The sequence below is a fragment of the Botrytis byssoidea genome (assembly GCF_014898295.1).
Source record: "Botrytis byssoidea strain MUCL 94 chromosome Unknown BBYS_008, whole genome shotgun sequence".
In the NCBI taxonomy this organism is placed as follows: domain Eukaryota; kingdom Fungi; phylum Ascomycota; class Leotiomycetes; order Helotiales; family Sclerotiniaceae; genus Botrytis; species Botrytis byssoidea.
In genome coordinates, this window is record NW_024065849.1 from 799,226 (window position 1) to 1,335,568 (window position 536,343).

At 42.7% G+C, this 536,343-nt stretch overlaps 172 protein-coding genes across 172 annotated transcripts; 85 read left to right on the top strand and 87 right to left on the bottom strand.

Annotated features, from left to right (window-relative positions):
* Positions 1–3,981: 3,981 nt before the first annotated feature.
* EAE97_004856 (uncharacterized protein) lies at positions 3,982–5,769 on the bottom strand (the record flags this gene model as incomplete). Its single annotated transcript, XM_038875368.1, has 1 exon — positions 3,982–5,769. One exon carries the CDS (start codon positions 5,767–5,769, stop codon positions 3,982–3,984), a length of 1,788 nt encoding a protein of 595 aa, XP_038733725.1.
* Positions 5,770–7,478: 1,709 nt separating this feature from the next.
* Positions 7,479–8,966, bottom strand: EAE97_004857 (uncharacterized protein; the record flags this gene model as incomplete). The annotated part of the gene is made up of 1 exon (XM_038875369.1): positions 7,479–8,966. One exon carries the CDS (start codon positions 8,964–8,966, stop codon positions 7,479–7,481), a length of 1,488 nt encoding a protein of 495 aa, XP_038733726.1.
* A 2,610-nt stretch (positions 8,967–11,576) lies between these two features.
* On the top strand, positions 11,577–13,796 carry EAE97_004858 (uncharacterized protein; the record flags this gene model as incomplete). Its single annotated transcript, XM_038875370.1, has 2 exons — positions 11,577–11,586; positions 11,668–13,796. The coding sequence occupies 2 exons, from the start codon at positions 11,577–11,579 to the stop codon at positions 13,794–13,796; spliced, it is 2,139 nt and encodes a 712-aa protein (XP_038733727.1).
* Positions 13,797–14,550: 754 nt separating this feature from the next.
* Positions 14,551–16,439, bottom strand: EAE97_004859 (uncharacterized protein; the record flags this gene model as incomplete). The annotated part of the gene is made up of 2 exons (XM_038875371.1): positions 14,551–16,182; positions 16,365–16,439. The coding sequence occupies 2 exons, from the start codon at positions 16,437–16,439 to the stop codon at positions 14,551–14,553; spliced, it is 1,707 nt and encodes a 568-aa protein (XP_038733728.1).
* Positions 16,440–17,258: 819 nt separating this feature from the next.
* Positions 17,259–18,264, bottom strand: EAE97_004860 (uncharacterized protein; the record flags this gene model as incomplete). The annotated part of the gene is made up of 2 exons (XM_038875372.1): positions 17,259–18,073; positions 18,126–18,264. 2 exons carry the CDS (start codon positions 18,262–18,264, stop codon positions 17,259–17,261), a joined length of 954 nt encoding a protein of 317 aa, XP_038733729.1.
* Positions 18,265–18,591: 327 nt separating this feature from the next.
* Positions 18,592–19,287, top strand: EAE97_004861 (uncharacterized protein; the record flags this gene model as incomplete). Its single annotated transcript, XM_038875373.1, has 4 exons — positions 18,592–18,627; positions 18,677–18,709; positions 18,901–18,981; positions 19,168–19,287. The coding sequence occupies 4 exons, from the start codon at positions 18,592–18,594 to the stop codon at positions 19,285–19,287; spliced, it is 270 nt and encodes an 89-aa protein (XP_038733730.1).
* A 625-nt stretch (positions 19,288–19,912) lies between these two features.
* On the top strand, positions 19,913–20,230 carry EAE97_004862 (uncharacterized protein; the record flags this gene model as incomplete). The annotated part of the gene is made up of 2 exons (XM_038875374.1): positions 19,913–19,970; positions 20,037–20,230. The coding sequence occupies 2 exons, from the start codon at positions 19,913–19,915 to the stop codon at positions 20,228–20,230; spliced, it is 252 nt and encodes an 83-aa protein (XP_038733731.1).
* Positions 20,231–20,315: 85 nt separating this feature from the next.
* EAE97_004863 (uncharacterized protein) lies at positions 20,316–21,612 on the bottom strand (the record flags this gene model as incomplete). Its single annotated transcript, XM_038875375.1, has 2 exons — positions 20,316–21,073; positions 21,162–21,612. 2 exons carry the CDS (start codon positions 21,610–21,612, stop codon positions 20,316–20,318), a joined length of 1,209 nt encoding a protein of 402 aa, XP_038733732.1.
* A 389-nt stretch (positions 21,613–22,001) lies between these two features.
* Positions 22,002–22,572, top strand: EAE97_004864 (uncharacterized protein; the record flags this gene model as incomplete). Its single annotated transcript, XM_038875376.1, has 2 exons — positions 22,002–22,351; positions 22,467–22,572. The coding sequence occupies 2 exons, from the start codon at positions 22,002–22,004 to the stop codon at positions 22,570–22,572; spliced, it is 456 nt and encodes a 151-aa protein (XP_038733733.1).
* Positions 22,573–22,808: 236 nt separating this feature from the next.
* EAE97_004865 (uncharacterized protein) lies at positions 22,809–24,180 on the bottom strand (the record flags this gene model as incomplete). The annotated part of the gene is made up of 2 exons (XM_038875377.1): positions 22,809–23,757; positions 24,143–24,180. 2 exons carry the CDS (start codon positions 24,178–24,180, stop codon positions 22,809–22,811), a joined length of 987 nt encoding a protein of 328 aa, XP_038733734.1.
* A 411-nt stretch (positions 24,181–24,591) lies between these two features.
* On the top strand, positions 24,592–26,031 carry EAE97_004866 (uncharacterized protein). Its single transcript, XM_038875378.1, has 2 exons — positions 24,592–24,882; positions 24,972–26,031. The coding sequence occupies exons 1-2, from the start codon at positions 24,842–24,844 to the stop codon at positions 25,651–25,653; spliced, it is 723 nt and encodes a 240-aa protein (XP_038733735.1). The 5' UTR covers positions 24,592–24,841; the 3' UTR covers positions 25,654–26,031.
* A 377-nt stretch (positions 26,032–26,408) lies between these two features.
* EAE97_004867 (uncharacterized protein) lies at positions 26,409–29,690 on the bottom strand (the record flags this gene model as incomplete). Its single annotated transcript, XM_038875379.1, has 3 exons — positions 26,409–27,411; positions 27,601–28,675; positions 28,817–29,690. 3 exons carry the CDS (start codon positions 29,688–29,690, stop codon positions 26,409–26,411), a joined length of 2,952 nt encoding a protein of 983 aa, XP_038733736.1.
* Positions 29,691–30,260: 570 nt separating this feature from the next.
* Positions 30,261–31,172, bottom strand: EAE97_004868 (uncharacterized protein; the record flags this gene model as incomplete). Its single annotated transcript, XM_038875380.1, has 1 exon — positions 30,261–31,172. The coding sequence occupies one exon, from the start codon at positions 31,170–31,172 to the stop codon at positions 30,261–30,263; it is 912 nt and encodes a 303-aa protein (XP_038733737.1).
* Positions 31,173–32,605: 1,433 nt separating this feature from the next.
* Positions 32,606–34,326, top strand: EAE97_004869 (uncharacterized protein; the record flags this gene model as incomplete). Its single annotated transcript, XM_038875381.1, has 6 exons — positions 32,606–32,703; positions 32,781–33,460; positions 33,509–33,828; positions 33,881–33,976; positions 34,025–34,267; positions 34,318–34,326. 6 exons carry the CDS (start codon positions 32,606–32,608, stop codon positions 34,324–34,326), a joined length of 1,446 nt encoding a protein of 481 aa, XP_038733738.1.
* A 710-nt stretch (positions 34,327–35,036) lies between these two features.
* Positions 35,037–40,177, top strand: EAE97_004870 (uncharacterized protein; the record flags this gene model as incomplete). Its single annotated transcript, XM_038875382.1, has 7 exons — positions 35,037–35,523; positions 35,586–38,137; positions 38,191–38,477; positions 38,527–38,872; positions 38,920–39,415; positions 39,464–39,846; positions 39,899–40,177. The coding sequence occupies 7 exons, from the start codon at positions 35,037–35,039 to the stop codon at positions 40,175–40,177; spliced, it is 4,830 nt and encodes a 1,609-aa protein (XP_038733739.1).
* A 1,451-nt stretch (positions 40,178–41,628) lies between these two features.
* On the bottom strand, positions 41,629–42,236 carry EAE97_004871 (uncharacterized protein; the record flags this gene model as incomplete). Its single annotated transcript, XM_038875383.1, has 4 exons — positions 41,629–41,787; positions 41,883–41,965; positions 42,073–42,103; positions 42,207–42,236. The coding sequence occupies 4 exons, from the start codon at positions 42,234–42,236 to the stop codon at positions 41,629–41,631; spliced, it is 303 nt and encodes a 100-aa protein (XP_038733740.1).
* Positions 42,237–42,586: 350 nt separating this feature from the next.
* On the top strand, positions 42,587–44,719 carry EAE97_004872 (uncharacterized protein; the record flags this gene model as incomplete). The annotated part of the gene is made up of 1 exon (XM_038875384.1): positions 42,587–44,719. The coding sequence occupies one exon, from the start codon at positions 42,587–42,589 to the stop codon at positions 44,717–44,719; it is 2,133 nt and encodes a 710-aa protein (XP_038733741.1).
* Positions 44,720–45,762: 1,043 nt separating this feature from the next.
* On the bottom strand, positions 45,763–46,183 carry EAE97_004873 (uncharacterized protein; the record flags this gene model as incomplete). Its single annotated transcript, XM_038875385.1, has 3 exons — positions 45,763–45,863; positions 45,947–46,007; positions 46,094–46,183. 3 exons carry the CDS (start codon positions 46,181–46,183, stop codon positions 45,763–45,765), a joined length of 252 nt encoding a protein of 83 aa, XP_038733742.1.
* Positions 46,184–47,389: 1,206 nt separating this feature from the next.
* EAE97_004874 (uncharacterized protein) lies at positions 47,390–48,334 on the bottom strand (the record flags this gene model as incomplete). The annotated part of the gene is made up of 1 exon (XM_038875386.1): positions 47,390–48,334. One exon carries the CDS (start codon positions 48,332–48,334, stop codon positions 47,390–47,392), a length of 945 nt encoding a protein of 314 aa, XP_038733743.1.
* A 738-nt stretch (positions 48,335–49,072) lies between these two features.
* On the bottom strand, positions 49,073–49,807 carry EAE97_004875 (uncharacterized protein; the record flags this gene model as incomplete). Its single annotated transcript, XM_038875387.1, has 1 exon — positions 49,073–49,807. One exon carries the CDS (start codon positions 49,805–49,807, stop codon positions 49,073–49,075), a length of 735 nt encoding a protein of 244 aa, XP_038733744.1.
* A 1,267-nt stretch (positions 49,808–51,074) lies between these two features.
* Positions 51,075–52,176, bottom strand: EAE97_004876 (uncharacterized protein; the record flags this gene model as incomplete). The annotated part of the gene is made up of 4 exons (XM_038875388.1): positions 51,075–51,376; positions 51,436–51,644; positions 51,699–51,901; positions 51,952–52,176. 4 exons carry the CDS (start codon positions 52,174–52,176, stop codon positions 51,075–51,077), a joined length of 939 nt encoding a protein of 312 aa, XP_038733745.1.
* Positions 52,177–54,320: 2,144 nt separating this feature from the next.
* EAE97_004877 (uncharacterized protein) lies at positions 54,321–55,778 on the top strand (the record flags this gene model as incomplete). The annotated part of the gene is made up of 3 exons (XM_038875389.1): positions 54,321–54,538; positions 54,592–55,529; positions 55,585–55,778. The coding sequence occupies 3 exons, from the start codon at positions 54,321–54,323 to the stop codon at positions 55,776–55,778; spliced, it is 1,350 nt and encodes a 449-aa protein (XP_038733746.1).
* Positions 55,779–55,948: 170 nt separating this feature from the next.
* On the bottom strand, positions 55,949–59,004 carry EAE97_004878 (uncharacterized protein; the record flags this gene model as incomplete). Its single annotated transcript, XM_038875390.1, has 2 exons — positions 55,949–58,153; positions 58,210–59,004. 2 exons carry the CDS (start codon positions 59,002–59,004, stop codon positions 55,949–55,951), a joined length of 3,000 nt encoding a protein of 999 aa, XP_038733747.1.
* A 1,653-nt stretch (positions 59,005–60,657) lies between these two features.
* EAE97_004879 (uncharacterized protein) lies at positions 60,658–63,051 on the top strand (the record flags this gene model as incomplete). The annotated part of the gene is made up of 1 exon (XM_038875391.1): positions 60,658–63,051. One exon carries the CDS (start codon positions 60,658–60,660, stop codon positions 63,049–63,051), a length of 2,394 nt encoding a protein of 797 aa, XP_038733748.1.
* Positions 63,052–65,169: 2,118 nt separating this feature from the next.
* EAE97_004880 (uncharacterized protein) lies at positions 65,170–66,354 on the top strand (the record flags this gene model as incomplete). Its single annotated transcript, XM_038875392.1, has 1 exon — positions 65,170–66,354. One exon carries the CDS (start codon positions 65,170–65,172, stop codon positions 66,352–66,354), a length of 1,185 nt encoding a protein of 394 aa, XP_038733749.1.
* A 391-nt stretch (positions 66,355–66,745) lies between these two features.
* On the bottom strand, positions 66,746–68,800 carry EAE97_004881 (uncharacterized protein). Its single transcript, XM_038875393.1, has 3 exons — positions 68,709–68,800; positions 67,961–68,518; positions 66,746–67,908 (listed from the first exon to the last, which is right to left on the bottom strand). The coding sequence occupies exons 1-3, from the start codon at positions 68,777–68,779 to the stop codon at positions 66,951–66,953; spliced, it is 1,587 nt and encodes a 528-aa protein (XP_038733750.1). The 5' UTR covers positions 68,780–68,800; the 3' UTR covers positions 66,746–66,950.
* A 255-nt stretch (positions 68,801–69,055) lies between these two features.
* On the top strand, positions 69,056–70,161 carry EAE97_004882 (uncharacterized protein; the record flags this gene model as incomplete). Its single annotated transcript, XM_038875394.1, has 4 exons — positions 69,056–69,223; positions 69,276–69,331; positions 69,380–69,615; positions 69,677–70,161. The coding sequence occupies 4 exons, from the start codon at positions 69,056–69,058 to the stop codon at positions 70,159–70,161; spliced, it is 945 nt and encodes a 314-aa protein (XP_038733751.1).
* A 6,009-nt stretch (positions 70,162–76,170) lies between these two features.
* On the top strand, positions 76,171–78,414 carry EAE97_004883 (uncharacterized protein; the record flags this gene model as incomplete). The annotated part of the gene is made up of 4 exons (XM_038875395.1): positions 76,171–76,566; positions 76,629–76,754; positions 76,806–76,886; positions 76,942–78,414. 4 exons carry the CDS (start codon positions 76,171–76,173, stop codon positions 78,412–78,414), a joined length of 2,076 nt encoding a protein of 691 aa, XP_038733752.1.
* A 1,592-nt stretch (positions 78,415–80,006) lies between these two features.
* On the bottom strand, positions 80,007–80,925 carry EAE97_004884 (uncharacterized protein; the record flags this gene model as incomplete). Its single annotated transcript, XM_038875396.1, has 2 exons — positions 80,007–80,829; positions 80,909–80,925. The coding sequence occupies 2 exons, from the start codon at positions 80,923–80,925 to the stop codon at positions 80,007–80,009; spliced, it is 840 nt and encodes a 279-aa protein (XP_038733753.1).
* A 190-nt stretch (positions 80,926–81,115) lies between these two features.
* Positions 81,116–82,207, top strand: EAE97_004885 (uncharacterized protein; the record flags this gene model as incomplete). Its single annotated transcript, XM_038875397.1, has 4 exons — positions 81,116–81,217; positions 81,290–81,785; positions 81,879–82,018; positions 82,094–82,207. The coding sequence occupies 4 exons, from the start codon at positions 81,116–81,118 to the stop codon at positions 82,205–82,207; spliced, it is 852 nt and encodes a 283-aa protein (XP_038733754.1).
* A 1,666-nt stretch (positions 82,208–83,873) lies between these two features.
* On the top strand, positions 83,874–84,329 carry EAE97_004886 (uncharacterized protein; the record flags this gene model as incomplete). Its single annotated transcript, XM_038875398.1, has 1 exon — positions 83,874–84,329. One exon carries the CDS (start codon positions 83,874–83,876, stop codon positions 84,327–84,329), a length of 456 nt encoding a protein of 151 aa, XP_038733755.1.
* Positions 84,330–84,355: 26 nt separating this feature from the next.
* EAE97_004887 (uncharacterized protein) lies at positions 84,356–84,632 on the top strand (the record flags this gene model as incomplete). Its single annotated transcript, XM_038875399.1, has 2 exons — positions 84,356–84,462; positions 84,524–84,632. 2 exons carry the CDS (start codon positions 84,356–84,358, stop codon positions 84,630–84,632), a joined length of 216 nt encoding a protein of 71 aa, XP_038733756.1.
* Positions 84,633–84,679: 47 nt separating this feature from the next.
* Positions 84,680–85,978, bottom strand: EAE97_004888 (uncharacterized protein; the record flags this gene model as incomplete). Its single annotated transcript, XM_038875400.1, has 3 exons — positions 84,680–85,051; positions 85,124–85,631; positions 85,746–85,978. The coding sequence occupies 3 exons, from the start codon at positions 85,976–85,978 to the stop codon at positions 84,680–84,682; spliced, it is 1,113 nt and encodes a 370-aa protein (XP_038733757.1).
* A 963-nt stretch (positions 85,979–86,941) lies between these two features.
* Positions 86,942–89,666, top strand: EAE97_004889 (uncharacterized protein; the record flags this gene model as incomplete). The annotated part of the gene is made up of 4 exons (XM_038875401.1): positions 86,942–87,364; positions 87,414–87,520; positions 87,608–89,129; positions 89,193–89,666. 4 exons carry the CDS (start codon positions 86,942–86,944, stop codon positions 89,664–89,666), a joined length of 2,526 nt encoding a protein of 841 aa, XP_038733758.1.
* A 2,072-nt stretch (positions 89,667–91,738) lies between these two features.
* On the top strand, positions 91,739–93,223 carry EAE97_004890 (uncharacterized protein; the record flags this gene model as incomplete). The annotated part of the gene is made up of 1 exon (XM_038875402.1): positions 91,739–93,223. The coding sequence occupies one exon, from the start codon at positions 91,739–91,741 to the stop codon at positions 93,221–93,223; it is 1,485 nt and encodes a 494-aa protein (XP_038733759.1).
* Positions 93,224–94,338: 1,115 nt separating this feature from the next.
* EAE97_004891 (uncharacterized protein) lies at positions 94,339–94,766 on the bottom strand (the record flags this gene model as incomplete). The annotated part of the gene is made up of 2 exons (XM_038875403.1): positions 94,339–94,666; positions 94,747–94,766. 2 exons carry the CDS (start codon positions 94,764–94,766, stop codon positions 94,339–94,341), a joined length of 348 nt encoding a protein of 115 aa, XP_038733760.1.
* A 184-nt stretch (positions 94,767–94,950) lies between these two features.
* EAE97_004892 (uncharacterized protein) lies at positions 94,951–95,553 on the bottom strand (the record flags this gene model as incomplete). Its single annotated transcript, XM_038875404.1, has 1 exon — positions 94,951–95,553. The coding sequence occupies one exon, from the start codon at positions 95,551–95,553 to the stop codon at positions 94,951–94,953; it is 603 nt and encodes a 200-aa protein (XP_038733761.1).
* Positions 95,554–96,048: 495 nt separating this feature from the next.
* Positions 96,049–96,333, bottom strand: EAE97_004893 (uncharacterized protein; the record flags this gene model as incomplete). Its single annotated transcript, XM_038875405.1, has 1 exon — positions 96,049–96,333. One exon carries the CDS (start codon positions 96,331–96,333, stop codon positions 96,049–96,051), a length of 285 nt encoding a protein of 94 aa, XP_038733762.1.
* A 313-nt stretch (positions 96,334–96,646) lies between these two features.
* Positions 96,647–99,280, bottom strand: EAE97_004894 (uncharacterized protein; the record flags this gene model as incomplete). Its single annotated transcript, XM_038875406.1, has 1 exon — positions 96,647–99,280. The coding sequence occupies one exon, from the start codon at positions 99,278–99,280 to the stop codon at positions 96,647–96,649; it is 2,634 nt and encodes an 877-aa protein (XP_038733763.1).
* A 379-nt stretch (positions 99,281–99,659) lies between these two features.
* On the top strand, positions 99,660–100,775 carry EAE97_004895 (uncharacterized protein; the record flags this gene model as incomplete). Its single annotated transcript, XM_038875407.1, has 1 exon — positions 99,660–100,775. The coding sequence occupies one exon, from the start codon at positions 99,660–99,662 to the stop codon at positions 100,773–100,775; it is 1,116 nt and encodes a 371-aa protein (XP_038733764.1).
* Positions 100,776–102,710: 1,935 nt separating this feature from the next.
* Positions 102,711–103,709, bottom strand: EAE97_004896 (uncharacterized protein). Its single transcript, XM_038875408.1, has 2 exons — positions 103,115–103,709; positions 102,711–103,060 (listed from the first exon to the last, which is right to left on the bottom strand). The coding sequence occupies exons 1-2, from the start codon at positions 103,681–103,683 to the stop codon at positions 102,955–102,957; spliced, it is 675 nt and encodes a 224-aa protein (XP_038733765.1). The 5' UTR covers positions 103,684–103,709; the 3' UTR covers positions 102,711–102,954.
* Positions 103,710–105,902: 2,193 nt separating this feature from the next.
* On the top strand, positions 105,903–106,925 carry EAE97_004897 (uncharacterized protein; the record flags this gene model as incomplete). Its single annotated transcript, XM_038875409.1, has 1 exon — positions 105,903–106,925. One exon carries the CDS (start codon positions 105,903–105,905, stop codon positions 106,923–106,925), a length of 1,023 nt encoding a protein of 340 aa, XP_038733766.1.
* Positions 106,926–108,918: 1,993 nt separating this feature from the next.
* EAE97_004898 (uncharacterized protein) lies at positions 108,919–110,443 on the top strand (the record flags this gene model as incomplete). The annotated part of the gene is made up of 2 exons (XM_038875410.1): positions 108,919–109,425; positions 109,475–110,443. 2 exons carry the CDS (start codon positions 108,919–108,921, stop codon positions 110,441–110,443), a joined length of 1,476 nt encoding a protein of 491 aa, XP_038733767.1.
* A 1,786-nt stretch (positions 110,444–112,229) lies between these two features.
* Positions 112,230–113,562, bottom strand: EAE97_004899 (uncharacterized protein; the record flags this gene model as incomplete). Its single annotated transcript, XM_038875411.1, has 3 exons — positions 112,230–113,015; positions 113,072–113,170; positions 113,368–113,562. 3 exons carry the CDS (start codon positions 113,560–113,562, stop codon positions 112,230–112,232), a joined length of 1,080 nt encoding a protein of 359 aa, XP_038733768.1.
* Positions 113,563–114,317: 755 nt separating this feature from the next.
* EAE97_004900 (uncharacterized protein) lies at positions 114,318–115,504 on the top strand (the record flags this gene model as incomplete). The annotated part of the gene is made up of 3 exons (XM_038875412.1): positions 114,318–114,587; positions 114,643–115,413; positions 115,478–115,504. The coding sequence occupies 3 exons, from the start codon at positions 114,318–114,320 to the stop codon at positions 115,502–115,504; spliced, it is 1,068 nt and encodes a 355-aa protein (XP_038733769.1).
* Positions 115,505–118,143: 2,639 nt separating this feature from the next.
* EAE97_004901 (uncharacterized protein) lies at positions 118,144–118,479 on the top strand (the record flags this gene model as incomplete). The annotated part of the gene is made up of 1 exon (XM_038875413.1): positions 118,144–118,479. The coding sequence occupies one exon, from the start codon at positions 118,144–118,146 to the stop codon at positions 118,477–118,479; it is 336 nt and encodes a 111-aa protein (XP_038733770.1).
* A 1,262-nt stretch (positions 118,480–119,741) lies between these two features.
* EAE97_004902 (uncharacterized protein) lies at positions 119,742–120,777 on the top strand (the record flags this gene model as incomplete). The annotated part of the gene is made up of 3 exons (XM_038875414.1): positions 119,742–119,903; positions 119,960–120,496; positions 120,550–120,777. The coding sequence occupies 3 exons, from the start codon at positions 119,742–119,744 to the stop codon at positions 120,775–120,777; spliced, it is 927 nt and encodes a 308-aa protein (XP_038733771.1).
* A 3,547-nt stretch (positions 120,778–124,324) lies between these two features.
* Positions 124,325–126,498, bottom strand: EAE97_004903 (uncharacterized protein; the record flags this gene model as incomplete). The annotated part of the gene is made up of 4 exons (XM_038875415.1): positions 124,325–124,350; positions 124,427–124,817; positions 124,900–125,144; positions 125,196–126,498. 4 exons carry the CDS (start codon positions 126,496–126,498, stop codon positions 124,325–124,327), a joined length of 1,965 nt encoding a protein of 654 aa, XP_038733772.1.
* A 976-nt stretch (positions 126,499–127,474) lies between these two features.
* EAE97_004904 (uncharacterized protein) lies at positions 127,475–128,350 on the top strand (the record flags this gene model as incomplete). Its single annotated transcript, XM_038875416.1, has 3 exons — positions 127,475–127,572; positions 127,686–128,028; positions 128,276–128,350. The coding sequence occupies 3 exons, from the start codon at positions 127,475–127,477 to the stop codon at positions 128,348–128,350; spliced, it is 516 nt and encodes a 171-aa protein (XP_038733773.1).
* A 1,300-nt stretch (positions 128,351–129,650) lies between these two features.
* On the top strand, positions 129,651–132,897 carry EAE97_004905 (uncharacterized protein; the record flags this gene model as incomplete). The annotated part of the gene is made up of 8 exons (XM_038875417.1): positions 129,651–129,862; positions 129,910–130,171; positions 130,224–130,353; positions 130,411–130,685; positions 130,741–130,954; positions 130,999–131,091; positions 131,137–131,804; positions 131,854–132,897. The coding sequence occupies 8 exons, from the start codon at positions 129,651–129,653 to the stop codon at positions 132,895–132,897; spliced, it is 2,898 nt and encodes a 965-aa protein (XP_038733774.1).
* Positions 132,898–134,048: 1,151 nt separating this feature from the next.
* EAE97_004906 (uncharacterized protein) lies at positions 134,049–136,818 on the top strand. The gene is made up of 3 exons (XM_038875418.1): positions 134,049–134,271; positions 134,326–134,505; positions 134,562–136,818. Exons 1-3 carry the CDS (start codon positions 134,167–134,169, stop codon positions 136,521–136,523), a joined length of 2,247 nt encoding a protein of 748 aa, XP_038733775.1. The 5' UTR covers positions 134,049–134,166; the 3' UTR covers positions 136,524–136,818.
* A 437-nt stretch (positions 136,819–137,255) lies between these two features.
* On the bottom strand, positions 137,256–140,503 carry EAE97_004907 (uncharacterized protein). Its single transcript, XM_038875419.1, has 4 exons — positions 140,196–140,503; positions 140,073–140,140; positions 137,537–140,017; positions 137,256–137,465 (listed from the first exon to the last, which is right to left on the bottom strand). Exons 1-4 carry the CDS (start codon positions 140,338–140,340, stop codon positions 137,436–137,438), a joined length of 2,724 nt encoding a protein of 907 aa, XP_038733776.1. The 5' UTR covers positions 140,341–140,503; the 3' UTR covers positions 137,256–137,435.
* Positions 140,504–140,757: 254 nt separating this feature from the next.
* EAE97_004908 (uncharacterized protein) lies at positions 140,758–142,050 on the top strand (the record flags this gene model as incomplete). The annotated part of the gene is made up of 1 exon (XM_038875420.1): positions 140,758–142,050. One exon carries the CDS (start codon positions 140,758–140,760, stop codon positions 142,048–142,050), a length of 1,293 nt encoding a protein of 430 aa, XP_038733777.1.
* An 818-nt stretch (positions 142,051–142,868) lies between these two features.
* EAE97_004909 (uncharacterized protein) lies at positions 142,869–145,003 on the bottom strand (the record flags this gene model as incomplete). The annotated part of the gene is made up of 7 exons (XM_038875421.1): positions 142,869–143,013; positions 143,069–143,161; positions 143,212–143,526; positions 143,581–143,672; positions 143,725–143,814; positions 143,863–143,953; positions 144,006–145,003. The coding sequence occupies 7 exons, from the start codon at positions 145,001–145,003 to the stop codon at positions 142,869–142,871; spliced, it is 1,824 nt and encodes a 607-aa protein (XP_038733778.1).
* A 6,084-nt stretch (positions 145,004–151,087) lies between these two features.
* Positions 151,088–153,437, bottom strand: EAE97_004910 (uncharacterized protein; the record flags this gene model as incomplete). Its single annotated transcript, XM_038875422.1, has 3 exons — positions 151,088–151,105; positions 151,314–151,592; positions 151,656–153,437. The coding sequence occupies 3 exons, from the start codon at positions 153,435–153,437 to the stop codon at positions 151,088–151,090; spliced, it is 2,079 nt and encodes a 692-aa protein (XP_038733779.1).
* A 2,882-nt stretch (positions 153,438–156,319) lies between these two features.
* EAE97_004911 (uncharacterized protein) lies at positions 156,320–164,174 on the top strand (the record flags this gene model as incomplete). Its single annotated transcript, XM_038875423.1, has 4 exons — positions 156,320–156,323; positions 156,461–157,125; positions 157,178–157,408; positions 157,461–164,174. 4 exons carry the CDS (start codon positions 156,320–156,322, stop codon positions 164,172–164,174), a joined length of 7,614 nt encoding a protein of 2,537 aa, XP_038733780.1.
* Positions 164,175–165,380: 1,206 nt separating this feature from the next.
* EAE97_004912 (uncharacterized protein) lies at positions 165,381–167,606 on the bottom strand (the record flags this gene model as incomplete). Its single annotated transcript, XM_038875424.1, has 3 exons — positions 165,381–166,641; positions 166,694–167,158; positions 167,209–167,606. The coding sequence occupies 3 exons, from the start codon at positions 167,604–167,606 to the stop codon at positions 165,381–165,383; spliced, it is 2,124 nt and encodes a 707-aa protein (XP_038733781.1).
* A 2,854-nt stretch (positions 167,607–170,460) lies between these two features.
* Positions 170,461–174,490, top strand: EAE97_004913 (uncharacterized protein). The gene is made up of 10 exons (XM_038875425.1): positions 170,461–171,143; positions 171,194–172,322; positions 172,373–172,632; positions 172,687–172,765; positions 172,887–173,114; positions 173,207–173,471; positions 173,521–173,607; positions 173,662–173,777; positions 173,825–173,878; positions 173,949–174,490. The coding sequence occupies exons 1-10, from the start codon at positions 170,660–170,662 to the stop codon at positions 174,034–174,036; spliced, it is 2,790 nt and encodes a 929-aa protein (XP_038733782.1). The 5' UTR covers positions 170,461–170,659; the 3' UTR covers positions 174,037–174,490.
* A 3,434-nt stretch (positions 174,491–177,924) lies between these two features.
* EAE97_004914 (uncharacterized protein) lies at positions 177,925–178,528 on the top strand (the record flags this gene model as incomplete). Its single annotated transcript, XM_038875426.1, is given in 3 exon segments — positions 177,925–178,035; positions 178,166–178,348; positions 178,367–178,528. The coding sequence occupies 3 exon segments, from the start codon at positions 177,925–177,927 to the stop codon at positions 178,526–178,528; spliced, it is 456 nt and encodes a 151-aa protein (XP_038733783.1).
* Positions 178,529–179,803: 1,275 nt separating this feature from the next.
* EAE97_004915 (uncharacterized protein) lies at positions 179,804–180,239 on the bottom strand. Its single transcript, XM_038875427.1, has 2 exons — positions 179,851–180,239; positions 179,804–179,806 (listed from the first exon to the last, which is right to left on the bottom strand). Exon 1 carries the CDS (start codon positions 180,028–180,030, stop codon positions 179,875–179,877), a length of 156 nt encoding a protein of 51 aa, XP_038733784.1. The 5' UTR covers positions 180,031–180,239; the 3' UTR covers positions 179,804–179,806; positions 179,851–179,874.
* A 9,308-nt stretch (positions 180,240–189,547) lies between these two features.
* Positions 189,548–192,247, top strand: EAE97_004916 (uncharacterized protein; the record flags this gene model as incomplete). Its single annotated transcript, XM_038875428.1, has 3 exons — positions 189,548–190,116; positions 190,164–190,171; positions 190,968–192,247. The coding sequence occupies 3 exons, from the start codon at positions 189,548–189,550 to the stop codon at positions 192,245–192,247; spliced, it is 1,857 nt and encodes a 618-aa protein (XP_038733785.1).
* Positions 192,248–194,367: 2,120 nt separating this feature from the next.
* Positions 194,368–196,661, top strand: EAE97_004917 (uncharacterized protein; the record flags this gene model as incomplete). The annotated part of the gene is made up of 4 exons (XM_038875429.1): positions 194,368–194,904; positions 194,961–195,354; positions 195,463–196,392; positions 196,456–196,661. 4 exons carry the CDS (start codon positions 194,368–194,370, stop codon positions 196,659–196,661), a joined length of 2,067 nt encoding a protein of 688 aa, XP_038733786.1.
* A 1,230-nt stretch (positions 196,662–197,891) lies between these two features.
* Positions 197,892–199,481, top strand: EAE97_004918 (uncharacterized protein; the record flags this gene model as incomplete). The annotated part of the gene is made up of 1 exon (XM_038875430.1): positions 197,892–199,481. One exon carries the CDS (start codon positions 197,892–197,894, stop codon positions 199,479–199,481), a length of 1,590 nt encoding a protein of 529 aa, XP_038733787.1.
* A 1,600-nt stretch (positions 199,482–201,081) lies between these two features.
* Positions 201,082–203,477, bottom strand: EAE97_004919 (uncharacterized protein; the record flags this gene model as incomplete). Its single annotated transcript, XM_038875431.1, has 2 exons — positions 201,082–202,963; positions 203,023–203,477. The coding sequence occupies 2 exons, from the start codon at positions 203,475–203,477 to the stop codon at positions 201,082–201,084; spliced, it is 2,337 nt and encodes a 778-aa protein (XP_038733788.1).
* A 442-nt stretch (positions 203,478–203,919) lies between these two features.
* EAE97_004920 (uncharacterized protein) lies at positions 203,920–205,819 on the bottom strand. The gene is made up of 5 exons (XM_038875432.1): positions 205,515–205,819; positions 205,301–205,443; positions 205,022–205,241; positions 204,569–204,968; positions 203,920–204,499 (listed from the first exon to the last, which is right to left on the bottom strand). The coding sequence occupies exons 2-5, from the start codon at positions 205,320–205,322 to the stop codon at positions 204,263–204,265; spliced, it is 879 nt and encodes a 292-aa protein (XP_038733789.1). The 5' UTR covers positions 205,323–205,443; positions 205,515–205,819; the 3' UTR covers positions 203,920–204,262.
* A 1,199-nt stretch (positions 205,820–207,018) lies between these two features.
* Positions 207,019–208,538, top strand: EAE97_004921 (uncharacterized protein; the record flags this gene model as incomplete). Its single annotated transcript, XM_038875433.1, has 4 exons — positions 207,019–207,371; positions 207,419–207,948; positions 208,030–208,240; positions 208,305–208,538. Exons 1-4 carry the CDS (start codon positions 207,183–207,185, stop codon positions 208,536–208,538), a joined length of 1,164 nt encoding a protein of 387 aa, XP_038733790.1. The 5' UTR covers positions 207,019–207,182.
* A 686-nt stretch (positions 208,539–209,224) lies between these two features.
* EAE97_004922 (uncharacterized protein) lies at positions 209,225–210,392 on the top strand (the record flags this gene model as incomplete). Its single annotated transcript, XM_038875434.1, has 3 exons — positions 209,225–209,525; positions 209,688–210,171; positions 210,221–210,392. The coding sequence occupies 3 exons, from the start codon at positions 209,225–209,227 to the stop codon at positions 210,390–210,392; spliced, it is 957 nt and encodes a 318-aa protein (XP_038733791.1).
* A 670-nt stretch (positions 210,393–211,062) lies between these two features.
* Positions 211,063–213,305, top strand: EAE97_004923 (uncharacterized protein; the record flags this gene model as incomplete). The annotated part of the gene is given in 4 exon segments (XM_038875435.1): positions 211,063–211,359; positions 211,370–211,463; positions 211,524–211,974; positions 212,032–213,305. 4 exon segments carry the CDS (start codon positions 211,063–211,065, stop codon positions 212,918–212,920), a joined length of 1,731 nt encoding a protein of 576 aa, XP_038733792.1. The 3' UTR covers positions 212,921–213,305.
* Positions 213,306–214,245: 940 nt separating this feature from the next.
* Positions 214,246–215,523, bottom strand: EAE97_004924 (uncharacterized protein; the record flags this gene model as incomplete). The annotated part of the gene is made up of 1 exon (XM_038875436.1): positions 214,246–215,523. One exon carries the CDS (start codon positions 215,521–215,523, stop codon positions 214,246–214,248), a length of 1,278 nt encoding a protein of 425 aa, XP_038733793.1.
* Positions 215,524–216,991: 1,468 nt separating this feature from the next.
* EAE97_004925 (uncharacterized protein) lies at positions 216,992–217,792 on the bottom strand (the record flags this gene model as incomplete). The annotated part of the gene is made up of 1 exon (XM_038875437.1): positions 216,992–217,792. One exon carries the CDS (start codon positions 217,790–217,792, stop codon positions 216,992–216,994), a length of 801 nt encoding a protein of 266 aa, XP_038733794.1.
* Positions 217,793–220,816: 3,024 nt separating this feature from the next.
* Positions 220,817–226,484, top strand: EAE97_004926 (uncharacterized protein). Its single transcript, XM_038875438.1, has 3 exons — positions 220,817–222,429; positions 222,503–224,557; positions 224,620–226,484. The coding sequence occupies exons 1-3, from the start codon at positions 222,228–222,230 to the stop codon at positions 225,315–225,317; spliced, it is 2,955 nt and encodes a 984-aa protein (XP_038733795.1). The 5' UTR covers positions 220,817–222,227; the 3' UTR covers positions 225,318–226,484.
* On the bottom strand, positions 225,348–226,572 carry EAE97_004927 (uncharacterized protein; the record flags this gene model as incomplete). The annotated part of the gene is made up of 3 exons (XM_038875439.1): positions 225,348–225,377; positions 225,631–226,183; positions 226,550–226,572. 3 exons carry the CDS (start codon positions 226,570–226,572, stop codon positions 225,348–225,350), a joined length of 606 nt encoding a protein of 201 aa, XP_038733796.1.
* Positions 226,573–226,824: 252 nt separating this feature from the next.
* Positions 226,825–227,760, bottom strand: EAE97_004928 (uncharacterized protein; the record flags this gene model as incomplete). Its single annotated transcript, XM_038875440.1, has 1 exon — positions 226,825–227,760. The coding sequence occupies one exon, from the start codon at positions 227,758–227,760 to the stop codon at positions 226,825–226,827; it is 936 nt and encodes a 311-aa protein (XP_038733797.1).
* A 529-nt stretch (positions 227,761–228,289) lies between these two features.
* On the top strand, positions 228,290–233,006 carry EAE97_004929 (uncharacterized protein). Its single transcript, XM_038875441.1, has 3 exons — positions 228,290–230,338; positions 230,389–231,905; positions 231,957–233,006. The coding sequence occupies exons 1-3, from the start codon at positions 229,321–229,323 to the stop codon at positions 232,416–232,418; spliced, it is 2,997 nt and encodes a 998-aa protein (XP_038733798.1). The 5' UTR covers positions 228,290–229,320; the 3' UTR covers positions 232,419–233,006.
* A 553-nt stretch (positions 233,007–233,559) lies between these two features.
* Positions 233,560–234,840, bottom strand: EAE97_004930 (uncharacterized protein; the record flags this gene model as incomplete). Its single annotated transcript, XM_038875442.1, has 4 exons — positions 233,560–233,878; positions 233,929–234,645; positions 234,698–234,735; positions 234,790–234,840. 4 exons carry the CDS (start codon positions 234,838–234,840, stop codon positions 233,560–233,562), a joined length of 1,125 nt encoding a protein of 374 aa, XP_038733799.1.
* A 949-nt stretch (positions 234,841–235,789) lies between these two features.
* Positions 235,790–236,736, bottom strand: EAE97_004931 (uncharacterized protein; the record flags this gene model as incomplete). Its single annotated transcript, XM_038875443.1, has 2 exons — positions 235,790–236,474; positions 236,576–236,736. The coding sequence occupies 2 exons, from the start codon at positions 236,734–236,736 to the stop codon at positions 235,790–235,792; spliced, it is 846 nt and encodes a 281-aa protein (XP_038733800.1).
* A 6,157-nt stretch (positions 236,737–242,893) lies between these two features.
* EAE97_004932 (uncharacterized protein) lies at positions 242,894–244,893 on the bottom strand (the record flags this gene model as incomplete). The annotated part of the gene is made up of 4 exons (XM_038875444.1): positions 242,894–243,701; positions 243,754–244,351; positions 244,399–244,614; positions 244,668–244,893. 4 exons carry the CDS (start codon positions 244,891–244,893, stop codon positions 242,894–242,896), a joined length of 1,848 nt encoding a protein of 615 aa, XP_038733801.1.
* A 3,622-nt stretch (positions 244,894–248,515) lies between these two features.
* On the top strand, positions 248,516–250,649 carry EAE97_004933 (uncharacterized protein; the record flags this gene model as incomplete). The annotated part of the gene is made up of 4 exons (XM_038875445.1): positions 248,516–249,147; positions 249,201–249,578; positions 249,688–250,294; positions 250,357–250,649. The coding sequence occupies exons 1-4, from the start codon at positions 249,085–249,087 to the stop codon at positions 250,647–250,649; spliced, it is 1,341 nt and encodes a 446-aa protein (XP_038733802.1). The 5' UTR covers positions 248,516–249,084.
* Positions 250,650–250,855: 206 nt separating this feature from the next.
* EAE97_004934 (uncharacterized protein) lies at positions 250,856–253,536 on the bottom strand. Its single transcript, XM_038875446.1, has 3 exons — positions 253,403–253,536; positions 252,712–253,341; positions 250,856–252,654 (listed from the first exon to the last, which is right to left on the bottom strand). The coding sequence occupies exons 2-3, from the start codon at positions 253,321–253,323 to the stop codon at positions 251,032–251,034; spliced, it is 2,235 nt and encodes a 744-aa protein (XP_038733803.1). The 5' UTR covers positions 253,324–253,341; positions 253,403–253,536; the 3' UTR covers positions 250,856–251,031.
* Positions 253,537–254,342: 806 nt separating this feature from the next.
* EAE97_004935 (uncharacterized protein) lies at positions 254,343–255,199 on the top strand (the record flags this gene model as incomplete). Its single annotated transcript, XM_038875447.1, has 2 exons — positions 254,343–254,949; positions 254,997–255,199. 2 exons carry the CDS (start codon positions 254,343–254,345, stop codon positions 255,197–255,199), a joined length of 810 nt encoding a protein of 269 aa, XP_038733804.1.
* Positions 255,200–255,957: 758 nt separating this feature from the next.
* Positions 255,958–256,633, top strand: EAE97_004936 (uncharacterized protein; the record flags this gene model as incomplete). The annotated part of the gene is made up of 3 exons (XM_038875448.1): positions 255,958–256,137; positions 256,237–256,342; positions 256,443–256,633. The coding sequence occupies 3 exons, from the start codon at positions 255,958–255,960 to the stop codon at positions 256,631–256,633; spliced, it is 477 nt and encodes a 158-aa protein (XP_038733805.1).
* A 459-nt stretch (positions 256,634–257,092) lies between these two features.
* EAE97_004937 (uncharacterized protein) lies at positions 257,093–257,750 on the top strand (the record flags this gene model as incomplete). Its single annotated transcript, XM_038875449.1, has 2 exons — positions 257,093–257,339; positions 257,392–257,750. The coding sequence occupies 2 exons, from the start codon at positions 257,093–257,095 to the stop codon at positions 257,748–257,750; spliced, it is 606 nt and encodes a 201-aa protein (XP_038733806.1).
* Positions 257,751–265,083: 7,333 nt separating this feature from the next.
* EAE97_004938 (uncharacterized protein) lies at positions 265,084–266,719 on the bottom strand (the record flags this gene model as incomplete). Its single annotated transcript, XM_038875450.1, has 4 exons — positions 265,084–265,682; positions 265,736–266,144; positions 266,194–266,441; positions 266,494–266,719. The coding sequence occupies 4 exons, from the start codon at positions 266,717–266,719 to the stop codon at positions 265,084–265,086; spliced, it is 1,482 nt and encodes a 493-aa protein (XP_038733807.1).
* Positions 266,720–269,026: 2,307 nt separating this feature from the next.
* On the top strand, positions 269,027–269,584 carry EAE97_004939 (uncharacterized protein; the record flags this gene model as incomplete). The annotated part of the gene is made up of 2 exons (XM_038875451.1): positions 269,027–269,286; positions 269,396–269,584. The coding sequence occupies exons 1-2, from the start codon at positions 269,092–269,094 to the stop codon at positions 269,582–269,584; spliced, it is 384 nt and encodes a 127-aa protein (XP_038733808.1). The 5' UTR covers positions 269,027–269,091.
* Positions 269,585–269,786: 202 nt separating this feature from the next.
* Positions 269,787–271,175, top strand: EAE97_004940 (uncharacterized protein; the record flags this gene model as incomplete). The annotated part of the gene is made up of 1 exon (XM_038875452.1): positions 269,787–271,175. One exon carries the CDS (start codon positions 269,787–269,789, stop codon positions 271,173–271,175), a length of 1,389 nt encoding a protein of 462 aa, XP_038733809.1.
* A 597-nt stretch (positions 271,176–271,772) lies between these two features.
* On the top strand, positions 271,773–272,453 carry EAE97_004941 (uncharacterized protein; the record flags this gene model as incomplete). The annotated part of the gene is made up of 1 exon (XM_038875453.1): positions 271,773–272,453. The coding sequence occupies one exon, from the start codon at positions 271,773–271,775 to the stop codon at positions 272,451–272,453; it is 681 nt and encodes a 226-aa protein (XP_038733810.1).
* Positions 272,454–273,851: 1,398 nt separating this feature from the next.
* EAE97_004942 (uncharacterized protein) lies at positions 273,852–276,144 on the top strand (the record flags this gene model as incomplete). Its single annotated transcript, XM_038875454.1, has 3 exons — positions 273,852–274,236; positions 274,339–275,734; positions 276,105–276,144. 3 exons carry the CDS (start codon positions 273,852–273,854, stop codon positions 276,142–276,144), a joined length of 1,821 nt encoding a protein of 606 aa, XP_038733811.1.
* Positions 276,145–276,529: 385 nt separating this feature from the next.
* Positions 276,530–279,866, bottom strand: EAE97_004943 (uncharacterized protein; the record flags this gene model as incomplete). The annotated part of the gene is made up of 3 exons (XM_038875455.1): positions 276,530–276,595; positions 276,895–279,617; positions 279,692–279,866. 3 exons carry the CDS (start codon positions 279,864–279,866, stop codon positions 276,530–276,532), a joined length of 2,964 nt encoding a protein of 987 aa, XP_038733812.1.
* A 2,210-nt stretch (positions 279,867–282,076) lies between these two features.
* EAE97_004944 (uncharacterized protein) lies at positions 282,077–283,108 on the top strand (the record flags this gene model as incomplete). The annotated part of the gene is made up of 1 exon (XM_038875456.1): positions 282,077–283,108. The coding sequence occupies one exon, from the start codon at positions 282,077–282,079 to the stop codon at positions 283,106–283,108; it is 1,032 nt and encodes a 343-aa protein (XP_038733813.1).
* Positions 283,109–285,320: 2,212 nt separating this feature from the next.
* EAE97_004945 (uncharacterized protein) lies at positions 285,321–286,896 on the top strand (the record flags this gene model as incomplete). The annotated part of the gene is made up of 8 exons (XM_038875457.1): positions 285,321–285,351; positions 285,403–285,533; positions 285,579–285,708; positions 285,770–285,990; positions 286,040–286,179; positions 286,234–286,301; positions 286,349–286,379; positions 286,434–286,896. The coding sequence occupies 8 exons, from the start codon at positions 285,321–285,323 to the stop codon at positions 286,894–286,896; spliced, it is 1,215 nt and encodes a 404-aa protein (XP_038733814.1).
* A 3,172-nt stretch (positions 286,897–290,068) lies between these two features.
* Positions 290,069–291,811, top strand: EAE97_004946 (uncharacterized protein). The gene is made up of 2 exons (XM_038875458.1): positions 290,069–291,508; positions 291,573–291,811. Exons 1-2 carry the CDS (start codon positions 290,515–290,517, stop codon positions 291,644–291,646), a joined length of 1,068 nt encoding a protein of 355 aa, XP_038733815.1. The 5' UTR covers positions 290,069–290,514; the 3' UTR covers positions 291,647–291,811.
* Positions 291,812–296,499: 4,688 nt separating this feature from the next.
* Positions 296,500–299,062, top strand: EAE97_004947 (uncharacterized protein; the record flags this gene model as incomplete). Its single annotated transcript, XM_038875459.1, has 4 exons — positions 296,500–296,538; positions 296,643–297,234; positions 297,286–298,432; positions 298,492–299,062. 4 exons carry the CDS (start codon positions 296,500–296,502, stop codon positions 299,060–299,062), a joined length of 2,349 nt encoding a protein of 782 aa, XP_038733816.1.
* A 1,205-nt stretch (positions 299,063–300,267) lies between these two features.
* EAE97_004948 (uncharacterized protein) lies at positions 300,268–301,801 on the top strand (the record flags this gene model as incomplete). Its single annotated transcript, XM_038875460.1, has 3 exons — positions 300,268–300,491; positions 300,664–300,967; positions 301,016–301,801. 3 exons carry the CDS (start codon positions 300,268–300,270, stop codon positions 301,799–301,801), a joined length of 1,314 nt encoding a protein of 437 aa, XP_038733817.1.
* A 312-nt stretch (positions 301,802–302,113) lies between these two features.
* Positions 302,114–302,575, bottom strand: EAE97_004949 (uncharacterized protein; the record flags this gene model as incomplete). Its single annotated transcript, XM_038875461.1, has 1 exon — positions 302,114–302,575. The coding sequence occupies one exon, from the start codon at positions 302,573–302,575 to the stop codon at positions 302,114–302,116; it is 462 nt and encodes a 153-aa protein (XP_038733818.1).
* A 2,128-nt stretch (positions 302,576–304,703) lies between these two features.
* EAE97_004950 (uncharacterized protein) lies at positions 304,704–306,087 on the top strand (the record flags this gene model as incomplete). Its single annotated transcript, XM_038875462.1, has 2 exons — positions 304,704–304,854; positions 305,204–306,087. The coding sequence occupies 2 exons, from the start codon at positions 304,704–304,706 to the stop codon at positions 306,085–306,087; spliced, it is 1,035 nt and encodes a 344-aa protein (XP_038733819.1).
* Positions 306,088–306,912: 825 nt separating this feature from the next.
* EAE97_004951 (uncharacterized protein) lies at positions 306,913–308,746 on the top strand. Its single transcript, XM_038875463.1, has 3 exons — positions 306,913–307,512; positions 307,567–307,736; positions 307,960–308,746. The coding sequence occupies exons 1-3, from the start codon at positions 307,386–307,388 to the stop codon at positions 308,692–308,694; spliced, it is 1,032 nt and encodes a 343-aa protein (XP_038733820.1). The 5' UTR covers positions 306,913–307,385; the 3' UTR covers positions 308,695–308,746.
* Positions 308,747–309,215: 469 nt separating this feature from the next.
* On the bottom strand, positions 309,216–312,953 carry EAE97_004952 (uncharacterized protein). The gene is made up of 3 exons (XM_038875464.1): positions 312,788–312,953; positions 309,693–312,717; positions 309,216–309,634 (listed from the first exon to the last, which is right to left on the bottom strand). The coding sequence occupies exons 1-3, from the start codon at positions 312,880–312,882 to the stop codon at positions 309,281–309,283; spliced, it is 3,474 nt and encodes a 1,157-aa protein (XP_038733821.1). The 5' UTR covers positions 312,883–312,953; the 3' UTR covers positions 309,216–309,280.
* A 382-nt stretch (positions 312,954–313,335) lies between these two features.
* Positions 313,336–314,397, bottom strand: EAE97_004953 (uncharacterized protein; the record flags this gene model as incomplete). Its single annotated transcript, XM_038875465.1, has 2 exons — positions 313,336–313,820; positions 313,875–314,397. 2 exons carry the CDS (start codon positions 314,395–314,397, stop codon positions 313,336–313,338), a joined length of 1,008 nt encoding a protein of 335 aa, XP_038733822.1.
* A 422-nt stretch (positions 314,398–314,819) lies between these two features.
* On the top strand, positions 314,820–315,415 carry EAE97_004954 (uncharacterized protein; the record flags this gene model as incomplete). Its single annotated transcript, XM_038875466.1, has 2 exons — positions 314,820–314,877; positions 314,994–315,415. The coding sequence occupies 2 exons, from the start codon at positions 314,820–314,822 to the stop codon at positions 315,413–315,415; spliced, it is 480 nt and encodes a 159-aa protein (XP_038733823.1).
* Positions 315,416–315,673: 258 nt separating this feature from the next.
* Positions 315,674–317,464, bottom strand: EAE97_004955 (uncharacterized protein; the record flags this gene model as incomplete). Its single annotated transcript, XM_038875467.1, has 5 exons — positions 317,287–317,464; positions 317,121–317,225; positions 316,368–317,043; positions 316,040–316,306; positions 315,674–315,972 (listed from the first exon to the last, which is right to left on the bottom strand). The coding sequence occupies exons 1-5, from the start codon at positions 317,323–317,325 to the stop codon at positions 315,674–315,676; spliced, it is 1,386 nt and encodes a 461-aa protein (XP_038733824.1). The 5' UTR covers positions 317,326–317,464.
* Positions 317,465–318,311: 847 nt separating this feature from the next.
* Positions 318,312–319,411, bottom strand: EAE97_004956 (uncharacterized protein; the record flags this gene model as incomplete). The annotated part of the gene is made up of 2 exons (XM_038875468.1): positions 318,312–319,293; positions 319,350–319,411. The coding sequence occupies 2 exons, from the start codon at positions 319,409–319,411 to the stop codon at positions 318,312–318,314; spliced, it is 1,044 nt and encodes a 347-aa protein (XP_038733825.1).
* Positions 319,412–321,676: 2,265 nt separating this feature from the next.
* On the top strand, positions 321,677–323,752 carry EAE97_004957 (uncharacterized protein; the record flags this gene model as incomplete). Its single annotated transcript, XM_038875469.1, has 7 exons — positions 321,677–322,157; positions 322,216–322,279; positions 322,327–322,344; positions 322,394–322,429; positions 322,495–322,737; positions 322,791–323,596; positions 323,649–323,752. The coding sequence occupies 7 exons, from the start codon at positions 321,677–321,679 to the stop codon at positions 323,750–323,752; spliced, it is 1,752 nt and encodes a 583-aa protein (XP_038733826.1).
* A 1,633-nt stretch (positions 323,753–325,385) lies between these two features.
* On the bottom strand, positions 325,386–326,920 carry EAE97_004958 (uncharacterized protein; the record flags this gene model as incomplete). Its single annotated transcript, XM_038875470.1, has 2 exons — positions 325,386–326,302; positions 326,362–326,920. 2 exons carry the CDS (start codon positions 326,918–326,920, stop codon positions 325,386–325,388), a joined length of 1,476 nt encoding a protein of 491 aa, XP_038733827.1.
* Positions 326,921–328,389: 1,469 nt separating this feature from the next.
* EAE97_004959 (uncharacterized protein) lies at positions 328,390–329,578 on the top strand (the record flags this gene model as incomplete). The annotated part of the gene is made up of 2 exons (XM_038875471.1): positions 328,390–328,510; positions 328,569–329,578. The coding sequence occupies 2 exons, from the start codon at positions 328,390–328,392 to the stop codon at positions 329,576–329,578; spliced, it is 1,131 nt and encodes a 376-aa protein (XP_038733828.1).
* A 616-nt stretch (positions 329,579–330,194) lies between these two features.
* EAE97_004960 (uncharacterized protein) lies at positions 330,195–332,649 on the top strand. The gene is made up of 2 exons (XM_038875472.1): positions 330,195–331,148; positions 331,197–332,649. The coding sequence occupies exons 1-2, from the start codon at positions 330,500–330,502 to the stop codon at positions 332,264–332,266; spliced, it is 1,719 nt and encodes a 572-aa protein (XP_038733829.1). The 5' UTR covers positions 330,195–330,499; the 3' UTR covers positions 332,267–332,649.
* EAE97_004961 (uncharacterized protein) lies at positions 332,650–333,834 on the bottom strand. The gene is made up of 2 exons (XM_038875473.1): positions 333,371–333,834; positions 332,650–333,284 (listed from the first exon to the last, which is right to left on the bottom strand). The coding sequence occupies exons 1-2, from the start codon at positions 333,668–333,670 to the stop codon at positions 333,075–333,077; spliced, it is 510 nt and encodes a 169-aa protein (XP_038733830.1). The 5' UTR covers positions 333,671–333,834; the 3' UTR covers positions 332,650–333,074.
* Positions 333,835–335,091: 1,257 nt separating this feature from the next.
* EAE97_004962 (uncharacterized protein) lies at positions 335,092–342,093 on the bottom strand (the record flags this gene model as incomplete). The annotated part of the gene is made up of 1 exon (XM_038875474.1): positions 335,092–342,093. One exon carries the CDS (start codon positions 342,091–342,093, stop codon positions 335,092–335,094), a length of 7,002 nt encoding a protein of 2,333 aa, XP_038733831.1.
* An 823-nt stretch (positions 342,094–342,916) lies between these two features.
* On the bottom strand, positions 342,917–345,369 carry EAE97_004963 (uncharacterized protein). The gene is made up of 9 exons (XM_038875475.1): positions 345,062–345,369; positions 344,872–344,999; positions 344,632–344,776; positions 344,529–344,571; positions 344,322–344,435; positions 344,188–344,229; positions 343,905–344,136; positions 343,301–343,840; positions 342,917–343,247 (listed from the first exon to the last, which is right to left on the bottom strand). Exons 1-8 carry the CDS (start codon positions 345,215–345,217, stop codon positions 343,357–343,359), a joined length of 1,344 nt encoding a protein of 447 aa, XP_038733832.1. The 5' UTR covers positions 345,218–345,369; the 3' UTR covers positions 342,917–343,247; positions 343,301–343,356.
* Positions 345,370–345,709: 340 nt separating this feature from the next.
* Positions 345,710–346,982, top strand: EAE97_004964 (uncharacterized protein; the record flags this gene model as incomplete). The annotated part of the gene is made up of 4 exons (XM_038875476.1): positions 345,710–345,712; positions 345,781–345,887; positions 346,115–346,310; positions 346,500–346,982. The coding sequence occupies 4 exons, from the start codon at positions 345,710–345,712 to the stop codon at positions 346,980–346,982; spliced, it is 789 nt and encodes a 262-aa protein (XP_038733833.1).
* Positions 346,983–347,528: 546 nt separating this feature from the next.
* On the top strand, positions 347,529–350,563 carry EAE97_004965 (uncharacterized protein). Its single transcript, XM_038875477.1, has 2 exons — positions 347,529–349,769; positions 349,834–350,563. The coding sequence occupies exons 1-2, from the start codon at positions 347,699–347,701 to the stop codon at positions 349,848–349,850; spliced, it is 2,088 nt and encodes a 695-aa protein (XP_038733834.1). The 5' UTR covers positions 347,529–347,698; the 3' UTR covers positions 349,851–350,563.
* A 1,024-nt stretch (positions 350,564–351,587) lies between these two features.
* On the bottom strand, positions 351,588–352,985 carry EAE97_004966 (uncharacterized protein; the record flags this gene model as incomplete). The annotated part of the gene is made up of 3 exons (XM_038875478.1): positions 351,588–351,989; positions 352,077–352,548; positions 352,624–352,985. 3 exons carry the CDS (start codon positions 352,983–352,985, stop codon positions 351,588–351,590), a joined length of 1,236 nt encoding a protein of 411 aa, XP_038733835.1.
* Positions 352,986–355,178: 2,193 nt separating this feature from the next.
* EAE97_004967 (uncharacterized protein) lies at positions 355,179–356,582 on the top strand (the record flags this gene model as incomplete). Its single annotated transcript, XM_038875479.1, has 3 exons — positions 355,179–355,198; positions 355,282–355,487; positions 355,655–356,582. 3 exons carry the CDS (start codon positions 355,179–355,181, stop codon positions 356,497–356,499), a joined length of 1,071 nt encoding a protein of 356 aa, XP_038733836.1. The 3' UTR covers positions 356,500–356,582.
* A 1,244-nt stretch (positions 356,583–357,826) lies between these two features.
* Positions 357,827–359,829, bottom strand: EAE97_004968 (uncharacterized protein; the record flags this gene model as incomplete). Its single annotated transcript, XM_038875480.1, has 4 exons — positions 357,827–358,924; positions 358,996–359,173; positions 359,224–359,295; positions 359,354–359,829. The coding sequence occupies 4 exons, from the start codon at positions 359,827–359,829 to the stop codon at positions 357,827–357,829; spliced, it is 1,824 nt and encodes a 607-aa protein (XP_038733837.1).
* A 1,076-nt stretch (positions 359,830–360,905) lies between these two features.
* On the bottom strand, positions 360,906–366,346 carry EAE97_004969 (uncharacterized protein). The gene is made up of 4 exons (XM_038875481.1): positions 366,049–366,346; positions 365,769–365,917; positions 361,335–365,705; positions 360,906–361,278 (listed from the first exon to the last, which is right to left on the bottom strand). The coding sequence occupies exons 1-4, from the start codon at positions 366,158–366,160 to the stop codon at positions 361,249–361,251; spliced, it is 4,662 nt and encodes a 1,553-aa protein (XP_038733838.1). The 5' UTR covers positions 366,161–366,346; the 3' UTR covers positions 360,906–361,248.
* An 833-nt stretch (positions 366,347–367,179) lies between these two features.
* Positions 367,180–368,213, bottom strand: EAE97_004970 (uncharacterized protein; the record flags this gene model as incomplete). The annotated part of the gene is made up of 2 exons (XM_038875482.1): positions 367,180–368,103; positions 368,172–368,213. 2 exons carry the CDS (start codon positions 368,211–368,213, stop codon positions 367,180–367,182), a joined length of 966 nt encoding a protein of 321 aa, XP_038733839.1.
* Positions 368,214–368,997: 784 nt separating this feature from the next.
* On the bottom strand, positions 368,998–369,886 carry EAE97_004971 (uncharacterized protein; the record flags this gene model as incomplete). Its single annotated transcript, XM_038875483.1, has 6 exons — positions 368,998–369,053; positions 369,110–369,385; positions 369,436–369,565; positions 369,620–369,708; positions 369,763–369,788; positions 369,840–369,886. The coding sequence occupies 6 exons, from the start codon at positions 369,884–369,886 to the stop codon at positions 368,998–369,000; spliced, it is 624 nt and encodes a 207-aa protein (XP_038733840.1).
* Positions 369,887–370,178: 292 nt separating this feature from the next.
* Positions 370,179–371,544, top strand: EAE97_004972 (uncharacterized protein; the record flags this gene model as incomplete). The annotated part of the gene is made up of 2 exons (XM_038875484.1): positions 370,179–370,330; positions 370,383–371,544. The coding sequence occupies 2 exons, from the start codon at positions 370,179–370,181 to the stop codon at positions 371,542–371,544; spliced, it is 1,314 nt and encodes a 437-aa protein (XP_038733841.1).
* A 298-nt stretch (positions 371,545–371,842) lies between these two features.
* Positions 371,843–373,585, top strand: EAE97_004973 (uncharacterized protein; the record flags this gene model as incomplete). The annotated part of the gene is made up of 6 exons (XM_038875485.1): positions 371,843–371,977; positions 372,037–372,128; positions 372,204–372,519; positions 372,575–372,785; positions 372,836–373,027; positions 373,284–373,585. 6 exons carry the CDS (start codon positions 371,843–371,845, stop codon positions 373,583–373,585), a joined length of 1,248 nt encoding a protein of 415 aa, XP_038733842.1.
* An 886-nt stretch (positions 373,586–374,471) lies between these two features.
* Positions 374,472–376,504, top strand: EAE97_004974 (uncharacterized protein; the record flags this gene model as incomplete). Its single annotated transcript, XM_038875486.1, has 4 exons — positions 374,472–374,660; positions 374,843–374,944; positions 375,004–375,234; positions 375,362–376,504. The coding sequence occupies 4 exons, from the start codon at positions 374,472–374,474 to the stop codon at positions 376,502–376,504; spliced, it is 1,665 nt and encodes a 554-aa protein (XP_038733843.1).
* A 673-nt stretch (positions 376,505–377,177) lies between these two features.
* EAE97_004975 (uncharacterized protein) lies at positions 377,178–379,989 on the top strand (the record flags this gene model as incomplete). Its single annotated transcript, XM_038875487.1, has 6 exons — positions 377,178–377,354; positions 377,422–377,437; positions 377,490–377,645; positions 377,700–377,828; positions 377,877–377,944; positions 377,992–379,989. 6 exons carry the CDS (start codon positions 377,178–377,180, stop codon positions 379,987–379,989), a joined length of 2,544 nt encoding a protein of 847 aa, XP_038733844.1.
* Positions 379,990–380,263: 274 nt separating this feature from the next.
* On the top strand, positions 380,264–380,905 carry EAE97_004976 (uncharacterized protein; the record flags this gene model as incomplete). The annotated part of the gene is made up of 1 exon (XM_038875488.1): positions 380,264–380,905. One exon carries the CDS (start codon positions 380,264–380,266, stop codon positions 380,903–380,905), a length of 642 nt encoding a protein of 213 aa, XP_038733845.1.
* A 1,133-nt stretch (positions 380,906–382,038) lies between these two features.
* On the bottom strand, positions 382,039–383,606 carry EAE97_004977 (uncharacterized protein; the record flags this gene model as incomplete). The annotated part of the gene is made up of 3 exons (XM_038875489.1): positions 382,039–382,491; positions 382,562–383,269; positions 383,511–383,606. 3 exons carry the CDS (start codon positions 383,604–383,606, stop codon positions 382,039–382,041), a joined length of 1,257 nt encoding a protein of 418 aa, XP_038733846.1.
* Positions 383,607–385,831: 2,225 nt separating this feature from the next.
* Positions 385,832–386,638, top strand: EAE97_004978 (uncharacterized protein; the record flags this gene model as incomplete). The annotated part of the gene is made up of 1 exon (XM_038875490.1): positions 385,832–386,638. The coding sequence occupies one exon, from the start codon at positions 385,832–385,834 to the stop codon at positions 386,636–386,638; it is 807 nt and encodes a 268-aa protein (XP_038733847.1).
* A 665-nt stretch (positions 386,639–387,303) lies between these two features.
* On the top strand, positions 387,304–388,946 carry EAE97_004979 (uncharacterized protein; the record flags this gene model as incomplete). Its single annotated transcript, XM_038875491.1, has 3 exons — positions 387,304–387,483; positions 387,541–387,804; positions 387,855–388,946. The coding sequence occupies 3 exons, from the start codon at positions 387,304–387,306 to the stop codon at positions 388,944–388,946; spliced, it is 1,536 nt and encodes a 511-aa protein (XP_038733848.1).
* Positions 388,947–391,029: 2,083 nt separating this feature from the next.
* Positions 391,030–391,653, bottom strand: EAE97_004980 (uncharacterized protein; the record flags this gene model as incomplete). The annotated part of the gene is made up of 1 exon (XM_038875492.1): positions 391,030–391,653. One exon carries the CDS (start codon positions 391,651–391,653, stop codon positions 391,030–391,032), a length of 624 nt encoding a protein of 207 aa, XP_038733849.1.
* A 1,841-nt stretch (positions 391,654–393,494) lies between these two features.
* Positions 393,495–394,128, top strand: EAE97_004981 (uncharacterized protein; the record flags this gene model as incomplete). Its single annotated transcript, XM_038875493.1, has 2 exons — positions 393,495–393,856; positions 393,924–394,128. The coding sequence occupies 2 exons, from the start codon at positions 393,495–393,497 to the stop codon at positions 394,126–394,128; spliced, it is 567 nt and encodes a 188-aa protein (XP_038733850.1).
* Positions 394,129–394,141: 13 nt separating this feature from the next.
* Positions 394,142–396,905, bottom strand: EAE97_004982 (uncharacterized protein; the record flags this gene model as incomplete). Its single annotated transcript, XM_038875494.1, has 3 exons — positions 394,142–396,563; positions 396,621–396,674; positions 396,845–396,905. The coding sequence occupies 3 exons, from the start codon at positions 396,903–396,905 to the stop codon at positions 394,204–394,206; spliced, it is 2,475 nt and encodes an 824-aa protein (XP_038733851.1). The 3' UTR covers positions 394,142–394,203.
* Positions 396,906–397,581: 676 nt separating this feature from the next.
* On the bottom strand, positions 397,582–399,215 carry EAE97_004983 (uncharacterized protein; the record flags this gene model as incomplete). Its single annotated transcript, XM_038875495.1, has 2 exons — positions 397,582–398,057; positions 398,114–399,215. 2 exons carry the CDS (start codon positions 399,213–399,215, stop codon positions 397,582–397,584), a joined length of 1,578 nt encoding a protein of 525 aa, XP_038733852.1.
* A 582-nt stretch (positions 399,216–399,797) lies between these two features.
* Positions 399,798–401,861, bottom strand: EAE97_004984 (uncharacterized protein). The gene is made up of 6 exons (XM_038875496.1): positions 401,373–401,861; positions 401,256–401,297; positions 401,099–401,204; positions 400,386–401,043; positions 400,285–400,334; positions 399,798–400,228 (listed from the first exon to the last, which is right to left on the bottom strand). The coding sequence occupies exons 1-6, from the start codon at positions 401,538–401,540 to the stop codon at positions 400,206–400,208; spliced, it is 1,047 nt and encodes a 348-aa protein (XP_038733853.1). The 5' UTR covers positions 401,541–401,861; the 3' UTR covers positions 399,798–400,205.
* A 302-nt stretch (positions 401,862–402,163) lies between these two features.
* On the bottom strand, positions 402,164–404,346 carry EAE97_004985 (uncharacterized protein; the record flags this gene model as incomplete). Its single annotated transcript, XM_038875497.1, has 4 exons — positions 402,164–402,512; positions 402,563–403,476; positions 403,528–404,091; positions 404,170–404,346. 4 exons carry the CDS (start codon positions 404,344–404,346, stop codon positions 402,164–402,166), a joined length of 2,004 nt encoding a protein of 667 aa, XP_038733854.1.
* A 402-nt stretch (positions 404,347–404,748) lies between these two features.
* Positions 404,749–405,936, top strand: EAE97_004986 (uncharacterized protein). The gene is made up of 4 exons (XM_038875498.1): positions 404,749–404,993; positions 405,052–405,297; positions 405,353–405,453; positions 405,505–405,936. The coding sequence occupies exons 1-4, from the start codon at positions 404,933–404,935 to the stop codon at positions 405,613–405,615; spliced, it is 519 nt and encodes a 172-aa protein (XP_038733855.1). The 5' UTR covers positions 404,749–404,932; the 3' UTR covers positions 405,616–405,936.
* A 681-nt stretch (positions 405,937–406,617) lies between these two features.
* On the top strand, positions 406,618–420,263 carry EAE97_004987 (uncharacterized protein). Its single transcript, XM_038875499.1, has 3 exons — positions 406,618–407,057; positions 407,109–419,386; positions 419,435–420,263. Exons 1-3 carry the CDS (start codon positions 406,760–406,762, stop codon positions 419,894–419,896), a joined length of 13,038 nt encoding a protein of 4,345 aa, XP_038733856.1. The 5' UTR covers positions 406,618–406,759; the 3' UTR covers positions 419,897–420,263.
* Positions 420,264–420,552: 289 nt separating this feature from the next.
* EAE97_004988 (uncharacterized protein) lies at positions 420,553–421,188 on the bottom strand (the record flags this gene model as incomplete). Its single annotated transcript, XM_038875500.1, has 1 exon — positions 420,553–421,188. The coding sequence occupies one exon, from the start codon at positions 421,186–421,188 to the stop codon at positions 420,553–420,555; it is 636 nt and encodes a 211-aa protein (XP_038733857.1).
* Positions 421,189–422,461: 1,273 nt separating this feature from the next.
* Positions 422,462–423,065, bottom strand: EAE97_004989 (uncharacterized protein; the record flags this gene model as incomplete). The annotated part of the gene is made up of 2 exons (XM_038875501.1): positions 422,462–423,012; positions 423,059–423,065. The coding sequence occupies 2 exons, from the start codon at positions 423,063–423,065 to the stop codon at positions 422,462–422,464; spliced, it is 558 nt and encodes a 185-aa protein (XP_038733858.1).
* Positions 423,066–426,730: 3,665 nt separating this feature from the next.
* On the bottom strand, positions 426,731–428,222 carry EAE97_004990 (uncharacterized protein; the record flags this gene model as incomplete). The annotated part of the gene is made up of 3 exons (XM_038875502.1): positions 426,731–427,656; positions 427,776–427,961; positions 428,030–428,222. 3 exons carry the CDS (start codon positions 428,220–428,222, stop codon positions 426,731–426,733), a joined length of 1,305 nt encoding a protein of 434 aa, XP_038733859.1.
* A 1,197-nt stretch (positions 428,223–429,419) lies between these two features.
* On the bottom strand, positions 429,420–430,093 carry EAE97_004991 (uncharacterized protein; the record flags this gene model as incomplete). Its single annotated transcript, XM_038875503.1, has 4 exons — positions 429,420–429,444; positions 429,508–429,566; positions 429,730–429,957; positions 430,091–430,093. The coding sequence occupies 4 exons, from the start codon at positions 430,091–430,093 to the stop codon at positions 429,420–429,422; spliced, it is 315 nt and encodes a 104-aa protein (XP_038733860.1).
* A 912-nt stretch (positions 430,094–431,005) lies between these two features.
* EAE97_004992 (uncharacterized protein) lies at positions 431,006–433,699 on the bottom strand (the record flags this gene model as incomplete). The annotated part of the gene is made up of 4 exons (XM_038875504.1): positions 431,006–431,586; positions 431,641–433,030; positions 433,304–433,557; positions 433,651–433,699. The coding sequence occupies 4 exons, from the start codon at positions 433,697–433,699 to the stop codon at positions 431,006–431,008; spliced, it is 2,274 nt and encodes a 757-aa protein (XP_038733861.1).
* Positions 433,700–436,319: 2,620 nt separating this feature from the next.
* On the bottom strand, positions 436,320–437,299 carry EAE97_004993 (uncharacterized protein). Its single transcript, XM_038875505.1, has 2 exons — positions 437,087–437,299; positions 436,320–436,968 (listed from the first exon to the last, which is right to left on the bottom strand). Exons 1-2 carry the CDS (start codon positions 437,213–437,215, stop codon positions 436,639–436,641), a joined length of 459 nt encoding a protein of 152 aa, XP_038733862.1. The 5' UTR covers positions 437,216–437,299; the 3' UTR covers positions 436,320–436,638.
* A 388-nt stretch (positions 437,300–437,687) lies between these two features.
* On the top strand, positions 437,688–438,941 carry EAE97_004994 (uncharacterized protein; the record flags this gene model as incomplete). Its single annotated transcript, XM_038875506.1, has 3 exons — positions 437,688–437,926; positions 437,980–438,784; positions 438,837–438,941. 3 exons carry the CDS (start codon positions 437,688–437,690, stop codon positions 438,939–438,941), a joined length of 1,149 nt encoding a protein of 382 aa, XP_038733863.1.
* A 453-nt stretch (positions 438,942–439,394) lies between these two features.
* On the top strand, positions 439,395–440,355 carry EAE97_004995 (uncharacterized protein; the record flags this gene model as incomplete). Its single annotated transcript, XM_038875507.1, has 5 exons — positions 439,395–439,543; positions 439,661–439,708; positions 439,760–439,847; positions 439,897–439,959; positions 440,018–440,355. The coding sequence occupies 5 exons, from the start codon at positions 439,395–439,397 to the stop codon at positions 440,078–440,080; spliced, it is 411 nt and encodes a 136-aa protein (XP_038733864.1). The 3' UTR covers positions 440,081–440,355.
* Positions 440,356–440,472: 117 nt separating this feature from the next.
* On the bottom strand, positions 440,473–441,084 carry EAE97_004996 (uncharacterized protein; the record flags this gene model as incomplete). Its single annotated transcript, XM_038875508.1, has 3 exons — positions 440,473–440,886; positions 440,950–440,972; positions 441,042–441,084. 3 exons carry the CDS (start codon positions 441,082–441,084, stop codon positions 440,473–440,475), a joined length of 480 nt encoding a protein of 159 aa, XP_038733865.1.
* Positions 441,085–441,925: 841 nt separating this feature from the next.
* On the top strand, positions 441,926–444,927 carry EAE97_004997 (uncharacterized protein; the record flags this gene model as incomplete). The annotated part of the gene is made up of 5 exons (XM_038875509.1): positions 441,926–442,396; positions 442,452–442,563; positions 442,641–443,673; positions 443,729–443,899; positions 443,949–444,927. 5 exons carry the CDS (start codon positions 441,926–441,928, stop codon positions 444,925–444,927), a joined length of 2,766 nt encoding a protein of 921 aa, XP_038733866.1.
* A 554-nt stretch (positions 444,928–445,481) lies between these two features.
* On the bottom strand, positions 445,482–447,384 carry EAE97_004998 (uncharacterized protein). Its single transcript, XM_038875510.1, has 3 exons — positions 446,696–447,384; positions 446,402–446,498; positions 445,482–446,275 (listed from the first exon to the last, which is right to left on the bottom strand). The coding sequence occupies exons 1-3, from the start codon at positions 447,178–447,180 to the stop codon at positions 445,817–445,819; spliced, it is 1,041 nt and encodes a 346-aa protein (XP_038733867.1). The 5' UTR covers positions 447,181–447,384; the 3' UTR covers positions 445,482–445,816.
* Positions 447,385–448,344: 960 nt separating this feature from the next.
* EAE97_004999 (uncharacterized protein) lies at positions 448,345–449,283 on the bottom strand (the record flags this gene model as incomplete). The annotated part of the gene is made up of 1 exon (XM_038875511.1): positions 448,345–449,283. One exon carries the CDS (start codon positions 449,281–449,283, stop codon positions 448,345–448,347), a length of 939 nt encoding a protein of 312 aa, XP_038733868.1.
* Positions 449,284–450,837: 1,554 nt separating this feature from the next.
* Positions 450,838–451,728, bottom strand: EAE97_005000 (uncharacterized protein; the record flags this gene model as incomplete). Its single annotated transcript, XM_038875512.1, has 1 exon — positions 450,838–451,728. The coding sequence occupies one exon, from the start codon at positions 451,726–451,728 to the stop codon at positions 450,838–450,840; it is 891 nt and encodes a 296-aa protein (XP_038733869.1).
* Positions 451,729–452,648: 920 nt separating this feature from the next.
* EAE97_005001 (uncharacterized protein) lies at positions 452,649–453,512 on the bottom strand (the record flags this gene model as incomplete). The annotated part of the gene is made up of 3 exons (XM_038875513.1): positions 452,649–453,165; positions 453,256–453,403; positions 453,469–453,512. 3 exons carry the CDS (start codon positions 453,510–453,512, stop codon positions 453,013–453,015), a joined length of 345 nt encoding a protein of 114 aa, XP_038733870.1. The 3' UTR covers positions 452,649–453,012.
* Positions 453,513–453,774: 262 nt separating this feature from the next.
* Positions 453,775–454,587, top strand: EAE97_005002 (uncharacterized protein; the record flags this gene model as incomplete). The annotated part of the gene is made up of 5 exons (XM_038875514.1): positions 453,775–453,832; positions 453,889–453,923; positions 453,977–454,068; positions 454,125–454,433; positions 454,485–454,587. 5 exons carry the CDS (start codon positions 453,775–453,777, stop codon positions 454,585–454,587), a joined length of 597 nt encoding a protein of 198 aa, XP_038733871.1.
* Positions 454,588–454,988: 401 nt separating this feature from the next.
* Positions 454,989–456,762, bottom strand: EAE97_005003 (uncharacterized protein; the record flags this gene model as incomplete). Its single annotated transcript, XM_038875515.1, has 4 exons — positions 454,989–455,508; positions 455,669–456,041; positions 456,181–456,391; positions 456,526–456,762. The coding sequence occupies 4 exons, from the start codon at positions 456,760–456,762 to the stop codon at positions 454,989–454,991; spliced, it is 1,341 nt and encodes a 446-aa protein (XP_038733872.1).
* A 298-nt stretch (positions 456,763–457,060) lies between these two features.
* On the bottom strand, positions 457,061–459,205 carry EAE97_005004 (uncharacterized protein; the record flags this gene model as incomplete). The annotated part of the gene is made up of 3 exons (XM_038875516.1): positions 457,061–458,760; positions 458,810–458,888; positions 458,939–459,205. The coding sequence occupies 3 exons, from the start codon at positions 459,203–459,205 to the stop codon at positions 457,061–457,063; spliced, it is 2,046 nt and encodes a 681-aa protein (XP_038733873.1).
* Positions 459,206–459,387: 182 nt separating this feature from the next.
* Positions 459,388–460,031, top strand: EAE97_005005 (uncharacterized protein; the record flags this gene model as incomplete). The annotated part of the gene is made up of 2 exons (XM_038875517.1): positions 459,388–459,604; positions 459,673–460,031. 2 exons carry the CDS (start codon positions 459,388–459,390, stop codon positions 460,029–460,031), a joined length of 576 nt encoding a protein of 191 aa, XP_038733874.1.
* A 5-nt stretch (positions 460,032–460,036) lies between these two features.
* EAE97_005006 (uncharacterized protein) lies at positions 460,037–461,154 on the bottom strand (the record flags this gene model as incomplete). The annotated part of the gene is made up of 2 exons (XM_038875518.1): positions 460,037–460,699; positions 460,765–461,154. The coding sequence occupies 2 exons, from the start codon at positions 461,152–461,154 to the stop codon at positions 460,037–460,039; spliced, it is 1,053 nt and encodes a 350-aa protein (XP_038733875.1).
* Positions 461,155–461,760: 606 nt separating this feature from the next.
* Positions 461,761–463,128, top strand: EAE97_005007 (uncharacterized protein; the record flags this gene model as incomplete). The annotated part of the gene is made up of 4 exons (XM_038875519.1): positions 461,761–461,770; positions 461,828–462,074; positions 462,131–462,213; positions 462,273–463,128. 4 exons carry the CDS (start codon positions 461,761–461,763, stop codon positions 462,962–462,964), a joined length of 1,032 nt encoding a protein of 343 aa, XP_038733876.1. The 3' UTR covers positions 462,965–463,128.
* Positions 463,129–463,701: 573 nt separating this feature from the next.
* EAE97_005008 (uncharacterized protein) lies at positions 463,702–466,938 on the bottom strand (the record flags this gene model as incomplete). The annotated part of the gene is made up of 3 exons (XM_038875520.1): positions 463,702–465,503; positions 465,567–465,833; positions 465,885–466,938. 3 exons carry the CDS (start codon positions 466,936–466,938, stop codon positions 463,702–463,704), a joined length of 3,123 nt encoding a protein of 1,040 aa, XP_038733877.1.
* Positions 466,939–467,521: 583 nt separating this feature from the next.
* On the bottom strand, positions 467,522–468,997 carry EAE97_005009 (uncharacterized protein; the record flags this gene model as incomplete). The annotated part of the gene is made up of 3 exons (XM_038875521.1): positions 467,522–467,555; positions 467,621–468,875; positions 468,934–468,997. The coding sequence occupies 3 exons, from the start codon at positions 468,995–468,997 to the stop codon at positions 467,522–467,524; spliced, it is 1,353 nt and encodes a 450-aa protein (XP_038733878.1).
* Positions 468,998–470,874: 1,877 nt separating this feature from the next.
* On the top strand, positions 470,875–472,177 carry EAE97_005010 (uncharacterized protein; the record flags this gene model as incomplete). Its single annotated transcript, XM_038875522.1, has 4 exons — positions 470,875–470,968; positions 471,558–471,883; positions 471,945–471,993; positions 472,047–472,177. The coding sequence occupies 4 exons, from the start codon at positions 470,875–470,877 to the stop codon at positions 472,175–472,177; spliced, it is 600 nt and encodes a 199-aa protein (XP_038733879.1).
* An 873-nt stretch (positions 472,178–473,050) lies between these two features.
* EAE97_005011 (uncharacterized protein) lies at positions 473,051–474,213 on the bottom strand (the record flags this gene model as incomplete). The annotated part of the gene is made up of 4 exons (XM_038875523.1): positions 473,051–473,514; positions 473,588–473,842; positions 473,905–474,138; positions 474,198–474,213. The coding sequence occupies 4 exons, from the start codon at positions 474,211–474,213 to the stop codon at positions 473,051–473,053; spliced, it is 969 nt and encodes a 322-aa protein (XP_038733880.1).
* Positions 474,214–475,786: 1,573 nt separating this feature from the next.
* On the top strand, positions 475,787–478,738 carry EAE97_005012 (uncharacterized protein; the record flags this gene model as incomplete). The annotated part of the gene is made up of 3 exons (XM_038875524.1): positions 475,787–475,989; positions 476,073–478,673; positions 478,726–478,738. 3 exons carry the CDS (start codon positions 475,787–475,789, stop codon positions 478,736–478,738), a joined length of 2,817 nt encoding a protein of 938 aa, XP_038733881.1.
* Positions 478,739–479,404: 666 nt separating this feature from the next.
* Positions 479,405–482,057, bottom strand: EAE97_005013 (uncharacterized protein; the record flags this gene model as incomplete). Its single annotated transcript, XM_038875525.1, has 3 exons — positions 479,405–481,693; positions 481,780–481,928; positions 482,018–482,057. The coding sequence occupies 3 exons, from the start codon at positions 482,055–482,057 to the stop codon at positions 479,405–479,407; spliced, it is 2,478 nt and encodes an 825-aa protein (XP_038733882.1).
* A 152-nt stretch (positions 482,058–482,209) lies between these two features.
* EAE97_005014 (uncharacterized protein) lies at positions 482,210–484,887 on the bottom strand (the record flags this gene model as incomplete). The annotated part of the gene is made up of 3 exons (XM_038875526.1): positions 482,210–483,512; positions 483,567–484,742; positions 484,792–484,887. The coding sequence occupies 3 exons, from the start codon at positions 484,885–484,887 to the stop codon at positions 483,399–483,401; spliced, it is 1,386 nt and encodes a 461-aa protein (XP_038733883.1). The 3' UTR covers positions 482,210–483,398.
* Positions 482,394–483,233, top strand: EAE97_005015 (uncharacterized protein; the record flags this gene model as incomplete). Its single annotated transcript, XM_038875527.1, has 1 exon — positions 482,394–483,233. The coding sequence occupies one exon, from the start codon at positions 482,394–482,396 to the stop codon at positions 483,231–483,233; it is 840 nt and encodes a 279-aa protein (XP_038733884.1).
* A 1,971-nt stretch (positions 484,888–486,858) lies between the features above and the next one.
* EAE97_005016 (uncharacterized protein) lies at positions 486,859–490,303 on the top strand (the record flags this gene model as incomplete). Its single annotated transcript, XM_038875528.1, has 13 exons — positions 486,859–487,116; positions 487,171–487,289; positions 487,340–487,578; positions 487,628–487,742; positions 487,795–487,808; positions 487,860–487,881; positions 487,941–488,230; positions 488,497–489,181; positions 489,236–489,311; positions 489,362–489,738; positions 489,795–490,048; positions 490,100–490,181; positions 490,237–490,303. 13 exons carry the CDS (start codon positions 486,859–486,861, stop codon positions 490,301–490,303), a joined length of 2,598 nt encoding a protein of 865 aa, XP_038733885.1.
* Positions 490,304–492,463: 2,160 nt separating this feature from the next.
* Positions 492,464–495,194, top strand: EAE97_005017 (uncharacterized protein). The gene is made up of 6 exons (XM_038875529.1): positions 492,464–492,599; positions 492,658–492,810; positions 492,866–492,901; positions 492,973–493,050; positions 493,158–493,179; positions 493,232–495,194. The coding sequence occupies exons 2-6, from the start codon at positions 492,726–492,728 to the stop codon at positions 494,727–494,729; spliced, it is 1,719 nt and encodes a 572-aa protein (XP_038733886.1). The 5' UTR covers positions 492,464–492,599; positions 492,658–492,725; the 3' UTR covers positions 494,730–495,194.
* A 6,478-nt stretch (positions 495,195–501,672) lies between these two features.
* On the top strand, positions 501,673–503,637 carry EAE97_005018 (uncharacterized protein; the record flags this gene model as incomplete). The annotated part of the gene is made up of 3 exons (XM_038875530.1): positions 501,673–502,097; positions 502,146–502,693; positions 502,742–503,637. The coding sequence occupies 3 exons, from the start codon at positions 501,673–501,675 to the stop codon at positions 503,635–503,637; spliced, it is 1,869 nt and encodes a 622-aa protein (XP_038733887.1).
* Positions 503,638–504,641: 1,004 nt separating this feature from the next.
* On the bottom strand, positions 504,642–505,777 carry EAE97_005019 (uncharacterized protein; the record flags this gene model as incomplete). The annotated part of the gene is made up of 7 exons (XM_038875531.1): positions 504,642–504,678; positions 504,761–504,896; positions 504,967–505,035; positions 505,155–505,169; positions 505,229–505,272; positions 505,340–505,411; positions 505,758–505,777. The coding sequence occupies 7 exons, from the start codon at positions 505,775–505,777 to the stop codon at positions 504,642–504,644; spliced, it is 393 nt and encodes a 130-aa protein (XP_038733888.1).
* A 1,992-nt stretch (positions 505,778–507,769) lies between these two features.
* On the top strand, positions 507,770–508,276 carry EAE97_005020 (uncharacterized protein; the record flags this gene model as incomplete). Its single annotated transcript, XM_038875532.1, has 1 exon — positions 507,770–508,276. The coding sequence occupies one exon, from the start codon at positions 507,770–507,772 to the stop codon at positions 508,274–508,276; it is 507 nt and encodes a 168-aa protein (XP_038733889.1).
* Positions 508,277–509,070: 794 nt separating this feature from the next.
* EAE97_005021 (uncharacterized protein) lies at positions 509,071–510,329 on the bottom strand (the record flags this gene model as incomplete). Its single annotated transcript, XM_038875533.1, has 4 exons — positions 509,071–509,885; positions 509,940–510,037; positions 510,111–510,248; positions 510,307–510,329. 4 exons carry the CDS (start codon positions 510,327–510,329, stop codon positions 509,071–509,073), a joined length of 1,074 nt encoding a protein of 357 aa, XP_038733890.1.
* A 2,590-nt stretch (positions 510,330–512,919) lies between these two features.
* EAE97_005022 (uncharacterized protein) lies at positions 512,920–513,897 on the bottom strand (the record flags this gene model as incomplete). Its single annotated transcript, XM_038875534.1, has 1 exon — positions 512,920–513,897. One exon carries the CDS (start codon positions 513,895–513,897, stop codon positions 512,920–512,922), a length of 978 nt encoding a protein of 325 aa, XP_038733891.1.
* A 2,509-nt stretch (positions 513,898–516,406) lies between these two features.
* Positions 516,407–516,781, bottom strand: EAE97_005023 (uncharacterized protein; the record flags this gene model as incomplete). Its single annotated transcript, XM_038875535.1, has 1 exon — positions 516,407–516,781. One exon carries the CDS (start codon positions 516,779–516,781, stop codon positions 516,407–516,409), a length of 375 nt encoding a protein of 124 aa, XP_038733892.1.
* Positions 516,782–519,089: 2,308 nt separating this feature from the next.
* On the bottom strand, positions 519,090–521,020 carry EAE97_005024 (uncharacterized protein). Its single transcript, XM_038875536.1, has 3 exons — positions 520,298–521,020; positions 519,886–520,223; positions 519,090–519,814 (listed from the first exon to the last, which is right to left on the bottom strand). The coding sequence occupies exons 1-3, from the start codon at positions 520,959–520,961 to the stop codon at positions 519,191–519,193; spliced, it is 1,626 nt and encodes a 541-aa protein (XP_038733893.1). The 5' UTR covers positions 520,962–521,020; the 3' UTR covers positions 519,090–519,190.
* Positions 521,021–523,751: 2,731 nt separating this feature from the next.
* Positions 523,752–525,646, top strand: EAE97_005025 (uncharacterized protein; the record flags this gene model as incomplete). The annotated part of the gene is made up of 2 exons (XM_038875537.1): positions 523,752–524,765; positions 524,816–525,646. 2 exons carry the CDS (start codon positions 523,752–523,754, stop codon positions 525,644–525,646), a joined length of 1,845 nt encoding a protein of 614 aa, XP_038733894.1.
* Positions 525,647–529,201: 3,555 nt separating this feature from the next.
* On the bottom strand, positions 529,202–530,208 carry EAE97_005026 (uncharacterized protein; the record flags this gene model as incomplete). The annotated part of the gene is made up of 3 exons (XM_038875538.1): positions 529,202–529,648; positions 529,739–529,852; positions 530,081–530,208. 3 exons carry the CDS (start codon positions 530,206–530,208, stop codon positions 529,441–529,443), a joined length of 450 nt encoding a protein of 149 aa, XP_038733895.1. The 3' UTR covers positions 529,202–529,440.
* Positions 530,209–532,316: 2,108 nt separating this feature from the next.
* On the bottom strand, positions 532,317–534,782 carry EAE97_005027 (uncharacterized protein; the record flags this gene model as incomplete). The annotated part of the gene is made up of 1 exon (XM_038875539.1): positions 532,317–534,782. One exon carries the CDS (start codon positions 534,780–534,782, stop codon positions 532,317–532,319), a length of 2,466 nt encoding a protein of 821 aa, XP_038733896.1.
* Positions 534,783–536,343: the final 1,561 nt, after the last annotated feature.

The following is a 536,343-nucleotide window of genomic DNA, read 5'->3' on the forward strand; positions in this document are numbered from 1 at the left end:
GGTTGCTATTCCTCGGCTGAATGCAAGTTTGCCATATGCTAGTTGGGTGTCAATATCTTCTTTTCTTCTGACTAGGGTTTTTTGACATATTGCATGGGCTCCCATGATGGTTAGTATCATAGCATTGCATGGCGAGCATGGTCGAAACGACGACGATGTAAACACAGACCAAGTCTCCCACTCTGTTATACCACATCTTGAAGTTACTGACTAATAGAAATATGTCTAGACTTTATCTCTAATGACCAATTCTTTAAATTGGTGTCGTTTTTCTTTGCCGAACACAGTGACATATTATCTGTGCAAGTGTAGGGATCCAACTGTTCTGGCTTGGAGCTTACTTTACTCCGTAGGAGACTAAGAAGAATAGGCCGCAAATTTTCTAAGAGCTACCTCAAGCCTTAATGTCCGATCCCGAATGGAACGATGCATCCGCACTCATTCTGTACTTTACTAGGTAGGTACCGTACGCAAGGCAAGTCTACCGAGAACACACCTAATACGGAGTCAACACAAAACAACCCCCGGAATTACAAATAGGTTGCAGATTTTCAATTCTTCTCCAGTATATAAGAATGGGATGCCGACGGTCTAATGGAATGGCGGAGTGCATATTTCTTTACCAACGACTTTCGACCTCACTGTCGTATTGTACTGGGTGATATTTTGCATCCGGTGACACCCTTGCTACTGATGGCGTCCGTACTCAACACCCAGTCAGCATTGGCGCTGCGGTGTGAGCGAGAGAGAGCTGAATAGTTTCGGTACTTCATGATTCGATTCACCTTGGTATCTTGGAATCGTTTCAAGCTTTTATCCCCAAGACGGAAGGCTTTGGCAGTGGTTTAGGAGAGGTTTTACTGCTCGAGGAACCAAGAACTCCTTGAAATATATGTGTGGAAATTAAATAAGTCTTATGACGACGTCGGAATACACCGCCTGCCAAAGTTTGATAGCTTCTTAATTTCCGAGTGTCAAAATGTGTCAAAATGTCATGTCAGTTTGTGACTAAAAATAAGATGGGTAGAGGTCGATCCTGTTGGATATTGTTTTGATATGTTTTTGCGTTCATTTTCATTTTCATCTCTGGCGTCTTGGTAAATTCTGGGCAAAAATCTGGGGTAGAGGGGTACAGGACGACGATCTTTTAGGTGATTGTTTGACATTATTTTTTGCGTTCTCATTCATTCTCTTCTGGCGTCTTGGTATTTGCTGGGCAAAAAGCTGGGGCAGAGGGGCTCGGGGTAAAGCTTTCGGTCAAGAATCTCGGCGTGGGTGGTGGAGACTTTGAGAGTCTGGGGATATTCTAGTGGTGTCTTGGGACCCGAGAGAGCCAACTTCATAATTCCAGCAATGTTTCTTCTTTCTTGGCTCTATATTCGAACTTCAATGAATTTTTCAAAACTGCATTGAAATTTGATCACAAGCATCAAAGTTGAACAACTGTATCATAACAATATTACCACACGTCTGGATACTGTAACGTGGTACTCAGGCTATTACGTTCCAGACACAGAGGTCAATTGTACGATGGCATTTTGCACCAGTGTATGCGTGCGTAAATGTCATCCGATTTTCCCCTTCATTTCAAGCAACTTCAAGCGAATAGGGTTACCTTACAGATAAGACGAAACTAGGTAATTTTTCCACGGGTTCACGTGATCGTTAGAACATGATCTTGTGCTCGAATTAATCTTACATCTACAGTCGGCAGGCATTGAAGATTGACAGTTATACTCTCTCTGATTCATGCTTGCTTTATTGGGGTATCAATCTGGAGTTGTGGACTTTGTGTTGCCCAAATAGATTCCGGAAGTTCGAAGATTGAAGATCACCCACTTAGGCACAAATACTACACCGGAATGCAGTCTGGGTCTAGCTTATCATGTTTGTTTCTACATGATACGAAATCTACTTCTATTTGGGAAGGTACTGCTTCTTCTTCTATTGAACTTAAAGATTCTACTCGAGTAGCGTGTAAAGCTGCTCACTCCTTCCCGAAATTGATGAGTAGATGCCACCAGAACCGTCCACATCTAGAACGACGTTTCGGGAAGTTACTTACACTTGAGTCAAATTTGAGTTTTTCGTACCTCAGAGATTATCATTTGCGTTTGTACCACAGCTAACGTCATATTTCTTGATCGAATTATATTTCTGCGCACAATTTTTAAGTGGTCTAGAACCAAAGACATATCTACCGAGGCCTTTATCGATTGTTTCCAATCATTGACCCGGTAATGGCAAGCTCCGTACACTCTGCGCAAATTACGATGGAGGCCGTTTCTTTAATTTTTCAATCATATCGAGGACGGGAAAGCATTGCATCTACAGGACCGTATTCAAAGTTTGACTAAAGTCAAGGTTAGGCTCATGAACATGAATACGAATCGATGAAAATGACATGGAAATTGTCATACTTGACGGTCTCTGTAAAGTATTGTTGATCTTGAAAATCTCAATCTAATCTCTGAGCGATTGAGGCACTCGGCCAGCAAAGACTGCAGATGGGCGGATGTTCTCTGCAAAAACAATCCAGAGCTACAAACATAAGTTCAGAAGTCTGAGCTTTGAGACTGTTTCTTATGAACCGCCATACAGGCCTTGTTATTGATGAACCTTATCTTAGTATTGAAAATCCGTTCCAGCTACTCAATTTTAGGTCAATTGAATTGCTTGAGTCAATGGGCAGATAATAAATATTTTTTGCACGTTTGTTTTTTGAATTTGTAATGCGAGCCTGCATCCTTATTTATAGACTTTGATTCAGTAACCCATTGAACCCGGCGGGTTTTCCAGTACACATTAACTCTAGCTTCTCCCATGATAAATTCAAGAGCGCGAATTCATACACCCAAATGTTCAGAGAAATTGGGAAACAATTTAGCAGAACTTGGTCAAGGTTTCAAGTACTGTATATTTCTATCGAAGCACCCAATTATTCAAACACAGCACAAACACTATGTACAGGAGCAAGCAACTGAAGCAACCAATCAAGTGCAACTGGATGCTCAAAATGGTCTATCCTAGCCATGAACGCAATAGTTTTTGCCTCCCGTTCAAATTGTGGACAACCAGAGCTACATATGGTTGAAGTAGATGTTGTAAATTAGATCTACCAATCATATAAAACCATCTGGCTCGATGGAGCTACTTTCTCGACGTTAGCTAGAGAACCATCGGCCCTGAGGCCTCAGAGCTTCCTCGTTTGAACACTAACAAGTTCATATTGAATTTGGATGAGATGAGGTATACAACCATGAACATTTAAAATGAGGTTAACGAGAATGATATTTTGTTGTCGTTGATGTAAAAATTGGTACATAAGAAGTTGAGTGACTGCTAGAATACAATAGTGTAATTTTATGTAATTGTTATTACACAACTCTACGGTAAGGTGCTCATGAGAAACTATCAGGTCTACCTCTCCGACTGAGATCGTTTACCTCGCGAGAAACTTTCGACCTATACTCTTCTATTTCTTACGTAGAGTTGAGTCTTTCTATTTCGTTACCAGGGCGTGGTACTCAAAGTAGTATACACCGTTTTCTACATACAGCCCACTGTAGTGAAGCAAGTTATGATTTCTACTATCTGTTTCAATATGGTCATCAAATATTATGCCAATAGAGTCATCAATGATACTATAGATCACTGCAAAGATTTTAGAATGCCGATATTCAATCTATTATCTCTCGAACAGGCAATACTGAAGCAATTTTCAGCGATAACTTTCATTGAAATTCATTGAATCTCTCTAGGGGTTGAAAGGAATGTAATTGGAACTCTTGTGAATTTATACTGCGAATCTTCATCAGTATTTTGGTAATTTACGATAACATAGGCCGTACATATCGCAATGGATCATCCAATCACCATTATGTACTGATTTAGTATAGAAAACTTCAATATCAGCTTGCCTAATACTAACTTATACTATACTCATGACTGACCGGGACGTTATTCCCCTCATGTGGAATGCTATTTGGACTGATTGTGTGTGAAGTACGCGTTTGGCTTTGCTGTAAGTTGCGGCGAATAGATGACTTTGTCGGCTGTCCATTTTCCCGATGAGTCTTCACTAGAATCCTTTGGAAGCAATTTTACAGGAACCATACTCGGTGTCTTGCCACCAACACACCCATATGCAGGGACCAAATACGGTTTCTTCTCGGCAACTTCAGGAACGCCAGATTCACGACTAGAGGATGCTTGTGTGCTGGTACGACTAACAGTAGACGGAGCCCCCACACTCCTAGAAACTTTTGATCCGGCACTATGATCGGATCGGATTTCATGTTTCCTTTCTTTACCGTTATTGTTACTGTGTTTTGCTGGTCTAGATCCAGTGGATACGATAGAATGAGGTGGAAGTGACGTGTTATCTGAATTAGGATATACGCTTGTTCCTGATCCGATGGATCCTATAGAACTAGGTGGAGGTGGCAATATAGTTGAAGCTGGATATATGCTTGTGTCTGATTCGGAGGAACTAGTACTGCTAATTTGAGACGGAGCCTTAGAACGCCCAGAAACAGTGGATGTACGAGTATGGATTTTAGTTGGCGTCGGAGTTGAACCAGACATTGCGCTTCGTGGTGGTGGTGCGTAGGAATTCTTATTACCAGAATGGAATGGAGCCACGGGATCCTCAGAAGCTCGTGATCTAGCACCATGATTGGATTTGACTTTATGTTCCTCTTCTTTTCCGTTACCACTCTTCGGCTTTACTGATCTAGATGCAGTAGATGCTTCAGAACGAGGTGGAAGTGGCGTTCGAGTTGAAGTAGCGGTTACGTCTGGTTGTGCACTGTCACCGACACTAGTAATACTATCGGATGGTTCTACCTCATCATCCTCAGAATCTCGTGATCTAGCACCATGCTTGGATCCAACTTTATGTTTATTTCCTTTCCCGCTATCACTCTTATGAGTTGTTGATTTTTGATAATCATATTTACGTGGCGTCACAGTCTCATCGGAATCGGAATATTCGGTTCGTGATGGCGGTGCCTCCGATTGCCCAGAACGCGGCTTTCTAGAACTATGTTCGGATCTAACATTCACCTCCATTCTTCTGCCACCGTGTCGGAGACTCACACGTATAGTTGGATCGTCTGATACAGTGGACATGTTAGAGCCAATTGGATCTTGCGTCGAAGGTATATCGGGTTCAACACCTGGTGGTGGTACCTGGGGATATGCACTGTTATTCTTGGACGAAGCCGAGGAACGCGTCGATGTCTTTGTAATGCTGGATCTACCATGAGATCTGTCTCTATCTTTTCTCCCATGTCCGTCTCCTCTGTGCTTTCTGTGCTCTCTATCTCCTCTAGATTCTTTGGACTCTTTGTACTTTCTGTACTCTTTATCCTTTCTGTGCTCTCTATCCTCTCTAGATTCTTTGGACTCTTTGTACTTTCTGTACTCTTTATCCTTTCTGTCCTCTCTATCTCCTCTAGATTCTTTGAATTCTTTATACTTTCTGTACTCTCTGAGTTCTTCGTCTTCTCCGGGCTCTCTGTCTTCTATATTTCCTCTATATTCTCTGCGTTCCCCTGGTTGTCTCCTTTCTCTCCTTTCTCTCGTTTGTCCCCTGTCTCCCTCTTTCTCCACATCGCCAACTCGTCCATATATTTTTTCAGACGCTTGTTCAGAGGATATACCGGGTCCAAATTCATATTTGAGATTTGAAGACACCCTAGAATCCGGCCTTTCGCTTCGTCTACTCGGTGCGCCAGATCCAGACTGACCACCTCTGCTAGCCATACTGATTAGTGAATTTCTGGCTCTGTCGTTGCTTTTCTGTCTTTAAGTTGGTTTGGGAGATCTGTTCTTTATTGTCAGTAGTTTGCGGTGACGATAAGTATATTTTCTCGAGGCTAATTCACCCTTTATGTTGCGTTATTGCTCAGATAAGAATTGTTATCCCGAAAGTTGAGAATGGAGATGTGATGAATGGATATTGAAATCAGGTTGGGTGCATAATTTAAAGAATAGTATTGACATGATATGATATGACGTGCTAAATATTGTACACAGATGATCAGGAAATCAATATATATATGGGTTTTCAAATCTAGGATAAATTCCTGGAGCCTAATACCAACATTGCTATCTGTTATTTCTTCTACAATGTATCTGTGGAAATGACTGTGCTGTACGGGGGCAAAGACCTACATCGACCTGGTCTGAATTCTAGATTTTTCGAACTCATTCAAGCTTGAAACAATAATAATTCCCATAACAGTAATTTATGAGCGACATTACAGGGTATTATCAAGAACAGATTCGTATACAGTCGAAGACAAGTATTGCCTAGTAGGTAGATCTATAAACCTGGGGTTAAAGATAAAATTTAAAGGTCGTAGCCATGGCCGCAATTCGAGAATCGGGGCTGTAGTTTCACCTGAGAGTGGTGGTATAGACGTGGTCTGCTGCTAGGCCAGACTGGGGTTCAAAGAATTGATTTAGATTTTCGAGTATAATTCTATTGGGAAAATGGAGAATGAGGTCGTGTTCAGGGTCGCGGAGTTTTTTTATCAACAGGTCACTCGACGTCGATGTTGGAAGTGAGATTCGAGTAAATTATAGTGTGGGCTTAAAATTGCAGAGTCAACGCATATGCAATGCAGTATTTTGAATGTAAAATTCAGAGGGAGTGCCATCTTGAGTTGAGTGGAAGATAGTGAAAAATATGTATTGGAAGAAGTAGTAGTGAATAATCAAGTTCCATTTGAACCTAGAAATTAATTCGATCGCAAAACTTTCGAACGCAATGTATATAACTCAAGATGTTAAAAGCAAGAGGGAATCTTTTACAAAAATTATTAAAGGAGTGGGCTTTCAAGAGGCTCAATAGCTACCTATTTCAATACACAATCATCATCTATCTCTCGTCAGAGATAACTTTATCATATACAATTTCCATTACTTCCCCCTTAACTTTCTCGTACCAATCGAGTTCTCGGGTGTAAGTCTTTAACAAGGCTAATCACTATACAAAAAATTAATAGCGCTTTGCTATTTGTGCGAGATATGTCGAGTATATGAGTATACACAGAATGACAATATCTCAATCAACTCTATATTGCAAGTTACTATGCGTTTGTCCCCGAAGACTAGCTCTACATAGATGAATGGACTTTTCTCTGTAGTATCTTGCACTGTACGCTACGGAAAGAAAATAAGGAGGTGGCATATATAAATATAAACACATACTAGAGAGGCGCACACATATATACATATGCACGTTGCGAATTTTTATCAAGTCAATTAATCAAGAAAGAAGATATATCTCAAACTCCAACAGTCCATTTATATCCTATATAAATAAAATATCCAAAAACGCCAACAAGATATGCGGCTCCAAATCAAATCAAGCAAACCCAAGCGAAACGTCCGGCAAAAATCTCAAGGTAACTCCATTCAATACTCCAAGCCTCCAGCTTTCGCAACTCGCAAGAGTAGTTCGTCGTTTATTTACCCCAAGAATGAGCTATCTTTTTCCGGTTTTCTATCTCCCCGGTCGTCGGCTTCTCCTGAGGTTTGTAACCACTTGCTTTCCTTATATGCACATATTTGTCTGTGAGTACTCTCCCTCTTGGTACATCGTTTAACGAGTCATGTTCGTCAGGTTCTCTTAAAAAGCTCGCTGCTGCTTTCCACATGGTACTTCTTACCTGGGGTTTCGTCCCTCGGCCTCCACCAGGAACATCAAATCCCTCAAAATCGGGCTCGCATTCTTGAATATCATCAAGTGGCTGGGCTGGATTATCTGCACTTGAAAAAGCAACCTTTTTCCCTTGTTTTTCATCATATCCTTGACCTCCTCTCCGACTTCCAGTCTGACTTCCACCATAATCGCTTCCACCATTTCCCATCAACTCTGGAGGTTCCATATCACCTATTTCTGATTGTGAAGGTGTTTTACCTTTTCCTGATTCTGAATATGTTTTACTCTTTCCTGATTCTGAAGGTATTTTAACCTTTCCTGATTCTGAAGCTGTTTTATTCTTTCCTGATTCTGAATATGTTTTAATCTTTCCTGATTCTGAAGGTGTTTTATCCTCTCTATTATCGTTTTCACCTCCCTTCTGTCTTCCACTAATCATCGATTTTGAAGACCCATCCTTCTTTTTTTCATAACGTCCACTACCACTCATAATTATACTTTTCGCTTTTGAGGGGGTTCCATCTCTTTGCCATCCTCGAGGTTTTCTGTGACCCGATCCTTGAGACATTGTACCATCGTTTATGGGTTCCGCAAAGTAAGGTTGTCCACCACCTCCAACTGACTCTGCATCGGGACTTGATTCTTGAGGCATTCCATAATGCCTTTCACCATCTCCATCTCCACCTTCATCTTCATGATGTGATTGCTCTCGAGTTCTTCTACCGCCGTGTGTACTCCCATGATTTGATTTTGCCGGTTCACTATCTCCATGATGTGATTGCTCTCGAGTTCTTCTACCGCCGTGTGTACTCCCATGATTTGATTTTGCCGGTTCACTATCTCCATGATGTGATTGCTCTCGAGTTCTTCTACCGCCGTGTGTACTCCCATGATTTGATTTTGCCGGTTCACTATCTCCATGATGTGATTGCTCCCCAGGTCCTCCATCATCCCCTCCTGCGTATACATCACTTTCATTCCAGACACTTTGCCCTCTAAGTCTGTCATCCTTTTTCTGAACTTCCGATGCCTTGGATGGTGCTTTATGATGTTTCGTTGATGCCGTTGAAGGTGCGTGCCTAGACGAAACTTTTGATTCTTTTGAAGATGGTGGTGCACTAGATGATACGAATGATGCCTCCGATAATGCTGCCACCGATCTTGGTGGTGTCTTGGGCATTGTTGCAGAATAATAAGATGGAGGACCGGAATTCGCCACACTCCTAGAGTGTTGGCTTCCCGAACTTTTCTGTTGTTTATTCAATCCTTCGATATCTTTTTTACTAGGCATTTTGATCTGAAATGTTTATTGAAAGCTCGATAGCTGTCTCTCTATATTACGCCTGTGAATGCTGAATACTGAACGCTGAGTAATTTGTCTAACTTTTGGATTTTGTTTTCAATGTATGAGGGTGATTGTAGAGTAGTATTGATGATCTTGACGAACACTAATTGGAAGTAGCTTTTATAGTGTAGAATTTTTGGCCAACCCGTTGAGTCCACAAACCAGTTTGTACGCTACCCAATGTTCAATTGTTGAAGCCTACAGATTATTCAAAAATGGACGTTTTGAAGACGTACAAAGAATAAGAAATGGGGCCTCTGGATACCCATTTATAGGTCGAGACCTCCCCGTCGTGTACCGTCGCTTAAGTCATCTATAGATATGCTAGGCAGCACATTTACATGGGCCACAAAATCGGTGAATCGAGATTTATAGAGAAAAAAAGGATAAAAAGGATACATAAGTGACCCTGCTGACAGTCCAACTAAAAGTCAACACAAGAATGTTGGAAAACTAAGATTCTACCAACAATAGGCATCTGTCATATTCTTATAGATAGAAAAGAGTGTTACCCGTAGCGAAAGTTCTAGGAGAATACGCCTTTCCACTCTTTCCAAGAACAAAATGATTGACACGGGGATGTTCAATAATGACGAATGAGACTGTCTACAGTCTACAAACTTGATCATTTGATTAGAGCTTCACAAGTTTTAGGTAAAGATTGAAATAGAATTTCGATATAACTACATTGATAAGAGTGCCAAATACACACATACATGTTTGGGAAATTCGAGAACAGTTATCACATTGATAGAGTATATGTTGGAGTTATCATGATCCTGTGGTGACAGAATGCCGATGGAGCTAGTCTTAATCAATACTAGTAGAAATTTTACTCCATAGATTCTTTCCTCTTCAGCCATTCTAGAACAGTGTAGATGTTTTCATGTTCTACACAAATCTTCACAGTAAGCGTGGTTGGTGCCGTTTGACATTCATCCAAAGTAACGAGAACAGACGGCGCACGTCCATGTATTACGCGGCATGGTGTCTTTTCCAGCTGATGTATGAGAACTATCTCAGTCTCCGGAACAGAGATGTGTAAACAATGTAAACAATAGGTACACGCTTATGTATGCTTGTGTGCAGAACGTATGAGATTCAAGATGAGGGCCATGTGAAAGAGATGTCAACGAGTAAAGTTCTTGATTAATAAGATAGCCACTCTAAAGCCACGCGTGATTGCTGGATAAGGTTGCATGCTGTCTGAACCCCATATAGGAAGGTTGATATATCTGTGACGAGGGTGTGAACGTTTGAATTTTGCAGATCCTAGGAAGACTACGGAATCGATGATTGAGCAGCTAATAACTAGTGGTTGTAACCGTCGTTGGTTGGAGTTTCAGTAGATCCTAGAGAAGCACGAAATTACGTGGCCTTTCGTATTGATATGTAGCAAGTTGTAACCAGCATCCAAACTTTGAAGTTGGAGTCGTTCGTATATGTACAGAGATGGTGTGATAAGCAATATACTCGAATCAGAGGAAGAAGAGAAACATCAGGACTCCATAGACTCGTATTGCTATCCCCAAGTTTTCGAGGAGGGGTTTTCCTTTCTAAGAAAAAATCAAAGAAGTTTGTTTGGTGGATTCGGCGGACTTGGTGGGCTTGGGGAAGGTTGAAAAGAGTAAGATTGATTGGTTGGTGTATGGCATAATGATATGATGGTGCACCATGCAAGTGGACTGGATGGAAAAGGTTACTACTAATAGGGTTAATGACGGATGTTTTAAATATAGATCTTGTGGCCTTAGATCTGCATCAACGCGTGTTAAGGCATCAGACATGCTGACTAACCCCCGGTTTTCCAATACTTATCCAATCATGTTCTAGAATATTCCCAAGCTTTTATACCAAATTAGGCGATTCTTGGTAATGTCTTGGTTCTGCAGTAAATTCATCCGTACCTACCTAGGAGGATTACGTAATATCCACTAATTCACCAATTCACTAATAATTCACCACTCAATTTCACATTTCACATTTTATATTCGCATTCACATCCACATCGCTATCGCAATACGAAGAATCCATTATTAAATCCTTTTTTAATTAATTCACAAACAAAACAAAACAAATTAATACCCTACCTACCTAGATACCTTACTTGGATCTCAATATTTTCATTAATTGAACATTATTTCATTCGTTTTCAGTCTTCTTCTTCTTCTTCGTACATAACATACATACATTCCAGTACACCCCTTTCGCTCTTTCCGATCGAATTTCTCGACCGAATGCATTCAATTTCATAATCTCGACACTCGCGAATCTTCCGAAGAGATAAGGGATTGAGGGATCCTTGGAAAGCTTCATCAGCTGAAGGCGATTACTACTATAACCTGATTCTCCTCACATCTCACCTCATACATACATATATACATTCGTAATCTTAATTCTCGCAAAATATCGAAGAGATAAGGAAGGGATTGAAGAAATCATCCTATCAAGCATACCGACCACCCTTCCCATCATTCTACCCAACTTACCTCGTCTCTCATCACCTCTCGTTACCTCGACACCTTTCCCCAATCTCAATCGATTCCCATTCTCCTCATGGGTAAATGTAAATCAACCCTTCAGCAATTCTATCAGCTGTACTTACACTACAACCAACCTTTACTAACCAACAATTGTCAATAAATAGGGCGATATGGTGTCATCCTGGACGCGGGTTCGTCAGGAACTCGAGTTCACATCTATAGATGGCTTAACAGTGCCAAAGCATTACATAATCCCGACGCCCTCACCCTACAAAGTTTACCCAAGCTAGAAACCAACAAGAAATGGACGAAGAAGATTAAGCCAGGTGTATCGACGTTCGGCGAAAGGCCTCAAGATGTTGGCCCAGAACATTTACAACAGCTCCTCGACCACGCTCTCGATATCGTCCCGAAAAATCAAGTGTCCGATACGCCAATCTTCTTAATGGCAACAGCTGGTATGCGATTATTACCTCAAGTTCAACAGAATGTACTTCTATCCGAGATTTGCGCCTATGCTCAAAAACATACAAAGTTCGACTTACCAGATTGTGGTTTACACATCCAAGTTATCCCCGGTGAAACAGAAGGACTGTATGGATGGATCGCTGCAAATTATCTACTCGGAGGTTTCGATACACCAGAAGAACATGCCCATGGCAAGGGACACCATACATATGGATTCTTAGATATGGGTGGAGCGTCAGCGCAGATTGCATTTGCGCCCAATACTACCGAGGCCGCAAAACATGCAAATGACCTCAAGTTATTACGGATGCGGACTATGAATGGACAACCCGCAGAATATAAAGTTTTCACTACAACATGGTTAGGATTTGGTGTCAACCAAGCTAGACATCGCTACGTCGAAAGCTTAATGGATGCTTCTTATACCAAGGATACTAAAGAACTGCTCGATCCTTGTCTTCCAGCTGGCCTAAAAACAACATTAGATGGGGATGTGGTTGACGACTTGAAACTGGCAGGAAAAGACCCAATCTTATTAGGTACCGGTCGGTTCGATCAATGCTTAGCAGCGACATATCCCTTATTGGATAAGGATGCCCCTTGTGCTGACCAACCTTGCTTGCTTCACGGGCAACATGTTCCCGCGATCGATTTTGATGTCAACCATTTCGTTGGAGTTTCTGAGTATTGGCATACAACTCATGAGGTTTTTGAAATGTCACACAAAGATAGAGCCTATGATTTCACAAAATATCAAGCTTTGGTAAAAGAGTTCTGTAGTGAGGAATGGGACGACATTGAGAAAGAGGTTAAGAAGAAGAAATGGGGAAAGAAGGTAGATGCCAAGACAGCGCAAGAAGTTTGCTTCAAAGCTTCATGGCTAATGAATGTTCTTCACGATGGAATTGGAGTACCGAGAGTCGGATTGGAGAAGCCAGGACCAAATTACAATGCGACGAAGGAAATGCTGCTTCACTCGAAAGGCAAAGGTTTCTTGGATCCATTTCAAGCAGTCGACAAGATCGATGGAGTAGAAGTCAGTTGGACATTGGGAAAGATGGTATTGTATGCATCTGGTCAAGTTCCTCCAGCAAGTGAGGATGCCTTACCAGTCGGCTTTGGTAGCAATACTTTGGGAGTCCCTACAGACTTTCAATTGGCTGGTTCTAATGCAAATCCCATACCTCAAGACGATGAAGATTGGTCTGATGCAGCCGATGATCTCATTGAAAAGGCACATTCTCGATCCACTCCCGGGCTTCTTTTATTCCTCTTTATTTTGGTACTCTTTGCTTATCTATTCCGCAAGAGAGATAAAAGACTTCGGTTATATAGGGGTGTCAATACAATTTTACGTCGGAACCGTCGACCGGGTAGCCCAAAGAAAGGTTCTCGTGGTTTCTTCGGCACAGGGAAGTTATTCGGATCTCGAGGCTCCACTAGTTACGAACGCGTATTGGAAGATGGTGATGCCGCTGCTGAGTTCGAATTGGGTGACGTTGATTCATCCGAAGAAAACGACAATTCGGATGGAAGTGAAGGATCTCGAGTAGGAAGATCTTCTGGATTAGCAACGCCGAAATTGAATGTGGTTAATTTTGAAGCGGCCAATTATTTCGATAATAATTCGCAGCATGGCCAATGTGTTGGCCTTGGATTGGGAACCGGCATGCCAAATGCATGGAGTAGAAGTGGTCTGGTAGTCAGAACGGAAAGTCGGGAAAGATTAGCTCCTACTTTGCATTCTTTAGGTGCAGGAAGAAGAAGCAGAACGGGCAGTCCGACGAGGAAAAGCCCTCTAATGACACCGCTTGAAGAGTCATGATACGAGAAATTCGAGAACAAATGAATAGATGGACCAGTGAATGAGGAATCTGGTTCTACTCTGAAACCTGGAAACCTTTTTCTTCATACTTATTTTATCACACATTCTTCTTTTAGCATGGCGCTTTTACTTGGAATGGAGCGGGAGTTGAAAAATGGCGTTGAAAATGATGGATGGTTCTGGTTGAGTTTAGATGACTGCAAGCTTGGCTTGTCATATGGCGCAGCTTGTGGATATTAGGCCTATTACTGGGAGGGACTTTTGTACATAAATATTCTTTAGGATACGCATGGGGCTGCCATTGCAATCTTGAGACATTGATTGCGAATAGATGGATGGTATATCTGTACTGCACATAGAGTATGAGATGAGAGGCATTATCATAGTATGCCGATGAATCAATTAATTCAGTTGATATATAATCATTTTCTCGGGCATTATTTGGGGGTGTTAGTGATATCATCTTGATAGACTAGAGTAGAAAGGGACGAAATTGTCAATTTTCATTTCTTACGTGTACCCGTTATGCCATTTGAGAGAAAGCGATTGAGGAGGTGAAATCTGAAGTAGGAACATCGCTTTTTATGTTTTGGAAAGGGATAAGAGAGTGGAATTGGATCTATTTAATCGAATTTGACTTGTTCATTCTGTTCTGTCCCCATTCCCGTCTGAACCCCTATCTAAATTGTTAACATGCAACTCGAAGAAAACAAACAAACGAACAAGCAAACAAGCAGAAATGTTAGAAACAAAATCACCACTGCGAAAACGATAAAGGGTGAGTATTGGAACGAGGCGATTGAGTAGGGAGAGGTGCTGGAAAATCAGAGTCGGGAATCGTATTAGCATTGGTGATTTTGTTGTGGTTGTGGGTATGGTTGTGACTGGGAGTGGGAGTGTGGGTGTGAGTGTGAGTGGGGTTGTGGTTGTAATTATGGTTATGGTCATGGTTATGGTATAGGGGTAAAGGCGAAGAAGAAGATGAAGATGGACATGAAGAAGTCGATATAGATGGAGGTGGAGGCGGAGGCGGAGGAGAGACTCGTGCGATACGTTCGGTGCCCCAGAGATGTCGGTAGGATTGGTATGTGTCGGCCCAGTTGTAGGGATGGGGATGGGGTGGTGGGTTGGAGGGGGTAGAGGTGGATTTTGATGAGGATATTAAGGGGGGAGAGGGGAGGGGGGCTAAAAGTGTAGAATTCAAGGACTCGAGGGTTTCGTAGGAGGAGGCTGGAGGGGTGTAGATCGATTTGTAGGGTGTGGTGTAGGGATTTGGATATGCGTATGCGTATTGAGAAGAAGTAATAGGTGCGTGTATGGAGCTGCGAAGAGGAGGATGTGTATATGTGTATTCATCTGCACATCCACTCTCCCGCAGATCACTCATCTCAGAACACGAATGAGAATGTGAATGAGAATGTGCATCTCCATATCCCTCTGCGATTTTCGAGGTATTTGTATGTGAAATTTCTTCTCTATCTGGGTTTGGATTTTCATTTCCATTTCCATGTGGAGATTGAGATTGAGATTGAGAATGAGAACGAGAAGCGTGTCGTTTCCCCAAACCTCGACGTTTAGCGAGCGGCATCTCGTCTTCGGAATCTGCGTCTTCGTCTTCGGTGCGCTCGTGAAAATTGGGTATGCTGCGTTCGGTGGAATAAGAGGAGAAGGAGGAGAAGGGGGAGTAGGGTTCGAGTTTTATTTGGGGATCGAGGAGGGGAGGGGAGGATGTTTGGGAGGGGAGTTGGTCTGGGTGAGTCTGGGACATGGATTGTGATGCTAAAAAATCGCTTTGCGAGATGTTCGGTTGGGGAGCGGATGTTGCGGGATAGTTGTGGAGGTATGGGTGAGGGAGATGTTCGGTCTGCGGGTGCGTGGAAAACTGGATGGATGGGGGAAGATCTGCGGGGAATGGAGAGGTTGTGTTGTTGAGTATGGAGGTTTTCCATCCTTGGAGCTGGAAATCCGGTTCTGAGATCGCGTCTGCGTCCGATTCCGTGGTATCTCCAACTTCCCTCTTTCTCTTTCCTTCTTCTTTCTCCACTCCATCATACATTTTCATTTTCAGTTCCATCCCCATTTCCATTCCCAAACCACCGTCCACCCTATTCCACTCTTTAGCTTCCACTTTCTCCTTCTTTTCCACACCCTCTCTCTCCCTCTTCTCCTCTTTCTGTTTCTTCTCTCTCATCTTCTTCTCTCTTTTCTCCTTCCTCCTTTCTTTCTCCTCCCCATTCCTCTCCCTCTCATCCCCCCCACTCCGAAGATTAATATTCGCATTCGCCCCTATAACCCCCTTTTCAATCTGGCGTTTCAGTCTCGTGTAGCGCATACGTGCAGCGGGAGATTTGAGATTAGTCGTTTGGCCTACGGCGGCGAAATCAATCTATAGATGGGGAGAAAGTTGTTAGAGTGGGGAAGGAGAATCATGGGTGTCGATTGAGTTGGTGGGAAAGGGGATGGGAAAGATAAAATGGGATATAGTGTTGTAAATAGTTTGTTTACAAGATGTCGATATATACCGAGCTAAAACATCAACAAAATATCCTGTCTATGGAATGTACTCACAGTTTTCATATCTGATTTCTGTAGACAGATATACAAAAACACCAGATTCTCATCAAGTTGAATCTTGGACGGCATGTTTGTTGTTATTCGCGTCCTTTCTCTTTCCACTCTTAGGCTTGCCGAGCTTGGATGTTGGGAAGTGATTGGATTGCTGGTTCGCCCTTTTGGGTGATATTGAGGGGTTGAAGAGTTTAGCGACTTTGGGTATGTGATTTTGCGAGTGAGGTTACAGGGTTGTGTTTTAATTAAAAGTTCAAGTATGGTGTTTCAAAATGTAATCAATAATCTCTTCGAAATGTTCATCGAGTTGACTTGGGATATGGGAAGTTTGGTATTCTATATACTGCAAGATGATGAAAGCGAACTGTGGATACATGAATGAAACGATGGAGTTTGGAGATGTTTTTATTTTGGGGAGGGTATTGGTATGCAGCTTGGCTTATGATACTGCCTGCTTTTGATGTGAATTGAAAGCTTGGTGTTTGTTTAGGGGTACCTTAAAGAGGTTATTCATACATGATTCCTGGAAGTCCATAAAGATAGTAGGTGTAATTGTGGTGCTCTTTAATTGTGAGAAATGGTGAAGGGGCTTCAAATGAAATTTTCAAGTGTTGTTCATGCATACAATATAAAATCAATCATGAAAGAGGTGTACCGAGAAGAATGTGCATCTGTGTTTGAAAATGAACAATGACAATTCTGTAATCATTCAACGTAGATATCGAAGCCTAACTTTCGAAAGATCACGAGAAACTCCTCGCTTTCATGCAATAAGGTCCTGATTTCCTTTAACGCCTTGTTCATCCAATGCCAATGTTGGCTGATGGTTACTCTCTTTTCTAACGCCCAAAAACTCCAATTTCAAATACACGAGCAAGCATTGAAAGCGCAGTCTCATCTTCTGAATTTGATATCTGCAGTTTCCTTCAGAGCTCCGATGAGAACCCTATGTGCACCCAAAGCAGCCTGTACTGCATTCTCTGTGAGTTTTTCATAAGATGGATCATCAGTATTAGACTCAGTTGAATGCCCAATATCTCCTTTCACCCAAAGGTCTGTGATCTCATCTCGAGCTGGAAGATATGCCACGATACATGCAGCTAGAATCTCCTTATGTTCAGATGGTACTGGGTCCAAAACCAATTCAGTAGAACCATCCTGCTCTGGAGTGGCCGGTGAACGTACTAATGCGGCGACTCCGCCAGAAACAACATCAACACAATCGATTCCAGCATCGGCAATAGCTGCAGAAGCAACAGTGATGCAACCGCTGAGTACACTCATCATACCCCATCCACCTGCAGTCAACGAACCAAAAGATTTATCATCACCCCACCAATGATCCTCCTCGCCTTCAAGAATCGTAATGTTTATCTCTACTCCGCTCTTAGGCCATCTATCACCAATGATTACACCTCTCAATGCCGTTTCCAAATGCACTCCAAGATCCCTTTCACTTGTATCCCTAACATATCCTCGTCTTCTTCTAGCTGCAAATGGCGCATACTTGACGTGCGTCTGTAGGATCATATGCGGTGAAAATGCGGCAGACTTAGGTAATGGTCGAGGGCCATGGACAGTACACGCAAGTTTGAGACCGGATGTAGAGAGGGAAGCAAGGCCTGGCGCTGCTTGATTTGAAGGTTGAGATGGTTCAAGTTCGAGATATGCGGATCCTGAGGCTGATGGAGTTACACCGGTCTTCAAAACTGATTGGAGATGAGTTTAGAATCATTGGTATTGAAATTGATATGTACATACAAATTTTCCTTAAAACATTGGGTTGCCTATTCCTTGAAGGTCGTTCTGGGCGACTCTTTGAATCTTTGGTAAGATACTTTAAAAAGACTGGTGGATTTGTTCCACCAGGGGGACCATTTATTCTCCTTCGATCAGACATGATTGATATGAAAATTGGTGAAATTGGTGAAATTGGCCAGCCTGAAGTATCTATGGTATCGTCTTTTTAGTTTTTACTTCCATCGCAAACAGCTCTCTCCTCTCTGCGGTGGGAACTATCAACATTTTCTGCCGGGGGTCCGGAGAAATAGACGGACCGATGAAATCCTTGCAGATGTTTTAGCGTGGTTGAACCTTCTTAAATTTTCGCGAACCTCGACCAGATTTTCTCTCTTAAACAATAAAAAATATTCTTCTGATTTGGTTTCGAGATGGTTGCAAGTTGCCTTCTTTAACATCTCGAACCTCATCAATTGCTTCTTAAGCAATGCAATACAATATACTAGCAATATCTGGTACAACGGTATTATTGGACAAGAAGTTTTGAAAACTTTGCGCACTAATATCTTCAGTCGCAGCTCGACCTTCTGGTCTCAATTAACTTGGTAAGTTTTTACAACCTTTTCTTCACTTACATATTCCTGGCCCGGATTCAAACTACACACCTTTTAGTTCTCGGCGATCTCCTGAGCCACGAACAAACATGCATCACCATATGAGCCACGATCTCAATGCTCGTGTTTTTCTCAGCAATATTCACATTTTGCAATTGCTAACGATTGTCTCAAGATTATAGATAATGATTGCTACAAGCAGCACACATTCCGACAACACTACCCTGCCGTCTATTGCACCTGAAGCAAGAGTCTTCTCATTTGTAAGTTCACCTATCTTCCAATCTCGCGCTCCATACCGTCTTTATATGATGAAAAAAAATTAATCAGTTCTGCTTCTGAACTTTCATGTTGATAACCAATATACCAAAACTTTTCTGATCCAAAAAGACATTACCTCATTTTGCTTTGAACAACTTAAACATTACAAAAGCTAATTGTCACTTTAGTCACAGATTCTTCTCACGTTTCACACATCCAAGGCGCAACAACGTTCTTCACAGGTACGGTATACTCCATCACCTTTAGCACCTCCTCGTTATGATGATAACAGCTTATCCATTCCATGAATGCTCATCAACCGAACCCTACTCCCGCACCGGACTGGGCCTTCAAGCTTGGGATGATAGGTTGTGGAGCTGGGGTTTCAGAGCTTCGGAGATTCGTCTTGCGTCTTGTAATTCAGATTTCTGTCGCCGGTTGAAGTGCTTGATTTAAACGGCTTTCTGAACAAACCTTGGAAATTTATATTCAGCATTAAACATCACTGTTAGTTCTACGCTAATAGATGTGTGCTATTAGGTTTTTTGAGTCTTGACTTTGAATACTTGACATGTTAGTTTACTATGTTGGTTTGGATAAAATTCGCAGGTAAGTTTGGATTAAGGTAGATCCTTTGGCCATCGTCGCTATAGAACATTGAAACGCCTCATCGGCCAGTTCTGCGCATTACTATATAGTTATAAATCTACAATTTTTTCCAATTGCAACGTCTCTCATAACACTTTTGACATCGTGATCTTGTACAATCGAAAAAGGCCATTTTATAGCATGCAAATTTGATACGCAAGTCCTTTCAGCATCGCCGAAGATGTGATATTGTATTAGTCAGCATGACCTTTTTATTGTAGCAACATCGCCTGCAACTCGTGAGCTACGGATCAAGAAAACTAAAACGATATCTTGTGATTCACAATGCCTGCACTTTGGCCCTTGATTCTAGTGATGTCAATTGGCATCACGCTTTTCATCGGCATGTGATCCTATCCCAAAAATTCCCACCCCTCACACATCACTCAAGCACTAACAAACGCTACAGCGTGGATGATACTCACCTCATGTCTGGGCGAAGGAGCTCGCCGTCATATTTCAGGAATGTCATATAATCCCCGAGAGGCCATATATGACAGTAACTACATGGGAGCCATCACATCCAATGGGCACGGTACTTGGAACCAATTCGAGATGCAAGATATGTTAGGAGATCATATTGAACATTCCGATTCCGAATAAAGTTTCCTATCCGTCTCAAACGCCGGTGCTACGCTATATACAAAATTTGTCCATACAATTGATGAATGGGAGAAATTACAATGATCTAAAATTCAATATCGACTTTGGTGGCTTTTCCTCCCTTTCCATCGATGTCGATCCCGCCCTTTTGTTCTTCCCCTTCGTCTTCAACGGGTGGTAAACTGTAGGGTTTGATTACAAGTCCCTTTCTTCTACTCAACGAGAATGCCAAATCGTCGCCAGCGAACCCAGCGCTTCCGCCGCCCTTTTCGTGGAATATGGGTAGGCGATGGATTTTGAGCATTCCTTGTGGAGGCTCTTCTTGAGCGGGATTGGAGGAGCTGGACGGTGTGGCTTTGGGGATGATGGCTATGGATGGGAATGGAGCGATTTCGAGGACACCGTCGCTGAGGAGCTCAATCCATTTTGTGAGGGCGGTCGTGCGGGGGTGTAGGGGGAGAGGGAGGGTGAGCATGAGAGTTAGTCGGGTGGGGTACTGGCGGAGTAGAGCACGGAGAGCGTGGAGGAAAGGGAGGACGTGATGGGGGAGAGAGGCATGCGAGGGGTATAGAGCTGGTGAGAGGAGGGAGGGAATTATGATGCGGTGGATAGTTGTAGGAGGGGTTCGGGAGAGTTGAGTCGAGAGATGTTGGAGAAATGGTGTAAAGGGTAATTTTGTACCGTTTGTTGCATCTGCGAATTCGAAGTCGGGTCTGAGAATCGTGGGTATGAAATGCATTTGAGTAGACGAAGGTGGAATCAATCGTTTACTAAGATCGAAGTCGTGACAAAATATTGCAGCTGAACCTGAAGAGCCAGCACTCGATTGCACGGTACTTCTCTCTACACACAAATAAGAGCATTAGCTTTTGTAATTCGATATTATATTCTTCTACGAATCGGTCACACATATATACAAAGGGCCACCCACCTCTAGCACCACTCGCCCCAAATTCCCCCAATCTCTCATATCTCCACGCAATCTTCATCTTATCATCTGCCGCCTTATTCTCCGCGTCTTTCTTCAAAGATGATCCCTCCGCAACCCCCATTCCAGGCAATTCTCTTCCCCATCCTTGGTGCATTCCCAAAACGTGAATATGATGTCCTTGCAATACTCCCTCCGCAGCATAGTATTTCAACAACGTGCCCCCAAAATCTGTAGTCCCACTCTCCTCAAGTAGCAATGAAGCGCCCAGTGCAAGCCCCGCATGACCAGCTAGTATAGAATCGAGCGAACGGATTCCCGTTGATGTCGTTGGACGACCATCGAGTGGTGAGGGACGAATACCCGGAATGGGTGCTACTTTTTCCGGAATGGGAGTCTGCGAAGTTTGGACTCCCGGTTGCGCAATTGCTACGTTACGTTTACGAAAAGCCATGTTGGAAAAAATTGGTGGTGTTAATTATGACGAGAATTAATTTTGATGGTCGCGGGGTAAGTATTTTATGGAAATCATATCCCACCTAAAGCGAGCCACTTGCCATTAATTTTTTTTGCGCCGGAACATTCGTTTGGCCGATCTCCGTCTGGATTTTCGATGTTTTTGGAAGAGTGCAATATTTTGCGAAAGACAAAGCTTCTTTACTGAGTATTTACTTACAGCATCGCCATTTGATACCACACTCTCGAATTATTGAAATCGAAGTCCGACAGAATAATATTTCGATACCTCGATCAATTTACACCAAGATCGATACAAACCTCCAAAGATCCTCAAGTTCGAATACTATCATTACAATTTCCACGATCTCCAATTTCTAATCCACAATGTCTGGTCCTCAAGACGCGCAACTTTTCGACGAGCACTTCACCGTCAACGAATTAGACCATAAAAAATATGTACGAGTAGGACGTATCAAGGCGACCTCCACGGTCGATCACTCCGTCTCCATGCTTTTGGATATCAATACCGAGCTATTCCCATTAGCCGTCGGCGACAACATTCGCGTTGTGCTTGCGACATCTCTCAATTTGGATGGCACAAAGGATGATGGAAAGGGATGGAGAGACGCTAATCGCATGGGATTGGGGGGTGAGGCTACGCTAGCGGATATGTTTGATTATGTTTGTCACGGAAAGATTTATAAGTTTGAGGATCAGGAGAACAGTGATCTTATGTAGGTGTTTTTCTTTCTCTTGGGATTGAGGATTTGATGATGATCGATTGTTTGCTTGCTATTTGGCTATGGTATCTCTCTATGTAATGAAATGGTTGACTGACTTCTGATATAGCAAGGCATACGTCTCCTTCGGTGGATTGTTAATGGGTTTGGAGGGTCCTTACAAGAAGCTTACACCCCTAAGAGTCGACTATGTCTACCTCCTCATCAAGAAATAGATAGCCTTGGAAAACTGTCTGGGAAATCGAAAACTAATAGAGGAAAGGACTCGCTATCTATGTTGTGGTGAAATCCTTGTGAGGAATCTGGCAGACGAAAATCGATAGTTAAACCCCGATTTATCGTATGCACATGTGGTTTTGCATTTGCGTGGGGCGTTGTGGATGGGAAATTGAAAAAGTCTTGAGGGCGTTCAAGCACCAGATACCTTTTAAAATCTGGAATTCTAAAATATTCAAATATTATGTGGTCCGAGCAATGGCAATTTCCTATGAATCCTGCTGTTGATCTCATCGAAATCGCTTTCATTCTCCCTTGTCAATATGCCGTATCTGATGAAGAAATCCAATAGAACAATTCCGCAATTGGATTTGAACTCTCCCATTTTCATGTGCTCCTGAACTTCCTCTACAGTCCAGAGATAGAATTGTTCCACCTCGCTATCATTTGGTTTAGGAATGACATCAGCAGGCAACTCCAAATCATAAATGTATTCACATTCTGGCTGCATCAACCCCATTTCTCCTCCAGCAGTGGCTCCCCGTACATGGAAATACGTGAGAGCGCCGTGAGCCTTTGCATTTTTCCTCACAACATCTTCTGGAAAACTGGCTTCTTCCATACACTCTCTCACCAAAGCCTCGAATTTATCTTCTCCCGTAGACATTCCTCCCGCAACCGTATTGTCCAACATAGATGGATACGTTTGTTTTGTGGCCGAACGTCTTGGGACCCATAATTTCATCCCATACTTCACTTCGGGACAACGCACATATGCCATCATGTGAATTCCATAACCGAGAATGCCGAACAAAACCGAAGCGCTGCGTTCAATGGACCAAAGTACTTCATTTCCGGGACCATAGACAGGATATAGCTCATCACGCCAGCCGGATAGAACTTCGAAGGTTTTGTTGGTGCGCCAATACTCGCATGTTGCAGCGACGGCGGCACTGCGTTCGGGCTCGGTGGCTTGCGTGAAAAGAGATATGGTGCGTTGAGATTGGTTGATGCTCATTTCTCCTTTGATGCTGGTGGGGACTTTGAGGAGAGCACGGTAGACGGGGAGGGTGATGTAGCCTAGAGGGTAGGTGGTGGATGTGGTGGGGTCCTCGTGGATGAGGGTGTAGAGGGTGGAAGTTAGAGTTGAGTGAGCGGTGGCATCTTTCTCGGGGTAGGGAAATCTGGGGAGATATTAGTTGGAGATGCGGCTTGAAAAGACGACGATAGATAGCGCGATAAAATTTTGAGGCTCAAGATAGGATTGGAGATGGTTATGCAGTTGAGTGGAGTAATTCCCTATGTTCAACTTGAACTTTGGAATTTTGCTCAATTCAAAACCGCTCTTGGAAACATTGGCTCCCATTATCCTTGTAACCCGACGTATCTTCATATGGATTAAAACTTAATTGATCAACCACTTGGTTGTGTCATAGAATTTTGTGTCTTCCAAGAAGCAGTCCAACCCCCACCTCCCTCAACAGCCACCACCCGTTCAAACCGTTTTCATGCAGTGACACCATCTAGCAATAGCCAAGTTACTGAGACAACTCAAAATTAAATACTTACGTATCGCACTCATTGACAAGATCTAAATACGTCTTCATGATGTCTCCTTCTCTGCGTATTTTCTCTCTAGAAAGGCGTGATTCGTATGTGATGAATGAATTGTATCCAAAAGAAAAACTTCTATTGAATGCCAAATATAGTTCTTCAACCAATATCAAAAGCTTAGATTTCTAAGTCTTGTAAGAAAGAGAATTTCAAAAACCCCTTGTACAAATATCGACACAGTACTACTGCTAGTGCAATTATACCCAGGTGTATTGAAACTCGGGAGTCAAAATTAGCAAAGACTGACTGAATCCGATGGCTCAAATTACTTTGCAGCTTGGTTTACACCCCCACCACGCACAAAAAAAGATGCCCCGCTCAAGCCCCGCAGTCAGATTGCTACTCTAGACACAACGAGAACTTTCGCAAATGACGTTAAAATTCCTTAAGCTTACTTTGAGTGAAAACAGTTACCTCAATTCGAAATCCGCATTCATTTCTTCAAACACAATTTACAAGCAATTTTTATCATTTACAAAAGCTATCAATTTATTCAGATACAGTCATCGTGTTGTGTTAATTCGTGTGATTTGTATTATTTGAGCACAGATTGGAGCTCTGATCAGCTACATACATATTTGAGTAGCTATTATTTTTTATCATACGTCACATCCGCATCGCAATCACAACGCGCGAGAATATCACAGATTCACCATGGAGCAAGCTCCCCCTTCACTACCCCAATTATTTGGCATGTAAGTTCATCTCTCCTCAGCTCCGAACTCTCCCAATCTCTCTTCGCAGCCAGCCTAACAAGCAAAAAGCTAACCTCTCCCTCCTCCAGAATTCCTACCGGTCTCCCACCAATCACAACTCCCACTTCTGCCCCTTCCCCAACATCCTTTACCTTTACTCTCCCCGCCCGCCCCTACCAACACATCTGCGTCTTCATCCTCCCCGGAATCACCCTCCCCCCCTCCACCGCCGCCGCAGTCTACATCTCTCTCCCGCCCTCCCCCACTGGCGCATCAATTGACCCCCCCTTCAAATTCCTCGGGGGAATCGGTCCCGGAAAAGAAAGCGCCATCTTCAAAATCAACCGCGACATTTCCTCTCAAGCTCCCAACAATGCCCCCGAAATCGACATGGACGCCGAATCCTCCACGCCCCAAATGCAAGGCGAAATCACCATTGGAATCTCTCTCGAGAGCGCCGAGTCGGTATCTGCACAAATGGCACAGCTATCTTCGTCCCATTCTTCTTCCGCAGGTGCATCGTCGTCAAATCCTGGAACCTCATTAGTTCTCTCCAGACCCCAGCCTACAAATACGGATACGCTAGTTCTGGCGCAACGCATAATAAAGAATGCGTTCAATTTCCTCGCGAGCTTCAGCGGTAATATCATGGATGCGGGAAATGGGAAGGGGGTAGAAGTTGTGCCTCTCAAGGCGTTTGAAGAGTGGTGGAAGAAGTTTGAAGCGAGGGTGAGGAATGATCCGGGGTTCTTGGAAAAAGATGGGGATTGAGGTTTTGATATTTCAAGGAGCGTTGTAAAGAAAATGATGAAGAGCAAAATGAGGTGCATAGAGAGTAGATGCGAATTGGGTGGACGGAGAGAGATAGGAAACTTAGATTCACCTACTGTACTTTCAGCATCTTTGCAAGGAAAATTGCACCATAGAGCCGTAAAAAGAAGACAGGATGAAACAGGAGGAAAAGCAAAATCAGCGGAGACGCGATACCCTCTACTGATCACATTCGATCATTTCAGGAAAGAATTGGGATTTGCCGATATCACACAGAGAGCTCTGGATATAAATGCGCTATTTGTACGACATGCCCCATGTCAGGATCATTAGATGGAGATATCACAAGATAGTAAATATTAATTATTTTAAGTAAAGAAAACTGAATTACACGAATCGAGCTAATCGAAGTTTCGGGTAAGATTGGTGATGAATATTATGTGCGTTATTGTGATATGTGCTCATGTCATGATACATACTACTGACTCATAACACATCACATAACAAAGGTTAATCTAATGATACAAAAGAAAACACAAAATTTGTACTACTCCTCGCGATAAGATCCCCACGCCCTTGAAAGAAAAGAAAAGAAAAATTCCACCCTTTCTACTGTCGACTCTGAATATGCTCATACCGCACGAACATGTTTCGAATCCCCACGACGAACTGATGAGTGTCATGACTAACAAGTCATTCTGTGCACCCATTCACGCCCATCCTGCCAAGGTCCTATTCTCACCCCTTTCCCCCCACTATGGAACAAAGATCCTACTAAAACTCACCACATCCCTCCTACAACAAACACACTTATCGAAGTTATTCATCGCAAGCGTAACACGACAATCATCGCATAAGCTTAAGCAACGACAAGGCCATACGATCACACTTCTGGGTGAGCTCTGGCATACCACACATTGTGGGCCATTCTCTCCCATGCCGGATGCACCTTGCATCCAGGAAGCCGGTTCTTGGGTGGCTTTTTGATAGTTGCGTTTGGAGATGATGAGATGCTCGAGGATTTGGGCTTCTTCGTCTGGAGAAAGTTTGCCCGATGGATCGGAGGGGATGAAATTTGGAGGGCGTTGAAGAGTGGATGTCAGGACATGAGCTCGTTCTCTCTGAATGATGTCGCGGTAGCGGGAACGGGTTAGTATTTTATCGCTTGAGAGGTGGAGTGAGAGGGCTTGAGCTTCTGCTCTTTGTTCGGGGTTTCGAGGATGTAAAAGTTGAGCTAGATCTGTTGTGGATAGGGGTGTGTCGAGAAATGGACTAGATTCTCGCGATGGGTGAGGTGATCGTTGTGTGGGAGTTCTTTGACCATCTGTAACGGCATCGTCTGACTCCCAATCTCGTTCGTCTTCTGTCGAATATGAGATTACACTGGTCATGTCATCTTCAATATCTTTTTTCTCGGGGCTAAATGTTCCACTATTATCATCACTTCCCCACCAGCCGCCATTCAGCCACCATTGATATAGACTGGAGTCCAACTCAGTCTCTCTATGTCGACTCCAATATTCTTGGCTGGTCTTCAGTCGCCTTCTCATCTCTACTTCTACATCCACATGGTCATCTTTGGGTAGAGTCAATTCTCCATCCATATTCAGAAGCCAGAAGTTAAGCGTATCTGGGTCATTTGCTTGCACGACTGTGCTAGCGGGGTCTCTTTTTGTTCGCGATACAAGCCACAGAAGCCAGCCTGGGCGGCTCTGAATCCCAAGCCAACTCATAAACATCAAAATGCATGTTGCCCACCTGCAATCCATAAATTAGCAATTTTTAGAATGTACAATACTTTGGCATGCGCGAAGGTGAATTTGGAAGTGACTATTTATTGCAAGAAACTTTGTGATACCGTTCTGCACGTCTTGATAAAGTCTTCCATTGTCAAACTGTTGATGAATGGATACTTCTGCGAACGACAAATAATGGGAGATGACTTACCAGCTGAGAATTAATCTATTGATCCCAAGAAAGAACTCCAATGCCATCACCCAACGCCCACTGCGCTCTGTAGCACCAACACCATCTCTGACTGATCGCTCTTGTCCTTTGGACTTTGCATTCTTCTGTGCAGTCATCTCGCGCGCATAAGGACTGTTATTCTTTTGTGGAAGTACCCTCTGGTTAGTAGCCGCTACGAGACCAACATTATGAGGCATATGATCATCTATAGCAAGCTCAGATTCATGAGCTTTAAAACTTGGGCCTAGCCATTGTGCTCCAGTCTCTTCAATCTCACGTAGACGATCATCTTCGAGCCAGGTATTGGGTTTGACATTTACCCCTCGACTCTCATTCAGATAAACAGCTTCACTAGCCATGGTCATAACAGCAAACCCTGTCCTTAGCAGAGCAGTGTAGAAGTCCATGTGCATTGTTATTCGTATACTTGACAATGGGACATTCGCTTGCATGTTATGATGTGCATTGATCACTCTCTGCGAGAAGGATAATCGAGGGCGAGGAGTATCTGGCAGATTTTGTCCAACTGGAATGTTGGACTCGTCGATACCACTAGCAGGGGCTAATGTAGACAAAATCAATGCAACGCCGTATATTATTGAACATATGATGATACCACACAGAACGAGAACATGGGGAATGAATCCAATAATACAAACCGTAGGAAACCTCAATAATGCTTGGCTTGAAGGATGATCGAAAGAAAATGACACGAGACTCCATACAATCACTGACATAAATGATATGCCCCAGAATCCGGTACTAAGTAGCCGATATCTTCCTTGAATATCGAAGATTGCAAGGATGTGACTACTCAAATGATTCATAACTGAGAGGAACCCAACAAGTAGGACTTCTGGCGTGGTATTTATTTTCTTCAGGATCATGGAGCGTGTGACAGGAAATTGAGTGGGTCCAGCATTTGAGTTGTCTTCCGCTGGGATCTTAATCTTGGTAAAGCCAACAATTTGAGCACTAATAGCGGCATCGGCCTCAGCGAAGGCTAATGAGTGTTCGAAGAGTGTCATTCCCGTTTCAGCTGCGACCTGACGACCTGGATGTTGTTAGGTCACATACTTATGGTATACCCAAGTTATTATAGAAAATGAAGAGATTTTTGAACACCACAATCCTCTAGCACTATCTAGAGCATGCAAAAGAAAAGATGAAAAGGTATCATATAGGGTAGGCTTACCTTGAACAGCGCAGGACACTGTTTCGACAAATTGACTGAAGCTAAATGTTTTGAACAAAGGCCATAGAAGTGATAAAGATCCGGAAAGATCGTATGTGGTGGGAATTCCCTCCTCAGAATTGGTCTCGTTTCCCACAGTATGATTACTAGGAATCATACTCACTGCCAGACACGAGGATGAATCCTTAGCACCAAACAGAAGGGCTTGACTGAACGTATGCAGGGGACCTCCGTCCTGGGTGAACAGGAGATTATGGGATTTTGAAGAATTACCCCACCGTAAGTAACCAAAATCAGGGGATGTCTGGCATTGTATTGATTGCAGCAGCCATCTGGCTTGAAAGAGAAGTAGTATTATAGGTATTATTCGTAATAGGAAGCGTGGTTTCCACGTAAATTCGAGTGGCCTTCTCGTGCTGGCCATTATATGCGTGCGATTCAAAACGATGGCCATCACTATACACCCAAGGGCCCATTTGCTTGTGGCATAAGCAAATAAACCTCCAAGACTCCGCGCACTCTCCAAAGAGAATCTTGAGCTTTCCATGATATTCTCTTCCGTCAATGTTTCCGAGCTGGTTTCTACAATCTGTGTTATGCCCGCAACTGCTGCGGCAGTTATCGTTTCTGCGGGATCAGGTATGCCAGATCCAGTAGCTTCTGGAATTATTCGTGACGCCATCCTTATACCCAATATATTATCAACACTTTCCGGAACTGCAAGAAAGGAACCGAGTTTCATGACCATTCGCGGTCCTGCCAAAGCAAAATCCCTTGCAGACGGGACATATTGCGTAACATTAACTGCGGTCCAGTTCGTCCATGAAGCAATATCAAATTTTGTACCATTATCGAGCATTGTTGGAGAGGCCATGATAAGCTAAGATTCGAATCAATGCAAACGGCTTAGGTCGTCACAAAGAGATAATTAATCGACGTTTCTTGGTCTCACCGGACCATCAAAAATTCCAGATAAAGAGCATCCTCCTGGGCTAAAAGGAAGAAGAATATGACTGAGATGTTGACAGTCAACAAAGTCAATGTCGAAGAGAGAAATCCAAACATCTCCAGGGACCTATTGATTGCCTGATGCGACCTCATTTAATGTTTCGGAATACGTTGTTCCGGCCGATTCTAGAATGCAAAGGTGCCGTAGTGATGTTCAAAAGAAGCTTAAATGTTACATTATCGTAGGTAGGAGGGGTGAAAGAGATGAAACTTTGATTTGATTAGCACTTCGACATCATTGACCTCCATAGAACAAAATGCAATGTGTGGAAATATCGAGAGGCTTTTGATTAAAAGGCTGCTTTCAAAAAATTTCACATAGTTCATACATTGGTCTCCATGGCATCACTCGGATTTGACAAAAGTAATTGAAGTTCATTTTTTGTTTATTTTTTGTACATTTTTCTTGGAATATGGTAGCTATATCATTCTGAAATTACATGCCACCCCATTCTATACAGAATGTTCTTACTCCGTCGGTTTCCTCAACAGATTTCCTCTCAGGATTTTCGCCACCAATCAAGAAGCCTTTTTTGACACCAGTACCTAACCTACCGCCTCCTACTATGTCTAGTAGCCGGATTTCTTCATCCCATTCATAACCTGTCGCTACGAAGTGACTATGAAAGCGTAAAGGATCTCCTGGATACACAGTATAGTCGCACCCGAATCGGAGACCAGGTGTCATGAAGTAGTCACGAGAGTGTAAGTGAGCAAATAAAGGATAAGATGAAGGAACGGATGGATCTGAACTTGATGGAAATGTTTGGGGTGAAGATGATGAGGGATATGAAACAGTTGGTGTAATACCCCAAGATTTCGTGGATGAGGGCGCGACAGAAGAGGCTCTAGAGGCAGGGCGTTCATCCTCGAATAAGGGGTCTGATTCATTGGAAATAGCATCTTGGGTATCATTACTTGCACGAGATGTACTTGGTAACGATACATTCCCACCTTTCAAAGCTTTCTTCGCTAGAGCATTCTCAGTGCGCTTCCTGGCTCCAGTATCTGCAGCTCTTTTTGCTTTGAATGCCTCTGTTTTGAGGGACTCCAGATATTTCTTCCTATCCAGGCCTTCCAGCGAACTGAAGTTTTGTTTATGCCAAGGGGTATCCTCAACAATATATGCAATCTTTTTATCGACGAGAACTTTGGCCTCTTCTGGTAGCAATTCGACGGGCAGGCCAAGGAATAAGTTCTGTTGTGGGATCTGTGGAATGGTGCCAGTCAACACACCACAGATATGGTAAGTCCTGCGAAGGTGAGTCACGACATTTATGTCGAATAGCAAATACCGGCCAGCAATGAATGAAATGGCAACGGGCTCTGGAACAATGCCCGGAGACATTTTGAGTTGGAGCTCACGACTATGGATCACTTTATCATGTTAGCAATGATCCTATTGTTAAAGTGGTAGATTGTGCAATGATAAATTTGAGGTTCGATGAATCATGAATTAAAACATATTTTAAGACATCATGTCCAGATAAATCTGGTTGTCAGGGGATTGACAGATCGGTTTTGTAATCATATCGAAAAGAGGGGAGATCATAAGAGATTGGACAAATGTCACTTACCAAAAATTGTTGATTTGTTGTTGAATTCCCGTCAATTAAGAGTTGTGGAAGATTGAAAATTTTTGAATAAAAGATTCTTGCAATCTTTTGTGCGAAGAGAATTAAAAAGAGCTTCTCACTAGCTTATGCGCTAGCTTAGGTCAAGAGACTAAACCTGTTCCGGAAACTATATAAGCCTGAATAGGTCTCAGGCACCAATACACGTGAGAGGACCTGAGCACTCGGTGGACCCCTTCTCGCGACTATTACCTAGAGTCAAAAGGGCACAGCTACAACAGAATCTCCATACTTTTAATGTCGACTTTCTTATAGGCCAAGCGAATTCTTGGGCCACTCTCGAGCCACCGTATAACTGTCATATCCGAAAGATCTTATTAACCCTTACTAAGCCCCCTTTCAAGATTTATGGCAAATGTAATCTTATTCATTAGGTATTCTGTCAAGGTGAAAAGTTAGTTAAGTGCTGAATTATAAAACTTCCTATTAGATTGCTGAATCAGCCTTAATGATACCTGCCCAGATAGATATTTAAAATAAGCTCAACATTGGCGTCTAATCGCTTAAATTAAAGTATGGCTCGTTCGACGTTTCAGACTTTCAGTGATGGGTTTGCTGGAGTAGCCGTTCATGAGATATACTACCTAGTAGGCAGGTAGGTACTTTATTAGGGAGGTAGGGTCAATCGATGATAGATGCTAGATAAACTTTATCCATACGTCTTCTATTCATGGAATGTCCCAATTTTTAGATGTCAAGAAAAAAGTAGACTTGGTGTCGTTCTTACATACTTCGAACAGTATCTCTTCTCCAATTGTGAGGTGAAATGAACGAAAATTACAATTGATTATTATTCCATCTCACCGTACCAACAATTACATTGATTCATTACGACATAAATATGATTGGTACATACAAATTCTAAGTTCGATTAGAATCCCCTGTAAATTGTATTCCGTGTGTAGGGAAGTTGTGGCTAAGGTTCTTTTTTGGGTTTGTAGCAAGTCCCACTCAAGGAACACGAATCCACTCAGCAATCCCCCCTGCTCTCTCAGAAGTTAGAGATGCTTTGAATTAAAGCATTCTATTCTAATATACACAACCTTCATATTTCCACAACCAGCTGTCAACATTGACATTCGGCCATCTGGGTTCATTGTAACTCTTTTGATTGTTACCCTCTTATGCATCTGTATCCTCACCCAAAATGATGCCCAGGCATCAAGCAACCGCATATTCTAATGGATATCCTCGCAAGAGCAATCCATACTCTAAGAGCGACACATACTCCATATCACCACATAGGTTCGTGCAGATCAAATTGAATACCCAAAGTCATCGGCGCAATTGTATATTTATATACTAACACCGTTCAAATACAGATTCCAACCAAGGACATCACCGCCAGCGCTGCGCCGTCGAAGGCAGCTTCTCGTTCGTTTGACTCTCGTCTTAGTATTCGCATTAGTAGTTGGACTGTTTATATGGCCTGGTGCCGCGGTCCTTCCAGTATTATCTTTTGGCCTCATATCTTCAGGGGAGGACTTTCAACTCGAAACCGTTCGATATTATGATCTTTCAAATGTACAAGGGACGGCCAGAGGTTGGGAAAGAGAGGAGCGGATCTTACTTTGTGCCCCCCTTCGTGATGCCGAGCCCCATTTGCCAATGTTTTTCGCGCACCTTCGTAATTTTACATACCCGCATCATCTTATAGATCTTGCATTCTTGGTCTCTGATTCCAAGGACAACACCCTATCTTTGCTCTCGGAGCTTTTGGAGAAATTACAAGCCGACGAGGACCCAAAACAACCATATGGTGAAATATCTATCATCGAGAAGGATTTCGGTCAAAAGGTCAACCAAGATGTAGAGAGTCGTCATGGTTTTGCTGCACAAGCAAGCCGAAGAAAGTTGATGGCACAAGCTAGAAATTGGCTTCTAAGCGCTGCATTACGTCCTTATCACAGCTGGGTTTACTGGAGAGATGTGGATGTCGAGACCGCACCTTTCACAATTCTAGAAGATCTGATGCGCCACAATAAGGACGTCATTGTACCTAGTGAGTAATGGTGTATAATTTCTGTTACAATTGGCTAACGGGTTTTAGATGTTTGGCGACCATTGCCAGATTGGCTCGGAGGAGAGCAACCTTATGATTTGAATTCATGGCAAGAGTCCGAAACAGCCTTGGCCTTAGCTGATACTCTTGACGAAGATGCAGTTATCGTGGAGGGTTATGCGGAATATGCGACATGGCGTCCCCATCTTGCATACTTGAGAGACCCATATGGCGACCCTGATATGGAAATGGATATCGATGGTGTTGGAGGTGTTAGTATTTTGGCCAAAGCCAAGGTTTTCAGATCTGGTGTCCATTTCCCTGCCTTTAGTTTTGAAAAGCATGCCGAGACTGAGGGATTCGGAAAGGTTCGAAACTCTTTCTACACTTTTGTTATGCTTATGCTAATTAACAGAACAGATGGCAAAACGAATGAAGTTTTCGGTAGTTGGATTGCCTCATTATACTATTTGGCATTTGTATGAGCCAAGTGTTGATGATATTCGTCACATGGAGGTCAGTTGAATCATATTGGGCTTTTGACAGATCACTTACGATTTTTAGGAAATGGAACAAGAGCGTATTGCTCGCGAAAATGAAGAAAAGGAAAAGTCGGAACGTAATAAGAAGATGAAGGAACAGTTTGATGATCCAACTCCACAATGGGAGAAGGATAAGAACGTCATCGCAGACGAGGCTCTCAAGGAGAAGAAGGAGAAGGAGAAAGCTGAAGTTAAAGCTAAGGAAGACAATGGTGCTGCAAAAGCTCCAGACTCCAAGGCCGAAGAAAATAAGCCAAAGGACAAAGTAAGAATGTCATAAAATTCAAGTATTAGCATCATTGTTGACTGGTTCAGGTACAATAACGGAATTCATTTGAGGGGCGTACAAGGAAACTTGGTTCAGTGAGTAACACGCATTAGCTTTTGGCTGGGCCAGTCCTTGACAAGGCTACGAGGATATTTAGAAAATTATCACAACTCGACAAATTATTTCTACCTTACGGGTTGAGAGAGGGGAAACGCATTCTCGATGCCGAATCGTAAATACGGGGGTGGCCTTTCAGCACTTTTAAGTCTTAACTTTGAAGTGTAATCTAGGATGGAGTTCTTGTAAAAATACCTACACACAGCAGTACTATAGAATTGAAATTATTGACTAACAACCACCTTACGAAATATCGAAGCAGTTATTTTTTCTGCTTTCTTTTTGCTTCTTGAAATTTCAATTCATCATGTCTTGGGTAACCCTAAAAGGTTATTTGGCTGTCATGTCAAAGAACACAGTATCGCTACTCGGGTACCCGTATTTCTGCCATTACAGACATCTGTGCTCTTCGAATTTATGTACCTGGTAAAGTATAGCCTACAATGACACCGTAGGTATTTACTTTTGATATCCAATCTAGTTGTCATTTTCGTATTTGTATAATACATACAAACAGTTCTTTTGTTTTTTGCGACTCGAATCTATTCCAATAGAATTCCTTATATCGTTCAAGATTGACAGCACCTGCGCGTGGTTCACATTGGCGAATAGTCCTTATGCTGTGCTCGGTGGGTAATCGACATACAACATGAGCAATAATGCCCCAATACAAGATACAGCTTCGGCTACCTCTCCCAAATGTCATTCAACATCTTCTACAGCTTTGCGCCAAAGCATTGATAGTGTCGCCCCGCAACGACTTAATGGCAGCATGGCCTCGAATACTAGTATGATTTCAGTCGCTGTCGACCCTGTCACCCTTATCATTCAAGAATGTCGTGCTGTTACTTCTGCCATGCGGAAACATCCTCGGTGGGCGCATTCATCGGCTTCTTCGATATTGGGTGGGCATTCAAGTCCGCTGAGCACTGGGGTTCAGAACTCAAGGCCTTCTACACCGCGAGATGAGCCAGGAACTCGCAGGGCACCGAAAGGTTCGGCTGCCTCAGAGGGGAACGATGATGCAGGCTTGGCAATCAGATGGGGTTTGAGGGGAAAGAAAGGGAAGAGCATGCAAGATAATCCTCTGATGGCGGGATTTCAGCGTCTCAGACAAGAATTGACAGGATGCAAAGGTAGGCAACATAAATCACTTTTGAGCTGGGCACAACTGATCTTCTGATTTTTCTACTGCTAGATATACACACATTCGATGTGCCGTCTTTACTCCATCCTTTTCTCCAAGTTATGGTCATCGAAAATCCCGCAACGCCGTCGCCGATCACAACTTTAGCCCTAGCTGCTATCATAAAGTTCTTCTCGTACAACTTAATTAGTCCAAGCTCCCCTCGACTTTCACAGGCAATGCAGTCTTTATCTGCTGCCATGACAAATTGCCGCTTTGAAGCTCGAGATACAGTGGCTGAAGAGAAGGTATATCAGAAAATATTGAAACTTATGGAAGGAATGCTGTCTGGCCCCGGCGGAGATTTACTGAGTGATGGAAGTGTTTGTAAAATGATGGAGACGAACTTAAATATGTGTTGTCAGCCACAGCTATCAGAGTTATTTCGTGGGTCTGCCGAAATGACTATGGCCAAGATGTGTCAGATCATTTTCGAGAGACTCAAGCATTTAGAAATTGAGGCTGGGGATGATCTAGAAGCTTTAGACGAGAAGACAAAGGAAGATATGGACACTGTCAAGATGGCCCCTTCAGCAGTGAGTACAAGTGCTATCACGAAATTGACCGCATCTCCTGCCGGATCACGGCCGCCTTCTTCAAGCTTCGATACATCACGTCCGTCGTCTGCTATGGAGAAGGTTCCTCTCCTAGAATCTTCATCCGAAGCTGGAATTGTGGCACCCGCATCAGAAGCTTCGGATGATACTCCCAGCAAGCCTTATTCTCTCCCATCTATTTGTGAGCTATTTAGGGCTTTGATAGATTTACTAGATCCTCACGATCGAAAACATGCCGATTCTTTGAGAGTTATCGCTCTTCGTATGATCAACGTAGCTCTAGAGATAGCAGGCCCTTCAATTGCCAAGCATCCAGCTTTGGCAACCCTTGCTGAAGACCGCCTTTGTCGATATCTATTCCAATTAGTCCGATCAGACAATATGGCCATCTTACAGGATTCGCTTATTGTTGCTGGCACTCTTCTCTCGACGTGCAGAGGAGTCTTGAAGTTGCAGCAAGAGCTCTTTCTGTCTTATCTGGTTGCATGCTTGCATCCTCGTGTAGAAATTCCCCGGGAAAGAGGAATCGATCCCTCCCTGTATGCCGGTATACCACAGGCTCCAAAACTGGTTAAACCCCCACCATCACAAGCTAGCAGCGGTCGTTCCACGCCTGTACCTGTGAAAGACCGTCGAACCCTAGGGTTAGAAGGTGGATCGCGTAAGCCAGATGCACGTGAAGCAATGGTGGAAAGTGTTGGAGCTCTCGCGCGGATCCCGAGCTACATGGCTGAACTATACGTCAATTATGATTGCGAGATCGACCGAAGTGATATCTGCGAGGATATGGTTGGACTTCTGTCTCGCAATGCGATTCCAGATTCTGCAACTTGGAGTACGACAAGTGTCCCACCACTCTGTCTGGATGCCCTCCTAGGTTTTGTTCAATTTATTGCAGATAGACTTGGCGATGAGCCGAAATACGATGGCTACCCTGACCAAGCAACACTACGCGAGCAGAAACGAAGGAAGAAGATTATCATTCAGGGAACGGTCAAATTTAACGAGAGCCCGAAGGCTGGAATTGCGTTCTTGGCATCACAGGGCATCATAGATGATCCAAGAGATGCAAAGACTGTCGCAAATTTCCTGAAAGGAACATCTCGAATCGATAAAAAACAATTGGGTGAATTCATATCCAAGAAAGGAAATGAGCCAATTTTAGAAGCTTTGATGGACTCGTTTGATTTTGAAAACAAGAGAGTTGATGAGGCGCTGCGTGAACTCCTCGAGACTTTTAGATTACCAGGAGAATCTGCTTTGATTGAACGGATTATCTCGACTTTCGCAGAAAATTACTGTTCGGGCACTTTACCCGAAGGTATCGCGGATAAAGATTCCGTATATGTTTTGACTTATGCCATTATCATGTTGAACACGGATCAGCATAATCCGAACATGAAGGGTAAACGTATGGAGCTAGAAAACTTTGCACGGAATTTACGTGGGGTTAATGGCGGGCAGGATTTTGCTCCGCAATACCTCCAGGACATCTACGAGTCTATCAAATCAAACGAAATCATTTTACCTGATGAGCACGACAACAAACATGCTTTCGACTATGCTTGGAAGGAACTATTACTAAAAACTGCTACCGCGGGTGATCTCACTATTTGCAACACTAATATCTTCGATGCAGATATGTTCGCAGCTACTTGGAAACCGGTGGTTGCAACTCTGTCGTATGTCTTTATGTCGGCTACTGATGATGCTGTGTTTGAGAGAGTTATCACTGGTTTTGATCAGTGTGTCCGTATCGCAGCCAAACATGGTTTGACTGAAGTCATTGACCAAGTCGTGTATTGTCTGAGTCACATTACTACACTTGCAACAGAAATTCCATCCAGTACTACTCTCAATACGGAGATACAGGTTGGAGATAATAGTGTCATGGTCAGTGAACTTGCAGTCAAGTTTGGTAGAGATGTGAAGGCACAGCTTGCGACTGTTGTTCTTTTCCGTGTTGTGTTAGGTAGTGAAAGTGTGATACGAGAAAGTTGGAAGCACGTAAGTTGATCAATAGTCAAACACTTCCTAAGATTTGCTAATCGCATGTACAGATTTCTAGGATTTGGTTGAACTTATTTGTTAATTCTTTGATACCCCCATTCTTTGCTACATCTAATAGCATGGATATTGCTCCAATTCCCTTACAAAATCCTTCCCAAGTCATTGATCGTGGGGCGAAACCCAGCGACACCGGTCTTTTCTCTGCTTTTGCGTCATACATTACTAGCTATGCTGCAGACGATCCTCCAGAGCCATCGGATGAAGAGCTCGAAAGTACCTTGTGCGCAGTCGATTGTGTGAATGCTTGCTTCATGGGCGACGTGTTCGCAAATGTAGTGTAAGTAGTGTCTACTTTGTTCTTCTGACTCGATAGCTAATGTGATTAGAAAAATGCCTATTGATTCCTTACGACCTCTCATACAAGCATTGATATCGCAATTGCCAGATGACCCTTCATCGGTCGTCATAAGTGTAAAATCGGACGTGGAACCTCCATTAAGTCCTACCAACGGCGTTAACGGTGCACCATCCGGTCCTGTGTATGATCCATCCATGGTTTACATATTAGAGCTGTGTACCGTGCTTGCAATGCGAGATAATGAAACTATCAACGCATTTGGGGCTGAAGTTGCAGAAGCTTTACAAAATGTTCTACGAAACTCTGCCAGTTGGCATCCCTTGATGGTATCTAGGACAATATTCTATCTACTGCACCTACTGCACGCAAGCTATGTTAGTATATCCTATCTTGTCTAACCAATCAAAGCTAATATATGTAGGAACAATCATATATTCGTGTTCCTGTGGTGCTTCACGCTATCTCAAGTTTCAAGAAAGATTTGTTCGAGAAATCTGCCACACTTGTTCTTCAAGGATTAACACAATGTATAAAAGAGCCAGGTCCATTACGAAACGAAATCATGACTTCTCCTGACTTCTGGGTAATTCTTAAAAATCTTGCAACCAGTCCTTCAGCATCGGCTGTGTTCGAAATCCTCGAAGGCGTTGCTATTGGTTCTCCACCAACTATAATGGCAGACAATTATGAATCGGCTGTTAAGTTGCTCAATGATTTTGCCACTGCCGGGAGTGTAGGGTCTACCATGGAGCAAAAACAGGATAAGAGGACACGAAGAGGACAACCAGTCAAACAACCAAAGCCGCAGGTGGTAGATGCGGTCGTAGCTAGAGGAGTCAAGGCTATAACGATGATATATTCTTTGACGTCGCGAATTCCTGTCCTGATGGAACAATCACATCTTGAAAGCAAAGAGGGTATGTGTCAATTCATCCATCGCATCAACTTTTACTAACTCACTATAGCCTGGGCAAATTATTGGTCACCAATCTTCATGGCTTTGACCACACAGTGTACCAATCCTTGCCGAGAAATTCGACATCAAGCATTCTCTTCGTTACAGCGTTCGTTATTGTCACCTGAATTAACGTCAGGTGATCACGAAGAATGGACCGCTATATTCGGCGAGGTTCTCTTCCCTCTCATAACTCGATTGCTAAAGCCAGAAGTATACTCATCTGATCCCATTGGCATGAGTGAAACTCGTGTTCAAGCCGCCACGCTTCTATGTAGGATCTTCTTGCACTATTTGGTACTATTGTCGAAATGGGAGGGTATGCTAGATCTTTGGATTAAGATACTTGACATCATGGATCGCTTGATGAATAGTGGACAGGGTGATAGTTTGGTATGTCAATAGAACTATTCGATTGTTGTAAATTTACTAATAAATGAAATAGGAAGAAGCAGTACCAGAAAGTTTGAAGAATGTCCTTCTTGTAATGTCCAGTAGCGGATACTTGGTACCGCGTAGTCAAGATGAGACGCAAGAGAAGTTATGGACCGAAACTTGGAAGAGAATAGACAGATTTTTGCCCGATCTGAGGAAGGAGATTGATTTGGAGGGGCCGGGGGTTGAGGAGAATATTAAGGGGAAAGAAAATGAGGGTTTGGCGACAAATGTCAAGAGTGATACCGAAGCAGGAGTTGAACAAGAGAAGACGGATATCAAAGTTTGATTTTGAGAAAGGGAGAAAGACGGATTGTATTATTAAGCCAAGTAGTGGGAGTTGCGTTTGCGTTGTACAAAAGAAAGTTGGGAAATAGGGTGTTTGGATGAATTTGTGATGTGAGGGATTTGGTTGTTTCAAAGAAAAACTCGTGTGTAGGCGAATGGGAGAAAAGATGAGATATGGGGTTGAAAATTGGTCGCTGAAAATGAGAGACGGACGGATCGAATGAAAGAAAGATGTGCATACATAACTCACTATATGGGATATGTAGTTTGATTCATTTTTGGAGAGGGGTAAGGTGGAAAGATTAGAGATGAAACGAAAGATTCATAAGACGTATAGCGCAGAGGACGGTAGCTGGTGGAATCAGATGAGCTAAAATTTTGTATAGCAAAATCAATTAGGGATCGAGGGATGCAACGATGGGTTGAAAATTTAACTTAATAGAAAGAGAGATATGACAATTATACATTGCTTATTTATGATAGGTTTGGAAGTGTTCATTGTGTTGGATGTGGAAATAGAATGGTCGGATAATGATGCTGGAATGTTTGGGGAGAAATATAGACAATGTGTTTTGATTTTACGATGATAGGCGTTTCAAATCGATGCACGTGTCGACGATTCGGGCACGAACGGTGCTGATAATGACGACGGTGTTGTGACATCCGGCTGCCACGGAGGGGACCGGAATATCCTGATCTGTGTTTCGGAGTTCAGTGCGGTCGGCGCCTTCGCCGGGGAATACATTCAAGAAAACGAGACAAACTTCTGCGTCAGTAGCGTACGAGTCACTGTCTTGGTCGAGGACGCTTCCACCGCTAAGCACTGCAGCTCCTCCTCTTCCCCCAAAACCATCATCACCGCCTCTACCTATGGTTCCATTTACACCAAAGCCTACCGTTGTCTATCGCTTTCTCATTCCACCGCTTATAAAAGCTAGAAATGGTACGGGTATAAATGTTTTCAAGATCCAACGAATCATGGTACTGTCCTCTCTGGCTTGAGTCATGAGAGCATCTTGAGGAGCAACGGGACAAGGGAGATAAAATTGACCAGACAGAAAATTCAGCTCTTAAATCGCGGGCCTGGTGGACGGATGGTACTTGTGGCTACCTAGGTACCTAGCTTTTGATACTCTGACAAGACAGCTCAAGTAGAGGCAAGACGGAAGAAACTCTAGGCATTGGAGATGAGGTGTCAGCTCTCCATTGTCATTATCATTACTCGATACCAATCATTGAATAACATTTCGTCTGCATCATTAAAGGTATTTGTCTCTTCGATCTCGTTATTTACCTGTAATAATGTAATAAATTGCAAACGCACGATCAGCAGCCACCAGTAAACTCCCCTGATATGAGTTGGAAGTTGCAATGATTATTGACGAACTAGCATAACATCATTTCATGGTTCAACATCCGGACCAACACATATTCTATAGGAATCAATCTTCACTACCTTACAACCTCAAACCTCTCCTCGGCTACCCCTTTCTCCTTGAAATCCAGCTCCTTGTCTTCATACCCTGTGACATTTGCATGAGATGGCCCTTCTTTGAGATCTGCGCGTAAACTTTCGATTTGGGAGGCAGAACCTTGAGCCTCACCCTTTACCTATCGTATCATGTTGGTTTAGGGTAGGAGCAAGGCTTTGGGGGACATTGGGGGAAAGGGAAAGAGATCAAAAGATATGAATAGATGGAACGTACTTTTCCATCATCCGTATTGCGTACCCAACCAACAACACCAAGTGCCCTCGCTTTCTTCTGCGTGAACCAGCGGAAATTGACTCCTGAGAATTTGAATTGTCAACAATGCTTCCTAAAATCACTGGGTGAACGTGATGAGTGAAGTACTGTCCATATGTATAATCAACCATAGATATATTCTACAACGAACCTTGGACTTTCCCGCTCACTGTAAAGGCTATCTGTATGGGTCTTAGTTACGCAACAGAGTTATCAAGGGAACAAGATGCTTGCGGTGCTGAGGATCCAAGCGGGCGAGGGGGTTACCAGGGAGCAGTGACATACACGTTTATCAAGTTTCTCTTCGCGATCCATATTTGATGACAATTCTGCTGTAAGCTGTGAAATTGAAACTTATTTAAAGTCTGTATAATTGGGTTAATAATACATAAATCTTATTTGAACGAAGTTCTAATTCATCTCAAGTCTGGCCAGTAAACTCATTGTCAGACAGAAGATCCACACAAGGCATTTCGTCATTGCTGCTAGGGATGTGGCTAAGGCTGTGGCTGACTGACTAATTAGCGTACATACTCATCTCACCGCTTTTTATATCCACCGGCAAAATCCCGCAGTCTCGAAAAAAAGTTTCTCAATTCCTAAGAAATTCAATTTTCCAAGTTCTAGGCTTGTCAATTGCACATTTTAGAAACTATTACAGCACAATGCCAAAACAAAAAGCTCCTAAGGGTGCATCAAATGATGCATCCTCTGCTTCTGCAATCAATGATCCTCGATTCTCGAATTTCACTACCGATCCGCGATTTCGACTCCCTTCTAAGAAACAGACCAGAACGAAGATTGATAAACGATTCTCGCGCATGCTGAAAGATGATGATTTCTCCAATTCAGCAAAGGTGGATCGATATGGAAGGAAATTGAGTGGCAGTGGAAAGAAGAAGGCGCTGGAGAGATTGTATGTTGATGAGGATGAAGAAGACGAGGACAGTGAAAGTGACGATGAGAATGAGGGCGGAGAAGACGTGGAGGTGGAGGACGACGAGGTAGTAGAAAAGGAACTGAAAAAAGCGGCTGCGGGATATGATCCTGCGAGAGGTGGTGGTTTTTCTTCTTCGGAAGACGAGGATGAGGATGAAGATGAAGATGGAGGAGTGGATATTGAAGAGGAAGCTACTTTTCCAGATATGCAAGCAGAGCAGCAGGCAGTCGAAATGGGAGAGGTTTCTTCGAGAATAGCGGTAGTCAATCTGGATTGGGACAATATTCGATCGGTGGATTTAATGGCTGTTTTTCAGAGTTTCGTCAATCCTGGCGGAAAGATTCATAAGATTTCTATCTACCAGTCTGAGTATGGAAAAGAAAGGATGGAACGAGAAGAATTAGAGGGCCCACCAAAAGAGATCTTCGCAAAGAAGCACGAAGAAGAGGATGAGGATGACGAGGAAACCGATGACGAAGAATTAGAGGAGAAAATTAAGAAGGATTTACAAAAGGCAGACGATGGTAATGAATTCGATGGCGCGGCACTACGACAATACCAACTCGAACGACTACGATATTTCTATGCCGTTGTTGTTTGTTCGGACGAGAAAACTGCAGAGAATATTTACCAGAAATGCGACGGCACAGAGTATTTGAGTTCCGCCAACTTTTTCGATCTAAGATTCATCCCCGATGGTACGGAATTTGATGATGAACCAAGAGATGAGTGTGAACAGGTGCCTGCTGGATATAAACCTACCGAGTTCGTTACAGATGCGCTTCAGCATTCCAAAGTCAAACTTACATGGGATATGAACCCTGAGGAAGCAAGCCGAAAAGATGCAATCAATCGAGCATTCACAGGTAGTCGCGCAGAGATTGGCGAAAACGATTTACGAGCATACCTAGGAAGTGATTCGGAGGACGATGAAGAGGTAGAAGAAGAGGCCGAGGAAAACGCGCCTAAACTATCCAAGAAGGAACTTGAGAGGCAAAAGCTTCGCGCAGCTCTTGGACTAGGGGATGAGCCAACCAAAAAGAAGAAAGACAGTGGCCCTGTTGGTGACATGGAGATTACATTTACAGCCGGTTTAAGCGCCACCGCCAAGGGAAACGTCTTCGAAAACGAGCCCATACCTAACGAAACCACAGCCGAAGCATATATCCGTAAAGAGAAAGAACGCAAGGCCCGCAGGAGAGAAAAGGCCAAGGCTGTTCGTGAAGGAAGAGATCCAAACGCTTCTGATGATGAAGAGAAAGAAGTCGAAGCCAAAGAAGATCTTGGATTCGACGATCCTTTCTTTGCAACCGATGAAGCTACCAAATCCAAAGCAGCAAAATCAGTACGCAAAGAAGAACGCAAGAAGAAACACGATGCGAAACTTAAGGAAGCGGAAGAGAAGGCGTCGAATCGTGCAGAGTTGGAATTGCTTATGCAGGACAATTCGACGGACAAGGCAGAACATCTGGACCATTTCGATATTGCTGAGATTCAACGCGCTGAAAAGGCGAAAAAGAAGAAGGGTAAAGGAAAGGGAAAGAAGGGTGAAGAAATCGAGAGCAAGAGAGGAGGCCTACAAGAAAATTTCCAGATGGATGTTGGTGATGAGAGATTCGCTGACGTCTTCAAGAATCACGAGTATGCTATTGATCCAAGCAATCCAAAATTTAAGGGCACAGAGGGTATGAAGAAATTGTTGGAAGAGGGAAGGAAGAAGAGAGGTGGAGAGGATGACGCAGAGGTTGAAGTGAAGACGAAGAATAAGAAGAGGAAGGTTGAGGGAGAGAAAGGGGATAAGGCGGATCTTAGTAGTTTGGTCGAGAAAGTCAAGAAGAAGTCCAAGATCGTGAAGTAAAATAAAGGACTATTCAGGGTTTGTACTTAGTAGATGTGGATATTTTCTTTTGAGCTACAAAATGATACCATTAATTTTCGAGATCACTGATTGTCTTCTGGAGATACGATTTTGTTGGGATATCATGATTCCCTGTTTGACGTGTAGTCCCCATTCTTTTTCCGATCCTCACATTGTACCTACATAGAGATGAATGTTACATGTACTGAGTAGGACTACTATAATCAAGAAGACGCAAAATAATAGACTCTTATCATGCAACCGATGCTTAAGATAATATGTAGGAGGGGAATAGACGAAATGATAATACACAGATAGAGAAATAAAATCTGCAGGGAATAAGGAGTAGGGAGCTTAAGCGAGTGGCAAGGGGGCCATTCACATGAATAGTATCCTTATAGGTAGCGCGCGATAACCGAGCTTCGAGAAGATGAAATCAGTGGTTTAGTCAAGCATATAAATCATGATATGGAATGGGATGTTTGTCAAATCCTATCCCATTCTCATGTATGAAGTATTGGGTTCTCAAGGTTGCTTCTTTGTATTTATTGGCCAGGTGTGACGGGTTTCTGAATCTTTTAGTTTTACTGGCCGCTAACTATGGGTATTCACTTACTATCACCCATCATAGTTTTCAGCCAGGTATTTCGTTTCTTGTCTAGACATCTGCAAATGTGATCGCGTCAAGAATCAGATTCTGCCTCATTGAAAGAGAGAAAAGTTGCGGTAAGACAGATACCAGGTGGTTCTTGCTCAAGTCACTGTAAAGTGGTAGTGAAGAGATCAAAGAATGAAGCAATCGCAGTCTAAATCATTTCACTTCACTGCACGCAGCAGACAAAAGCTTCATTTTCAGAAGCAAAGTCAGATCGATTCGATTGGAAAACTGAACGATCATATCCCCAAAATAATCGAGATATGAATTCTGCTAATCCGTTCTACCCTTTAAAATGTCCTCTGGTTATCTTCCCAGAGCTGGTCTGCACAAGCTAAAACCCATCGTAAGAATGCCCACCGAGTGGCTGGAAGCAAGAGCTTCTAGCTTACTTCTTGTATGAAGTACCATCGGGAGCAGTGTAGGTAGAACCGCTGCTGCCGTTGTAATACGTGGAGCCATTACCATTAGCATAGTAGTAAGAACCATCTTTTGTACGAATGATCAGCATGCGGCTATTATATGAAGGAGAACCTAAGGCTTGATGAGTAGAGTGGAGAAAAGCGACATACCGCTATTGCTGTAGTGATAAGCTTTACCCGAGGGAGTGGAGCGATTATCATAGCTATTGCCCTGAAGATTAGAGAGTTAGTTTCTTGTTTACAAGATCAATGGATAGTTGAGTGTGAAGAGAATGATCCTAGCGGTCGGGAACTTACTTGGCTGTTGGTACCACTGCTGTTGACAGTATATGGGCTACCGAGAGAGTTACCAGAGCCACTGGAGCCAGAAGTACCCTTTCCAGACATGATTGAACTGATTGTTGATTGACGTGAGAGTTTTCAAAGTTTTTTGTGTCTAAATTTTGCAAGTTTCTTATCAACTTGCAGTTAAGAGGAGGCTGATCGAGGAGGAAAGAGCTCGCAAGTGCCGAAAGTGGGACCTTATATAATCAAAATGAGCTGCGATCGTTCCGGCATCGCAGCAAGCGAATGTAAATGACATGGAATACCCTGCATGAATCAAAGAGGGGAAGTTTGAGCTTAATAAAGCACTAGTGTCAAAGAGAACCAAACAGAATCAAAGCAGTATAAGTTGTGTTACAACTACCTTGCAGAAGAAAGTGAGTACGGGTAAATACGTAATCTTACATTGTGAAGTAGATGATCATCAAAGACATGTGAGCTCTGCTTCATATCTAGTTTTATCAATGGGATATATCTACCTGGAATTTATTTCAATAGTTCTCAAGCTCTCGATTATTATTATTCGTATTGAGAAGAGCGGAAGTGAATATCACAAGAGGAGTAGCTCATTTCCCAAAGAAGTCTAATAAAGATGATTCAAATATAATAAATTTGTTCTTTCACTCTGTAATCATCTGATTCAGTTGGGATGTACGTGCTGCAGCAATGCATGTGCAAAATGCCTTTGCATGAAGCATGAGCTAGATCAATAGTGGTGGATTCTTTCCGAGCCTGTATATGAGATGATGCGGAGTTTGAAGATATGTTATAAGAAGTAATATGAGACAATTCATGCTTGATGATTACGCTGATCACAAGAATAGAGACGACGTAAGCAATCCAATTTTAGTTTCCGTTGAAGATGCGGACTTATTACTAGATATCTGATCTCACTCGAACTTTCGAGATCAAGAAACGTCAACTTTCGAACACAATTTTCAAATTCTCCTAAATGGGCTACTGATGCCATCTGAACAATCTCAATACACTTGCAAATAATGATTAGCTCCTTGATTCATTTTCTAGGTCTAAACAATTCTATATTCAATCTGACAAATTCTTCTCTTCTCTGGAACCCATTCAATATATGTACAGTGGAAGCGAACATAAGAAATATACAGTACACAAATCTATGGGAATAAAATGTCGGCTTTTCCCCTCCTAGTCTTTTTAAATTCTGATATATACCCTTCAGTCTACAGCTCAGATCGTCAAATGCCGATATAAACTTAACATCCCAAACTTACCGCCCACTCCACAACGATAATACTAGCCAGTCGAAGTTGGGACCACAACTACCGTACTAGTCTGCGAGCCCTGTAGAGTAACAACCACCGTACTTGTCGGCGCCGTCAGTGTCAATTGCCCCAGGCTCGAAGTCGGCAGTGTGGAAGATGTCGAACTCGACATTGATATCGCACTCGAAGATAAATTTCCAGCGGCAGCCGAAGAATCCGTAGTGCAAGCTCCGTCGGGACAGTATCCATGATTGCACGTAAAACTACACAAGCCTGAATAATCCGCATTGAGTCCTGGCAGTGGAAATCCAGGCGTGTTTGAAATAGGGGGCGGTGGGACTGCGGTTGAGGAAAACTGGACGCAGGAGCAGGGAGAGGGACAATAGCCGAAATTACAGGAGAAATCACAGAGACCGAGATAATTGCCCGGTCCTGTACCTTTGACGCATGTCTGACCGATCGGAGAAGAAGCAGATGGTGCGGCAGAGGATGTACCTGTGGCATTTGTAGACTCGGATGAGGAGGTAGGATTTGAGGGGCTAGAAGAGGTTGATGATTTAGACCCGCTGAGTCCTACACCTAGACCGACGGCTAATGCAATGATCGCGATCAGTAAGAATATTATCAGCAACCAGAATGTTATCTTCTTCAATCCGCACACTCGTTTCTTTTTAATGGTCTGTGTCGGAGGCGCGTCTTCAATAGGTAACGTATTGTTTTGACCTAATTTATATTCGTTTATGAGATGAAAAGCTGGAGGGGGCGATTCCGGAACTGGTGGGACGTCGTCACCAGGTTCGCGAACGTTTAAGGTGCCGCCATAGGCGGATCCTGCGGAATATGGTTGGAATTTAAGATCTTTGGTTGTGGGGGATTCTTCTGGGTCTGGGGTTTGCAGACCGTCGTCGGGAACGACTTGGAGGCCTTCGTGATCCTCCTGCGGACGTACAATTGGACTGCTTGGGCTGTGTGACATTTTCGCAGTTGAAGCAATGGTGATATCTTGGATCTAAATTGGTGGTGACAAGAAAATCTGGATAGTTGATGGCGAGGGAGCCATCATATTGATGAAAGAAGATTTAGTGTTCCGCAAAAAGGCTAGTTGCCATCGATGCCTTCCTTTGTTCTTGCACGGTGAAATTTTACAAATTTGTATATTCCTTCTAGACCGCCAGAAAATTTGTAGTCTGATGCAGATACTTCTATGACCAATGACTCCGGTGTTGTGAAAACTTTTTCTTGCGAACCTTTTTCTCGCCTTGTGGGACACTCCGAACAGGTTGTCCCTTTGTCTTTCTCGAACACAAAGGGTTGTTGGTTCACACATGGCACGACAAATTAGTGGGAAATTTCTCCTGGTACAAAGAAAGATACTAATCAAGGGTTGTCATCTTCGGGGTAATTGAAAAATCGAAGAATCGAAGAATTTGTTTGGGTTCTAGAGAAACTCCAAAAATAGCTTTTTTTGTTCAACGATTGAAGTAGTTTCTATCAACTTGGCTCACTGGAGTCATTGTATCTTGAAAATCACAGGAAGAATGATAGCAAATTCAAGTCAGGCATGCTGAAAATCATAATTAAATCTCGTGATGCATGTCAAATGCTAACCAAATTTCGAATTATATCCAAGCTAGGTTAACTCCTATTAAATCCGCCGAAAACAAGTGGTATCATATCGGGCCCTCCGACTTTCGCCCTAAAGTTCGAACCGTCCTTACGCCGCAGCAACAGCACTGTTTCTTGACCTTCTCTCTTTTTCAATAAGTGCTATAGCTGATAGCACAAGCGTTACTTCCCACCTTTCACCCCAACCAAGCGCTCTCATACTATCCAATAGTCCAATTTTCGCCATTTTATCGATACTTGGACCGCCTGGATGCGTCCAAGCCGCTAATATCTCCCCGCTAGAGAGCCTCACAAGCTTGTAACCCCTACTCCTGCCACCTAAACCTGCAACTGCCGCGCCGACGCTTTTTTTCCACTCAAATGATTCTTGGCGTCCATCATCAAATGTGTAGGTGAAGTCATAGACCGGTGAAATAAAGCCTGAAGAGTGTAAAGTCGAAGAGGTATTGCCGATAACGAGCTCTATCTTGGAGGAAAAGGTGTGAAGCTCTGCAGTTCCCATCACTGCTGTGGGAGAGGACAGAACAATCGAGGGCTCACCAGAGAAACCAGAATGTACAGTAATGGACATAAATGGTGTCGAGACATGGTGTTCCGCGAGACAAAGTTTCCTCATGCCATCCTTGTAAACCCCAAAAATCGAGGGGAAAAGGTATGGTATTCCGCCGATCACAAAGGAAGGCTGTGCCTGCTGTTGAAATCTATGTGTCGCACCCGAGGAATTTGAGTTTGACGGCGCTTGGCTCTCAGGATATGAGCTAGTGAGAGATTGGCTCATCGTCTTTGGCGAAGCAGAAGTATCGTCTGGGATTTTAGCGCCCATTGCGAATACCTGTGTCAAATGCGAAAATTGTAGAGTTTTGCAGCTTCTCTTTGAGATCTGCTGTAGTTTTGCAAGAATTCTTGTGATAGAAATTCTAGATGAGGTTATGGTCGATTGTCGTTTATTCAATATAGAGGGGTCACAGACCAAATAATATTGATTCACTGGGAGACCTTTATTCAAATAGATATAAATCTATCATCAAGAATGGCAAACATTCAACCAGGCAGGGTTTGATAATGCTTGTAGGTCAGATCACTGTTGATCAATCCAATTTTACGTGAAGAAATCAGCCTTGCTAACCACAAAACGAACATAGCCACCTTAGGCATCACCATAAATGTACGATCCTTGCCTCGCATCTTCATATTCAATCAATCATTGTGAAAGAGTCTGATGCTTCTGGTGAATGCCTAAGCCAAGAACTGGATATGGATAGAAAGGAAGAAATCTTCAAAGTATTTGTCAGAGATGCTTTTGACGAGTCCGAATGTTATTCAGTAACCTCTAAAGGCGGTATGAGATGGGGAAAATATCACCCTTCCTTGAGATGACTACTGACCAGTTGACTGATACACTCACTGTATTGAAAGCGCAAATATCAAGAAATCCCTGGCAGAAATTGGAGATAATACAAGGAGAATCTACCGACTATCTGGTCAACATCTACCAATGTCAATGATAAAAGTCACATGATACCCCACGAGCAGATGAAGGGGTTTGTGAAAGCTAGCACATGATGCATCAGTCGATCATATTTTCAGGCAACACATGTTGTCGCTTTCAGATAGGAGTGGTCATTGATTATTTGCCACGATTATATTGGAACAGTAGGAATGGTGCCAAGACATTGTACCCAGTTCGGTATTCTTTAGTATCACGTGACAAAACTCGTACGGGAATCTTTTCCATAAGATTGGTATTGAGCAAGAAGACCTCATTAAAAATTTATGGAAATACGATTTTCATGGTTTAATTATTAGAAGTATCATTGCAAGAACATATCAGGTCAAACACACCATAAGCAGGTCACAGTGAGTAAATAAAACCATAATTCGGGCAGACAAATGACTGAATTGAAAGGAAAGGTAACTAATAGCTGATTGATCGTGAACCAAATTGCAAGGAATGTGAATTTGTTCATAATATCATCCCGATATGACTGATTGTGGTTATGTGTTTAAGGAAAGTTGATAACTTTTTCCCCCAAGCGGGAGTCCCCTGAATTAACATAAGAAAGAATCTCCTCCTAATTATCCACTATTAATCATGCACGGATGACACTGCTGCCATGTTTCCATGAGCCATTCTCATTCTCCAATGTACCAACTTCATTGACGGGGTTCAAGTTCCTGAAGAACAAGGTAATCTTGTTTTCAACTGATGTGGCGCCCAACTTTGAGCCTGGGAAGAAATTGACTAATTCTTCCTCTTTCTTTCCATCTGTGCAGTGAACAATCTTGTTGTTCTTTGCGACGTAGAAAAGATGAACGCTTCCGTCCTGAGTCATGGTGCAAGCAATTGGTGTTGTGGCTTGAACCTTGTCTTTCTCGACGTAGACACCTCGGTCTAGAAAAGGATTAGCTTCTGAACTATTAGCATAATGAAAGATGAGCATCTCTACTTACCATGCCACTTGTTGTCTTGGTTCTCAAGCAAACGGATGCTATAGTCATGGTGCTGGAAGAACATCCTGATTTTTCCGCTCGAGATTGTGCAACCTAGGGAGGTCCCTGGGAGCTCTTCACCCCATTTCTCGGGGAGAATGGTCTCAGTATGCCATGGGTCCTTTGGAGTGCGTCTAATTTCAACCATACCCATCTTGCCGTCCTTGGTACTTCAATTGAAGTTAGTGAGTTTCCAAAATGAAGAACTATAGATAGTAACTCACGCTGAAAAGTAGGCCCATTGCGAACCATTTGGATTCCATCCACTACCTGAATTGAAAGCCCCACTGGTCAATCTCGAGTATTGCTCTGGACCTTTCTTGACTTCATCTGGGATCTTGACATCCTCCCAGATTGGATTATCTCCCTTCATGCGCTTCACTTTCTCCATCAATTGCTTGTCCTTGTTGATGTAGAGAAGATGGATCTGAAATTTGTGTCAGCAGATGCATATAAGCGTAGTGAAACTGGACATACTGAGGGCTGGTTATCAAAGTTCGCGTCTTTGTCTACATAATAACATGTCATCGAAGAACCATTGTAATCTCCATCTTTTGAAATAACAGTGTCTTGAGTGGTCCAGACACTGCCACCATCTGGAGATCGCGCTTCAAGGATGTTTTGGCCCTCCTGGAAGAAGAGGTGTAGGACTTGATCAGGAGCAGAAGTGCAAGCAAGTTCTGTGGTTAGAAGGGAAGACATTGTGGTGCTATTGTAAGAATTGTAATGAGTATGAGTTTTGGTAAGTAAGTAAGTAAATGATGATGGATATGGAAGCTTTGATCTCACTCTTTCACGGAGATCTGAGGTGTATATATACACGATTTTGCTGCTGCGGTAAGGCGAATGCCCTCGACTTTAGTAAAGCCAAGGGCTGAGGAGGTAACATTCAAATTCTTCAAGTCTGCACTTCCCCCTCATTTGAATACGATCTATTGAACCCATCCGATGCATCCGTAGTGAATATTCGTCCGTGGCTGCATAAGAGAACTGGCATAGTTAAGGAACTCACGAGTAATATAGAAATTACATGATTGGATTTGAGTACTTGCAGTATCGCGTGATCGATTTGATCCAAGAAAATGAGGGGGAGATGGGGCCAAAGCCTTGGATCAAGTGAGTCTATAGTTCCAATTGTTGAGAATGAGCAAGTTAACCCCCACTAGATCATGTATCAGGACTGAAGAATAAACAGGAATCGATGAAATGGCTGATTTCAAAAGTTTGGTCGCCAACAGCATGTCCCTTCTTTGTCGATAGTGACATCTCAATGCAAGGATAATATCGAAGACGCCAGATCAAGCTCTTTGAGAGTCTCCTGTTGCTGTTTTCAGACTTTATCTTCATCTGCCCCGCAAGTCTGCGTATCTCATGGCATATTCTTCGTATATGCCCGAGCTTGGCAGCACGTAGAACAACCACGATAGTGAAAAACCAACCGTACGACGATACTGATCTACTTGATATAGTTTCATCAATATCTCAGTATTGCGGGTATTGTTTCCCGTCTCGGAGGCGGGCTTGCAAGTCTCATACCACCAGATGGCGACAAGACAACTGATAACTGGAGCGACGAATTGAATGAGGATCTATTGGCAGACATGATAACTTCCATGATGCACAGTCGAGGAGTAAGCCGAAATCTCCTGCATTCTTTGATGAAAGTTCCCATTGTGAATGTTGTACCACCAGCTTAGAATACGGCTATGGCCCGTGCTACTGAGGAGAGGTTGTCGTTGGCGAAAGGCCTTCAATACTCAGACGTTGGAGGCTTGAAGCACGGCAACTATGTGTCAAAGCTTGTCCATTTGAGTGGTTGGCCATGCCTTTAGAACCCCTCAAATTATGTGTAACAGATGTGCGGGTATGAACGGCCGATGTCATAACAAATGGCTTTTGAGATTTATGAATCAATAATCATAACGTAATGAAATTAACCAGATAGTGCAAAAGAATGGCTCATGGATATCTGAAAGTATGGTAAAGTCTGCTTACACAGCATTGAAGTGGTGGAAGAGGGGAAATGAAAGCGGAGGCTTGAACAAATTATGATTGCTCCATGCACAAGCTTGCAACCGCCAATCCGGATTCCGTAGCAACATGTACTTCATGTCCAGCTAACGGAGGTCCCCCTCTTGATGCTTCCAGCTAACTGTCACTGGATATTAAGCAGAAAGAAGGTGTTTGTTATGAGCATACCTAGGTACACATCAATGGCTTTTTGTCGGTAAGAAACAGCCTAAGTCGGCCCGGCCCGCAATGGTCTGTTCCGCTCTGCAAGTTGCGAATGACTAAGCATCATCAATTATAGTCAAACCTCTTGTCATCAAACCTATTGGCGACTAGCAACATTTCATCTTTCCTAATCTCCTCTCATAAGATATGTATGCTATTTGTTATATCATCGCACTGTATCAACTGAAGCCATATCCTAATCACAGCTACCGAAACAGCCGTGCTCGGCGCTGAGATGAAGATGATGGAGGTAAAAGAATTGCTACCCCTACAATACAAGCCAGGTACCAGATAAATCTCTTTTGACTTCAATCATATACGATACTTTGTAAAATCGAACACCTTTAATATATTATACATAAACTAGCCAATCATGCCGTGGTAAAACCTTCTCAACAGATCTCGACCGAAATTACGGCTTCGGAATAACGATGGCCGAGTGAATGCCGAAGATAAGCTGGGGTTTGTTGCACGTCTACAAAAAGGCTCGCAAAATTGCCAATTTAGCGATCATCAATGATCCGAACGCGAAAAAGTGTAACGTGACTCGACGAACTGATATCTCGGTTTGTTCACATGTGATGAAGATTAATATTGTCGATACATAGGTCATGGAAGCGGATGATAAGAAGCCCACTCTTGTGGCTTCAACAAATGATACCTATTCTTGTTCTATATCAACTTCTCATTTGCGCGAGCTGGAATTGAGGAAAAACGACGCGGCGCAAGACGGAACAGAATCTGTGGAAGATGAGGGGTTGAACAAAGACGAAGATCATAGGATCAGAGATGAAGATTTGGAGGTTAATTATTTTAAAAGTGCGCAATGGTATGGTTACCGCTGGACCTTTTTGGTGTATTCACAATTACTAAATTCAGTAGGACACCCGACGGAACAACTCTCCTGACTTCCTCCGCCGATAACCAAATCCGTACATTCATCCTGCCGCCCACGCTTCTCGATGATCCTTCTACTCCACTATCTCTCACTCCCTACACATCACACACCTTTCCTACCCCCGTGAATTGCATTGCTCCCTACCCACACTATTTACTCTCAGACCCCAGCACAACCCTTTATCTCAGCTGTCCTAATTCCCTCCCAATCCGCCTCTCAAACATCCTATCTCCAACTGCTACCCCCCAAGCCAGCTATAAACTTATCTGCCCCACCACCGAAAAATACCTTACACCTGCATCTATTCTCTGGAGCTCCCCCGGGACCCATTTCCTAACCGGGACCGAATGTCTCATATCCCACTTCGATATCTCTCGGCCCGGATCCGGTCCCGTCACTAAGCTCCCCACTATTCCTTCCAAACGCCATAAAATCAAGGGTGGCGGCGTGGGAATGCGCGGTATTGTAAGTGCATTATCGTTGCAACCATGTCCTGAACCGTCTGGTACAAGTATTCTCGCAGCCGGCACTTGGACAAGGTGGCTTGGTCTCTATGATGCTTCTGGATTGGGCGGAACCGTTGCTACATGGGATATTTCTTCAGCAGCTGATAGTGAGGCAGGGGTTGGAGGGCAAGGGGTTAGTGAGGTGGGGTGGAGTAGCTGCGGAAGGTACTTGTGGGTTGCGGAACGGAAGAGCAGAGGTGTGCTTGTATATGATGTGAGGGTTACTGGGAAGCTGATTGCTTGGCTAGAGGGCAGGGAAGCGGAGACGAATCAAAGGATGGGAGTGGATTCTTTCGAAGGGGAGAAGGGGATGGAGCTTTGGACAGCGGGCACAGATGGTGTTGTGAGGGTGTGGGAGGGAATAGGGAAGAAGGAAGGGGGTGTTGAGTGCGATTGGGAGTGGAAAGCTCATGACGGTATGTCATTTCTATACTCTGCATCATGGTTTATATACTGACTTCAATCCAATAGATCCAATAGGCTCGACAGTATTACATCCATCTGGAACAGTCATAGCAACATGTTCAGGCCAAAGAGCTGAAACGAACATCGATCTTGATGTTAATGATGATGAAAGCTCACAAAATTCGCTGCAATTACCGCCTAGGACACCTAAAGATACAGGCAGAACAGCAGATAATAGTTTAAAAGTGTGGAGTTTATAACACAAAAGCTTATTTCAATTATTGTATTCTATTTGTGAGCATATCCAGCGATTCTTGCTTCGCTCACACAAAGCCAATTCTTAGCGGCAAGTAAATGATGCATAAATCCGGCAAGATATTCATCAGTCATTACAGCCCTATAATCAACTTCTTCTACACGGATCCACTCTCTACTCCCATAGCTGATCAACAACTCTACTGACCCTTTCCAAAACGTCCCTTCCCACTAGCCCGCCCAATCTCCTAATCCTATCTTCCAGCCCCATCACTACGAACAGTGTCAATCCATAAGGACCCACCTCACGAATCATCTCCATCTCCCTCTCATACCCCTCATCACCCATTTTACATCTCGGCTCCGGCTCTTTCAACTCCGCAATCGTTGCTTGAGCCGCATAAGCATTCATTCCCGCTCTTCTCAGCCATATCTCCCAGTATGACTCCTGCTCTAGCAGTTCTAGATCTAGATTCGAAACGGTATCTTCAGAGTGTTGAATGATGAGATAGGAGATATATTTTGCCATACTTTGATCTTCGCTGTTAGTCTTGTCTACGGGAATGTAATTCACAATGATGCTTGCGGGTAATGTTAATGTGAAACCGACGAAATCAGCCCAGGCGACACTATCACTTTCGCATATAACGGTTGTAGGGGAAGCGACAAGAACTATTAAACTCTCATACCGTGCACTAACTTTCTCCATTCGATCACGAATCGGAACGGCAGTCTTATGCCCAGGTAGTGGCTTTTGCTTGATATGTTGCAGAGTGGTAAGAATAAGCCCCGTGCTTGGGGAAATGATAATGTCGGCTTCGTGAGTAAGACTTGAAGTTATGGGAGAGCGGATCACGGAACCTGGATTCCAAGCCGTAGTATTGTGGGCGGAGAAATCGCGCTCGCAGATCTTTAGAGTCGGAATCAGGGCTTCGAGGGAGCGGAGAAGAGAGCGGCTTTTGAGTATCGTGGAAGATAGAATTATAGAGATGGGTTCTGTCGGGGCATTTATAATGGGTGTCGGGAGAGGCGAAAGAGAGGGCTCAGGCTTTTGAAATTGAGATTCCTTGCCCAGGGCAATTTGATTCGATGGCAGACGTGCTGGAGAACCAGGAACTGGGAAATGAGAACTTTCAATCAGCCTTGGTTTCTTTGCTCCTCGTATCTCCATAAAATTATCAAGTTCATCCCTTGCAGAAAATATACCACCAAGTAAAGAAGTTTGTTCGCCGACCTCTGGGCGTGCTCTCTTAGTAATTGGTAACAAATTTGCATTCGCTATCTCTCGACGCAGCTCTGGAGTGATTAATGGCTTGAACAGAACCATTAAGTCTTTGTGAGTATTGAGGTTGGGTTGACATGCCGGCTTTTGTCGTTGACTAACATCTTGTGTTTTGGGGTCTTGATTCTCAATTAATGGTGGCGTTTTCACTGATTCTTTTGGGAAATATCCCAACTCAAGTTCGTCATCATCATAACCGTCATCATCAGCATCTTCCTGAAGAATTCGAAAGCCCTCCCTCTTCCAGGTGAGATTTGAACTTGTGATCACATCATCATTTTCTAAACTGCACACGAACGCCTCCCAAGTCTTCTCGTTGCCCATAGATTCTTCGACCACATTTCCCAGGTTATGTTCAAATGGTACCCATGGTACCTTCGAGTGCAACTTCCTTAGTCCAGGCCAAAGCATTGAGGGACTAAGACTGATATCCTTGGCTACTTTCGTTAAAGCCAAATTAACAGCATTGACACTGCGGAAATTAGTAATCATCCAAGGAGGTCCAGGTATACTGAAGTCCATCACGGGTACTTCGACACGATTTCTCGTATCTGCGAGCCTCTCTTGTTCAACTCGATGTTGTGCTCGTTCTCCGTTGTCGCCGAATGCCTCTTCGAAGAACTTGGTCTCAATTACGGGTTCGGAAAACACAGACTGAGGTCGACTGCTGAGTAGAAATTCCTCCACGATGTTATTGAAGTGTACGCCCTTAGGCCCTGATTCTTCGAACGGCTTTGGTGGAGTCAAAATCTCTTCTACTTTGAGATTCTTGATAGGTCTTTTATTCTCTACAGGAGATGAAGATGGGACGAAATTTCTGATACATTCTGGTGGTGAGTATAGATCTGCAGGCTTCACACATTGCTCATTGGAAGCTGGAGTTGTTACTTGAGTCGCAGATCGATTGCGTAAAGATGTCGGCAGATCTTCCTTGAATACATCATCCTCAATCCTTTTGAGGTCCAGCGAAGTAAGGGAATCGGGATCTGAAAGTATTGGTATTTCGCAGCCCGAAGAAACAAAAGGAAGAGGACTATCAGGTAGTGACGCTAGCATTGGAGAAAGTGGTGGTGTAACATGACAAGAGACCGGAAATTTCTAGAGCCATTAGTACATAAAATAGATGAGATGCACCTGAAGGAACCAGTACTCACTCTTGAATGTGTTCTCTCACTTTCCCAAATCTCTTGTTCATTCTCTATCGTTAACGTTGCTTTTAAGGCTGTGTGAAGATAGACCATCGAGTTTCTTGTTACTTCAATCTTCTCATTGGCTATAGTTTCGAATGCCTCAGTTTCGAAATTATAAAAGTCCGATGGAAATCCCAATCCCTCATTGTTCTCAATACTAAGTAACTCTAGTGGCAATTTGATATCTTGAGGCCTCACTTCAAACCCATCCCTTCTTGCAAATCTTCTGACATCGAAACCGTGGTCGCTTTGAAGTATGGGCATTTCGATCCGCAGATTTCTGACATCTCTTGGCCCAAGTAGAGAATGCGTCAAAGTATCAATAGATTCTTTATTCTCATTTTGTGCTATAGATGTGAGAAGTCGTGCGGCACCGATACTTACCGAGAGTCGCTCATTAGTATTGGTTTCTGGTGTAGTAAATAAAGACAGATGATCATCATTCAGATCACTAGAGGAACTATGACGAGCATCTCCTTGCATCAAAAGTAAAATCTCCACCGAAGTATTGTCAAGTTGATGATCTCTAGATACACCGATCGATCGAGCAAGCTCAACAACCGGAATGTCTACTTCCTCACGTTCTTCTGAAAGACTTTCTGCGTCTGTTAATTGAGACAAAGTTTGGTTTGTCGCATCATGGCTCATAGTATAATCCATCGTGGTGTCCTGGGGCTCCATTGTGTAATCCATTGAACCATCTTGGGAACTGATGTTATTGGCCATACTGCCATCTTGTATATCCACAAAATCATCCATGGTGCAATCCATCATAGATTAATGATCGTAAGATGCAATGGGCAAGAGAACACAAACCAACCGGATAAGAATGGTCATCCTTTCTCAATCTCCCCTAACACATTGAAAGTGTAAAAAGAGTGTTACAAGCTCAAGAAGGGAGATGCCTAAGATACTCATCAAATTTTCTTAATGTTTATAGCAATGGGATAATGAGGAGAAAGAGAAGATTTGATAGTGCCATAGACGAAGGTGAAAGTGAGAACCAAACTGAAGAGTAGTGGCTCTCAACACGTGATGCGAGGTTTCAATGGAGGGGAACTGTTTCATTGCAGGACTCAATCCTATTGAGCCATACGGTGGTACTGAATGAAAGTTTTGCACCGCAATCATGGAAGTGATTTGAAGATTACCTAGTACTCACTAGAGAGCCCCCAGATGCTCTCTGACCTGATAGTGGTCACTCGAAGTGGGTTCAATTCAACCCACGTGATAGTTGAGTATATCCTAGGAGCCTCGAGCCGGCTCCCTCAAAACCCTTGATTTACGAGGGAGGCTCTAGTGTCCGTCCGATCAATGCATATCACGCACAATATTGACTTTTTGATATCATTGATTTTCTGAGACAACTACAAGGATCATGATTATGCCTTCCCATTAAGGAAGAATCTCGAAAAACTCAAAGAGATGAACCCAAAAGAAGAAACGGGTAACCGTCGCATTCTGATTCGGGGGAAATTGGTTGAGGAATAGAGAAAATGATTTCAAATACATCCTTATCTATCACGATCATGCGAACTTGCTGCCATCACTTTTTTTTGACCCCGGACCGCCAAGCTTCAGCGCGATACGCAGTAGAACGCATAGTCAGGAGTAAGCGTTCATCACTCAATACAATAAAGAAGAAACACATTGCAGTTTGATTTAATATACAGAGGTAGGCAAACGGTGATAGGATTGTGTCCCTTATATTAAAATCAAACAATCCCACGAAACTGAAGTGGATCAGCACCAGGGCTCGTCAAAGTCTTGGCTCTTTGCATGAAACGTTATTTTTTGTTCTGACCAATAAGCAGCCGACAATGACCAACTTTTTCATTATTATTTTTTGCTTTATGTTCCTTATCAAAGAAAGTTCAAGGTAATCTTCTGATGTTTAAACTATAGAACAATACGAGAAAAATGGAAGCTTAAATATAAGGTTGACGGTGTTCGGCAGAATTTATCCCCCAGTCGGTTATCTACCGAGCGACTACTAGACCCAGAGCCCCATTAATCTTGTCAAATCTGGCGCCAAGAACGCCGGATATGAAAGGGGGAGGCCGAGCTCTACATGTGAAGATTGCGAAGTGGATGACGTTCAAAAAAATCAGGGGTCGCGGACAGGGCCGCGGACAGGGCTCGAGATATGTATCGGTGTTAGACGAGGATCAAGTTGCAGTATATAATAGGTTGATATCGTCTACATGTACCTTTCCTCACATCTTCTTGATATCTAGAAGCATCTCTAGATTCATTCAAGCTTGCCGCTGGGTCGGTCTTTGTCATTCATTCAATACTCATTCGATTGTCCCTTAAGCCTTTGAAGGCTCTTCGTTCTTTCTCACAAGACGACTCAATCAAACAATTCCTCTCCTATTCTCATTTGAAAAATCAATCGCTATGTACTCCAAAATGTTGGGCTCAACAGCCCTCATTGGGCTCGCCCAAATCGCCTCGGCAGCTACCACAACTGGAGCCTACACCGACGCAAACACTGGCATCGAGTTTCAACAATACTCGGACACCTCGATAGGGTACAGCTTTGGTATTGCGGTTCCCCAGAGCCCAACAGCCGATTTCATCGGTCAATTGGTGGTTCCTCTCACTTCTGGTGCAGGTTGGGGTGCGCTCTCAATGGGCGCCGGCATGACTAACAAACTCCTCTTTGTTGCGTGGCCCAACGGCAAAGAGATTCAGTCAGGTTTCCGATATGCCACTGGTTACTCCAACCCCGATGTGTACACAAACTCAACAGTTGCGGCTCTGCCAATTGCCAATGGTACATTTATCAACAGCACACACTTGTCCTATACTTTCGTTTGCCAATCCTGTGTGATCGGAGGCTTGACAACTTTCAATGCTTCAAGTGAACTTGCCACTCTCGGTTATGCCGTATCAAGTTCCACTCCCACAACTCCATCTAGCTCGGGAAGTGCTTTGTCATACCATGATGTCGGTTCAAACATCTACAACCTCAACTTGACAGCTGCTAGATCTGCGCAATACTCTACATGGGCTTCATGGGCATCCGCTGCTCCATCTGGTGGGAACTCAACTAGTCCGGGAACTGGTAGTGGCTCAAACAGCACGGTCCCGGCTCCCACCACACTCAACTCTACTTACGATGTCATTGTTGTTGGTGGTGGTGCTTCTGGTATTATTGTTGCTGAGCGTATTGCTGAGAGTGGTGTCAGTGTCCTCCTCCTTGAGCGTGGTCCCGCCAACACAGTTGCCCTCGGCTCCACTCAAGGCCTCTCTTGGAACTCTACTCTTACTCCCTATGATGTGCCAGCTCTTGGCAGCAGTCTTGCGTCCATCTCAGGAACTAAGTTCTGTTCTGATACCGCATCTACTGCTGGCTGTCTTCTTGGAGGTTCGAGCTCCATCAATGGCCTCAACTTCATTCACCCCGCTGCTCATGACTTTGAGAAATGGCCAACTGGATGGGATTGGGATTCTGTCTCTGGCGCAGCTGACCGTCTCTACTCTCGTAACCCTGGTACCACCCAGCCTTCGGCTGATGGAAAACACTACGATGATTTGGCATACACTACCTGGTCAGCATATCTCGGACAACAAGGTTGGAGTGAGGTCGACTCTATTGAGAGCCCCAACGAGAAACATGCAGTCTTCTCTCGTCCTGCTTGGAGTATCTCCAACCATCTCCGAGCTGGTCCCGCTAGAACCTACATGCCGTTCGCCGAGAAGCTTGATAATTTTGAATTGAAGCTCGAATCTAGCGTCGTCCAGGTCTTGCGAAATGGAAGCACAATCACCGGTGTTTTGACTCAGGCTACAGATGGTTCTCGTCAAATTATCAATCTCAATGCCAAGGGTAAAGTCGTCCTTGCTTCAGGCGCTCTATCGACTCCCCGTATCCTCTGGAACTCTGGCATTGGTCGATCTGACGCGCTCAACATTGTTAAAACCGGCACATCTGGTGTCTCTCTGCCAGACTCGTCCGATTGGATTGACCTACCTGTCGGTCACAATTTGAAGGATCATGCTCAAGTCCCTTTGCAGTTTACTACTTCACCTGCCTTCAAAGCTTTTGATTTCAATGGACTCGCGACATCGCCAGTTGCCACCGACTTGGATTTGTACAAGCAAGGCTCTGGAACTATAACACAGGCAGCTCAGCGAATGCACTTGTGGACTTCAATCAATGGTACTGACGGTGTAGCTCGCTACCTCCAAGGCACCGTCAGCGCGATGGCCGATGATACTATCACCATCAAAGCCTTCCTTACTCATGGTACTACCAGTACTGGTGAGCTTGGAATCTCGGCATCTGGCAGTACCGTCCTTAACACCAAGCCATGGTTGCAAACAACTGAAGATATGGCTGTCTATTCGGAATTTATCCAGTTCTTCTTGAACATGGTGTCTAGCAATTCCTCAAATGCCGCAGGAAACAGCAGCACCACTCTCAGCTACAAGACTGCAGGAGCAACCCCTTCAAGCATTATTTCATCTTCTCTTGTCAGTGGTGATCACTGGGTTGGAACTGCTAAGATGGGCACAGATGACGGACGTACCGGCGGTACCGCTGTTGTCGACTTGAATACCAAGGTATACGGTACTGACAACCTTTTCATCGTTGACGCCTCCATTCACCCCGATCTACCAACTGGTAACACCCAGGCTATTATCATGGTTGTCGCTGAGCAGGCTGCTTCTAAGATCGCAGCTTACGACGTCGCCACCGGAGGTAGTACTACCAGCAGCCCTGCTATCCTCGCACCCAGTGCCACCGGTGCTGATTCAGCCGCCGACGCGGGTGATGATGAGAACTGTGAGGCTTGATAGGATGGATTCTCCTTTTTCTTTCTTTGTAAATAGTTTATCAACCTTTAGAATATAGACAACCAATGTACATTGCGCATACATACAAATTATACTCCTTGCTCTGTGAACATTCCGTAGAAGATATACGATCAGTAGAAAAGTGTATCATGTTGCCGTATCTATGATATGAGGAGCAAACATGATTTCTGTTTCAAGACGTAAAGGCTGCGTGTGTGATATGGCTAGGTAGCTGACAGATGCCAATGTCCATAGAGACGGCACGTCAACAAGCAGAATGATCCTCGTATATCATGGGTTTGATTCCGCGTTCATCGACACATTTGCCCGAGTATTGAAGAACCCATGGACAGTAAAGTCTCTCTGATGTAGCGCCGGTGTTGCGAGAATGGAGAACAGTTTGATCTCGGACCTCAAGTCATGATTACATATCAACGCACAATACAACTGTCAACAAAAGGCAATGTCTCATAGCAAACTGTGAATGAACAAGAATTCTAGCATAATCAGTTTAATTACATCGGGATTTTCGGAGATTTCAAAGTAAGAACTTTGATTACTTAATAAAGCATGACTCACACATGACCAGAGAGAGCAAACACCTCTTTGTTGCATGTCTACAAAATGAAAGATTTAAAATCTGGAACGAGGTCAAAATTTTAACAATTTAAAGTTTAATCCGACCGACCCTTTCAATTAATTGCAGCAACTCCGACATGTAGGTACGGTGCTTTTGAAATATTCGTCATAAATCAGCCACATAATATATTAATGACTTCAGAATTAATTAAGGATAATTCAGATTGCCTTTTACTTATCATCTATTTGAATTGATAATTGAAGCTAGTTAATTATATCACATTGTGATTTGAAGGGATTTTTGGTGTATCGAGGTCGTTGGTGATGGATGGGGTGAGTGGCTTGCAGACCTGTGGCTGGTGATGAATCTCGATCATCCATTTGGCCAAAAATGACAGCCTTCCTCAACTACCTTGCAATAAACATACAAGGGCTACAATGTAACACTTCAAACGTTTCACAACCAGGCGCAGCCAGATGAGATGGATGGGATCTCATCTACTATTTTGTTTCGAGTCAACAGGATACTGAATCTCTGAACCGATCCTTCGTGGGGCGATATTAATGTCCCGTGATATGGCGATATCAATGTCGTGATCGATCTGTAGTTAGAAGTCTGACCGCTTCCTCTGAAATCAAGACTCAAAGGAAACTTTATACTACTTTGTACGGAGCACCCGTTATCATTATCGGGATCTGAATTGATCACGCCTTAAACCTTCTCGATGGCGAGTGTCGTTAATACTAAACTCTAGGGAACGAAACGTCAGCGCATACGTTTCATTAATCAGGGGTATGGGGACTTGCGGCTCCAGTATAGGGAAAAATATCAATGCATCAAAGACATTTGATCAACGAATGACGAGTCGGATGAGTAGATTCATATGGAATAGCTATCGGTACTTGTTTTCTAGAAATGATGCGGCACTGCATTCCCCACACATGTGTTGATTCGATTCAACTCGATCGTCAGCTCCTGCCCCGAAATAAAGTATCCCATTGACCTTGTTCCTGGGAATGAAACTTCTGGAATAGCGGTGGAAAAGTTATTTCGAGAATTCCATGCTGAATTGAGTCAAAAGATCCCCGTGAAAGTGCAACGGTGAGCTCAAAGGAACTTCAATGTCAGGCTTTTGGTACGGGGTCGAGGGCTAGGTACCCACAGACTAGGTAGGTTGGTAAGTAGGTATCTACATGTTCATTACGTGCGATTGATTACAGTGCGTGCTTGGATTATGATATCAGACGAAGCAAGCGTATGTGGGGTTTGAAATGCCATTTGAAGTTTCAGGCTTACTCATTCTTTAATTTGTTGATTTCAAAGTGTGTAAACGCAAGATGGTGTGCTTGATGGGATCGATGGTGCCATGTCACTCGGGTTCGTTCTTATATAGGTAGATTCCTAAGTAGGATATTATTTTTCCATACCACTTCCAAATTATCACTATTCCCTGAATTTCTCAAATACACAGTAGTATTCATTTCTTGAACAAACATCTTAGCCGCATACTTCCCACGTTTAATACTGTCTTTCTCAAGATGGCTCCTTCATTAGAGGTTGGTCTTGAACAAACTCCTACTCCTCTTTCCACTAAAGTTACACCCACCACCAAACCGGCACTTTCTTATACACCAGGTTGCACTATAGTTGAAAAACACGAGACCTATGAGTATGAAGATCTCCGACCTTCTTTCCCAGATAAGAAGTGGCCGGCGTTGGAGGAAGTCCCATACATAGACAAAGGACTTTTGGGTTCAGATACCTTCAAAGACCTCTTGGCAACCGCTACTGATGTATTTGACTACGTTCCTAAGATTGGCACCGAAATTCACGGGGTTGATCTAGCCAACCTCACTGATGCTGCTAAAAACGATCTTGCTCGACTCATCTCCATCCGTGGGGTCGTCTTTTTCCGTAATCAAAAGAACTTTGATATCGAAGCACAACGCAAATTGGGTTCTTATTTCGGAACACTGCATAAGCATGCAACCACTTCTGTGCCTAAACGCGGAGATCTAGACGATATCCATGTCGTATACACGGACGAGAAATCGAAAGACCAAAGAGCACTTTTCACACCTACATTTCTCTGGCATTCAGACGTAACATACGAAATCCAACCACCCTCCTACACCTCACTGAAAGTCCTTACCGGACCACCTCGCGGCGGCGGCGGCGACACGCTATGGTCTTCCCAATACGCAGCCTATGATGCGCTTTCCGCGCCCATGCAAAATTATCTCGAATCCCTCACCGCGCTACACACCTCTCATCTCCAGGCCGAGGGCTCGCGAGCACTAGGCCGACCCGTTCGACGTGATCCCATCATCACTGAACACCCACTCATCCGCTCGCATCCTGTTACGGGCTGGAAATCACTTTTCTTCAACCCCGGGTTCGTGACCAAGATTGTCGGCATCCCTAAAGTTGAAAGCGATGTTATTCTCGCGTATCTAAATGAAATTGTGTCGACGACGCAGGAACTGCACGTGAGGTTCCAATGGGGAAAGGATGATGTGGCGTTTTGGGATAATAGAATTTCGAACCACACTGCTTCGTATGGATTTGCGCCACATAGGAGACATGCCGTTAGAGTGTGTTGCCATGGGGAGAAACCTGTTTTGGAGAAGGATGCAAGGAGCCAGGAAGAGGAGTTGGGGGAGAAGTATGGATTGCTGGTTGTGAATAAGGATGGGAGTGGCCAGAGCAATTATAATGATTAGGAATTAATGGATGGAGAACGTGTATATATATATATATATATATATATTTGCATTCCGCACGGAGTTTGGGAACTGGGATAGGAGGTCAGGAATGAGGAGTTCTTCTACAGCGGGGAGCGGCATATGCATGGTAGCTTGCTGCAATTTTAGCGTTGCCATTTAAATTATTTGATAGCGGATTAGAATTTATGCAAATACTCATTTACAAGAATAAACATAACCGTTTACTCAGATCGTTCCAAAATTTAATATTTGAAAATCGGGCAACGACTTTCAAATATCCTCCAAATGTAGACCACCATCATGAACTTGGACTTACTGACAGTGATTTACCAGTCACTTTACTGCGTGCGAACCTCTATTCTCACAAGTTTAACACATCAAATCCAATTCGAAGATAGTACATTAGATTTCATTTTTGGTATCTCCAATCAATTCATACTTTGCATTTCTCGTGCAAATGCCGACATGAATGCTACGCAGAAAAACGAGCACGTAGACCTCGCAACCCAAACTCCCAGACGCCACCTGAATCAATTTCTAATCTTTCTTGGAACAGATTCTGCAGCCTACCCAACTTTATATACACCCATCCCTCAATAAACACCTCCTCTCCCCCTCACGCTGGCACCATTAACACTGCCCCCAAACCCTGTCGGTGTTTCGGCCCTCCTATCCCTATCTCCAGGACCCGTGAAACTTCCAAGTTGCAACGCTTGAATACTTTCTCTACTCGCGCCAATCTTACCAGCCACCTGTAAAATACTCTGCTCAAATTCTACAAGTGCCAATCCCAACTCTTGGATCTGGTTTTCTTGTTGGTACGCTCTTCCATTTCTGCGCGCTAGTAAGGCTTGAGTTTGTTGCGCGGTGCTTTGTTCAAGGCTCCTCAGATGCGCTTCTAATTCAGTGAAATTGTTCTGGTACTTCTTGAGCGTCGCGTCTAGTTCATCGGCCGTAGCGGAGAAAAATGAGACCAAGTCTTGGGCATCAGTGTCATTGGCTGCACTATTGGGATTGTTCGTAGATTTATTAGCCCAGATGCCAGGGGTCTGATATTGAGTTGGCAATTTTTGATTATCAATTGCGCGGAAACTCAGAGTGGCATTGTCCGCGTCTTTCTTTATCAATTGACGAACTTGATCAATTTCAGTGGCGTCGCGTTCCATAGCTTCCTCCATGCCTAGTAGTTTCCTCCGGCAAAATTCGACGTCGTTGGGAATATGTTCAAGAAGCTTGCCATGTTGGGGCATGATGGCATCGCAGTCGTTTTTCATAGCTATTTGTGCTTGAATTACTTGGTCAAAGTGTTCGATTTGTTTTTGTACGGTTTCGTTAAGGTCGTTGAATCGTGTCGTGCCGCGCATTTGGCTAAGGTCAATTTGGACGCCGGGAACAAGTTGAGGCTGTTGGGATTGACCCATGAAACGACTACCCCCAAGCATATTGTTATTTGTTTGGCCTTGTGGTTGATTTTGAGCCGGTGCGCCGAAAAGAGAGGAGGTTTGCTGTGGTTGGGATTGAGTTTGAGTTTGAGTTTGTTGACTTGCGCCACTAAGCTAGTTAGTTGATATATCATTATTTTTTCTTCGCGAAGATCACTTACAAGAGACCTCCAGATGCTGCAGGTTTTGCTTGATTTAAATTTCCAAATAATCCACCTCCATTCTGCGCAGGTTGTGACGAGGCAGTACCACCAAATAATCCACCACCTGTATTTGCGCCAGTTGTCTGATTGTTGGATTGTGCTCCCCCAAGTCCACCACCTGTAACTCCTTGAGTCTGATTATTGTTAGTGGTCGCAGATCCGAATAGCCCGCCCGCTGCAGGAGCAGTCGTCGCGGCAGTCGTTGAACCAAATAATCCACCCCCAGTTGAAGCCGGTTGGGAAGTATTGGCGTTTCCGAACAATCCACCAGTCGCAGGTTGAGCAGGAGCGGCTCCGAACAATCCTCCAGTTGCCGGCGCAGATGTTGCCGCTGCGGGAGCTGAGCCAAATAACCCACCTGTAGAAGGAGCAGCTGAAGCCGTTGAACCAAATAGCCCACCAGATTGAGGAGCAGGTGTAGTTGCAGGTGCGCCGAAAAGACCTGTCGAAGGCTTCGCAGCCTGTGTACTTCCAAACATTCCTCCTGATGATGGCTGTGTCGTTCCTGATCCGCTACTGGATGAAATGTTAGAATCGCTCTTTCTTTGTTTCGCTCAATGTTCTTTCTCTCTCTATGAAATCTTTCACAATGAATTATTTTGATAGCTTTCCCTTTGCTCCACAAAAAGCTTGGGCAATGAGTTGGTTGACACGACAAAATAAATAAACCTTCGAATTGGGCAATTCAATTGAATAATTGACTTACAATAAAGAATTAGCAGAATTGGTATTAATACTTAATCCACCTGGACCAGAAAAAGATCTAGTTAAAGCCATATTGAAATAAATCTATCGTGGTGAATTTTCTTGGGGATAAGATTGAGATAAAATCATAGAATAATAAGAGAAAACTTGAATAATTTTCCAGGGCCATCTCGTCCTGAAACTTAAGCCTGAACGCGTCTAATATTCACTAAGACTAAGGCGGCCAGGCTGTTGTGTTACAGTACATGCCATACCTATTTACCGTAACCAGCTAGCTAAGTCGTATCGCGACAACTATCAATCCCAGAAGTTACAACACGGACTCTCAATACAGCTTCAATAATCAAAATGGATATCGATGAAGATGATGATTTTTATGCGCCCGAAGAGAGTGCGCCACTTTCTTTAAACCAAGTCGCTCCAAAAGAAGCTGCGCAGCCCGAAGTCAAAGACGAACAACAGGATGAAGATTTAGAGGAGGGCGAGGAGGAAGATGAGGACGAGGATAGTGACTCGGTATGATATGGTCACATCGAAGCTCTGCTTAGCTTTGCTGATATGGGTACAGGATATAGATATTATCACAGAAAAGAAAGATGGTGCTCCGCCGTCCACAAAGCCTCAGTATGTTTTGCGCCCAGCTCACAGTGCTCAGTATTGACGTGAGAATAGAGGCACAAAATATGATAAACTGCCCGGTAGTGATGTTCCAAGCCATACGAAATCCACGGCCGAAGCAGATGAGAAAACTCCCGCCGTGAAAGCAGAAAAAGTAAAGAAGGATTCCGAGACTCCAGCGATATCTGGTGCAGAATTACCTGGACTGGCGATATCAAAAATTGATGTAAATGCAAAGCCCATGTACGAGCCAGCCGGAAAACCAATCACACAAATCAATATCGATGAAGGTATTTAATCCTCTTTTACTTACCCCAAGATTGTTCATGTAATTAATTTCAATCCGTTTAGATCTCAACGAGAACGACAAACCTTGGAGAAGACCCGGTACCGACATATCTGATTACTTCAACTACGGTTTCGATGAATTTACCTGGGCCCTCTACGCCAACAAACAAGAATCATTGCGCTCAGAATTCGACCCCAATAAAATCGCACAGAATAATAAGAAAATGTTCGAGGATATGAACATGATGATGGCTATGGGTGGAATGCCGGGAATGCCAGCTGGAGGTGGTATGCCTGGGATGGAAGGAATGACACCAGAAATGATGCAGCAAATGCAACAGATGATGGCAGCGGGTGGAATGGATCCTAGCCAGATGGACCCCTCGATGTTTGGAGGCTCGAATTCGGCGGGAGGTGCGGGGGGATTTGGGGGAGGTCAATTTGGTGGTGGAGGGTTTGATCAAGGCATGATGGGTTCTGGAGGTGAAAATACTAATAGGGGAGGTTTTGGAAGAGGCAGAGGTAGAAGAGGAAGAGGAAATTGGTAAACATAATGATATACCTCAAAGGTCATATCTCTAAGTGTGGTGAGGCATCTTAGTCGAGCCGAAGTATACCCAGAAATTGTAAAACAGAATCAACTTTGAAAAGGGGCTTGAAAGTCAAGCTTCCCTCGAAGCGAACACGTGATGGCCAAGCGTGAACAGGTGTGTTTTTTGTAGGTCTTCTACCAGTACTTTATATGGCTTATGAGAATGATGCTTTCAGTATTATGGTATCATGATAGTGGACATGCAAGATTGCATGTCTAAAAGCTTTGTTTGCCATGGCATCAAGTAATGGAATGAAGATTTCACTTTGAGTCAATGTAATTGTAATCTGCACTCTATTGGTTCTCTTTACGGCCTGCGTCTGCTTTATTGGCGTTTGGATTCATTGTTTGTTTTGGGGTCTTCTATGTTGATAGTTGCTATAGTTGCTTCGCGTCTAATGGAGAAACAAGCACGACTTGTCGTGGTAAAGGAATGTTGTAGTATTGATGTTCCAAGTTTGTAATTTCGGTTCGCTGTTGTAACTTGTACTGCACAATGACCTTCATCATTATGACCATCTCCCACTTTGTAGACATGTAACAGTAGTATGGCGGGTTCGTATTTCGAAGTCAACGACGACGCTTCCATATATCGTTTGAACTTGATGAGCGAGCATAATTCCGGTATTGATGATAAACTTCTGTGTATTTGCGGAGATACAAGACTTCGGGTCTGTTGTGTAGGCTGTCTGCAAGTAGCAATGTACAAATCGCAAAAATCTGTAAAGCTGTTAGCATTGCTGCTACGTGGTTCAGTCACGAAATGGGAACGGAGCACGTACGCCTGTACCACCTCCAGCGCATTTCAATCAGAAGTGAGTGGCACAACCATTTTTAGTGTGCATTCATTTCTAGATGTAGTTTCAATTGCAAGGTATAACAAGCGCGCCGAGGCCGTCGTTTGCAATTGAAAGTCGAGACTTGCACCGTAGAGACCTACCATTGAGGTGCGTACTTTTCAAGGTGGAGTGGAGCAGAAGATAGCATTGAGCCCGAGTATTTGAGACATCCGAGTAGCTATTCTTCTTATTTTTCACAGTTTCTTTTGAAGTACTGCCAATTGTTGTGAAATACAACAGGATCTCCGCTGCCTTTGATGGCGACACTCCGCCGCAAGCGTGCACTTTTGCGGCAACCTCTTCCTCCCCAGCCTGCCTTATGCCTTGACTCTTCTTTTATGATTTTGTGTTATATGGATACATCGGCAGCAGATGGTATTGATTTCGTGGATCTGTTCTTGTAATTATTGGAGGTTGTAGTTGACTGAAAAAAGAAGCACCGATTAGCAGAATCCAGTCTGTCTCGTACGTCCCTCTTGACCAGCTCAGGACCACACTCACCAGGTTATTTATTGTACTCAAGGGTAGTTGATGATGTTAAACTGGAAGCGCTGAACCTTGCTAATCCCAAACATTTTTTGTGTTCAGGTTCTTGTAGTTGAAATAGTGTTGTGTTTAACAATTCTGAAAAGGACTTCCAGAACTCTTGAAGTCTGCGAAGCAAGCTAAAACCTTTTGCATGAGATTGATTGGTCATAACAATCAAAATAATGCATGAGTCAGTGTGTATAAGGCTGTATATATTAGATACGATACTTTTAATGGTTGTTATAAAGTTGTCATGGTTTACACCAATTGTAAGGAAAGTGGCTAATAAGCATGGTGGCAAACTTTTGGTCTATTGAGCAAGAATATTGTCTATGGAATAGAACTTAGTATATTATAATATTTGGACCTTTTTCTTGGGGTTCTACCAGAATTAGTTGCAAAATTTGAAAGATTTCCAAAATTTAAGATCAAGTGTTGATGGGATCCGGAAAAGTGTAGTTTTATATCATCATAATTCGACAAAGCAAAGAGACATCGAGTCAAATAAAAGTGATTTAGTGAACTTGGTAGGATCAATTGGATATATCAAGCCCCTAAAGTTACATTTCAAGGGCTAAAGAAGTTCTGGACAAATTGGTGATCTCAGAGATGAAGTCACTTTACAGGCTCAGGCTAGAGGTGGACAACAGGGTCTCAAGTATTACTTTGCTTGAGACAAAGGCACATGTACCCTCACGAGACGATCTTTCAAACTATCTCCATTGATTCAATACAATTTCTAAGTTTAACAAGAAGCTGTTATGCTTGAAAGGGCTAGTTACTGACCCAAAATTATCCTTATGAATCAAGTACAGAAGAATATAGCTTCAGAGTCTAATTGCAGCTTCCCCATACCTTCAGAAGCAAGTATATTAGTGTAAATAGACTACGTATATCCCATAAAGAGTCATTAGAAGTGAAATGATACATATAACCGTTCCAGAAGACCTATAATTAAATCGGGACTATGCACCGCAGCGTGACCTGTAGCCTGCTCTCTCAAAGAGGCTTAGAACTGAAGTAAGATCCCTGCAAACCTTGGGGCTAGGCTTCTCTCGTAGATTTGAGCAGCTTACTGCCAATTATATTCGCACAAATAGTTATTTTCTCGTGCTTCTTTCTAAAACACCAATAACAAAACCATCGAAATACCAAAAGCAATCGAAAATGGGCACAACAACCCTTGAAAGCATCAAAAAAGTAAGTTGCTTTGATCAATTTTCTACGTGTATTTCTTTCATAAGAAAATTACATCTATTTAACCATGATTTGGCGGCCCTACCTGCAAAATCAGTGTGAAAAGCATGGCGTTCGCACCAGTTGCGCAGCAGACACCGAGATGATATTCCATCAGGTACCTCAAGTAATCTCTCTTCGGCTTGGAATAGCTTTATAGTCATCTTTGATAGCAAGTGACTGACCTTAATCGATATAGGTACGCCTCTACTTTGCCAACAATCTACAATTCGTGAAAGACCAAACTGACCAGATTATTCTCGCCGCCGACAGATTTGAAAACAAAGTGAGTTCTAACCTCTGTGCCTCTTCTATCTTTAGACGCGAGATATTCCTACTGCATTAACAATATTTGTTTCTTACTAATAATATTTACAAACAGGTGAGCATCTTCCACGACTCCCAAGTTTACGCAAACACCACGTCCAGTAGTTGGCCTCGATCTTTCTCCAAATGTGTACGTCCATCCTTGCTCTTATCTTAGCAATTTCTACATTTCCCTTCCCTGTGGACCATAGTGGTATTGTCTACAAGATTCCAACAGCCGGCAGCATTTCGTGATCTAAATAATGCTTTTTCATACTGCCGACCTCGTTTACGAGGAGGATTAAGCACCGCAGTTCGGGCGTTCTTCCGTGTTAATTCACTTTATCATCCCTCTGATTGCTGTCAATGTAGCATGCCTCCGCCTTCGTTGAGTATTACTAATTTTTTGAACTCTCCGCAGTCTCTTCTCTTCAATTGGGACCATAAGCGGAACTTTGTAGTTCTACAACTAATCATTGTCTCCAGAAAGCACCAAAAAACATCAAAATCATAAAATAGCAACAAAAAGAGTAAGTGGGAACCTCCTTACAACCTTCATCGACCTATTTATGACAACAAAACGAATCCGTGCTAACTATATCCAGTGGTCTTTCGACCGGGGCAAGTCAATGCCATCTGATCAGGGTACGAAACACTTTCCATTATATTGCTTCTGCTCGTACAGATAAAATCATGATTCCTATCTTCGTTCACGGCGAGCACAACTCTTGTCAGAATGCCTGATGAATCAATAAACAAAATCGCTTGATAAGTTAGGGCCAACAAGCGTTGTAAACTACGTACAGGAAAAGAAACTGCTGTCAGGTAGACTCTAGTATAACCAGACCAGCTTACATTTAGTGTGCATCTGGCTTCGAGTCGAAGCCAAGTATTACACCCTGGAGCTTTCATCAAGGTAGCGGGGACTTAATTTCTACATGCTACCTTGAGAGTTCCCGCTTCCATGTGCACGTATTATATCCACCTGTTTGCCCGGATCAATAACATGATTGATACACAGGTATTGTTGAGTATTGGTGAATCCGAAGGAGTTTGGAATTGTCTCTAACAGTCTCCTTCTTCATCTAGTATCTATTTAAGCTCCCTTCTCAATCAACGGAAAATTCCAACAAAAAGCTTTAGTGGATAGTTGAAACTTCATGCCTCCAAAATGGCACGGGCTACGGCCTCCATAAAGGTATGACCAGCAACAGCAGACTCTTTCTTCGCAAAGCCATATCTTCGGTGCATCTCTCCCTTTTCGTCGTTTTCCTTCAAATTTGTCGCTGTCACTGGAGCTTGTCCGACGTCGGAACTTCCGAGCTTCATTACTACTTCACAACAATGAAGTAGTAGATGACTTGTCCTTGGTCTATATGGACTTCTGTATTATATAAAGGAGTGACAACAAGTCTGTTGTCCGTTGAACTTTGATGATAGCAATTATTGGTAGCTGGGGTCTCTCCCTATCCATATTGCTGACTTCACTTGAAGTTATCACGCTATCTTTCCTTGTTAGTATTGGTGATCATCTCGGCTGCTATAGAGGGGAATATGCGTTGTCAATTAGCTCTTAGTGGTGTTATTTATGCTTGCTGCATGTGATAAATCATGGTAATGTCAGCCGCCAGTATTTGCCGCTTGAGAGTGTTAACACATGAAGCCATACCAAGTGAACCTCTGTTTCATCTGCCAATATGTCTGTTACAACTTGTGTTTGAAAGCTCAACACAAGACCAGATAGCCGCAAGTGAAGAAGGGAATTGCAGATGAAGCCGGCCTGGTATATACCCAACTATTTATCACTTCTACCAAGATATGTTGAATGAGGATGAAATCAAGACGGTCCTTCTATCATCAATTTTCCATGGTTCATCCAGTTTTTTACAGGAGACTTCTGAACATTCTATAATATCTTGCCATAATTTATGAATGAAACCACGTGTTGCTATCAGGTATGACCAAGACTCTAAAGGGACTGATCGATAGACACTTGTGTACTATGTGATCATTACCTTCATTCTCAAGCAAGTGCACTCACCATTTAACTCCGGACTCTCTGAGTTTCTTGTATAAAGCGACAATACATGTACCCTAGGCGATTGCTACAATACAAGAAGACACTTACATACACGCATTCGTTCTTGAGATACAAGCGTACCGAAGATACTGGTATGTACTGTATCGCCTGATGACTGCAAAGGTTCATTCACGTGGGCCCACTATTCTATTCGAAGAAACTGTGGAAAGGGGTTCAGACGAGAATTCAATACAATACAATCATTGTATCCCAGGGCAACAGGCCACTCTTTTCTGATTCAAATCACTACCAGCTTCCATTTCTCCCATTGTGACTGGCTCGTACATATCACCTAATATCTCATTACCTCGGTTTTCGTACGGGTTATCTTCTGAGCTTTGAAGTCCCTTAATCAACCAATACGGCTCCTCGCTTGGTTCATTCCCCTCTTAAAATCAGCCTCCATTCACGGTTTGAATTCACTTAAATATATTTCTTGATCACATTGACTTGGTACCCACTTTATTTGGTTTCTGTTCTCGACTCCGCTTCCTTTCCCTTTTTTTAAAAACATCAACTACCCCGCCTGATCCTACATTCATCCTACATTCGAGCCCCAACTTCCTGATATTCTACAGCCTCTTTCCTTCAATCTCACATACAATTCAATACAAGCAAAAACAATCAATACAAATTACAGCAAAAGCAATACAAGTTCCACCAGCTATTTTCTTGTTCGTTGCTTCTTTACTTGCTATTCTCTTTCTTGTCTACTTATCATACTACACCACCATACTTTCTTTAAAATAATCAACACGAGTTGTCGTATCCAGACGACTTATTTTCACACTCTTTGATCTGCAGATACTCAATACCAATTCCAGTTTCGCACACCAGCGTGTGGTTAGTACAATATTTCATTCATTCATACATATTCTTTTACGTTGAGATATTTACTTTTGCCTTTTGTACTTTCCAACGCAAGAAAAATTCACCTTCAAAAATATTGACTAACTTTCATATTCATTTCCAGAAGATGGACCAAGACGACAATGGTTCCGAGTACGGTACCAGCGGGTACCATGAGGAGCACCTTCGACCGATGTCGTCAGCTCCTCGGGGTCCCCCTGGTCCGTACCGGGCCATTTACTCAGACCTGAACGACATGCAGGACACAAAGCGTCGTCGAATCGATGAACGCATAGAGGCAGCCTATGAGGAGGGACGCTTGAGCGGTGCTCCTGTTGACCCTGCCGACCAGCGAGAGTTCATTAAGGACTTGTTCGAGGCGTTCAACTCCGTCGAAACAGAGGGCGATGACGCCATCATTGATAAGCCGACCAAACACGGCAGGTTGTCTCAAGCAGCCACTAAGTTCAAGGAAAATAGGTATCCAGCCTATGCGATCGAAGAAATCTGCTGGGAGATTTTCGTAAGTAGACCTGCTACCCTTTCCTCTTGCTCATTTCAAAATGCTAATGGAAAAAATCACAGGACAAGGCTAGAATTGTACAGATGGATGTAAAACTCTTAGAAGCATTTCACGAGTCAAAGTTTGAGGGACCAATGATCCATACTTCATTTGGTCAACGTTGGACAGCTATTTGTGGCGCCTGCACTGTAAGTATGCATCCAATGCTCCAAAAGAATGTATTCTAATCTATTTCGTAGCGTTCAAAAGCCTTGTGTAAAATGTTGTTGGACGCTCCATACCTCGATCGTTTCGTTAGTCATCCACAGGGGGAGCTGAAAGTAAAGAATTTTATCCTTTCCTATCTTTGTACTATTACTAACATACGAATTTTAGATGAAGCTCAACAACAAAAAAATCAACGCTCAGCGCGACGCACAGAATGAAATCGGTCGTCAATTCTTGAGCAAAGGCGTCGGACCCGAAGCGGCCGCTACAGCTTTAGCCAAATTACTTCCTGAAGAGGCACAGCCATATGACAGATATGCCCGCTTCGGTCCTCAGCAAACTTCTGGTGGTAATCTAGCTGGTCCAAAGACTCCAATAGCTCCAATGCGCATTCAGCCTGCTCGATCAGCTGTCACCAACTCAACCAAGCGCAAGAATATTTCAGAGTCTGAGGACGAAGATGAGTCCGAGGAGGACGATTACATTGACTCAGCAGTCAGATCCAACGCCAAACCAACTCTTCGAGGTCGCCGGGCGACTCTCAAGACCCCTACACGATCCAACACGAGCAACTCTGTCATGAGCAAGACTCCACAAACCAAAAAGACCAAGGGGCAACCGACTAACACACGCTCACGTCTCGTCAATACCAAAACTCCTATCAAATCACAGGAAGTAGAGGAAGCCGAAGCTGAAGATGATTACAAGAAGACTATTTGTCGACTCCTCGGTCTTGACCCTAAGAATGCCAAGGTCATGGCTTATAGCCTTGAAGATCTCAGATGGTATGCGAGAGCATACAATGTCGACTACATGGAGACTGAATGGTCACATCCACAATGGCCTGATTACAAGGGTCTTGGACATGTCTTTAAGGACAAGAATGACAACCGTGTGGACCACTTTTCTATCATCATCAAGTCATTGATGCCGCTTGCTAAGCTGCGCGGAGATTACGTAGACGGAAAATTGATGCCACATAGAAATAGGACCTTCAAGCCCAAGTCACAAGAAGATCGCATGGCGCTTGGTTCTGCTATGAATGCTGTGCGTTTTCACGCTGGATATCCTGCTCCTGTCAGTATTGAGTCTCATGGCACCCCACAAATGATTGCAGATAACAACAATTTCAAGCCTCAAGCACGTCAGCCCCCCGTTGAATATCAACAAGTTGATCATGGTTACTATCAACGTTCAAGTGCATATGATCATTGTTATCCATACAGCCATAATCGTTATCAGCATGCCAGTCATCTACCTCACTTAGCTGCTTCCACCAGTAGGGGCTTTAATGATGGCTCTTTTCAACAAGGACATATGGGTAATCGACAACCATTCGCTCACCACCCGGGCTACAACTTCAACACTTTTGGTTCTAATCCTCAAGGCGGTACCATGTTCAATGATGGTCCTGGATTTCCTGGTCCAACCCAAACTGGCTATGCCACCTCTTTCAGAGGTCCGACTCCTAGCTACAACCCTAGTCACACTGTCCCAAGCAGTCCTTACACCACTCCTCAGCTTGGTCATAATGGTGGCCTTGTCTCACAAAGTCCACATTTGCCCACTCTCAACACTCAACATAGCGATGGAACATACCCAGACCCGGAGGACTGCTCTAATCAACAAAGCTCGCAATAGATTCAAGGTTCAGTTTTCAGTCATCGACCGGTTTTTAGCTGGAATTTGCTCTGTTGATTCATCAGCCTTTTGATTCCTCCAATTGTACTCTGGATTCTCACTGTCTATCATAGACAGTAACTTATTCAGATGGCTTCTTTTTAGTGCTGGTTTGCACTACTCCCAACGCTTTCCTTTGATTTCTTGCTTTTCATCTTCCGATTTACTGGCTGCATTTCACTTCGACTCGATATTATCAAAGCGTTCAACGTATAAGGGGTCATTGTGCATACAACAAAAGCGCCATACATACACTTATTTTCGCTAGTCCTGCTTCTTGCAGGTCATAATTGCGGTAACTTGACTCTATGGGCTCAGATATTGACCTGATTGACACCATACATGCATTTCCATTATTACTCTCTACCTCGACTCATGCAATACTCACTGATGTCTGTATCATATGAGCTCCAGTAGCGAGTATTTTACTTCTCGCAAAAGAGATATCATTCGTCTGTATTATGCCACCCACTCTACCGTCTTGCATGATTTCATTTGGCATTTGGACTTACTGAGTCCAGTGTCAAACAATCCATTGACGTCTCTTCCAACGCTTTTTTTCTTATTTCCAGATGCAAATCGAAAGGATACACTGCAGCATAAATACATTCAGCATCACTCATAAAGCGGAGTTTTCGAAAAACGATACCCAGAGCAATTTACAACATTTCACATTCGCATAGCATTCACGTCATTTACGTCACTTTTTCCTGGTACTGGCATGGTTCTACAATGACGGGCATTACATTGCAAGGTGTTGGCGGTCTTATCTCAATTTCTTCTAGGATATAAGGCATAGCGATGGAGTTGGGAAAGATACCCTTGAAAGCGTTCTTTATGGTTCTTCAGCGGAATTTTTCAGTTTTCTTTTTAGTTATCATGGCTTTTCATTCATGAGACATTGCATTCGTGCCCTTTCTCCGTATTTAGTTTTCTTTCTTTGGATCGTTGTTCCAATTGCTTGCAATGGACGACTTTTCTGTATTCTAGCTTTACTTTCTTTTGTCTGCAACCCTTTGAGGGCTTCAATCCTTAATGAGACTATGGAGTCTTACCATTTTGATGTGCACACTTGGAATCGTGATATTTGAATTGATGAAGGTGACTCTGAAGAATTGAATGGTGTTAATTGACTTGAATATTCATAGTGACTTGCCAAAGCATCTCATAAATGCAGTGAAGTTAAGCGTATCGAGTTGAATGAATGATGACTACCTCTGATCTATTCATTATATCTCTTCACTTCACGGTGCTCGTTTAGACGAGCCGATATTTCTTGGAACCCTAATGAATACTGCAGTACTGCTCTCACGTCATTTCCTTAAAATGAACGGGATTCGATTCATGCAGGAGAAACCACACGACCGATCACTGATCCCTTGTCTGTGCAATTCTTTTACACATGGTAGTTCCATGCTTAAGTAGTTTCAATATAGTGGATTATACAGGGCTAACTGGAAAGGTATCTTAACTCTATACTGTTCCATCAAAAGTCTATCGACTTTGTACGATCTATCGTGAAGCATCTTTATGCAAGTCTAAGTATCTCCCTTCTAGTTTACCAAGATCCCATACCTTTCGTAGGGAAAGTTCTCTAAGGTCTCCAAGTAATCACCCCATCCATCTCCCACAGTACCAACAACACCATCTTCTTTCAAGTTTCCTCCTTCTCCCGTCGATCCTGCAAGAACTTCTCCTTCTCTCCCTACAAACTCATTCTTTAACTCCGGGTGCGGACACCACACCACTCTCATTCCTGCTCTCCTCCCGCTTTCTACGCCTGGCACAGAGTCCTCAAATACTAGACATTCTTCCGCTCTCACGGGCTCCTCTCCTTCTTCTAAACTCTGATTTATAGTGTCCAATGCTAGTCGATAAATGTCTGGAGCAGGTTTGCCACGTCCAGGCCCAATTCGTGGATCATCACCTAGAACTTTTCGATGTGGAGGAAAAACTTCGAAAAGTGTTACATGATTCATAGTTTTGGCATCGTACATCTCCTTATGACTACTCGTTGCTAGGGCAATATGTAGCTTCCTTTCCTTCTCTCCTTCCTTTGCTTTTGACCTCGCATGCTTTAGCTCTTCTAAGAGTTTTGTTACACCGGGTAACGGCATGCAGGTTTTAAATAATTCTCGCTTGAGGGATTCTTGTTCTTCGATGTATTGTTCACGGGAAATTGGGAGGTTGGCCCAGCCAAAGAAAATTTCGCTGGCAGAAGCTGCGGGTCGGCCTTGTAATTGTGCTTTTATGGACCAGGGAAGTGGTGGTCTGTTATATTTCTCGAGGAGGGTGTTGGTAACAATAGAGTACTTGTCTTCGGAATCGAGAAGGAGTCCGTCCATGTCGAAGAGACATGCTCGGATCGAGGGAAAGCTGGTATGATGTTAGCTGGAGTTTTGCAATTTGAGGGATTCAATTGAGTGAGAAATAAGATTTCGGTGTAGAAACCTACTCTGTTCGAGGTGCCATATTTGCGGTATTATACTATAGCTCTGATGTCAATAGAGTCTAAAGCTGGCGTGAGTGAAGTGTGGGGGTTAAGATGTTGGCGGGGTAAATATCACACGCGGTCAGTGCGGCCGATGCGGTATCATTTCCGTTCATACATGCTCCACGCCAGCAGACCTTACAGAATACAGCCCAAAATCATTCATTCACCATGACGACACGTACCGAAAAGTTTCAGCGCAAACCTCGCGATGCTGATGACGAACCAGCGGAGGCTGAGGAAATCCTAAGATTCTCTCCAGAAGAAGAAGCTGTGCGTATTTCACACCATTTTGCGATGCGCAACTGCATTCTATTTACTTATTGCTAATGACGTAAATGATAGTCACTCCTCGCCGAATCTAACTCTTTAAAAACTGCCGCCAACACTCTATTTTCACAGAAATTATACAAAGAAGCTATCGATACTTATGAAAGCGCGTTATCAACGTGTCCGAAATATCTAGAATATGAGAGAGCGGTATTGAAGAGTAATGTGGCGGCTTGTCATTTGAAATTAGAGGCATGGAAGGAAGCTGCCAAAGCAAGTTCGGAAGCTTTAGATGGGCTCGAGAGATTGCAGAAAGACGAGGCGACGGAGACTAAAAAGGATGAGGATGAAGAAGCAGGAAAAGAGGAGGTGAAAGAACAGGAAGAAGCAGACGAGGAAATCATTAGTGAGGGGGCTGCAAAAGCGGAGGATACCAGAGGAAAGAATATTGATGATGCGAAAGAGAGTCGAGCAAAGGACATTGAGAGAATAAGAGCAAAAGCTTTGATGAGAAGGGCGAGGGCTAGGAGTGAACAGGATGGATGGTCTACTTTAGCTGGCGCCGTGGAAGGTACAGTCGTTCCTCTCTTTCCTTCATTGGCAATGTCATGTCTCATGGTGGTGCTCGGAGTCTCAGTCTAACACATCACACCCCGCAATCTAGATTACAAACTCCTTTCAACCTTTACCAACCTCTCCGCCATCGACCGCAAAACAGTTGAGACACAACTTCGTGTTCTACCACCCAAAAGTAAAGCAGCCCAAGACAGAGAAATGGGCGAGATGATGGGGAAATTAAAGCAGGTTAGTTTGATTGATTCTTGTAAGTCTTATTTTTTTCGTTCATAAAAGCTTACAATTGGGAATGTGTTCTTATAGTTCGGAAATGGAATACTGAAGCCATTTGGATTATCCACCGATAATTTCCAGATGGTCAAAGATGAGAAGACTGGTGGGTATAGCATGAATTTTAATCAAGGAGGGGATTCATGATTACGAATATTTGGCCGGCACTCAGATTCGAGGCTTTGTGGCTCTAAGACAGGACCAGAGATCACACCTTAATGTCTATTAATCTCGAGAGTAAGTATGTTTTGGTGCATATTTGGCCATTTTTGAGGCGTGTATTCTACATTCTTACACTTCTAAGCAGCCGGTACGTACTAGGATACTAGAATCTAATTATGGCTTTGCTATACCGCACCTTCACCTATCACAACGAATCCTACCGGGCGTGCTTTGTGCACCCATTCGATCACAAGAACATGATCTGTTTCACAAGGTCTACACCATTCTTATCTTCGTGCTTCATATATTGATCTCACATGATACCATTTGTTAAGTCCACGATGATACTTGTATAGACGAATTCATACCCCATTGTATACTTAACACTCTTACCCGAGATTTCCCCCCACGAATCGATCCCCCCACATGTTCTTAGTCCTCTCCTTTTATTCGCTTATGTCGATTGCGACCTCCATCCTGGCCATTTTAAAGTCAATATCCCGTACGAAATATGGCCTCGAATAAGGTCAAACCAACCAACTCACTAATCAATACTGCCCTATAATTTCTCCACGATCTCTTACTTTTCTACTTCTTCTCTTCTTCTTTTGTAAGCTACCGACTGATCGAAAATGCGGCGAGTCTCAAATACACTTCCCTTGTACAAGGTTGGAGGGAAGGAGTCTTAGACACGTTTGTCTTACTGTACCATCGTACTGTATTACACAGGTTGCTCATTATTCCATGAAAGGAGAGCTCATTTTTGACTTGACCCTCGTATTCTTCGTTGATACTTGGAACTCTTTCCAGTTCTAAACTACTCCCGAGACCGAGACATATACCTTTCCGCTTCGCGCTACACTTTGCACGACCTTTCCCCACTTACGAAGTGAAGAGTCGAGCCGTCGCGATAAGCTTAGGTTTGCCAATTACAAGGGGCACGGCGTCGGGACATATATCTACTGCATATGCATGCACCGCTGTTTATGCACATCACTTCTCTCTCCTATCGAAACATCGCTTGCAAAAAAGCCTGCAGCAAACCAAGTTCACTCGTGGAAACAAAAATCATCAACTATATATTTGGCCAGGGGCCGAAGCGTTCTCGATGAATTATACAATCTTTAAAATCTTTCTCTATCCTTGCTTATTCATAGGCCTTATTTGTCTATCTTTATTCATGGGATAACGTAATTTTACGACTTCATTCCACATCACTGTATCCCAGCTTCAATCAAATACTTCTATGAATCTACACTCTTTTCACGATCACAAGATCTAGATTTAGATCTATTCTCCACGCATCATTTTCCCAAATCCAACTCTAAATCAACAAACTCACCCAATCCATCGAAACCAAAAGAACTGAAACCATCCTAATTCCCACGACGTCATAATTCTTCCTCCTTCTTCCAAACGAAACCCCTGACAGCCCCACTGCTACCCCCCAGATCATCACATGAAAAAGATCTGTGCGTTTTTTTATTTAAATAGGATGCTAACTGACTATCGAATTCCTCAAATCCCATTGCTGAAGTTTTTCATCTGCGGTCTACGGTTTTCTCGATTGTACGAGTACATATATCTAAAGTTACATATTCACATATAGAGCTACGAAAAAGAAGAAGAGAGAGGAAGATTCATAGGCAAAATGTCCAACTTCCAACTCCTCACAAAACCAACTCCCTTGAGTGGAGAGGCTCACCGCAAATCTCCTTCTCTTTCTTTTACGCCCTCTCTGGCGCCCTCTTCCTCGACTTCAAAATCTACATCTAAATCTAAATCAACATCTTCATCTCCATCCTCCTCCTCATCTTCAGCCCTCCGTCCCACCTTCCGTCCCCTCTACAAAACCCTCTCACTGTCCTACCGATATCCCTCCTCGACCAGCAATCCCTCTTCTACAAACGGTACTCCCAATACATCCACTACTTTTACTATCCTCCTCTCGATCTACAAATATATCGATCTTTTAGCTCGTCGTCTAGCGTTTGAATTCGCATTGTTTATGTTAGGAGGCGGGTTTAATCTCATGCTTTTGCTATTGTGGCCTGGGTGGATACCGGTTTTGGGGGTGGTGGGGGGCGTGTGGTGGGTTTGGGGCTGAAGGGTTGGGGAGGGTGGAAAGCGGAAATGGGAATTTTGGTATTGAGATACAAGGGAACGAAGAAATCGAAAAGGGGGAATCAATGCGAATGGGAAAAAGAGGAAGATTCGGCAGGAAACTTTGGACAAATGGGGTAAGAACTCGCGCTGAAGTTATTATGTTATTTTGAAAGCTAATTCTTTGTTTCTATCCAGGTTTCATATTCCTTTCTGTCTAAAGGCTTCCTGTCTATCCATGCATGTATTCTTCAATTTGTTCATCCAAAGCGCTCCGGGTTCCGCTACAATTATACAAGTTCGATAGACCTCCGCACTTCCAATTTATACCACCGGGACACACAGAGCATGCCCTCAAGAAAAGAAAAAGGCGTTTCCGCCAGCATCCCTCTTAACTTCGGTCTGGTAGTCCTTCTCAGGGTTAAATTCTTGCCATACACTCGCTGGATAGATATGTTTATTCCTCTCATACCATCTGCGATCCACTACCTTTGTGAAAGTTGGATCATCGCCAAATCCCTCTAAATCTTCGACTTTCGTTGTGGGGGTTTTGGTGCCACTGGAAGCAGAAGGACGTGAAAGTGGGTTGTAGGATTCTGGAATAGGGGAATCGGTGTCGAGAGGGGTTATCGAGGCGCTAGGAGGCGGTGAAGAACTATGAGGGAAGAGGACTTGGTTATTGGGTCCAAGGGTATGGTTTATGATGAAGTAGTAGAAATCGTAGTGCTAGAAACCAATATAGTGAGCATTATATCCAATACGTATCCGAAAATTCAAAGCAAAGGCAAGACAACTTACATGAGGAATAATCAAACCCCCTCTAACCAACATCAAATCATCTACACCGACTCTCGCCCACTCTCTATTGCTGTTCGCCTTCTCTCCAACCCCTAGCTCGGCTCCAACTTTCCTACTCCTGTCCAAGAAAACCCAAATAAAATCTCCTTTTTTCACCCTCGCTACTCCACCCGGTATATTTGTCCCATCATAAAAGACAAACGGAATCGCAATCTCAGTTCCCTTGACCGCTTCTTGAATTGCCAGAAACTCTTTCCGTAACGATTCTCGCGTTTGCGCTTCCTTCAACAATGCAGACTTAGTCAGCGTTTTGGGGACGAACGAAACACTAGAATTGACGCCTATTTTCTTCTTCTTTGGAATATCTGGAGTTGCGGATCGTGAAGGTTCAGACTCGGTATTTTCTCCTCCTTCTTCGTCATCGACTCCGAATGATAATTTGGGTGTTCCTGCTTTCTTTTTCTTTTTCTTCAGGGGACCAGATTGATGATCGGTGGGTGTGGAGGCACTGTACTAATGCTATTAGTCCTATTCGCAATACTCAAAGCATGCGATTCATCTCGCGCTTCTGACATTCCCTCTCCCTTGAACCCAAGCGCAAAAGAAATCGAAACAAACTCACCCGTCGCCCACAGGTGTACTAGCTCCACTCCTTCCACTTCCAATCTCGTGCGCATCCCTCTCCTTCATCTCTACCGCCTCCGCTCTGCGTTTGCGAAAATCAGACAGCTTGACCAATCCCACGGTTTGCGTACTGAGAACATCTTCAACGGTTTTTGATTGCGATGTAAAGCGCGACTGTGGGTTTGGCGTTGTGGTGCGCGATGGAGGATCGGAGGGTGGATTGGACGACATGTTTTGGGGGATGTAAATTATATTGTGAGGGAAGAATCTGAGACGGTCTGGATCTTGAGAAAATGCTACCTAGGTCGGGGCCGGGGTACCTAGATGGCCCCAGGGTGACTCGAGATGTGGCTATGATATTTGTGGCTGTGCTGTTTGTGGCTGGTGCTGTATAAAAATGCGCTTAGTCAGATATTCGAGGTACACCTGGGCACCTGCAGCGTACATTTCCGAGAAAAGATACTCGGCAATGTTATCCGAACCTCCGACGTCATTTGTTGAATTGAATTGACTGATTGAGGAAAAGGATGTCACTAAGAACTTGCTTGCAGAGAATCTTACCTATCTACCTTGACTTCTACCTGGCAGAAACAATCTATATCTGCACATACATACATACCAAGATGTATATCAAAGATGTATGTATGGTGGAATATCTATCAACAATCCTCTCATTCGCAGATATTGCCTACAATCCACGGCATACCACCAAATAGAAAAGGATTTCCCCGGAACCCTTAATGCCAAGACTTGGAAAGCCGTTGAGAATCCAGAGAAGAAAAAAAACCACTTCAGATATGATCAACCAGGATTAATCAAGGTTTCTTTTTTTCCTTCCCTCTCTTCCACTCCTTTTACCACTTATTTATATCAAATCAGCCTTAAAATCGACAAATTCATGCGTTGCCAAGATTTTAAACATAACTTGGCAAAAGCTTGATTGTTATCCTGGTATTTTCAGCGTCATAACCCTTTGGAGCCCCTCCAATCATCCAAATTCATCGAATCCGAATGCGACGTTATATCAAAAACAGGTAAAAACGCGTGGAAAAGAGGAAGAGCAGGTACGAATCCATCAGTAAACGTTTACTAAATATTTATTCCGACGTTGCTCTAAATAACATTTTTTCTTAATTGACAATATAATAACTATTGATTTATCCCCCTCTTCTCTTGTCTTTTTCTTGCTTCACCATGACATTCTATCAAAATCTCGAAGCCATTGTAACTTTATTTATACAACTGTTTGTGATATTTCCGTATAGCGCTTTAACAATTCAACGACAGCGAGAATTGATACCAAAAGATAAACAATCGATTGAACATACTGCACATTCCGAAGAGAAAGAACCAGAAAGAAAACCAGGAGCCATGATATCAGATAAAGTTTACAAGCTCTGTACGAGCCGGGAGACGGTCTCCTCATTACTCGCAAAGGATCCTACTATGGCGCCAGGTGATGCATGGAAGCAATTGTACGGAGGCCATGCGGCAGGTGAGAAGGAGAGTAAGAATGAGGCCAGGAGACATCGCGATACAATTACACCAGAAGATTTGCAAAGAGCGCTGGAGTGCGGAAATTGGGGTTCATCTCAGCCAAGTGAACTCTTTTTAAAAGTAAGAGGCCTTTATCTGATCATTAGGGATCACTGTTAACAATTGGCAGATGTATCACGATGCGTTATGTACTCTGGACAATAGCGTTAGCAATTGTATGGTCAGTCCGCCATTGATGGGTAGTTCTGGTGTTATGCCATTGAGTGTTATTTCAGTGTATGTACCACTCACTCTTCCCCAAATTGTATCGGATGATCTCCCCCTTTTCAAAAGAAAAATTCTAACGAGAGAAAAAACTCTCAGAGTACCGGATATCATGCGACATATGTCAAATCTAATTGTCCGAGCCGAGAAAGAAGTTATCTTAGCAACAAATTATTGGCAGAATTCGGTTGCCTCGAAATACATTACAAATGCCATGAGGGAGCTTTCTAGAAGAGCTGGTGAGAGAGGTGAAAGAATCGTATTCAAACTACAATATGATAGAGGAAGTGCAAAACAATTGCTCGACAATCATTATTTCGTTCCGGAGAAGGAATATTTGGGAAAAGCTGTTGCGCTTCCTGCTGCAGAAGATATTCCAAACATCGACCTCCAGGTCATGAACTATCACAGACCTATGCTCGGAACATTCCACTGCAAATACATGGTTGTGGATAGAAAATTTGCTGTCCTCCAAAGCAACAATATTCAGGATAACGACAACATGGAGATGATGACACATTTGGAAGGACCAATTGTTGATTCGCTGTACGACATGGCTTTGATTTCTTGGCATAAGAAGTTTGAGCCGCCATTGCCCAGTCATAATTCCCCTGCGGTTCAGGGTGGGCTGAGATCATTTGAAAACAAAGGTCACAATGAAATTTTTGATCAAAATGGAGCAATCAGAGGCCACTCAGCTGTGGTCCACCCAGAAAGAATGCAGGCACAATCCGCTTACTCATATGAGCCCCGAGCTTCAAATCAGCCTGGTTATATTCACCCCGAGTCTACAGTCAATGGAAATGTAGGTACAGGACCTTCAACGACTGAGGGTATCACACACCCTGTTGGAAACTCTGACAACTTAGAAGACCTTGGCAACGGAGTCAGACAGGTTCAATTGAATGGCGATCAAAATACTCATCCTGGATTCGAAGTTAAAGATCTCAAAACTACAGAAATCATGGCCGAAAATGCAAGAGCAATTGCAACAACAGGAGATGCTGAGCACGTTGTTCACACTAAAGATGGCCCGAAAAATGTCCCTGAGAATGGTACTCTTGCTCAGCATGGAGTCAACGGACCCGACATGGAGACTCAAGAATTCTTGAGTAATGGCACCCAAGTAATTCCCCAATCACAAATTGAACATCCTTCACCATCCGGCAATCTTCTCCCAGAACACACGACTGATGACCCTCATTACGACGAAGATATCGCCGGCGAAGTAGCCCGAGTCCAAACTGCCGTATCTCCCAAGAATGGAGAAACCAGAGTTGAAGCTGTTACTCGTCATCTCAACCACACTAAAAACACAGGCTTCAAAGGGAATGCACCAGATTGTGCACCACAGGAGGAGATGACTCCTTACATTCCTCATCCGGTTCATGAACCATTCCCCATTGCTATGGTTTGTCGTGAACCATATGGATCCCCAAATCATAGTTCTGTGTATAACCCTCAAAATGAGGTTTGGCTTTCTGCATTGAGAAATGCTACCAAGAACGTGTTTATCCAGAGTCCAACACTCAATGCGGAGCCTTTGGTTCCGGAAATTATCAATGCTTGTGAGAGGGGCATTGATGTTTATTGCTATATTTGTCTTGGATATAATGATACTGTAAGTCTTATACACCCACGTTCCTCAACCACTTCATGGAATGTTTCTAATCAATGACCCTAGGGTGAACTCCTCCCAATGCAAGGTGGCACCAACGAAATGATCGCCCATAAAATGTACACCACTCTCTCCGATGCTGGGAAACAGCATCTCCACTACTTTTTCTACGTGGGTAAAGACCAAACCACCCCATTAGTAGCCAAAAAGAAGCTTCGCGATTGCCATATCAAAGTAATGATCGTAGATGAACATATCGGTATTCAAGGCAACGGAAATCAAGACACACAGAGTTGGTTCCATAGTCAGGAAATCAACGTCATGATTGATAGCGCGATGGTTTGTAAGGGATGGATTGATGGATTGAGGAGAAATCAAAATACGCATTTGTATGGGGAGGTGGGGAAGAGTGATGGTATTTGGAGAGATGATAGGGGAGAGGAAGCGAAAGATGTTATTGGAGTTGACCCAGGGAGGTTTAGTTGGGCGAAGGGATTTTTGGGCGCGATCAATAGGGTTAGAGGGACGGGGGATTTTTAGGTGGAGTGTAGGATGAGAGGCGGAGATTAAGATGGAAATGGAGATTGCAATGAGGGAAAGGGAAGGGAAAAAGAGGTAAAGAAGAGAGAGGGGTGGGGTAAAGGAGGAGGAGGTAAAAGAGGAGGAGGAGGAGAAAGAACATGAATTGCATTTCTTTGGGTGTTCAAATGGATTTCTATTAGGTACTGGAGTTTGGTGATGAGTATACGCATATATGAATGAGTGCGGAGAATGGAATATGGTAATATATACAAGAATCATTAACATCGTCGCATTTATCCCCAAATATACTCATGTGAGCAATAGATATACCCTCGAGCAATCTGAAAACTAGCTAGCACATATGAATACATACCTAACAATAAAGTCAACACAGCTACCGCGGGACCACTCCGGTCAAAACTCAAAAATGAAACTGACAATTACTTGTTTAAGTATCCTTTGATTTGAGTACGTGTTTGATTCGGATTTCATTCGTTGCGCATATCTAATCATCAGATTAATGAGTAATAGGAGAAGATCATGGGAATTCAAACACAAGGTAGAGAGATTTGAATTTCGTGAGGAGAAACAGAATCCTTGGGTTTCACAGTTTTCTGGGGTTTGAAGGGGGGGGTGTGATGTTATGTGATGTGGTGTTGGGACTTGAGGCTAGTGTGAGGGTGGTGATCAGGGTGGTGTTTTCGTGGTAGAAAGGGGGGAATGTTTGGTGTTGAGGTCATGATGTTTTTTGAGGGGGGGGGGTCTATATATTCGTAGATTTGATAGGGTGGGATTTTTGTTTATGAATGATGGGTCTTTGCTATGATACGCATCGAGATATTTTCGTACGATAGTGATCGCATTTCTTTATGCGTTTATATTGTGGAGGTCATGATTTGTTTTCTTGTGGAGGAGGGATACTGGATATTCGAATTCGATCGATATTTTCTCCACGGTCTGAAGACAAATTCAGGATTTGGAGGGCAGACAAGGGAAGAAACACTACTATTTGTAATTGGAAACTTGAAGGATGGTTATTGTGGGAAGTTCTATGGGGCGTCGAAAATGAGACGTGGTTGTACATCTTGATGGTAAGGTTTGAGATATATTATGTGTGGTGTTTTTGAGAGCTCGGAATGTTTATCTCGTTATTAGGTCGGCAAGTTGTCGTAGGGTTGCGAAGGGAAATGGGCTGCCATCTTCATCAGCCATGTCTTGAGTCTGAGCCTGGGACGCCTCGCATGATGAAGCTGTGAGGTTTTTTCCACCTTTCGTTGAATGGAATGTAGTTTTTGTATTGTTGTATCTGCCTCTTGTGTGTTTGGCAAGTCATTTGCTTTCTTTGGCGTTCAATTCTCTGTTTCCATCAAGACGCGCAAGTTTAGTGCAATGAACTCCTCTGTCGTGGTCTTCTGTAGGATCTCTCCGGCGGTGTTCTTCTCCCATGTGTGGTGAGTTCTCATTTCAGACCGCTTAAGTAGATTAAGTAGATGGCAATTGCATCATCTTATGTTTGGGATAGAGGTGAGTTATAGAATGTGCAGTTTAGAAATTGAAATTAAGGTAGGTAATCAAAAGAATGCCGATTTCATGCAGAAACAATTCTCTCGTCACTTCCTTGATGTTCAAGGTACTGAATATTGAAGTCACCGAAAACATTAACAATATTGACTCGTCTCCGTGCAAGAGGAGTTAATTACCATAGCAAACTACTTCTTCCACAGCATAGTCACAGAATAACAATAGAGAATTCTCAAAATCAGAGGAAGCAAAGGCACGAAAAGAAGGTGCGAGCTGAGAGTTTGAAATAGGCAATATGAAAGTAGAAGGAGCAGGTTTACTTCAAAGTTCAATTGATATAGCCCCTAGCTCGGCTTGACTTAGCCAGGAGCGGGATGAACCAACGCTGCTATCTTTATCAAACAATCTCACCTCTCATTTTTCTAGAAATGCCTGTTTTCTGGGTATTCTAGGTAGTTTCATCACATTTCCCTACTTCAAATAAGAACCCCTTGGGTGTATAATCTTTCACGCATAGACTGTGATACATTCTATATATTCCAAACGTGTTCGAATCTTTCGACACAATCATGTCAACCATTGAAAAAATCCCTCCAGAGATCCTAACCGAGATTGTTGAGATCCTTCGCGAAAGCTATTCGCCCTTCCAACTTGATAAGAGTGTATATAGCTTTGCAGTAACATGCAGGCATTTTAACAGAATATGCGAATCCCTTCTCTACTCCCGATACAGCAACAGAAATGGCATCAAATCCATTCGCAAATTGAGCAAATTTGTTCGACTGCTCATATTGCGACCGGATCGGTGGCCTAATTTCAAATTTGTTTCCATTACGTGGGGTTACGGAATCTCTCGTGTTTCCTTAAGTAGAGATCAACACATGGAGATGCTCGCGAATGTCCCATTCTTGAAAACTGCAATAGATCGTCTGCCAGACGAGCTTTACAGGTTACAAAACCGACCAGATAATGAGACTAGAGCAGTAGAGACAAGGCAACCTTGCCCAACATATGTGGCAGATCTTGCAAAAGCATTCAAACGACTATTAGACGTGAATATTTCTCAGAATTACCTTGAGTTACTGATATTCATACTCACTATCCTGAGCCCCTACATACAAAAGCTTCAGATTAGGATGAATAATTCAGGTGCGAATGTTCCAGATCATCATTGGCGGGGGCAGATCTTCACAGTCGTAGGGCCTCCCAAATATGTCTCACTTGAAGAACTCCACTACGTTGCTGTAATTGCCCGCAGATCAAATCCGAGAGGGGTCATTTACACAAGACTGAATGCACAACTGCTCGATATCTTTATGAAAATACCTACCCTTAAGAAATTGAAGGTCGATGGCTTTGCATTCCAATCAGAGTCGCTCTCTCATGAGGTCACAAACCTGAGATCATGTGCGGTAGAATCTCTAGATCTCAAGTATAATTTCGAAGTCCATTTCAGGAACTGGAGAATATTTTTTCCCATATTCAAGAAGCTAAAGCATTTCTCATACGATGGAAATTCGAAAGACATGTTCTGCGACGGGAGGCGTGTTGATTCCTTAGTCGTTCCCGGATTTCTTGACGAACTTATGCAAGGCATCTTTGTGCATAGAGATAGCTTGGAGTCTCTATCTTTGATGGGGATCCACAGATCCATATCTGACTATACGTACCGCAGGATATTAACTGCTCCCGTCTTTACACAATTCTCCTGTTTAAAACACATGAAGATGCAGCTGGATTTGTTGATAGGTTGGGAGGGCCACTCGGTTCATCTCCGTTTACACGAAATTCTGCCGAACTCTCTAGAGACTCTGGAATTGTGGTGTCAAGCTAGCCTTGGTTGCGTGACTCTCACCGGGGAGTTGCTATGGCTGAAGAGACATAAAGAAGTTGTTCCAAGTTTTGCGTTGAGAGAGGTCAAGTTCGTACACGTGATCGAGATTTTTCAGGTTGGGGAGACTTGGAAAATTGATATGATCAAGGATTTTGGGGAGAATGGGATTCATCTGGTGTTTGTTGGTCTGCCAATTGAAGAATTTTGGCGGGGTCGATAAATCTAGGAATTGAGTATGAAGGCTTTGTCAATGATATCAATGTTTTCGCTGAAGTTTTTGTACTTGAGTCCTGGCTTCTTGAATAGACAGAGTACAGGTAGAGGTAGCATGATTCAGTAAACTGTACGGAGTAAGAAAAGGAGTATAACCAAGATTATCATGGATAAAAATAGCACAGATAAAGGAGTTGTAGGTAAAAAGCCTAAGGTTAGAAAAAGTTTAGATAAGAATGAGGAAGAATGATGCGCTTCTACCATATTTTTATCAAGCCTCAATACTTTTCCAATGACAGAGTCTTCAAAATTCCCATTATTATACATCAATGACCAACAAACAAAACAGCACATCGAAATCACTCACTGTGTAATCAATCCCGAGCGGCCATGATGGAGCTAGCGAGAAAAAGGGGCACAAAAGGATCATGTCAACCTACTAGTCAGGGGAATATGTGAATATTGGATTGTCTCGACTCCTGCTCTTTTTATATGCCATTGATGTATATTAATTAAATTCATTCATTGCTAAAAAGATATTCGCTCTGAAAGGATGTCCTCGAAATCCATCTCATCCCCCTCATCGTGGATTTATAAAGCACGCTGTTATGTTTCCCCACTTCTTCAAAAGATTCTTCCAAACGCTTACCTCAGAAATTTGCTCGTGAGGAAAGGAAATGTTGACGGAAGGGAAAAAGATGGATAGAGAAAATACTTGTGTATTGGTCATAGTAGAAGATAATAGCTATGTAAAGACTAATGAAAGAATATTACCTCGCCTCCTCTCTCGTTTTGACTTCAGAAAATAATGTCCGATGACTGGTAGAATAATCCTCAAGAGAGTGTGTATATATAAAATGAAATGAAATGAAATCAGTATGACATTTATCTTCAAGAAACCCTCCAAGACTCTTTCCCAGATCACGGATAATTGGATTTCTGTCCTCATGTCTGCTCCAATACGTGTCTCAGTCGGGCTTTGAAGCTTAATGGCTATTCGGGGTCGAGAACAAAAGCCGCAATTTTGCTCCTTCCGATAAATTCATGTACGTATTAAACATAGGAGCAAATGGTGCTCTTTGACTTTGACGAGTTATCGATGAGACCCCAGCTTCGTGATACTCATATGATTGTTATCTCTCTTGTTGTCCAATCTGGATGCTCGACAGTGGAACCAAAGTAAACAGCGTACATATTGAGGCACCCAAGCCGTTGATATACGTCATGACTTTCGGTACTCTGAAGAATCAAAACGTTCAGGATCAAATCGTTCCTGGTATTAGAAAATGTTGAAATGTTGATAAGCAGCACCTTTGGGTGAGGCTCTTTACATCCATCCGCAGTTAAATGGTGTTCCCACACGCAGGTTTGATTATAAAACCCAGGCAATGCCAAATGTCCAGCATCTCCTCCGATACTGGCAGCGTGGACATTCGCTGCATCCTCAGATCTATCCCAAATTAACGGTGGTATTTTAGCGCAACAGACTTCCAAAGTTGGCCCTGAGAGCTTAACGTGTCCCCCACTTACTTTCCCGAAGTGATCGTCATTCTCATGCTCGATGACAATTTCTATGATCCTAGCATCTGTACGACTTGGCTCATCGTCTGTGACTGCGTTTGGATATATACGACGGGTTGAAGTATCGCTGGCACTGATCGAAGCCCAACTCCAAGATGGCGCGATATATTCAGCATGTCGTATGAGTGGACGATCGCATTTGTGTAACCTTCGTCAAAGAAGACCCTCGAGGAAGGCATGTTCCCAAAGACCTGCTTTGTACGCAGCCGGGGGCTGGCCCATCTCTTCGGCCATAACCTTGGCAATAGCCGAAATACCGACTAACAAATCGCTTTGAACGGATATACGACGACTAGTATAATCATTCACGATACCGTACCACGAAGGCAATGTCGTATTACCTGACTTCATATTCCGGGATACAAAATCGGTGTGGTAGTCTTCCGATAACTGTAATTTTATAGAGTTCAATGGCTGAGAGGGATATGCCTCGATGAGTTCTCGCGTGGCGCATCTCCAGTACAATTGTTCTTTCCCGAAGCTAATCAAGCGCCGCGACATTAAATCTTCCTGCAAAGCCCAAGCACGATTTTTCAGACAGCTTTTAAGTGTAGATGGTTGCAAGTCTACGGAATCCCTCATATATAGCCTCCCGTTGTCTCTAGGATAAAGGGGATGATACCCTTTGACCGAGAAATTGAAAATTTGGCTCTGCTGTTGGCGGAAAACATTGGTGCTGTCAAAGATGCCAGAAGCAGTATCTATGGCTGCTTCTGCCGCGATTGTGAAAGAGGCGCCTCCATAAACATCGGCCATTTTTGAGTGACTCCACAGCCCAATCTTCAGGGGAATCTTGTATAATACACAACGAATCGATCCAAAGAAACTGATAACCAAGTCGACGAGTAATAGTAATAGCATCCTTTATGGTTTGAGGAAGGGCAGACATAGATATTTTGTTGCAATGCTGTTGAAAATTTCGCCTGGTTGTTATTGCTGTAGGTGAAGAGCCCCAACAATAGCTCAAAGCAACCCAGTTGCCATGTGTTTGATTAGTTTCTACCAAAAAGGGATCCTCGTTTTCGGACTGAACATCAATAACCCTGGTTGGTGGTAACCTTTTTTCAGTATTACCTCGATTTCGGCAATCCGTGTGGTGCGAGAGACATTGCCCTAACCAGATAGAAATGATGTTGAAGCTCTCCTTTGATGAAACATCTGTCGATATTGGTCTCAAGAGTACACGTTCAGCCAGTGGATCGTCTTGAAAAAAGTCATTTAGCTTGATATCTTCACCGAATGGAACAGAGTCTAACCTTCTGTTGTATAAATACCCAAGGAAAATTTATACTTATATAAATTCCATTTTATTTCATGTTTTGGAATCGAAACATGGCATTTCACAGACTCAGAAGACTGGCCCTCAAGTCCCTGTAATTTTAAGGACTTGAGTATGATGTCGCAAAGAACACATCCACTCTTAGCTGCACCAAGCATCTCATATACGTAACGGCTGGTAGTGTTGACGATATCCACTTCTCGACATGATTCGCTAAGAAATGGAACCTGCGTTAATAAAGCCTTTGGTGTCGCCATTTTGTAAGAACAATGTCGTCTAATATAACGTCTAGCAAATTTTGGGGTTTTGCGACTTGGCGCCTAACAATCAATTACAATGTCTGAGAATTGTATTTCTGTGCGATAGCTTATCCACTGCTGATCGTGGCATATTTAAATAGCCTGACTTTGTGCACGAGGCTGGGAAAGTATTGCAGGGGTTTTATGTTGGGGTGGTTTAGATAGGGAGAAGTTGTAAGAAAATGAATGTCATGGATATGATTGGATAAAATCTTGTCATTAGTTTGAGCCTTTGTATTCGTTTCGGTACTCAAATAGAGTGGACAGTCACTCAACCAATATTAAACTCGCTTGCAGCAGCCATGTGCTCCTTCATCTTCCTCTTCATCCTCGCGGCAGCTTCATTGCCATCTACAGTAGGCAAGTCCAACTCCATTTTCTTTTGTTTACGCACCCTTTCTCCCTCGGGAGCTTTATCTTCTGCTTTCTCGCCCCTCTTCGCCTTCCTGGCCGCGACACTTCTATCTGCTTTGGTCATCTTCGATGGCCTCAATCCTGGTACCTTTATGCTTCCAGGTTTGTCTCGCAAGGCGAATGCTTTGGCCAAATGACCCAAGTGCAATTCTTGCATATTGAATATGTGTCTCTCATTTGCGACGTGAGTGGCATAGGCCCTAATATGACTCTGGTATCCACGGCGTGCCATCTCAAGATATTTTGGTGAGTCCAAACTCCATCGTTCAACTTCAAGTTGAAAATTTGTAGCTCTCTCTTCCCATTCGCGACCTATGCCACCAAAACCCTTCTGTATCAAATCCTCAGCAGTGTGACGTGTCAGGGCTTTCTTTCCTTCACGGTATCCGGATGCTAAGATAGAAACATATTCCTCCTCGACGCCAGGCATAAGGAAGATCAAAGCACGACCCTCGCGACCAGCTCTAGCTGTTCGGCCAACACGATGTAGGTGATCTTCCGCGCTGAAAGGTGGATCATACTCGATGACAAAGTCAACATTTGGAAGATCAAGACCTCGAGATGCAACATCAGTACATATCATCACACAAGGTTCCGTAGATTCGGAAAATGCCTTGAGTGTTGCTGTTCTGATGTTTTGTGCAAGAGATCCGTGAAGTTTGTGTAAAATTACAGGGTTGGAATTGTTTGAAATCGTAGTCCCATGCGCAATGGTCTCTTTGACCAATTCTGATTTTGGCAATGCAGGAAGATCAACCTTCTCCTCGTCCACAGCCTCAGCCGAAGCTTCTGGGGTACGAGAGAAGAGCGAGAAGTGAAAGTCAACAGAGTCAGCACAAGAGATGAAAACGATTGCCTTCATCACGGATCCTTTTCGTGCAAAAGCACGTTTCAAAAGAGCCGTCAGGGTAACGAGTCTGAGTTTTGCGGGAACAATAGCATATGACTGCTTCAATTGCGTAGGGGCAGAGAATGCTTTATCTTGGACTTCAATGCCATTTTCCTTGTCTTGTTTCTCTTGCTCAGAAGGATCCGCTTGAATGTGCACAGCATCCTTCAAACTGATCTCTCCCAAACGCTGAACATTCATCTTCATTGTAGCAGAACACAAAATAGTAACTCTGCGCTTCGGAAGTGACCCCATATCCGAATTTGCTTTAGCAACTGATCTTCTGCCTATCTTCTCAACGATTCCTTTAATCTCTTCCTCGAACCCAAGCTCCATTAATCTATCTCCTTCATCTAACACTAACCATCTGACAGTGGCTACGTTCAACACTTCTGTGTTATCGAGATGATCTGCCAATCTTCCCGGTGTTGCAACAAGAATATTGACACCCTTGCGAAGTCTGGCTTTTTCTGATTGCTTACTTTCTCCTCCGTTAACAGTCGTACCAACAATCCATGGCGCGCAGCGTAAAACTTTCTCCAGCACAGCTGCAATTTGTTTGCACAGTTCTCTTGTGGGTGAAAGAATAATTGCAAAAAGTCCGGAATCTCGATGTATCTGTACGCCATTCTCACTCAACGCCAATATCCGCTCAACTATAGGTAGTAGGTATGCCAAGGTTTTTCCGGATCCAGTCTCTGCTTGTATGAATGCATCGCTATCGTCTGATATCAGCTGCTGTACAGATGCTTTTTGAATGGCGGTTGGAGCTTTCATATCGAGTTTAGTCGATAAATGGGCTGCAAGCCTTCTCGATAGTCCTAGGTTGGTGAATGTCGCCATTTCCTCTGTCAAAGGTGCATTGGATGGTTTTGCTGGTTCCGCTTGTTCTCCAGGCTCGTCGAAAGTTTTCTTTGAAGTGGGATTGAATGTGAATAGAGACGAGACAACCTGGCCTGGTTTCCTCCCACCCTCAGCAATTTCGCGGTGGACAGCAGCCATTTCGCGGTTTCGCATACCATCGATACTGCCATGCGGGAGCTTTCCAGAGATATAAGCCGGTCTCGTTTCATCCTGGAATGAAATGGCCTTCTTTGCGCCAGAATTTATACTGCCTGGAGGCAATTTTCCGGAAGCATACGCTGCTCTACCCTCGTCCTCGATTTGGGTAGCCTTCTTTCCACCAATATTGATACTTCCAGGAGGCAATTTGCCAGCGACGAATGCTGTTCTAGGTTCTTCTTGAAAAGTTGTCTTCCTACCTCCTCCAACATTTATACTTCCAGATGGAAGCTTTCCGGAAGCGTAAGCTGCTGTATTTTCATTTCTTCCACCATAAGAGTTGTAATTATCATCGACTCGTTGTCGCTTCGGTGCTCTTGATGAATCTCCTCGCCCGATATACTCTTCCGTGCTGGTGTCATGTTGTGGTTCAGAAAATATTTCTCTCGCTGATGGTTTATTCGTGCTCTTAGTGACTCGGTGCTGCGCAGTTTTTTTCGCAGCCAATCGATCCTTCCAGCGTCCTCCTTTAAATGCTTGTTTCGCAACTATAGGTACATCCCCAATCTCAAAATTCATTAACATTCCATCGTCGGCCATTGTTGCTAGTTTGCTGAGAATTTGATCTGAAATGCTTTGAATTTCCAGAAACAAAATGCGCAAATGCAGAAGTTTCGTTCCAGAAAAAAAGTTGAGCTTGGACCACCATCCTCAGTCCCACCAGTCGCGGGAGCACGGGGAGGTCTAAGCTATTCCTAGACAAGCGTTATTCGAGCTCCAGCGAATATCAAAAATTATCTCGGGCTTTATTCTACGCTGCACATAACAGAACAGGATGACTCAAAATTGTATTTCTTACCGATATGGACCCTAATTGGGTTTTAGATGTCAGTTCCTCATTTACATTGACATTAAGACTCAGTTTGGAGTACAAGAGCACCGATTGTTCACGATGATGTCGTCCCCCATTCGCCAATCCATGTTGCCCCTCCTCAGCTCGACTACCAAGGTATATGGCGCACCACGAGCATTCTCGACAACTTCTGCCCTTCTCCGTCGAGTCGCGAATCCAACTTTACCAGGTACTTCCATCAAAATCTTCCGAGATGTACCTGCTTTACGCCAATGGCGCCGTAAACAATTAATCGATCATCGAATGGTTGGTCTCGTGCCAACCATGGGAGCTCTTCATGAGGGTCACCTATCACTTATTCGCCTTGCTGCAGCAGAAAACTCAAATGTCATAGTGAGCGTCTACGTGAATCCGACTCAATTTGGCGTCCACGAAGATCTCGATAGCTATCCGAAGACATGGGAAAAGGATTGCAAGATGTTGAAGGGACTTGATATGGAATTGGCCGACAATGGGAACATGGGTAAGATCGCAGCTGTATTTGCGCCTACAACGGAAACAATGTACCCGAGCGGACCGCCCAGTCAAGAAGTTAACGCGAAAGGAAGCTTCGTCACTATTACACCAGTCGGAGAGCTACTGGAGGGGGCAAGCCGGCCAACATTTTTCAGAGGAGTGGCTACTGTCTGCATGAAATTGTTTAATATTGTCATGCCGGATAATGTTTACTTTGGACAGAAGGATGTACAGCAGACTGTTGTTATAAAGAAGATGGTCAAGGATTTCTGCTTCGACACCAAAGTTGTTATCGGAGAAACCCAAAGAGAACATGATGGCTTGGCATTGAGTTCACGAAATGTTTATTTGGGAGAGAGGAGAAGAAATGTAGCTACAGCATTATCAAAAATGCTCAAAGTTGCGGAGCAAGGATACAATCTTGGACATAGATCACGAGATGAGCTTCTGGGGCCTGCACTGGAATTGTCGAAGTTGATATTAATGGAACAGTATCAATTGAAGCCCGAAGAACGAGTAAGATATGAGGTGGATTATATCTCGTTAGCTGACCCTGAGACGATGGAGGAAATCGAGGAGGTTGACGAAACAAAAGGCGCAATCTTGAGCGGCGCAATCAAGATGTTGCCAGTAGAAGCACCACAAGTTGGAGAGAATCGCGGTTTATCTGACGGACCTCCAGTCAGGCTGATAGATAACATCATATTGAAACCTGTCAAGGTATAAGCTACTAAGACACATAGATAAAAGCTACATATACTAGAGAATAAACGTCAATTTTTGTCCGCCATCTTTATCCCGATTATTCCAAACTATTGTAATGCAACAAGGCATATCCACAAAACAAGCTCATCGAAAACACGTTATGTGATGCAGATCCCACATGGTACAAACCAGAAACAACATCTGAAAAACATCATGAAACATACTACCCCACCATTCTAAAAATATGTTTTCTCAATAACATCCTGTCGAAGATCAACTAATGCATTGACACCGCGTAGTCCCGTCGCAGTCGTACTTCATCGTTGCCGTAGATCATTTTGGGTGAAATCTGCGAGTCCACAATGTTTTGGAACATGGAGACATCGTTGGAAAAAGGAAAGTTTAGGCTTGAAGCTCTCTTCTGTTTTGCTTCTTCTTCAGTGGGTTGCGGATCTGCTGTAAACATATTAGTTACATATACGAGGAGGTTCATGGAACTCCAGTTCAGTGGGTCTACGGGAGTACCTTTTTCATTCCAGAGAATCTTGATTTCCTTACTAGTGCTCTACATCCTGAATTTTCCTTCTCGAGCCACCTTCAAGCTCTTCGTCACAAATCCCATAATTTCTTTGCCCAAGACAGCCATATGCGAAGACTCGTCTTCTTGAACAACCCCCATACTAATGCTCAACTTCCTCCTCATCCCCCATAGCACCATACCGTTTTAATCACAATACAAATCTCCACCCGTCCACAAAACTCGCATGATAACTCGACCTAAAATTCCCAACCTCTGATCCACATATATAATCCAGGAAATTCCTCTGAAATTCCGAAGACCTACGAGTAGAGTTTGAAGATTTAACTATCTACTCCAGATTTACACTCTTAGTTCCTTTTTTCGAACATAGAAATGGTATCAACAACTCACAAATAGTCGATTCGGTCTCTTTCTTGCGTATTCGTTTGTCAGCCATGCTAAACTTTCCTCAGCGTTGCGATGTTCCACATTAAGACCGAAGAGGCCAGCCAACTAGGTGATGTCGACACTGCACGTTCTGCTGTCTACTGCAGGAACTGATTTCGGTATTTTGAGACCGGGTGTGCAAGATATAAGAAGTTCACTTCTTGATTATCACTTATTACTCTCTCGGCGTGGGGAGCTTGATGTTATACATACTATCTAAAGTACCCTTTACTTCCATCATGATACTTTTCTTGCAAATATTACTCACGTCATGAGAACTTCCAATCCAGTCTTTGCCTTCCAAATAAATGCTTCCAAGTTCCCTCGATCCATGACTCCGTTCATGTCCACCATTCCCATCATCATTTCTGTTATCCTCCGCTGGAAACCCCTTATTCAATTCACTTCCCGCACACTGAGCCGCCGTCCCAATATTTATGCTCAGTCATTTTCTTCGCTCCCCTCTTTACCCGAGACCTTTCCCGCTTCGAATTCTCTCCGTCTCTACTGCCACTGTCGTCATGCAGTAATATACCTCATTAACCGTGATTTGTTATGATTGTGCTTGTGAAAGCTTGGGATTATCTTCTCTTTCCAAAATATATCGTTCAGTCTATCAGTAATTGCGTTGATACCAAACTATCATTGGCTCTGCTGCGTTCTTTGGAGAATAATCTGCTAGAAACGATTCTCAAAGAGAGCATAAATATGGGATTCTAAATAGTGCAGACTGAAAATGAGCCTCAGTTGAGATTGCACTTTACACGCGTTCCAATGAAACTGATAAGTACGAGCTGTATGGCAGGGTATCACTCAGTGTTCACAATGAAGTATTTAGTGAAACTTGTTCTGAACAGTCTTATTTCTTCTCAGTATACATCTACATATATCCAGCTTAAAATCCTAAAATACAGAATCCTCTCTTTTGCTATGAACACTTTTTTATTTCATTTCCTCTCTTCAAACCCAAAACTCCCACTCCCATGGTATCCCTCTTTCCGCCCAAGAAAAAAAAACGCCGCTACACTAGACTAGGTATTTACACACTGAAAACTAACCCGAGGATATATATGCACACAAGAAGCGAAACGACACCAAACACAGGACAAGATAAATGTTTCAATTATCCTATAAAAGCACCTCTCCATACTAACAAGAGAAGCGAATTAAACTTTAAACAATCCGATATCTGCTCGATGGATAGATATATACGGAGAGCTACCTAGGACCAGCCTAATTTGTTCCGGTAGCAGGGAACTTTTGCGCCGTCTGAGAAAGACTCATTGCGCTCAATGCTGCGTTTGAGAGTTGTGTGATGCTGGGGAGGATATTTGGATTTCTATGGATTGTTAGTTGATAGTTCGTGATGTGGATGAAAGTGGATGATGCTTACCGAGCATTTTCAATGGTAGCCACGTTAGATTTGACAGAAGCAGTTGAGGGGTTTGTCATCATAGCTTTCAAGCCCTTGAGAACCGCAGGGGTGTTCTTGACGATTTTGCTGTTTGCTGAAGAACCAGCACTACCTGCTGCGGCAAAGAGGACTGATCTTTGAGAGTCCTCATCGGATTCGGCAGCGAATGCTTTTCCGGCTAGCGCTGAGATATCCGATTTATCCGACATACTGGGAAGTTTGTTCAAGGCTGCTGATACAGTATTGGCATCGCTAGCGAATCCGGAGACAGCTGACTTGACTTGCGCTGCTGTGACCTTTTTGCTGCTAGATGTTGCTTTCGATGAGGCGACGTTCTCATTGATATCTTCCAAGTTGATTGCTGTGGTTGGCTTTGCGCTACCGGAAGATGTTGGTGATACCGTGGAGGCTGTGGAATTGCCTGATAATGACGAAGTAGAGTTTCCTCCTCGAACGACCAAGGCATTGATGGAGCCAGGTCGAATAACGGGTAAGGCAGTAGAGAATGTGAGGGCTGAAAGTGCGACAAGGACATAAGAGAACTTCATTGTGAATGTAGATTAAAGAGTGAAAACAACTAGAACTTTGATAGATTGAAAACTAAACAACTGCCTTGTTGTGAATGATCTATCGACGTTGTATATACAGGTAGCCAAGAACTTCCAAGAAAACTTCAGATGCGTCTGAAATCAATCAGCTGGAAATTAGACTGGATTAAATTTCCAAAACAACTATGGGACGTCAAAAAAACCATGCTCAGACAAATTTGCCGTTGGAGATGTCCATTTTGGGCACAATTCGCGAGTCGTTTCAATTTTGCACTACCATCTAGCTTCTTCATGGGCAATAGTCTGGATCTGAAACAATACTAAAGAAAATTCGTCCAATCAAAACTCGCACCGAATCTGTGACATAGGATGACTGGGAAATTGTGTTCCTTTTTACATGACGATAATGACCCAAAAATTCCAGATCTCAGTTTTGAATCCTCGAAACCTTTCGATTGTACCCACAAACTACTATCAGATACCACGAACCGAACGCAGTTTTAGGGCCCATTTTTTTAAGCATACTGTATGGAAAGCTTGTAATGACCGAATCATGAAATTGAAGTACAGTATTATCCCAGGAAGATCTCTAAGGTTGTTTCACATCTATCCCGCCTTGTACAAATGGAACTTTTTACCGGTCTCGTCTGAAGATGTTGTGCATGCTAGAGGTTTGTTCAGAGCTACTGATGTACGTGCGACATACTCTCAGACTCGAGGTTTGTTGCGTAGCGCGATACCTAGATAGCCATCCCACGATAATAGGCTGACGGAGAATTTTTCAACAGTTGAAGCTAGCATTACAAAGGCTTTAGGCCTTGACGGGACAGCCCTGACTATGAATAGAACGCCGACTTTCAAAAGAAAAGGGCTGAAGATCTGTGCGAGTGGGCAAGTGACTTCGAAAGCATGAATAGACCAAACCACCCAAGAAATCCAATGCTTCAAAAGATGCCAAGTTACCACTTTATCAGAATTTCATATCAAGATTTGCCGTATGAAATGCGACTTGAAATCTTGGCATCAATTACTGTTTGGCAGTCATAATCATGTGGACTGAGCTTGTAGGTTCATGATTGGTGTTGATAATGATCGAAGATGGACTTCGCACATGTTGCTTGTTCTTATCCTGACTGTTGAACCATGTTTATCCGTGATCAACATTCTCTGGGGATTATCTCCACCAGGTGAAATCGTAATCCACCAGTACCGGATGGGAAGAACCCAACGCTGCTCAGAGCAAACTTGGCTTGACATTGACCAGTCCTGCCTATCAACATCTGGGATCCTTCGGTTTCTCACTAAGATACGGTAGTTAGAGCATAATCATTTAGACGTGATAAAGAAAGGTATCGAAAAATTGATAGCGATATTTGCAGAAACAGCATGCAAGCTAGTCTTACCAATCTCGAAGTCGGGAGAGCTGTGCGTCTTGAACAAGTTCAGCAAAATCATTAAGACATTGGAAACGTGATGCCTCCATAAGAATTTCTTCCTTGAAGGTTTACGTCCGAAACTTCTCTCTGGAGTGCATATATAAAATATGATGCCGCTCGTACTGCCAAGATTGCTCGGACGGATTTCAGGATCCAAATATAGTGCAGGAACTACTCTGTACATTTCCAAAAAGAATTAGGCCCAAGGTACTGCTTATAAGTGACAAAACCTTGCAAAGTATTTGAGATAGAAAATTGATTGGATATGGTATGAGGGCAGGAAAAACATATTGAAATCGCGCAATAACGGGTGAACGTCGACGATCACTGGTGGCGTGTAGATTTCTCTTAACCTAATGCGTAATCTCGCTGTCGAGATTTACCAGCAAAGGGAATGGAAATCGACAAATCTACGAATTGATCGAAAATAAACACCAAAACTTCCCACCACAAGGTTTAGATGTTAAATTGAATGATGTTGTCAATAGTAGACTCTTTCACGTGCAGGAGATTCATGATGTTGAAGGAGTCGCGCTAACGATACTGTTACGCAATACCCCTGTCAAAAATATCTCCGCGTCGCGTTTCCGGGTCAGTAGAACATTGGGATCAAGCATAAAGTAAATAATTATAATCTTTCTTGTCGAACAATACTCATTGGAGACATTACTGTTCATCAAGTTACTGCAATTCGTTTTAAGCACTCTTACTTTTGAAGACATTGGGGCCAGTCAAACAATCCTATAACGCGCCGCAATATTGCGGGGTCTTGAATTCAATCCTATGGCTCCCGAACCTGGCTCTCAGTATCCCCTCTACAACACCACATTCACCTTACATCGTGCTTCTCCACTCTTCATTGGCGACCAACCTCTTAATAATTCGACCTTACAAGTGCATGCGCGCCGATTTCGAGATATACTAGCAGGCGATGTTCTACGAGGAGTTCGGGTTGGATTAGGATCTGAAGATGATACGCTGGCTCGTGTAGGAGCTCTGCAAGCGGTGGTATGGAGGATTTTTAAGGTGGAATCAGAATGGGCTGTCGAAGATACCACAGGAGAAGCTCTCGATGAGTCTGTATTTGAATCTACAAACAACCGCGGAGTATTGGTTGAAGTCAATTATGAGAAAGCGAAATACACTGCAATTTTATTACGCACCACTTCCGAAGACGATATGGATGACTCGATCATGGATAATTCTCACGATCAAGCTGGATTCCTACGCTTGCCACTAGTTTTGACACGAATGCCCTTGTCGTTAAGAGAAACATTCATCCAATACATCTGCAGGACATTCGATACAAGGGTATCTGCACTGAAATTGGAAGGAAAACATTTGATGAAATCATTCGAAAAATATACATCCAACTCGATCAATTCAGGTACGACAACCGAAGTGCGCCAAATTAGTATACAAAAGATTATTAAAGAAGTTCAGATCTCTGTTGGCTTCGATATACCTGGTGGATCGGCTGCCCTAAAAACTATTGAAATACATATTTCTAGGGAGGATTTACCTCGCATGCTTGCACGAGGGAACAAAATCACGAAAGATGGATCTCCCTTTATGGCTGCATTGAAAACTTATGTCAAGGCTCATCTGGCACTGGATCTAGGGCATGAGAAGGTGAAGATTGTTAAGATTGCATGTGGCTCATTTGTACTTGGCGAAGGGAGGTTGAAACTGACGCAGCCATCGAGTGGCGAGCATGAAGACGATGGACAATATCGAGCGACGAGACAGCTTCTTAATAGTCTTGTAAATATCGCGTCCGGACGAGGAATTTTGGGAGAGAAGTGAAAGCCGACATATTGTCTCATGTTGAGGGCTCTTCACCCTAACCAAATCCATTCGACGATCACCCTAGCAACAAGCTCATAAAATCAAGGCCTTACCGAGAAGGCAATTAAGCTTCACATGCTGATGTTCAAGAATACATTCAAAGCTTGTGATCAGTTCTGGCTACACCGAGGGGATTGTGTATCGGAAGATGCGGCTTGTCATCTTACACACTCGAGCCACGACAAGATGGACTGCACGCAAGTTGAGTACATAGGCAGACCTGCCTCAGGATCAGCGACATCTCTTCTTGTTGTAAGAATGTCAATTGATATATCTTGATTAAGCAATCTGGCTGTGGTTAAATCCCAAGCCTTCAGTCCTCGTTTCTGTCGGTTCCAATAGTGGATATCAATTCATCTGGCCATTCATGGCGGCCTAGGAGTATAACATATCAATGATGTTGCGGGATGCCATCATAGGTTCATACTGTCGCATTGATGTCAGGCCGATTTCTACAAACCGAGATTATGGTTATGGAATCCAATTTTATATAGGAGATTTAATGGACTTTTTACATAATTAGCGAATTGAGCCCCTATTCAATAATGATAGATATGATAACAAATGTGTGAATCGTATGGAATTCGTGCGCATCCTTTACCCGTTCGTACTCACGCAATTGCCCAACATCAAGATGTCCTTGAGCAGAATTTTATCACTAGCACTTCAACTAGCTGGAGTACTTTGACTATCTACTACTCATAGGCCAGATTGTACCCACGAAGCGAATTATTATTCACACAACAGCAAAATATGATTCATATAATTACAATAATTAACACGAACAACTTCCCTCTCTCCTCCCCCACCATATATATATATATATATATATATATATTGCTTCCCACATCCCCCACTTCTATATATGCAATAGTGGGGTTGAGGCTTATTTTCTTTTTCTTTTTGCTTTTTGCTTTTTGCTTTTTTTGAGCCGTTTCTTCAACCGGCGCATGTGGCGTGTTATAGTAGCCAGTCAATCAAAGCCTTTCAAGAACCCGTGACCACGCGAATTTCTGTTGGAGGTGGGGTTGACTCACGTCTCCAACCAACTGACTTACCGACTTAGGTAGTAAGTACTCTTCCTCATTACTCCGTTGATTGACTTATTGAGCACGACTTGTTTCTCATTTATTCGATTCCTTTTGATCGTCTTTCTTACAATATTCATATCAGATCATATCCATATCCATACGAGTACATTTCGATAGCTTCCATACTTCCATACTTCCATACTTCCATACTTCCATACTTCCATACTTCCATACTTCCATACTTCCATACTTCCATATACTCTCACACGCCCGACCTTCTACTTCCACTTTGAGAAGGCAATATCAATTAACACATACTAGTAATAAAAAAACAAGTCCAATCGTTACGTCGATCCAATTGTTAACAGGATCTTCATATCGAATATATGAGATCACAGTCTAGCTACCTACTGAACGAAACAAGATAATTGATCTAATCAAATCAAATCAACTCAAATCACATCTGCATCTGTCATTCAAAGAAAAAGAGATCTCGACAGAAAAGCCGAAAAGACGAAATACACGCGGACAATTGAGGCGTCTGTCCATCTTTTTTCGCGACTGCGCGCCGCAACCCTCATTTCTCTCCACACACCCATAACCAGAATCCACACACAGACCGAACCAGCATTCGATATCACCCGCCACAATCATTATCAACCCTCGAACCCTCCAACCTAATATTAAACATCAATAGTTATATCGATAATCAATTAATTGATTTCTCTCCTCCGTTATATTCTTAAGTTCGACAATCATCACGACAATTATCGTTACATTATTGCTATCTTCCGCAAACCCCATAATCATTCAATCAACGAGTCATTGTCGCGACATTGCGATTCTACATCAGGGTAATTTAACAAGATCGAGTCCCACTTGACGCGACAGAAACCCGCGTTTCATTACACTCCCCTCTGATGGCAAACAACGACATTAATGCCACCACTATCGGTGCGCATGAACCGGAATTAGTAGAATCCCTCCAGAATATGATATCGCAAGGGGACAAAGAAGGATACCGCGCTGAGAAGAGCGTCGCAACACAACCCGCGATTGCCATCGCGCCCATATCCGACAATTCTCAATCGACGGTAGACGGTCAGGACGCTCTTTTTACACCACCAGCTTCTGATGAATTCTCATCGCAAAGTACCGATCAAGATGGGGGACCTTTGTCGCAACTCTCACAACTCTCGCAATTAGCTGCCGCACAACTACCACTTGAAAGTAATACCAATACAACACCACCAAAAATCAGCATCACTTTGAATGCGAGTCAGAAACGAACTGCAGATGGTCATGTAAAATCAAAAGCGTCTAATTCAACTTCACCAAGTCCTAAAGGCCCATCGTCTGTTCGAAGCCATACAAGAAATACAAGCACAGTCAGCAATGCATCTTCGGTCGCAAGTAGATTTGGAGAGGTCAGTAGAGTTTCTCGAGCGATAGGGTACTTGAACTAAACTTAAACAGCTATCCTCCGAATTAAGAACTCGTCTTTCCTATGCAATGGTTAAAGTTAATAATGGATGGGAATCGAAATCGATCAATGAAGTTGAAACTATTGCATCACAAGCTGGATCTCCAACGTCATCGAATTCAACCCTCAACAATCGCAGAAACCTTCACACCTCTCCTAGAACAGCTATAGCAAATATCCAGGGCCAGGGATCCAGAGATGTATTTGGTCCACGACCTACAGCCGATTTCGACCTGTATACACGAACAGAACCATTATCTCGAACCTATGAATCATTCTGGCGTGATCATTCTACCGCCAACGGGGCCCAATCATATAGACATAACTTATATAACTCTTCGTCACCACAATCTAAGTCTCTCGCTCCTCCAGCTGATATACGACCAACACCTCCTTCTAGGAGATCAGACTCAAAATTCTCAAAACTTCCATCTATCCCACGCCACTCAAGCGCCAACTCGCATCATTCATTTAATAATTCTGCTCCTCAAACTCCCAGTGGGACTGCTCATCGTCGCGCTGAGCATAACATAACTTCTGGACACAGACCAACAAGAGAACAAGAGAAGCGGGAGACGCTAGAACAGGATGCAATCGAAATGTTGTTATCTATGGGCTCGCCAGGGAATTCACAAACCATTGGACCTAATATAACTCCTCCACAATTGGCGAAGAAAAGCCCCAGGCAAAGCCCTCTTCGTACAGAGTTCGGGCAGATGACTCAAAATGAGAAAGCTAAAACGGGACCCCAGAACCAACGCAAAGTGGAGTTCGCAGAAAGTGTTAGTAGTGGTGGCAGCGACAATGGATACCAAGCAGCAAGCCATAGAAAATGTACCATGAGAAATAATCTTCAAAGCAGACGAGTGACGGATAGGATGTTGGATGAAATGGAGGAGAGTAGTGATGAAGAGGTCGAATTACCTTTACCACAGGGAAGACGTATACCAGGACGTGTTTAAAAGCATATTACGCAGCTCGATCGATTATCTTTACGTTTTGCATTGTATTGTTATACGGCGTCTCACTTAACTGATGAAGTACATACAAAGAGATATCCTTCAAGGAGTAAATACTAGCATTGTTCGGAGTATTTGGCTTTCACATCATCATTCGGGCGTCGATACCCATCTATCATTACATTCGTCTTTTAGCATTTGAACCGTATTCTCGGATTATGGTCAGGGTTATGTGATATAGGTCTACATTTGATCATACTGTTTCATTGGCTCGGTTATAAATCAGGAGATTCTGGGGGTATCATTGAAGGGTATTTTTCGGGTCAAGGCGTCACGTGGGTGCTTGGGGAGTAATCATTTTTATCTTTATTCATTGTACCTATATACATACATGTGTGTGTAAGCATCTGGGACCAGGGGGTAATCCGGTGCATAGACTAGCTTGATAGCTAGATATTGGAGTAATATATTTATTCGTAAATTGGAGTGTTTGATGTGTAGGTATATATGTTTATTTGTTTCTGACTCTTTGAGACTTGACGATGGTAGTAGTGAATCATTAATGATGCGGATCAAATCGTTCAACTCAGTCTTTGAATCTAGCTAGAGCTCATGTAGATAAGAAATATAGCGCCATAGAGTTAGGAATTATATCGGATATTGGGTAGCTGATGGATGGATTGATATTTTGTTAACGGGGTTGAGGTCTTGATTACTTGGGAGCTGGGTAGGTGGATAGGTGGACTGTGAAGAAGTGAAGAAGTGAAGAAGTGAAGAAGTGAAGAAGTGAATTCATGGTATATATGTACTGTCTAAATATATGTATTTTTATGTATTGGAACTTGAGCTGGAAGTTTAGACAGCGATATGGATGTTTGTCCTTTTATAAATTCTTTCTCAGATATAACATTATATACGAGGATTTTCTGATTCATTGGATTGTGTTCTGTGTTTTGCGGGATGATGATTTTGTGTTTGTGACGCTGTGTATTGGATGTGATATGTAATCTATACTTATCATTTGATTAGACTGCATTTTGATTTTTCCCATCCATTTGCGTGTTTGTGAATCTTTACGCGCTATATGAGAGAATCTGATGGGTTGGGAGAATAATCGGTGTCTAGGTAAATTCGGTTAGTAATGAAGAGTTCATTTTGATGTGGTGCTTCGTGTGACTGAATGAGAGATAGGAGGGGAAGATTGATGGGGAAGTGGTGTGAAATTGGGGGCTCTGGAAGGGGGTTGTGGTGGATGGAGGATTCTATATAATGCTTTTCAAGGGATATCGATATTTCAGAGCGGAAGGGAAGAAATAAGCGAGGTTGGTCTCGTAGAAACTTTGAGGGGGAATTTCGGATCATGTAATTATATCAAAGTGTATGTGACCTTCTTGGAGATGTAACGAGTCGGGGAAATATAGATGGAACGACTTTCTTATAGGGTTTGGAAGATTGGTGATGATATCATACGGAAAGCTGTATATTTGCGTGGTTAGATAGTTCACAACGTGGACGTTGATCATTGTGACATCCTTTCTCACCGAGCGAGCAATATTACTATCTATACCTTGTATAGTCGTTTCGAGCTCATTTGTAGTGATATCAAGGATAACTGTAAAGAGATGATTCTACGTTCCCTAGTGGAACCTTAGAGAATGTATGAATATTCTGAAGCTCTATATTTCTTGATCCCAATTAAGATTTGCAACGTGATATGCGCGCTCAAGATCTGTACAAATTGACTTTGCTCGACGAACAAAGGCTATAACTTCCCACTTAATGCTCTACCCTACCAATCTATTTCCTCCAAATCCCATGGGAATTCATCATCTTCTATTTCGGTACATAGAAATGTTTTTTCAAAAATACCACCCACTTTCCCTGGATCCTGCCGTGAGCAGCCCAAAGCAAGATTATTTTTGATTACCGAGAACATAAGAACACTTAGTTCCATTGTTTCCACCTCTTTGAGGAGATCGTAGAATGAACTCTCTTCACTCAGAGCTCTGTACACCGAAAGAATTCCGCCGATCAATGGTGTCGGAAAGGAACGTCCAACAGCAGTCTTGAGAACCTTGAATTTTCCCTCGACAACGGCCCAAAGTAGTGCACCTTGAGTCTTGGCAAGAAGCTCATACAAGACTTTAAGCTTGATTTGCACCAGTGTGTATAGGCTTTGGTCTTCTTCGATTTGTCTCTTCTCAATATCTGAGAGAGAATCCCATCTCCCGACTGTATGGATCAAACATTCTCTGAAAAGCAATCCATGGCGAAGTTTGCGGGCTAGCAAAAGTAAGGATACAGACTCATCGTGACATTCGCATTCTACGGCGGCATCGTATCGTGGAGCTAAGAATTGAAACATACTGCTCCTGAACAAAGCTCCAGTCAAGGTTCCTGAAACCACCGGCAGAGCACAATAGTAATCAGCTAAGCACGTGAGTCTTTTGAGCTCATCTGCGGTCTCAATTCTATATTTTTTTGAGTGAATGGCACAAAGTAGTTTTCGAAGGGCTTCAGTTTCTTCTTTGACTCCATCGACAAGAGTCATCTGTTGGCCTGTTATCTCTGATGACTGGAGTTCGATAGTTAGCACTTAGTGTTTCTCGAGGAAGTTTGCGGGAAACATACATCTGAAACTGGCATCAAAGCCCAACTTCCATCTTCATCAACAACAGAGCGATAGTCATACTTGAATAGCGCAGAAGCGGACGCAGGCTGTTTATCGACCTAGAAAACTGGAGTTAGTGATTTTCAACCATAGGAAACCTTGGCATGAAATAATGAACCCAAGTTTATCATCTTGTCAGTGGGTTTGCTCGCGGTATCTGATTGTGTTGGACATGAAAATTATTTGGGATGAGTTGAAACGAGCACCTAGAACTAAGTTTTCAAGAGGACTGATAAAGGAAATCTGTAAAACTCACTGAATCAAGAAACGTGCGAAAGTAACTGGAGTGATGTTTGAGACCGGAAGAATGCAAGTGGAATTCTTGTCTGAACACCGTGAATCGTGTATCAGCCTTGACACCCCGCGCAAGGAAAATTATGGGTGATAGAATTTCTTGTCGCGCAGTTGTTGGATCTTCATTGCGCTTTCTTTTTTTGTTTTGTTGTTCCATTGTAATGATCGATTATCAATGTTGGTTTATTAATGTTATTGAGAGAGCTATCGGTTTCGATTGCTTAGAAAAGGTTGACTCGGATTATCGCGGTAAGTTTCAACTTTTGAGATTCCAAGATGGTGGGCGTGAAAGCTGTTGGACTAAGTTTATATAATAAAAGAAGAAGAAGAAAAGGGCTTGAATGGCCGTATTCGAATACATTCAATGAATATGTTCAATGAGTCTCGACTATACTGCTCACAAACTATTATATCACTAATTTAGGGCTAGTATCTACCCGAATATTTCCATCAGTAGTTCGTCACGTGGATTTGAATACCAAAACATACGCTCAATTCACTTTGCTTGAGGCTGACAATCTGTAGTTTTCATACATATACATACGTGTGTATGCCCTTCTGCGGTTGCGAGAGGATCGTGTCATCAAACCGTCTGACAAGTATCCACTATCAAACATCTCATGCATCTACTACTGATATCAAATGCCAAGTGAATACTGCCGTAGGGTATGAACGTCAAATACTCAGTTCTGGCATCTTATAAATAGCTTTGATCTCAGTAGGAACGGGGCTCAACACTAACAACAAGGCTAGTTTGTGTTGGAAATCCGAGGGTTTTCGTTATTGTACAACCTTCGACGTAATCAAAGGCCCCGTCCATATCAATCACAATCACATTCATCTTCATAGCCATATAATCACACATCTACCAGTATTATTTTAACTTAACGCGCCACTTACCATCAACTCACAATGTCTTCCAGAGCATCCGAAGAAGCAGATCTCAAAACCCCCATTATCTACATATTTCCAGGGCGTCAACCCGATGTTCGTCTGATGGTTTTTAAACAAGAGTTTCACGTGCACTCCCATATCTTGAAGGAAGGGTCAATTTATTTCCGCAAATTTCTTGATTCGCCTGATAAGCAAGATGCACCCGGACCAGACTTAGCTCTGTTCAGATATGATTATAGCACAGTTGTTGATGAGGATGGGGCTTGGGGCTTGGAGGCCGTCGCTAAGGTACTGTGAAGCTCTCCCTTTGTTCGGCGACATGCCGACTGATACACTGATATAGGCTCCGTTGTTAACTGAGGAAATGATATCCCAAGCAGAGGATATGGAGGGAGAAGTTGAGGGCTTTCGACAACTCCTTTGCGCCATGTATTCAAGGCCCTATACCATCAAGAGTGTTGAAGAGCTATCAACACTTACTCGCATTGCAGACTTCTACTGCGCTCTTCCGATAGTTTCGGTCACTCTCACCGACGCGCTTCTCAATAGCCCTATATTTTTGAAACGAGAAAATGAAGATTCAACTGCGTGCACGAAGGATCAGCTAGCGGAAGATTGCGACTCTATGATATTCAACGCGCAGAAGCTTAGAAGTTCCGTTCTTTTTCGCGAGTGTCTAATCCACGTCGTGGCCAATTGGAAGGATAAGGACACTTTCAAGTTTCATCGTACTCGAAATGAGGAGATCATCCGTGGTTTGATCGGAGCAGGGTTCTCTCAACTTGACGAAATGATCGACCATTTGCAACATACACTCTATATTGAGGCCGTAATGGCCAAAGACTCGCTGGATACACCGGAACTCACAAATGCCTTGGCAGCCGCTGAGGAGGACTACGTTTCTTTTCAAAGTGAACCAAAAATGGCAGTTGCATTCTGGAAAGACTTGAGCGCAAAATTAGCTCACGTGGGCGGTGATGCAGAATTTCTTAAGTCTGAAATAGATCCGTTATTGGTCAATAATCTTGTATTGGATCGTACCAATGACGGACCTGGCGAAGGCTGTTATAAGCATTGCTTTCTCTGCGCCGAGATCGGCGACAAACAAATACCTGTAAGTAAATGCCTTTATTCTGCACTGTTTGTGCTTGAATTAAATTAACATGATATATTTACAGTGGGATTCCACGGCTGTGGACTGGTAAATAATGGATATACAAGCCATGAGTAGAACACAGAGGTATTGTCAATGTGGGATGGTGGACGACAAACTTGGGGCAAAGCCTTGGTCGGCGGATGTATTACAAATTGAATTGTAGGATGTATCAATGAAGAACTCTTTACGTTCTTTGAGAATGCTAGTTAATACTAAAATCACTTAATTGCCAGGGATTATTCTGGCAACTGCAGGATACGATTTCTGATGACAGATTGAATACATTTACCTTCACCCATCTGTACACTGCCCAACAACCAAGTAAAATTACTATGCAGAGTGCGATTATTCTCATGAGCAAGGTAAATCGACAATATTCAGCTAATTATGTCTCCAGAATATGGATCTTCAGATCCTAAAAGGTCATCGCGAGCTTATTAGTCGTAAGTGATGAGCCAACACCTAAGCAATATTTCCCGATTGCCACCATATTCTTCGACTCCTCATACTGAATCACCGCAATTTGATGAGAACTCGAAGCTTGAAACTCGAGCTCAGAAAACATACACAGAACATGAAACATGAACTCCGCCAAACCAATGAAGTAACAAAGAGATCATCGAAAGGTCCGAAAGATCGGAGGGATCTCTACAAAATGTCGTAATACGGATCCTAATGTACGGGAATCTATTTGTATTCTTATATAAATTCGCAAAAAAATGCGGACGATTTTCAATTATAGTTATAAACTGTCGTGAAAGAAGCATGACTATGGTAAAATAATGGATAGCTTTCTGCTAGCGTCTCGAGATTCACACACCATACTTTAAGAGACGCATTGCTCGTACAGACCCCGGTATAGACATGCAACAACTGAACTCAATCTTCAACCTGCAATAAAGTTTTCGAGGGGATCAAAGAGGACTCTCTGACCAACACCCACTAGCGCCAACCTAATTCCGCAATGAAGAGCTAAACTCCATTTCCAGTACTTAACACGCGTATAAATTCTCTCCCCAAAAGCACCTATACAAATCCCTGTACAGGCATGCAACAAAAAGTAACATCTGCATACTATTTTCCTTTCCATCCCGGACTGCATGCGGGGTCAACAGGGATACAAACCATCGATGACTTAGGTGGTCGGTTACTAGTTAACTAGCTCCTCTTAAGCTTTTGGCCAACGTGCTAAGATCATCCGGGGCTGGCTGGGCATGGGAGTCCTCGTCTGTGATAATGATATCTCGTACCCCACCCTGGCTAGATATGCAACAGATGCACTTGACGAGCTGGATAACAAATGGGGAAGAGGTTGGGGTGAGGTGGAGTGGAGTGCTTCCCCGCATTTGTTGTTGTTCTGACCTATGGATCATCAATGCTGATTTGGGGGTTTGATGCATTTGCATTTATCCCCGGTCGAACTTTACAGTGTTGCGCTGGATCGAAATCCAGCTATCTTCATTTTGTTATTCGCAGAATGTAGCGGCGTTCGATATAAATCAAAGTGTCAATTGAGACTCTTGATTTTACCGCGGAACACATATTTGGAGTGAGCTGTGGTAGATATGAATGGATGGCAAACTATCATCTATGGTTTACCAAGCGCTGCAAAAAGGAAGAGAAAAGCTTGGGGTACACAATCTCAAACGCTTAGATGAGTATTCGAAGATGATGGTTACAGATTATCATGCGTGTTCGTTATTATTGTATATATCTCTTTTGCGTACCTAGACATTTGCAATTCTTTTCCCTGTATTCTTATTTGACGTCTTTGATAATATAATTTCGGTGATTTTGATCCCCCTATCTTTTCGTTGGCTGAGGTATGACGCCTTGTGTTGCTGAATGAATGGTCCTAACTAATCGCATGAGTATTCAAAAATGGGACTGTAGCATGGTGATGAATATGTTATCGTCCCATCTACAATCTCATCTCACTAGCCTCCATGATGACTTGCCCCTCGTTTCTCGCTAAATAGTTTTGAATGCTCATCTCTAATAAGTTCTGATACGATGAACCAAAGAGTACTAAAGTAGATACATAGGATCAGTTTTTTCGTAGCGCCGGAATTCTTATATTTGCTGTACAGCCATGTGCACATAAAACTAATATTATTGTTACCATGATTGTATGACAGGTTCGACGCGATTTTCGGACCAGAATTGTTTTGTTCCACTGAATGGCAAGCCACAATGCTGACTTCTGGGTACCTAGATCTGATGAATCAAGCGTCTGAAAATGACCTCGGGATCGTAGAAGAACGGAATAATAGTATTTCCATTCCATTGGAGGTGCCCATCAATAGGGGCTACTAAGGCCCAAGTAAAATTTTCTGTAAGCGCTCACCCCAGAGATCCATCAACGACCAACTGCCAGTTCTCGGGTCCATACACTGGCTTCACACTCACAGCCACAATTACAACTTGTTGGAAGCGGATGAAAACACTTTAAAAAGGGTTATCTTAGTTTGCATTAGCCCTATTCCACACTTCCTTAACTCAAAATTAAGCATTGAATCTTCCCCATTTTTGAATACTCTCTTGCTTTTACTAATGTCTTCCGTTCTATCGATTGCCGTACTGTTCGGTCTTTCGAATCTCGTTTCTTCCATTCCCACATGTACAGATTGTGAGAAATGGACGACACGCTCTGGTATTCACCCATCGTACCTCATTACTAAGTTCAACATGGCATGTTCAGAGGGACTTTTTCTCGATTGTACTGGTGAAGCGCCATACTCTATGATAATAAATTACACACCTCCTGATGCCAGAAATGAAGAGCAAGGTCCAGCGGTATATGATGCGTCGTGCTCTGGGTTGACTGGCCTCACGACAGATTATGTGGCATGCGATGGTCCATATAGCTGGGTGTCAACTGCGGTTGGGGATGCTGGATATGTGAAAGTTAGCATGGAATTCAAGGCCAATGGACATGATTGGTCTGGAAGAGGATGGTATTCCCTAGACGGAGATGAAGATAATTTTTTGATAATGCCGCATTTGTCGAGGGATTGGGTTTAACTTCAGTTATGTATGTTAGGAAAGACTTCTTCGGTGGTTGGGTCAAACGTCAGGAACGGAGAAATTTTGGGAATTGTATAATTCAGAAGAACCGGTTTTTGCGTACTTGGAATTGGCATGCTCAAGTTCAACTAACATATTTGAACTTTGTCATGCCCAGGACGGGACCTGTTCAAGGACATTTTGCAATCCGAAGTCCGTAACAGGATAACTTGTACGTGAACCAAGCTTCTTTCTTCACACTTTATTCGAGAGATACGAATCAAATCCAAATGACCAAATCATCTGAATATATGATTGATTATCTCTTTCCGGATGGGACCTCGATCTTTCCTGATTGATGGACATTCTAGCTCTACCAATTAATGTTAGATATGATACAGACTGAGGCACCTGGGTAGGTACATGAAGAATGAACTCTCATAGAAGTAATCTGCCTGGCCGCAGCGAGTCTAACCATTCAAAAACCTCTCACATCATGGAAAGACCTTTAGAATGTGTATCTTAAATGTGAGCCAAAAAGGCGGCCGTTCCTGCCTTGTTTGTTTGCTGATTTTGGGCGCCTAGGACGCTGTTAGCTCCACCATCTAGCCCACAGTAAAAGAAATTTGCAAATCCAAGTAGGTAAGTAACCTTTGCCTCCGATTGAGTTGACATTCGCACCTTGAGGAGGTCCCAAACAAAAAATTTCAAGGCAAGATACCTCAACTACGAGCGACAAGGGACTCGAACCTCAGCCTTAGACTGGAAAGCTTCCTAATGATAGGAGGTCCACACGCTACCATTGCGCCAATCACCCAATATTTCTATGCAAAGCGGTTTGAATTTTGATAAGTTAATCCAAGAATTTGAAGAGTGACATGTTACATATATCTCGACAAATCCCACAATCACGTGCCATAGCCCTACGATTTGGCGTGCCATGTGAATTGCAAATGATTGGTCAATCTATTACCCCACGTTGATAATCCAGATTATGGTATTGGGTTGGCATCTCTATCTTTCTTATCACTCGGGGTACGATATTTTTATATACCTAGGAGGTTACATTGAAGTTATACAGTCCTTTTAAGGTTCATTTATACCCTCTTGTCACTCTTTTTCTGAGTTGTCTTTGAATCTGCTTTTTTATATCACTTACAGAAACTGTCAGTCGGCATCCAGCAAATCTTCGCGTCACCATTTTCAAATTTTGGAAACCGACATACTATTTTATATCACCACACATATCCAACCCTATTCAATATACATACCTCTTCGTCATGGCATTCTCAATGCATAGCCATTCCGGGCAGTTTTGTCCTGGACACGCAAAAGATACATTAGAACAAGTGATTCAAACGGCCATATCCCGGGGCATGCAAACCTTTGCATTAACAGAGCACATGCCCCGAAACTCGAATTCGGATTTATATCCTGAAGAAGTACTTTTTCAGACTCCCTTTTCATTTCACCCCGCAACAATCTAACACAGATCTAGGTCGAAGCCGGTGATAATATATCTCTATTCGTGCCCAGACACGAAGCCTATCTTGTTGAAGCAACTCGTCTCCGCGAAAAATATAAGAATGAACTCAACATTCTTATAGGCTTTGAAGGAGAATGGATTCGATCAGATTATGGGCCTCTAATCAAAGATCTTGCTTCGAATCCTCTCATTGATTTCTTCATTGGTTCGATACATCACGTGAATGAAGTTCCTATTGATTATGACGCTGCATTGTATACCAAAGCGATTGAGAATTCAGGAGGCTCGGAGGAGAAATTGTATGAGGACTATTTTGAGCAACAGTATGAGATGTTGCAGACCTTGAAACCGAAGGTGGTGGGTCATTTCGATTTGATCCGACTATTAAGTGAGAATCCGGATAGAGACTTGACTGAGTGGAAGGGAGTTTGGGATATGGTCTTAAGAAATTTGTTGGAGGTGGTGAAGTATGGAGGATTGTTGGAAATCAATACTAGTGCACTGAGAAAAGGATTGAAAGAGCCATATCCGGGAAAACAGATCTGTGAGGTATGTATTACGCGTGTGATGATGCCATAGAGGAGATTCTAACAGCACCATAGGCATACCTACGATTTGGTGGCAAGTTCACGATGTCTGATGACAGTCATGGTATTGGGCATGTAGGAACAAATTTTGTTAAAGCGATAGAGTATATAGAATCTCTTGGAGTTGAAGAGCTTTATACGTTCGAACGAACCACTCTAGTTGTATCAAATGGGATCAATCGAACTTTGAGTCTGAAGAGCGTACCTTTAGCAAGTGTGAAGGAAACTTTCATCCCTGGTTGATTCATAGTTAGGCAGTTATATATCATTCAAGCCACTTTGGTATGGCGCATTTTTCAGTTACAATGTTATTATGTGAGCGTAATACCTAGGACATTGACATGGCATGATATTTGACAAACGAGGTGACAGTTCTATACGATTATTCCCTAACTCTAGACACCTTTTCACTTCATCACGATGATATCAACTGTCAATTTTACAGGTACGATTTATATCAAGTTATAGGCTCTCCCTCCAGGCTCTCGGCGCTGTAGCAGATATGCAACAAAAGAAATTCAAGAGGCGGAACAAGCTCAACTGATTGGCTGATTAGCGCGGAATGTACGAATCGAAAGTGAATGCAAGGGAGAAACGAAACGTTTTCGGTGATTCATCATTTTTACCGAATAGTTTTTATATCTGTGTATACCTAGGTAGTTCCATTCATCTCATTTGCTTCGTATAAATATAGGTGCATTTACCTTACTTTCTTTCCATTGAAGTTCCTCGGGGATTCGACGCGGAAAATGAGGAGGGAAAAGCTATGAGCCATCTTTTTTACAGCTCACGACTTGAGCATTTTACTCGGATTTTGGTCAAGAGATAGCTACAAATTATATCTCGTCTTTCTTCGATATCGTACCCGGTGTGCAATTATTCTATTATTGTCACTTAAGCATACTATGCAGTCAAGGCCTCAAATAAGTTTGCACAAGATGGCAGCACTCACTAGAATAGTGGAAGGTTCCCTTGTCACTTCAAATGCCACAACATGGAATACCATGCGAGTCCGACTCTATGTTAAATAGGGGTCGCTAGGCGATGGATCGAGTGACTAAAAATGACTGCAAAAGGCTCTTTTGGCCTCTATCAACAATACAATGTTATAACTGACAAGCAGATAAGGAGCGGGTTGATTTATAACTCAGCATTGTGTAACAATTCATCATCATATTCTTTTGATTGCTGTCGTTGAGATCAAGCGATAGTAACTTCCTCCCCCCATGTTTTTTTTTTCGGAAATCCCGATGCCATAAATCAGACTGCACTCGAATTAAAGGCACAAGTCGACTATCCAGAATTTTATCAATTTTCCACCCTAGGACCAAGGTTTGTTAAAATCGCATCTTTTGCTGCAGTATTTGCTTGCAAAGAAGTTGCGCTTTTAAGTAACTTTTGTGGATACAGGCTACTCATCAATCCGCTAGGCAATCGTACCTCCCGGCTTATGTTTATGAATTCACTGTGAGCATCTGAATCCAAGATGCTGTAGAGTATTCGCAGATGATAGATGTGCATACAATTATTGAATTCCCTGTGGAGACCGTCATGGTATATATAGAAGTAGATCTGCCCAAGCAACCGCCATTATTCATTCTATGAGAAATACGTATCATCTAAGCCAAGGTTGACATGGAAATCTTCTCCTTGAGATCGACGTCGATTTGTATGCAAGCTCATTCTGACTGATAGTTCCCAATGAAAATTTTAGCTTTTAACCAAACTCAGGTTGTAGATACCATTCTGATCGTTTTTAATCTTTCACCGCGGATTTTGTAAATACAGTCATATAGTGGCTCTCGCCATTGTTCTTTCTGTTCGCTGTCTATGATTGTGCAGGTTTAGGCCTACAAGATTGTTGTTATCCCATCTTGCTTTACATGTCTTGATTTTGACTATGAATCTACTCGTCTAAGATAAACCTCTATCGAGCAAAATACTAATGAAGACTCCCTCGGATTTCACACCCAAAGTCATTAATTCCACATCACTTCTATTTTTAAAACAATTTCTAGGTCATGTACGTAGCTAATGGTTATTTTGTTGATCCTTAAATAACCATCCAACTCTATGTAGAAAAAAAAAATAGAAAAAAAAACGAGATACACACGCATTGAAATCGTCTGATAGTCCACAACTATTTTGTATCTCACCACCAGAACCCCTTTTATGAAGGGCAATCAGACGTCAGATCCATGATCCTGTAGTGATATCTCGAAAACTATAATTGCAATTCTACCCGCAGAATGTCAAAATATACTGCTTTCAAAATCTGTATATTTTCCACACCATTTACTGTTTCTGGTACTCGCTCTCTAGATGGGTTCTCGATACCACACTACATAAGTACAGAATATCGCCCTTGAAGAATTTACACTAGAGCCGCAAGAGTTAACCGAAAACATCTGGTGTTTCTTTTCCATCATCATGATAGCCAATATGTATTGATGCCTACCTAGGTACAAAGAATAGTTTGCTCAAATGAAACTATCCCAAATTCCTTCTACTTTCGGACTTCTCTATGATTCCTTGCTATTACCATCAATACTCAACTGATTCAAGTATCATCGTCCTACATCCTATCTCCCTACCATTGCTAAAAATCACTATTATCGCTGTCACCAACTCTTCAACCCGAACATCGACGCTACCAAGAACTTTTTCTGCCAATTTCACTCTTTATTCGCATATCAAAAACTACCTCTTACAAACGACAAGAGCGCTCTTCTCCTCTCCTTACCACCTGCACCGCAGTGCGAATTTTCTGTTTTCCCATTCCATGCCCTTTGGTTTTGATTAAGCATAGAGTTTTTATACTGAAGAAAAACTACACCTCATTTGTTGATCACTGTCCAACAAAGGTAAGACTAACTAACTAGTACATATCGCTCAGGGACTTTCCCTCGTCTAAGGATCTCAAAGTCCTCACTCGCCACGATATATAAGAGAGCTCTAGCTCACAAACATCTCAGCATCATAGTATCAATAAAATTTCCACCAAGCTTGAAAAGAGGGGGATTCTCGGGTTGCACGGGGAAAGATAAGATATCCTGGATTAATCTCTCTATGAATTTTCCGTTATGACCCCCATACTTCAAACGATATCTAAACACTCGTTCATAGCATCGCAAAAATCCATATAGTTATCTTCGTCACTCAAGGGACGACAACGATAACGACAAAAACAACGACAATGATAATGAAAACGACATCAGCCTTCAACCCCCAGCCCCAAAATGAAATGTTGCCAAAACACCTCGAGCTACCCCATAACCCACACGCAAGCAGAAAACCATTCTCCGGGAGAACTATCAGTAATCCTCAAGATTTGAGCTCTTATTACTAGCGATATGTTTCTCAAGCCAATAGAGTAATTTATTGTCTCCATATCTACCTACCTTAAGAGACTTAAAGTTCCAAAAAACAGTAAGGCAGAGTATCAACCAATACGAAACAGGTAAAATATACCTCACGCATTGAGCCAAACACCACACTCATTCAATCTTGAAAATCCAGGAAATTAATTGCAGTATCCATCCAATCTATTATATGTATACATGCTCATGTACCACAAACGGGGTATATATAACTAGACGTCTTCGCTCATATAAAACAAGAAGCTCAGACATAAGATCATAATGTTTTGCAAAGACAAAAGCAAAACGAAAAATAGGAATTAAATGTTCGCAAAGATAACATAAAATAAACAAGAACAAGCACCCAGTATTTCGTAACTTTTTGCCCCCCGCGCTGTGTCACTCAGTTCATAGAAGTTCAAATCATCAATTCATCCTGCTGCGTTTCGATCCTGTGCTGCCTATGATATTTCCGTGTTAGTAATCTCTCCAATAAAGTAAAATATATGAAAAAACATAATAGGAAACAGAACGTGCCTCCACCGCACGCGCCCAGTCAGTCCTCATCAAGAACCAACCTTCGATTGCGGCTACCAATCCTAGCGCCAACGCAACACCCAACCACAGTCCCTCCAGTTGCCATCCTAGTCCGAATGCGGTGCCAAAACTGATCGGCATAGCCAATACATAATAACAGAAAAGATTGACATATCCACCTATCTCTTGCCTTCCTAATCCTCTTAGTAATCCGTTACAATTTGCTGCTAGCGCATCAAAAAGCTGAAATGCTGCACAGAGAGGAAGGACACTAGCGACAATGTTTATAACGTCAATGTCGTCGGTGAAGAGGCGTGGGACAATGTTGCGGAGAGAGGAAATGAGTGTGAAGTTGAATAGACCAACTATACAGGCACCATAGATAGCCTAGTAGCAAGTGAGCACGTATTGATTGAAGAGTAGTGGGACAGAGATGTGAGAAATTCGGATTGGGAGGGAAAATACATACCACTTTCGAGCTGGTCTTAGCCGCATCTGAAAGAGTGGCGCCAATAAGATTAGCTACGCGAGTTGAAGCTGCAATGGATATTGAGAATGGAATTTGGAAAGTCAAAGCGGTTATGGTAGTGAGAACACTTTGAGCTGCAAGGTGAGTTACGGAGAAATAACTTGATGCTAGAGTTAGAACTTCAAATGCCAAATACTCTGCTAATACCATTACGAGACCAGGAAGAGCGAGTTTGATCATTGGACCTGATTTTTGTTAAAGAAAGATTGACAAGAATGGCGCAGTTCAAAACTTACCCCAGTTGTGGAATGCTCTCCATGTGAAGCCATCCCAACATTCTTTTCCATCTACAAATCGAACGTAGAGAAATAGTAATAGAGGTAAGAGGTTGTCTGTCACAGCAACGGCGATTGGAGCTCCAATAAACCCCCATTCAAACTGCCAAACAAATAGCCAATTCATGAAAGCATTAAGAGGTGCGCAAATGAGTAAAACATAAGTTGTGGCAGAAAACAATCCTTGTGCTTGTACAAATCTTTTCGCGCCTTCGAAGAGTGCAAATCCGGGAGCCCCAAGTAGTAGAATTCGTAGATACAATCCTGCCAGTTCTGCGGAACGTTTCTCTGGCACGATGGTTTCCAAGATTTTCTCAGCACTCAACCATACTATTCCAATTGGTATAGTCAAGGCCCAGAGAAACCATACCATTCTCTGTAACTGCAATCCAACTAGACCTTTTCTGCCAGATCCGTATGCTTGTGCACAAAGCGTATCCAAACTTGTAGCCAATCCTTGATAGATAGCATATCCAGTAATGTTCGCAGTCATACTAGCTAGACTAACAGCGCCCAATTCTACTTTCCCAAGATGCCCCACTGTGAATATACTTGCGACAGTAAGGGAGTATTGGAGGACGAAAGTCACAATTAAGGGACTCGAATATCTTACTAATGTTTTCGCCTCTCTTTGCCATGTCGTCTTAATCTTTCCTGCAGCTACAGCTTCTTCCCACTGTCTGTTTAAACGCTCATGACGTGAACGCGCAGACTCATGCTGTCCGTTTGGCAACAATGCTGAAGTCTCCGAGGGTGCCCCAGCCTCTTCATCGCTCATTGGCTTTGATATTTTTGTGCTAAACAATTTCCTGTATAATCGGTTGAAAGCGCTTCGCTTCGCGGGTTCGGGGTGCTTTGGAGGAGCTAGATGATTGTCCCTCAGTAGACTCCTTTCCTCATTTCTCGTTTCGTGTCTTTCCTTCCGAGTCAACCACGCTGTTTCTTTGAATTGGGGTGTAACGGCAGGACGAGTGCCACCGAATGCCACAAAACTCGGCCGTCGATACGAGTGCGTCATTGAATGTTGAGCTTCCGATTGTCGAATTGTAGAAGCCTCTGAAGACTCATCTCCAGAGCTGGTACATTCAATGTGTTCTGTTGCTTCTCCCTCATCTGCGGGGTATTCTGCTAAATCGCGCGCAAGGGATTCTTGAGCTATGGGTGAGCTAGATATGAATGAAGTACTGAAAGGAGATCTGGAGATTGGATCCCGTAGATGCCCCTCATCTCTAGATTTGATGGGTACTGGAAAAGAAGACGACATCGTTGCACAATGGTATATTTCTTATCAATGTCGAGTGTTCCAAGAGATTGCTTTCTTCCTCTCACTCAACAACAAAAAAAATCATGCAATTAATTGACGCAATGCATGCAATGACGGTCCTACCATAACCCGCATTCACGAACAACGAATGATTCAGGAAGAAGAAAAAATAAAGTCAAGCATATAACAAAACAAGCAGAGGTCAATTGGAATCGAATAAGACATCACTCACCGTCCATGCCAACCCAGTCAAGTGCTAGGCTCTTTCGCACTTTTTTAGTCTTTACGGAGTAACAAATGGACGCGATTACCATTCAAAGCTCGTGGGTCCGTTTTCATCCTCTTCCATACTGGTCCCTAGTATGCGAGTATGCTGACAATGGTTGCGCTGGAACGGCGACCACCCCCACCATAGGTAATGTCTTACCCTTACATCCATCCAGTCCACTGTGTTTGTATGCAAAAAAGCTTCCTCATCCAATAGCCAGTTTCAATGACTGTGACTGTTGCTCGCTAGGCCCTGATAGGCAGGTATTTCCTTTAGAGTCAGAGTATCGGAAACGACCTCTTGAGCTACAACGATTTCCGAACACCGATTCCGATAAGATATAGTGAGAAGATAGCAAAAGTGGATGATATACGACATGCGATGAAATAAGATGATTTGTCAAGAAAATGGAAATAGCCAGCCACCAAAAGCATAAAGGGTGCATCTAGATATCCGAACAATCGGAACGGATTAATGATAGACCGAGTCCTGTATCTGATCATTCTGTGACCCGCCTTTTCGCTGCACGAGGAATAAAGTCCGGGGTATCGTTTCGGTGAAGCTTAAACTCTAATCAGTGACAAAAGGTACGGAGTACCTAGTACTTCAACAAAGGAGAAAATACCTACCACGAGCTAACCTAGTAATAGCACTCACTTGATACCCAGCTTTCACTCTCTTGTTCTACAGAATCAAGATATTCCTGCAATGTCTCGCAGCCAAGAGGAAGAATGTCAAAGCTCTCAGCGGGAAATATACTCCCCAATTTATTTCCCTCGTCGTCCAGCGCCTGTTGATGTCGCCAAGTATGTTTCGTTGTTTCTTTCCGTGAACCCAGCGTCTTAAATGACATCTATCTCATACTCCTATTTAGCAACTCCTTCAGATTTCGTCGAAGAGAACTGATGGATTTTTCTAGCTACCATGGCGAATCCGTTTTCTGTACACCACCTCTTTTCGGTCCTCTCCTTTTCGATAATGTGGACTCCGACTGTCGCGACCACTGTGCTAATGAGAGAACGTTTCTCTCCTACCTCCGCCTTTCCATTTACATGACTATCGTGTCCCTCGCCATAGTCCTTTCTTTTCACTTGAAATCTACCCCTACCCAGCTCGAACTGCGCATGGCACAACCTCTCGGCATAATCTTCTGGGTACTGTCTCTTCTTTGCTTGGCCTTAGGATTTGGGAACTATATGAAGACGGTTAATAAATATAGTCGGAGAGTGGCTATTGTGCAGAGTGGGTGGAAGACTCAAGGGGTGAGTGGTGCATTTTCTCATCTTTTACTTTCTATGGGGTTGGTATTTTGGGAGAAATTCGCTTTCTGAATTTTGATTGCAACTGGGGCTTGTCTACCAAGAGAGAAATATCAAGTACTTCTGCGCAGAAGTGAAGGAAAAGATTTCAATTGTTGAGGCGCCGGTACACAAGGATGCGTAATGCTCTATTGGTCTTCAAAATGGACGATGAAATCCCATGGAAAAGCTAATTTTTAAAAATATGTAGGTACTTTCGACTGTTGCAGTCTCGATAATAGCAGTTTGTGTTTTGTTTTTGGCAACAAGTTCAAAAAGATCCTAGTATGAGGAACTGAAATAACAGAGTTTACAAAGATATTACACGATCGCAAGCCTCTGAAGCATGAGTGCCGCGCTCATAATCCATTCTATTTATTTGCATGAATTACTAGGTATACTATACCATCATGGAACCCATCAACTTATTGCATATCATTCTGGGTTGGACTCTTTGATTTCAGTCTTTCTCAGATGACTTGGTCATATTTGTTTCCGGACTTCAAGGTGCGACTAAGTAGCATCCCGAAGCGTGCGCTGGGGATCAAAAGTTGCATCGCGGGTGTCTTGAAGAGGACAAAGCTTTGTATGATGAAGAAAAGGCAGCCGATCACTTGGCAATATTAAGACGGGTTTGAAGAAATCAGAGACGTGATGAAACTAAGTTTTGAGTGTGCAGAGCTAGCAGAAAGACGAAGGGGATTGACAATCTCCGGAGACTTTGGAGTACTATTTCAAAGGCTTCAAATCTTTAACAATGGCCGATGACAGCCACAGGTTGGTTCGCAGATGCCTGACAATTGACTGATGACAAAAGAATTTATGGTTATCCATGTCACAGATAATTCCAAATGTAGTGGGTGGTGAATAGACATTCTCGCACACAATACGATGGCTACTCTACTTGATGTTTAAAACCTGATATTTTGAATCTTGGGATGAAGAAAAGAATTCCTTTCTCCTGCCGAATGGGTAATTCTACTCTGACGTTTATTTTGAATACTCTCGCCTTGCGCCCCCGATACTAGTATACAACCCTGAGAAACCCCACCGGCAGTTTACTTGGAGCATACTCTGACAACTAAATGGGGCGTGGAGGCCCTCACCGGTAGCAGATATCCAACTAGAGTCTGCAGTAATTGGTCTTTAGTTCACTGAAATACTGGCTAGGTCTGGAAATAGTTCGCCTGTTTCTAGTTTATTGCTTTATTGAACTGGCGGTAGAATTGGATTTCTCTTTACAGTTCCGATTGATTTGAGATAATCGATTTCACTGAGCATCGGAGCAGATCCCAAAATCCAATGCTTTTATGAGCAATCGTTCCTTCCTCTCAATACATCTCTATGGTCACGATTGCTGTAATTCAGCAAAGAAAGAAAGCGCGAGTAAACACATCTAATATCCATATCATCTTGGATTGTTGACCTTCTCTTCTTCTTTTCCTCAAATAAACACACTCCATTTTGCTCAACGGAGGTTTTGATCACAACTTGCTCCCATTTTGCTTGCTTCCATTTGCTTCTGCTTTTTGATTTCTTGGCCGGGTACACATCTGTAGTATTGTGTGACTTTTTGATTTCTCAAAATGGGATTCTACATCCTTTCCTCCATATTCCTAACGTCCCAGCTCTGTGGATTGACATCGTCACTACGCCTCGGACATCGTGATCTCAATGCGGACTTTCTGCCATGCTACGATTATATCATTGCTGGAGGTGGTATTTCTGGACTTGTCCTTGCTAATAGATTGTCTGAGGATCCCGAGGTAACGGTATTGGTTATTGAAGCTGGTAACCTGTAAGAATTGTACACCAATGCTGCTTGCATTGCTAACACAGATCAAGGGACAATGACGAAGACTTCATCAAGTATCCTTTTGACGATGGAGAGGGTCTGGGCTCAAGTTATGACTGGAACCTTTGGACTGCCCCTCAAATGTCTCTTGATGGCTCTTCCCGGCCAGTGGATTTAGGTAAGGGCGTTGGCGGTGGTAGTCTCATCAATGGCATGTGCTGGACCAGAGGTGAAAGTGCAGATTATGATGCATGGGTGGCTCTTGGAAATCCTGGTTGGGGATGGAACGATCTCTTACCTTATTTCAAAAGAGTAAGAACACATCCACTTCCTTTTGATCACAAGCTAACCGCATGTGAGCCAGACTGAGAACTACACCAACGATGTCGATGCTGCTTTTGCTCATGAACTCTATGTGTACCCAGATGCTTCGACGCACGGTACGACTGGATATATTGATGTCTCGTACCCGAAATACTTCTATCCTCAATCTAGTCAGTTGCCCAATCTTCCCTGTCTCTATAAAGTACAAGAATCTAACAAATTCTCAGAACTGTTTCTAGATGGACTACGAGAGCTTGGAATTCCTACTTTGCTCGACCCAAATAATGGCACAACTGCTGGCGGAATGCTGATTCCAAATAACCTTTCGCCAGATAGCCAAACACGTTCTGATGCAAGACGAGGGTATTATAATGGTTTCATAAACCGCCCAAATCTACACCTTGCCACAGGCCTAGTTGTCATTCGAGTTTTGATGGGCTCCATCCCCTTAGAAGTACTTGCACGAGACCTTCCAGCTGGCCAATGGATATCTGGTATTCAAGTAAGTGAACCATGTGCATTGTGGTAGCCTGAAAATATCCATTGATATCTATTAGATTGCACCTTCTCTGAGTACTGTTGTACGCGAAATTTCATGTTCACGGGAAGTCATACTTGCAGCAGGAAGTATTCACACGCCTCAAATACTTGAGCTCTCTGGCATTGGCCAGCCATATATCCTGGAGCAGCTCGGCTTGCCAGTACACATCGATTTGCCAGGAGTAGGAGAGAACTTCCAAGATCATCCCTACGTTGGTGCCGTCTACTATTGCAAGTACACTTTCATTTCTTGCTAGCATTTCTAACAGTACTAGACGCAAACTCTAGTTACCCAACCATTGTACAGATAGATAACAATCCACAACTTCTCACACAAGCAGAGCAGGAATATTACGTCAACAAAACTGGTAGGGTTATTACCCGAATTCTGATATTAATACTAACGAATGCAGGGCCCTGGACTGCTGGAGCAATTAATACAGTCGCATTCCCATCATTATCGCAGATTACTTCAAATTGGGTCAACATAATAGCTAATGCAGAGAACCAGGGGGTAACAGACTACTTGGTACCAGGCCTAGATGCAACTGTTTTATCAGGGTATGCTGCACAAAAAGACCTGATTGTCCAGCTTCTCAACCGTTCTGATGTAAGTGCCTATGAGCTTCTCAATGATAACGTGGGGCTTATGTCTGTTGCTGCAATGCATCCTCTCTCCAGAGGGAGTATTCATATTACGACGGATAATCCATATGTGCCACCAGATATTAACCCACGCTACTGCTCAAATCCACTTGATCTTCAAATATTGACGGACGCCCTTATGTTCAACAACAAGATTGTGAATACCAATTCTATGAAGTTGTTGCAGCCAAGACCTTACTACCCATTCCTCCCAAATGCTACACCAGAGACCTTAGTACCTGCAATTAAATCTGGCTTACGAACAGAGTTTCACGGCTCTGGCTCAACTTCGATGATGCCACGCGAAATGGGTGGCGTTGTTGATCCAGACCTTCGTGTTTACGGAACCAAAAATCTTAGAATTGTTGATGCTGGCATCATACCAATGCTTCCTGCCTCTCATCTACAAGCACCTGTTTATGCTATAGCGGAAAAGGTATTATGCTTCCCATGAACTGTGTTGTTCTTTGCTGACGCAGTGCTAGGCTGCTGACACTATAAAGCGCGACAATTATGGTTTATCTCCTCAAGAATGTGGCAAAAGTTCTTCTTTTGCACGTCCCGGTCCAGTCTTATCAAATTTGTCGATAAATTCTTTGAAGTTATCGGCCTCAAATCCGGTACCTAGTGCTACGACGCCACAAGCTGTAAAGTCATCACCTTTAGCACCGCCGTCTCCTCTATCGTCCTTACAAATCTTATCTCCTCCGGCAGGATTCCCTATCCCTGGACCACAAATAGAGAAGATTTCCACTCCACCTGTTCCTAATTTGGGAAGTCCAGGTCTTAGCGCTTCAGTGGTGTTCCCTGTTGTACAGGGCTGGAATGATTCTTCACATTCACTTGTCCATGAAATGGGAACCACTGTAGTTGGAACACCAGTAAGAAATTCCATAGCTCAATCAACAGCCATGACTCTGTCGCTTGGCACCGACATTGGGAGCCCGGCCCTTAGGAATGGTTCTGATGGTGCTTTTGTATCGTCTGGAATTACGACGATACATGAAGCTCTCATTCCCACACCAGATATACAAACTTCTGCCGCGACACCCACTGTACCAATATCCGCCTTGCAGACTCAATCCACTTCCCAGCTTTTATCTTCAAGCGAAAGAACTCAATTAACGACGATCAGTCAGGTGGATTTTACTCCCACGACACCAGTCACAGCAGCCTCCGCGTCCCCATTGCCTCTTTTCCCGCCAACTACTGTTCAGACTAGGCAAACTACACCACAATCTGAAGCAAGTCAAACCTCTAAACCCTTCACCACCGGCCAGAACGCATTGGCAGATGTAGCAGCTGTATTTGGGGCAAAGTTTGAACAGGTAGCTTCAACTCTTGTTCCTATTCCTGTAGCAGGTACAAATCTACCGGGACCCACGATTACATCACCTGTTTCTGACCTCGATTTACTTCCGGCACTACCATTGATGTTCAAAACTTTGGAGAGCTCTGTTTTTCATAGTATAGCATCAATGCTGGAGGACAAGTATGCAACTGCATCAACTGAGCCATTAGGCAGTTGATTGCAAACGTATTACGATCGAATGTTTTGGTGTTGTAACGAGTTTCTATGGTGAAGATTTCATGTGATTCGAGGATATTGGAATGTACTGAAGGGAGGAGTTGTAGTTTCTGGAAGTTTTGGGAGGTACTAGTATTTGCACAACTAATTTTGAACCTGTTACCTGTCATTAGAAATAAAAGTTGCTTCTCATTGTAATCAAACTTATAGTTGTCAAATAAACATATTATCTGAATGAAAAACTCTGCACCCCTTGTGATCTGCTACAACTTGCTGATATTCGATTCGATATTTGTGAGGCTTGAAAAATTTCCTTCGACTTTAAATGTTTTTAATGCACTGGTCATCTTCTAGTTTAAACTCTTTCCATTGTCTCTATTATCTCACATCGTCATTTGGGCAGAGAAATCGAAGTGTTCGAACCCCAAATGAGGATATCCCCAGTCCAATTTCGGGCCATATTTACATTGTTCTAAAGGAGATAATGATTAGCCAATCTTCAAATCAGATATCGTTTTTGGAAAGGGTCATTGAGGAAACCGTACTTCATTTGTTAACTTACCTGTGATTCTTGACAGCTTCGGCTCCGCTTGGATAGATTTATGTTCCTTCATGTCGCAAGATCAATGGCATGAGTCATTGTTCTGACATTTATACAGACGCACGTGGCGAGAGATATGTTCTTGAGGCGAATTTATGGATTATGGTAGTTGGAGATCATTGTATCATTGTTGAGGACTTCGGAAAGAGAGGTTGTATTTAATTGTAGCTGGCGCATTCGTATCTGCGGGAGGAGACTGGCGCAATTGAGAGATGGGAAGGAAACATGTGGATGTGCGATGAAATTGCAGATAGTCGTGATGTTGCGATTCTCATACATTCTGATGTACATGAGGTTTATCGCAACGTCATTTTAGCCAATCGGACAAGAGAAAACGACATTCCGGGATACACCGCCCGGCAGAATTGCGATGGATCTTTCGAAACTCCTTGACTGCCATCTCATTGCTCTGATCGATATTTAGATGATTACTTGTGATTTTTATATCTAAATTTGTTAATACATCCAAAATTGTTATTTCTTTGGAAGCTGTGGTCCATCATACATTGGAATTATACAGATGGTATTCTGGTTTGATTCTCAATACTTCATTGCTTCATCATAAACCCTGGTCTTGAATTCAAAATGTTGCCTGCTCTTTACACCTGATATCAAATTTAATGCAGATCTTTATCCGCCATTAAATCAAAAAGAAAGAAGAAGCTTATAATGTCTGAATCCATGGATATGGATGCAGGTGCCGAAACAGCAAGGGGTACAAAAAGAAAGGCCGAGAATGAACTCCTAGAAGTCACTGCTCCTAGACGTATCAAGGTGAGTTTAAGAACCTTACGAAAAACCAGTTTCTAAACTCTAAGTATTGTCTAGGCGTTGGATCCCGATGTAGTCAATAAGATTGCCGCCGGCGAGATTATTGTAGCTCCAGTGCATGCTTTGAAGGAACTCATTGAAAATGCTGTTGATGCAGGCTCAACATCCCTGGAGGTGCTAGTTAAAGATGGTGGTTTGAAGTTATTGCAAATCACCGACAATGGACATGGAATTAACGTACGTATTAATTGACGCTTGAGAGACTTCTTTGAATACAAGCTAAGTTCTGATAGAAAGAAGATATGGCGATTCTATGTGAACGTTTCACAACTTCCAAGCTCAAGCAATTTGAAGACTTGACATCTATTGGAACGTATGGGTTTCGCGGAGAAGCTTTGGCTAGTATCAGTCACATTGCACATCTCACTGTCACGACAAGGACAAAGGATTCAAATTGTGCTTTTAGAGCACATTATGATAGTGGACGTTTAATACCTGCAAAACCTGGTCAAGGCTCTGATCCAAAACCCATTGCAGGTCGTCCTGGTACACAAATCACGGTGGAAGATCTCTTCTATAATGTACCTACACGTCGTCGTGCTTTTCGATCAGCGTCAGAAGAGTATAACAAAATACTTGACGTTGTTGGTAGATATGCCATTCATTGCAAAGGGGTAGCGTTCAGCTGTAAGAAACATGGAGAGGCTAGCACCACAATCTCAACACAGATGGCTTCGTCCACTGTAGATCGTATTCGACAAATTCATGGTAGTGGAGTAGCGAATGAACTGATTGAATTCAAGTCTGCTGATTTGCAATGGGGTTTTACTGCGCAAGGATGGACGACTAATGCGAATTATCATGTCAAGAAGACAACCTTACTTTTATTCATTAACCATCGATCAGTCGAGTCAACGGCAATCAAAAAAGCTATCGAGCAAACTTATTCTGCCTTTCTTCCCAAAGGGGGACATCCTTTCACATATCTCAACCTTGAGATCGAACCACACCGGTTAGATGTCAATGTTCACCCCACAAAACGCGAAGTCAACTTCCTCAACGAAGAAGAGATCATTGAGAAAATATGCAACGATATCCGAATAAAACTTGCCGACGTAGACAAAAGTCGAAACTTTATGACCCAAACCCTCCTTCCCGGAGCTCAAGCGCCACTAGTAGCCGACACTTTGGATCCTGTCGCATTCGCCGCGGCGGACAAAGCCCGAACCACCACTAGGCCATATGAGAACAATCTTGTTCGCACCGATGCCAAACTCCGTAAAATAACCACTATGCTGCCACCCACTACTAACTCTACAACAACCGCCAACAGAGAAGCTACCCCCAATCCTTCTGGAAGTACCATGACCTCGAACTCTCAAGATATAGAATACGCTCACTCTGACCGTGAACCAATCATATGCCGCCTTATGACCATCAAAGAGCTCCGCACCTCTGTCCGCGACTCTATGCACAATGAGTTGACCGAAATCTTCGCCAGCCATACCTTCGTTGGTATAGTCGATGAGCGTCGTCGTCTTGCTGCCATTCAGTCTGGTGTAAAGCTCTTCCTCGTCGACTACGCCGCTATATCTTCTGCCTTCTTCTACCAAGTCGGCCTTACCGACTTCGGAAACTTTGGGGAAATCCGTTTCAATCCCCCCTTATCCCTCGCGTCCCTCTTGACTCTCGCGGCCACTCACGAAAAAGCCACTCAGCCCCCGAACACATCCCCAGAAGATGATTTCGAAGTCGAAGACGTGGTAGAGATCGTCTCCGAACAACTCATCTCCCGACGCGAAATGTTACAGGAGTATTTCTCGCTCTTCATTACCCCGGATGGTCTTCTGGAAGGAATTCCCCTTCTCCTCAAAAATTATACACCCGCTCTATCTAAACTCCCGCAATTTCTCCTCCGTCTAGGTCCGCATGTAAATTGGAATGACGAGAAAGAATGTTTTTCCTCTTTCCTCCAGGAGTTAGCTAGATTCTATGTTCCAGAGCAATTACCCCCATCGCCCGGTCCTGAACATCGAGAAGATGATCAACAGAAAGATGGCAACGAAACACAAAATCCCACAGCATCCATCTCCCCCGAACTCAAACAGCGCAGAGATGCAGTGAGGAAAATGGTCGAAGATGTCCTGTTCCCAGCTTTCCGCTCTAGGCTACTCGCAACGAGAGAGTTGATGGGCGGCGCGGTTCTCGAGGTTGCGAATCTCAAAGGGCTGTATCGCGTTTTTGAACGGTGCTGAGAGAGGTTTTGTACTCTCATTTTGGGGAGACCGGAACTGTGAGGAATCGGTAGGAGGGGTGGATTTCGCTTTGTTGTATTATATCATGTATCTTGGGATGGGATAAGATGAAGGGGCATTATATATCTGTACAGTGCAGTGCATTGCGTTGCATGGCATGTGGCTAGATGAAAATATACCTAGGTAGATATTGTAATTATGGGAATATCAGCATGTATACACACACATATAACATAGCATAGCATATTAGAAAGAGGCAGCCAAGTCCAGTTTCGCAATTGCATTATCTCGCTTTTTGAGAATGGGGGTGGGGATGGGGAAGTTTATAGTGGCATATAATGCTTGAGATAGAAAGTATAATACAACAAACACCCTTTGCGTTATATCTACTCTATACTTCACACCTCAGATATTTACTACTGCCTAGGAACTGTATTCTGTGGTGTGTTCTTATGCATTCTAATATATATTCCTTTCATATGAGTGAGTGAACTGAGGTGAGATAATATCCTTCGTGTTCTAGTGAAAATGTTGTGTCTTAACTCTGATCTTTAGATGCCTAGTGTTTGTTTATTGCGATAATTGTGAAGCACTCATGACAGAAAGTATCGCACCTACCTACCTACCTCCCGACCTACATTTCCTTACACACTCTCACTAAAAATTGCAATATAACAAAATCACATCACACCATATCACGATGCCAAGAATCTTGATTTCATCAACCCAATAGCACTGCAAATCATCTATCGTCTGTCATTTTTCATTTTTTCATTTTCATTGCGTAGTTGTCCCACATTTCCCCTTAATTCAAGGGAACATGGTATGCAAGTCTACCTACTATAGCTCCTCCCCACCCTCCATTATAATACAATAGTTTAATATTCCTTTCCTTTGCTATCTCTCAACACTCTAGCTTTTTCCATCTTCCCACTCTGGGTTCTATTTCAAAATTAGCATTCATTCAACTTTATATATATATATACAGAGGATTATAGGGATTCGTAACATACCTTTCTCAAAATGACAAGACCCTCCAGATTACTGCTCAAACTAATATATTGTTCGTCTTCCAATTCCGCTCTCTCGCCATATGCCAAAAGTACAGGGGTACTCTGTGTTTGCCAACCAGTGATAGTCTTAGGACGACCAGCTTGTCCTACAACATCAACGGCTTGTCCAACTCGGACATTAACTGTCAATGGCTTAAGATCTTCGTCAAGAGTAACGAGGAATCTAGGGTGCATGGCTGTAACGAGGTAGTATAGGAGGTAATGTGATTTGGTTGTGACGAATTGCTTGGCATCGATCATAGCAACCAAGACGGAGAGAAGACCACCAGCTGCGACTCTAGAGAGTACTTGGCGATCGGTGTGGAATGGGTTGATGGAAAGCGTTCCCTTACCCATGTGAAGCAGACCCTGGGCAATTCTGACCATGAACAGAGCGTCAGGGTCACGGTGGTAGTAGCTAGCCAATTGGCGGAGTAATTGAGCCAATCTAGCATTGTTGGTTCCAGCACCCAAGAGACCCATTGCAAAGATAGCATTAATTGCAACATCATTGTCATTGTCGTGACTGTAACGAGATAATGTATCATAAACCTTCATCTGTGGGTTACTAGGACTTAGCAGACCCATGGCGAGAGGAACTGCTTTTCTGATATTGGCTTCACCGTAGTGCATCAAATGAGCAAATTGACGCAAGACCATCTCTTGACCAACATCTTCTCCCATAGCGACCAAACCAAGACCGAGAACAGCATAGGCTTGAAGTAATTCATCACCTTTCTTGTCATCACTTTCTTCGATATGATCATTACAGATGTGGAGAAGTTCTTGGAGCTTCAAAACTGTTCCAGTTCCAGCCCAGGCACAGATTTCTGCCAAAACAGCTGTTGGCTTAGACATGGGGTGATCAACAGCCTTCAAAGTCTCGAGGATAACATCCACATTCTCTTGTTGCCCAAAGAACAACAGACCCAAACCAAGAGCCATGAATCGAGTCCACTTGTCCTTGAGCTGAGATTTGCGATCATCATCAAGGAAAGTTTGGAAGATGGCTTCAGTGATATCACTGTTACCAGATCCAACGAAAATCATACCTAAAGATAAAGCTGCCATGGCGGAAATTTGCATTTCCACGGAAGTATCGGTAACTATAGGTAAGAGAAGCTCCAAAAGTTGCTCCCTGTTTGACCCAGCATAAGCAAGACCAAGACCCATAATAGCACCAACTCTAACAAGAGGATTCTTGTGGTTAAGCTTATCCTCTTCACCGAGAAGGGCGAGAGCTGGCTCAGAATCGATTCGTACTCCAGAGTTCATTATGCCGATAGCCAATAGAGTACCAGCTTGAATTTGAGTTTCGGGGGCGTATGTGTATTTGTCAATCTTGTCCAAACCGGTCTCAACGTCCCAGAGAAGTAATGTACCCATCGACGCAACTGTGGACATCATTCCCTCTTCCTTAGTTTTCCAAACCCAACTTGCTTTCTCATCTTCAACCATCATCATCTTATCATTACCGAATCCAGCGTTCACGAAAGCATTGACAAAACCTGCTGCCAAGTTGTGCCCAGCAGAGTCAAGGTTTGTTAATCCCGCGACCCTATTACTCTCCAAATGACTCTTGTAAATGTCTTCGGTCGTCTTTGGATTCAAAATGTTCAGTTCCTTGGCTAGGGCCTTGAAATGTTCCGGCATCTTAGTATTATACATACACTCCATGATCTCCTGGTCCTCGCTGGTTTCGGATGGTAGATCATCAAGAACTATTCTTTGGCGAGCAATGAGGAAAGCCATTTGTTTCTTCAATGCCGGGTCTGTTGTAGAATCGAAATCGGATCTAACGAGCTCGAGATCGTTTAATCTAATGGCAAGGACAATTGCTTGGGTGAGTTGGTTGTATTTCTTGTAAATATCGTGTGCGGTTCTAAGGAATGTCTGGTCCTCTGGATAAGTCAAGAGGTTGACCATGCTAACCATGTAAAGGCATGCTCGTGTGTAGGTATCCTTATCTAGGTAATTTGGAATTTGCTCGATGATCTCAAGCTCACTCATCAGATCGACAGCATCAGCCTCAGCGTTACTCTTCAAGAATAATGGCACAAGGATCAAGGCTAGATCAATAAGATCTTGAGTTGGTTGATCTTCCGCTAATCTTTTGCTGTACATCTCTCCCAGTTCCAAAGCAAGATGTCGTGTATATTCGTGACCCCATGAGGCAATATCTGATGTAGGTGCAAGCAATCGGAATTTGAGAGTGTCTTGTCTTTCTTCATCTGAAAATGTCATACCAATAACTGAAAGAACATCTGCGAGAGATGTTTTATCATCCCCTTCCGGCCATTGTTCGTACAACTTAATCATGGGCTCGTAATGTGGTCTGAGGAACTTGAGAGGTTTTGGTACAGCGGTCATAGATGAAGTGGAGGTTTTGATCGAATCTTTGATAGCTTCGAGGGCACTTTTGTAAAGACTTGTGTCGGATTCCTATATCAAAATTGTTAGATTTGCTTGCAAAATCCAGCGAGGAACATTTGCATACTGTTAATCTCTCCACCAGCATATCAAGCTCACTCTTCAGTTGTTGGTCTTCCTCGCTGAGCTCCTCCGCTATTGCAACAGCCATGTTAGTAATTGCCCATCTATTCCATTACCAACAACATACCTCCAACGACCGGCTCTTCTTTCGCCCCATTAGCTATAGGCTTTCCATCTTTATCCTTCTCTACCTCCTCTGGCTTCTTGGGATCTGAGACCGCCTTGCCTTTGCCCTTGTCAACAGACTTTGGTGGTTCGCCATCTTGCGCCATGTTGTTTCTAATGGTTGATGTGGAAGCGGCGTTTCTGAACTTGTTGGGAATATGAAAAGAAAGGCTAAAGACAATGCGCAGGAAGGGTATAAATCACTACAAGTCAAGTAGTAGTGAAAGTGAGTGGTATGTCGTGGAATTCGTGATAAACTTTTGATTCTTAATAAGGTCCTCCAGGCAGGTCTGCTTTCGCGTCTAAGCAGCTTCACCAGATCATAGCTCAGGTAGTGTCGCTAGCAGCCGAACATTACCAACTTTAATTACACACCCAAGGAAGCAACGCCAAACGAGGGTGAATATAATAGTCCTTTACTATAACCACATCTGTAGCCGTTCACAGCCCAACGGCAGAAAATCCCAAAAATTAATTTCTGAAGAGACGTCAAATTACAACAATATCGAATAACAACTTTTAAGATGAAGTTGGATACTAAGGCTATGCGGTATTTGACCGCTGAAGACTGGCGCACACTTACAGCAGTCGAACAAGGTTCCAAAAACCATGAGGTTGTTCCTACCAAACTCATTGAACAATTATCAGGTCTCCGAGGCGGGGTTCATAGATGCATATCCGCACTCGCAAAAGTCAATTTAATCGCACGCCTCAAGAACGCAAAATACGATGGCTATCGTCTCACATATGGAGGACTCGATTATCTTGCGTTAAATACATATCGTAAACGCAAGGATGTTTACAGCGTCGGAAATCAAATCGGTGTCGGAAAAGAGAGTGATATTTTTGTGGTGGCAGATGAGAAGGGAGTGCAGAGGGTACTGAAGATTCATCGATTGGGACGAATATCATTTAGAACGGTCAAGGCGAATCGAGACTATTTACGACATCGATCCTCGGCATCATGGATGCATATGTCACGATTGGCAGCGCTGAAGGAATTCACGTTTATGACGGCTCTACGAGATAATGGATTTCCTGTCCCCGAACCACTCGCACAATCTAGACATACTATAGTTATGTCTTTGATCGATGCATTTCCTATGCGTCAAATATCTTCCGTTCCAGATCCAGCCTCCCTCTACGCCGAACTTATCTCCATGATCCTACGCTTAGCACAATATGGACTCATCCACGGCGATTTCAACGAATTCAACATTTTAATCAAGGAAGAGACGAACCCAGAAAATCCTGAAGAGATAGTCAGCTTGACTCCCATTCTTATTGATTTTCCACAGATGGTTTCTGTCGACCATGTAAATGCAGAATACTACTTTGATCGAGACGTCAACTGTATTAAGCGATTTTTTGACCGACGATTCCATTTCACCAGCAATGAGAAGGGTCCTCATTTCAAGGATGCTCGCAAACTTATCGGTAAAGATGGTGTAAAGCGATTGGATGTTTCTGTCGAGGCATCGGGATTCTCAAAAAAGATGGCGAAAGAGCTCGAGGCATATATGAAAGCGGTAGGCGTTGACGGTGATGGCGAACCCGGGGCGGAAAGAAGTGATGATGATTTTGACGACGAAGACGACGACTACGACGAAGACGATGAGGAGGAGGAAGAAGAACAGGATGAAGAAGAAAAAGAGGCTGCGGATAGCCATAAAGCGGATGACCTTGCAGATCCTGCCAACGTAAAACAGCAGAATGAAGAGGCTGCAGAGATAAAGCCGAAGGGGGATGCTGAACTGTCGAATGATGGCAAGGAAGAGTTGTCATTGTCCAATCTCAAGATTGAAGAGAAGACTTGATTCTGTTTCGCAGCCAAAGCAAAATTAACAATTGATAATAAATGTGCGGCCTATCACTTGCCTTGAGAAGTTGCTTCTTACTTTGTGGTGACTTATGCTATCAACATTTGATGCAGCGAGGCAGAGAGAGCGTTTGAAAAGGACTGCTGAAGTAATATTGCCCAGGTGGACCACGGCAGTTGTTGTATGACCACATCAAGATTCTCTCGAAAATGTTCGATCGGAGCCATCAATGTGAGTATCAGCCACCCCAAAATGAAGGAAGTCACCCAAGTCCTAAATCGTCAAATTTGTAGTGTGCATCCTCCATTATGTGGCTAGCTTCAAAATTCATTTCAAGTCACACACTTTTGATCATAAGTTTAATGTGAAGTTGATGCAAATTTAGCTTGATTATGCTACAGAAAAGTCTTATCTACCTAGTACTGTTGCAACAAGAGCAATGAAAACGAAAGAAATTACAAAGAAAAGAGTAATCTGCCTGATATCCTCACACGCTGACATGAAAAGTAATGTTTCGCACCACTATCGTCAATATGTCACACCCTCGTGGATGTACAGATCGCCAGCCTCGAAAAATATTGAACTAGAAGCGAGTATGTAATGTAACATAGATAATACTTCGACCAGGATTATGTATGTATGCTTGGTGAATAAGCATGTATGCTGGAAGGTATGGATTTATCATAATAGGTATCGTTAAAAGTGGGGGCATGCCTCGTTTCGAGGTAAGTGTTCGTGCAATAATGAAATTTGGACCACAAAATTGAGTAAATGTTGACATGAAGGTATGATGATACAGAACCATGTTAATCTCTCTACTTGCGAGTAGATGGAGAGGTGATGGAAGCACTATGTGCAATGGATGAGCTGTGTACGACAACTGGGGAATCGTGAATTGTGACTCCATCGTCAGCGGAGCCACTCTCGGAAACGGTTGGAGTGACGCTTGTGATAACGGTACTGACGACAAGTTAGTATTCAAGTGCCCCATAGACTGCCCGTAGAATAAGCTCACTGGGTCAAAGGCTTCTTGGGAGAGGCTTCAGTCAAGGAAACTTTGACAACCGATCGGTCCAAGTCCTTGAAACCTGTGACACGTCCAGCAGGACTGCAATCACATTAGCACCGCCAGTGTAAAAGAATAAAGGCATAGCATACCTTAGAACACCATCTCTCTTCCAAGATCCGCTGGATCTGGAGCCAGGAAGGTGACGAGCAATCTGAGAAGCCCGAGGAAGAATTGGAGATGGCATTGGGGGAGAAGCCAATGCGATCATGTCGGCAGCTGGGGCGCCATAAGCTCCAACGTTGTACTCATTGGTGCGGAATTGACGACGTTCAGTGGTGATTCGCTTTAAATCCTTTTGTGCGGGAGTGTCGGCGTAACGAACTTGAAGTAAGAGACCTTCTTCGCCGATGGGCTGACCGTGGAACTTTCTGATGATCTCCTCGCAGACATCACGGTTTTCGAAACTGCAGTGCAAAAGTAAGCTTATGGCAGTGGCAGGGAGGAGAATGTCAACTTACCGAGCGAATCCAACGCCTCGGCTGTGGTTTTGGGAATCGCGAAGAATGCGGCTACTGCTGACCTTGTAGTCCATGAAGATAGCACCAAGTTCCTAAGACAAGATTAGCTGAAGCAAGGGCTACTAATTACGAGGGCTGCCTTACAGATTCGGTCATGGTCTTTGGCAAATTGGAAACATAAAGATTGGTGGATGCCTCATCACCCTCTGCTTTAAGACGAGCATTGAAAGATTCCTGTGGAGAATTAGCTACCATCAAGGAATGGCATGGCTGAATACATACTCTAGCAAAACCAACTTCGTAACCAAGTTCCCAGAAACCACGAATGCACATCTCGGAATCGCGGACATCGAAATACTTAGCGAAACCAAACCTATAAAGCTGTTAGTGGCAGTAGGAAGATTCCTTGCAGAGAAATGACGTACCCCTTGCAAGCACCAGTGGCTGTGTCAATGATTGCCTTAGAGGTCTCGACTTTACCGAAGCGGGCAGCATATTGTGCGAGTGTTTCGTCATCAGTGTTTGGATGAAGTCCACGAATGTAGACATTGCGATTGTTCTTGATGGGATTGTGTAAGCTCTGGTCCAAAGTTCTCATATTCTCGGTTGGAGTAAAAACCGCTGGGACAGCTCTTGGAATTGGTGGAAACTGCTTCAAAAGAGCTTGGATGTCGACACCGATTGGAAGTGTTGGATAAGGAAGTGCCTTGACGAGCGATTGGGCATGAGGAACTGGAAGCTGCTGGGGAGATGGGGTAGAGCCGAATGGAGATCGGTCAATCGCAGCAATATGAGCACCAGATTCACGATTAGCGAATGAGGTATAGTACGGTGTTCCAGGAAGAGACTCGGTAGTGGAGTAAGAGCCGCGGCGATTTTCAAGACCAGGAACATCCTTGGTGGAGTGAGAATGATCGGATCTGTCAGCATAGTAGGCAGATCGGGCGTTTGGTGTGTACGGAATATTTTGTTGGTATCCTGGGACATAGCCAGGGTAGACCGAAGATGCCTGTGCAAGATAGGGTAGTGCTCCAGGGAAGGAGTTCATGTTGTATGCATTCTCAGATATTTGCTGAGGGGCTAACGATTGTGGCTGGAACATGCTTGGTGCATATACAAGGCCATCAGGGGTAACTTGAAAGTAGACTTGGCCTGTTCCCAAATGATGTTGGTTAGTAGCCATTGGACCTGTAGAACTAGGCATGCTGCCAGGAATAGCTAAACCAGCAAATTGATTCACCATTGCGTTCATGGCGCCGTCTCCAGCGTGGGCAATGCCACTGCTGGCCTGAGCAAATGTGGCTTGCTGACCTTGAGAATCCCGGGTTGTGCGAGCTTGTTGCTGAGTGTACATAGTTGTTGTGGTGCGGTTTGGGAATGTATTTGCTGCTTCAGCATGTGTAGCAGTTTGAGGGTAAGACATGGTATCCTGCATGTAAGATATTTGTTAGTACCAAATATGAGTGGACCATTGATGGAGGATGTAGTTGATGGGAGATGAAATGTATTGAAGAAACAAATAAAGATGGGAAGATCAGAAGTGAGGAAGTTTGAAGAGATGATTTTCTTGTGAACGATAAGAGGTAGTGAATAAGGACAGTGAAAGTGAATTGTTAGAAATTATGTTTGTGACTCAGCGAAACAAAGCAGATAGCCGGAAATCATCGATCGGGAATCTGCAATGCAGAAACAGATTCGCTGGATACAGTTGAGAGAAACGAGAAAATTGAGACATTGCTTGACTTACTTTACAGTTCTTGACAAGAACAACGCTTTTTACTCCAATAATGGTATTCTCAAGCAATTCAACTAGAGGCTTTCAGAGTCAGCAACCGCCAATTGCGGATGAAAGAAGAAGAGTGCAGGAGTGAGTGAATGAGTTCAATTCGAAGTACCTTTTTGAAAAGACGATTGAATGGAGACTATTTCCTTTTTGGGAGCGTTTTCCAGATGTATGATAGGACGAGTAGAAGTAAACTTGAATAAGCTACTTTCAAGAAACGGGGAAGAAAATGAATTTAGTAGCGAGTAGAGTTTTCTAGAATGATAGAAAGCTATCGAGCCAGGTGGTTGTTGTAAGGTAGAGATTGTGATGAAGAATTGGTCTTAATGTGATTTGAAGTAGAGAGAGAAGAAGATGAGGAGGAAGATGAGATGAAAACTTCGTTAAGAAGGGGACCACGGAGCTAAGAGTAATTGAAGGGCCAGAAAGAGGTGAAAGTAGAAAGAACGTATTCGTCTGAAGTTTTTGAAAATGGCAACGACTGCCGGGTACCAGCTCGAGTAATGATAATGGAAGGTTCGAGTTCCCTTTTGCTATGTTCTTATGTTAACAAAATCAAACAAGACAGAGCGAACAACGGAAGGGCAATTACTACCAGAACACTCGAGCAATCAAGGCAAAGATAAGGACTATAACTAAAAGATAAATATAAACATACCAGTTGCTATTGCCGCTGCTGTCCCTCGCAAAGTTGCCGGTACAGTTATTGGATTTCTGTGTGTCTGAATGAATGAATATTCTTGGATATGGCTAGAAAGATAGCTGGGTATCTATGAACGGTGTCTGTGGAAGTCGTAGATACACAGGTGATATGTGGGATAGAGAAGTAGAGGTAGAGGTAGAGGCAGATATCGGTATAAGTAGATTTGAGGTGATATAGGTAGGTTCCCAGGTAGGTAGATCTTCAGATCCAGAGATAATTTAAACAAGGCAACGACGGCAAAGCAATATGTATCAAATCAGGCAGGTGCGTATGTTGGCGAGAGATCATCTGTGAAGATTGGTGAAAGCGCCATGTCGGTGATGTGAAGTATGATTTGAAAATGGATGATAGCTCGATGTCGGCAACACAACACGATAATGCGATAGAAAAATTCAAAATGGACCACCCAAAAGATTTCAAACTACAAAATCTTTACACGTCAACATGCTCGAACATACATAAAGATAAAGTACAATTAATTACTACTATCGCCAATGTCGAGATGTGGACTTGAAGCTTATAAGTATAAAGAAAAAGGTCAAACATAGGGAGGGAACAATAGTCTCCTTTTAGGAAAATGCATGTTTTACGGGTATGCATGTGCCTTCCCGCACTTCACTTGGTATATACCTAATAGGCAAGAAAGAGGGTATGAAAGCCATATGTTCAATAGTGATACAAAGTGTCCTGTGAGTTACTTACTTGCTTCTTCTTCTATCATGATCACCAAATTACACGACAGAAACGACCTGCCGAGTGTAGGGATAACCTTTCCTCGGTTCTCGAGTGCATGCTATGCGAGTGAAGGGAATGTATGTATAGGTTCTAAAGCCATCCGAGCTTCATTGAAGGCAAATATGATAGATAATGATTACAAAATCGACCAAACTACGCCTTCAGGTACCGAATACAGATTCTATTCAGCCAGCATAGGCTTCCGCAACTCCTGGCTTCTACCAAACATCTTCATTGGTGATTGTGCATAGCAATACTTAACAAAGCATATCATAGCAATCATAGCATCTAATGAAGTCGGCAAATTGCATGGAAAGGTAGTCTGCCACTCAAGTAAGTATTCAAACAATGAGTGACATGTCGTTGTCACTGCAAATGTGCAGAATCTGGAGGATCGCAGATCTCTTTATGTGCCCCGAACCCTCATTGTGGGACAGGTAAGACAAACGCAAGGGACATTCATGTGTCGGCTATTTATGGTGTTCAGGGGAATAAGCAACTACAAACAATGAATTGTGAGCGGGCTGACGTCAATTCAATACGCCTTTCCTTCGAGACTTTGCTATATAATATGCATTGTAAAAAGACTGCAAGAGGGTGATCCAATCTGCTCGGTGCGTCTGGTTCAGAGAGGATTCTACCATTCCAAGTTAAGATCGAGATTTCCGTTACTTGTGAAGGAATGACTGCACAAAATCCGAGCGTTGTGCTACTCATTCTCAGCCTAGACTTTCGCTAAGAGCTACCCGCTTGAACCGCCATCGTTTTCCCGTCCTTAACATCGAAATCCAGTCATTTGCTGATCAAGACATGCTACCAATATTTGTGGCTAAAATTCACAGTTCAGTTCAATTGGACCGCAATTATATCGATTGAGTAAAACACGATGCTGCTGGGAACCGCGGATGCTGCCGGGATTATTACCCGGAATATCTTACTTTCTAGGTGTTTCTTTCTCCCTTCTCTGCGCCTTGACCTCTTTCTTTCTCCACCAGTCTCCTTGCAAGTTGGGGACATCTATCTGACATGGTTTCCAAAAAAATACGATACACCCACGTTCCAAGGTTATCAGTGATAGATAATTAAGATGGAACCCTCTCGGCCGAACGTACCAAGAAGTTGGAACGTATATTGTGTATATGCAACCCACAATGGTGATTCCTTCGCTGGTTAGAAATCTTCGCAAGCTTTACTTTCAGTGTCCGGAATCCGGGTTTCTGGGACGCTGGATTGGAGATTTTTGCGTTATCTGGGTATGATGCTCCGGATTATGGGGAAGTTTGAGAAGCAATTAAATCTTTCGGTAGATCTGGACCCTGAATTCAACAGCGTGTCTAGCCAAAGATGGAAATTTGCGCGAGATAAATCCCTATGCTAATCATGGAATAACGGTTCAGCGAATGATCTACGAACTCCAGGAACGCCATCTTGAATTTAGATGCTGAAGGAATTTTCGATTTCAAAATCTAGGCCTTCAGACGACCCTGCCTCGCCTGCCTTGATGGCTAACAATCACGGCGCAATGTGGGAAACCCTTCCTTGGCAATCTACCAGATCACCCCGCCAAATCCCACCCACATACCTTGGAAAATACACCCTACGATAACACCACCCTGAGATTCGACTTTCTCATCTATAGAACTAACTCCGAATGTTTTGACGGGACCGTACAGAAAACCTGTTTGTTTACTTTGTTCGGCTAGGCCTGTAAAGAAAAACCAAGCACAAACACATCGAATAGACATCATTCTGGAATTTTGAGGTCAAAACGTTGCTCCCCTCTTGCTCCATCCGAGGGGAGCAAAAATCCCGCTTAATGATAAATCGGATCAACCGGTCGGCCCTTTCTCACGGATCGCTACCTACAGCTTCATAAAAGTCTCCATGCACCTCGTCCAAACTACTCTTCGGCCGCGCGTTCCAGATATAATCAGAACTGCAGCTTTATCTATCCATCCTAGTAGCCAAAAGAAAGTTTGACCTTCCGCTACCTAATTACAGTTAAGACCTACCTAGTGCTCTCTCATTAACAAAACCCCTCATCAATACAACTCAAACAACGGCGCGCTAGTCGTAACTAAAAGCGACTCTCTGGGTTTAGTTCATCTTGACGAATTCGACCATTCACATCAGTTCTAATCCATCCATCTTATTACCTATCCACTCCTCCAATCAATCAACCATCTCTCCACCCATCCCAAACTCACCCACCATCCAAAGTCCAGAATCCAAATACACTCAATATCACATTAAGAACCCCACAATCTAGATTTCTAAAATCCCCATACGCATTCTTCACCCTTTCTCCAATATCCCATCTGACTCACCAACCGACTCGGGTCGCTACAGTCCCCTCCCACGTCTAGACTCGCCTAGATGCTCGAAATAGGAGTGACAAACGACGACTCGCGGAGGTAGCCGCGGAGACTACGTTTTGGTGCATTGTCTGGTTGTTACACGTATGCTGTTCTTCTACACACCCTCTTGAGATCCTAAGATATACAGTCAATAATAGACTTCTGAGAGAGTTCTCTGGTTCTTGGGGTTTATGGTTGATGATGGATGTTGTGTTGGAGTGTGATACATATCATATCATATCACTGGTATTTAAACATTTGGACATTTGGATACTTGAACACTTGATTAAGACTCTTCCTTCGATTAATTTTTAATTTTTTTTTTTTTTTTCATTCTTCTGCATTATAGTTCAGATAATGATTTCCAAAGAAATTAGTTCCATGTTAAAAATAAATATAAACACAAGTTATAAGTTTAGATGTGAGAAAGTATGTCGAAATGTAAATAAGTTGAAGTATAAAAGAAGAATGATATAGGTATCCAGTTGTATATAACTATTCAATCTACCTACCATCTACCTAGGTACCTATAGCTCGATTATATAGAGATTGTATAGAGATTATATAATGATAACGGTAGTGGTTTAAATAAGTTATTATCTACCTACCAATCTACCTAGATAGGTAATCTTATCTAAAATCTAACAAATAATAAGCTCGCCATGCACATCCCCATCTACATCCATATCCATATCCAATATCCCCATCCCTCTTCCCTTCTCCCTTCTCCCTTCTCCCTTCTCCCTTCTCCCTTCTCCCTTCTCCCTTCTCCCTTCTCCCTTCTCCCTTCTCCCACACCCTTCCTACTACCCACCTAGTACGCAATCCCACTAATGAACATTAATAAACCAAAATATATAGAATATCCAATAACTACAACTACAAACCCTGCTCTGCCACTGCGCTAATAATAGCGAGGCGATGCTTCGTTCGTTCGTCCATACTTTGAGATTGTTTCTGGGCGATCTCTTCTATGTATTATATCGTTATCTTACGGATATAATATTAGCACATGGCTCTAGACTTTTGTTCAAGCTTTGCATTACTCGATATAGACATGCACATAGACATAGACAACCTGCAAAGATCATCCGTCTAGCAAGCTCAAGTGACTCCCATCCATATACAAAAGTAGTAATTTCGAATCGTTCTAATTGGCTTATTGACTACCCAAGTACCATAGGTACATCACCCAACCTATCTAACAAGAAAAACGTTTGAAAAAGAACTTTAAAAAAAATACATGTGAGATCTGCTTTCTATGTTCTCATGCGCGCATCGTGAGTAATGTACTGGTTGTAAATGATAAGCCAGTGATAACCTTCTCCGCCCCCTCCCGTCCCTTCTCGTTTCATCCCAAACAGCCTCAGTGTTGTTCCATGCAATCCTCCATTTCATCCATTCATTAAAAAAAATCCTCCGTGTGAAGAAGACAAGGGCACCCATCACAATCTAAATCCAATCCTTGCAGACAAACGACCAAGCCTCGAGTAGGCAGATCTGATTGTCAAAAAATCAAACTCCATCCAAATTTGTCTAGATCCGCCCATTGCAAATACTATGCTTGATTTTGAAAAGGAAAAAGACGAAGTTTGCTTTGCTTTCGAGTCTCAAGTAATGATAGATTTTTGAGCCAATCGATCCGATTTGGTGGCTTGATGATTTTGTATGCGTGAGGTAGCAAACAAGCAGGCGAGTACAAGGTATGGTAGAGGCAAACTATGCAGGCAAGCTGGGTGACCGCATGGTACTTAATACCAGATACGGTAATTATCGAAGAGGAGTAAAAAATCTAGGAAGATTTGCCGAAGAGCAAAGGAGAGGAGAGGCGTAGTGGGTTCGGGAGGTTGATGACAGTGTAGGATATGGAAGACGAAAGAAGAATTTGAAGGTACAGGTCAGTGTTTATAAAAACGAGAGATAATGTATCTATGACCACACATCCTCCTATAATCATGTTAGTTTATGTTTGTGCAAGAAGGACTTGAAAAGTTGAACGCGGTGCGGCAGGTGATAAAATTGGTGAAGCCCCCTCAAAGCCAAATTTTTGCGACCATAGCAATCCACCACCAAGGTAGTCAAACGAAGTGGCAGACAACTTGGTGAAGCAGTAGAAAACGCGGAAAGGAAAGTGAAAGCTTAAAGCATAACATACCTGGTATTGATTGGCGGATCGCATACTTTTTACAACATCCTCAGCCTTTGATTCTGGAATTCCACGTTGCTCTGATATGATTTTACCAAGAACGGTATTGACTTCTCTAGCCATGTTTGCAGCATCACCACAAACATAGAAGTAGGCCTTTTGCATGAGAAGATCGTTGATTTCTTTGGCATGTTCCTTGAGACGGTGCTGGACATAAACCTTTTCCTTGCCCTCACGAGAGAATGCAGTAATGAGCGAGAATTTGTCGCCAAGAGCTTCTTCGTATTCCTGGTGAAATGTTAGCTAAAATGCTCCTTTGTTTTATTCCTGAGAGGAGATGGATTTACTCACCTTCCATTCATCTTTGTACATGAAATCTTCTGTAGACTTTCTACATCCAAAGAATAAGATTGTTCGTCCAACATTCTCGCCAGCCTTTGCCTGTGCAGCTCTTTCCTGAACGAAGGCCCTGAAAGGTGCAACACCAGTTCCAGGACCAATCATGATGACAGGCTTGGATGGATCAGATGGGAGCTTGAAGTTGGAGTGTCTGACGTGTACCGGGACGTGAATGCCATCATACTTATTGCGTGGTCCTGTGATTTCGTATGTGAGGCCATGGGGATCGGGGTGGTCGTCGCCGTGTTGCTTCTGTTTCAATGCAAGGAGATAATTTGTGGTGACACCCTTCAAAGCGTCGGGTCTACCAGGAATATCGATTGACTCGACAACAGCCGTGATGGAGATCTTTTTCTTTTGTACAAGCGAGGAAGATGAAATAGAGTAGTAACGAGGTTGAATCTTGCCCAAACCTTCAATGAAAGCAGAGAATGGGATAGCGCTCCACTTTTCTTGACCACCAACTTCCTGCAAAACCTGAGCAATATTCAAATAGTTGCTACTGATCTTTTGGTGAAAGTAATCTTTGTCACCACCAAGCTTTTCCATTTCGGCCTTGATGGCGTCATTGGGGGCAAAGGCGGCCAAAGTGGCGAGGAATTGACGTGAAACAGGTGCGCAAATCTCCATGTGATATCTGACTATAGCATCGTATGTAGTTGGTGTAGGGAAGGGAACCTTTGCAGTTGCATCCAATGCTTTGACAGTAATGACAGAATCCTTCTTGGAAGAAAGCCCAGTAACATTGAGGAAACGGTCCACTTCTCTTCCAGCATTTGTTGGCCAAACTGCAATGTGATCTCCGGTTTGATAGCTGAGGTTAGATCCACTAATATCGACTTCCAAGTGCAAACAGTTTCGGTCTTTGACGGTGAAGAGCTCCTTGGATTCAGAAATAGGCGCGATGTAAGGGTTGTGAGCGTTGTAAGGACCCTTCGATGTACCCTCTAAATGCATCTTGTTTGGCTCGCCGAGATAAACTTCTGGGGAATCCTTTGACAACTCTTCTCTGTCTGTAATAGCGAAAACCGGTTCATAAACAGCTTCACGTTCCTGGAGTCCCATCTTTTCAGCCAATGCAGTCCACATTGGGTCCTTCCAGGCCAGAAAGTCTTCTTCCATAGTACCAGCACCATCGTCTCCCTCACCGGCTTCACCAATTCTTGTAGCGCCGAGCTTCTCGAAAGCCTTTGTGACGTTTCTGACCATAGAGTTGTAGTGTTCGTAGGTATTGTTTCCGAGACCAAATGCAACAAACTTGAGGTTTTCGAGCGATTTCTCACCACTAGAAAACTCAACATCCTCATTCATGAAATATTCATAGAAATCAACAGCGTTATCGGTTGGTTCGCCTTCACCATATGTAGCCAATACGAAAATTGCGACTTTATCTTCCCCAAAGGTATCGAGGTTGTCGTAGTCATAGTCTTCCAAGTCTGCTACCATGGTCTCCAAGCCGAAACGACTCTTGCCTTCCTTTGCCAATCTAGAAGCATAATCTTCTGCGGTACCAGTCTGCGAACCATAGAAGACGACGCAGTTTTTGTTGGACTCGTCCATCTTCTCAATGATATTTCTTGTCTTTGCGGGTTTGTTTCCATTGGTGGCGGCATAACTGGTAGCATAGGGATCCTTCACGATACCCCAGTATTTTCCTTTCGTGAAGTATGCTATCGTTCCCAGAGCCAGAACCCCAAGGACGACAATGTCCAGGACGTCAAGTTGTCCACCCATCTTGAACTTTGAAGATCTGCCGATGGTTGGGAGGAAATTGAAAGAGAGGATAACCGCAGAAACGGCGGAGAGGATATGAGTGAACTTATGCTCAAACAAGAGCCGAAAAGAAATGACACCTTGCTAGTTGGTGAGATAAGTCGCCGCTATGCTGACTGTGTTAAAAAACCGAAATAAAGTTTAATATCGACAGATATAAATTATTATGTACACATGTACAAAATGTACGTTGTAACTACGGTAAACCTTTTGGATCCTTGAGGACGATCAATCACAAGCCTAGCCGAGTCGAGTGTGTATGAGAAGTGCCCAGGTGTTCTCTTGTTCTCTTACTTTCTAAAAGGGCACGGTCAACCCGTTGATCGCGGAAAGGCAGTGGAGGCAAAGGCAGAGGGCAAAGGCAAAGGCAAAGTTGTTGAATGGTTTCGGAAGCGGTCGAAATATTGTTCGAGATCCGAAAAGACGCCGAAAGTATGACAAGATGAAAAAGCTTGAAAGTAATTTGAGTGTTGATCGAAGTGAATTTGAAAGTGGTGGTGACCTCGGAATGCAGGTGAATGGATGGATGAAACGATCGGTGTGGCTGATCGGTGTGGCTGGTGATTAGTGGCGCAAAGTGGTGTAGACCGGGCGGAGAAGACAGTGAATGAAGCCGATGAAAAGTCACCTAGGTGGGAAGTGCCGCTAGTAAGTGAGTGGGTGTATATATAAAACTTTGTGGTTCCAAGGTTAATACTAGGTAAGTTCGAGGTAGGTTGGTAGGTAACTAGGTAGATTGTACTTGAATAATAAGGGCAACTTTCGTTGGAAATGAGAGGAATCAACAAACACACACATGCACTCAACAAAGGACGTACCATTTAGGCCGTGGTTTCCTCATATATATACATCCATGATGGATACATGAATGGGTAACTCCTATGGATCCTGCTCTGTGTGCTCTCCGTGTGTGCATTGAATGCTGGGCTCGGCTGGCTGTCAATCATACATAACTCCGGCTTTCTGGGGAGATGAAAATTTCCGTCATATGCACCCCTTGTAGTCACTGGCCAGTCCATGGATGGATACCGGTACTGTAATGGTTATGATCTCGAGAGAGATAACTTTAATTGTCGAACCCTGGCAAATCGAAAGAAAGCTACAATTCAATTCATGGCATCACAGTTACAATGTAGTGTTCAGTGATTTTTCTGTTCTATGAGAATGAGCGGCTGCTTTCCGCGTCTCGACTCTACCCCCATCCTCCCAAACATGGAACTTGGCTACCTAAGCATTTGAATGTTCCATCAGGTAAAACTTCTCTCACCACAAATATTTCCATACGGAATCAGATGTCGGCACTGAGTTAGTTGACATCGACGTGCACAGGATAAAATGCACCGGCCGCTGGAACATCCGATATTCCGCATTGGGGGTAACGTAACTTGGTGGGACCAAACGGAATTTGATGATTTTGACCTTCGGCCTTAGGAATCTTCGGAGTTGGGATTGATTGTCGTTGTCCATATGCATATGTGTAGGTAGGTAAGTACTACCTAGTAGGTAGACCTCGGGATCTAGAACAAATAATATCATGCGAGTACGAAGTAGAGCTGCGTGGGATCCTCCTTACATCATCCAACTTTGTGAAATTGTCGTAAAACATCGGATCCGGCATATGATGATGCTTCGATAAGGTTTTGATACTGACTCCGCGGAAAATGGAGCATGGAGAGTGGTGTGTGTATACTTGACTAGGAAAATCATGTCATCTTACCAAGAAGCTGCTGACATGAGCCAGCCTGCTTGGTAGTGGTGATTATACCTTATCATTACAGTCGTCGCACAACACGATGGAAAGAAATGGCTTCATTCTTCTTCTATGTACTGCGCAATACTCCCCTGGGTAGCGTGGTAGGTTGCCTCCAGCTATCTTAAACATTCAATATTTCCTAGAGCATGTGTAACATGGACCTAAGAGATATCTCAGCCATATAGCCAATACTCTCAACAAAAGGGGTAAAGCTAAGTGAGTATTAATAGATGAGCCCTTCAAGGTTCAAGATGTCTTGAACTGAGAATTCACCGGAAATTCATCAATCTGCTTAGTACTTAGGTACTCTGCACATATCTGCCCATTCAGAGATATTAAACAGGCCCGCGGGTATCTAGAACTTCCAAGTTAGAACACAGCTACCAGTAGATCCTTTATCGATTACAGACAGGGGATCTCTCGTCCCGGCTCTCTAGGCGAATCGTGGAAAGGGAAGGGAAGGGAAAGGAAAGGAAGAGAGGGATCCGTGCCAGCCGGCTCATCTCGACTCCGTACCACCCACTACTACATGAATAATTGCAGTCTATCTGATAACTGGGTCGTAGTAGTTGTTGACACTATTGATTCTTCTTTTGAAGATTCCTAGGTAGTCTTACTATCACAACCGAGTCATGAATGATGGACATGCAGAGAAGAACTGAGTAGCAAGTGTTCAGTTGAATATACTTATACTTGACCATCTGCATCGTCCGTATTCTGGTCTGTCTCTGTCTCGTATTGCTGTGGTTGAGCCCACGTGAAAGTGCAATGTCATGTATTGATTGATCATTCTGTCTACGATTAACATCGTATAAAGTGTTCCATGGGCTGGGGCTGGGGCTGGCCCAGCGGCACCAGGGGTCTGTTCCAGGGGTTGGTCAATCATTGGCTGCTAACACATAACCTACTGTGAACATTCGCGATATTCTGCAAATCGTAGATTTAGAACGTCAGAACGTTGGAAGAAAATACCAATTGCAGCTGCGACGAGATAAGCAACTACAATTCTATAGCTAGGTGGTCTAACAATGAGCGCAACCAGGAAGTAGAGAATGTAGGGAGAATTATATGGGCAATATCCCGTGACAGAATGAGTGAGTACCATGCCCGTTAGGGTCTTTTAGCTCAAACTTCCCGACCCTCAGAACTTAACGCAAAGCATTGCATTACATTTTAGGGGACCAGCCCTTATTTACATATGAGACACATCCTTGCTGATACTTCTCTCAAGCATCATTTCCAGATCATCGTGCTGAAGGTATAACAGAAAACTTCTCGCCCATCGACATTGATGTAACTCCGTACCCTGCAACCTTGAAACGCTCGCATACCACCAACTCGAAATCCGGTGTTCACTCTCGAGAGCCAAGTGCGAATCAGTCCTTTTTCGCAGGACTTAAGGCCGCTTTCTCCGAGTCGCCTTCGCAACCTGCCAATCTATCACCGCGACTCTACACAGGTAGTACAAGAGGGGGGTCGATAGATGCAGATGCGAAAAGCCATCACCGGAATACTAGCATCGTTAATGGCATACAGCGGTCCAGGAATGGGAGCTTTGGGAGTTCATCTACAAGCCCGCTGAGCCCGCAGATAATTGCTGCTGCAGGTGGAGATTGGACAGATGCATCGGTCATGGGCGATTCGAATTTCTCCTCCAGCGCATCCAGCATGACCAGCGGCACTTCTTTTAGCTCGAATACAACATTTGTTCCCTCCCGGAGCCCTTCAGCGGCCGAAAATGCGCCATCAGGCAGCACGCAGAGAAACATGGAGCGTGGTAATAGTAATAGTGGGAGGAGTCGAAGAAATCATGCGCATCATCATTCCCATTCAAGACATCATAAGGACGAGTTGAAAACTGTTGGCGAGTATGCTCTGCATGTCTTGTTCACTTCAGTCAGTTCTCCTTGATTATTTTGTTGGCATACTTTCTAATGTCATGCTCCAGTTTATTGCGCAAGCAGAGGAAAAGATCTCACAGTGTGTTACTTTACCACTGGACCCAGAGCCTCAAATTGAACATATATGCGGAATGGGAGTAGACCCGGCGTTTGATCAACTGATTTCTGCTTTGGGTCATATCGCAAGCCAAAAACCTAAGCCTCTCATTGATTCCATGATGCTATGGCGAAAGAACAAGAGTGATGCTGCCAACGAGGCTAGGATTCAGCTTCAACAGGTATGCTTGAAATTTCCAAGTGTCTATGTCCGTTGCTCACGAAACCCTGCAGTCTCGTGGCAATTTACTCCCAGGCCAACTCCCTCGGAGAAATACTGAGCCGCCTCATATGCACCAAGACGATCTAATGGCTGGTCTGCCAACTATCGCTGCGCGGCAAGATTTTGTCGCCCAAGCAGAACGTCGATCAACAGCTTCAATATTCATACTGTGCCGAGTCTTAATGGAAGTCATTGGCCAAAGTACATTGGCTCGCATAACTCCTGAGATGGAAGAAAAGCTAGAAGGGATTATTTTCGGGCAACTGAAGATCGCCGATGCAGATCAACTGAGCACTTCACCTCTCAAAATGGCCAACTGGTTCTTGTTCAGTCAATTGCTTGGCGTTATGGCTGAGATCAATTTTGATAGTGTCACTGATCGCTTCATAGCAGACCTCGAGAAGTCGCAGAAGGATCTAGTGATCAAAAGTCCAGTGAACAGGGATATCGAAGGCCGCATGGTCTTAGTTCTCGGTGGTATGAAGCACATTCGTCTCAAGACATATCCCGAGGAAGCGTGGGATCAATCTTGCGATTTCATGATCAATCTTGGTAAATTCTTTCTGACATCTCATGGGCAACAACTGAAATATGCCTATTGTATGGCGCTTGAAATACTTCTTTTGCCAATTGCTGCCACAGCAAACACGGAACTCAATATGCCGAAGTGGACCGAAGTGCTAGCAACCATAGGTCCCAGACTGGCTTCGATGTTTATCAAACCTCGTCACTGGGCTGTTGCGTTTCCATTGACAGCGACGTTGCTCTGTGTTTCGCCCACAGATACCTTCTCAACACAATGGCTTCAGCTAGTATTACCCCTGCAGGCAAAAATGAAGGAACCAAGAACTAGACCAATCTGTCTACAGGTGATCTCGAGGCTTGTCTGGACCTATTTACATCGCACAAATGAACCTACAAATGCCACAATCAAAAAGCTAGAAGATGTCATGAGACTCGTGTTACCTCTTGGGAAAAAGTCCTACATCTCAACAGATTCATCAATTATCGAACCACTAATTCAAATCATACGCATCATTGGCTTCAAGTATCAGGATTTCTGCTTTCGAACGATAGTCTTCCCCTTAATCAATGCAGATTTGTTCGCTTCTGGGCGGGAACTCAAAGTCGAACAGCTAGAACCAGAAAAAATGGTTGTAGGGATTCGAGCTTTCCTTGCTATCATGTCAGATCTAGAGAAGGGCGAACAAGGCTGTCCACCATTTCCACAGCACTACTCGCCGCTGCCAGTGTTCGAAAGGATGCCGACTTCACCCATTATGACAGCACCTCGCAGCCCCATTACCCCGTCTCTAGTAGTTCCGAACCGCGAAGAAAGACTCTCTCGACCCGTGATTACTAACACACTTGGCGATGTTGCCAAAGAATACTACGCAAAGTTTTGTGAGATTTTAGGAAAAATTACCATTATTTGCGACAATACTTTCGGGGGTCAAGCCGTATTGGACGAAAAGTTCAATGGTCCCATACCCAAAACCCCACTGGCTGAGAGCTTCAACTTTCGCCGAGACGACCACCTAACTCCGTCAGAGCAAAAACAAGGATTCTACGAACTATTTCATGTTGCAGTGCAAGCACTACCTAGGTGTCTATCAGCCGATATACCATTTAATATTCTTGTGAATCTCCTTTGCACTGGTACCGCTCACGTGCAGTACAATATTGCAGAGTCATCGGCACAGTCTTTGAAGTCAATTGCTAGACAGTCTCACGCCCAGCCAGTTACTATTGGCTTTGCTCGTTTTATCTTCACCTTTGATGACAGATATTCTACCATGTCTGATGGTGGTATGCTTGGCCCTGGTCACATCGAGAATACTCTGAAGCTCTACGTGGAGCTACTTCAGATCTGGATTGAAGAGATCAAAAACAAAATGAAAGATGCTGCATCGGATGTCTCAGAAGATGGGTCTGCCGATAAGAGGGGCGTTCAACTAGATCTATCTGGGATCTGGGCACATGTTGACGAGGTTGAGTCGCATGGCTTGTTCTTCTTATGTTCACAGTCAAGGCGAGTACGTGCCTTTGCAGTTACAGTCTTGCGCCTGATCACAGAATTTGACACTGCTTTGGGTAAGGATAATGGCCGACTGATACATATTCTTGAAGGAGATGCCAAAGGAGTAATGGATTTCAACGACGAGACTTTGTCTGTTGCAGAGCGGAGTAGACTACAACGTGGCTTACAGAAGACAGACCTGGCAGAAAGGCATGAGAGTGATTTGATTGAGCTTTGCAGCAGCGATGTGTCTTATGACACAACTCTATGGTTCAAAATCTTTCCAAATTTGATACGAATCAGTTACGATCGTTGTCCATTTGCTGTGACGCTGGGACGCGAATTAATATGCAATCGAATCCTTCAGATGTATCGAGGTATCGTTGTATTGTCAGAAGCAAATCGTGGCCCGCAATATGGCTACGACACTGGCAGCGGCCGTTTATTGTCAAGATCATCAACCACTCCACCAGAAGTACTGATTGAACAGTGGAAGCTTTATCTTATCGTTGCATGCACTACGCTCTCTGACAAGGGTGGCCAGCAGCAATCATCGCCGCCAATAACGCAGCACTATCGAAAGGGATCGAAGCCAAATCAAACATTAGAAAAAATCACTTCGGCAAGGATTCTCTTCAAGTACCTCATTCCATTACTCTCCGTGGGTCCAGCTTCAATTCGAGATGCAGTGGTCGTGGCACTTGGAGCGATCAATATTAATATTTACAAAACACTCCTAGAAGAACTACAAGGAGTAGTAAGCCGATGCAACGATGATGCACGCGCTCGTATTCATCAGCGGAGTTCGAGCAGCCCTAGACGAAACAGGAGAACTGATTTGCTAAGAACTGAAGTCACTCATGTATACAAATTAACAGCTTCGTTCCTGAAAGAGAAGGAGATCTACGAAGACGATTGGATCCTGAACAACCTTGTTATCTACACAAAGGACCTTAAAATCTTCCTCATGGACGGAGAAGTTCAGCTGGATTGGGAATTCCAAAAGCTCCGTCGTCACTACTGTGGATTAATGGAAGAGCTTTTTGAGGGTATCAATCTTACCAAGGATCCTTCCCGATGGATGACATTCGAGTCCAGGAAGTCTTCCTTCGCTCTTATGGAGGACTGGTGCGGCTATTCCCCAAATCAGAATCAGATACGACAACGAGAAGACAATATGAGACAATCCATGATTAACCAACAGTCACTTGGTGAACGGGGAGTTGTAACGGCTGCCATGGAAATCGAGAAAAGGAACCTTCGAACAGCAGCTCTTAGTGCAATGGCTGCATTATGCGGAGGTCGTGTCAGCATAACAACAGAAAGTGGAGCCAATCTGCAATTCGACATTCGACGTATGCTCTCCTGGGTGGATACTATATTCAACACTGGCAGTGATCGGATGCATGTTATTGGGCGACGAGCTTTGAAAAACTTGATAGTACACAACAAGGAGTTTCCCTATCTTCTAGAGCATTCTATCACGAGGTGCTATCTTGCGGAAGCAGCCAAAGTACTCCAGAGCTATTTTGGGGTCGTGACTGAGGTACTCATTGAGCATCCAGATTATCCCATGCCCTTTTGGAGATTGCTGGGTATTGGACTTTACACACTTGGAAGCGAATTGGGCGATATCCGCATCAAGTCTGCCCGTATACTTCGTGCTTTAGAGGAGAGACAGCAACGGAGTTCTAAAATACAAGACTTTGACATCAGCATTTCAGATAAGACAAAAGCAGTTTACAAGCTTGCTCAGTTCGAAATTTCTAAACGATTGTCAGCCAACCATTCCGAATTGGCGTTCTTAATTTTCTCCGAGTTCACTATGTACTTCAAAGAGCTGCAGGCCGGGCCACAGAGAAATATGGTTGCCGCTATCCTGCCGTGGATTCAGATCATAGAACTACAACTGGATCCGAATGGCGGGCCAACTGCGCAATCGTATGTCCTGTTGGCAAATCTATTTGAGATCACGATTAGATGCAGTAGCACTCTTCACAATGAAGTACAGGCTTTGTGGCAGGCGCTTGCCACAGGCCCTCACGCTGGGAATGTTCAATTAGTACTAGATTTTATCATGTCATTGTGCCTCGACAGGCGAGAACAAAATTTTGTGGAGTATGCAAAGCAAATTGTAGTGTTCTTGTCGAGTACTCCTGCTGGCGGTAAAGTTGTGGAGTTTTTGTTAATGCAGATCACGCCGAAAGCTATGGTCCCCAATGAGAAACGCGAGTTCTTGCCACCTCCACCTGATGTTGGAAAGCTGCCATATATGGCAGAACTCTCGGAGGCGTTGCCGATTGGAAATAAACAAACAGGACTCTCGTTGGGTCAACTATCTCTCATACTACTTGTCGATTTGATGGTATCACCTGTTCACCTTGTAGCAGACAACGTCCCTCTTCTTTTGCAAGTGGTGACTGTCCTCTGGGATCATTATATACCGCTGGTACAAGAACAAGCTCGAGAAATGTTGGTTCATCTGATACATGAGCTGGTAATCTCTCAGATTGATGACGAGAGTACTAACCCAAGTAAGAATTCAATCGAAGATTTCATTGAGTCAATTCGCCGTCATGATCCCAAAGTTATCTGGCATTATGACGATAACAGCGGCAAGGTATACGACCAAGAGAACAAAGTTCCTCCTGGCATGGAGCTCCTCACCAGTGAGGTAGTGAGGGATTTCGAAGTGAAATATCCTGGAATTCAAGAGCAGTGGGCCAAATTATCATTGACCTGGGCAACATCTTGTCCTGTCCGACATCTTGCATGCCGATCATTTCAGGTTTTCCGATGCACTCTTACTTCACTCGACCAGTCTATGCTGGCTGATATGTTAATAAGACTTTCAAATACCATTGCCGACTTGGAAAACTCTACTCAGTTATTTTCTATTGAGATACTCACAACATTACGAACGCTAATTCGTAAGCTCGAGCCTGCTGACTTACTCACTTTCCCCCAGCTCTTCTGGACAACATGTGCTTGTTTGGATACGATAAACGAACAAGAATTTCTAGAAGCTGGACATATGCTCGAAGAACTCCTTGTAAAGCTTGACTTGGAGGACCCTTCGGTTAGAGACTTACTTGCTGAAGGAAGACCTACAAACTGGGAAGGTTCTTTTGGTGGAGTTCAAGCTTTGGTTTACAAAGGTATTCGCTCATCGGCCTGTCTTGATATGACGCTCGCAACTCTCAATAAGCTCATTACATTGCCGAGTGACGAGCTTATCGGAGATGACAGTCGATTATTGTTTGCGGTGTTGGCTAACTTCCCTGGCTTTCTAAATGCTATGGACCAACCAAATATTGATCAGAAGAGCATACAAACTGCCGAGATCCTTGCGGGCGTTGCAGAAGCACAAGGCTGTAGCACTATCTCACGGGCTCTTGTGGGGTTCGCTGGATCGCGTTACCGTTCTAGCAAAGATTTCCTGGCACAACTGGTTTCTGCTCTTCGCGAGTCGTTCTTCCCAAAATGGGAATTTCGTAGTTTGACATTCGTCATGGGCTCTCTAACAAACAGCCTACCATGGTATAAATTAAAGACAATGCGCATTTTATGTGCTATCATTCCTGACATCGACATGAAAAAGCCAGAGATCGCTTCTCACGGGCCTGATCTTATCTCGCCTCTCCTAAGACTGCTTCAAACAGAGTTTTGTATGGAAGCTCTAGAAGTACTCGACAAGATCATGACCATGACTGGAACTCCGATGGACAAGCACCATCTACGTATGAGTATGACGAGATCCTCTTCAAGGGCAATGCGGAAAGAATATGATAACACTCAGAGCCTCTTTGGTATCCCAGAGGATTCCGGCTGGTCAATTCCGATGCCTGCAAAACAAGCTAGTATCACAAGATCTAATGTTCATGCTGTGTTTTACATGTGTCAGAGTACTAAGAGTACGGATCATGAAGTTGCTGCGACTCCAGATGTAGAATTTCATGTTGATGACTTCCAATACGGTTATTTCCCGCAACCTGAGAGAACTGAAACTATGATGTCGGATGAGGCTCGAGGCGATGGCAATATTGGTGATCTTATGATGAAGCTGGATAGCTTGGACGACTTCTTCGAAGATAGCCTGCAGAGTCCCACGAGCGATGGCAGGTCATCGAGAACCATTACAGAAGTTGGGTTCTCTGGCGAAAATTTCGATTCCGCTGCGGCTCAGTTGTATGACGAACAAACTCTACCTATTCTTCATCAGTCCCTCACTCATTCAGCGACTAATTCTACGTTTCAAAATGGCTTTGCTGATTTACGTCCATCACGGGAATCAAATAACGCCATGACTCCAGCTGCTTTCAATCTCGTCCCCACCTCTAGACCGAGTCTACACGCGCGTGCTTTGACATCACCTTCAACATCATCGGGACATCCGAATATAACTTACATGTCAGACGACGACTTTAGTGAAGATGTCTTCTCGGATGGTGAAGAGGACCGTGCAACAACTTCAGGAGAAGGGTCGTTTTTCCTTGAGAACATGATCAAACCCCTTGCAGCCGGTACCCGATTAGGCATGCGACGACTCACTGGAGGCAGACCACGGGATAATGAACGTTTTCGAGATAGCCTGCGAGCAGAAAGGAGAGGGATTTCACAACCTCCTCGGTCGCCACGAGTACCCAAAGTCCCTACCGCGTATCTTCAGCCGCAGAAACCGTTAAGTCCAGAAGAGAGCATGTAATTAAAATAAAATAAAGTCTTGTATTGGTTTGTATGGTGTTGAGAATTATAATTTATTTTTGACGAAATTTATGGAAAATGCAATCTTTGGCGAGACAATTTAATGAAATGAGTTCGAATTTTCTTCTGGAGTTTAGTGAAATGAGAGGAAGCGGTAAAAAAGAACTGTGTCTGTCGATTTGCCGTTTTGAATTTCGTAAGTCTCACCTTAATGGCGTCGGAATGAAAATGGCATAGGGGAAAATCTCGAATCGATTTGGATGATGCCTGATTAAATTTACGGATGAAATGTGTGCTTTTTGTGGAGTTCATCAGGAAACAACTTGTGATACCAATCTAGCACGGATGATAGGATTCCTGTGTTGTTTGTATGTACGATAGTGTGAGCTCAGCTGCTTAGGGTCGGCTATTTGTATTTGATTGGTAGATAGTCGGAGGTGATAAGAATACTACGATCATTAATTCTCGTAAATTTGGCGGTGATTAGCTTTTCAGTGAGCTTGCTTGCGTCTTGTGTCTTGTGTCTTGTGTCTTGATTTTGAATTGTGTGTGCGGAGAAGGAATAGTCGGATGCTTGGTGGTATCATGACTCCCGATCACTTTCGTCTCAGAAGCACGTTTCTACGCTGCGTTTCAATGGAATATATGATACATCAGATATTGAGATTTTCATCTACAGTTCAGAAGTTCAGAAACTGTCGGATTTATTTCTATACCTATGTAGTAACCGTAGCTGGAGCAGATTCGTTGCGAAAACTCACTTTGATCAATAAAATATTCATCAGGTGAGAAAACATGGAATAACCGGATTAGATGAAGCATATGTAGAACGCGGGATTTGCAGAGAGAGATGTGGATATGGTTATGGATATCATCTTCATAATGTTGAAATGGAACAGATTGATATTGATGTTGTGAAATCATATTTTCTGTTGCTACATACATTATTTCCACCGGTGATTCTGACCGATCACGATGTTGCGGAAGTGCGAGAGAATAAATGAGAGTTTGTGTATATACAAGTATATATTATTTCCTGCGCCCTCCCGAGGTGTAACATGGTCCAGTTCATGTATGCATGCGGGTCTCGCTATTCACACAACTAATCTGCGATGAGTCGGAATGCGGTATATTATCTATATACACCAGAAAGGCTCTCATATTATATCATTTCATTCCATCCCCCTCCCCCAATGAAAAATACCTTCTACAACCACCCGCCCTCCACAGCATTTGGATCAACCACCGGCGTCGGTTTCCTCGCGATCACCATACCTCTCGGCGGTCCACCATGTCCCATATTCGCACCCGCGTGCGGATGATACGCAATGCGCACTTCCTCGTCGCGGGAATCATGCTTCGGGTATCTCTGTGCAGACGCCTCCGGATGACTTCCGATAGGTGTTGCTGTTGGGACGGGAGATCTTCGATCTGGCATCCTCGGTGCAGAGTGCGGGGAGGGACTATTTCTGGTGCGTAGACCGGAGGGTACCCATCCGGATTGTCGGATGTTGTTGCTTCGTGCTGCTTCTTCTTCTGTTTCTTCGTTTTGATTTGAGGTTTGGGGTTGGTTTTGGTTGTGACTTTGATGTTCGGCGCCTTCTTTTTCGGCGCGACCTTTGCGCGAGAAATTGCGTCGGGTGCCGGGGTTTTTGGGATCGGATAACTGTCGTGTGAGGAAGGAGTCTGCGGGGGGTGACATGGATTCGGCGCCCATGGCGCTAGTGATATCGGCGTAGAGGGCGGGCATGGCGGACATGGGTTCGTGCTGGTGGTCGGCGGAGGTGGAGGGGCCGTCGGCGGGGGCGTAGGTGCGTCGGTCTCCTGTGAGAGCGAGGTGCCAGTTTGCTTGGGGGGCTTTGGGGACGATGGGGGTTTGAATATCTTCCATGATATCGAGGGGTGGGAGGTCGGCGGTTGGAGGGAGAGTGTAGGGGTTTGTGGTTGGTGCTGGGGTTGGGACCGGAGACGTGCTTACAGGTGGTGGGGAGCGAGAAGGGCGAGGGCGGAGAGCTTGTGGCTCAGGGGAGGAGGAGTGATAGTACATTTGAGGTTCGGGAGATTGAGATGGGCAGTAATGCTGAGGTTCAGGTGATTGCGATGGATGGTAAGGCTCTGAGGAGAGTGGGCCACGTGTTCGAGTTGGGTCATAGGACTCTGGAAGTATTTCGGAGTGCGGTGGTTGGAATGGGTCTCGATCCGGTATAGGTGATGGAGAACGAAAGTTTCGGGCGTAAAGATCAGGAGTTGGTGCTTCAACGGGTGCGTCATGTCCGGCAGGCGTAGTAGGTCGATGATAAGGAGATTGAAAAACAGGTGCATAGCCTAGGCTGTTGGTGCCGCTCATTTGAGAGTAATGGTCTTGAGGTGGCAGGGAATAATTTCCGAATGGAACTGGAGAGTGGATCGGTTGTGGAGAGGGAGTTGGGTTAGGAACTGCGTCAAAAGTTGATTTTGACGGTCGCGGACTGGAAAGAGTTAGTTGTTTTCAGAAGATCACAAGATTTACTAGAGACTCACGGGGACGTGGCACCACGAGGAATGCTTGATTGTCGTTTGTTTCCTCTTTTACGAATAAGGAAGAATGCTGCTATAGATCCCCCTATGATTACTATCAGAGCACCAATCGTTCCACCGACTATCGCTCCAGTATTTGAGCTTTCCTTCGATGCTGCAGCTGCCGAACTTGTTGATTCTGGGATTGAAGGTGTCAATGATCCTTTTCCAGCAGTAGCCGAAGCTGTTGACTGTGTTGGAGTTGCAGTTGTTGAAGATGGAAACGAGGTGGCTACTCCAAAATTACTAGGATTTTGAATTGTGATTGTTGGGTTGAAAGTCACTCCAGTATACACAATCTGCAGGTTATCATCTGTCGCTTGACCAGCAAAAGTGGTTACTGCTGTGACGTTTTCAGTGGAGGGGCCACATCCAAATTGTGAGTAGTTTTCCGGGTAATTAACTTTGTAACAGTTTGAATTCGAAGGGCTGAGAATGTGTTAGGAAATTTATTTCATATGTCGTACAGTCTCACTAACCATGTTAAGATACCATTATTAACCATGAAGGAATTCGAAGCATATCCAGCACTATTATGATCGATACAAGAGGTATATAGTCCATCCGTACAAGGAATCGGGTCCGATCCAGCTGACGAGGTTGGACAGCATCCAATCACTCCATACGAAGTATCGTGAATACATGAAGATCCACTTGCGCAACCCACTGACTGCGCTTTGTTTCCTCCAACCCAGCCACATATATCGACATCAAAAGAGCCTCTCTTGAATAGGGCACGAGGTTCTAGGATCGTATTAGTCGGTCGCGGGGACCATTCATCTCCCTTATACGTAGCGGTCTGTTTAGCTACGGCCCATGGTATAGCATTTGTAACTCCAAACAAAGTAGAAAATAAAATTAATATCAAAGGAGACATGACAAAGAAAGAGATTAAAGGCTCCACGATGTAACGACTGAGAGAGCTTGATAAAATGAACGACAGAGAAAAGAAAGAAGAAGAAAAGTCGAAAAGGTTTCAAAAGTACATGACAGAGGGTATGGAAGATTTTAAATGAAAAGAAGTAAGCTGTAATGAGTACTTCAATCCATTTGATTACGCCGCAACTCAGAAGAGGAGAATGAGAAGATTTCCGGGGGCCAGAATCCCACGACAAGATCTATTTCTACATTATCAAACACTTATTTTTTTGAACATGTACAAACCCAATTGGATCGCGAGCGAAGGATGCGACTTCAGGACAAATTTAATCATTTGTAGAGAGTCGTGTATGATATCTCAAAGAGGCTGTGGGATTTGTGAGATGTAACCAAAGATCCTCAATTGGAAATTTAGCTTCGCCACCTTTTATTATTGGTATAGTAACAGCTGGAACATGGGATTTTAGAGAACGTGTTGAATGGAACCAAAACTAGATATACGAATCGCCAAATCAAGATTCTTGAAACTTTTCAAAGAAAACTTTGTATCAATTATCAAACTTGATGATTGTTAGGGATTCATATTGTAATTCGTTGATGCGGTTGCTATAATCCATTGGTACCAGCATTTGCGATGAAGGAGGATCGGCTGGTGATTCCCGAGCTTACTGTACCATCAATCATCAAACCCCCTGCCTGCTGCAAAGAACACGTTCCAATTCCTTGTTCGAGCTTATGTACTGCTGATTATGGATGTCTATTTTTACCATGTACTTCAAAGAAACATAAGCCGTTTCTTCTAGAAATGCGACTGTGAACTTTGAAGGACCTGTAACAAGCCATTCAAGAATCGACGTGCTTCTGGAATCATCAGAGAGTCTCTCGAGTGTTCGTTTCGTCATATCGTTTCAAGATATCTCAAACCTGGACAGTTGCTCTTCGAATTTCAACACAACTACAGATATATGCTGTTTCGCGGCGTACCGTGGAAGCCAATATCGAATGAGGCCGAGAGTTTGCTCAGGCTGTGGCTATTACAATTTCAGCACCCCAAAGTGGCACATTTGTATGGTTGAGTTGTGATGAGGGGTGCAAATGGAAAAGTATCTAAATTGAGTCCCACGTTGAGCAACATATATCGTCCAAGATCCTCGAATCCAAAGTTCTGAAAGCTAAGTGATTTGGCATCCGCGGATTATTGACTTCGAAACTCTGTAGTAGCATCAATCTGAAGATTTCTTTCGAGGCTTGGTATTACTCATCCCAATTAATGTACACAATTCAGGTAGGCCGCGAAAGTCTGATATCTTACCGAGAACTGCACTGCAATAACACCATCATGAATCACAATATCTTCTTCATCCTAGTTGCTTTCAAGAACTGCAGCACATTTAGGACCTCTCTAAGTTCTTTCGTTTGATCAACTCTCTGTAGAACCCGTGTCGGCTTCACGTTCTCGATGTCTAAGGTTGTCTGTTGTATACCTCGCCATGTTGAATATCCATGTTTCAGCTTGAATTTCTGCCTGGACGAATTCCAAATGGAACTCCATTGGCAATCTATTTACTGTTCATAGATATTAGATGACCAGAAGTGGTTTGATACTCGCCCGAACTGTCAAAATATAACAAAGAATCGTGACAGGGTATCGAAGCAAAGTGTCAATTGCTATTACATGTTACTGCAGACCTACATCCACTTCGAGCAGATCGACATTAACCTCTTGCGGAGTGCCCTATGCCCACATGAATCGTTTTGGATAGGCCGGTCTTTTCAAACGATATATTCCCAGATGCGATGCACAATCAAAAAGTTACTTCTTGTTTATTGTACCCACCCATAGTCTAGCCAAGCCTCTAATCGTCGTTTTGAAGCGATATGGCATCAGGTTGAATTATTGGTGATATACAAGAGAACATTTACCCATTCTACTCTCATTCTTCCCACTCAAACCTCAAACCCTCAAAGTCAAGTTTTTGCTACGTGGAACTAGGCGTGATAAGTGAATTTATGAATGATTCGGTATTCTCATTCAACGTCTCGAAAGTGCAAAAAAAGGGTAAAAATTTGCAATGCAGGAGAAAAGACACGAAACTCGAAGCGGGAGACGTGCCAACTAATATTTACGTCTACGATTGACGAATAAGGGTTGGCTATCATGTTTGTAGGAACTACCAGAAGATTCCTCATGGGTAGTATATTGAAGGACGAATGCTAGACTCATCAGATAAATTGCCCCAAAATATGTATGCATAATAGTCCGCTGAGACAGATTAGATTGACCAAAACATCGTTGACAGCGTTTGGCTAGATATCAACCATATGCCATTGTTGCAAAGAGCATTCCTGATTTACTCTTGTATACCTATATATCATATTGCTACTCAACCAAAATGACTTGAGCTTGTCACCGAGTGAGGTGAGGAAAGAATGGAAACGATCTTCTTGAATTCTTGCATGCGAAAGATGAATATGAATGAATATACCTAGTATATACCGAGGAAACTTGGAAGCTCTCGAATAATGAATGGCATGGCCAACATGCTCATACAATTGCATAACTGGTACAAATCAATCGAACGACGCGACTTGCTCAAGTATGAATAGCACTTCGAAGGCAATCGAATACCCAGCCGATGGATGATGGATGATGGATATTTGGATGTATTATTTATCCAATGAAGCGCACTCAAAATAATTAGGAGATATGTAATATCGGTGAAGTCTCTAGAAAATTCATGTGTTTTCTAAGACATACATGTATCGTGTTGTTGTTGGTGGGGAATAAAAACACAGCGAACGGAAAAGGAATTGAGTCCCGCCATTTTTACACCATCCACATCCACATCCACATCCACTCCCGTACACCATGACGAACCTCGGCTCCTTATCTCTACTGATGTTCGCATTATTGATGAAGCATTCTTGCCACAAACCTATTGACTATATACCATTGAGAACGATTAACAACAACTGATACATACAATCTTTAACTTTTTATCAAATTCACGATAACACATACGCATTAATCATCAACACACTGTCTGCAACATGAGTATGGGTCCAGTGAAGACCGCAAATTTACCCATTATTCCCTTGGCGAAAGGAACCGTTCTACTCCCTGGAATAGTCCTTCGCATTCCAGTATCTGGTCAACGTCAAGATATTCCAGCTTTGCTCTCAGGAGTTTATAGCAGAGCAGCCTCAACTACACCGAGTCAGCGATTGGATAATGTCAATATTGCCTGCGTTCCTTTGAACTCGCCATTCCTCACTCAAGATGGACAAAAGATGATTACTGGAGATGAGCAAACCCCACAACCCAGAGAACGATTAGATATCAAACCATCGAGAGCTACGAAGGATGACCTTTTTGGATATGGAGTGGCTGCTAAAATATCGGGGGTTGAAGGCACGACTGGTCGTTCCGGGGAATTCGCCTTGTTGGTTGAGGGTGTAGCCAGGATCAAGGTGGATAGGATAACACAAGAGAAGCCATTCCTTGAAGGAGAAGTAACATATTTATATGACGAAGGTAAGGGAGATCGCGTTTATTGAAGTATAACAATTACTAAACTTTTGCAGATGTGCCAACTGAAGATGTAGCCGTCCAAGGACTTTTCGCACATCTCAAACAACTATCACGAGAACTTTTGACCCTTTTGCGACTTTCATCCCTCCTACCCCGTACATCCGCCGGACTCTCCCCAGTACTTGCCCGCCGTCTCGAAGTTTACATAGCAAAGAAGGATGTATCAGAGGCCGGGGTTCTGGCAGATTTCATGGCGAATGTGGTCGAGGCATCGTTGGAGGAAAAGTTACTGGTTTTGGCAGCGCTCTCAACCAAGGATCGGCTTGAACGAGCAATTCTCTTACTTCAACGTCAAGTCAGCACTATCAAAAATAACGTCAAAATAACAACAGTCACAACCTCCAACATCCCTGCAAACATAGATATCGAGCAATTCAATAGAGTAAATGGGCATCGTATGCGAAGACCATCAATGTCGGGCGTGCCACTGCCTCCCAGTACTGCAGGTAATGGCGGGTCTCAGGATGATGATCAAGAACCGGATGAAATGGAGGAGCTCAAGAAAAAGATCGATAGCGCAAAGATGACCCCCGAAGCAGCCAAAGTCGCCGACCGGGAACTGAAGAGATTGAAGAAAATGGCACCAGCTCAGGCAGAGTATCAAGTCTGTCGGAATTACCTGGAGAACTTGATTGAGATACCGTGGTCCGAGATGACTGAAGATCAACTTGGCGTGGATACATTATCGAGGGCCCGTAAGCAGCTCGATGATGACCATTACGGGCTGGAAAAGGTCAAGAAGAGATTACTTGAGTATTTGGCGGTTCTCAAACTCAAACAAAGTATCAATGATGATGTTAATTCACAACTTGCCAAAGTAGACGAAGAGAATTCAACTGCTAAAGTTGAAATTCTCAAAAGCAAGAGGACAATTGACAAATCCCCAATTCTGCTTCTTGTCGGCCCCCCTGGTGTAGGCAAGACTAGCCTAGCAAAGTCCATTGCTACTGCGTTGGGACGAAAATTCCATCGGATTTCTCTCGGCGGCGTCAGGGACGAGGCCGAAATTCGAGGTCACCGCAGAACATACGTGGCAGCAATGCCCGGCTTGATAGTGAATGGCCTGAAAAAGGTCGGCGTGGCAAATCCTGTCTTCCTTCTTGATGAGATTGACAAGGTTGGGTAAGTAACGTTGTTGTTTTTAGGCATTCCTGTAGCTGACTCCTTTGTAGCACTTCCAACTTTCATGGCGACCCATCGGCTGCTATGCTTGAGGTTCTAGACCCAGAACAAAATCACACATTCACGGATCACTATGTCAACATACCAATCGATCTTAGCAAAGTTCTTTTTATTGCCACTGCGAACAGTTTAGATACCATCCCGCCACCATTACTTGATCGTATGGAAACTATTAGCTTGTCAGGATACACGACACTTGAGAAAAGACATATCGCCTCGCAGCATCTAATCCCAAAGCAGATTCGCACTAGTAAGCCTTCACAATCAGCTGAGGATATTGTATTCGGCCACTAACGCTGTGTAGATGGGCTGGGAGATGGACAAGTCGAGTTCACCCAGGATGTTGTGTCCAAGATCATCGAATCCTACACTCGCGAATCAGGGTAAGCATTGATGGCCCTAAATTCCTCTTTCCTATAGACCGAACCATCCCTAGGTTACTAGTATAATCTTGCTACTGTCAAGGCTAAATGCAAGAACTTCACTGACCACCTAAACTCCTAGTGTCCGTAACCTTGAGCGAGAGATTGGATCCGTATGTCGTGCCAAGGCGGTAGAATATGCGGAGGCGAAGGACTCGGGACATACGGGTAGAGGCTCTTTCCGCATGATCTTTAGCCAGCGAATACTGACCAGTTTTACAGAAGACTACAATCCAAAGCTGTCGGTGGAAGATATCGAGGAAATCCTGGGTATTGAGAAATTTGATGAAGAAATTGCCGAAAAGACAAGGTTTGCCCTCCATCTACTATCTTTAGTCTCTAGGATTTGAGACTACCTTGCTTAAGCTTATGTAAGGATGTAAACACTAACTGCAAGAAAAGTCGTCCAGGGATAGTCACAGGTCTCGTGGCCTATAGTTCTGGTGGGAACGGCAGTATTCTTTTCATCGAAGTGGCCGATATGCCAGGAAGCGGTAGCGTGCAGCTAACAGGGAAATTGGGCGATGTACTAAAAGAGAGTGTCGAGGTAGCACTAAGCTGGGTGAAAGCTCATGCGTACGAGCTGGGTTTGACGCATGACCCATCGGAGAACATCATGAAGAAGAGGAGTATTCATGTGCACTGTCCTTCAGGGGCTATCCCAAAGGTTTGCTTTCCCATGATGTTGTGTTATAATCCGCTAATGGATTGACTAGGATGGCCCATCTGCCGGTATGGCACACACTATTGCACTTATTTCATTGTTTTCCGGCAAGGCTGTGCCCCCAACTATGGCAATGACGGTAAGTCTCAGTATGCAATACTCGTATGTTCATGGGCACTAATATCTTCTATAGGGTGAGATCTCATTACGTGGACGTGTTACTGCCGTAGGAGGTATCAAGGAGAAGCTCATTGGAGCTCTCCGTGCCGGTGTCAAGACTGTATTATTACCAGCAAACAATAGAAAGGAGTAAGCAGTTCTCCTCTCAACTTAGCCAGCACACTAACACTGTTCAGTATCAAAGACGTCCCGCAAGAAGTCAAGGATGGCCTAGAGATCATCCACGTCAGGTATGACTTTTATTTCCTCTATAATCTCATCCATTTATCTGTTCTCATTCGAGGACTAACATGCCACTAGACACATCTGGGAAGCAATGCGATACGTCTGGCCTGAAGCACATTGGCCGGGAGAGGAGAATTTCGCGGGTATTGAAAGTCGTTTGTGATTTTGATAATCATATCAGATCCGAAATCTCCCGGCGGCACTGTGTTGTGTAATCTTGACGGAAATTATCCGCTAATAAATTGCCCTTTCTCGCTTCCTTAACATGATATGATCACAGTTGGCGTTTCGAGCTGAAGCACAAAGTATATAAGCCAATGTTATCTTTTTGTCTATATTTGCTGTTCTGGCGCGCGTTTGGGTACTGGACTACTTGCTGAATGGGCGTTGTGGTACATCATTTTAGGGGGTTAGCAATCATCATACTTGTACCTGTATAGGCAGTCGCCACTCTTCTCATAACAAATTGCCAGATTTAATTAGAAATCTGTAGAATTGGAACAATGTTGTCATTAAATCGGTAATACTTGCACTCTGTAATATTGATAAAAATCTGCGATCCGGCTAGGAAATTCCTACCCTCCTAAAATAAATTCCGTATAAGAGTTCAAATATTGGATCATCTCGAGCAGTTTTGAGTTTATCCGGGGGAAATTTTTGAAATGTATTTGTTACATCTCATCTAGTATCTTGATGTTTATATGTTTATGAGTAGGTAGTTGTGGGCGCAATGAAGTGATTCTTGAAGAGGTCACACATCGGGTACATTATTTCTTTTGTGAGAAAGATCTTTTCCCGTCCGATATTCCTCATTATAATGTGTTGAATGATGTCATTCAAATCAAACAATATAAACATCGATAGCAAAAATGATGGTATCAATTGCATGTTTAAGCATTTTAAAAGAAGAAAAACACGTAGCTTGTAGCTTTCTAATGCCCAGCAATTTAATTCGTTCACCTACTCATCCATTCCTTCTTTCTCACATGAAATACGATGTGATATGATACGATACGATGGGATGGGATAGAATAAAATGAAATGGAATAACAAACGCATGAACAGACACGGAAATAACGGACTACAAACACGGGAGGGGGGAGAGAAGAGGCGTAGGTACGTACCTCGTCTCTCTATATATATGATGGTACGAAGGTACGGAGGTACATGGTGGGTGTACGGGACGGGGGAGGTGGTGCGAGGTGGGATGGGGGTTGTGGTAGGGACTGGGAGTGTGTGTGTGAGATGGGTGTGATATGTGGGTAGCCGGGGAGTTTGATGCCGTGCTTGGTGGTGCGGGGTGTGGTTGGTGGTTGGTGGAGGGGGCTGGGGTGCTGATGGGGTGGGTGTGGGTGTGGGTGTGTGGATTTGGAGGGTTTACGGGTTGTGGTTTGTGAGAAGGGGGGATGCGATGGGTGGTGTCTTTCTCGTGGAAGGGATGGATGGATAGGGAGAGTAAAGTCGTGGCTGGGATTAATTGAAAGATGGATAGAGGCTGGAGGCCGGGAAATTGGTGTTCGGGTGCGGACTCCGAGACCGGTGGGCAAGAGTTGAGTAGTGAGGATTGGAATAGGGAATGCGGGTCTTGGGGAAGGGAAAGAATAGGCTATGCTAGCTGGATGAGTAGATGGATCGATTGATATGTGTGCGGATGGACGAACTCCCCGTTTCGAACCCTCACGTGTGGTATTACTTATATGCGTGTGTGCATGTATGCATGCAAGAGTGGTGGAAACACGAGAAGAGAGGATTGGGAGAGGGAGAGGGATGTGGGTATGTGGGTGTGAAGGGCTTGCTATGCTATGCTATGTAATCTATCCTAGGATATGACATGTAGTGACTGCACTGCGTGGATAATTTCATACTCGTGCAGTCTTGCAGATGCGAATGAAAGGGAAAGTATGATACGCAATGCGATGCGATGCAATGCGATGCACATCATGTATCGTATATGCTATTGTGTATTTACACTTCAGGCAATATTTGGGTGAACTTGTGAAGTGGGCGTTAGCCTTTCAGAGAAGTTTGGAAAACGGAAAATAGACTCTTAATTCTGGATTCTGGATTCTGGAGATATGTAATTATGTATATATGTTGTGCTGCTCGAGTGAAATCAGGGTAGGGGTAGACAAAAGTAAGCTTAGAATATACGTAGGTACGTATCAGACATACATATCTATTACATACGATGTGCCGTTTAGAAGTGACCATGAGGAATAGAATGATCACTAGTTGCTGGGTTGTGCAGCGGCGGTATTCGGTGAGATATCTGGAGGAGGTACGGGGGATGGGACATGGAGTTGGTTGTTGCGTGGGAGTAGAACTAGAAGAATGTGTGTGTGTGTGTGGATTATTGCAAGAATTTGTATTTGCTTGGTTGAGGAAATGAGTGAGAATTGATTTTGACACAGTGTGTATTTACGTTTAGTATCTTACTTTCCAAGGATACAAAAAATGATACGAGACGAACGATTCCGGTTTTCAGGAGATAAAAATTGCAAAAAGAGTAAACGACGAATATAAGATTACATTTCCATCTCCCAGAAATCGATTACACCAATTCCCACAACTCGGTGAGTCTTAGCGTACTTTTCAAGTTTTAATATCAACATTGCATACCTGTCGACTTACATACATATGTCACGCATCACAAGCGTAGGAGGATTTTCTCAAAACTGTCTAACCCCTCCGTCGCCCATGCAGGAAAGAAATTAGATTCTTCTACATTGCATGGCGACACAAAACTGCGACAGGGAAGTTCGGCATGTTCCTGATGATGGTGTAGCTATTGAGGATGAGGATCGGACGGCAGTGGGGTGGTTGCAAAGATTTCGGGTGTGTGCAGTTGTGCTTGAGGCTGAGAGCATGAAGAGAAATAGACAGGGAGATTGAGAACGGTGGGAAAGATTGGCGATAGGTACATAGCTTCAATACTTTGAGATGTTGTATAATCATTAAATTTGAAAGTGTGAATCTGATGGATTCTACAAATTTTTATGTGAGGCAGAATATTCAAGGATATCAGTCGTGGAATGAATATTCGTTGAACATAGTACTAGATGATGATCTGCCTGATGCCTGTCCCTTTATTTCTCTTTCGAGAAGTTCTAGGAGAATATGAAGTATGTGGCGCAATCTCATCAGATTATCTTCCACGAACCGGCGTTCACTAGGGAGAGGAAGGGACACGCCCAATGTGGAATTTGAAGAAAAACACCCTCCAATACTATCTCTTATTTCGTCTCACCACGTGCGAAAGAAAAGAAAAGCACTTCCACGTTATCCCAAATCTAGAGTGATACAAAAAGCTGTACACTCATTCACATCAGGCCAGAATTCCCAAATGGGAAGAGAACTCGCCCGAATAGGAAGTGTAAGATGATCACATATCTCTCCCTGGAGATTCCTTGATCTCAAAAACTCACGATTGGACGTGAAGATACGTAATCAAAAGGGTAGCAATGTACCCGTAGCAAAATATGACCCAAAAGAAGATAGTCAGCATGTCTCGGAATGGCAGAGCGACTGAGACACATCGGAAAGATGAGAGAAACTGAGACAAAAAAACGCACAATCGGGTGGAACAGTGGAACCTGAGCGCACGAGGATTGCTAGAAACAAATTGGATCGTCACCGGAGGTAATAAATCGGAAGGAGAATATGTGTGTCTTACTTTTTGACAAGACGAAGGGGGTAGAACAACGTGATGGGCTAGCGTCGCGTGGATTGTAGTCAAGAATGGCTCAGCCTGGAAAGCAAGCTCAGTCATCGCAAGGAAGAGCTCTCGAGTTTCTTGATCTGAGTTCTCGTAAAGATAGATAGTGACGATCGGATGTAAAAGTCAATGCGTGAAATAGGGCTAGATGGATCCCTTTGCTCAATCTCAGCTCTTCTATGGACACTCAATGCGACGGGACTTCCGACAGTGGATGCCGAGACACTAGGAGCTTTCCTCTACAACTTCGGACAGATAGATGTGGGTTGAGTCGGGTCGGCCAGTGGTCTCAGCTAGATCCTCTCAAAGCATTGAAGATCTACTTCAGCTATTGCTATGCTCAGAAATAAATTTTTCTTGCAAGTTGATGAACGTAGTCCGGTCGTGAGCTCTATAGAACGCGCACTGAGCGGATACCGCGGCTTAGCGGGCTTTGTTTCCGGGAGCGTGAGATCGAAAATGCTTTGGTAGGATTACAACGGGTGGCTCATTAGTGGTACACTGGACTGTTTAATGCGTGGATCTAGTACTGGAGGTACGAGACATACACTCTACTTGGGACTTATATACTATATAGCGTCTGGTTGCAACTGTAGGAGGCATCACTTGCGACCGTCAACGTCATGTCTCCTCCGATCTCACAAGTCTTGACTCAGACGATGGCTTGATTCCAGATGAAGAGTCGGCATGTTCCATGGATAACAGAGAATTCAATTGGACGGACGCAATAACTGAGTGCTTGGAGGGCGTTCATAGTTTTGTAAGTGACATGAACTAGGATAAAGGTTCCCTCTTGAAGATGATCTGCCGGGATACTTTAATCAATATTAATATAAGCATTGACAGCGCTAGTAGTGGGGTTTCCCCGTACAGCTCTTCGGGATTAAGACTGCATAACAAAGCTCCTAACTGGATCTCCAAGGCTAAAGACGGTGCATGATTCCAGGTGGCGAACTCTCGTTTGCCATATTGAGAGTAAACATATATCAATTAATCCTCTAAATCATGCTGACCTCTTCGACATCTGTTATTTGCAAAATCATGGCATGAAAAAAGAAGATGGTGCACTAACTTCATCAGTCTCATCTAATGTTCGAAGTTGACAAGCGGCATTGTTGATATATCTTATGGTTCTCCTCTAAGCTCTATCGAAAGTTCTGGGACACTATCAACGTCCGTTCACCTCTAGGCTCTCGCTCACAACTCAACCTGTCAGCCTATCAATTGCGACGCAGCGTATTAGCCACCGCTATGATGCCACGCATCCCGCAAACTGCACACCATCACCCATTAAAGCGGAGGATTTCATGGATCAAGCCCGAGAGCCGTTCGAAAGATCTGTACGATTCGTCCGAAAGAACCTGTAGTGTGGCTCAGCAATGACTGCATCTCCATTTTAGGATCCCGATGTGTCAAGTCGGTAGTGCAAACTATAAAATTGATTGGCATTCGATAGATGCCAATAGGTAATGATAAGATATCATTGATTAGATGATTTTCGTTTTTTCTTCACGTATGTATAAGACGGCTGAGATTATCCTTATGTATACCGGTCTTATGGACCATCATGCATAGCGACGATAATATGAATCCGTCTGACGAGCAATGAATGGACAAGATGGGTAACCGGTAAAGCGTCATCATGCTCATGGCCAAATTCAGAGATAAAGCGGTAAAAACTCGTGAGATGTGTCGTTGATATGCAGCTGAAGAACCATTATAGTCAGCCTCACCCCCACTCCCCACTCGTTCACACTCATGTGCTCATCGCATTATGCAAGCCTTATATGATCAGGCTAATGAATCCCTCCATAGAGACTTTAGCCAACTTAGCCAACTTCGGCAGCCTTCAACCCTATATACCCGTATATCTTGTCTACGACTTAGACCGGTCTTAGACCTTTAAACTTTCGGCAATCCCGATTCATTTTCTTATCTTCAAAACCCAAATAAGGCCTCGTGGCTGTAAGATGGCGTGCAATAGTCCAGCCTCCAGATGTATTGACTTGTCTTGACATGATAATCAGTGAAGCCTCTTTTTCACCCCTCGTGTAAAACGTTGAAGACAACGATAAATTCCTACATGAAGTGTGAACGTTGGCTAATTTCTCTCGACATCTATGGGACGCACAGATAGACGTTCGCAGGTGTGCCAAGTGACTTAGCAGAGCATCATCTTCCCGTCATGTTTGGACTTCTCCTCCACATGCAGACTCTACTTGTAATTAGTGGATGAAAAATCGAATAATAAAACCTACGTACAGTCATTAAACCCGCGATCTATAATTAGCCAACCACGACACACGTACAGATTGACAAAATTGTGATTGATCCAGTCAAGAGCGGACATAGAGTCCGCATTGATCTCCTCGCCAATCGGGGGAGTAAAACATGTACCGGTACTGTAACATCATGCTTTTCATGATCGTCAGCTATAGGCATTTTTCGCTACGTACCGTGACTGACTATCATTGTTCCATGCAGATCATAGCAGAGCAGTCAAATAGTCAAATTTCATCAAAGCCTGGACCAGACTGTCGGATGGAAGTGGTAGCTGGAGAAATCTCTTTTGCTCATGGATTATTGTTGCCGCATGGTCACGATACGTACCTCTCAAGTAACTTGACTATGTGTTTGTTCCTACACTCTTATTCTCGGTCTTGATACGTGCCTTGCTACCCTTTTTCCGAGACGCAATCAATTGGACCAGACAAGATAGATACTCACCAATGTATCATTGCTAGGTGCCGTACTTAATAGATCTTCTTTTGGAAATTTACAGTAAAAGAAGTAGTATGATTGAAGTTGGCCAGGGAGAGGCTCGAGTGCGAACGGGTTCCTAGGTAATTCTCCGTTGAAGCGCTTGAAATGAGATCTATTCTGCTTTCATGTGTGCCGCAATTTCCATGCTCCCCGCATTTCCGAGCACTCCAGCCAATCATTTGTTGATTTCCCAGGCTAGATCCTTCTTTCTCGGGTAGCGATCCCAATAGACCTCGTTGAAGATCATTTTATCCATATCAATGTACCCTTTGGGGAGTTTCGTATTACGGATTACCAAGGGGTGGGTGAGCTTACTGTCCACGTCAGGCAATGGTGCTTGACAATGTTTGGAACAGATTCTCTGCAATATACCTCTCATTTCGAATACAGTAATCAGCCATCACACCAGTAAGCTTCATCCGGAATCCGTGCAACGCTGCTAAGATCTAGCAAAAACTCCGAAGCTATCGTTGACCGAAAGGGCCAAGCGAAGACGCTACTGCAGGAAGTTCGATAGCAATACCAACATTGGAAGGGATTGAGATCGAAAAAGAAAATAGCAAGAAGGGATTCCCATCCCCATTTCTGTGTTGCGCCTATCAGACAGATGTAGTACAAGTAGATATCAGTTCTGTGCTTTGCTGTATTCTATGTAGCAGCTCTAACTCTCGAGCGAATATGGACTTGCTGATTGTATGGTGTGAGGGGGAGGGGAAAGGGAAGGGGGTGGAATAAAACATCCCAGACTTTTCGGAACGAGGCCAGAGATTAGATGAGATCTTGCCGGTACAACACCAGTACATACAAACAAACCACCTCATCACCATAGGTATCTTATTGAAAACATGGAAAATGGAACGCTGTAATGATACCATCACAGTTCACTAGTCAAGGTCGCGGTGCGGTCGATCTGATCCAGCAATCCCTCCCATTGCAAGGTTCGGAAGGGTTGAGATAAGAGGGGCAGTAGTTATATTACGATGCTCATATAGGCAGGCCCAGGGTTAATCAAGTTAGTGCCATGCGAGGAATTCCAAAAACTCACCGAACATTCTTCTTAGTATCTTAATACTATTCGTATTATAGTTATACCAGTAGTCAAAGCATCGATATAGCATCAATAACGATGACATAACTAACTAATTGCTTACTACAAAGTTTTTCGAGGAGACGGATTAACTTTCGCTATTGATCAGTATCAATGACAAATTCTTAAGGTGTCTAGGATATGTAATTTGTCTGCACCCATTATTAGCCTTTGAGATATGTGTAACCCACCTTGCAGGAAACTTTCATCTAAAGCAGTCAACGTTCATGGGAAGAATATATTAATTGCCAGGTCGGGAGATTATTAGGAACGTGCTCGAGCTTCGTCTAGCCAGCCTTGAACGTTGAAAAAATACGACATTCTGGGCTTTGCCGAAACCTAATTGATTACTTACGGTAGCTACATAGGTATTGGCTATGAGTTTGGAGGTTGGCGACAAAGTACACTGATTATGTTGGTTAAATTTCGCTTGTGCGGAAAAATAGTCTGTGGGTTGGTTGAGTAGCCCCCTGGTTCGAGTTTGAAGAATGGATTGCTCTCGTTCATCGCTCTCGTATCTCGTACTACGTGTGCTTCCATTATCTGTGTATAAAAAGGCTGTATGAAAGGTAATCGGAAGGAAAGCCTGCCCTGTTTTGGGATTGTAGTCATCTCAAGTTACTGCCAATACTTCCATCTAGATTTTGGGACTCGTTATACTGTCTCAATGTTGAGTATGTGAATACCTAGGTCTTGGATGAACGATCAATAACGAACCATATTTCCAACCAAAGATCCTTTCTTGATATCCAAGCTAATTGCAGAACAGTAGATACGTGGAGTGCTCCATCGGCACGTTCGCCATAATTTACACTTTTCTCAACTCCTTGGAGTGACATTTTTTGGAGCCCCAGATGAGAAGGGAAAAAAAAACTGACATTGTCCAAGCTTCATCAAAATTCCCCTGTCCCCGGAACACGCCCGTTCGTTGTGGTCTACAAGGAAGGGGAATCATTGCATGCATGATGATGCCAAAGTGGCTCGTACCTGGCTTATATTACTGTAATAAACAAGTGAACAATGCTTGAAATAACGTGGTGTCCTGGGTACTCTTGAGGCTTAGCGCTTCCCCGAATCTGTACCCCCTTGTTCAGCGATTATTATCAGAACAGTCATATCAAGTATCATGAACCTACCAATCTACCTTGCATTTTCTGTGGAAGTCGAGTGACCTTCATTTTGCTTTCCTAACACTGAACAAAAAGATACATACATTATGACGCCCATGACTAAATCTTGACTGATCATACCTGTAAAGAGGAACTGGACTATTGACAGGGCTACTGCATCGAGCCGTTTTCTGTGCTTCTTTCTGATTTTCGAGAGACGATCATGCTCCCTGCCCGCCCCAGAGCTGTCACAATTTTCCATAAGTGTTATAGATGAACGATTTTCCAAATTGATAAACAACGAACCTCGAGACACTTTACATTGAATCCACAATGCAATCCAGAATTCCAAAACACTATTTTTATCAAGTGACATTCTCCCATTCGAGCGTCCACTCTCCCAAACGGGAACAAGAAGAATGAATAGATGAAAATCTGTCATCGCTAGGCAATCCGTAGATGTGACCCAGAGGCATGGGCCGAAGCAGAAGCGATGGTCGTGTACTAAAAGTTGTGGCGAGCGGCAAGCAAGCAAGGTAGCAAGGTAGTAAGGTGGAAGAGATTTGGAGGAAAGAATGAGCGGGGCAAAATAACATTTGTACCCTTTTTGTAATCTCATCATAACCACGTTTGTCAAACAATTATCCTGAGTTATGTGTTCTCTTGTCGTTTTAGTACAGAATTGAAAATATCCAAACCGAACTGAGTAATGTTCACGAGGCTTTCCGCAACCGAGAATTGATTAAATTAATTAAATCAGCCATTTTTAGTACTATGCCTTTTTTTAGTTGCCGTCCGTACCAGACTTGGAGGGGAGATTTGCTAGGTAGGCTCGTAGGTTCCTTGGACCTAGATCCTAAGGAAGCAGGTCCTTTGTACTTTTAATATATTCGTTGCTGGGAGAATGGGATACTGGGACATTGAGATTGAACTGGCCCTCCATCGACACCTGGGCTCACTGGCGTCGACTGGGTGCGGATGAAGGTAATTATCATGGTGTGATTCTGGGAGAAATATAGATGGAATTAATTTATTCTTAATTAAATCACATTCTCAACATCTCGAGTTGACCGTGCTAAAGAGCTACTAAACCATGAAGGTCGTGCTAGTCTGTTGCCCTGTCACGTAAGATTTAGGGATATCCAATTTACGACATGGGGCCCTGTCAAACTGCAGCCATCGGCGTGAACCCCAAATAAACCTCACGCTGTGTTCTGGTGGCTAACTAGTAGCGAGTAAGTAGGCTCGTAGATACTTGTGTATTCGTGTGCTTGTGTACTGATTGAGATTTTTAAATAAGAAAACCCTGGGAACGTTCAATCAATGTACTGTATGGAGATACATACTAGCTAGGGAGGTAGGCTCTTAGGTTCGGAGCTGACTTCGGACAATATAGAGAATCCCTAGTAGTTGCTCCTAATGCGTCAAAGCTAATTCTCCACCGATAATCGATCTTAATCATGGATACGCACATCAAAGTCAACGGTTTATTTGCCCTTTTCCAATCATTTCACTCGGAAGAAAAAACGAAAAGAAAAAAAACCGATCTCTTGATTGATCACAATACGGAGACTGAGTGGTAGCGAGGTGGATAGAGTTTAGATATCAGACGAATCATGCCGGTATGAACCGTAAAGTAGTCGTCACTGGCTCATGAACGCGCCAGCTAGAACTACCGGCAATCAACCTCAATAATAACTAGGTCAGTCCGTTGGACTGTAGCTACTACCTAGGTAGGCCAGGTAAGCTAGCTAGTCACAAGAATCACGATTCATTTGGTCACAAGCTATCGATGGAAGTTCTTGAATATATAAGAGACGCCACGCCAGGCGTAGATTGTCTCGTGAAGCAAAGAAGAAGAAGAAGAAAATAGGTAGTGAATGAAAGACACAACATTTAGTATTAGGCGAAGGTAGTCGAGGCGGTCGATGGAATGTGGATGGGATAGTACGTACGGTAAATTTGATGTGACAATGAAGATAAACCAAATGACAGACCAAAATGATGGGAACCATTGCAATAAATTGTTATAAGAATCAACAAGCTTTCAATTAATAATGAACCAATCATGGTGACGCCGAGGAGCCGTAGCTACCGAATGATGGGGATTAACTAGAAGTTCACTAGAAGAACGCATGCGGCATGTCCAACCACCGAGGTCAGATCGTAAAAAAAAGAAAAGACTTGGCGTGTACCATTCAAGGTAGGAGGTGGCAGACTGGTAGACTGGTAGACTGGTAGTCTATTGGTAGTCAACTTCCAAAAGAATATCTAATCTCGTAAATCAACGAGATCTATGCTACCTCTCATGATAACCAAAGATGTAACAAGAACAAGTACCTCTGTCGCTATTCCATATCTTCCAATATTTCTGTATCACTGGAGGATGATTTCAAATTATATACATCAAGTATCATTGGTTGAGTCTTGTGGAATGTCAAGATAGCTTGGTCTGTTTGGGGGATAGGAGTTCACAGAACCATGCATCTCTCCTGCACGCAGCCGCCGTAGGGCAGATGAGGATCGTCGCCCCAAAAAGGATTTACGTATGTCGGGAATGACGATGTCGGTAGGCAAAAGGTTTCGAATACATGTGACATGAAGATATACCTACCTACGGTGTATCGAAATATCGAAAGAGGAGATCGATAGGGAGATCAAATCAATCGGAAAATAATAATAAATCAGTTATCTCAACTGGGTAATGAATGTGCTCTGCTCTTCATTAATCATTTAATGCATAATGTTCATCTGAAAATCTTTTTTACATGTTGGCACTGGCAGATAGACATGATTCTTGGCGCTGGTGCTAAGTCCAAGTGTTGTTGCAGACAGGAAGTTAATAAGGTTATGAGGAGTCTAAGCGTTGTTTTGAGATTGCAACGAAGGACTAGGTCGGTAGATGGACGATGGGATTGAGGGGATTTAAAATACAGGATTTTGATGACATGGACGATGTAGATGGGATTGATGATAGCAGTAGACGTGAGATATTGAGGTTACTCCTGTCTATTACTAAAAGATACCACGAGGACCGGTAGACATAGACAAAAGAATGGCTCGCTAAGTAAGGAATGGATAAATGAATCATGATAGATACTTATTATTAGGTGTCAATGGCCGATTATATCATCGTCACATCAAACTCACCCAAATCATCAAATCTTAGAACAATCGATTTTCAAAGTCACTCTTGGCTATCACGGTAAGATCCGAGGAAAATAGGGAAAACAGGAAATTATTACAAGTTGCCGGTATGATTATTGAATTTTCTTTCCGAATGGTCTGATATCCACATTGATACACTAATAATGTATATCTCCGTAGCTTCATCTTCTACCCTCGCAGCAGAGGGATTGGCTTACAGGCTCGACTCAACTGGGCAACAGAGAATTGTCGGTGGATGATGAATTAGTGGATGAGTGGATGAGTGGATGAGTGTTCCGCTCGGAGGTAAAAAGTTCCCGATAAGATTTGCGACATGTGATGGTAAAAAGCAAATGCAAAAGTCATTCCTCGTTTAGATCAGATCAGATCAGATCAGAGAAGAGAGGGTAATGTTAATCCAACTTCCCATATGCTTTGATGTGTTGGTTGAAAAGGTTAACACGAACACGGCATTGATGAACCAAGAAAGTAATATCCTAATAACACTGGCATCAATGCCATCCCCAGCTCTAGGTGTCCTCTCTTCCCATTTTCCTTCACTCCAAGGTCGCCCATCTACATCTCCGAGATGTCAATTATTCCTCGGCATATCGTGCCTAATAAGTTAACCACATTGCATGAGTCCACCATGAGAAAGCACCCATGTTCACGGATGGGTAAATCTCTGGATATGAACAAGGATTGCGAAGCGCAACAGGTAATGAATAAAGATTTAGGATAAGGCGGATCAAATGGTAAGACGGTAGTCAAAACATCTCAAGTTATACTTGGCGATATAGCACGAGAAGCGGGATGAGATGGAGTAGAACTTATAATTGAAGAATGAAGAATGAACAATGACGGCGAACCGGGTAAATGAATGAATTGGCAGTATTGCTCCTACTGGAACAACCTCGAGTTCTATGATTCCCTATTAGTCGTTCTATCAGCATCGGGTTATTTTCTTATATCCTCCTCCTTGTTCTTACTCATCAAAATACGGATTAGACGTTCAATGCTACCCCTTCCCTTGCCTTGCCTTAGCTGAGGACACGACTAATAACATCCAAGACTACGATCGAGACCTTCAACGGGAAATTCAAATCAGAATGAGAGAAACCATGAGGGACTGAGTTTTTAATTGATCATCTACGCTTGGAATCTTGCTACCCGTATAAACAGTTTGCAACGACATATTTGCGCATTGATACTCGTACCATCTCCCATTCTTCTCTCTCCCCTCCTCCATAATCCATTCCTTCATCTCATTCATCCCTTCGATGTTTAGTGTTCAATATTCGATGTTCAATCATCAATCACCAATCCCTCGGTAGCAATCACAATCAAACGTTAGCCAAAATGGCTACGTGCGTATTAGATGATTTGTATCCATTTTTTGAATCCCAAAACTATTAGCAATTCATCTATTTTCTACCGGTTTTCCTTCCTGTCACTCACTTCCGCCCCACCATCATTTCCTTAACTTTCTTCCCACCACCCAAATCCCAAATCGTATGGATATCTGTCTACTTTTTAATATACATCTTCCTCCTTTGTAACCCCAGTCTTCACCTTGATCCGTTTATTTTCATACATCGCCGCATGGCATCAGGCCTTTCTCGGCACCAGATATAATTTTTCCGTTATGTTATAACAATCAAATGAATCTTGAAAAAATGTTGTGGTGGGCAAAGGGTCAACAGCTACCTACCTAGTATCTACGACGTACATGCGGATGTGCCGCTTCCCCCAAATTCTAGTTAGCCGGTCTAGTCAATTTACTATAATGCTAACGGGGACCACTCGAATTACACAACTATTCATTGTATTCATTGTCCATTGTCCATTGTCAGTTGCCAACTGATATCCTATCCATTGCCACTATTCCCAATCGTTCAGTCACTCTACTGATTGCTACTCGGTAGAAAGCGTTACTACTACCAGTACTAGAGGACCGTACTCAAAGAGAGATTCCAAAGTTTCTTAATTTCTACTTTTATACAATAATTATCTTATATTGAATTGCTCTAAACTATTAAAGGAATCAAACTAACCTTTCTTTTTTCTTTTATTTTTTTCTCAATCTACAAGGATTTTTCTTAAGTCAGGACCGGAATAAGATCACCTCCGCCAACCTACCTAGGTTATTCCCCTAGTCCATATTCTAAAAACCGACACGACCCAAGCGAACACCTCCTCTACTGCACGTCTCTTTTTCCCTTTCCCTTCCCTTCTTTTCCTGAATCCTTGCTCCCTGTTAATACTCCCTGTTGACGTCGCAGCCGAATACATTCCACGAGGAAAAAAAGAAAAAAGAGAGAGAAAGAGTAAAGACGAACAGGCGCGCTAAGTAAAATCGGTATAATCTCCAGTAAAGCTCTAAAAAGAATATCTCCATACATATCCATACCTATATCCCATCCAAATTATACTTAGATACATACATACATACATACACATCATATCCATACATATCAACATACAACCGAAGTTGTCCTACCTCCTACTCCCACGTCTAACTATCATACAGTCATTACATTACACTACACTACTACACTACTACACTACTACACTACACACTATACACTATACACTATACACACTTATATACACATACCATACACTTACATATACTACACCAAAATCGGTCGTCGACTAATACATGACTATCTACGTAAATTCAACTACCTCTCACTTCCTACTTCAACATTCTCACTCATTTATATCACTCACTCACTTGAACTTCTAATTCATCTCCTCACTGGGACTTAATCTTTTTGATATTCCCTCCCCTCTACCCACTATTAACTTAAGCTTTTTAATTTGGGAAAGAGAAAGAAAGAAAGCTATTCCCAAAGTATTACAACCACTCCCCACCCCTCCTACCTCATACATCAATTCATCCGATTGTTCCAAAGTCCAAAATTCAAACACACCTTCAATACCCGCAATAATATATATCTTGACAAGCATCCAAGCTACCTGAAGTCAAATTAAACAAATCCGATCCACTTCAAACAATCATTCAAGGTACACCAAACGAACCCTTCCTTGACCCTTGCCTGACTCCTCCGAACGCATAACTTGGATCTACCTGGAAAAATACTTATTATTCCCAAGATACGCCAATACTTCATCTTGATTTATATCTCCGTTGTCAATTTCACGGCCTTTACGAACCTAGTTCTTTGCCCTCAAGATTTCACCCCACCACGATTTATCACAAGTTCATACTTTTCCCGAATATCATCCCCAGATTCAAGAATTTTACCTTTGTACCCTCCCTCGGAATCCTCCCCAAGCTTTTTCAACATTTTCCCACGGAAGTTGCACATCAACACAGATTGTTCGGTGCATGCTGCAGCTCACCGTCCACGTCAGATAGTCACGAACATTTCGCATCTGCAGTATTACCTCAGTATATGTCTCGTCCTTCTTGTCTCAGTCTGCTTCGGAAATAGCGCAAACCAAACCATCTTACCAATTTTCAAGAACAGCGGCCCTCGTTATTCTTTCGACAACGCTCTTCGTGCATAATTCGGGACTGGAAGCTCTAGAGTCCCATTTAAACTTCTTGAATTCAGGTCTTGTTTGAAGTTCTGACATTGTTTTCGGCCAGGTTAGTTCCAGCCAATGTTGAGTATCCAGGAAGCAATATACTAAATGAAGCTATAGCATTGTCAAATAAATAGGAAATCGAACTTGTATATCCCCTTGATTTTGAAAAGGGCATCCCGCTTGGGAAATAACCCGGAGCGTGTTATATATACCTTTAAGAAGGCATTGTGCTGTCATCGAAACAGCGTTGACCTTCTTGAGGATTTTGCAACCTCACTAGGACACGATCATTTCCATGCAATCTCCAACGAACCAAGTCGATCATTCAATTGTCCCGCTAGGTGAACGGCGAGGAAAATCAGACCTGGCTCGCTTTTCTCTTGACCTGAGTTGGGCCAGAGTGGTACCCGACGGAGCTCAGTCTTGGGCATATCCCTCTCCGCCCATGTCAGGGTCTCCTCCACTTCCCGGTAGACACAACCTGGATTCCAGCGATCGCGGTCATGGAAGCTATGGGTCAACGGGAAATGTCTTCCGAGATGGACGCGTTTCTCAACAAGAACATTTCAATCAGATGAGAGGTGGTGTACCTTTAAGGAATTACCAGCCGGAACCTCAGCTCTCATATCCACAATATCAAATGGAAGACATGTCGGCACAATACCAATATCAGCAACCTCGGCCGCAGATGGCGCCCCATCAACACCCTCATGCTCTATATGCCGCTCAACAAGTTGCGCCATATCCGGCATTGGAACGACAATCAATCGGAGAAGCCCCTGGCTACACTTCTCCAAAGTCACAGAGGAAAACTAAAGGGCATGTGGCATCTGCTTGTGTACCTTGCAAAAGGGCCCATCTTAGGTAAGTGATCTTAGAATGTTTTTGTGCCTTGTGCTAACTTATTCTAGATGTGACGGTACGTTTCTTAAAGTTTCTAGTTTGGGCGCATGTTATTTTTTCCTTCAAGATATTCAACTACACATTAAACCTCATTGTACCTTCATTCACTACCCCGAGGCACTCTTAATAAGATTCAATGGCAAAAGATTGTCCTCGATGCGATTGACGGGAACAGATCTATCATTACATTCTCAAGCGAGAACACCAGTAATTGTGGAAACATAATTTGTTAGGCAAATCATTTCATCATGTGCCCAGGATACTTAAATCTTTGTTAAGGCAATGTATTTGTTTAGTAACATGCTCCAGTAGCTTAATACTACTATTAGTGGCAGCTCCAACGGTTCGATCGGTGGTTTGAATTGCCGTGTTCGGCACCAAGGGGGCGGGCGAACAAGTGCAAAAATGAAAGTTGGATCAAGTGACGACTATCTTTTCGGCCTTCGCATCAAACACGCATAAGAGTATAATATTCGGGCGTGGCGCGCTGAGTGTTGAGGAATCTTTCATGTTTACCATGGGATGTTCCCGATCCTAACCTATCCATGTATGTTGCAGCATGTACTAGGCAGGGTGTCGTACAACACGAGGTGCTCTTGTACTAGGCTTGGCTAAACACTCAACCAAAGCTCTGGGACAATGATGGCCCATGGATATGAAACTTTCAAATACGAACCAAGCGGTCCATTCCGCATAGAAGTTCCTTCAAACTTCACGAACAATCCTAAACTTCACAAGATAACCCTAATTATTGCACAACCTGTTGGGGTTAAACTCAGGATACTCGAACACTAATCTCATTCTACTTTTAGCTCAACGGCCATGTTCGAGATGTCTAAGCAATGGAAAGGAGGATACGTGTGTTGATGTTCAACACAAAAAAAGGGGGCGTCCAAGGCTGAGAGATGAGCGCGAGCCTCGATACGACGGAGCAGGATCGAATTATCCACCGCCGGCAGATACTATGAGAAGACCAATGCCCATGTTCTCTACTGGCGACGTTTCGATTTCGACTCCATATTCTGATGCTCAGCGGAACAGTGGATATAGAGTTCTCAAATCGCAAGGAGGAAATCCAATGAACCACTCAATGGTTCCCACACCAATAAATACCAACGTTTACGGAGAAGGGATGCCGGCAAATCAGCGTATGGTACCTTATGAACCAGCATGTGCATTTCTCACCATGGAAATGCAAATCGCCAAAACAACGCAGGCTTTTTCGGGAGTGGTCGGTGCACACTCAGTCGTAGGGAGAAAGTTACATGATATTGTGAGTGTTAGCGATCGAGATAAGATTTTCCGATTACAGAGCGGATTCGAAGATGAGCGACGAAGTCGAGATCCAAGTTATCTCCCTCCCATATTTTCGAAAGAGGAGGAAGATAGGGTGATTCAGTCCTTGACATTTGCACCCAACGAGATGCAGCAATTAAGAACCGATCGACCGGAAGTCTTTACGTTCCAGACACCAGACGGTCAGCAGAGGGGCTTTCACGTGCAATTGGGCCTCGCAAAAAAGGATTCGATTTATTTTGTGCTTTTGGTGGTTCATATCCCAACCACGCCGCAATCGTTCCAACAAGCATCTTCGCCGTATTCGAGAGATTCCTTATCTCGTGACTCCACTTATGCATACCAAACCCCGAGCCAATTATCCTATGCTTCTCAAACCCCAGGAACCTCGCCGTTCATGTCGAATCCTCCTTTTGGGAGCGACATGTTAGCATATCGAAATCCGGGAACTCCAGCGCAAACCGTCGCCATGCCAAATAATAATTCTTCATATGGACAACCCCCAACCAGAGCGCCGGAATATTCCCGCGCGCAAATGAATTACCCGCAAGCGCCCATGGGTGATATGTTATCAGGCCAAGCGCAACCTCAAGCACAACCACCACAACAAGCACAAGCACAAGCGCCCTCACAGCCCCAAACTCAGACTCAAACGCAACGAACATCGGATCTGCAACTCCCGCCCATACGTGGACAGGCACCTCCAATGGATGTCAGGGGACAGGGCGATCGTAGTAGCCGGGTGGATATCGGCGGACTCCTGCAAAATCCGGATCCCTCTCGAAGAAGGAAATAAATTCCATACAGGCGGGCGGGCTGCCAGGCGCCATTTATTGATTAATTGTTGAACACCATGTGCACATCTCTTCATCTCTATCTTGCCCCCTTTCTCGCTTTCCGATCTTGTGATTTTCAAGCAACGAAAATTTAATATCTCATTCTTGGTGGATTGGATTGGATTGGGTTGAATCGGATTTGGGTTGGATTAAATGCGATTGGACGAATGGGTGGATCGATTGGTTCAAATGTAGGGATTGGAACGAACGGTCGGGAATTTACCGCTTGGATTCCATCTTCCAAATAGGCAGGCAGGCAGGCGGACATGCATTTAAAAACTTACAAGACGGGAGTTTACGGGGGACCAGGGAATTCTTTTTGGGGTGTTTCATCCTTCGTGTCGTTATTATTCATCTTTTGATTCTTGTATTATATATTTTTTATTGTATGCATGCATGCATGTATGCCGAGCCAAGTCAAATCGAGCCAATTTTATGTTATGTTATGTTGTGTTATTCTCATCCTCATCCTCATCCTTCGTTGTCTTGTGGTGAGAAAAATCACAAGTGTATGTGTATGCATACATACGCATCTGTTTATCTGTCTGTTTGCTTGTTTGTATGTTGTGTATTATTATCATGATCATTATCCATTCATCTTGAGCGGGATTTTTTCGATGTTTTTGAAGGGTCCGGGGGTGGGGTGAAATGGATTCGATTCGCAAGGAATATCATATAGGATGATTTGTCCATTGTATACCTAGGTAGCGGAGTGTGGGTGACTCTTCTTTTCGATCTTTCGATCTACGTCTTTGCGAGGATCATGATACAACCCCGGGCGTTTGTCTGGTTGGGTTTGCCTTGGTTGGTTGCTATGTTTATGTGTATGTGGATTTTTTTGTGATGTGCGAGTAGCGAGGTTCTTGCGGGAGAATAGATAGTAAGAGAGAAGGTTGTATGATATTTCTTTATTTTCTTGTTTGCCTGTTGAGTGATTGGGGTTTTGCAATTCGAGATTTGACTTTGGATGGATGGGGGAGGGGATGGAGGAGTAGGAAAGGAGAAGGTGGTTAAGAATGAGCATGAGATTGGAATTGAGATTGAGATAGATGATGATGAAAATGATAATTGATAGTGGAGATGGTGGAGATAACAGGAGACTTCGAAGATTTTTATATGTTCTAAGATTCCGAGTTTCTAAGCTTCTGGGGAGATGAGATGAGAGAGAAGTGCTTCGATGAGCATTCAGTAAGTTGGTGCTGTGATTTTGTATCGTGTGGTGTGTATGATATGTTATGGCATGATGTAATATGTACGCAATTCTATACTTCAAGCGAAGAGGGAATATGAAATTGAGATGAGAGGCTGGGTTTTAGGTTAAAAATTTCTATGGTTATGGGTGTAGTTTTCCTGATGATTGTGCTAGTATGTAGTTGGAGAGTGGATGAGGATTAGAGAGGAACGGAGGGTTGAGGTGATGGGTAGGTATGACAGAGCATGCGTATGGTGAGATTGGATGACTGAGCATTGGGTAAAATATAAGGAGACTATGCAGTAACTAATCTTGCTGAATGTATGGAGGGTGGTCGAAGAAGATCCGACAAAGGTGTGGTGATTGGTTGAGTGTGTTGGTACTTGATGAAGGGTTGAGGTATTGTTGAGATGTTGAACTGATCGATCGGTCTGAGTATTCAACCATTCATGTAGTATCGCTAGAGTGACGGGAGTATCTATAGATAGCATGTAAGGAAGCGCTTCGGGTCCAAATATATTAAAGAAAACGTGCTAATTTATCGTTGCATCTAGTTCAGTCAGCGTATCAATAAATATCTCTATTGTCCTTGGCGAATAGATCACTCGGGGATTTCCCTACGAAGTTCAGTAAGGAGCTTTATCACTACAAACGTATCTTACCATTATCTGTTTTTTGTCTATCGCTAACTGCTCTTCTACAACAGCGTAGGATTCTCGTCCTTCATAATCTTGCTGAAGATCATAGATCGATATCACAAACGCGAAATCTGGTCAGGTGAGCATCAATATCACGTGCTGCTGACGACCCCGCACTTGTGAGGGAGTACCTCTAGGCATCTATGTACCTTCAACAAAATTTAATGTTTAATTTGTAGTATCATCTGCTATGTCTTCCTATTCATATTCATCGCTTCCAGAAAGTGGCGAGAATATTCGCCTGCTTCTATTATTACCAAGTGAAGATGAGGCTGCACCTTTACATTGCGAGCTTCGAGATTATTCTCTACGAAGATCAACTTCACGAGCTCACTTGTATGAGGCTGTATCCTATGTATGGGGTGATCCGAACAATACTTTGCCAATCTTTGTAGATAAGAGACAGTTTCAAGTCACAGTGAATTTACATGCTGCTCTGTTGCGTCTTCGAGATCACTCTTTCGAACGGATCCTATGGGTTGATGCTATCTGCATTAATCAAAACAACGATAAAGAGCGGAGACAGCAAGTTCAGCTTATGGCAAGGATTTATAACAGTGCGAGTCGTGTTGTAGTTTGGCTTGGAGAGGAGATAGAAGAAATAAAGGGGGTACTTGAGGACATACAAGTAGCTTCTAATGAAAAGCCAGGAAGAAACTCAAAGGAAGTGGTCAAGAAGGAACACATAATCAAATTTCTTCAAAATCCATGGTTCCAACGTATCTGGGTGAGAAACACATTCTCAGCCAAAGTTGTTAGACGATATTGACTTGGTTACTTCAGGTGCTTCAGGAAGTCGCCGTGGCTCAACATGTCGTAATTATGTGTGGCTCGATAACCATTGCTGGATCTGCATTCTGCGCGGGAGTGAAGTCTCTAGAGCTCTCCTATACAGATTCTCCGGAACTGCAGACTCTTCCTTCAGTTATTGAAATAATAGAGCGGGCTGGTCTCCAACCTAAATTCAAAGCGAATTCGCAAGAAATATTTTCCCTAAAGATACGATCTTTAGCTGAATTGATAGACATGTTCCATATCCGTCAAGCTACAGACCGTCGCGATAAGGTTTATGCTTTGCTTGGTATGAGCTCTGAAGATCCTGAAAAGGCTGGCTTACAGCCAAATTACGAAACTTCGTGGGAAGAAGTGCTCCAGCAACTTGTCAAGTTTATTCTCGGTAAAGATGTAATCCTGAAGACTTCTAGTCAATGAGCAGTGATCGAATGCAAGGGCATCATTATTGGCCAGGTATCTACCGTAAGGAGGTACGATAAATAGCATATAGGTATCAAACCTAACATCTATACGAAATACTTTGGTGAAGCATTGGAATGGACCCTTCAAGCTTCAGCGAAACCCATTCAAGAGCATGATATTATCTGCCTTCTAGATGGAGCCTCCAAACCTTCGATAATCAGACTGTGTAAGGATCACTTTGCCGTGGTCGTGATTGCGGCAACTCCTTTAAATGTGCTGATCCGTGATGAATGGCCTCAAATTTCAAGATCAAAAACACAATTCTTGCGGGACTTTGTAATTATTTGGGACTGGGAGAGCTCCTATGGAAACATGCAGCATGGAGAAGAATATGAGACCTTGGCTGAGATATTTCGTCAAGCTTCCCTACTTTCAAGAGTAGAGCGCGTAGGACCTTTAGGAGAAGCCACTAGATTATGGAACGATATAGCGATATTGAATGACTTGGGAGAATACGAAAAAGCAGGTAACAAACTTATAGACGCACAAGATGAGTACTCTTTGGCATGGTTTCGTAGAAATCCATCGTCGCACAAGTCAAAGAAAGAATGCGGTCGGACAATACTGGCATTCGCTGCTGGGGAAGGGCACAAAGATATAGTCAAGATGCTACTTGATACGATTCATCCAGACGTAAAGGATGGGCGCAGTGGTCGAACGCCACTATGGCATGCTGCTGATCGTGGACATGAAGCTGTCGTGGAGATGCTACTCGCTACTGGCCAGGTTGATGCTGAATCGAAGGATTATTATGGACGGACGCCATTATCACATGCTGCTAGGAAAGGGCATGAATCTGTTGTCAAGCTATTGTTAGCAACTAACCAGATTGATGCTGATTCTAAGGACTGTTATCAACAGACGCCGCTGTCTAAAGCTGCCAAGGAAGGACATGAGTCTGTTGTAAAACTGTTAATCGCGACGGATCAGGTTGAGGTTGACTCAAAGGATAAAAAAGGTTGAACGCCGCTTTTCTGGGCTGTTAGGACAGGTCATGAGGCTGTTGTCAAGCTACTACTAGCAACTGACCAGGCTGAAGTTGATTTAAAGGATGAAGGAGGTCAAACGCCCTATTACTGGGCTGCCATGGGAGAGCATGAGGCTATCCTAGAGCTAATACTCGCTGCTAGCCAGCGTCAAGCTGAGTCTGGGGAATACAAAATTGAGTTTGATGTTGAGCCATCAGAAACTTCGGTTTATGAATCAGATTCTAATGGTGACTATTAGGACCTACTACTGTAGGTACTACGTCACCTGTACTGTTCTCAAACCAACCGTTTATTAGTCACTTGCTTCACAATCATTATTTCTTTTGTCCACTTTGACAAACACGGGCTTGAGAAATGCGCAGTATAGTAGGAATGAAGTGGTATGTAAATAGGTTTGGAATAGGGTGATGTATTTAGTACTTATAGAGAAGATCAAGCGAATCAAAGTATGTATTTCAATTTTGGAGATTTTTGACATGAAGTTCATCGCATCATGTTTTAATTGGAATATAAACCAATCATATCGTATCAAGTTGAGTTAACTATAAGGCTGTTTTATGATGATACTAATACTACTTATTATTATCTGGATCTATTCATACTACAGGCATATATTCCAATAACAGATGTTGAGAAACTCGAACGTAAAAAGGAAATAGTAAATATATCAGTGTATTATGATACCGCATATAATCATTCTCAAAGCAATCGATAGTTCCCGTAAAAATTAATTACTACATCCATCTCAAGAGCAAATCCAAATCGAATGATTGATTAGATTTTGTCATAGGCTTTTTTTTTTTTTTTTGATGTGCAAACCATCTTGGAAGTTGGCGGGGGAGAATTGGAACTTTGGGTGTCTATCTTATTCGTGTATCTGGTCCCTCTTGTATGGGATTGATCACGATTTCAAAACTGATATAATTGTAGGACACTCCTACGATCATCTGGGGAAGAGAAAGATGATATGAGGTTACATGTGGGGATCTACATTTTACATACTTTGATATGACGTGACGCCTTTTGAAACTAGATACTGGTAGTTACCCGAGTAGTTGAGCTAAAGCTCTTAATAATGTTCTCTCGGGTCTTACATTTTCTGACTTCAATGAGATTTTTCCAGTGCGTGTAAATATGTATGTACTAATTAACAATGGAATAATAGAATAATAGAATCAGAGCAAATTTAGGATGATTGTTAACATGCCTGTCTAGAGATGTCAGCCAGTATTGTGTTGTTCAGAAAAACAAATTCGTCGTGGGACGACGCTACTGAAGTCTTGTCGTCATCATTCCAATCGACAACAACAACAACAACAACAACAACAAACCCCGAATATGCAAAATGTCTAATAAATACAACACAATGTAACTAACTCAGTATTCAGACCTTCTTCCAGAAATGCAATTGTCCATATTGACATCTTAACATTCCGATGATTTGATTCTTCACATCAATCAAATCAAAATGCCTCTCGACGCTCGTTCTCCTGTGATTCTACACTACCTTCAGAATCTCTTCCTTATTACACTTTGCGCAGCATTCACCCCTCTTTTAACATCGATAGCTATACTTTCTACCCTCATATCACCCCTCATCACCCCCAAACAGATCCAAGAACCCCTCAAATGGCGCACAAACTCTAAATCCCCTCCCCGCACGATCCTAGTAACAGGGGTAGGAATGAGCAAAGGCCTCAGCATCGCGCGCTCCTTCTACCGCGCAGGCCACCGCGTCATCGGCGCAGATTTCGAGCCCTACTATATCCCCGTCTCTGGACATTTCTCCAGATCACTCCGAACGTTCTACCGTCTGCAGAAACCCGGGGGAAACTCAGGAGCGGAGGAATATACCAGGGATATTGTGAATATTATTGAGAAAGAAAAGGTGGATTTATGGGTATCGTGTTCGGGTGTCGCGTCAGCGATTGAAGATGGGGAAGCAGCGGAAATGGTGCAGCGGAGTACGAAATGTGCGGCAGTGCAGTTTGGGGTGGGATTGACGGAGACGCTGCATGAGAAATTCTCATTTATTAAATATACGATGGAGTTGGGCTTGAACGCACCGCTTACGTATAAGATTCATTTGTGTGAAGAGGCTTCGGAAATTTTGCATCCGGAGAATGGGGAATCGGTGGATAAACAGTTCATCATGAAACCGGAAATGGTCGATGATAGTGTGAGAGCCGATATGACTCTACTTCCATCTCCGTCACGCACACAAACAGATAAACATATCCAAAAACTGAAACCGTCACTCAAAAGACCATTTGTTCTTCAACAATACATCAAAGGGAGAGAATACTGCACACATAGTATTATTCTCAAAGGCAAAATCCACGCGTTCGTCTCATGTCGCTCTTCAGATATGTTAATGCACTACCAAGCTCTTCCGCCTTCATCAGCTCTCGCACAAGCCATGTTTCACTACACTACCCTCTATATTCAGCGCGCTGCAGAAAGAACTCCCAACTCCCCAATTACCGGACACTTCTCTCTCGATTTTCTCATCGATGAGGAAATCGCTCAGAACGCAGAGGGTTCTCTCCATCCTTCATCTAAGGAAATAGAGAAATTGCATAAAGAACTCTTTCCTATTGAATGTAATCCCCGCGCCCACACAGCCGTGGTTCTCCTCAATGACTCCGTGGAAGAAATGGCAGAGGCTTATTTATCATTATTGACCGACAATAGCACAAATGGAAATGGGGATACATCTTTAACCACACTCCACAAGAACGGAGATCCAATAACTCCCCTTCCCCAAGCCGTCAATGGGGGTTATTATTGGATCGGCCATGATTTTGTCACGAAAATACTTCTCCCAATATACCACTTATTCAGCTTCCAAAAAGGAATCACGAATTTAGTAAAAGAATGGTGGGAATTCGGTAAACATGTATTACTGTGGAAAGATGGCACGTATGAGATTTGGGATCCTTGGCCAGCGTGGTGTTTGTATGTGGTGTTTTTGCCAGGATGTTTCTGGGCGAGTTTGTGGGAGCGAAAATGGTGGAGTAGATGTAATGTTAGTACGGGGAAGTTTTTTGGGGTCTGAGGGGTGGTGATGTTGTGAGGTGTGAGGTGTGAGGTGTGAGGTGTGAGGTGTGAGGTGTGAGGTGTGAGGTGTGAGGTGTGAGGTGTGAGAGGTTGTGAGAGTGAGAGGGTGAGAGGGTGTGAGGAGGGGATAATGGTATGATAGATAGTGATTTTGAAAATAGGTCTCAGATACCATATGTAGACTGCAGTCCTGAAAGCAAAAGTTCTTGATTTTCAGATCTAATCAGAGGATTCGATGGATTTCAACTATGCAATAACTTATGTTTCACCCATCAAACCACTAAGTGAAAATCAAGAATTCGAATCAAGAACTCATCTCCACTCATAGAATACGGAGTAGTAAACACTCTCATCCTTATTCGACTCCCATGCTTCAATGATCTTACAGAGATTGAAATGGAAAAATCCAAGGTCTAGATGGCAAATATAGATAGATAATAGAATACTTATAAACGGTGACTAGCTATAATGTATTAGTCTTCTACCTCGGAACCTAGAGTCTTAAAATATCTACCTACGTACCTAAGCTTCGCCTAATCAAATCCTCGCTTCTGAGTTCTCATGCGAGTTGTTTACTACGTATCATTTCTTCCCAAGGGCATTTCTCTCTTCCTCTCTTTTTCATCCATCTTCACCTTTCAATATTCAGCTCCTGAATCCCCAAATCCAGACTCTTCCCCCGTCCCGGTCGCAGGGAGTTCGTGTATCAGGATAAATAAATGTATCTGAATAGATAAACCCCCTATCACATATCAAACTCGGTAGCTAGACCATTTCTCCTCCCGAATCTTTCAAAACATGGTAGTTTGAGAGAGAAAGAGAGAAAGAGAGAGAAAAGAAATCCCAGATCTCGCCATCCCGATTTCAATCCCAATTCTATCTATCTACAAAGAAGCAGGGCCACCTACTCACTACCTAAATATTTGATTACTTGTTGGCCGTCTATCTATATTTGCATTCATTCACCTATCAAAAATAATACCTATGTATCCATATATCTATACATATTACAGATACCTCTCTAAAACCCCAAGAAAACCTCTCCAACACATCCTTTTTCCTTATACAACCATCCAACTATCCAACCACACAATTACACAAGATCTTTCTCCAAAATACAAAACACAAAACACAAACCAAACAAAGCAAGCCAAACAAACAAAACAAGCCAGGTTATAGGCCAATCTTCCAAAGTATCTCAATTCGATCTACAGAGAAAGTTCAATCTTAATGCAGCCTTGCTCCCTCCATTTATCGAGATTTTGACCGAATAGGTACTTACATTTAGATGATATAGGGATTAGTTGATCGGAATTAGGTAGGTAGATAGGTAGTTCTGCTGATGAGACCAGGCAGGTCAGCTGCTGTATATTCACTTTGATAAACTGGATAAGTGATGTGAAATAAAGTGAGCGAAGAAAATTGTGTGTATATATTATATATAATATAAACGTTATGTACAAAAGCTCTTATCATAGCATATAATATATTCATACAAAACAAACAAGAAAAAGTATCCAGAATCTCTCATCTACAATTCTAAACATCATCTAGAGGCCTATCCCCTCCCTCCCTCTCAACATCCAATCCAATCCAATCTACTCCTTCTCTCCTCCCAGCACCGCCAAATTCCTACTCAACCTTTCCCTCTCCGTCTTGTCCAACTTCTGCTTCAGATCATCCACCAATTTTGCCAACTTTCTCGTTCCCTTCTCCTCCAAACCCTTTTCTAATTTCGCCAATTTCTTCCGCATCTTCTGTTCATCCGCTTCCCGTTGCCCCTGTCCCTTTCGCTGAATCTCTTTCCACACCTCAAACTGCTCTTTAGCATGTTCCTCACACTCCTTCTTATCATACCGATGGAAAACATCCGTGGTCCAGAAATCCGCCCTCCAATCCCAAATCCGAGCGCCTGATCCATACTCCCTTAGGAATGCTCTGAGCCAATCATCCATCTTGACCATTCTTAACTTGTGGCCCCTGATCTCGGGGAGTTCGTTAGGTCTCCTATCCATGTGTCGTAGTTTATTTGCTTCGGTTCCTCGTGACAAGATGATTGAACCAAACATAGTGCCCCGTTTCGATTGCTTGACATATCCCTTTATGGCTGTACATCTTCCTTTGAAAGCTTCGATCAACTCTTCATTCGTTGTGCCGAGGGGAATTCCTAAAACCTCAAGACTGTTCTCGACATTCTTCTTGATCACCTTGGGATCTAAGTATGTTGGTAATCCATAAATACTTTGCGATCGTTCGTGTAGTCTCGCTTGTCGATTTGCTATCCTCATCTTCTTCTCTTCCTCTTGAGCTGGATCGATCTTATATGGGAGCCCAACATGATTTGAGAATTCTGCCAACCTTTCATTATATTTACTGTCTAGATCTATCCAATTGGCCCAACCTTCAAGACGCTGAGTACCGCAATTCACACACTGGCGATCATAGATACTGTTCTGACAACCACATCCTTCAGCTTTGCATGTCCAAACATCAGAGCGATGAACAAGAGCACCATCAAATGGTTGCGAAAAACCTCTATCACGTTGAGGGTATTCGGTCGGTTGATGGTCTGACCCTCCAGTCCACGGAAATGAACGACTTTGTGGTTGAGGAAAGGGAGTATTATCGGGTTTCTGTGCAAATTCTGTACCATTCTGAGTGTCTTCGATCGGTTGGTAGCCACTCACTTGGATGCTCCTGTAATTAAATCCTCTGGCTTGTGAATCAGGAGAGTTACGGTTGAAGAATTTGTTCTGAAGATCGACATTTATGGAATTGATGGCACTGGTAGCACTCAAATGATACCTGATTGTTGGATCATTAGGTGCGGGTAAAGAGACTTCTGACGAATCATGAATTGGAATTTTTGAAACATCCGAAATACTTTCAATCGCCGAGTCGTTCATAGAAGATGAAGATGCCTCAGGTTGAACAAGTTCCGAGACTTCGGAATCGTTCAGATCTTCCTTGACTTCAGGAGCCGAGACCTTTGATCCACCGCCCGGAGTAGAATTCAAAATTTCTGATAACCTTCCGGTAATTGGACTTGCCAATTTTACTGGTATCTTCTGGAGTGGAGTCGAAAGTCTATCTGAAGATTTTTCTGAGGTAGAATCTTTCAAGTTTGAATCGGGTGTTCGTTTGTCCTTGTCTGAAGATCTGGATGACACCGACGGCAGCTCCAATCTTTTAATCGTTATTTCATCGAGAAGGCGGGCTAACATAGGTTCTATCTGTTGAAGATCCGGCGTAGGCGGAGGAGCAACATCCTCACAAGACATACACACAGCAGTCGCATAATCTCCATCATGACTTATGCTCATCGGTACTATCTGGTCATCCTGTCCTGCTGCTGATCTAATGAGTGTGACCGGTGCTCTAGACCTGAGGTTATCCAGAGATGGGCTGTCAATTGTAATGTCGTGGAAATTCAGTTTCCTCTTGCTGAATGCTTTCTTCGCTGCTTCTTTCGCCGCAAAACTGGACAATGTGGAGTTAGTTATAGCCTAATGCGTGAACCTTGACTTCAATAAACTCACCGGCCAGCCACAAATCTCGCAACACCTTGCACATTTTCTTTCAATTGAAGTAAAATTGATTCTTCTTCCTCTTTTGTTAATTTCTTCAGATCTTCTTGGGCGCCGTAGGTAGGCCATATCAAAGAACCGACAGGCTTATCATTCGCAGCAGTACTGTTCAGCAGAGGCGTCTCTTTCGGCGTAACGAGTCCTATCAACGCCTCCAAGCTTTTCGCCTTCCATCTTTCTTGCTTTTCTATTTTCCCTTGTATGAACTCCCTTCGTTCCATAAAATATAGGTATTCAATCAATGGCAATAATCTCGGTCGATACCATACTTGCTCCTGTGGAGTGAATATCCTTCTGATAAATCGATGTGCATATTTGGATTGATGCTTCGTCAGGATATCCTGAATGCGACTGATCCTGCAGATGTCGGTTCCAATATTAACAGGAAATGGGAATGCTCGTGGCATATTGAGTAAAAGTTGGTCATATAGGTGCTGTATGGTAGATTTGTCTCATAGTGGCGCTACACATGTCGGTCTTCATTTGCAACGACATGAGGGGAATTGTATCTATCGAATTGTGTTATCGAAGGTTTTTTCTCCCCAAAGTTTCTTATCCGATATAAAAGCTCGGCCCCACTACGCGAAAACACCTGACGAGACGAATTTCCGCGTCCATTAATAACTTTCATCGCCTTCCAACTTGTGAGAGTGTATAGACTTCTTGCTACTTTGCTGGGGTTTGAATGTATTGATCAATTCATTGAGAATAGCAGTCATTACTATAATTACCTGTGCACTAGAGGTGTCAAAGATTGACAGACTCTGATCAATAAAGAGCTTCAACTTCTAGCCTGCAAGCTGGTCACTTAATTATGTCAGATGGCATGAGGTCATCAAGACAAATTCAGTTGCAAAAATCAAAATCAAGAAAGAATTAGTTTTGATGCATACACAGATTCAATTTGTCTGATAGCCCTGAACCTAGAAGTGTGATAGATTTCGCATTATCTGTCAAACAACCAAAAGAAGAAATGATAATGGCAGAACAACCCCTAAATCCATGCGTAACACCTATTAACCCATCGGGTTCCCATGACATGATACCACAAACTTCCCGTACTATTTTGAAGCCTTCCTACGCCAAGTTTGGTTTCCAGATTGTGACTCACCCTCGCGATATTAAGATATCCATGAACAAGTTATAGGCAGGTAATGATTGAAACCACAAGCGCCCAGTCAATTCTATCAATTTAGTGATCGTCCAAAAGAGGGGCTCTCTCTTGATCTTCAGAAGCGAGTGGAGTTTCTCTCCTGAATGAAATCTCCTTGCCAAAAATTCCAGGAACGGCGACTATCAACGTAGCAAGGAAGAGAGTACCCATTATGGTAAAAGCAAAGATCCACTGAAGGGCGAATACTTTTGTGAAGAATTGGCCAACTCCGATGGCTGCCGTGATGATACTAAGGGCAAATCCCATGGTGTAATCCTAATATCTATTCAGTATTTCTAGGAACTTTGTGGTTCACACTGGGAGTTTTTAATCATTCAAACGCACCTTGTAAGCAGCAAGAAAGAAGAGTCCATATACTAAGATACCCCAAATTGCAACATTTGCTATGATACGTGCAGGAAGGTTGTGAGCTCCAACGGCAATAGCTCCGTTCCAATATAAAGCTACAAATGTCCAGGCAAGTGGACCAGAGGTGGCAGGCATGTGAATGAATCTTGGGGTGGTGTTATGACGGAAGTAGAGCGAGGAAAGGTTGAAGAAATTAATGATCAATATAATCTCAGCCCATACGAAGTGAGATCGAACGAACAGCATGACGAATGCAAATTGCAAGAGATTGTTGAGAATGAAGTGACTTCCGACCGATGCCGCGGCGTTGACATGTTCAACCTCGTCGCTGAAGAGGTGAAGGACATATCCAACTTGAAGAATGAAGAGGAATAACCTAAGATTGTGTTAATAATGTAAGTTCTCGGATTCTGTAGGATAAAATCGTACCAATAAAATGAAGCAATGAAAGCGTTCATAGCAAATGGTGTGTGGTGTATCTTATTCTGCTCCCAAATGGTATGACGCCAGCTGTGCTTGTCATCTTGAGGTGCGTGGAAGTTGTAGTAGAAGGTGGCTACTACCACCAACAACCAGGATATAATTGTACATATCTTATATGTCCAGATTGCTTGAAGTGGATGGGTATCTCGTCGCGCGAATGGATTCGCTGTGTCCCGTACCGTTAGTCTACAGATATGATGAAATGGATTTTGGAAGAAAAAGTACCTTGCGCAAATGAAGGACTCATCGTGAAACGGTGTAGGCTGGGTCTGCGAGAATCGAGAGAATCACGTAGGATGTATGGATATGAGTTCGTTGAGATTCGTTGACTTTGTCAAGAAAGTAGGTGATCTTGATTTAGATGGAGGCTGGTTGATGGAAAATCTATTTAGTAATTGCAGTTGAAAAGAAGGGAAGGGACAAACAAGATCGTGCGTACCAAGTATGAGTGATGGGCAAAGCAAAGCAAGATGGGGTATCTGGGTAGCTTCGGACTCTGAAGTATCACGCGTTGGTATTACGAAGAAGGGTAAGAGTAGTCTCGTCAATGGAGCTGTAGCATCATTCACAAGTTCAGCAGAAAAATAAAATTCAGTTTGACTTTAATTTTTTGAAGGGAAGGGAAGGGAGCTAGAGTAGTAGCTTGCCTACCTAGCCACCTACCTATATGAACTTGAGGAATGGGAAATCAAGCTTCTACTCGAGTAGCAAAGCAAGCATGACGCACGGGGAAGACGGGGACCCTTGAAACTAGGTACTATCTATCTACTTACTACGCGTAGCACCAACACTAAAAATGCATACGATCTATGATTTACCCCGCACTTACGCACTTACGCACTTACGCACTCACACCCACCAAACAACCCCAAGCGATCCTCTCATTCGTTCAACTCGAAACTTGGATTATCGTCCGCACACGAGGATTGGTCTACGAAGGAGACTGGAGTGGTCGAATGTCCATGATTTTCACTGGCAATGTGATACAATACTGCGCAGAGCGAGACGCGGTGGCCAATTGAGAAAAAGCAAATACGCGGAAGGATACTACTGACAAGGTGTCTACTGTACCAGTACTCGTACATGCACATGGAAGATACTCCGTGTGTTACTGAGTACTAGATATGCAATTGTGGAATTCCCGTTGCATAATACCATTGAAAACTTGACCATTCACGGGTCAGCCTTCGGAGCTGTACTCAAGGATAATAAATGTAGCAGTTGGGCTGTCTGACAATCATCAACCAAAAGATCAAAGACATACTATCCATTCTATCAATACTCTAGACGGGATTAGACATGTATACATTCGCCCTGGTTGACTAACCGACTAAACTGACCGAAGTATGGATGGGTATGAAATATGAATCTTTTCGAGCGATTTGATGTATAGATTTAGTAGCGATGGCCAACCTGATTAGCTTCGGAGCCAATCTCGGATACAAGTAGGTGTTGGTAAAGGGGAAGAGAGATCATCGATTGACTTGTTATCCCGGAGCAAACCTTCCAACATGTATGTATGTAGTAGGTACCTAGGTAGTAGGCTTTCATAAGCAAGTGCCTCTTGTGACATAATTACGGGACTTTTAACATCCAAGTATAACTATCCATACTAGCTAGCTATTTTCTACATGTACAAAGTACCTTTTGGACAAGCAAATTGTTTGCGCCATGCCATGTGAGTCGCATGCTTCACCATGCGATCTTACGAATGTTGCTTATTTGTCTTGCCTACCCGATATGAGTGATTTCGTATATTCAATACCATTGAACATCGAAATACACTTTCCAAAATCGATCTTCAATAAACTCCAGATCACCACATTAGAAATCAATTGAGGTCTATTCATAAAAAGTAAAAAGTTTAAAGCAATTCCAAGGTTGGTTATGAAGTTCAGAAATGTAATCAGCCCAAAAGCGTGACACCAGCCACATTGTTTTATTCAGAATCTAAGGAAGCCAATCCTTAATTAATCCTTAATCCTTGGTTTGTCTAAGGTTCCCTATCATCAACTCCATCCATTCAGGTACCAAAGCTCTTATCACCATATCATATCTCGTACACCGAATTAATACAACATAACATCAAACATTCCGAACATCCATCATGAAGCTCACAAAGTTGTCACTCCTAGCTCTATCGGCATCTCTTGCATCTGCAAGATTCGTTGAACAACACGAAAAGGATCAAGTTATCCTAAACTCTTATGACGTGAATAATGAGCGTTATCTGATCGAGATCGCCCCTGGCAAACAAGAATGGGTTACAGAAGAAGAGAAATGGGAATTAAGAAGAGTATGTATACTGTGCAACCCAGAGAAGCTTTAGCTAATATCGCGAAGAATGGACAGAACTTTATGGACATTACGGAAACTCCAGAACTTGGTACCTTCAAGGCTTCATCGGCCAAAGCGAAGTTTCCATCAAAGCCAACCCTTCAGAAAGATCTCAAACCGCTACTTAAAGACCTGAACAAGTCTAACATGCACGAGAACCTGAAGACCTTCACTAGTTTTCACACCAGATATTACAAGTCCGACTATGGTCGTCAATCCTCAGAATGGCTCCTCGAGCAAGTTCAAGGGTTAATCAAGGATGCTGGAGCCGATAAATACGGAGCTAACGCTCGTCATTTCAAACATTCTTGGGGACAAAATAGTATCATTGCTACAATTCCTGGACAGAAGAACTCGACGGTTGTTGTAGGCGCACACCAGGACTCTATCAACCTCTTCTTACCTTCTATTCTATCTGCCCCCGGAGCTGATGATGATGGAAGTGGAACTGTGACTATTCTCGAAACCCTTCGTGTATTGCTTACATCTAAGGATGTCATTGAAGGAAAGGCAGAGAACACGGTTGAATTTCACTGGTAGCTGACCCTCTTCTTACTATACCAAACTAATCGATCAGTGGCTTTGAATTTACATGCACGATTCTAACATTTAATCAGGTACTCGGCTGAAGAAGGTGGTTTACTAGGCAGTCAAGCCATTTTCTCCGAATATGAGAAGACGGGTCGAGATATCAAGGCAATGCTTCAACAGGATATGACAGGATACACTCAAAAGACTTTGGATGCTGGAGAGCCAGAGAGTGTTGGTGTGATCACCGATTTTGTCGACCCTGATTTGACAGATTTTATCAAAAAGATTGTGACCGAGGTAAGTTACTTGCAATAAGCATTGGGAGTCATAGTTTCTTGTTTCTTTGCTTATACGATTTTAGTATTGTGATATTCCATATGTCGAAACAAAGTGTGGCTATGCATGCTCTGACCATGCTAGCGCTTCAAAGGCTGGGTACGCCTCTGCTTTCGTCATTGAGAGCGACTTCAAGTATTCTGATAACCATATCCATACTTCGGATGACACCATCAAGTACCTGAACTTCGACCACATGCTTCAGCATGCTCGTTTGACACTTGGTTTGGTTTTTGAGCTTGCATTTGCAAAGCTATGAGTGGCTTTGTATAGTATAATGGGTTGCTTCACACGTCATGAGAGATGATAATATTGGATTATTTGTATTTACAAGAGAATTTGAAAGCACTATATTGGGTGAAAGCATCTATCAGGAATCTGGATTGAATATCTGGTGGCTGTAAGCTTAACATGTGTTATGCATTGAGATTATGCAAGAAATGTATCAGGGTCAGAGGTGCAGGTGGCTTCAATTCAATTACCTAATTATTCAGAAATGGATTCAAGAAACCAGGCGATCACTTCGACGATTGAAGTTCTTGAAACACAATACTCCTATTATCACTACTAAGTACTTCCAAATCGACCAATTCCTAATCTTTCACCCACCGCCGTTCGATGATGGCACGATTCAATTGATTCATGCATGATTGGTTCGAAGTGGATTACCCTGTGCGGCCGTGCCTTATCGGACGTCAGCCGTCACTTCCCTACTAGTCTGGTAGATAGGTATCCATATGACTCCTATCCGATCAATCAACCAGTAGGTATATCTCTCTTGCTGCGTGTATACTTAGCAGGTAGATAGACAGTTCCTCTTCTTATTAAGAGCTCGTTCATCCGGATACCTGTCATCTTCAGAACTTCATCTTTACAATATCCTCTCCAACTTTCAATCAGACAGATTTAAATATCACTTTGCTCAATTCCTTAACTTGAATCAAAATGGCAATCTATTCATCAGTCCCGCCACCCGCACAACAGGCTTCCGGTTTAGCAGGTCCAGATATCGAAGCCTGGACGGTGTCTGCTTTAGAGTCACTCAATGTTTCTCCCACTGCTCGCGGTACTGGAGTTACACTCTCCATTCCTCTTGAACAGGATGAGCTTCCCAAAGACGCGACACCCTCGAGGCCCGTTGCCTACAAACCTCGCAAAGAACTTTTGAAACGCGATAGCCAAAAACACAGAGAGACATTGCTGAGGGGAAAGGAGGGCAGTCGTAGACGCCAAAGATGGGAGAACGGTGAGTGCTATTGATGAATGGTGATGTGAAATTGAAGTTGCCACTCACTTGGCATTTCGGTCTCAACCATCACAGCATGCCTTGTCACAACACGCGATACTCGGGAATTTGGGAAGACCGAGTGCGAATGACATTGATTACTGATTTGAATTGCATTCGCAGATCATCTTCTCCATGTTCCAAATGCTCAACCACCACTTCCAAGTGACTGGGAAGTTCGCCCGACCTACCCCGTTCATCACGTACCGTATTACTTGGCTCCTTTGTGGGATGCGGGTGTTCGTCATCGAGCTGAGGAAATTGCTGCCGAGAAGAAATTGGACAAAGCAAGAAAATCTGGCAGCTGTGAGGAGAGAGGTCGTGTCCCGCAAGATTTGAGGCAGAAGCTCAAGAAGAGCAAGGGAGCTAAGAGTCTTTTGCAAGACTTGGAGGAGGAGGTGAGAAAGTTCGTGCAAGAATACGAAGGAAAGCAGAGAATCCTAGGACAGATGAAGGAAGATGAAATGGATAGTGAGGATGAAGAGATTGTGTTCATTGGAAGAAATGGCACAATGAGTGATGAACAACGGAATCTAGTAGAAGAAGAGTTACAAAGAGAAAAACTGGTCTTCGATTCATTAGCTGACGATACAGGGGCAAGCTTCGGGTATGTTATATTCCTGATCGTTTGAGAGTTCATCCTAACATTCTTATAGACGCTGGCTTGTCCATTCTATTGCATCTTACTATGGTCTCACTTCTCGATCTATCACAGTTGGCGATCCCGCTCGTCGTGAGGCCTATGTCGGTATAAAGGAAATGGGTACAGGTGGACAGGTTTCTCGTCTTCAATCAGACCTCCCCCGTCCATTGTGGGGAATGATCTGATTGCGGAGGTTTGATATTCTACCTTGGCAGACCTATGCTAATACTCCTTTCTGCTCCGGCTATCAGTGCCACATTGTGGGCTCATTTTTCGTCTTTCTACATTACTCAGTTCTGCATAGCTATTAGATCAGTAGATGATAGATCTGATCATTATATTTAATTTGTTGAAGCTATTTGATATTCCGATTCACTCCATAGATTTATCATGTTCAAACAGTATTATCATTGACATTAACAATAAATTTTCCACTCTGAGTGAGTTCCGACAAGTGTATTATGTTAATAGGGCCAATAGTAATGCCAGTATAGCAGTACTGTTTGTAGTGATATCAATTACTCCAAGCCTAGTCGGGGCGTGCGCTGTCTCAACTCTCGAGCGTGTGAGCGTGTGAGCGTATCTACGGATTTATCTATTCTCGAGTCAAGTTTACGAGTTTCAGCCTCTGGTCACATATCCGAGGTATCCCTTCCGATGGAACCCCCACTATAAATTATTCAGATCCCGCACTAATTCCGCGAACATATATTTGGAGAGGATTTAAGAGTACAATCAAGAATTTATAAATCTACCAGAAACCCAGAGATATAGTTTCTTTTGCCCTTTCTTTTACTATAGCATGCGCATACAATTTTTTTTGATAAGCGGCGCATCTTGCAATTCACAGTCATTATGAAACTACGAACTACATCGGCGCGATCCTTCCGACTCTTATCCGCGAATTCTAGACGTACATGTGAAGGTTCAAGGAATTGGATATGTATAAATCGCGGTGACTTCAGCAGAGAAAATGGAAGAAGATATATCTCGGCGATCGCATTGGGATCAAGGAAATCAGCATTAAGCTTAGATGCTGCTTCATTAACACCAAGACATTTACTGGCCTTTCCCGCATCTTTCATCGCAGGGCAGCGAAGGTCTTTGGCAACTGTTCAAAATGGTACACAATCGTTCTCGTCAACAGAAAACGTTTGCTAAGATCGCTGCAGAAAATCCGGACGACCTAGGACCTATGAAGGAATATAATGCGCGCGTTGCATCGGGACAATTGAGGGACGATGAACACCAGAGAGGTCAGCAACATATATGCACATTCACACCCCGTAATGAAGTCTGACGAATTATGCTTCTAGGCATTATACAGAATCTTCAACATCTCCACGATGAGTTGCGATATTACAATGCGCCCGCGATTATTCACCCAACCCTCGAATCCCTTCAACCTCCACCAACTGCCATGTTTGGACGTATATTTGGAAACAAACCCAAGAAATTGGCGTTGAAGGAAATACCAGAGAACCTTCCTCGAGGACTTTATTTATATGGAGATGTAGGAAGTGGAAAGACTATGTTGATGGACATGTTTTATGAGACACTGCCAAGTAGTGTAGCATCAAAAACGAGGATCCATTTCCATAATTTTATGCAGGATGTTCATAAGAGGTTACACAAAATGAAAATGCAGTACGGAAATGATATTGATGCTGTACCTTTTGTGGCAGCGGATATTGCGGAAAAGGGAAACGTGCTGTGTTTTGATGAATTTCAATGCACAGATGTGGCGGATGCTATGATCTTGAGAAGGTATTGTCCCCTTTTTTCTTCAACATGACTTTTTTTTCTTATGCTCATCTTTCATAGACTTTTGGAATCTTTGATGTCCCATGGCGTCGTTCTTGTCACAACCTCCAATCGTCATCCAGATGACCTCTACCGTAACGGTATTCAAAGAGAATCATTCATTCCTTGTATCAATCTCCTCAAGTCCCGTCTCCACGTAATCAACCTCGACAGTCCCACAGATTACCGAAAAATTCCTCGTCCTCCTTCCGGCGTCTATCATTGTCCTCTAGACGCTCACGCGCCTACTCACGCGGAAAAATGGTTCCGTTTCCTTGGTGATCCTGAACAATCTACTCCTCATTCAGAAACCCAACATGTCTGGGGTCGCGCAATTCACGTTCCGAAAGTTAGTGGTAAGGCTGCTATGTTCACATTTGATGAGTTGATCGGAAAACCTACTAGCGCAGCTGATTACATTGAGCTTATGAGAAGCTACGACGCATTTATTGTTACGGATGTTCCCGGAATGACACATCAACAACGTGATCTCGCTCGTCGTTTTATCACATTCATCGATGCCGTCTATGAATCTCGTGCCAAGCTGGTCTTGACGACTGCAGTGCCATTGACACAATTATTTCTGTCGAAAGAAGAAATTCAAGAGAGCATGAAGAAGGAAGTGGAGGATAAGAAAGGACAAAAAGAAGTTAATGAAGGAGAAGAACTGAATGATGCAATGAGAATGATGATGGATGATTTGGGTATGAATATGAATATGTTGAAGAATACTAGCATGTTTAGTGGTGATGAAGAAAGATTCGCTTTTGCGAGAGCGCTGAGTCGATTGAGTGAGATGGGGAGTCAGCAATGGGTTGAAAGGGGTATGGGGTTAGAGAAAGATGGGGGGAAGAAGGAGAAGGAGGGTTGGCAAAAGGTTAGGAGTAAGAGGTTGGAGGATAGTATGTAGGGAGAGTGAGTGTTTGGAGAGGCGTAGAAGCTGAAGACGTTGTTGTTGTTGTTGTTGCGCGAGATACCAATGATTTGCTGCTCAGACGATGATAAGAGGAGTGGGTAGATAAGATCTATAGTTGGATACTTGGATACTTGGAGAAAGAGAGAGAGAGATTTGTCATCTTTTCTTTGGAATACCAAGATAGATAGTATATACACGCGCAACAGATCGATCGATATATACCCAAATGCTAAATCAGTTCAAGCGTACTAGTAACACTTGTGATGGTGAGCGAGGTGAGAGAGTAACTACTAGGTATCTAATGAAATGAATAACCGAGCTCATTAAATGGAAGGGATATGTATCATTTTTGAATCCCCCCCCCCCTTTTTTTTGGTTTTTTGGTTTTTGTTGAGCCTTTTCTTTTCTGTTCTTTTTGAAAATTTAAAAACTCAAGAATATCTTTGAGTAGAGGTTTTGTTCTTGCTTTTCATACTGTGGGGGAATTTATGTGTGTGTGTGCCGTTTTGTTTTATTTATATGATGAGACCAGGTAAGTATATCTTTGTGAAATTCGTCGATAGGGAGTTCCGAGTTTATGCGATTGGTGGAGCAGATGGAGGAGATGGAGGAGGTGGTGGTGAGGTTTTGTTTTGGAAGATTGCTTTGTTGTTATATTGTATCATTAGGTGGTTGGTTTTAGGGAGGAAGGAATGGATGAAGGAATGAATGGATGAATGGAGTTTGAAGTTTGGGAAGTTTGGGAATTTTTGGGATGGCGAGTTGGGGAGTTTGTGGTAGATGTATTATGCATGTAATGAAGTGCAGTTGAGTGGAGATGTGAAGTGAGGTTGCGAGTTTATTTCTTGAATTGTAAGTTCGTAAATTTTTGATTCTATAAGCCCGAGGGTAAAAAATGATGATGAGAAGTGAATAGATATAGGTCTTTGAAAGTATTTACAATTCTATTTCACCCTTTTTCCCATGCCGAGTTTGGACTTTGCTATGTACGATAGAAGTTCGAGCTGCCAAACAAATACAAACATGTGAATGTTTATACTGAGGATTCTAGATCAACTAACAAAACTTTAAGAATTCTTTTAAGGGACTTATTAGAGATAGGGAAGCAAGTAGTTGATGGGTGGCTGATGTTCTGACATTATGGGGAGATATGAGAGATGTGTGATTGTAAATATTGATCTTGAGGATTAGTATCTAGTGAATATCAACGATGATGTGATTAACTTTCCATCTCCCTTTTCATTCCCCCTTTCTTCAAGCCGAACCACGCACTCTTCCCTCTCTCAAATAAACCCCCCCCAACACCCCCATCCCACCCCTCACACCCTCCACGCCCCCAACAAATAATTCTGCACATCCCTCAAAACCACCTCCTCAAGCGCAAACCCCGTCATCCCATTAAACACACCACCAAACGTTCCCGGCGTAATCTCCACCCCCGTCCTCACCGCTTCCTTTTTCAACACTCTCCTAATCCTTGCCGTATGCCTCTCATCATGCGCTCTCATCCTCCCCGCCACCACCGGCACGATGTATTTTTTAAACCTGCGCAAACTGAGTTTCACACCCAGATGCGCATTAAACATCTCCAGCGCGTGATTCCATCCGCACGCGCTGAAATATATATGCGGGAGTACCGTACAGAATATTTCCGTCAGCTGCGTGGAACCTTCCTCGTCGCATTCTTCATGCATCTGTATCTCCCTCTCTGCAATCTTACAAAAAGACTCCGTCAGAAGCAGAATATTCATCTCAGACTCATCTCCCAGCTTAAAAACCTCAGCTTCTCGCATCAAGAGTGAGAAATTCCCAAAACTCATCGCGAAACCCACATTCTGGAATTTCATCCATGTATCTCTCAGCGTCGCGCCCGCGTGCCAGATTTGCGCTAGAAGCGCATAGAGCAATATGAATGACGGAGCGCCATTTGTGGCAGTTCTCCCTTGCTCCAGTGCGATGATATCGATTGCTCTCTGGAGAGTTTCGAAACCGTATTGCGGGAATGATTTTTCAAGCGCGTTGAAGAATGTTTGGAAGGTGTCGCGCTCGGATTGAGATGATTCGTTGTTGGTGTGGAGGAATGGGAGAAGTTCATCGGGATGCAGATGGAGATAGTGTTCGTGATGATTGAGAAATGTAATGATGGTTTCGATTTCGGGGGTTTGGTGGGCTTTGGCGAGACCGGTCCAGTCCATTGTGCTTTTAATAAATAGTTTTCCGGTACTTGCGTAGCTGGTATAGATGGTGAGATGAGGGGGAATTTCTTCGAGTGAGTCTTCTGAGTCGTTTGGGTTGTTGTATGTCTCTGAAGTTCTGGAGGGATGATTCGTTGAGGATTCCTGAAGATCGTTTGGGAGGAACTGGGAGGTTTGATCGTGAGTGCTAGGAATGATGTGGTTGATGGATGTGTCAAGAAAAGTTACGTGTTTGGATATGCGATCGGGTTTCGCAGGAGAATGAGCTGTATCGGAAGTATTTGTTCTTGAGAAGTTCTTAACTCCATGTTTGGAATTGGGGAGTTCTGCCATAGATTTCGAAGATTCAGGAACACTATCCCTTGAACTTCCTTCAGATAGACTCTTATCGTCTTGATACATCTCTTACTGTGGTATAAAATCTTTCTGAAGCCTTTTCTCTTAATCTTAAATATTTTCATAACAGAAAGAAGCAAGAAGAAAGCCAAAAGAAAGCCCGCAGACCCTCTTAAACAAATCAAACCCCGGTATCCAGTCATTCTCAAATCTCAATTTTCAATCAAAACAGTCAGTATCTGAGTAGCCAAAATATTTTCTCATCTTTTCGAGTCATCATGGTCAAGGAAAGTTTCAAGAAAATGTCCACAGTCATAACACTATCTGATTATGACATTTTCTCACTCTCTCAAATGGAAATCCTGACAGTGAGCTGCAATAACAAGTCCTCTGCACATACTCGGAAAGCTTAGATAGGACACTATTGAGAATCTTGTAGAATCTGAGAAATTTGAGTTTGTGCTGAATAACCCGTGGCTTTATAGCATGGTTTATATCTTGTATCTTGATGTATGTGATACAAAAATGACGTTGGGAGAATGAATAGATGGGTCCACGGTGAATGTATCGGCTGAGCTTGAAATTCATAGCATAGATGAAGAGAATGGGATCTTGAGGAAGTTTTTAGGAGTTCTTTCGCTATCTTGTACGTCGGTTCAACTTATGAACTTCTCGGATCCTTGTCAAACTCGACTTTAATGCGAAAATTTGACTTTTTGGTGATTAAATAAGATATGAAAAGAACATCGTGCAGGTATATGTAACTCTGCGTATGAATTCCCTTACTTGCGGGAGCAAATGGAGGATGGTTAGCACAGAAGAGAAATTTGAGTTATACCTTCATACTACTTAGGAATGCTGATTGTAAAAGGAACACGGATATAAACAAAATGATGAGAAGTCAAAAGCGAGAAAGTTGTACTTTTCGCAGTATCGTTGAAGAATTGAGAGTTCGAGGGAGCGGAACATCACAGCATGTAGAAAAGAAATGATCGAATTAGCTCTTTATTAAAACTGACTATTAAGTGCGATAAAGAGAGATGTATGGCATAAAAGCTGTCCTTGATTTAGAAACTTGGATACGCCAGAATTTCAGAACCCCCATCCGATCAAATCATTTTCCTTCCATACTTGTGGATAACAACAGCTTACAGAGCCAAACAGTCCCTCGTATCAATTTTTCATTACTCAATATAAAGATGCCATAAAATAGAAAATTCGCTACTTCGTGCATTACCCTTCCATACAAGATTGCCAATTTGGTAAAGATCATCATTAAAGCTTCATGTATTACCCCTATGCCATATAACTTACAATATACCGCATAAATCTGGGAATGTAGGACAAATCCAGTGTCATAAATACAACGATGATTCCTGTAAGCCTAGAAACTCACAGTTCCTCTTCCTCTTCCTCTTCAACTTGCAGAAAGAGGGCATTGCATTTTCCACTTCTACGAATCAGTCTGGATTGAGTATTTGCTTCATCCAGTATTCTTTGTGCGAGTCTTTCTACAGCATTTCTCCTCTTGAATTTAAGGTCTTGAGTGCTTTGGGTCAGTGGCAGTAGCAGGGCTGGAGAGAAAGGCTCTTCGTGGATCTGAACTTGTGCTTTGGGTCAGTGGCAGTAGCAGGGCTGGAGAGAAAGGCTCTTCGTGGATCTGAACTTGTGCTTGAGTTGAAGGTGGACATATTTTCAAAACTGGCAAAGGCTTCATTTGCATCAGTGGCAAGAATCCAGTGCGCGATGTTTGGAAACTTTCGCCTGAGTCTGATGTCTCCGATGTACTACCGCAAGTTGCAAAATGTCGCTCCCTAGTAGCAGAGTTAATGAAAAAGGTTCCCGGGCAAGCTGCGCAAATGAATGCATGCTCGGCAGAGTAATGTTGTGCAACAGCATCCGACGATTGGAAAGTTCTAGTACGTTGAACACAGCCGAAGATTAATTTTGTCGAATGAGACTCAGCCATGTGTGCTTTGAGTTCGGGATCCTTGTCCTTGTCAAAAGATCCTTCACACTTCTTGCATTTTACCATACTACACGAGAGATAATGAAGTGCAAATCCGAGGGGAGTTGTGGCTTTGTGATGACAATCTGGCTTTGAACACTCTAGCTGAAGTCCGTGATCATGAGCCAAGTAATTTTCCAAGTCGATTCGCTTAAGAAACATGCCACCACATCTCTTGCAGGTGTTCTGACCATATTTGAGCTTGTGGTGATCCATTGTAGCTTTCTTGGAGTCTGCTTCTTTGGGAGGAACAGAATCTGCTGGAATTATCGGTTTAGCATGTTCAAAAGCGTGTTGCATTATCTCGCCGACATTGCTGAACACCATTGGACACTTTGGGCAGCAAATTCGATGTGTCTTTGCGCAGTGCAGCTCGTATGCGGCAACACTGTCAAAGCTACCCTGGCAATCTGAACATACAACACGGTGCGAGAGTCGATGATCATCCAGAAGAGATGAAGTATCAAACCACACGCCACATCTTAAACATGAATGCACATGTACGTTCTTGAAATGAATGCTTTGATCAGCCTCACGCTTGAAATTAGCTGGACATGCGGGGCATTTGGAGTTGTGCCGAGACTCGTGGTTCTTGAGGGAAGCCCAAGTTTCAAACGGCGGAGCGGTGCAGTATTCACATTGGAACGAGTGTTGCTGAGCCTTGTGTGAATGCAATTCAGCGGTACGATCGAATTTAGCGCGGCAGATGATGCATTGAATCACTTGATGTTCCAACTTTCCGTGCAAAGAGAGATGATTTGGACCGTCAAATGTAAGATTGCACTGAACGCATTTCCAATTGTGTTCCGCCGCAATGTGCTGATGAAGGTCGCTATTGTACGGGAAGGACTTGCTACATTTTGAACACCGGTATGGGTGAGCCGAGGAATTATTGTGCTGATCTAGTGCAGATTCCTATCTAAATTCTCTTTCGCAAGGTTCGCACTTGAAGTCGTGGTTAGCAGCCTCATGCTGGTCGAAAGCCTGCTTGGAACCGAATACTTGATCACAGTCGTAACAGTGGTAACTATGTACATTGTTGTTATGTTGGTCCCGAGCCTGGAGTGAAGTGAAGGTTCTATCGCAACCAAATCCACAGGGGAAGTAGTGCTTGGTCGCATTGTGGAGATCTAGAGCATCTTCGGTGTCGAATAATTGCTCGCATGGAACACACCAGAACTCGTGTTTGTCTTCCGTATGTTGTTCGCGAGCACGTTCGCTGCCAAATGGCCTGTAGCAATGTTCACAGACCCATGCTCGGGTGTGTTGATAAATAGCGCAGTGCAAAATCACCTCGCGCTTAGATCTGAAGGTTTCATCACAAGTCCAGCATGCGAATGACATTTTAGCTTTGTATGAGACGACACCGGGCTTGTGTAGCTTATGCGGAAGGGACTTGCATCGTTGTCAGTGTACGGCACAGCTATTAGGAAAATTGTGCGGACAAACCTGAATATTTGCAGAAAGTGAAAATCTTTGTCGATTGGTTCCAATAAAGAGAGATATCTCAATCAAAGCGACGGTCGGTGGGATGCTGGTGTTAAATCCAAAGCACCAAACTGACCAAGTCTTGGATAGTTGATAGCCGCGAGTTTGAATAGTGAGTGATTTGATGGCGGAAGTACCTCACTCCCTTCAAATGAGGATCACCGAATCGTATAAGTGGAGAAGATGAGATCTGATTTAAAGATCGAGAACCTGAGAAAAGAAGGTAGATGGAAAGTAAAGAGGTGGAATAAATGGAAGAAAGCCGAAAGAAGCAAAGTATCTTATCCGTATGACTGCCCACCTAATGAACGGAATTCGGGCATGACAGAGAAGGCAGAATCACCCCGATGAGAAGCTTGATCAATCAAAGATCGATATGTATCAAAGTAATGATTGTATTATAGAATCAAGATAGAAAAGGTTGATACAATGAAGGGAAATGAACATTCCAGGTGTTGTAGAATTCACCGGAATTATTGTGGTTGAGGATCGAAGGTGTTGGAGCGGTTGCAAGAAGCTGGCCAAGGGGGAAACTTGGAGGGGATGATTTCCATTAGCGTGGTTGGGTTCTAACCCCCCCCCTCAAAGGTACACTTTCACTCCTGACACTCCTGGTAGGTAGAACTAGAGAGAGGATAGAAATAAATGAGAGACTAACATCGGAAGCATCATTCTCTTCCCCGAACGGATAATTCAATGAGTACCGTCTCAAATGTATTAATACTATACCGTGCTAGAGAGATGTATACCCCAAACAAACCTCAATCTGACATATACGACGAGAGGGTGAGATCCGATTGGAGCGACTCTAGCAGCTTGCTTGAATAACTTTGAATCTGAAGCATATCGATGATGAGTCTTTTACATTCTCTTGAATATCATCCCACTCAGACTTCACTTGCAGTTTTACCTAGCCACTTTTTACAAGTTCTAGATTCGACATAGCCTGCTCATCACAAGACCAACAAGCATTTTCACCTACCTAACTGAGGAAATGTGAGCAGCTTCATTGCCTCTACCTCTTCATACCTTTCTCTAATAGATTCCCTCTGAGGTCTATTGCGAAATAAGTAGCTCGAGTTGATTTTTGCCAAGATACACTTGGCCATTCCCACACCATTTTACTTTTGACTTTCCTACGGTAGAAGATTAATTGGCATATATAGTCGAAGCATCGGTGAGTCCTTGTTGATATTTGCAATTGATAATTTCTACCCCGGCAACGGCAAATACATGACTATGCGTGGAGACGCCGGCATTACAAACGGCTTTAGGGTGTATGTATGTGATGCGCATATGTATCGTCGTATCGTCATCGGAGGAGGCGGAGTGCGATTCTTCGAGCCCAAGCCATGATTATCAATCGAGCGCAGTAAAACCTCATGCAAATGCCAACCCATTGGCAAGTGGAGGAGAATGATTCTTCTTCGACCAAATCAGTATAAGAACAGTCTTTGCGTCCCACATCGCCGGGCTTGCTATTTCTTCGGGCAGATCCAAATCAGTCACATGTGCAAGCTGTGCACCTGTCCATACATCAAGTCAAGAATCACGATCCATTGACCAGATCAAGAAGTGGTAAGAACGAAAAGTCTCTTTATTAGTAGGTGGAAAAGAAGATTTCGTATAAGGGTCGATCATTCTCTTCAGGCGAGCAGACATGAATGATATGATGTTGAATGGAGAATCAGCAAGGGACCAGAGTCTAATTACCGTGAGATCTCACAAAGTACGGTAGCCGAGATGTGTACCCGGTCCGCCTATCAGGGGCTATGTAATTGATGCCAAGTCGATACCCAAGGATTGATTTTGAAGAAAGCAACCCAATAATACTCTTCATATCTAATATTATGCCGACTAGCTTTATATTCCATTTAAAGATAAAACAAATGGGCTCGTGTACAATCATTGAGCACCAGTTCTTTCACAATTTATTCTAAACTTTGAAAGGCAAAAAATATATTTGATTCAGACCTGCAGATTGCTTATCTCAACCATGCTCGAGCAATTCTACCCTCCTTGCACCTCTGCCGGTCGTGCAGGATGAGGGCATCTGCCGGCGAGGCATCCCCCCGAATTGACCGATCATTGGGCATCTGCCAATCCTTGGATCATGGCAGGCATAATGCCATGCCATGTAAACAGGGCGAGCTTGAATCAAAGTGAACTCTAATAGAGCACCAGCAGATTCGGATCGGCTTCCACTAGTTAATTCCGAAGCATCCCTATATCGCAGAAAATCGATTTCCAAGCCTTCAATTCTTTAGAAAATGCTTGGGGTTCAACTCAACTTTCTTGCACAGCCCACAACGTCACCGCGGCTTTTCAAGGAAGGGTCACACCAAGCACGATAGACGATGACCTGATGGCTTGCGGGGAAATATGACACATCTCAGACGAACAATACATTCAAGGATGGTGTGTGGGAAGGAAAACCGCATTGGGAATCTCTCCGTGCGGCACGCTCTAAATGCATGCCGCGACTGATGACGGTCTGGCGGGATCAAGGCTGAAGGGTAGTTACGCTGAGATGTGATCATAAGAGATAGAACATACTAGTGCAAGGTGACATAGGGTTACAAGACGAAAAGTGGATATTTAGACATGGTAATCTATTTAAGGTTGGAGGTAGCCACTTTGTGGTAATTTTACCGGACACTTACTGGTGCGAGGAGCGGTAGGAGCGAGCCTCGCAAGCAATACATTCTTTAGGACAAAAGCAACTTAAAATTTCTCACAATCACTGAAGATAAATTGGACGGTTTGAACGGAGTTTTGCTTAAGGGTTTATGGTTCTAATTTAAGGGTTGCGGAGGTTCCGGATCATACAGATTAGTCTCTCCCGGGTAAGGGACTTACAGGTAGGAGGGTTTTAAGGTCAGTGCCATCACTGATCGACTGCTACTCCTTGTTGGGTAGGAGGGGCAAGCAAAGAAACAGAGTTTCTTAGGGTTTAGATCACTTTCTACTCGCATGGGTAACTTGCTTTCATATATGGTAGCGAATCTATAATTGGGGGAAGCTCTCAATTTTCTCATGCAACCGTTGTCTCATACAGCTGAGAATCGTTTATTGGACGTGCGCTTGAACTTTAAACGTTCACAGGCCTGATAGGTAGGCTTTCACTTGTGATCTTGGTCAATGCGGCCACGCTTCCTAAGCTGCTGAGCAGGGTCTAGGCCTCTTCTTGTTGTATTTCGTTGATATATACTATTTTGTTCAAATATACACTGGGTCGCCGCCGTTGGTTGAACATTCTTCCGTCTACTCAAGTATGTCAGATAATGTCCACCCTTCGACACGCGGTGTCCACTCAAGTTTTCAGTCAGATTCCACTTCCGACTCAGCAAATATGGATGCTGAAGCTTCAATCCCTCGGAAAAGCAGCCTGCCCATGCCAGCTTCCTCTTTTGGTTGTAGTCAGTGTCCTAAATCCTTCAATAGGCGCGAGAATTTGAGCCGTCACATGAAAACCCGTAAGTGAGCATAGATTAGAATGAACCTCGGACACTAAAAAGCTTATTCACCGCTAACAAAATAACCTCATAGACGATGTTCCTCGGACTCATATTTGTCAAATATGTGAAAAGACTTTCACTCGGAGTGATTTACTAAAAAGGCATGAAGCCGGTCATGAAAGATGGGACAAAAAGGAACCAAAGTCTGAAGGCCGAAGAGGATCGGTGAAACGGAGGAAGACTTCTGAAGATCCTGAGAGCCACGAAAACCTTGAAAACTTCAATTGGACGCCTACAAGTCGATCAGAATCAGCTCATCTATCTCCAATGCAACGTGGTCCATCATTTCCGACGGAAACAGCAACGGCAAATTACTCAACTTCCTTTCAAGAGCCCACTGGGCTAAATGTACCGTTTCTCGAAGCGGCGCCTAGATCATTTAGGGCAAGCCAGCCACTAAATATCAGCAACAATGTACCCCAATCAATGCCAGTACTTGGTTTCTTACCCCAGGAGACGCATTCTTTCACGCAGCAATACCGGGATTCATACCAAGACACAACATTAGACCACCAGTTTCCTCCGAATCCTCTTGGTATAATGGGATATTCGTATCAGATACCATTCAGTCATACATCCTATTTGCAACCGGAGAACAACCCAATGGGAAATGCGTGGGTTTCTAACGACTTATATGCTACCATGGTTGAAACTGGGAACGAATGGGAACATACTGGGAAGCTGTTCAATCAAAATGTTCCTGTTTCAGAATCTATGCAGCAACATTTTAGCAACATTAAATTGGACAATTCGGGTCCAACTTCTACAATACCAGCTAGCGAGCCTCATTTTGAATACCATCAACCTAAAAATGATATATTGCAACCTGGACCAACACAATCTGCAAGTGTTGCAAGCTTTTCTTCACCCCCAAATTTACCTTGGGGTGAAGAAAAATGGCCTGCTTCATGGAATCCTAGCTTGGATCCAACTGCAATGTTGGAAGCTGATCCAATTGATCTGCCATTTAATCATCCTTTATTTCAAAACCATAACCCAAGATACGATATTTCAGAGTCGACATATTACAAAATGCGAGATTTCTTGATATCTCCCGTTCATGAAGGTCCTAATAGAAAACCACTTTTTACAATGCCACCATTATATGTGGTCAATATCTTCATTGGGCTTTACTTTAAGCATTTCTCACATCAAGCACCTGTACTGCATCGCCCTACCGTGGATACCAATCAACTTTCTCCGCCATTATTATCTGCCATGATGATCATTGGATCTACTTATAGTCAGGTTAAGAATGGAAGACGGCTAGCAATCGTTTTAATTGAAGTTATCGGTTGGCACTTGCTTGCCGCTATTCGTCTAGATATGAGCTTAATTCGAAATCCTATGACTATTTTTACCGAAGCCTTACTCATCCACATGGGATTATGGTGTGGAAACAAGCGTGCATTCAGCGTATCTGAGTCTTTCAAAGGGCATGCTGTCTCCCATATGCGTCGTTTATACGAGAGTGAAAAGTCGAATTTGCCAAATAGATATTCGCCTGTGGATCAAACATTAAGAGACCCCGAAGTTCGATGGAAACGATGGATCGACGAAGAGTCTCTCAATAGGCTTTACTGGGTTGTCTATGCAACCGATCGCCAATTCTCCGCGCTTTGGAATCAATCGTCAGCAATGACAATTGGTGAATTGGTAGATGTCAGCTGTCCTTGCGATGAAGTCTTTTGGTGTGCCTCTTCTGCCAGCGATTGGAATTTCGTGCTTGGTTCTGCGAAGGTACCACAGTCTTTATCGTTTGCAGCTGCTATAGGGCCTTTTCTTTTCTCTCCCACTCCATCCTCGTCTATACCCCCCTCGGGTCATTTATTGACAGGAGAGGAACCTATATTTCAACCCCACCACCTCCCATTGCCGAATCTAAATTCCTATACCGCATTTCTTGTTCTGCTCGAAATTCAACGTCAGATATTCGATGCCTCACAAGAATCTTTAGTTGCTAGCAAATTCATCAACAGCCAAGTATCACCAGAAATCTACGAAAGTCCACCCGGTCATCATCCTGCTTCATCTCTTTCACAGGCCCTCAGATCCCGCGTTTCTGCGAGGAGACAAGAACTAGCCTGTACGTTGGTGTATTATATATCCCATTTCCCCATACCTACAACTAAACTAATCGAAATCCAGACACGCTTAACCGCTTTTCCAAAACTTATTTACGGCCTCATTTGACTATTCCCTATTCCACATCTCATATTTTCCACCATATTTGTATTGTTCAACACCACATCACAAGCCTTTTCCTCCATATTCCTTTTACCGATCTATTAAATGCGATTGGAAAATCGAGTCAGACGAGTATTGTGCATGCTCTAGAAAGATTGAGATTATGGGCACAAGAGGATCCAGAATTAGCTATTGATGTAGCCGTTCGAGCCGCCACTGCAATCATGGAATCAAATAGAGATCTTAATGTGGATCTGACAGGCCGAGAAAAAGGAAGCGAGGCACCCAAGGGAACAAAAAGTGATATGGTAGAAACAGGGGTTTATGGAGCCTCATTATTGATGATGACCCATGTCATTCTTTGGGCTTTCGCAGAAGTTGCAGATAAGAAGCAAAAAGATAGTCTGATGAAGAGACTGAGGGGACACAAAAATACGGCAGATGACGCATTCCTGGAGATATTGGGGAGTGAATTGATGGACGAAGAAGATATTGAGGGATTAACTGGCAAGGGAAAGAACGTAGACCCGGGAAGACCAAAAGTAAAAGGGGTGTCAAGATCACTATTTAAAAGTGCGGCAGATACGTTAATGCGGTTTGGGACTTGGGGAGTTGCGCTCGACATGGCGATGTTGCTACGCTTCAGAGCGGAAGGTTAGAGTGGAGAGAGAAAGATGATGATGATGAATTCAACCGGAATCTTCTGGTATGAATGGTAACTGTATACTATATAATTTTAGACCAAACGTGGGTCGAGTGAAGCTATATGACTTCTCTAACATCTCGAAGGTTCCTGGAAGATATCATTCTACTTACCTTTGGACATGTATTTTTATGTAGAGAAATTTATTGAATACATTGTTTACTGAGTACCTATATGTAGCTGAGAATAGAGTCACACATCTACCCACGACAAAAGCATGACACTCATCCCCTTGAATTCATCTCCTCACCTTCTACTCTCACACTCACCCTCTTCACCATCCCCTCATCCACCACAAATCCATTCCGTTCCCACGTCCTCACCGCTACATCCCTCGCATACAAACACACTAATCCCTTCCACTCCGGCACCGTCCCTTTCTCCTCCTCACTCAACGCCTCTTCCGAAAACCTCGGATTCTCCCCCGCCCATTTCAACGCAGCCTGGATCAAGAGATCTGCATACCCTCTCCCGCGATACTCCTTCAAAACCGCCAATCGACCCAGTCGCACATAAGGCTCGACCCCATCGTGCAGAGTAGACGCGGGATTAACTCTATAAGTAGGAGAGGGCTGGAAAAAGAATATTGAAGAGGGAGGGATTTCTTCGGTCGGCAATCCGACAATAATGCGGGTGTGGGGGAGCGGACGGAGAGTATCTGGGTAGGGGAGCAGCCGGAGTGTTCCCACTGGGATGTAGGAGACTGGGGATTCTTCTGCGGGGAACAAGGCGCGTAGATGACGAAATGCACGGAGCGCGCGTCGTCGTTGTCGAGGTGGTGGATGAGCGGGACGGCGCGTTGTTTGTGCACGGAGCAGAAGTCTTTGAAGATGGGGATGGGGGTGGTGGAGGGGTGCGGTTGGGAGGTGGCGGAGAGATGGCGATTCCAGTTTTGGAGGTGGTTGCGCGGGGGAAGTTGGATGGAGAGTTTGTGGGGAGGAGGAGGGTGGAGGTTGGAGGTTGGAGTTTAGAGGGAGGGCGAGGAAGTGTGTGGGGATTTGACGGGTGATAAATGATGGATTATGGACAATGTTAGAATTGGAAATATGGAAAGAGCACGTGGAAAATAAGTACAGATTAGAGGGAGGTGGAACAATTTATGCTGAATTACTTCTCAGAATCATAATGAGTCATCCGGCCACTATCCGCGATTTGGAGGATGTGATACTGATAAGACGCGCAGCTTACTCTATTATAGCATGCACTAGCATGTTGTGACTATTCAAATGCTCATCGAATGTAGGACGTCCAGAATATTGAAGGAAAGTAATCGTTTGTAATTAGAAAATGGACGGCTATAATCCATAAAGTTCTAATGAACGCCAATATGTAAAGTCTCAGGATACCCCAACTCCCATCCTATGCATCCTATGCAATTCCTGTAAGTTATATCATGGTATCATCCAAATGACTCGCATAAATCCCGTGCTCCGAATTTAGAAACCCCCATATGTAAAAGAAGACTATGCCTGGATAAGATCAGGCACAGCAGGTCCAACTCCCCTGAGCAGTACTATACGATTGCCGCTGACCAAAGCATCTCCAACCTTCTCGTTGAATTCCAAAAGTCTTCCAGCTTCTACATGAAAGATTCTAAGCTTGTCCTTCTCATCCATTCCCTGATTATTAACGTTTTCTACTTGAAGTGCCTTTGCCGCTGCGTCCAAAACTCGACCCATTACCCAATCTTTTGAGTAAAAGAAAGCACCAGTAGGAAATTTCGAAGTCGTTGTCGCGGCTTCCGCGTCCACATTTATGTACACTCTCTTCTCCGGAGGTACCTTTGCATCTCCTTTTGCCGTCTTTTTGAGCTGGTTGACGGCTACCAGTCTCGCAGCTGCGGATGAAGGTTTCGGCTCAGGTAGGACTCGAGTTGATGCGACTTTTGCTTTTTGTGCTGCTCCCCAAGCCCTTAGTTTTCCAAAGGCCAATTTTGCACTTGTTTGTTGTTCATTAAATCTGCCAACTCTTGCCCCAATGGGTACGAGGTTTCTACAATCGTGGTCTTCCCCCAATCGATGTTTGAGACAATAGTCCCGATTACATATAGAGCAATGTACACCTGTCGATAAACTCGTTCCAATCGTCGTCTTACAAGTCGGCGATGCGCATGGCTTTTCAACATCTGCCATCATTTTCCCTTCGCCCAGAGAACGTTTAGATTGATTGGCAAGCCGACGTCTGGCTGCCCATTCTCCAGGTTTTGAGCAATGATGGCTTGTTTCTGTACGATGATCGAGACAAAACGTTCCGCGACATGATTCACAACGAAATGGGAGGAAATCTAATTGATTGCAGTATTCGTACTGGCAATGTACACCAATTAATGTTGGGTCTTTTTCGTCCATGGTACTGAAGGATGTATCTTCTGGAGTTTCTGATCTTGACGAGGAGGCCATGATGACGGATGGGAATATATAAACACCTCGAATAGGCTTCCAATGTGTCGTACTATGGACGGGGTTAAGTTGTGTAGGTGTTAAGATGGGAATTGGATTAGTGACGATGGCGAGGCTGATTATGAATGCAAGTCTAGAGGCTTCTGGAATATAGCCTGGCGAGCCTAGGTAAAACAAAGCTAACGTTGCGTCAAGGCTTAGCGTCGGCCTCTAAACTTTCCGTGTATCAGAAAGGGATGCGAAATAAACTATCACTCTAGAGAATTGCTAGAGGGGACAATGCCAGGTGGTTAAATATCCTTATGTAAACTGCGTATTCAAATGATCATTCAATTGTTGTGCCAATGGTTAATTCTTGACTTTGAAATGGAGAGGCCTGTCAGGGTTTCTCCAATAGCAATGGAATGTCGGCTGGATGGATCCAAAAATGGACCATATGAGAATGACATGCAGGAGAGAAGGGGGCTCAGCATTGTCATGTGTTGAGTGCTGAAAACTTGCAAACGTTGATTTGTATTTCAAAAAGAGAAAATATTACAAACAAACTTTTGCACCAACAAGCATTGATTACCAAGTCTTTATTTCATGTAATTGGGAAGCTTCTGAGGGTTAGATAGCCTGACGGGCTCATCATCATGGCTCTTGAAGTAATCGGTGGAATAGCCAGCATTCTTCAGCTGGCCGGAACTGTCTACACAATCTCAAAGACCCTTTACGAAGTGGGTGAAGCTCTATCCAATGCCCCTTCTGATATCAAGGATTTAGCAAGGGACCTTGAAACTTTTTCAGATGAGCTTCATCTGCTATCTACATTACTTCACGGTAAAGATGGTCGCTATGCAGATCAGGTGTATAGGCTTACAGCTAAAATCATTGGGGATTGTGCGACGATATGCACGAAAATCGATCGAATTATTCGGAAATTGAGAAGTGGTAGTGTTCTGGCCAAAATTAAATGGTTGTACAAAGAGAAGGAAATTATGAAGTTGTTGGCGAGACTTCGTGACTTAAAGTTGAGTCTGATGGGTACATTGAGCGTGTTGAGTGCACTGAGAGCTGATAATATGATGGACTCTTTGGGTATAAATAACCCCAGTATGATTGGTGGCCCGAACAGAGATGGTCTGTCAACAGAGACACGCATGCAAGTGGAGGATACGAGACTAAAATTGGCTGGCATGTCGATGAAGGATACCACTGGAGCCTCTTTGGGGTCAAAATCTTTGCTAGCATCGAGCGCATCTTTAGTTTCGGGGGGCTCAAGCTCTACCTTAGGTACATCGGCTACATCGTCAACCTATGTTAGTCCCCCAGCAACTAGAATACCTAGTACAACCAGCTTTTCTACATCCTCATTCATTTCAATGGCAGTGGTGCCAAAGAGCATGCCGCCAATCCTAAACACTCATGCAAACCAGTCTGTAGATTCCTTCCACAGCGCCTTATCATATCAAAATCGAGAATCGTTAGATGGCCGAACGAGTAAGTCTTCAAGGTTCAAGACCTGAGATCTGCAATATGTGATGGTGAGTGTTTTCAAAACTGGGCTAACATGTCGAAATGTCAGAACAAGTGGAGAGCTTCTTCAAGCCAGAAGATCTTAACGATATACCTGTGATACCACAGTCTGTAGTGGTATCCGATAGACATGACAAACCTTCATTTTCAGTAGAAGAGAGCCACCAACTGAATACATCCGAATCAGAATCTCTCAAGGGTTGGAGAAATGAGATGATTCTTTCAGCGATGAAACATTTCAACATGAATATCTTGGATGCTGAGGAATGGGCCAAGCATCTGCCAGTTCCTAGCAATATCTCGGCAACAACTGGGCCTACCGATCAAGCGGAAACCTCGCCTCACCCAAAAGTCGAGAACAAGCCTCAGGAAATAGAGCATGGCAAAGTGTATCATGGATACCAGGGAGAATCTTCAAGTCAATACGAATATTATGAGGCATTAGAGCGCGAATCGTCCTGTGAAATACCTGAATTACTTAACTTCATGCCTGAAATGGGCTACATCCCTTCTGCCATACACTCTCCTGCGTCCCCGGAACACATTCTTGTAGAGAGTGATAGTGCGAAGAGTCAAAATCATCAAATTGATGCAGTTTTGGGTTCTTCAATGGGAAAAGAGACAAGTTTTGGCGGATTTGGCGTTGATGGGCCTCGAATGGAGGAATCCGATGGCTACTCTGCATCTCCCGCTTGTTCCCCAGTGAGCCCAGCCTACAGTTGCATAGAAGCTGATAGCTCTCAAATCCAGGCTGATAAAACCTCATCGTCTTTCATGGGAGATAAAAAACGTCTGGATAACTCCAAATTTATGGATGAGTCTGTGACAACAAACAATTGGCATCTTACAGAGGAGAAGAAGATGAGCCCAAGTTCACTCAAATATATCCCGTCGAAAAGTAATGATCTCATGGGGCATCATGATTACGATACTGATCTTACGAAACAAACCAGTTTATCCTCGCAAGTTGCGTCATATCTTGATCGTGGTAATCTCGATGCTTCGATTACACAAACTAGACACACCTTAAACCAAATCAACAACGCAGATCCTTCAAAATGTAGGTTAATATAAAAACCAAGATACACATGTATTAGCTAATATAATCAGGTCTCCCTCCTAAGCGTGAGCTTGATCCACACTACATCAGTGATCTACGCGACCTTACTGCACACGACTGCACAGACGCGTTTAACAACGAGGAGCAAGATGGCTCGCCATTGGATGAGCATGAGGCTTGGGTACAGCGCAATCGGGAAGAACGTCGTCGTCGACGCCGCAGTTCAGCTACTGTACAAAAACGATCACTTGCGGGTCATGAAGTTCAGCTCATACTTCTTAAGGATCAGAATAAAAGGAGACAAGAAATCGCAAAACTGGGGCAGCAAAATAGCTGTCAACAATTATCAGAAACATCTCACCAGGCAAACTTAGAAAGCGCACTTCCTAAACTAAATGTACCTGCCAATGAACTCGCGTATCTGGACGATCAGAGCCAACTTGTACTTATCAAGAAGGAGAATGAAGACAGGTTAGCATTGACACGCCAGGTGCAGCGAATTCAGAATGCGATGCTACCATCAAATTCAGTGGCACCAAATCCCCAGCCTGAGACATCCAGAGCTGACGATATTCTATTTACCGGCAAAAAATCTGCCGACTCTCCTTACTCAAAGCCCAACTTGTTTGGTATCCCCACCCAGTTGAGTCCTGTTGACCCGAGTTTTGCTCAATCTGAACAATTTGTTCAGGTCAATAACTCTAGTTGTACTACTCCGGGTGTTATACTTCAGACAAATCAAAAATACACTGCAATTCAAACATGGCCTTCGCATGGAACTCAACAACAACACCAAAAGCTGCAGTCATCTATTCAACGAACTCAACGAATTCAAATGCAACAACAGCAACAAAAACAAATGGTTCGGTTGTCTCCCCACCGACGTCTTGGAGTTACCGAAAGAGTTGCTGGGGGAGATTCCGGACGATGGCATAATTTTGATGCCTGCCTAAGCATGGAAATCTCGGCTAACATGCCATCGGTACTCCATGGACTTGGAACTGAAAATCTGTTACCCAAAACACAGCCTCAAGAGGTTCAAATGCTAAATCGAGCATCACAAGAAACCTATATAAGAGATGGACAGCCTTCTTATCCGTCTATATCGCCTTATGGCAAGAGTGAACCTCGCGGACGTATGGAATTGCCCCCAGGTTATACTGATGATCTCTCGGGACAAGTTTTCAAGTCATCAAAAATTGATAGATCGAATAACGACTCTATTCTCAATTTTCAGAATGAAGTGTCTAACAAGGGCCCAGGTGGATTTTGGATACGAGGTTTCATAAATGTAAAGTCATTGGATGCTGTCATGTGGAGTAATTTAGAACAGTACTTGAAATGGCAGCGCGTTTACGCTACTTCAGAAGCAGGATCTATTCCGCTTGTTGCCAATTCAGATTGGTTTGCAAATCTCTACAAAGAGAGGATTGCTCTACGCCGTCAGATGTTTCCGCGTGCTGCTAGCTGTATCCAGAAAATACTTGATGTTCTAGCCGTGATGGAAGAGACGATCGGCCTTAAAATTGGAGCTATTGCATGGGCATGTCTTCTGGGAGCCGTCGAGGTGTGTTGATTCATATCAATCAAACAATAGTAAGCTAATTGACTTTTGCAGAACTTGCTTTCGTATGGTACAAACTGGACAGTTGATTCCCAAACCAGGATTATCACAGAAATGAGCGAAATTGCCAGCATAATCGCTCGATATACCGTCATGGAGAATATTTATTCTCAGTGGAAAGGAATGAGTCTTGATAAAGATTACGAACAATCTCTTATCAACCTATCCACTCATGTTTTGATCTATCTTGGAGCTTTCGTTCCGAGTCTCTCAGAGAGTAGCACGAATGCCGATATGAAGCCCTATTTCGAAAAAATCATCGAAGCCGATACGGCATGTCGTGAGTTCACGGTCATTGTGAGCTCCAATAATAATGACATCGATCGGAAACGCTTATTTGAGGAATTTTCGGATGATTCGGACGACACTGTCGATTCAGACGGAACTATCTTGGGAGTTGATGGTAATGAGCAAGTGAATGACACGCCATCATCAGCAAAGCGCACTAAGATATAGAAACACGAATTTGTTTGAAATTGTAAATTGAACATGTAGTATATACCCTTGTTTATCCTTTCATCATATTTCTTGCCTATATTTGTTGCTAATCTGCGTTCACTGTTGGTATCATAAAATGGGAGTCCATGAAACTTATCAAGTGGAAGAGGTGGATCTAAAATCACTCGAGAAGAGTAAAATGAAATCTTTTGTAGGCGACATTGATTCATGAATTCGGCCAAGAGAAGAACCTCTGATCGAGATAAGTGCGATATTTCAGGTATTCAGAACGATCACCGTGTCTGTATGGTAGAATCTCGTATAAAATTCCCAAGAACAGAGCTGGCCATTTCAAATTGCTGATCCGAGCAACTGCAAAAATGAACAAAACATCACCCCTTTGATCGATCATTACGCTCACCCATCATTTCCTCTCCCTACACCACCTTCCAAACTATTATCCTAGCCTGTAAATCCCAACGCCCTCTTCAGTGCCACCAATCTCGATCTCACTTCTCTTCCCCTCGCCTTTTGACAACTAACACAAACATCTTTATCCTCATGATTCCAGGCATAACATCCCAACTATCCAAGTCTATCAATCAGCATTTTCTCCAATATTCCACACCTTGAAAACAAGAGAGAGTATTAAGCGAAAGAGATTAAAACATACCATACCCTCCTCCAAATGCTGTGAATGACGGATTGCTGAGTCTGTTGGCTCTCTATGTCGTCATATGACCAACGGATAGGGGAAGAGAGAAATCTTTGGAATCTTGAGGGTGGATTCATATCTGTGGTGGCCATGGCTAATAGCTCGCTGATTGTCTTTGTGTGCTATTGGTTTGGGTTACTGTCGTGAAGATGTAGATACAAATCATGCAGCTGTTGCTCTAGGACAATTTCAAAGATCCAAGACTCAAGAGGCAGCTATTGAATCTCTATCCAAGTCTTATGCGGTGTGTATACCGTTATGTAGATCAAGATGAGGGGTCGGCTCCATGCCGTACATTGAGGCCAATGGTGGAGAGTATATGAATCATTAAATATTTCAGAGAAATACTCATCTTTTATACAACAATACTTATGAATACTCAAAATCATCTATATTATTCAAATACATATTCTTTTGTCCTCCAATAACATTATGGTAATTTAGTTAAATCCCAAGTAACGAGCCTTTTGTCGTACTTGCCAACTGTAATCTCCAAAACTTTTGTTCGGCACACAAGAATACTTCCCCATCCTTTCCAAAGCAGAAGTTTGCTACGCCGCCAGGAACTAAAATGGTGCCGATTAAAGTCCCCGCTGAATTCCAGACTTCCACGCCATCACCACAGCCGGAGTATACATTACCGTGAACATCACACTTGATGCCATCTGGGAAGCCATCAACTGCATACGCGAAAACTCTTCGGTTTATGAGGAAGGGCGCGCCTGATGTCATGTGAACATCAAAAGCATAGATTGTTGCAGGACTGAATCGAAATCAGCGAAAGATACCTGATTGTAAAATAAAGAGACATACCGCGTTAAATCCTCGTTTCCATCTCCGTGGATTTGATCTGTATCCGTAATATAAACCACTAACTCGTCCGGCGAGAAAGCAATTCCATTTGGTCTACCAAAGCCATCTGCCACAACTCTAATATCTCCCGTAATAGGATCGAATCTATATACTTGACAAGGAAGTTTAGGCTTTAATCGGAAATCTTGCTCCCATCCATAACATGGATCTGTGAACCATATGCTACCATCTTTAGCCACCACCACATCGTTTACAGAATTGAAATGTCTTCCATGAAAGTTCGTCACCATAGGTTTCGGGGGTGAAGATCTGGGCATATGATAAATACCACCTGAGCCTGCGCTTCTATTCCCCTGAGCACAAAATAGAATACCATCTTGATAATTAACACCACCATTCGGCATGTCAATGCCTGGTGGTGGACGCATTTTAGCCCACTCAGCAGATTTGATACTCCCGTCGTCATTTCGATGGAGCTTAATTCTAGATATCAGAATGGTTGGGAAGTTTGCGGAACTGGTAGCTTGTAGGAGGTTTGATGTGACATAGAGTTCATCATGGTCGGGTAGCAAAACACAGGCTTCGTGAAAGAAAGGGTTGTTGGTTGATCCAGCAGTAGAAAATAGGAGTGCATGTGACGGGGCTTCGCCAACTAGTGATGCAAATGCGGAATCATGTTGAAGAAGAGTAACTTGGTCTGAGAGACCATATGTGGTACTGATTGAAATGTGTCAGTATCAATGTTTTTGACGGAGCAATAACGACTAACCCAACATTTCCACTGCTTGCCTTTAGTTTGTCAACAATCTAATGAGAAGTGTTAGTGAGCAGTAAGAATGCAATCACGAAGTTTAAGATTACCTCTATCTTAGTAGGCACACTTGATATAGCAGAATTGGTTACTGCTGCCATTTTTGCGCCTCTGAAGCTTTAAGATTGATATGAAGTTCAAAGCGTTGTAGACACCAGCGTGAAATATTCCTAGTTTACGTAGGTATTGGGGCTTGTTTGGTCCTTTTTGGTTAAATGAGGTCTTGAATCTAGCTAGCAATAGTAATGAAAAAGGTGGGGTGGTGATGTCGGAGAGCTATCGGCCGGTATTTATCCGAGACATCGCGGGGGAATCTGGATTGACAACGACCAGAAAGCTCGCCCGAATGATCTTTGAGTAGAAAGCATTTGGATATGATCACCTTCCTGGTCGAACATGTTGAGATTATCAGGAGCTGAGCAACATCGATATTTACAAGGGCTTCAAGAAAAACAGGAGTTTTGAGACAAAAATATGCACATCCAGTCTGGAAGAACATTGCATCGAGATATGACTCTTCTTTAAATGCCATTTCATTGATTGATAGTATCCTATCATCTTCAGCTAACAGCTGAGATTGTTGGAAAGGTTCGTAGCGTGAATACTGAGTCTATATTTGTGATCCTTCCGTCTACATTGGAGGTTCAACGGCTTTGCGGGATTCGTTGGAGGATTATGGTATGTAAGAAGACACGACTACGAATTAGCATCACGTATCCCATGATAGTTGCGCAAAAGTCTCAGAGAGAGAAATGATAGTAGCATTAGGTAATCATCCCGCTGACGATCATTCTCGTGTTAAGCATTACATTTGTTGTTGAAGATATTCAGATATTGACTCCTAGTTAACCTGTATCCCAATTGAACCAACTGTGCCATTGCATACGCACGAACAGAACAAAAAAGAGAAAGAATACTCGCTTCGCGATATTACATCCTCACCTATTCATCGCTACCGACCCCCTAACTAATAACAGAACAAGAGACGAAAAAGAAATTGCCTTCTCCTCATTACATGTGTACTCATCCCAACCTTACTACTCCTTTCCTTTACATTGCGCAAATTACCCCCACAGCCACCGCTAATACCAGACCTAGACTCAGACTGCACATCACCGGAGTCGCGTTCGATGTGGTTACCTCGATTGGTCCTGTCGTCTGCGCCGCCGTGCTATCCTTAGTGGCAGTACTACTTCCAAACACTGATTCCCCAGCCTTAGAACTTGTACTACTTGGCGATGTTGATTCCCAGTTATTGACGCCGGTACTACTTGCCCATGACGAGTCCCAATTGTCCGTCCCGGTACTGCTCGCCCATGAGAAATCCCATTTTCCAGCACCGGTAGTACTCGTCCAGGACGACCCCCAATCATCAAACTTTGTACTACTCGCCCATGTTGACTCCCAAGTACTAGCCGGTGTTGCCGTCGTACCACCTACTACTCCAACAGATGTAGTCTTCCAAGCAGTGGCAGTGGTTAAGATACTCTCGAGACTGTACACACTATCTAGTATGCTTACAGCATTATCGACATAGGACTTTGCGTCTGGAGACAGTGAGGTGTACCAATCCGGCTTATTGGTACCGGAAAGTTGTTCGTCTAGCTGCGAAACCCCCGTTGGAGAGTATCCAAGGGTTGAGGCCGAGGTGGGAATGTTGGAAAGCTCGGAGGCAAGGGATGAAGGGATATCGAGGGCAGTGGAGAGAGATGAGAGACTGGAGACTATTACAGAGCTGCATTGGGATATGAGTGTCAGTTGGAGGCTTTTTGACGGAGGTAAAAGAAGAGGAATTCAGAAGGGCAAAATATTGACGTGGAATCATGGAAAACTTACACTATAGCCGCCTGACTTGCATCCAATGCAACGTCCGGTACACCAGCCTGGTTTGGATCAAATGAATAATCGGCGACAGCATCTTTATTATCATCCGATGGATAATTCGCAAGCACCACAGTGCGAAGACTAGCCACCATTACCAAAATATGGATATGCATACTTGCAATTCTGAGCGATACGCTACCGCTTCAATATAAGGGACCTTGCTAGAGGTAAGGTATTTAGAAAGTGATTTTTTGGATCCGAAAAACTGTTGGAATTTGCGAGTGAAAGACTAAGAACTTCAGAAATAAATGAAAGGATAACACGAAATTATATGCACATAAAGATTCAGATTCTGTTATATAATTACAGATATTTTGGATAGCTCATCACAAGCTGCATTAACCACGTTTGCTTCCCACGTTACGTACCCCGCCGTGCCGGGCAGAGTTTCCCGTTAAATAATCATTGTTTCGGCTTGATCAATATGCATCCTCAATCTGAAAGAACCAGAAACTCATCCAAGCCTCAAATGTTTTTGAAAGTCGTCGTAATGAGAGACTCTTGGTTTAAGACACGGTTCGGCAGCAATCACTATAACTTGATGTATTGAGGTTCAAATGCGCATAACTTGATATGCGAAGAGAATTAGTCTACATGCATCGTTAAAGACACAGAAATCTCACTTTGGCAACAAGGCCGTCAACGCCGTAACACTAGCATGAACTTTGTTCCCCTTATTTTCTCCTCGCTTCATTTAGTTCGTAAAAACAATAGTAGATGCCCCAGTTTTCAACATCTTCTGTAATCTGCGTATTCAACATCCCAAGACTTTCGAGCAAATCTACGCTTGGTAATCTAGCCTGGTCAATTAATGCGATAGATTACTTATATCCATACCCCGTTCCCACCCAATCAGGCACATGGGCTACTCTGTCGAACAGCCTTTCAAGAGAACGGAGCTCCGCTTGACGCCTCACTGCAACTTTCGGTACTTGACATGTTCCCCCACACTATACGTAATCTAGTAGCACAAACATTACGTGTGTTTGCACCACCACCCCAGATTCACAATATCTTCACGGAGCGATCATAGTCAGGCTAGAGCGAAGATCTGGATCTATTCGACAGCTTGCCACATTTTGGTGACGATTTCTATTCATTCGGCGTTTTTTGTTTCGTATCCGCTTACAGTTTGATAGAATGAGTATCATGGGGTAGTCCGTAAGCTGACGCAGAAGTCTGCCGAAATTTCTATTGATATCTTTTGCGGTTTTGTTTTCCCCATCTATGATCAAAATCTATTGGAAACATCTTTCGATGAGGCTGTAAAGGTTAGTATAGCACAGAGTTCACGCTTACAAAACGGTACGTTTCACTTCTACATCTACAAAGTCAACAAAGTCAATCTACAGTGATTCAGAAAGAATGTAACACAATTAGTACCCCGCGCACCTTGTAAGTATGTTGAATGTTCACCAGAATTGATTCCGATTGATCTTATTCGCAAACATTCAGTTACAACCCTCCAAGTTTTGGAACATCATACATAATCCGAAAGCTAAACGTTGACTAATTTTGCAACAGAACTGTCAAGTCAGAACAGTATCATGCCACAATGATTTCTTTTAAAACAAGAGGTCAATCAGAAATAGCCAAGAAGGGGTAGTTCCCATTGATAACTATTATCTCAGTTGATTAAGTTTCAATACAACCTCATAAACACTGAACTGGGAAACCTCATGGTGATATAATCGTATCATTTTATTGGATTCCGCATCAGATTATGTTTTTTCCATAATGCCCATGTCGATATCATAGCTCTAGGATGAAATTCCACTGGTAGCTCGCTGTGGTTTATCCATTTCAAACTTTTATTCGATATCTGGTTTATATCAGGAAAATTCGATCACATTTTCGTTTCGATTCTTAACAAAGCCTTTCTTTATATGTTCTGAATGCAAGTATAATTGCTGTCTGCCAGTTTGATTTATATCAAGGAAGCTTCATGAACACTTGAAGCAGGCATAATGACTGGAAGCGTAGCTTCTCCGATGTGGATGGTAGAGATAGTGGGTACAAAAGTTAATGACTAAAGAGAAGATGGCCAAGCAAGGGGCAAGAATATCAGTGATTGAATTCAAAGTACTGAAAAAAGATATAAAAGCGTTAGCTACAGAAAGTCACGCGATCAGGAGTCTTCTCACCCACACCAGAATGATGATGGATTTGTTTGCTCTTCGTGTGGTTCCTACCTTGTCACATGTAATAATACGAGGGAAACTTAAAGACGACGAGATATTACGGTGCTGTCATATGTTGCATGGGCCAAATGGAATAGGACAGGAGCTAAAATTCCCCTTTCCAACAAAATACATTTTTACATTAGCGCCCAGGCTCTAATTTATCTTAATCTTCAGCTAAATCCTGCATTTGGGTCTGTGATGCGAGGATCGGTCTGCGTTCCCAATTCTTTTACGTATGGCGGTCTAGATAGGTCGTGTAAAACAGTCGGCTATAGACGACCATCGGTTGACTCGGGCTGGATTGGACAAGATATTCCCTCGTGGTTGAAGGGTTTGGGTCTATTGTTTGCCAGATTATTTGGCGGATTGAATCGCTTTGCTATTTTTAGATATTTGATTGTGAACTGATTGGATTGATTTGATTGATGTGATCTTACAGGTTCGAAATCCAAACTGAAGACTTCCAAACCTAGATTTTAATCCCCAGTATTCACGTCAGATTTGCAGCCTCAAGTTTCAAGCTCAGAACCCGAAGCTATATCATCTCATTCGAGCAGGAATTTTTTTTAATTCCAAACTCCTTGAAAATGTATCTATAGATGCCTAATTATAATTCTTGAGAATAGCCTTCCGTTCCTTCATGGGCCGGGCCATAGGTCTGGCCTTGAAGGGAAAATATGTAAGGGAACGAAACGCATCATTAGCGAGGATCATTCTAGCTGCCTTGTAGGTAGCCGAATTTCAGCTTTTTGTGATTTCCAACACATCTCTTGGGCTCTATCAAAATATAAAACTATAAATATCTACATTGAGCAGCTCTACACCAATATACATACTCATACATTCTCCAATATTAGCTCAAACCATCTACAACTCATTTATTGTTCTTAAGCAAAATCACATCATAAATTTCAGATAAATTCGATAAAAATGCCAGCATCCGATTCAAAAATTAGTACTGGACAGAAAGATAGTTCTGATAAAGGCTCTACCACAGCACCTAGAAAGACTCCAAAAAGACAAAAGACTATGTCTGGCAAGGGTAATCAAGCCACAACAGAAAATTTTATACCCGGAACACCTCGAACCGCTTCCCCAAAGTCATATTATCGAAAGCCCAAGGACAACTGAAAAAGGAAAATGAACAGAAGAATCCAGACTATAACCAAACTTAGAGCAAATCTCGTCACTTGACGCGACTCTTGATAATCATCTGAAGGCAAGCGGTTTTATCAACAACTTTTGAATTGAAAACCCAACCTGGGCAGACCTGATTCTTTGGAACAAAGCAAGCAAAGTGTTCTAGTTGATGATCATATGGTTTGGTTAACACAATTGAAATTAACGGAGAAGAATTCTCACCATGGATCGAACTCTTCGGGAGGAGAAATTCTGCATGTAAGAAAAATGGAGTTGGTTCGCTAGCACTCTTTCCTTGTTAGGAAAGCCTTTGAAGTAAATTAGTGAGATAGAGAATCAAAAACACTCCAACACCTATGATCTTGGCTATGAGCTTTACTAAGGCGTTTCTATTCCTTGAAATTTTGCTACATCTCATGTTGATTGATGTTACAGGAGTGAGCCGGTAACTTACACACATCCATATTCTATTTGATTGCTTTGTTTTCTAATTAGCCATTGTCAGTCACCATTTTATGTAGACGACATAGTTGAATTGTGTGTATTTGGAAACAATATAGTATCTCTATCTGCGCAGTCTTCATTTTCATAAAGTCACCTGGGACAATCAATATCATCCTTTGCAAAACACCATAGTCACACTTTTTTGAAAGAGAATTTCCTGGCTGAGAGGGACGAAACGAGAAAAATATGATAGCGGAGGTATACATTGACAACACACAGTAACACGGAACGAAGCGCTATCATTTGTGGAAGTTCTATATGAGATGAGTGCTGAACCACGTTTCATACACGACTAGTCATTCCGATGATGATATCTACGATGACTGAAACAATAATTGCAAGTGAAGACAAAGAAGTGAAGGGGGAGCCAGAATACAGTGGATTTAGAAATTTTTGACAAGACAATTTGCAATGGAAATAATGATACAAAATGGCATTGACAGGAGTAAGGTTTGACAACACTGGAGTTCAAACAATTAAGGAGAGGAACCAAAAACCGTCAAGTATACAAGCGCGGCCAAGGAACAAATTGCCATAACACAGATCGTGAGCAGCGATGTGTCTAAAGTCGTGACAAGACTCAAAAGAGCGATAATTCTCCTTTGCCTATAAGCAAGTCCTGGTATTGAACATAATATACACCTCCTAGCAGCTTCCACACTTGCATAGACACACCATTACCCGGCCTCTAATTGATCCATTCCAGAATATCGAGATCCCTAGAAGAAAACTAGGATCTCCTTGAAATTAATCAATAAATCCGGCAATATCTGTTCCCTTATATGACGCCCGGTACTCCCTCTTTTTGAACTATCAGAAATGAACTAAACACTGGTTCCAGAAATGGTATGATCGCCTGCAATTAGACTAATCATATTTCCAATACTTTATCCTCTCAAGAATCGTTACGCAACTGCAAATGAGACACATAGGTACGAAAGTCAACGATAAATTTAAGAACGACGAATGAAATATTGATAATATGACAACGACATCGAAATCGAAACAGGAAGGTGGGTGACAGCGAAAACTTTGGACGAGATCAAGTGAAGACTGGACCCAAGAACCACTTTGCTTCTGTCAAGGAAGAGCAAAGCAACATATAAATCTCATGAAGTGGAAGTGGGCGTCACACCCCTAGACATTACTTTCCAGAGCATTATATTCTTTACTTGGAGCAGAAATGAATCTTTCGAGGTTTTATAACCACCGTGTAAAATAACATGCGCCTGCGTCAACGAAGCAAACTCTGCAATCACCTTATTTCCTGGATGCGTTATAGTTACGAGGTAAATATGCCAGCTTCTCTGAACCAATTCAATTCAAGCATCAGCGATTCTCCATTACTTCCTCCTCTTCAATTTTCTTCGTTGGCGCTTGGGGTCCTACGCTACAACACAGTATTCAACTGATATAAGAATCGCGAATACTTTGACCAAATAAGCAAGATAGAAATATAAAAGCCGTCCGATCCCCCATAACCTAAGCTCCAGTTATCATGAAAAATCCTAGAGATATGGTCAAAATTATGATTCCAATGGGAACAAGAAGAGGCACATATAGTTGAATTGCCAATTGTTGAGCACGAGGTATATGATCTGATAGCTAGTTTGTTTATTATTGACTGAAATTAATGGTGCGACGATGAATCCTGGATGAATGACAGCGGTTGAGCGATGGCAACTATGAGGGCTATGAGATGCTATGAGGCGACATTAAATGCGAATATAACAGACAACAACGCCGACTGAAATAACCAAGCTTTAATTTGATCAAAGAACTGCTTCCGAAAGGTAGAACTAGACCAAAGAGTATCGTGTGCTGTCACTAGTGCTATGCTTTTCTCACTCGGGAAATAAATGCTAGTCTAGCATCTTAATTCCCTCTTTCTTAACCTGTAGATTTTTGACTTCCCCATTCCATAAACAATTCTCACAAGATTCACAGAAAAAAGTTCGTGTAAACTAAACCATAAGCCGATAATTAGACAAGCAAAATAGCCTCTAACCCGTCATTAATCACCGACGATCGAAACTAGCAATACCTATATGACAGCGGCATCCTCTTCAATTTCGTCAGAAAAGTTTCAATTTGTTTAGTAAAAAAGACTGGGGTTCCACTGTATCCTATTTTCGTATCAAGGATGGGAGATGAATGATGAAGCGATGAATAACAATCATGTCAAGATATATGACGGATAGATATGTGAGAGTAGTGATGATAAAATGAGAGTGACTTTGGAGTAATTTGGAGGTAAAAGCAGAACTATCTGAGGGGAGCAAACTCATACAGGTGAGATATTAATTTAACATTTCTGCAAAGTTTGCGTGTACTTGTCTGATATCCTACACGTTGAACTTTGCGATTCAATTTGAGAATTCGATTCAACACTTACAATTAAAACTAAAAGTTTCTTATGAACCATCAACGATCTAATCTCCACTCAGCACCCTCCACTACTACCTCCACTGCCCACCCACACATCACGCCTGATCGTCGACCCACCAGTGCCACATTCTGGAACCACACTTGTTCTATTCCTCGTCTCATAAATCGGAGCTTGGCCGCAATTTTGTTCTCTCACATAAACATAACTGACTGGCTCTCCAGCCGTCAATTGCGCATCCACATACCAAATAGGGTTATCCGTTGTATACATCCCTGCATTCATAGGTAATGCAATATTCAAATTCCATGCTCCCAGATCCGTCGTATTGCCAACGATGTAAAGGTTTTCGCCATAATATGTTGTGGCATTAACATAGAATCGCACTGGATATTGACATGTTGCTGTTACATTTGGAGCACCTGCTGCGATGGCTGGGATGTACACTCCTTGAGAAGACGAGGATGCGCAATTTGGAGGTGGAACTGATGCCGCCGCACTTCCCCAACTGGCAGGATATCGACCGGAACGTCTTTGAGCCATGGTTACAAATGCTGCGTAACTCCATGTTAGATCATTGGCAGAGGTAGGGGCTCCTGTGTTGCGATCGAATTGTTCGGCTAAAGATCCATTACTGGGTGTATATTTCTGAGCAATTGCGACGAAAGAGTCGGCATATGTTGTTACGGCATTTAGTATTTTACTAAACTCGCTGTCCCTGTTTGTGTAACTCTTAAGTTTGATGGACGGATAAAGATCGTGGAAGAAACTAATGGATGTTGAATCGACGGTAAGTTTTTTGTGATTTCTCCATTGCGCAACAGCATCGTAGAGAAATTCCGCAGCAGCAGTGGTAAGTAAGTACCTGCGGAAGTTAGCCTTGAAAGTTATGAGCCGCAGGGGGTGGAAGGAAGTACCATGGGTTTCCTCCTTGATAGACATCTTCTGCATATCTTCCAACTGCGATACCTGAGTTGTTTTTAATACCAGCATTGATACCATAAATTCGAAAGCTATTCACAACTGCTCTGAAATTGGACAACGCTCTGCTACTACAAGGTTGTAAATTTGGACTATCACAGGATCCATCAATATCGAAGATAGAAATCGGTCCAAGGATAGAGGCTCCGTCTAGCCCTGTTCTTCCGTTATCGACATTAACATTTGAGATAATATATTCTCCGTTCCAAAAACTTTGATTGAGGAAACATAGAGTTTCTAATGCATTAAGATATCCTGGAGATTCAACACCGAGTTTATTGGCCAGATTTCCGGCTTCAACAAATGCACGGTGTTGGTTTTGTAAGGTAAAAAAGCTAGATCCCAGAACTTCTTCCCATAAATCATATCCAGTTTCGTTCCAGTATTCGCCAATATATGATAAATCATTTGCGATGATAGGCCATATGACCAGCTTGGCTCTTTGAAGCTGACTATGGTTAATTAACCAATTGCTATAAGCCATCAGAGCGATAGCACGAAGAGCTGGACCATCGCGTTGAGGTCTACCCCATGCTGAGGCACGTTAATGGGTGCCAAAAATTACTTTGAAGATTACATACCACCATTGAATCGAGTACCATCAACCTCGTATTTTGGTTCACCAAGTCCTAGACCATTGGGGAGGAAAGTGCCAGAAGGATTCGTTACAGTTTGGAGGATGGCTTGAGCTTTAACGTATTTTTCAATTTGAGGTTGGAGTGCACGATTGCCAAAAATGAATTCATCAACAAGCATTTTCAATGTCAACGCAGAATCTCTAGTCCAGGTATAGAAGTCTGGAATCAATTAGCATGAGTCGCCTGGGAAACCCAACAGTAGTCTGTCTTACAATCAGGATTAGTCTTAGAAGGACTCGCAATGACATAATTGCCTGCTCCTGAAGCTTTCGACCCATCTGGTCCAATGTTGTTTAGAACACCCTGTAGGGCAATCTTTCTCTCGGAAGCAATGAAGGAATCGAGATTACTGTAACTTGCAGTTGCATCTCTTGGTGAAGTTGCCGTTGCTTGGATACATAGCAAATATAAAACCGTAACGATAGAAGATAACAGCATCTTGGACATTGTCAACAGTTTACTTAAATCGAGAAAAGAGGTGGAAGATGCGGTTAAAACAAAACAACATGCGGCAACATGAGCACTTATTGATACTTTCTTGTACTTGTCTGTACCTTTCCGTCTCATGTCACGAATATCGTGATTGGGCAAACTAACCTCCACGTTCATTTACTCCATGTACTCCAGATGGAAGGAGCGAGATGACGGCCCGATTATCTTGCGGGGTTACAAGCGGGGAAGGTGCATAGGTACATGAAAGCCAAGTATTTTGACATGTGAGGTTGAATATCAGGGGTTCTGTAATATCGTGCCGCTGTCTTTTACCTAACATTGCTGCGGGAGAATAGGCATCTCAGCTAGGACGGAGATTAATACATTCGCGAGTCGAATGCTACTGGTACGCTCTTGCGACAACATCTATTGCCAATACCAAGGCAAAGTTGAGGAGCTGAGTTCCAAGAATCTTCATACATTAGCTTTCTTGAGATTCCGGATACACTTTGCCCAGAATGCCCAGAATGTATGTTTGATAAAAGAGAAGAGAATAATTATCTGCTGCATAAAACGGCTATCGGAAATCGGAAATTAGAAGGACTCACATGATACTCTCGTGATTTGAGGGAAAAAAGGTCATTTGTTGCATGTCTTAATTCAGTACCGCCGCAGAAAGGTTGGTGGGTGAGTTTCTTCGCTTATGTAATCTCCCGCTATTATCATCAGACCGTTGAGTGAGGAATTCATCATCCATCACAAGTTTTGCGACTTGAACTAGGTAACTCACACGGTCTTTCTGAGCCCTGGATCTGAATAAAATAAGAATAGATAGTTCTCTTTCATGACAAAATGGCTGAAGCACATCCATTGGGTTAAATTCAGAGAAAAGTGCTTTATTCTCACACTCAGCATCTTAGCTTCTGTCAGCCAAAGAGGTGGATACAACTATGGGTAGAAGTATATGGGAAGAAGTATCATCATATCCAATGAATGGGTCATATTCCTGTGTATGTAAGGGTTGTGGCTTCCAACGGCCTCCTCAGAACGAACAGCAAGCACGTCATTGGATTTGGGTTAAGCTGCGGAGTCTATCTCCATCAGTTGATCATTTGGGCGAGCGAGATAGCATAGGCTATCTTACTATGTAGGCTTGAAGTCTCAATCAGAACTTCCCAGATTTAGACCTCTGATCCTCGCCTGCTATCCTAGTATAAACACCGTATACCAAAGTAAGTACTCCCGAGTGTTCCGCCATTGACGGGGGAAGATATATAGATGCTTACCTGCCAGTAGTGAGTTAATTCTATCTTACAATTCGACTTCTCGACATTCAATTCATTGTCATTTAAGGGTTTTATTTGTCAATTTTATGAGACTATTGTTAGATTCTGTATGGGCTCTATCACATCTTACATGGCTCGAACCCTTAATTTCCCCGTGCAAGATCGATTCATTCTTCCTGCAGGTACACTTGAAAGAGTTATGATTCTACCTGCGTGCCATGCTTACCGCCAAGCATTCTCTACATGGTGACGAAATGCTCAAAGGGCTTTTGTATACAGCCACTGAGAAGGTCCTATACTTTGGATCTTATGATTATTTGTAGATGCAATGCTTTCAATACTCTCCAAAAGAGTATAAAAGCTAAATCCAGCAGTATGGTACCCATCATCTAGTGCAATTTTGAATTCGACGTTCACGGTCGATGTTCTTCCGATCACACAGTTGCGTTTGGACTGAACTAGCTAACTGGTCTCAAAAGATATTACTTGGAGATGACCACCACCTGGGCAAGCTTCAATCGTCGTCTCTTATTACTAGACGAATTAAATCCATCATGGATAGTCAATGATAACATCGAGATGACAATGGCAATAAATGCGATACCATCTAGTCTGATAAGACTACATATATTATTTGAACTTCTCTACTCGTCTAATGGCCACACTTCTTGTCACTGAAATTTCACGTTGTCTCACACTACTCGTTTTCATTTTCATGCCATTCGATACATAGTTATTCAAAATAAATCTTGATAGGTACGTATACAGCGCAAGTGTGTTCAACCAGGTTCATTTGAAGGTTCTTTATCAAAGGATCAAGGTCCGTTCTGTTGATCCGCAGTAGTTGAAAAGGCGTATCGCAGCATTCTCTCTGCTGTTACGTGAATGTAAGCCCCTTATGCCTTGAATGATGAAGCAGGACTAACTTGGATGTATCGTTTGGGCCTGATATCAGCGTCCAAGCCAACATTCTCTCTTCAAAGTTTATTGCTCTCCCCTTCTTTTCTTGATGTTCGAAGAGCGAGTGTACATATAAAGAGAGAGAAGCGTCCTGCAATCCGGAGTCCCCATTCAATATGCACGAAACATATTTACTTTCGCGTGCTACTCGCTTGTAGAATTGACGCAGTCCGTAATAGCAACATTTCCATATACAGATGCTTTCCACTCTACTCCGGTCAGTGTAGACAATAGTATACTACAGTGAAACTGTGGCGCGTATTAGCATATTGATATTGCAGCTAATACATATAGAAAGGAGGCTATACCACTCTCATACATATTTATATATCTAGAGAATACTAACAATATACTGAAATACTAGAATTCAATATAAAATATATATTCCTATTCAAATTAGATAATAAAATTCCATTCCTTATTTCAAATTGAATAGAAATCCCTTATTTCTAGTCTAATTTAAATAGGAATGTATATTTTATATTGGATTCCAGTATTTCAGTATATTGTTAATAGTATTAAATAACTAAATGATATTGAATACTTTCAGTGGTATTGAATTCTATACTATATATGTACATATTTCGAAAAAACTCGATACGCACCACTAAACTAACCCGTATACGAAATACGGGAAATACTATTGCCTACACTGACTCCGGTGGTATCATTGCTCTTTGTAAAAATGAATATAAGAGGCTCATAAAGACAAGCACCCGAAGATTCTGTTGTCAATTGCGTGGGTACGATAGAATTTGCATTTGGCGATAAAATATTAATTAACGACAACAAATGAGGAGGACGGCATTCAAGAAAAGGTGACCTATCTACTATCTAGTGAATCGAATGACCACTTCAAAGATTCTTGGCTATCCTTCCTCAATTGTTTTCACGAACCACAGTAAAGCTTCAATGATGATGGGGCGCTGAAATACATAAAAATGTCTTTCGTATTCTCTTTCTTATATAATCGATGCCACACTGAACTCTTGAGCTAACCAAGCACTTTAGATGTATATCTGACTGTGCTTTAAAACAACTCCCCACTCTGAATTTTGGGATGAGATTGATTCAAAGTGCCAGAGTATCCGCAATAGCATTCGCATTTCCATTAGATCTGCAACAAGACTCTGCAGTAGCGTTGTCTTCATGACCTTGATTGGCAAATTCACTGGGATAGAAGCTTTTGTTGCGCATCTTAAGTAACCCCGACGGTATTTTGACCTCGATCCCGAGGATATAGAAGTGTCAAAATATTTCGAAGTATGCAACAAAACTCGATTTTACCATTGCTTCAATTGATATTTATTTATTACTTGTTCTGTTTGGCCGCATTCACTTGATAATCAATTGTGCTATGATGTGAATGTGGCGTGAATCCAGGGATGGTTCAGCATTTATTCGTTTCTAGTGAAACTAAGCATACAATTGTGTACTCATGCAGTCAGATGGTCTAGCAATTTAAAGTAACGTCAATAAGCCCTCTTTCCAGAAATATTGACAACACGTAGTCAGTAAATCCAAAGTACGTTGGTGGGGTGGAAGTTCGACAGTCCAAGTATGATCGCATAGTCTGTTGGTACCAACTGTTATACATCCAAGCACTGTATATCATCTCACAACCCTCGGTTCTACGACCATTTTCCATTTCCTACTCCCAAGAAACCAAGAAATAATGGCCACAATCCTGTTCAACGAAGGCCACCCGGGTCCAAAATACGCCCAAGATGCCCCAACCAAAAAACAGCTTCTACACAACATCATCGACGGCATAGCCCGAACACGACCCAATGCACTCTAGGCCGTAATTCCCGTCTCATTCACCAGCTACTCTGAAGGTTTTCGAAAAGTCACATATTCCGCGCTTGCAAATACCGTGAATGGTATTGCGTGGTGGTTAACCGATCAGCTTGGTTCTGGATTCGGAAAGGATTTCCCAACTATTTGTTACATGGGTTGGAATGACCTGATATATGTGACTATGGTCTTAGGAGCCGTGAAAGCTGGCTATAAAGTATGTATCTTTCATGATATTTGTGTGTAAATATATTGATGTGTGATTCACAGATACTTCTGGTCTCGCTTTATAACAGTAATGAGGGAAACATCGGCCTATTCAACGCATTAGACTGCCAAGTTTTAACAACTACAGATCCTGTTCCACTAGGAGTGCCCGTATTACTTGAAAGCATGCCCAAACTACGCACCATTACCGTTCCAAATGTCAACGAGCTGTTAGATAACAGTTACCAACATTTTCCCTTCATCAAAACTTTCAATGAGGCGAAGAGTGAACCTCTAGTCTGTCTCCACACATCCGGAACGACCGGTCTACCAAAACCTGTTATCTATCCTCACGACTTTGTATCGACATATATGAGAATTGCGCAATTGGCTTCTTCTGAGGGATTTGAATCGAGAGAGAAAGAGTACCAAGGCACACGAGTTTTTATGAATCTTCCGCCATTTCATGCAAGTATATCTATTTTATTCAACTACCTGTTTGAGGTTATGTAAGGCTCCCGAGGTCGACAGAGCACTAACAGCAGGATAGGTATCAAGCATAAACGCACTATCCGAATCACTAGCTAATCAAAACATCGTCATATTCCCTCTACCAATGGAACGAGTTACCGCCTCATCGCTAGTCGAGATTATGAAGCACACGCCAGTAGACGCACTATGTGCACCTCCATGGATGGTGCACGAGATCGCAACCAATCCCAAAATCTTAGAAGAATTGGTTTCTCGTAAACTCGACGCTATCTGGTATGGCGGCGGCGATTTACCCCAACAATTCGGCGATATCATAACCTCTGAATTCAAATTCTGGAATTCGAACGGATCTACGGAAACATCCCCATTTCCAAATATCTACAAGTCAGGAGAATGGCCGGCAGAAGATTGGAAATACCAATGTACTCATCCTGCTGCAGGGTTGGAATATCGAGTTTTCTCAGATGATGACCAGCTTTATGAAGCAGTTATCGTACAAAATTCCGATACTGGGTTTGAACAACCAGTGTTCAAGCATTATCCGGATTTGAAGGAGTATTCTACCAAGGATTCATTCTCTCCTCATCCCACAAAGGAAGGTTTATGGACATACCGTGGGCGTACTGACGACATGATTTTGGTGGTCGTGGATAACGTGGCAACTCGTCCATTCAATCCACAATATATAGAACATGCAGTGACAGACCATTCGATGTCAAGGATGCAGTTATGGTTCCCGCTGGGAACTTTTTCAACGAGAGATTTGCAACAAAAACCGCCCTTCTTGTTGATCTGAAAGACAGCGTTGATGCGACGGCGCTTGGCTACAGAGAAAGGCTGATCGAAGAAATTTGGATTATTGTTAATGGTATCAATGAGAAATACCGAGAGGAAGCTTGGGTGCGGAAGGAATGCATCATTATTGCCAACCCACAGAAATCCCTTCCCAGAAACCCAAAAGGTTCTATTCAGCGGGCTGGAGCTATGAAATTGTATGCACAGGAGCTAGAGAGTCTCTGAGTAGTATAGAACATTGACTGGTGAAAGAATTTAAGTTTTAGCTGGGGATTCTCACGAGAAATTGAGAGTCGAGAAAGTGATGAGGTAAATTCGAGTGAAAAGGGAGGATCAAGGAGGAGCAACGAACGGTAAAGGCACTACCTTTCCTATCTTGCTTCCTCCAAGGGCAGCTGCATTGAGTGTGCTATTTCGTAGGGAAGATTTGTGTCCCAGCTTAAATTCAATAAAAGATCGTGCTCCTGGAAGATGACTTTTAGGATCCGTTGTGGCCGATCCACTTAATTGTGATTCTAAAATGGTATGATTCGTGCCTAAACGCCTGGGTATTGTCCCTTCCTCCATCCTCTGCCCCGAAATTTTAAATTAAATAAAAATTAATTCATTATTCATCATCGCCAAAATCGTCAAAAACATCTCCTGCTTCCCCATTACCTCTCTTATCGAACCAACCTCCAAAATCAAGCTTCATCAGCAATCTGTCTACTCTGCCAACCTTAGCTGGGACGTATGCACCTTCCTCTCCCAAGACTAACTCTTCATATCCACTGTCCCAGCCATTTTTATCTTGATCTATGTCTCGTAGAGTTTTGACTAGTTCTTCGATTGCGTCCTTTACACGTGTTGCAATTGTTCCAAGTTGTTCTTTGATATCTTGCTCCTCTTTGTGAAAGTCAGAGAATGCATCTACCACTCCTTCATCAGCCTCGAGATCAAGAGATTGCCAAACAGAGTGGATACGGTGGACAAGAGCGACTAGATGATCAATTTGTTGGAGTAGATAATATAGTGGATCCGTAAATGTTGAAGTGGTTAAAAGGAGATTGGATGCGAGAGCGGTGAGGTATCTCCTATGTGCATCTGCAAGTGTTTGAGGATCATGATTGTGACTAGCATTCCTCGACGTTGATTGATTGGCAGCCTGTAACCAGATATCTTCATCTTCATCATGGGATCTTGATGCACGCGTTTCTCCTGTAAGCCAAGCTGTGAAGCCTAACCAAGTTCCTTGTACGACTTCGCCTTGAAGGTATGCTTCCGTCTCGCCTAAGAAGAAGACTGCAGCGCTACCCGTTGCCCATACGCTGCGCATAGTATGGGAGCGCTCTTTAGCTCTAGCTCGAAGTGTAAGAACCTTTTGTCGCCCAAGAGTCGAACTACCCAAAGGTGGACCTGGAGGAGCAGGATGATCGCGACGTAACGACGTTATCTTCCAAAGATTAGTGAGCCGTAGATGGGCCCTGTGAACTGCTAAAAGATAAGCATTAATGCTGGAATACATCTGGGTATCAGATGGAGTAAGGAACAGATCTAATGGTGAAGGAATGTGAAGTGTAAGGGCCACGGGAACGGAAAGTAAGAGGTTTCGGAAAGGGGTGGAAACAATTAGAGAAGATTGCGAAGCTCTCAAGTTGGCTTTTCCTGGCGTATTCGAATTCACTTTCATAATATTCAATTGAACAAGGTCTCTTGCCAGTTCAAGCAAATCGTCATCATCTTCTTCATCATTTTGACCCTTTTGTGCGCCCATTGCAGCCCAGGTCCTAGCAAGGACTGCAGTGACTTCCCCTTCCTTAACGACGATGTTGCCCAGGCCATCCTTTTTCTCATAGCCTAAAGTGTCAGACCTTCTCCATCTTGAACGGATCTTTTCATCAGCCTCAAATATCAACGCTATGGCAAATTCTCCTCTGCCAAGCAGAAAGAACTCCCGTAATAAAGTCAAGGCCTCAATTACTTTGCTTAAGGGTAGCAACTTCTGTAAAGTAGTTTGAGATAGGGAAAGACGTATAGCGGCTATGACTCGTGCGAAATTGGCGCCATTTATTGGGAATTTTATTGTTGATAACTGTCGCAAATGAGATGATAATAGGTCAAGCTCCGGGGAGGACGTAGATGAGATGCCCTTGACTCGAATATGATTCAAGGACCGTCCAATGAAAAGAAGCGATGATGCAGTAGAATCTGACACGAACGCCGGTAACAACTCTTTAACGTTGATGTAATCCTATGATCCGACCAGTCAGTTGTTCGTCTCCCATAGTTGTGAAGCATGGAAACATACATGTGAATCGTCTTCTTGTACAAAAAAGTCACCTCGTCCAAAACTTGGTAACCGCCCATATAGAATCCAGGCCGATACCTGCTTCAGCCAAGCTGTCTGCGCAACCTTCACCAGACTCAATGCCGCCTCTTCTATGTCCGCATATCCTGTTTGTATAGCATTGCATAACCTATCAATGACCATTGCCCCACTGCACTTCTTTCCGCCAACGTCTTGCATCATGAAGTCCACAATCTCCAAGAACCATTCCATTCGCCTCGTCCAGCCAGAGAACTTCTCCACGATAAATGTCAACGGCACAATATTGTATGCACCAACACTCCCAGCATCTTTGCGCAAGATACCATTCTCGACCTCAAGCACCTTGCGTTGAAAGCTTGCAAGATGTACGGAGCTTATAGATGTAGCGACAGCTTGGCAGATACTCGAAGAGTGCTTCGAGGATATAGTATTTGTGTGCGCGAGGAGCTTGCAGTGAAGATCACTCAAATGGGCGACAGAGGAGAGGAGGGACTTTTCGGAGGGGGATAGGATGGAGGATGAGGATGTGTTATCGGCAGTGAGGAGCGGAGAAGGATGTCCCGAGAGGGAGAGGAGTATTTCGTGGAGCATCTTGTCTGAGGATTAGATCTTTTTCACAATCAGCAAACTCAGAAATCCCAGTCCAGTGGAGTGTAGTGGTTCCTCATACTGGCTTTTCTTTTTACCCGCGAGCCAATCTACCAAGTCGTAATATAACAATAGAATAGTACCCAATAACTCAAAACGGCACATTTGATTCACAGCATGTTCATTCTCTAGGGCGCATCAGCCAGACATGACATGCGTACCGACTGAGCTGTGGTTCATTGAGGTCATAAATTTCCCTAGGATCGCGTTGCAGGCGCGATGCGGGGACGCGGAAGCTTGGAGCACTACCTGGTAGTTCCAACCCACCACCTCACTTCAATCATAATTTTATTCAACGACTGTGTTTTCATATTTACGTGAAACTCACCGAATCAGATGGAGGACTTGCTTGAATCGATACCAGTTTTCCGCCTCAATCAGAGACTCTGCTTATCACGCCGATCCTCGGGTTCTGCAAGTGCGTCGTCCAGCTGTTCTTGTTACCAATCAAATGAATACTGTCAAAACCAAATAGGGGTTTGTTAGATCGCATAGAGGTAGCAAACACTGATGTGTCTGGGAAAGAATTGTGATCCTAAATAGTATCATCCACTATCCACTATACACTGCTGTCATGTCATGTGTTGGTCTATTCGGATAATACTATGCAGACAATGTGAGAATGCACAAAACCCTTCCCTCCCACCGCCTCTTCTCCTGCCCCCACACTGTCACAACACTGAGCCATCCGGAGAAGGGATTAGAGATACGCTTATGAGAGAGGATATTCGAGATATGAAACAAAGCTGGGTTCTGAAAGGTGGCTACCGCTACGCGGCGGAGTAGACGTGTAGATGGTGCAGCAGAAGCGAAATCTTTTACTTTTTATACTTTCATTGACAGGATTCCATCCCTTTAAAAGTTACCACTGACTTTTGTGACTCCTGATTCTCTTATACAATCTAAAGATCAAGATATCTGAAAACATTTTACTTTATACGTATCGAACTCTACCACCAGATATGACTACTTTTCGAGACATCGCTGCTTGGGCCCAGACTCTCGCAGAAATTGCGGCTGCCCCCACTGAAGCCACGAGGAATAGTCCTCCGCTCGCGCAAGCACTTTCTTCCCTTCAAAACATTGGATTCCAAGATATTGGCGGTGCCGTGGAGGCTTTCAAGAAACACGGTACCGCACTCAAAGATTCGATGGAAGCAACCTATGCACAGGTGCCTCCAGAAATTCGGAATAAAGTGGAGAAGGTGCATGGTCGCCTCGTGGATGCAATTTCCTCCCCAGAAGATATGGAATTCCAAGAACGCGCCGCCGAGTGGACTATTGGTGTTGTTGACGCTTTCAAGAAACACGGCATTGCACTCAGGAGAACTGCACAAGCAACCTATGCAGATTTCCCTCCTGAATTTCGTGATGAGGTCGAGAAGGCGCGTGCAAAAGTCTATCAAGTTGAATGGAACAAACTAGCGGTGGACATCCAAATTTGGATTAAGGCACATCCATATCAAACAGCATTTTATGTTGTGAATGGAATCGTATTTTTCGCTCCAGCTGCATCTAGTGGTCCGATTCTTTGGGTCTTAGGATTTTCGGGCAAAGGTCCAAGGGCTGGTAAGTAGGCAGTCCCCAAATAGTTATGGCGCTAACTTTCTGAATAGCTTCATTTGCATCGATATTACAGAGAAAATATGGCACGGTCAGTGCGAAGGACATTTATGACCATGCTCAAAGTGCTGTCATGGGAGGTTATGGAGCTACTGCTGTAGACCTGGTAACAAAACTTTTTGTTGCTGCAAGTAGTCTTTTTGGTGAGATGTGGGGATCGCGGAATACAAGTAGGAAATTTACTTCGAAGCTGTGAATTTATACTCGAAGTCGATAGTATCGTTAGTACCAAAGTTTCAATCTCACGCTGCTATTTGGACATTGCAGGTTTCATGGGCCAATTCCCGCTCTCCTGAACCTTTTTCCCCCCCTTGAAATATATCCCAAGACGTTATTTATCTTAACCACCATAAACGACTGAGGAAGACGTATTGATCATAATTTTCAAAATTGAGAAACCTGAATAGTCTTAGTAACTGCTGGCGTTGAGATAAGGTTTCTGGCGGTTATTCTGCTGAGACCCAGATTATCAACCAATGAGACCTTTTGGCTACTTACGATCTTGGGGAAGAACAAGACTACCTAGTCAGTATATGCTATCGCAAATAGGGATACAAAAATGCAAACACTCTTCAACGTTTTATATCTGATCAGATAATAATCAGTTCAGATTATAAGCTGAACGAACATATTCAAACTATTTAATCTTTGATATGTCCTATGTCAATCCACATTCAAACACAGTATATCATTTCACTCTATCGAGATCTCAGGATCTTCCAGTGTGTAACTCTAATTTAGTGATTGGTTGTGGAGATCATCTAATCGTGAACGCGCATAAGGCTAGAAACAGGACGAAGTAACCTTACTTTTTCTTGTGTTTGACGCCATGAAACATTCGCTTGCACATTTGATTCTTTGTTTATCCAGCTTCGTTTGATTCAAGAAAACACGTCTAGACCAGTTCGTATGAACTATCTTTTTCTGGCTTAAATCTTTACACCTACTACGATCATGGTACTGCTCTCCAAATTCATGACCTGGCTTCTCGTAGCAAGTACGGCTATCTCAACTCAAGCTGGCAATGATAAATGCTCTACCGATCAAGATCTCTCATCTTACGATCTTGTCGAGCTCCAAGCTCTACGCTCAGAATGGACAACTGGTGTCGACATAGCTTTCAAGGAGCATGGCGTTATAATTCAAGAGCCTACAGACGCGGAACTTGCATTGATTCCGGAAACCTTTCGAAAGGAGGCAAAAGAAGAGCATGCTAAATGATACAAAATTGAGTGGGAGCATCTGCCAAACAGACTTAAGAACTGGATTTTGGAACATCCCTGGCAAACGGCCTTCCATATTGTAAATGGAGTAGTTCTCTTTACGCCAGCTGGAGCAAGTGGGTTAGTCCTCAGGGCACTAGGCTTCACTTCAAGAGGACCACAAGCTGGCAAGTGAGAAAGATGACTATGAAATTACTTGAACCTAATTCTTGATAGCATCCTTTGCATCGTTTCTGCAAAGTAAAATCGGTTTGGTGGCGGCAAAGAGTTGGTTCGCACTGTTTCAAAGCGCGCCCATGGGTGGTTGGGGATCACCTATTGTGAATACGGCTACACAGTTCGGAGCTCTTGCAAATAGCTTCGTTGCTGCAGCTTGGGAGTGGAGTCATGGGAATAGTACGGCGTAGACTGAACATCTGAGGAGAAGGCAACGCTTTGAAGCATGATGAAAGCAGCTTTGGAAAAGTCGGCAGCAAAAGGTTCTGTCGTGGTCTAGGAAGACAGGCCGCTTGATATTACATATTGAACCTTTCTTTTTCGTTTGTCAGATATGCAGCTGTCTATATCTAAATATGCTAGCTGCTGAATCACGAATAATATCTCACTTCTTGGCCAGCCCAGTAAGAAGGAATTTTGGTAAATTCTGCAAACTCCAGATAGTTTTGAAAATAGCAAAACACAAATAAGAAAAGAAGGTCACCAGCCGCTGAATTTCACGCCACTAGCTCGCTTCTATGGAACACTCTCTCAAAATCTGCCGAGTTCTTTCACCTTCACTTCCGATATAAAATAAATATCATTTTCGAAATAATTGATTCTTTCAAAATTCCCCCAAACTTCAAACCATCTTTTACAAACGCTCAAAAATGTCTCGATTCCTTAAACCTATCGTATTGCTCCTTGTAGCAATCATTTCTATCTCTCTCTACCAAGCCATCAAAAAGTGCAAACAACCCCCTCCAACCCTCTCCGAAATCATCATGTCATACATCCAGGAACACCCATTCAGATGCGCACTCCATGCCATTAACCTACTTACTTTCTTCACCCCCACTACAGCGGGTACCTCATTCCTCTATCAATCAGATTTTGCTCATCTCAGGCCTGGAGCACGTAAGTAAGCCGAAGAGTTCGAAGGCATATTCTGAAGCTGACGTTCTCACAGTATTCATTGCGTCAATATCTCAGAGCATCTTCGGCAACGTCGCTACCAGAAGTTTGTTTGCGTATTTGCAGAGTGCTGCTATGAGTGGGTATGTTCTTGGTGCTTTTAACATAGTGGTACGATCTGTTTCGGGTGTTGGAAGCGTTGTTAGATTTTGCTGGGGAGGAAAATCAGTCCGGGGTAATCATATTAGTGCCTGCGTGCAAGATTTTGTTGGAGATTTATCTCTCTGTGTGTTTTTGGTTTTAGCTGTCTGGGTTCTGATTAAAATCGGAATAATGGGATACAGATTACTTCATGGTGTGATGCATCCTGTTGGTATTCATACTGAGCAGATGTTGGGAGAAGCAGGGGAGTAACAATGATCATTCTTTTTCATCAAATTAGTGTGGCAAGCGCATGGCAAACGTCACTCGACCGATGAAAAAGGAAGTTATTTACTTCTCGGGGAATAAGCAATCATCGCATTTAACCTACATGAGAGACTACATTATATGCATGGACTCGCCGTTCCCTGTGTATATGTTATAACGCGGCTGAACTCGTTTGTAGATGCCTCAGTCCATACACCTAAGGGCTAGTTTGGATGTACAAATCCGCACTGAATTCGCTGAATATTCCATACTTTTTAAAAATAGATTTTGAATTTATATTTGAATATCAAATCACGGATTCTATTGAATAATCTATATTTCAATAAATTTAATATATTTTGAAGTAGGGAGGGAATAAATCATTTTAAAATGATACTAAATAATTCATGTTTTCTAATAAATTTATATAGGAAAATGAAAATGTGGATTGAAAATGAGAATTAGAAAAAACTGATCTTGTTTTTAATTCAACAAATAATCTGTGTTTTTTTAGGCTTTTATAAATCTTTTATTTTATATTTATATAATATTATAGTAATATTAGTGCTTCAAATATCTAAATTTATAGAGTATCTTTATTTTTCTTTAAATTATCTTTAATTTCAATTTAGATTATTTTATATTTTTATTCTCTATATATTAGAATATATATAATTTAATTTAAAAGTAGATTTTTTAATATTCTTTTTATTATATTATTAAATTGTATTATTAATTTAAATTATAATAAATCGCCTTTTTTTTATTCATAATGAGCAATAATGAGATTGATAAAGTTAATCAATTTATTTTTATTTTAATATATAATTTAGTTTCTATTATTAGCTTTTTTTATTTTATTTCAATCTTAAAAAAAAGGATTAGTATTCCTAATAAATTTAAAATATAATCTCTTTTTAATTCTAAATATCCTCAATATTATCAAAAACAATTGTATATATTTCTATACACTTTTCGATTTTTGATTAATTTTTATTACAAAAAAACAAAGTTATAATATTCTCAATATATTTTAATTAATCAAAAACTATATATATTTCTATATATCATAAATCAGTATAAAACTATATATAATATAACCAAAGCTTTTTTTTATTCTAAAAAAATAATTTATAGGTATAAAAAACATTTTATATAAATCTATTTATTAATTTATTCTAATATATTTTAAAATAATTTTATTAAATTTTAAATATTATAATAATATTATATTCATTAATAATAAAATTACTAAATTTAATTACACAAATCACTTTTTTTTAAATAATAGAAGATAAAAAATATTATAAATATTTTATGAATTATCTAAGTATTTTCGATAATATCTTTATTCTAATAATAATATTTTTTAAAGATTAATTCATTTATTTCAATTGTAAGAAATATATTATATAAAATATTCTTATAGTAATTACTTTCAATTTATAATTCTACTATATATTAACTGATTAAAAAGATTCTGCAAATAATTAAAAAATACTTTCAAATATTTTGATTTCAAAAAATTTATAAATTCTAAAAGATTATTATTATCTAAATAATATAGAATATATAAATACTAAATAGATTTTTACTCCATTCAAAAAAATAAAATATTATTTATAAGAATAATTAGAATCTAATAAAATATTCAAAATATCAAAAAAGCTTTTCAATCTTCAATATTCTTTTTTATAAAATAAAATTAAAAGAATTTTTAAAGTATTCAAAATATATTTTTCATTTCTAATATAATAATAAAAATATATATAGTTTATACTTTATATATTCTATATAATTTTATTCAACAAAATAGCTTTAAAGAAAATCTATTCGAAATTTAATTTAATTATATTATTAATTATCTTTCAAGTATTATAAATAATATAATAATGAATTCAAATAATAACAAATTAGATTTTATTTTATTCTAATTTATAAATTATTTTTAATAAAGAGTTGTAGAGACTATATAAAGAAATTATTATAAAATAAAAAGAGTTCAAAAAATATAAAATAAAAAAAGGTAATATCATTTTGAAATAGAATTTGATAAATATATATAATTAGAATAAAAAGTAATTATTAAAGTTTCTTTATTTATTATTATCTTTTATTAAAACTTTTAATATTTCTTCAAATTCTTTTAAAAATTGAAATAAATCTTTTTTCTATTTTATATAATAAAATAGATTCTAAATTTACTTATATTTTATTCTATCTTTAGAAATCCAAAATTTATATTTTTTTGAATTATAACTTTTATTAAAGATCTATTATTCTTTAGATTCAGAAAGTTTAATATTATACTCTTCTTTTAGTTTCAAAATATCAGAATTTCAAAAAATAAGATTTCTTCAAATAATATATTATCAATAATTAAATATTTTATAAAAGAATTTATTAGAATATAAATATATTTTATTAATATATTAATAATTTAAAAGAATAGTAAATAAGAAAAAAAAATAAAAAAAAATTAGAAAGAAATAATTAAAAAAAAAAAAAAAATAAATCTATTCAAATAAATTTTTTATTTATATAAAATCTGAAGATTTTTTATTAGTTTTATTATTTAGATTTTTCAAACTTGTTATAAATTATTTTATATTAACTTTCTAAACTCTAATTTAAATCAAAATTCTAAAAAGTCTAATTATCTAAACTTATTTATTAATATTTTAAAAAATTAATAAATATTGAATTATTTTTATATTTATTTTAATTTTTAATTGATATTCAAATATTTTAAATTAATCTTTTCAAGCTCTCTAATTTTATTATTATCTTTTTTATTTTTAGATTTCTATTCTTTTTTTTCCTTTTTTTTTTCTATATCAATATCAATTTCCTAATTTTCAAAATCTATTTCAGAATTATTTAATTTGAATTTCGATATAAAGTTATTATTATTTTGAATAAGATTTTTTACTTTCAAAACTTTTTTAAATAAAATTAATTAAAATCAGATTTTTTTTGGATTTATATATTGGGATTATTATATTTTAATATTTAATCAAATTTATACAATTATTTTATTTTATTTATTCTTCAATACTTTTAAATAATTAAAAATCTTATAAAACATTTTTAAAATATAAGAAATCTAATACTTTTTTTTATCTTTTTTTTTTTTAATTTTTAATTCTTTAGAAATCATTTTTACTTTTTGATTATATATATTTCTAGTTTTTCACTTTTGTGAATATTCTTTTTGCTTTCCCTATATCTTTTTTTATTAAATTTAGTAACTCTTAGTATTTTTTTGATTCTTTAAAGTTTAAAAGAATTTCAATATTTTCAGTATAAAATTTATTATAATTAAAAATATATTATTTATATTTATAATATTTTCGGATTTGAAATAATTATATTCTATAAAAATAAATATTATAATTAATTGAAATATATAATATATAATATATAAATCCACAAATATATATTTTTAATCTTTTAATTTTTAATATTTATTTCTTTTGAATTCTATTTTTGAAACTTTTTAAATATAAATTTCTTGAATAATTGAAATCTTTTTTATAATAAACTGAAATAATTCAAATATAAATCTTAAAAGCTTTATATTCCAGATAATCCTATATCTGTAATATAAATTACAAATGTATTATATAAAGAAGCTATATTATATATTAATCTTGGAAAGAGATTAATGAATAAATAAAAACTAGGTATAAATAGAAAATCACTTTTTTTTAAAAATAAGAATATAAAGAAAATTTTGAAAGTAAAGATTTAAAGTATAAGAAAGCAGTCTAAAAAAGAAGAAATAAAAATTGCTAAAAAAGTTTATTAATAGAAAATAGAAAGTAAATAAATATATTTTTGTTTTAAACTTCTTTTTTATTAATTAGATATAATTATTATATTATAAAAGATTAAAAAGTATTAAAAATCAATTAAATTATTTTTAAAAAAAGCTTCTTTTCAATACTTAATTAAAAAGATTTCAAATCAATTTATATATATAAAAGAATATTAAAGATAAAATACTATTATTTTTATAATAATTTAAGAGGTAGCTGAATTTTTTATAGTTATTTATTTCGAAAGTATATTTTCTATTCTTTTTATTTATTGGTTAAATAAATTATTGATTTAATTTATAATATTATAATATTATGTATTTTATATAAAGAAACAAATTATCAAAGATATCAATAGTATTTTTCTTTAAAGAATAATGGAACTAGTAATCCTTATTATTAGTAGATATTATACTTTGAGAGGCTAAACTTTATTATTTTCTTATTAACTATTTCTCATTAGCTATTTCTTATTAGTCATTTCTCACTTACTTAGCTCTATATATTTATTTTATTTATTTTATATATCTTTGGTTAGTGAATAGGTATTGAAGATATTTATATATTATTAATATTAAATAAAATAATAGTATTAAGAAATATAATATTAATATTTAATTGAATGAATATAAAGATTATATTAACAAAAATATATAATAAAGAAAATAGAATTATTAAATTAAAAGTTATTAAAACTTAAAAATTATTCTTTATTTATAGTTTATTATAAAAAAACAAATAATATATAAATTTCCTTTTTTTCCTTTTTGTATTGTTTTTTAAACTCTTTATAAATCTTATTTACAAACTCTACTTAAAATAGGTCTATGTGTATAAATATTAGTAATTTATTATAAAATTAATATACATTAAATACTAAATATTATAAGAAATCAATAAGTTTAAAAACTATATCAATTTCTAGAACCTTATACTTGCTAGGGTAGTTTTATGTGATTATATAGTATGCTTAATATCAAAAGGATAATGAATTATTAATTTGAATATATGAAATATTAAAATAATTTTTCAATTTATTAAAATCTTTTAAAAATTTATTTATATAAAATAAATTATTTACAATTTCAGAAAAAATAGTTTTTTGAGATTTTTTTAATAATATATAGTTTACAATAGATTATTTATATTACTTTATTTTTAATTTTAAATTAATTAATAATAAAATATATTTCAAGAATATAAATCTTTTATTTTGTATATTCCAAAACTATGTTTATTCCATCTTTTAATACTTTTATTTGAGAAAGATATAGAACAAATTGAATTAATAAGATTATCCTTTTTATCCAATAAAATAATTATTAATTATATTAAAGCTATAGGGTAATATACAAATTTACTATTAGCTATACAAGTTTCAAATAGAAATTGAAGAATTAATTAGTTTTCTATATAGTAATTCTAATACTAATAATATTTTCGATTATTAGTTTTATTTGCTTATAGAAGCATTTTTTATAGATAATTAAATATATAAGGCTGTATAATATCTATTTTTTTATTAAAATCTAATATTCCAATTAAATAAATTAAAAAGATATTAATATTCTATATAACATCCCTTGATCTAAATAAAACTAATTAAATCAAATAAATAATATAAAAAGAGAAGATCTATATTGATATGATTTTCTTTTAATTTGATTATTAATTAGATTCTCAATATTATTAATATTGATTAATACTTTAAAGAAATAGCTTATACAAATTGATTATAATAAAAAGTTCTTTATTTAATAAATTAATCTAATTGTTAATTAGTTTTTTGTAAATAAATTTGCATTAAGTTTAAAAGAAACTTTTCATAGAATTTCCATTTGAATTGATTTATAGATTTCTTCAAAATATTTTTGGTTTTAGTTTTTGAATCCATTAATTTATTCTTTTTTTTAATAGTATTGATAAAAAAACTCTCTTTACTTTCTAAATTATTATAAATATTGTATTTTGGATTTTAATTAGTAATATAGTTATTATTATTATTCTTTTCATTGTTATTATTCTTATTATTATTTATATTGATATTTGTAGAGAGTATTTCATTAATTTTGGAATTCTGTTATATATTATAAATTAATATAATTAAAATAAGTTTTATTTGAATAAAATATTTGTATATAATTCTTCTTTTTTAAAGAGAATATTTTCTTTTGATTAAAAATAATGTTATTATTATAAAAAAAACTGAATAATAAATCTTTAATGAAAAAAGAAAGAAAGATATTATAATCTCAAAGTTGATTTTGAGATTCATTTACTTTTATTATAAATTTAAACTTTTATTTGAAATAATAAATTAAAAAAGAAAAACTTCAAATTCTATTTCAGAAGTTTTTATCTCTTTTTTATATAAATATAAATTTTCAATTATTATTGTTATTAATAATTTTCGATTTTCTAGATATTTTTGAAATGTTTTGAATAGTAATTATATTATTGGTTATTGAAATAATTATAAAAAATAGCTTTAAAAACATTTTAAAATAGATTCTTTTTTTGAAAAGAAAAGAAAAAAAAAAGATAAAATCAAAATGTATTTCTTTTATAATTCTAAATACTTTTTCAAAATTATTATTTATAAAAACTTTTTATATAATTTTTAATATTAAATATAAGTTTTTAATATTAAATTAAAATTTAAATTAAATATTTTAAAAAAACTATGGATTATTTAGTGGATTTAATATATAAATTATAAAACCACAGATCAATAATCCACTCTTTTTGAAGTGGATTACTACCACTGCAAAATCCGTAGTAACATAAAAAACGGATTATTTCAGCGGATTCAGTGTGGATTTTGCAATCAAACGAGCCCTAAATCCCAAGAATTCACAGGAATCTCCCCACACACACTTTTACCATCTATAGAAACACTCAAAATATCAAAGGTAAACCTCACTCCTGAAGAAAAATTAAATCCTCATCTACAGAAAACGTATTTATGAAATCCGCGATAGGATCTTTCAAACCCAGAAGCCAGAAATCTTAAAATAGGCTTTAGTCCAGAATAATGCAGAGACTCCATTCAAGGGGAACACTTCATGCTTTCAAGAGCATTGATTTGTCACATACAAAGGTGTAGGGACAATGCTCTGGGAGCGAGACTCCTGATTATTCAAGTAGAGAAAGTTCGTAGGAACCTCAATATTCGGCACAGGCTCTCGAGAGGCTGCAGCATCTCACACTTCAATAGACCTCCAGTATATGCAGCCCTTACAACAACATTCTTTGCTTCAAATTCCTACAGATGGAGAATTGTACTTAAAATTATGGTTACACACTAACATGTATGTCCAACCTCCTATCTTCCAATTATCAGACCCTTCTTACTCGAGATTCTTAAGACTCCATAATATATACAAAAAAGGCTTAGTGGACTACCCCAAACCTTCGTCTCAGCTAATCATCCATCTCAGCGCACTTCAATATATACAAAAAACAGATTCGCTCAAATCAAACATCATAATTCATATCCACATCTCTTAAATCACCGCTCAATAAGTAGCATAACTCATCAAAGCAGGCTCATTAGTAATCCTCTTTTCGTACGCAAAAATATTCAGCGCTACCAGCGGAATCAACGCTTCAATCTCAATCACATCAGCCAAGCTGATTCCCGGCGCAACAAGATTCCTACACTGATCGCTAACGCGATCAAACGATCCCGGCCCTTCATTTTGCAACGCATCTGTTACCAATGCATATGCGACGGGATTGAATAATACACCAGCATGGGTATACAGCGTTCCGGCTGGAAGTCCCAAGCATGCTCCTTGAAGAAAGGTATTTGAAGCGCCGACGCCACGAGCATCTTGCAGGAAGCCCGAGGCAGCGGTTCCGCTTTGCGGTTGGACGATTTCATCTGTGACGGAATAGACGGTAGTGGTGGGTACATAAGCTGAATCACCGTTGTTGGAGCGGAGTCTATTGACGAAATTGGATTGGTATTGTTGTTGGAGGACGGAAGGAGTACACGCAATGTCGTTTCCGCTTTCGAATCCGGGACAGAGAATGTAAGCTAAGATGGTACCATGGTAATCAGGTGAGATGGCGATGTGGTCTGTGACAGTTTTTGGGATTGATGGCCAGTATTCTGGGAGGGTTTGTTAGCTGGATATCTGGGAGAGTTTATTGGGAAATACTAACTAAAGGCCCATTGAGCATTGAGAGATCCTTGAGACCATGTGACGATAGCAACTTTTCGCGAAGTCATGGCATAGAAGTATTGAAGCGCGTAAGCTACATATTCTGCATTGGTCTGTGCATCGTCAAGCAAAGCGAATGGTATGTTCAAATAGACCGGGTCGGCATAGTCAGTTGTAGCAAGAAGTTTGCCTATATTAGAAGCATACGTGCCATAGCCAAATGCGCCCGTGCCAGGTGACATGATAACGGGTTGCTTCTTTCCCCAGGTAAATCCAGGAGGAATGTAGATTGCAGCCCTGAGAGTTTTTTCGTCGACAGAAAATCGTGCATTGCCATATACGTTATTGTAAAATCTCTTGTTGGGAGGCACTGGATTATTGGCATTATTGACAGAGTTGCTAGATGGGCTCTGTAGAGAATCAGTGTTGTAACATATCTCAAAACAGTCCATGACTTACAGCACCAGACGCGACAGCTTGTAGATCACTAGAAGTGAAACCATTAAGAACAAGTTCCAAAGCATTTGAGAGAATATTTGCTGGTGGAGTTGGGGAAGCAGAAGGATCAGATACACCCCAAGCACCAGCTGCCCAACTTAATGCTTCAGAAACACTACTTGGTTTGGCTGTAGGTTGAGTAGCCGAAAATAACTTCTTAGCAATTACTGGTACATCGGTGCCCAAAATCGTTCCATTTGCAATTGCCTCTGTGTCATGTCAATAAAATTATCTTTGTCTGATGAGATGTAGTTTACACACCTACTACCAGATTCGCAGCGGTCAACACTTTCCCACTGTCAGATAACACTGCGGGAATGGCCGAGGACAAACTACCAATGTCGAGGACTGAATTCCCGATGCTTGACACAAGGCCTGTTACGGGATCTCCTATAAGTTGTGGTCGTGGGAAAGGTGCTGGAGCCGGTGCTGGCGCTGCCAGGAGTAAAGGCGCAGTTATAATTGCGAGGAATGCATGTAGATACATCGTTTTTCTGTGCAATCGTTGATATTTGATGAAGTGTCTGAGCGGAGAATTAAATTATTAAACGTGACAGTGGAAACGTGCATGAAGGATATGAATTGAAATTCTGATAAGAGATGAGAAATGGGGCAATATAACACATCTGCTTGATGTATTGTACAGTGAGATCGGAGATTTCACTGTCATGAGGCGCTCCACGATTTCCGGTTCATTATGAATTTTCGCTTCAGCGACAATACACTTGATCGTCATGGGTAATAAGTGTATTGGGGCTCATTCCACGGCATAATCGAGGCGAACGCTCGATGAATTAATTGCACCCACCCCCGTCTTTAATAAGGATCAGCGAGTGGATGTTGTCCCAATTCGATGGGGTTGAACTGAAAATAGTTAGACGTGCGGAACAAAGGTGAGCTAACCCAACTGGCGTTGTCTGGCTACATCGTATTTGGCTAAGGGGCACGGAGAGAATATTAGCGAGCAAAGAGCCATGATGTATATGGCCGCCACGGATAAGAATTAATCTAAATGTCCAATACTCAACATTGAGATGAAATTAACGGAAGGTTTTAAAAGAGGTTCTTTCCGTAGATTTGAGTAGTTGGGTGGGGTATGAAGAAACTATCTCTCATACAGTAATACTCGTATATCAACTCTAAAATCAATATGTCTTCGACATCCAAAGTGGAGAAGCGGATGGTAAATGAAATAAGGGACCTCTTGGCATCACGGTACTGTAGATCCGGTGCCTCATCGTCATTCGAATTGGTGGTTATATTGTCGAAATCGTAAAGTGTTAGACAATCTGTCAACGGCTATGACAGTTTGTGTCTCGTTTTGATATACATACTTTGCATGTCATCATTCCCAGATCGACAAGTAACACTCGACAAGCTTCGAATTCTGCTGCTGTTCAATTGGCATCAAAAAGCCATTAGTTTCGCTCGTCAGTGGTGACTGGTCTGGCTTCTTATCGATGATAGCATCGACCTTCATCGTAACCAGGAGGGGTTCGACGACCTCGGTATTAATGGATACCAGTTATGACTAGTGATATGGAACGGATCTCCCTTATATACCTCAAATCCAGATACATAAGCCTTTTCTTGCTGGAGCTTTCCAACATGAATATGAGGAATAATGGAGCCAAAGCACTACTCCGCATGTGTGGCCTCACAATCTCATCTAGAGGCACATATCTTCATCCATCATTCGATCTCACATTGAATTGAAATGAGATGTTCTAGAAGCGGTCCTTCTTCACAAGGACAGCCACACAAAAAGTAGGTCTCATTGGTTTCCAAAAAAAAATGCAGGGGCGGTTTTATTCACATGAGATAATGATCGTGTACAAGTGTGAAATTTATAAATTGTATTCTGTTTATCTAACTAAATATTACACACTTACCGTGTTGCATCGTGCTCAGAATAGCATCTATTTCCAGGCGGCTCGCCAACCACTGGTTGGTAGTATACTGGCCTGGATGGATCCGCAAAGCTGCAGCGCAATTATACTCCCTCAACCAACTGAAAATAATCCTGAAGCTCATCGTGGAATTGCTTTTATGATGTTCAATCGTGAGTCAACGCTCGGTAGGGCTGCAGAGCAGTGTTAGATTGTGCAAAGTTATGCGAAGTAACTGACGTTCAAGATAGTTTTCATGCCACTGTAGGCGATTGTCTGGGGCTTCCATTCGATGAAGATTCCTGAATACATTGTCAGCAAGTGATCATGATCATGTTATGTTATGACAAGATAGTAGAATTGAAAGCATTCAGGAAAAAATTAGAGTTGTTGTTTTTTGGTCTTCAGGGTGCGATGCACTCGGGGTTAAAAAGCTATGATTTGTTCATCACAAAGCTCATAGATGGTGTACAATATGAAAAAGATAATTGCGACTAACCTTACTTGAGTTCTGGTGTTCAGCGAACATGTGCTGGAAGTCGAAGTAGTAAATTGATGGAAATATCGGCGCGAAATGGTGGAGAAGGTTACCAGTTCGACCTCACCACCTGCAGTACCTTTGTTATACCATTTCTATGCGCATTAGAAAGATGGCACAAGTTGCATTGTGTTCATTCAACGGGTGATGAATCTGATTGTATTTGAGAAGAAGAAAAAGAAAAAGAAGAAGAAGAATGAACCAGAACTTTTAAATTTACTCACCTAGCTTTGTAGGCTAGCGGGTGAGGGGCCGCTTCAAGCTTCCATGACATAATCAGCTCCACCGTCTGCACATGATCAGGATTTCAGTGTCATTTTGGCTGCATTGCTGGAGCAGGTACTAAAGGAGCCGAAGGTTTGACAAAGGATGATACAGTGTCGTTGAATACTTACTTACCAACCAATTTATACAGACACAAAAGCTGTAACGATGTTGCTAGGGCAAAATCTAGCAAGAATTCTGATCAAAACTCATCACATGACATCCGTCAAAAAGATTGAAAAGATAACCAAATCAGCGAAGAGATTAGACTGTGCAGTATTGTTAAAGACTGGAAGACCGCCCGGAGTTATGCTTGCGGAAGGTGAAATTGGGAATGCAGAACAATGGTTAGATGTTGTGAAGGTGGGTTAATTCGCGTGCAATTTCTTAGGATAGGAATCAAATTGTCTGATTAAGAAATGGATCATAATTGAGATACGAATGAACAGCTGATGGTGTATTGAAAATACAGAATCTGAGGTACAAGAACTTCGAATTGATGAAAAAAGAAGAGGTAGATGGGAGGAGGTTAGATGTACCTGCTGGAAAGGTTAAGCAAATGGAGAGTTTAAAGGAATATGGGATAGAGGTTGGGAAAGACGAGGAATTGAGAAAGTGGTGGAGGTTACACATGGGCTTTATGAAAGGAGAAGATGAATAATGATGGAATTAACGAGGTATAAGGGGATGGTATGATTCTGTGACATTCACTCGACCTGGAAAACACAGCCAAGCGAAAATGGTGTGGTCTCGATGCACTTAAGGGATGACTCAAAGTTCTTACTCTCTTATACAACATCTTATAACCGTCGTCAATTCCTCTCGAGAGTACTCAATTAGCAAACTCGGAGAGAAGTTCTAAGATGGACCCCAGCAACTCTGCTCCTACGACGGCATGGCCTAGGTTGAATGAAACCTCATCAGACTCACCTATCATCCTAGAGCAACCCCTCACCGCGGTATCATTGCCAACACGCAACTCTATATGGGTCGATGAAGATGTCTCGACCGCTTATCCTCAAACTGCACGTCCTAGAGAAGATCTCCTTGCATCATTCTTTCCATCGGACTCACCTCCGGCGACAGCTAGACAAGCTCCAATTCAATCTTATCCATTGGCGTACCCTCTCGCACCTGGCTCTAAACAAGCGCTTCCAGTACTAGAACCTACAACCCAGAATGATAGGAGGGTATCCTCCAAGTACTCAGAATACGATGACATTCCTGTACCTCTTTCTGCGCGCTTTCAGCGGGACTTGCAAGAAATGATTGGTTCTCCATCTTCGATATATCCTGATAGCGCTTTACCCGACCCCCTTCATATCTCTCGAGATTTCCCCCCTAAAGCTTCGGCATATCAAGGAGATAGGCATCCTGAACCTTCCCGCTCACCTAAGTCGATTCGCCTTTCAGAACTCACTCAATCTCCCGTGGGCGAGGGCACATCGGAACTTTTCCCGGAATATACAGAAGATATACGCCCAGGTGAATCTACACATAATATTGTTCCAACAATAAATGTCCTACCCCAAAGTCCCCAACAACCAGATGTTCAGAATTCTCATTCTCAGAAGTACCAACCGCAATTATTAGCACCTCCCAGATCGTCTAAACCAAAATCTCAAAGACGAACCACCAGATCATCGTCTATAATCAATGGTCTTGACCAAGGAATCTACAGACCTTTGTCTAAACCACCCCAGAATCGAGATCTCTTCTACGCAACCCAGAAAGATGACAGTAGATTCAGTCGACACCATCCCTCGAGCAAAAAATACATTCATCGGAAAAGAGCCAGCTCCCTAGAGCGCACCTCCGTACCCACCGATCCCAGAGTCGCCAAACTCTGGGACGAACGAATCAACGCCGGTCACCAACCATTCACACCCAGCGATACAATCCCTACATATCAAGAATTCCGACGAACAACTCAACGTGTAGATTCGCCTAGTTCAGACAGATTCCCCCTCCCTGCTTCAGCACTCTCTCAATACGAAGACATTCCACCTCATCTCAGACCTACCCGCGAATCAGATTTCAGATTCGATCCGAAGCTGGTGCAGGAAATATACGAAGAGAGATGGAAAATTTCCGAGGGCTATGAGAATTTGCAGGCATATTTTAGTGATCCCAAAGAAGGTCCTTACAAACACCTTAATATCAAGGAATGGGTTGAGCTTTTTGAATACTTGGAAGAGAGAGACCGGAAAGCGACAGAACGAGAGATTATTTTTGAGTTGAGGGCTATTTAGAAAGACGTTGGGTTTCAGCGATGAGGGCTGTGATATTGTTGCTTGCCAAGTTGAATGGGTATCTCAAAGAGCTGATCAGAAGGAGGGGAGTTTATTCTCGCTCAACCCATAATAATCGATGATTTATTTTGTTTTATGTTGACTTTTGCGGATGTTTTCATGCTATTATGTGTTTTGCTAGATCTGATTTTTTCCCTTCAAGCCGTCTCTGAATGCACTGGCTGTCACATGCTGATGATCTCCCTTTCCATATATGATTGCCAGTTTCTTTATCAGATTGCAGGCATCAAACCCTTCCATAAATCTTGTAAGTGGGTTTGCCATAGTATGAGCAAACTTTTTTCCATCCAAAGTTCCATCACATGAACCTTTCTTGGACGAGAAGGAATATTCTTTCTAAATGTTTGACGGTCAGAGGACACCACCATGCTTCTAACTTTCCATGACCTGTAAAGTCTGGTGAACCAGGTAAAAGTCACCTCATAAAAGCACCAGTCATTCCCATCTCAGACTCATTCCAAACTCCTCTTTGGAATCAGAGCTTCGCGCAATATCATCAAGATTAAATCGACTCTTCCACACATCAAACTCTGAACCATGAACGCCGTCCGCAACCTCTTTCCCCATCCCCACACTTTCTTTCCAAGTTATTATCGACAGAGCAGCAATACTGGTAAACCGTACCATCATGTCCCAGGATGGTATTATCGTCCAGAATCTGCTACCTCGCCTATCAAACTCTCGTCCGAGGATATCAATAACTCTCCACGACGACGACAACGACAGCAGAGAAACAACTATGAATACAGCCCTAGCCTATCAGTTAACAAAAGGGAGAATACGAGAAGCAGAAGGAGAGATGAAGCGGATTTTTCAAGACCTGGAAGAACTGAAGATTTTTCAAAAAGACTAGGTGAAGGAAATGGGGTCTTCGCAGCCACAAAAAATGGCAGGAAGGGTATCGAGGATATGGAAAGAGAGAGAGGGGTAGAGTTGGAAATTGAGATTCAGAGGAGGATTGAAAGGATAATGGAAATGCGGGACGCGATAGCTCGAGAGCAGGATAGAATCGAAGATGAGTGGATATTTCTTGAGAGAGCGTGGGAAGTATTGGGAGAGTGTAGGGGTATGAATCTGGAGAGAGAGAGAGATTTTAGAGAATGGGTTTTGGCGGAAAGAAATTTGAATGGAGGAAGTGATCGACAATACAGAGGGTGGAATGAAGGGAGACGGGAGGATGCGGATGCTGGCAGTCCAGATACGAGGGGGTTGTATTAGGTCGGGAAGGAAGAAGAACGAGGGGAGATTTCTCCCTGTAATCTGCCGTGAGTGAATCTAAATTCTTTGTCAGATCTTCCATTCGAAGTCAAGATTGGGTTGATGGTTTCTGATGAGGTACTCCACTATACTACCAGAGAACCAAAGGGGTCAATTGCTCTGAGTGTGCAGCTATCGAGCCGTGTACAACTCAAACATCCGTACACTGAAGATACGACCATATCCTCATCTCAACAGCTGCAGCATCTGCGATCTTCAAACTTGAAGTTCTATGTAGTTGCCTATATACCACATCTTCCGCAACACAACCACAAACCAAAAGAACTTCCAGGTCCCCAGCTCCCAGGCCATATCAGACAATTCAACCATCTTCCAAAAAGATTGATCACTTACCCCTCCATCCCCCTCCATCCCAGCACTCCAAAAGAAGCAAAATCTTAAAGCCCCTCAAAAGAAAAGAATCATGACGATCAACAAACTTATAACCTACAACCAACCTTCTCTCATCTGCAGCTACCTACCTACGTACAACAAAAAAGAAGCCTCAAAATCCGAACTTCCTTTTTCTAAAAGTAGGTAGGTAGCCTTGTATCGTACAATCTGGTTTCAACTACCTACCTAGCTAATGCATATTCACATTCATGCCTCAACTCAAACTTCACTTTACTTCAATTCAATCATGCATATATTCTCACATACATATTACATCACCTCACACACTCTACACATTCTTTCTAGACAGATATCAATTTCTTTCTTCACTTCCTTACCTCATCCACTTCTCTCCAAACTCCAAACTTCACTTCAAGCACTCATCATACTCCACTCCAAACCCATTACCAAAATTTGATCTTCACTCCTACTCCCACTTCACCTTCATCACATCAACAAACATCAAATCACATCACGCAGCAACTTCAAAAAAAGAAGGAAAGATTCACTTCACCTTCCAAGTCACGTAACCCCACCACAACCATAACGCCACAAATCAAATTCACTCAACTTCTTTTTCTGATCATCATCTCGCTAGTACGAGTACTTCATCAATTATAGTGTTTCCCCTCAGTAGCGCGCGTGTCAATACAGTATTATTTTTCTTTCACTTATTTTTCGTTTCCATCATAAAAGCATCTTGTCGGGAATTGTTTTTCTTCTTCTTCATTACAACCTTTCGTACGATTGCAAAAGATACCAGGAACGAATCCAGCTTTGCAAGTCACGACAAAGTGTAAACTTTTCCCCATTTCAACAACTTGTCAAACTTCAATAATTATCTTTGCACTGTGATAAGAATTGTCACACTTTGGATTCGATCATCTTATCATATCAATTAAACTTATTCTACCTATCAATACTTTGACGACAACAACAAAAAACAAAACATAAAACAATATCAAAATGGCTGCCCACAGAAGACAAAGATCTCATCTCCCTTCTCCACCAGTTTCCCCCTCCCAACAAACACCACGACCACTCCCTCTTCCAGCAGAGATGACGAGATACAAAACTTGGCAAACAGCTCGCTCAAGGTCTATGAATATCGCAGGTGTGCCAGTCCCACCTCTAGCACGTCGATCAGTGACAGCACCTGTGATCGGTACCACCTCCGAGAAATTCATATATTGTGACCGGAGTTCATCACCCGAATCCGAACTCGTCCCAAAGCCCGTAGTGAAACCCGAAGCGCCTAGTCGGTACACTACGTCGTACTACCATATTCTTGGACTACCAGAGAGTCCTGATGTTACCACCGAGGAGATTGAAGAGGCCTTTCAAAGGCTCGGTAAGATTTCCTTCCTCTTAACTCTATCTTAAAATTTCCTTCCAAGCAATTCTGATTCACTTGACTCCAAGCACACAAAATTCAAACTAACAATCTTCACAGTATCAAACCCATCTTCCCACCCATCACACAACTATGAAAATCTTGAGCAGATTCGTAAAACGCTCACTAGCTCCATCAGACGACGCACCTACGATCATGGTCGCCGTGCTCACTTACTACACCAGTCTCAACTGAAAGATCGGGAGCGTTTTGAAAAAAAGCGCCACAACTGTGACGATCTTCCAAAAGCTCCAAGAATCACTGCTCAAGAGATCAAGTCATTCACCGATGATATGAGGATGAAAAGTCTAGAGAGCGAATTGAAGATGGTGAAAAAAGAGGTGACGGCAACCTTTAAAAGGAAAGTCAAAAACATGGGACTGAGTTTGAGTTTGGATGGATTGGACGAGGAAGAGGGAGTACCTTGGGAGGAAATGGATTTTGGTACTAGGAGTTCCCAAATTGTGGGGGAAAGAATGGGCCTTGAATTCGAATTCAACGGGTCTGGTAGTGAGGACGATTCCGGGGATGAAGATGGATCTGAAGGCACGTTTTCAGACGGAGAGGAAGAACGAGAAGAACGAAAAGAGCCCGGAAGATCCGAAGAGTCTGAAGAAATCAAAAAGCTGGAGGAATTTGAAGAATTGTCTTTGTCTGCAATGACAGGACTATTCTCGAAGGTATCTTCTTGTGAACTCGAAAAGGCTGTGACTGCTCAAAAGATGGCTCCCAAAGATGATCAAGAAACATTGGATGTCAAGGAAGAAAGACTATCTGCGTCTGAAAAAGTGGTACCAGCTCCACAGGCAGATTCTCCCAACATCACAACGGCATCGCCCCCTGCAGAAATAACCTCGAAAAGCGAAAACGAGACGTCAGAAGTGAAGGACGCGGATGAGAGAATTCCAGATATCCCCAAAACGACTTCAGAAATAATCTCGATATCTGAATCCAACAGGGAATTTGTGGGAACTAAAATTGCAGCACGAGAAATGCCAGAAATCCCCAAACCCATCATAACAACCTCGACACTGCTGATCGACACCAATCTCCCCAACATCCTCAACATCGTCGAACTCCTATACCCAACCCCCCCTCCCTCCCCAGAAGCAAAGCCGAAAAAGAAAAAGCAAAAGAATGCCTGCAAAGAAATCTGGGAATTCGACTACAACACCGAATCTGAATGCGATTATCCTTCTGATGGGGATTCCGAGTCCGAGTCCGACACTAAGCCTTCTTCATCAAAGAAGCTCCAGATATTCCCCTCATCCTCCCTATCTCTCCTTCCCCCTCCAAGCCAAATCCACGAACTCCCCGGCTCCGAAATCTGGGAACACGATTACCCAAACCCCAACCCTGACCCCCATGCCTCCAGCGAACAAGAAAAGGAGGAAGAGCACGAAACCATAATTCTCTTCCTCCAATTTCTCATCGTTTTTGCCCTCGCGACTGCTGCGTGGGGTTGGTTTGGCGGGGGATGGGTTTTGAATTTGGTTTGGGTTTAAGGTTTGGGGAAGGGAATGAGAAGGGAATGAGGAGGGAATGAGAAGCTGATATTTGAAGAGAGAGAATCACATGAATCTGTAACGGGATAATGAGATAGGAAGGAACGACCTCCATGATACGAATCAAGAAGGGACAAAGGAAGGAAGGAGCAGCCAAATAATCGATCGAATAACATCAATAAATCGCACAGACCAGACAAGATGAAAATCTACCAAACAGAGCAGAGCAGGAAGGGACAGATACCGCAAAATTGTATAATTTGCGTATTGTATATCATATGGTATTGCGTATCAAGCGATGCTCAATTGCTTGGGTCTCAGGTTAGCTGGGATGGACATGGCTACAAAGATAGATGGATAGATTGGCTATAGATGAATATGAAGGGTATATGGATAATCACGGCAAACACAGATACAACATCAATATCATATACAACATCTGTAATGAACCCGGGCATTCACAATCAATCTCCAACAATGGAAATAAAATATACAAAAAGAAAACTTCTGTATCTCGTCTGTGAACCTTGTTCTTTTTGATTTCGTAAAATAATGCTCGTAAGTTCAAATCAACTAAGCCAATACAGGGTATCTCTACTTCAACTATTACCCACAGTTTTCATCTCATCCTACCCCGTTTCCCGCGCAATATTTTCATAGAAGTCTATCATGTAAATATCATTTCCATGTAACCATCTACTGGCATGTTTTCACACACCTCCTTCATATACTCTAGAATTAAGCGCCTAAGCCTTTTCCCCGTCACCATCAGGTGTATTCGTCCCCTTGGAATGCGACATGCTATATGGTGCCTGCGAAGGTGTTGGTCAATGCCTATTCTCTCTAAAGTTGATACTTTCTCCAATCTTGTCCGTCGAATTGCTTCGAATCGTTCCGTCTAAGCCCCAGGATATCATAGTAAAGGAAATAAAAATGGAAATAAAGATGGAAATGAAGGTGTATAAGAATTCCAAAACTAATCGCTCGTTCCGGCAGTCGATGTGTCGAATGAAATGAAAATAATGAAAAGTCGGAGAGAAAACTAAGTATTTTGACGTAATGAAGCTGGTCGAGAAAGTGACCTTGGACGAGTTTGAGAAAATCTGCATACCAATACCTGCTTCGCATTACAAATTCTCCAGGCCAAATTCCTCACATTTCCATCTGCTCTGACCACTTCAGGCGCGAATTCAATACCAAACATATAATGAACAGCATGGACTACGCGTCTTGGGTATTTTCCATCTCTTGCTACTAATACCCCGAAACTTTCATCTACAGAGTTAGGAGCAATATCTGGGTCTCGATCGAAGCAATTGCGCACTACAGGTAGTAAAGCTTGCTCGACTGCACTGCGAATGAGAGATTCGGATTGTAAGTTGTCAGAATCAAGGGAAATGTTTAAGTTTGAGTTTTCGTCGTCGAAGCGGGGAATGCGGATTTCGAATGGGAGAGAGATGGCCATAACATTGTGTTTGCCATCGTGGTGGTAACGGAATTCGAAAACTCCTTGGGTCCAGAAGAGTTTGTCGCCCTCAAAAATCATTTCTCCTTCCATGTAATCTTGAGTCGAGCCATCTGTACGTTTTGCGCCCGAAACAAACCTATTTGAAACGAGAATACCTTTATCTGCTGGACTGGATTCGTATTCATTAGGAACCGTGGCAACCCAACGACCCGCTGAAGGAATTCGTGTTACTTCTCGAGATGCATTGTCAGCTACCATATACATACCTACCCAATCAGCTTTACTGTGTTTTATTGGTGCTGTCCATTTAACTTTGATCGGTGCACCATATTCGAAAACGAGAGGTTTGAATCCATCCATTCGTTCTTGTGGAAGACGGGCCGTGATTCCTTCTTTAGAAGTAGTGCGCTTGTGCATGGCCGAGTCAAACGATGTACCCTCAATCGTAACAGAGTAATCTCTAGGATCATAACCGGCCAAATCTGGTGCAATTCTTGTCAATGTTAGACGAGCGGGATACTGACTGAAGAGTGCAGAGGTGTCTCTGAAGATAGTTGAAACACCGGCCGCAAGTTTCGGTCGAGCGGCATCTAAGAATTCTTCAACAAAATGACCAGTCTCTTCCAAAACTCTATCAACATTGCCATGCCATTTTTTGATTTGAGGTGGCAGTGATCTCTTGATACTCTTTGATAGACCAGCTTCTGATCTAAGATTTCGGCCATACAACTTCTGCATGTGAGGTTTTTCGACAAATTGGAGGAAAGCAAGTGTAAGCGTATGACTGAGAAGTGCCAAGAAAAAGATAGCTCTGCTTCCTGTGATAAAAACCGCTCCCCAGATACCAGCAAGCCCGATGATACGTTCCGGATTATTCAGATATCGATAGATACCGCTGTACGTGAGTTTGGGGGCGTGGTCAAAGAAAAAGTCACCGAAGAACCATCCAAATTCACCCAAAGACTCGTAGATACTAACAGCCGTCCAGAGCTGGAGCGAGACTAAACCAGCACCCAGCACATGTCGTAACAAAACAAGTCCATAAGCCCAATCGGATGGCATCGAGTACATCTTCCAGGTTGCGGCAATGAAACTTGCGTAGCACATGGTCATGCTTAAGTGGTACATTCCCTTCCATTGTCTCCAAGCTTCCTCTGTGCTATCACCAAACTTGACGAAATGTCGTGTCCACATCTTTTTGTTCGATTGTCTATCAAGAATTATTCCGAGACCCACCGAGTACCACAAACGCCAAAATATAGCACTGATTACGAAGAGCGCCTGGTAAACTAGAGTCGAAGGTGTGAGAGCAGTAATGAGAAAGACATAACCTAGGAGTAGGAGAATAGAAACATCCGTGATCCGGAAAAGATCAATGTTGCCCAGTCCCATGAGATTATGGACGGCCAATGGCTGAGTAGTGTTCAGTGGCGGGGTTTGTGTGGGTGATGAATCTACACTATATTCAAGACCCTCTTTACTTGATGCCAGTGCATTTGCATGATCGATGTCGCTTGGGGTTGGATTGTCTTGGTGCTTTCTGGGAGGCGGAGGATTGTATGTTTTGTCGATGTGAGGATTCTCCACAACGAGCAGAAATGCGAATTGAGCTATATGCGCAACGATCGAGATTGCTAGCACGCTATAGCTTGCAGCCATCATTGAGATCCCATAATAACCAGCATATCCAACAGAATACATTGGATGGGGTGCCATTTCGAAAACACCATCAAATGTCAATTCTTGATCGATTAGGTAAAAGAAGTCACCCCAGTACCATGCATAATCTTTTACAACTCGATGTGCGTCAAGCTTCACCCATAGGTTGAATAAAACGAGTATAATTCCTGCACCCCATCGGAGTGTTGACATGACCAGACTTTCATCAAATGGTGCGCCTCCACAAGCAATTGCAAAGAGACAGTATGATGTGAAATCACACATTAAAATGAGATCTACCACCCTTCGAAAGACCAACCATGTATTATACTCAATGGGAGCTTCCTCAAATTTGTAATCTTCTGGTATTTTAGTCTCTAGTTCAGTCTTGATCAATTTGTATAACCATGGTCGGGGATTTTTGCCAGTAACTGGGTTTTCAAATAGGTTCCATTTCTTTGCCCATGCTACTATTCTCTTGTGGTGCGATTGGATGTGAAGGAGATATCCAATGCCAACATTGTAGCATCCTCGCCAGAAAAGGAACAGAACTGCGAATACCGGCCTCTTCAATGAACTAGGCAGCGCATAAAGTGCGAATATATGAAGGGCAAGTATGACCAATACGATTAAATCAGAGAGATTCTTGGGTTGTCGAGGATCGAGCAATTGAGAAACCATATCATGAGTCTGGGGCACTGTAAATACTGTGGACCTGTTAGCTTCGAGTTTCTTAACTGATACTGGCATGTGCAATCATCGAAAGAAATTATTCACTTACTGGTACCATCCGGCGTTCTGCCAAAGGTCTTCTTGTCTTTGTCAAGTTCGAAGTCTTCGGACGGGGGCTCAGAACCACAACGGGCTGTCATATTATCCTCATTTGCGGTAGGAAGATTGTTAATTCGTTCCCGTAAGCCATTCGAATCTGGGGACTTCATCGAAGAAGTACTCATGTCGAATGGACTTTGCCGTGTTGAAAACGGCAGTCAAATGTCGTTGGGGCTTTTTTTGGATCTGTCAATCGAGGAGTTCTGGGCGCTTTCAAAGAAACAACACGTTGGTATAAAGAATGTAAGTGAAGTTGAGGTCAGCATGTATTTATGTTAACCATATAGATATTTCTAAATGTTGAATTTATAGAAGTGGGTTGAACCGTATGTTGATGCTGTCCTTTTCTGCGAGATCAAGGTTGTTCGATTTCAATTCAATGGGGTTCATTCATTAATAAAGTTGCACCTCGCATCTCTCCGAAACGATCAGAGTGGAGGTAATTCTGACGAATTATATTGCTCAACACAAACAATACGGCAGATTTACACTTGATTCTGGCTGGTAAATGGGATATACGGAACCAGTTTAGATATGAATATGGATTTTGTTTGTCATATTGATCAATCACGAGAATGATGATGAAGTAGCTAGTAGCTATTTGGCAATATGTGTGTGTATATGTGTATGTGTGTGTGTATGTATGAATGATTTTTTGAGGAAGGTATGACATATCTTACATATCTTACATATCTTATATTTTTCTTTCTCTTTTGATTGATGTGTGTGTCCATGAAAGTTGGGGAAACGCGTGGGGGACTTTGTAACCGTTTTCTCTTCTCTTCTCTTCTTTTCTCTATCTAATCAATCAGATCCTGTCGATACTGTCCTTCACATATTTTAACGCTCTCTATCTCTTTTCCGTAGCTAATTATTTGATCTTTGCGGAAGCTGCCAGCACACACGATATTCTTCCGTATTCAATCTAATTATGCACGAGATGTTCTCAACAAAAAAATTCAGATAGAATTCTATAGAATCAAAATGCCAATTAATTGACATGTGAAAGATCCAGTCGAATGGCCGATCAATGATGTGATTTTGTATGCATGGTCAAGGATGCTTCCAAAATCCCCATTCTTTTTTGTAACCGACCAAAATCATATCTGGGGAAAGATGGAGAACATTGAGATTATAAAAGTTTATTATATCAGATTCATCCTCTGTACAAGGCTCGGGTTGACGGAAGGATCCCGTCTTACCTTACCATCCCCTATCATCCACGTTTTTATGATCTGTCGTGTTACTCACAAAACACTACTGTAGCATTTCTGCAATCGAGTTTCGGACTTTTGATACAGCGTAACCAGGAGCGGAGCCAATAAGAGACTTGCCCCCTTGAAACTGACGGAGAATATCCAGTTGACAAAGAACGACTGTAAGATTACCGTGCCTGTTCGACGTTTCCCTCGAGAGTGATGTCTTACCGTTTTTCACAAACACAGTCTTGGTCGTGGGGGTTGGTAGCCATAACAAGACTCAAAGTATAGTTTGGCTACCTCTGTCCGACCGAAGACGCTGTCTGCCAGAGCATACGAACGCTAGAGTGCATTCAGATGCAGGTTCTCGTTCGTTGGTAGGCGAACTTCGTGATAACGGAAACATCAAGCAATCATTTGAATGTGTGACCCTGCGATATCGAAACTCCATATACATTTGAGTGTTTGAGGCTATAATCAACGGGTAAGTAACGCTGTTAGAAACGTCAAAGCTAACGAGCTGGCTAGAAAACGATCACAGAACGGGAGTGACAGAAGAGATGTACAAGGTTCTGACACAAAGATGGTAGAGGACTTCGACGTAATGTTCTCCGAGGCCTTGCTCGAGTAGCTCAATGTCTGACAGATGCCGATCTCTCAAAGAACCTCTTTGACCGGGTACTGGGACAAGCTGATATTACATCGCTTCTGTATGTAGACTCAAGGGCAACATTCCATGTGGTAAGATAAGCAACTCAACAAGTGGTGGTGAGAGAGTGCAGAACTTGATGGTATCTTGAGAGTTTCTTCTTTGAAGAAAGAGACGGACTAACTTCTCAATCCATATATTTTCTTAATAGCTGGAGATTTTAGAAAGGCTGATAGACATGGACGGATTCAGAAAGCGATAAATTCAAAGGGTTCATGCCATGCTACCCCGCCGGTAATCGGTAATCGGAGAAACGCCCTCACCGCCTTACCAATTAAGTCACTGATATTATAAACCAATCTTATCTTTAGCAAAATTCCATTGTTGCTTTGTAAACATCCTACGACTTTATCATCCCATCGACCATCCCACGTTTTACATTCAGTAAATAATCAACAACTTTATTCTAAATTTTTCGCAGTAAATTATGGCTCCATCTCTGGAGGAAAGGCCGGATGCTGTGCAAGACGTCCTCTCGAATCCTCTCAAAAATGCTCCCAAACTTGTCGCCCCAGAACCCGAACATTGTCCTGGTCCAGAATCCGAAGCTGCGGGAAAAGCAGATTCTTGCGCCGGCTGTCCCAACCAAGCCATATGCGCATCTGCACCCAAAGGACCCGATCCAGATATTCCAGCTATAACTGCACGCCTCGCTGGTATCAAACATAAAGTCTTGATTCTGTCGGGGAAGGGTGGTGTAGGGAAAAGCACATTTACAAGTTTACTTGCACATGCATTCGCCACAAATGAAGACAACACGGTAGGAATTATGGATACCGATATTTGTGGACCGAGTATACCCAAGATGATGGGAGTAGAAACGGAGCAGATACATGTTAGTGGTGCAGGTTGGAGTCCAGTATGGGTTATGGAGAATTTGGGTGTGATGAGTGTGCAGTTTATGTTACCCAATCGAGACGATGCCGTGATATGGAGAGGACCGAAGAAAAATGGATTGATCAAGCAATTTTTAAAGGATGTAGAGTGGGGAGAGATGGATTTCTTATTGGTAGACACACCTCCAGGAACCAGTGATGAACATCTGAGTGTGAATTCATTCCTCAAGGAGAGTGGCGTGGATGGGGCTTTGGTAGTTACAACGCCACAGGAAGTTTCACTGTTAGATGTCAGGAAAGAAATCGACTTTTGTCGGAAGGCGGGGATCAAGGTATTGGGGATCGTAGAAAACATGTCAGGATTCGTCTGCCCGAAATGCACACACGAAAGTCAAATCTTCCAAGCAACAACGGGAGGAGCGAGAGCTTTGGCTGAAGAGATGAACATTCCGTTCTTAGGAGCTGTACCACTGGATCCTCGAATTGGGATGTCGTGCGATTATGGCGAGAGCTTTTTCGATGCTTGGCCTGATAGTCCAGCCTGCACGGCATTGAAGACTGTAGTTAGAAAACTTGGTCAAGAAATTGGGCTCGATCCCAAGAGCATACTGCCTGAAGATTGAAAAGTCTTCCACGAAGTTCATTCCCTCACCGGCCACCCGATAACATGATTCGATCAGAAAAGTGTGATCAACATCCGCTCCGGGGCACTCAGCTTCCTGTTATGTTTACCATAATACTACACATACAGTCCGTCGACTTTGCCACGGTTTGAATCCGTTACCAGAAAGCGAAGATTGACGACAGATACTGATATAGTATCAAAGATAATTAGCATGTAAAATTCGAACCAAGTATGAGATTCAATAAACAGCATGATTATTGTCCAGTCCAGTGAGCTTAGCAATGCGGTGTGATTCGGGCGGCGAGTGCCCACCTATGTTTCATCTTTCACCTGCAATTTCCACACTAGCTTAAATACATTTGCTTGTTTTAGATTTCGGCAACATTGAAACCTTGAAGTCCTTCATTCCCCGCGGACCTCGCTGATAACTGAAGCAACGCGTATCATCATTACTCCACACATTGCCTGCATTTCTTCAAATGAACGGATTGTCACAAATCAACCCATACCCCAAAACTGCAGATGCTACCATCTTTCTGCGTCCGGAGAATCAAATCCGGGCAATCTGATCTGGCCCGCTCATATTGTCATTCCTATTCTAGATATCTGAGAAAAGAGAACCACCGATTCGGGAAGTCGTGGCCGAATATGAACATTGATATATATGCACGTTCCTGAGCTACCTAGGTATCTCGGAACATTATGCATCGGAGCTTCTTATGCGTCGGAGGATTCACTCTTTTATTTGGCAAGGCCTGGAATCACGAGATGGTTTTCAAACTCGTCTGGGTGTACATCTACCCATATATCATCAGGGATTCAGTTATGCGATAACCCATTTGAGAAATAGGGTATCCTTTGATGTTTTGTTCATCACGGCAGTTACTGGATTTGCTTAAATTGTGTGACTTAGCATGCAACTTGAATAACAATGTGGACGATGGGTGGTGGATGGTGGTATGCATTGTCCGAGTTTCGCAGACAATACATTTGCTATAGCAAGGGATCCGCTTATATTCCTCTATAATGTCTATGTTATATGGAGTAAAGAGCTTCTAAGTACATTCAGAGATCACTTATGCGAACTTGATTCTATCGGAAGACTAACCAGGGTGGCCACTTTGAGTAAGTGGTCCCACGGAGCCAGTATTCGGTTGAAGCCGATTACTCTTCTCATATTGTCGTCCACTCTTCTCAAGCTTGCTTATCGTGATTTGAGTTGAAAGACTCTGGATCCTCATACCCATTTATTAACACTAAACGATATTGGCCAATTTGGTGCATGGAGAAGGAAAGCGCCAGGTGCTTTCTCGGTTATACTTAGCGGATATCATTCGTCAGGACTTTATCCCCCAGAAGACTGGAGGTTTCATACGGTAACACAGTCAGATGCAGGTACAGTACCAACTGGTATCGCCTAAAACCAAACCAACGGTTGCCGAGCCCATTGTCTTCAGAAATTCATATCAATCTCTTAACCTACCGCACCAGATGCAAGCTGTCGTAAGCTTTAGAGTTGCATGCGGATGATTATATTCTAGAGTTAGTTATTCGATAATCTTGTGTTGCAAAGTGCTTGTGGGGATCAATTATTTGTGAGGAAAGTATTTAACCGTGTTTCGAAGACAGGAACGATTTGAGCATCCGGAGAACGATTCCTTTGTAGGGCAGCTAGATTTTGAGACCCCTGGGCCTGTATGTCAGATTGTGATGTGGGTCAAGATTACAACTCGGATTAGAGGTTTGTTCGCACGGTTTTCTTTCCGCATGTGGATTTATCCACTTGCACGCACGGTACTTTCCATTGAGACGAAACTTCATGTCCCTTGTTTTAATATGGATCGATATAAACCGAAACACGAACCTACGCGGTTACTCTTTCTGTTTTTGGTGGTTAAGGTTAATCAGTTGAGGCTTCGTATCTCCCTGTAGTCTTTTTTAGGGCTGTATTCACGAATGAGAACGGCTTGTTCAAAACGCGATCACATTGCGTCGCTACCCAAGCAGAAACTGCAAGGCACGAACGGATAGGGAAAAAACGGTTCATCCGGTCTTTATTGATGGCTTCTATGATTGATGGATCTTTATGAGCCCCGGCAAACCGTCCGCAGCGATATGGTTTCCCAAACTTTACTTTTACCTGCTTAGACCCCGCTCTTTCGGATGTCGATCGAGATATACTTTGAGTAAGTAAAAATCGACGTTCCAACATGACGGCTGTGGGGCCTGATATTAACATCGGTGAGCTACTTCAAATCTTCAATGGCTCGCTGTCGCTGATTTTGTTCATAGGCGGAAAAGGTCTGGCTGTGATCTGGGCTCTCAATGCTGTCTCAATCACTATTGTTATCGCAAGGTGCATGACACAAAGATTCATCACCCGTCAACTAGGACTCAGTGATGCCTTGGTCGTTGTATCAATGGTATGTTCTCTACCACATAGCCACGGATCATAACTAATGATGAAGTGTACCATTTCTTCCATGGCAGCTTTGATCACAGTCCAATATCACTATGGCTGGGGACGACATTACGCATATCTCGATCCATTTGATAGGATTGAGGCAATGAAATATAACGCAATTGGGCAATCTTTTGGTAAGTTCCCTTTGCTAAGAGTTTCTATATAAGATATGTCTCTAACGTTTTTGTGCGTTAGGCGTCATGGGCTCAACTTTTGGTCGGATGTCCTTCATTATCCTCATGCTACAGCTATTTGGAACTTCTAAATTGAAGCACGCAGCTCTATGGACACTATTTTGGGTGCAATTCATTCCAAATTGTATTGTTGTCGTCACATTGTACGTTCAATGTAATGACATTCAAGCTTTGTGGGGCACATCGATTGTGTCTTCATGCTGGCCTGAGTCTTATCAAACCGTGAGTCTAGACACCATTATCATTCGAATAATTTCTAATGGCACGTTAGTATATTGGCTACGCACATACGGGTTGGAACGGCCTCACGGATCTCTTTTTGACTTGTCTACCGGCAACAATGTTGTGGAGTTCACAAATGAATCGTCGTACGAAATTTGGCTTGGTATTTTTGCTCAACCTAAGTTTACTGTGAGTTCTACACCTAGCCCTCTTGCCACATTTCCTAATTTCAACTTCTTGCAGCGCCTTTGTGGGAGTTATCATGAAGATTGTGTATATTGGCGTACTTGCCGACCGAGGAGATTATACCTGTAAGTACCATATTAATCATTAACTAACAACCTGCTAACAATACCAGATAATACAGTCCCATTCTTCATTTGGGTACAGTAAGTTTTCTCCCTCACTTCCGAAATGACTCTTTCCTGACCCTCCGAAAATAGAGTCGAATCCAATCTCGTCGTGATCGCTTCTTCGGTTCCACTCCTCCGTCCACTCTTTGTACGTCTTAGGTCCGGCGATTTCACCACCCGCAATGGCTCTACGGCTCCTACATTCGAGATGTCAGGCTATAGTAATAAGAGGAAATCAATCCAGAATAATCATGTGTTTAGTGAGATAAGCGATGATGATTTGGGGCTGAAGGATTCAAAAGATGGGATGCCGATAGATGATAAGGGAAGCGAAGATCATATTTTACCGATACAAGGAGAGAAGGAAAGGGTTTTGGAACCGTGGGTGGTGAAAAAAGAAGTTAGCTATAGTGTCAGGGTTGAGGAGACAGGGGACGAGGATATCGAGAAGGGAGAGTCGGAGAGGGAGAGAAGGAGAAATCATACATTCACCATGCCGAAAAGAGCGAGTAAATGGAGTATGAGTATTCTGAGCAATGTTTCTATGGCGTGATAACTATCCAGCGTAAATTTTGGGTTACGTTTTATTAGGTCATAATTAGGTATTGGAACGGGAATGAAATCTTGGATGAACCGGAATGGATATGGATATGTATATACTCGAGCACATCATCTCCCTTGTACATACCCTCAAGATCAGCTTTTATAATCTCACATTCATCTTCCTATCGTATCTCGAGTTTGGATACGCAACAGTGAGGGGCGCGTTGATGCGTGATTCTTTATGCTTACTTGCTGTAAATTGTAAATTTCCATCCTCCACCCGCTTTCACAAGATATCCATCCATCTATCCCTACAAATAACCAAGTCACCAAGTAACATGAAAGAGAGAGAAAAAATTGTTGGAAAATAAGAATGGAAATACTCAAAAAGGAAGGGAAGGGAAGCAAGGGAAAATGTATATGTACCCCATGTCTTATTTCTTGTGTATATATGTATAGCGTAATTTATCAGTGTTGATATCACCATGGGGATGGTGAAGACAATATAGTACTATGGTTCACACTGTTGTAATATTGCTTGAGGTTCTAAAAGCTAGAGCTACGATACGTCTATACTAAAGTGCCGAGGTACTAGCGCAAGCGCTAGTGCGGTCACATGATCCCTGTCCCGACAATCAGCATATGGGCCATATCAGCATGTGGGCCACTTGAAAATACACCAAAATTAAACCTTTTTCAATATTCTTATTTTTAATCATTAATTATTATTTTGAAGAAAAAAAGAATGAAAAATAATAATAAAAAATAAGCTTTATTTAAATTTAATATTTATATAAAAATTCCTATTATTTTTTAAAGAAAATAGAAATTATTATAATTTTTATTATAATAATTCTATTTTTTAATAAATATTTCAATTTTTTTTAATATTTATATAATTAAATTTTCAAATTTTCAAATTTTATAAAATTATATTATTAAATAAAGAAAGTGCATGATTATGCACAGACGAATTTTGTATGCAAAAAGGGGTGGCTCATAGAATGAATGATATGGCTCACATGCTGATAAACTACGTTATAGGTATATGTATGTATACGATTAGATTAGTGTTGTATTGTATTTTATTTCATTTTATTGTATGTAACGTATGGAGGACTCTGTAGAGTATTTCAATTTGTGTTTGTAGTTGTATTGGTTTCGACCATGTTGTCAGGACAAGGAAGCCAATGGTTGTGGATGGGCTGGACTGGGCTTTGGATGAGGGAGAGAAATTATAAGAGTGTTTTGGGGGCAGGCTTGGGTTTTCGTAACAGAGGCCCCCGGGGGAAAGTCTTTGGTGACTCGTGAGACGGAAAAATTGGGATATTGGAAAATTTGAGTGTAGAGTGTTTTTCGATGTTTGGTATTATATTGGAACAGTGTTATTATGGATTTTGGATTTTGGTTGATAGGTTGATAGGTTTTGTTTAAATAATATGTTGTGTATAGCATCATTTCTACATTTGAATGGATTTAAACGGAAAGGCATAACGTAGTTTATTAGCATGTGGGTCATATCATTATATGGGCTATCCCTTTTTGCATACAAAATTTATCTATATATAACCATATACTTTCTTTATTTAATAATATAATTTTATAAGATTTGAAAATTTGAAAATTTAATTATACAAATATTAAAAAATTTGAAATATTTATTGGAAAATGAAATTATTATAATAATTATTATAGAAATAATATTTTTGTAATGAAAATCATAACAATTTCCATTTTCTTTATAAAATAATAGAAATTTTTATATAAATATTAGATTTATAAAAAGCTTATTTTCTATTATTATCTTTTATTCTTTTTTTTTTCGAAATAATAATTAATTATTAAAATAAGAATATTGAAAAAGGATTGATTTTGGTGTGTTTTCAAATGGCCCATATGCTGATATGGCCTATATGCTGATAAATTACGTTATCGATAGATATGAAGGATAAATGAGATACCTTCAACATATAACTTTGTATGATTTCCCTCGAATGATTCGGTGTCCTATGTTTCCGTCCCAGGGAGGTACATATTGTATGTACCTAGGTACCTAGACATTCTGTATTTTGTGGTTAGTTAGCAGGCTGGAAACAGCGCTATCTACATGACATAGCGAGAATAGCGGGTAAAGTATGATTTCTAATGAAACATGGCTGAGCCTTGAAAATGAATAAGCTTTTTCTATAACGTAGTTTAACACCGAGTGGCCCATATCACCGAATGGCCCACTTCAAAATAGACCAAAATAGGTCATTTTTGAATATTCCTATTTTAATAACTAATCATTATTTTTGCAAAACAAAAGAATGTAAAATAATAATAAAAATTCAATTTTTTAGAAATCTATTTTTTTTATAAATATTTCTATTATATTTAATAAAAAATTGAAAATGTCACGATTTTCGTTACAAAAAATCTATTTTAATAATAATTCTTATATTAATTCGAATTTTCGAAAAAAGATTAGATTTTTATAACACTTTTATAATTAAATTTTATATATTCAATTTTCAAAAAATTCTATTGATAAATAAAGAAAGTGCACGGTTACACACAGACGAATTTTGTATGTATTTGAAGTGGGCCATTTAGTGATATGGGCCACTCGGTGTTAAACTACGTTACTCTATCGTGGAAGCTTAATTTCTCTCGCACAAGCATTCGCGGTGCCAGAATGGGGTGCGTTCCGTAGAGGAGGGCCCGTTAGATGAGCTTATGACTTGTGGATGGGTGTGTATGGATGTGGATGTGGATGTGGATGTGGAATCGGTCGGGATGGGCTCGGAATGGGGGTTGCGAATCTGTGATTGTTTGATGTGCTTACTTGTGTGTACGAGTATGAAGCGATTTTGGTATATTGTTGAATTGCTGGCTGTACTGTGTTGTACCGACGGCACTGCTAATACATAGTTGTTATCATTACTCGGACTGTATATATTATTTCTCTCAACCGATGAACCCTTGAATTGAATTCTAAGGTATCTAAAAGATTGCCTCTGTGCATGTATCTACTCTGTAGGTAATTCTCCCACTCTAGCGCAACAGAATTGATACCAGATAGGCGAAGGCCCCAAGGAACCCAGAGCACTCCACCCAACAACCCCTTAGTCCTTGCAGACGGAAACCAACCGACCTCCCCCATATACCCTAGTTTATCAGCAAGCTCCGGGTATCCCGGAGATTGAAACCAGACGTCGAAAAATACATGGAATCTTTGGAATTTTGGTATCCTTTCCTTCATTCAATCCATCTGCTTTTGCGTTGCTTTCTTGCCTTGCTCATATTCTTAAATCGTATGTAGAGTTGATCGGGACCGAAGAATCGATTTCATTCAATACCCATTCCCATTTGGATGGTCTGATGTGTACATTCAATAGTCCCGCTTTTGGTTGGTATTCTAAATGTAGTAGTTTAATATCCGTGGTTCAAGCGTTGGAGAACTCAAAAGCTGGAAGTTATTGAGCCTATATACTTCCGTCTACTTTCTTCCCTTGTTGATAGTGCTTCTTATCTCAGTATCTTCTTCATCTCGTTTTTTGACTTTGTTTTCTCATCTCATCTCTTTTCATCTACTCATCTCATTTGCCACTCTACCCGTTCGCTCTAAGTACCGTTTCTCGCCAGGATGAAGGCTTCAGTAATGAGCACGGCTCTCGCAGCCCTTACCCTTTTCCCTTCCCTGAGCACGTGCACTCCCATCGCAAGCCCCAGCTCAGTAGCCATCTCCAGACTTACCCCATCCCTCCCCCTAACAGTCAGTGTTGTGAAGACCTTTGGCTTCCCTTCATGGTGCGAGAACCTCGCCATCAGATCCAACGGTAACCTTCTCGTCTCCCGTCTCGATACTCCCGAGGTCCTCCTCGTCTCTCCCACAAACGCATTTGAGCCCATCACAGTCACCACCTTCAACGCCACTACCTACAAAGGCGCCCTCGGTATCTCCGAAACCACAAAAGATGTCTTCTACGTCATCACTTCCGCCCAGGTCGACGACTCCTTCGTCAAGACCAGCGGCGTAAACTCCGTCTGGAAAATCAACATGAACACCTTTGCTCAAAGAAACGGAACCATTACTTCTCCCGCCACCGTGACAAAAATCGTCGATATTCCCGGTGCCGATTTCCTCGACGGAATGACCGTATTGGACGATGAAAATGTTCTCGTAGGAGACATCTACAACGGCTGGGTCTACAAAGTCTGCGTCACCACCGGCGCCTACTCCATCATCGTCAACGATCCCAAGATGAAGGTCCCCGCGGGCTCCTCCACCAATCTCGGGGTCAACGGCATCAAGATCTCCAAATCTTATCTCTACTGGACCAACACCGCTGTGGGTACTCTTAACAAAATCAAGATTGCAAGCGACGGAACCCCAATTGGCACTAGCTCCGTTGTCGTAAGCAATGTTCCCAAAGCAGACGATTTTATTTTTAAGAGCGACGGAACCATCTGGGTTGCGCAAAACCAAATGGATGAGTTGAGTTATATTCCTGTCGGAGCTACTCAAGCTACTTTGGTCGCTGGAAGCAACATTTCGACTACTCTAGCTGGTGTTACTTCGGGTCATTTTGGAAGAACTGCCAAGGATGCTAACATTTTGTACCTAACTACTAGTGGTGGTGAGTTCCCCTATCCCTCCTTAATTTTTTCATTTGCGAGCTTGACGGTACTAATTGTAAATAGGATTGGCATTACCCATCAATGGAACCGTGACCGTAGCAGGAAGTATCGTCAAGATCGACACCACTGGGTTCTAGCAATTAACGCCCGGGAGTGATGGCGATGATGAGCGTGCTGGAGATATGGAATAGTATTTTCAGAAAATGGAATGGCATGAATGTATGTTTGATGCTGGTATGGAATGGATAGATATGTCTACAGGTGAAAATATAGAGAATAATGATATGTTTAATAGCTAAAAATTCATGTGCCTATGCATATTCGGTGCTCTACACTGCAATTTGGAAATATTCTTAGCGCTACTTGTTTATCAGATCCTAGGGGCTGGGATCTATAGATGGTGGCAATAGGTATAAACGTGAATATAAACGATACACGCGATTGAGCAGGATATCAACAACAATATATTGAAGAGCACCTCCGCTTTGAACTATATATCTGGCACAATCTATTTCTAATAGACCAATATATTTCAAAGTTTACTACAAAAGTCACCATGTCTACCCATTTACATATTAAAACCTACCAAACTTCTGAAGTTTTCCTTCGGCCTTCGGCGCCCTTCAAAACCTGGGTGTCACGTATAAGTGACAACAACATGAACGCAATGTGATATGATGTCGACAAAAGTGCCGCCTTACATCTCCTCACTATTCTCAACTACTCTATCTCTATCTGCAGTGATGATCATGACGGGATATGGACTCTATTCCCCAATCTCTCAGGTCCTAAGCGCATGCGTGAAAAAATGGTTGCTTACGCAAAATATCAAGATTCTCTCTAAACAACCAAACATTTCCACACGTCCGTTCTCGAAGTTCATTCACATGAGTGAAATAGGTCTGCGGAAATTCCTTGGTCAAGATCGTAAGATGTGTATTTGAAGCTACGCAAAATACGCATCTGCATCTTGAGAATACTAGATGGGAAGAATCTTTCGCGGTAATATACCTAGGTAGCTACATGAGATCCGAGGTTCTGAGCCTTGGATGGATATTATCATGATTTAATATACCAGCAAATGAGCTGGGGAAGGTTTCCGAGAAGAGAAAGGCTGCTTGGGGGGGTTCTTGTATACAGCAGATGAGAAAGTGATGCTGAAGCGAAACGTGTACCAATAATTGCCGATTGATGGAAGTAGCCGAATGCACAATCCAAAAGATACTGGATCAGATTGGTGGCTACTTTGAAGATACTATGACTCTCAATATCATGGTATAGAGATTGGATTAGCGGAGCTGGGGAAATCCATACCAGAGACCTAGTTAGACGTTACATCAAGACGCATGATATGGAATTCTATCATCCGTACTTCAGTCCTTTGAATCGAGACACAGAACTCCAGATAACCCGCGTCTACTCAGCTCACAGATTTTACATTGTACTCTCCGCCGAGTTTCTTACTAGCGAGAAAGAATCCGTATGAAACATAACGCGCGACGGGATACTGCCGAGATCAGACAAATGGTACGCTTTCGAATATTTACAACGTGGTGGTTGGCCGAAACTGAGGATGGAGGTGAAATTAAACGGAGAAAATAATGTGAAATGAATCGCAGTACAAACAAACAAACAAACGATAGCCTTCTTGCGTAGTGTCAATGAAACTGAAAGAAATACTTTCTGTGGAAAAAAGTCATTTTCTAGAGGTGTGTTTGAGAAGGGTTTTAGACGATAGATGGGATCGGTTGAGCGGATCGTGGAAAATCGGGGGAGATCTCAATTTAACATGGAATGGGAGCGTAATGTGAAAAGTTAGTATCTCTACTTCAAAAGCTTTGAGAGATCCAGACGGAGATGGAAATCCCAACTTTTTGTCAATGCAGTAGGTACTATTGAGGGGATGTGATATCATGGAAATACATATATGGATGTGTTAAGCGAGCTTATAAGCCTTAAGCCATGGGTGGGTATATGGTGTTGTATTATGATACATAAGGAGGAAGTGAAAAGGCGTTAAGTTGCGTATAAAATGAATCGCTAAATCATTTACTACTCATGGATGGAAAAGAAAAACGTAAGAGCAAAGAAAGGGACAGAGCAGCTACATCTCAACAGGCGTTTGCGAACAAAATTTTCATAAATCAAGCTAAAGTTCCAGATTTAAAGGTGCATACTTGCGGTCGTTTGTTTATTTGAAGGTTTGAGTCCTCGTAGATGATATAATCAAGATATAAAAGACCTGATGGCTTCGCTCATGCATCTTCTAGTGGTATCGGGAGGTGTGACTGGAAGCGAATTCGTCGTTGATGAAGTGTAGAAAAGCCAGTATGCTTTCGCACTTTAACCAAGTCAATTTTTACGCTCTATAATCCAAGTATCTATAGATGTTTGTTTCAATGAACGAGTAAGTTAGTGGCCGTCCGAGATCTTCAGGAAATCGGAATAGAACGGCATAGCTGGCCAGGCCCAAATTAGCTTTGTCCGATCTGATGATGTACCACCCATCCAAACCTGACTGATGACATGTTTCAAGCCTGGCATTACAATCGTATAGACTTGTGTGCTCCATATATGGGTTTGGTAATGGAAGTATTCGAGGCAAGGAATATAGATGATCGCTTCTGAGGTGGTGTCATTTCGATGATGCTTCATCGACTATGGACAGGACAAATTTCCAAGAGCTAATGCAAAAGAAATCTTCTATAGATAGTAAAGATATGCTTAGAACTTGCAAACCTCGATTGACGACAGAAACAGTAAATACCTATAGTTTGGCAGCCACAGACGAAATAGTTCTGTGTGTAGATCAAAGGCGGGAAATGTCAGTGGAGTAAGTATTAAATGGGTAAGAAAGTAACAGCAAGTGAGTATTTAAACTAGAGAGATGTTCATTTGTGATCCTTACATCTGTTGTAAGCATGAATCAACCCCGCAGACTTGTCAGATTTGATACCTGAATCCTGGTTGTGACCATTCCCATCGACTTAGGACTCTGATAGGGTTTATGTGCAGGTCTAATGCTAACTTGCCTGTGAAGAAGGCTTACTTACTCATGACTGCAGTAATCCATGTTTCTGATCCACACACATATGCATGTATACATAACTGACGTGGATGAAGCTAGAATAGAAAGTCGTTTCGTTAATCCAGTTACCTTTGACATTATGCGGTTCCAATAAAGCATAAAGATTAACATTGATAGATCAAAAATACGCGGCGCTTAACACAACTATATGTCATTGATGCATGAAAAGCTTCAACGTTGATTCACACAGATCTCCAAGATCGTTCTAACGAGAAGTGGAGATTAAGTTCGTCACGTGAGATGTAACATGCTCTTTTTAAAGCAAACAGGGTCTTCCAGATCTATTCCCGGGCCGATCCGCCAAGAGAATCAAAAGTCCTGCAAGTCAATCCTACATTATACATACTATCACATCCCGAGAAAGAGGGAAATCGAACATGTACATCCCGAGGTTTATGATATGAACATGGATCGGCGGTGAGAATATCGCGATTCTTGTGTACGTGATACACATGGTGTACAATACACATGATGAGAAGTCTGTATCTCTTGTCGACACTGGATGGCAAACATTTGTTGTACTCGTGGAGTTCCAGAAAGTGTTGGAATTCTGGATGGATATACAGACTGATTCAACTTCGGGGTCTTGACCTTACTATATGAGGAAGGTAATATATTAAAATGACTTATTAACTATGTAAGAAACGCCTCTGGATGAATTCAAGGACAGTTATCAGCTGTAATATCCATATTGTCCATTGAGCGCAAAAAGGAATTGCCATCCAGAGTCTGATGGATAATTAAAAAAGCCACAAAACAGATATTGTAGGTGTTCGCTATCTTGAGGAAGATCTTTTTCCAAATCAAGATACATAAATGCTCTCTCATTGAAGCTGACTACCAAGATATTGTTGGAAATATATCTATCATCTTATGCTCTGAAAGGAATCAATAGATCTTTCACAATGTAACACTGAATAAGATCTACGTACTACTGTACCTTCTTGGGTAGGCGAGGTAGATAGATAGGTGCCGTATGATGTATTTCAGGACTTCCAGGACTTCCAGGACTTCAACGTTGGTAAGAATATGCATTACACGAACGGCATCGATCAAACTCAGGAGTACTTACGAGTACTTCTCCAAGTTCTCTGCTTTCACTTGTAGCTAGTTCCACACTTATTATGTGCTGTGTTCGTACTTTTGCTCGCTCTCGTACAAGGCTAAATTCTTCCTTCCACTCAGACTCTTAGATCGGCTCCAAAGTAGCATGGCGGCGTTGAATCCTTGAAGAGAAAACCGGAGACGGTAAACTTATCTGAGTATAGCTTCATCTTCTTCTCATCTGGTTAATCTGTGAATCTCTTAATCCCATCCTATCGTACCATTCATATCCATCAACAAGGAAATCGTAAGTCTAGAATTTGATCCTTATTTACAAATTATTGAAAGTCGTGCCGAATCAAAGCTTCAAGGGGGATGATGATCATTGAGATGCTAGGTACACTTGCATACATCAATTCGGGAATTTATCCCTATACAGTACATTTCGTACCTTCACTTCAAACAGGCTTCTTGCTTCACTCGCTCATAATTTCCAGCCGCCACCAATTAATTAAGAGGATGCGGATGTACTCCGTAGGTAGGTCTGACAATACATCTAACAAAATAATTTCCATAGTTATTTAAAATAAATTGTCCAAAAAAAAAAAAAAAAGCAATAAAGTACCTAGTAGTGGATGGATGACATCTTCACACATTTATATGAAGATATGGATGGAAATAATTGATTCACTACCCACTTCAAAATTTCTTTTTTCGAACATTCCTCCATCTCCATCTCCATCTTCGACACAAGCAATCTACATCATCTTTGTTCTCGACCTTCACAAGGATACCTGGGGAGTGTCAAGATCATCTTTTTTTTGACATCGGATCCACAGCTTTCCGTGTTTCTTTCCTATGCAAAACTTACCTCAACTCCATTCCAAGTTCTACTTGGTTCATGAAATCGATATCGCACTACAATATTAATCAAAATTTACCATCGTTGTGGGTTTCTACCGTGACATTGCTTCGCTCTTCATCTGCACAATATCTGCCAGTGTATCCCAACTCCAAATATCTTCTTGTTGGCCAATGTTATTGGGAATACGGAGATATCACAAGAAAATCTTCTGCGAAGATTCGCAGCATACCCAATCGTGGCGGCATACAACCAGCCTTATCTTGCGCCAGGATTCGATCTGGAATATCAATATCTTCAATCGAACCCCTCACCAATATATTCGGGATCTACCAGTACCACATCGGACTTGTCTATCATTGGCGATCAACGATACGCTCCCCCAACTTACCCTATCTGCGACAACAGTCCTAGACCTACAAAACGTCAAAAGATTAATGGAAAGCCTAAGCAGATTAAAGTTCGAGCGAAGATAGATAATCAGATGCCCGGAAATGATGGGTCTTCCGCAACTGCTGCGGAGGCTTCAACGACCGCTGCAAATAAACCAAAACGAGTGCGAACGGGATGTTTGACATGCAGAGAAAGACACTTGAAATGTGATGAGGGTTTGCCAAATTGTCTGAATTGCCGGAAATCTAGTAGGGAATGCAAAAGAGGGGTGCGATTAAATTTTATCGATACCCAGATCAAATCACCACCAATGATCCCTCCTACAGCAGATTGGTCAGGTTAGTAGGTTGAAGGATAATTTCACCACATATTTACTCACGCATTGTTAGTTCAATTCCAAGATGAATCCCGCGAAATCGCTTCAGAATACAAGGGCGGCTTGAGTCGATATGCGCACATCGAACAAACGGTTACGCCCCCTCGAGACCTGCCCACCGAATATCCTATGCGATCTGTGGTTGTTGATCATATGATGCCAGGGAATGCCCTTCCGCCAATACAGACTGCTGGTACTTTTATGGAAAATAATCTTGGGGTTAAGCAAGAGATGGCACATTCTTCACATTCTAGGCACACAAGTAGACATTTATCTCACGCTGGTAGTGAGAGTTCTGGTTATTTGACTGCGCCGACTGCATACACTGCGTCGGAACAAATTATCACGCCACCCAACGAAAGGCGGGATTATCTTACTACGCCCGAAGAAGTTCTGTATATGCAAGTTTTCGTTGAGGAAGTTGGATTATGGATGGATAGTATGGACCCGATGAAACACTTCTCCAGGATATTACCGTTCCATTCTCTAGGAGAACCCATGCTTCTCAATGCTTTCCTAGCATGTGGAGCTCGACATTTGACTCTTGTCAATCCTGTTTACCAGGAGGACAAGGCATTATATTATTATGATACAGCTACTACTCAATTGTTGCGATCGTTACAGAATCCCGATCGAGATACTGTCATCTGTGCGACTACAGCTGTCATTCTTAACGTTTATGAGATCATGTCCGAAAGAGCGATGCAACGTATGAACCACATTGCCGGAGCACGAGCTTTGATTAAGGAATGTGGATGGAATGCACGAAGTACTGGTGTAGGGGCCGCATGCTTTTGGCTTAATGTTGGTATGGAGTTGCTCAGTTGTCTGCATTTTAATTGGCAAGTAGCCTGGGAACCGGATCAATGGGGAGTTGATATGGACTTTTCACGGGAATTGGAAGCTGGACGAGAGGAAGTCTGGGTTCATCGAATGCTATACATTGTTGGTAAAATCGCAAACTTCCGGGCGTCAATTCCACGGTTTCAGGAGGCATCACCACACGACGAACAAATTCGAATGCAATCTAGGTATGCGGAGTGGCAAAAATTAAAGAATCTTTGTGATAGCTGGAATACTAGCATACCTCGGACCATGCACCCGATGGCTTATTTGTATCCGTCACAAACCACTTCAAGCTCCGCCTTCCCAGAAGTCTGGTGAGTATCTATCCATTAAGCGGGGTGTACAAAGTTACCTACTAATTACAAACTTATAGGCTTCTTAAACGTGCCACAATCGTTGGTAGATTGTTCTACCACACAGCGATGTGCCTTCTCCCTCAAATCAATCCGCTGTTGAGCCCAGAAAATGCGGAAATGCATGATATGCAGCAAGACCATTCTCGTTCCATATGTGGCATTGTAGCACACGTTAAGGACAGGGGAGTAGCTAGTGTCGCGCTTCGCTCTCTAGCTATCGCTGCCGAATGTTTAGTCGTTCGTCGCGAACAAGAAGAAGTACTCACCATATTCGAAAAAATTCGAAAAGAGACGGGATGGAGAGTTGGATTCTTACACAAAGAACTCAAAACGAAGTGGGGTTGGCCAGATGAAACAACACAACAGCAACCGATAATGCCACAAGCGAATTCTTTATCACAGTTTTTCCCTTCTAATACGCCAGCACCAACGTCAAATGTACCACCTGCACCAGCAAGACCGTCCATTCCAAGCGGTATCTTGAATCCTCTTCTAAAAACTGCGGACTTCTCCTTACCGAATCATCCATACCAACAACATTATCAACCACCAAACACAACAAATCAATTTACTCATACATATCTATAATTGATATATCATATTACAAACGACCATCGAGATCTTCATTGTTCATTACTTCTTTCGACGACGCTATGGGAGATGCAAATCAAAATGATACCCGAGAGGACAGATTCAGGGATAGACACCATTTTGCATACGGAATCAGGGGCACAAAATTTTCAATTTAGCGTTATGAACTGGGAAATTGGAGTCAAATTGGCGTTTGGGGAATAAACAATCGGCGTCGGGTTGGTGGGCACTCCTAGGTATTCTTGAATATAAAACCTTGGAGTTTGAGGGAATGGAGGGCTTTAATTCTTTCAGCGTTGTTCTTAGGTAGTGTAGTACTATAGAGCGAGTGACATTGGATGACAGTGTATATACATTATAAATGAATTGTATTATCTCTGAATGTTAAAAATTGTACCTATTTTGTTCGATGCACGCCCTTCTCGTCCGAATGTTATGAAGTTGGTGAGTTGGTGAACTCATTACGAACGGATAGTTAGGGCTACTAGGTACTTTAAGTTTTGCCAATTTCCATGTACAAGTAGGCGAAGCCAGTGATAATGATACGGTCAACGATTCAACATTATACAAATATCTGTGTTTCAAATGTTAGGTCAACAGGAAAACTGCTTTCAGAACTGCCTACCTACCTACCTACCTGTATTAGTCATCAACACCATCAATGTACCAGATGTTATGGAGGAGCACCGACCAATAATATAAGCGACACGTGATTAGTCATGATCTTGAAAAGTTTTGTTGCACATCTTAAACGTGTCGGTCGTTTACAAACGTTTCAAAAACGTTTTTGAAATGTTTTGGTTAATTAGCACCTTGTAGACGAGTTTCTTGGGTTGAATTGAGCTGTGCCTCTTCCGAAGTATGAGGAGAGGTCTTTTGAAAAGCAATAAGAGCGCTTTTTAGTTTCCGTATCTATTTTCTGAGCAACCAATCTAGGTGTCAGGAAACACTAGATAGAGTACGATCTCCAATAACGTTAACAACAGTTTTCATCATTAAATTGCAGAGGGAGAAATCGTTCTCTTGAGTTCCAGTGATGCTTATGTAACGAACCTATACATTTCAAGAGATCAGGCTTCTGGCGTACAACAACTTCATCAATAAACTTCTGGCAAAAGTTCTATGAGAAACTTGAATTGCAAAAACTATAGATTTCTTGTCTCTCCATCTCGGGCACTCTCAAGCACTTTGACACAGACGCAATGTCCATCCCTCCAGGTGCACCTCAACCATCATATATTCTACGCGGACATGCGACTCCAATACATGTAGCGAAGTTTATACGAGGCAATACGAGACTGGTGACGGGGGATGCGGAGGGATTGGTTGTAATGTGGAGTTTAGAGAGTAGGAGGGGGACTGCGGTTTGGAGGGCGCATGAGGGGGTTTTGCTGGGGGTGGGCGAGTGGGGGGAGGGGGTTGTAACGTGAGTTTTTTTCTTCTTCTTTTCTTTCCTCTTGGAATTTAGGGTTTTAGAGGTTTGTTTGGGAACTTGTGGTTGGGGGAAGAAGAAGGGGAGAGGGTGGGATCAACTGGCTGTCATCATATTTGGGAAACGGGGGGTGAGCAGAGAAGAACGCCAAGCTGACATCTTGCAGGCATGGAAAAGACAATAAATTGATAATATGGAAGCTTCCTCCATCAGAAGAGGAATTCATGAGTAAAGTTCTTCCCGTTGATACCGTTTCGGAAGAGAGGAGAAAACCATGGATTCTACATATATTAGATGTCAACACCATGAATTTCTGCGCATTTGCTATGTGTCCTTTGTATGCGGATATCAAGGTGAAGGAGGACGAAGAGAAGGGCAAAGACGCAACAGCGGAAGTGAAAATTCAGAAAGACGAAAAGGGTAAAGATCAATTGTTAATCGCAGTCCCGAATACGTTAACATCCGAATCAGTAAGTAATCATCCACGTCAAATAAGCAAGAGAAACTAACAATTCCAGATCGATATCTTTCATATTCCCACCCTTCATCGCCTACATAATATTCCTTCGCCGGGACCAGAGAAGCCAGGCATGATCATGTGTCTATCACTCTTCTTCCACCCCATCACTAAATGCTTAACCGTTCTCTCCGGTTATGAAGATGGATCAGTATCCATCTTCTCCCTCACTTCTCCCCTCTCACCATTCTCTACCTCTCCTTCAACTGCACCTTCATCTCGATCACCACAATGGAACACCATATACCATTCCAAATCACACATTCAACCGATCCTCTCTCTTTCTCTTGATCCCAGCCCCGACCGCAAATTCTTCCTCACTAGCGGTGCTGATGATCGAATCATCAAATATCTAATCCCCACCACCACAACTCCGTTTTCCCTTTCTCCTCCAGCCTCGCATTCAAAAGCGATACTAAGCTCCACCAAAGACGAGCCCAAAATACTGAAAACGGCACATGCGGGACAACAAAGCATAGAAATGCGAAATGATGGCAAGATTGCCGTGACTGCTGGATGGGACGGGAGAGCGAGAGTTTACGGAGTGGCGAAGATGAGGGAGTTGGCGGTGCTGAAGTGGCATAAGGATGGGTGTTTTGCGGTTGCTGTTGCGGATGTTTTGGAGGGGGTGGAAGTGGAGAGTGGAGGGAGTGAAAAGGGGAAGGAGTTGGTGGGGAGACTGGGGCAATTGGATGTTAAGGGGGAGAGATTGAGGAAGGCGAGGGAAACGCATTGGGTTGCTGTGGGAGGCAAGGATGGGAAGGTTAGTTTGTGGGATGTTTATTGAGTGATTTGGAAAGAAACTGTTCATGAATTTTGAGCAAATAGGTTGTGTTAGGTTACTAACGCATGACATTGTGATAAGTTGATAGCCTCTATAGAGAATTGGGAACAACACATGCAAGTCACGTTAAATGTTCAGATGAAAACTGACATTAGCATTATTTCAAAGGATTAAGGGAAAAGTTGAAAAGATCGAACAGATGTCGATCATACAATAAATCATCACATCACTACACCAAACCACCTTCCTCGCCTTTTCAAAAAGCGCCCTCCCATAATCCGTTCCCTCCCAAATATTCATCCATCGCCAGACTTCCTAAATCTGAGCCTTACAAGGCGACCCACCCCCCTCAGCCGGCAACCCACACTCCTCAGGCGTCACCAAAGTCCAATCTGCATCAATATTTCCCAAATGAACCGCTCTTCCATTAGTCAGCGTATTCATCGCGCTCTCTGCAATATTGAATCCCGTAGCCGCGGTATCAATGGCCAAGATATTGATTGAGACACCTTGATACGTCAAGGTGTAACAAGTACCGCAGTTAGGAGAATTCCATCCAGCGATTGTGGATGCACCGCCGATACGGGCGAAGGTGGGGAGATCGCCTTGGACTTTGTATTGGGGGAAACGGGTTTCGAGTCCGTTGGGTCCGTTAGAGCAGGAGACGACGGAGAGGGAGCGAGCGGCGTTGTCGTAGCCAGGGTCGTAGGTTACTTGGATGGCGAGGATGGAGGTGAGGAAGAGGGGGAGGAGGGTGAGGGTGTTGCTGAATTGCATTTTGAGTGGGTTGGTTTGAAGGATTTTGTGTTTGGGTTCGGGTTTGAGTGGGTGATAGTTGGTTGGTGTTGGAAGATGGTTTGGTGTAGTGATGTGATGTGATGTTTGTTGTCGAAAGTTCTTGTCGAGAGTTGATGCTGTTGATGCTGTTTCCCTAGAGGACTCTTGCTTCAATTTATATCCATCGTGATAGCTTTTGTTGTTTGTAGGTTTGATTGTTTACTGTGTTACGCATACCTAGGACGTTTGATTCCGAAATTTCGAGTTTTCCACAGTCCTAGAGTAGTGGGTAGATCTCATGAAGTTGTTCCTTTTTGGTGATTAGCTGAGGTGCCATTACAGTACATGTTTTAAAATTGTAATAATAGAAAGGATCAAAACATTAGAGTTGGCTAGGAGATAGTTATTACTTCACGTTCTTGAGACCGCGTGGAGAAGAATGTTAGGAGTGTTGGAAGTGCCAAAGAAGATTGTGAAGTGAGCGGCGTGCGCCTCGTTAGCAAGATTCCAACTCTTTCCCAAATGTAGACTTCAGATGTCCCAAAGATAGATGACGCACTCTCTATCTCCATTCTCACTGTAATTGAAGGCTTCCTTGAAGGCGTAGAAACGCTCAATTGTTTCGACTGAGAACGTTCTCAACAATCATGATCGCGATGTTCTGGCAGCTTGCCTTCTGTTTTTTCTCCAAGTTCCCAACGTGATCGTCAAAATACTACTAAGTATGAAGTTGTTGCAGTACTCAAAGAATACATTCACGCAAGTTTGAACAAGGACATAATGAAAAGATATAACATGATGAGTGTCTGAAGCTGGAGGAAGGGATAATATATCAAGAGGTCCGTGCACCACTTCAATCTATTAAGGTTGAAGACGCTCCAGCTTCAGAGACCACACGGATTGTAAATTATAGCAAGTCTCAACTCAACTCCTGTTGTACTTGACGTCCTTCATGAGTTTTCGATTGTTGAAATGCGGTCCGGACTATTGGACACTCTGTGCTTACAATCGCAGCGCTCTGATACCGGAGGTCCGTACTGGTGGCTGGTATCATGGACTTTTTCTTGGCTTGATGGGATTAAGAGAATGTTCTTTTACCTTTCTGGAGAATTTGGCGCCCTAACCGATATAGCGCTGGGCAGCCGAGGAATTGTTCTCAACCGTTTCAGAGCCTGATCGAGAGGTGGGTTGTTGCTCACGAGGCAAGAAGATCCTTTGAAAGAAGTATGAAACTTCATCAATGATACGTAATATCAGGATACAGAATCCTGACAGAGAGTTGAACTCATCGGCATCGAGGCTCCAGGGATATGGTGACTGTTGTCTGGGATATTTGTCAAAGTCATCTATCATTGGTAGTAAATTGAAGCTTGCATCCTCAAGTGATTTACTTTACACAACAAGTTCCTACGACCACGCATTAGTTCAGTAGAAGTGAAAAGGACCTTGGAAACGGAGCTGATCGAGCACGCCAGTATGGGCAACGATTGTTTGATAGATTTGGTCACACGGACGAGTTATCTTTCCTCTTCATAAAAATCTCCCGAGAGCTGGTAGCGAGGCTGATTGGATACCGATACTTACACAACATCTGCCCACCCACTGCCCACCCACTGGGCATCAATATCACAATCAATCGTCTACCTCCATTGCTATCATTGACGATAAGCCAAAAGCCAAAACTCAAAGTCAAAAGTCAACCAACCAACAGCCAACAGCCATCAACAATCAAATCGCCTACCATCTTATGCACCAGTTGACCAGTCTGGCTGTTATCCCACACCCACCCCTTCCCCTCCATCCCCTCGTCTACTAAGCCCTATCTTCATCCACTCAAGGCGATTTAATATGGCTTGTGTCTAGATGTCCCATGTCTTGGTTCCAAATCAATCTAAACTCTTGGCATATCGATAAGAAGATAAACAAGCTCCTCACCAATTAAACTGGGACACCCCACGTGCAGAATTCATACGTCAGTAAGTGTCCCAAAATCCCATATAAAAGATTAAGATCCTTGAGTTTTGATCCCTTTCAATAATACATCCATCCTCACGCGAATGGTATCGGAAATTGGAAAAAGAACCGAAAAGGGTTGAGTCATTTGGTAACAGTTACCTTTTTAGGGGAAATGCCTAGACACGTGCCTGTGTCTATTCCCAGGGAATTAGATTTGAGAAGGTCGCAATATGGTGGCGGTACGACATGGAATAGTACTACTGCTACTGCCAATATTGTGGTGGATAAAATGAATGCAGTCCCTGGATTTCTAGCTAGTGCTGGTGAGTTTCTTCATTTATCTATTTTCTTTTGAGAAGTATTGCTTTTGTGTTCTTTTTTATGTTGCATCGCCGGTTTTCAGTGTACAAAAAAAGTTTGTGGTTTTTGGAAGACAAAAAGTTTTGAAAAGGTTTTCTGTGAAACTTTCAGTCGGAGCAGGTGGGAAGCTATTTCAACCAATCCAATTTATATTAACCTTCGTTACTTTGTGGAATTTATCCCTCAATTGTGAGTGAGAAGAAACTCTTCACATGTTAAAATACTTTATTTTCACAAACGTTGACAACTTATCGTCTAACACCAATTCACAAAAAGTCTTGTCAAGCTCTGCTAACATTAAACTCCCGCCAGCTTTCTTTACTTTTCTTCGAGCAAATCTGGTCCTGCCACCATCCACACTCAATTCTACTACCTCAACTCCAATTCTGGGCGCATCATTTTCTCACAACCTTCCACCACTTCGCCCATCATCTCTCGCAACAATGTCTTCCAATATCGACGATGATACCATTGTTCCCAATCCCCTCGACGGCATTCCCTCTCTCACAACTACCACATTAGACACGAAAGAGGACAAAACGAAAGCTCTAAAACTAGTCGCAGATTCTATTGCCCAACAACGACAAATCGCTGCCCAAGCATTAATCTTCCATCCTCTCATTCTTACTTTTTACGCATTAATAATTGGAATTATTACAAAATGGCAATACACAGACAGCAGCGATTTGGGATTACTTGTAACCACACTAGCAGGAGTAACAATGACATGTTTGGTAGCAGTTCGAGCTGCCACTGCAGGCTATTTGCACACGGCTGAGGAGTTCAATTGGGATTTTGCCAAAAACGATGAAGGGGATGAAGATGTTATCATTGGATCTCGATATGGAGAGGAACTAATTGGAGCACTTATATTGCGCATTGAACGAGCTCCTCACGTCAATGGATCGCCAAGGAAAGGAAAGAGTGGGAAGAAAGGAGGGAAAGGTGTCATCAGGGCATGGACTACAAGAGCAAGGTATAGAGGTACTGGTGTGGGAACAGAGATGTTGGAAGAGGCTGTTAGGGTAACGAGAGCAAAATTTGGAAATTCTGCAGAGGTGGGGTTTGCTAAAGAACATGCAAATGCGAAGATGATGTTGCCGGAAATTTTCAATGGAGAGTTCAGGAGGAGGGAGAGACGGGCTGCAGGAGCATTGGAAGCAGTAGTCGACGGCGGAAGAGGAAAGAAGAGGTAGGTGATTGGGTGGGTATAGACGGGATAGATATGAGGATTTTTGTATTTTCCGAGCGGTAGTTCGGATAGGGGTTCGGGCTTGGTCAGGATTTTGGATATCATACAGGAATCGGTCATAGAATAGCATGGCAGCAAGAATGAGCTACTTCTCGGTGCTCTTGACAATCGTTTATAGCATAGCGAGTCAGCCTTTTGGTCAAGGATAGGTACAACTTAATATATCACTATAACCACTCCATCGAACCGTGTAATTCATCGCGCTTCGTATGTTCAATCAATGGCTCCCTCGCAACAGATGAATCGAACCGTGTACCAAAGCAGAATCCACCCTCAATATTTACAGCATATATATACATAAGCACGAGAAACTACTTGATTGTCGATCTCCGTTGTGAACCGAAGAACAGCCCAAAGCATATGCGCAGGTATACAAGTTTGGTATGTGTATTGTTTCCTTCAAGATGTGCTCGATATTGAGTTCAGAACCTCCTACCCCGCATTATCTGAGCCAGATTTGAGGAGATCTTAGTGCAGCAGTATGATGACGATCGAGATACTGATTCTATAATTGTGGTTTTTTGATGACGTGCCGACCTTGATTTTTATATGGATCAGAAAATCCCGATCACTGACTGAACTGTGTGTGCAAGTTAATAGATTATGGAATGGACTTTTGATGGGACTTTTTCAACGCTTCTTATCAGTGCTCTTCGTTCGACAGGGGTAAGCTATTTCGCTTATAGAATGACTAAGCACATTTTTTCCATTTTTTCTCCAAACTTTTCTCTAATTCTTTTTTCATTTTTTTAATTCCATACTTCTTCTATATCTCTCCCGTTTTTATATCCAGATTCTCTACAAAGCTCAAAATACGAAGATATCAATTATCAATGATCAATTCTTTTGCTATACATTCATTCCTTGAACTGATCTCGCAATTAGCATTGGTTAGCAAGCAGGGAGCTTTCAAGGTTTAACGTCATGTGAGGTATTTCCTATCATGGATTGATAGCAAAACTGCTGATCTTGTCGGCTTTTGTCGGGTATCGGGGTAACGGTTCAAGGATTCAGAAAGCAAAGCAGCCTCGGGCAGCGCAACCAGACTAACTTCCCCACATTCCCCATGCTTCCTTCCCCATTCAACTATATATCACCCGAGGGAGCACCCGCTTTCGTTCATTCGTCAGCTTGTACGGTTGCTCGTACGGAGGCTATCCGCTTCCAATCGTTTGTCTGTTATTAAAACGCCCACTTCTTCTTCTCAACTGGCTTTTCGAAAACGGGAATTGGATTGTGAAGATGAGGGTAAATGTGAGGACATCGGCGCCATTTGTGCAGTCATTATTCCGATCTGTTCAGCAAAGGAACTTCTCATCATCAGTGGGAAGACAGAAGCAATGGGGGTTTATTGGTCTCGGTCAGATGGGTATGTCTACATTGTATCTACCAAAAGAGCGAATCAATCGCTAACATTAGACAGGATATAATATGGCAAGAAACCTTCAAGCCAAATTACCTCCTGCCGATACGATCCGAGTCTATGATATCAATACTGAAGCAGTGAGGAGATTCACAAAGGACACAAAAGCTCTTGGAAGTGGCGCTGCTGTCGAGGCTGCAGGTAGTATAAGAGAAGCTGCTGAAAATTCTGTAAGTTATACCACTATATCTTCGTCTCTCGCAATCAAATTGCTTCCCTTTTATGTGATGAGTTTGTTCCATGAATGATCTAAGTTGGGGTCAGCCGTCTTGGTTGATCTTCTAATGATTTTTATATTATACAACAAAGCCAATCCTCTGATTTTATTTCAATAAATTGTCTATTTTGTCTGAAGAAATATCTGTTTCAATTGCTAACAGATACTGTTTGCAGGAAACTACCATCACCGTTTTACCAGAACCAGCACATGTGAAGAATGTTTTTAGTCAAATACTCAAGCCCCCACTTTCTACATCTGTAGTCGCCAATCCTGATCGTCTTTTCATCGATTGCTCCACAATTGATCCAACATCTTCTAGAGATGTTGCTAGGGCAGTTCATACAACGCAACAAGGTCGATTCGTCGATGCGCCAATGTCAGGAGGTGTTGTTGGCGCAACTGCCGGAACTCTGACCTTTATGCTTGGGGCTTCGGATGATCTAGTTGATCGTGTGACTCCCATACTCACCATGATGGGAAAGAGGGTGTTACATTGTGGAGCTCAAGGTGCAGGTCTTTCCGGAAAGCTTGCCAACAACTATCTTCTGGCGATCAATAACATTGCAACAGCTGAAGCCATGAACTTGGGAATCATGTGGGGTCTTGATCCACAAGTCCTAGGTAATTTGATTAACAGTAGTACTGGCAAATGTTGGCCAAGTGAACTTAACAACCCCGTCAAGGGTGTTGTAGCAGGTGCACCAGCCGAACGAGATTATAGTGGAGGTTTTGGTATAAGTCTCATGAAGAAAGATCTAGGACTTGCATTGAAAGCAGCAGAAGAAGTTGAGGCCAAACTTGAGCTTGGTAATAGAGCTCGAGAGGTTTATGAAGCTGTGGAACAACAGGAGAATTGTAAGGGCAAGGACTTTTCTGTCGTTTATAGATATCTTAGTAGCTCGGGCTAGTCATATCACGGAGCTGAATAAATGAAAATGAAGAAAGATATGCTACAAAAAATGTTCTGGGCGTACTATGCGTGAATTTGGCGGGTGACTTGGTGAAAATTGCGGTCACGTTTCGTAGGTTTTACTAGACAATCCTTCGATGTATGGCCCTTCAGATTTGTGAATTAATAGCCTTGCTCCTCCATCGCTCAAACAACTCAAGGAAAATGTATCATGTAGAATACCTCCCCTTTTGCTTTACCTCAGCACCCATGTGATCGATTGACTTTGCAGAGCGCAATTTGTATTCTTATTCCCCCCGTCCTCTAGATCAATCTATAGCAGTATATCTATCATATATACCTTGGTACGTACTGTACAGCGATAGCTACCCTCCTTTATGTAATTTATGACCATGTTCATTTTCGACACATGTAGAAAGCCAATTTTCTTGCTTCATATTGTTTTTTACCTTAACCTTAGATAGCTTTACTCGACTCACTTATCTCATTCCACTCATATCGATATGCACATCCGCATCCTAGATGTCCACCTAAGATTCAGATTCTCTCTCACTCTCGCTTCCCCTCCCCCTTGATAACTCCCTCTAATGCAACCTCCTCAATCCCTCCACCACACCTCTCAAATCCTCCCCTTTGACACCCAATCCCTCCGCCACAAGTTCCTGTACCTCGCTCTCCAAATCCAGATATCTTTCGATCAACTCCCCGTCTACAAATCTGAAAGGTTCGCTTGTTTCCCGCGTGGCGGATATGTAGGAACGGTATTTGTTGAAATCGAGATTACCGGGCGAGAGTTCGATTTGATGAGGAGATGTGGAGTCTGAGGGTCCTTTGAGGGAAGAGGTGGAGGGAAGAGATGCTAGACGGGTTTGGAGACGCATTAATAGATCTTGGTTTTGTGGTGGGATGAGAGAGAAGAGGTAGATTGATCCTTCGGTCTGGGGATTGTTAGTATCAATGATTCATTAATCGAAGAAGGGGGAAGAGGGGACATACAGTGCCGAGAAAAGCTCTCGGGATCAACAGAGCATCTTTGGATGTTTCCACATTGATCCTCTTAACTCTATTGACCATCTCTCCAAGATTCATTTCACAAGTAACCTCCATTCTAGATTTATCTTCTCTCGTAACACCCTCTCTATTCCTCTTCAACAAGATTATATTCCCATCATGATCTGTTTCCAAATACGTGTCTGTATCTACTTCTGCAACACTCGTTGAGAAGACTTGTTGTGCATGTCTTGCCACTTCCTCAAGTTTATCTGGAAGGCCATCGGTTCCGGGTGTATATTCGACCAGCGCAACTGATTTCATAATATCTGCTACTGCTATTACATTATCCGTAATATCTATATCGATGGGACAAGTTGAACATCGATATGTTGCTAGTTTATTAAGTTTGGCGCATGTTGTGGAGGTTTCCTCGTAGTCGTACATTACGACTGTTTTATTGAGTGCCGCTACGATTTTACCATCGAGTACACCAATACATCGACAAGAACCCTTGAGATTGTGAGAAGCGATTATATATGGAGCTCTGTCGGCATTGACACCAAAAATAAGAAGACGACCACGAACATTCGCCTCTTCCTCGTGAAGGAAACTTGTACCGACAAGGAAGCGCTCGACTAATTCGCCACTGCTATGTCTTGTTGGAAGTTCCGCTCGTATAACAGTCTCGATGATTTCGTTATTTGGTGGTAAATAGTACGGTTCTCCTAGCTCACCGAAAACAACCTCGTCGACAAGTCTGAAAGAAGTCGTGACAACTTCTTGTCCTTTTGTCAGTTCACGTTTGATAGCTCCAATCGCAAATGATTTCTCTTTGGCTGAGTATGCTACCCTCCTTACGGTCTCACCAATCGGTAAAGTTCTGACATGTGTTCTTCTCTCATTGTCGATGACTGCGAGTTTGAGTTCATTTGTTGTAGCCACAACTACTGAATCTGGATACGCTACATTGTTCAGCGAACATACCGCGATTGCATCTTCAGCTGTGACGGCCGAATACACAGTTCTACCTTCAGAACCATATATCAAGCTAGGATGCTCGCATGTTGCAAAAATATTGAAAGTTGTATTATCCCGTGGTAAAATCTGAAGTTGCGCCTGTTGTGTTCCAAGGACAATACTCTTTCGTCCCGACAGTGAACAATCTGTCTTGTCGACATTGAAGCTCAACACAATACCATCTTCCATACTGACAAACAATGTTGGGCCTGAAAGTTCAGGGGGTAGAATTTGAGTAAGAGCAATGTCTCTCGGTATGGAAGCTCCATCAGCCCGTCTTAGATCCTCAGATACGATAGTCTTGAGAGTTGCGAGATCAAGCAGAGATACCGATCCCGACTTCCATAAGCCAATGACACCTATATCACCCAGTACTTGGGGTACATGTATGCAAGCTACTTGATCATCTCCAAGCTCCTGAAATGCGACCTCTGCTAAATTTTGTTGAATTGATAGAGTGACCAAGGTACGTCCATTAGACGAAAGTAAAATATAGTTCTGGTTTCCTGAAGCTGCCGTGATTATCTGTCCGTCAGGAGGCTGCCATCGATGACCGGGAGATTTGCCATGTATTGCTACCTCATGTTGTGTGACTTGTAATATACAGCCTTCATCGAGATTATAAGTTAGCAGCGTTTCCGAAGTAGAAGACAAATTCTTAATAGTCTCCACTTCTTCAATATCTCCTTGTGAATCAAACTTGAAGAATCGAGTCTCTGTGGAAAATGACACTACAAGAGTATCATTCGGTAGACTTGGACCAGAATGCAACGCGAAGACCTTACGAATGCCTTCCATTTCGGCAAGTATCGCGGTGTCATCAAGTCCAACTCCACTCCGAACACTTCTCAAACTTCCTCCCTCAAATCCTCCACTGCCCGTAACTAATCGAGCCTGTCCTGAAGAATATTCATTCAATTGGGTCTCTCCCTCTCGCCCACCCATGTCCATGACCGTGAAATCAAGTATTGGGGCAATATTCGGCAGTGTCTGTAGCAACGTAACACCATGTTCTGGATTCTCCAAATCAATTTGAACGACCTGATTGTCCGCTTCATGTGAAGCAATATAGAAGATTCCATTCCCCAAGTTCTCCAAAGATGTAGGCTTAGATACCTGACCCAATTTTGCAATTTGTAGTCCAGTGACTGTAGCACCATCGACCAGTATTGTTAAAATGTATAAATAGCCATAATCGTCTCCCAATAGATAATTTCTCTCATCTATCGATTCCCACGCCGCCCATAATACAGCTTCATCCAACGCATATTCGACAATGGCTTTACTTTCATCATCCAGATATGTAAACTTCGTCTCGCCCAAGACAACCAGCCCTCCTAGATTAGCCTTGGCAGTCGTGGCGTTCCTAACAATATATCTCTTGCTCGCCTCATCTCTCGCCTTGGGAACCGGTATGATATGCATAGCTCCAACACACAAATCATCCACATCATTTTCCCTATTCTTCTTCGGATCGAACTGTAAAATGAGCTGACCCTTATCATCCAGCATCCTATATGTCGCCAATTTCACATTCTCCCTCGCATCCTGATACAGCAAAGCTAATTTCGGCTGTTTAGTATCCGTATACAAAAACGCACTCGCCCGAACCTTCATCTCCGAAATCCTCACTTGTTCCGGGTTCTCCAAGTAATCCGTCTTGCCTCCCCTAGGCTTTACAATCTTTACCAAACTCAGCACTCCCTCGTACAATTCCATAATTAATAATCGCCCCGTCGGATCCACAAGACATCTATCCCTACTTTCGGAATCCCGCATGTGTTCTTGAGAAACATCGACGAACGATTGCATGGTATCCAGTTTATGCGTCTGGAGATTCCACATCACAGTAAAGTATTGTGCTCGTACAGTCCCCACGAACAGATGGTCGGTCTTGGATCCCGCAGGTTGGATCTTTTGCAGCATGGAGATGCGGCCATATATGGATTTCGAATATGCCATCGTGAGACCTTCTTCTGTGGGTCTCCATATCTCTAATCGATTTGCTTTCCTGTAGAGAAGTCAGTATTCCATCGTGCTATGCTTTTGAATCATGGAATCGTGTATAAATTGCTACTTACGCAAGTACCAGACATTCCTCTCTATGATCTAGAAGATTCAATCGCAGTGTAAGTCGTACACTACTTGGTCTGTGTATTGGAGCCAGATACGCCATATTGATTCTGTAAAATGCGTGTAAGGAAGTGTGGTAAAAATGGTTTGTTTGGGTGGGATGGCGAGCTTAGGATAGCAAGCAAGTAAAGCTATCTACCTAGTAGGTATCGGCCGAGCTATGGTTGATAATGAATGACGCCGGAACTTTTTTATCGTTATCGCCTGCCTGTATTCGGATTTAGGATATATCAAGCCTCACGCACAGTACTTCGATTGATATCCAACTGGAGTAGATTTATCGATAAAATATGGAAAAAGCTACTCGAGTGTATACAGTCAAGATATATACAACGAAAATACATTCATCCCATCTCAAATGAAGTATATAAATACAAAATTGTTCTGCTGAAGTACCTATGTTCAATTGTCTACCTAGTATCTCGTCTACCAAGGACATGTGCGGGGTATCTTTTTTGATTTTATACGCCAGAGAATGAACCCATATCATACAATTCTATTCTTCATCATCTGCATCAAGATCAATCGTTTGCGCATCCACCTTGGCCCTTGACATTTTCGCTGCATTATTCGGCGCACTGATTGTATCCATATATGCCATATCATCTATCCCAGTGGTCAACTTTGGAACCACATCTGGCGAAAGTTCTTGCTCTTCTCCTTTCTCATCCGGCTCAGGATAGATAAACATATTTTCATGATAGCATTCCCAAGCAGATTGATGATCCTCGTCAACATATCGGTGCTTCACCCATTGCTCTTGTTGCGCCGCAGAGATTCGTACACCAATATTATCACTTCCATCTTCTTCTCCGTCGATACTTGACTTAACCGTCATATGAATAGCTCGAGCTTCCGTAGCCTTTGGTGCAGGTCCTTCGCGAGGTCGGTTTTGCTTTTCCTGTTCTACATGTGCGTCAATATGATGAAATTGAGGCCTCATTTGTACCATGTGATCAATTGGAGTGAGATGAAGTTTATCTGGATTGAATTAGCATGTTTCCCATAAATGAACAGATTTTTTTTTCCAATTACCACTCTGAAAAGCGCCTAAAAAGTATTGAGGACTATTTTGATCAACGGGAATGATTTGACCACCAAGAGTTTGCTTGACCAAAACTTGCTCCGTCCGAATAGCGCCTTCAAAATCCGCCATTACTTTCTCAGGGTCAACCTCTTGTGCCCGTCCTCTTCCCCTGCCAGTTGGTTGTGCTCCTCCAATTCCAAAACCACCCGGTAAACCATGACTTCCTCCACCCTTAACCATTTGGCTCTTCTTGATAGCATCTCCCCATTTCACACCCTTATCCTTATCATAATTCGTGCGCGCATTGATTGGAACATCCATTTCAACCATTCCGGCCTTTGGCTTCGTTCGAAACTTGAGAGGTTGAGCATCATTTGACCCAGCGTATCGTTGCTCAATATCGCGATTGGGAAATTGTAATACATAAATTTCTCGACCTTCGGAGATATGAGGTTTAATGAAAATATCATAAGAGCTGACTATTGGATCATCCTCTTCCTCCATATCGACATCCATATTATTTCCCGGCATGTTTGTCGTTCGTGAATTATATGGACAATCGTAATGCGCAACAGATCAAATCTTGAACTTTTTTAATCATCAAATGTCTGGACCTAAAGCGCGACAAGGATTGTCTAGCTGCAATATTTGAGTCCGACTTTCCGATCACCTTATCGATAAACCTATCAAGGCTGCATCATGTGCATTAACGCTAATTCCAAAGAAGTAAGGATGATTTCCTTGTGCCTCCTTTGACTCGCAAGGCAAGGCCCGATCTCCGATGACGAACCACCTGCACAACCAAGAATCTACTTCGCCCGCGAACAGAGACATTTGATTTCGCATAAATCCAAAACCGCTCCTTCGACCAACTACCATTCTGTGCAGGATAAAGGATCACTTTAAACCTACAAAACACACAAAATCATATACATACATCAAACAAATCGAAAATGTGCTCGTCCGATATCTTCCTCGGCTTGATCGCCATTCTATTTCCCCCTCTCGCAGGTAAGCATGAATACTCCCAACTCTGTACTCCTTCCCAAGAACCCAACAACCACACACAACAGCCCATTCCCCTCCCAACCACAACAGCACGCTCATCCACTAACCCCCATCCCTAGTCTGGGTAAAACGCGGCCTCTGCTCCGCCGACTCCCTGATCAACATTCTCCTCTGCATGCTGGGTTTCCTCCCGGGTCTCCTGCACGCCTGGTACATTATCGCCAAATTCCCCGACCAAGACGCTCACTACGACGCCATTCCCGACTCGGAAAATGCTCGTGTGACATATGTCGTCGTACAGGGCCCGAATGGACGAGCGCAGCGCGTGCCCCAGAAATCGAGTGGCACGCAGAGACAACAGCAAGGATATGGAACTAATGCTCCGATGGAAGCACCTACGGTTCAGCAACAGCAGAATGGGACGTGGACGAATGCCGGAGAGGGACAGGGACAGGGTGGAGAGGGAAGTAGTGGAGGGGCTGTGCCACCCACGTATGCGGAGGCTGTTAGGGGAGATCATAAGGTGCAGTCGAGGGATTAGAGGGAGGTAGATGAGCGGCGAGATGAGGAATGGGAATTGCGATATGAATTAAGAATGAAGAATGACTGAGGGATATCCAGGTTGGTTTGATTATGAGCAGACCAATGCGAACCGGCGTAAGTTGGGTAATGCGGGCAGGATATTTTTAGTTTGATCGCAGGAGTTTTTTACTATTGGATTTGCTTTCACATGCCTCAACACTCAGCACAAAAACATGTATTAGAACTTTTCTTCTCGGCAATATTGTATATTATTTGATTATCCCATCAAATTTACCGGGGCTTCGGGCCAGCTACCCCAAATCAATGGTCTATCCGTGACTCTCGTGTTAAGCGGTACCAGAATCTTCATTCTCTTTTTCTTCTCATCGGCTTCTGCTACATATACAAAGCCCATAACACTCGCATCTCGAATAATATCCTGAGAATCGCGAGTCGAGGCGTGCATGACAGCGAAAATGCAATGCAACATTGAGGGTGTTGGCTCTACTTTTTCATATAGTGTGGGTTCAGCTTCTTCTTCTCCTCCGGGCATAAATGCACTTTGCATTGAGTGTGCTTGCGAAGTGTTAGTGTTCTGAAGATACTATGAGGTGAGAGGGCAGAGAAGAATAATATGGCATACCTTCTTTGACTTTATAAATCGAAAGCTCGTCGAAATTAACAAGTTGTGTATGCGGACTCAAGGTTCGTTTTGCGTCTCCGAAAAAGTATTCCTTGATAGTTGCTTCCCGCATTTGTTGCATGAATGTATCATCTCTATCCACACAACCTCCTGACTTGTCTAACCTGACGAGAGTTATGGCTTCTCCGTTATCAGTTTTTTGGGTTGAGAATCGCCGTAACATTTCACTGTGTAAACGTTCCGAGCCCAAGACCAGGATAATATTAACTGGCAATCACATTAGTCCACACTCTCATTCAAACCCAAATCCCCAAACCGATAAACTCACCTGCAAACTCCGACACAATATGAGAAATCAAATCATACCCTCCCTTCCCCTGACTAATCACCCCCGGCGTATCAATAATCATGCCCGTTTCCCTACACACAGGGTCATCCTGCAGCCTACTCGTCGCCGCCAACGCCAGCCTCGTGACCACCGGCTTAAACAACTTCACATTATCTTCCGGACTCGGAAGCCCATAGTAATAACACAACGGCAGCTTTACCGGCACGGGACTCGGCCCGCTCGTCGAACTACTCCCCCACCCCTCCTCCACATCCACAATACTCTTGAACGCCGCGGCCGTCAAACTCCCCGGTATACTCAGCATTCCCTCACGCGAATCCGTGTTCACGACGATCGGTTGGCGCCCCATGCGGATCGCATACGCGGTGAGCAGTTTCGCCAAGCTGGTTTTTCCTGTATTATTAGGTCCGACGATGATTACACGTGGGCCATCCTGTCCTGCTTTCTTCGCTTCGGATCGTAGGTTCTCCAGCGCGAAATGCGTGTTGATGTAGGAGATCATGGGGGTTTCCTCGGCGGTGTATTCCTCGCATGGCCCGTTGACTTCGAGTCGACAGCCGTGCCAGGTGTAGATGGAGGATTTGGTGCCGTGGAATGTGTATGTGTGGTTGACTGCGAGTTCTGTGCCGAAGATTTCTGCGGTGCCGGAGAGGACCTGAGTGAGTGGTTAGATTGGGGGGTTTTCGTTAAGAATATATACTATAATGGAATTGAATTTCATAGAATCCATACCTTAACTTCAATACTCGCCCCGATGGCGACTTCAAAGCGCCATTCTGAGTTAGCCTGAAGCTCATGAATATTCGTATGCGCAACAGCTGCTGGTGCTGCAGTTCTCTACACCCAACGAGTTAATAAATTGAGTGTTTTGGAGTTTCATACATGAATTACTACTTACGGCAGCATGAACAGCTTGACCAAGCCCCGGTATCGACATGATTGTATCTAGGTATGGTTACGCTGGAAAGATGTGGAGCATGAGGTAAAGTTTTTAGCTAGGGAGCGGGAGTGTAGTGTCGAGCTCCCAGTTCAAAAGATATGGGGTTTCAAGGTTTCCGTGGCAGGGGTTTCTCAGCCTTACGGTGCGCTATGGTGGTTTTATTCACGCGACGCGTTTGTCATGTGAAATTTATTAGTTGGTTGGGCTTTTTACTAATCGATATCGATTTACATATTTGAAGCACAGTATTTCGAATAAATCTCGAGTAATTTTTGGATGGGTGGAAGAATGTTTTAGTGAATTTTGAATACATAGGTACTTTGTTAGGCACTCGACTCGATATTAATCAAAACGAATTAAATAGGCGCCTACAACTATCAAAGAAATATCATCTCAGCGACCTTTCAACATCCACATATTTGACATACATTTACAGCTTTGCTATGTAATACCTCTGAAATGCAAAGCCCAACAACTCCCAATCTACCCCCTTGTTTGATTAGTCGGTAGAATAAGCATACCGTAGCTCATTAGTACTTCACGACAGTACGTCAGAGACCGGGCTTAGCCGATGGGGACAACGCACTTTCAAAGCCACCATCACCTCACGTTATGAAGCTGAGATGCGCATTCTTCAGCATCAATCATACTAAGCATACACATTTGAATATAGATACGAGCAGGACGCGGACCATAAGTGTATATTATTAACCGTGTCTAAACCGGATAGATGAGAAGTGAAAGCAAAATGAACGCATATGCTTGCATATGCAGACTTCTAGAGGTCCAATCGCAGTGGGGTATCTTAATCTTTTAATAAACAGCCATGCTCATGTATAGTTGTGTGCCCTGTCCAAGCAACTCCATGAAGATACCTTGCATTTGACAAGCCCATGACTCCTACAACTCCCGCACACCAGCAGCTCTCCTAGAGCATAGTATACTCAATATGCCATTGGATATTATTATAATCCTCCTGTCCATTATGACTCCGCCAACTTCTCCAGAATTTTTCCCACGCTACGTACTCCCACAAGAGCATTTTCATCCGGGCCTAAGCCAGGAGTCCATGTAGCATGAGCAAAGTCTATGACCTTTAGAGAATAGATTTTGGGAAAAGATTCTTCTTCTAAATCTTCATCCTCCTCGTCGTCTTCAAAGGATGAGTGAGTTTCTCCGGATGATGATGAAGCATGTTCCATAGTGGTTGGAGGTGGGGTCCTGCTAGCTTCTTCCATTGCAGCGCGTAATGCTCTTCCATCGCCTTCAAAAACGAAGAGAAGACTAGCAGAGTACATTCTGCTCTCCTGACTTTCCAAGGCATCCTGTATTCTTCTCAAATCTGTGAGAAAGGCCTGGGATATTAATCTTCCTAGCTCGTTGTCGAGACCAGCTGATTTTGTGAAGATGAAATTCTTGAATGCTTCGTGAACATTGCTATTATCTAATTCGAACCTGCCGTAATCTTTATTATATATTCTATAGCCATCCTCGTCTATATCATCGCCTTTCGCATCGGGTCCCTGCCATACTCTCATACCCGCGATGCGAAAGCCAAGATCTTTGTGTGTGGTTTGTTGCGTAACTTTGTCAAACCTCTTTTTTTTCTCTTGATGAGCATCATCTGCCCATAATCGTACACCAAGCTTGACGTCGAGAATATTGGGCTTCACGAAACCGTGCGATGCGTTCATAAGCACCACGGCTTGATTGGTAGTAATTCTCTTGCCATTAGTCCTGCCAGGGTATGATACTTCAGGTTTGGCATGCTGCGCAATCAACTCGGTCGCCTTTTCTTCAAAAGATTTGTTCTGGTTCTCATCCAGTTGCAAAGTTCCAAGAAATTCGGGCATAAAATCGTAGAAGTCTTGGTGCCCTGCTATAGTGTCGTTATAGAATGCGATCTCGGTATCGGTGCAAGGCTTGATAAACAATTCGCCATCAATGTCGGAAAGAGTGCCATCACTACTTGAAGGTTAATGTTTAAATTTTACAAGGCCGCAGATGAACTTGACACTTACTGCCCTGCGACAGCGTAGTTGCAGTCGATCAAGTCGGCATGAATTGGAAGAGGTTTGGCCATTGTATTTATAATTTTTGGTCGTCGCAAAGTCTCAAGAGAATATCATTATTGAAAGGAATGTATTAGAATATATGTATCGAGTGAAGGAAGAACCAGGAATAGGGTTTTCCTTCTATTTGTCTTCTGGCGCTAGAGAAAGAAGAAAGCTTAATATATGAGTGGTAAGAGGAGGAGTAAGAGTAGGCTGAGTATTGTAAGGATGTGTGCGTGTGCGTGTGTGTGTGTGTGTGTGTGTGTGTGTGTGTGTGTGGTAAAGGGGCGTCTGGAGTGAGACGTTTGTCTGTCGCGGCTTCGATAATAATTAATTATTAAAAAGAGAGCACTTGAGGATCATGAGGAGTGTACCGGTGGTTATCGAGATTAATCAGATTTCCGATTTCACATTGGGCGCGCAAGATGAACCCAGACGAGCTAAGGGACAATTTTATATGCGGGAAGTAATTAAATACCTAGTATAGCTTGCCGAGAGATGGCAAACCGCTGAAACCTTTCCTCATCAAGGAAGTGTAGCGCCTCCCCTCATCAGGTGTAGAGGACTACGAGACTACCTAGGTGTTCCTTTGAGACCCAGTACAAGGACAGAATAGTACATGCACGATTCCTGCTGATTCCGCATATTTTATCCGACACTGCCACCTGCAATGTACCCTCATCAATGTCACCAAGTACCTTATTTATTACATCCTTCCAAGTTCCAACATAGCATGGAGGGAGGGAGGGAGGGAGGGAGGGATACATGAACGAGTAATAAGCTTCAATAACTCTAATGCGCAGATGTGCTGCCTTGCAGTAGTGTGAGAAAGGGGACGGTCAGACCAGAAGGAGAAGCAATGTTTGGGCACAGGAGTTTTGATCAAGCAAGTACACAAGGCATTCTTCATGGCGGACGGATGGCGACCGATATGGAGGCATCGATCAACTCATCCAACTCCAATAGGAAAATTGTAACAGGGAATGTTATGGAATGAAGCATTACCCGAGTACTCTATTATCCACCTAGTAGGTATTTTTTGGATGTTCTTTACCATCACTGTCCATCCATCCATACATCCATACATCCATACATCCATACATCCATACATCCATACATCCATACATCCATACATCCATACATCCATACATCCATCCCCTTCACAACAATCTGCAGTTCCCCGCAACCAGGATCCTGACTTTCAACGGTAAACCTTATGAAAAAGGTACTCGACGGTGCTGGTGATAGAAAGGCGGGTCTAATATTTGCTCGCTCGTTTGCAAATCAGAAGAACCAAAAGTTGAAATGTTAGCAAAATCCAATGAATAAAAATAGGTAGGTAAAGACGGAAAAGTGTATCAATATCAATAAGTGATATCGAGATTCAACGTGGGTTTAGTACCACCGTTTTTAAAAGATACTAGGCAGGTAATTATATTGAAGAACTTATTTTTGTTTCCATTTTCATTATTATTTTATTCTCGTTTATCTGGTGTGCGCCTTCCTTGCTTGACCTTACCGGCGACTTGACTCTTTTGATTGTAATTTCTTCACCATTTTGGATTTCTCAGTCACCACACCATCACATCATACACACATGAACAGTTGTTTTCATTCGAACCACATCAGCTGTTATATTCAACCACACACACACACACACACACACACACACACAGGTACACACACAGGTACACACACACACAATTCAACATCTAGTCAATGTGATTCACTCTTCGCTTCTACTACTGTGTCATTGTTTGACGATATCTCCAAGGAAGAAACTGCAAACGAAAAGTTTGAAACAACTACATCTATAAAATCAATTTATCTAGTTACCGTTATTACACCAAGTCTTAATTACAGATTCGACTGACCCTGGTTCACTCCGCAGTTGCCGCAGTCGTTGCAGTCGTTGGCCTTTTCGTTTTCTTTGCTATTTCTTCATAGCACTTGAATCAAATTATTTGAATTCACTTTGGGATTGTTTAACCCACAATATAAGATTCACCTTGACTTGATTTGACTTGACTCATCATATTGGGCTTCAATCACTTTCTCAAGAGGCTTTCGCAAAGAACTCGCAACTTCCCCACAACCACTACAAACCAACAACATCAAGTTAGTGTAACCCAACTCTTAGATTTTGCACAGCCTTCTCTATCTCTTCCTCTTGTAATAAAACCCAACCAACCAAAATTCGCCGTCGTAAGTACCGACAGTTCTTCTCCACCAAGTGGTTCTACGTTATTGGTTGCGATACTGATCCATCCTTTTGCGTTAGGTAGCTCAACATCATGGCGCCTCACTCTGTAGGTCCCGAACCTGAGGAGTTATCTCGTGCCATCAGCGGGCTCGACTTGACTGCATTACGGGGGGTTGATGGAGCTACTGATGAATCCGACATCAAAATGGGCAAGCGCTATACAAGAGATCAGCTGTTGAGTATCGGTTCAAAGGCGAGCTCTAGCGACGATGAGAGAATACACATCAACGTCCCAGAGATTGCGACCGGTATGAAAACACCACCAGCCCCTCCAAGAGTCCCACCTCCAACCCCAGTCCATTTATCAGTTACCCCCGCTTCTGGTACAAACACACCGGTTGTTAGACTCCCCGTCACTCCTGAAGAGTCCGGCAAGAATGGCGAAGGCGCAGTTGATGGAGGCGCGGATGGTGACGCAAAAGTTACTGAAGGTGGAGATGGTGAGCCCAAGAAGAAGAAGAAGAAGAAGAGCGGTGGAAAGAAAAAGACACCAAGCCCAACGGGATTTGAGGGTATGCAAGACCAGTTACACATGAAAAGTCCGAACATACCTCTAACGTGACACTGTAGAATTCTATGCCGACCCACCTCTCACTCCAGTTGAATATGAAGAGGAATGTGATATCTACCACGAGTAAGTACCCCATACCTTCTCAGTGAACTTTGCTAACAACCTTGCAGAGGCCGAGCATTCGCCGCGTATGCAATCATTTCCAAACTGTATTTCATACACTGACAAGATTTAAAGGCGTATTGAAACATGCATTCAGAGATACAGAGCACGGTAGTTAATCATACATACCTTGTCAACATGCAGAATTTGTTAGCTAATAATCTGACTACTGTTAGGCGCAAGTTTGATAGCACTCGTGCGAATATTCTTACAAAGTATTTTGCTTTGGGTGGAATCGAATCTGGCACCAAGTCTTTCAATGGCGGTCTTGATCAAGAAACATTAGACAATTCCACTGCAGCTGAGATTGCCGCTATTCAAGCTACAGATTTTGTTCGAGCTAGCAATGCCAAGTACTATGATCCCTCAGATACCGAAAATTGGGTTGTGGATTGGGAGGGAGTTGCCATGGGTTTTCTGTGAGTTGCTGTATTATGAACATATCTTGTCCAACACACTAACAGTTCCATAGATCTTACAGAGCACCCAGAATACTTGGTGATGGGGCAGAGGAAGTGGCTATGTTTTGCGGGGTGGTCAAAAACTTCCTAAACTATGTCTTGGCTCATGAGGTATGTAAAGAATACACTAAGGAAATCATGGCCGCTCGGCGATTATGTGACGTAGCCGAAAGGGAATTCGATGCAATCCGACGTCTCCGGCAAATGTTTCCTGGCGACTTCAACGTAGCCGCTTCAACACTGTTTGGTGAGAACTACAAGCGAAACTTTGAGATCAATTCCGCCTGGGCTAATCCCGAGGACGATTTGGATCAATGGAATTCTAACATACCAGTACTCAGTCTGCCTGTTTGTCAATTTGTCTTCGGTGGAATTGTTGCCTTCATTGGCGACAAAAGCCACTTTGACAAAGCTAAGGATGGTGATATTCACGTCGTAACAATTGAAACCAAATTCTTGGAGGTGGCTGATATCCATCGAGCTTCTGCAAACGTGGTTAAAGAGTTCTCGCATGTTAAAGATCCTCGAGGATTGGGTGCCCTAAAGCCAATCGGAAAGCTCCTGTGCAAATCCTGGGAAGGTCCTGGCTATGCCTACGAAGACAAGACGGACGACGGGATCGATGAGCTTGATGATTCCATCGAAGGATTCTGGATTGAGGACGAAATTTTGCAACAATGCTATCCGGGTCTCAAAATTGAAGTGGTTGTTCATGAGCTTAACATCGGTGTCAAATATTTTGATCAAGTCGTGGAATTCTTCCCTTCCTTCCATCTTTACCTTCCTAATGAGAAAATGATGGGCTGGAAAGAACCTGGTGAGTAGTTAAATCATTACATGTTCTGAAATATTGTGCTGATAATTGCTAGTCCCTAACGAGAGACCGCCACCAACCGAGGACGACCCCGATGCCGAGGAAAAAGTCATGGATGCTATCGCGAAGGATGCTGCCAATGAGGTAGAACGTATCTAACAATTTGAGATTGATATTATCGCGTTGACGATTATACCACATGATGATGCTTTTTTTTGAGCTTCATTTAGTTTCATAGTCCATATTCTGGGAAAATCTAATTCAATTCTCTTGCGGCTGGCATGGTCTGTTATATTTCAAATGGTCTTCATATCGAAATCGATAGGGCGAATGGTCGTTTGCATGGATACACAATTTTATGAGGCATGATCGGAAATATGATTGCATCGCTGGGTTTCACAGAATGGAGGAGTAATTTGGGGGAAGACTCAAGGGAGAAAACAAGAAGATATCTGGAGTCAATGATGGAAAAATGATGCACATTAGGATGGGAAATAAATGGTTCAGCGATCTGGCAAAGTCACTTATGGCTTTGAAAATAAATCACTGAATAATATAAAAGTGGACTTTAAATTTAACGGTATCACCTTTGCAAGTTGTGTGCAATGAATTGAGGTGGTCTATGAGTCGAATGTGGCCAAAAAAAATTAATGGATTGTAATATAACACAGCGGGGGCTAGATCTCACAAATTGTACCGTTTAGAAAAGCCATCAAACCATTCTGTCTCGGCGAAAGCTTTCTAACGGAGTGAGATTTGATACGTGTACGTGTGTATAATACAATCTTGCCGCAGACCTACATGCTCTATGCAATATTTCGAATGATGTATATGTAAAATAGATGGATAGATGAATGGATGGATCTACTATTACTGCTACTGTATCTATAGATGATTTTCAGTTTTTGGTGTTGTTAGTGTTGTAAATAGGTAGGTTGGTTGGAATTTGGTGGGTATATTGGTGAGTAGATAGCTAGGCAGATAGATATCTGTTGAGATAGTTTTGATATATTCTTAGATCTTGAGGTTATTAGTTATAGTATTATATTACTTTTTATATGGAAAGATAGGAAGATATCACAGAAGAGAGGAAAGGAGGAATTAGAATTTATAATGTAATTTATTGTGGATAGAAATATGGTATACAGTGATTTTATTCGATGCGATTCGATTCGATCTGATATGACTAGCAGGGAGAGAGCGGAATGATATTTGGAGAATAAAGACCTATATAGGCCGTTTCTATTGAAGTGGTCAGAAATCGCATATTTACAAGCAAGTTAAGTGCATTGGTTTATTTACTTCCTCACATAAAATGGAAGGAAAATGTGGTATTTGAAAAACGAAGCAGATTACAGCACGGTAAGAATAGAGATAGAGATAGAGATAGAGATATAAATGAGTGTGTAATATTGCTATGCATATGCTGCATATATAAGATATGTGTATAGAGAGAGTAAGGTCCATTGAATATCCAAGTACCACAAAAAAGCTCGCTAAATCCTCCTCCCTATTTAATGGGTTTCCCCTGGCATTCTAGGTTCACCCTATTGTTTTTCCATCTCCTTTCAAGTTTGTAGGAAGAAAACAATTATGTGCAAATATATGTGAAATGAGCGTGAAGAAATAGAATTGTCGGCATGATCGCACCAGGACTCCACTTAACCGAGGTCGTGTTGTCCTATACCGTTTCCTTGCCTCAGATGGAAGATGTTTACTAGGCAGTTGTGTAAACTTCCAGAAAGTTAATATGCGACGGAAGACCATCTACATCATAAACCATTGCGTACCATCAGTATTTCTTGGTAATTGACCATCCGAGCTTTGCAACCTTTGCGGCAACGAGGAAGGTCCCAGCCAGTGCATAGGAGAGTCCAGCAAAAACAATCAACCATGTATAACCACCCCCACTAGCCGTCAGGATCTGTCCAGCAATAGGCAATCCAGTCAAGGTGCCAAATGAAACTATCATCCAACATGTAGAATAGTAAGTACCGAATTTTTCAACCCCACACAGCTGACCAACGCATACTGGACTCAGACTGAGATTGCTACCGCTCACAAGTCCAAATAGTACAGCGAAAACAAGGGCTATCGCTTGGGAATCACCAGCTGGTAGCCACAGTGCTAGACATGTTACTACGCAAAAAGCGACAGAGATAATGAGTGTATTCACATAACCAAGGCGATCGGCCACATAGCCTGCTCCCAATCGGCCGACGAATGAACCGGCATTGAGAATGGAGACTATGTAAAAACCGAATGACGTTGATTGGCCATTTGCGACGACATAGGGTGTGATGTATGTTAGAGGGACAAAAATTCCCCATTCGAGGAGGAAGATCGCTATGGTAAGAAAGACGAAAGACGGCTCCTTGAACGCAGGCCAATACGGAAGAATGCTCTTCATGCTAGGAAGTGGCTTTTTGGGAAGACGGCTAGTAACGAGGAGGTTTGTTAATATGAGGAGCACAAGAAGGATGAATCCCAATATCCGCGTTGCCCAAGCAAAACCGATCGTAGGAAAGAGGCGTTGCAGCATCAGAGGGATTACAACTCCGCCAACACTTCCGGCCGTCATTGCAATGCCGGTAGCAAAAGCTCTCTTTGCTTGAAAGTATTGAGCGATTGAAGAAATACATGGAGTATTCACCATGGCTCCACCAATGCCATTGAGAACACTATACACTATGAAAATCTGCCAATATTCTGGAACAATTAGTAAGGTAGAGTAGACATATGATATTGCAGAGATCAGAGTAACTCACCACCGCATAATCCAAGCAACATCATAGACAATATCAACAAGATACTTCCACAGAATATCAAGACTCTGGGGCCATATGCATCGAAGATTGGACCAACTGGTGTACCACCCAAGAAGGTCAAAAAGAGTGATACTCCAAAGATCCATCCAACATCACCAGTTGCGTAGCCTTGTAATTGATGAGTGGAGAAGTAGTCGAGCAAGATACCACTGCAATTGAGGATTCCAAAGACTGCAAATGAGCCACAGAATGATCCCACAACCACAGACCAAGCCTTCAAACCGCCGTCAGGAAAGTTATCCTTTTCATCATCTGAAATTGACGTTCCATCAGATGGTTGTTCGGAACCATTCTGAATAACGCCCGTTTCAAGGTTCTCGTTGAAAGTGATGGGGTTTTTTGCGTCGTTGTTGTCTAAACCCTCCGATTTAGGTAAAACCGAGTTTACCCCAGATTTTTCGAAATTTTTATTTTGAGAACGATCGTTTACACTAGGTGTAAAGACGTCTGGGTTTTTTAAGCAGCTGTCCTCTGCATCGTTTTTCTCTCCCGGTGTCATATGCCACACCTTGTGGTGGAATCTTATAACAGTAAGGATACCAGAAGCGACTTGATTGATATAAAGATGTATGTAATTGACAACTCAAGAAGAGCGGTGCACTGTGGAAAAAGGTGTGAGAAAGTGGAGAAATATTTAGACTTTTCAAGCTTTCCTATTCGAGGATCGGTCAGTTCCGATGCCAAGGGGATAGTTTGTTAGCCTCCGACATAGGTAAACATACCACGTGATGCGGAATGAATATTGAGAAGATCAATGTGTTAGGAAATACATAACAAGACATGATGTTCGCTTTGAGTGGGACTCGAGGAAGGAAAAAGAGGCTGGAAGTAGGAAGTATTGAAAAGTAAAAACATACTTGTGATGATCAGATGGAAAAGCAAATGTAGGAGTTCACAACTAAGACACTCTTTGACAATTTCATCATACTTATTATTCTAAAGTGCATTACCTGGTATAGCTCACTTGTTTATATCTTGATCAGTGATTGAGATCGTTGCTCGTTTTCTTAGTTAGTGAGATGGACTTCGTTTGTAGCCGACCTTTATATAAGTTCAATTCATAGCATTGACAATTCAACTCCCTTCCTACACCATCAAGAACGGATTTTCACTCCATGAGTAGATGCCAAACAAGAGCCCGACCGGTAGTTGGGGCATTGGAGAGAGATTTAGCACGTGATAGATAGTCAACGTGATGACGCTGAATGTCACTCGGATGCAGAGTATAGAGTGAGTGAGCTGTAGTTCTATTGAAGAATTACAGATCCATCAATCTTATACTGTTGCGTTGTGTGGCGAAGACATATGTAGAGTCAAAAGTTGCTTACTCCCCTCGTAGCAGGAGTTCTGTATCATGAGCATCACCAACACCAAAAGGATGAGATGCCCGTCCATAACCGCCACGATGTGCTTATGGTATACATTACTTAGATTGTCACATCGTCTTCCGGTATCAAATGCGTTTGCTCACTGACGTGATAAGATGTTGACGGAATGACGGGGACTTGGGTGTTATATATAGTCCAACGGAAACATCCGTAACTGTCGGGGTTAACGGCGGGGTAAAGGAACGCAAGGTAAAGCAATGATCATGACAACAGTACATCAGTTATATTTCGGCCGAAATATATCGATGATATTGGTGAACGTCCAACTTTCGTTAACACACGGTCTAATAACTGCCGTCAATTCACGCAGATAACTTAACTCCGGCTCAAATTATGGGGCTTCTTTGTATGCCATGGCCGGTGTTAAGGATTAAAGTTCCTTCAGTGAGTATGAATGCGGAGAATGATTAGGAATCCTTCCTCTCAAGAATGAGATCATATAGCATTGTAGCTAGATATAAAATGTTGTCATTCACCCTCTCAGTCGATTCCAAAATATTTGCGATTAACACCTACATATATCCTTCCCTTCATTCGAACCGCCTCTTCTCGTATAAACTTATTTTACTAAACACACAAAATGGCTTTCGCTGCACCCCCACCCCCAAAGACCGCTCTTGGTCACTATAGAATGCTTTCCCCCACAGCATCAGTTAGAGTGAGCCCTCTATGCTTGGGAGCAATGAACTTCGGAAATGCCTGTAAGTATACCTAGGTCCTTCATAAAGGCTCAATTCGATAGTCACTAACACTATAAAGGGGAGAGTTTCATGGGAGCTTGCGATCAAAAACAAACCGAGGAGATATTGGACTTCTTCTATGAATCTGGTGGAAATTTCATTGATACCGCCAATAATTATCAAGCCGAAGAATCAGAGAAATGGATTGGTGAATGGGCTGAAAAGCGTGGGATTCGAGACCAACTTGTTATCGCCACAAAGTTCACAACTTGTTTCCGAGCTGGACATGGCGACAAAGAAATTTTGATCAATACTACCGGAAACGGAACAAAATCTCTCCATTTATCTCTCGAAGCAAGTTTAAAGAAGCTGAGAACATCTTACATCGACCTTTTGTATGTTCATTGGTGGGACTTCACTTGCTCGATTCCAGAACTCATGCAATCCTTGAACGCATTGGTCTTGTCCGGAAAAGTTCTGTACCTTGGAATTTCGGATACACCGGCTTGGATTGTATCGAAATGTAACCAATATGCTCGTGATCATGGATTCCGTCAATTCTCAGTGTATCAAGGACGCTGGTCTGCCGAGAACCGTGATTTCGAGCGTGACATTATCGATATGGCTGCCGATGAGGGGATGGGGCTGGCTCCTTGGGGTGCATTGGGAGGTGGCCACTTCAAAAGCGACGAGCAACGCAAATCTGATGAAGGACGAAAGTTGTGGGAACCAACCGAGGCTGCTATCAAGATATCTAAGGTTCTCGAGAAGATTGCAAACGAGAAGAAGACCATAATCACTAGTGTAGCATTGGCGTATGTGTTGAAGAAGGCGAAATACGTATTCCCAATCGTTGGTGGAAGGAAGATTGAGCATCTGAAGGGAAATATTGAAGCTTTATCGTTGGAGTTGAGTGATGATGATGTCAAACAAATTGAGGAGTCAAACGCGTTTGATATCGGATTCCCTCATAACTTCTTAGGAGGTCCAAACGGGGTGAAGACTCCAGGTGATGTATGGCTGATGAAATCAGCTGGTATAACTGATCATATTCAACCATCCAAGCCTCTTTCACCACATAAGCAATAAATGGCCGAGAGTAGAGTAGGTAGATGGACTTCGGATAAAGACACGGATATAAAGAGATCAATAAGTAGAAACAATCAGAATTTCGTATATAGAAAAGACCAACATATTATCTGCTCTAGGTCAACGGATTGAACAATACTACCTAGTCAATGAACATACTTTACTTTTAGCGATTCGTGGACTTCATCAAAGCTTCGAGCAGTTGAATCATTGGTGTACTACGTGTACTCAGTTTCTTCTTGTCTTGAAGGTGGACGACAATATGACGGAAGGTTGATGCAAGTCCAAAGCAAAATCATTCATGTTGGATTGAGCTGGGGATCAAGTTCCAACATCTGAAATTTAGAAAATGATTTGACATGAATGACATGGATCAGATTTCCTGATATCCGTGGACGCGACGCTCTCAAAAGTGTGCCACAACTAGACAGAGCCACGTGACAGGGTCTCTCACGCCGTACCTGAAAAAGCAGCCCCTGCTAGCTACATACGGTAAGTGGGGAACATTGCTGTACCTTTCTACTAGCTTAAGATCAAGATCCCGAAAATATGTTACCCCGGACTTTCTCACCATAATTTCCAAGGTTCCCAAGGCTGAAAAAATTATTTATTTGTTAAAGCATTGTCGACATGATCAACATCGAAATCTTTCAAATTACCTAGGTAATTGATATTTTCAATAACAAAGAATTGTTTCAAAAAATTCATTCTCTCAAAAGAATAAATACACAGAATTTTTTAATTCGAGTTTCTGCAGCTTCAATGCCGATCAGGAGCATTTCACAACAATCAAAGATCCTCAGCCTTGAGTTGAAATAGGAGACTCAATTCAATACAAACGCGGCTCGATCTAACAACAAAACCTGCAACAAAGAATATTACAACAAAATCCAATCTTACTCTAATCTATTCGATCTCAAAATGGATCAAATTTTCAAAATCAAAGATGCTGTCGTTAATTACCTTTCTCCCGTCGCGAAGCGTCGTAGAACAATGGGGGAACCTCAAACACCAGGTTACATCGAATTCGACGACGAACACCAGTTTCTTTCCGAACCACAAAATAACAGGAGGTCTCTTGATTTCGCATATGGTCGCACGGATCAAAATTATACTCCGAAAGAAGATAGAACGACGCCCACAAGAAATCCCCTTAAACGTTCTCGCGAAGACGATGAAGTTGAAGGACCTATATTTTCAGGAGATGATATCTCGCCAAAGCAAGCTTCTTCGCACAACGTCACTGAGAGTGATGAAGAATCGGAGACTCCAGATTATATGGATGAAGACGAAGATGAAGAAGAGGAAGAGGATCTAATTTCTGCCCAGCAAAAAGTAGATGAATATCTTGCAAAGCAGGCTGCGGAATTTGCTATGGCAAAAGAGACGGTAGAAAGAGCTCGAGCAGATGGCGAATGGTCTCCCGAAGAACTCTTTTTATTGGAAAGACTTCAATACATGGGCCATGAAGGACTTTTGCCGCACTGGGCAAAGGAGCGGAATTTTCGGACGGTTCCTGAGGCTATGTTTTGCCCTGATGACAATGCCCTTTTGGGTGAGAGTAGTAAATGTAAGTTATACAAAGATTTTAAAATACCCCAGACTAATTGTTCCACAGCTATCCAAATGTTAGAATTCCTCGTCCATTATCTACCTCGTCGCGTACATGATAGATACTATGGTGGATCGGGCCCGCCTGAAGCGCAGATGCGACAATGGATTGGCAAATACGTAGAATGGACTGAAAGGGATGGCGGTTACTATAAGAAAAAGTTTATTCCAGTTCTGTGCCTTGTTGAAGGTCGATGGCGCGCGCCCGCTGCAGAAACAACTAAACGCCTCAAAGATCAAATGAATTTTCATGCTGAATCATGGCGTCGAACACTACTACGTCCTTCACCCATTGTCAATGAGTTTGGCGAGACAGAAATATACTTTCGACGTCCGCCTCTTATTTATGGAATTCTTTACATACAAGCCAAAGCTCTTTTCGTCACACTGGACTCTTCGGATCCACAAGCAAAGATTAGAGATATTCACGTTTGTGATTTCTTAGATACAAGCAAGCATTTTTGGCATGCTATATCCGTTGCCATAGTGGCCAAAATTGCGCAAAGATATATGATGTCGATCGTTGATACGTTGGAGGATGACGACCCGCCGGAACCAGATTCGTGTAGCGAAAATGAATTAGAATCTGCACGTGCGAGGGAAAAGAGATTGCAGAAAGAAGCAAAGATGTTGGAGCGAGAAAAAGAGCGTCAACGCCAGGAAGACCTTTCGAGACTTGAGCAACAAATGAATCAAATTAAGATGGAAGAAGAGGAAGACAATGTTTTGGAGTCCATCGAGGAGTATGAGAGAGTGGAGATTATTGAGGGTGAAGAAGAAGAACAGGAAGACTTTGAGGACGATCGACCATCAATGTCGGAATATGACGAGGAAGAAGAGGAAGAAATGGAGGTTGAGGTTGATGAGGACGAAAACGAAAATGAAAGTGGTGAGCAAAGTGCGGATGAAGAATTAATTAGTGATGAAGATATTGAGGATGCTGAAGAGGACGTCGAAGATGAAGATGAGCCAGACGACAGCAATGTTAGCAACGAAAGCGATAACGAAAAGGTTGAAGTCGGAAATCTCTACGGAACGGGACGTAGCCCTAGATCAGCAAGCTCAGATGAATTGTAGCAACGCTATCGCTCTACTGTTGTTTGGAAAGTACGTACATATTGATTTTTTGTATGATTATTCTGTTGGATGTAAGATTGCTACTTTCAATTTTTCTTTCCTTCAAAGGTTCTTCGCCCGCATCTACATGCAGCAGTCACGCCACTGTAGAGTCGATCCAACCAAAACGTATTGAGAATGCGCTCGGGCAAACTGGCTTCGAAGAGATCATTGTGAGGCATCTAACAAATTCTCTCTGATATTGGTACATTATGGAATACCTGGAAAGGATAATACTAGGCAAGGGACTGGGTCGAGGGAGAAACCATTATGGATTATAATTTTTTTGATTTTCCTTCCAGCTGTTTTCCTGTCATGAAATACCCCCTTTCACTTTAGCGCAATAATGATGATAAGCAGAAATAATTAAAACTACATAAGTTTTCTGAACATGTATGCAATGTTCCACGCAAGATTGACTGAGTTTAGAATCGCCTTTGATGAGTTCTTGAGGCATCATGGCCTATCCGGACATTGATTCATTTTTGCATCTGACACGCATCAAAATCCAAAGAAGCATGTGGTCCGTTTATGTAAGTCTTTCATCATGAAAAAAATGGCAACCTATCGAGTGCAAGTATATTCGCCGCTCATTTAAACCTCCCATAAATCCGCCACTTCCGCTATGCAATAATTTTTGTATCCGCAATCTCAATGCCACATCCTCCTTTTTCTTCAATCCCGAGAACTTAATATCCGCCATGAAAGTGTCCCTCATGCTCGCTCATATCTCAATTGCTTAGAATCTCCCCTCCTCTCCCCAGTCAATCTAATGATCCTCCAGCGCTCGTGCTTCCAGCGCCGCAACCCCCTGTTCCAACTCCCTCACCCTCGATCCCACACGTCGTTTGATTTCCTCTCCATACTCCCCCTCAATCGCAGAGGTATACATATCTTTTAATTTCTGCAATTCCTCTACTGCGGCTGCGCGGTCGGCTTCGGCATATACGGAATGTTTGTCGGTTTCTTCGCTTGCGATCTATTCATTCGCCAGAAAAGAAAGAATCAGTTATGGAATTCTTGAACGAGAGCAGCTGGGAGTGGAGTGGATGGTTTGAGACATACCTCGAATTCGTCCCGCGCAACTCCATACTGTTCGGTCAAATCTTCGATTATTGCATCTGCCGGTGTCGCAGTTGCATAGCCTCTTCTCCCGGAGTTCAGGCTATGCGGTGGAGAAGGGATGCATAATGATGTACGCTGTGGACATTGTGCAGCAGTTGATTTTCTGGACGGAATTCGTGTAGAGAACCCCGCTAAGAGCGTTCGTTGCGTATGCTTACCGAAAGGAGTGCGTAGCGGAGAAACATGAGGGGTTTTGCGGACGAGAGTGCGTGGTAGGCACTTTGAGATGAGGAATGACATTTTGGTGGTGGTGGTTGGAGCGATAAATGAGGGGTGAGGGTTAGGTAGGTGTTTTCACTGTTCATGCAGTATTGGGAATTTGGAAGATCGAGGTTCGAAAGCTTAAATTTGGTTAGGGAGCTCGGACCTGATGACGTTGAGTTTAGCATGCCGAGTATGCTTGTGTATGTTTGTACACACCCCGGTACGCGATACAGGCATTCTTCTCATGTGCTTTCAATACATAGTACCTAAGTTAATGTGAAAGAGGTGTTTATGTTGTAATATAATGTTGAGGTAGAACTATATGATATGTAGAATCGTATTCAATATTCTGATGTCTATTACATGCTTTTTATCATATAGATTTCAATCTGGCAATTACATGCTTTCAATTTCTCAATCCCAGCTGAGCAATTAGACACTTCAATCTGTCAACGGGAGTTGAACAGTCAAATACTTTTATTCTCATAGAGATTTGATATTCAAATGCCTTTCTTGACAAGAATCTGTTGATGTGTGATTTTTTTTGTTCATCTGGAGCCCTGTAATATGAGCTCCCCTGGCAAGTGTAGGTCTTTCGCTAATTAGCGAGCTAGTTTTAGTTTTTGGTGATCTAATGATGATCTTGTTGATCAAAGAGTCTACCCCTTAGTAGCCGAGTATTTCTTGTCTCTGGCGATGACGGATTCGAGAATGGGAAATGGGAATGTGTGATGCGGGATTCAATACACTATGGGAAGGGGATGACTTTTCTCTAATTTGCTTTTGGCTCTTTGAAATGTATCTATTGTCTTTGGGTTAATTCTGGAAATGATTGTTCAAATATCTTATATGCGAATCAAGATAGTCACTCAGATCAAGAGTCGACCATCGGCACACAAGCAAAGAGAAATATATATAGTTAAGGAGAGTATTGTTGTCTATATTTTCTAAATGTCTATATAAGAATCATGAGGCCACCTCAAGAGAGACGGCTCATAAATTTGAAAAGAGTGGTGTCAATAGGCGAGAAGAAAAAAGGCCAATTAACATATAGAATATTCAAAGCGACTGCTGCACACTCTGGTACAAGAATTGGAAATACAAGGATCGGGCTTTTGTCTACCACAAGTCTAATTCCAGAAACAGAAGATCGAAAAAGGATCAGCTTCGCTAACCACGTCCAAGTTGCCTCCCCTCGCACTCTCTGGATAGAATAGAATAGAAAATAAATACAAAGGAAATGATTTTTGGGAGTTGAATGTTTTATTTGTCGAGTTATGATGGTGTTTTTCTTCGTGAAGGATGGAATATGCGAGCGTAATTAAGATTGGAATTCATCAGTCATTATTCGTACATCTGTGAGAAAAGAAATCCAATTAGTAATTATTCTGGAATATCAAAATCATAAACTAATAAGATGATTGAACATACCTCTTCATAAAACATCAATCTTGCAGTTACAATAAAGATCTGAACTTAACACTGTTAAGTCTTCTCTTCGACTTTTGCTTGTGCTCAGGAACATTGATGAGGTCTCCTGGTTTGATCTGTTCAAAGTTCTGGACATGTGGATTGGCATGCTCAAGATCTTTCAGGGAAACTCCAAATTTATGCGCCAAATCAAAGAAGGTATCTTTTGGTTTCACAGTGTAAGTTTTGTGGTTATCTCCACCGGTACTGGGGATTTTCACAGTCTCGCCAGGCCAGAGTGAGTTGACCATGATGATGTTTGGGTTGGCGGTTTTCAAAGCATCGAGAGTAACTCCGTTGTTATTGGCGATATTGAAGAGCGTATCTCCTGCTTTAACAACGTGCATATGTTCTTTACCGTGGGCAGCATTACTTGGTGGGATGCTGATGGTTTGACCTGGAGCAATGGAATTGTAGTCGTGGATACCTGGATTGGCAGCTTCCAAGGCTTGAAGTGAAACTTTGTTTGCGGCCGCCACAGAACTGAGGGTATCTCCTGGTTTCACGATAACGGTAGTGCCATTGGAGGGGAGTTTGATCACTTCTCCGGGATGAATCAATTCAAAGTTAGAAATTTGTGGGTTTGCGGCTTTGAGCTCAGCCAATGGAACCCCTAGTTCTTTGGAAATGCTGTCGAGACTATCTCCTTTTCTAACAGTATATGTACTTGGTGAGGATGGGGTCTGAGCTTTAAGGTTGATAACCTGTCCAGGTTGTAGTGAATCTGGGTTTGTGATTTGTGGATTCAACGCCTCGAGAGTATGCAATGGGATTCCATTATCTTTAGCAATACTGAAAAGAACATCACCTGGCTTTACAGTGTATGTAGATGGTAATGTGGAGGTGGTTTTGGAACTGGCGGGGGAGCTATGGTGTTCAGGAATTGAGGGCATGGTACATGAATCTCCATGGATGTGAGGGATGCATGGGCCATACTGAGTAGGTGGGCTTTCATGAGTAGATGAAACGGGTGGGACTTCATGGATGGGAGAAGTTGGAGGCTTCGATAGAGTTGACGGAGTGGGAGGAAGATCATGTGTGGACTCGCCACATGAGCCTCCATGAATGTGAGGAATGCATGAGCCTTGATTGGTGGATGGACTTCCATGTGTAGGAACAGGTGGGACTTCATGAACAGAAGAGATTGAAGGTTTGGGTAAAGTTGACGGAGTAGAAGAAGGTTCATGGATGGACATAGTGCACGAACCCCCATGAATATGTGAGATGCATGGAATTTCATGGGTAGATGGAGCAGGCGGGGCTTCATGGATAGAGGCGGTGGAAGGCTTCGATAAAGTCGAGGGAGCAGAATAACTACTATGAATGGATTGAGTGCATAGACCTCCATGGATTTCAGGGATGCATGAAGATTGATGGGTAGACCAGACAGGTGGGACTTCATGAATAGAAGTTGAAGGTTTGGATAAAGTCGAAGTAACTTTAATTGGTTGGGTGCATGATCCTTCATGGATATGTGGAATACATGAACTACCATGGTCAGATGGAGCGGGTGGTGCTTCGTGGACAGAGGAGGCGGAAGGCATGGGTGTAGTTGGTGGAGCAGAAGAGACCTCATGAACAGATTTGGTACATGAGTCTCCATGAATATGTGGAATACATGAACTGCTATAGGTAGATGAAATGGGTGAAATCTCAGGAACAGAAGAAGTGGAAGGTCCAGAGAAGGTTAAAAGGGTGGAAGTAACGGTAAGAATTGATGGGCTACATGAACCTCCATGGACAGATGATATACATGGACCATTATGAGTAGATGAAATGGGTATTTCGTGGGTGGTAGAAGCGGAAGGTACAGATGAAGTTGATTCGGCGGAAGAAATCTTATGTGTTGAAGACATGCTGTGCGTCGAAGGAACATCGTGTGTCGAAGGGATATCATGTGCTGAAGTGTGTGTGGTAGGGTGATTATTTGTCGAAGATACACTATGTGTGGAATCATGCGTCGAAGAGATACTGTGTATCGAAAGGGTACTGTGTGTGGAAGAGGCACTGTGCGTTTTCGAAGGAGTATCATGTGTAGAAAATATACTATGGGTGGAAATATGTTTCGAAGAGGCACTGTGTGTTGAAGATACGCCGTGTGTGGAAGCATGATTGTAAGGAACTTCGTGTGTTTTCCATGGGGCATCATGTGTGGAAGATACATTATACGTCGAAGCGGTACTGTACGTGGAATGGACATCATGCTCCGAAGAGGCAATGTGTGTAGAAGAAATACCATGCGTGGAAGCATAATTGGAAGGAACACTGTGCGTCGAGTGGATATCATGCTTGGAAGAGGCACTGTGTGTTGTCGAAGGGATACCATGTGTAGAAGAGACACTATGTGTGGAAGCATGTGTGGAAGAGGCACTGTACGTCGAATGAACATAATGCTCTGAGGAGGCACTGTGTGTTGGATGGACACCGTGCATCCAAGAAGTACTATGTGTGGAAGAGGCACTATGCGTCAAAGGGGTACTACCATGCATCCAAGAGGCACTGTCCGCGGAAGAATGTGTGGAGGATACGCTATCTGTGGAAGACACACTGTGTACTGTTGAATGAATACTATGTTCTGACATTACGCTATGTGTCATCGAAGAGATCACATCCGTTGAAGAGATACCATGTGTTGAAGAAGCATTATGTGCCAAGGAGGTGTATGGACCTCCATGAATGAATGGGACACATGGACCTCCATGACTAGCTATGCATGGACCTCTATGGGTCGATGAAGTGGGTGGAAATTCGTGAATAGGTGAGATTATTGGAGTGTGAGTAATTCTATCAGAAGAGCTGGATAAGGTTGAAGAAGCTTCACCCGGAGAGGTGGATGGTGTAGAAGAAATTCCAGCTCCATATCCTGAAAGACTAGATGCACTGATTGAACCAGAAGAGTGCACGGTGGTAGCTGCTGATCCTGAGAAGGATGATCCAGATGATGGAGCAGTTGAGGCAGAAACTGGGAAAGTATGTGTTTTTGAAGAACTTGCACCAATATAGTTTGAGCTGGATAGAGTTTCATCTGATTCGAAGGTATTACCATTAGTAGATGATGGGGTATCGGCTGAAGTTACCGGCACACTTTGATAACCTCGAGTTACAGATGATTGTTCAAGAACACTTGATGGGATATGGGTAGTATGGTGATTGAATGATTTTGTCGATGAAATATGGGTAGTCTGGTCGCTGTGTGATTGAACAACACTTGACGAAGCATCGGTAGTTTGGTGATAGACCGGTTGTTTTGTTGATGGTATATTCGTGGCTTGGTGACTGTGAGATTCAACAATATCTGATGCGCCGTTGGTGGTCTGGTGGCTGAAATATTGTGTCATTGATGGTGCATCAGAAGAGACTCTAAGTGTAGAAGAATCAGATAGAATAGACGAGCTTCCACTAGATAGGGTGGAAGATGCTCCAACCGCAGTTGTAGTATCAGTCCATTTAGATTTTGAAGATTCGACAGATGGAGTATAATAATTTGGAATCGATGAGAAGGTTGAGATATGAGGGGCTTTGGAGACCGAAGAGTCGGATGAGGTAGAAGAAATTCCAGCTGTCACTGTGCTATCAGTTTCTGTTGATTTTGCTGAAGCACTTGGAGATGATTCGGAAGTGACTGATCCATATTGGTAAGCTCCAGTAGATGCTGAAATACTTGGTGAAGAGGCAGTTTTGGATCTCTCTTTCTCAATTTCGCTTGTGGTCTTGCTGGATGACAAGGAGTATGTATAAGAAGCCCATCCATTTGTATCTGTAGATCCGACAATTTCAAGACTACTTTGACTAGATTCAGCAATTGAGGAAATGGTAGAAGATTTTGAGGTCTGCGTAGTGACATCATTTGATACAGAGCTGCCGGTTTCGGTAGGGCCATAATTAATAATACTCGACTTTGTAGTCGAAGAAAGTCCTGTAACAATATCAGATGAATGAGTGGAAGTTGGGATAGGGATTGAGGTCATCTTAGACGAAACTTCTGGTGTGCTAGAGATTTCTTTTGAAGAGACTCTTGGAACAGTGTAAGATGGCAAGTCCGAAGTTACAGAATGATAAATGGAAGTTTTAATAGGAACATGACTGGATGAATGAATTGAAGATTCCTCTGGTATCGATTTGGATGGCAAATACGAAGTTGATAAACTGCTATGAACAGTCGAAGTTAAGGCTGATGGATGAACCCATGGCTCACTGGAATGGACTGATAGTCCACTGGTATGAGCCGAAGTTGCACCATAATGAAGAAGCACCGGGCTTGATGGATGAACCGATGGTTCACTGGAATGGTGAGAAGTAGCTGTCTTTGATGGGTGAGCTGGCTGTTCACTGGAATGATGAGAAGCAGCCGTGCTTGAAGGATGAGCTGGCTGTCCACTAGAATGGACAGAAGCTATACTAGATTGTAAGGAGTTCGAGCTTGATGGGTGAGCCATAGGTATACTAGAATGAACCGAATGTATACCAGAATGAGCAGAAGTCATACTAGAATGAGCAGCAGTCATACTAGAATGGGAAGAGGCCGAGTTCCATGGATAAACCGATAACTCACTGGAATGAACCGATGGTTTACTAGAATGAGTCGATGGTCCAGTAGAATGAGTACCAGAGCTTAGGCTGGATGAATGCACCGAGGCTGAACTGGAAACAACCGAAGCTACATGAGAATGTGAAGCGTAAATTGATCTGGATGGATGTATCGAAGCCTCACTAGAATGAATAGTAGAGGCTTGATTAGATGAATGCTCAGAAGCCGTGCTAGAATATAGAACGGAAGTAAAGCCAGATTTATGCGCGGAAGATACACTGGAATGAAAAGAGGCCAAGCTGGATAAATGAGCCGAATTCATACTAGAATGAATAGCAGAGGATTTTTGAGATGAATGCGCAGAATCCGTATTAGAATGAAGAGAGTGAGTCGAGGTAGATTGATGCACCAGAGTTACACTGGAATGGACAACGGGAGTCGTACTATGCACAATATGAGATGAATGGCTCGAAGCAGGGCTGGTATGATGAGCCGAGGCCACATTAGATGGATGCACCGAATGAATAGTGGAACTGGAGGCCAAGTGGGATGAGTGGGGTGAGTGGGGAGCTGAGTGTTCGGAAGCTACACTGGTATGACTGGACTTTGCAACAGAACCTGCATGAGATGAGTGTTTTGAGGTTATACTGGCATGATTAGAAGTGGTAACAGAGTCCGTATGGGACGAGTGGATCGAAGCCACACCAGAATGGTGAGAGGTTGCAATGGATTCTGCATAGGACGAGTGACTCGAAGCCAAGGACGTGTGAACCGGAATTAAACCAGAGTGACTAGCAGTTGCGCCATGGCTCGCATCAGAGTGATGGATTAGAGTGGAGTGCTTGGAAACTAAGGATGTGTGGAACGAAGCGACGCCGGTATGGCTAGAAGTTGCAACAGATTCCGCATGAGATGAGTGAATCGAAGCCACTCCAGAATGACTGGGAGTCGAAGTATGGCTGGCATCAGAGTGATGGCTTGAAGTTAAGGTTGAGCGACTGGAACTCAAGGGTGTATGAATCGGAGCGACACTCGAATGACCAACAGTATGTTTACTAGTAATAGCATCCGAGTGATGACTTGAAGCCAAGTTGAAAATGTGACTCGAAAGTATACTCTTGTGAACAGGAGTAACACCGGAGTGACTAATGGAGTTCTTCTTAGTAGCAGCATCCGAGTGATGACTCGAAGACTTAGATGTCTGAGTCGGAGCTTTACTAGAATGACTACCAGAACTTATACTGTGGATTGTGTTGAAGTGATGACTTGAGGTTAAACTTGAATGACTCGAAGGCAAGGACGCGTGAACTGAGGCTTTACTGTAATGATCAGCAGAGCTTGAACTAGGGATCGCATGAAAATGATCACTGGAAGCCAATGACGTGTGAGTTGAAGCTGCACTGGAATGTATAACAGAACTTTTACTATGGATCGTATTAGAGTGATGAGCTGAAGTCAAGGCAGTGTGAACTGAATTCAAGGAAGTGTGGGCAGAAGCTTTGCTAGCATGACCAGCAGAACTTTTGCCATGGCCCGCATTAGAATGATGGGCTAGGGAAGTGTGAATAGAATCTTTACTAGAATGACTAGCGGAACTTATGATGGGAGCGGTCTTGGATGAGTGAATTGAAGCCAAGGAAGAGCGTATAGAAATAACGTCGGATGAGTGAGTCCATGGTAAGCTGGATGAATGACTTGACACGGTAGGTACATCGGAATGGTGAGTCGAGCTTGTAATATGGGAATCCTTCGATGAGTGACTAGAAGCTAAGGAGGAGTGAATCGAAGCTACACTGGGATGACCAGTAGAAGATTCAACAGGAGCGACATTCGATGGGTGAGTCGAGGGCTCGTGGTACGAGTGACTGGAAGCCAATGATGAATGAATCAATGGTAATTTGGATGAATAAGCAGTAGCTACACTAGAATGAGGAGTTGAAGTTTTGTCTGGAACATGATTGGAATGAGATGAAGGCAAGTGTGGGTGAATCAACGGTAAGCTGGGTGAATGGCTCGAGACAGCAGCTACACTGGAATGGGCGCTCGAACCTTTGGGGGTAATCTTCGAGGAGTGAGCCGGAACCAAGTTTGAGGAGTGAATCGGCGGAACTTTGGACGAATGACTTGAAACAGAAGCCACGCTGGAGTGTGCAGTCGAACTTATGACAGGGACAGTATTGAATGAGTGAGTCGATTCCGACTTTGATGAGTGAACTGGAGCAGAAATCACACTCGAATGGAAAGCAGATGTTTCAACGGAGCTTGCATGGGACCAATGAATTGAATCTGAGCCAGGCGTATGAGTTGTATGTAGGTTGGATGAGTGGGTCGAAACTGAGTCGCTTGCGGTGATTGATGGAATAACAGCCGACGAATGGTAATTGGATGGGTTTTCGAAGTGGGCATTGGCAGTGGAAGCAAGTCCAGCAGCCGCGATGAGGGCATTGCGTTTGCAACGCATCTTGCTTGATGCTTGTGATTAGGAGAGAGTAGTTCAGACGACTTTCGAATCTTTCAAGGTCTGGATTGTAAGGAAGTAGAAAAGAAAGATTGAAATTAAGAGAGATATACTTATATGAGAAAGAATTCCACTGGTGATCAAATTTGATTTACTAGTGTCTTTGCAAGCAACCATTTTCTTGATTTCCTCAGACTAGGACACAATATACGTCAATTATAAGATACCAAGAAGAAATTTGAGGGACTAATATGTGGTTTGGTCAATTGACCCTCGGGTGGATCTAGACATCAAGGTTGTTATTCCTATACGTGAGGAAACAAAAGTTCAAAAGTATAGCAACCCCTTCGAAACCATATTCCCAATAGTCTATAGTGTCACCTGATTCCGTATCACAACATCAGTATTCTAAGGATACTCTTATCAGTTATGGTTTCAAACATGTTCAACAATTGTAAGAGGTCCGATATCTGACATGACTTCAATGTCTAAGATGATTTCAATATTTGGATGACTTTATTAACAACTGAAATAGTTTCAATCATCAAAAGCGTTGAATCTTCCAAAGCTTTTGACTGTTGAACTGTAGTTCGCACTACCGAACACCCTCCTTCAACTTGTATCAATGATCTGGGTGATTGAATACAAACCCATATTTCTAGAAAGCAGAAGAGAGGAAAGAATCGGGAACTGCATTGAGGTTTGAGGAAATAGATAGTGTCATAGCATTCACACTATAGCTCAAAGAATAGATACTTAGTGATGATGAAATCCTAGCCATTGGTATATTTTAGAGTTGAACGTACGGAAAGGAAAGTCTTGGTGGTGTACCAAGACTGTATAATGATTCATAGTAAATATTGCAGGATGTAATAGAAAGGAAGAGAAATTGATCAATGGAAGGACCCGACTGTGTTTACTATTTAATTCTCTTCGTTCACCAGTTGTCTAGACTCCAAAATATCGCTCAAGTTGATATTGTGGGGTTTTAGATATCAAGAAAGGGTAAACTATGTACCAGTCTCAAAATGAAAACCGTTAGAAAATAAACCTTGTTCGAGTACCGACGTCTACTTGGTACCTGAAACTTTGTTTGGATTGGTAGTAAAATATTTGATAGTAGTATGCCATTGGTCCATTTAATCAACAGGTCAGAACTAAAGTCTTGGATCAATATCATATCATGAATGAATATATATATCCTACTTACTAGTGAGTCGCTGATCTATCCATCAAACCAAGCTATGACGAACCATCTCGTCATGATCAACATCCAAAATACCTCTTCTCGATCCACCTCTCCTCGTAGTCCTGAATTATCGTGCATACCACAACTTTAACCTCAGGGAAGACCTTTGTAAGTCGGTTTAACCCCATTTTCCCTGCAGTGTAAGTCACAAATACAATCTTCTCGGGTGGTACTCCATGATCGACAAGAATTTGGACCGACATAAGTGCAGCTCCCCCACTTGACATTTGTGGATCAAGCAACAAAACACTGTCATGTTTGTTGATATTGTCCGGTAAATTTAAGAAATGTAATTCTGGTTCACCCGTTCGGATATTCGATTGAATCAGTAGCCTTCCAGTCTTGCAATCCGGGATGACCCGCTTTAAGCCAGTTTCCAGAGCACCTCCGGCTCGAAGGACAACAACTGCACTAACTTCGCCCGTAGCTATCAAACCTTGGTACTTGTTACCGATTGGTGTCTCAACAGTTTTTTCTGTAAAGAATATATTGTTCATAGCACTGCAATCTGTTAGAAATGATACCAAAAAAATCAACATCATGAAACAATACAATGATAACATACTGTTCAACGAGTAAAGTAGCAATCCGGTCAAAGTAGAAAACGAATTCTTCTGCTGGAGTTCCTACATCTTGGATGATGGTATTCATCCCCTTGAATTGAGGTGTTTGCTCCAAAAGAAGGACTGATTTAGATAGAGGCTCATCCTCAGCACCCAGACCCAATTTCTTTAGAGCCATAATGTGTGCTATTGATTTTTCCTTTAATGTTCGTTGGATGTATTGTACAACCATATCTATCGGAAATTAATACAGTGCAGCATTCATGCAGTGAAAGTGGAACTTACTGATAGCAACTCGATTTTCTACACCTCGTGGCACAATGATATCTGTTCAAAAGATTAGGCATCTGTCGTGAAACATGATGAAGCCGCACATCAAAGTTGAAGCTCATCTTGTGGTACATTATGTCAGATCTTACCGGCAATTTCACCCTGAGGCTCTACATATCGTTGAAAGTTTGGCTTCACAAACCCAAACCATTGCTTTATAACACCTTGAATATCTCTACCTCTTTCTGCGACATCTCTAAGGACTAGAAAATCGATCAGTTGAGTCGTAATTAAGCAATTAGATCTTATCATGTAGCTTCTTGAAATGCATTTTTGATATGGAGGAGGATTCATACTTCGCCGGGATAAACAGGTATCTCCATCTGCTTGACAGAATACCTAAGACAAATTAGTCCTCATTAAATTTGACCCCTTCTCTGAACTGAAGGAGAAAATCACCTTCATATCTAGCAATTCAAGGACTCGAGGATCGTATAATGCAAAAATGCCCTCCAATATGAGTACATGTGGTGAATAAATTGATGTAGTCTCCTTCTCTCGAGCATGCTTTGAGAACGAATAGATCGGAATCTCTGCTCTCTTTCTAAACAACAAAATTAATTATATGATAATGTATACAGTAGAAAGTATACAAATAATTCGCTCCTCTCCGAATCTAGCAGCTTAGATAACACTTACCCTGCTTTCAGATCTTGCAATATTTCGACTAGTCTGTCGAAATCTATTGCATCCGGTGAATCAAAGTCATATTCGTTCAAAAATGCTTTTCGTGATCCTTCCGCGTCTAAAGACTTATAAAACGAATCCTTTTTTTTTTCATAATCATTAATGGGTCGATTGATATGGGAATGAGGAAAAACTGAATTACCATGCTGAGAATGCAAACCCATGGCAAGTTCATTTGAGAGATAATGGCATGAGACAAAGTAGATTTTCCTGATCCAGAACTTCCCGCTATACCTATGATACTGACACCAGCCCATGGAGGAGAGTAGTGAGCTTGTTCTTTCACACATAAAGCCATTGTGAAAGTTGGAAAAAGTTGCTGATTATGGTATGGAGTTTTGAGTATCTGGAGACTTCAGCAATCCATGTTAATAAGGAAAAATAATAGGAGATTAAGTGAGCAATTTGAGTACAGCAGCACAATATATACAGAAGCAATTCTACCTATGTACCCGTGGACACTTTGAATCATTACGGTTTTTGCGCAGGGAGGGGTTGCGGTCGTCTTTTTTATAGATCACGTGCTCTATTACGTAAGAGGATCCGAGACTTAGCCCATAAAGGTTTAGACTCTGAAGCAAGCTTCTACTTCTACTTGAAATCTCAAATCAAAGCTTTCCTTTCCTTTCCATTCTTCCAATAACTTCATTTTTTTTTACCAACCATCATATTTTCTTTATTCACACCAATAACAACTTATAATAATTGTATCAGTGCTGGACACTTCAAGACCACTTACAATTGTTTTCTACCTCTTTATGGACAGCAGATAATTTTTTATGTTGTAAGAATGGTACGTAAACAAGTACTCTTGATAGCTTTGTGGATATCAGCCAGTAGCTGACTTGGTTCCAATTATAGGCCTCTTCAACAGCTACCGCAACACCCTCAAGACTTAACACATTTGAGAATTCGCTTTCACATACTGCATTCGAAAAGCGTGTCGACAATGTAAAACCAATGAAGAGGTAGGCAATAATTTTTTCTTCATAATTCGTTGCTTCATTGAAGCTCCATCACTGGCAAACTTTATATGATGACTATCATCAACTGGGAATCTCTCCTAAAAATTACGCATGCGGAGAACAAATTAGTTGTTAACTGATATACTGCCACTCTTTACCAATTTGGCTGTCGCCCAGCCTGATATAAATTGATGATATGCACCCAAGCTAACATTTATATTCATTAATAGTGACATCAATGCTTTGATATTAGATTATCTTACAACCGAAGGTTATCCATCTGCAGCTGCAAGGTTCTCTAAAGAGGCGAATCTTAAGCCACAACAAGCAGAAGAGTTTGTCAAAGCTCGTCAAGCTATTCAGCATTTCATACATCTGGGAAGCATACAAGATGCTATCGATTCAGTAAATGAGTTGGATCCTCAGGTTAGTGCTATCCACATTTTCCTTCATCATTTCCTTGCTATGATTAAACAAGTTCATGCACCACTCATATAGCCTTCGGGTCGTTGATGAGATACAATACCATACTTCAGTCCTCAGTATGAGCAACTTTTCACCCACCCATCGTTCTTCATCACATGCTTATTGGATGTTATCTAACATTACCCAAAGGTGCTCGAAAATAATCCAGCTCTCCATTTTTCACTCTTGCGACTACAACTGGTTGAGCTCATACGGACTTCGGGTAGTGATGTCGCTCCTGTCATAAACTTTGCTAGAAATCAACTTGCACCTCGAGCTGCAACCAATCCAGACTTTTTAGAAGACCTTGAAAGGACAATGGCTCTACTAGTCTTTCAGCCAGATAACCTGGAGCCAAAACTAGCTACATTGATACACCCTGACCTTCGAAGGTCCGTCGCAGATAAAGTTAACAAAGCTATACTACAATCTCAGAATAAACGTCGAGATGCGGCCATTAGAGATCTTGTCCGTCTACGTGCCTGGGCTGAGAACACAGCACGGGATGCGAAAAAGGAAATACCGCCTCTGATCGAGCTGGGTCTCGATAATGATAACCATGATCGTGATAATATACATGGCGATGGATCCCATGCACAACAAACAATGAATGACGCAATGATGATGACATGAGCGGGGCATTGAATTGGTTATATTTGGCGTTTGGGTTCATGCCAACATTATTATACCCTTTTTCGAAGTTGTTTCAGGTAGAACTTCTTCACAAACATCATAGGAAGGAATTGGTGTTCAACGGTAGGAATAATCATTTTTTATTAGCACATAAGGAATCCGGATACCGGATTCAATTAATATAAAGCTCATTTGATAACTCACTATGCATATATATAATGCTTCATGTAAACTTTGTGCGATTTCCATTTGTGTATCTCGTTCATTCATTCATTGATAGAAGCAATGCCAACCTACAATAGACATTTCCCGATTCAGAAGCCCTTGGAAGTAAAATAAAGAACCGCTTTTGATCTTTCATAATCATCGGTACCTACTACCACTTGCACATTCTACACTCGAAGTATAACAAGAAAAATTCGTCCATCTTTATGGCATCTAGTGGGGACCATCCTCCGAAATATCCGTGAGCGGGAGGGACGGACTGACGGAGAAAAAGAGAAGCCCAGAATCTCGTTCCCCTACAACTTGGCAAAAGCTTCATATACCTAGAAATTCATTAATACGAATATCTTCTTTCTGCCTCGAGACCGACTTACCTTGAATAATTCTTATATCAAATTGTTAATTCATTACTTTCTTAATATTCATTTAAGTTATGAGCTTCAGTTTTTAATTGAGTAAATTGAGTAAAGAAAGTGTCACCAGCAAGTTTAATGGCATACACAAGTATGCTCCTACGTCAACCTGCCTCATCTCTTGGGAGAATTGGCAGCAATCATTCTTTATTACTTCGCAGATCGCCATATTCTTCTTTCAGTCGATCTGCTCTATCCTTCAGTTCTCTGCCGGGTCAAAAGTTTTCTACGGGTTCGAAAAGACCTCTAACAGCTATCACAAACCAGGCGAAATGGGGCAAACTTCCCATAACACGAAATGTTCGATTCGTATCCGGTAAACCTTTACCACAGCGACGGTCAAAAGCTTTAAACTTTCTATATCGATCTGCGGCTTTGCTGGGAGGTTCATTAATAATCTTGGGAGTCGGTGTTATTGGTTTCTTCGTCTATGATGCTACGACATATCGTGAAGATTTATCTTATTCGGATATCTCAATTTCAGAGCTTGCTCTGTCTCCACGACTGGGAGGTCCGAAGAATTTACCCATTGCTGAAGTACAAATTGACGATGATGATTCTGAGGAAATGCAAAAGCAGAAAGATAAGCCAAAATTGGTCATTCTTGGAGGTGGATGGGGAAGCGTTGCGTTGTTGAAGACTTTGAATCCAGACGACTATCATATCACTTTAGTTTCGCCCACGAATTATTTCCTCTTCACACCTATGTTGCCTTCTGCAACGGTGGGCACATTGGAATTTCGATCTCTGGTGGAACCAATTCGACGAATTATTACAAGAGTTAAGGGTCATTTCATCAGAGCTACGGCAGAAGACATTGAGTTTTCGGAGAAGTTGGTAGAATTGGCTGGGAAGAGTCCAGATGGTAAAGAAGTTCGATTCTATCTACCATATGACAAATTGGTTATTGGAGTTGGATCAACAACAAATCCTCACGGAGTAAAGGGATTGGAAAATTGTCATTTCTTGAAGGATATTGATGATGCTCAAACTATTCGAAATTCGATTTTGACCAATTTGGAATACGCATGTTTACCAACAACAACTGATGAGGAACGAAAGAGATTACTTTCTTTTGTTGTTAGTGGAGGCGGTCCTACTGGAGTAGAATTCGCTGCCGAATTGTTCGATCTTTTGAATGAAGATCTTACAGCACACTTTCCTCGTATTCTTAGGAATGAGATCTCCGTCCATGTTATTCAGAGTCGAGGGCACATTCTGAATACATATGATGAAGCGGTATCCAAATACGCCGAGGAAAGATTTGCTCGTGATCAAGTGGATATCCTTACCAATTCTCGAGTTCAGGAAGTCAGACCAGATAAAATTCTCTTTACGCAAAAAGGAGAGAATGGTGAATCAGTCATTAAGGAATTACCCATGGGATTTTGTCTTTGGTCCACAGGTGTTTCTCAAACTCAATTCTGTCAAAGAATCGCTGCAGCACTTGGCTCCTCTCAAACCAATCGTCATGCTTTAGAGACCGATACCCATCTTCGTCTAAATGGTACACCATTAGGAGACGTCTATGCAATTGGTGACTGTGCAACCGTTCAAAACAACGTTGCTGATCACTTGGTTACTTTCCTTCGAACGCTCGCATGGGAAAAAGGTCAAGATCCTGAGAAAGTCCAACTCACATTCCGCGATTGGCGAGATGTTGCACAAAGAGTCCGAAAAAGATTTCCTCAAGCTGCAGATCATCTCAAACGTGTGGATAAACTTTTCCAAGAATTCGATAAAGATCAATCCGGTACTCTCGATTTTGGCGAATTAAGAGCACTCCTCATGCAAATCGATCGTAAACTTACATCGCTTCCTGCCACTGCCCAAAGAGCTCATCAACAAGGTCAATATCTAGGACACAAATTCAATAAAATGGCAAGAGCAGAACCAGGAATGAGAGTTAATGATATGCGTGATGGAGATTTGGATGAAGCTGTCTATAAAGCGTTTGAATATCATCACTTGGGTAGTTTGGCTTATGTTGGTAATTCGGCCGTCTTTGATCTTGGAGGAGGATGGAGTTTTGCGGGAGGACTCTGGGCGGTATATGCTTGGAGAAGTGTCTATTTTGCACAGAGTGTGAGCTTTAGAACGAGATGTTTGTTGGCGATGGATTGGGCGAAGAGAACACTTTTCGGAAGAGGTATGTTTTGATTGAGATAGAGATAGTGGGGAGTGAATGATTTTCATGGCTAATGCTTAAACAGATTTGATGAATTGGTAAATTCGTCTACCAAGAGATTACTAGGGAAGGAGTACTTGGAAAGGATGGCAGGCAGTGGATTTGATTTCTATCATAGGATAGGATAGGATAGTTGGAGGACGGATCCGAATTTCTCTTCACGCAGTACGGGTACTGATTAGCTAGAATAATTCTAAAAGCGTTATAAGGAAGAATGGGAAAATGAAGGGGAGGAAAATAACTATATTCTAAAATAATTGATATTGAAGGTTTTTTGTGTCGATTGAGTTGAGATGAATTGAAATGGTGGAGTTTGGTTGGTTGGTTGGTTGGTTGGTTGGTTGCTTGCTTGCTTGCTTGTGTAGATAGGTAGGTATTTGGTGACTTATAGTTATTAGGAAGAAGTTTATCACTCCTCTTTTTCGTTCTTGTTCTTTGCTGGAAAGAATTCTTTCTCTTTCTCCTTCTCCTTCTCCTTCTCCTTCTCCTTCTCCTTCTCCTTCTCCTTCTCCTTCTCCTTCTCCTTCTCCTTCTCCTTCTCCTTCTCCTTCTCCTTCTCCTTCTCCATCTCCAGATCTCAGTACCCGATATTTTCCAAATCCAATCGGGGATTAACCACCTCGAATTAGAACAACCCTTTGAATATTCTTCCATATTAGTTTCTACCTTTAATTGCTTCTCCTCCTTTTACTTGTGGTTTCTTTTGCCTTGCTCCGTACTTTTTGCTTGTATGTTACCTATGATCTAACAATCATTTTCTCACTCACTCTCCACTTTGTGTTTTTCTTTTTATTTCTATTTCTTCTATTTTCTTATCTAAATTTTTAAATTTTCCTATTCATTTTTCTGTTTCCTGATTCTAGTTTCCGATTTCCCGTTTCCAGTTTCGGGGGGTTTTTTTTTGTTTTTTTTTTGGCGCATGCAAGTATGTATGGTTAGATTGTTTGTTTATCTAAATCTAATTACCTAGTAGGTACCTATAGTTATATAGATGTTGGAAATATTAGCTGATTGGAATTTGAGTATGAATATGAATATGAATATGAAATATGAATATGAATATTATATCACGATGCATAAGACTAACTCGTTGTTGATTATGCGTTTTAGAGATTGGTGTGTGATTGGTGTATGATTGGTGTATGATTGGTGTATGATTTGATTGATACAGAGTAGAGAAGTAGAGAAATAAAGTAAAGCAAAGATATTAAGATATCAAGTGAAATTATTTTGTACGATTAGTTAGTCACTCACTATACTCCCTCCAAATATTCAAGAAGACAACGATTTATTTGATTTGATTTGATTTAATTTGATCTAGTCTAATAATTTGATTATCTGAATGTATGTATCCTCGTATCTAAGTATCTAGGGAAACTCATAGCTCGCTCGAAAACTGAATGGAGAGATGTATGATGTATGATGTATGATGTATGATGTATGATGTATGATGTATGATGTATGATGTATGATGTATGATATGATGTATGATGTATGATGTATGATGTATGATTATGTGTACATGGATGAATGGGTATCGCTACTCGTTTATTCGTGGATGTTTCGTCGCCAAGGTTGATGGGTTGTATGATGTGATAGGATATGATATCATCGATAAACGAAGTGAACTTCCTCTGCTCTCTCTTCATCCCCGTGATAGGAGTAGTACGAAGTAATGATGAATATTCGAAAACCGGTCTGAACATGACATGATCCGACTCCCATTTCCTTTCTCAATCCTCCTCCCCACCCAACCCCATCCGGAACCCAAACCCCAACCTAGAAAATCTCCTCCACCTCATCCCAAATTACACTCGTGACCTGGCCATTCAACCCCGCCACCCCCTCAAAATCACCCACTTGCACATCCGCCACAAAATCTCCAAACAATCCCGTCTTCGCATCACGCTTTATGATTACCACTCTCGCGCTTTGTTGCAGGGCAACCGCTACAAGCGTTCCAGCTTTATTCATCGACATTTGACGCGGGTAGATGCCACCCGAGGGAGAAAGTTGCGAGAAAGAGAGACCGCCATAAGTACCATTGGAGGCGGTGTTGATACTCCAAGTTTGGAGGGTGTCGGAGGGGAGAGCGGTGCTGTTGAGGGGGTGGGTGGGGGGTTGGGGGAGGGAGAGAATGGTGGCGTTGCGGGAGGAGGTGAGGATGTGTTTTCCGTCGGGCTAGGGACGTTAGTGTGTACTCAGAATTTTACATGGTATTCACATCTCTTTCCGAATAAAAGATGATAAAAACTTGAAGAAACTTACAGTCAAAAGACATTCCGCAGCGGCCGCTCCCTCAGGTGTCTTCTGATCACCATAAATACCATGACTATCAATATTGGTAAAAGTCAATCCCTCGGAGCCCTCTCCATATGTCACCTTGAAACTCGACACCGTATTGGCCAATTCCGAAACCAGATAGAAGTAAGTGTCACCACAATCCGTCACGTGAAAGACACCATGACGAGGACCACTAGCCGGAGGAGCCTTGTAGGGAGTGAGTTCTGTTAGGAGAGCGGTAGCGGGGTCGATGGAGAAGACGCGGACGAGATCGGCGCCGAGATCTGGGACGATGATGTATTTCTCGGTTGGGTCCAGGAGTGCTTCGTGGGGATGCGGGGCGAGTTGTCTCTTGAGGGGATCGGGTCCCGGGCCGGGCATGGTGAAGGTGATGGTTTGGAGGGGGGAGAGAGTTCCATCTGCTTGGATATTGTGAGTGGTGAGAGAGGCACCATTGCTGTTGTTTGTTAGTTTGATGTGTTGATCTCTATGGGAGAAAAAATCTGAATGGAAATATAAATATAACACCTACTAATGAGCAGCCGCCATGGCTTTTCCTTCATTGAAAAGAACCGAACTAACCGGACCACTGATGGTCAACCCATTGCCCAATAAACTCAAAGTGCCATCATCAGCAATGCTGAAGCTCGAGATACTTCCATTGCTGACGGTTAAACCTTCGTTCAAACAATACAAGATACCATTTTTGGGATCTTTGTGTAACCACGAAGGATTATCTGTCGTGACATTATTGACAGACAAGGTATTGAGAGCATATGAACCATTTAAAGATTTTGATAATTGTAAGGTACTGATGGTACCAATGTATGAGGAAACGAAGAGATTTGCGGTAATAGTACCATTAACAAAGACATCTCTGGGATGGAAACGCATGATGAAATAAGTGTAAGTTTGTTTCAGGCAATGTGTACTGAAGAAGAAGAAGAAGAAGAAGAAGAAGAAGAAGAGGGAAGAAGAAGAAGAGGGAAGAAATGGAAGAAGACAAAGTAGAAGACAAAGTAGAAGAAAAGGTCGAAAAAAAAGAAAAGAAAAGAAGATTGATAAAGTAGAAGATTGAGTAATACCCCCATCTTGAGGGAAAGATATATTTATGAATGACTACTTATGTACCTTTTATGTAGTTATGTGAATGAATGTTTAATAGATGAAGGGCGGGGAATCAGTCACTTGGCAATGAGGATCTCAGAATTGGTGAATGATTTGGTTACTTAGGTATCCATATGAGTGAGGTTGAGGTTGTGGTGTGTGTGGTTGGTGTGTGGTATGTGTGGTGTGGTTATGATTTTGATTGATTGTTGGTTATGTTACGGAATATATTTACCTAAAAATGATCAAAAAGAATCAAAAAGTGAGTCAAAAGATGGAAAGATGGAAAGATGGAAAGATGGCTAACTATGAGAATTGAAGCTTATATTTATGAATCCTTGCAAGCTTGATGATGATTTATTTCTGAATTGAGAATCATTTACCGATGAAGGATGGGGTGGGTGATGAAGATTATGGATTATGTTGTGTGAGGATAATTATCCGGAGGCGGGAAGGGGGAGGGGAAGGGAAGAGAAGGGAAGAGAAGGGGAGGGGAGGTTGAAACATGAAACATGAAACATGAAACATGAAACATGAAACATGGTAGGTAGACAGCGACCCAGGCAATCAATGTTACATCTTACATCTTATTAATAGATGGCGGTAGTGGTGGATTGGGGGTGGATTGCTTCTCATTGCTTCTAATAAAGTTGGTATCGTGCGAGCGAGTCGGACCGTGAAAAGGAAGGAGCCAAGAGAGGAAGATCTATCTGTCTGGATCATTTACCCCCGGCCGAGGATGAAGTTGGTTCCTGGATTGATTTGATTGGTAAGTGAGTAGAAGAAGAAGGGTTTAATGATTGATTGCTTTGGTTAAATGAGGAGCCGTCTTTCCCTTCACTCTAGCTATCTAGACTAGACTAGACCCTCACTCTCCAGTCATCTTGTTTTTCTTCAAACATAGCCAGCCATATTGCAAGATGATCCATACCATTGCCGGACTGTTTTTCCTCATCCGAAATTCCGCAGAGCAGAGCAGAGCAGTGCAGTGCAGTGCAGTGCAGTGCAGTGAATAAATATATCCGGTCGAGCCGGTCCATGTACTTACTACTTACTATATATATATATATTATATACCAAGAACATGCTGACAGGTACTTGAATGAAGTACGTAGTCCAAATATATCTATCTATCTACCTATGTAGCTATCTGGCTTTGAAGCATCGATTGAAATAATACCTTTACTTCATTCGAGATACTCAACATATCTATCGAAACAGTATCTTTAGTTATCTCAAAGTGCTCAAGGTAGCCCCATTCAATGATATTTCTTTATAAGTCATTGATTTGAAATAGTCAAGTTAAGATATCTATCTGTTCTTCTGGTACCTTCAATCGGTTCGAGAAACTCGACATCTATCCAAACGCCACCTCTACTTATCTCAAGGATCTCAAGTTGAAATCCTGATCCTGCCATACACCACAATGATATCTACGAGCGTAAGATTTAATCAACATTGCAGATAAAAGTAGGCAAAGTACCTAGGTATGCAATGATCAAACCACATCAACGAAATTGCTTCTCGAAACAACACGAGTGAAAACATTTATCCATTCAGTAACAATGAATGAAGAGAGGTAGAGGTTCAGAAGGAAAGGTCAAAACCTCTGTTATATGTAAAGCCGGTAGTAGTACCATCAGATTGCATACAACTAACACGCCATCACACTTCGTACATGGATAACAAAAGTCGATGGGTGAATTCTTAAGAAGAAAACATCGAAAACATCGAAAACATCGACAAAACATGGTCAATTTCAATATTTACCCCCTCGATTGCTTTGCTTGCTTATAAATATCAAAAGTATCTTACGTCATTACGACCCCATAATATTTTCAATGTCGGGATTGAAGAGCTCAATATTTATACATTCCCCAGTTACTTTTCTGATATTTCTTATACTCACGTCAATTGTATTGAACTTCTTGTTTATCATCCAACGAAATAATACCACAGCAAATCTACAATATCAAAACAATGGCGCCCAAAATATTCATGTAAGTTACCCATCCCATCTCGTCCACCCCACTACCAACAATACCACCACCAAGAAACACCCCCCAAACTCACCCCTCAAAAGCACAGGAACCACAGGCTACACTGGAGGTGATGCCCTCTACACACTCTACAATGCCCACCCAGATTGGGAATTCACAGCTCTCGTCCGCAACTCTGATCGAGGTGCTCCTGTCGCCGCCGCCTTCCCAAAAGTTCATTTAGTCTATGGTACTTTGGAAGATGCATCTATTATTGAAGAGGAAGCTGCAAAGGCAGATATAGTTTTACGTATGTCTTTTTTGTCCCTTTATATTCTGTTCTGTCCTAGCTACTCTATATGATATGAATTGGAACCAAACCCCCGTCCTATCCTACTCCATCCCATCCCATCCCATCCCATCCCATCTACAAGAAACAGAATCCAAAAAACCACTAACAAAATCCCACACAAACAGACACAGCCGACTCCTCCGACCACGAAGTAGCCGCAAAAGCCATCGCCACTGGCCTGGCAAAAGGTCACTCCCCCTCAAACCCAGGCTACTGGCTCCATCTCTCCGGCACCGGCATCCTCTGCTGGAAAGACATGGAAACGCAAACCTACGGCGAAGCCCCCTCCCAGCCCCCCTACAACGATCTTGAAGGCGTCTCTCAACTCACCAGTCTCCCGGACTCCGCCTTCCACCGGGACATCGACAAGCTCGTGCTCTCCGCGGGCTCCCCCTCGGTGAAAACCGCCATCGTCTGTCCCCCCACCATCTACGGCCCCGGCCGCGGCCCCGGCAACCAGCGCAGCAGACAAGTCTACAACCTCGTCCGCATCACCCTCCAAAAGGGCCGGGCCCCCCAACTCGGCAAGGGTCTCACCGAGTGGGATAACGTGCACGTGCACGATCTCAGCAATCTCTTCCTCCTGCTCGCCGAGCGCGCAGTCCCCGACTCCCAATCTTCCGAAGACGTGGAACTCTGGAACGAGAAAGGGTACTTCCTCGCCGAAAACGGACACCACGTCTGGGGCGAAATCTCCCAACAAGTCGGCGAGGTCGCATTTGCCAAAGGACTCATCAAGACGAAAGAAGTCGCCGCGATGGATGTGGATGAAGCAAAGGAGTTGGCAGGATTCGAAGCGGTTTCCTGGGGATTGAATTCCAAGGGTTTCGCCAAGAGAGCGCGGAAGTATCTCGGCTGGAATCCTACCGGGAGAAGCTTGAAAGAGGAGATTCCGTTTATTGTGGAGCAGGAGGCTCAGAGAGAGGGGTTGGTGAAGGGCCATAAGGAGGTTGCGGCTGGGAAGGCGTGAGGGTGAAATGTAGTAAATAAGTAACTAGGTAAACAAGTAGAAATAATAATCTATCACATGTATTAAACCCAATATCGTATTCACCCAACGCAATTTTGAGCTCAATATATATTACATATAATACGTAACAATAATATTTCAAGCAAACGCACTATTAGAGATACTATTTTCATTACTGCTATAACCTTGTGTTTCTATGTAAAAATAAAAATAAAAAATCTTCTTCATTTTAAATGCAGGATCTCAATCTGATATGTTAAATACATATACACACATACATATATACATCTCAATATACCCAAATAGATTAACATCATTTTAATATATCATCACAAATACACGCATATCATATCACATAAGATTATACTTCGCATTCCTTATAATTCTTTTCTCTTCTTTATTCAAAAAGATATCTCTATAATCCCTCTATAATCCCTCTAAACCTCCCCCCCCCCCCTCCCCCCCCTCCCTTCCACTTTTCCCTTCCTCCCCTCCCTCCCTTTCAAAAAAATAATTAGCCATACAATCCAATCCAATCCAAAGAATCTCCCCTTTCCCATCTCTCCATCTCCCCAAAATCCATCTATCATATCATATTATATCACACATATCACATCATATACATCCGAATTTCCACCTACCCCTACTACCCACCAAGCGAAGCTAGATAGTTAGACAGCTGAACTAGAATCGAGAATCGAGAATACGAGCTAGGTATGTATTACTACTGCTATTACTATTATACTACTTTCTACCTACATTTAGAAAGTAATACATATCACTAGCTGTTGCTCACGATTTCAAACACCCTTGAAGTCCACATTCTTCCCGTTCGTCATCACTATGCCTTATATCTCTATAATCATCTGTATGATTTACGTTTACCTATTTCATTTGCAAGTCTCAAGAATATCTATCATACTCTTTTAAAATGTTCCTGTACGTCCAAATGTAATTATTTATGTAGCTAAGATGTTTTGATACAAGTGCGTTGATTCAACCTCCCCATCATTTTCCTTTGATATTGTACAGTTAAGCGAATACAATACCTTGTGAAGTATATAGATATTCCTTTGAAATTTTGTCCACGCTTGGCCAGCAATATGTAAAACATCTCTCATACATGGTTATTAATCCGCCTCGTCCGTAATACTACAAACAGCGGACCAAACTACCCCAAAATACGTCTCTTAGTTTAGCTAGGTGGACTTTCGATTTCCTCGCATCCTTTGAATCACTTCATATGTTGCATACCTCCCCAGCATAAACCGGCATTCGGACTTCTCAATCTTCAAAAGAAATCAGATTTTCATTGCTTCAACTTCCCCTATCCAGCATTCACTGGGCTTCTGCACGTAAAAGCCGTGATTTTAGGCTCCTTGAAGGCCGCAATCAATGCTTCAATAGCACTATACGCGCCCAAAGCAGCTGTCAACAATGCACCACAGAAGTAAATGATATTCCAGATGTTCAAGATAAATCTCTTTTTGAAACCACGCAGGATTCTTTTAAATCCAGTGTCTGTAAGAGTGACTTGACCGGTGGCGGGACTGAAGCCTTCAGTGTCGAGAATCGCATCAACTCGGATGCAGTAGCCTAAGTAGAGGAAAGGCGGAAATGTGTAGGTGAATTGTAGAATACAGAGGGCTGCGACAAGAGACGAGAGACCGAAGAAATTTGGTATGGCGGCAGAAACAATATAAGCAATTGACCAATAAACTGGAACAATGCTCATCCAAAATAATTTCCCTCTATGTGAGCTGAGAGGTGGTGCACCAAATAAATCCATCAGTACATTATTATATAGGACTTTAATACCGATATTACCGTATAGGCCAGCTGCAATAAGAGCTGACATGAGCGCAATAATGTTGTTGACAGTTTGCCACGCATAGGGGGATACACCTTGAAAGGAAGGATTGACAGCATATTGACCTTGATAGCCATAGATGAAGCATCCGTAGATCATGTACAGAATATAGATGAATGCTTGAGCACAAATCATACCCTTCCAAAAGTCACGGGGCTTGCGCATCTCCGACATGAATTCTGTGAATAACATAGCTCCTCCATATGCATAAACGGCTTGCATGAGTCCATTCACGGCACCAGTGAAACCAGCTGTTGAAGGAGGGAGATTACCAAATGTTGCGACGGGTGGAAAGTTACCAGCATCATCTGGGGTGACGAGTGCACCACCAAGTGCAGTTCCAGCAGCAGCATCTACCGCCAAGTAATTTGGCGCACTATGTGAAATGACAACCATCGAACACACAATGATGAAAACGTTCATCCAGATGGCGGCATTGGCTAACCAACCAAACTTTTGTAGAGTGCGAACTTGACCAAGGAAAAAGCCAGCAAGCGCAAATACAAGACAGCAGACTGCGTAACATAGTTTGAACTTCGAAACCTGAGAAAGTGCCTATAATTGAGTTAGAATACTGAAAGACTTGAAAAAATGGTAGAAAGTCCATCAAGTGAAGAAATTCTCACCTGGCCATTGCCAACAACAATCACTCCGACATTGAAGAGCAGTTGGATAGATTGAAGGATGTTGACTGCATGTCGAACAGGTGCTCCATAAACTCGGAAAGCTATATCTCCATACGTTCTCAATGGATATTGATGGGAATCCAGTCCGAGGAACATGTAGTATAAAAGGAATCCACCACTAGTATTTGTTAGCGTGAGATCCAAGTACAGATATCAAACATATCTTACTACACAGCCAATCCTCCAAATACAGTATAAAGTGCGATACCAGGTCCCCAGCCTAGAGTTCCTAAGGCAAACCTAGTGAGTAAAGTATTAGCTGATTGTTCATTAAAAGAGTAGCCATTCAATCACTTACGGAACACCAAAAGGACCCAAAATATCTGTGGTAATCAAATAAAAAACTGAAGACCAAGTAGCCGTTCTCAAAGCCCTACTAGCATTTGTCCACTCATCATTCGTAATCGTCGAGCGATCACCATGGGACATATCATGTACATTTCTCTCAGTGGCTATATTTTCAGCTCCATTCTCGGCATCTACCTCATTCGAATTTTCCGCCTCAGGTGCAGAATTGATCGGAGCCTGTCCCTTTAAGTTCTTAGGTGGAACAATAAGAGAAAACAAAGTAGTATCGCCAGTATCATTGTTAGTGCTAGCATCCTCTTCTGCGCGTGAGAGACCGGCATAGTAATGATATTCCTCAAAAGTGACTGAAGAATCGTGGAATTTCTTATACTGAGGTTGAACATATGCAGACGCCACTGCATTAGTATTCTCAGCATCGACCTGAGGGTCACCGGCAGAATCTGCCAGTGCAGATGGTGTAGTCATTGTTTGTGTATGCACCTTGGTAACTCGTTATATTACACTGGAGAGTCGGATATGGTTAAACGGAATGAATGATTGCTATAGAAACTTTGTGTGGTTTTGCGAATGGAAAATGACAATGAAGTAAGAGGAAGATTTTACAGGAAATTATCCAGATAGTATGACAGAGAATGTACGATTTACAATGTGTACAAGAACATCAATTGAAATTGAAGGATCGGAAGAAAATGAGAGCTTGTGGAAAGAAAAAGTTTTGTGGACGAGAGGTTTTTGGTAGTTGTAAGGAAGAAAAGAATTAACATCGCAAAGAAGGACCCTCGACTCTAGTGAAGGAGTACAAACTAGACTTTTAGCTTCCATCGTACCTACCTGTTATTCAAATTCAATGCATCTCTCAAATTGAGGCTATCCCATTCGATGCGAGAAGTTATATCGGAATGGTAGGTGCGACCTAGACCCTTCCTCTGTTGTGTAATCGTGAAAATACTCGCGCTGTTTCATACATTAATCTGGGCACAACATGAGCTTTCCTTGTGAAAGAGAGCCCAATAAAATATGATGGTCGGAAGTTAGGCAATCTTGCATTAGATTCTTGAAAAAACAACGAAGATATTGCTTGTGAGACTTTAGAAGAGACTAGCACATCTTCTTCAAGTCAATAACCGATGTTTGTACTCCATAGGCACGATACATACTGAAATTTTACACAAATTTCTCAACCGAACATACCCAATCTACTTCATCGCAAAAGCTGAGCTGCATAGAAGTGGTACAACTTATACCAGCATCACCAAATCCAGTAAGTAACTTTTAATTCATATCTTGCTGCCATAGAAAGCAGTTCCTAGTATCAACATGTATTTCAGACACGAGAAAAAATCTAGTGTCCATAGCAAAAGACTTTACATTATACTGGATGACATTTCGAGATCCGTTTGGCCATTCATTCTGCTTGAACCCATGAATGTGCCAAGTTCAGTTCATCAATGTCACCAGTAGGTAATTCAACAGATTCAAGTTAAGCCCATCTCCAAGCCATGATAAAAAAACAGTTGATATTCAACTCCTTAACTTTGGCTTGTACTCGACTGTGAAGGAACCATAAAGTACTGAGAAGATAATTTAGATGTCAAGTTTCTTCCTGAATTTTGTAATGTACATTTTATTTTGAATCTAAGAAGACAATGCTGCCAGTGACTCAAATATGTACAGATTGAGAAAGCCAACCAACCCCATCGGATGTGCAGTTGAATGCCAAACTTTGTTTGAAATACATTCATAGCATATCTGTGAAGATATGAATAAGAAAAGAAGAGCAACAGAAATCATTTGGTAATTTTAAACCCATTGAAACGCCATGCGCACGTGCAGTGTAAAAAGGACTATTCTATTGGAATTTTATTCAATCAATCAATCATATCTTCATTCTTCGTCAGATTCCTCCTCGGCGACCTATTATTATCGTTAGGACAAATCTCAGTCATGTGTTAGGGAACAAAAGTACTCACATCATCATGGAAAGTCTTTCCCTCAGTTGTCTCTTTAATCATACCAATTCTGATGCAGAAATCTCCAAAGTGCTCGCCCTCCTCTCTCTCCAACGAGTATCTCTTCAATAATGGTTTCATAATCTCCAATATTTCCTCTTCTTTGATACTGCTTCTGTAGAGTTTATTGAGACGTTGACCGTGATATCCACCTCCAAGATACATGTTATATGCACCATAGGCTTTACCCACGAAGGCAACCTCTGCTAACCAAGGTCTAGCGCATCCGTTGGGACATCCTGTCATACGCATAACAATAGAATCTTGACGCATGCCATTTTCTTCAATGACGCCTTCGAGTTTGGTGATTAGTTGTGGGAGATAACGTTCAGACTCAGCCATGGCAAGACCACATGTTGGGAAAGCAACACAGGCGGAGGAGGAAAGACGCATTCCGGAGAAAGATACATTATCGAGCTTGTACTTGGCTAACATCTCTTTCATCATTGGAAGGTCTTCATCGGCAACGTTGCTGAGGATTAAATGTTGATTACCAGTCAATCTGAATTCACCCTTGTGAACCTTAGCAACTTCTCGAAGACCAGTCTTCATTGGGAAGTCGGCAGTGTCTTCAATACGACCGTTTTCGATAAATAGAGTGAAGTGGTTTAATCCGGTCTCATCCTTAACCCAGCCGAATGTGTCGATGTTGCTTTGGAATTTGAATGGCCTAGCCTTCTCGAACTTCTGGCCCCATAATTCTTCGACCTTGCCCTTGAAAACATCGACACCCATATCATCAACAGTGTACTTGAGACGAGCATGTTTTCGGTTCTTGCGATCACCATGATCGCGCTGAACAAGCATGACTTTCTCACAAGCAATGTGGGCTTGTTCCTTGGAAACATATCCAAGGTTGCTTCCAGTCCGAGGATATGTTTTCTTGTTGTTGTGTGTAACACCCATACCACCACCAACGAGAAGATTGAATCCTGCCAAGTTACCATCTTCACCCTTGATAGCAATAAGACCAACATCGTGAGCATATACATCAGTATCGTTGTGTGGTGGGATGGCAATAGTGATCTTAAATTTTCTTGGCAAATAAGTAGGACCGTAGAGAGGCTCGTAATCCTGAACAGCTTCGCCAGCTACTTGAACCTTCTTATCATCTTCGTCCTTGATCCAAATTTCGTGATAAGCAGTTGTAGATGGTAAAAGATGATCAGAAATCTTCTTAGAAATGGCATGAACTTGCTTATGGTATTTTGAACCAGTCGGCAAACTACTGCACATGACGTTACGATTGACATCACCACAAGCAGCGATGGTGGTCATCAAAGATTTGTTGATACCACGCATGGCTCCCTTGAGCTTGGTTTTAATGACACCGTGAAATTGGAAGGTTTGACGGGTGGTAAGTTTCATGGTCTCGTTTCCGAATTCGTTGCTTACATCATCCATTTGAATCCATTGCTTTGGAGTGGCAACACCACCAGCCAATCTACAACGAATCATGAAAGAATAAGCAGGCTCGAGACCTTGTGCCTTTCGTTCATCCCGAAGATCACGGTCATCTTGCATATATGTACCATGGAACTTGGTCAATTGTTGATCAGCGGCAGAGATAGCCATAGTTGACATGTCCTTTAATCCTTCTTCAATAGTACCACGGAGGTAATTGGACTCGATCTTAATGTCCTCGTTAGTGATTGGTGGAGCTTCAGGCTCAAGACCTTCAACTTTGTCGACTCCGAGAGATTGCCAAATGAGGGGTTCCCAGTTTTGATAACCAGTTTGGTATCCATCTGGATCCTGATCATCACCCAGTCCAACATCAGCAAGACGCTTTCCACCAAGATTTGCCAAGACTCGATCGAGGTCCTTTCCTGGCTTGTTGTAGTAGTGTTTATCTTCTTTGCGAGGCCAGTAATGACTATCTCCGAGAGCGAATACAGAGTAATTGACTGACGCAAGATCCAAGTCGGTGTTGTCTTTAATGGCTTCCCAGAATGCATGACCATTCTGTGGGAACTCTCCTTGACCAGCAGTACTCGTCAAGAAGACAATGTTTTCTTCGGTGGGAAGATCCTCGATGGGATAATCCTCCATAGCCATGACAATTGTCTTCAAGCCACGAGCTTTACCTCTATTACCCAATCTCTTTGATAAAGATTCAGCGTTGCCATTGTCCGAAGCAAAGAGAATAGTCAGGGGTGCACCGAGCATACCCTCAAGAAGCTCATTGTATGCATCCTTGGCTTTTCTCTTCTGTAAAGCACGAACTTCTGTACCATAATCTTCGGAAAGATTGGATGAGAATTGGGGATGCTTCTTCATCAATTGGGTGAGATGATTATCACGAGCCAAGAAGTCCTTGAGTTCCTTCTTGATTCGCTCTGAATCCAGAGAGAAGTTTACTTCGCCCTTTTCTTCATTGTCAGGGTTCCATCTGTACAATGGCCAGTAGCCGAGGTCTACCGCCTTCTTGGTTTCTTGAAGAACTGTGAGAGGGGAATCATTCTCTTTGAAGTATGGAAGGTAAGCAACGACGACAGATGGACCATTGAATTGATCTGCCTCAATCATTGCTTGTAGCACTTGAGTATAAGAACTGTACACAGCAACAGATGCAACGTAAGCGTTACCAAAGTTCATGGCATAAAGACCAATGTCCTTCTTTCTTCTTTCGGCATCAGCGGCTGAGCGCTCAGAGTATGGTGTGGAGTCGATGATGAGCATGTTGACATTTTCACCGGATGCAATGACATGGTGTACACCAGAGTTTCCAAGGTCGTACGCCCAAGCATCAGAGCCAACAAGCCAAGGGGATTCCTTGCGGAATAATCCCTTCTTTGACAGTAAATTTCGTGATAACGCAGATCCATCTGTTTCGAGGCGAGCAATGATTTCGTCTGCTAAATCATCACTGGCACCTGCAGACCATTTTGATAACCATGATTTAGGTGCTTCTGTGATAAATTCTTTAGATTGGGCCGCCTCCTTGATTTCCTCGGTAAACCTTTGACGATGCTCCTTTCTAGCTAAAAGGGAACCAAAACCAAATTCTGGATTTGACGCAATAGTGGACGAGATTCCAGCATTTTGGGAATCGATTTGATTTGCTAAATGAAGTCTCTTACCGAAGACCTGGTCCAAGATCTTCATATAAGCAGACTCGACTTTTGGTTGGCTTAAAGCAGAACCGCTTGAAGCTTGATTAGGTCCATCGGGATTCCCGACCTCCAAGTTCTGAACCGGTTTCTCAGAAACCAAATTTTGTACAACACCACGAAGTGCTTGTCGTACTGTATCGGGCTCAATAAATCCCAATTGGTGTCCGACGATAACTTCCACACCGCCTCCAGGTCCCGATTTGAGTGTGGTAAGTAAATCCAAAAGTAGAGGTCCCCATTTAGTTGTCTTTCTTCTAATTTGCTCGAGAACAGCAATTCTCTTAATAGATCTAGGGATCGCCTCAATTAATTTGGAGCCCAACCATGGCCTATACAAACGTGCAGTAATGATACCAGCTTTTGCAAAAACTTCATCGGTCCCTTCATCAATCGCTCGACCAAATAATCCAACGTCTGATCCAAAAATGAACAAGGCATTTTCAGCATTCGATGGACCAGTGTATTGGAAAGGAGTATACTCTCTGCCAACCATCAACTTCAATTGATCCCAAATGCCAGAGACAAAGTTGTAAATATCGTCCGAGCTTACAGCCCGTACATTTGGCGCATCAACAGTTGTAGCAGAAGAAGCACTGCTATCCACACTGCTTGCTCGTACTGAAGAAGATTTCGAGGACCCTACAGATGAAGCCTTAGATGGTACCTCAGTGGTTGTCTGGCCTGGTACAGCAGACTCAGTACTGTTCTCCCCTCCAGACGTAACGCCTGTTGCAACGTTCTCGGAAATAGTTGCAATTCTTCCATCATCGGCATATATGCTAGAACCTCCAATCTTGCTACTTTGAAACACTCTCACGGAATCGATGTTCAAGATCTTTGAGACAACATTGGGGTCTTCGAAATCAACATCCTCATCGCTGGCTGCCGATCTGGAATCAAAGAAATGAATGACACCTTTCCCTGACTTAATAGCAAGAGCATGTGCAGTCACAGCAATATCTTGTGCCTCCTGCAATGTCTCAGATTGTAAAAATGTGAAGCCAGAATTTCGTATCGAAGTTATCGAAGAGTAATCTGGATACTGTGAAGGTTGTAATGAAACGTGAATGACCACTGGGAAGTTGGCGAGTCTGTATAGGTGGGGTACGGAGGAAACGAGGATTGAGGAACTTGTGGTGACTGTAACAAGTTTTCCATTGCGGATTGGTGTAAATACTGATAATAAAGGATCATTGTTGTGTCGAATCGTTTGTAACTAGATGAATATCACGTTAATACTTCAATTCACACAAGATGAATGTAACCTGGGATAACTTACCTCTGGAACACCACTCTCATTTGCAGCAACAAGACTCAGATCCTTTCTCCCAGCATATCTGTGTAAGTGTGAAGAGAACTCCGACTCAATTGAATGAGCAGGCTGTACAGAAACGATTACATCGCTGGACAAATATGCAATTCTTGCCACTATTCATGGTAAATATAAAATCAGTGTCATAGAATCTCTTGAAGTGGGGGGGTGAATGGAGGGGAAAGGTGCCGCATAACAGGGTTGTGGAACTGATAGATAGAACTGATAGCACAGAGTATGAACATACCAGCTTCTTCAGGTGTACGAATCTTTCCTGAATTCGTCGCCATTTTGTTAGAAGAATGAGAATGAGATGAAGTATTAGAGGTGTTCTCGAGACTGCGAAAGAGGAACGACATGATCAAATATATTTTTCTCTCGTCCTAATCAAGTGCCTCCTCCTAGGGCAATTAATGTGATGCGATATTCGGCGAATGACACAAGGGTATATCTTTAGATATTGGAGGCTATCGAGGCTATCGAGGCTATCAAGTGTATTTGACCAACGGCAATCAGTGAATTTATTGTCATTTATGGTATAGTCAACAAGTGTATGTAGTAAACAGAGGGGATAGTGAGGGAATGGAAGGGTTTGGGACATAAGTTCATGGAGAAAGGGACCTGTGATTGACCAATTAGAAATCAACAAAAGTATCGTTTGTCATCTAAAACGGCTTTGAAGGAAAACACCAGCCACAACTGAGCACGCCATCGATGCTGATCAAAATATTTGATGGTGAGAATATCAAGATAAACCAGGGAGAAGAATCCCGAAATGCTTTTATTCACTTTAGTATAAGGCACTTTCCGAGTAAAGCCCGTCTTGCCCATGTTGATGTCTTGTTTTGTGCCTGGTGTAGTTTTAAAGCGTTGTTGGTTTGACGCTTGAATGGTTCTTAGTTGCCTCGTTGCATTCGGGCTCTGAAAGCATCGAAACGAGGCCAATATTGGTGGCAAGAAAGTTGAACTGGACTTGGAACCCGAACACGAGATGTTTTTACAGGACGCAGCTATCAATTTGCATTAATTCCTAAATCATTATATAATAGTAATTGCCGTCATCAATGATTTCCTATTCCATGACCATAAGCAATTCGAGAATCCACCAAAAAAAGTTTGACTGCTTGCAAGCACCCCCTACCAATGTACCCAAAGAACGCCATATGTACTATGAAAACCTCTTCCAGCTTAGAGGTTACGAAAGATTGATCATCAAGCTCTTCTGAAATGTATCAACAGAATGGCATGCCAATGACGTCCTCCAGTTTACACCATTGCTTTCCTATACAGCTTACGTCATCGTACCAATATAATAGAAATCCATCTATCATATCTATTCCTCACTGTCCAAACGACCATCATCAAGTTGAAGATAGTCTTACAACTTCCCAATGCCGAGACCCTTGGCAGGAACAGGTGGTCCTGTTCCACTTCTCGCTCTTCTTTCTCTTTCTATGGTACCTGGAGGTCCATTGAACGTCCTTTGGGTCTTGAATCGTCCATCTAAACCTTTGACCCATGCTTCATCTACTTGGCCACCAAGCCAATATCCTTCTCCAACCTTCACCATAAGTCTACCAAGTTCACCCTTCCAACCTTGCCCTTGTGGCGAGCCTATCGCAAAGGGATTTTCTGCGCGAGCGTCGGTGCTACCATCCGTGTTAAGATGTAATTTTGTTGAAGAGGCAGAGTACATGTTCTGCCTCAAAACTTGTCGTGCATATGCCATAACTACCAAAATAAAGTAGACTCGAATCAATGTGAGAATTCCAACGACAATGATACTAGGAACGCTTTCCTCGATCCCAACACTCTGCTCAAGAGTTGCTCCAGCCGCAGTTCCGTATGCTACCGCATCTTGTCCAGCACCCGAAGCAGGCGATGCAATAGCGTTAACTGCGCTGACATTGAATTTTGGGCTTGTAAAGCCTGCCGTCTCATCGATCGTGCTACCTCCTGGAGCGGCGCTTGAAATACCCTTATTAGATTGATCGGCGCTTACGGCTAGAAGCCATGTTACAGCGAATGCGGTGGTGAAGGCGGTGTTGATAATCGTGTCGAACAAGTAAAACCATGCGAGGGCTAAGCATTGAAACGGTGTTTGTTTGCGGATGTGAGGCATAAGGAACGCGGTAAGTGCGAGAGCCGCGACGGAATATATGTACATTGAAAGTTGTAAAGGCGACAGTTTCAAGCCGGCAAGCACTGCGAGAAGACCGTAAAAACCAGTAACTTTATTGAAGATCATTGACAATGAAATCATCTCCGTCCCAGTACGTAAAGTCATGAGGTACAGGAAAGTCTGTTCACTGATTAATATTGTTCTATCTGCCATGGACGACAAAAGATCGATAAATAGAGACTACATACCCTGGGGCGAGGAACCCGCACCCATTGCGGTAAGGAGAGCATCATGAAATTGTATAGGTGTGTAGAAGTTTGACTCGTCAATGTTTTGCGACGAGAAGTAGAATGATTCAACAATGCGCCAAAAGAAAATATACAGAGTCGTTCCTGATTGATAACTTGGAAGATGGGTTTTCGGATCTTCGGATTGGTGTTGCTTATGTAAGCCGGTACCTATATTTGGATCGGCACAATCTTAAAGGGGCTCGCGATAGACAACAGACCGAATAGCAAATCCGCAAACATAACAGCAAGCCTGAAAGTGGTTCTTAAATTAAGATCGAATTAAAATTCCATTTTTACATTTTCAATTTCGGTTCAATGAAGAAGAAAAATTGTTATTTGGAAGATTGTTGGGTTCAGAAATTCAAAAAAGAAACATCACTTGATTATTTTGATATGAAATTTAGATTGCGAGGTAGAATTTTGGTGTTCAGCTTTTTCTGTCCGTTCGGAGAGGGTCGCGTTCATCATTGAAATCATGGGATTGCCTGCATGAGGATTTAAAAGTGTCAGATCAGTAGATTCAACATGTAATACATCCTTGGGCACTCATAACGGGAAGACTCAGTGAGGTAAAGTGTGTTCTTTTATTCCAGAATCTGATCACTTAGCTTTCTACCCCTAGTCTACAATAACTTCAAGAGCTCATTAAGTAGGTACGCCAAAGATGTACGCTATCGATATCATATAAATACGCTGTGAAATGCTATGCTCCTAATCCTTTCAAAGTCCCAATTAAGACAAGCATCGAAAAGAATTTGATTACTCCCATTATTACCTTCCTCGTTTAACATGCACATCCTTCTTGACTTGCAGGAGTTGGGTTGACGTTAACATCAATCACTATTTCCACGGTTAGCAACTGCCGCTCCAATACCGTTGGCCACATTCAAACTTACTTTGGTTCGGCGTCGCTGCATTATCAGCGCCTTCCATCCCAGGCAAAGCCTGAGCTATCCTCTTGAATAAAGTCTTCACGTTGTGACCCAGTTTTGCACTGGTTTCAATGAACATCAAGTTGTTCTTCTTTGCCTCCTCTTCACCCTCGCTTGTAGTTACTTCTCTTTTGTCGTTCAAATCTGTCTTGTTGCCAACCAATACAATAATGACATCGTTTCCTCGTTCTCCTCTGACGTCGTCCACCCATTTCCTTGTGTTTTGGAACGATTTTCGATCTGACGAGACATTAGAGTGTGTAGTTTGAAAGACAACTGTAATATAGTACTTGAAATATCATAGACCACCACGGCTACACTAGAATCGCGAATGTATGAAGGAATCAAACTTCGAAATCTCTCTTGTCCAGCAGTATCCCATAATTGTAATCGCACAGTTCTGTCTTCCAAGTACATAGTCTGAAGAAAGTATTAGACTTATTGCTATGGACTTGGTGCTCGGAGAATGCTCACTTTAGAGAGGAAATCTATACCAATCGTTGCTTGGTACATGTTGTCGAAAGAGTCGTACATGAAACGTGTAATAAGAGAAGTCTTGCCAACTGCAATCCATTATTAACTTGTCAACCATATAGAATACCGCATGAAGTTCATACCGCTTTGCTCCCCAAGGAAGACCAATCTGCAATCATAATTAGTGATGTGGTATTATACAAGACAGAAAACAACATACTTGAACTTCTTCAGGGGATTATTGTAAGTTCCAGTTGCTTGCGCCATCTTGAAGTTTCAGAATATGAAGACGGTCAAGAAGTTTATATTAATTGATTAAGATGATTTCAGGGAATCTCTGAAAGTCGTAAATTTACTTCGATATCGCCTTTCAAACAAAGGAGGACGACTTTCAGAAGCTTGCTTCAATAGCCTGACCGTAAATTGTTGGAGGCGGCCGAGGCTGGACCTTTGGCTCGAACAGGCTACCGTAGCTATCAGAAAAATTATCGTAATCTCAAATTTATTTTTCTCGCAATCGCCAGAATTTCGAAAGTCTCAGCAACACAACAGTAACAAGATGCCTGTCCTTAAACCACTTGCGGGCTCAAAAGATGCTCCTCAACAACACAATCAAAAGTCAAGGAAGGGAAAGAAGGCTTGGAGAAAGAATGTCGATGTTACAGAAGTCCAAGAAGGTTTGGATGAAGTTAGAGATGAATTGATTGCAGGGTAAGAGACCATCTGTAAATCAATCATTGATATATCACTAATGCAATTGCAGTGGAGTTATTGCTGAGAAGGATTCTGCTGATCTCTTCACCTTGGATACTGCTGGAGATGCTGCGATACCGAAGAAATACTTGAAAGCCTCCAAGCCACTCAAAGCCGATGAAATCATTGCTCAACGCTCTGCTGTCCCAGCTGTGTCGATGAAGAAGCGCCCAGGACAAGGTACTACCGATGGAATTATCGAATCGAAGCGCCAAAGAACCGGTTATATCTCACATAAAGAGCTTACTCGACTACGCAAAATTGCCGATGGACATCAAGAGAAGACTGTTGAAGTCACGGAAGCTTCATTCGACCCTTGGGACGAGCAGAAGGACATAGAAGAAGCGACACAAGATCCAAGATTCTCATTTCTAGAGAAGGCAAAAAAGACAACAATCCCCCGTTCATGGAAGCAAAAGCCAATCTCGTTGGCAGCCAGTGGAAAAGACATTCCTGCAGTCAAAAAGCCGGAAGGAGGATACAGTTATAATCCAGTATTCACAGATTACGAAGAGAGATTAACAACTGAAGGAGAGAAGGAACTTGCGGCGGAGAAGAAACGATTGGCTGCTATTGAGTTAGAACAGAAAAAGCGAGAAGCTGCGAATAGATCTGCGGCCGAGGCAGAAGCTGCGGAAGCGCGAGCAGATATGTCAGAGTGGGAAGAAGATTCTGCTTGGGAAGGTTTTGAGAGTGGCGCAGAAGATGTTCGTTTGAACGCTAAGAGGCCTGAGAGGAAAACTCAAGCTCAGCGAAATAGGATAAAGAGGAGAAAGGAAGAGGAAAGGAAAGCTAAAATGGCTGCTCATAACAAACAGAAAGAGGAACAAGCTGCACAAATTAAGAAATTGGCCAAGGCTCTTGCGGAGAAAGAAAAGGCTCGCTCGTTGACGGTTGTGGAAGACGATAGTAGTGAAGGCGATGATATGGAACTGCGAAGAAGAAAATTGGGAAAGATTTCTTTGCCAGAGAGGGATCTTGAGCTCGTCCTACCAGATGAGTTGCAAGAATCTTTGAGGTTACTGAAACCCGAGGGTAACTTGTTGAAAGATAGGTACAGAAATATGTTGGTTCGCGGAAAAGTCGAGAGCAGACGTCCTATTAGTTTCGCAAAGAAAGCAAAGAGAAAGGCTACAGAGAAGTGGACCCACAAGGATTTCATGTTACATTGAGGAGAAAGTCCTAGATGGGCGGAAAACTGCAGCTTCACGTGACAACACGTTATTTAATATACAATAGAACCTATTACCAACATTTGCCTGCTAGATTTTGCATGTGTGTTTGTTTGTTTAGAAAAAAGCATTGTAGGCGTCGAGACACTCTTCCCTTTTCTAACAGCTAGCCAATTTTGATAGCTTTCAAAAGTATTCACCAGGCTTGTCGGCTCGTCTTTCTTCTCTTGGGTGTTGTAGTTCACCACACCACACCTCTCTCGCCGACCTTCCAAAACTACCCATGCCTAAACACAAGATGGCGACTTCTCCCAAAGATAGTGACTTGACCATTGAAACGCTCTACAGCTTAGGGTTCGATCGAGAAATGGCCGATTTTGCTGTGTATCATTCAAATGATGATTTATTCGACGCTGTAGACAATTTGCTAGAGGTCTGTAGCTTACGTCCCCTGATCTTGCTTTGAATTTGAGATTCTGAGATAGGAAACAGTTCGAGTCCTGGCCCAACCAACTCAATATCAACTCGGGTCTTCTTAACCTTGCCCTGTGGGCATCAATTAACAACCGCGTCCAGGCCGTGAAGTCAATAGCTGAAACATATTTTTATTGCTCAAGCGTCAACTGATCCTTACAAACTTTCAGCTAACAAGATTCTAGTTTCAACAAAAACCTGCGGCCAAGCAAAAGCCACCAGCAACACACCAGTCCTATTCGATATGGTATAAAAAGGACGAATGTCCATACTTCTGTCTCGCAAGCAAGTGTGCCGAAGAGAACGAAACTCAATGAGTCTGTCGTGGAAGCTCTTGCGAGTGGCGAAGTGGCTGTGAAAACCAATGTTCTAATGGAACACGACAAGGAGATTGTCTATCTGACTGGCAATGGTATCAAAACAGAGAGAACTCTGGATCCTTCCACACACAGAGTTTCACCAAACAATTCAAAACCTAACGCAACACTCGTGGACACTCAGGTGAAAGTTGAAGAAACTGTAGAGAACGATTTTGTTGACGGATAAAAATGACGAGACAATCGACCCCATTGAGAATGAATCGAATGTCGTTGATGATCAAGGTGTCGGTGCTGGCAATAATGATTATAACGATGATGGCAGTGGTACTAGAGCTGATCTTGATGACCCCTTCGACGATAACTCCTCTGATGATCATTATGCTGCTGCTGCTGATGATGACGATGAAGGTGGTAAGCTGCAAGAGCTTATCGGAAACATCAGGTCAGGTGCGTCAACCTCTGTATCGTTTGGACACCATGCCGATAATGTTTCATAGTTAACAAAAAGAAGACATTATTCGAGTGTGCTCATGACCAGGCCTGTGAAGGAATGACTGAGCTGGGAACTAACGATGACCCCAACGAATCCCCCGATGAAGGGGCAGAAAGTCTTTTACGACACCTCCAAAAACCACTTACAGCTCGGCCACGCCATGGACCTCGGTCGACCAGAGTGGTTGAAGACCAAGGTTGTTTCATAAAAGCGATAAAAAGCGATAAAAATCGACGAGGATTGGAGTTTTATTCATCAGCATATCATGGGTATTGAGAAAGAATTCTTCCCCAGCAAGTATTCATATTTGGTTAAAAAGCGTCGTGACAGATCTCATCCAGACATTAGAGTTCTTACCAACGGATGTACTTGTGTTAAAGGTAAGCACAAATGAAAAGTTTCTCTACGAAAATTTGGCCCTATTGATGCACGGAAAAGCTCCCCCACAATAGATGAGGTTAATTCGTGGTTCCATCGGAGTTATCGCAATACCATTTGTGATAACCAGTCTTGTGCCCGTCCATCGCACTTGTTAGATGAGAACACAGCTGGTATTGAACCACGTCGAGGATGTCGCGTCAAGGCCTGGAACAGACTTAGTTATTGTTTTCAAGGTGGAACTGGTCGTCTTCCTCATAACCCTCCATGTCTACCTACTGGTCCAACAACAAAGGAAAGTACTCATTCCAAACTTGTTGGTACACCAGCTCGCATGTCAGGCGTCACATGGAAACTCCCATGTCCTGTAGAATGATTCCCGGTTTTTGCTCTTGGCTTGGTCTAATTATCAGCATCATCACTCACTTCGAGACCAAATAAAGTTTCATTGGAAATTTGCCTGGTAACTGAGCAATCTCCTTGACGTTCGAACTAGGTGAAGAGTCTTTTAATTCGAAATCGCCCCGACTCAGTTTAAACAACACTCCTCCGGTGCATTGTACTTAAGAGAACTTCGAAGCTGGTCTTCGGCGCATTACAACATCCTCTTCCTGCTACGAGTTTTATTATTCAGTTTGGTCATGAGGTCTGCATGGGTTACGATATTCCATTTCCGGCAACGGCAAGGCCTTGTGTCTTCTGCGGTGTTAGCAGGAGTGCTTGTGTGTTTATATGGTATTAGGGGCATCATGACGTGGGAAAAAATTATCTATGGTAGCCTACCATCACCCAATATGGAGGATGGTATCGAGGATTATTGTGTTAAGCGAGGTGCATAAAGCTTCCCTTGTATATTTATTCTAAACATCCAATAAATCGACAATTTATATGACTTTTAAGACATGCAACGACGTTCTTAATCATGCTATACGATATCGGTGGAAGTGATATAAGTGATAGAACGCTATAGCTAAATTTTAATCAGATATTCACTTTTTTCTCGCCCCCCTTTCCATATTTGGTTCACTTTTCTCGCTGCTCCAACCTCAACCGCCTTCTTCCCCACCCTTTTCTCATTACGCACACTGAACCTTTCAACCTATTGAACCAAAACCAGCCTCGAGTTCTCCGCCCACTTTGTCGAAGCAGATACGACAACACATTGAACAATTATCCCGCAAGAGATCCACGCCACGTATCTAGCGAGAAAACAAGTTGACTTTCTCAATTGATCTTGACCATCCAATTAGAACAAACTCGCCATGTCTGACCTCAATAAAAGCGCAAGTGAGCCTCTAGCACATAGAGCTGCCTCAGAGCTGCCTGCCCAAGAAGATTCTCAGTTGAACGTCGAAAATGTTGCGGAGTTGGGATTTGATAATGAACTGATTCGTTTCGCTGTCTTTCATACGAATGGATCCATTTGGGAGGCTGCAGATGTGCTTTTAAGGGTGAGTGATTCGGTATGATATTTGAAAGCGCTGAATGATGTGGCATGTTGATATCATTCATTGTGTACACACGATTCGAGATGTCCAGATTACCTGTGGACTTTTCCCCTGATTCGAGGCATTTACGCGTTATATGAGTCTTTCAAAACTTTCACCATCAACTATACTAATTATGAACTTAGTTCGAAAGTCGACGTGATAAAGGGAATGCAGTGGGACTTCTTGAATTTGCCCTTTGGATTGCAGAAAACGACCAGGTTAAAGCTTTGAGGGTTCTTGCCAGAGTAAGTTCAAATTTCTTCATTGTGTGTTCAATAAGCAGTTAACATACGTTGCTATAAAGTTCCGTTCTGGTACTCCAGCTCAACCTACTATGCAAGGAGCCGCCACATCAAGCAAGAGTATTGAGAAAAGTAATAATGAGACGACGCAGAAGCAGTCCACACTAGAAGAAGTGGCGGGTGGAGGTGAAAGCCAAAGTAAGGGGGTTGCGGAAAATGGAGAGGGGGCGTCCACTATTGTGAATGCAGTCGAGGAAGCTAAAGCTACGCTACCATCAAACAAGCCGGCAAAGGTTGTTGAGTCCAGGGAAGGTCCAACTTCATGTTGGTCGCCGCATATTCAGTCTAGCCAAAGTAAAGGCAAAGATATTGCATGGTCGTGGCGGCATGATATGAAATGTCGCAAGCTCACATACACAGAAGACGACGATGACTGAAATACAGCACGCTCGAATGAGCAATAACAGTCAGGACAATAAAACCCAGAGGGTCACAAATTCGAACGAAAGCAAAAGCAACATGGACCTAGCAGCAATACAGACAGGAACCATCATTGCAAGGACAACAGTACTGAGCTATACTGAAAGCAAAGAAATCACAGCCGCTATGAAGGGAGAAGCAATTGACGTCAGAAAAGCCACGACTAACCCGGAAAAGAGTGCTTCTGGTAGCGGTATCAAGCGCAAGCTGGAGGTTATCGAAATTTCTGATGATGATGATGATGATGATGATGATGATGGAGCCGACGTCGATGCTCATGATTATTTCCAGCCGAAGGAAGAGAACGGTGACACAGAAAGTATTGCTGCAGAGAACGCTTCTGCAAAGAATGGCTCTGTGGATGATGGTCTGGTTGAAAGGTCCTCAAATGGCTATCATTACGATTCTACAAACGAACAAGAACCAAACCGTTCACCTCTCGTGAACGAAAAGGCGTGGCGGGTTAAGAAGATGGCATGGGCAGAGGAAATTCTCCAAAAATCCAAGTCGCATATAAGGGTTTCGGGAGAAAGATCTCCTCCTCATCATGGCGAGTGTTTCAGAAGAGGTATTCAAGAGAAATCAACTCTCGCTACCATTCGCAAAAATCTTTTGATTCTAGAAAGCAAGGCATTTCCGGACCCGACAAAATGCATTCTAGAGGGAGCGATAGCATCTGCTACAATCGAGTTCAAATATGGTTGCCTGCATTGCTTAATGACTCATAAGTGGCAATTAATGCTGGATGAGATGGTCGTTTTGCTCATTTCAAATCGCATGCCACCCAAGGAAGGCTTGTTAGCTCTGGAGGCGAGCTACATTTCGAGTGGTAGCAATTTCACTAAGAACAAGCTTTGTGGAAATAAAGCATGTAGACGCCCATCCCACGTCATTGGGGAAAGCAGAGAAGCTTCAGGATTCCGGAGAATATGTCGAGCTAGCCGGAAAAAAGTACTGGAAAATGATCAGGTCCCGGAAGATAAATGCGTCAATGGTGATAAGCATTACCCAGAATGTATGAGAGACTTGACACTTTCGGACGAAGCAAGCTACAGAGCATGTACAGCTCACAACTTCAAATAGTGGCACGAACGACCTGTAATTAAGGTGGCATGCGGCAAGAAGTTTAGGAAGAAGAAGAGAATTTACGGTAGCTAGCAAGCACGTAGAAATATCAAATGGTACCTAGCATTTCAACTCAAGATTGAACATTAACCTTAAGATGTATTTGAAGAGAAATGTTGATCTGCATTGGATGAGACTACTCAAAGCTATCGGTATCCAATCTTCTCGACGTGATCTCAGGAAAAGATGCAACTAATCTATGGGCGTCAAAATCTAGACGAAGTGATCATAAAGCGAGATTGATCTTCTACGCAAGTGAAAAATCAGGTGGGAACTGATCTTTTTGAAATTTATCTCAATATCACTTATATGTTGAATTATTAAGTCAATTCAAAATAAATATTAAAATCTAAGGAGACTAAACAGAATTTTGGATATTTTTCATATTGAGAATTGGAATTCTTATTAATTAATACGATGTTAAAAAGACGGGAGGTCTGAAATGGTAACGTTCTTTCAAATGGTGGCTGATTTCCGCTTGTTATTTCGCTGATAGAAAGACTGACTACCGAGTGCATTTACCCGACGCTAGCGACCGCATATACCGATTGCCCTCAGTAAGCCATCTCGAACATCGAGCTCTTATGTATCATGACAGCATCCGCACAATGGTTTCAGTACAAATGGGGCCATGAACTCACGATCATCTTCTTTCTCTGTGCCATCAGCGCGCCTCCATCAACGTCCCTCTTTCTCCCATCGTCTATCCTTTGCCGTCTCAAGTGCTGAACAGGGCGAGGCTACCAATGTGCCGAACGTCGCAGAACGTCAGATAGATGAGGAAATTGAGGAAATCAAACGTTATGAGGTATGATGCTACCTTATGCACTAACACTGCCCACTCCGGAAGCTTTGCGCTAATTATAATTCTATAGGATTTCACGACTATAGGTAATACCCCTCTTGCATGCAGTTTGCGACAACTAAGTTGACACTTCTCAAGATTGGGTTCAAGATGCGGCGAAAGAACAAATACGAAGGAAAGTTCGAAAGAGAGAAACCGCGGGCTTCTTTGAAAGAGGGGGACATGCGGGTTGGAGATATAAATTATGGGAATCTTATGATGCGGCGCAAGCTTGGATTGTGGTTACTATTATAGGTACGCAATGGTATAAATGTGGTGAAAAGTAATATGCTGATGCAAAACATTTAGGCGCTGCAATTGGTCTCAATGCTGCATTTTTGAATATAATCACAGAATGGCTTTCAGATATTAAGTTGGGATATTGCAAGACTGGATTTTACCTCAACGAGAGCTTTTGTTGCTGGGGGGAAGATACAGGCATGTTTATGACCAGAAGTTGAAAAATACGGTGCTAATTAAGCATAGGATGTGATGATTGGCATAGGTGGAGCTCTTTCCCACCAGTCAATTATGTGATATATACTTTATTTGCTGTACGTATCTTCGTTTGATTTAGTCGCACCGATACTGACCTCTTCAGACGATATTCGCATTGACTTCAGCAAGCCTCGTAAGATCATTTGCTCCTTATGCAGCTGGGTCTGGAATTTCTGAGATAAAATGTATCATCGCTGGATTTGTCATGAAAGGATTTCTCGGATTCTGGACTTTGATTATTAAATCAATTGCACTCCCTCTAGCAATTGCATCTGGCTTATCAGTAGGTAAAGAAGGACCAAGTGTTCATTATGCCGTATGTACCGGCAATGTTATCTCCAGACTTTTCGAAAAATATAAACGAAATGCCTCCAAAACTCGGGAAATTTTAAGTGCTTGTGCAGCAGCTGGCGTTGCTGTGGCATTTGGTAGCCCAATAGGAGGTGTTCTGTTTTCCCTCGAAGAGATGTCCTCATACTTCCCCCTGAAGACTATGTGGCGAAGTTATTTCTGCGCATTGGTTGCAACAGCTGTTCTTGCGGCAATGAACCCATTCCGAACAGGCCAACTTGTCATGTTTCAAGTTCATTATGATCGTGAGTGGCATTTCTTCGAGGTGACTTTCTACATCGTATTAGGTATATTTGGTGGACTTTATGGAGCATTTATGATCAAGTGGAATCTGAGAGCACAAGCATTTCGAAAGAAGTATCTCACCAAATATGCAATACTTGAAGCGACTTTGCTCGCAACTGGAACCGCTCTGATTTGCTATCCGAACATGTTTTTACGAATCGATATGACTGAGAGTATGGAGATTTTGTTTTTGGAATGTGAAGGTGCGGAGGATTACAATGGTCTTTGTGATAAAGAGAACCGATGGAAGATGGTCTTTTCATTGACTTTGGCAACAATCATCCGAATGTTCCTCGTAATCATCTCATATGGATGCAAAGTTCCAGCTGGAATTTTCGTCCCATCCATGGCAATTGGAGCATCCTTTGGTCGTACTATCGGCATTCTCGTCCAGGCGATTCATGAAGCATATCCCGCCTCCGTGTTTTTTGCTGCATGTCAACCCGATGTGCCCTGTATCACACCAGGAACTTATGCATTCCTTGGTGCAGCTGCCGCTCTGAGTGGAATCATGCACATTACCGTCTCTGTCGTCGTTATTATGTTCGAGCTTACAGGTGCGACTACCTATATTCTTCCAACTATGATTGTTGTCGGCGTGACGAAAGCCGTCTCTGAATTCTTTGGAAAGGGTGGTATAGCGGACCGCATGATTTGGTTCAACGGATTTCCTTTCCTCGATAATAAAGAGGAGCATACTTTCGGTGTGCCAGTATCTCAAGTCATGACAGGCGATGTGGTCATTTTACCGACAACTGGATATACAATGAGGCACTTGGAAAAGTTGCTCCTAGAAGATCGATACCAAGGATTCCCGATAGTTGAAGATCGTGTTTCGAATATTTTAGTCGGATACATTGGCCGGACAGAATTAAGGTATGCAATCGATCGTGTTAAACGAGATAGAACTATCTCTCCTTCGGCAAAATGCTATTTTTCGCCTCCGAACAACAATTCCACTCATGATCCCATGACTCCCACTACACCAGCAGCCTCTACAACATTCGAAGGCATGGCATCATCATCGGTCGATTTCAGTCGCTTCATAGATTCTACGCCCGTTACTGTCCATCCTCGATTACCATTGGAGACTGTCATGGAATTATTCCAAAAGATCGGACCTCGAGTAATTTTAATCGAATACCACGGGAAACTAGAAGGCCTAGTCACTGTTAAAGACGTCCTAAAATACCAATTCAAAGTGGAAGCCAATGAAGGATTTAGAGAAGAACGAGGTCCCGTCTTATCAAACAATGAGGAAAGGCTATGGGGTGTAATGAGAAGTGTGGGAACTTGGGTGGGTAATAAAGTACATAGTGCTAGCGGTGGAAGAATTAGACTCGCAAGTGGAGAGACGATAGGAAGGAGAGGGAGCCCAAGGTTCCCGCAAGATCATAGAAATGAACATATAACGGACGGGACAGAAGACGAATTTGATGATGAAGTTGAATTAGAGGATCGATAAATAGATTGGAGATAAGATTATTTATGATTGAATTTATACTTTATATACTTCAAGAGTATGATAGAATGGAGGTTTACATGGGATGCATGTTTCACGAATCTCGTGATATGACTAGGTTTAAGGATTCGTGATTGGCCAATGGACAAATGCAGATGCGGATGCGGATGCGATGCAACGCAGATCAAACAAACTATAGCCTCAATTGTCCGGCAATATTACATCATCTTCTAACTCAACATCGGAATAGTACGCAAACACACTCATCTCTAGCGCAATGTCAACATCCATCAAGTCGCCAAACCGAGACATCCTGTTAACCCCCTCTTCAGACTTGATCGGAAATGGCAAAATCGCCAAACCCCACAATCTACCCCACCCGGTAATCTTTCTCTCTGGCACCACCAACTACAACAAAGACGAGAGCCGCTGGCAAGAGGTTCTCACAGATCGCCTCCTAGCTCGCTCTCGTTCCACATCTACAGATAATAAAAATGCTACAAACGAACTAAGCAGCTTTGCACCAGTCACAATAATTGATCCCTTCAATCCCGCCTGGGACTCGACTTGGCGTGAAGATCCTTCAGATGACAGATTTGTTACACAGGTAAATTTCGAACTGGAGGGCTTGGAGTTGGCAGACATTGTTGTAGTGGGACTCATAGGAGCGGATGTCCGCGCTGGAAAAATAGGGGCGGGAGGGACAGCATTGGTTGAATTGGGGACGGCGTTGAAGAAGAAAGGACAGAAGGTGATTGTTTGTGTAGAAAAGGGGTTTTGGAAGGAGGGATATGTGAAGGTTTTATGTGAGAGATTTGGAGTGCAGTGTTTGGATAGTTGGTCGATGGTCGAGACGATAGTTGGGGAGGGAGTGGATTCATGGGAGTCGGAGTTGAGTCAGATGACGGGGTTGGTATGATGGGAATTAGAGAGGTGATATGGTGCAGGTGACGTGGCGTACTTCTTCTGGGGTATGAAAAACGGGAGGTTTGGCTGGAAGGGATGATCATGTGCATTCTTGGTGCAATTTTTGCGGCGGGCCTTAAGCTATGAGCCAGAAAGAGCAGGAATCTTTTGATCGGTGTAATGGAGAGGGTAGGGACATGAGTTTATGAGTTTGTTCTCAAATGCAATGTGTTAACACGACAGGAAGTTCTTTGCATAGACTTTTTTGGTTTGTATAATGGTCAAGAGCCTAATGAGCCTTAAGTTGAGGTATTTGCCATAAATTAATCGACATTCATCCGGTCTCGAACTCTTATGGTATGAGTCAGGATGATGTTGAAATATGTTAACCTCGCTACTTGGGATGGTATATTGTTTATATTGGCATTTCCTTGAAATAAATCATGGATTCTCAAGTTTGTGAGCCTTTAGTATCAGGTGGTATGTCAAAATGTGCGAAATAACACTATAATCCAAAGATATTTAGGCATAATCATGAGACGGGATAGATGTCATTTTTATATCAAATTTAGACAAGACACGAGATCACCCTAGGTACCTCGGGGAGAAGACGAAATAAGCTTGGATCATCTATCATCTTAGATGTATCGAATGTGCTAGAGTCATCACAACAGCAAGCCAATCTGTGATACTCACGATATTATCTCTTTCGTAGACTGAAACAATTTCATTCGTGCTATGGCAATTTGATGAAGTTCAAGTCTTAGCTAATGCTTCCATTCTGCATCCCATCATTATCCGCCACCTCCAAATCAAAATCAAAGCAACCAGTACGCGCCAGTGTCGAGGCAAAAAATGGCACAGATCCCATGAAAATTCCCATGCGGTCTAATGAAAAAGTAGTGAAGGCATCATGAACCGCGTACTTCCCAACCAATAAACACTCAGAAGCAGATTGAAGGAGAAGCGGGTGACATTGTAATGTAAGATCTCGATAGCAACGCAAAGGAGTGAGTAGCTCTGTTTTCTTGAAAGTTAGCGATACTAAGGCTTTTCTGCCGCGAAATATACTCACGCAAATTGAATCTTCTTCATTATGAAGTCTGGCCTACTCTCAGGTACTAGTGGCCGAAATTCTGGTGTTGTTCAAGCATCGGCTTCAGACATGTTGGTGTCTTCTCCTTTGATGTCGACTTCGATCTCATCTTGACCATTTGCGTCCTCTTGGGCGCCGGATTCTTCTTCGTCATCATCTTCGTTTTTTTCGTCGTCGTCTTCTTCTTCATTGGCATCTTCTTCCTCGTCATCCTGCGCTTCTGCTTCCACGCTATTTTCATCCTCCTCAGTCCATGCCAAGTATCTATCGTTGTCATCGATACGACCCTGACGCTTATAGAGTTCATACTTTCTTTGCAGAATAGCAGGTTCATATTCGTTACCACCGTTTTGGCCAACGTTCTTAGCAATTTCAGTCCACATTTCAGTCTTGAATTTTCGCAACACAGCTTCTCTCTCTCTTTCAAATTTTGCCAACAGCTCATCTCTCGTATTCTCGAGTTGGACTTCCATGTCTTGCTTGGAGATGCACATCTTTTGAATCTGATATCAGAAGTTAGCAATTACAATGCGTTTGAGAAATTAACGGGTAAAGCGCAAGCTATCAACATACATCACCGTGTTTGATTTCAGTCGCTGCAGCCTTGACTCTTGGCCATCTTTTTCTAAGCGCATCAGATTTAAGCTCAGGATTTCCCTGTATCTCCAGGTTAAACTGAACAACAAGTTCCTTCCATGAAGCCTCTGGACTTTCGGATTTGAGATCAAACAATAACTTGTCTTCCCTGTTCAAATCGGCATAACATTCGGGATTGTAGGCATTTGCTGGTAGCTTGGCTTTCTTGCGAGCTCCGGCGGCCGTGGAAATGGCAGCAGCAGGTCTCTTTTTGGACTTAGCAACTGGTGCAGCCTTTTTGGTGTCAGCATCAGATACATTTGGAGATGCGTCTTCTGATGGTTCGGTTTCCTCCTTCACTTTGGCATTTAGATTTTTGGTTGTAGAAGGCTTGGATTTGGGAGCAACAGCGGGTTTCTTTGTGACCGTTCCCTTGGCATCTTCTTCGTCGTCATCATCATTATCATCACCACCATCTTCGTCCTTGGTGACAGTCTTTGTTTTAGAAAGAGTCTTTCTATACGTAGTGCTGACTTCTGATGAGCTGAGTCTATTCTCATGACCGGGATATTCGACATCAGAAGAATCTTCATTTTTTTCAATAGTCGGGACTTTTGTCATTTTGTCTGCTATTTTCTGTTTCTTCGGTGTGGTGTTCTTATTTTTTGAAGACTTGTTTGGTGATGACTTTTGGGGTGAGGGGCTCTAAAGTATAACGAGTCAATTCTGAGATCATATTTTAGGATATGGAGTGGGGAGAAAGACTGGAAAGAATTTGATCTGACGCTATCCAGCTTGGCTGTATTTGGCAACGATGGCCATCGAAATTAAAGCTGATTTGCATGAAAAGTGTTTCCAATTTTTCAAATTATGGGATATACTGACCAGAAGATTTTTGAGAGGATGTTTGTTGCAAGAATTAAGGGTAAAAAATCGCAAAACTTACATCTGATCCATCTACCAAAACTTCGTGTGTAGCAGGGCGCATCGGGGAACTTTCAGCTCTGAAATTGACAGAGATACTGTCAGACTCAGAAGACATGTTGAGAGGTATGAAATTTGAGGACTTGTTGGAAATTTTGCGTGATATGCCGTGATTTTTGGCCTTTGTCAGGTACTTGGTTGTTTGTAGTTTTCGGTTTTCGGTTTTACGGTCAGTTTTGACAAATCAGAGCTTAAGTAGATATCTTGAAGTTCAGTAGAAAATCACTAGATAGTCAGACTCAAGGGAAATAAAGGAAAGAGACTTCCCGATATTTCTCAAGTTCTTGAAGGATTTACTGAGAGCTGTTAAGAATTATTCGAAGTCACCGAATTGGTTCTGGACGTGAGGGACCGCGTTTGAAGTGAGAGCTACAAAGCCTGAGGCTAGGCAACTATTCATTCTTGGTGCCTACTTATCTTGTTATTGCTTTTGGGAGTTGGCAATCTTGACTTGTGATTGGTTGGAGACTGAAAATTAGCAAGGGGTTCGGGTAGGAGCATAGCAGGCTACGACAGGCAAGATACTCGGAATTCTGGAATTGGTAGGAAGATGTATGAGAATTCAAGAGGGCTCGCGAATAATTTTGTTGTGAAGTTTGCATACAATGTTGATAAAGTCACATTCCAATATACATGTATCAAATTCAGCATCTTTTTATACTATTCAGTATGTACTTATGTACTTATGAATGAAATACCTACTGATCTTGGTTCACTTTAACCTTTGAACTGATATTCGAAAGATGGAGAACAGCCAGCATGATTTCGATGCCCTCAATTCTGAGTTGCGGCACCGGTAATCCGCCCGGAAACTTCTGGTCGACAAGCAACAGGTTTGAAGATGCACACTTCTGGATAAATCAAGAAGGAAAAGATGAATTGTGAGGAGGTTAAAGCAATTCTTAAACCCAGCCTAATCATTGAAGGGTTAGAGATAGCATGGAATGGCGAGCTCTTCCAACCGCCACCACCGAAACATCGCGATCATGACACATAAAATTCCTAGACTGGACATAGATTATACTGCGTTAATATGACCTCAGTTGCCCAGCTTATTTAGACCTGTGATAAGGGACGTGTATTTGCTAGACAACCTCGGTGACACCAATGTCAGAAGTTGTCGCTTCATAGCATGAACGAAAACCTCGGAGATATATATCGCCGTGAAAGTGAGAGCGAAAGACCGTGTTTGGGATACAAAATATCTTATGGATAACCAAAGACCATGATAGATCTCTCATTTGTATTTACGCACCTTCATGCTGATGGGAGTTGGGTGAACTTTCACTCCATAGGCCCAATTCGATGTGTGGTAACCAGACACTACTTCCTGTTACAAAAAGCGCTGATAGATCAGAGTTCTTGATGAACAGTAACTATACTCCGATATTTGGTTTGTAGATGAATAGCATTGATCTACCTTCCGAATGTTACTGGAAGTAATAAATGAATGTGAATAACAAAAATTGAATGAGAGGTTCACACACACGTGATCAAGATCCCTCTACGCATGTCTGCTTAGTCAGTCCATTCTTTCTTGGCTGAGTTCTTTCTCATACCTCAATAATATTTCCTCGACTTGAACAAACATCAGAGCTGATGATTTTTGGACTAATGTTTCAGGACCATACGATACTCTAATTGATTCGGTAGGCAATATCCCTCAACACTTATCCTACCATCCGAAGCGCAGCTACCTCGGAATTTTCTAGAACATAACCTCCTTATCAGCCTACTTCTGCATACACAAAATATTACACTGTGTTGTGATTGCTGGTCAAGTGTCCCATTCTCACCCACCACCATTATCATATGTTATCATATGCATTCCGCCTCATATCTCATGTCCGCTATCAAGCGACATAGTATCTGGGCGTTTTTTCCAGTGTTTGCGTGGTACAATAAGGCAGATCACTCCAATACCAGAGGTGTGGACTATTAACTTAAGCCAGTCATACTGAGTAGTCGCTTTACGTTTTGTGTTTCTAGCATCTTGCATCTTGGAAGTTGCACTTGTGTGACTTGAACCCGAGAGTGATGGTAGTGGCTTGTATGAATGGTTTGTACCAAAGTTTGTTATATTAAGCTCATGGATACCTCTTCGAACTCTAATCAACTCTTTGTGTCTGATTGCCTCCATTGCTGCGCATAACACAATCAAACACTCTTTATTGCGAATACAAGTTTATTCAAAGTGTCCCTGCTCCCCCGTCCACCCAATTCCTCTTCCTCATCTTTGGAAAAATAACCTTTCAGGAATCAAGCCAATGCCGAGTCTTTCAAATGGCTCCTTATCATGGAATTATCACGGCTGGGTTACGGAATAATCGACATTACGCCCCGAATTCATTGCCAATTCCTCCCTTACATCACAAGGGTCCCGTCAAGCATATTGAAAGGGCTTCACCTCCCGTAGTTCTTAGCTTTCCAAATGGAATTGATGTACCGATGCGGTCAATTGAACTTGAACGCAACCTACCGGGTATTCACCATCAAGCTCGTGAAAGAGGCAATCCGAGAATTGATTTTGTGGAAATATTTGGGGACACATTCGAGCATTTTGATGATCGTGAAAAGCTTTCAGAGGCTGGGCAATGGATTTGCGCAGTGATAAGCAATTCGGAACAAACTCAATGTTGTCCAAATCCATTCGGTGTCTCATTCGGTGACATAGCGAATCCTCTGTTTTCTCGCATTGATGATATGCACCATTGTGGCTCGCTGGGAGATCTGCAAATGGAAAGTTTCGCAGCGGAACAAATTTTGCACCTACTCCAGGCCATAAGTGACATATTGCTAGAAGATCGGAGACTTGGTGCCTACGATGGAGTACTGTTTTATGAATTCATCAAAACAGCATATTGGCTTACACCAATGATTTCACATGTTCTAGGAGGTGCCGGAGTATTGATCTTGCTACGAGTGGTTGTGTTGATGAGCGGTCACGATGTTGATATTATCAAACGATTCATTGCTACAATACCATGTCTCGACCAGCAAGATCTAATGAACTCTGCACAAGATTATTGGGAAATAGAAAAAAAGGAATTGGGGAGACTCATTCTTCTGATATTTGCAGGGGCCATATAGCTCTTCGCGCACTTCTGATTTTTAAGCGAAGTTTCCCGTTATCAACTTATCATCCAAACTCTTCGGCGTCCAAAGCCACGTTTATTTGCATTTGAGTGTTCAAGCCTGAATCATTGTCAACAATTGTTACAAGGAAGTTGAAATTTTCGAAAGAGATTTGGGAATAGCTTGAGGCATTTCATTGGTTGGTCCACTTTTCAGAGTTTTTATGGAACAATGTCAACTTCTAGCTGTCGCGGTCTGAGAGTTCGAAGCCTTCTAGCCCCAGAATGCGGTCACTTATTTAGAATTTAGTTTTTATGTCAACCTTCATGCAGCAAGCCGAACATCCAGAACAAATCAAATTCAACAAAAGGTGTCTGACCCCTTTCCTAAGAATGTAGAGTCAAGGGGCGACCTTCACCGGCTTTTGTAGAAACCCCAGCCTCTTGACAACATTAGTTCTAGTTGATAAGTAATCCTCACCTTGAGTTTTAATCCCCTAATGCTTTTGACTATAAAAGGTAGAATATACTTTATTCCGGGATTTCCCCAGATTTTACGTCGTTAAGCACGGCTCCCACATAAAGATCAGCATTCGTATAATATCTTCATAGGCAATACCCAGGAAATGAACTGATCACGACCACTTTTTTTTTTCTCGAGCACGACTTCATGAATCTATGATGATGAAGAACACACAGGTAGTTGTTGTTTCCGAGGAGCCGGTAACCCAGATCGCGAGTTTGGAAACTCAAGAGCTAGAAAAACTTTCGACATGGCAGATGGTGATGAGACACAAAGTAGCGGTGTTTTGGTCGGGATTTTTTGCCTTGGCAGCTGTCAACTGGGGAATGGATATTCAGGTTAGTAGACACTTGGTATTCAACATGCACGATTCGATGGCTAAACAGTATCTATAGATATCTGGTGGAGCTATATCAATTGCTTCTTTCGAGCGTGATTTTGGATACAATTACAAAGGCGCATATATAATCAGTTCAAAATGGCAAACAGGTTTCAATTCTGCCTCTTACATTGGCCAATTATTTGGAGCCATTGCTACTGGATATCTTGCCGATAGATTTGGGAAGCGGTTGATGATGGGATTTGGGTGCATATTGAGCATTATTGGTGTGTTCCTGCAAGTGTTTGCTCGGTCGTCAGTGGTTTTACTCGTGGGCAAGGTAAGATCGATCCCCCCTTTATAACTCTGGATTGAACTAACATATCAAAGCTTATCAACGGTCTTGCCCTGGGTGCGTTTCTCACCATTCCGTCAAGCTACGCTGCCGAAATATGTCCTGCGACTATACGGGGCCTAACCACCTCTGGGGTTCAACTACTCATTTCTATCGGTCAACTCACGGGCAATCTCGTTCTTAAGGGCACAGGAACATTTGCCTCGGCGAATGCCTACAGAATCCCCTTTGCTCTTCAATTTATTTTTCCAACAATCATCCTTCTCGGTCTCCCATTTGCACCCGAATCGCCTTGGTATCTGCTCCGTCATTCTCACATGGACAACACAACCTCGACCCTCGCTCGTTTAGGCTATCCTTCTCCTCTTGACACCACAGAAGAAATGACAACAATCATTTCAACAGAGTCTAAAAATTCCTCCGAAACCACCTACCTTGATTGTTTCCGAGGTTCCAACCTCCGTCGTACCGAAATCTCGATGGGCATCTTCGCCGTCGCCCAGCTTACTGGTGTCGTTTTCTCAGTTGGATATTCGAGTTACTTCTTTGAACTTGCTGGCATGTCTGACTCTAACGCATTTACATTATCAGTTGGAGTTACGATCCTGGGATTATTGGGTGTGATTTGTTCATGGTTTCTTATCAATAGATGTGGACGTCGTTCTACATCTTTTGTCGGAACAGCCATGTTGACATTCTTGCTCTTGCTGATTGGTATATTGGATATCTTACCTAATTATTCCAGCAAAGGACCAGCTTATGGTCAAGTAGCTTGTGTAATCATTTTCTCGTTTATCTATCTCTCGACTATTGGGCCAATGGGATGGGCACTCTTTGCTGAAATTCCTTCATCATCATTACGTTCCAGGACAGTTGGGTTGGGTATAGTGGTACAGAGTGTGTTTGGTATTGTCATGAATATTGCTATTCCACTGTTGATAAATCCAGACTCAGCAAACCTGAGAGGAAAGATTGGGTTCATTTTTGCCGGGACATCAACCTTGGGAACGTTATGGGTTTGGCTTAGAGTTCCAGAAACTAACGGGAGGAAGTTTGATGAGCTGGACTGGCTATTTGAGCAAGGAATACCAGCGCGAAAGTTCAAGGGGTATAATGTGCCTCTATGAAGGAATCGTTTGGGAGAGTTATGTCTGCGATATGAATTATGTTAAATCTTACGGTTATGGGAGCAGGAAAATTATGGCGCTGATTGAATTTTTGGATATAATCTTTTACGTCGCAGAATAGCTTTGGAAACACTAGGCATATGAAAAATTTAATGTTTTATGATTGATTCTTGAAGTCCCTAAACATTGCGCTTGATTACATGACTGGTAGATGCCGCTTATCCCTCTCCCGAGCTTCGAAATATATTCCTTCAACAACCCAGATTCCACTTGAATTCCGACTATTTCATTAAGTTCCCACATAGTCGCGTATGAAGCTGATGTCTGATTTTTCAATAGAATGGCCAGATCAAAGCGTGGTGGCTGCCCCGCAGGGACATGATAACGGTCACCGCATATTGGAAAACGATTGAAGCAATCGCCCCATATGAACTTTACCTACGGAGTACTGGTAGGGACGTATTCATTGTACCCCATTTAATCCATCAACTCGGTAGGTCCCGCTTGTTAGTCTACCAATACTCTGGACACATCACGAGAATCGGCCCGAATTTGTGACAAATGGCACCCACAGCTGGGGATTGTGGAGACCGTCATAGCTTCACGATGAAGGGGGGCCGTTGGGGCTAGTTGGGGTGTCGTGGACATTTATATTCAATCTAGCCCAAGGTCTACGGAGCTAAGGGTCTTATAGCGAACGGACTTCAATGAAGACTTTGCGTTAGATTGTTTGCACAATTAGTAGACGACGGTCTGCGGAGTTAAGAGTCTTAAACCGAACAGAATTCAACGAAGACTTTGCATTAGATTCTCCACGCAATTAGTAGACGGCTTTACAAATGCTGTCTGTATGTGTCATGGCCTCGGTAATATGAGAGAACCGCTGCTGTATGTGGTGTATACGAGGAGGCTGCTAATCTTACCGACCTAAACATTATCGAGGTTTAGCGAAGAAGGGTTCAAATAATATTGGGTACTCGTACTCGAAGCTCGACAATATCCGCACGATCGACCCAGTTTCGGTTCCCGGATCATCCTTAATGGACATCCTGATGGGTATGTATGTTTGCCAAGCTGGTCCAAATCAAATAGAGTTATACCGGACAACGGATCATCCATTCGCCATATACGAATGGGCGAGTGGGCGAAGTTACGACCCGAAGCTATTATGACGGGCCGGATTTTGCTACATCAGGATCCAATTTAGCTGGACCGGTACGGGTTTCTTAGTATAGCAAATATCGCACAGCCATAGCAGTTAACCTTTTGGGGTAAATTATTAAGATTTCCGGCGTTCTAATCTTTGTTCATATGCCACAGCCGTACAGAATAGCCATCTTGATGCGTATTGTATGCCACCATTCACTGACCTATAAGTTTGATTAGCTCTAGTACAGCCACGAGATCAGTATCATGAGCACGCTATTCACAGCGCAGTCTAGTATTGCATTAGAATTGACCACCGTATCCGTCGTCTTAACTTCTAGTTAGAATTCTATTTAGTCTCGTATTTCTCACCGTTCTGTTGCATCTTTACAATATCATCAACAAGTATTAACTCCAGCGCATAACTTTAGCAATCACCCGAAACCGATCTTCAAGAGTAGTCGAACAAATTCATCCACACATTCCACATATCATATCAAAACTTCAGCACCTTCAATTCAAGACACAGCATCAATATGAAGAGATCCGGAAAAGAATACAAGTGCTCCGGCACTTCGGGTTGTGGAAAGAGTGTTTGGGTACAAGACTTCATTCTCAAACAATGCTTTCATTGTAGAGGAACTCAGATTTCGCCAGCTGAAGAAGCTGTTAAGGGAGATAATTCTAAGCCATCAAAGTAATGAAGGAACTTCAAGATGCTGATTGCAGGATAAGAAGTCGTACATGTGCAGGGTCCTTGTAGGTTCTAGGAGAGAGGGAGAGAGCGAGTCAATACTCGGGAGCTGATGGGGGTTAAAAAAGTAGCAGGCTACTAGATTCCTAGCATTTTGACAATCCAATCAAATCCAGCCCAACTTAAATCCTATAAAATGCATATATCAAACGAGTGATTTGACCACCACTGTCTCGTTCCCCATCAATTTACCTCTCCCAAAAACTCAACTTGAATCTCAAAATCTCTCCACCTCTGCCTTTCAATATCCTTAAACATAATCTCGGCGATCTTTCTATTCCCCGGCATGATTTTCTCCTCTTCTACCTCCTCAATCCCCAAACTTCTCATCAACCCCCTCATCGCCGCGTTCTTCTTCATCGTACCCGCTTCCACAACATCTACATTCATCTCACAACTCAATCTCAAAAGTAATTCCATTAAAACCTTGCCAACCCCATGACCCCTTCCCGCTTCCTCAAGAATCGTGCCGATATTCGCGAAGCGAGGTTGATGTTCAAGTTCATTCACGAGTCCGATGCCTACAATTTTTCCATTTTCCTCTACTAGAAGTGCGAGGGCATTGTGTGAGGTTTTGGAAGTGGAAAATCGTTGAGTGTAGGTTTTGATCAGATCAATAGAATTGGATTCTTTCCAACTAGTATCGTCTGGAGTGCGGTTATTGGGGTCGTTTAAGGGGTTGCTGAAAACACGGACTAGATGGTCGTAGCGGCTGGGGATTAGACGAATGAAGCGGAGGTGGGGATGCGATGGGATAGTTATTATCCAATCTTCTGTGAAAAGCTTCGAGGAATCCAATGACTTCATAGTGAATTTTGAGGTTTGGTGTTAATTTGTCAAGGAAAATGTCGATGGGAATATATTTATAGATGTGTTCCTAGAGTGGGGTAAGAAAAGAGTCGTTGCAAGATACGCATTGGTATTCGTAAGACACTCTTCACAGATGAGTCTTATCATTAGGCTTCCATTTCGTTGCCTGTTGAACATTAGCATTTTGACAATCATCGCCATAGACAAGAAGCTGTTGTCCCATATGATATGCGAAAATAACAAAATCCTTCAAAGCCTCAACCCTTGTCACACAACTCTTCCCGGCAATCAAGCAACATGCTCAATGTTCTGGGACCAGCTCATCCTCATCAACCAGAAGATATATTATATCACGCACTCAATTGTTTTGTTCGTTCTCTTTGGGCTTATGAAATTTTCTTCTTCCCATTGTGGACTGTAATCAACACCACCAAGTGGTTTGTTGAACCCATCCGTCCAAATGAAAGATATCTATGAGAGCGACAGAGTTGTCTATCCTTAGCGGGTCTTCTTACCTCGTGCTGATCGGTTCTTCAAAGCTACATTCTTAGAAGAATAGTTGGAAATTTTTCGTTCATGTTAGGACATACGAAGAAGACTCAGAATGAGTACACTTGTTCAGGTGGTCTTCTGCCACGCTTATACAACTGCAAGTCGAGAATGCGGAGAACCCTGTCTGGCAAGTGTTACCTAGGCTACGGCAATTTGGCATGAAGATGGGAAGGACAATGTAAATTGATGTAATTTAAAGGGAAGATATGCCGGAAGCGCGAAGAATAATTTGATGATATTTCTTCATGATGTGCATGTCTAAATAGAGCTAAACTTGATAGCTTTCGGCATATTGTCATCAGCATCAGTAGTGATTCCTCCTACTCAGAAAGCCAACGTTCTGTTAGAATTCACTCACCATCTACGACCTGGGTTTGTGTGGACACCTCATAAAACCTATGCACGAGATCCCGCACATTGTGTGAATTTTCTCGGGTTTACTCCTATGGAGGCTATGATTTCTGCTACTGCAGGAGTAGCCAAACTGTTTGTAAAAAAATGAATTGAGGAAAATTCAGTAGGGTTGCTATGCGAATTTTATCTTGATTGATAGGAATCCTTTTGAGGATATTACGATCTTGCAGGATCAGGAGAAGTTGAATGTAATTGTCATTAATGGGAGAGTGGGTAAAGCAGAGGGAAGTGAGGTTAGAAATACAATTTCCAAACCTCCATTCCAGCTCCTTTCTTCCTCTGTCCACGTTTCAAATGCACAATAGGTCGAGAAAAAAAGAAATGTACTTTGTGATGACTCAAGAAGCGAACGTCTTAACGAGAATTCCTCAAGCTAACTTTGATTAAGTTTCTCATTTGTTTTGTTTGTTCAATCCAATTTAAAACGAAGAATAAATACGGACAATCTGTCTGGATACTTTAGATTCAGTTTCTCTACTGATGTATGAAGTGAAATCTGATATTACAGTTGACGAGCTGAATTGTTTGAATATTGCAATCTTAAAACTTGGAACTGCTCAAGTTACAGAGAAAGTAGTATTTTAGATTACGGGGTCTTCCATGCAAATGATCTTTCAGGTAATCTCACTTTGTACTACCCTTCTCACAATTATAGCAAAATTTCTTCATCATAACACTGATTGTCCGGCTTGGTGCTACCTAATGTGCGGGGTTACTATCAAGGTTACCTACCTCAAACATGCCAACACAACCCCCAGCTCACGTCCAAGACAATCTATCCCTAGCCCCCAAAGAGCCTCTCTCCTTCAATCAGTCACCTCAAAAACATCTCCACCGCGTTTTCTAAACATCCCACCGCACCGCACCCAACCATGATCCCAGCCAACCAACTCATCGCCCAAGTCCGCAGTAATCTCCCTCCCTCTGACCTCCAAGCCTTCTACGCTCAATGGGCCTCCACCTACAACACTCACATCGTCGCGCTCCAAAATTGCGTTGCCCCAACGCTCATCGCGCAAATCGCCTGCCAATATCCCCACTATTCCACCCTCCGCATTCTCGATGCCAGATGTGGCACCGGGCTCGTGGGGCTTGCGCTTGCAGAGAGCGGTGCTACGTACATTGATGGCCTTGATTTTTCGCCCGCCATGCTCGCTCAAGCTCGTCTAACGGGTTGTTACCGCAATCTGTTTGTAGGAGACTTGTTGCAGACCATTGAGATGCCGGATGGAACGTATGATCTGGTAACTTGTGCTGGGACGTTTACGTATGGACATGTTTGGTCCTGATCCTGCGTTAAGGGAATTTTCTCGGATACTCATTCCAAATGGTCTCATTATTGCTACTATTCTCGAGGAGGTGTGGGAATCAGGGGGGTATAAAGCTGAGATTGAGAAATTGGAGGCAGAAGGAATACTGGATGTTGTTAGTGTGGAGTTGAATGATTATCGAAAGGGATGTGATAAAGCGCATATGATTGTCTCGAAGAAGAAAGAGATCAATTGAAGGATGTTAAAAAGTAATGGTACATTGATTTGCGATTTATTTTTCTTGATATCGATATTTATTGTTTGGCATTACCTAGAAAGCAAGATCATCCTTGGTGTTATTCTCAGCAACCTTATCCTCACCACCATCTTGAACCTCTCCCATAACCATTCCTTGACTTTCCGGCAAGGGAACCTTATTCTTTCCTTTCCTATGTACTCTCTCATCCCTTGGATCAAATCCACCCTGTCCCCAGGTTGCCCATTCTGGAGTCTCGGCACCCACATAATCCTCTGGGCCAAACTTCTCTCCACTCTCCAAGCACTCGAAAAACTTCTTGTAGTCAATCCTCGTATGCCATTTACCCGCAATGTTGAATCTATTAGATGCAATCAAGATACAACAGCTGTGAGCATGTTCTGCTGCAATACCATATCCTAATCCTCTCCTCTTGAGGGATGCTGTAAGAGCTTCGACAAAAGCGCAGACCTCTTCATAGAATGGTACATTCTGCATCGTGAGTCCTGCACCAGCGGAAGACGATGTTCCGCAATATGTGACTCCTTTGACTTCCACGAAACAAGGCAATCCTTTTTCGACAAGATCGGCATAACCCTCCGCTTCATCTTCGATATTGAAACCTTTGACAAGCGTAAGACGGAATACGGTACGCTGTTCAAAGCGACGCTCGCGGAGGATTTCGAGACAGCGCTGGAAACGTTCCCAGAAATCTCGATGGAGGGGTCTGTCAATTTTACGCAGAGAATCCTTGTTTGAAGCATCGATACTAACGTAGAGTTGAGTGACGGGCTGAAGTGTGGCGAGTTGATCTGGATGTTGTGCATTGCAAACAAGGAAGGTGGAAATGTGTTCTTTGTGGAGCATACTCGTGAACTCGTTGATGTGAGGGTAGAAAATTGGTTCGCCGACTAAACTTAGAGCACAGTGGCGAATGCGCATTGCTTCCGCAAAACGTTCGGCTCGGACACCAGGAACACCTCTCATCATCTTGATTTTCTTGTAGTGTCCAGCCTTGACACCATCGAAGATCATTTCTGGTGGGTCTACCTTCCATCTCCAGGTGGTTCCAACGGGGTTGGTACCGTGTCTCCAGCAGAAGACACATTTGTTAGAACATGACAATGATGGTGTAGTCTCCATACATTGATGAGATGCGATGCCATAAAATGAATATTTATAACAAGAACCTCTGCCTCGCAAAGCCGATTTTGTCCATCTACAAATTTTGACTCCTGAATGCGACCCTACAATTGAGTAGCCTTGCTTTGTTAAAGCTGCATATGTAGGTGAAGTTGTTGGAACCATTTCCTTAGCGACAACTGGAGCTGTCTTGGCCTTCCCCTTCTTCAATCCGACTGTCGTGAAGTCTATCTCGAGTTCTTCCGGTTCTTCGCCAGTTGCATTGTCTATGGTTTCTGTATTATTCAGAACGCCTCCAATATCCTCTAAATCGTTCAGACTGTCGTCTTTCTTTTGCGTCTTGGCTTTTCTCGATGCAACATTTTGTTCATCAAAAAGGACTTCCCCATCATCGTCATCCTCAATATCCTCCACATCACTTTCTACCGCATCTCCACTTCCAACGACCCCTTCACCTAGACTTCCAGTCTTTGCAATATGCTCCAGCACGTCTACCACCCCTTCCTTCCATTCCGCCAACCTTTCATTTGCGTCCGTCTTTGCATCACCCATTCCTAGAGGGAACGCTCTCTTTCTTCCCGTCAGTTTCGCTAGCCATTTATCCACGTCCTTAGCCTGCGAACAGAATCCTTCTTCCTCCGTTGGCCAACCCTCTCTATCACCAAACCCAAACACTGAGTATCCTACCAAGGGCGACAATGGCGCCGTATCGATTCTAAAATCATTATGTGTTTCTTGTAGATGTTCCAGGAAATTGTCCAACACAGTATCGATATTATAACTGGGGATGAGTACTAAATAAAAGTAGCTAACTCCAGATTCGCCCTTTGGTGGGTTAATGAAGTAGTCATCGTAGTCAATATATGACAGGTCGAGTAGTTGAGATTCGAGAAATTGAATTTTTTGCCCAATTGCACGTCGAGAGAGATCGCCTCTAATGCTCTCCACAAAAGAATTTGCGGTCTTTTCTGTCGTGCCAGTCAATGATGAAAAGAAAACGAGTGGTTGAATCTTTTCGGGACCAGCTTGCAGGTTTTCCTCGGAAGATTTGCGTTTTTTAATGCCTCCGACTATTCTTCGTGGGGCTTTGACGCCATTGGCTTTCTTTTCGTCAATCACAGGTGGTGATATCTTTTCTTTCACCGCAGGTAGGATCGGTGATGAGGGCAAAGGCGATGCAGATAATTTCTCCCTCACTGTTCGCGGACGAAGGGTTATCCTGACGAGTATGAGGATCGTGGCCGTCGTAAGAATAATTGGAATGCGATAAAGATGCCATAATACGACGATATCTACATTGTAGAAGTATTAATATTTTTTCAATGCACATAAGAAAGCGAATCACTTACCATCGATCTCATAAGACCAAATCGGCCTCGAAATCCAGCTATCGTAAGGCATTTCTATATAATGGCGATATTGCGCGAGTGTATAATAAACTTCCAAAAATTTGGAGGGGAAGTTAAAATCGTGGGGCATGATGCGGCCGCTGCTATACTAGCGTTGCCCACGCCACCACTAGAAGAATGGGGATTCGCAATGCATCTTTTGTAAATGCTCACTGGGCACTCACCGGGAGCAGTGCTTTGAGTATCGAATAAGTTAAATCCACTCTTCAAAACTTTACGACGCATAAATGACATTGATTCAGGCTCGGGTTCAAGTTTTAACACATTCCATATTTTGAACTTCTTTTTGATTATTCGAACTTGAACTACTGGATCCTCGTTTCTTTTCTCCACCCCACAGAACCAACCCTCATTGACTTGAGCCGCAACCACGCGTAAGCAATTTTCAAGCCTCAAATATGCGCATGAAGGATAGGAATTGTCTTTAATAACATCGACGCGCAAGTAGTCTCGCACAAATCATCAAGAAAACCAATCGTGTAGATTATATCAATTTCATTGACGGATGACTGATACCATATGTATCTCATGTCCCTTACATTCAATCCTTGTGCCAAATATCCTCTGCTGAAGACAGCCGCCTGAGTGAAGATCTGTGTCTCATCTCATATACGAACATACCATGAACACCGAAATCGAATACCAGCCGTCATAAGAGAGCATAACACAAAAAATGTAAAGATCCGACCTCCCTCCCAATTCCAGACACCAAACAGCCATATTAGTACCTATCCCAGAACCACAAACCCAATTGTATCCGCCTTAGAAAATTAAAGCAAGTAGAACTCCCTTGTCCCTAATCCCATAGTCCATTCCGTTCCTTGATCCATGTCCATTAAGATTCATTTGTAGTCCAGCCATCAGTACGTTCGTCTAATCAATAGATAAAGGCCGAAGTAGTTTAGCCTATTGTATTGCCCATGCTACTACCCATAGCGTTCCCCATAGCATTACCCATAGCATTTGCTATAGCGTTTGCGCCTGGCTCTGCACCGGCGGGGGGATCCGACAACTCATCTCTTCTAATCATTACCCGCTCGTTACAGATATCGATGAATTGTTCAAACTTGTGGATTACTAAATCCTTTTGCCTCAACTGTTCCTTCAAATCTTCTACTTCTTGCTTCCAATCGGCCTTGATTTTCTCTACTTCTGCTTGGGCATTCGCTACCTCGGTTCGAAGCTCGGCGCGGAGCTTCTCTTCAAATGACATAGGGGGCTTTTTGTAGAACGTGGGAAGAGACTCCATGGCTGTGGGTTCAACACGAGTAGGGTCGCGTTTAATTGCGGCTCGGGCATTATAGATGTCACGAGGAAGGAAGCGAATAGTAGGATTGTCACGATGGAGAATTTCAAGGGTTTCTTTTACAGAAACACCTAAGAATAGTGTTAGCAATCCATTCATATATGTGAGCGGGCAGGACGTGATATACCGTTTTCCTCAAGAGCCTTTACAGCAGCAATTGCTTTAGGATCTAATTTTCTAGCTCCCGGGTGCTCGGTGGGACTTTCGCTTGGAGGATGATTGTGTGTTAAATGCTCTCCATCAATCCGACCTCGTAGAAGCCAAGAAGTTTTGTTTTCGAGACCAAAGACTCCAAATTCACAACCACATTTACGCGATTTGGTCTTACGTTGTCGCTGTTCACCGGGCACCTTCTCCTTATTGGTTCCGCCGCGATCACAAATCAAGAACACTTTCTTCAGACCTCTATTGTCGCGTTTAGATCTGCCAATGACGAACGCATAACCATGTGCCAAAGCGTGTGCTTGCGCAGCTGCAAAAAGGGCCTCGAAGGTTGGATAACTACCTCCTGGTGGGGCAGATAACATTTCACCAGGAGTCACTTCCGGAGCTTCGGTTTGATCATGTTCATCCGCCGGAGAAAGAAGAGAACCGTTAGGGTCCAATTGTTGATCAAGCGCAAGCTGAGGGTCAATCATAGACATATCCTGAGTGGAACTTACCGGTGAATCTTGCGGTCTCGTAGATCCGAGGTTTGAGTTGGCGGGGGAGGGGTTCATAGACGGGGGTCGTTGAACACCAAGACTTTGTCCTTGCATCGCGGGGGATTGTGATTGCCGTTGCTGTGTTGCAAAATCTCGAGTTTGATTCAAGACAGATGGGGGAGTTGGGTGAACGGCATGAGTGACGGTCATGGATTGATTTTGCGGGGTATGCTGAGGTGCCATGTGAATTGCTGCACCCATGGGAGGTGGACCATTTTGTCTCTGAGGCTGTCGCTGAGGAGTTTGACCATTCGCAGCATTACTCAAAATACCTTGAGCAATTTGTTGTTCTGCAGATACTCCATTGTTGCCATTTTGTCTCGGTGGAACTGGTTGCTTATTGGCATATGGAGTTGAGTATGGAGAATTGTGCTGTTGAATTGGTGGACCGCGAATACCAGTTGAAGGTGGTCTTGGGTAAGCAATGTTTTGTTGACCAAGATTTTGTTGAACTGGGAATATATGACGTTGTGTATTTGGTTGTTGATATGAATTCCTGGTAGGATCTTGAGGTGGTAAAGACATGATGGAAATTGATAAAGCTCGATGGCTCGTATCGCAAAGTGGTCAACAAAAAGTGGTGAATGTATCAATAGAGAAGAACTTTGGAGTGTGGACTCATCAGGAAATTTACTGACTTTAGACCAGTTGTCGATGATTGGATGGCTAAGCGAAAAACTGAAGATTGATGTAACAAATGTTGGAAATAACCCGAAAGCTAAGGCTTAAGGCGGCAAGTGCGGCAGAATCGACGAAAATGGCGTCAGTGTAATGGATGGTGGGGTTTTGTTAAGTACAGCTGAAGCATCAGTTCAGTATCTAGGTAGAAATATCGTGAAGACATTCCTAGTATGCAATATTCATGGATAGATAATTTAATCACGATAACAATTTTATGAGGATATACTACTAGAAAGGACTAGGTAGATTCATACATACAGTCAATTCTTTGAGCATATATACTTAATCAGGTAAATTGATTTTTACACCCAATGTTTTCTGAAGATATCTATTAAGAAGTTATGGCCAAGCAAGTTCAACCTGGTGGTAAGTACTCCACGAAATGATTGATTGTATAACAAGTCTGGACAAAGCAAGTTATTCCTTGATTCGTTCATGGAAGGAAACAATAGAACCCCTCGAAGATAATGATATCCTCACTATCATAGTCATGATCACAAGTAAGGAACGGGCATTCAAGTATATCATATCAAATTACAATAATAGGAATGTATATTCACGACGCTGGTACCCCCCTTCAAAGAAAATATCCTCAACTGCTTTTTTGCATTTTGGTATAATAAGTAGTCTAATGCAAGTCTACAAAAGTTGGATGAATTCCGGATTGGGCCACCAATGTATTATTCGTAGGCAATACCAATTAGAATGCTATTCCCAAAGGATGCCGTAGAACCTCACATACAGAAAACAGAATGTTCATTGCTTCTGTCCCAATCATTGTAACGCAATATCGCATATCAAAGTGTTTCGTCTTAAGTCGCTCCATCTGTATATCTAGAGGAAGTAATCGGGAGTACCTATCGCCATAGTTAGTCAAAGGTGCAACAGAGATTTGAATTTGTAGGGTACTTACGACGTGATACCATTGGTTCTCCAGCTCTTGGGCATGGATCAAATTGTAGGCTGCATTATATTAGAGACTGTGAGATCGAGGAGGATAAAGTTGCTACTTACAAAGTATATTTAAGGTGCTCATCAATCTCCATGATTGCTGCTTGGTTACCACATCTGTAGCAGTAATTGGGGGCTTTTTTATGGTTAGCATCAGACACCGCTGAAAGAGATAAAGATACCATACCTGAGAAGATCGTAACTACGTTTCTATCTTGAGACCAATTATATCCCTCCATGACCAATTGATGGGCCCTTGCGACTAAGGTCAATCCGTTATTATGGTTGAACGCCTCCGAAATGTCTTGTCCGAAAGTGTAACCTGCTCCTCTAGGGGATATTCCCCATCCGCATCTGTCATCTGGATCCGACCATAGCAAGTCGCACATAGGACCTTCATGTGGCACTTCTTGTATACGATCAAGAGCTCTGATGTTGTCCAACGTGTCAATGCTGGGGGAAAGACCTCCGTGGAGACAAAAGATTTGGTTGTCGATGAGGGCGGTGAGGGGAAGGTAGTCGAAGAGATCGGTAAAGTATTTCCAAACATTTGCATTTCCATATTTTCGGAGGCACTCGTCGTAAAATCCATAAACTTGAGTGATCTGGCGGGATTCGTGATTACCACGGAGGATGGTGATTCTTTGGGGGTATCTTATTTTTAGAGCGACTAAAAGAGTGACAGTTTCGACTGAGTAATAACCTCGATCAACATAATCACCTATGATAACGTGTCAGTAATTCAAGGAAATGACAGTAAGGGATAGGAGACATACCCATAAATAGATAATTGGTATCTGGGTTTGGTCCACCAATTCTGAAGAGCTCCATCAGATCATGGAATTGCCCATGAATATCTCCGCAGACAGTAACAGGGCATTTCTAGATCGTTGATCAGCTCTTTGAATTCCAACACGAAAAGGGCAAGCATACCACCGGCTGTACATTCGACTCGTCTTGCAATACTTCTCGTGCCTGGTAACGCGTTCTTGATTAGCTGGCTCATACTTTGCAGTCTGAGAATATGGCAAGATTCGCAAACAACAATACCTTATCGCAAAGCCTCTGAACGTCGACCTCGGCCAGTTGCTTGCACGCCATCAAGTTCTCAATCCACCCATCAAGAGTTGGTATTGAAGCAGGTTCTGCTACTGGAGATAATCCTGTGGGCTCAACCGTCCTGCCTACATCTGCCATATCTGTATCCATTGTGTTCATTCTATCGTATGATAAATTTGATGGTTTGTTGTTAATTTGGTTGTCGATATTGAATTGCTCGAGCTTGGTGACGACAAGCGCGCGGGTTGGTCGTCAAAAGAGCTATTTAAGTTTGTTGTTCTTTTCGGGAAGCGGTCCGCGCAACTTCAACTAGTATCTTATGTTGAGAATCGCAGAAGCAATTTTATCATAAGATTTCAGGGCGTTCGTCGTGCAGAAATGTTTGTGGAGGGGCTTTCAGGTTGTAGAAGCGGTGCGCAGATTATTTGAAAGGAACAGCTCCTCGCTTAATAAGCAGATTTCAAGATCGCAATGAAGAGGATTTGGCATTTATATTTGGAAGAGGCAAGAGAGCATGCGTCAATGCAGATGTCATATTTATTAGCTTTATTTTCTCAACTTTGTTTATCAATGAATTACGGAAGCAAGACTAATAAGTATTAGCAACAGCGAAAGGGATGTGAATATCTTATTAAATTCATAAATCCAATGACTAAATTGCTGTAGGAGTATAAATAGACACCTATGTAAATAGTATTTCTTGAACATTGTGTGAAGATATCTTTGGCCGAGTTTTAAAGTTGGTTTTGATATGTATACCAGTTTGCCCATTCGATACAGCATTACGCCAAGCCTAACCCTACGCCTCTGGGACCATTGACAATATCTATCGGGGTTGAACCAATGAGACTGCTGAAGTCCAAAGCAACTTCGGAGAGCATCTTTGCATGTTCTCTTGCCTGATCCATACAATCTGTCCATACTTGACCATTCTTCTCGGTGCTGCTAAGCTGTCGTGCAAGAATAACATTGAACGCATCAACCTGCTCTTTGGCCCATTTGACACATGCACTCATAAGAGGCTGTGGGAAGCAGGCTTGAAAGGTTGACACAGTATTCCGTATTATTGTGAAGTACACGAATGATACCTCCCAAATATATTGGTGAAGATTACCTTCGAATATACATTGTCTGTTATACAAATTAGTGAAGCCGATTAAATGAAAGTTATTGAAGCATACCTTGATCTCTTATGAATGATATCCCCCCGAGCTTCAAGATACGCTTCTCTTGCCCGATCCTCGAAGCCAAGACTTGTTAACCAGCTGATATTGCGTTTAACTTTTTTCGGTTCATTATGCGTGTCAACAAGTTCACGGGTGATTAGTTCTGCAAGTCTGGTGGCTCTTTCGTCCGCTTTAAAACTAATGAAATCCTGGGCGACGATATTGCTTTTAAGACCCTTGGCTAAAGAATTTAGCTTTGCAACTCGTTGGACTGCCATGTCAAAATGTTGCAGTGCGATTTCGATATCCAACTCATCAACCTGACTTTCCACCCACCGCAGATTTTGCTGCTTGCCATCAACTTCGATAAGCATATCTTTGATGTCCGAAAGAGTCTCAAGTAAATCTGTCTTCTTTAACAATCCCGGGTCACGAGAAGCAAAGTAGTTAATCGTTTCTTTGGCCTTGTTGCTCGTTTCCATTTCCGAACGGAGGCCTTTATGAAGCTCTTCTACTGCCTTTCGAAAGTTCATCATAAGAGAGGACTTTTCCGTATCACCTGGTTTTTCCGTTCGATAGGTAAAAGATTCCTGACCTACACCTCTAATCATGATCGCATCGGCCAACTTATTACGCACACTAGTCCCTTCACTCGTCCCTGCAAGGTCAACAATTTCAATGTCCAACAGTGGCCAGCATCTGTCTGCCACCAACTTTGATGGCGCTTGTCGTTGATCGGCGCCCTCGACTTTTCGCTTTTTCCTTGATGCAACTAGAAGATGATCATTCAACAGGACAATCTGCATGGCTCTTCGAGATTTCCAAGTAGCGTTATCAAGCTCTATCCAAAGCCCGGCATTTTGTACCACGTGACGACCAGGAGCCGCTGGTAGAAACTTTTGGGAGCCCTCAATGGTCTTCCATAAAGCCTAGCAAAATTAGTACTCCTACCAACTAATACTTGAAAAGCGTGGACCTACTTGAAGCTGCGAGTTCCACAGGGCTGTTCGGTCTGCCACAGAACTTCGCTTGTCCCTTTTGCTCAAAGTTGGTGGAAAGCCGTCAAAATCAGTCGACGAGGATGATGGACCTTGTGAAGAGGTAGTTCTTAGCGCAGTGGTATTGGTTTTGAGTTCCGCCATTAGATTTCGGAGTGCGCGCATCTCCCCTTTGAGCTTTTCTGCCTCCTTACTAATCTTGATGAACTGCGTTCGATTTTGATACACATTTTGCTGTAGATCCGTAGAAGTACGATTCTTCATCTTCCTCAGATTGGTTTGATAGTCCTCAATATCTTGTTCCGATGCATCACTTAGTAGTCCCGCCACGTACACATCTGGCCTCAAATTGGGATCGCGAAGAGCTCTCTGGTCTACTACCAAGCCAGGTCCTCTCGCCGGCGAGGGACCTCGTGAACGGTCATTTGCTGGGGCGTACTGAGCTGGTAAATTGGGAACAGATGGGAGAGGAGGAGCGGAAGGGTCGAAGTCAGAGGGAAGATTGTTAAATCGAGTAGAGTATCGCCGTTTCACTAGATCAGATGTCTATGACTTCTATTAGCCGCCATACCAAAAACAACCAGACCTTTCTAACAACAGAACTTAAGATAAAATTTGACATACCTTTCCGCCAGGCTGAGGACGTTGCGTGGGCGGGGCATTAAAGGACGGCTGCCCAGCACTTCGTGAAGCATCTCCTCCGGTTTGTGGAATTGGACCAGATATCTGTTTGGGAGCACTTATTGCTGGACGACCCTTCCTCTTAGTCCTTAGAGACACGCCTTTCCTCTCGTCCGACATGATAGTGTAGTTACGGCTTCAGAAAGAGCAAAAAAAGAGGGTTGAGTTGATGAGTATGAGGAAGTTATATATCGAAAGGGACGTGTTTTAAGGTTCAGGTTGGTCCATGGACATATATCCCAGAGTAGGAGTAACCGAAAGGAGCAAGCGCTCCCGCACACCTACGTTTGTCTGTACCTAATTTGATCAATTGGACTTGAAAATAAAAAAGTCAATTAAATAATGTTTCCAATTATCATGTAATAAAATATATGGAATAATTCAATTGAATTGTGAAGCCAATGTCTAGGTGGGAGGATTATGACGACGAACTACCTAGTAGCTACCCGTACTGAGTGCCAATCAATCAATCTGACAAGGACGCGACGATTGTCCTTTCAAAATATTTGGTGGGTGGATTTAGATTGGTCCGAGAGCCGCTGGACCTAAAATTCCCAAAATTTATCGATAGCTTTGGCCGTAAGAAACATTTCTGAGCTTTGGAGACTTGAGATCAACCCCATCAATACCGTAGACGACCACAGCTGATAAGCTACTTCGATTTTCTTTTTGAATCTTTCTTTAATATTACATAAATTTCTACGAAATGGTTCAGACTTCCACAATCGTCGCTGCCAGTGTTGGCACAGTTGCTACAGGATTGGTCGGTAGGTGATTTCCATTCTCGAATAGAATTTCCAAATTTGCTCACAATTCTCATCATAGCCTACGCAATTTATTTCGACCATAAGAGACGCACCGATCCAAACTTTCGCAAACAATTGAAGAAAGAATCGAAGCGACAAGCAAAAGCCGCGAAGGAGGAAGCGGAAGCTCACAACGAGAGACAAAAAGAAGTTATCAAGGCCGTGGTTGTAGAAGCCAAGGAAGATGGGTTCCCCGTAGACGTAGAGGAGAAAGAGGCATATTTCATGTCAGAAGTTGCTAGAGGAGAAGGCTTAAGCTCAGAGGGTGAGTGATCTTCACGAAGCAGGCCAGGTCTCGAATCTAACACACTCGATCACAGGTGGCGACCCCATAGAAGCAGCACTTTGTTTTTACAAGGCACTCAAAGTTTATCCTCAGCCCAATGATTTAATATCCATCTACGACAAGACAGTGCCAAAGGTAGCTTCTCACATTCCACTTTTATTAACCAAGAGACTGACAAAAGACTAGCCGGTCCTCGATATTCTTGCAGAAATGATTGCAGCGGATGCAGCTTTAGATGTTGGACCTTTTGGCGGCAGTGGTTCGGATAGTGGAATTCCTGGCGTTGGCCTTGATTGATTAGTTTGGTTGTTGTCTCAATATACATGTATTCTGAACCCCTCCACTCTTCCTTATCACCCAAACTTTTTACCGATCTCACGAACGGCGACTGGATAAATTCCGAAACCCCAGGGTGGACTGTATAAAAGTCCAATGTACATCAATTCGCATGCTTGGCGTCCGTAGGTTCTCGCATTACGCAACACATCTAATTTGTACATAGTATCCATACTGTCAATATGGGCCTGGTTGTTATTTGTAAGACTGCAAAAAGCCGTACGTAGGTATGTAATGCAAATCAGGTCAGCCAGATTCATTGTTATACTTATTAGCACCGTGCAGATCGCTTGTTTTACATTCCCCGCATTCAGTGCTCTGTAGTTTGACAAGTGTAAGATGATGAGCATGCTAATGTGATCTGTATTGAAATTTTGTGTTACTTTGGAAGACCTAGAGTGTCTCAAATATGAATGTGAATGTACAAATGTGTGCGGACGTCTAGATGTATTTGACTGCTTGGAAAGATCCGAGTATGAACTTGGGTGTGGATATTTATCAAAAAAAATTGGTTATTTGAATGAATGTGAATGCCTATAAGATTGCACTTCCACCATATGGCATTTAAGTCTCAATGTGTGCTCGATTTTACTATGGAAATGTGATATGAGTATTGTACTTTCTGTCTCCTATGTAGAAACAATACCTTGTTATTGCCATTTCGGAATCATAAGAAAGTCCACGAGGTATTTACTCCGCTATGATAAGAGGATATCGAAGACTGACTACCTCTAGCTACCTAGGTAGGTAATCGGTATCGGCAGTGAAATGTCTGTTCTATTCTAGAAGCGGGAGTTACATTAATAGGAGAGAAAGAGAGGGAAGTCAAGAATGATTGCATGACACTAGACACTAGCGAGCGGAATGATTAGAGCGACAGGGGTTTCAAATCGCGGTCGCGACAACAAAATCAATGTAATTAAATACAGCATCGATATTTGGGTTCTACCATCCTACCACCCACTTTCTCACCACAGAAATCAACAAATTCACCCCCTTACAATATATTGTAAATACCTTACTTTGCTAAGATCATTTTTTGACATAGATAAAATAAAATACACCGGTGATGAATACAACCCTATAAATTATCAACTCAACAGCCATGAGTCTGCTTGACTCCACCGCAAGTCCCTCCGGAAATGGAGCAAACGGGGTCGGAACGAGCACATTTCCTTCGTTAGAACCTAAGGTGCTTGTTGACTTTCTTGCATCCGTTCTTGAGATCACTCTAGGAGCAACACGAGATGACCTTGAGCATACTGGTAGTCTTCTTTCTGAAGCCCAATACTCTGATACAACTCAGCGATGTACCAGATTTGCATCGGAATCTCACCAAGCCGTAATATACGTACAGAAAGATGCAGTTCCACGAGAGGAAGGGGATTCTCCAGGTGATCCAAGTAAGAGCCCTATTCATTTGGTTCCGAAGAACGTTTGTTAACAGAGTGCAGGTCCTATTTTGTACAACTATAGTTTGTCTTCGGACATATCCTCGTCTTCTTCAACAACCGGATCTGTCGCTTTTATGAAAGGACCGCAACCTATAGACCCTTCAATACCCATATCTTCTCAAATACAACTTATTAATTTACCTGGCGCAGCATTGCCGAATGAATCCACAAATGGCCAGGTGGGAGCTTCTATTTTACATTCATTTGTGCATCTGGCGCTGGTGCCATACTTCGATGCGTATACAAAACAACAACATCTCGCGAGTGGGAACCGAGGTATATCAGAGCTTGACGCCAAGACCGGTGTTTCTGCCACCAAAAAGAAGTTAGCAGAGTTGGAGTTGGCCTTGCGACATCTTCAGGACAATGTTGATATTCCCGATTTGACACTTCAACTACACCCAATGGTGCAGCATGCACTTGATGAGGCAATCGCTCGCAAACGCAAGCCATCAGTGGACTTCATTCCGGAGAGATTGATGCACGACAGTGCTTTCCTCAACAACCTTCAGTCTCTAGTAAACGGATGGATCAAGTCAATACAAGCTATTACAAAGTTATCCCGGGATCCCACAAGCGGTACTGCATCACAGGAAATTCAGTTCTGGCTTGCAATGGAGTCCACACTTGAAAATATTGGTGCACAATTAGCCAGCGATGGAGTGATGCTTACTCTTGAGATATTAAGACACGCCAAACGTTTCCAGGCTACTCTCAGTTTCACATCCGATACTGGGCTGAAGGAGTCGACCGATAAAGTACAGAAGTACAACCAACTTATGCGAGATTTTCCTCTCGATGAATTGCTTTCAGCAACTTCGTTACAGAAGGTTGGTGATGCACTGGGTCTCATTTTTGGGCATTTGAACAAAAAATTGCGCATTTGTCCATACCCAGTTCGACGTGCTTTGCCACTAGTAGAAGCAATTTCTGCAGATCTTGATAATCGACTTCACTTTCTACTTCACGGTCGCTCCTTGATGCATTTGGAGTATCGAGATTTCAGAAAATTAATGTCTGTCGCCGATTCAATTTGGGCCATTTGGGATGACAATCTAAAGGAGTTCACCAATGTTGCCCGAGAAGTCACACGTCGAAGAAACGAGAAATTCATGCCCATAAAAATCATCGGAAAGCACGCAGAGCTGCAAGCACGTCTGAAATATGTGAGCACCTTCAGAGATAACCACGAACAACTACAGCGAACGATAATCAATGTTTTAGCACCCAAGGTTGGCGACGACGTTCCAGAGGGTGGAGCCAATGGAGTCGTTTTAGTTGAGGAAATGGGCGATGTGGATGCTGTTGAAGAAATCAAACAAGCTTGGGCTGCGTTGAGTAATATAGACATGCTCGATGTTTCTTCCGAAGGAACGCAATTGTGGATTCAAGCAGAGAGTACTTATAATGAACGAACATCGCGCGTCGAGAACTCAATTATTGCCCGATTGCGAGATCGATTAGCCACTGCCAAGACAGCAAGTGAGATGTTTAGAGTATTTTCGAAGTTCAATGCTCTATTTGTCCGACCAAAAATCCGTGGAGCTATCACAGAATATCAGACGCAGCTTATTGACAACGTGAAACACGATATATCCTCCCTACACGAGCGATTCAAGCAGCAATATGGCCATTCCGAAGCTCATGCAATGGCACAGCTTAGAGATCTGCCTCCTGTTTCGGGAGCGATCATTTGGGCTCGCCAAATTGAGAAACAACTCAATGGATATATGAAAAAAGTTGAAGACGTACTTGGGACTGAATGGGCGCTTCACGCCGAGGGACAGAAGCTTCTCAGTGATAGCAATCTTTTTCGCAATAAGTTGGATACTCGACCAATCTTTGAGGCATGGCTTCATGATGTGCAACGAAAGCATGTTACCATTTCTGGCAGGCTTTTTAACATAAATAAAATCCGTGCAGCAAACAATGCCTTGGAATTAGCCGTCAACTTCGACCATCAAGTGATCGCGCTCTTTAAAGAGACGCGAAATTTACAATGGTTGAATTACCCTGTTCCTCATCAGATCAACAACATATCGAAGGATGCAAAGCGTGTATATCCCTACGCTGTGAGTCTCATGGAAACTGTTCGGACATTCACACAAACCAGTCGTCAAATAGCCGAAATGGCCGATGTTCAAATACTTCTAAGTGGGTACCAGCACGAAGTCCAGGCCTTGATTGCCCGTGGAGTTTCTCTGAAATGGGAGTCGTTTGTGCACTCATATGATATTCACATCAAGCCCACGTATACAAAGGGTTCAATTGAACCTGCCATTGCCAATCGAACCGAGAGCAAACATGTGCAGTTTGTTCGCGAAATCGCTGCCTCAGTTGCCTTATTACAAAGCAAGACAGAAACGCTTGCTTCTATCAATGCAACGATTCAGAAAACATTGGCAGAGTTAGATAAGTGCCCTTACGAAATAATTGCATTCCAGGCCCGGTTGGAAACGATTCAGATGGCTGTTGATCAATTGAACCTTGAGAACTATGTCAACTTGCCTTATTGGGTCAGAGAAATGAATGAGCGTATCAAGGTCACTCTCCTAAGACGTCTACAACAAGCAATCGAAGTGTGGATTGATACCTTTGAAAATGAAAGATCTGACGGCGTCAACGACGACAGCCGCAGAAAGCACTTCAGTATCTTGACTGAGTCTCCACCTGAGAACAAGCCATCCATGAAACGACTGGTACACGAGATCTCCATGCGCAACCAAGTCATCTACTTGGATCCACCTTTAGAGTATGCCAGAGCTAGCTGGTTTTCTCAACTACATGAGTGGCTTGGGGTCGTATGCCATCTTCGTAAGGTCAAGGCTTCTCGGTATGTCATGACCTTGGGAACGACTAATGATCCGGAAGAGCTATTCACGGAACTCCCGCGAGATTGTGCAGATGAACTTCTGAGAGCCTACAAATGCGTCGAAGCAAAATTGCATGAAGTCAGCCTCTACGTTGACAAATGGCTACAGTTCCAATCACTATGGGATCTTCAATCTGATCTCGTGTATGAAACCTTGGGTGAAAAACTCTCAAAGTGGCTCCAGCTTTTGCAAGAGATCAGGAAAACTCGCTCCACTTTCGACACAACTGAAGTGAGTCGATCATTTGGGCATCTTACCATTGACTATGATCAGGTCCAGACAAAGGTCAATGCCAAATATGATCAGTGGCAACACGAGATCTTGATCAAATTTGGAAGTCGCCTTGGAAACCGTGTTCGTGAAGTCTATGCTGAGATTGAAAAAGCACGACGTGATCTCGAAGTACAATCCCTAGAAGCATCTTCTACGGCACAAGCTGTGCAATTTATCACCATTGTACAGACCTGCAAGCGGAGGGTAAAGGCTTGGGGCCCAGAGGTAGAAACTTTCAGGCAAGGACAAACCACACTTGTTAGACAAAGATATCAATTTCCCATGGACTGGCTAGGAGTGGAGCAAATCGATTCTGAATGGACTGCTCTCAATGAAATCCTAGCTCGTAAGGCCAAAATCGTGGAAGATCAGACCGACGCGTTACGTGCCAAGATTACTGCAGAGGACAGGGTGGTTGGAGAGAAAATTGCAGAGATTACTGCCCAATGGAACGAAGAAAAGCCTGTATCTGGTACCATTGCTCCAGATGTCGCATCTGCAACTCTCACTTCATTCGAGAGTCGCATCACGAAATTGCATGAAGAGTCGGAAATGGTTGCTCGCGCTAAAGAGGCTTTAGATCTTCCGGCAACTGCAGATACAGCACTTGTGGCTATTCTTGAAGAAGTCCAGGACTTCAAGTCTGTATGGGCTGCTTTGTCGACCATATGGAAAAGCCTTAATGATCTCCGCGATATGTTGTGGACAAGCGTTCAGCCTCGAAAACTAAGATCCGCGATTGATGGCCTCATTAAGATGACCAAGGAAATGCCAAGTCGAATGAGACAATATGCCGCATTTGAGCATATTCAAAACGTTCTTAGACAATTTCTAAAAGTTAATCCTGTGGTCACAGATTTAAAATCTGAGGCTGTCAGAGACCGCCACTGGAACAAAATCTTCAAAAATTTGAAACCCGGGAAGCGCTATTCGCCAATTTCAATGACTCTAGGAGAGGTTTGGGATCTAAATCTCGTCTCCACCGAGAAGATAATAAGAGATATTATCGCACAGGCCCAAGGCGAAATGGCTTTGGAAGAGTTCTTGAGGCAGGTTCGCGAAGATTGGTCCAATTACTCACTAGATCTTGTGAATTATCAGAACAAGTGTCGTCTTATTCGTGGTTGGGATGACTTGTTTGCGAAATGCAGTGAAAATCTGAACTCCTTACAAGCAATGAAGCATTCTCCTTATTACAAGGAATTCGAGGAAGAAGCTGCGTCATGGGAAGATAAGCTTAATCGCGTACATGTACTTTTCGATGTATGGATTGACGTCCAGCGCCAATGGGTTTACCTTGAAGGAGTTTTCACCGGAAATGCAGATATCAAACATCTTCTGCCAATTGAGTCTTCAAGATTTCAGAACATCAATTCTGAATTCTTCGCAGTAATGAAAAAGGTCTACAAGCAACCGTTTGTATTGGATGTACTCAACATATCTGGTGTTCAAAAATCATTAGAACGTCTTGCAGAGCTTTTGAACAAGATCCAAAAGGCTCTTGGCGAGTACCTTGAAAGAGAGCGTGTGTCATTTCCAAGATTTTACTTCGTTGGTGACGAAGATTTGCTTGAAATCATCGGTAACAGCAACGATACATTACGGATTGCTAAGCACTTCAAGAAGATGTTTGCCGGCTTATCTGGTCTACTCATGGATGAAGAGCAAGTGATTTCAGGATTCACCTCAAAAGAGGGCGAGGAGGTCAGACTCAAGAAGGAGATATCCTTGATCAAGACTCCAAAGATCAACGACTGGTTGACTCTGCTTGAAAACAGTATGAAGTCAACGCTCGCTGAATTGCTTGCAGAGGCTGTTGAACAGTACGAGGCCATTTTCACTGCGGATGATGTAGACCAAGAAGCCCTAAACCAATACATTTCTGCATTCCCTAGTCAAATCGTTGTCTTGGGTACGCAAGCTGTTTGGACCTCTTGTGTTGAAAAAGCGCTTGAGAACGAAGGCGCCGATTTGCAAAAGTTATTCGACCAGGAGGTCAAAGTACTTCGCCTTCTTGCATCCACCGTTCTAGGTGATCTTGACCCAATTCAGAGAAAACGATGCGAGCACCTCATCACTGAGTGCGTCCACCAACGAGATGTCATTGAAAAGCTACGTAACCTCAATGCAAGTACGCCTAATCATTATATGTGGCTTCTGCAAATGAGGTATGTCTACAAGCCAGAAGGCGATTTCCTGCAACGCCTTTACATTAAAATGGCCAACGCGAAGCTCAATTACGGGTTCGAGTATTTGGGTGTAGCAGAACGTCTTGTCAGAACACCATTGACGGATCGATGTTTCCTGACACTCACGCAAGCTCTTTGTCAGCGCCTAGGTGGCTCGCCTTACGGTCCAGCAGGTACAGGAAAGACCGAGTCCGTGAAAGCTCTAGGTGTTCAGCTAGGTCGTTTCACTCTGGTATTCTGTTGTGATGACACTTTCGACTTTCAGGCTATGGGGCGTATTTTCTTGGGACTCTGTCAAGTTGGTGCTTGGGGTTGTTTTGACGAGTTCAATCGACTTGAGGAGCGTATATTATCTGCGGTTTCTCAACAAGTTCAGAACATCCAGCTCGGTCTGAAACAAGGTGCAGAGGATGAGAAGGCACAAATTGAATTGGTTGGCAGACAACTGCACGTGAACGCCAATACCGGACTATTCATTACAATGAATCCAGGTTATGCCGGCCGATCAAACTTGCCAGACAATTTGAAGAAATTATTCAGAAGTGTTGCTATGTCCAAGCCTGACAAAGAGCTTATCGCGGAAGTCATGTTATACTCGCAAGGATTCAATCAAGCGAAACAGCTTTCTAAGCAGACTGTACCATTTTTCGATAGCTGTGCTGCGCGACTTTCCAAACAAGCTCATTATGACTTTGGATTGCGTGCCTTGAAGAGTGTGCTTGTCAGCTCTGGTGGGCTCAAACGTGCTCGTCTAACAAATTCCGACGGTAACCTCGGGCCTGAGGAGGAGGTAGAACCACAAATCATTGTACAGAGTCTTCGAGAGACAATTGCCCCTAAATTGATCAAGAGCGACGTGGAAATCATGAGAGCCATCGAAGCAGAGTCATTCCCCGGCGTTGAATACGTTCCCGCTAGCTTAGACGACCTTCAGAATGCTATCAAGAGCCTTGCTAAAGAGAAGCATTTGGTGGTGAATGATACCTGGATGACTAAGATTCTTCAGCTCTATCAAATTCAAGGCATCCATCATGGTGTGATGATGGTCGGAAATTCTGGGTCTGGAAAGTCAGTGGCTTGGAAGGTCCTCTTACAAGCTTTGCAGCAAGTTGAAGGAGTCGAGGGAGTGTGCCATATCATAGACTCAAAAGTCATGTCGAAGGAAGCTCTCTACGGTAATCTCGATTCAACTACTCGTGAATGGACCGATGGTCTATTCACAAGCATCCTCCGCAAGATCGTAGATAATTTGCGTGGTGAGGAGTCAAAGAGACACTGGATCGTTTTTGATGGTGATGTAGACCCTGAATGGGTTGAGAATTTGAACAGTGTTTTGGATGATAACAAACTGCTCACCCTACCTAATGGTGAACGTCTCAATCTTCCCGGAAACGTCAGGATTATGTTCGAAGTTGAAACTTTGAAGTACGCTACTCTGGCAACCGTAAGTAGATGTGGTATGGTCTGGTTTAGCGAGGACACTGTTACTCCTAATATGATGGTTACCAATTACCTAGAAAAACTGAGGTCGGAGGCGTTCGAGGATCTGGATGAAGATGCTGTTGCAACAGGACAAAGTGCCGCCCAAGCGCTGGAGATTCAGTCTCACGTGGCGGACCTTCTTCAAACATTCCTCACAACAGAAGATTTCATCATTAATGCTTTGGAACGCGCCGAAGGATTCAACCACATCATGGATTACACTGTATCTCGCGTTCTCAACACTCTTTTCTCTCTTTTGAACAAGGCCGTACGAGACATTATCGAGTATAATTCTCAACATGTCGACTTTCCACTTGACCCAGATCAAATCGAATCATTCATCGCCAAAAAGCTTCTTCTCGCACTTGTTTGGTCGTTAACTGGTGATTGCCCATTAGGAGATCGTAAGAGCTTTGGAGATTGCCTCGCCGGGTTGGCTACGTTTGGAAATCCAATATTGGCCGACAACTCTTCTCTCATCGATTTTGATGTGACTCTACCCCAAGCTGAATGGTCTTCATGGCAAAATCAAGTACCCACTATCGAGGTCAATACGCACTCGATCACGCAAACTGATGTGGTTATTCCTACTCTTGATACAGTGCGTCACGAGGATGTGTTATACTCCTGGCTAGCAGAACACAAGCCCCTACTTTTGTGCGGTCCTCCTGGTTCCGGAAAAACCATGACTCTTTTCAGCGCTCTACGTAAACTTCCTAATATGGAGGTCGTTGGACTCAATTTCTCTAGTGCAACTACTCCGGATTTGTTAATCAAGACGTTTGAGCAATACTGTGAGTACAAGAAAACTGTGAATGGAGTTATGCTTTCACCTACTCAAATTGGACGCTGGCTTGTGCTTTTCTGCGACGAAATCAATTTGCCCGCACCAGATAAGTATGGCACGCAGAGAGCTATCTCTTTCTTGCGTCAGCTTGTGGAGCAGAACGGATTTTGGCGCACGTCAGATAAGACCTGGGTCACACTTGATCGCATTCAGTTTGTGGGTGCTTGTAATCCTCCAACAGATGCTGGTAGAACACCCATGGGAGATCGTTTCTTGCGACACGCACCACTCATCATGGTTGATTATCCAGGAGAATTGTCTCTCCAACAGATTTACGGCACTTTCAATAACGCTGTTCTCAAGATTATTCCCGCATTGAGAGGCTACTCTGAAGCATTGACAAAAGCTATGGTCCGATTTTACACCGAGTCACAGCAACGCTTTACTCCTAAAATTCAACCCCATTATGTGTACAGTCCTCGTGAGCTTACTCGTTGGGTTCGCGGCATTTACGAAGCTATACGACCACTTGAGACACTTAGTATCGAAGGTCTAGTCAGAATCTGGGCCCATGAAGCTCTGAGATTGTTTCAAGACCGTCTCGTGGCTGAAGACGAACGTAAATGGACCGACGATGCTGTCCATCGCATTGCAACTGACTTTTTCCCTACTATCGATGAAGATAAAGCTCTTGGAGGGCCAATTCTGTTCTCCAACTGGCTTTCGAAGAACTACGTCCCAGTCGACAGAGAGCAATTGAGAGAGTTTGTTAAGGCGCGTTTGAAGACATTCTGTGAAGAAGAGGTTGACGTCCCACTAATTTTGTTCAACGATGTTCTGGAGCACGTACTTCGTATTGATCGTGTTTTCAGACAACCGCAAGGTCACTTGATTCTTATAGGAGTCAGTGGAAGTGGTAAGACAACGCTGTCTCGATTTGTTGCTTGGATGAATGGTCTCAGAGTCTTCCAAATCAAGGTTCATGGTAAATATTCCGCTGAAGACTTCGATGACGATCTACGTGATGTACTACGTCGATGTGGCTGTAAGGGAGAAAAGATATGTTTCATTATGGACGAATCAAATGTCCTCGACTCCGGTTTCTTGGAAAGAATGAACACTCTGCTAGCCAATGCTGAAGTTCCAGGTCTTTTCGAAGGCGACGAATTCGCATCGTTGATGACAGCCTGCAAAGAAGGTGCCCAGCGTCAAGGACTCCTATTGGATTCCCAAGAAGAGCTTTACAAATGGTTCACCGGACAAATTGTGAAGAATCTGCACGTTGTCTTCACCATGAACCCTCCTGAAGATGGCTTATCTTCTAAGGCTGCAACTAGTCCTGCTCTCTTCAATCGTTGTGTACTGAATTGGTTTGGAGATTGGTCTGATCAAGCACTGTTCCAAGTAGGCACAGAACTGACTCAATCTGTTGATCTTGATCGACCAAACTTCACAGCACCAGACAGCATTCCAGTTGCATATCGAGACCTTAGCTTGCCAGCAAATCATAGAGAGACGATTATCAATTCAATGGTGTACATTCATTACTCACTACACCGATTCAATGTCAAATTATTTAAGCAGCAAGGCAAAGTAACATTCCTCACACCTAGACACTTCTTAGACTTCGTGGCTCAATACGTCAAACTGTACACGGAGAAACGAGATGATCTCGAGGAGCAGCAAAGACATCTTAATGTCGGTTTGGAAAAGCTCAGAGATACTGTCGATAAAGTGCGCGATCTTAGAGTTAGCTTGGCAGACAAGAAAGGTCAATTGGAACGCAAAGATGCAGAAGCCAATGAGAAATTGCAGCGCATGGTAGCGGACCAAAGAGAGGCTGAGCAACGTAAAACGACTTCACTCGAAATTCAAGCTGCTCTAGAGATACAGGAAAAGGAAGTCGCTGAACGTCGTGAGGTTGTACTCAACGATTTGGCCAACGCCGAGCCTGCTGTTATCGAAGCTCAAAAGAGTGTTAGCAACATCAAGCGACAACATCTAACTGAGGTTCGTTCCATGGGTAACCCACCTCAGGGTGTCAAACTTGCTCTGGACTCAGTCTGCACTCTCCTTGGCCATAAGATCGAGAGTTGGAAGACAGTACAGGGTATTATCAGAAAAGATGACTTCATTGCCAGCATTGTCAACTATGACAACGAGAGGCAGATGACAAAGAATCTGCGTGTAAAGATGCGCAACGAGTTTCTTTCAAACGATGATTTCACATACGAAAAAGTTAACCGTGCCAGTAAAGCTTGTGGACCGCTTGTTCAATGGGTTCAGGCTCAAGTCAACTACTCTGAAATTCTTGATCGTGTAGGACCACTGAGAGAAGAGGTTGGGTTGCTCGAGGAACAAGCTCTACAAACTAAAGCTGAGGCCCAAGCCATTGAGAACACTATCAACACATTGGAACAAAGTATTGCAACTTACAAGACAGAATATGCAGCTCTGATCAGTGAAACACAGGCTATCAAGTCTGAGATGTCAAAGGTTCAATTCAAGGTTGATCGCAGTGTTCGATTGCTTGACAGTCTTTCTTCTGAACGAATACGCTGGGAAGAGGGAAGCAAATCGTTCGAGACACAAATCAGCACACTTGTGGGTGACGTCCTTGTTGCCGCCGCTTTTCTTGCATACAGTGGTCTCTATGATCAGCAATACCGAAAGAACATGATGGAAGACTGGTTACATCAACTCCATTTGTCTGGAGTCAATTACAAACAACATAACCCAGTCACTGAATATCTCTCAAGCGCCGATGAGCGACTTGGATGGCAACAAGACACTCTACCAGTGGATGACCTTTGTACTGAAAACGCTATCATATTGAAACGCTTCAATAGATATCCATTGATTATTGATCCTTCTGGTCGCGCTACAGAGTTCTTACAGAAGCAGAGCAAGGACAGAAAGCTTACCGTCACTAGTTTCTTGGATGACTCTTTCACTAAACAATTAGAAAGCTCCCTCCGTTTTGGAAATCCTATTCTTATCCAAGATGCTGAATACCTGGACCCAATTCTTAACCACGTTCTCAACAAAGAATATCAGAAGACTGGTGGGCGTGTCCTCATCCAGCTTGGAAAGCAAGAAATCGATTTCTCGCCCGCATTCAAGATTTACCTTTCCACTAGAGATCCATCTGCAACATTCGCACCGGATATTTGCAGTCGCACGACATTTGTCAATTTCACAGTCACACAGAGTAGTTTGCAAACACAGTCGCTCAATGACGTCCTCAAATCTGAACGACCTGATGTGGACGAGAGACGCTCTAATCTTATCAAGTTACAAGGCGAATTCAAGGTTCATCTTAGGCAGCTCGAGAAGCGCTTGCTGCAAGCCTTGAACGAATCACGTGGCAATATTCTTGATGATGACAACGTTATTGAAACTCTTGAGACCTTGAAGAAGGAAGCTGCAGAAATCTCTGTGAAGATGGGTAACACTGAAGGTGTAATGGCTGAGGTTGATGAGATTACACTGCAGTACAATATAATCGCACGCTCTTGCAGTGCCATTTTCGCCGTTCTTGAACAATTACACTACCTCAACCACTTCTATCAATTTTCTCTACAGTACTTCCTCGACATTTTCCACTCTGTGCTAAAGGGTAATAAGCGACTAGAATCAGAGACGAACCATGATAGACGTCGCGATATTATCGTGGAAGACTTGTTTGTCACCGCCTATCAGCGTACATCCCTGGGACTACTCCAGAAAGACAAGATTACCTTAGCAATGCTTCTCGCCCAAGCAGCTCCATACAAGATGGACAAGAGTCTTATTGACGTCATTCTAGATGAGACTGTGGTTGGCACTGATTTGTCAACAGATGGTGACATGAAGGATGAAGTCATGGGCAATGCAATTAAACTTCCTGCTTTCAAGGGCAAACTTGAGGGTGTGTCTTCTGAAGCTTGGGATCGTTTCTTATCCGAGGAACTGGCAGAAAACTTCGCTCCTCAAGTCTGGGATGATAATTTGGAAAAGAGAGATCAAGAGCTTATATCCTTATTGCTCATCAAGCTTTTCCGGCTTGATCGATTTGTTCCTGCCGCTGAGCGATTCGTTACTGCAGTATTTGGCAATGGCCTCCTTGACATCACTGAGGACCTTAAGCAGATTGTCGAACAAGTCTCTGCAAGCCGTCCAATTGCACTTTGCTCAAGCCCTGGGTTTGATGCTAGTTACAAAGTTGAGAACCTCGTGGAGCAATCACGAGCCGCGTGTACCAACATTGCTATGGGTTCTAATGAAGGGTTAGCAACCGCTGATAAGGCTATCAGTAATGCAGCTGCCAATGGATCATGGGTCCTTGTCAAGAACGTTCACTTGGCACCAACCTGGCTGCAGAGTCTGGAGAAACGAATGGATTCACTCAAACCCCATGCAAACTTTAGGTTGTTCTTATCAATGGAATCCAGTCCTAAGATTCCTGTCAATTTGTTGCGGGCATCCAGAGTATTGATGTACGAGCAACCAGCGGGTGTCAGAGCCAATATGAAGGATTCTATGGCTTCGCTTTCTACCAGAGGTACAAAGACTCCTGTAGAGAGGACGAGATTGTATCTTCTCTTGTCTTTCTTGCACGCTGTCGTTCAAGAGCGTTTGAGATATGCTCCTAGTCTTGGATGGAAAGGGTTCTGGGAGTTCAACGATAGTGATGTAAGTCTACCATACCCAATTTCCTTTAACTCTGCTAACTTCTTATAGTATGAATGTTCTGCGTATATCATCGATACCTGGGTGGAAACAGTAGCTGCAGGACGATCTAATGTGGCCCCACAAAACCTCCCTTGGGATATGCTTCGCACACTTATCGTGGAGACATACGGTGGTAAAATTGACGACGAAGGAGATTTCGCACGTCTCACACAACTTGTCCACTCTTTCATGACTCCAGCCGCCTATGACATCGGTCATAAATTGGTCCAAGGTGTTGCAGGTGATGAATCCGAGACTGGAAACCTAGTCGTACCAAGCGGAACTACAATGAAAGATTTCACAGAATGGGTTAAGAAATTACCCGAGCGTGAACCTCCTACTTATTTGGGTCTGCCGGCTAATGCGGAGAAATTGTTGTTGGTAGGACAGGGTCGTAGCATGATTCAGAACCTGGGTAAAATTACTGAGATGTTGGATGAGGGTGAACAGATCATGGCGGAAGCCGCTTGATAGATATCAGGGCTAATGTGATAGATGAGAGAATGGAGGATGTTAGATTTCATTTGTCAAAGGATGGTTAATAAGAAGATACATGAAGGGCTCTGTGAATAAATTTTCCTTTGTAAATTGTAGAGTTATCTTCCAACATCAGGCATGCCAAGAATTAATGAAATATACGGCAAAGCATGTCGCAACCAGCTGCTATTGTATCAACCCTTTCTTTTTAATCAAGTTGTTGTTGGGATCATCTTAGTGGTAACAATGAAGTCTGTGACACGTGCGTTAAGCTACTGTGCATATATCACTTCCACTTTGTAGTTAGATTTTACCTTAGTACAATTAATCTACATAGTCAATAATACATGCATTCCACTGGCCTGCTCCTTCATTGTGAACAATAGGTTTAATTTATTGTGTTGTATTGTTTATATGCATTCTAATTTCAGAGCTACAAGGGCTGATGCAACACTAGCAACTCAGAAAAGTGCTATGTCTAGGTGTGTACTCCTCTCGTAAATAATCCTTTTATGATCACTTACTTTTGGAGAAAAAGTAATAAACTCGATTTTTTGAGAATATACCGGCTTGTTGAAATTAATCCTGAAATAACATTAGAAATTTGACACCTTTTTTTTCCTCTGAAAAACTTACCTACGTGCAACGATTTAATTTTCCCCTGACAAAACACGTGCTAACAGGAGCAAGGCAAGACCTAGGAAGAAGGCAAGACCTGCCGATAAAATGTACATACTTTGAATATGTCTCTTGAGCTTTTGGATTTGATTATCTCGAGCCTGGACTTGGCGTCCAACACCCTCCTCTCTGAGCAGCAACAGGCTCGCATTACACTCATTTAGTTGATTGTTTAGTTCCTCGTTATGGGAAACTTTATGAATGAGCTTTTCTTCGAGTGTAGCAACTTTTGCGTGAGTTGTTATGAGTATTTGATCAGCTTGAGATATTTCTTGTCGAGCTTGAGCGAGTTCTTGACGATGGTCTGCACGTGCTTGAGATATTTCTTGTCGATGCTCTGCAGTGAGTTCCTGACGTGCTTGAGATATTTCTTGTCGAGCTTGAGCGAGTTCTTGACGATGGTCTGCACGTGCTTGAGATATTTCTTGTCGAGCTTGAGCGAGTTCTTGACGATGGTCTGCACGTGCTTGAGCTATTTCTTGTCGATGCTCTGCAGTGAGTTCCCTAACGTTGACCATATCGTCGCTATCAGATTGATATTCCGAATTCGGATTATAGATCTCTAAAATTGGATTCGAATTTGATGACTTGGAAGTGTTAGTAAGCATGATGTCGTATTAAGTTAATGAAATACAAGGTAACAAAGTTGTTTTGATAGAATGAGTTTGAGATTTGTTTGTTCAACCATGATCATCATTGTTGGTTATATAAGACATACCTAACAGTAGTAAGAATAATGAACACTTAGCGTCGATGAAGTATGGTATTCAAAAAAGTTGTCTGGAGGTCACCTGATGTTTACAACTTTCTTTCTAAATTTATAGAATCAATTTTTTGCTACTGTAAACTATCCAGACTTGTAAGTGAATCGTTTTTACAAGATGAGCTGTATTAGTTTACACTAATTTCAAACTTAGATCAAGAAAGGACACAACTTCTATCAAAATCAACCACTCACAACTGAATTTTTTAACAGACCGTACCTTATAACAACCTTGAGTAAAAATCGAAAGGGTGCAGTACGACTCAGGTGATTACTGTGGATATGGAGGGACTGTCTACATAGAATCTAGTAAATCTACATCACTATAGGGAATACGCTTTACAAAGTGTATGAACGTAGGTGAGTGACTTCAATTCAATAACCACTGTATTAACCCTAAGCGAATTCGGAAGAGAATAGCTCTTTCAGTAGCCCTTATTCAAAGCCTACTATCTACCTACAATAATAACTAGCGCTTTATAGACAAAATACAATATTGACACTTAGGACCCTACAGATCGTAGGTGCTACGTTATTCGTATCTTTCTCAAACCAACAGAGAGGGGATCCGTATTGAAAGAGTATTAATTTTCAATTGAGATATTAGTAAATCGATCCCTTCCCCCATACAAGCTTTATCAAGTCCAGTGTAAATGATATGTTTGCCTCCTATACTCCTTCAATGTTACGCTTACCCCTGCCCATATATCCGAGGGCACAGTTGTAATACAAGAAATGCACAACGGAAGATGGCCTCGAGGTGTCTATCACATAATCTTTCAATAATTAGGGATATATTAGGCATTGGACTTTCTTAGATTTCCGATTATTATATGGAGTCGAAATCAATCTGATCTGCTTGACATGGTCGTTCTTACAGTTTAAATCACGCCAGAATCGCGTATCATAATCACAAAATACAAACTCCTCGATATGTTAAGACAGAAGTAAAAGGTAGCTAATGAATGAATAGATCCTAAAAGTGTATTCAAGTAGGTATATGTCCAAATACTATCGAGGTGAGAAGCTTTCGAGTTATGATTGTAAGATCTTACAAATGGGAAACATGAGGCTTCGGGTCTCTTGCTATACTACTTTCCACCCTTTCTACTCTCTGCTCAACTCTTATGACGTCTATCCCGGCTTGCTTGTAACTCTCGTTTTTTTCCAACCAACCACTTCATCTTTTCGATCTGATTAGTGAGATTATCAGAAACTTGATCAATTTTCATCGCCAACACAGTTTCCATCTCCCTTTCTTCATCCTCCAGCTTCTTTGCATCATGCTCTACATCCTCCTGCTTTCGTTTGAGGCACTTTAGAGATGTACGAATTTCTGGTATAATTGAAATTTTACCTGATTCTGAATTATGCTCATCCTTTTCGAATAGTGTTGCGTTTTCATGATGTTGTTGTTCACCCTCACCCGGATAGGCTTGAACGTGAACCTCAACCTCAGCATCAGACCTGTTGTTGTCCATATCTTCATATTCCTTCATCAAAGCTCTTTGCAACTCATCCTCGCAAATCACTGTTTCTTTCTCGTGACGTTTCTGCTCAATTTCACCCGAATGAGCTTGATTTTGGGCTCCAACCTCAGTATCATCCTTGTGATTTACTTGACTAGAGGTACGAGCAGAATCAAGAATATCGTTATTGATAACACCACCTGTATTACTTGATTAGTATAAATACTCAAATATATTATGATCGACATACCATCCGTATCAGTATTAGTATAAACAAACTATATCTTCTTTTTCTTCGTATGGTGACAGGCAGTAGGTAACGAATTGATGACATCATAGTGAATTTACATATATTTAAATAACGTAGTTTAACACCGAGTGAGCTATATTACTAAGTGGGCCATTATTTTTACACATAAAATTTGTTTATATGTAATCGTATACTTTCTTTATTTATAGATAGAATTTTCTAAAAATTGAAATTATAAAATTTAACTATATAAATAATATAAGAATCTAATTATTTATTCGAAATTCAAATTGTTATAATAATTATTATAGAAATATTTCTTTTATAATGAAAATTGTAACTATTTCTACTTTTTTTTTAGAATATAAAAGAAATCTTTATATCAAAACTAAATTTATAAAGAGTTAAATTTTCATTATTATTTTTGTTGGTTCGAGAAGGATACAAAAGATGTAGCACCCACGTATTATAGGTCCTATATGTCTAATTGTATTCTATCTAAAGAGCTAGCTAAATGGGAAAGTAGTAGGCCTTATTATATAGACACTACTGAAAGAGCTAATCTCTTTCGCATTCGCCTAATCCCTTTGATATAGTAGCTATTGTATTGAAGTCATTCCTTTGAAGTGAATACTCTTGTTCATACAATTTTATATTAATTTTCTTTCAAAAATTAATAATTGATTATTAAAATACAAATATTAAAAAAGAATTAATTTTAATGTATTTTGAAGTGGCCCATTCAGTGATATAGCCCACTCGATGTTAAATTACGTTATATCTAAATAAATAATGAATTATAGTAAATTTTAAAACAAATTATTTACTCATCTAGACCATATAGATATATAACTTTTCCTCCGAGAGACATTCTCGTCCCAACTTTTTATATATCTAAAATAAATTAATCAACCGTACTGTATTACAATCACTTATTTATCTACCTAACTATAATTTCTAAACAACAATAAAGATGGCATAATCCAATTTTACTTTAAATAATTTTATCAGTTTTATTTATACATAAGCCTGAACGTACTCCAAAAAATCCTTTGAATACAACTACCTCAAGAGATCCAAAAACCAAAGTTTATAAGAAAAAAGATATCAAAAACAATCCTCTTCCTCCTTTCTCTCCACCCACTTCACCCTCTACAATACATACGGACATACAAGGACCAAATAAACAGCAAAACGAGCTCTCAGACTCAGACTCGACCGCCATCAAGAACAACCCCAAGGATAACAATGTGACATTTCTCCTATCCTCTTCTGCACGTAAATCTCGAACCCCAAAAAACAGATCTCTTTCGAAGGGAAATGCGAATCATCTGACTAATATCTGTATAGAGCATTTGTTATTCGGATATTTCAAAGTAAAAGATTATTGATTTTGCTATGAAGCAAATCATCTCAAAGTGATGAAGACGAACGCACTCAACAAAAGATTTACGCCTCCCAGTCAATGATATGGATATATAAAGATTTGGGGGTTGGTGCTAATCGAAAATGGTTGTGGCTTGTGAACACAGGACCATTATGGAATACAAGAACATCAAAAAGCAGCCTCCGACGGTTCTCCCTCAACTAGCCCACTGGAAAGCTTATATCGGATGTCACAGGCAGCTTTGCTGTTAAATCTGCGGTTGTTGGGTAAGCCTTGATTCATGATAGATTAAAACACAAAAATTCGAGTCACTACACTGATCGTTCCTCACTGGGCCACGTTGAAATGGATCAAAGGCCGACCGAAAGACGTACAGCATAGTGCCAAGCTAGAGATAGACAACAATATACTCGATCGGCAATCGTGGCATACAATAGAAAACATCGCGACACATAAGTCAGAGGAGACGAGGGATATCAAGTCGCTCAACTCTCAATCTACCTCGCACACCTTGAAAAAGTTTATTTCAGGACATATATGGCGTATAGGATTGGTAGCCTCAACTTCTCCCTTCGAGCTTTCTTTTCAGCGCCAGGCCCTTACAGAGATACTATCTAGTACAAACTTTTTTCTTTCATGGCAATTGATACTCCGAACATGAGACCAAGACACAGGATGATGCTTCCTCTCACTGTCTCTTTTGGTACTAAAGAATAAAATCATCCGCTGGAGTATGATACCCGGCTGGCCAGAGTGTTGGCGGAGTTGGTATCTATTGCATCAATCGAGAGTGTTACCAAAGTTAGAGAGATGAGAAGAAGCGCGAACCGGCTTCATTTCATTGTGGCCATCTTCGAGTAAAGCACGATTGTATCAATTTGTATGGCCATATGAGGTTGAAGACCGGCGTACCAATTTGGTCATTCTCATTGGCACGCAGGGCGAAAGATTAAAGGAAGATGTGTTGATGTTCTTGTGGTAATACGCTTCATGCTATACTCTGATGATAGATGCATAGAACGCAATTCAATATTCTTTGCACATCGTGGCTCTACAGTATAGCATTTGATACAGTGATGTTAAGTGCTGCACAGCGCAGAACTTATATATTCGCGTTCGCATGATTTCTGACATGAGATATTCCTCGACGTGTAATTCTACTGAATGTTGCGAATATGAGATAAATTATTTGGAGTCATAGAAGTGATATGAGATTAGATGAGATGAAATTGATTTTGGAGCTTGTAACTTCGATTTGGAAAGGGGGGGAGTGGGTAGGTAGTTCCTATTTGAGAGATAATATTGGTTTTGTGATGTGGATGGGGAGACTCGGGGGTAAAGATGCTGCGCGTATTCTATTTTTGATTGTGATTTTAATAATATTGATTATTATGATGATAATAATAAAGGTATGAGTTCCTAGATGAGTTCCTAGATTCAAAGAGCGCGTTTACTGGGATAGATATGTGTGGTACATTTCTGTGATACATACTTACATACATAGATACACATATCGGCATACTCTGTTCCTGTTCTGATCATTAGTATTAGAGTATTTGGAAATCGAGAATTGAAGAGTTATAAATAGGTATGAATATAAATACAAATATAAATATCAATATAAATATCAATATCATTATAAATATGAAGATTGATTTACTTGAGCAAACGAGCATCGAGTATTGAGTATTCATCTGCGTAGTAGATGGATGGATGTATTTTTGTTTGGGATTTTCTGTGTTCATCTATCTTTGTATTTCGGAATTGGGAATTGGGAATTGGAATTTAGTATTTGATATTTCTGATCAGGGATTTAAGATCTAGAATCCAAAGCGGATATGGAAAACATGTACAGAATAGAATAGAATATTCTTCATCTCCACCTCCATCTGAATCTCCATCTGAACTTCTTCATCATATGCATAGGAAAAAGTATCAAAACCTGCTCGATCTATCCTATCCTATCTTATCTTATCCTTTCTTTCTTTCAGATTGCGTCTCGTGTATCAGTAGGCTTGAACTTGAAATAAGACCCAGGCCTATTGCAAATGTAAACGCATATGTAATGAAAAATTCCCTCAAGATTGCATGGAATAGTCGTTGTAGGATATCATTCCCCTTGCCGCCTCTCTCGCCCCAAACCTGCCATTCCATGTCATGTTCCACTACAAATTTCTCCCAGTTTGTTGAAGCTCAGTCCATCATATAATTCTCATCTCGCCTTCTCACCCGACCTCACCTCTTCTCCCCTCCTCCTCTCCCCACCCCAATCAAACAAAACTCAACCACAAACTCCAAAGTCCCCCTGACACCCCACCCCACAATAAGTCTCGCTCCTCCCACAGTATCCCACCTGACTACAACACTCTCCAAACACACTCCCCTTACAGGTCTGGCCATTCCCATCACCACACTTCCCATCCTCGCTCACTCCCAAACTCCCTGCGCTCACCACCGTCGAACCCGCCGCATATACACCCCCTGTCTGTTCCGCCACCGGCGCAATCGTCGCCGTTGCCACCGTCCCCTGCATCTTGACAAGCACAGGCGGCCCTGTAAAATCTCCCCCCTCACACCCTTTCTGAATCTCCGCACAATGCGCTTCCCACGCTCTACACCCCTTATCCCCCGTCGGCGGCGCACAATCATAGCAAACCGTCGTCTGATTCCAGCAATTCTCGCTCGCGTCCCAGCACCCTGCTTCAGTGGTATACGCAGCGACTTCGACGCCCCACCAATTCGCATTCGTGAGTGCCGCATCTTGCGGTAGAAGCCCTTCATTCTGCGTCGCAGTGAAGGCTGAGAATTTTGCGGCCTTGCTACCGGTGGTGTTGGAGGTGCTGGAGACGCCGGGTTGGTAGGGAGCGGGTCCTGCCATGATGTAGGGTGTAGGCGGGGGATTCCAGATGTTGTAGAGGACGGATGGGGAGTGGATGTTGACGTAGCCGGGGATACTGACTGTATCTTTCGGAACGGCGGTTTTGGAGGAATCGAGATAGATTTGTGCACAGCCGGTGTAGAATTGAGGGTTTGGAGGGGTCTTGTCGGCTTGATGGAGGGCGAGAAGTTCGGGTCGAGCGAGGTAGTATCCACCTGCTAGATCACTGGGGATGTTGACGGAGAGATAGCCATTGTTTTGGATAAGCTTCTCGGTGCACCATTTCTGTGTGCTGTTGTCGTAGCCTTCGTCCCAGATTTTGAACCAGCCTATAGACAAGTTAATTTTACTGAGAAATATATCAACAAAAAGACACGCAGTCATACAACCCTAGGCTTGTCGCTTTCAGAAATCCAAGAAAAAATAGAATAAAGTAAAAAACACATACCAGATCCCACGGCCGTATCATTAATAGCCGAAGCCACACGCTTCATATACACCGCACAAGGACCCTTATGATTCGGATCGATGGCGCCCTCCTGGGAAGCATCCGCATACTCTCGAAACAAGAAGCTCAATTTCGCCGTCTGATTAACCGCGCAGACGCGCTCGACTCCTCGAGTCCCATTAAATCCTATCCCCATCATCAGCACACTTCAACACATTTCAACACAGAAGATCTCAACCTAGAAGAAAACTCACCACATGCCATGGAATCACTATCCAAATCGTTGATGGGGAAAGTAGCCGTGCTAGGATCCGAGGGCATGCGCACACATGTTCCATCGCCCTGCGATACATCGTTGACAAAAAGTGTCGTGAAGACTGTGTGCGCAGCTACCAGCTGAGAAGAGTAACATGCCACCAGGGCGAGTGTCAAAAGAGATAGATGCATTTTTCCTCGAAAGATCAACTTCGGGAGAAGATATGTAAACAACTTTGAATTTTGTACCGATGTTTTTAGGTAGAATGTGAGAAGAAGTAAGACAAACAATTGCAAAGCAGAGGATTCTTTTCAAAAGAATCAAAGGAGTGTGGTGCTGTGAATGAAAAGAAAACAGAATCGTGATGATTCGAAAAGTAGTAGTGAATAAGAAAAAGAAGGATTCGGTGTGCTATTGTACAGAAACAATAGTCGTTTATATTGTGATTGTTTCCATATGACGAACCTTTCGTTTATAGGTTCGAATCTCCTATTCACTTCAATAGTTTAACCATTCATTCACCATAAGTAGATTATTAGTGATCAAGAAACCGTACTTTGTGGTACAAGTATGTAAGAATTTATTTTTGATTTATTCTTGTGTTTCGATTCAAGACAGACCACACTACTGGCATGCTAAAAAGGAAATGTATCAATCCTATCATCTACACGATGCACATCAATCCTATAACCTACAGAACGACCCATGGAACAATCTGGACATGAAGTAGTAGGGTCAAAGGCGCAGCTGGAGGGGTATTTATTACATGTATGACAACATCATTCATTGGTTCTCCGTTTTCCTCGAGAAATTGAGCAGGGCGGTAAAACATTTTCGTTTGGTTTCAGAAAACGGCCCCTTTCCTTGGCCTGAGAAACAAACGCCAATTACCCATATATCACCTACCCAACTGCCCAAGTACCCAAAAGTTACACCTGCATTTTTAAAGCCGCAATGAATTGTCATGCACCTTTTGCATGTCCACCAAGGGTCTCTTTTGCCCTATCGTTCACAACTCATCGCAAATTGCATCAAAAGGAACCATAATACGGGAATGATCCTCTAACATAAGCACGACATAACTTTCAATGCCTGCGAGTTAATGTCCGATGCAAACAATCCCTTGGATTGCCATCAGAATTGTACCCCGAGACACTTTAATAATTTGAGGAGAAGAGATTCATTTAAATTCATGCACGGTAATCCACCGGCGGAGGTCAAGGTATACACAAAAACTTCGTCCCCTTGAGCCCCTTCGTATTAGGCCAGTTCATCGACATGTTTTTTCCAACATCCTTTTTACTTCATATCTTTTTTCTTTGCCCGCTATGCTCGATTTAATACATTTATGGTACACCCCCCATCAACTCGTCATATCGTGAAAGCATTTATTCGTTAATTTTTGCAAGGATACTGTAGCTAACCTCAGTAACGTATTCCAAGGGCAGGAGAATGCGCAAAGGACATTGTACTTACTCATGGTCTCTGAACAAAGAGTACTCCTCTTCTCCAACCTTAACTGGCGATCCTCCGTACTAATCCTAGTCAGCGCAGCTCAATCATCCATATGTTCTACAACTTCCGAAACCCTCGGTCTTGATCCATGCTGCGGCTATCCCCTCATCTGCAAGAATGACCCCAAGCAAACAAACACTTTTGGAACCCCCGCCTCATTTACCACACACCCATCGAGCTTACCTGAGGAATCAAAACTTTGTCACCAGCCTGTACGCTACAGCTAACTCTCTTTCCATCCTTGTCCAAACCTCCGGGGCCAACAGCCAAAACTCTAGCCTCGTTAAGCTCCTTGACACTTGATTCTGGGAGGAAGATACCGCTGGCGGTCTTGGTCTCAGCCTTGATTCTCTGGACCAAGACACGGTCGAGGAGAGGAGCGAGGGACTTGATGGACTTAAGGGCGGTAGACTGCAATATCAATGATCATTAGCAAATATAATACAGAGGAAAAGCTAAAATGCTCTGTAGGCTTTTATAAGGATTGGAATCACCCCGAACTATGAAGTCTTCAAGGCGCAAGTAAATTGAACAGCTCACTCACCATTTTGAGGGTATTTAAAGTCTGAGTAGAAAGTAATTGGCAGAAAGTTGTTTGGAGTAATATCAAAGAGTTGAAGCTCGGAGGACTGGGTGTGGAGAAAAATAATTTGTACCTCTCGGGTTTCTCGAATCTTCTTTAACCGAACATCGGCCATTGATCAAGACACCCACCTGGTCACATGATAGAACACATTCCTGTGTCCATTTCTCCTTACACAGCAGTGAATCTGTTGTAGAAATTTACTCGAATCATTAAATGATAATGCTTGAGGGATGAAGATTAAAGAAGAGTTTGAAGCTTCAAACCCTTGAGAATTCGTTAAATAGTCGAATATTGGCTGGCATGCTATCCTCGAAAACCCCGCATACCTTAGATCGACGAGCAAGAAGAGCGGCAAACATTAATGGAGGCCGTGGAGGGAGTAGAAGCGGCAGGGGACGTCTTAATTGTAATAAAAATAAATAAGAAAAGGTTACGCCAAAGGGATGGGAGTGGATGGCATTGTCGAATTGTCACTCGAGCAGCCGAATTCTATAAGTTATTCACGTTTGAACTGTTGAAGTAAGCAAAGAACTAGGAGACTACAATCGTATTTCAAGAATTATATATATAGCTATGCTTTAATTAAAAACAGTCGTTAATATCATAAGGACTCAACAACATTCCTATCTAAAACGACCTCGAGATATGTATCTAGTAACGGTTCCAAAATGATATAAGACCTCCAACACTCCTATGGATATACAATCTACCGCAATTCTTCTACTATCTAAAAATGAGCCTTATGCACTGCACTGTGAAGTAGTGCCATCAATATGAACCAATCAACCTAGGTGAACCATCCCACCCAAAACGCCCCCTAATCCCAACCCTGACTATGCAAATGAAGAGTCATCCAAGGCTACGTAAAATTCGTTATTTTGAGGAAGGAGGTGGTGTTGGTGGCTCAAGAGTATGTGTGTGGCCTGGAGCTGATATGGGTTTGCCATCTGAGTCTTGACGGCATATCACTGTGTCTCTTACCCAGGGATTATCCAGTATCTGTGCCATCGTAGCTCTCTTCTTTGGATCCAGCTTCAACATCAATCCGATAATTTCTCTACTCTCTCTGGGTAGGAGACGGAGTAATCTATCTGGTCCTTTAATCACTTCTGGCTTTGGTGGCTCAGGCTTCCTTGATTCGATAGAATTAATCAAGGTGAGCATGTCAACATCAGAACCAGAGCCGTTAGGACCGTTTTTCGAATTAGGAGGTTTGGTATCCGACTCCTTTGTGGCTGGTGTGGTTGTTCCATTGGAATGTTCTGGTTTTGGTGATGGAGGAGAGGCAAACAACTTGAAGGAATTATCCGTCATTCTAGGCATTTTCCATGGGAATCTGCGCAAAGACATGCAGCAGAAGATGATTGCAAGGGACCATATATCAGCTGGCTGTGGGTCATATCTCTTCTCGTCATACACCTCTGGAGCGAGGTAAGGATCAGAGCCAACAATACCTACAAGAATATTAGCATGTTTTTTTTTTCTTCAGGAAGTTTAAAGTAACGTACCACTGGAAAGCGTGATGCCTCCTTCAAAGGGATACAAGAACACGCTAGCACTACCAAAATCGATAATTTTCATAATACCATATTGGTTGACCACAACATTATCAAGTTTCAAATCTCGATGAGCTAGGCCCATACTATGCAAGTATGTGACACCACTCAAAATCTGAAGAAATGAGCAGGTAACCTCTTCTTTCGACATTTTACCAGTCATCACAACGGCAAATAGATCGTAAGGTGCATATTCCATGACCTCGTACCATTTTCCTTTCTCTTGCACGATATCCAACGTTTCGATGATATTGCCATGATGTAGAGTTGATCCTATACAAAATTCGGCAGTTACTTTCTTCGTGTATTCCTTCTCTGATTCGTAAGAATGCCTGGCGCGAAACTCCTTTACGGCGAATGTTTTACCATCACTGCTTCGCTTCATCAGACGTACGGAGCCTCCAGCTCCAGCTCCAAGAACCTTTCCAAACTTCCCATACTTCGAAGTTAGCCCGTGGTCATCACCAAATGGAAGCTGTTGTCCTTTGCTAGATGGTGATGCTTTATTTATTGAGCTACCAGATTTAGTAGATGGCGTTGGAGAGCCGGCACGCTTGGCTTTATGTTGACCAATTTTCAAGAATCGCTTGAGCTCTGACATGGAACCGTGAGCTTTGTGTATTGTTGATGCACTATCATCGTGGACACCCGATAGATGGTTTTTATGTCCAAATAATCCAGTGTGTCGTTTCTCGACACCTTGTGCCGGTGTCTTTCCATCTGCCGCACTTCTGGAGGATCTAGGTAAGCTAGTTGTGGATGAGCTTGGAGACTGTCGGTTTTTTGCGCCTACCGCGCCAAATCTGAACCTCGACTCAATGGCTTCGGCATTCTTGGGCTGCGGGACTCTTCGAGATGCGGCATAAGGATCATCTATATCGCCGGCTGGTGTAAAAGGTCTGCTGTAGGCCGAGGGAGTAGCAGAGCGGGCGGGACTAGGTTCTCGAGATGCAGGGACGGAGGTATCGTTCGCAGTAGGACCAATCGAAAATGTATGATGTGGTTTTGATTGACATGATTCGTCAGAATTGCTAGTAGGGCTAGTCATTATTTGCCCAGAAGATCCAGGTCGAGACGCGTCAGCGTCGGTAGTTGAGGGTGAGGTTCTGGGTGGTGAAATCTGAGGTGTCATAGCCGCCGGATCGCCCTCCGCAGCCACTTTCGGGACTGGAACCCCCTTTGCTGCTTCGGTCGGAGCATCTCTCGATCGTGTTGCAGCAGGGGTTATGGGTGGAGAATGCATGGATGATGTTCGAGGACTTTGATGGGGGGAGGGTCGACTCGAAGAACTGTGTGTGTTATATCGGCTAGCCTCTCGCGAGTTCTCTTCGGTTGAGGGTATCTACAATTCAACGAGTTAGTAGGACGGTACAAGACTCCAAACAGAAACCAAGTCAAATATGGACAATAGCAATATACGCTATTGTGGGCCATGTAATGCGTATTCCTTGCAAAGCAAATTGTGGTTCTCAATGCATAGAGTCTACTAAATCCAGCCCGTGGTTCAGCCAAATTTTGACTTTGCTACAGTTTGACACTTCAAGCTGAACTATATCAAACCACACATTGGCAGAACCCGTTGAAATATAGAATGCTGCAAATAGAAATGACGTACTCTCGAAGCTGGTAGAGACACAGGCTCGAATGCAAAATGGCTCATGCGACGTTCTTGTAGATGAGTTCCTTGAAGTGTTTTCGATAGCTGATCTAAATCTACCTGCTCCTTATTTAACATGTTCTGCGTAGCCGTGCTATGATCCAGACCAGCGAAGCTTGCATCCGGTGCTATTTGCTCGTTGACCGCGGCGAACCGGACTTGTGGGGAATCTTCAGTAGAGGATTTGCCGTTCAATTTGAAAGGTGTAGAGCCTGCGTGGCCATTGTTAGCCTCATTTTCTCAATGTATGTTGACAAGATGTCGTGATTGGGTCGACAACAGCACGAGTAAGCGCAGAGACTCACCGAGCGGGGCCGTCTGAGTAGACGATGATGATTCTTGAGGTTCAGCCATAGTGAGAGCGATGGGGGTATAGGATATTGGAGCAATTGCACTATGGTCGAGGATAGCCCTCCGGAGCCTTCACGAAAGTCGGGGCAGGTTGTAAGTGAGAAGGTTGAATCTGAAAGGAGAATTTGGAGGTTTGATGGTGGGGCTTTCGGAGCGTTTCTCTTGAGTCAAAAGCGGATACAAAACTGTAAGAGAGCAAACTAAACGGAAGAAGAAGCCGAGATGATGAGTTTTGCACCAATCGATGAATGATTAAGCATCAGATTGAATATTCAGATTCATCAAAGAGAAAGATAGAAAATGCAAATGAAGTAAGTAACCAATGGTACACAGCATGTACTGTACAGTATTGTATGTATTTTTGACCGTGTATTTTAATGAAGTCTTTGAAGATTCGAGTCAAGAATCTTTCTCCAACTGATTCGATTAGATCATGTACAACCAAGAAATTTATGTACCAGCAACAAACAGTACGAAGTAATGAACAAATTGGTCAAGAACTGGTAGCGGAGGTAGTAGGAATACCAAGCCCGGATCTCTGAGGATTTTCAATGGGTGGTGGGTAGTAGACTGGAGTAGCCAAAAGTCAAAGTCAAAGTCAAAGTTTTTAGTGGAGGAAGGATTTTGAATGTTAGGTGGTGGGTGGAACAAGAGTAGCCATGATGACGGGGTACCGGTTAATAATTGAACCTTGAATGCACAAAAGACCAAGAGACCCTAGATCATAAGCAATATCTAAACTGGAATTGGCAAGGTAATACTCGATGCTTGATGAAGTGGGAAAGGTCGGATATGATAATAAGAGGTACGAGGAGAGAAACGAAGATGTGTACCAGGTAATAATCTGTAATGGAGAATACCAAGTGTGATAGGTCGGATTTGCATCGGCTTTAATAACAACCAGAAGATGGATGACTGTAGTGTGACGATAGACATGTGCTAGTCATATTCTGATGCCTTCTTTATTTCCTTCGAATTCAGGTGTATGATGATGATGTGTGGTGTCTGGTGTCTGGTGGTATATATGATGTAAGCCGGATAATAATTTACATGGAATTGATCGAGATGCTATGTACCGTGCAGCGTACCAAAATATTACAAAAAGGCGTCTATGGAGCAATAATGTAAAATTGGACAGTTGATTTCAGAAGCATCCATCAAAAAGGATATTACTCGAGTACCGCCCGGTGCTTTGTAAATTGTAATGAAGAGATGAGAAAACGAGAAAACGAGAAAACTTCAATGGATCCCTCCTACCAGTCAGTTCTATCTAGGTACTCCCAGGGTTGAAGATAATTTCCATTGACTCTCATTCATTTGGATTGTGCAGAGCTGACTAATCATACCACAAACAACTTGGAAGTCTTTGCTTCTTTTTCTACATGCGGTCAGGCTGGCCTGTCGCCGCTTGAAAAAGAAAAAGAAAAAGAAAAAGAAAAAGAAAAAGAAAAAAGTTTTGACGAGTTGCGAGGTATGAGGTCTACTGGTAAAACCCTTCATTCTCTAACTAAACACATGTGATGAGAGAAAATCGAGTTTTTTTTTTCTACGTGCGTAGATAGATAGAGACTCTTGTGCTCAGCAAATCACATAAGCTGAGATTATCTACAACATAGGTCTCGACCACGATCATTCCGTTTTGGGCCAGGCATTATGGAGAGGTGGATCGAAATTTTAACACAGGCAGGATAAAAATAAATAGATGGAGAAAATTTAAAGCCCAACCTAGAACTGCACCTTTACTTCGCACAGAGGCACGTAGACTGTACGAAGTAGTAGTCATTCAGTAGATGTGGCTGACTGGTGATTCCATCTCATTGAATCCGCCTTGTAAACCTAGATGAGAAAGGGGGACAACCTATCAATAAGTACGGACTGGCATGCCATCTTGACTTCTGAGACTCATTACAGCAAGCTCATCACAACAAATAAGGCATATGTCTCTATGTAATTGGAACCAGCAATTCTCCTGTGATGGAGAAATTGGTCCCGTCTCGAGTCGCTCAAATCAGAAGACTCAAATTAATACCAGGCATCTCTAATTGCTTCATTCGCCAAAGTCTTTATCTTGCACTTGCACAGCAGCTCAGCAGGCACAAGATTATGCACGTCGAGTCTACAGAGGCGCCTGCTTGCTTGTACAACATTAGCATCGTATTTTGTCCCGGCACATCCGATACTGAGCATCGTTTGTGAGTGGATCGTTGTACATTCTTGGGAGGCGATTTGGTTTGTAGATCTTCCTGCTTTATTGACACTTAAGGCTGCATTGGTCGTAGATAGCTGGATACGATTCTTCTAGCTTTCTTCTAGAACTCCACTGTCAAAGCCAAGCCTAAGTGATACCGAGTGTTACCGAGGACAACCCCTGAAGCCCCGATTTCGCTGCTGGGGTTGCGCAAAGCGTTCCAGAAGGATTGGAGGAGATAGTTACACGTGATCCAATTAGCTCGAGGCAATCCGGAGTTCGTCTCGGATTCCCAATGGGAGACATTCCGTTCCGTGAAGAGACATCTTAGGAAGCATGACCTATGAGCCTACCTACTCAATGGATATGTATTTACTCCCGCTGAGCGCCCAATATTCAAGTATTTGGAAGCGCAGCTTTAATTCAGAGCAAAGTGAAACAAATCTGCCAAGTGTGCATGGTTTTGGAAAAGTTTGTATTGATACATGAGTCCATTTCTGAGTATTCTATTGGACAAGCACCCACAAACGCGGAACTATCAGTCCTGTTAACGAAATATTCATGTCCTTAATGTCCTAGTCGAAACATTGTCGAGGTTAAACCGTCATGAAAATCGTCTATTTTACACCATGTAATCTCAGGTTTCCCTCTGAGAGTAGTGTACATATGAATCCCAACGCCGCCGCAATGATATCACACGTGTGTATTGACTCAGCCTTTTCGAATCAGCCTGATCGACAACCCCTCGCCCCCTTCATGCGACAACCTTAACCCCAATGGTTTTCGCCTGCGCAATCACTGATTTGCAAAGCCCCTCCAAAGATAACCCCGATAGGCGCAATTCTGATTGTTTTATTTTGGCAATCTCGTAGATGTGCTTCAGACTGACAGTACCCACGACCGTTGTTGAATCTGGTGCTCCCTTTAGCTTTCCCTTCTTCGCCTCAACACCCGCAGCACTGAGAAGTAGCCACGATGTGGACGGCGTACGTAGTTCGAAATGGAATGATCGATCTGGTCGCACTGTAACTCTCGCGGGAATTGGGGTTCCTGGATTCATATGGGCAGTTCTCGCATTAAATTCCTAGCGAAACTATTAGACTGATTGACCAATTGAAAACGACAAAAATTGTATTTATGATACAAATGAAGTCGAAAATGCAACAAGATTCAGGAACTGTGCAGGTTGGGGATGTGCGTACCTTGCAAAAGTCCATTGACTTTACACCTTTACTTCCCAATGCAGGACCGACCGGAGGACTAGGACTGGCTTGTCCTGCCCCTACTATGAGCTTCACTATCACATCTGAAGCTGCGCGTGCTTTCGACATCGTTATGAAGGTGCTGGCTGAGGAAGATGTCCTGGCAATGAAGCTTTCTTGAGGTCAATTTGATAAATTAAATTTTTAGGCCGCGTCTGTCGCCTTGTCGATAAGGTTCTAAAAATGACATGGGTTTTTCGGTCAAGGATCCATTCAGCCTTTCAAGGTTACCCCAAATTTTAGATAATCCACATGCCGAAACTCATTTGATTTCTGTAAAATGATGCGACACAATGCCTTTTACAATAATACGTCATTTGTATACAATTTGATATTCTTCGCAAACGACAGCAAGATTAATCCCTTCCAAATCTATGAAAGGGGCTTGCACGTGATTAATTCTGGATGATGTATGCATTAGGCAGGAACAAGATGATGGGGCGTTATCTTGGTACTTGAAGGACGGTTGTCCCTCTCTCAAAGACAAACATCACAATAAATCATTTCACTTGCCAAAGATACAATAACACAAATTTTCAAGATGATGAACTGGGCCAAAAAGACAATGGCCAATGTTGCCGGCACAGCAGAACCAATCTATGGACCGTCAGCGATTATACCAGTCGGCAAGCAAGCAGAAACCACGCCATACACCGAACTTTCGAGAGAAGATATGAAATGGGTCGCTATGGACTCAACGAGCGTAGAGACTCAGACTTTCTACTTCATGGCTAATAGTGGACACATTGCTATGGCGCAAGTTATACACAGTAATGTTATGTATGATTTACACTTCTCTCCTTGTAAGAACGAGATGCTGACACTATAGGAAGTGGCGTGCGAACCACAACTCAGTTCAACTGCAAGATCTCCTATCCTAAAGGCAGCTCAAAGCCTAATCTCTGGAGTTCCGATCAACTCAGCAACGTCGAGTTCAGTGATGATAAAACCTGCTTCTATGCAGACGATGTTGCCATTGATCTATCTGAGGACGGCACAGAATATACTATCAAATCCATGACAAATGAAGCATCCATCGTCAACCTCACAGTGACTCGAGTTGCTCCGGGTTTCCATGTCGGTAAAGATGGCAAATCATATTATGGCACAGATCCAAAGGCTCCTTGGGGTTCGATGAGACATGCATTTTGGCCACGAACTATCACCAAAGGATCCATTACAACCAAAGATGGGTCAATAGACTTCAAGGGCAAGGCATTGTTCATACATGCGCTCCAGGGAATGAAACCACATCACGCTGCCGCAAAGTGGAATTTTGTTAACTATCAAGGTCCACAATTTTCAGCCATAATGATGGAATACACAACACCTCCAGCATATGGTTCTACCGTTGTCAGTGTTGGTGGCATAGTCAAGGATGGTGAAATCATCTGTGCCGGAGCTGGAAATACCGCAAAACACACCCGGATCAAGAATGATGAGGATGCTGGCTGGCCGGAACCAGAGGCGGTCAAATTTGATTGGCAAGGAAAGACAAAGGACGGAAAATCTGTTTCTGGTTTAATCGAAACAGACCTTGAGGAAAGACTCGATAGAGTTGATATCATGGCTGAAGTCCCTGGGTTTGTCAAGAAAATTGTGGGCAATGTTGCTGGAACAAGACCATATATCTACCAGGTTTGTCATATATACTTCCTAAGAAATTCCGCGATACTAATACTGCATGTAGTACTCCCCGCGTAATAAGCCAACAACCTTGACACTAAAGATTGGAGATGAAGTGATTACAGAGGAGGGAGTTTTATACACAGAAGCCACGTTTATTTCCGAATGATACCTTGGGACTTGAGTTTATAGCATTGATGTTTTTACATGTCAAATTTTTTGGGTTTTCGGGCGTCAGCGAAACAAGAGACATCATGGGTGCGTTGGAGAATAAGCACATACATTTTAGGGCTTGAAGATACCTTATGGGATAATAGAGTCTCTTTAGGAGGCTTGGATATTAACAGAAGTTCTTTTTCAGAATATTAAAATTCCTCAGTACATACCTAGTATTTAGTATTGAAAGTGAGACTTGGGTGAGAGGAAAAAGCAGAAGAACGCGCTAGTATTAAGTCCCGTGACTTCGTTTTCCCCCGCTTCCCAAGCGCGTTCAACTTTCGTTTGTTCAATCCCTTTCAACTTTCAAACAATTGTCTCAACTCCATTGGATGTATGATCGAGTGATAATATTACGATAAATCGCTCCCTTCTCTATAGCCGTATATCAGCTCCTTGTAATAAAATGGCACCACAAAACTTATCCTCACCATACACTCGAAAAGGTCATCATTCAATGGCCGGAAAGACCGTTATGTCAAGCCTTGGCGGAGGCAAGGGCAAGACCGGGCCAGGTGGTAGGGGGATTGGAGGTCCTCGTTTGAGAAGACATCGGTGAGTTTTCTGGATCAATCTCTATAGTTCTTGAGGTTACTTCATTTATCACTGTCCTCAAGGATTGTACAATTCACAAATACAATGGATAATTTGCTAATATGTTTCCGATTCTAGAAAGGTCTTGAAGGATAACATTAATGGTATTACCAAAGGTGATATTCGGTTAGTACTTCCGTGATAAGGCTGAAGATTCGAACTAATTGCAATTCACAGACGTCTAGCACGCAGAGGTGGTGTCAAACGTATCTCGTCGTTGATCTATGGCGATGTCCGTGAGGCGATCAAATCACGTTTGAATGAGGTCTGTACCCTCACTACAATACCGAGATCGTTGGACTGATCCCTTACAGATTTTGAAGGATTGCGTCGCTATAGTTGAACACTCGAAGAGAAAGACGGTCACTGTCAACGATGTGGGTTTCTTGTGCTACAGTCACTGGTTGAGACTCAAAGCTGATAATGTCATGTTAGGTCATTTGGGCATTGCGTCGACAAGGAAGACCTCTTTATGGTTTTGACAACATCGACAAGTGAACAGTTGCACGCTGTTGATGTGCATTTCGACTATTTTGCGAGGATACCCGTTGCGTGCGTATTTGTAGGACTATTTATGGACATGGAAATCTTGGCGCGCAACAAATTTTCGTTGTTAAGCTACGATTTCTCTTATTTTTTTTACAAGATATTGAGGATATATCAAGCGGCAGAAGCATGTTTGTAACAAAATTCTGATGATCATAGGGTATTGGAAGGATGATAATGAAATAGAGGCTATTAGATCATGAGCAGGCTCTACAAACTGTGTTCGACTTATATCAGTCCTTCTCTATTTGTCCAAGAAAGATTACCTGCCTGCATTTACTTCTATTCTGTGCCCAAGTGAGCATCAGCGTCAAACCGTTTTGAAGCTTATTCGTTGCAATATCCTACACCATCGTCGTACTCCTCCCCATTCCTCTGCCACCCCCTCTACCAGCGCTTGAATCCATCCTCTCTACCCCCACATCACTATGCACTCTCAGCACCTCACCTCTCCCATTGTTTTTCCCATTTTGACTCTTTCTCCCCATGAACCCTCTGCCTTTCTTCTCCAACTTTTCAATCCTCTCACTCTCCCTCTTCTCCCACAATTCATCTATGCGTCTTGAGCTGGCACCCCCATACCAAACCCTCTCACTATAAATACCCATTTTCGGTCCGCCTGGATACTGTCCCTTTCGAACTTTACTCTTTCGAGAAAAATAGGTGCAGGTTATATAGAAACCGTGGATGTGGCCGGGAATGACGCCTAGGAGGAAAAGAATAGTGTTAAGGAGACAGTCGGCACCCACGCCTGCGATCTGGGGTAGATGTTAGTCTAGGAGAGTGAAATTGAGGTTGAGGAGGGGGGATGAGAGACTTACGGCCATAACTGTCACGGGCGGACCTTTGATTCGATTAGTTTTATAATTGTATAGGCGACTGGATGATGGAAGATCGTAGAAAATGGACATACAGAAAATATTAATCAATAACATCACTAATCTCTCTCGAATCATCTTGACTTGGAATCTCGAAGACAATGTAAATATGCTTTGCTGCTCTGTCCAAATATACAAATTTATACCAAAGTTCGCAAAAGCTGTCAAAAATTGAATAGAATACACAAATTTCTAGTCACAAATTTCATATCATCTTGATCTTAAAGACGTTTGGACGGGAAGACAAATAGTTCAAGAATTTTTATCAGGCTTGCGTTACCTTTCTATTAATTCTAGGAGCTAAATGTGTTGGATCCCGTTCTTTCGAATGAAGAGAGCAGGGATAAGAGCTTGGTTTTGGGCGATGATGATGACGATGAGCTGCATGTGGCAGTGTGAGGTTGAATGCTACGAGTCTTGAGAAAGGGTAGATGGGAGGAAATGAAAGAGAACATGAGTTAACGTTATCTATGCTTTTATCAGATGAGTCTACAACATGCAATATCGATGTTTAGTTCGCAATAGCGAATAGTGGTATATCAAATTAGCTAGAGTTCCCTAGGTACCTACGTATGCTAAAAGAGCTAGCATATGGAGTCATTAGGTTGTGCAGTCCCGAACCGGGGTAGAGCATTCTAGCACTTACCCAGCTAGCAATAAAGATTTAGAACAAACAACCACATTATTGACAGAAGAAGGTGAGAGGTAGCAATCAATTTACACATGAGAAACACTTCACTTAAACATACAAGCAAATCGATTGGACACAAAGACCACAATCACGTGCTCAGGCGTCCCAGGCCCATGTAATCACCGATGTTCTTAAACTTAATTGAACCTTACAAATGCGTCAAACTTTCCTTTGCAACAACCACATTTTGGAATTTTGGTACATGATAAATTGATTTTGGGATTCACCATGTCGAATCTAGGAAAACGCAGCGCGTCGTCCGGTTTTGTCGATTTGACAAACTCGGATTCAGAGGATGAGGTACCTCGCGCTCAGCCCAAGCAACCCAGACTCAATTCTACACCCGGCCTGTCAACAGCTGGTTCTGGTTCTTTAAGACCTTCACAGGTTGCTGGAAACTCAATTTCGAGTCAAGCTTTGAATGTCCGTGATCAGTGGGGTGAGGGTGATGAAGATGAGATTATTGATTTGAGTCAAGATGTCGAAGAGGGCTTTGGTTGGGTTTTGGTTGGAGCTCTTGATGGGAAGATTGTGGGCGTTAGATTTTATGACGGATATGCGACGGCTGGTGAACAGGTCATGGTTAGGAGAGAACCGAAAAATCCATATGATTCGAATGCGATTCGTATCAACAATGTGAGAGGTACACAGATTGGACACTTGCCGAGGGAGCTGGCTTCTAAGTTGGCAGGGTTTTTGGTATGTACTTCTGGAGATATTGATGATGTGAAATGGAGACTGATGCAAAACTCAGGACGCGAGAACAATTGTTATGGAGGGAGTTCTTACTGGAGAAAAGAGAGCATATGATTGCCCTGTTTTGCTTAAGATTTATGGACCAGCGGATCCGGTCGTGAGAGCTAACTGTATGTTATATTCTCAAGCACTCATCTGCTACAAGAGTTTCTAAGATAATGTGTCTGCTTGCTGACTATACAACTAGTGGAGAAGCAGTTGGCCGCCAAGAGATTACCATTGAAGAGACGAGAAGTGGCGCCACCAAAGCCGCCGAAGGCTCTAGTTCTACCCTCGCAGAGAAAGCAAATGGGTTTCACATCTTCTCAAGCTGGTAGCTCTAGTCAAGTAGAGCCAACACCTCAACCAGTAATCGATCTTGCACATTTTGTTGCGAACAGCGAGAGATTCAATCCGAGAGAAGTGGATAAGATGGCTGAAGAGTTGGGTTTACCTGAAGATGCACTCTCAAAGATGCCCATGGCAGAACAACCAAAAGATCTCAAGGCTACATTACTTCCGTATCAGCGTCAAGGCTTAGCGTGGATGCTTGAGAAAGAGAGCCTAGTTTTACCAGATGCGAAATCAGACAAGGTTGTGCAACTTTGGAAAGCCTCGAAAGAACATAAAGGCACCTACAAAAATATCGCCACCAACTATTGTGACAAAGCTCCGAAGTTGGCCTCGGGCGGTATACTTGCAGATGATATGGGTCTTGGAAAGACTTTGCAGGTTATCTCTCTTATTCTTGAAGGTGGATCAGGTACGACTTTGATCGTTGCACCGGTCAGTGTTATGTCAAATTGGGCACAGCAAATGGAAAGACATATCAAGAAAGACAAAGCCTTGAAAGTCTTGACTTACCATGGTAGCCAAGGCAAGGTCAAGGAAATGACCCCTAGTGACTTTAAAAAGTACGATGTTGTTATCACCACTTACGGCACACTTAGCTCAGAGCTGTTTCCTCGCGGTTCAAAGCTTCCCGCGAAAGTTCCGACTACTTCTGGATTATTTTCGTTCAATTGGCGCAGAACCGTCTTAGATGAAGGTCACATCATCCGTAATCCAAAGACAAAGAGTGCGATTGCAGCAACAAGTATCAGTGCCATTTCAAAATGGGTACTAACAGGAACTCCGATTGTCAACACTATCAAGGACTTTTACTCGATGCTCAGATTCTTGGGTATTGGTGGTGGTCTCAATGAGCTTGAGGTTTTCAACGCCGTATTTACTCGTCCATTGTAAGTGCTCACCCAAGGAGCATCAAGTTAATGACTTATGCTAACTTACGTTTAGAGCCTCAAGAAATCACGAAGCAGAACTGCTTCTACAAACAACAATGAGAGCTTTGTGCTTGCGACGCAAGAAGGATATGAAGTTTGTCGATTTGAAATTGCCAGAATTGTCAGAGTTCGTCCACAAGGTCAAGTTCAGAAATGATGAATTGAAGATTTATAAAGCTTTAGTGTGAGTACCAACATCCAATCTCCCGATGCCTATACTAACGAAAAATCAGTCAACAAGCTAAAGGTATGGCTGATCAATTTCAAAAGCAGTCGCAGTCTGTCAAGAAAAACAAAATTCAATACACTCACATACTTGAAATTCTGCTTCGCATGCGTCAAGTATGCAACCACTGGAAGCTTTGCGAGAACAGAGTCAACACCCTCATGGAAATTATTGAAAATGATGACGTAGTTGTACTCAACGCCGAGACTCGTCTCGCCCTACAAATGCTTCTTCAGCTCAATATTGACAACCACGAAGAATGTTCCATCTGTCTCGAAGAACTCCACAACCCGGTCATCACAACCTGCAAACACGTTTTTGGACAGGAATGTATCGAGCGCACTATCGAACTCCAACACAAATGTCCAATGTGCCGTGCACATCTCGAGAACAAGGAAGTTCTCGTTCACCCTGCCGTCGAAACAGCCGAAGACGAGGAAATCAATACAGATGAGCAATCTTCCAAAACCGAAGCTCTGATGCAAATCATCAAAGTCACACACAGTGACCCACTTTCCAAAGTCGTCATCTTCTCGCAATGGACTTCATTCCTCAACATCATCCAAAAACAACTCGAGCAAGCTGGAATCAAATTTGCTCGTATCGATGGTTCAATGACGGCTCCACAACGTGACAATGGCATGCAGTCCCTCGAAAGCGATCCCGAATGTCGAATCCTCCTCGCTAGTTTGGCCGTTTGCTCCGTAGGTCTCAATTTAGTAGCAGCAGATACAGTCATCCTAGCCGATTCCTGGTGGGCCCCGGCAATCGAAGATCAGGCGGTAGATCGTGTGCATCGATTAGGACAGAAGCGTGAATGTAGGGTTTGGAGATTGGTAATGGAGGACAGCATTGAGGAGAGAGTTTTGGAGATTCAGGCGGAGAAGCGAAAATTGGTCGGTAGGGCATTTCAGGAGCAGGCGGGCAAGGGTAGAGGAAAGGGGAAGGAGACGAGGATGGGAGATGTTCTGAGATTGTTGCGTTGAGTGGTGAGTGAGTTAGAGTTGTATATTATTGGGATGAATGATGGGTATGTAATGGGGCTTAGATCTGCGTAGATGGCGAATCCGTATTTCGTGGAGTTAAGGGCGGGTGGGTGTGAATGCCTTATTAGAAAGATGATTATGTTTCGCCTCACGGCTTCTAGATAGATTCATGAACCAGTGCGGTTTGTACAAATATACATATATAGATCAAATAAAGATTTGTACAAATGTAAAAATTCCGCACATAGATCTAGTGAGATAATGTTCTTGTATTACAAGTTCATGTGACATTAGAGTGTGAATTACACGAACATCAATTATCTAGAAAATATGTATAGGAAATGGAGCGGAACTGTAAACCACCTATACCTATACAAATAATCACTCTGCGTACGCGAAGCATCGCAAGAGCTACAAGGTGGGCCCATTAATAAAATCCAAGCACGCCAGAGTCCAGAGACGTGACGGAAAAGATGGCCCATGGGAATAAGAAATCAGCAGTTCACCGGACAGTTTTAAGATCAGTTCCCGGTGAGCTCTGATTGAAATCTATATGCTCAATTTCGTCGCCTCTTGGGGAGCTTTCTTTCCTCAATATTGCACGCTGCCATTTTGAGCATGTTTGACGTAGGTTTTTGGCGTTCGGTCCATAGTCTTCTTGATATATAGAATTATATAAGTGATTTCTCGTATATTAGTCATCTACCAGGATTGAAGCATAAAATTTGGGTGTAGAACGGAGAACAGCGAGTAGATCTAATGAACATACCACAATATCATAATAATTCGTATCAAAATTCAAGATTAACGCCAAACAACGTTCTGCCACCCGTATAATATCGAGCTATATATGCCAAAAACACATCTATACAAGTAATGTACTTTCTAATCAATGGATTAATAAATCCTCTTCCTCGTCACTCTTCCCCTCATCATCCAATCCCAAATCCAAAACATCATCATCTCTTTTAGAATGTTCGTCATCAGAACCCTCCACAATACCCCCGCCCAATTCTAACTCTTCTCCTAACAGTCCTTCCCTTTCTTCTCCTTCGCTTCCGCTTCTCCTTCTACCTTCTCCATTCTCCATATCATTTCCACTATTACCCTTCTCTTCCTCTTCTCTTCTTCCGATAATCACATTCCCTGCAACTAGCAACGCCGCGCCTAAGAACCATAATGGTGGTAAACTTTCCGAGAATATTATAAAGCCGAGAACGGCCGTGATCATGAAATTGGAAGATGTGTTTATAATGGAAACTTGAACGGTTGAGGTACCGCGAGCGAGGGCTTTGGTAAACAGGGTCCACATTACACCATTGAAACCCAGGTTGAGGAGGAAAAATATCTATTGCAGTTATAGGTTAGCAATGTGTACAATTTAGAGGTCTTGTGGCTGTGTTGGTGTCCCGTTTCTCATGAAGGGTAACATCCAGAAAAAACATCGCCCATTGAATAAGAATGGAAAACTCACTCCTCGTACACCATATTCAACAACCTTTTCACCCTCCCCTAATCCCAGAAAACCTGCAACATGCTCTGCGAAAGAAGTCGTTAATTGGGTTGTCGTTCTGCGGTCAATAAAGTGTCAGCGCATTAGAATTTAGCGATGGCATGGCATATCCATTCATTCCGTATAGCTTTGAAAAAACCATTTCGATGCATCCGCGCATGTTCAACCTCTTCCCTTCTATACTTCTCCTTCCATTGAATCACTAAATCCGCAACGGATTTGAAGCAATTTAGAAAAAAACCCAAGACCACCTACAATTTCGCAAAAACTCCATTGAAAGCCGCACAAGCACCACTAGCCACCGCCAATAAAATCCACTGCGATTTCCGACTAATATTCTCCATTGTGTTTTCTTGCTCTTCTTCTTCGTCCTCGTCTTCTTCCAATTCTAATTCTGGCTCATTCCCTTCACGATTTGAAGAAGATGTTGGTTCCGAAATTGTAGTTGCACTATAAGACCCGTCGTCATTCAGAATCCTATTCTTAGTCCGAAGCTTATGTACCCCTGTTCCTGTTGTGCCTAAGAGGGGTTTGCGTGGATCATCCACCCCAACTCCACCAGGTACGTCTGCTCCACCATCAGCCTCAAGTGTAAGAGCGGACATAGTAGAACCGGCAGTGAGTGCTGTTGTTGTACCGGCGTTGACTTCTACGGATCCAGGGGATTCGTGACTGTCGGATTCGTAGGTAGAGGTGGAAAAAGTAGAGGATTGCGTTTTGCGTTTGGCAGGGCGGAGCATGGTGAAGAGCCTATAGTGTTGGGCGTTGTTAGGGTAAGGTAGAGGTGGTTATTCCTTTGTTTGAGGTGTGGTTTGGGGTGATGTAGTGAGTTACGGTGCCCGGAAACGAGCCTGGCTCGCCTCGATACTGCGTTGGTGCTGATTGCAAGGGGCTTCGGAAAATCATATATATCATTGAAGGATTTCACAGGCAATTATGTGATTTGATGATTGTCGTCAAACAATTGTAATGGTATGTAGGTAGGTCATCTGGATTTCGCCGGAAGTATTTCTTCCTTCCAACTAGTGTGTCGAGGGCGTCGCACTCTCCCTCTTCATAAATACTGCATAACGCCATGTTTTCAGAAGCATGTATGAGGAGTTCTGGGGCAAATCTTCACTGTTCTCACATAAGAAACTACATAAGCCAGTTGCTGAAATTGCTATGAAGGGTGTTCGGGAAATTGGTATTTACAACCAGGCACCCGAAAGCTGGGTGCGGATAAAGTGCCTATGATAGAGTTGGTGCAAGATACTGGTGTGAGTGGTCTAGTGACTGCCACGAGAAGTTTTTTGTGTTCTTGGATGGTGCAAAGGATCAGTAGCAAGCCGATGAGGCGATCCGTCTCCTTGTGACGATGTCTATGTCATAGACATTGAAAGGGAACCTCACACTCCGAGTCTCTTGAATACATACCATTATTATCTCATTTAATGCGTTCCGATCGGATTTATGATCAATATAACGAATCTCTAAAGCGGATTTAGGCGCTAGTGGTGCGATTTTTGAATCCTCCACTTATGTGTGAACAATCTTCATAATATCAAAGGATTGCCATTCTCATTTTAATATCGATGGCTTCGTTCAACTCTGACGAAGGAGGTGATAGTTCTCAATAAAACATAGGATTCGAGAATTCAAAATCTACAATTTTTGGAGTCACGATACTTGAAAAGTGTATGACACAAGACATCTTTGTGGCAATAGCTCGCAGTTTCACTATTTTGATCACTCAATAAATCATAATCTCTTCGTGACCAGAAGATAAAATAATTATTGTTCCATTCATCTAACATGTAATTCTTTTACCTACTTCAAGAGCAGAAGTAGAATTCAATAATCCAAGGACCCGGAAACATAAGAAAACCCTCCTCGATTCAAAAATGCGCTGAGGGTACCATCACTCAGATCCAGCCTCCATGTTTCCCTTTAGTCTGCCATTCTTCCCAAGGCTCCGGTGTCTCTATTTTTTCCCTCTCTCCGTCGGCTGCTGGGCTCTTCGCTGTCTGTCTTCCCGCCGACAATCTTGCCACTGCCTGTCTTTCCGCTGTTTCCTTTTTGCGAGTTTCCCTAGAAACGGGGTGCCTTCTTTTCAGTCTGTGATAATCAACTACGTACAGTCCATTTTCTCGGGGCCGTCCTTTATTAAGAGAGGAGCTACCCACTGATGTTGGTGCTGGGGGGCTCAATCCCGAAGTCGAGCCGTCACTTCTGCCTGAGACTTCTCGGTTACGGGACTCGCGTGAGTCACGCTTTGTGTCTTGAGCTGTCGACCTGACTGGAATGTCACACTGCATTTGAGAGAGCCATTTCTGAGTAGGTCGCTCGTCAAAGGGTCTAGGAGTGGAGGGCAAGGATGGTTGAGAACATGTGTCTGAAAAGCATGAGGCCTGGGAGTGTCTCGATGAGGAACCGGATTCACGGTGGTGTGTTTTCTGAGCAGAGCTGAAATAAGTTGTTGCTGGAAGGACGTCTTCAACTGAGGAATTGCCAGCAGGATTAGATGCAAAGGTAGAGGATGCGAAACTAGGTGAGTATTTGCTGGACCGTCGCGAGTTTGAAGAAGAGTAGGGGAAATTCTGGCTGTACTGTGGGGCTGAAACATTCCCAGTAGAATTATAAGCAGAGGTAGAATATGCTACATGTGTGTGCGGGTATGCGCTAGAGGATTGACGGTTCATGGGTGGATGGGGAAAATCTTGGTTGTACTGACGAGCTGGAGCGTTAACGATGGGAGAAGAGGCAGGAAATGTATTGTTCATGAGCGGATTTGAACTGGGGGACGGCTGATCTGCTGCACACGGGTAGAGATAGTTCTTATTGACTTTGGGACCTTGAGACATGGTTGTATCTTATTGTGAACGAGTGTAAATTGTGAGAATGTTCAAGCAATCCTATAAATAGTCCAAGTAAATAATTTCTCTGTACTTCTGCTTTTCTTCCCTCTCCCCAGGAAATCTCGAAGCTTAAGAGCATAATTTCCGCACTAAAACTCTGGTCTTTGGAATCATAATGTGGTAAAGGAATATGAATCAAAACGTTCATTTTGAATGACTCGAGGTATTTTCCCTGGGAATCAATGAATCAACTCATGTAATTTAATGCTAGAATTATCACAGCATCTCTATGACTATAATTGCACTTTCAGGGTGAAACTATGAATCTTGAGAGTATACAAAAAAGTACAAGATATAGATCAAGAATATACTGTATACTCAGGAACTGACTTAAGCTTGACATACTTGAGAAGTCCATGAGGGTTCATTCATGGACAACACGATCTAACCGGCTTGGCAAAGAATAATTTTTTGCGTTGAACAACATTCAATGAGATGTTATCCGAAATTTGTGGGAAAAGTTTTGGAGTAGAAAGTATAACAGTCTAGATGGAGTTGTATCGTTGGTAGTGGGATTGATATGGGTCAAATGAATGTATGAATGTATCGAGAATCAAATCCAAGTCAAATGTACACACTCAATCAAAATTGATGTTAATACTGATTAAATTTCTAACTTCATATATCTTTTGAATTCCATAGACAACGTCTCCAAGGGAACTGAATTTAGTTTACACCATCTAGTCTATCTCCATCCAATTTACCGAGCAGGATACCTCAACCACCTCTGTTCGGTTACTCTTTCATGATTGCCTACGACACTCCCATTTGAACAGCCGATATCAAAAACAAGTGATTCTCCATCGCCTTTGTAGCTACAGGTCTATCCTTCTCAAGAATATTAGTGCCGATACAGACCTAAGCCCCTCGATCGCCACTTTCAAGCCTTTTACTTTCCCGAGAAAACTTTAAAAACTCCTCTCTCAACCGCCAAACGCTCGGATCCAGTGGTACAACATCATTGTCCTCGCTTCTGTATGATCTGTTACTGATGGATTATTACGTTATGCAGAAGTTCGGGCCCAACAGGCAGTGTTTGAGTGATTGTAATCGAAAAATGGTTCTCTTAGAAACTGTAAGTCGGTAGAGTTGGCGCGCGATTTCCCGAGTGTCGTCTTTCTGGCTTAGCTTTCTATTTCAATCCTTCTTTGAAAGAGGAAGAAGGACGATATGAGATTCGCCAGATACACACATATGGTGACTGTAGGTATACATGTACATGAGCAGCGGACATTCAAGATGAAACTAGTCCACCTTGAATTCTGGAAATCCTTCCTTTCCACCGATCTTCAAGACATGCATTATTCAATCTTTAACTTGTGCCTAAGCCGGCAAGCCTGCCTTTTATATCAACTTCGCAGATTGAAGACGCTCGTAAAAGTCTTGTGTTCATCGACAGTACTGGTAGAAGCTGCGTAAACCACTTGAAAGCTCGCATGTCGATGTACGCAATGTTCAGCTACCAGAGACTTAGTCTCTTGCGAGCAATTTTGATGACTCTCAAGTATCTCTCGTCTGTAAAGACGAAGAAGACAATTTCCAGCGCAGGCCAACCCTAACTTCAGTCCACTTATTACTTATAGTCTTTCTCAAACTCAACGAAGTTCTTTGAGATTCCCGTCCCTGTGTCTGTGTCCGTGTCTCTTCCAAACGCATATTGACATCCCGCGACATATCCTCCTTTTCTAGTTCGTCAAATTCACCCGGCAATACAGATGGAACAGTCTCAAATCTATCCTCATCGAACAATCCCAAGGCAGAAACAGCCGAACTGTTCTCCTTACGGCCTTCTGTCATTAGGCCTATGACCATAAGCCGAACTACAACATCATCGAGGTCCTGTTGAATATCTCGTCCCTCATCGCCCGTTTCTACCATTGCCTCCCAGTAATACTCGCTGTAGTCCCCTTCTGGTACACCATAATTTTCCTCGAAGTCTTCACTCTCATTCTGTGATTTAGCATGAGACGCTTCACTCTCGGTTGCAGTGAAGAACAGGTCATTATTGAACACTTCATGCTCTGGTATGTCATTCCATATCTTTTTCTCCTCAAAGAATGTGATTTCAGACTCATCTAACCACTCCAATACATGAAGCTGGCCCTCAGTCAAAGGTCCTTCACTACCAAAAGGTCGATGTTCAAACTCAAGGATCGCATCCCTATGCATAACACTTGGTACCTCAGTCATAGAGCCCTCCTCACGGGTTATCAAAGAGTTCGTGGTAAACATAGTGGATGGAATGGCATTATTGCGAAGGATGGTTGGAGGTGGCGAAAAGGCCAAGTAAGACCTGGTGGCCGTTAAGGAGGGTCTAGATCTTCCTTTCTGGATCACTACGTTTTTGGCAGCTACAAAGAACCTTTTGATCGTTGGTCCCGGAGACGGCATGGTTTCAATGTTTGAAACTCAAGGTGGGAGGGAGAAGGTAGATCTGGATGCAATGAAGTTGTTGTTCAGTTGAGAGTTCTTTTCGAACATGTTGAGAGGTGTGTCGGTTGAGTTAGCCATAAAGTCACTAGACTAGGTAAATGACGAATGCCGTTTGGTAGCGCAAAGTATATATATAGAGCTATAGTATGGGGTACCCCATCATTTATATTGAAACTTCAGCCGTTGACACATAATATCAATTGTTTCCTTTTAGTCAAAAATATCGGGCTTTCGTATTGGTAGCGATCAAATCAGATTTGATCTTCATGCTCAGTTGGCGTTTCAATGGCAACCTTATTCGGCCAAGCATCTTGGTCTGGACTATTGGTGAGAATACCTGAATGATGGCCTCGAAGTTCGGAACTTGGGATAAATTGGAAAGAAAACATATAGCTAAGTCCCATGGATCTTAATGAGCTGAGTAGTCTGTCTTCGTGGAGAGAGTTTTGGCGCCAGTGTCATCATTGGAATCGCATCGATATTGGGAGAGATTGACCAGTAACCTCAAGAAACATTTGAATGGTCAAATCATGATAGGTGAACTGGAAGATGCTCCAAATGGGAAAAGCTACCTCTTCGAAACATTCAATGTATGAACTAATCCCTATAACCGAATGGATAGACTGAGCATTGGGTGACAGTAAGGAGGGAACAGAAGAACATCATTGAAAGATTCCTCCATAATCATACACTGGGTGCTAACTCAGTATCTATCTACTATAGTCGAAATAACCCAGTAACAAAATATCGATTCATAATGGTAGCATCGACAAAGGAACCCTCAGTGATGGACGGATTATCTATTTTCTTTTCCCTGAATCTCTTCGATTGTTCATATCATTCGAACATTGAAGATCTCTGTTAGAACTGTTTTGCCTCTCTGATTTAGAAGTCATGATCACTTTTACTGGAACATAGTGTGACTTTTTCGAGAAAGACTGGTAAACAGAATTATCATGGTTCTGCTACTAAATTAGTGACCCATCGCATTGCGACGTCTATGATTTTGATACCATTCCGCTACATACGAACAAGATAGGCATGCTTTCCTCATCCTCCGGCAACGCGCCATGAAACGCCACGGAAACCAACGAACGCCCGAGATATCCTTTCTCTAAAGTCATTGAAGAGCCCAATCTGTAAATGCCAATCTTGACCATCCGAAATCATTCTGCATCTCCCAATCTATCCACCACTATGTCCCCAATATGTCGAATGCCCGTATAGATTCGTTCCCAATATCTACTGAGGATCACCGGGCTTCTTGCTGTTGCAGCTCACGATCTTGACTTTGTCCGCCGTCACTGACTGACTGGAGTTCTCCATCTTGAAAGTAACATCCTTGATCAAAAAAGTCCAAACCTCGTCGCAGAAACGATACGTATCCAGATGTCCCTTCAATATCCAGTCAGCTAAAATTCTGTTTCATTGTCGCCACTCATGTCGAAAAGTCTTGTTCCTCGTAAAGGCCCTGGGCGCATATACCTTGAAAGTCAATCTCGCCTTGACCTTGTCTGCCAAAACCTCCGTAATACTTCTATCAAAGTTTGCCAATATCTTCATTGCGAGCTGAGGCTCGATACGTCTCTCGCTGATCAAGTCGTCAAGGGTATCTGTGAGCGCCATGCCGATACTTAATGCTTTGTCAGTAAATGTAGAAATGTTTGTGTACTTGTGTAGCAAAATAAGGCACAGTACCTGCTACGGCGGTAGAGCTCGTAGAAAGACTGTGGAGCCGCCATCTTGTATGATTTTAATTTGAGATTTGCGGTCGAAGGGGAGAAGTTGATGTTGTTGATGGTTGTTGTTTATATATGGAGGGAAGGCTGAAGTAAGCGGCTGTGTTGCGCAGCATTTGGCGCTAGCTACGGTTGGCGATTCAGGTTACTCTTTCGGTTGGAGCTCGATGAGGTACAGACCAGACCACCCAAAACCATAGCTTTCGTCGACATCAAATAAATACTCAATTCCTTTCACTTTGTTGACGCAGATTATTTGGACAAGATGAGCCTTACATATGGAATTGGTGGTGCTACCACAGCGTTGGCAGTGGTTGGGGCTTGTAAGTTTTAGATGCCCTGTTTGGTTTGATGATTTAAAGCTAACAGGTGCTGTTAGATATGCTCTTTACTGGCGATGGAGAAGCTTTCAATGTACGAATTTCGAAGCGCGATCTGGAAAAGAGTGAATCTAATGAGAGTAATAGTTCGGACAATTCCTCGAAGAGATATCGCCATACGCGTGGGCAGATATGGGTATTGGCATGTGTATAGGATTGTCAGTTGTTGGGGCAGCATGGTACACAACAACTTCGCCCCTCTCTCTCTCTCGATCTCAGCTCACAAAGTATGTAGGGGAATTCTGATTACTGGTTCTTCGATTCTCGGTGGTGGTGTTAAAGCTCCTCGCATTCGAACCAAGAATCTCATCTCCATTATTTTCTGCGAAGTAGTCGCCATTTACGGCGTCATCATGTCTATCGTCTTTTCATCCAAGCTCGGTCTCATGGAGAGCGAAAACCTTTATTCTGCCAGCAACTACTACACTGGATACGCCCTCTTTTGGTCCGGCATCACAGTGGGAATGTGCAACTTGATATGTGGTGTTTCGGTCGGCATCAATGGTAGTGGTGCTGCTCTGGCAGATGCTGCCGACCCAAGCTTGTAAGTGTAACATGTTGATATAACCTGCTTGAAGATACTAATCCGTGGCAGGTTCGTTAAGATTTTGGTCATCGAGATTTTCAGTTCCGTACTAGGACTTTTTGGTCTCATTATCGGCTTGTTGGTTTCATCAAAGGCACCAGACTTCGAGTAGAGGATAAGCCGTGGGCGTGAAGGGGAGTTGCAATTCTGGTGTGGAAAGAGATGTTAGATAAATGACTGTTTTGTACCGTGTATATCATCCAAGTGGAAGCCAACAAAGGGCGTTCAGGGAGAAATCGATTTCAAGCACTTTTGGGTTTTTAGGCAAGGTTGCATTAATATTACTATAGTCAAATGGTGGTATCGCTAGATTGTATTATTAAAGTGCCATTGTAGTAAATGGAATGCTCGTGCTCAAACATAATAAAATGCCAAAGTGCAACATTTCATGACTATTTCACTGGAGCTCACACGTTCCATACGTCGATCGGTGTTATTCAATCAGCAACACTTTATGCTTCACTGCTCTCTCATCATCTTTGACGTCACAAGCTTTGTGCCACCCCTGCTCCGTCATGCCTCATACGACTCGATTCCTTCCACGGCCACAATCAGACCCTCTTCAATATCTGTGGCCAGCTGTGATCGTTCCTGTAGTTGTTGCATTTGTTGCATCATCTGCTGTTGCCACATCTGTTGTTGCTGCACCTGGTATTGTCGGAGAATCTGCTGCTTGACCATCTGTTGCTGGACTAATTGTTGCTGTATCACTTGTTGCATAATATTTGGTTGCGTAAGTTCTTGCATCTGCTGCTGCCGATATTGTTGGTTGAGATCCTCTAAGCTTCGTCCAAAAGGATTGATTTGAGCATGGGATACCCCATAGCCAGGCTGTAAATTGTTGTTCAGATCCTGTCGATACGTGCCAAATGGCTGCATGCCATCGGCTGCTTGAGATCTTGCACCAAGTTCTCGTTGAATTTCTCCCATCTTGGATTCTACCCGTACTCCACGAGCTTCAAAGTGCTGCTCCATCTTTCGCCCGTATTGATAGAACATTGCAAGATCCATGCCTCTCTCCTTGAACTTCTCACTATAAGAGTACAAATCAGTCTTCATATATTAATATGTTGCATGCGGTTGAAGGGGCGGACTTTTCAAGTGCATAAACACGATCAAAATCAGAGAAACGTTGTACTTGCCGCCAAATGTGCCGCAAGGGTATGCCAAACTTTAACCTATGCACGACATACTGCTCATCTTGAGGTGTCATTCCGCAGTGATTCCAAAAGTACTGGCTAGGTACACCTTCTACCATTATTCCTTCATAATAGCCTCGGCTGCTCCATTGTTGAGTAACCCCATCCACACCTTGATTCAGTTCATACATTTGCATCTTTGCTGGAAAGTAAAGCTCTCGTAATTCTTTCATGGAACCTCTCTCTGGAACTTCCCCGGGAATGTCTTTATCTTGAATCGAGATCAAAGTTGCGAAGTCCTGGTCTTTGACAGAGATCAAGTCTGCAACGGTGTTGTTGATATACGGTGTAAAGATGTATGGATGGTGTAATGAAGCTTTGAGTCTACGCTCTAACAAGTTTTCTCCAATGGGCGGTGTTGCTTCATCTATAACCTTGCGTGATTAGTACTTTTCAATGAAACATTAGAAAGCAAGGAATATCTGAATACATTGAGCCGTAGGGGTTTGATCGGAAGCTGAAAGCACCCGAAAGGAGTGGGGACCATAATGATAAGTTGTACTCACGCGGGGAATTGGAGGTTTTGGCTATTTCCAAGTCAAGAAAGTCTTTGGTAACAAATTCATTTGGAGTAGAGGAGAACTGGATCGAGTGAGGTGGAGGAGGGTATGTAATCGGTTCGGCTAACTTGACTGCAAATATTGGGCCGGTGAGGTCGCCAATTCCTTCGAGGAATTCATAGTCTTCATAGGTACGGAAAGGAACGGTTTTTGGCATCTGCAAGTAATTAGTAATGTGATGGCATTCGTGGTGCTTTATGCGACTTCAAGTAGATCGTCATAAAAGCTGCCAGTCCTCCGATGTATAATCTTGATCAAGAATACAGAGCAGCACAACACAACTGAACATACATGATATTCTTCTTCACACATTTTGCAATATCCAGATTGTCCGATCCATTTACAAGTACCAAAATCCAAGCCATCCAAGATGCCAACCCGCACAAAGAATGCCCTGAAATTTTGTTCGGGGCATGGATTAAGGCGAGCTGTCATACCAGCTCTCCAGAAAACGGTATTGCAGTATTCTGTGATTTCGATAGATTTATGACCACATTTTTGCCACTGATAATATTCGTATTGACACATCATGAAGCATCTGTATTTAAATGGAAGTAATATTGTTATCGTTGTGGATAGTCAAAATACAAAAGGAAGCTTGAAAGTAGATATTTGAGAAGGAGGGAGAAGACCATGTTAAGGATGTTCTAGAACTTTTGATGCAGAGAATAAGAGGCGGAAAGAGTTCCTTCCAATTAGAGAATGAAAATTGTGTTTAATTCACTTTTGAATGCCATCTAGCTAGTTCACTCATCATGACATTGAAATCCATCCAACCACCAACCTCCATCTCAATTGAATCTTCTCATCGTTTTGTAAGGATCAATCAACCTTCATATTCACTTCTGACCCTACTCATCAGCAACGCTTCTACCTTCGTATTTTTCGGTAAATCCTTCGATCCGATTGGCAAGCATAACAATGCATTTGCACTCTTCAAGCTTCCAACCCTTGAGCTGCGTTGCATACCAGTGCTACTTGCATATAAAAGGCCGTCTCTTCCTATTGAGACTATCGCTCTATGGTACTCAACTCTTTGAGGATCCAAATGAATATCGTATGATAGAGTTACTGGAACCCTAGGCAATCCTACAGGGGATATTCCAGAGGCGTGATGGAGAGAAGGTAGGACGAAGAGATGGAGAGTAACTATAGCTGAGACTGGATTACCAGGCAGTGAGAATATGACCTTGGAAACTCTTTCCCCATCATTGTTCTTCACTGGTACCGTTGCAAAAGTTGTAGGCTTCCCTGGTTTCATTGATACACGACCAAAATGAATGGTTCCCCCTAATGATCTCTCAATGGTGGGTTTAAGAAGATCAAGCTCGCCCATCGATACACCACCAGTGGTGATAACAACATCAACTTTTCGAAGTCCATCCCGAAGTGTTTGTTCTAGATCTCCAGGTTTATCTCGAGCGATACCAAGATCTACGACTTCAAATCCTAGACCTCTTACTGCCGCCATGATTGTTGGCCTATTACAATCACGAACTTCCCCCATTCTGAGAGAGCCAGGCCTATTATGTTCGACAATTTCGTCTCCTGTGGAGAGAACACCTACCATTGGTTTTTTGTAAATAGTGACTTCTGCTCTGCCGACAGACGTGAGTAGACCAAGTTCGCCACCATTAGCAGATATCTCTTCTCCTTTGCGCATTATAGTAGATCCAGCCTCAATGTCACTACCGACTTCTCTAACATTTTCACCAGGCTTAACTCCATCGGCTAATATCTCGACTTCTTTCTCCTCCCCACCATCCTCGGTCATCGTCTTCAGTACAGTATCTTCCACCATTATTACAGAAGTAGCACCAGGCGGAAGCGGTGCACCAGTTGTAATGCGTGCGATCTGACCTTCTAGAAGAAGAGGATGCTCACCGGCGGTGGCATGAGATATCGATGCTACAGGAAACACGCCTTTGTTTGATTTGCCTTCTGTGGCAATGACCGCATATCCGTCTACAATACTGGCGCGATATGCCGGTACAGCCTCACTTGCCGTAACATCCTCCGCTAGAACAGATCCTACAATGTCTCCATTTAGATCAGCTTTTACGGCATGCGGAGCAGGTGTATATTTTTCTATTAGCTTCAAAGCTTCATCGACAGATAACATGGGGTATGGCGATGAACGACTGCGTCGCGTTGGACCGAGAGCGGGATCATTCGAACGAGGGTTTTCATCTGGCGCAGTATGTCTAACAGGCAGTGCATGCCCATGGCTATGACCATGTCCATGACTATGGCCATGACCGTGCGAGTGATTATGGGAGTGATCATGTTTATGTGAATGTGCCGACAGAGAAGCACCCTCAGAACCAATACCAGCTTCTTTCTCGAGCTTCTTCACACCTCCCACATGAAGTGTCCGGGAATCTGCTCCGGCAGCTTGAAGGCAAGCATGTGGTAAAAGCTTCAATATTGATTGAAGGTTCTCTTTTGCTCCTTTGGGTGATCCAGGTAATGTGACGATGATTGTCTTGTTGCGAACACCCGCCACTGGCCTTGACATGAGAGCAACTATTATCAGTCAACTAACTGTTGATACTCGTGACTTTTCCAAACCTACAAGGAGTGACTGCCAATGAAGCAGCAAGCATTCCATGGACAAGTCCTGGAGCTTGTTTGTGTAGAAGGGGTGTGATTGCCTATAATAGTACATCTTAGCATGCGTATGATACCTTGGGGACTGTATTACCTCAGGAGTATTGTCTGAGACTGCAAAACCGGTTCCACCAGTAGTAATCACAGCATTGATAGTATTTCCTTGATCTGTCCAGGACATCACACTTCTCTGTATATCTGTCACATTATCACTCACGATCTTCGTTTCCACTACTTCCCATTGGCCGTCTACTTCCTCAAAAACGCCTTTTAAAGCAGGACCGGAGGAGTCGGTTGATGCATCTTTAGCTGCAGTAGTCGACACAATGAGAATTGCTGCTTTCAGAGTCTGTTTATCCATTTTGAAATCTGCTGTCGAATGATGTGAGGTTCTAGTCGTCGCTACCCCTCGGCAGATAGTGAACTTCCCCACTTACCGATACCTAGGCCGACGTCACAAGAAATCGCGTATGCCGAACTTTTTTTTTGTTCGGCGCGTTGTTCCAGACCAAAGAAATTGACAAAAATCAAGTCTCAACAACCATGGTACGAATCAAGAATCGGTACCTTCTGGTCAATATTCTCTACCCTGAACTGGAGAAAAATACCGGCGGCAAAGAAAAACTACCAGATGTAGTGGTGTTCAATCAACCAACCGTCGATGCACTGACTTCGCGCGCATTACTGAGAGGCATTCAACTGGAAGTTGCGAATCTTTTTGGAGATTATGGAAGCGGCGCAATTGCAGACAGTATTGCAGGTTTGTTCTTTTTTCTTTGAAACAGATTTTGATCTAGAGGGGGGGATACTGATGCGATTGGGATGCAGTAAAATATTTGTCATCTGCGACATCGACATTTATCCTACGGGTTTCGCGAGCACATTATAGGATTGTTTGGGCAGCTTTGTCGCTAATGAATAGCTTGCCTATCAAAAACGGTAAAAACTGTGTGTTCAGAGTTGTAAGGGTCAGTGGGACAATTAGAAAGGCAGAGGAAGAAGCTATTAGAAGGGCGAGGGAGATGATATTAAAGGCCCGCAGAGATCTGGGCGAACAAAGTGAATCTACACTGGAGAAGATGTTTGGCACAAACAAAGGTGCTACGGCAAAATCCGCAAAAGATGTCATGATGGTGGATGCAGTGGATAGTGAGGACGATGAAGAATTAAGTGATGGAAATGGTTGAGGGTATCATTGATTTGTTCTAACAACTTTTACGCCTGAATCGAATGGCGCCCGAGCCATTTCTTCTAGGTCATCATCGTCTTCTGCAGCTCTCGAGTTGTCTTCCTCTTCCTGCATCTTGGATTGCTCCTCGAATTGCTTCATCTCCATCTCCCGATATGCTTCATCATACTCCTCCTTACGATCAATCCAGCGCTCCTGAACATCTTTTATATCCATCGTTGTGGTACCCTCTCTCATAGCCACTTGCCACACAGTATCGTTCGCACCCTCTGCGCCACCAAAAGCATATCCTCCGGCTCGATCTATGACTTGAAGTAAATGCATCATACTCCTCTTATCTTCCACGGCTAGGGTTTCGAATCCTACCAACCCGAAATCTTCAACAAGTTGAATAATCGCTTTGTTCAGACCCTCAAACTTTGAACCCTTCATTAACGGCGATTCTTCTTGAAGGCTGGGAAGCAAGTGTGAAAGGTCTTGGACTTCGGTATAGAAATCTAAGTTGAAAGGTAGTGGTGGATACGAAGCCAATTTGTCCATTTTCGTCAAAACATTCAGATGTGGTAAATCCATTTGGAGCATTGCTCGCAGCGAGAGAATCAGATTGGAGATGTATAATGAAGGCAAAGTCAAGCAATAGGAATCGGAAAGATGGAGCACTACAAGCTGCACAAATGTCAGCATACTGATTTTTGAAAGTAGACTTCCAGTAGAGAATTGAAATAACGTACTCTATATCCTAATTTCTGTAACTTAAAGAATATGTTTCGTAAAGACGAATGATGTGTATAAAGCTCAACCTGACCTGGACAATCAAAAAGTACATAATCCTCGCCCAGTTCTGCCAATCCTTCCTCCAACCACTCCATATTGTTTTCTAGTTCCTCAAGTGCATATAGTACGCCACCATTGGGACCTAATGAGTCTTCCTCCATGATATCCTCTAGCTTTATGAAATTGCGCACGTCGATTGCGCAGGGATAGCTTGTGTGATCATTGGCGGGGTCGAGGTTCACGATGGAACACTTTCTTCCTATAGCAGACATGAACTGCTGCATGCCATTACAATATGTAGATTTCCCAGCGCCAGGAGAGCCGAGTACGAGCTGTGCGAAAGGCATATTGTGTATATGGTTGTAGTTCGGAGTTGGGGCGATTCGTGGGTGGCAGGTACAAGAGAAAATCCGCTTCTTTTTTTGTGGTGTTAGATAGTAACAACTTTTTCTTCAGATTCGTTTTCGAATACAGAAAATGTCAGATGTTCGCGCTCGAATGTGTTTATGAATGCCGGAGAAAGTGGTGCGATGCAAAGGTCGCAGTTGTAGCTCACTACCAATATTAGCTCACCCTTGGAACCTTTCAAAAGTTTTGTTGCACCTCTGTCCACGCTCTCAGCTTTGAGACCTTGAGAGGAATATTATTTTTATTGTAATTTGGAAAGCTTGAAAGGACGTTGTTGAATAGGTATATCGTAGAGGGGTACATTTGGCAAAAGTTGAAAAGCTTAATGCAAGGCTGACAAGCATCATAGCGGTGAGTGTGGCAGAACGCCTGGACTAAGCCTTCTACAGAAACGCGGCTTCGAGATCAATCTAAATATTTCACTGGAACCTGGTTACACTCGAATTGAATTATCATTAACGAAGCTCCTTATTAAAGACTCTATACTCCTGCGCGGAAAGAATCCAACTCTACCCTCAGTGTTGTTTCTATCTTACTACACAATCATGGCGCCAGGTATGCAAGCTCTACATCATCCCAAGCTCAAGCAAGGATACTAATATAGCTCTTTAGCAGTACAATACGAGCTCTCTGAGCCACCTACTGACGCAGTATCTTCTCTACAATACTCGCCTTATACACCTACCAGATTACTTGTTTCGTCCTGGGATAAGAAGGTCTATCTATACAACACAGAAAATGTTTCCGAAGGAGGGCAGCTGATTAGAACTTACGAACATCGGGCGCCGGTACTGGATGTTTGTTTTGGGAAGGATGAGAATGAGGCGTTTTCAGCCGGCATGGATTGGCAGGTGAAGAGGTACGTTTAACCTTTGGGACAATTGAGTTAGACTTGGGGATGCTAATGTGGAATAGAATTGATTTGGAAAGCGGAGAACACACAGTGTTGAGTACCCATGAGGCGCCAGTCAAGTCGGTGGTGTATAGTAAAGAGCATTGTAAATCTCTCCGCAATCGCATATATCAATTGTTACAGAATGCTAATGCAGCCTCCTAGCTCTCCTCATATCCGCTTCGTGGGACCAAACACTTCACATTCACAACCTTTCCGACCCCTCGCAATCCCCAATGACAATTCCTCTTCCTTCTAAACCGCATTCTCTCTCCCTCACAGCCACAAAGCTCGTAGTCGCCATGTCCTCCCGACTTCTCTACATCTATTCCCTCCCCCTCTCTATCGACCCCTCTCAAGAACCCTGGCAACAACGCGAATCCTCTCTCAAATTCATGACCCGCGCTGTAGCCTGCATGCCCAACGGTGACGGTTATGCCTCTTCCTCAATCGAAGGCCGTGTCGCCGTCGAATGGTTCGATCCTTCCACCGAATCCCAAGCCCGTAAATACGCTTTCAAATGCCACCGCCAACCCGATGCTGCAGGCGACGGAACAGATATCGTATATCCAGTCAATGCCCTCGCATTCCACCCCACGCACGGTACATTTGCATCTGGAGGCGGAGATGGAGTCGTTGCACTGTGGGATGCCGTTGCAAAAAGAAGAATTAGACAGTATCAGAAATACCCAACGAGCGTAGCCGCTCTCTCATTTTCAAGCGATGGAAAATATTTAGCTGTGGGCGTATGTCCAGGATTCGAGAACGGGCAGGAAGACTACAGTGGAGAAGGATTGACAAAGGTGTATATAAGGGAGCTAGGCGAGAACGAAGCGAAAGGGAAAGGTGCGAAATAATTTAGATTTAATGTCGTCTACTACTGGAAAGATATTGTACTCGCCAAATTATTCATTTAGCAAGGCGTTCTGGTACAGAAAATGAATGAGAAGTTTCTTCTTAAGAGTCTAGTAGGTGGAGAACTGCAATCATTGAGAATGGATGGTGAAATCATCGCTTTGTCTACTAATCTGCTTTATACATCCTAACACACACTCTCGCTAATTTGAAGACTTTAACACTGCCGCTCAAGTAAATAAAGATCGACCCTTCTAGCAACATGATCAAGATAGCGAATCGAAAACTGGTAGATGTTAAGCGATGGAGAAGCTGAGGATCAGCTATAATATCCCAGAGATTTCTCACATTACAGATCTCGTGGTATTTAAAATAACAAGATTATCGAGAGTTGATCACACGAGTAATCAATCGAACACACTGAACGAAAAGCAGAGTTATGATGGTAAGAACACTTAGATAGATATAAGCTGTAGTGAAAGATATATTAAGCCCAGATATACATATTATGAATTGAGTATTGTGAATATCAGCCCCTCGAATATTGTTGCGAAATGCTCCTCTCTATCTTCTGTTACTGCTAATAGCCCAATCTCCATGCAAATCTCGAATAGTCCATATTTATGCTTATAACACTACGATTCCCTTACCTGAATAGTAAATAATCATGTCTTGGATTTCAAGAAATATTTCTTCGTCCCTCCGTGAACTTCGTCTTGGCTCGACAAATCAGATGCGGCTAAATCTTCATGATTGGCTTTTTGAATGGCGGTTTGAATGGTAAAGTTTTTGTTCTCTTTCTGGCAGAGCCTGGCAAAGTCCCCAAAGTAGAACTGGCCTGCCGCGTAAGACGACTTAAACTTTTTTCTGACCTAGGCGTGGGTCGATACGACAGCTGTAAGAACTTGGGCGACATGCTCGGGGCAGATGCCTTGCTCTCCGTAGCCTCGGTGTTTGGCTGGGCATAAGTTGGATTCGCAATGCTCTTAAAGTGATCGGGATGGAAGCGACCTGGAGTTGTCTTGCTTCTAGACATAGGTGTTTTGTGTTCTTCTAGTGCCTGAGAAGCTCGGCAAAAGTAAGTTTCGTCCGGAATCTCATCTGGTATGAATGAAAGTTGAGAAGAATGAAGCGACTGCTCATGGCTGGCGGGAGGTGGTGCGTCTAGTATGAATTTTTCGAACTCATCGGGTGTATTGGATACTTGCGATTCCCCAAGCTCAGGAGAAATTTCGCGAACTGCAATCAATCGTGCTTCTGGCATCTGAGGTGCCACAATTTGAGTCTCTGGAATTTCAGGGCTAGGTGGCGTAGAAGGTCTATCAATCGTAAGGACTAGCGGTCTACTCCGAAATGTTGTCCGTCTACGTGTAATCAAGCTGATGGACTGCCTCTTGACGATCGCTGAAATCGGGCTTGAACTATCAAAGATGTCCTCTTGCGTCTCGTTCATAACCTCGCTTGACTTTGGCATTCGAATGCTCCAATCATCCGCTTCTGGTGTTTTTGATACTTGTGTGCTAATCTGCCGACTCATGACAATTGATGGCTGTGATACCTGGCTGTTCTTGTTACCTTCAGTTCTTGTCGTTTGTGATTCTTGCACTATCAACTCGTCAATCGGAGAAATTTCCCTGTTCCTAACCAAGCCTTCTGAGACAAACACCCCGGTGATTTCTTCTTCTCCACCCATTGGCTTGTCGAGCATTGAACCTTTTTCAGAAGCATAGACGTCATCTCTGTCGTCATTCTTTTCGTTACTCTGTTGATTTTCTTCGCTTGATTCGTCTTCATTAGGGGAGATATTCCCGTCAAATAGTTCATCTGATTGTTTTCCATGGACTCCCAGCACATCGAAGCTTTCTCCGCTCTCTGCCCTCTTTTCATTTTCATCTTCGTCTTCGTCTTCGGCTTCGTCTTCTTCTTCGTTGCCCATCTCTTCATCACTGTCGTCACCAGATACGTCGCTTTCTTCCATCTCGTCGTCATCACTTAAAATACTGATGATGCTTCGTTCCGATTCATTGTCAGATGACACATCCTCCTCGCTATCTTCGTCGTGACACCTCTTCAAGCGAACTGCGTCCATATCGCGCAAAATTGCGAAGTCTAAAGAATTTTCTCTTCTCTTGACCTCGAAGGATTCTTCGGATTTCTCAGAGTCCAGAGAAGATATTCTGACACGACGATCGCACTCGACTCTTTCGTCAAAGGTTACTCTTCGACATCCTCTTCCAGTGGGCGGCGGCGGGGAATTAGTTTCTGCAACCGGAATCATTTCACCGCTAAAAAGATACTTATGCATTGGTTGATCATCCTGATTGGTATCGCACTCTTCATGACTTTGGCTATCCTGGTCATCTTGTTGATTTTCGCCCGTTTTACTTGCTTGAGACCCCGGTTCAATCATTACCGATGCACCAAGTGTATCTTTCTTCTTTATACGCCTCTCAGTCTTTTTCGCTGGGACTGTCCTTTCAGCTTGGCCATTCAGCTCATCGACTAGCCCGTAGACCTTTTCGCGAACCAACTCTAATTGTGCTACTCGGGTAGTCAGTCCCCACACGCTAATGCAAACACGCTTTTGCTTGGGTAGCGGCATACATCGTCCGGTGGGGTTTGCTTCAGCTCCCACGAAACCATCAGAATGAGACGAGCTCACCTCATGGCGATTGCCGGATTCTTCCCAAGGGAATGTGTCGTAGCGATTTGGGAACCGAAAGGCTCTGTTATCAATCTTTCCAAAGGCGCCATGGTATGTCTGTAACACCTTTTTCTCGCCCTTTGTCCGCCCAACACTCTGTATAATTTTGAGGGCATTCGAAGAGTCTTGAGAGATTGGATCATCTAGGATTTCGGTTGAAGGTTCCACTGTACTCTAATCAATATTATACCACACACTTAGTGAAACTTTGACCATACCACTTTCACTATCTTTCTCACTAAAGTCAGCCACTCTTTCAGATACCAGGTGTAACTCATCCACCGGAAGTCTTCGAGATCTCTTATTCACCCTTCTCTTTTGCTTTTTCTTTGGGCTTGGACGGTCACTCTTTCGAGATGTATGGTTTATGGGTGCATCCTCTGAGTCGCTAGGGCCAGGCGTACAACCAGATGAATGAGTAGCATCACGCAATCCAAGAATGTCGATCTCAAAGTCATCGAGATCACTGCAGTTATTGTCCTTTGTGTGTGAGCCCATAATTGCTCCTCGAGCCTGCCGCGGAGCACCAAATGAGAAACTGGTGTCCCTGACCTCAGGATTGCTTAGATGCTGTGAATTGAATGTGCGCGAAGTTGCTCGGATGAGTTCTTCAAGACTGGTCGATTCTTGACTGCCAACGGATGTTTTATCGTTCAGAGGGTCAGAGTATTTGGAAATTGTATTTGATTCGGCTGGGCAGCCACATCCACGAGAAGATAAGGTTGCCTTTTCATCGTCTGTCTTTCCGTGGGACGATGTGCTTGATGGGTCTTCAACAGGAAGTGAAGTAGCGAGTTTAGACGCGGTGCGTCGCTCCCTCCGCAACCTTTTGCGCTTTGCGATTGTTCCCAAGAACCTTTTGGGCAATGTTTCAACCAGTTGCTTCGAACGCGAAACATTCTCATGGGGGGAAGGATGCAGAGTGCCAGTAGATTTTGGAACCCCTTGAACAACTTTGTCGTTATCCGCTGCTACAGATGTTTCTTTACCTTTATTTATTATAGCTTCACCAGTTAGAATTTCCGGTGCTTGCACGATCGGGGTTGACTTTGATGTGGCCGCTGCTTCTTCATCACTAGCAATGATTTCACTTTTGGAAATGCGAGAATTGAGAGCTTTAGGCGCCCCAAGATGTCTTCTCAAAGGATTAAATCTAGTCATTTGAGGAGTTTTCTGCAACACTTGCTCCAATTGAGCGGTGGTCATACCACCTGCAAGAGGTGAAACGATAGAATTTCGCGATGCGCTTGCAGGTGTTTCTGGTTGTGCCATGGCACGATTGTGGTCATATGAAAGAATCTTTTGATGATTAATTGCCACTATAGGCAGAAATGATGGTGAGTATAATTATGATCATGTTTTTACATCTTGGATATAGTGAGAGAGATAGAAGAGTGTTCAAGATTTGAAAGCTAGAATTCAAAGAGATAGCGGAAAAAATGCACCCACCTAGCACCTAGGGCAGGCACGATGGTGGTACTTCCCAATTAGGACCTTTCTTTCCGTTTCACCAACTGAGAAGGAACGAACCAACATCCACCTACCCCATCAACATATGAATCTCAAGAACTGATTGAAACCCATGGTCAAATTAATTTGATTTTGCCTATCAGAACACAATGATGGTACGAGGAAGAAACGACACCGCGTTTACTCCCAGAAAGTCGTCGTGGCTTCTAGTGCTGTAATATCTACTTTGAAAAATATTCTTTTTACTTGGTAGTGATCCAGCAAAAGTTTCCACAGGTCTTCAAGGTCATCCGAAAATCCAGTGCCCCTGCCATGAACGCCCCTCGACTAATAAACAGGAGATGAAATAGAAAACAATATACAACCCATGTCCAGCGTGATCACTTTAAAATGCACCAAATACGTATGGAATCATTGCACTACGATTTATGTTAGTACTGCGTCGCACCAAGTATAAATTTAATGAAATGGGGAGGGGGCTTACCCAATTGCCAAAGTTGCACTCAGACCAATTAAAGCCCGGGTCTTGACTCTCTCCTTCTTCAAGTCGGCCGCCACCTTAACTTTCTTGGCTGGGCCCACATCCAAAGCTTCTTCCTCTTCGTCATCTTCCTCATACTCTTCCGCCTTTCTCTTCGAGCGAGTTGGAATTCCGGCGTCTTGCTTGACAGCAGCCTCTACCATTTCTTTCGCCTTAGCAATCATAGCCTCCGTATCCTCTGGAAGGGGGAGGTCTGGTGTGCCAGCTGGCATCTCAACCTGAACATGAGTGTGAGTGGTCTCGATGTCGCCATTAACTTCAACATCAGTATCAACCTTGACTCTGACCTTTGGCTCCGAGATTTCTTCGTTTGATTCATCCGTGATTGGTTCCTCAATTTGCGTCTTAACCTCCTTAACTTCCTGAACAGCTTGAACTTCCTTAACCTGCTCCTCGACTTGCTCCTGAATTGGCTGGGAAGCTGTGGAGTCTGTAGAATCTCCTTTCCCCTCGGCCTCAACTACTTCGTTTTCCAGGACTTTTTCGAGTACGTTATTGGTAGCAGCTGCAACAGGTTCCAAACTTGCTAGTCTAGCACTTGGTTTGCGTGCCCTTGCGATCTTGCGCGGAGATGAAGTTGCATACTTGCTGGGTGATGCGGATCGACGAGGGCGGCCACTTTTGGTAGTTGGTGCAGCTAATGCCTCAGGAGCAGAGATTTGAGGGGCCTCATCTAATTGTAGCTTTGGTGCGGGAATTGGAGGGAGATCTGTGAAGTCAAACTTTGGAGGGGGCGCAATTGATTTCGGTGTTTGATCTTTGGTTGGGTTAACTTCAATTGGCGCATTGTCAAGCAGAGCTTTGATCCAGGGCAGGATCTGGTACTCCTCTGCAAGCTCAAGTGCATGATGGGGAGGAATCCAAACATTCCCTGCGGTCTCATCTACAGAGGTCGTTGGCAAGCTCTTGATATATCGGCGTTCCATCTCCTCTTCTGCAGTCTCCGAGTAGGGAAAGGTAGCCTTGAACATTCCGGTTGCGCTGATGAAGCCGTCGTTGCTACGGCGCATCAAGAAATACGAGGCGGGCGAAGGCTTGAAAATGCCGCTGTGGATGCCCTTGGGCAGCGGAGCACGTAAGTGTGCATAATCGAAAGTTCCCAAGTTCTTGGGCTGGGTAGAATTCGATTTGTTGAGTTGACCAGTCTTCACAGCCAGATCTGTCTGACCCAATCTTCTTCTGGCGACCAAAGTTTCATCTGCGAAAATTGTTAGCTCTGGTTCTCAACCACGTACGCGACTGGCGCATCGCCTCACAAGCTGGGATTTCGGAGGTCATCAAAGGATTGACCTTTGCGGGTAAGTGTCGCGAGGCAGGCATTGCGATAGCAACTGGCTCAATGATAATACGCTAGAAAGGATGCGGATAGAGGACTGTCGGATGGAATATTAGATTGAATAAATCTAAAGGTTTCGTTAAGAAGATTTCGGAGAAACTGTAATTCTGTTTCGTGGTTACGCGATTAGCAAACATTTTTGTTGATCTTTTGATTCAAATTGATACAACAATGGGAGTATAAAAAGAGGGAACGTACATGAAAAACACTTAACACGATCAACGCCTTCTTGATGTAGATGTTGCGCGTTGGGCGTTGAAGGAAGGAGGATCCGGTGTGAAGAAGAAGCTTTGATCTTGTTCGCGACGGGACACGGAAGGAAAGAAAGGTTATCGAAGAAAATTGATTGGAGTTGCCCGCCAAAAATCGTAGTAGATATACCTAATTAAGTACGCGATGTAAAATGTGCGCCTTAATAAATCGGAGTAACCCCAGACTGATTGATTCAACAACGAGCAGGAAGCAATGCAAGATGATGAATTTGTGATTGTGAATGCAAACGTGAATGGATGAATTATGATCAAGGATTAATTGTAAGTGGAGGGAGGCGGTGGTATAAAAGTAAAAAGAATACAAAGTCAGTGTGGGAGATTCTGCGATCCCTGAGGGCTTTGGGACATTTTGACAAGTCGACAAGAGGATTGGTGGTTTTCTGACCGTGCAAAGTGGATTTGCTGGGGTGGGGGAGGAGGAATGATCAGAGAGATATGTACGAGCATGTATGTATGTATATATGTATATGTACGGTGTATGTACGTTGCAACATTGTATCCATAGTCGGAGCTTTCATCCTTTCTTCCATATGCGGTCTTGTAGATGAATGACAGACATAAAAGACCCTCGCACCGTAACATTCTCCAAAGCTACCTAGGTATAAGGTGTATGGATGTAGTGTGTACATTTACAATTCACTACACCAAGATGCATGGTGAGTTGGACAGAATAATAATGATACCTAAGTATCTGGAATACATCTACATAAGTACGAAGAATAAAAAGCTTTCTATTGACTTATATACTCTCGAGCTACTGTATCTAGGAGGTCGTAGGTCGTAGGTCGTAGGTCGTAGGTAGTATGCAGTATTCTTGTACGGCAATTTGATGTGAATGTATTACAGTTCCAACTACCTAGACACTGGTATTAGATATGTATTGAAAGCTACCGTTACCTAGCTATACCTAGGCAGCTATATCTGTTGCTCATCCGATCACAACCAGGTATAAAGTTCGTGTTATGGTTCGATTGACTTATTATTACCATCATTATTATATTATCATTATACCAAGGGAGAGCTACCTAGTATCTATCTGGCTTGATCTCAACCATGGAAAAGGGGACAATGGGGACGGGGAGAGAGCTTCTGGAACCAGTCCAGTACTTATGTTTGGTTGAGTAATTAATTGATTGGACGGGGATGCCCCTTTTATGGTGAATATTAATATATCGTATCACATGACATGATTTCACCGTCCTTGTTATATTTATTACCTGGAAACATTCGCAAATCAATAAAAGCTATTGTCTCCCATCCATTTCTTTCAAAAGATATCTCCAATCCAATCTTTCATCAACACGCTCTTCTTCCTTCCACATAACAATCTCGAAAGTAACATACCCTCCTCACTGTCACGAGATTCTTGCATACTACTGTACCTCCGTGGGTTGGCAAGGATCATAGCTCAAGCCCCACTAAGCTGCATCTCGATTGCCAACGCTGCTGTATCAAAAGTGCAGCATCCACAAACCCAACAGCTTTTAAATTTCTGTGTTTGGACTTCTCCCTACAGATCTTCCTTTTCTTATCAATTCTTCCAAGTAACACCCTACTTACCCTTATAAATCTACTACACGATATCGAAGATGGCGGACCAACAAGAAAATGAGCTCTTGCCCGAGACAACTGATGGATTCAAGGTGGGGGAGAAAAAGACTTTGGATGAGTATTCCAAGATGGGTACGTTTCGAAACCCCTTTTATCCTGTCTTCTTTGTTGCTTTTCAGATCCTGCCATGATCTTCAGCTTCTGTTCAGCTTCTGCTCAGCTTAGCAAATGCTGCTGGGAACGTTCTTGACCTAGTTGGAGTCAAGCCTACCCCTCTAGCTATACCCCGCAGTCGAAGCGGTCTGGAGATAACCATGTGAGAGGATAGAGAGAGATCTCATCTGGAGCAATATTTCTTTTGAAACCTGGCGTCTATTTGATCACGGCAACTCAATTATGTGCAATAGTTTGTACAAGAATTGTTGCAAGTGCTTTTGGGTCGCCACATTGACTATGGGGGTACAAAAACACTATATTTCCACTCTTCATAGCTTTCCCAATCCGACCAAGACAATGGCTAGAAGTCTCCCTTCCGCTTGATTACAATTTATCAGATGATTTAGATTTTGAAGAAAGTACATATATTCAGAAAGTATATTACCGCGTCCATGATCTACACATAATCTACTGTGCAAGCGGGACCCTATTGCTTTCATAATAGCTCATCCCGTAATATGCACCATGGTCATCTAGGTTTTACTGACTCTATATTTCAATGCAGATGCCGAAGATGAGTCTCTTCAACGCTACAAGGAATCCCTTGGACTTGGCGGTGGTGGACAGGACCTTAGTGACCCAACAGATCCACGTGACTGCATTATTCTCACTCTTGAGATGAACTCCGAGGGTCGCCCCCCAGTCAAGCTTGAGCTTTCTACCCCTGATGCTCTCGAGACCTTGAAAGATCATCCTTTCAAGATTAAGGAAGGTTCTAAGTTCAACCTTACTGCTACTTTCAAAGTACAACATAACGTTTTGAGTGGTCTCCAATATGTTCAAGTCATCAAGCGCAAGGGTATCAGAATCGATAAATTGCAAGAGATGATTGTACGTGCTTTCCGCGCATGTCTATATCTACACTATTTTTCACGAACTGACTCTCCAATAGGGAAGTTACGCACCCAACACTGACAAGAACCCCGTCCACACCAAGCGATGTATGTTCAAATTATACATTTTCCAAATTCCCCAAACTAACCAAACACTCTAGTCGCCGATGAGGATGCCCCAAGTGGAATGATGGCCCGAGGTCACTACACCGCAATCTCTACTTTCGTCGATGACGACAAGAAGAAGCATCTTGAATTCGAGTGGTCTTTCGATATCGCCAAGGACTGGTAGATGTACCATCTGCTTCACTTTTGATCTTCTGCTTTTCGCCTAACATATCGCAATCGCTTCTTTTGACACCCATTCCATTCTTGACATTGCATAGCACTCACATGACAAGTTTTCGACATACCTTTGCGCGCATGCGATTTGGACGGTTACCTTTTGGGCGACTATGCTTTTGTGTTGTGGCTAGGAGAACAGTCGATCATTTTCTTCCCTACTTGTTTTTCCTTGCAAATTTATATTTTGGACAGAAAAAAGTTATGGGTGGATAATGAGATAAGTTATGGACGGATGATCAGATGAGTTATGAAACGAAGATGTTTGGTCATATCATGCACATGATCTGGATTGAACGAACGAACGAGATGTCGAGTTGAGAAAGTACCTAAGCATACCATGGTTGTTTGGAGGCATTCTTTCCCTGCAGGCGCGCATACATTATTTTAAATTCAAAAGACTCATTCACTTTTCCTCAAGTATAGAACTTCGTATCTCATTGTATTTCGTATCTAATGTGTTTAAATGGATGGAGAGAGAATCATGTTGCATGACTAGTTCTGCCCTTGCATCCATTCATGGGTATCTTCTCGTATTTCTATGGAAATTTGATTTACAAAAACGCAATTCGTAGGTGTGAAATGACATACATCATATCATGACTACAATCCAGTTTTTTTGGTAGTGCAGTGTCTTGTGTACAATGAAAAGGACATTGCTTAATCTAGCACACAGCGGGTTCTCAAAACATCTGTCTCAGCTGTCCCGGATATAGTTTTTTAACAATTGCCTTCATGATGTCGAATGGAAGGAGTGATCGTTGGTTGAGGAGCAGCGTGTCAAAAGAATGAGATCTAGTGTCTACGTGCCGGCTTCTCCAAATCACAAAAAGTAATCCGGCAGCGTATTACCATCAGCCGTCTTGTCCTGTCCTGCTTGCTGCATTTCCCCCTTGTGTAGATCATTTTCTGGCGCGGCAGCGAATACGTTGAAAAACCTCTCCCCAGTGTCGCTGACTTCTAGGACACTTGCCATATTCCCGCATCGGTAGCAGTAATTGGGCGCACTCCACACGGTACTCAATCGATCGTCGTAGAGAACCTGATAGCCTTCCTGGCAAAGTTGATGGGCTCGCAAGATGTGCGACATCTTGTTTACTTCGAGGAATTTCTTCACAACTTGCGCGCCGAATGTGTAACCAGCACCGCGGGGTGAGAGGGAGAATTCGTCGCGCTCAGGATCGGGGTCGGACCAGACTAAGTCGGCCATAGGCCCTTCGTGGGGGATCTCGCGGAAACGGTCTATGATTTTTATTTGGTCGATAGAGTGTATTGAAGGAGAGAGACCTGCAGATGAATGTCAATATGTGAAGACTTCCAAGTCAAGGAAAGCCAGGTAGCATTTCGACGGGGAGCATACCTCCATGAACACAAAATATTTGATCATTGATGACCACACTCAATGTAAGGAAGTCGAACATATCCGTGAAATGATGCCACACATTTGCATTCCCATATTTCCTGGAGCACTCCGTATAGAAGCCATACGACTGGGTGACACCCCTCGACTCATGATTTCCTCGTATTAAATGAACGCGATGTGGGTATCGTAGTTTAAGACAAACAAGAAGAGAAATTGTTTCGACGCTGAACATGCCTCTATCCACATAATCCCCTAGAGAAAGATCATATATTAGCATTGGGGAAATGTGTGCGGAGGTAGATTGCGGGGCATACCTAGAAACAAGTAGTTTGTATCTGGACAGAACCCCCCGATCTTGAATATTTCTATCAAATCGAAAAATTGGCCGTGGATATCGCCCACTACAGTAACAGGTGCTAACACATGAACCACATTGCTCTCTTGCATAAGCAGTTCCTTCGTTTTCGCACAGATTGCTTCAATAACAGATTCGGCGAGGAGATTTTTCTTATAGAGACTTTCTATACATTGGTCGAGATCGACGGAAGCTATGGAAACATATAAGTAAGACCTCTTGTCAGTCCAGAAGGTTTCGTGGCATTCTTACATGGCAGACCGGGCATATTGCAAAAGGGTTCAGAAGTTAATCACCTCCGATTTGCGCCACCGAAATCTAATATGGAAGGACGACAGTTGATACCACCTGTAATTTTCTGGAGAATAGTATTTTGGCAAAGCAACATGGTCGCTTAAGAAAGTATTCAAGTCATAAGCAAAGATGAAACCGTTGGTTGGTATGGTAGGTGAAGGAAGAATTAAGAAGATTGCTACTTATCAACAAATATATGAAGCGGGCGGGCAACATACGAAATTGATTGATTATCAAGATTACGTTGGTTGTGAATATACCTAGTAGCTACCTATCTACCTTACCACCTTACCTAGGTAGTATTTGCCTGGTATTCCAGGAGTCCAGGTCTGATGAATATTGAGCTTTCAGTCTCAAAGGTTCACCGTAGCTAGTGGAATGAATGAATCGTTTAAATTAGCGTGATCTTTTCATCAGATACCCTTGTCAATACCTACATAGTACCTAGCTGCATAGGAAATTTACTACGGAGGAGGGTAATATCTCTTTTGGCGTCTCTCTCTCTCTCTCTCTCTACTCGCATTTTCATCCAAGGGCAATCAAATATTAGCAGCATCCATTTCCCAAACTTCTTCTCTTTTCCTTCCTGAATTTTCCTCACAACCACAATCACAATTACCACTACGAATCTACCATATTCACTTCAAAATATTGTAATTCTTGCATTTCCTCCAATATCAGTCAATGAATCAATAATATCTCCCCCATATCGACCCTAACCCTTCTTCTACAGATCCTTCTCTCTGTCTCTGTCCCTCTCTCTACCTTCACTCGCAGCGCAGTAGAAGAGACCAAGAAAAAGGAACCCCCAATCATATTCACAATTGCTGGCTGATATTATAACTGGAAACAATACCTAACTATTGACAAAGTTACCTGCTTACCTACTTATTACTCTCTCTGCACTTCTGGGAGGTAAACATTCTTCTTCGCTTCTCTTCAGCTCCAGACACATTCATTTGGTCAGGTCGAGTCAAGTCATGATCAAACTCTAAGGAAGAAAAGGAAAAAAGAAGTCATTGTATTTGTTTTTTTGCTACACTTCTTCTCTATCCATTCCATTTTCAATCGCTTTTGCATGTGGATTTGTTGGGCTGGGAATAGTGACCCTAGCAAGGTACTTAAATAGTACTTCCTTTTGATTTTATTTACTGGGGAGTCCGGGGGGCTACATACATACATACAACAGTTCATCCTTGAATACGGTCCATGTTTTTTTTACAGTACCGTTGCACCACATCATTCTGAACATCTATTTCAATTTCGCGGACAACAAGAAAAACCCTTTTTCTGTCCATCAAAGTCATCGATGCTTTCCATTATCGCAACCACAAGGACCAAGATAACAAGAATTCATTGATAAGCATATCCAACTTCTTAATATTGCTCCTCGTCTTTTCTGTCGCGTCAGATTACTTTGTCTACCTAGGTATCATCGACTTGCTTTCTCGACTCAAGCTCAACCCAGTGTCACGCAAATTCATCTCCCGACCGATTGATGATTTGATAGTAAAATAGGATTCTTTTTGTATAAAGGAGAGTCCGTTATGTTGGGAAATTGGTCTCAGGGTGGTCCTCAAGGACCACCACATAACTACAACAATAATTACTCTGGCCCGCCTCAAAACTACAACAATTCTTACAATGCTCCTGTACCTAATAAGACACCTCGTCTTCCAATATGCTTCACGTGTGGTCAAGAAGGGCATTTCGTCAAGGATTGTCCGAATCAAAATCAAAGTGGTCAAGCGTGAGTGATGATTTGTTTCCATATCTTGATGCTTTCTTCTCGTATCTTTTGCTTTTGCCAAGAGATGGGCTAATAACGACAAGTGCTGTGGTTGCTCCCCAGACAACAAATGTTAATGGATATGGTGCACCGCCCCAACCAAAACAGTGGGCAAACGCTCAAAATGGTCAAACGGGTTCTAAATATGCTCCCTATGCTGGCCCTGGAAATGCTCCAATGTCACGATTCACCGACTCTGGCCAAAATTCTCAATTCAATGGGTCAATGCCATCTGCTCCGAGTCCGCTGTACCAGCAACATTCCACACCAAATCCACAGCCACAGGGCCCTCCACAACAGGCGTATCCTCATCAACAACCCGTTCCCAGTGGAGCTAATTACAACCATCCATCTCAACAGCAACATGGATCTCAAGGCTATCAAGCTCCGTATAATCAACATCCCCAATCTAATTCACCACAACAGTATGGGCCACCAACTCACAGCCAAAATGGTCCACAGTATCCTCCCCCATCAGCCCCACCCACCCCCTTTCAGCCTCAAAACAATGGTTATAATCAAGGTTACAATAGCCGAAGTTCATCAGTACCTCATCAAAGCAACGGCACGCCAAATCATGGGCAGTGGATTGGTTCACCGCCAGCGGCATCTTCCCCTAATGGACCACAACATCAGCAAGGACAATTGCAATCAAATCTTGGCTGTAATCGTGAGTTCAGAAGGTCCCAGTCACAACAATCTCAGCAAAGTGAAAGTCGCATGTGGGCCCAACAAGGGGAAAGCCGGATGGGATCTCAGCAGCCTCAGCAAAGTACAAGTCGGGCGGCATCTCAGAATCCATCAATGGCGTCCCCAGAGTTGAATAAACGCGGGCTGTACATACCTCGATCCAAAAATGCTACACTTACCGCCCCTTCCAAAGCTTCTTCTCAACCCCCCGAGGTACCAATACCTTCAAGGGCCTCAAGTGTGGCAAGTACACCCTATGGCTCGCCTAGCTCAAGAGATAACATATCTGAATGGGATGGCCAACCAGCCGTTTTAAAGGAGGACAGTCACCGGACTGACGAGGAAAAGCAGTTCAATTGGGATTACAAAAAGATCTTCCAAGCTGCAGGCCAAAGACACGAAACTGTTGCACTTGCCCAGCCTTTAGCCAACAGATTTGATATGACTCCAGTCCCTCTCATCGACAAAAAATCAACCATCTCAATTTCTAGGTATGCAAGAAAAGAAAATTTAAAGGAGTATAGACAAAGTGTCAGAAAGACACCGCAATGGCCATACTTACAAGAAGATCCAACTTTCCAAGAGTTAAAGGCTGGGGATGATTCAGTACCCTTTCAAGGACTAGATGCTCTTATGAAATCGAGGCATGGCGATGCACATGTATCTATTGCAACTCGAAAATCCACAGCTGCAAATATACCGCGCAGTGGTAAGCGTAAGCCAAGCCCAACGGATCAAGATGATATCGATGAACAACTGCAAGCTGATATTTCTACTCTGAAAAACAACAAACGTCAAAAGGTTGATGACCAGTCATTCAAATCTGCGGATGGCTTGCCCAGATTCAGTAGTGATAATGCATTGAACAACTCCCCAACTCTTGCTGAAGCGCCAGACGATATTTGGGCTCCTCAGGCGGGAGAGAGTGCCGACCCGACTGAGGCGTTGCTGGCATCTTTGGGTGTTTCCGGTGCTCCGAAACCGGTTGAGCCTGGACCTCCAGTTATGATTCCCATTGAGGATCTCCAGCAGCCTATCTACAGTCCCCAGCAACCTCTTTATGAAAGTCAGCAAACTCCCTACAATTCTCAAAACACCCAACACAACCAACAACCCATTTTCAATGCTCAGCAGCAGCCTCCGTATACTCAACAACCTCCTTTCAATGCTCAACAACCTCCTTTCAATGCTCAACAGCCTTCTTTTAATGCTCATCAACAGCCTCCTTTCAATGCTCAGCAACCGCCATATAATCCTCAATCCCAGCCTCCATACAACCAACAGCCTACTTTCAATGCTCAGCAGCAGCCTTCATATAATCGTCAACCTTCTTTCAATGCTCAACAACCTCCTTACAATCCACACCAAGCTCCTTATAACGCCCAGCAGCCTCCATACAACCAGCAACCACCGTTTAATGCCGAGCAACGTCCTTTCAATGCCCAACAACCTCCTTTTATTGCCCAGCAGCACTCTTTTAGTCTTCAACAGCCTCCTTACAACGTTCAACAGCCTTATAATGCCCAGCGGCATCCTTTCAATGCTAACATGGCAGGTCAACCTTTTAGACAAGACCCAAGCTATGCTAACGCTCGCCCTTCAATTTCCGGACCCCAAGGCTTCAACATACCCCCACCACCACCACCACCAATTGAAGAGGAGCCTATGTTCGACCCTTGGCCAGAACACAATGTTACGACAACACCACCTCCACCTGATCACACGGACAATGATAAGGAAAACGGGAAGAAAGACGACGACGGAAATGCTGCGGTGGATTCTCCTTTGAGTCCCACGTCATTAGAGATCCTTGCGGAAATAAAGAAGGAACCTGCGAAACCACGAAAAATCGTCCGAATAATCAGTGGCAAGAAGGGCAAGGAATCGTCGCGTTTATCTGAGGAAGTCACTCCAAAACTCAAAAGAGCTCCACCAGTGGTCGATGCAGCTTATGGGTAAGATTTAAAGCTTGATATTGTCTACATGTGCTAATATATTATTCCGCAGTCGCCGTTGGTAGCTAAATTCCTATCACACCCCCTTGATAATTGGTGGCTGGTCTTGGTCAGGTAAACCGCATATAGTTTGCAAAAGAGCCTTTTGGATTTAGCAAACCTTCAAGTAGTCGGTTGTCCATCACGGCTCTGTTTATATTCTTTGTACAAATAAAAATTTCATGCATGAGCGGCGTTGTTCGGGTTTTTTGAGATGGAGTTCAGGAATGCCTTTTCAGTTGATGGTTTTCTGTACAATCCTCATTGCGCATACATCAATGCATTTTATGGCATTGCAAGAGCCGATGGAGTGAATGAACCTAAATAACTTATTCTATTTGGAGACTCTTCAGTGGCAATCCGTTTGTTCTGCTCAAGACTACTTGTTGTTCAGAGCGAACGCCAGGTTCAAAAGTCTTGTAGGAGAGCAGGATAATTCAGTAGTATTCAATGCCAAGCTACTTGCTTTGGCTAATAGTAATGCTAGTGGACTTCTTTTTGTCCCTGGCTCTTTATCAAACGATGATCTTTGGATTTAAATTCATTGGTATTACTCTAATGTTGTTGTGACTAAGTATTTCATGCCTGTGTAAGATTTGTTGTAGCAGTAAGCCTCCTAGTGTAAGGCATTTCATCCAGCCATGTTTGTATTTTCGGAGGGTAGCGCAGCCAGTCGCGCGGCAGGATATCAATTATTTGACTAATCTATCGTGTTCTTCGTTATCGTCATCACTACTTTCTTCCTCTTCCGCTTCATCGGAGTCTTCATCTCCGGACTCTTCTTCTGTTTCTCCAGATTCTTCGTCGTCGTCGTCGTCTTCTTCTTCTTCCTCGCTTTCCTCTTGCTCAGACTCGGCTAGCCAGTCATCAAGGGTCTTTTCCTTTCCAGGAGCCGTACCAGAGCCACCAGCATTGAATCCATTCGTCTTGGATGGCGAAACACTGGGTCTGAAATCTTTCACCGCACTATCTAATATCTGTCCTGCAGTCATGACTTTCTTCTCTTCATATTCATTTCGGGCAGAATCAGGTTCTCGTAACGAAGGGTCTGGCTCGGAGCCAGCTTCTACCCAGGGAGGTAGTGCCTCATAGCCCTTTAGTCCATGCATACCGCCCTCTTCGCCAACAACGAGACTGGCGCTTCCGAGTGTAAAGCTAGTGCGGCTTTCGGAGGGACTAGGTGTGTGGGGTATGGGTTTAGGGGCAAGAAGCATGAGAGATGCGAGTTGAGTGGATGAGGGAATTGCAAGGAGAGACTTGTAGAGACGGGTGCGGTCGCGGAGGTCGTATGAGGTATCGTAGCGTGCAAGAAGAAGAATGTAGTTCCAGAGAACGATGATGGGGTGATCGGGTTCAGATTCTGGTTCGGGGGGTGGAGAGAAGGAGGTTTGTGGAGGTGAGTCGAGGGATGCGAATCCTTCATTTCCTTCTTCAATGCCGGCATAATCGTGGGAAGCCTGGGGAGGTGATGAAGGTTTGATAGGCTCAGGTTCTGGCGTAGTCCGATTTAGGTGATGTAGATAGACTTTAGCAGCTAGCAGAACAATTTGTAATTTTGCAGGCTCTGCTTCATCAGCAAAGCCCTTTGCCAAAATCCGAAGAACGTCAGGTGCAATGTTGTTCTCCCCATCAATGCCAGCAAATTCTCCTACAAGCCAAATAATAGTAGCTCGAGCCCGCGGGTTTGTAGCTGTGTCTAAATTCTTAGCTAACCGAATAACGGTATGTGTGTGAGATGCTGGATCTTGTTGTATAAGATGCCTGATTACAGTAAGTGACTCTGCGACTAGATTACCATCTAGACTTGTAATCTGCTTCAACAGTAGACGTAAACATCTTGCGGATGTTCTAGAATCACTCTGTGCACATCGACCAATAGCCCTCACTGACTCTCTCACCAATTCCCGGTCCGAGCCCCGGGAGAAATGCTCCAGCTCATTGAGTATCAAACTCTTGATATAGGAATCGCAATGTGGGAAAATTAGGGTGAGCAATTCGAGTTTCAGTTCCCATACTTGCGGTAGGTCGGTTGACCGGACTAGGAAATGAGAGGCGTATTTAACGAATGCTTCGGGTCGTGTAAGACATACAGAGACGATATTGTAGAGGGCTATGTGCTGGATATCAGACGGGCCACGTAGAAGAGCGATAAGAGGACCGATGCAATGGTTTATATAGTCTGGTGTTCCGAGAGCTACGTAGCAACGGGATACTGCTACCACGACACCCGAATTACGGGACTGAAGAAGTGGTTTGATACTTTTGAGGAGAAGCTCGAGATCTGGATCGAGGACCTGGATTGTTTCGCTGGTTTCTTCGGTATCTTCTTCTTGTTCGGCATCGGAATCACCGTAGAAATTTTCTTGGTTTCCATTGCTTTTAGGGGTGGCTTTGCGGACGCGCCGGGTGCGTTTGGGGAATGACTTTCGGGAGTAGATAGTCATTAAGTGAAGAGTGGCCATTTGTGACCACTCGTCCATATCAACTAGTTTCTTTACGAGACCCCTGTAATGTTTGTGGATAAGGTCAAGACGTTCCGGGCATATTTCTAGGAACGCGGTTACTGCTGCACCTGCTACGTAGTATTGTCGGTCGCCCAGTAAAGTCGAGAGGTAATCTAGAAGCTGTGGGAGGGTATTTGGATCCAATCTGTAGCACTTCGGGATAGCTAAAGCTGCCGCTTTCCTAACGTAGGGACTCATATCCCCAAGCCCCTTCTTGATGGCTAACGACACGATTTGACTAATGACAGGCACACGAATTCCAGACATGGTCTTGAGAGCAAGAGCTCTAACTTGTGGGTTTCCATCAGAGAGAGACTTTTGAATCGTATTTATAGAGAGTAGGGCCAGGTCCGGTTCTTGTTCTGCGTGGTTGAGGAGATAGATGTAAACCAGCTTTTTGATCTCAATATTCGGGGATGCGACGTTTTTTACGACGGACGAGAAGAATGTGAGGCATGGCTGGGAACGGTACATCATCTGCAAGTTCTGTTAGAGCTTATGTCTTGACTTTCAAGCCCCATGTTGGCCTGGCAAAGATGCGCAAGGAAATCGGGGAAACATACAGAGATGACCTTCCTCAACCCCTCCAAGACCTCTCTATCATGTCTACTATCCAACAACTTCTTAATTTGCTGGGGCGGCAGCGTCTTCAGCGCCCCTGCTCCTCGAGAGCTCCTTGCAGATTGCGCGGCATCGAGTGTGAGTTCTCTTGCTATCGTCGTTGTTAGCATAAAGTCATTGTGCCACATGATCGCAAATTTGTATCTTGGTGAAGTGAAGCAGGAAAAGAAAAGTTCGTACCACTTTCCAGCAAGCTGGATATTCTAGATATGGATTCCATTTCATGAACAACGTAAGGAGATTACAGAGGAACATGATCAATGGGAGCTTGTAATGGTGGGGTTGTAAGCGATTATTATTGATCTGGCTCCGCATATTTGCGGGATTGCATCATTTGGTAATGACAAACTTGAAGAATTCTTAATTCTTTGTTTTTTATCACCACTTGTTATTGTCCATATATGTGTTGTCGATGACTTAATTCTCGTGGTACAGATCTCGGGGAATACGTTTACTATGGATCATTAACATTCAGCACTAATTGTAGTTCAATTCTCTAGATCGACTACCATTATCGCGCCCAAAATCAAAGAACGACAACTTCACTGCGCTCGAAATGTCACCCTTGTATATCACACTACCGCCGGCTCTTCCTTCCGAACTCTTGACTTGGATATTGAATCATGGTGCTTATCCTACCACTATCTTGATTTGCAAACCTCGCGCCGCGTTCATCTCCTCCCTTCTCGCAGATGTCACCTCGAGCACTCCACCATTACCATCTTCACCCATCGACATACCCTCCTCTCCCCCCAATCCAGCGACTAGCGACGCGCAGCCTCAAACGCCCTCTCACTCACTCCTCATCAAGACTCTACACCAGGTCTCCCTCTCACGTCATATATCTATAATTTATATTCCCACGATCTCTCATTTGCGCGCCCATCTCTCTGTCCTTTCCCCAGATGCAGCTTCAAAGATCGGAGCTCCACCAGATCCAAAGTGGGACAAGGTGGGTAGAAAAAGGGCGATGATTGTTGTATATGGATTGATAGACTTACATAGGGATACAAGTGAGTGGAGTGCGCAGGGTTTAAATAGGAGTTTGGCGGGCCTGGTTGAAATTGGTGGAAGGGACAAGAGGGTGGTGGTGTGTTTAGAAGAGAGGGATAGGAAAATAGAAAGTAGTGAGTCAATGGAAGTGGATGGCGATGGCAATGAAGACATTGCTGGTCCAACCAATGACAGAAATGGGTTTGATTCAGGTGAGAACATAGGACGAGACAATAGAACCCGGAAGGTGTGGGATGAACATGTTCCGATGCTCAATGGAAGTGTGAGGCGCACTGGGTTAGAGAGTGAAGATCGCGGTTGGAGTGGGAGAACCATAGAGGTTGGCCAGATATTCGCAAGATGGTTTGATTTCGAAAATGCAGAATGGAGTCATCGTACATAGTGGTCTATAAACAGAGAAAGGAACACATTTGCTTGGAAGCCATTATCATCATATATCAATAGGTATACCCAAACGCCACCAGCCCCCCAACCTTTAATACCAATTCATCAGCATGCATGTCATGATCGCTAGTCCAACATGAAATCCAAAAGCGTTAACCCCATATCAAATAGACTGCTCCATTTCCGTGATGTATAGCTTAATATGCGAGTCCATCTTCAAGAATTCGTCATGCGCACTATGTATCTCATTCTCAATGTTTTCTTTCAAATCCGCCATCTGTGGTGTATCAGTGAGTTTGCAGGCTGTTAGCAGAAGTTCTAATGTGCGTACCTTTTTCTCCGTCTGCTCTATCCTTACTTTCCTCCTCTCCATCTCCCTGCCTTTTTCGTTTCTCTCTTCTGTGAGCTTTCTATGCACGGCCCGCAATTCTTCCATCCTCTCCTTAGCACTCATAGCCTTTGCTTTGCTACCATCTCTCAATTTCTCTGTTCGTTCAAGATGTTTCGACAATTGTCGCTGTAGCAAAGCCTCAGTTCTCTCCACTTCACGAACATTGTTTCCTCTTTCACCAAGTGCGTCTCGTTGTCTCGCCACTTTCACATTTTCATCTTCCTCCTTTGCTAATTCGATCGAAATCTCTTCCAAAAGTTTTGTACACGACACTACATCTGCAGAGACTACTGTAAATGTATCGGTTGAAGTCTGCAATGCTCGTGCCCGTCGATCCAAGGCATCGATTTGCGACTTGTCTGTGTTTAGTGCGTGGCTCAAGTCTGTTAATGACGCTTGCAGAGCAGCTGGTGACTGAGATACATATGGTTGTAACTTTGAGCTTTCTTGTCGCAATTCGATAGTCGCGGCAGTTTTCTCCTCCAAAATGGCAGTCATCTCCTTCTTCTTTTTAGTGAGTCCTTCAAATCGTCGTGCCATTTTGTCTTGGCTTTGGCGCAATTCTAAGAGCCTCTTTTTCAGCTCTTCATTACGCTTAACTTTTTCAGAAATATGGACCTCCATTGCCCTGCGGTTCCGTTTTAACTCATCCAAGCGGCTTTCCATCTCTTGGTTTTCCATATATAGCGTCTCGATTCGAACCTTTGTAGTCTCGGCCTTGTTGAAGTGTTCATCGATAACCTGTGTTTGACTTTCTCTAAATCGTACAAAGTTGATGATGTAAGAGAATATTTTCACTAGGCGATCGTGTGTTGGCTTGTATAAATCTTGAAACGAGAAATCCGTAATGCCACATTCAAATAGCAACTTGCGTAAACTAACATAGAAACCCATGAGATTCCTAGTTTCCGCCGGAACTATGTCTGGATAGTCTGCACACACGTCTTCGGAAGCTGCACGCATAGCAGGATCAACTGTATCGCGAGTCGTGTTCATGAGCAGCTCTGCAAACCATTCGAAGATCATTTGGATTTGAAGAGGATTGGGCTTTAACAGGTCTGCTGCAGAAAATGGTACACCTATATCGCTGATGCATCCTGCAATTTCTTTGTCGGGCTGTTATGATCAGTGGGAATTCAACGAAATCATGATATAGCCGTCTTACCAGGCGCATGAACGAATCACTCTCTTCCTCCTTCTTTTTGCCTCGATTTTGTTGCTGTGAGCTGGGAGCAAGGCTCATGCGCGGATTATAAGACATTTTATGATGTGGCAGTTGTATCTCTAATATAAATTGGAACTTGACAGTGCAGATTGTTATGCTCAATTTTTGTACCTGGGTGTGTTTTGCATAGGTATTTGGTTCTTTCGTCGTTGTTTGCAAAGATCGTAAAAGTAAACAAATGGACCGAGCAACCAACTACCGATAAGATTAGGCACAGTCACGTGATATTACATCAAGATGAATTTCGACGAAGGATAGCAAGGTTTGTGTATGAAGATTCTTCTCCAGAAGATCACTTTCTACTTGATGTCAAATGGGATATCAGAAGATTCTCAAATCTATTGGACGCGTGTCAAGTGATCATGTACCCCTCTACATCCCTTAATATATTGCCGAAGCTCTTGTATCAGATCAGCTATGTAACGGTTTTGAAATGTCATTCTCTCTATCATTTGCACTCGAGTTCGATAGCCACGAGTTTTGAATAGCTTTTGTATACCGGCTCTACAAATATGAGGCTCCTTTAAAGTCACACTTGAGTCGGAAAATTATTATCATGGGTCATACAAAGCCAGCTTGTCACAGCCATCTAGTAGTCTTCTTTCCCCACTACAATTTGATTCCATACCCTTGTGCTGTCTGCGTATTGACCATCCCGAAGTGGAGTCTGGAAATGCTTAGAATGACATCCAAGCAAGTATCAAAAGCTATACACGATTGCAGACTCGGCCCAGTTATCTTTCGATACGCGCAGGAATATTCAGATCAAAATTCGAACCATTTAGAGGTTGGCAAGAGGAGATCAACGATGAATGATATGGATACCCTATGCTCACTGATTACACATAGTAACTTGTCACCAGTTCCTCCCCCCCTCCCACCCCGCATTTCCGGGAGAGTTCCAGGTCGATTTCATGGAAATAAATCAAATCAACTGGTCATGACTAGTTACTTACCTGCACAGTTTCGAGATAGGCTATTCGAATACATAATACGGTACTAAACGGCAGGTGGATTAATCGATCAACCGCTAGCTACATCTGTCTAGTACAAACAAGCCTCGATGCAATCGCATTGCAATTGAGATTATTTGCACCGATTGACTCTTGTGATCACAAGCTGGAGCTACATTACATAGGTAGCATCTACGGTTTGTGCAATGGCCTGGCTTGCAATGAACTGAGACTCTATTCCGGGATAGGCGAATATCCCAAGAGAAGTCATGATCGATGTCGTGGTGCTGTATTGAGTGTCTGTACAAACATACATTCCCATGATTTTGCAGATGAGAGATTTGTTATGCAATGAAGCATCCTCCTTGGTAGACGCCTAACGAAATACGTATCTAAATAGACATTTCATCACCTGCGCTATTTTCTATCCGACACCTTCCCTCACATCTCCCACTGGCTTATGTTGTTCACAAGTTAATAAATCCGTGGATTTAGTAGTATCAACTAAGTAACATATCATACCGCGGGGTTAAGAGTTAGTTTAGTAATATGAGGTCACCCCTTACTTTCGATGTGGGGGGAATTCTGCATATGATTGATCCTTACCATTCAACAAAGAAATGAAAGAACGAGCTTCCAAGCAAATTGTTGAATGGCTCGATTCTCGAAAGATATGTGGTACTCGTACTAACACTGACCCCGAGAACTCCGAGAACCCCCATTCACCCTTTCACCCTTTCGGGTGATTTTTCATCATGACCTGCCTGCAGTCTTTTAAGCCGAACTTTTAATCTACACTAGTTCCCTTTGTAACAGGTTCTATATGTCAGATTTTTGTGTAAGTTTACATGAGCATGAGAATTCCTCGGCTATTAGCTTGCTTCTGCGAGATTGGGAAACTATATTAGCTCCCTTCCATAATTCCCCAAGTAAACAACCACTTGACACTATTTCTAAGTACCTCTCTTCCTTTGAATACAAACCAACTCGGAACGAACTGACAATACACCCATACCATATTGCAAGCTCCTTCAATTTCAGCTCTTCTATCAGAATGGCTATTCTCATTCCCAGCAACTCTAACGGTGCTGTCGAGGATGTCTCAAGCGTGTCTCCTCATGTGACAAAAGTCACGGGAGCTAAGCCCAAATCACATCACAATTCGAATTTCAATATTATCGATATCCGCCATGATGGTGCAGAAATTGAGTTGAAAGATGAGATACTGGCATCTTTGAGACCAAAAAGCGGTCTCAAGAGTCTGCCTACCCTGCTCCTTTATGATGAGCGGGGTCTACAAATATATGAAGATGTTGGTATTCGTTTACTTGGGAAATCTATCGACCATGTTAACTTATAGAGTCAGATCACTTATTTGTCTGAATACTACCTTACAAACGCAGAAATAGATGTCCTTGAACGTTCCGCAGAAAGTATTGCTGCAAATATACCTTCTAACTCTATGGTTGTTGAGCTGGGAAGCGGGTTTGTAATTTTCGTTGGAGTTTGAAACTTCTAGGACTAACAGTGAACAGTAATTTGCGCAAGGTGAGTATATTACTACGAGCTTTAGATGCAGCGGGAAAATGTGTCGACTACTACGCGCTTGATCTTTCATTGAGAGAGTTAGAGAGAACTCTAGAGCAGGTTCCGGAATTCAGATACGTGAAGTGCCATGGGCTTCATGGAACTTATGACGATGGTCTCGCATGGTTGAAACTTCCTGAAAACTCTTCCAGGCCAAAGTGCGTTGTGTCGATGGGATCGAGCATTGGTTTGTCTTTACAATTTTTGATCACCAACAATCAACTTACCACGCGCAGGTAACTTTCAAAGGCACGATGCATCGGCGTTTTTGAAGAGTTTTGCGGAAGTTTTTAGCCCCTCGGACATGTTTCTCATTGCCATCGATGCGACTAGTAACCCAGAAAAGATCTAGTAAGTCCCATTAAATTATCACTAAAATTGTCTTTGGCTAATTTCGTTATAGTCATGCTTATAATGGTGTGTCTACTCAATTCCAAGACCTTTCCTGCGGCTAACCTTGATAATAAGACAAGAAAGGGATCACCCACAAGTATGTACTCGCAATCCACAGCGATCGATTACCAGTCATTTGCTTACTCCTTACAAAAGGTTTATCTTGAATGGTTTGATCCAGGCGAACAAAATTCTCGGAGAGAACGTATTTGATATTGCAGACTGGACTGTCATCGGAGAATATGTATACGACACACAAGGAGGTCGTCACCAGGCCTTTTATTCTCCAAATCGGGATATCGTCATCAAAGACGTTCTTATAAAAGCAGGAGAGCGCGTGAAGATAGAGGTCAGTTTAAAATACTCACAGGCAGAAACAGCCAAGCTAGTGAAAGATGCCGGGATGATGGAAGCTCAGAGGTGGTCGGCTTCTAAAGATCAATATAGTAAGTTTTCCTATTACTTTTGTCTTTCCCAGCTCCGGTTTGAATCGGCAATCTCGCAGGCAGATATCACGTCAATGTACATGGTCTTATGATCACAGAAACCATCGGCGTGGGGGTATCTCCCAATCGTGGATTTGTGGCGCATGCTTATTCACTTGCTATCTTGGGGCTGACATCAACATGGCATGACATTGCAAAATGCGCTTCCATAACAGGATAGCTATTATCTGTATCCCATTGAATACTATTCTGACTTAAACTTGAAGATATGCACCTCTTAATAAAGAGCACAATGACATTCGACTCGAATCCAGGTGTATATGCTTCGTCTACGGCCCCAACTTTTCAGGATTGGCAAGGTCTCTGGTCAGTATGGGATACTGTCACCAGAAAAATGATTCCGAACGAAGAATTGGTCGAGAAGCCAATCAAACTTCGAAATGCTTGCATTTTCTACCTGGGACATATTCCAACATTTTTGGACATGCAACTGAATAAAGTTACTACAGAGCCGCTTTGTGAGCCCTCTTCATATCCCGCAATTTTTGAACGGGGAATTGATCCGGATGTTGATAATCCCGAGCAATGTCACTCTCATTCCGAGATTCCTGATGAGTGGCCACCACTTGAGGAGATTCTATCATATCAAGAAAAGGTGAGATCAAAAGTCAAAAAGTTATATGAAAGTCAAGCACTTCCCAGAAATCTTGGTCGCGCACTTTGGTTGGGGTTTGAGCATGAAGCTATGCATTTGGAAACACTTTTGTACATGTTGTTGCAAAGTGATAAGACTATTCCACCTACTAGCGCTAGGCCAGACTTCAAAGGAGAAGCAATAAAAGCCAAGGCATTGCAAGTCCCAAATGAATGGTTTACCATTCCAGAGCAGAAGATCGTAGTCGGGTTGAATGACCCTGAGGATAATTCTGGACCGGACAATCATTTTGGGTGGTATGTTGAACACGCTCCATTCAAGCACAAATTAAATATAACAATGCACCACAGGGATAATGAGAAACCTTCCCGAGAAGTTTTGCTTCGATCATTTGAAGCCAAAGGACGGCCAATCACCAATGAAGAGGTAAGCCACGCCTGAAATGTTTGTGAGACACAGTTCCTGAATATCAACAGTATGCTTTTTACCTGGAACAAACACGTGAAAGCAAGATCCCTGCTTCGTGGATTAAAAGTCCACAGTCGAATGGCTACACCAACGGTACTTCAAATGGATATAGTAACGGAAGTACAAATGGGTCAGCTTCGCCCCGGTTAAGTAAGGCATATCTCGAAGACAAAGCTGTTCGAACAGTCTACGGCCCAGTGCCACTTGAGTATGCTCTAGATTGGCCTGTATTCGCTTCATACGATGAGCTTTCTGGATGTGCAATTTGGATGGGGGGGCGGATCCCGACGGTTGAAGAAGCTCGAAGTATTTACAGTCATGTTGACGGCTTGAATGTAAAGAAAGCAGAGAGACATCTAGGCAAAACTGTACCAGCTGTCAATGGGTAGGCATAGAAGTGATATCGCTCCAAGTCATACGTAAAAACTAATTGATTAACAGGCATCTAATAAACGAGGGTGTTGAAGAGACACCACCATCACCAGCGTCTCAAGTCGGTGGAAGCTCTCAAGAGCTTTTCACCGACCTTGAAGGTGCCAATGTTGGATTCAAGAACTGGCATCCAATCTCCGTTACTGCTGGAGGAAATAAACTTGCAGGGCAGGCTGATATGGGTGGAGTTTGGGAATGGACCAGCTCACCACTCGTTGAACATGAAGGATTTGAGCCGATGCCTTTATATCCAGCTTATACTGGTATGTCTTCCGTTTTGGTCCATGGAATTTTGCAAAATCTGATCTTCAAAGCCGACTTCTTCGACGGAAAACACAACATTATCCTTGGGGGGTCATGGGCAACTCATCCTCGTATTGCTGGAAGGAAGACATTGTAAGTCAAGTTGGATTGATTCGTCCTCTATTATAATACTAATTGAATCACGTAGTGTCAATTGGTACCAGCGTAATTATCCATACACATGGGCAGGTGCACGACTAGTCCGTGATTTATAGGTTGGCTGCATGCTTTGAATATGGGCGGTAAAGCTTCTTTCATCATTCAACAGGGGAAGAAGCACGCCACTAACACTCGAGCGAATCAACTTCGTTTTGATGAGACCACAATACAGTAACATGAAGGACGAAATCGGGAGGATGATTTTGCGACGCTGAAGTTTTTACTTTTGTTTTGGGTGGTAATGATTCAAATGGAATGAAGTTGATAATTATGAATGAATATGGATATCTATATGAATCATTCAAGAGAATATCAGGGAACGTCAGATGCAAACGATCACACACTTCATTATCCTGTCACTTGGTATGCAACTAGCAGTTCAAGCTTTGCAGCATCTTTGAATACCTAATAATAAGTCAAGATGAGTTTCCCAAACATTTATGAAACATGTACCTACTCATTGAATTTTGTTTGTAGTGAACTGTAGAGAAAGTACTCAGTGAGGCAAGTGAGTGAGATATTTCTGGTGGTGCACTTATCCGAACTTTCAAGAAGTCGAAATGCGCCTTCCTTTTTTAACAAACAAACTTCCCATCAAGCATGACTGTTGCATGAGATTCCCACTTGAACACTTTCGTACTTGATTCTACCATCTCATACTATTTATCTTCGTTTTTACCCCAACAGAGTTCTTGATCAGTAGGCTAAGAGGGTTGAGGAAGACGTTCATCAATTTCATTCGCATTCATCGAAACCACTTGGCACAAGCTTTCTTTAAGGAATAATACTCACTTGATCCTCACTTTGACAACAACAACATCTTACTTCCTTTTTTCGCATAGAGATTGGAGAAAGAGAAAACAATCAATTTCAGCATTTAACATTCGCTAATCAGCCATTCTTCATATACGATTCGAGTGACAGAGAGGAACAAGGAGAAAACGAAAAATCAAACATCACTTGCTGTCTATTCGATAACCAGTCTTTACCTACGACTACAAGCAAAAGAAACAAGAAGATCAGAGGAAGGACTGGGGATATAACACCCAGCATCCATTCAGCAGACAGTCTCTATCCAGGACTAAAAGTGAAAGGGAGTAGAAGGAGACAGAAGGAGATCAACAGAGGACTCGGCATCTCTTTCAGAATTAGGATATACAGACAAGCAATCCCGAGTCTTCGAAATACATTCAACTGAGGTATATTCCAGTATTGTGCGGTCTTTTTTCAGTAAGAGTAGCTACTACAGATCTATCTTTCATTCAAACTCTAAAGACGACATCTTTCGATCGAGACGACAACCAATGCTTCTGTTATCCCCACAACTCCAATCGCTCAGATTCGACAAACATTTCATGTAAAATATCAATCGATAGCCCGCGGCTATATGTGAAGCAAAGAACTTGCCGAGTTCTAAATCTTAATCTTGGCCTATCATAACAAGTTCTTCCCACCAGGACGACAGCCAATACTTTTATTCGCTTGGGAGGTATCCAAACTCGAGAGGGGCTTGAACTCAGAAGCATCTGATCTGCATAAAGCTTTTTTAAGTATCTAGTGTTGAAGAAAGTCATCACCTACGGAACAATTCTACCCAGTCTGACAGCCCAACGTGGCATATCGATGTCGATAGGAACATTGGATCCGGAAGATTAAAGACTTTACTGCATGAAATTGGAACGAAAAGATATAAAATAACGAATTTCACTTTCCTGGATCAAGCCTGACCATATTCACTCCATCAATATTGATACATCTCATTCATTCATCGCGTCTAATAATTCGATTACACAAGCCTTGAGTACGGAGTTCGGCAAGATTCAGTTCACAGCCGCCTACACTACGGCAGTGTTGAACCGTATAATTCAGAGAAATACAACACGTCCACGTATCTGCACTCATTTTTCTTCATTAGCCTCACAAGCGCCACTATTTCATGTTAAGTCCAGTGAGCCATTCGATTCACAATCAATTCCAAAAATCTGGATCAGAATTTCTATCGATACTGTAACGAACACAATTTCACAACATCTTGATATTCTCGCAATCCAATTCCTTCAAAATTTCTGTAAGTTTTTTTACAGCTAGTATTTTGATGCTAGTATTGCGCTAAGGAGCTTATATCATTTCTTCTCCGGCACGCTCTTCAAAAGATACCAGTGGCTTCTTGCGCCAAGATTAAATACTTTCGTCTCCCTTAACTTCAGACCGAAAAAAGATCGTTATTGATCTGCTTGTCCACAACAAATATCTTTCATTTACAACCTTTCCCCAGGAGCCGACTACTTTTTAAATCATCACAAAATAGTTTGATTGACTCGTGACGTCGAAGACGAGGATTTTTCCACAGGAGTAGGGAGATTCGCAGACCATATTCAGTATCAAAGTTCAATTACTCACACATCTCAAGGCAATCAAAGATCTCGCCGCCAAGAAACTCGAGCATTCCAAATTCAACGACTTTGTACAATATTCGCTATGATGAATTGGGCAATAATTGCTCGCGAGGATCGTCTCTATAAGGGTAAAACCTTGTATAAATGGGATGTATCACCTGGCTTAGGTACGAAATCCACAATCTTATGTTTGTCGCAGAGTATACTAACAACCGTTTCTAGAACATCATTGCGGAACATGTGCGACACCACTTCATAGTAAGTCACATCAAGCTATGGTGACCTCATCTGTAACTTTGGTAGACTGACTTACTATGCTACTCCCATAGATGCTCGTTCAAAGTCATCTTGCCTTGGTAAGCATGTTGAACCTTGCTTCCGATTTCATCAGCAGCTGCATTTCCTTGGTAAGTTCCCCAATTTTATTAACCTTATTCTGGTCACCAAGTGCTTGATCATGGTTATGAGACTATCAAATAGTCAATAATAATGCTAATTTGCATGCATAATAAAGGAAAATCTCATGAATGTCTTGGGTAATTACATGGACTCTCATACCTGTATAGGCTAATTTGCTAATTATAACAGATGCAACACGTCTGATGAGATGCACTATACTCGACACAAAGAGATCCTGGCCATCATTCGAGAGATTACCACATTTGATCAAACTGATTTGTCTTTTGGATCTCAGATGATGAAGAGAAAAGACGGAGCTGACAAGAAACGGACAGAATCTGAGACTACATCCGAGGCAACCGACGCGATCTCTGAAATGAGCCTCGAAGAAGAGATTTTAACAAGGAGAGAAAGGAAACGAGCAAAGAAGTTGGGGGCAAAGACTAGAAGGAACGTTGTTGTTTGTAGTCAAGATGAGATCAATGGCATTAGCGAGGCATTGCATGGCCAAATCCACGAAAGTAAAGGTGCTTGGGAAGGTACCTATGCTTATGACAACCGTCGTGCTGATACATCATCTGCAACTGCTGGTCCAGTCGGAGAGGAGGATGAAAAATATGATGCATATGCGGTTCAGCCACCCACTCCAGTTTCCAATAAACAATACAAGACCCCCAACTTTCCGACTCCAAAGCAACAAAGGGCAGCTAAAAGACTCAATACAGTCACACCATTAAGGCAATCCAAACTCCGTGGTCACCAGCAAAGGTTCACGCCCGAAACGGCCTACAAAAACGATCCATATGGTGGTATTGATCCCGAAATTTTCGGTCGTCTTGGCATTGATGTCAAACCGTCTTCCAATCCGAAGCCCCGAAAAGAATTGATAGAAAAGCTCATCGCTGCCATCCAGAACGATCTACATGTTATCCGGAAGGAAGAAGAAGAGGCTGTTATCAGAGAAGAAGGCTTCTGGAGATGGGCCGGACGAAACGCGTTTCGGAATATCCTTGAATACCGCAAAATGTTTGACTGGGCAACTGGTCAGAAGATAACCCCGGGTCAGAAAATGATTGCGATGAGATCTGAAGCAGAGCTCTTTGGCACCGAAGCAGACAATTCTCAGATCGATGATGAAACAGAGGGAGACAATAGGCAAGATGGCTCAGAGAACGAAGGCGAAGTTGCTGCAGATGAAGACATACCTGCAGGATTGATGGGTGAGAGGCAGGACATAAAAGAAATGGCACATGGAAGCGAGGATAAATTTGTCGACGAAGAAAAGCAGAAAGTCAAGAAGAATAAGGTCTTGAGAATCTCCACCGCACACGAGTCGCACATTCGACCGAAATCAAAACAATATAAGAGTATTTCGAATAGACCTCTTGGTAAAAATAAAAATGTCTACAAGCGTTTTGAAACCGAAGGATTTGCTGATGCTTCCATGGAAGAAGATGGCAAAATGGAACAAGAGGGCATTGATGATCTTGTTGAATACAGTGTCAAATATGGCAGCAATACCCTCAAGTCTACTTCTACATGGGCGAGTGTTGTTGGCTATAGCACAATCGGCACTACAAGTCCTGCTAAGAAAGGAAAGAAAGTTATTACAGATCGAACGATCGTCCCTCCTCCTCTTGAAGAGGACGAGTGGATCACAGTTACGAAAAAGGGAAGGAAGAATTGATGTATGGATAAGATGCAGGTTGGCAAAATATGCAATGGAGGATTTGTTATAACTGGTGCTATTTTGTTGATGTACATTCACGATATGGCTTGCTTATTTTGCAATGTTTGCCTTTTGCTTTTCACGTTGCTTTTTGATGGCTTTCATACTTTGCTATTTTCAGAGAGATGGTGAAGTGGTGGTGAACTTAGGGAGAGCCTATGAGGCTACAAGCTCGCGAGATTACGAGGGCTTGACTAGGCGTGCACAAGTTTCTTTGGTCAATTTAGTTCATTTCGTTACTTTCAATATGTAGTGCCAGGTTGAAACATGATTTCCGCCAAAAAGCAATGTATACACTGCAATGAAAAGGACATATCGAAAACCATTTATGTTTGTGATGAAGACTCTATGTATCTATGGGAACTTGGTATTTCAATGGTCAGGTAGATGGAGAAGCATTGCAATGAAGTGATGAGGAAGGGAAAGATAAAATGAAATAACGAAAAGAAAAGATCGAGGTGGTGAGCTGATGAAACCATGTATTTTCAAATTGTAGTTTGGATTTGATTAAATAATAATGGCCTGTACCGAGTGCATCTGTGAACAGATTCGGAAACCTGGAGATTACCTAGATTATGAGTGATGATTTTAAAGAGTTGGAGAGTTGCGATTGTTTAGATATGCCCTAGGACTTGTTGTTTGAGTTTTGGGGTTGGAATTTTGAGTTCGGAGTTGTGTTTTGAGATGTGGGTGGGTAGCGGTATAGACCTCGGGATAGTAGTTGGAGATATGGGGTTGAATGGGATATCGGGGCTGGATATTGGATAGTTTGTTTCTTATTTCTTGTTGAGTTGTCTTGTGTGTTGATTATTGTGCTTTGTAGTGTGTGTTGGTTGGGGTCTTTTGGGGAGGAGGAGGAGAGGGAGGAAGAATGAGGGTAGACGGGGGGATAGGGGGAAGAGGGAGGATGAGGGTAAAGGGAGGGAGAGAAGTTTGGGAGAGAGGGAGGGGAGATTGAAGATCGAAGATTGTTGGGGGGTGGAGTGAAGGGTGATGGATATTTGGATGTTTGGTCGTTGAATTGCATTGAATTGTGTGGATGTGGATGTGGAGATGGATGTGGAGATGAAGGTGGATGGTAGATGCTACGTTTGGGGAACGGGGGAGTAAATGAGAATGGGATGGGACGGGATGGGTGGAAGTAATGGAAATGAAGAAACTGAAGCATCTGTAGCAACCAAGCAAAACTAGAAGATAGAGAGAGATACCGGTATCTTTGGGATAGTTTTTGAGGAAGATATCGTTATTGTCGTTGGTGCTAATTATTGTGTATGTAGTAGGTAGTAGTTGGAATGAAGAGCTAGAAGTGAAGAATCGAGAACGAGCGTAGAATCTTGAAGAAGATGGTTGAGGAAGATAAGAGGAAACGATGGGGGGATTGGATTGGATTGGATTGGATTGGATGTTCGGAGCTGGGTAGGTAGATTGGGTATAGGAGGAGCGAGAGTATAATGGGATTCAATGGATAGGATGAGGATGGTTGGTAGGAAGTGGGAAATGGAAATGGTGGGTATCTGGTGGCTAGAGGGTGAAGGGTGGGGGTAGGTAGAATCTGCTGGCTGGGTAGATGGATGAGTTTTCTTTTGATATTATGTGCGGGATGCTTGCAAACTCTGGACTTGGAAGCTGGAATGAAAGGGATCGATTATGGTTGAGCAATGGCCAATGGTCAATGACGGGTATGGGCTGAGACGTTGAGGAAACTACGAGTGAGAGTTTGGGTTTACATTGTTTGTATTTTGTTATTGTGATTGGTGGTATGTTATGCGAATTGAGTGAGCCACTCGTATTTTAAAATGGGATGATTCTCTACCTGTGTGAGGCTATGATGGCAGGGTATAATGTACTGTAGAGATACAAGTCTTTGAATGATGATATGAGAGATTAATGTGTTTGTACTTCTTCTTCGTACTCGTAATTGTATGATATGACATATCTTGAGAAGAAAAGGAGAAATGGATATTGAGATAAAAAATGTAGAAGTCTAGCCTGTTCTTTTCTTGAGAGATTTCAAAATGGTCCGATGATATTTTCCGCATGGCTACTCAGATGCAAAGACAATATTCAAATTCATGCTCAGGAATTGGCGGTGTACCAAGTACTTACAAGTGACATATCCATACTCATTCCAAGTAGCTTTGACATTCTAGTGTCGCCTTGTAGGGTATGAAAGGTCTCGGTCCGGATCTGATATTGATATTTCTGCATCCATGCATGCATGGATATACTCAATTGCGCAGCATACTCGCCGTGCTACCTGGACCCATGAGAGAGATATGTAGGAAGGCACTTGTAACTCGGGAAGTTTGTTCCTTCCGTTCAGTATACCTCCGTACGGCACTTGACAAGAAGGAAAAAAAACTCGCCGAGTATTTGGTGCTACGTCCGATGCGTGTAAGGAAATATCTTGGGGGGAAGTCTGTCAAATAAGGAAGTGACTAGGTTACAAAGAGACTAAGTTGAAGAAACTCGACTACAAAGAAAGTCGTTTTCACTTACTTTTGCAAGTATGCTTGCTATCAGATGGGAAAGATAGATGTGTGGTGGGAATTTAATTGGATTCCCAAGACCTACGTGATGCCGTACCGTTACCTGCCATTCGGCGACCAACATTATCCCTATAGTTATACCTTGTCGTCGGAATGTTGCATGGCTGGAATCTCGAGAGTTGGAGTTTCGCCAGGTAAATGGATGAAATGGTACCGTATATGTAGCCCGGCGGCTCCATGCGTTGTTTGGTTGTACGACTATAGCATTTTGATGTTACATGGTGGCAAGCTCAAGGATCAACCTCAAGGATGAGGGCAAATCTCTCGAAATATATTCGTGGATCTCGATGATAGGTAAGGTCCATTAATATCAAAGTTGTGAAACTTTGATAGTTGGAATGTATGAAGAGGGGGAACTCGAGCCACGAATCCGTAATCTCGATTCCTCCTCTCTTGGCCAATAATCATGTTGTGCCTTTGCAAGGGACCAGTTTGTTTGTATAATGTAGTTCATCAGTTCATCCCTCTTTCATGCTGTATGATTTCGGGTCTTTGCACTGACGGGGTAAGTTCGGATTCGGCAAAGGAAAATATATTCCATGCCGCTGTCGTATAACAGAAATTGTTACCCGTGGAGACTCGACGGTCACATTACCACAACTGTTGGACTAGAGACGATAAAGTAACCTTTAACATAGTATTTGACAGGGTGAGGTGCTTGGTGGTTGTAACGTGCGGCGTTTCTTGTCATTAGTCGGAGTCGTTCAAATTTTGTTGATGGAGGCTATGATTGGGTAGATACCAATGTAGCATTTGAGATTCCGTGACATCGGAATAGACTCCTGCCATTTAACGGGAGTGCTGATGAATTATGGCTGCGGAGACTAACCTTACGGTTGACTTCTCTGAACTCAAGAGATTGAATAATTGGTCCACACCGCATATGTACTTGTAAAACATTCACACTTCGAGGAGGATGTGCTGTATCGTATTGTACCGAAAATAGTTGACCATCTCGAGTTGAACACAAACACGAGATGAACTCATGGATAAGGATAAGGCTGAGGATCTTACTGGGGGCTTTCAGGGAGGATCGTTGGCGTGGCTGGTGGTTTGGGGGTACGAAAAGGAATGCAAACGAGGTGCGTGCGAACTATATATATGCCAATCACGAACCACCAGAGTGTCAGTCCGAAACAAGTAATGTAGTTGAAAGAAAAGATCAGACTTGGAAAAAAGCTCAACGTAGAGGACATACGTTTGTACGTTGGAACCTGTTTTTTCTCACTGGTTTATTGTACCACCGATGTCCCTGAGTATGAATTTTGACGCAGCGATTATAGACGCGTGAGGTGACCAACATTGAATTATCCATGCCGCTATTCAAATTCGATGGACATCTTGTAGCATCGGAGGTGGGATTGTACAATAGTCCGATAGTCAGTGGCAATTCTGTTAGACGAATGGCTTGACAGGGTACACGTTCGCCTGCATTCTGGAAGCGATAAGAGGAGCGGAAAAAGCAAATGTAGAAACACATCTCATCTGTGTGGAAGGTGATTGGCTCAGAATGTAGTCTAGTGTAACAGTATACTGAGATCTGCCAGCAGATGACCTGGGTACATATAGCGGTTGTGTTCTGGAGAAATGGAAGCGATGGGCATTGAAGACTATAAATGGTCTAGAACCATCCTTTCAGGTCTATGGCAAAAATTGTTCAAAGAGATGAATGTGATATGTGATGCTGGCCACTTCTATGGTTAGATTAGATAGCGCTCCAATGGAAGAAAGTCTTCTGTGCCATGCCATGACATGATTCTGGGCATTGTGTCTGCCATGATTTTGAACGACATTACATAGATAGGTAGCTAGTGGTGACATCTGATGCGATATTATTACATAATGATTTCCTCCTATAGGAGTTGGCCTTGTCGATGTCGATTGGATTGTCAAGAAGATTAAAGTTCGTAGCTAGGTAAGTAATATGATTGGAAACTCTACACACTCTACTCTGTACTCTGTACATGGTCTGATGGTATACGTTCCGTATACGTATAGGATCAGATAAAAGCTAGAAGATATCTTCGTCCCTTGTACTTGTCCTTGGTACCGATTGGTTCAAGACACGGTAGAATCTTGATTATATAATCCTCCGTCTTCTTCTCTTCTCTTCTCTTCTCTTGTATACTCGAGTATATCTTCGAGCGAAATGTGAGGTCCATCTAAAATCTAATAAAATAGTAAATGGAAAAGTACCTACCTAGGTAGATAGATACAAAGTACCCGGATAGGCTTAGGTCACTCTGCTAGCATCGATGTCTCGTGACCTTTATCTCATGTGTCGCTCCGTAATATGGGAAATTCGAAGCAATCGGAAGATGCGTGAAGTGATACCCGGCAAGTTGGACCAACGGCCGTTCACCTTTTCTTTGCTTACCTACCTCGATGCCCAGTTCCAACCGTACCAGCCTGCGCGATGCGAGGGATGTACTAGGGAAATGCCAGGAAGGTACCGACAAGTATTCAATTTTTCGACCCTGCATTAAATCTTTGCTCGGAGATGCCGTAACCGAGCCAATGAAAAATCAGATAATGTGAATGACCACGCTAAGATAATTTAGCTCACGCTAATCGCAATAGAACCACTCTTTATGCGTAAGTGACGCTTGCCTTTCCAGGACTCCAGGTGTTTCTTGATTAAGAGGAGCAAGTGGTATGCTACCGTATGCATAACTTATTACCTAGGTAGCGATCAATCTCTAACCTTACCTGCTAGGTAACTAAAGTCTTTTTCCTACTACGACCTTACTGCACGAGTACCGACCATCACAAAAACTCATTGGAATATTCGAAAAAAAACAAGCCATTCGTACAACAGGATTCCCCCTTCACACCGACCTCACCGTCCACACCGTCTCAAGGGCGAAGAAGAGTTCGAAAAATCATCACACTTCTCAATTTTCATCGCCGTCTTCTTCACTTGTTGTCACTTAGACCACCGTGAAGGGAAGGAGGATATTCTTTCTGATATTCTTTCCACTTCATTCAGCCTCTAACCCCCCTGACTTTACCTTACTCATCTCACCGATATTTGGATTCGACAAACTATTACACAACTACAGATTATGGATGACAAAAGCCACACCTTCGAATAAAGAGAAGAGAACGACGACATCCAGATTCAAGGAGCGACGAGGAAAGAAAGAAAGGGTTCTTTGAAACATCCGAAAGGGGGAGGAAAGGAAGGTTAACTTGGGTCACTGGACTTTATCGAATCAATCTTCAGTCACGGATTTCAGTGAGAGCAAGCAAGCAAAACTTGTGTCAGACAAGGAATCGGGCTTGCATGAGTGAAGTTAAATCAAATCGCAATCGCTCAATCCTTCCTCATACTATCAACTTCAATATTCCTTTTCTCGTGCTCGAAATCCCGGAGATCACGGCGATCATTTTGATCCAAAAGCCATTAAATCCAAGCGCACTTAGGTAGGTAACACAGCATGATATCTCAACACTTGTATTTTCCGTCCCTCTACCCCCTTTTATTTGGTTCTGGAGCCTTTACTAGAGCAAAAGAGGTTGATCGCATTGCCATTGCTCCCATTCAACAACGGCAAAGTCGAAGTTTGCGTAGTGCATTGTAGGCTCTGTTTCCCGCTCCAATATAAACTTGGCCCGTGCAACCGCAAATCACAATCACGACCACAACATAGAGAATTGCATTATTGTTATTGTTAGCACTTGGAATTTGCATAGCTTACTCGTTATTTTGTCAAGTCTATTTTCAATAACCATTACCGCGTTGTCGAGCTGACTTTCCACTTAATCAGGCCAACTCCTTGGATAACAGACTTTCAATCCTTATCAGAAGTTCTAGCCCCGAGTCTCTAGGACAAACTCCTCAATTTATCTTCAGAGCCTTCTGGATCTTGCAAACGTTGATTGGGTTCCAATTGCATTCTAGGAATAATTTCCAGTATTTTCACAGCATTTTCCGAATAAAGCACCAATCTTTACTGCATCACATCCTAGCAGCTTGTATTTTGGGCGCAAGTAGGTAGAGCTTACGAGACCAAGCTAAGATTCAAAGGCAATCTAACCCTGCCTCCTCATACGCATCCAAACGTCGGTAGAATAACCTCATCGGCGACCATATCATCTCGCCATCCCAGCTATAATTGCACGAGGAGATTGAAGAATAATTGATATTACCTCCACGCTATTCCAATAGCAAAGTCTTCCTCCTTATCCAAAGGCGTTACAGTTCTCACTACCTCGTAAAGAACATTACAACTCGAGTCTTACTTTTGAGAGTTTTCTCATCACATCTTTTGACGTTAACTACTGCTGCCTCTCCGCGCCCGTCAGAAATCACGTATTTCCAAGACCCGTCAACGTTCTCAGGAAGCCATATGTGCTGCGCACTTCAAACAGCTCCTTCGATTGGCTTTAAGTCGGATCACCCTTTTAGCAATATGAGTAACAGAGGCTCATCATCTCCGCATCAACGGAGGCAGGAAGTGATTCCTGTTCGATCGGCTGTTGCTGCAATGGAACAGCCTACCAAAGAAGAGTATGAAGCAGGCAATCAATTGGGCGCAACCGCAAACTCTTCAAGATACGACGATCAGCGCCAACAAGAAAAAGATTACACCCATACCATCTCGTCTAATACCGACTATAAAAAATCGGATAGAATTATGACTGCTGGCATTCCAGCAAATCACCAAAGTCCTAGGGATAACTCGTTAGAGCGGAGTCAAAGAGAGAGTTCCCAGGCCAGCGCCCCTGCGTCGTCCCCAGGTGGGGAGCAGATCCAATCTAATCAAATATGCAGGTATGGAAGACAATTGCTTTGTAGGTAGTTGTGACTAACTTTTTAAAGTAATTGTGGCACAACCAGAACACCACTTTGGCGAAGGTCTCCGCAAGGAGCAACTATATGCAATGCCTGTGGCTTATATCAAAAAGCTCGCAATGCTTCTCGGCCCACGAATCTAAAACGTCCACCAACTACTGCTCCTATCGGTTATTCTGGAGATCCTCGGGAATCCCCCTCTGCGAGCGGGTCAATTTCATTTCCTGCTGCTGGCGCAACCTATGTTTCTGCAGATCAAACCTCCACAGGAACATGCCCTGGTGGTGGACGCTGCAATGGTACTGGAGGCGCCGAAGGCTGTGGTGGATGCCCAGCTTTCAACAACCGTGTCTCAAAAACCGCTCACTTCACTTCTTGTCAAGATAGGCAATCAACACAAACACCACAGCCGCAAAATGATCAACCAACAGATGCGCCGTCTCCGATTGATGTCGCATCCCTTCAACTGCAAGCACAAAATACCACGGTCGTTGTAGCTTGCCAAAACTGTGGAACTACCATTACACCGCTCTGGCGTAGAGATGAGAGTGGTCACACAATTTGTAACGCTTGTGGTAAGTCAATCGACAACCCAGAAACCCATCCGAACTAACACATGATAGGACTGTATTATAAACTCCATGGTGTGCATCGACCAGTGACTATGAAGAAATCAATCATCAAGCGTCGTAAGAGGGTAGTCCCAGCAGTTCAAGGTTCTCAAGCTTCTAGTTACGAAACCAGTAGTACAATGGATTCGCCAGATTCTGATCGTGCTTCGCCCGAAGAGGTAGTTGAGCGAGGCACAATGAATCCTGACGGATCAGTGAACTTGGGTCTTCGTTTACGCAACGATCCAGGAAGAGCGCTGCCCGAACCAATCCGGACACAAAATGGCCAGCATCAGCATCAACAACATCCACCATCTGATCTTGGCGCCTATACATCGAATCCAAATTATCAAGGACAAAATCTTGACTCCTTGACTAATGATAATCGACTGCCGCCAATGGCATCATATCCTTCGCCAATCCATAATCGACTTTCCGTATCGCCCAACAGTTATCTCTCCCCTTCTCGAAAACGATCATTTTCCGCTACCGATATGGACCCAAATAATTCTCTCTCCTCGGAATCTGCACACGCATCAACTTTACCTAAACGTCTCTCATCCATAAAATCGATACTGAACCACGGCTTCACAAATTCCGATTCTGATGTTAATTCCGAAAATGACCTTAGCTTCCGCCGCGGAACCGATAGTCTGAGATTAAGTCCGAGCCGGTATTCCGCCGCTGTTAGCCCGAGTCTTAGTACCGTCGGTCCTGCTACTTACTCAACCAGTCCCTCGGGTAGTGGAGCTGGAAGTGCACTGAGCAGTGCGAAAGACCCGGCAAGTGAGAGCGATCGCGCAAAAACCGAGAGAAGGGAGATGCTACAGAGGGAAGCGGAAAAGATGAGAGAGGCCTTAAAGGCCAAAGAGAGAGAATTGGCGGAATTGGGAATCGGGTTGGATTAATATTTACCCGCCAAACACACTAGCCTTTCCGGTAAACTGGACGAAAAAGAGAGCTACGAAATTACGAATGTGCGTTTTACTTTGTGAATTTTCTCGCGGGGTTAGTGCAGATATGGAAAAGAATACTATGAGCACGAAACGGGAAAGGAAAGTGAGTAAGAATAGGAGTATGGGAGTGAGCAAGTTTGTCTCTGAGGACTGGGCCACACACTGCATGATATGATGGGAGTTTACCAGGGGTGCTTTTTTGGGGCATTACATAATCGGGATGGGATGGGATAAAGATACCCCTCTGCCGTTTAATGAATGGGGGATTTCATTATATTTATAGTCAGTGTGACATTGGAATGGCAAGAGGCGTGCAGGATTTCTCTTTGGTATAACTTCAGTGCCAGGTTCGGTCTTTTGATATTGGGAGTGCTAGATGCACAAGTTTGCAATTCTAATGTATACATGGAAACAGATACAGGGTCTAAGGCACAGGCAAGCAAGATAGGTGCAGGTAGTTCCAATGGAACAAAAAATGACGCAACAGACTCAATGTATGCAGTCCAATGAGTCTGAGCAAAATAAAACCATTATGTCAATATTGTACAATTCCAAGTTGAAAGTCTCACAATGTGAATTTAGTCTTCTCCCGGCTTTGGATTATGTATCTTGCTTTTATCGAAGACTAGTTGATGCACATACATACACACGCGAGAAATAGTAAGGAGACGTTTCGACATGTCACCGTCCATTCTATAGCTAATTTGAATAGGTGATTCGGTTGCAGAGAGATAACATGATATGTAATAAAAGGTAAAAGGCTGTTTTTCTGGAAACTCGCATCTTCAGTACCAATAAATAGGTGGTGGCTAAGGTAGTATTCGCGAGGGAAAAAGTGGATGCGGTATCGAGGTGTTGTGCGTATCGTAGGGGATATGGATGATATTTTGTTTGAATTGAGTGATCGCGGTTGAGGAGCCTTAGAACTCGAATGGAGGTGGAGGTGTGCGATGCGATTAGACTTGTTCGGCGCCCCATCCTCCATCTGCTTCTCTGTTTTTGGGAATGATCATTAGCAAAAGGCTTCGTAAAGACTGTGATTCTATAGAGAAATATGGGGGGATTGGGTATTTACCTCATGTTGGCAGGTGGCTCGATGGATGGAACAAACTCGAGACCAATGTAAATAAGACCGATTATACCAATCAAAGAACCGGCAATGATGCGCAAGACGTGGTCATGTAAGAGAATGGATCCAACGAATACGTAGACTAGGTTTGGATATTAGTTTTGCTTGGTTTGTGGTGGATGTTATATATGGGAATGTGGAGAGCGACGTACAGATTCCTCGTCCGACGAAGGAAAATAGGAAGGATGCATAGCGCGAGACTTGTGGTGGAATTTGGAATTCTATAACTCGGTATTAGTGATATGTGCGGCATGTTTGGCAGGCTCATTTGAAGTCCAAATCGAGATTGAATGGGTGGGCATTGTTGTGAAGCTTCCTGCTTAAGGTGGGTGAGACGAACCAAGAAGAGCAGTGCCTGGGAAATTGTGTTAGTAAACTTCATGAGCGGGACGATATTGTATGAGGATAACTTACAGATTCCGAAAATGATAACGTAACATCCAATGATAATAGATTGGCTACGATGGTGTTAGAAAGAGCGAATTTCTCGATTCTCGCGGTCGCATAGATATGTATGTTACTCACAAGCCTAAAGGAAAGAATTGAGAAATTCCACCAAGAACCATAAAAACACCTACTGCCAGATTGACAAGTCGACTAAGAAGAATACATGATTAGTCTCGTCTTTAATAATGAACTTTGAGCTGGCACATTCAATCACGGACACTGGGCGGTAGGTCTGGTGTGGTTGAGGGGCTGGGTAGAGCTCTCGATGAAGCCTTGGAGCTTGAGGAGCTTCCAATTGAATCAATTTTTATCATTTTGGACTTTCATCGTCTGCCATGACCCAATCGATTGAATCTACCAAGAAGCAGCATATATTCTTGAGCTCCAGCTGCAGCCTCAATCCTTCAACCATCACCAATCGGCCCAGCCCTCAATCTCAAGCTCAAGCTCAAAGCCGCGCAACGAGCACGGTGCAAGCAAGTTTTGGGAAACTCACAAAGCATCAGAGTAATCCATCGTTGCTGCAGTATGAGGATATCCGTATTGATATGTTATCTTTTCGTTCGTGGGGACTGGAGGAGAATCGTAGATTTTCCCGTAATTGGACGTTGTGGTTGTGGTTGTAATGTGTTCAGTAGATAGGCAGCATCAAAACAGATGAAGATCTTTGAAAGCTGGTGCACGCACCCTCATGTACCTCATTTCATCTGCGATGGAACACAAAGATTTTGCCAAGAAGTTATAAAACAAAGGAGGATACGTGAATTATTAAATTGGGTATAAATTATACCTGCTAGCAATATAATTCTCTAGTATTGTTATCTTCGTACCACGATTATAGATGAATTATTATTGTATTATTGTTTTTTCTCAAATCTCTTGAAGAGAGAAACATTTGACTTTCATCATTTTTTAATATATTTACCCTAGGACTATATTGTGTTGCAATATTAATCTGTCATATCTCTTCCCTTCACCTCCCTCATTACTCAAAAAGAAAGACAGACATCAAGCTCATGCCTTTCCATAGAAATTCGAATTCTATGCCAATCATCCAACCAAATATTACTTCGATCAAAATGCGTTGTATCTGGTAGAAAGCCTTCATTGACTCAAATGAGCTATTCTCAAGCGGATCATCTTTGATAACAGTATTCATGCCGACTTATACTGATCTTGTAAAGTCGAGGGGGCTCCATATCAGTGCGAGAACTTTGTTGTTCTGGTTGTCTGTCTGATGCAAGGTACCGGAACAATGTATAATTGAAACTCAGAGATGCTTGATACGATTTGCTGTTGCTGTGTGCTTTACGACGCCTATGATGTGCTTGAATCGGTCATGCGCTACATGGTTTCTCTAAATGCTTTGTTAACCAGTCAATCGCTATCTGCTGCAGAATTAGCTAAAAACTTGAGTTGAGACTTTGCTTTGCTCTGAGTTTCGTTTCCCAGTTGCTGAATGATGGACATGCATCTCTTGCTAACAAGCACCGAGATTGATTCATCTACGCATGCGCTGCTGGCCATCAAGCTGGCTGGTAATTGTTACGCGTAAACCACTAGACCAATCTCTGGTGGTGACTTGAGAAGAAGGCCAGAGTTCCAAGTGCAAAGTTGGATTTTGGATAGTTCACTCATATCACTCATTCTTTGTATGTACAGGAACGTCGATGATACTTCTACTTGTTGTTCATGCTGAAAGGCCGATTGTTTGACGTAGTTCTTCAATTTCGATATACTTTTCAAAAACACTCTCATTACAGACCCAAACGGGTCGTCCTGTTTGCGATATCAGATTTAGAAGATTGCATCTGAAATCGCCTAAACAGAAGGCCAAGATCAGAAACGTCGACGAGCACGGTCATGGTACATAGAGCAAAATGGAAATCAAATACAGCCTAACTGCAAGGGATTCGAAAGACAGTTAAACTCAAAACGCCTCACATCGAGCGACTATAGATAGTCTCCAGGTGAAGCATGACAGGTTAAGTATGATCAGAAAATCGGCGATAAAGATGCCGATGTAGCATTGTCGTCGCCCAATCAATCATCATACATACAACCCGACTCTTGACATACATACATACATACATACATACAATCTGTAACTACGGGACCCGACACCGACACCGACACCGAAATGTTCGATGGCGTTTTGTTTCGATTTCAGCTCTCGTTCTCCTTTTCTATCTTTTCCGCTCTCTCTCACTCCATTTTAGAACAGGGTCTACGTAGGTCTTAGCTGTTTCTTCTTTCTATCGAGCTTTTCAGGTTCTCTCCCCATGTCCTGCTATGGATGCTCACACAACGAGTGATATCTATGTTCCCCAAACACATCCTCACCTGTCCTCGGCTTTTTTTGACTTACCCATCAAAATTCGCGACGATATCTATCAACAAAGTGCTAGTTGTACCACATGAAATATATCTTCCCAGGTCTACGATCATAAAACAGTGATCCCAGGGAGAGCAAGTCAATGGCTCACATCGCTGTATGCTAATCGAAAAATGAGGGAGGAGGCTAGCGTTGTATTTTACAGACGAAATCGTTTCGTCTTTATGGATACAATGGGGTACCAGACCAAACTCTTACAGTCCTTTCTATATTCCGTTGGGCCGGTGAACGCACGTCTTATGTCTCACATCTGCATGGGTTTTCTCTTTGGGGAGAGCGTCAAAGAGGGACCAGAAAAACACGCGCTCAGTGAAGATGATGTAGACAGTCTGAAGCTCCTTCGACAATTCGCCAGTCTGACAACATTAGAAACTCTACTGTATAGCTTCAATCCTATATGCGCAAACGAAGCAAACCAGGATACGCACCACTCACGATTCGTTCGAGACGCGTGCTCACATGTTGATGCGCAACTGAAGATCACCATACCAACACTGCGCAAAATTATCATCGTGTTTCATGAAATGCTGCCGAAAAGTCAGGTGGTGGATTTAATGCGCCGCTTTCAGTGGACGGTGTGGCGAACTGATAAGAATGGTATTATTATTGATCAAGCATGAAGGGGAAGAGATGTATAGTAGCAAGAGAGGACGGTAGATGTAGGCATGGGTCTTTGCAATACTCATGATACTTGGGCGTTTTGGAGAACGCGACCTGTATTTCTGATTGTTGCTCTAAGAACATTTGCTGAAGACATAAAATCTGTTAGTTACCGGCTGTTTCATTGGTTTATCTGTTCACGATCAGAATACAACAAACAGACAAAAAGTTGACGTGCTTTAGCCAGATGGATCGTTTAAGAAAAGGGGGCTGACGTGATGAGATTTTGATAAAAATGAGATTGTATTGTAAAAGTGGCTAAAAAAAATACATGACAATACTTGCTGATGATTCTGTTCTCACCTACACAATCGACATGAAGATGAAGCTGACTGGAAACAAGGTCCTAAAGCCTTCAAATTAGCTTCCTGCTCCACTTGCAACAAGAGCCAAACCTCACATTTGCCTATGTGTTTCTACCGTGCCATGAGCCCCCCTTATAACGCTGCCCTTATGACAGAGTGATGGCTTGATTTGGTCGCGACACTTCCCCTTTGGAATGATCCAGAGATGTGGGATGATTGATCTTTGCTATTGAATGGATCATGGGCTCTCTTGCTCATGACACTTGTTCATGAGGTGCTTCTTGTCACATGGGAACGACATGTTGCATTATCTGGGGGGGCTTTTCCGCACTTGAATGATCAACAATCAGAAGTGTAAAGATGGGAGACAATATTTAAGGAGAAAATTGACTCTATCATTTCCCACTAGCACCCTTGGGCATGTAGAAAAAGCATCCAGTTAATCGCGCTCAAAGTCTAGACTTAGATCCTAAAACCTCTTCAACAAGCTCCACAGTGCCCTCCGAACATCCATAAGAGCCCTGATATCCCCAACCCCCATGTCCATAATTATGAACCACCCATGTAGAATCAATCTTCTCCTTCTCAATCCTAACCCCACTCAATCTCAATGGTCGTAGTCCCACTCCATGACGTATGACACTCAATGCCTCAATACCTTTTCCATTCGTCAAAGCAGGACATAACTCCACAGCACGCTTCATGATTCGCATAGCCTGGTTCGGACACGGCTGGGACTCCCAGTTTCCTTTTTGGTATGTGCCTCCTAGAATCGTCCCACCGCCAGCTGCACGTTTCATGATATAACATACCTCATCGTCTCCGTCGTCGGTACCGGAAATTGTTAGCATAACACCAGGATCGTTACGTACGAGTACGATTTGACCTCGAACGGGAATGACATCTTTGTCCATCACGCCACCGAGTTTCGAGGCTAAAAGACCTGTACAGTTCACGACCACATCAGCTTTGCTCCCAGAGTGATGTAGATCGCCGGCTTCGGATATGTGACTAATGATGCTGCGTTGAAGTACAACACCATTCTTTAGACATTGACCGACGAGGTAAGATAGATACACGGCCGTGTTAATGCAAACTGATGTGAATGCGGTTGCGCTGTCCGCACCAGCAGGGATCTCATTTTGTGGTAATACACGGAAATCAGGGACAACATCTTTGAACCAAGGATCAGTGGAGAGTAACTCGTTGAACCATTGACCTGTAATTCCTTGGGCATCTTTATTGCGATTCAAAATCACAGTGTCTGATGGAGTCAGTGAAGAGTCACCTCAAAAGTGGGAGGACCATGAGAAAATACTTTGGAAATGAATGCCGGCTTCTGGGACATCTTTCGCTAGTCTTGCGAGTTCATACCATGTTCGCTTCTCCCATCTACAGTCGGATGCATTTGATACCCTGTGAGTTGAGCATTAATGTCTCATTCTCTACCCGATTTTGCCCGACAGAGGAATGGTAAATTGTGACTCACGGAAGATAATTTGCACCAGCCCACGGAGATGTATATTCAATGTCGTAATCACCGGGCATATGCTTTGCAACAATGGTGACTTTGAAATTGGGATTTTGGGATAAGAGTAAAGCGGTCGTCAAACCGGACACTCCCGCGCTGCAGAGACGTCAGTCACTCTGAGTTAGATAAGAGAGAAAGGTTTGAGAGAACGAACCCAACAACCACAATATTTGGCATTGTCAATGTAGCTACTAGCCAAATCTTGGTAACAGGATTCAAATGATTAAAGGGAAATAGAAACAAGAGATATCTCACTTGCGATACTGAAAGGTGGAGTGTTGTGACACAGAAGATATTCCGGAGATGATCCGAGGCTCGAGCGTTTTCGTGATATCTTTATATCTCGTGCCAAGAATATTCTTTCTGAATTCTTTCCTGGAACATCCCTTTTATATATACTTCTGAATATCCTCAGAACGACTGCCTAAACAGATACTACTCTGGCGTGCATATAGATGCAAGCCACGTGCTACATTGGGCAAGTGCTTCGTGTCTTTCAAATCATACACTGACTAAACTTTCAGCCCTATCATGGCGGCGGAGTTTGAACCCCGCATCTTGAATGGTAGTTTGAAAGTCTGAAAGACCATGGATATGCTAGGTGTTTATTTTGGTAATATCCTCAAAGGGACTTCTCTATTTGACCAAAAGATACTGCTTCGTTCATTTCGTTGTATCAAGTGTATAAGATATACCTGAACTTCGGCCGTCTCCTTACTTGTAATGTACAATGTAAAGGCTGTATTTAATCTCGTGGGGGATTTATTTTGCGCAATCTTCTGTCTATTTCAGGAAATCGTCTTTTGAGCGCGCTTTCAGACAAAAGGCGGATTCAGATGAGATATTTGGTAATTTCAACAATCATATGGTGATCTGCCATTCGTGTCATCAATCATGTGCGGGTTCATCCAAATGAGTTTAAACCATTCTCATACCATCTCTAGGCATGGCCTTCGCCAGGTGCACTGGGAGAGCTGGCAGCAGCTCTCCTCTGTCAATAACGAAGCGGCAGCTACTCCGAAAGCGGGCCTTAGTTGTTCAGAAGTACTTGAAGCAAACGTCAAAGGCAGATGAGCGGCGTCACACAGCTCAAGCTGGTTGCTTTTGCGAAGTGTCTTGGATTGTTATCATCATATTGGACAATGTCAATCCGGATCTGGTAATCGTTGAGCAGGAAGAAGGGCGCTAAGCACCACTTGCACATTGCGTCTGACGTATTTTTCTACCCTCCTATGGTAGACCAAAAATGCCAACAGTCTCTCATATCAGGCTGTTGGCAGTCATCAATCTTCTCTTCGCAACTTAGACCGGCCACTTCTACAGATACCTACCATCAAATATGGTGTGAAAGTAGAGGTCACTTCTTTTGCGACCATGCCAAGCAAAAGTGGAGACGAAAAGATGACAGCAGCACTGTAGGAAAGGGTCGAGGACTTAAGCGACAAAATTGCAAACCTGCAAGGGGGATGTCGGCGCAACAATAGAAGCTGATGCAGCTGATGCATAATTATTTCTCTAGTGGTTCCTCCGACGCCTTTTCTACCTAGGAAGATGAAGCCGAAGATTTAGAAGAGTATAAAAGTCACTCCATATCTCAAAATTTAACTGTTGTTTATAAAATAATTGGATTTGGCTTTTTTTTTCGAGGAGGGAGGAGGATATGCAGATGTTTATGACCGTTTGGAACTGGAATTGATACCCGGAGACCTGGTGAAATCAACATTATGATTAGATATACCTGTTTGGACACAAAAATGCACTGAAATCTTTGCAGAGTATGGCGTTTCTAATTCATGATCAATAAAGCAAACATTCTTCTACAAACTTAACGATGAAGGGTTCTTAAGCATGTGTATGGGCGGCTTTGTAGTGAGTATAAACTACAATGATGATGACAACTGTCTTATTTTCACTGCCGAAGCATTAGCAATCATAAAAACCAGCCGTTTCTATCTTATTGTACACTGTCTTCTAGCCCTCAAGTCTCAATTCTTGAATTGGAGAGGGAAAACCTATCCAATCTCCTTCATGTTCTTATGGATGCTATGACTCCAATGCTGGGAATAGAAATGCTGGGAATAGAGATGCTGAGAATGACGTGACATTGATTCCAAAGTGATTGATATTGTACAAGTTTATTTACTGCCACATCGAAGTTGAGGAAGGCCATTAGCAGGAGAAACATCAGGTCGGGATTGACCACTAGAAAGCCCCCTTCAACAATTCAATTGTTCCATTTCAGTTCGGAGATCAATTTTTAAATCGCATTATGATTTAAAAGTACTCAATGTTTCATCTAATACACTAAATCTTGTAATTTTACTTGTGGTTGATTTTTGTAGGATTTATTCAGTTGATCAATTCTGGCATCTTTTTCCCCGCGAATGAGGGAGTTACTGTTCACGTGATACTATTTCTTCGGTGGCTGCACAGGCCACATGTCCAGGTTTCCTCTTCGGTAAATCCAGACTTCACTCCATCTTAGATAATTGATCTCACTTCAATTTATCTCATACCACTTCTTCATTCCCGCTCTATATCTGTAAAGATTCAAAGAAAAATAGTGGGTATGTGAATTTCTTTTCATCCCGGAAATGAGAAGATCAATCACTCTTTTCATGAGACATTGTCACGCAAATTACATGGCTTTGGCTTCAGGAATGGCTCAAGTCCATTGAATGTATCATTCTGATATGAGTAACATCCAGTAAGATAAAGTGATGACCCGCTAATCTTCAGACCAGTCTTTTGTTTCTAAGCTGTCAAACTACTTCTCTTCTCTTTCAAGTACCCACGTCCATTTGCATCCAGTGAACATCTTGGCATCATTATCAGGATACGCACACGCCTGCATAGCATTGAAACGAAGCGTATCCGCCTCTGAGTTTTCATACCTATCTAAATCAACAGTCTCCACTCCCGCCTCCGTCTGTTTTGTAAAAGCTTTCAACACCCAAGTTCCCTTATCTGTGAGATCAAAACAGACGTCATGGCCTGCCATTACGGTGACCTGCGGGATCACAACTCGCTTCCCAATTCCCCCTAGAGCTCTTCCATCAATTGGCTCAATTGTGGCGGATTTGAGCTTGAAGTCTTTATGATCGTCTAGAAATCTTTCCAAAGCACTGTACATACCAAGGCCTTTTGATATGAAGCAAACGCAGAAGGTCTTGAACTCTAGTTGAATTGAACGAACTTTGGGTAAATTCTCTAGTGACGAGTTCACTACCTCTGGCAATGGATTCCAGTAGTAAAACCGCTCCTGTTTTTCATAGATTAATTGCTTCGCCGATGCGTTGAGCTCGGAGGCACCGTTGATAGTCGGGACAGACCTAAAGGGCGAGTGGTGCGGAGACAGACTGGCCCAGATCTCAGGTACATATTTGATGACAATATTTTGGACCAGTTCACCTTCTCCGGAATCCATCTGCAGCTTCCACCTGTTTCCAAAGTGAAGGGAATAGATCCAGTTCTTGCTGCAAGCCTCTAGGGTATACATGTAGCGTCTACGCCATGGATCGTTCACGCCACATTTCAAGCTTGTGATAAGTTTTGGCAATTTGCGTGTGATGTTGCCAGGATTTGTACTTGTCTCTTCTTCCTTCATGCACTCCTTCGAAATTTGAACTAGAATCTCCATCGGAAGAGAGTGTAAGCCTGTTCGAATCTTTGGATTGGCGTGCGAGTTTGCAGGTGGAGTGGAGCGACTTTCTGATTTTCCATTTAGAATCTGTTGGGAAGACATCTTTAATTGGTACCTTTTGGTTGATAAATTTCCCGCAATAGTTGGTAGGTTATGAGGTAAGATAGAATAGTTAAGTTCGAACGGAGATGTTGAAGGAATTTGGTATTGTTTCAGATTCTGACATATGAATATTGGTTGGTTGCAGCGAGTTATCGAAATTATTGGAAAGTAGTAGACCAACAGGGTGATACAGCGAATTATAAAGTCCTGCGAGACTACAATCAGGGTTGGATTTCAAAATTTACATTTGTGCGCTGCTAGTAGCCCAACCGACTTGCCTACGGCGGACGACTTCGCTACCATGGTTTACGGTTCATCACATCCTTCAGCTTTCGGCGCCGAAGCAATAGTGAGTGATTACAAATCATTGGATTAGGGCCAGAAGTACTTAAAGTGATCTATTTTTTGAGGCTCTGCTGATTGCACAGCCAACTAGTCAACAACCGATAATTTCTCCTTTGTTAGTACATCATATTGATAGCAGATACATGTATTTGCAAGACTCTCTTCAATGTGGGAATGATCACAATTATTCCAAATACTGTTTGATTCAGATCAAAATCTACAAGTTGATTGATAACTTGACCTGAAATGAGTATCTCTACAAATTCTGAAAGCCTCTGAAGCAATAGTGCAAAAGCTAATCACAAACTCAAATTTTCCTTATCTTGAAAATCTTTGTATCTAATGTTGCGTCCTAAGCTTTTCTTGTTGCGAGAACATCATGTATCAAAATTTTCTTGCATTTTTAGTATGTCATGTGCTGAGAATACCTAATTATTAGTAAACCATTTACAAAGATTTGGTAGTCGTCGACGTCGCTACTCAGTGGAACTCTCTTCGTTGGCAGTTTTTCGTTTTCTTTATTACAAAAGTAAGTGCTTTTGAGATTCTAGTGTCTCCGAAGCCTCGAAGTCCTTCGTGGATGAAGTATAGCTTGATTTCATCCCCTTTTGACCGTCAGCTGGCTCATCAACATCCAGATGAGAAATTTGAGCCGGGGGCCTCATCGGATGATTCGGCAAAGTGAGCTGCATTTCTTTTCAGATGTAGCTTACGTTCCTGATTGTTCCGTATTAGTACGACGATCAGGCCTAAGAAGAGAGAAGTTTAAGCTGAGTGAAGTAGGTTAGTAGAGATATATTCGTGTGAGCGGATAGTATACGATTCTTCTGCAAATAAACCCAGATTAGTTTTCGCCGAAAATCTCCATGAGGGGAGGAGAGGTATGTCATGAAAATTTGCTTCTCCTAAATTGTACCGACTCAGGGCGTCGGCGAAGTCGTTTTGGTTTTCAGGACAATACTGGATCTTGAAGTTATACTGAGAGAGTCGTTCTACCTAGCGTCGGTGGCGCCGTTTCATGTTAGTGTTGATTGTGGTCATGAAGTGATCTAAGTTTTCTTGTAATTTACTATGTGATGGTATTTTTATCTAACTTCGAATTTTCATCTCCAGTACATATTTCCCGGCTACGTGGCTACGTGGCTACCCCTGCGATTGAGTGAACCACACGAAACAAAGTAAGTAGTTCTAGCTCTCTTCAAGCGTAAGGACAGAAAGCATTTAACCATTAGTACAACTGTTTTCGAAGCTCCACTCCTCCGATAAAATTTATGTTGGAATTATTGGTGATCACATGTTCTTTTGGATAATATTTTAATCAATCACACGCTCATGTTCTCATTAATGCTGTACTCCATTTGTGGATGGTCAATTGTAGCATTGAAATTTTTGATGTCGAGGTCAAAGAATTTCGCCCTATCAGTTCACTGTCAAAAAGTTTAATATGTTGCCCCGCACTAAAAAGGGGGCGGGATCGCTACAGACGTCGGGTAAAAAAGGGATGGGATGGCCCACTTAGTTTCCACTAGTACATCATCTCCCAGAGAGAATCAGATTGAGTATATCAGAACGTGGGAAACTCAATTGCATCGATTTTAACTGTGTCTGGATCGTCAACTGAGGGGATCTTTTCGGTAAAGTCGATCTTGTGAAAAGAGAAGTGGTCAAATGACTTGAAAATCAATATAATGAGACTTTGCTTGAAACTAAGTGTGCTAATTTGTGAATGTGAATGGTACGTGTGCGGCAATCGATACTTCCATCTGAAGCTTCAGTCAACTTTTATACTTTCGCCCTAATGGTTCAAGGAACGATAACACTCGATCTCCCCGCTCCTTCCGGATCGACATCAGAAAAGATTATGTTTTTATGACTAAACTACAACAACATGTACTACTGCAAGGTCACCTGGGTATACAATAGCTCTCCATTACTAGAAGATTTGCATACAAATTCCTATAAACGTACTGGTTAGTCAAGCTAGGGCTGGAGGTATTGAAAACCTTCCCGGGGAAAACGTTCCTGTTGACAGATAACGGTTTTTCTCCAAACAGCACTACTAATCGAACCTATCCCCAAATAAGCCATGTTTGACCTGTTTGCACCAACTGGCCTCTGCGAAGAACTTCTATAAATACTCTGCACTTCCCACTCATCTCACTTCTCACTTCTCCAACTCGACACAATCCACCACCTTCGACCATGCCTTCCGATTGGATACTCCAAATCCAGCAAGATCGTCTTCGACTTGGCTGATTAAAGTTCCAACTCCGAAAAGAATTCCAAATCCAGCAAGATCGTCTCCGACTTGGCTGATTAGAATTATACCCCGACCTTCAAGGACACTTCTCCCAGTAGAAATCCTCTTGCTCGACTGGAGAAATGGGGAGAAGCCACGGTGTACATTTCGAAGTCCCGTGTTAAAGCCCCATCCGGACACCTCTCCTTGTAGAGAGAGATCCTCTTGTGCATCAAGAGAGACGGGGAGAAGCGGCAGTAATGTCTTAAAGCCCCATGACGAGCCGTGTGACTGCTGCATCAATCTATGTGAAGTCCCTCTTCAACTCCTTCGTCTTTGCTTAGCTAACCTTATTTTTAAACAATCATTGATAACGGTTGACTCATGGCATGGTGCCTAAGTTGTAATATCTGTTTGGGGTTCATGGGTAGGGAACAACGGAGTTTGACAAGACTAGATTTTATGTATCCTAATCTAAATATGAATGACAAGATGCTTTGAAAAACAGTACCTCTTAAAGCAAATCGTAAATCCCTGTGCAAAATACACGTCATGCAGATATCTGTGAAATCTACTTACCTATGTGTACCTTAGTCCAGTGGGTGGAAATTACCGACAAAGTGAAATATCTAGGTAGGACAGTGTAGATGAGTAATATACTTGATGCTGTTCGGCATTGCTCATGATAGGTTTTGATAATTTAGGCATGTACCCAGCACACATGATGAATCAGAACCAAGTCAGGTTGTCCGAATGGGTGTCGGGGTGAAGAAGGATGATTGTATCCGGCTCCAGACCATATTCTGATGCGATGTGATCTGATCTTGTCAGAAAACCTCGCAATCAACACTTACTTAGTAGGTGAAAGAAGTTATAATTCATCAGGGTAACATTGGAGCGCGATCTCGGAATGTCAAGTAGATGTAAACAGCATAAGCCGTAGTCATTGTCTCGATATTCCCGCACAGAGAAGGTGGCTTTACTACCATGATCATCACTTGATCTCACAGACTTATACAACCTTTTCAACTATATAATGCACGAACGAAACAATTTCTTCAAGGTTATATACACAATCATAAAATAAGACTAAAACCAGGCCGCAGAGGGCAATGACAAAGCCTAAATGTTAATGCTCACTTGAAAAACGGTAAAAATCAAACATTGTGAACAAAAACAACAGGAAAAAGGCCTATCAGATGCTCGTCATTTAACGCATCATCATTCGCAAATACCAGCAAAGTCAGAGAAAATGATATCTCAATTCCTTGATACCATGAACAATAGCAAGAACCAACGACCACGAATACCCAATAACAATACATCCAGGTATTTACCAATAATAAATCTCCCAATGATTATACTCACACAAATGGAGCCAAGCCGTAAGTTATTTAACACGTACAGATACAATCCCTAGCATCCTAACACCCTGAAATTACAATTTCGCGCCCTTTCTATTGTATCTCGAAGAATGAAGAATCCATCATTCTTGGATTTATATATACCAATCCCCCATACACAAGTTTTGACACCGATAATCCCCTCGAAATTTCAAAATCATTGCTTTTGATTTGTGTTAGTTACGCAGTGCATTGTATATAAATACACTTTACTCAGAAATGGGAAAGAAATCTGGATCCAAAACTTATACCAAGTTATAGAAAGTGCGATCCAAGGGACTTGATGAGGATAATTTGTGAAGCAGATAGGACATTCTCATGAGTATATGGTGTTGTGGAAATCGTAGAGGTTATTGAGAATTCTGTGCTCTGCTGGGAATGTTTCTTTCTGTTCTCGAAATATAAGAAAAGAGGGGTGGGAAATGTGACACTTAATGTAAGTTTCTGCGGAGGAGGTGAGGTATGCCATTGCTATTATCGAACTTGGGAGAAGTGATTAACGATGATGACGATGATTACGACAACGATAAAAGATAAGTATCAACATCCCATCCCGTCCAACCCCGCCAAACAACAGCAACCCCCATCTCCAAGCATCTTCATACTTAATTCCAAGCAACGTTCTCTCCCCTCCCCTCCCCTCCCCTCCCCAATCGTTCTTAATCGATTGAACACACAATCAAATATATCGATCCCCCCCCCCTCTCACCAACCCATACCCAGAACACAACAATACATAACCCTAAAACAGTCTCACGCCTCACGCCTCACGCCTCCATCCAACACAATTTAAAATCTCAACCAGAAAAAAATCCTCAATATCTAAGCCTTATTATTATAAAAAGATAACTGCTCATCACCTACATAAATCCAATCAAAATTCGTAGCGTTTTCCCTCCCTGAAGTCACAGATAATAACGTATGAGTATCTTCTATACACATCATGAATACGTATACGCATTTCCAGATTTAAACACTCTGCAATATACAAGTAAACAAAACAAAGTTCGCAGAAGTGTGTGTTGCTATTATCCTGAGCCCACAATGTGCAAGTATTGGTGGGAGAATGAAGATTCAATTTCAGTGGGGTTTCTTGCTGAGCGAGCGATTGTGAAAGCGGAAGGGGATGCAGGGAATGATCTATTTCACCGGCATTCGTACACCTTGGTAATGTATTAGAGATAGAGTTGTAGAAAATGAGATGCTTGTGGTGATAAAACATTGATACGAGATGAATACGAGAGATAATCTAAAAATACGCAGAAAAATTACCCACACACAAAGCCCAATGCAAAAATCCAGCACATCACTTCTTTTCCCCCCATTGTACCCTATTCCTATCACCACTCCCTTTGCCCCGTCTATTCCCAGCCATCTTCGCTCTCCCCCACCACCTCCTCCCTCCACTTTCATCCCATTCAAATTGCATCGCCCAAGTCACCGCAAAAACCAACACCATAATCGGCACCGACGTAACCCAGTAGACCCAAAACTCCTCTCCACCCGGTCGGTACTCACCACTCATACTAAAAAGCGCACTAGTGTAAGCCAACGGTATAAAAACCAACCCAATAAACGTAAGAGTTTTCGAATTCTTCGCTTCGCGGACAGAAAGACGTGCTTCGTGTAGGGCTTCGCGGTTGGCGACTATGGAGGAGAGACCTTGGGTTGAGGATATGATTGTAGTTACGCGACTATAGAGGTTTGAGAGGGAGTTGTGGATGAAGGGGAAATCGAGGGTTGAGGAGAGGTAATGGGTGGGGTATGGTGGGGAGTTGGAAATTCTCAATGTTTGAATGATGGATTGGATGTCGGAACTGTATTCTGAGAGGAAGCGATGGGTGAGTTGTAGACTGGACCATTGTTCCCGTTGTTCTGGCCAAGAGTTGTAGTCTTGCTTATCAGTTTGACGGGAGAGTAGTCCTTCTGCCTAATGGTTGAGTGTCAACAGTAGTAATATCACGAGATTAGTATATGGATGGCATGGGAAAAAGCACTTACCCTCTTCAATCTTTGAACGATTATTTCGAAATAGTCAATCAGTTTCATGTAATGAGAAGCTACTATTTTCTTGAGGAAAGCAGAGGCAATCAATGGGGGTGTCGCTCCTTCCATCTCAAATAGAAGTGGGCTATGATGCTCAAAGTAAAAGCATAAATCATCAAACATACAGGTCCTTGGAGGTCCGTCCAATGCCCCATTCAAGCCGTCTCGGATCAAGACATCAAGGTCGATAAAATCCATATAACCACCTTGAAATAATTCACTCTTAATCTCTTGTGGAAAAACACTCCGCGCACGATATACTTTATGGACTGGTGGTTCACAAAGAATGACAGCTATGAGCCAGATGTTAGTGTTCCATAATAATCCGTGCGAATGTCCAACTTTAAATGATAAATCCCATACATACCATCCCACCCTCCTTGATTACGAGTAGCATCTCTGAACCAGAAGGAACACTTTCTCTCCACTGCAGCTAGACTATCTAATTTATACTCGAACCCAATTCCTGAAACATGTGATCCGCTCGTCGCACAGATCGTTCGCCAGTGATCATAATCTGGACCAAATCTTCTCATTTCACGATATTTGAGACGAAAACACTTATCCGGATTCTCCAGTGAGGGTAAAGGAGGGCTATCACTAAATCCTTCCTGGATATCACGCATATCCCATATTGTATTTCTTCCTTGCCTAGCGAAAAACATTGGGTTCATAAAGAAGTATGAGCCATATGTTTCTATAAATTGCGGATCTAATCCTTCGAGAATATACACCCTCTGCATTGTGTTTGGTTTTCCCTTTCCATTGTCTTTCACTCGTCGAGCAAAGTGATTTTTGAGTTCGGAAACATTTTTGAAATGTTCAGATGTTACTGTGTGATCAGGGCAAACATTCAGAACAACTGATCTTGATGTCCCCACTCGGGATCCAATCCTATCATTTTTGGGGTCTGGCTTATAGATGGAAGGGTTCCGTGATTTGAGGCTCTTGATGAATTCTAGATATGGTCCTTCGGAACATAACCATGATAGGTCACTTGATTGGGTGTCCGGTTGATATCTAGAGGTCATTTGACAGAATTAACTTCAGTTTTGTCTGCGGGTGTCAATAAGTTTACAAAAAAAAAAAAAGGGTTTCTCCTTTCCCAACGGTGATGGGGGGATTCAGGTAGCTATAAAACAAGGGGAATGGAGGCTGGGTTCTGCAAGAAGTCACGAGAGTTGATCTTGATTGGCCTGGAATCTGAGATGCATACGCAGTGGCGCATTTTCGCAAGGCGATTGCCAAGCTAATAAGCCCTTTACTGCGTATATCAACCTTGCCTAAATGTATGTTTGATGCCTATGTTTGCATATATCAATCAACATTCCAGAAAGTCCAAAGATGTAAATACTTCTATTTATTCCAATTTGACTGAAGAGCTATTGCTGATTTCTTCTTTTCTTTATCGAAAGAAAGTGAATTGAACTGAAGATCAACAACACGCAGAAAATGGGAAGAAAATTTGTACAGTCGTCAACCCTTTTATAGCTTCATCGTGTTACGTTGCACTCTGACGAATCTCGTTTTGCAGCACTTGCAGTGCAGTCATTTCTTGAGTATCTTCAACTACGTCGCAACAGCAATTCAGAGCCTTCCACACGCAATGGTCATTATTCATGAGATATTGTGATCTATTGATAAACCGCAAAGATGAACCAAAAAGGTATCGTGACTACTTCGTAGCCCATTGAGAAACAAATCATAATTTTACATCCATTCCAAGAGCGGAAAATACTCCGGACCACCCGTATCAGAATCTGTATCGATCTATCTACATCTGGAGCAATACACTCGGCCATTGAAGACGAGGAAATACAGGTGCGGAGGAAAGCAAACACGAAATTGAGTACAGATTCACCACGCGAACGATGAGGGCAAAATAAGCAAAAAAAAGTTTTCATGCAAATTAGAAAAGATTGAGCAGTATAGACTTAACACAAAACTCAGACACTTCTGAGCTACTCAAGATCTAAACCTTGAAGTGATCGGGGATTACAGATTCTTGAAATCTTGAAAGTGCCAATTGAATAATGAGATAAGGAGATGTATGAGTGACGGACGACGGAAAGATAACTACCTATGTTATGAAGACCTTCAAGAAGGAACAGAAAAACCTCAGGCCAACGAGCGTCTGTTAGTCCAGATGCTCTAAAAGGACAATTGCTAATGACGCATACGCTCGTGAACACATAAGAGATATAAGGTAGCTTCTCTTTGGGAGTACAGAAGATACAGCTTTTTGATTTGGTATTTCTTGAGGACTAGCAGAGTAATAGTTCCATCCCGACCTTACCTATAACACCCAATTGGTGTCAAAAGCCAAAAAGCAAAGATGGAGAGATACTTATTTGACTCTTGGGTAATAATTGTATGGCACCACGATGGCGTGTCACGGTTGTACCAGTTTTTGATGCATAAAAAGAAACCAAACTTTGGGTGGTGTGGATCGTGAAATAAACTGGATCAATTTTCACTTACCCCTATAACTCTCTGGAATCCGGATACAGGGAGTCCGATGATTCGATTTGTACTGAAGATCGTACTTGTCGACGATAATGACGATATATATAAAGTATATAGTCGGTATACAATGTATCTGCTTTTATATATGAGGATGACAAGTACGTACAAGCTTTTCATCAAGTATTATTCTAGAGGATTGACAAGTTCATACTAATAAAGGGTGGCTGGTGGTTTCTTAGTCCATCTTGGTACATGGTTGAAATGTCGCGTCGTTATTCGTCGATATGGTAGTCTACATGGTAGTCTCTGGTACTACTAATATGATTAATCATGTGACACCTATCAAATTATCAAATTGTCGAATGATTGAACAACTAACGTGGTTTATTAGTGAATGGTTTATATCAGTAAATAGATCACTTATTTTACATACAAAATTTGTCTATACATAACCATACACTTTCTTTGTTTATAGATATAATTTTCTGAAAATTTAATATAAAATATTTCAATATATAAGAATATTAAAAATCTTATTAGTTTTAAGAAATTTGAATTTATAAAGCTGTTATTATAAAAATAGATTTTTTATAACAAAAATCATAACAATTTCCTTTTCTTTTTAAAGTATAATAAAATTATTTTATAAAAATTAGATTAATAAAAAACCTAGATTTTAATTATTTTTTAAAATCTTTTATTTAAAAGAATAATAATTAGTTATTAAAATATTAATATTTTAAAAAGCTTGATTTAAGTGGTTTTCGAAGTAACTCATTCACTGATATAACCCACTCACTAATAAACCACATTAAATGATCTAAATGAACTATATACAATAATAATACTCTGTACATACGGTGGAATTAGCCCCGAGTTCAATTGTTAGCTTGGCTGTAGCTTTGTGGCGATTCTTCACTCAGGGCTTCGTAGTATTGCGCTAGTCCCAAATAAGTAGGCGGTAGATCCCTCGATATTCGGACAAGGCTAGCATGTACTATCTGCCCGAAGCTCTAAGCCCAATATAGTATAGTCAGTATAAACAATAGCTCATCCTTGCCGAGTTGTTGATTTTGATTTTTCCATGGTTAAAGAAACGCGACGGAATCAGATTATTCGCACACAACTTCGTCCCGTACAACAATTCACAATTCACAACAACCACTTCAATCTCAATTGAACTCAATCAATTACTTCAATTTTCAATCGTCTCGGATTATAATTACTTTTTCACATACGGCAAACTTTTCAAAGCTCTATTTAAATCCATTCATCACTCGAAGATTTATTCTCGAGGACCGTACTTTATCGCGTCTCTCGTCATCTGTCAAGCTTGAATAACTTCATTCGACAAGATGCCACCAAAGAAGATCCCAACACCTCCTACTCGAGTTTCATCTCGTAAAACCTCTCCTCCAAAGAACATCCAAGTCGAGGCAAATACTTCAAAAGTGATGAAGAAAGCTCTCGCACCCAAAAAGGCTGGTGTCGCAAAAAATGTCGCGCCTCAAAAGAAAGTCTCTCCAGCTGTCGCAAAGAAGACAGCCAAGGCACAAGCAGCTTCAGCTAAGAAGACTACCACTACTACTAAATCTGTTGCCGTTAAGAAGACAACTATCACCAAAGCTGCCATGGCAAAGAAAGTCGCTGCCGCTAAAGCCGCTCCATCTAAGCCTGCTGCCCCAAAATCAAACAAGCGCAAATCCACCGAAGATGTCGATGAGCCTGTCGCAAAACCATCGAAGAAGGCAAAAGTTACCAAATCTACTCCTGCCACCAAAAAGCCTGCCACCAAAGCAGCTGCGAAGCCTCTCCCCATAGTCAAAAAGCCAAAGGCCGCTCCAAAGCCCAAGGCTCCAAAGGTCGTGAAGCCAAAGATTGTCAAACCAAAGGTTGTGAAGCCAAAGACAATTATCAACTTCGCTCCTACTCAACTCTTGGACATTTTTGTCTTCGGTTGCAATGAAGCTGGAGAGCTTGGTCTTGGTCTTCAAACTAAGAAAGATACAATCAATCGACCAGTCAAGAACCCCGCTCTCACTGCTCGTGGTGTTGTTCAAATGGTTGCTGGTGGTATGCACGGAGCTGCTCTTACCAAAGACAACAAGATCCTTACATGGGGTGTCGCCGATGGATTGGCATTAGGCAGAAAGACCGATGACTGGGTTGCACCTGAGAGAGATGCCGATGCAGAGTCAGATGATGAATCAGCCGCCGCAGATGCTCGCAACCCATTGGAATCAACACCGGGCGAGGTTGATTTGACCAATGTACCAGAAGACACTATCTTCACCCAGATCACTGCAGGTGACAACGCTACTTACGCCCTCACCAATGATGGCTTGGTTTATGGATGGGGATCAATCAGAGTAAGTTTGATCACTACAAGTTTTTCTGAATTATACTAAATATATACTAGGGCGCTGATGGTCCAATGGGCTTCACCAAAGATGTCAAGGAGACCTTGGTTCCAATGCTCATCCCTGGTTTGAAGAACATTGTCAAGCTCGCTGCCGGTAACAACCATTACCTTGCTCTCAACAACAAGGGTGCTGTTTTTGCATGGGGTGCCGGTGAGCATAATCAACTTGGTCGAAGAATCGTTGAACGTTCAAGATTGAATGCTCTTGTTCCTCGTGAATTTGGTCTACCAAAGGCCATGGTCGATATTTTCTGCGGATCAGAACATAGTTTCGCCATTCACAAGAATGGTACCGTTTACTCTTGGGGAGCAAACAACATGGGTCAATGTGGTCAATTCAGCAAAGATGGTACCTTGACTGAAGAAGTTACTTCAACTGCCACCAAAGTCGATATTCTCAAAGACAAGAATATCAAGATGATGGCCGCAGGCAACGCTTCCAGTTTGGCACTCACCCATGAGGGCGAGGTGCTTTACTTTGGCAAAGCTCAGGATGGTCTTTCTGGCCATGATGTCGAGGCACTTCCAGAAGATGTCATCATCAGAAACGAACGTAACCAACGATCAATCATCAAGACACCTCTCTCCTTCCCATTCAAGGGATCATACATTGCCATGGGCAGTGACCACAGCATCGTTCTTGGCCCTGATGGTCACAGTCCTCACTACTCTTGGGGATTCAACACATACAGACAGACTGGTCTTGAAGATGATCAAGATGTTTACATTGCTGATGAGCTCAACTGCAAGCACATTGAAGGAAAGAAGCTTGTCTGGGCAGCAGGAGGTGGTCAATTCTCCTTCTTGGCTGGTATTCCAGAAAACTAAATTTTGGATCGCCGCGTGTTTGATTTTTTCGCTGTAAATAGCGCAGTCCGGATCCTGATACACCGTAATCAATCCAGCTCGAACTCGGCCTGACAGCATTTGTTCAATAAGGAAAACATACCTGCTTTGATTTTGAGAGACTGACCTTAATGGATCTCTGGTTTTTACCTAGGACTTTGATCCGGACCATCAAGGCAGGTCTCTCTCAATCACGGCAGATATGTTTTCCTTATTGAATGATTGCAGGAATGGCGATACTAGAGAGGATTGAGCGTGGTTGTAGATGGTGATGGCTGCATTCATGAATTGGCGTTTCGGAATTGGACTGTATGGATATTAAAAATGGGAATTGGTCATGGCATTATCATGGTGCATGGAATAGAAGCAATGGAACATTGGGATGGATTAAACTGGCGTTATTTGTTTGAGTAGTCTTTTAAAGAGACTCATTATCATCGGTCATGAGAGACCTTTTTATGGAACTGTTGGATTTGTTAGACTTGTCTTTCGTTGCTTGTTCAAAGTCATTGCGTTTGTGGTACATAGATTACGTTTTTATTCTCTGGAATTAAATATTCATAAATGAATATGTTGTGCTTGTGGAGTTGTGATGTGATGTGATACGGTGTTCTAGATTAAGAAGTTGGTGAGTTCAACCGGGTGGTTAAAACACATATCGTATGAGAGCCTCAATCCCAGAATGCGAATACTCATAGTACTGTATGAATATGTAGTTATTAGCATAAAAAGAAGCCTTGTGATGCAAATGGGAAAACGAGGATGAAGTAAATTGTAAGTAAGTAGGTAGGTAAAAGAAATTCGAAACCATGAAGATCAAAAATCCCTCTGCTGGGTGGTACATGTAAGTTTATGCTTCTTTCTCTGCTTTTCTTCATTCATATAGCTACATTCATATACCTATATCCATATCCATATCCATCCATACACTTCAAAAAGTATATACATCAAAAAGTATTCAAACCAACCTAATAACACATTACAAAAATGAACGTCAAAATATTGATGGATATCGGTATCTAGGTAGGTATCCATTAGTATAGTATATATAGTAAAGTATATTGTTGTATAATTATCTTGAGAGTTGAATCTTTATAAGGTTAATGTTTTGTTGGAGAATGGAGATGAGATTGGATGGTTAAGGAATGAAAGGGCTATGGCTTCTGGTGTTGAGGGTGAAGTGTTGGATTAGAGTGGATGGATGAATGAATATTGCAACGAAGAATTGAGAAGAAGGCTCGTGAGATTGTGTTGACTGGTGGTCGTGTGTAGTGTATGCTTTCAATGTTGGGAGAAAGCCCGAATCTCAGGAGGGGTCTCATTGAGATTGTTTATCTTTCAAATTCGAGCTTGAAGAATGGATTTGAGAGGCGGGATTGTTGTTGGTAGGTGGGTAGATGATGGATCGTATTGGTATTGGTATTGGTATTGGTATCGTCGCGTTTCTCTTCCCGTTTTAGTTAGATTGTATTGTATTGTATTATGAATCGTGATGCTAAATTCCAATACCTAGAGGGGGAAAATATTTCGGTATCCACGATATGGATCTATCTCGTGTGTAGTTGTATAATCTTACCAGGGAACCTACAATCCATTCGTTTATGAGAGGTGGTGAGAAATTTACTCACTGGTACTTCTTCTGTCTTTTGAGAAAGATAGTAGATATGAACGTCTATAGAGTCTAGACCATGCTTCTGGCTTGATGATAGAGCTAGCTAGTCAGGAGTTTCATTTTGATCTCTTTAAGGGGGTTTCAAATAGGCTCGCGGATATGGATTCGCGAGATTGACATATATCGATTTTGGTTCCTTGGGAGAGGGAAACTTGAAAAAGTCGAGGTATTTCCTGCAGGCGAAAGGAAGTGGGAAGAGGGGAGATGGGAGAGAGATGAGAAACGGAGGATGTTGAGTATTGCTGTAAATAAAACGAAGATCAGAACAACCATCGTATCACGGCTTCACAACAAACTAGGTTTCATCCGCGGCAGCAGTAAATATAAACAAATCGTACAATTCAATCTCGATATGCTCAACCTAAAGAGTCAGTATACGCACCATCGTATGAGTATCTAGGAGAACCGACGAACTCCCCTTGATAAACTTCCAGCTGTTCATCTCTGGAAGTGCTGCCCGCGTTGATTCTACACTATTCTGTACGTGAAAAACATATGTTAATCTTCTCTCCTACTTTACCTTTATTAGAAGTATACATCGATAGAGTAATCAATCGAGCAGCGCATGATGTATCTAATCCAGAAGAATGCACAGTCGATTAGGAACCAAGACCTAACCTTAGCCGTGTGAAGAAACCCATATATGGTCTTATACATTCCCAAAACTCGAACGAAACCGAGACGAAACGAAGGAAAGAAGGGAGAAGAGATAAAAACAAGATAAAAATAAGATAAAAATAAGATAAATATCAAGAAAATGAGAGGGAAAAACAAAACTATAATCAACTCTTCATAAATCAACACATTCTGCACCCGAGAAATTCGACCAAACTTCTATTTTTCAATATCCTTTCTTTATTCTCTCCATGTATTATTCAATCAAGTTTTATTCGTATCGTCGTTCGCTTGTATCATGTCTGGTATTCCAATTCATCGTGTATCTCTTCACACAATCGCCGTATCCCCAACAACTATGCTGACAACACAATATTCAAAAAGAAAGAACAAGAATGAAAATGCGACTATATCCTCACGGTGCAAATAAACAGTAAAAAATACGCAGAAGAAAAGAACAAGAAAACAACAAAGAATCGTCAACTCAAGCAGACAATTTAGTGTTCCAATATGTATAAAATAAGAAAAAGAACCGATACAAGAGCGCTGGCCTCAAAATGAGAAGCAAAGAGAAGATGCACATATCTTGAAAATCAACAGGAAAAGTTATCTCTATCTGCACATTTATACAATTTTTCTCACAGGCAGACAGCCCTTTACACTACACTACCGTACCACACCGTATCACACCACACCACACTACCAACACGAAACAATCTGGCCCGACCTCCCCGGTACAAAAATTCAAACCAGGCTATCGATATCCCTCCCGACTACAAAATGCGCAAAGCCAAGTCACCAAACTTACCCAGTATCTCCAATCTCAGCCCAGGAAGCCAACCTACAGTACCGCTTTCCATTGCTGACCAGACGACCAGTCAACCAGAATCCAACCCGAAAAAAAGCACACACGATGAAACACAAATCCATGTCTATCCCTGTTCACTAGACCAGTAAAGTGGTGGTCAACCTAGATCGAAGTCGAGGTTAAGATTGGTCAATTCATTCTAACCTATCGACATAAATGAGCGGCCTGTACAATCAACCAACAGGTCGAGATAGGTAGGTCAGGTAACAACCATAAGACGGATGGAAGTGCATGGTATCGAGTTATAAAATGCTCGAGCTTTCTGAATTAGTGCGAAGGGATTGAGAGATATTTTTTCCAACTTTTCACAACAGTTGCGCATTTCGTCTCCTAGGCAAGGGAAACTTCCCATGCGATTAACGTCCGTTAGGGACTTCACAATATACTGAAGAAAAGGTGAAACAGAGTGATTTCATCGCCATCATTCATAGCCCGTTCACAAGAGTAAGATCCATAGATCCAAATCGCGTAGTTCTAAAATATCAATTCATACGTTGATTCCTAACCTCCACGTATCGGAACCCAAAAAACCAGGCGGTATAGCCCCCTTAGGCACTCTATTCTACCCATGTGTATGAACTTCCTTTCAATCTTCTATCCCAAACATCAGAAACACCCCCTCTAAGCCTTAGGCTCAACCCCCTCAACAGCGCTCTGAATAGCACTTTCCAATGCAGCAGGGTTGGCACCTACAACCTCTGCAACCTTCTCCGCTCCCTTGAAAATGATAAAGGTAGGCATAGCTCTGATACCGAGCTCTTGTGATACCTCTGGCAACTGATCGACATCGATTTTGATGAAATGGGCGGCGGGGTATTCTTCCGAGAGCCTATTTGATGTGAATTAGTATCTTTACATCTTCTTCACAAAAAGACTAAGGGGAGGTAGATAAACAGGGCAATAAGGGGAGAAAACATACTTGACAACTCTAGGAGCGATAGCCTTACAAGGACCACACCATGTTGCAAAGGCGTCGAGAACAACAACTTGGTTGTTGGTAAGAGCAGCCTTGAAATCAGTTGCGCTGTTGATTCTTTATTAGTATTTGTGTTTTATATCTGTGTTTATACTGGTTATGGGTCTCTTTCGGAAAGCTCTTCGTGCCCCACACAATCTACACATATCATCGAAGATATAGCAAAATATTGTGACGCGACCGAATCGAAACATAGATGTATTTCGATATCACGGTTCCAAAATCGAGGGGCAGAGTATATATCTCGTTTCCAGAGAGAAAGGGGGGAAGGGGGGCAATACTCACTTGGCAATGTTGTGAACACCCATTTTTGCGATAGTTTGATGAAAAGCTCTTTTGTTTATAGATTGACAGAAGATGGTGCGATTATATGTTTTTGGTAATCGTGGAAGAGATCGAATGAAGAATGACATGTGAAAACTCTCGCAGATATCTGAAGAGTATTTATATGTTTTTGGAGTTTGTTGAGGCGGACGGGAAGAAGGTGGGAAGAAGGTGGGAAGGTATGGAAGATTCGTAAGATGGTTTGTTTCTCTTCCGATGCTTTCTAATGCCGATTGATTTCTAAGAGGGGTAATGGTTTGTGATACCTGGTAATCCAGGCGGCAAATGACGAAATGATGATTGTGTAAGCAGAGATGGGCTAGATTTTTTATCCTGGTTAAACGAATGATAAGATATGATTGGCTGAGGTGTGTTTGGAGTGTGTATGATTGATTCCAAAGAATCTTCTAGTTATGTTTTCTAGAATATTGTTGTTTCGGGTATAGAATGGTAGAATGGGTGACATTGATATCTATTTTGGGATTATATCATGATTTGTATTTGAATTCTTTCCGTCTCACCGTCGCTGTTATCTTTTGATTGATTCCTTTTTACAAGCCATCGATATATATTACAAACTCGGCGACGGATAAGTATAACATCATAACATTATAACATCATAACATCATAACATCATAACATCACAACACCACAAGTTCGGTCAAAACATCTATCCGTCACCTACTGGCTGGTATTCATTCATCAATAGCTATCTAGCTACTTACGAGCTATCATCCAGACACAATCACCCTGCTTTTCTCATACCTACTTTTTAAGTCAAAAATCACCATACCTCTACGATAGACACTATACAATTATGCAATCAATACATCACACAAATACCCCTCCACCCTCCACCCTCCACCCCTCCACAACATCACAACTCCCCAGCTCCTTCGAGACCTCAAATCCCTACTCCGTGATACATACACACACACACAGAGACACACACATACACACCCACATATACATATCAAATAACAATATATTAAACCTCATCAATCGCAGCAATAAATACATATCCAACTCCATTCATTCACCCATTCATTCATTCATTCTCTCATACCTATTCCATATCCCTACAATTTTCCCCACCCAATCTCCCTCCAAGTACACATCACATCAAATACACGTTCAAATGTCTATCAAAAGCAATTTCAGATTCCACAAGAGCGAGCACGGATATCATATAATATAATACAAGCATAATTACGAGTAGGTATTTACTACCTACATCCCCTGACTAAGCTAAGCTATCTCATCTCATCTCATCTCATCTCATCTCGTTTCTCCCCTCCTCTCCTCTCGCTTCTTTCCTCCCTCGCCCCGTACAACCTCCACTGATTTCAATCTCTAATCCCCAACCCCAAATCTCGCATCAAATTCTGAAAATTTGAAGTCTTTCTCAGTTCTCACTCATCTCACCTCATCTATACCTCAAGAAATCAATCAACCAGAAGGGAAACAAAGTTTCAAAAAAGAAGAAGCTAGATAGCTCACTATTACTAAATACTATAATCTTCCCCAAATGCCCAATCCTTAAGAGCCCTGCTCTCTCTCTCTCCCCCTCAACCTTCCTATCCCCGGGTATCTCTTCCGCTCAAGAAGTAATATTACATGTTTTCCTCCCCTTCCATTTTCTCCTTCGCCCAAAAACTTTCCCCAAGATCCTGTAAAAAAGGAGTGACGCCGTCATAATTTTCCACTCCCAACGATACCCCGATTTCTTTTTTCGGTCCCCTATTTCAAATACATGTTGGGGTATCGATTCGAAAATGTCAAAAGCAAAAAAGCAAAAAAGCAGAAACATCTATGTGCTGGTGGGGATATCAATTCATTATGAAACCGAAAAAAAGCAAAAGAAATAAAGAAAAAGTTTTATCGTGAGTCCGTGAAATAGTGATTGTGGAGTAATGCGAGTAGATTGTTGAGAAGTCGCTAATTGATGTATAGAATAAAGATATCATGGACAATGACAATGATCGAGGCGAAGCTTTTTTAAATATTTTTTAGGTCGATTCGAGCCTTTTTATAAGGAAATGTTTGTTAAAGGAGCGAATGCTGACAAAAGAAAAGTTGCAATGAGCGTGGGTGTCGATAGTGACAAAATTGTTGTAATGAAATAATTAAAAGAATGTGGTGCTCGCTTCGTTTTGTCATCGCCCTTGGAAATCTTTATCCTCCCACCAGTGCGAATTTACGAGTCATTATGACTCGCACTCGTCCTTCGTGCCTCTCCAGAAGCTCTAGGTTTCATGTCAAGAAGTCTCGCGCTACCAGCACTGACTCTTCTAACATGTCCGAAGTCAACACTTGTAGCTCTGCTGATACCAGGACTATCCTCGTCCACGAATTCAGCCTGATAGCTAATACTTCTTCGGTAATCTGGAGAATCTTCAGCAGCCTCATCCAAAAGTCCTGCGCGAGATTTCGCTCGTTCGCGGTGAATTACAGTAGCATGTCTTGCCACAGCTCCCCATTTTGTCTGCCCTTCTGGAGATGGATTTTGTTTAATGCTAGCTCCATCTTCCTCATCGCTAGAAGCCATGGGAAGACCGGTAGATTGTCGCTTCATCGTATTGTCTTCCTCAGGCCCCGGTGTGATGCGACTGAAGTATTCATCTTCAGCAATTCCAAGTTCTTCTGAAGATTCTGATAACTCTTTATAGCGTTGTTGTAAAGAGCTAGCAGAATCGCGTAATGGTGACAATGTCATCTGTGCAGATCCTCGTTTTGAAGCTGTTTTCTTCCCAGAAAGCCATGATCCTTCGGAATCTATTGATGCAAGAGATTGGGAGATAAGGGCGGGTTGTTCGGGTGAAGGCACATCTGTTGATCTGTGGCCACTGGTAGGTGTGCTATCTCGTAAACGCGCGATACTGATTGGAGTATCGTATCTGCGTTGCTCCTCCAAAGATCTTCGTATGCTACCCCTCTTATCTGGATAAGCAGTACGTATTGGTGGTACGACATCAGTCTCGGGAGATTGTAGTCGAGAGTCCGGTGGTGAAACTGGAAGTTCAGGTAAATCTTCTCTAAACTTTGACATCGTTCGTTTGGGAATATTTGACGTTTGCCTAACCACTGGCGTATATCCCAAATGTTGTGGTGGTCCGGTTTGCACTGTTTCCCGTGAAGTGTTCGAGAAGGATGGCGTGGAAGTCCTGCTAAGTCTCTTGTTTCGTCTGAAAAATGATGTCCACGATTGAGAAGTTTTGGCTTCCACAGGCTGTTTGACAGGTTCTGTCTCCACTCGCTGTTTTTTAGATGGAGAAGAAGCCCTGGATTTATCTAGGTTTACCACCTGTGAAATATTCGATGGCCCTCGAAGATGGCCCTTTGGTGAAGCAGGTGGTGAGACATTAGCTTTGCCGATAGTGCCAACCTGCGCATTTCCTAAGAATGGTGCAGAACGTTCTGAAGATGGAGTTGGGTTCTCGTCAACGAATGGAGTTTCGTGCGCGGGAGAGTCTTTGAAAAAGGCATCCGCAGGTCGCTTTCCTCTTCCAGAATCCCAAGTATCTGATCCTCTCCTCTTGCTTGATGTAGTTACCGCGGAAGTTCCAATGCCTAAGCCTACTACCTCTCTTCCTAGAACCCCCCTCTCCATGTTATCCGGTGGTGGTGTACCATATCGAGCTGCTGCTGCTTCTTCGGCCTTTTGTTTCTCTTGCTTTCTTGCCAACCTTCTCTCTGCTCTCAGCTTCTCATCTGCCTTCTTTCTTTCTCGCCTCTTCTGATCTCTTTCCATGAGCTCCCGAAGCTCTCGGGCGTCCAGATCATCGGCAAGTTCATCAATCCTCGTATTTGCTTTTAGAACTTCTTCTGGAATATGTATGCGATCCAAGATACGTCGCTTTTGCGAGTCTGATCTATCTGAACCAAAACCGGTTACGCCAGGCGCATATCGAGGATTTTCGGAATGTCGAATCGTAGGGCGTGGTGCCAACGCATCTAATGCAGATATTCTCCATGATGTTTGATGTTCGGAATTCGAAGATACTGAAGAACGCATCGATTCCGCCGTTGGCAGAGAAATATCGGAACGCGGGTTGTGTAGATTCCCTTTCAATCCGGTCCGCATTCTCTTGCTATCCCTCTTCATGGGACGACCAGATGATGAGGCATCTGCGGCCGGTCTGCTGGGCATAAAAGAAACCATTGCTTTAATCTCCTCTTCCCTATTAAATTCTTCCTTGCGCTTTTTACTCGACTTTCGCCTTGAGAGTTCCGCAGCACCTCTTTTGTGTAATGTTGGCACCCTCTGCCAATCCTTTAACTCCTCGGCTTCTTGATCTGTGAGTCCAATTGTTGTGTCTCTTCCGTCTCGACCATCTGCAGGTAAAGGAGGAACCGGAGGTCTATGCACGTCTCTAGGCACGCGAATGCTATCGTGTCGACCGGGAGAAAAACTATAAGTCCTTTGCCTTTCAGGCTTCTGTAATTTATTCGAATCCCTCGAAGATTTCCTTCTCCTTTGAGAGTCCCTCCGGCTTCTTCTTCTCTCGAGGACTGATAAAGGGTTTAATTCGGATCCATCATGCCTTCCAGGGTCCCGCTGTGTGCCAGCATCGTGCATGGTTGGGTGTTCGGAGCGAGAAGTGCTAGCCCCACTGCGCGACGCTCTGCGAGTACTTTTCCAACGGAACGGCCACAAACCCATCTTTCCATCGATGTGTATAAGATAAAATTTATGCCCCTCTCAATATTACGAGGTTGGCACTGAGCTGTAATATATGCTGTGTCAAAACCCGCTCAAACCCTTCACGGAGCTCCAAGGTTTCAATCTAGTACCTGCACGCGTTGACCATGGCCATCAAATTGTGAATCTCGACCGAATTAATGTATGTGGGCACTGTGCACTGAGCAAGCGACTGACAGATCAAACGTTTAAGACCCCACGAGGTCCTTCCTTGTTGCAAGTTAATAAATAGAAAATTGTTTTGTGAAAGTGGATCGCGTTTCCGCTCCCATGACGTTCATTCAAATAGTGCCTGTATATGGAGGTTCTGCTTTGGAGTTTTTTTTTTTCTTTTCTCGTTTGGTTGGTTGGTACGGTTGTGTATGATTTGAAAGGATTACTCTTGTATCATTTGAGCAGAATTGAGTATCAAAAACATTGGGCCAGACAGGCAAGACGAAAGATGTGGATGGAGATGGAGATGAATTGATCGAAGTGGTCGAGATCTTTCTTTCCTGGGATGAATTCTGGGAATTTGGAATCCTGAGGGAATGTAATTGGCGTTGTGAGATTTGAACGGTATTTGAAATTGGGAATTCTTTTAATTGCGAAAGTAAGGGAGAAAGAAGATAAAATTGAAATGAGAGGATATGGTTGGTTCGTTGCTTTTTGGTATGTGTGCCCAGGTGGGTGGGTGTACTGAGTGAGTACGAGCGAGTGGAGTAGATATGCTGTGATATATGTGTAGGAGTGTGAGGGTGTGAGGGTGTGAGGATACGAGAGAGTGAATTTTCCAAGGATTTTTCTTCTTTTTCTTTCGCCTTTCTCTTTCTTGATAGATGATGGAGATGGGTGGATGGGTCGATGGGTGGATGGATGAGATGATGAGGATGAATATGGGTTGGAGAATAGATATTTGTGTGTGTGTGTGTATGTGGTATATGGTATACACCTATGGTCGACAAGGCCTGGTCTGGTCTGGTCTGGCTACCCAGGTGTGTGTGTGTGTGTGTGTGTGTGTGTGTGTGGCTGATTCGATTTGATTGATTGATTGATTGATTGATTGATTGATTGATTAATTGATTGATTGATTGATTGATTGATTGATTGTATTCCCTTAATAGGATCTCGTCCAATATGAATTCAAGATTATAACAGGAAGAGGTAATTTGGTTAGCGAAATAAAGTAAGACCAGACTCAAGGGATGATGAATTGATTATAAAAATAAATCAAGTTACTGATTCTTAATACTCAAAATAAAATAAAATAAAATAGAGCTCGTTGATCTGACGATTCTGACCTCACTAATAATAATCATTCAGCCCCTCGTTCGTTTCTTGTTTCTCCTACAATCCATATGTTTATTAAGCTGTGATGTAGATGTTCGGAGTATATGGGATGGGTAGATGGGTAGATGGGTAGATGGGTAGCATACACTCGTCGTAACTTTCGTTGCGTTAGTCATGTAGCTACCAGGTAGGTATTTACTAGCTAAGCATATATGTATGTATGTATGTATGTATGTATGTATGTATGTATGTT

Coding starts and splice junctions, on each gene's coding strand:
- EAE97_004866 (XM_038875378.1), top strand. CDS start 24,842: ATGGAGCAAGCTCCCCCTTCACTACCCCAATTATTTGGCAT. Junction 24,883..24,971: donor CTACCCCAATTATTTGGCAT/GTAAGTTCATCT, acceptor TCCCTCCTCCAG/AATTCCTACCGGTCTCCCAC.
- EAE97_004998 (XM_038875510.1), bottom strand. CDS start 447,180: ATGCTCCGCCCTGCCAAACGCAAAACGCAATCCTCTACTTTTTCCACC. Junction 446,499..446,695: donor AATGGAGTTTTTGCGAAATT/GTAGGTGGTCTT, acceptor TATTGACCGCAG/AACGACAACCCAATTAACGA. Junction 446,276..446,401: donor TTGAATATGGTGTACGAGGA/GTGAGTTTTCCA, acceptor TAACTGCAATAG/ATATTTTTCCTCCTCAACCT.
- EAE97_004987 (XM_038875499.1), top strand. CDS start 406,760: ATGAGTCTGCTTGACTCCACCGCAAGTCCCTCCGGAAATGGAGCAAAC. Junction 407,058..407,108: donor GGATTCTCCAGGTGATCCAA/GTAAGAGCCCTA, acceptor AACAGAGTGCAG/GTCCTATTTTGTACAACTAT. Junction 419,387..419,434: donor GGGAGTTCAACGATAGTGAT/GTAAGTCTACCA, acceptor AACTTCTTATAG/TATGAATGTTCTGCGTATAT.
- EAE97_004969 (XM_038875481.1), bottom strand. CDS start 366,160: ATGTCGTTCCTCTTTCGCAGTCTCGAGAACACCTCTAATACTTCATCT. Junction 365,918..366,048: donor TCGTACACCTGAAGAAGCTG/GTATGTTCATAC, acceptor TACCATGAATAG/TGGCAAGAATTGCATATTTG. Junction 361,279..361,334: donor GAAAGACTTTCCATGATGAT/GTGAGTACTTTT, acceptor CGATAATAATAG/GTCGCCGAGGAGGAATCTGA.
- EAE97_004913 (XM_038875425.1), top strand. CDS start 170,660: ATGAGTATGGGTCCAGTGAAGACCGCAAATTTACCCATTATTCCCTTG. Junction 172,633..172,686: donor CCCAAAGCAGATTCGCACTA/GTAAGCCTTCAC, acceptor AACGCTGTGTAG/ATGGGCTGGGAGATGGACAA. Junction 173,778..173,824: donor CCAGCAAACAATAGAAAGGA/GTAAGCAGTTCT, acceptor AACACTGTTCAG/TATCAAAGACGTCCCGCAAG.
- EAE97_004881 (XM_038875393.1), bottom strand. CDS start 68,779: ATGGCTTTAACTAGATCTTTTTCTGGTCCAGGTGGATTAAGTATTAAT. Junction 68,519..68,708: donor AATTCTGCTAATTCTTTATT/GTAAGTCAATTA, acceptor CATTTCATCCAG/TAGCGGATCAGGAACGACAC. Junction 67,909..67,960: donor GCAGCATCTGGAGGTCTCTT/GTAAGTGATCTT, acceptor TAACTAGCTTAG/TGGCGCAAGTCAACAAACTC.
- EAE97_004952 (XM_038875464.1), bottom strand. CDS start 312,882: ATGGCGTATCTGGCTCCAATACACAGACCAAGTAGTGTACGACTTACA. Junction 312,718..312,787: donor GAGGAATGTCTGGTACTTGC/GTAAGTAGCAAT, acceptor ACTTCTCTACAG/GAAAGCAAATCGATTAGAGA. Junction 309,635..309,692: donor CGAGAGCTTTTCTCGGCACT/GTATGTCCCCTC, acceptor AACAATCCCCAG/ACCGAAGGATCAATCTACCT.
- EAE97_004993 (XM_038875505.1), bottom strand. CDS start 437,215: ATGTCGAAAGCACGCGCAGCTTCAGATGTGATAGTGAAGCTCATAGTA. Junction 436,969..437,086: donor AGTCAATGGACTTTTGCAAG/GTACGCACATCC, acceptor TAGTTTCGCTAG/GAATTTAATGCGAGAACTGC.
- EAE97_004906 (XM_038875418.1), top strand. CDS start 134,167: ATGTCTGAATCCATGGATATGGATGCAGGTGCCGAAACAGCAAGGGGT. Junction 134,272..134,325: donor CTGCTCCTAGACGTATCAAG/GTGAGTTTAAGA, acceptor AGTATTGTCTAG/GCGTTGGATCCCGATGTAGT. Junction 134,506..134,561: donor ACAATGGACATGGAATTAAC/GTACGTATTAAT, acceptor AAGTTCTGATAG/AAAGAAGATATGGCGATTCT.
- EAE97_004896 (XM_038875408.1), bottom strand. CDS start 103,683: ATGAAGTTCTCTTATGTCCTTGTCGCACTTTCAGCCCTCACATTCTCT. Junction 103,061..103,114: donor GCTACCATTGAAAATGCTCG/GTAAGCATCATC, acceptor AACAATCCATAG/AAATCCAAATATCCTCCCCA.
- EAE97_004963 (XM_038875475.1), bottom strand. CDS start 345,217: ATGGCTTTATGTGTGAAAGAACAAGCTCACTACTCTCCTCCATGGGCT. Junction 344,436..344,528: donor TACCTGTTTATCCCGGCGAA/GTATGAATCCTC, acceptor TCGATTTTCTAG/TCCTTAGAGATGTCGCAGAA. Junction 343,841..343,904: donor GCTACTTTACTCGTTGAACA/GTATGTTATCAT, acceptor AACAGATTGCAG/TGCTATGAACAATATATTCT.
- EAE97_004920 (XM_038875432.1), bottom strand. CDS start 205,322: ATGAGTCCTTCATTTGCGCAAG. Junction 205,242..205,300: donor GAGTCCTTCATTTGCGCAAG/GTACTTTTTCTT, acceptor TACGGGACACAG/CGAATCCATTCGCGCGACGA. Junction 204,500..204,568: donor TCTTTCTTGCTGCTTACAAG/GTGCGTTTGAAT, acceptor AATAGATATTAG/GATTACACCATGGGATTTGC.
- EAE97_004986 (XM_038875498.1), top strand. CDS start 404,933: ATGGTTCAGACTTCCACAATCGTCGCTGCCAGTGTTGGCACAGTTGCT. Junction 404,994..405,051: donor AGTTGCTACAGGATTGGTCG/GTAGGTGATTTC, acceptor TTCTCATCATAG/CCTACGCAATTTATTTCGAC. Junction 405,298..405,352: donor AGAAGGCTTAAGCTCAGAGG/GTGAGTGATCTT, acceptor ACTCGATCACAG/GTGGCGACCCCATAGAAGCA.
- EAE97_005024 (XM_038875536.1), bottom strand. CDS start 520,961: ATGACCTCTAGATATCAACCGGACACCCAATCAAGTGACCTATCATGG. Junction 520,224..520,297: donor TAATCAAGGAGGGTGGGATG/GTATGTATGGGA, acceptor TCTGGCTCATAG/CTGTCATTCTTTGTGAACCA. Junction 519,815..519,885: donor TCGTTCAAAGATTGAAGAGG/GTAAGTGCTTTT, acceptor CTCAACCATTAG/GCAGAAGGACTACTCTCCCG.
- EAE97_004961 (XM_038875473.1), bottom strand. CDS start 333,670: ATGTCATTCCTCATCTCAAAGTGCCTACCACGCACTCTCGTCCGCAAA. Junction 333,285..333,370: donor TTGCGCGGGACGAATTCGAG/GTATGTCTCAAA, acceptor GCGAATGAATAG/ATCGCAAGCGAAGAAACCGA.
- EAE97_004946 (XM_038875458.1), top strand. CDS start 290,515: ATGAAGGCTTCAGTAATGAGCACGGCTCTCGCAGCCCTTACCCTTTTC. Junction 291,509..291,572: donor GTACCTAACTACTAGTGGTG/GTGAGTTCCCCT, acceptor AATTGTAAATAG/GATTGGCATTACCCATCAAT.
- EAE97_004984 (XM_038875496.1), bottom strand. CDS start 401,540: ATGAACACAATGGATACAGATATGGCAGATGTAGGCAGGACGGTTGAG. Junction 401,298..401,372: donor TTCAGAGGCTTTGCGATAAG/GTATTGTTGTTT, acceptor ACGCGTTACCAG/GCACGAGAAGTATTGCAAGA. Junction 401,205..401,255: donor AGTCGAATGTACAGCCGGTG/GTATGCTTGCCC, acceptor TCAACGATCTAG/AAATGCCCTGTTACTGTCTG.
- EAE97_004965 (XM_038875477.1), top strand. CDS start 347,699: ATGGCATACACAAGTATGCTCCTACGTCAACCTGCCTCATCTCTTGGG.
- EAE97_004926 (XM_038875438.1), top strand. CDS start 222,228: ATGTCAGATAATGTCCACCCTTCGACACGCGGTGTCCACTCAAGTTTT. Junction 222,430..222,502: donor GAGCCGTCACATGAAAACCC/GTAAGTGAGCAT, acceptor ATAACCTCATAG/ACGATGTTCCTCGGACTCAT. Junction 224,558..224,619: donor GAGGAGACAAGAACTAGCCT/GTACGTTGGTGT, acceptor ATCGAAATCCAG/ACACGCTTAACCGCTTTTCC.
- EAE97_004934 (XM_038875446.1), bottom strand. CDS start 253,323: ATGCTCCACGAAATACTCCTCTCCCTCTCGGGACATCCTTCTCCGCTC. Junction 252,655..252,711: donor TACAAGAAGACGATTCACAT/GTATGTTTCCAT, acceptor GTCGGATCATAG/GATTACATCAACGTTAAAGA.
- EAE97_004929 (XM_038875441.1), top strand. CDS start 229,321: ATGTCAGAACAAGTGGAGAGCTTCTTCAAGCCAGAAGATCTTAACGAT. Junction 230,339..230,388: donor CAACGCAGATCCTTCAAAAT/GTAGGTTAATAT, acceptor TAATATAATCAG/GTCTCCCTCCTAAGCGTGAG. Junction 231,906..231,956: donor GTCTTCTGGGAGCCGTCGAG/GTGTGTTGATTC, acceptor TGACTTTTGCAG/AACTTGCTTTCGTATGGTAC.
- EAE97_005017 (XM_038875529.1), top strand. CDS start 492,726: ATGATGAATTGGGCAATAATTGCTCGCGAGGATCGTCTCTATAAGGGT. Junction 492,811..492,865: donor GGATGTATCACCTGGCTTAG/GTACGAAATCCA, acceptor AACCGTTTCTAG/AACATCATTGCGGAACATGT. Junction 493,180..493,231: donor AAATCTCATGAATGTCTTGG/GTAATTACATGG, acceptor TAATTATAACAG/ATGCAACACGTCTGATGAGA.
- EAE97_004951 (XM_038875463.1), top strand. CDS start 307,386: ATGAGGGTAAATGTGAGGACATCGGCGCCATTTGTGCAGTCATTATTC. Junction 307,513..307,566: donor TATTGGTCTCGGTCAGATGG/GTATGTCTACAT, acceptor AACATTAGACAG/GATATAATATGGCAAGAAAC. Junction 307,737..307,959: donor GAGAAGCTGCTGAAAATTCT/GTAAGTTATACC, acceptor TACTGTTTGCAG/GAAACTACCATCACCGTTTT.
- EAE97_004960 (XM_038875472.1), top strand. CDS start 330,500: ATGGATCAAATTTTCAAAATCAAAGATGCTGTCGTTAATTACCTTTCT. Junction 331,149..331,196: donor TTTGGGTGAGAGTAGTAAAT/GTAAGTTATACA, acceptor ATTGTTCCACAG/CTATCCAAATGTTAGAATTC.
- EAE97_004907 (XM_038875419.1), bottom strand. CDS start 140,340: ATGGCGCAAGATGGCGAACCACCAAAGTCTGTTGACAAGGGCAAAGGC. Junction 140,018..140,072: donor TGCTGGTGGAGAGATTAACA/GTATGCAAATGT, acceptor ATTTTGATATAG/GAATCCGACACAAGTCTTTA. Junction 137,466..137,536: donor GTCTTGTCATTTTGAGAAAG/GTATGTTACGAA, acceptor ATTTTGAAATAG/AACCCAGAGTGGGAAGATGG.
- EAE97_004915 (XM_038875427.1), bottom strand. CDS start 180,030: ATGCCTATAGCTGACGATCATGAAAAGCATGATGTTACAGTACCGGTA.